General features: G+C 49.9%; 2 protein-coding genes across 9 annotated transcripts; both read left to right on the forward strand.

The window, feature by feature from the left end:
- Positions 1–9,511: 9,511 nt before the first annotated feature.
- On the forward strand, positions 9,512–470,833 carry HIVEP3 (HIVEP zinc finger 3). Of its 8 annotated transcripts, none has more exons than XM_047724531.1 (10): positions 9,512–9,787; positions 106,884–106,995; positions 312,705–312,785; positions 378,838–379,034; positions 409,837–415,445; positions 419,414–419,559; positions 453,329–453,504; positions 459,780–459,866; positions 464,318–465,231; positions 466,230–470,833. In XM_047724531.1, the coding sequence occupies exons 5-10, from the start codon at positions 410,370–410,372 to the stop codon at positions 467,037–467,039; spliced, it is 7,209 nt and encodes a 2,402-aa protein (XP_047580487.1). In that variant the 5' UTR covers positions 9,512–9,787; positions 106,884–106,995; positions 312,705–312,785; positions 378,838–379,034; positions 409,837–410,369; the 3' UTR covers positions 467,040–470,833. The 8 variants fall into 8 exon arrangements, with proteins under 8 accessions (XP_047580487.1, XP_047580480.1, XP_047580482.1 ...); XM_047724524.1 differs by having other exon boundaries at positions 9,513–9,787; positions 466,227–470,833; XM_047724526.1 differs by having other exon boundaries at positions 9,513–9,787; positions 409,840–415,445; positions 466,227–470,833.
- A 20,750-nt stretch (positions 470,834–491,583) lies between these two features.
- On the forward strand, positions 491,584–497,151 carry EDN2 (endothelin 2). The gene is made up of 5 exons (XM_047726668.1): positions 491,584–491,712; positions 492,091–492,247; positions 493,753–493,875; positions 494,800–494,898; positions 496,461–497,151. Exons 1-5 carry the CDS (start codon positions 491,649–491,651, stop codon positions 496,552–496,554), a joined length of 537 nt encoding a protein of 178 aa, XP_047582624.1. The 5' UTR covers positions 491,584–491,648; the 3' UTR covers positions 496,555–497,151.
- Positions 497,152–567,270: the final 70,119 nt, after the last annotated feature.

The following is a 567,270-nucleotide window of genomic DNA, read 5'->3' on the forward strand; positions in this document are numbered from 1 at the left end:
TCTGTGCTTCCCACAGAACAGATGTCGCTAGTAGTTTCTGAGCAAATGAATGTCACAAGGGGACTACTCAGGGGCACTAATAATTTGCCCAAGGCCACATATAGTCAAGTCTTGGCGTTCCAGGTGCTCAACACAAGACATCATCACAGAAGAAATGTTGACTGTATTTTTTCAACATCTTCCCCACTGCCACCCCCCCCTCCCCCCAATTTGGCCTGAAGTTGAAAGCTCTCATGTGTGAAAGAGGACATATGTCAGGACTTTCTGGAGAAATGGGAGGCCATTAAACAGTGGGACCAGCCCTCAGGGGAAGAGTGGGATTCCCTTGCTAGATCCTCCACCGAAGTGTTAAAATGTGATAGGCACTCACCTTTCTAGATTGAAAAAGATTAAAGGCAGCCTTTGTGGAGGCAAAGACTAGACTAGAGGCTATTTAATAGCATGAATCACACTACAGCTCCATCATCCTCACTGGGAAATTCCATTGCTACTGTGTGACTTGAGGGAATAAGGGGGAGATATGAGGGCTCCATTAAATACTGGCTCTGGCACGTACTAATTGTGTGACCTTAGGTAAGTTACCCAACCTCTCTGTTGCTTCTGCTTTGTCATCTGTCAAAGGGGATTATAATAGCACTTACTTCATGGGGTTATTTGTTGGGATTAAATGAACCGATATGTGTAAAACTCTTAGAACAGTGTCTGGAATGCAGTAAGTGTTATCCAAGTGTGAGCTTTCATTAGTATTACTGCAGATGGCATCCCCATGGGGAGATGAGGCTGATATTAACTTTTGTTGTTTGTCTACAAGGCTGTGCATTATTTAATAGATGGAGTAAAAACTGACAATTGAAGTTGTCTTAGTTGTATGACAGTGAATCAGATGGAGCCTCATTGTGAGGGAGAATAGTTCGTTTTCCTAAGCACAGTGTATAAATGATTTCCTTTGCATTTTCCGAATCCCAGAATCTTAAGTAGTGGAAAAGGGCTCACAGTTCGTCTCATCCTGAATAGAGAGGACACTGACTTGCCCAAGGTTGCACAACCAGCGTGGCCTGGTCTTCTAATTGCTAGAAGAGTGCTCTTTCTGCCCATCACCATAGTTACAATAACCCAGTCCATGGAAATGCAGCTTATTTTCACATCTGTAATGTTTAAAGTGAAACACACACACACATGAATCAAGGTGTTTTGCAAGGAGCCATCAGTATTTAGTTGGAATGCACCATGCTCTCTGTTTTGAAGGGAGGGGAGAAGGCTGCAGCAATGTACCAGGGTCCCTAGTTATAAGTAACAGAAATAAGCTCTGGCTAACTTGGACACTCAAGGAATTTATTGGAAGGACATCAGGTAACTTGCGAATTGAAGGGAGGCTGGTCAATCAGGCTTAGAAGATAACCAGAACAAGAGGCCAGGCAGAGGCTACCACAGCCAAGGTTACCCCTCGGGATCAATGTGGTGAAGATGCTACCAGGTGTAGCTGCTCCTGGACCCCAAGGTCAAGGCCCCACACTCCACCCTCTCCTGCTGCCAGTGGACACTCCTCCTTGGGCTCGACTGTCATAAGCAGTCTCTCACTTCCTCTGTCTTCGCCTCACTGTCTGTGATTCGAAGTCCCAGAAGGAGTACTCTGCTAGCTGAGCCAGATGTTGGAGATCTGGTGTGGCTGCCAGGTGGAGGTGGGGAGCCAGAGGGAGAGTCTCTGGCCTTCTCATTGTGGGTACTGGGAAGAATGTTCCCTCTCCATAACCAAGATTTACAAAGGAGGACACCCTCCTGCTTGGAATTCTCCCTAATAAGAAGGTGATAGAAGGCTGAATAATCACAAAGAAATGAACAAAAACAATAGAAAATATATGACATCAAAATTAAAAAAAGATCCAGGAAAGAAAGGTGTATGGCCCAGATGCTTGCCCTTCTCCCTTTCCGGAGCCAGCGTCCTCCACTTAGCCTGTTCTCCACCTGCTCTTCCTCATCCCCATCATTTCCCCATGCTGAACGAGACAGATGCTCCAAGAGGGAGTTCAAGGTCAAATGATTCTCCCACAGCTCCGTTTATTTCAGTCACCGCCAGATTCACGCTGGAAAACTTGAGCATCTTCAGCCTCCCATTAACATAAAATCCAACTGCCTGACTAATTTTTTTTTATTGTGATAAAATTCTCATAACATAAAAGTCACCATTTGAGCCACTTTTTTTTAATTAATTTTTTATTTTTTCAGCATAACAGTATTCATTATTTTTGCACCACACCCAGTGCTCCATGCAATCTGAGCCACTTTTTAACTACACAATGCATTGGGTACATTCACAGTGTGCGCAGCGATGGTCACTGTCTAGTTCCAGGACATTTTCATCACCCCAAAAGGAAGCCTCATACTCATCAAGCAGTCATTCCTCATCCTGCTTCCCCTGAGCCCCTGGAAACCATGAATCTGTGTTCTGTCTCTACAGACTGGCTTATTCTGGAAATGTCATGTAAATGGAACCCTATGCTAGGTAACCACTTTCCTATTCATCCTTCGCTCCTCCTGCTACAGGTTCTCTAAGACTTGTCTCCTCCCTACCTCTGAAACCACATCCCAGGCATTGACGGGGAACCAGCACCGGCCACTCATCCCTTCCCTGACAAGGCCACAGACAGGAGAGGGACATCGATGCATCTGAGGAATCATTACAAAGACGATGAGAATCCCTTGGGGAGACAGACCATAGTTGGGTGGACACAGAACAGATGGCGGCTAGGTAAGAGGTGGGCGGGGTTCGGCCAGGCCAAAGCTGCTTCGTTGAGTCGAATTCTTTCTCTTTCCCTAGGCGGGAAGGCCCGCTCCTTCATCTCTTCAAGGCAGAGAAACAGCAGGGCCACATTAGCGCTGGCTGGGATGGTGACGTATGGCAGGGCGGCGATGCACCCCATGGGGCAGGCAGCCCTACCAGACTCTGAGTGTTCCTTCTTCCCCCACTCTCCGCTCCACCGCTGAGGACTAACCCCTGAGCAAGAGCTGAAAGACAGGGTGGGTTTCGGAGGCACAGCGCTGTCCGGTGGGGAATGTGCAGTCCGTGGGTATCTTTGAGCCCAAGTTATAGGGCTGAGGCTCTCCTCTCTCTCCATTCTCCACCCCGACCCTCCTCGCAGCAACCGAGTCAGAAAGAGCACCACCTATGGTCTACAAGCAGGCTACGGAAGGGGAAGATAGCAGCTGTACTTATTTTATTCTTTTTTTCCTCTAATTCATTCCCCTCTCCCACCCTGCCCCCTTTTCCTACTACTTTGTATGAAGAATCCTGGGGTAGCTAACCTCCCACCAGGGAGGGCACTTGCAATGACATCACCAGGAATACTACAGTGCCTGATGACACTTGTTTCCCCCTGTGTTTGAGACAAGACTTTCGTCACTCAAATGAAGAGAAAACCTAGGGGCCGGATGGCCAGCGGGGTGGACTGATTCTTCTTTGTTAATGCTCCCAGCTCTATTCTCCACCCTTCTCTGCCTTATTCTTTCCCTGGGAGGCTGAGCCCTATGGACTACATCATCCGGACTCCCTTGCCTGGCGGGTTTTCTGTTCAGGTCAGCCGATGATAGGCACTTGCAGATTAGAGAATGGGAGGAAGGCAAGAGTTCAAGGTGCTTTTCCCCTTCTCTCTGCTTTGAAGCCATTCCTTTGGCAGGATCTCTGCCTGACTATAGCTCCTGCTAGACATCCTCTTCTCCACATCCCCCCTCTCCTGTTTCCTATGCTGCTTCTTCATTCTCAGGGGTAGTAATGGTTTCCTGCTGTTGTTGGAATGTGGGTGCCTTTTCCCACCCCACAAATGGTCCTTTCATTGAAGTCTTCGCTTGAGCCATATGGGGCGAGCTCTGTTTCCTGCTGCGACCTGACTGATCTGGTGTCCGTTTCCTCCCCCAGCTCCTGAGCCCTTGAAGAATAGGAACATTGTCTTAGTCATCTCTGTATGCAAAGGTTATCTGGTCATAAAATGTTAAATGAATCAATCAAAGCTGTGCTGGAGATCTGTCTTTTCCCATGAATTTTGCAAAGCCAGAACAAAGAACAAACTTAATCAGCAGCAGGTTCTTAATTTCTATTTCCAGGAAAGCAACCCCTGTTCTGTCCACATCACCTCTTCCTGATGCTCCTGGTGCCCGCCCCGGCATCCCAATGCAGTACTGGGCAGGGACCCAGGCAATGGCTTTCCAAATCAAGATGTTGATTACAATTGTATATCCAGATACGTTATTCTAAATGGGCCACATATCCCTGTGTGAAGCTTTTGCACGTAATTGCTAGTGCAGTGTATCAGTTTTTCCAACCCTTCAGGCTTCTGAAGGTGATTAATCTCTTTTATTAAGTGACTCTCCTCCACTAAATAACCATTCTGGTCTCCTTCCTCTAGGCCTTGTTGCTACAGATAAACGAATCTGTGCTCTGGAGTTGTTGACTAATACATCATCTCTTCCAACTGATTGAAGGTGGTCAGTGCTGGGAATGCAGATATTGGGGGTGGGGGGGATGCTGGTAAGTTAAATGTAGCTTTCAGAGATCATATCTGAGGAGATAGAGAAGGCACAGGGCATGCTCAGGTCAGAGTTCATTCAGGTGGAAGAGTTCAGCACCCGAACAAATCATCTTAGGCGTGGGTACCATCATAAGAATTCAGTCTTCTTCTTCTTCTTTTTTAAAGATTTTATTTATTTATTAGAGAGAGAGAGAGAGAGAGAGAGAGCATGAGAGGGGAAGGGTCAGAGGGAGAGGCAGACTCCCCACTGAGCAGGGAGCCCGATGAGGGACTTGATCTTGGGACTCTAGGATCATGACCTAAGCTGAAGTCGCTTAACCAACTGAGCCACCCAGGCACCCAAGAATCCAGTTTTCTTTTCTTTTTTTTTTTTTAAGATTTTTTTTATTTATTTAACACAGAGAGAGATCACAAGTAGGCAGAGAGGCAGGCAGAGAGAGAGGAGGAAGCAGGCTTCCTGCCGAACAGAAAGCCCGATGCGGGGCTTGATCCCAGGACCCCGAGATCATGACCCGAGCCGAAGGCAGAGGCTTAACCCACTGAGCCACCCAGGCGCCCCAAGAATCCAGTTTTCTAAAGCAGGCCTGCTATATATGCTTCCTCCCCAGACTACCCCTCCCTTCCTATTTTCAGAGTGTAGAAACAAGAGGCTGAAGCATGGGGGGAAGGTAGAGATCTGGGTAACTCCTGGTATAGGCAAAGATTAAGGATTTCTGTTTATATTTCTAGTTTCAGTTATCTATTGTTGGGATATATTGGAGAGTCTTTTTTTCCTTAGTGCTTACTAGTAAATGATAATGCACTTATATTTTTTTTAAAAAAGATTTTATTTATTTGACAGAGAGACAGTGAGAGAGGGAACACAAGTAGGGGGAGTGGGAAAGGGAGTAGCAGGCCTCCCACGGAGCAGGGAGCCCAATGTGGGGCTTGATCCCAGGACCCTGGGATCATGACCTGAGCTGAAGGCAGACACTTAATGACTGAGCCACCCAGGTGCCCCATGCACTTACATTTTTATGAGTCTATTTACTCTTCAGAGAGTTATAAGATGTGAAAGCTGGCAGAATTCTTAAAGATTATTCATATTATCTTTATTTCATTTATGAGAAAATAGAGGCCTAGAAAGATTGTTAAGTGCTGTTACTAGGGGTACATGAGTAGTCCCAATATAACTGGAAAGTATGGAGTAAGAGTTTCAGGTGTGGCTTGATGTGGCTACTCACTGCTCAACAATGTAATTGAGGTTCTTTTTTTTTTTTTTTTTTTTTGTCCTTCCCATTTGGCCTTCCTCAGGATTCACGTACTCTCTGGCAATCTAGTCTCTATCCCTGTGATCACATGTGGCTGTATTAATTCTAGACCTTATATCATTGACAGGAGCTACAGCAGGGACAGCAATCTTCTTTTTGTCAGAAGTCCTAGAAAATGTCTTTTCAAGTCTCATGGTCTTGACTGGGCTTCATGTCTTCCATGGAACTGATTTCCGTAACCAAAGAGATGGGATAGAATGATTGCTTTAAGTCAACTAGGCTTAACTCCTGGAGTTTGGAGTCAGGTGAAGCAGGACTACTTGGGTTAGAGTGCAGATAAACTGCGTTTCCAAAGAAATGTGCTGATGGTGGTACGATAAAGGAGTGGGTACTGGGGAGGCTGACTGCAAGTATCCGAGAGCAGGGACTCACCCAAAGTCAAGCACTTGGTTATGGCCAAAGTGGAACTAGAACCCAGCTCTCCTCAGCATTTACACATGGATGGCTATGTAATCCCACTTGAGGTAGTACATTTTACACAACAGACATCTAAATGAAACCATGGGTTTTCTTGTTATATTCAATTTATTCTTTGGCTATGATTTAGTTAGTCACAATAATGAGTACAATTGTCTGAGTTACTTAATTTTGCATCTCATTAAGCCATGAAGGTTTTTAGGAGAAATTGAGTAGATTTCAGAGATGAGAGCCGTATCATTTAAATAAGTGTCTTTCAGTCTTACTCAGGGTTTAACCATCTTCTGGAACATTTTTTTGGTATTGGAATACAGTTTTTGGACGACCTGTATGAGATGCCTTAGTCCTGAATTTTTGCTTCTCATCCTTCTGGGAAAAAATGTTTGTTAATGTCCCTCAATGAGATCTCTTTCTCTTCTTCAGGGATTATATAAGCAAAGAAGAAGAAGGGAAGAGTTCTGAGCACCCACCATGGGCCAGGCACTGTGTTAAGCTCTAATGATACAGAAAGGAAGACTACAGACCCCAAGGAACTCCAAGTTTAGTGGGAGAGGCAGATAATTAAATGGGTAAGTAAGATACCACAGCAGGAAGTGCACTAATAGGTGGAAGAATAAGGTGCTTTAAGAACACAGGGGAGGACAAGAATGTTGGGAGTAGGGAGAGCCAGGAAAAGTTTTCTGGAGGAGAACTCCTTAAGGGATGGTTGAAGTTAGCTGGGGGAAAACAGGAGAGGGTATTCTACACAGAGGGGACTCATGAACACGGAGGCATGAAATCTTACAGGGTATTGCCATGAATGTCCCAGGAATTCAGAAGGGCAGAAGTACAAGGGCAAGGTAGAGAGTGGGGAGAAAATGTGTGGGAGGGCAGGCAGGTAGGAGGTGGGACACAGACCTTGGAGGCTCTCCAGTGTGTGTATGACGGGATGATTCTAAACAGCTGTAAACGTAGGTAGGTAAAGGCAAGGTCTGTGTCTTAGACATAATTCTGTATTGATTAGATTCTATGGTTGCAGGCAACTCTGGTTAATATCCAAAGAAGGAATACTCTGGAAAGAGATAGGCTCATTCAGAAAACTGAAGGAAAAGCTGCAGCATCCAGACTCTGAATGGAGTTCTGAAGGCAGAGATAGCAGGAATTACCTGGGAGTCTCCTTAGCTGGGAACAATCAGGTCCAACCACTTTCAGTTTTTATGTGGCTCTGCTAGGGATTAAATTTCCAGATGAAGACAGTCATATTGCCTCAGCTTGAGGGCACACCTAGCCTGGGTCAGGTAAGGTCAGCATCTTGATTGACAGTCTCATCAAGCCTGTATTTCACTGGGGGGACAGTGGGTTCCTAAAGCAAGATCAGGTGTTGCTAACATGAGAAAGAGGAATGCCGGCTGTATCAGCTAAAGCAATGGGTGTCCACGTCCACAGCTGCTTGGAAGCTAGATTTGAAGAGAACAAAGATGAAGGGAATCAGAAGGCAAAAGATGATCGGGGTGTGAATTAGGGCTGCGGTAGTACCAAGGAAGAAGGACTGTGGGATCTAAGAACAGTTATGGGATAAAAATTGGTGGTTGACTCTAGAAGAAGGAGGAAGAAGGAAGAATCAAAGATAGTTCCCAGGTCCTAGCAGGCAGCAGTAGATGTCACTACTGGAGAGAAGGTAGAGAGCAGGGGGATGGAAGATGACAAATTGCTTAGGACACACTGAGTATGAGAAACCTGTGGGGGCATCAGGTGGATGTTAGAATCTGAACCAGTAACTGAACTCATAGACATGGACAATAGAACCTGGGAAGGAATTTGGGAGAAGTCACAGAAAACACTAATATTTAAAATAGGCTTGCCAAGGGAAGGTCAAAAGACAGAAAGATTGGAGAGGAAGAGGAGAACCAGGAATGTTCAGGGTCATAGAAAGCTTCAGGATTCAAGCAGAGAGGAGATTTCAGCTCTAGTACCAGCAGAAGCCATATTCTAGGGAGCTAATATATAAATGAAGATGAGGAGGGAAGGGTAAAAACATGTAGGCCTCCACTGCAAATATCTTGGATGAGAAAGGGTAGCAAAATGCAAAGTAGCTGGAAAGGGTACAGCCTCAAGGGAGTTAGCTGATTTTTGTTTTCATTTGTTTGTAGGTTGATTTTTAAAAAAATGAGATAGAATTCACATACCACACAATTTATTCTTTTAAACTGTATTATTCAGTGGTGTTTAGTGTATTCACAAAAGTTGTACAGTCATTACTTCCATCTAGTTTCAGAACATTTTCATCACACCCCAAGAAACCCCATGCCCATTAGCAGTCACTCCCTATTTTCTCTCACTCCCAGCCCCTGGTGGCCATTCATCTATTTTCTGTAGATTTGCCTATTCCAGACATTTCATACAAATGGACTCATACGCTGTGTGGTTATTCATGTCTGGCTTTCTTAGTTTTCAATGTTCATCCATATTACTTCATTCCCTTTTATAGTCTGGTCATGTTCCATTGTATGGATAAACCATAATTCACCCTTTCATCGAATAATGGGCCTTCTAACTGGTCCAAGTTTCGGCCATTATGAATAGGCTGTGAACATCTGTGTACAAGTTTTTGCATAGGTATGTTTTCAATTTCCCTGAGTACATACTTAGGAGTGAAATTGCTGGGTCTCAGTTTATCCATGCTGGGAGAGACTTGATCTTTGTTTACAGGCTGAGGGTACTGGCACCAGTGCAGAAGGAGAGGTGGGAGATACAGAGAGAGGGTGTGGAGAGGTAAGTGCTGGAGGAGAAGGGCCACTTAGTTCAGCATCCCTCATTTTCTCTGTTGGAACAACCCTAACGCCCTAATCTCGCTTCTCAACTACTAGACTCTCTGCACACACATCACTCTTGCTGACCAGGGAGCGAATCCAGCTCGTGGATAAAGCACCCTGGGATCCGTCGCAGATGCATCCGGGTTGGTGGCTCGTTTTCTGTTGCAGATCACAATTTTGGGGTCTCCTCTGATTACACAGAGCCTGGCCCATTCTGGTTTGGTTTTCTCCCATAGATGTGTCCATGGCTGAATAAGGACAATCCACCATCTAGTCTGAGTCTGATTCCTGGTTCCTCAGGCCATAGAGGGCTCCCAGCCATCCGGATTAGGAAGGACGCGCGGTACGCACCGCCGGAGACCTAGAACCGCAGCGCTCAGACTTGTGCGTTGCCGGTCGCCGCCACCGCGCATGCGCCGCTCCCTGCCAAGGAGGAGGCGGGGGAGTGGGCGGGGCGGGCATCTCTTAAGCCAATCGGAAGCGAGCGCCCCCGCCCTCCCGGCTGGTGGACCGAGCTTGACCCCGGCGGTGGGCGGAGGAGGCGGGGCCAGCCGCGCGGCCGCGGAGGGGGCGGGGCCCGGGGCCTGGAGGCGGGGCCTGGGGCTGTCAGTCCCGCGGCCGCCGCCGCCGCCGCAGCCGCCGCGGCGGTTCCTTACATGCCGTGGCTCGGTGGCTGCCAGCGCTGCCGCTCGCCGCCCGCCGTCCCGGCATCCCGAGCCGCCTCCCGCCGTGCCGGCTCGGTGCGCAGGTAAGGCCCGCCGCGCTGCCGAGGTCTCGCGCCCCCTCCTCGGCTTCGGTCCGCCGCGCGGGCGCCCCCTCCGGGCTGTGTCAGCGCCGCGGCTCCCCTGGCCGCCCGGGGGCGGTCCCGGGGGGCGGGACGACAGTCCTCCCCAACCCCCCACAGCCCCGGGCGCCGCGCCTGCTGCGGGGTCCCCGGGCCGCGCCTTCGCGGCCAGGCGTGGGGCGGGAACCAAGCACCCCCTCCCGGGCCGATTACACAATCGCAGGGGCTGGGGGGAGGGGGTCCCCTCCCGAGGCCCGGCTCCACACCTGTGCCCGCGACGCGGTCCCGGGCGGAGGGCAGAGACCCAGCGCGACAGCGGGGGCCCGGAAAGTTTCACTTTGTGGTCGGCGTTTGTTGACATCCCCGAGATGCGGGGAGATGGAGGCTGAGCCGCGAGGATGCGCCTGGCGCGCAGCGTTCCCTTTGCCCCGGGGTGGCTCCAGTCCAGGTTTCCCTTCCAGAAGTCCTGCCGAGAGCCCTGCCCGGGGGCCAGAGGCTGCTGCAGGGCACACGGGTCGGTCCGCCTTGCGTTAGCGAGCCCTGGCCCCAGGATTGCAGCAACTGGGGACAGCTCAGCCCCCCGCTCAGCTCTTCTCCCTTTCCTAATTTAGTATTGACATTTTAGACCAGGTAGGCGAATTTACGTAGCGTTTCCCTGACAGTTTATATTTGTGAGGTGCTTTGCCATCCTTGATTAGTTAATTAACAAGGTGGGAAAGCAAAATAGATCCTGAAACTGCATGGCTAATGTCTTTAGTCTAGCAACTCTTTAAGAGCCACTGAGAGCTTTAGGCTGTTTGCGGTGAGATGCTTTGGGCCAAGGTGCTGTCAGGAGAGCTAGCTAGCTTGTGTCTTCTGGTTGCCTGGGAAGGTTTTGGTAAGAATGGCAAGGCTTTCTCTGCCTCTCCTTGCTTATGCTGTTTATTGAGGGTCGCCACCTGTGGTGAGTTATTTGCTCTTCTCAAGCAAAGGAGGTTTTGGTATTGCTGAGGAGGTATCTAAGGAAAACCAACCAACCAACCTGAGATCCAGATTAAGTTTGAATACTTGTCTGTTATACCAGGTTACCCGCCTGGTGCAGAAAACCTTGGCTCTTCCTGTGCTTTCCCCATCTTCCCGGTAGGACTGTATGCAGCTGGGTTGGTAATACAGCTCCTCCTTTAGTATGCAGACCTCTTGCTACCTATGGTTTGCAGACCTGCCTAGGGACATCCTTTACGAGTGGGCTTAATTAGCACTTTTATCTGCCCATTAAGCAATACAGCCTGAGATCTCTTGTAATCAGGCACTGTTGTAGTGTTGAATCTTTAATAATATCTAATTCATGTTAATAGTGTTCCTATAATAATCTTTCTATTAGTATGCCAGTTCTGCAACACCGGTATGTTTAGTATAGAAGCAGCAATTTACTAGAAATATTATCATGGTAAAAACAATTCTCCAACAGATTTGCAGCCCACTTTACTTAGGTAATGACTGCCAGAGGCTGTTAAGGTTTTTTAGTCTTGGATGCAGTAGGTGTTACTGATCTATGAGGTCATTCCTCCCCGGAATAATGGTTTCAGTCACTGGGTCACTTAGCTATTTTTTCCGGTTATATCTTCTGAGTTTCTCCCACACGCTGATTTCTTTTGGGACAAGTTGTGGAGCTAACAAGATGCAGTTGTGATTTGCCAGCCTCCTTTTTTTTTTTTTTTTTAAAGATTTTATTTATTTATTTGACAGACAGAGATCACAAGTAGGCAGAGAGGCAGGCAGAGAGAGAGAGAGAGAGGAAGAGAAGCAGGCTTCCTGCTGAGCAGAGAGCCCTATGTGGGCCCTGATGAGAGAGCTCCATCCCAGGACCCTGGGATCATGATCTGAGCTGAAGGCAGAGGCTTTAACCCACTGAACCACCCAGGCACCCCACCAGTCCCCATTTTAAGAATTTAAGAATATTTATTGTGTTTGGGGGCTTCTATTAGAGTTGCAACGGTGATTTTATTAACACACGTACTGGTTTGGATGCTTTATAGATACTAAGTTATCTCATTCTCACAATGACCTTGTAAGGGAGGTACTGTCATCACCCTGTTTCAGACCAGGAAATCAAGGCCTAGGTGATTGACTCAGGTTGCACAGTTAGGTTAGCCAGATTCTAACCCAGGGAACCAGAGTTCAGAGTTCAAGTACTTAACCAGCTACTGTGCTGTCCTGCTTCCACAGGTTATTCTTTCAACAGGTAATTATTTCTACCTTCTGTCTGTACAGCATTGCATTCTGTAGCGTGGGTGAAGAGTACAGTGAAATGGGGCGCCTGGGTGGCTCAGTGGGTTAAAGCCTCTGCCTTTGGCTCAGGTCATGATCCCAGGGTCCTGGGATCGAGCCCTGCATCGGGCTCTCTGCTCGGCAGGGAGCCTGCTTCCTCCAATCTCTCTCTCTGCCTACTTGTGATTTCTGTCTGTCAAATAAATAAATAAAAATCTTAAAAAAAAAAAAAAGAGTACAGTGAAATGACAAACACTGGGGTTGGGGCTCTTGTTGTGGTCTTCACTCTGCCGCCTGCTAAGGTGTGATGTTTGGGCAAGACAGACCCTCTCGCTGCCTTGCATTCCCTCCTTGGGGGAACAGCAGCAGCTGAAGCAGTTGAACTAACTCCACTTCACCTGGTAGGGTGCTGGAGAAATGGTAGGTTGAGAGGCTGCCTCTTAAATACCTCGATATTATTTTATGCTGTTGTCACCAGCGTCGTCCCTTTTGTAATTAAAAAAATGAAAGAGGCCCAGGAGAGAAGTCATCCTGTAGCATATGTGAGGGACATTGGTGGGAGGACAGTTTGGCGTGACTCTGCAGGAGGCTTGGGGTCGGATGATGGCTCAGAGTGCAGACCGAGGAGTTCTCAGAATCACAAGAAGTCAGGGTTGAAAGGAAGCTCTGTCATGGAGTTTAACACCCTCCTGCCCTTTCTCCCTCCATCTCTCCGGGGGATAAGCCTTCACATGTGTGCCCCTTCCTACTCACCGCTCTGCCCGCTCCTCGTGGGATGCCTCTTGGGTCAAACGTTGGGTGAGCTTCACAAGTGCACCAAAGAAGCTGGGGCGTTGTCCAGTGATAGGGAGTAGGAAACCGCAGAAGGATTCTGGGCCCTTCTGGCTTGTGCTCTTGAAAGACCATCATTGACATAAAACCTGGATTAGAGGGGGAATATGAAACCAGGAGGACAGTTAGGAGGCCTTGGCCAGAATCTAAGATTGGAGTGAGCCAGACTGAGACAGGCAGTGGCATGGGATAACAGAGGGAGGAATGGACCCCAAAAGACACCCCCCACTCCCCTTTGCTTGCCTGTCCACAAGCTTCAGAGGGGAAGAACAAGTCAGTTTCTCCCTGGGGCGAGGGGGGCATTGGAGAACCCCCGCATGGAGCTGGGGAGTCTGACAGGGTGGGGATGAGAGACAGCTGTGTATGTCTGTTCCCTAAAGCTTGATAATAGACTGTGGCCAATACAAGTCCCCAGCAGACTGAGAACAGATTTTCTTTCTTCTCAAGAAGGGAGTGTCCCACTTAAATACAGCGGGAAACTCCCTGTGCTTACTGAAGACTTGTAATGCTATTTATTTCCCTGTGGGGGTTGCAAGCTCTCACTCGGGGTCCTTTAGCTCCTTGCGGTGCTTCCTGGTCACGTCGGGAATCTGGTGTTGTCTGAAGATGTATCAGACACGTTGGCCATGCTTTTCTGTGCTTTCATCAGGAAGCCTTCTTTTGGGGGATGCTGTTTTCCAGGGACACCTGTTAGATAAGTGCTGGAAAGCCAGCACACCTTGGGGAGTGTTCAGAATCATTACGAGTTTTTCCTTCAATGAATCTTGGAACACTGCATCAAAAACTAATGATGTATTCACGGTGATTAACATAACACAATAAAAAAATAAAATAAATAAAATTTTTTTAAAAAAAGAGCTTTTCCTTCTAATGCAGATTATGGGGCACTTCAAAGAAGGCGGGGGTGAGATGATTGTCACATTGACAGGCAAACAAGATCATCTGGAAGAACCAAGTACGATTTACACAGGAAACCACAAAGACAAGAAAAATAGTTGGGGGTATTATAAGTTTATTTTTCTCTTGTTAATTTATGTGTTTCTGGCTGTGGATGTAGCATGTCTTGAATATTCATACTCACAAATTTATATGCTGAAATATGTTGTCTAATAGTGGATGTGGAAATAAACTGTATAATTTCAATAATTTTTTTTGGCCAGGAGAACATTGGTCTAGGTTTTTCAATATCTTTTAGACCAATGATTCTTAAGTTTTGCCCCCTAGGGAGTGTGTGGCTACATCTGGGACATTTGGGGTTGTCACGAATGGGGTATGTTCCCCTGTCATTTAGTGGGTGGAGACTGGGGAGGCTGCTGGACATCCTACAATGCACAGGACAGTCCCCACAACCAGGAATTGTTCAGCCCCAAATGTCAACAGTGTTGAGATTGACGAAATCCACTTTGGAATAAAAAAAAAAACCAAAAAACAAAAACCAAAGCATTTTTTTTTTCTTATGAGGACCAAGTTGAAGCTAAGGGGAAGAGGAAGAAGAAGGTCATATAAGGGGTTCCTTGACTCCCTGAAAGTGATCATCGTCTCCTCACTTTGGACCCCCAGGAGGGAGAACCAGCTGCACAAGCCGCTGGAGTACGGGCATCCGTCTGCCACCCAGGAGCTATTTCAATAGCCGGATTGCTCAACACGCTCATTTGGAACAGGAAGTAGAGGCTCTTGTAGTGGGATGAGGCTGGAGGGGTGATTTCTGGAGGCAGAAGCTTTGCGGGCCAAGAAGGGAAGCTGGGTCATGCCAGAATAATTTTGAAAAGTTCTAGGGAGTTTTTCAAAGGTGATTTTGTTGAGGACAGCGAGTGTGGGGCTGTAGAAGATGCTGTCTCTTCTCTAGGAGTGCATGACCCCTCTGGGTTATGGATCTGAATGAATCTGAGGACTTCCCAGATGTTGTTGGGTTCAAACACAGGGCGGAGAGGGAAGGACCCTTGGTTTTGTGTTCAGGTTGTATCTGTGTCTTCTCCCCACACCACTTTAAAAGCTTTTTTTTTTTTTTTTTTTTTAATGATACATTTTAAGTAGACACAAATGGAGAAAAGTGTATGACAGACCCTTGTTCACTGGATGCCAAGCTTCAAGGATTGTCAGCTCCTGGCCAATCTTGAATTTTACTCCAGCCCTTGTAGACTCCCTCCCCCCTCTTTCTTCTTCTTCTTTTTTAATCTAGAAAACAGCTTACATAATTCCTGATCACCTGCCTCCTAGAAGAGGCTTGGGAGGGAAGGAGGGAAGTGATTTTTCGGTGCTTGGGTCTCCCTGGAGGAAAACTGGTAATGGACATGGATGATTCGGAGAGCCCCGAGAGCCCGGGAGATAGGACTAAGGTCCAGGCACATCTGGGTTGGGGACGCTGGGCTCTTCTTGCGGGGAGGGGAAAGTGCAGCCGATGGGACAAGTTTCGTTCTTTTGAAGCCTCCTGGTGGACAAGCGCACCTCAAAGTCTCTGCTGGTAGAAATGTGTTCCTGGGTTTTGTGGCTGAGGGTCCTCTTGGGTCCTGGAGGGCGCATCATCTGCCTGTTTCCCTGTAGGAAGACCCCCTTCCTGTTGCATGACTCCTGAGATGTACGCTGTATGGTATGAAGCCAAGTGTTCTGTGTGGTCCTCTGGCCCTGGCTTGAGGGGTTTTCACTGCCTGACGCCTCCCTGGAGAGCACAGGGCAGGCTAGGGGTGGACGAGGGAGGCATTATTTCCAGGGGTTTTATTTTTTTATTTAATTAAGTTAATTAATTTATTTATTTTTAAAGATTTTATTTATTTGACAGAGATCACAAGTAGGCAGAGAGGCAGGCGGGGGTCGGGGGTGGGGAGGGGAAGCAGGCTCCCTGCTGAGCAGAAAGTTTGATGCAGGGCTGGATCCCAGGACCCTGAGATCATGACCTGAGCTGAGGGAAGAGTCTCAACCCACTGAGCCACCCAGGCACCCCTCCAGGGGTTTTAGATCCTTGTTTGCAGCTGTGGCTCCCCTGTATTTGTTGGTGGACGTAGGGCTGTCCTGTTGTTGCCACTGGCAGTCCACGCCAGATGGGAACGCCATCAAGGTTTGCACTTGGCAAATAGGGCTTTCTTTTTAAAGTCGTGTCTCCGGGAGCTACAAGATTAATTTTTTTTTTTTTTTTTTTTTTTTTTTTTTGGTAGGCCATTGGAGAATTAGCGTGCATTGACTTGACTTCGGTGTTATGTTGAAATATGCATACAAAAAATGACTTTAGAAGTTGAGAGAGTTCTTGAATAACCAGATAATTGATGTCTGCGAATTTTAATTAGTGCTGGTTTCTATACATGTAGACGTTCTGGACTCAGTTCACAAGCAGCTCGTTTAGCGTGCAGTTCTGGAGCCCTGAAGGGCTGGATTTCCCATTTTTATTTTACTTACTAAATACGTATTTTAGCCTTTCTTTATTCTGCATCGAGGCTTAGGTGGCATCAGCCGATTCTGAACATCCTGTATCTGCCATCGTGGGTTTTCAGGTGTCACATCTTCCTACGGGGACAGCAGCTCCTAATCGGTGAACCATAGTTATTTACTCTTGGCCTCTACTGGGGGCCAGGTACTTTGCTCACATTTCCTCTATTCCTGCAGACCCTTCTAAGTAGGCCTTAGTATTCTCATTTTGCAGCTAAAGAAACTGAGGCTTAGAGAGGTTGGAATGCTAGGAGGTAACCCCGGGTTTTAACCCAGGTTTGTTTGATTCTAAAGCCTGAATGCTTTCCACCTTGTCTCTCCTGGTGTAAACTCAGCAGGAGTCTGTAGAGGGTTGGTAGAGAGGATGGGGCAGGTGCTGTGAACGGGGGCTGAGAGGCCTGGTTACTTCAGCTAATGAAATCCTCACCCGGACCCCCCTGGGACACATTGCTTTTGAGCGTGATAAATTACTTGTGTCCTATTTTTGAGCTGACTGTGTAAAACAGAACCACGCCCTGGTAGCCCTGAGCCAAATTTGGTCACCAGATGTGTTTTATTTGGTCTGCATGGTGTTTTATTTTTTAAAAATTGGATTCGTTGTCAGCATTTCAACAGTGGGAGATTTCATCCTGAAATTTCCAATTTCTTGGCTTCTCTTGAGCCCTCAGAAGATCTGGCAACACCAGGCCCACGTTCCTCCTTGACAGTAGTTAGTAAGAGCGGCTGCTTCTAGTTTGCCGTCTTGCCACGCTGCCCTCTTCACTCGTTTGTATTACTCGCCGGGACTCGGACGGCGCTTGAGTTAGAGGCACACTTATGGAAGGAAGTTAGGCACATTCTCTCTGCTAGTGCCAGGGATGCATTACGGGAGGCTTGTTCTGTATTTAAATGAACGGTCCCCAGCAGTTTTCCTCATTGCAGAGCATGTAGAGAGGGTGACTCTACTGGGCATATGAACAGATACAGCCACGCCCTCCTTCTGTGCCCCCCAGCAATGGCTAATGGGACTCTGGATGGGTTCTTGGATGAAGGTGGACGAGTTAGATATTTGGGATTCGAACACTGAAATGGTTGAACTGGGGAGCCTCAGGCAGGAAGGACTTCTGGATTCAGGCTGACAGTGGTGACATTAGAAAGGTAGATGAGGGGCACCTGGGTGGCTCAGTGGGTTAAAGCCTCTGCCTTCGGCTCAGGTCATGATCCCAGGGTCCTGGGATCGAGCCCCACATCGGGCTCTCTGCTCAGCGGGGAGCCTGCTTCCTCCTCTCTCTGCCTGCCTCTCTGCCTGCTTGTAATCTCTGTCTGTCAAATAAATAAATAAAATCTTAAAAAAAAAAAAAGAAAGGTAGATGAGTAAACAAAAAACCTGGATGGTAGGGAGATGGCAGGGAGGTGAGAGGGTGCTCTGTGGTGGAGAGGGTGGAGCTGTCCGGTCTCTGCTTTCACTGGACTTCCGGCAGTGGGGTTGCTCTGTAGCCATTGCCTTCACTCTGTGGTATTTATTGCACTGTTCCAGATTCTTGTGATAGATCAGGGAATAAAAACAGACAAAGGTCTTATTCTCGTAGAGCTTATATTTGGGTTGGGGGGGCGAACAAACAACTCTGAACAAAAAAGCGAATAAACTAAAATATGTAAGGTGGTGATAAGGGCAAGGAAGAAATAGAAACTGAGTAAGGAAACAGAGAGGATGCCGGGGGTTATGCTATTATATTAGAGAGGTCGTTCAAGGAAGGCCTCTTGATTTAGTGCTATTTGAGCAGAGATGTGAGTGAAGTGAGGAGTGAGCCATGAGGAAACCTAGGGGTGCTGCATTCCCTGCAGAGGGTTCAGCAAGTGCAAAGGCCCTGAGGTAGGAGTACGCTTGACTTGTTTGAAGAATAGCAAGGAGGGTATTGTGGCTGGAATGCAATGAATAAGGGGAGAGGGGAAGTTGGAGGGAACATAGGGCTTCATATATTAAAGACTGAGTTTATTCTACTGAGATAGGGAGCCATTGGAAGATTTTGAGCACAGGTTGCACGATCTGGCTTCTGTCTTGAAAAATGTAAATGCTGTATGGAGAATAGACAGTAATGCAGCTAAGGTGGCACTGTGATAGTCCAGATAAAATACAGTGGTGGCTTAGATTAGGGTGGACGCAGAGGTGGTGAGAAGTAGACAAATTCTGAATATATTTTGAAGGTAGAATTGACAGGACTTGAGGACGTATTTGGTATTAGATGTGAAAGAAAGAGGAATCAAGACAATTCCAACCTTTGTAAAAACATTGCTGTGTTTGTTGGCATTTCCCCTTCTTTTCCTGAAAAACATTCAAAAGCAACAAGGGAGGTGAAAAAATAATAATGAAAACCTTGCAGACTTTTATTTTTTCACAAAATTAGGAGAGAAATGTAATCCATAAGCTTCAAAATGTGTGTGAAGAGAGAGTCCTGAATAGATGAGATCAGGTGGAAGGCTTGTGGGAAGAAATGAAGAGAAGCAGCATGGAGATGGTGAGAGAGCCCAGGAGCTACAGATCTTAGAAAGTTCTAGAAAATCATGTTCTTTGAGGTGAAAAGTGCAACCCGGTGTGAAAAAGCTCTGTCCCTTGCTTGTAGTAAGTGTTATAGGAACTGGGCGTGCAGCTCCTGGTAGGTAGGTTGGCTCAAAGAAGCAAAAGAAGTGGGGTTACCTGAAAAACCACACTGGCAAGCTGCCATGTTTATGGGAGGTGTCCTGTCTCTGTGGGAGCAGGGAGGAAGGGCCTTTGGATTGCAAAAAAATAGCTCATCTGAAAGAGTATCATGGCTGTCCTCCCCTCTCCTGGCCAGAGGAACCTCATGCAAATACTGTAACTGCCAAGGAAAACTAACTCATCCAATGGCAATGAAGAAGGAAATGGTAGCCTTCTGTTTCTGATAATGATAGGCAATGTTATGTGGACAAAAGTTCCTACTGAAAAATATTAAAATGTTTAGTATATTTTTTAAGTTAAAAAAATTAAATTTCCTTAAAGGCACTAAAGAACTGAGAAGAGAGACAAAGGCACTAGAAGGTGGAAAACTAAGGTCTAGTGGGAACCTAGAGGGATAGGTTGATCACTGGAAGGGTTAAGTTGCTTCTGCCCTGAGAATATTTGTTGATTCTAGTAAAACAGGGCTTTGGTTTTGGCAGCCTTGCAGGACAAGGAGGTTAGAAGTCAAAGTCTGTAGCTTGCCCAAGGTAGAGAGTCTCTTGGGGGCCATTTCCACATAAAGCTGGAACTACTCAGGGTAAAGGTGAACCAGAAGTAAAACCATCTCTCTGTCCCCAACTAGAGACAGCAGAGAAGGTTGTCCAGGTACCGAGAGGAGCAAGATGAAAAGGAAAACATAGGTTGTAATCACTGGCCAGCCTTTTCACAGATTTTGAGGATTGTCTTATATCACCTTGATTTTCTAGAACTGCCGCCCTGAATTTGGTTTGACTATAAGCTTCTTATGGTCACGAGTGCTGTCCCCCTCCTTTTTGTGGGACCCCAGCCTTGTCCCTATTACATGAAACCAGCAATGAAGCCACCATGTTGGAAAGCATAGGAAAGAAACTGCATCCAAGTGACATTGTTAGACAGGCGGGATACTCACCACTCTACTAACGAGGATGGCAATTGACATTGTTAGAGCCATACCTGGTTTTTCTCTCATTGCTTAAGCTTATATGAGTTGGACTGTTTGTTATTTGGAGTTGAAGGAATCAAGACTGACCCAAGAATCGACCGAAAGATCAGGAAAGAAGAGAATTGAATTCAGAAACACACATGTATGGGAATTTCACCTGACTGGATTGGATACTCCTCAGTCATCTTTGCTATGGATTCTCTCTTCCCAGTTTTTAAGTTGGAGATGGAAGGGCTCAGGTCTTGGACCTCTTCTCCATTCTTAGATGATTTTTTTCCTGTTTGATGGTATTAAATATCTATTTGTACATGACTCCTAAGTTTATATCTCCAGTTTTCATCATTCTTCTGACCCATATATTCATTTGCTCACTTTGATTCTACGCTGTAGTATCTAACAAGATCTGAAACTTAACACATCTTATCCCAAACTTAACGATTTTCAACTTCCCTACTCTAAACCTGCTCCTTTCCCTTTATTCTCAGGCTCATAAAAGGGTACTACCATCTATCTACTTGTTCAGACCAAAATCTGAGAAATTATCCTTGAGTCTTCTCTTTCTAATAACTCCCACATTTAGGTCAACAAGTTGTTGACTTTAGGTCAACAAGTCTTGTTGACTCTGCCTTCAAAACATACACTGGATCTGAGCACTTACCCTGGCCTCTACTGTTCCCACCATCATCCAAGCCATAACCATCCTTTGCTTGGATTATTGCAATAGCCTCCCCCAGTCTATTCTATACACATAGTTAGAGGAGGAGTCCCCCCTCTTTTTTTTTTTTTTTTTTTTTGAGAGGGAGAGGGGGAAGATGGGCAGAGGGAGAGGGAGAGAGAGAGAATCTTAAGCAGGCTCCACGCCCAGCACCAGAGCCCAATGTGGGGCTCCATCTCACAACTCTGAGATCATGACCTGAGCTGAAATTAAGAGTTGAGCACTTAACCAACTATGCCACCCAGGCTCCCCTAGAGGATCTTTTAAAACATAAATGATATCATGTTACTTGCATGCTCCAAACTGGTGTTTTTCCATTTAGAATATCCCTGATCATTGCCACACTCTATAGGACAGTGTACAATCTGGCTCCCCACTAGGTTTCTAAATTTATCTTCTGTTTCTTTCTCTCTTACTTACTATGCTACAGTTGCACTGGCCTCTTTGCTCTTTCTAGACTGTCCCAAGTTCTATTACTACCTCAGGGCCTTTGCAGTTCTTCTTTCTGATCTTGTTATGGCTTATTCTGTCACATCATTCCAGTCTACGGTCAGATATAACCTCTTCAAAGTGATCTTCTCTGATTCTTGCATGTAAAATAGCCCTTGCCTTCCCCCTCTTCACACCCTTACCCTGCTGTATTCCTCAGAATACTTGTCACAATTTTGTTTATTGTCTGTATTCTTCATTAAGTTTAAGCTTTGAAAAGAGGAATGTTGGGGCGCCTGGGTGGCTCAGGCTGCCTTCGGCTCAGGTCATGATCCCAGGTCCTGGGTTTGAGCCCCACATCGGGCTTTCTGCTCAGCAGGGAGCCTGCTTCCTCCTCTCTCTCTGCCTGCCTCTCTGCTTACTTGTGATTTCTCTCTGTCAAATAAATAAATAAAAATCTTTAAAAAAAAAAAAAGAAAGAAAAGAGGAATGTTGCCTTATTTAATGCTTATTCCTAGCACTGGAATGATGTCTGGGTCATGGTTTGAGCCAACACATATTTTAGAATGGCTTATTAAATGAAATTAGAATGATAGAGATAGCTTATCACAGTTTCTAAGAGACATATTATTTAACAAGTGGTTCTGAGAAAGTGGTTAGGCATTTAAGTATAAAACAGATTGCTATTATTATTTTTTTTAAGTAGGCTCTATGCCCAACATGGGGTTGGAACTCACGACCTCAAGATCGAAAGTGGCATGCTTTACCAACTGAGTCAGGCAGATACCCCTAAAATAGATTATTAATAAGCGGGTGTTATGAACAATTTTATGTCAACACATTTGACAATTTGGACAAAATAAACAAATTTCTTTAAAGCCTGACATATCAAAACTAACACAAGAAGAAATAAAAAATCTGAATGGATTAAAGAATTAAAGAATTGAATTCATTATTAAAGACCTTCCTACCAAACAGATAAACAAACGAACAAACAAAGAGGCTCTGTAGGCCCATACAGTCTTTCTGATAAAGTCTTCCCAATGTTTAAAATGAAGTAATAAAATCAATCTTACACATTTTCCCAGAGAACAGAAAAAGATGTAACATGTTCTTGCTTATTCTTAAGAAAAACCTTTATACCAAAACCTGATGAGGACATCATAAGAAAAGAAAATTAAAGACTGAACCCTCTCATGGACATTGATACAGAAATCCTAATCAAAATATAGTCAAAGTGAATTCAATAATGTATACAAAGGTTAATATACTGTAACCAATGGAACAGGTTTCAGGAATTCACAGGTAGCTTAACATTTGAAAATAAGTCAAAGTGATCCCCCAAAATAACAGAATAAAGAGAAAATATATACAATCATTTCAATAGATGTGGAAAAAAGATTTGATAAAATTCAACATTGATTCATCATAAAAAAGAGTAAGTCTTAGCAAAAGAAATTCCTTAATCTGATAGTAAGTACCTACAAATAAAGCAAACATCATACTTGATAGTGGAGTTGAAAGCCTTCTCTCTGGGATGGCTGCTCTCACAACTTCTATTTAATATTGCATTAGAACTTCTAGCCATTGCAGCAAGGGCAGAGAAAGTAATAAAACTGTCACTATTAGGAGGCAAATGGTTGAGTATTCAGAAAATCCAAAAGAATCTTTAGATAAGCTCTTGGAATTAATAGGAAAATTTAGCAGGCTGTTGGATACAAGGTAAATATATAAAAATCAATGGTACTTCTGTATACTAGTAACAAAAAATAGAAAATGAAATCTAAAAAGTGATAGCATTTGCAATAGCCTCAAAAACACTAAATTCATTGGAATAAATGTAATAGAGATGTATAAGAGCTCTACACTGAAAACAAGAATATGTATTGAGAGAAATTAAAAAAGACTTTAGTAGATGGAGAAATATACTATGTTCATAGACTGGATGACTCAATGTTGTAAAGATGTTAATTCTCCCAAATTTATCTGTAAATTGTGCAAACCATTCAGAATTTCAACAGGTTTTTAAAAGAGACATTAACTGACTATGAAATTGATATGGAAAGGAAAAGGGCCAAAATTAGCTTAGACAATTTGAAGAATAAGAACAAAGCTGAGAGAACTTCCACTACCAGACATATAGACTTATTATAAAGCTATAGTAATTGAGGTATTTAAGTACCTCAAGTACTATACTTAAGTACCTTAAGTACTATACTAAGTATAGTAATTGTGGTATTTGTGCCAGAATATACAAAGGGCCCAATGGAACAATTTTATTAGGAAATTTAGGAAGAGACCGTTATAAGTTCACCTGATTTACAGCAAAGGTGACTCTGAAATGTAGAAGAGAAAGGATGTCTTTTCAATAAACAGTGCTGGTTCAATTTAATATCCATGTAGAAAAAATGAATCTTGACCTCTTCCTCAAATCATTTCACAAAAATTAACTCCAGCTGCATTGTAGATCTATGAGAGCTAAGGCAATAGAGGTGTTAGGAGGAAACATAAGAGAATATCTGTGTAATCCTGGGATAGCAAACATCTCTTAAAGAAGACACAAAAGCACTAAGTATAGAGAAAAATATTGATAAAGTAGATTAAATTGAAATCAAGAACTTCAGATCATCAAAAGACACCATAAAGGTCAAGCTAGGGGCACCTGGGTGGCTCAGTGGGTTAAGTTTCTGCCTTGGGCTCAGGTCATGATCCCAGGGTCCTGGGATCGAGCCCCACATCGGGCTCTCTGCTCAGCGGGAACCCTGCTTCCCCCTCTCTCTCTCCCTGCCTCTCTGTTTACTTGTGATCTCTCTGTCTGTCAAATAAATAAAATCTTAAAAAACAAAGGTCAAACCATAGAGTAGAAAATATTTTAAAGAACTAAAAACCAGTAAGAGAAAAGCAAGTAGACCAGTAGGAAAATAGACAAAAAAGGACAAAAACAAAAGTAAATAGTATACACACAGGATGTTCGAATGGTCAATAAGTATATTAAGAAGCCCTCAACTTCATTTGTTCTCAGGGAAATGCAAATTAAAGCTACAGTTAGTGTCTCTATATATTCACTAGAATGGACAAAATTAAAAAGTCAGATAATAGCTGGTGTTGGCAAGGATATGAACAATTGGATTCTTCTATATTATTGGTGGGAGTATACAACTACGTTGGAAAACTGATAGTCTATTAAAGCTGAACGCACTTACTCCATACTCCAAATTCCACACCTAGGTAGATACCCAGCAGATGGCTATGTGTGGTTATAAACAGTTATGTGAGAATGTTCATGGGACTCATATTATTAAGAGCCTCAAACCAGAAGTCACCCAAATGTCCAAAGGCAGTAGAATGGATAAATAAATCATAGTATATTCATACAATGGAATGTATACAGGAGTAAGAATAAGTAATCTATAACCAACATACAGAGACATGGGTGAGTTTCTCAAGCACGATGCAGAGAGAAAGAAGCCAGATACCAAGGGCAGACTAATCTTTGGTGATGTAAATCAGGATAGTGGTTGCCTCGGGGAGGTAACCACTGGAAGGGGAAGTTAAGGGGGCTCCTTGGGTGTGGGTCGTGTTCTATTTTCTGCACCAGATGTTATGGCTCGTGATGTGGCAAATGGGGGTGTGGCACATGGGGTGCATGAAATTTACTTTGTGAAAATTCATTAACCTGTGCACTTACGCTTTGTGTACCTCTCTGTATGTAATTCATTCTTCATTAAATTTTTTATTTAAAAAAAACCTGGATCTTCACTTTGGTTCTTAAGCCAAAGTAAGCTACAGCTAGTTTCAATATTTAAATATAAGATGAAAATTCCATAATTAAATATGGGTCCACATTTTGAAAATCTTGGTACCATAAATTGCACTGCATAAAATTAAAAATTTCTTCAAAAAGCACAATTAAAATTGTAATTAAATATGAGGTAAATGTCAAGCTAAGGAAAATATTTGTAAAATAGTAATAATATGGTATGTGTTGCCAGTCATGTCATCAAATATTAAAAGATCGATAATACCAGGTGTTGCTAAGGTTTTTCAGAAGAGTACTGTCATACCCTGTTGTTGGAACTGTTTCTATAGCATTTGTATTTTTTGGTGGGGTTTGTTTTTTTTTTTTTTTTTGTATTTTTTGTATTGTATTTTTTATTTTTATTCTAATTTTTTATTTTTTTTTAAAGATTTTATTTATTTATTTGAGAGAGTGAGAATGAGAGAGAGCATGAAGGAGGGAAAGGGAGAGGAAGAAGCAGGCTGCCTGTCCCAGTGTGGGACTTGATCCCAGGACCCTGAAGTCATGACCTGAGCCGAAGGCAGACACTTAACTGACTGAGCCACCCAGGAGCCCTTTTACAGCATTTTTAGAGGTGTTTGGCAACATGCTTTAAAATTGAAAATGTGCACCCCATTTGACCTAACAATCAATTTCTAGGAATTTTATCTCAGAAAACATTTGTGTAAGTGTGTGAAATTATACATATCAGGATCAAATATTCAATACAGCATTTTTTGGTTATACTTAAAATTGGAAATATTTTAGGTGTCTGTTAATATAGCACTGGGTAAATAAGGTAAACTTTGTATAATAAAATATACTATGTCTGGTAGAAAGAATGATATAATTCTGTATCAACTGAAAAAATCAGATGGCCAGGAGAGACTGATGGCTGATGAAAAGAGTAAGTTCATGAACATTCATTATCTCATTTAAAGAAATATGTGTTTTATTGGAAAATACATACCAAGCTATATCCATGGAGATTATGAGAAATATCCCTTCATAAGTTGTCTGAATTTTTTCTTTACAATAATGAACATATTACTTTTGTAGGTAGAAAAACAGTGACAAAAGTTACAAAAAAGCAAAATGAAGTTTCTTACAGAGAATGATCCCACATAAGTAAAAATATTCATGAGACATGTATTAATATTGGTAGAAAATAGACCGAAGTGTCAATACTGATTATCTTTTGGGGGTAGGATTACTGATGATTTTCATTTTTATATTTCTTTGCATTTTCCAAATTTCCTACAAGTTTGTGTTGCTTTACCAGTTGAAAGATAGTAATCAGGATGATTAAATTCTATCTGTATTTTACCAGCTTCATGACAAGGATGGAATTCCTAACAATGGCATTCTTTCTCCATCCTTCTTGCCTGTCTATCTACCTTTATCTGCTGCTTCTGTTCCACGGGGCATCCTACCTTCCATTTTTCTACAGAACACAGATACGTTCTCCTTGGAAAGAATTCAAATGATGTACAGCATATAGGGAAAAATGTGGAAGTCCCCTTCCCAATTTCACTGCTCTCCCATGATTCTTTTCTGTACATTCGCTCATGTATGTACATCTAGAGATGAAGTCTTTTTTAAAACATTAAATGGGATACTTGCCCTCTATTTCTTAAACACATGCTGCTCATGAACGTGGACTTTCATGCTGTTTCACCCCGATGTGACTTGCCAAAAGCCCCTTTGCCCTTTCCTCCCATCCCTGCGTAACCAGCAATTACAGCATGTAATTATTTGATGTTTTTGCTAAGGACTTTGGAAGGCGGAAGCTCAAAAGGGACAAGGCATGACAAGGAGGCAGACACTGCCATAGCCATGCAGGCAGCCGAAGGACGAGGGGGCAGTGAGTTAACACACCAGTTGTTACTCACTGAGGTTTCTGTCCCTGTGGTTCCTTGTACTTACAGCACATCCTCCTGCCTGGGCAGCTAGGACATTCCATGTTCATTGCCCCGGGGTGGGGTGTGGGGTGTGGCAGGGGGCAAGTGACAGAGCGGAATCCAGAAATCAATGCTTGATTTTTGATTTTCCAAAGCCTGGTCCTCATGGGAGCACCAAAGGACTTAGCGCATAGATAGTAGATTTAGAAGGGTGCCTGATGGACAAGAGAAGGTTTTTCTAGTACTCCTCATCCTCCTCCCACCCATTCCTACTGTGGTAATGGTGCCCTTGGTGAGGGGAGGGGGGAGTTAGAGGGGAAGGAGGAGAGGCCCATGCGTGTGCCCCTCAGGAGACTGGCTGCCTGTCTAGATTGATACCTGAAGGGCGGTGACTACATGAGCCCCCCCCCCCCCAAGTCTGTGGATCCAGGTGTGGGAGGAAGCTTGTGCTCTTGTATTTAGTAAAGCCCAGGACAGTGGTGTGATTCTGATTCCCAATGCCTGGAGTGTCCAAGCAGCAGAGGTGGCTTCTTGTCCTCTAGAGGCAGAGAAGTCCTGCCCAAGCATTCCCCAGAGTCCTTGCACAGCAAAGGGCAGGGAAAGTGCTTTGGAGAGGGGCAGAGGGGCTTGGAGGTTGGCTTAGAGAAGGCTGAGGAGGTCTGTGCCTGGGAGGTCTCTGTGGGACTCTGACCAGTGATCCAAGGCTGAAGGGGAGAGAGGAGGTGTGGGCAGAGGCTGGAGGATGGGGTCATCTTGGAGGACCAGGGGACCCTTTGCCTCTGGCACCGTGGCACTCCCTGAGTAAGGCCCGGGAACTTAGATGTAACTCCATGGAGGTGAGGCTGGGGGAGAGACCTTGAATTTTGTGCAATTACCAGGTGGAGGACTTAAATATAAATTAGATCATTAGAGAACAGTAAAGTTGCATTCCTTGCACACCTGAGTTTGAAAACTGAGAATTGTTATTCTATTATAATCGGAAGAGAAGAGCTTCGCTTTGATTTCTTTGCCTGATTGTGGTGCCGTTGGGCTTTGGTGTGACTGGCCAGGAGCCCAGGGATTTCCTGAAGAATGATCTGTAGGAGCCATCTCACTTTCTCCCCTGCTTGGCTGCTCTGGGGGGGGGGGGGGGGGGGCGGGATGGGTCTTTGGAGAGCAATGCAGGTCTGGCAGCCCCGGCTGTGGGAGTCCCTGCACCTGTATGGGAGCAGAGTGGGGAAGGATGAGTGGGACCTTTGTGGAGGAGCCTATCCAGGTACCCAGCCCATAACATACTCAGAGTTGATACCGAACAATCCAAGAGATATAACTGAAAACCAACAAGGAAATGTGGGTTTTTTTTTCTTCCTAAAGTAATCTCCTTGCCCAACGTGGGGCTTGAACGCATAACCTGGAGATCAAGAGCTGTGTGCTCTACTGACTCATCTAGCCAGGCGCCCCTAGGATTTTCAGCTCATTAAATTTGGGAGAAGATGCTTGTCACTGACTTGCATTAATTCAAGGGTTGGTTAAGTGATTTTCAGGCCTATGTTTATCTATGGTTCATAGAATTTAGAGTTAATTCTGGAAACCACCTGGCAACTTGAGCTTTCCATGGGTGCCCAGAAACTTCACTTCTGTGGACATCACAACACAACACAATGGGCTAATGGCGATGAGAGGACAGAGTGGCGGCACTGAGCTATTTGAGAGGAAGTTTCTTTGGAGCAGTGCTAGGGACTCTAGGAAGCTGGGGATATAGATCCTTTTGGTGGCCCGGGCTTATCTGTGCTTTGCTGTCTCCCCATTATTTCAGACTTTGCTGATCTTTGCGCAAACCCTGTTGCCGTCCTTTCCTCTGACCCCTTTGTCTTCCCGCCTTCCTGCTGGTGCTTTGCATCCTCTGCTCACCTCTTCGCTATTGTTTTTTCTTCTTCTCCCCAAACTGACCCCACTTGCCCCTGGCCTCTTTCTTTCCTTGTGATGGGTACATCGTTGCTTGCCTACAGCTCCATTGTTCACTCTGTGGCAGGCCTTTTTCTTTTCACCTCGCAGACTCTCCACCGGCTGGAAAGGAACATGTATCTGCTCTTCAGGAAATGCTGTCCTTTGGGTGGAAAAGGACTGGTTTCCTGGCAGTGCCAGAGTGAAGATCCTTCTCTGCTGGAAACAGACAAAACCCCTTTATCTGGGGAACTTCCTGTTTCCTCCAGTGAAAGCCGTGCTTCTCAAACATGGGGCGTCATGCCAGGGGCACATGAAATCATAGGACAAACTGGGCACGTCTTCCTGGATGTTACTTGGAACTTTGGGGGAAAATCATTTTGAATTTTTCTTCCTCATTAAAACTACTGCCACATGGTGGAAGAATAAATTCACATGGCATTTAAAGATTAAACAGGAGATATAAAAATTTCATGCTTCCAGTAAGCTGCTTTGGGTTATGTCTTCAGAATTCCTGGGGTGTCTTTCTACTGCCGTGCTGTCAGGAAGTACTTCAGGGGAGAATTTTGAGAAGCACATAAAGCATTCTGTGGCAGAGGCAGTCGCTACAGGGTTGACCCAGTGAATTCAGCACCGTGGGCTGATTTAATGAAGTTGGAAAAAAAAAAACTTTGAAATGTTCATAGAGATTTCTTTCCTCTCCATCCCTTAAAGTTACCCAACACCCCTACTTGTTCTGTTATTAATTCATTGCCTAGGGAGCATTTGGATTGTTATAGCAGAAATGTAAAGATAATGAAACAGGTTTTCTATTGATATTTTATATTCTACCAAGATTATGTAGATATAATATATATATTGAGATTATATACATATAATCAAAAGTCTTAGTGTTCCTAGCAGAGACCAGCAAGCCTTTTGATTTGTGAGAGTTGGATAATGAACATCAAAAGTGAATTTCTTTGAAGGAATCAAGGTGTCTGCATTGAAGTGTGTTTCCCACACACACACAATTTATATGTTGAAACACTAACTCCCATACTTTATATGTTGAAACACTAACTCCCAGTACCTGAGAATGTGACCTCATTTGGAGATAGGGAGTTACAGAGGTAATTGACTTAAAATGAGGTCTTTAGGAAGGGCTCCAGTCTAGCATGACTGGTGTCCTTATAAAAGAGGAGAAGAAATCTGGACACAGAGATATGCATAAAGGGAAGATTGTGTGAAGATACATAGGGAGAAGATGGTCATCTAGAAACCAAGGAGAGAGGCCTGGAATAGACCCTTGAAAGCCCTTGGAAGGAACTAATATCTTGTCAATACTTTGATCTTGAACTTCGGCCTCTGGAACTATAGACTGTAAATTTCTGTTTTTGTTTTTGTTTTAAGCTCTGCAGTTTATGGCAGTCCTAGCAAACTAATACACAAGGGATAAAGTTATGCCATAATTGATCAGAAATATCATGTTTCTTTAAATCTAAGATGTTATGAGTTGTAGGATATACCCCAATTTAAGAGATGTCTATGTGTAAAGAAATGTACATCTTAGAATCAATAAATATGGCAGTGTAGACAAGGAACAAAAGTACCTTGTTCTATAAACTAATTAAACATGGCCTAAAATGGGATGGGGAAGAGCCAGAGGAGATGTGCTACCACTTATATTGCCGTGGGTTCATGGAAAGAGATCCAGTGTCCTATCTTTATGTGATGGGCTGATTCCTGAAGGGGGGAGTGAGGTGAATCTAAGAGAAGGGACATCATTGCCTCACTGTCATTCCTGTTGTTTCCCAAGATGAAACCTTGTAGAGAAGTTCTTTGTGTCAGCATGGTACCAACAAAAGTGCAGAAGGGCAGGGTGACATGTCTAGATTGAGATTAGAGAGTAGCACAGAATAGTGTCTAAAACTCCTGATCTTTAAGATAGTTTTCAAGTAGCAAAGAGAAAAGTAGGGGAAGACATTGAGAGTGAGTTGAGATTAAAAGGATGCAAATGACATTTCTAGATTTGATGCTTGAAGGTCAACATGAGAACCAAGGACATCAGTGAAGGATTTGGTGGGCATGGAGACCAATGATTAAAGATTGGGTGGGAGGAAGGCAGTGCAATAGAAGCCAGGGTAGGTACTAGGTGCCCAAATGCCTGAGCCATGTTTGATAGAATCTTGGCAAGAAGGATGATAGTGGTGTGATATTTTCAATTCACCAAGTTTTAGCTTGAAATGATTGCTGTTACCCAGAAGTGACTGGGTTTACCTGGGAATAACCCAGATTGAATTTCTGACTTTGGAGGGAATGGGGGGTCAGGACAGAAATTAATTATGGTTAAAATTTGACAAAATGTATTTGACTTTATACACTTATTTAGATTTAATTTCTCAAAAACTCGGTACACCAATCTTTACTTCTAAGCCATTGTCCACTACCCTCCCCCCAGATTATATGGATTTCACTTGAAATGAATGAAGAACATTCAATTGTTTGTCTTATCCATTTCCCCTTAGTTTCCTAACCGGCTTGGTTACAGACCACTTGAGCATGTGATGAAAACTATGACTGTTTCTGTAGAAATATGCATGGGTATGCACATACATATTGAATTTGGCATGCAATTTTAGGGAATTCCCAGACACTCCAAAACCCCTCACATTGTAAAAAAAAAAAAAAAAAAAAAAAAAAAAAAGGAAATAAACCATTGATTTGTGTTAATAGAAATGTATTAGGAATCCTCGTTCAAGATAACAGACCTGGGTAAATTCATTTGCCTCCCCTGCCTTCCTAGAAACCATGAAATGACAGTTAAATATGTAGAAAGAAATGAATCCATGACAGCTCTGAAAACAGGAAGGAGTGTTATGGGTAGACAAGAAATTTCACCAAGTTTCTGGAAGATGGAAATTAGATGAGCTTGCATTTTATTATTTCTAAGGTTCAACATATAACAGGAAACCATGGCCTAGAACTTAAATGGGGGGAAACCTAAGGGGGAGACTTTCTTCGGAGAGGCTCTAAGCTTGTGATTGGTACATAGAGAAGGTCAAAGTGAACTCTGAAGTAGCAAGATGTCCTCAGGACATTTTGGCTTAAGTAACTCCTTCCTTTCTTAGATGTGTATAGAGTGGTTTGAATTCTAAGAATTGTTTTTATGAACTTCTGAAAGGTTTGCTAAAGGAAAGCTCAAGGTATGAGGTTGGAGCAAGGGAGCAAGGCAGAATAATATTTGAAGCAGACTTGGGGGGTAAAATGGAAGTCCTGGGAGTTGAGCCAGAGGGTAAAAAGGAAAGCCATCTCAGCTAGGAGGAAAATACTTTTAAGTGCCCACTTTTGCTTGACAGTGGTGAAAGTTCCAAATCCACCTGCCTGCTCCCCACCAGGTAATTCAAAGAGAAGGATCTCTCCACACAAAAGCTATAGCCTGCCTTCATATTCAGAGCAAACAGACCTTCATAAACACAAAGGAAACTTGCAATGAATCCTATCTATAAAGTCCTTCACCAATAAATATAAATAGTCCACTAAGGACAACCTGAATTCTGAGGGAAATCAATACCATAAAAAACAAAGACCAAGGTGAACAAGCAAGAAGTTACCTGAGAGGTTATGGAAATAGTAGAAGGAATTCAAAGACATTTACACATACAAAATAATGACACGTTGCTATGAAAGAGATGTAATTAGAAGAAAAGAATTTTCAGAAACTAAATTATGATGGTTGACATTTAAAAATGTAGTAAAATATCTGAAGATCAGAGAGTACACTGATAAATTACAAATGAGTAAATGGGAAGATGGGTGACAAAAAATTTTCTGGACCTAGTACAAAAAGATAGTAAGTATATAAGATAAGAGATATGTAAAAAGATAATAAATATGGTTTGAGAAGGTCCAATATCTGTATAATAGATATAAAGGAAATCATCAAAGAAATAGTAGAATAAACTTTCTCTGAGCTAAAGAATCACATTCTTGGATTAAAAGGAGCCCACTGAGTGCTAAGCAGAATAAATGAGAAAAGACCCAAAGTAAGACACACTCTGATGGAATTTCAATACTCTGGAAATGAAGACAAATGCTATGAAGCCTCTCAGCAAGAGAAAAAAATCAGATTACCCACAAGACATTGGGGCATAGATTCACATATCACTTCAGTAGTCAACATTAGATGCTAGTAGACAATGGAATAATGCTTTCAATTTTCGAAAGGATAGTAAACTAAGAATTCTACACCCTGCTGTATTAATTAGGGTGCTTTTGACTATAAGGAACAGAAAGCCAACCTCAAATGGCTTAAATAAGAAGGAAGTATATTATCTTACATTATGTGAATCAGAGGAAGGACATCAGAAAGCCTGGTAAATCCATCAGCTTAATAATGATAAATGACAAAAGCTTTCCTGATTCTTCTGCCATTCTGCTGTGTCATCCTCAACTTTTTGGGTTTGTTCTCTGGCTGGTTCTTCTCTAGTGGCAAGATGTCCCCAGTAGTTCCAGGCACCACACCCAGAAACCACAGTCTCCAGAAGAAGACAAGAATGTCTCTTATTCAGATGCTCTGATGTGCTTTTCTTCATGTTTTGCTCACTAAAATTTGATCACGTGCTTATTCCTCAGCCAGTCATTGGAAAGATAATAGGATAACCGTATTGACCTGCACAGGTCAGGAATTAGCCTGCATGGACTCATGAAGAGGAGAATCCCTGTACCAAAGCAGATCCTGTAATGAGAAGCACAATGGTGGGACCAGATGAATGTTGTGACACATAGTAGTGTCTGCTCTACCAGCTACATGAATAATTAAATGTGGGAGTAAAAGAAACATTTTCAGACATGTAGGGACTCAGGAAATTTGCTTTCTACTTAGCCTTTCCAAAAGAGAACAATCCCTGGAGTGTATTTTCTAGCCAAACAGTAAATGATCAAGAAATGATGAACATACTGAACCCCAGAAACCATGGTAATAACTCAGTAAGGCAACAAGAATAAATCCCGGTATAACAACTGGAAGCAGATCTAGAAAGCAACTGGTAACTGGTAATGATGGAAGTCAAGAATGTCTTCAAGAGGAAAGTGGATTCCATTGCATACACTATGTAGTTAAGAACTTTTAAGGGCTCATGCTGACATGTGGTTTTCCCTTTCTTCTTAGAAACTTTGGGCTGCAATGGGAAACATACTTTTCTGCTTTGCATTTTCTACACTTCTGTGCTACCTTTTTTTAGGTGCATGTATTACTTTTACAATAAAAGTTTTAGTACAGTACAGATATTGGCGTATCATGGAGTAGACTGCTTTCCGGTAGGCATCAGCAGTAGAAAAGCTGAGAACCCTGAAATGTCTGGAAGTGCTGTGTTGTGTCCGGTAAGCAATGCCCACTGGCTGCCTCATCACCCCTTGCTCTCCTGGCACCTCCTGGACCTCTGCTGTCAGAGAGTGCATCTTGGTCATTACGATGTGGCTTCCTAAGCCAGACGCTTCTCTGTAAGGAGACTTGCCACTATGTGAGTGTGAAGTTTTAGAGATGGTGGAAGGTCAGCATTACCTAGAAAGTCCTCAAATTGCCCATCAAATATTGTGTTTACCTGCAGTATTGGACACTGTGCTTTCTCTCAATAAACTCAATGAAGCTGGTTTTTCTCCACTCAGTTGCTGTTCTCTGACTAGGCACTCAGTGACACTCTTGGATTGTATTTACAAGCCACACTCTACCACACCACACCTTATACCATACCTCACCACTCACCATACCATATCACATTACACATTATACCACACCACACCACAAATTACACCATACCACACACCATACATCACACAGATCACACCATACCACATCTCACCACTCACAATATCACATACACATCACACCATACTACACCACACCACACACGACCTCTCCACACACACCACACCATACCACACATCACATCACACCTCACCACACATTATACCACAGTACACTCCATGCCATGCCATACCACACAACACCTCTCCATGCACAATACCATATCACATCACACCACACATCACATTTCACTACATATCATACCATATACACCCCACCCCATCCCACACCCTACACCATCCCACACAACACACCTTACCACACTATATACCATACCATGCATCACACCACACTGTATACCACACCACATACCACCTCTCCACATGACATCTCACCACACACCACACCACACTGTGCACGACCTCTCCACACACAATACCACACCATACCACACATCACATAACACTTCACCACACACTATACCACACCACACTACATGACATACCATACTACACCACACACCACACCACATACCACATTACACACCACCTCTCCATGCACAATACCACACCACACCACACATCACATCGTACCCTGCAACATACCATACCTCACCACATACCACACCACACCACACATTACACCATACTACAGTATACATCACACCATGCCTCACACCACACACCACACTGTACACCACACCACATACCACCTCTCCACATATGACACCTTCACCACATACCGTACCACACCACACCACACACTACACCACACCTCACCACACTCTGTACCATACCACGCTACACCAAACCAAAGTATCTTAATCTCCAGAATCCCATTCATTGTGACGAAATACTTATACTTGGAGAGAACTGCACTACTCAGCTGGGAGAAGGAACAGGGATTCAGCCCTACCTCAGGATCCCTTAAGGGCGTGCGCTTTTGGAATGAAATGGAGAATGCCATGGCTCAGGCTCTAAAAATCTGTCCTCTTGGGGGCACCAGGGTGGCTCAGTTGTTAAGCGTCTGCTTTGGGCTCTAAAAATCTGTCTTCTCTCTGTGCTGTGGTAGGGGTGGTGAGGGGCAGGGTACCTGAACTTATGTCCATGTAAGTTGGATACTTAATTGACTCAACTCCACTCTATTTTATAACCGTGCTTCTTACTCAGAAAAACTCAGGTTAGGCAGAAACTACTGTGCACATGATCTTTTCTAGTGATGAGGTTTCACATACCTTGTAGTGACCTTAAAGCTCTCTGTGTAGAACCCTTTTATAGAAAAAAAAAATATTTGGAACTGGAAATTCCCAGGATTATCATAAAACAAACCTAGTTATGAAAGACTGGACATCTTACTCCCAAATTACTTGTGTTGAACCAGCCAGGGAGAGATCATAGGCATTTGGCAGAGTTTTACATTTCCCACTATAAGCTAGAAGCAGAAGTCTTGAATTTGAGTTGACTCTGATGGTTGTGCAATTTAATTACTAGTCTTAACTTTTAAACACTGGAGAAGGCTTTATTTACGAGAAAGTATTGTCAGATGAGTGGTGGATTCATTTGGTGGCTAAGATTTCTAAACCCAACGCTTTCACTACTGGTTCATAGCGTGGTTCTGACAACTTTCTCTTTCCTTAGTGTTGGCTCCAAAACAAGATTATCAGCCATTCAGGTATCTTCAGAAGCATGTGCTGTGGGCCCCAACACTGGGCCTTGAGGTGAGGTGCTTGAACACCAGTTCTCTAACCTTCCATGGGAGAAGGAAGCTTCTTGAGTTCATAAAGATAGGCCCTCACTGGAGTCTTTACAAAGTAAAGGAAGGCTGTGCCCTCCACTCCCAAACATTTGTGCTGATTCCTTTATCCATTCACCACCTATATATGAGTCCTTACTCCGTGCTGGGCACTATTCCAGGCTCTCTGAACAGATAAAACAGATTACTGTCCTCCAACTTCCTTCCTACTGGAGGGAGACACACAGAAAACCCTATGTTCTTTAGAAGGAGAGAACTTTAGGAAAAATAGAGCAGGGTAAAAGGAATCATGGGTGAAGGGTAGGCCCTCTTCAGAAGGTGACATTGGAGCTAAGTCCTAAATGGGATGGCAACGGAAGGGGCAGTGTTCCAGACAGAGGAATGGCCAGGGCACAGGGCCTAAAGTGAGAGCGTCCAGGACAGCAAGGAGACCTGTCTCTGTGTGTGGAGTTTTCCCTTTGTCTCTGATACAGATACTGACTTTGTCTCTGATACGGATACTGACCGTTTGAAGTCAAGGCTCTAGAACCACGTGACAGACATGCCTGCAGAGACATCTAATGTTTGGAATGAATACATTAGGAGCTCTTTTGTTTATGAAATGAGTCACTGTAGCAGTGCATCAAGAAACCCACATTGCTGGTGCCCACCCCCAGAGTTTCTGAGTCACTTGATCTGGGTTTGGGGCTCGAGAATTTTGCCTTTTTAACAAGTTCCCAGGCGATGCTGTTACCGCTTCTTTGGTTCCCTTTTTCGGAGAATCGCGGCTCTGTAGACAATGGGATTTCTCTAATGGGAAGTCAGGGGTACATTTTAGGTATAACTTAGTGGCAACATGTTTAGGACTCTTTTACAGAAATAACTTCTGTTTCTCAGAAGTTTATATAGTCACATGTTGTGAGGCCCCAGTGGCCATTGGTCCAACCCTTAGCCTTTTGGGCAATAATTTTTACCATTTTAGCCCCATTTTTACTAACGAGGAATGGACACCCAAAGCAGCTGTGGCGTGCCCAAGTCACATACTTAGGTTTTCGAAAAGATGCTGGTATGCAAAAGTAAGGAAATCAAAGCTTCCCCTTCTTCCTTGTTTCCAAACCGCTGGTTGTGCAAACGCACTTAAAATTTTGCTTTTTAATTGGAGAGGGTTACATTTTGGTTTTAAAGGAGAATCAGAGCTCCCAAGACTTTGCTATATCTTTGCCACATTTTTAGGCCTGGAATGCATGTGGGGCTCTGCCTGTTTTGAACTAGCATCCTTCTGATTTCTTCCTCATGCCTCTGATGCGTTTTCTTTCCTCTCTTCCTTCCTTCTGGGTTATGCCAGATCCTGCCCCTCACCTGGTGGCCCTCTTCTCTGTGAGGGTGAGGGTGGCTTGCAGGATGTTGTGGGGGCGAGGCAAGGCGGTGTGCAGGGGACCTCCAACACTACATGTCTCATCATTCCACCTGGGGTTAGTACCCAGCCTGGGACATTTGTATTGACTTGATCCCTTTTTTGGTGGCAAGATGTGTGAGATGAAAAAAGCCACACATGTAACAGCAGGCAGCTTAATTTCACTGAAATCTCAAGTTTATGTCTCCCCAAAGGCAGGTCTGAGGTTTTTCTCTTTACTGTACCCTTGAGATGATGAAAGTGACATTTTTTGCCCTAAAAAGACATTTGCCGGGGCGCCTGGGTGGCTCAGTGGGTTAAAGCCTCTGCCTTCGGCTCAGGTCATGATCTCAGGGTCCTGGGATTGAGTCCCGCGTCGGGCTCTCTGCTCAGCAGGGAGCCTGCTTCCCCCTCTCTGCCTGCCTCTCTGTCTACTTGTGATCTCTCTCTGTCAAATAAATAAATAAAATCTTTAAAGAAAAAAAAAAAAGACATTTGCCCATTGAACTGGTCCCTTCACCTCCCTGAACCTTAGTTTCCTTGTCAGCAAAGCAGGAAATGTGATCCTTCTTTAGAAAGGGGCCTTTAGAGGTTCTGGTACTTGAACGCTTGGTTCCCTGCCAGTCTGCGCAGCTACCTGGGAGGTACAAGATTTTAGGATCTGTGCTAGGAAGGAGTGCCTGAAGGACTTGCTTCCTAAAGCAATTTGTCTTTGGTCATCCCCACCCTCCCTATGGCCCCATTGACATTAGAAAGCATGGACAAGGAGCCTTTTGCTGAATTAAGGACAGGGTCCTTGGCAGAGGGGCCCAGAAGTCAACAAGGATTCCTTTTTATTATGGTTTTTTTCTTTTGTGTATTATCTTTGAAAAGCCAGCTTTGACATCTTTTCTAGATAGGTCACAAATATTTTTTAAAAATTAGTTAACCGTGAGAAAATACCCCAGAAATCCCTGGAAGGCAATAATGAATGATACTAGTACAATTTGTAACCTCATATTAGGATTTGAATAAATGTCCTTAATGTCTTTCTTGCTCTCACTGTACAGCCACCATGTATGGGCAAAATGCTAGCACAGTTTACCCTCTAGACCTTGCCCCAGGCAGATGCAAGGGACCACTCAGGGCTCAGTCTGCTGGAAAAGCACACAGCAGGGTGGGTGGGGGAGCCCAGAGCCAGAGTGACATCCAGACATTGTCCTTCTGGGCTGCAGACTAGACACAGGAAGGTGGAACCCTCCAGTCTGACTGGTCTGTGGAGGCCATTCACAGATCTGGAGTCCCCTCCACCATGGTGGGCCCCACCAGATCAGTGGCCAATGCTGGCAGTGCCTGGCTAGGGCCCAGCCTCTGTATCAAAAAGCACCCTGGGTGATTCTGAGGGGTCGAGAACACAGAACACAGGTTCACAGGGAACCCGGCTGTTTCTGAGCCTGGGTCTGAGTCAGTCTCAATCTTTCCTGGCACCTGCGCAGGTTGAGGAATTTCCCAGTGAGTGAGGCTGTCCTGGGTGGGTCAAACTCTGATGTGTGTTGTTTGCCACTCCTTCCTGAATGACACCGCCAGCGGGTGTCTGGGCCAACAGCAGGTCCCTCTGGTTCCCGTGGCTGCTGGGCCATCTGGGTCTGTCTCACTGAGACCTCGGTTCTGAAGGTGTCTGTGGATAGGCACTGCAGTGGGTGGTGGGGGAGGAGAAGGTAATTTGGTCCCGTCTTGGCAAGATGTCCTCTGCGTCAACGGTTAGTGCTCAGACAGTTGCTGATTGTCACATTGTGTGTCTGATGCTTTCCCTTTTTTATAAAATAAAAACCCACTGTTTCTAAAGCGAACTGGCAATCAATCAGAAAAGTGTGAGTTTAAAGCTAGTTTAGAGAGGGAAGACACTTTCTGTAATTTGGCTACTTTTAGCACATAAGAACAAGGGTGCAGGCACCCACTGATCAGAGCAGATGTAGGCCATGTGCGGGAGTGGAGTCCTGGAAACCCCTACTGGGCCCAGGATTATCCCTTCAGTTGATGGGTGTGGGGATGTTCCAGGGGTCCTGGGAGAGGGGCTAGAGCAAGGAGGGCCGTGGTGGGTCAGTCAAGAGACTTAGGCAGGGGCTATTTACCAAACACGTTTTATCAACCCGTACCCCTGTAGGAGTGCATACTGTTTAGACATCAGACCTGCTGGTAAAAGCTGCTAAATATTCAGGTTGGCTTCAGCTGGAGTATGGGAGAAGCCAGGGCTAGGTGGAAAATACCATGAGAGCATAGTTGTGTCTGTCTGGTCATTGCTGTGTATGTCCTTAGGGCCAAGCCCAGGACTGAGCACATAGAAGGTGCTCAATAAATACTTGATCTCTGAACCTAGTCTTTCAACCCTTGTGACTCTCCTAAGAACAGGGAGCCAGAGTTGCCTGAAAATTGAAGAAACAACTTTGAGCAGGGTAACGTGCTGATGCTGTGTTGGGTCCTAGCTAGAAGGGTCATCCCCAGACACAGGCTGCCTGTGGGTGCAGCATCTACAGGAGGGAGAGAAGGTTTCACTACTCCTAGCATGGGAGGAGCCCTTCACTGGGATTAGTGAAACCAGATCACTCACAGCTTCATCAGCCAGTGTGCTCTGGTGTCCCATCCGGTGCTGGGGCTGCACTGACGGGTGCACGCTTCTGAGCTGATAAATTATGGCATCACATCTGCTTTTTTGGTTGTTCTGTTGTCGATTACTTTGTTTCAGTGTGGTGCTCATCAGTGTCACTTTTTTTTTTTTTTTCTGTTTCTTTGTTCTCCATTTTTACTATGATCTATCTTGAGTGGAGGCTCTGAGACTGACTTTAGGGCTAGGAGCGTGGCTCTGGAGCTGGCACACCTGGGTTCAGATCCAACTGTGTGCGATGTGACCCCTCTGTGCTTTGGCTTTCTCATCCATAAAAGAAATAATAATAGGTCCTGCCGCATGGGGTTGTTACGAGTAGTACTGTATGTAACACACTTAGAACAGTGTCTGGCAAACCCTACCTGCTGTGTGAATGCTGGCTCTGTATATGATTTCATTTAAATGACCAGATTTCAAATATGCTAACATAAGATCCAAGAGCTGAACGACGTGGCTTTTATACTGTGGGTGGGGTGGGGTTGGGGAGTGATCGGATTTTCTGGTTCTCTGTTTTGGAATTCCAAGTAGAATTTGGTGAAAATCAAGAGAATATTTTAGGTGCTGACTTAAATGTGTTGTTCGGATACTTCTCATCAGTGCACATTATAGGAGAATTGTTATCTGCTTGCGGTCCTTCCCAGGTGACTGGAGGACTGTGATGATGTATTCCCATTGTTAGGATGGAAGAAATGCCCCCATATGTCTAAAAGGTACACAGATGGTTAAAACTGTTAGGTGCCAAGTGCATTCTTTCATCCCCCTCTTCTTCTTCCAGGAAGCTGTTTTCCTACCTCATGTGGTCCTGGTGGTGCTGTCCATCTAATATGGTGACTTGTACCACCTTGTGTCCTCAAGGGGGCATGTGACCAGTGCTAGGCCAATCCTAGTACTACATCCTTCCAGTCACATTGATTGGTTTGAAGATGAGCATTTGCCCCATCTACACCACAAAATGCCCTCCTGAGGGTTTTCTACTAGATCTCGTGGGGACGACTGCATTCTTCATTTTTGTTGGCAAGCTGTAAGGATGTTGGCCTGGGACTGCCAGAAGATGTCTTCTCATGATATGAAAAGAATCTGTCTACAGTTGGAAAGAATGAAGTTAACATTTGAGAAGAAGTAGATACAAGCAGACTGGAGAAAGAGAAGCAGATAGACATCATTTTAGCACCCAGATCCAGCTTTACCTGAATTGGTCTATAGACACTAAGCTTCTCAGTTATGTGAGTTCGTGAATTCTCATGCTTTGCTAGTTTTTGTTGAGTTTTTATCAACTGCAATTAGAACAGTCCTGACTGGTAGAATCTGGAAATGTTTTATGATACTCAGTTTTCTAGAATGCCCTGACATGGCCTCATAATAAAAAGCTGAGGAAAAAAAAAAAAAAAAGAATGGATCAATTTGACTCTTGATTTAAGAGTGGGTCACCAACATGGTTCTTCATCACTATCCTTGTTGGACTTCCCAACTAACTTTTTGCTTTCCTTTGTGTTCTTTCTCTTTGGAATGTGGCTCCCTTGACTTGGTAGCTTCTTTTTTTAAAAAAATTTTTATTATTTTTATTTATTTTTTTAAGCTTTTATTTATTTTTTAAAAATTTTTATTTATTTAAAAATTTTTTTTTCAGTGTTCCAGAATTCAGACTTGGTAGCTTCTTGATAGCTGATTCATCATTCCAACTTCCACTCAAACGTTTCTCTTCTGAGACCATCTCTGATCCTGCTGGCCAGAGCCTGTCTCTTCCTTCTTTGCATTCCCACAGCACTTCATTTTTTCTCTATTTATCTCAACCTGCACTACATTATAATTAATGGTCTGCATAACCCATCTGTCCTTTGGGGTCATCCTGGCTTGGAGTTTCTAATGGTGCTCGCTTGAACGCCCGCTGATGTAGGTGCAAACCTGGCCTTCTCCTGATTACATCTTGACAGTGGAATTGTTGGGAGCTGCTTATTAAAAATTCACCTGTATTTCCCCCAACACTTGTATGTGTGAATTTTTATTTTTACCTCTTTGTACCAATTTGAGTTGTTTTTTTTTTTAATTTTCAGCATAACAGTATTCCTTGTTTTTGCACCACACCCAGTGCTCCATGCAATCCGTGCCCTCTCTAATACCCACCACCTGGTTCCCCCAACCTCCCACCCTCCACCCCTTCAAAACCCTCAGATTGTTTTTCAGAGCCCATAGTCTCTCATGGTTCACCTCCCCTTCCAATTTCCCTCAACTCCCTTCTCCTCTCTAACTCCCCTTGTCCTCCATGCTATTAGTTATGCTCCACAAATAAGTGAAACCATATGATAATTGACTCTCTCTGCTTGACTTATTTCACTCAGCATAATCTCTTCCAGTCCCGTCCATGTTGCTACAAAAGTTGGGTATTCATCCTTTCTGATGGAGGCATAATACTCCATAGTGTATATGGACCACATCTTCCTTATCCATTTGTCCGTTAAAGGGCATCTTGGTTCTTTCCACAGTTTGGCGACTGTGGCCATTGCTGCTATAAACATTGGGGTACAGATGGGCCTTCTTTTCACTACATCTGTATCTTTGGGGTAAATACCCTGTAGTACCATTGCAGGGTCATAGGGAAGCTCTATTTTTAATTTCTTGAGGAATCTCCACACTGTTCTCCAAAGTGGCTGCACCAACTTGCATTCCCACCAACAGTGTAAGAGGGTTCCCCTTTCTCCACATCCCCTCCAACACATGTTGTTTCCTGTCTTGCTAATTTTGGCCACTCTAACTGGTGTAAGGTAATATCTCAATGTGGTTTTAATTTGAATCTCCCTGATGGCTAGTGATGATGAACATTTTTTCATGTGTCTGATAGCCATTTTTATGTCTTCATTGGAGAAGTGTCTGTTCTATCTTCTGCCCATTTTTTGATATGATTATCTGTTTTGTGTGTGTTGAGTTTGAGGAGTTCTTTATAGATCCTGGATATCAACCTTTTGTCTGTACTGTCATTTGCAAATATCTTCTCCCATTCCGTGGGTTGCCTCTTTGTTTTCTTGACTGTTTTCTTTGCTGTGCAGAAGCTTTTGATTTTGATGAAGTCCCAAAAGTTTATTTTCGCTTTTGTTTCCTTTGCCTTTGGAGACATATCTTGAAAGAAGTTGCTGTGGCTGATATTGAAGAGGTTACTGCCTATGTTCTCCTCTAGGATTCTGATGGATTCCTGTCTCACGTTGAGGTCTTTTATCCATTAAAATGCTTCAAAGTATAGGGATAGAGGGAACATTCCTGAACTTCATAAAATCTATCTATGAAAGACCCACAGCAAATATCATCCTCAATGGGAAAAAGCTTGCAGCCTTCCCGTTGAGATCAGGAACATGACAAGGAAGCCCACTCTCACCACTCCTGTTCAACATAGTATTAGAAGTCCTAGCAACAGCAATCAGACAACAAAGAGAAATAAAAGGTATCCAAATTGGCAATGAAGAAGTCAAACTCTCTCTCTTTGCAGATGACATGATTCTTTATATGGAAAACCCAAAAGACTCACCCCCAAACTACTAGAACTCATACAGCAATTCGGTAACGTGGCAGGATACAAAGTCAATGTACAGAAATCAGTGGCTTTCTTATACACTAACAATGAAAATACAGAAAGGGAAATTAGAGAATCAATTCCATTTACTATAGCACCAAGAACCATAAGATACCTGGGAATAAACCTAACCAAAGAGGTAAATGATCTGTACTCGAGGAACTACAGAACACTCAGGAAAGAAATTGAAGAAGACACAAAAAGACGGAAGACCATTCCGTGCTCTTGGATCGGAAGAATAAACATTGTTAAAATGTCTATACTGCCTAGAGCAGTATACTTTTAATGCCATTCCAATCAAAATTCCACCAGTATTTTTCAAAGAGCTGGAGCAAATAATCCAGAAATTTGTATGGAACCAGAAGAGACCCTGAATCACTAAGGAAATGTTGAAAAACAAAAATACAACTGGGGGCATCACGTTACCTGATTTCAAGCTTTACTACAAAGCTGTAATCACCAAGACAGCATGGTACTGGCATAAAAACAGACACATAGACCAGTGGAACAGAGTAGAGAGCCCAGATATGGACCCTCAACTCTATTGTCAAATAATCTTCAACAAAACAGGAAAAAATATACAGTGGAAAAAAGATAGTCTCTTCAATAAATGGTGCTGGGAAAACTGGACAGCTGTATGTAGAAGAATGAAACTCGACCATTCTCTTACACCATACACAAAGATAAACTCAAAATGAATTTCTTTTGATTTAAGGAGTGAGAATGGGATCCAGTTCAAGGGGTTTAAAGTAAATTGGTATGGAGGACTTTGATTTTTTTATTTAGTTGGTCCATATTTTGTAAATTTTCCACAATGAGCATGTGTTCTTTTTGTGATTAGAAGAGAAAGTATTAAAAACAACAAAATGATTCCCAAGTGTATAGGTGGGCTCAAAATAGGAGTGGCAAGACAACAGGAGGGAAGTGATAAGGCCAACTAGTTTTATTTCCCAGCAGTCTTCTACTATCCAAGACGCAAACCATTTGGTAGTTAATGCTTGACCGTTTCACATGGTTTCAAATGGTAAGTTTGGAACGCTCAGACCTCAACTAAGGTTTCATGATCAGATTTTCTCCAATTTGCTTGGGCATCCACCACTGTCTAATATACATGTTTAACTTTACATTTGACAGGACTAAGCCATACCCAAACTATTTACTCTGAGGATATTTAAATATATGCTGGATGGTATACAAACATTCATTTAAGAGAGAAGGCAGAGGCCTGTCTGAAATGCTCCGTATTCTCAAAGAATATGTAAAATTGAGCAAAAATCATGAAATCATGAGGGTATACTTTTGTTTAAGCCCCCCACCGCTCCTCCCCACATACTAAAGTATTCCAGATATCTGGGATCTAAAGTGGATGGAAACAAATAGTGACAGTTATTTTGACTGGCAAAATTCAATGTCCAGTTGTCTGAATGCACAATAGTAAGACAAAAACTGTTGGATGTAAAGCTTAATTCAGAGCAAATCAAGACGGAATACAAACCTTTTTTCTTTTTTAAGATTTTATATATTTATTTGAGAGAGAGAGACAGTCAGAGAGAGCATGATAGGGGAGAAGGTCAGAGGGAGAAGCAGACTCCCCATGGAGCTGGGAGCCTGATGAGGGACTCGATCCCGGGACTCCAAGATCATGACGTAAGCTGAAGGCAGTCGCCCAACCAACTGAGCCACCCAGGCGCCCCTACAAACTTTTACTGAGTATATTGCGTTCATTTTTACAACAGGTCGGCTTTACTTTTTGATATTCATCTTATATTTTCCCTGTTGCTAATCCTTATTTTTAACAGACAGGCTTTTAATGCTCCAGGGCTGTTTTGTGCATTGATGCGAAGCCAGAGGACCTCGGGATATTTTACAAACACATCCACTGAAATTGCTGACTTCTTCAGTTTTGACAACTTACTAAACTGATCTAACAGGTAGCTCAATTACCCGCCGTATGGAGACCGATTGTTTAGCACAGTTTGATATTAACACGGCAGCTTAACCATAAAAAATACAATTTATGCTAATATGTTCCATTCAGGCCTGTTTCCAACAAAGCCTACAATTTAGCCACTTTGAGGTCTTACAACTGCTGTTTACTAATAATGCTTGATTTCAACAGAAGAAACATTCCTTCAATGCCAACAGCATGGGAAACTCGTATTTTGAAGGAAGTTAATCATCTGGTGATTCTTTCATCCTTATGCTAAAAGTTGGACGTGATTTTCCCATCTCTCCTGCTCTCTTTGCTCGTGTTGCGTTATATGTTGGGTACTTAGCGAGTTCAATCAAGTACACAGTGGTCGCGAGTTAGGCAAGGGACGTGTTCCCGAAATACTCACATGGTTCAAAACCTACGCAATTCACATCTCATTTTCACTGAGGAATAAATGTGAGATAGCATTTGCCTGACTCAGCTGTTGTGCATTCAGGAGGATGTATTAATTGTTTGATACGACTTTATTTATTTATTGTAGAGAGTCGGGGAGGGGTGAGGGAGAGGGAGACTGTTAAGCAGACTCCATGCTAAGTGGGGAGCCCAAGGCGGGGCTTGATCTCATGACCTTGAGATCATGACCTGAGCCAACATCAAGAGTCAGATGCTTAACTGACTGAGCAATCGGGCACCCTATATGATGTTATTTAAAATCGGCATGAAATGGGACTGCGCTGTGTGTCATTTGCCTTCAGTCATGCCCATGGCATCATTAGACTGTCTTTTTTGTGTGTTCGTGCTGCTGAGTCAAGAGTGGGAGTGGAGCCCCTTCTTGAATGCTAGGCATGGCGCAGCCATAGCCACAATGGTAGTAGGACGGTTTTCACAACATGGCCGCAGATTTGTGGGCACTCCTTCCATGGAGAGGTTAGTCTGTGCCCCTTCCTGTGGATTCAGGACTGGCTGTCATGGTTTTGACGAATAGTGTGCATGAGAAATGAGGTATGACTTTCATAGTGTAGTAGGGGGGATAAATCCTCCCCCTGCCCGTCTATGCTCACATCCTCAGCTCCAGAACCTGGGAATATGTGACCTTCCCAGGCAAAATGGACTTTGCTGATGTGATAAAGTCAAAGATCTTATGGTGGAAAGATTTATCCTGTGGGTCCCATGTAACCACAAGGGTCCCCATAGGAGGTGGACAAGAATGTTAGAGGCCAGGAGAGATTTGGAGATGCTGTATGGCTGGCTTTGAGGATGGAAGGAGGGGCTGTAGGCCAAGGAATGTGAGTGGCCTCTAGAAATTGGATGAGGTAAAGGAACAATTTCTCTCCTCGAGTCTCCAGAAGAAATGTGACCCTGCCAACACCTCGGTTTTAACCTAGAGAAACCCATCTGGAGCTTCTGACCTCCAAACTGTGAAATAATGAGTTTGTATGGCTTGAAAGCATTACGTTGGTGGTAACTCGTTACAGCAGCAAGGGGAATCTAATCCACAAGGCTAGAAGGGCCTGGTTCTCCTGGCACATCCCCTGCCCTGTTGCTCCCCCAGGACCTGGCAGTCCGGGCAACCCAGGGCACATGGAGAAGTGTGTGCTCTGGTCAGCAGCTGAGAGGGGCCGCTCATCGGGTCATCGCAGCCTGGGTGTCTGATTTTAAGTGAAGATATCTCCGTGTGGTCCTCATCTCCAGCCATTCGGGCTCCCCCCAGTGGTTTGAGTCTTTCCAGCTGTCTCTGCTGCCCTCTGCCCAAGTTCCTGAGCCGCAGAATCCACGAGTTTAGTAAAACGGCTGTCACTGATACCAGTAAGTTTGGGGTGACTTGTTGGGGGTGAAGGAGGGATCCGGGCATGGGGACCAATGTAAAATATCTCCGTTATCACACGGACGCCTGTGTGGGTTGTCCTGTGCTCAGAGGTGAATGTTACGTGCTGGCTGGCCCCAAGGTTGCGAAGGGGCCAAAGGGAAAAGTGGTGGATCCAAGAAGTCTGAACGGTTGCGTGGTTTGGTGTGGACCTTGTGTCCTGGAGAACCAAATGACTGCAAGCCCCATTTGCTGAGACTTTCAGGGGTGGGACAGTCACACATCGGTTAGGACGAGCCTGGCCACAAGCAGCGCACACTCTGGACAGCAGTGGATGCAAATAGGTTTTACCATTCATGCACAAGAAGCCAAGAGGGAGAGGAAGCCAAGGTGGGGGGTGGGGTTGTTCTGTGGCTTAACAAGATTCTTCTACTCTGTCCTCCTCAGCTTGTTGGTTTGTCCCCAGCCTTGTCTCTGTGTGGCCATAAGCCCCAAAGGACAAGGCTAGAGAAAAACATGCAGCCACTTTAAATGTATAACCACGCAGCCCAGGTGGACCCTTGCACTGCCTGAGGCTTCTGCGCTGTGTACTCGCCATTCACTCATTCACAGGGCAAGTGGTGATGGAGCTCCCATCAGGTGCTCACTTCTCACATTCTCTCTCTCCAGACACTTTCAGAAGAACCCTTCTGCCGTCATTCTTGATGATGACCTTGGTTCCTATTTTTCTGAGAGCACGCAGGCAATCAGAAGAGAAACTTCTCCCCTTAAGAAACGTCTTACAGCACCTGTTCCCACAGTGCCCAGCCACGCCTTCCTGCCTGACTGCAGACTGCTCCTGGCCGGGATTTTGTTCACAGCCAGCCCCTCTGCTCGTGCACCAGATCCTAGCCCTGCTCGCCTGCTCAGGACACCAGGTCCTTTCCTCTTGTGTCTCCCACTGTGCCTCTTCTGCTGGGTTATTCTTCTGGGCCTACAAACATGCCCTACTCTCTCCCACTCTAGCCTCTCTCCATCTTTCTTTAAGCCTACATCCAGCCTTCCTTTTGCTCAGGATGGTACCTTAATGAGAATGAAAATATTTTCTATGCATATATAGTATGTGCATTATATATTTGTGTATATATCTGATAATCTGTATCAACTTCCTTTTGGTATTTGCTTTATGTACCATTTCCATCTTCCTATAGTTTTATAGTTTACATGGGTGTTTTGTGAATGGTATGCGTACAGCTGGACCGTGTTTTCTATTCAGCCTGACAATCAGACTTTTAGCCGGAATATTTACTTCATGGTTCATGGTAACCTCTGAGCTATTTGGGTTTACATCTCCTGTTAGGGCTTACTATTTGTTCTGCTTATGTCTATGTTTTATATTTTTTTCCTTTTTTGCCTTGTTTCAGTTATATCATCCCATCATTTCTCCTTTCCTGGTTCTGAATGTATGTACTTTTTAAATATTCTTTTAGTCGTTACTCTGGAAGTTACAACATGCATAGTTTACTTCTCAAAGTCTAGAATTAATAAATATTTTTACCCTCCTTCTGAATGGCACAGTGACCTCAGAACACTTTTCACTCTGTTTACTTCTCTCCTGATGATAAATTATTGTTGTCCTGCATTTTATTGCTTCTTAAGAAAATAACTCACAAGGCATTTTTGCTGTTTTGTACAAAGAGGGTTAGTTTAGTTCTTTCGACCTCTTGGTTACTTTCTCTGCTTTTTTTTCCTTCTTGCATTTCAGGTCTTTCATCTGGGATTATCTTTCTTCCACCTGAAGAACATTCTTTAGAATTTCTTTTTTTTTTTTTAAGATTTTATTTATTTATTTGACAGAGAGACCACAAATGGGCAGAGGCAGGCAGAGAGAGATGGGGGGAGGCAGGCTCCCCGCTGAGCAGAGAGTCCGATGCGGGGCTCAATCCCGATGCGGGGCTCTGGGATCATGACCTGAGCTGAAAGCAGAGGCTTTAACCCACTGAGCCACCCAGGTGCCCCTTGAATTTCTTTTAATGAGTATCTCCTGACAGCAAATTCTCTGTTTTGGTTTGAAAGCGATTTTATTTTGCTCCCGTTTTAAAAAGATGTTTTCACTGAGGCTATAATTCTAGATTGGCAATTGTTTTCTCTTAATACAGTGAAGATATCATTCCATTGCCTTTGGCCTCTACTGTTGTTATTGGGAAGACAGCTGCCAGTCTCTGAAGGTAATCTGTATCCTACCCCCGCCCGCCCCTTCCCCCTGCCCCAATGCCCTGATGAATCTCCCCCAATGGCTGCTTTTAAGATATTTTCTTTGTCTTAATTTTATGAAGTTTTACTGCACAATGTGTTGGGAGGTGGGTTTCTTTTCTCATGTGATTGGGTTTCATTGGGCTTTTTGAATCTGTGATTAGCATCTGGAAAGCTCTCAGTGATGGGGAGTAAGGGATGTACTTGTCGTGATGATCACCGGGTGATATGCGTAATTGTTGAATCACTATATTGTACACCTGAAACTAAAGTAACACTGTGTTAATTACTGGAATTAGAATAAAAGCTTAAAAAATTATCACACACAGGGATGCCTGGGTGGCTCATTCGGTTAAGCCACTGCCTTCGGCTCAGGTCATGATCTTGGGGTCCTGGGGTCAAGTCCCACATTGGGCTCCTTGCTCAGCGGGGAGCCTGCTTCTCTCTCTGCCTCTGCCTGCCACTCTGCCTCTCTCCCTGCTTGTGCTCTCTCTCTCTCTCTCTCTCTTTGACAAATAAATAAATAAAATCTTTAAAAAAATTATCATTCACAGACACACACACATACACACAAAATATCACTTCCATCCCATTCTCTTTCTTCTTGTTCTGGGACTCTGAATAAATAAATATTTTATCCCCTCTGTATCTTAATTTCTCTTTTATGTATTTTTTTTTTTCTGGTATTGTCTCTTTGCCATATTTTGGGTAATGTCTTTGGACCTTTTCACTAATTCTCTCTTCAACTGTGTCTAATCTGTTGTTAAACTTAGCCATTGATCTTCTGTGCTTTTAAAAAAAAATTCTGGAGATATCTTTTGGTTATTTTTCAGAACCTTGATGTCATTTTCAGATTCTTGTTCCTGGCAAATGTTTATTTTATTTATTTCTTTAAACAAAGCATGATTGTTTTATTATTTGCATTTTGTAATTTTAATGTTGCAAATCTTGTCTTAATCTTCTTCTGCTCCTGTTGTTTCCTAGGACATGTGGGTATTTTTTTCTCATAATTTGTGGGAATTCTTTGAGGCCCAAGATGAACATGCTGTGCTCCAGAGAGGACTTTTTTTTCTTCTGCCAGGAGCATAGGATCTCTATTACCCTGAGTTCTCTGTCCTGTGGCTAGCAGTGGACCTTCCCCCTACTCTCTACCCATTAGCAAAACTGGGTCTTTCTGTTAGAAGTGAATGTGCTTGTTTGCATTAAACAAAGCTTCTCTGCGCTGATTTCTCTTTTTCCTTTTCCTTCTTCTTCCCCTTTGCTTTCTGATGATTTTTCCGCTCCTCTTGAGCCAGGACTCCTCACCATAGTTTATGTTTTCTGGAATGTTAATTCTGCTTCGGGAAGTTTCTCAGGTAGTTTCAAGTGCTGAGTTGGTATTGCTTTTCTCCTCATTTCTCGCTTGGCTCTGCCATATGGACTATGATCACACAGCTTTGATCTCTTTCTTTTCTATACAGGTGATATTCTTTTTAAGTTTCCTAAAGAGAACAGAACTGTTTGAATCTTCCCTGCTTTTTTTCCCTTCTTGTTGTTGAAGAGTCCTTATTTGTTGTCTGTTCGCTTTCTTTCTTTCTTTTTTTCCTTCTTTCTTTCTTTCTTTCTTTTTTTTTTTAACCAAGGACAGTTCTAATCCAGGACTATTATTTGGTAAAAAGAGCATTAAAAAATATTTCTTGATTCCTCTACTTCTTTATCTGGCTACCCTTGAATCCTCCCCTTTGTGCACAAGAGTCTGTATTTTTTTTTTTTTTTCTTTTTGAGAGTGTGCACTTTTGTTAAGTCCTTCTAGAAGGTGGGCCATGGGCTGAGACTTTCAGTAGGATAGCCATCAGTGGGAAAACTTTCTTTTTTTCTTTCTAATTAAAAATGCAGCCAAACAAAAAACAAAACCTTCAGGAGCCACTCAGCTGCTCAGAGGGAGGGGAGTCTGGGGTCCTAGTGAGTCCTTGTGGCTTTGGTGTCCTGTCCCTTCCTGCTTGGGGGCGAGCCAGCCACTTTCAAGTGTAGAACTTGTGGTTCCAGGGGTTGGCTTAGGTGTGACTACCTTTTTCTCCACCCAGCTATACCTTTGTTTGCTGTTGCTGTTTTCTGCTAAGACTGCTACTATTTGGTGGTCATTCTCTTATACTTTTCCTGCCTTCTCATTCACAACTCGGGTGTGTGTGTGTGAGATATTCACCAATAACCTCTCTCTCTCTCTCTCTCTCTGTACTTAAGGAAAAGGATAATAAAGTGTACACTATGCTTTGAACAATTGTGCATGTTCTCTATAATATTGGCTCTTATCAGATTGATGTACATTATTGGTATGTTGATCTTGCTTTTGGTGAGTTATGGTTACTTCGTTATAAGGAATTTTAGTTTGGGTTTAAAATGCATAATAGGTATCAGTGCAAACCTGTGAATGGGTATCTTTTCTTTCTTCAGGGAATCACGTATGCTGGTCTTCTGTTTTGTTGCCATTTTTTGGTCTAGCCAGCATTTTTTGAGCACCTGTTTTGATCCAAGCAGAGCCCTGAGAATACCAAGTGGTTTCTCTCTGTCTTCCAGCTTATCAAGACTTGTATGTATTTTAACTATTTTTTTTTCTGAATTGGCAGTTTTAATGATACACTTCTAATTCTCTCACCTATTCTGTCAGCAAGTAATTAATGACAATGTTAAATAGTACTGGGCAAAAACTGACCCTTGTGGAACTACATTTATTGAATGCCCCAAACTGACATTTACACTGACCTATTAATCAACGTTGCATTTACTGGATACAAAAATGATAGTTTCCGGGGCGCCTGGGTGGCTCAGTGGGTTAAAGCCTCTGCCTTCGGCTCAGGTCATGATCCCAGGGTCCTGGGATCGAGACCCACATCGGGCTCTCTGCTCAGCAGAGAGCCTGCTTCCCTCTCTCTCTCTCTCTCTCTGACTGCCTCTCTGCCTACTTGTGATCTCTGTCAAATAAATAAATTAAAAATCTTTTTAAAAAAATGATAGTTTCCCCGGGATCATGATGGGGAGGTCATGCAAGATAAAACCTGCAGTGTTGAATGAATTGCTCTCCTTAAAGGAGGAGAATCATTTATTTATTTTCAAAACCATGTTGATTTTTACCCTGGCTGTAGCTGTTTATTAAAATAAGCTAGGGGTGGCTTTTGTGTTTTCTAGAGACTTTGAGTGCTACAGTGGGTGAAGGACTTCTTCCCATCAATGCCTTTAGCTGTTTTGTGTGTAAGGTAGAAGGAAAGCAAAGTGTAAGAAGAATCTTGTTATCTTGGAATTCCTTTTTGTATTTCCATTGCTGAAACTTTAGCAGTAGTTGTCATTCAAGTAGATCCTGATCTTTCCAGTCCCTTTGCCATGAATGACAGATAGGGCAGCAGTTTCCATACTATATGTTTGTGGTTAATGAAGAAGAGGCAAACCAGGGAAGCCGACGAAATGCCACCATAAAGAAATCCTCTTTGACAGTAGCATGACCTTCAATGTATGTATGGGGTGCTTCCCCTCATCCTTTCTTGCCCTCAGCTTCTCATTTTTAAGAAGAAAGCATTTTTAAATTTTTGATGACTCATGTCAGAAATTTCTGCTGGTCCCTCCTCCTGTTTTAGGCAGTAGACCCCTTTCAGGGTCCTTCTGGGGCAGCCTCATAAGAGCCCACCCACACCTTGTGAATCCCCCATGCCTGTCTCTTGGGGGACAGTGGCCCCTGAGTGTGCTTTTCCCCACGCGTCCCTCAGACTCGCTCAGCCACGCACCCCTACCCTCGCCCTGGTGCATCCATGCCTCGCCCTGGTGCATCAAGTTCTCTGCCCCTGGCTGGGCCACTGTGGGCCTCCCTCTGCCTTGCATTCTTTGGGGAGTATTTGCTCAGCAGGAGAACTTTTGCTCCAGAGGAACTGTCCCCCAGGGTTGTCTTTCAGGGCATTGATCCAGGAAGAAAATGATGTAGGCATTCGCTCTTCTCCCTGGGGTCCACCTGTGTGTTGGGGTCAGTAAGCCTTCGTTGCACCGAATCAAGCTGCTCAGGCCTGCGCACCCAAGTGATTTCCCTCGCAGCACTCCCATGCTGAAACACAGCTTCACTGAAGTGTAATCAGCGTATCATACAAGTCACCAAGTTTAAATGTGCACCATAAGGACCTCAGAGCTGTGCAGCTATCCCCGCAACCAGCTGTAGAATCTTTCCATCCCCTAGAAGGATCTCTGGTGCCCCCAGCCCCAGGCAACCATGCATCTACTTTCTGTCTCTACAGAGCTGGGTTTTCTTGGCGTTCATGTACATACACCTTCTGCATCTGGCTTCTTTTGTCCAGCATGTTTTCGAAATCCATCCGTATCGTGTAGCGGGTGATCATCGATCAGTGGTTGGTTCCTGTTCATTGCTGAATAGTGTTCCAAGGTGTGGAATATTCACATGTTTATCCATTGTTTTATCCATTCACACGTTGATGGACATTTGGGCTGTGTCTACCTTCGGGCGCTTACGAATAATGCTGCTGTGGACATTCATGTATAAGTCTTTGTGTGGACAAATGTTTTCATTCCTCTTGAGTAGATACTTAGGAGGGAGAATTGCAGGATAAGGTTATTTTTCGCTCTTTAATAAACCACCCAGTTGTTTTCCCCATTGATATTCATTTGTTTTCCTGGACCCTCTCGCCAGGTGGTGGCTCCATGTGACGTTACTGGAGTAACGTGGTGTATGAGGGTTCCTGTTTCTTCATGTACTCACCAATATATCCCCTTGTTTGTTAACGGTGGGCTTAGAGCGGGCGCTTTCCAGAAGCCCCACCCCTCTGCCTGCTCCTCTCCCAGGCATTGTGCCTTCGGTGGCCTAAAGCTCCGTTCATTCAGGAGTTTCTGCTTCCAGATACAAGTCTAAAATGACTATAGAAAAAATCATTTGACAACACTCGGACTCCTGCTTCCCTAACTAATAGTGGATTTTTTAAAGATTTTTTTTTCTTTCCAGTAGATACTTTCTCCCTAAAGAAGGGAAGAATACCCAATTTCTCCCAGAGGTATATAGTGCATTTGGTAGAATACTGTGCCCTGGGGAGGAGGTAACTGTGTTAAATTCTGCATGGGCATCCTGGAGGAATCAGTAAGTGTTACTGTCAAAATGCAGATATTGCTAAGCCGTGGAGAGGTGAGCTGAGCCCTGTTAGGCCAGGTGGGATCTGACTGTTGTGCATTGGAAGGGCCTTAAAAAAAAAAAAAAAAAAAAAAAGGAAAGGAAAACAAAAAGCAAGTGAGGGTGATTGGAAGAGAGAACGAGATAGTGAGAGAACGAGATAGTGAGAGCCTGAGGAAGAAGCATGCTGCTTGGCCTTCAGCGTCCGGATCCTGTGACTGGCGGCTGTGTGTCTCTGGGAAGGGAGGAAGCTGCCTTGAATCTCAGTTTCCTCCTCAGCAACTTGGGGATAACTGTGTCGACCTGGTGGGTGCTGAGTGCCTGGCACAGCTTGGGAGCGGGGTGCGGGGAGGGTGATGGGACAGAGAGGGAGGAGGCCGTGCAAGCTGCTTCTGGGTCAGGGTGGATACTGGATGGTAGCCCGGGGGTTGTCACATTTTCCTTGACCTGAGACTCCCTTGTAGGCTCGGCTGTCTGCGCTCCCAAACCGATGAGCTGGGAGGTCGGGGTGGGGCCTGAGAATGTGCATTTCTAAAAGTTCCCAGTGCCACTTCGATGGAGAGAGCCACAGTGTGGGAAGGAGGAAGCACTGGAGAGCCAGGGCACAGAAAGCAGTGTCCCATGCTTCTCAAATTTTGTGAGGCCAACCCCTCCCATCCCCCATGGTTCTTTGGCTTTTGTTTACTGCTCTATCCTGGGTAACCAGCAGAGTGCATAGAGGAGATGCTCAATAAATATTTGCTGATGGCCTGACCGAAAGCTGAGACTTTACCATCTATATTCGTTTGCTAGGGCTGCCACAGCCCAGGGTCATGGACTGAGTGGCATAAACAACAAATGTATTTTCTTACAGCTCTCGTGGCTGGAGGGCAAAATCGAGGCTCTAGAAAGTTCGGTCTCTCTTGAGGGCTCTCTCCTTGGCTTGCAGACAGCCCCCTTCTACGCTGTGTCCTCACCCAGCCTTCCCTCTGCATGCGTGTCTCCCTGGGATCTGTTCTTCTTCTTCTAGGGGCACTGCTCCTCTGGGATTAGGGCCCCATTCCCTACAAGTTCGTTTAATCTTAGTTCTCTCTTTCCAGGCCCTATCTTCAAATACAATCACATTACAGGTGAGGGCGTCAGCATGTGAGTTTTGGAGGGGATCCCGTTTAGTCTATAACAGCACTGGGGTGAACTCCGGCTGCTGGCCGGGGGGGTTCCTATTTCTCAGTTTGGGGCCCTATAAAGGTTGAGAACCCCGTGAATCTAGTAGACTCCTTTGTGCCTTACTGCAAGGCTGAGTTAAGACATAGACTTGGGTCTTAATGGAAAAAAAGAGGGAATTAAAAAATGGACAGACGCAGTTTTGAGAAGGAGCTGTTTATCTCCTTTAAACTAGAGCCGTTCCTATTGACGGTATGATGAGGTTTTTCCCTTGAGTCTGTGGCGTGAAACCGTGCGTCTGTTCCTCAGTCACATGTTGTTCATAACCCCAAATCTTCCCATGCTTCTAAAATTGACTTTAGAGCCTAAGCATCCACATAGGGTGTACTGCTCCAAACAGGGTCGGGGTTGGGGGAAAGCCATCATTGCTGGAGGAATCAGACAATAGGACCGACACAGCAGGGAGTCTGCGATTTTGCCATGGGTGGTGGGAGGATTTATGGAATTTGTCACTTATGCTTTGAGTCTTACAGCCTGTAGTCGCTCCACAACGTGGTCTCTCCACAATGTAGGTTCTCAACAAATACACAACCCCAGAGACCTGTGTTTCACTTGCAAATGTTATGATTAATGAGCTCCATGTCACTTGTGTTTCCAGAATTGCCTGGTCTCCCTCCTGTGTTCATGCTCAGGCAAGAGCATCAGTGAGCCTGGGAGCTGCAGGAGGGATGGGCTCACCTCCCTGCCTGCACCTGCTTCCTCCCCCTGCTGGCAGGCCAGGACCACCGGAGGCTGAGAGAGGAAGGAAGGAAGGCAGCTGGGCGGTGGGGGAATGTGGGGGTCACATCCCTCTCCTGGGGTGGCTGTGTTCCCTCACTTGGTTGTAACAGCAGGTGGCAACTCACACAAAGGAAGACCCAGCTGTGGCCTCTGTGCTGTGGATTGCAGGACCCATAGAAGGTCACCTTTCTCATCCTGTCCCTGCCGGGTCGCGTCCCGAGCTCCCTGTCTGAGTTTTCGTGTTCTCTCCCTCTCTCTTCTCTTTCCCCACTCAGCCTACTTTAACACACTCCATATGCCCAACTTCTTCTTCTTCCCATTACTCAGCTCACCTCTTCCCTTGCCCCTGTAGTTGTAAATAGGTAGGCTGTGAGCACTGTAAGGGTTTCGAAGCCATAGGCTTTGGAGTTATGCTGAGTACCATGGTCGTGTTGGTTTGCTAGGGCTGCTGTAACAAAGTGCTCCAGAATCGGTGGATTCACTTAGAACGGTGAGACTTTCTTGTCTCTCAGTTCTAGAGGTTGAAGTCCAAAACCGAGGTGTTGGTAGGGTCACACTCCCTCTAAAAGCACTAGGGAAGGATCAATTCCAGGCCTCCTTCCTACTTCTGGCAGTTCCTCGGCCTGTGGCAACAAAGCCCCTGTCTTCACAATGGCATTCCTAAGAAATGCTTGTAAATAAATACTGTACTATGCATTTCAATAACTTGCCTACTTTCAAGAGAGCAAGAGGTGGAAATGACATCTTATTTATATGAGGAAGCAAAGAAAGGGGCTGTAACATGCCCAGATGTGGATTCTTGGCAACAGAATGAGAACAATCCAGAAGTTTAGTGGGCCTTTAGCTGCCTGTTTTGGGGTTAGTGTAGCATCCCTGCGAGGCATGCTAAGAGTTGGGATTTCCGAGTTGGGTATCTGGCATTCAGTGGCTTCTCTGAAACCAATGACTTGCCTTCTCTGGCAAGTCTCTTAGGTCACTACATCTCAGGAAGGTGAACAATAGCACCTTAGAGGAGCTTGGGGGGAGTGAGTGACTTACGCTGTAAATGTGTTTAGGAGATCCTTAGGTGAAAAGTACCCTTTCAGTCACTGCTTGGTCTTCCTTTTCCATTTATCTCCATGAATCATAGCTGCAATCATCTGGGTAGAGGTGAGAGCCTTGTTGACACAGAGGTGAACGTGGTTGACCTAGAAGGCAGATCAAAGAGAAAATCAATCAGGTGGCTGAATTCACTGATCTTGGCATGAAATTCCGAGTGAGGTACCTGGGGTTCACATTCCAGCAGGAGGAACGTTCACCCTTTTGTGAGAGCTTGCCAAGTGTGCCTCGGCAGGTCAACTGTCCTCTGTACCCTTTGCCACTTTGTAAGCCTGCAATAGGGCCCTTAATCTCTGAACACAGCCTTGTGGGCTCATCGGCTTCCAACGGATCAGCTCTTTCAGAAGGATGATTCTCACTGGACATCTGCCATCACAGAGCCTGTGTGTGCTTTCCAGCAAGACGCGTGGCACTGGGCTCCTTGTCGGCACGGTCACTGCTTGGAGAATCTCGGTCTAAAGACACATCCTCTGAAAACAGGCTCTGGCAATCTGCTTTCCTTTCTAGCAATAGCTAGCAGCGGAATTCACTTAACGCTCTGCTTGGATGTGTTCTAACGGACCAGCTGAAGGAACTACGAAAATTCTTTAAATCAATTGTTCTTACTTCCGAAGAAATATAGTCATTTCGATCACTCACCAAGTGTGGGGTGAGAGTCACAGAAGAATTCAAGGAACAAATGACCACACTGATCCGTTCAACCAGTGTCTTCCTGTGGCCCGTAGGTGCCACCATTCTGGAGGTTGACCTAGAAATATCGTAGTGGGCATCCTTGTGTTGGGCAGTGATTTAAGCAAAATTCATTTCTGTTTATCCACTTGTCTCAGGGAGATTTGCAGCAGGAGGCTTATTTTGGAATGTTCTCTGGATCAACAGCTATGGGGGGATGAGGGAGGCAGGATTGGGTTGAGGGGGAATCTGAGCTGTGACGTAGTCATAATGAAGGCTTCAGCTGATCCCAGGGGAGGCCTGAGAACTGTGATGGCCTCTTAGAATAGAGACAAGGGACCAGTCTTTATAGCCTTGTATCCAGAAGTCACTGGGCACAAGGACTGCCCCATGGAAAGTGGTGGAGGCAGTCCCTGCCATCCAGAGCAGTGCCTAGAAGTGGAGTCAGCTGAGAGTCATCAGCAGTGGTGGCAATGTGAGCCTCAGTCCTGAAGGGCAGGTGAGTGCAGAAAATGACAAATGGCCTAGAGAGTCCACTCTCCCTTCAATAAGTAACACTGAGTATCTAGTCCTGAGGCTGTGGTAAATAACATAGGCATGGCCTCTCCTCTTGTAGAGCTTCTGGTCCCGTAGAAGGCCAATGAGTAAAGAGGCAATCACAATACAGAGTTTGCTGTCCTCTGGGATTATATGGGCACCAGGAAGCCTTCCTGGAGGAAATTGCATCTCAGCTGAAATCTGAAGAATAAGGAGTTGGTCATGTTAAGAGGGGCATGAGAAGAGTATTCCAAGGAGAGAACACAACATGCCGGACACCCCAAGGGTCAGAGGGGGAACATAACATCTTGGAAGAATGAACAAGGTTCAGAATGGTCAGAGGATACAGTATGTGTGGAAGTGGGGGGGGCAGGGTAGGGTTATGGCTGGAGGGGTGAGCTGGGGCCAGGTGTGACAGCACCCTAAAACCATCAAGTGGACAACCCGGCTGAGAGGGAGTTCAGACTAGGAAGGGAAAGGAAGGAAAGGGAGGGGAAGAGAAGGAAAGGAGAGAAGAGAGGAGGGGAGGGGAGGGGAGGGGAAAGGAAAGGAGGGGAGGGGAAACCAGTGCTCATGGGTTGGATATATAAGAGCAGGTGGCAGTAATTGAGGAGTCAGGAATAGGAGGAGATCCCGATGACTTCTCTCCTAGTTTGAAATCCCATCATTATGTTTATGTTTGCCTGAGCCTGTGGGAATCTCACACAACAGGCATTATACTTTCTTTTCTCTTGCACTTGGGCTTTCTTCCAATTCCCTACATCCCCTGCTGTTCAGTTCTCTTCTTGCCCAGGGCAGTCCTCTGTCCCCTTCTCAATTTGCTACTCTAGGCCACTCTTGCCTTTTGCCCTTGAAGATACTCATTTTTGGTGTATCCCCACACCTCACATGCCCTCATTCCTACATAATCTAGTTTCCACCCCCTTCCATGGAAATACCTTCAGGTGGCATGGATAACCTTTTTCAGTGACCTTCTCTGTCATTGTCTTCTAGACTGGGCACAGCATTTGGTTGTGGTGTTCCCCTTTTCTCTCGGAGTGTTCTTTTTTCGGGGTTTCCTGAAACTGAGACCTCTTAATTCTCTTCTTAATTTCCCCACTTTTGCCTCCTGTCCTTCCTACTCTGACTTCTCTAGAAGTGGCAGGTCCCATGATTTTGACCCTTGCCCTCTCTTCCTTCTCTCTTTTCTAGAAATTCTGTGCATTCCCATAGCTTCAAATGGCATTCCCATGTGGACATTCCCCCAACCCCCCGCCTCCCCAACTCCAGATTGGCATTTCCAAGGGACGCTGATTTGTCTATCTGGTAGTTTCCTCAGTGCCACAACTTCCAGGTTCCACTATCCTTTGCCCTACATCCATACTGATGCTTCTTCCTGCCTCTTGATTTTTGTGAACAACATTCTTCCTATTCATCCTTGTTGGAAAACTTGAAACTTTCACAATTCCTTCTTTTTCTTCCCCTTGTACACCTCCAACCCTGCTTGAGAGTTTCCAAGTATTATCAGACTCTTCCTTTGCATTCTGGCCTTCTTTTCAATATTGGTTGATAAGTTGTTTAACTTCTAACCCTTAATTTCCTTACCTATGAAATGGGGACAGTAGTTGACTTGATTATCTCATGAGGTTCTTGTATTTATAATATATGATATATGTTAAAATTAGGTAGTGCTTTAGGCCTTCACCATGTAGAGTATTGGCTTCCTAATTGATTTCCCCAACTCCAGTCACACTCTGCATCCAATCCATCCTATGCGCCATTGTATAATCTATGGAGGTGATCTTCCTGTGAAGAATCTCTGATCATGTCACTTCTATGTCCCCAAACTTTCACTGGCATCCTACTACCTAGTATAATACAAATTCCCTTCACTGGTATTTAAGACTCTACGTGGTATGGTGCTGTGTTAGTCTTACTTATACAATGACTCCCCAATGACCTTCACCTCCTCTTACTTCTTATGTGTGCACTGGACCTAGTGACTTGCTTCCAATGAATAGAATAGGGCAAAAATGATGGGATATTCCTTCCATTATTACGTTACAGAATGACTGTAGCTTCTGTCTTGCCAGCAAATTCTCTCTCTCTCTCTCTCTCTCTCTCTCTCTCTCTCGGCCTTCAATGAAGACAGCCACCATGCTACAGAGGCCCACATGGCAAGAAACTGAGTATGGCCTCTGGCCAACAGCCAGCAGGGGACTGAGTCTTTCAGTCCAACAGGGAACTGAATGGTGAGAATGCCAACAACCAACAGGTGTTCTTGGAAGTAGGTCCTGCTTCATTTGAGCCTTGAGATGACTATGGGCCCTGCAGATGTCTTGATCACAGTCTGTGAGCGACCCTGAAGTGAGTAAAGAAGACTCAGCTAAGCCTTGCCTAGTTTCCTGACCCACAGAAACTGTGACATAATAAATGTGTGTTGTTGTAACCTCTCAGTTTGGGGGTAATTTCTTATTCAGCAATTAATAACAAATACCCCAATCTCTTTATCCCTTACTAAGGCCTCATATTTCTTTTGAACTAAATTCCACACTCTTTCCAGACCACACTTGCCTCTATGATTTTCCTGTGGTCTCTGCTTTGCTTAAAAACACTTTCTTCTGTCTCCTTCACCTGCAAAAGTCTTATTTGTCTTTTTGCCTTGAGTGCTTAGACACTTGCCTATAATGATGTTTTAATAAATATTTGTACACTTGAATTATTGAAAGGGATTTCTAAGATAATAATAGTTATTTGGAGGAACTCATTTAGGCAAAAAGTGATTAAAAGGTACTCAAAAAATTGTTTTTAAGATTTTATTTATTTATTTGACAGAGAGAGAGAGAGATCATAAGTAGGCAGAGAGGCAGGCGGGGTAGGGGGGAAGCAGGCTCCCAGCTGAGCAGAGAGCCTGAAACAGGGCTTGATCCCAGAACCCTGAGATCATGACCTGAACTGAAGGCAGAGGCTTAACCCACTGAACCATCCAGGCTCCCCTCAAAAATTTTAAAAAATTTAATTCAGTAAATATTTACTTAGGATCTGCCTGGGTCACATCCTATGGATGTGCTGTCAAACCAGAACGCTTGGTTTGGAACACAGAATGTTCCTTTCACACACATTTTCAACACTTCACCTCGTTGATTCCTATTTATCTTTCCGAGCTTATCTGTTACATGCCATCCCTTGAAGGCAGCTTTCCCTGACTCTCAAAATAGATCAGGTTCACTTGCTATATGCATTAATGCCTGTACTTTCCTTTGAGATGTGCCCCACCATTGCAATTAAATAATGAACTGGATGAGTGGTGGTTTCATGTCTGTCAATCCCACCAGCCAGTGAGCTCCAGGAGGCCAGACACCCTCTCTGTCCTTGCTCCCCCTTGAATCCTTACAACTGGTCCAATGCTTTGTCTCTAATAGGAGGCCAACCAATATCTGGTAAGTCAGTGTAGAGTTATTTTGTCCCCAGTAGTCTCTGGACCCCCCAGAAGATCACATTCTAGGTGGTGCTGGTGTAATGGCAATCCAGTATGACAGCAAAGGCCATGATATGGGTCTTGGTACTGGCTGCGTCGCGAGTATGGCAGAGGAGAGGTGGGGACGACATGGTAAGTGAGCTGGGCTTGGAAGGATACATAGCACCTTGGGAGGTAGAGGAGCGGTGAACTTGAGGAGAAGGGCTTTCTCGTGTGAAAACAAAGGCAAGAAGGATCATGGTGAATTAGAGCAGAACTTCCCAATAGTGTGGGGGTGCTGCGGTATTCCGGGGTGCCTTGAATAGGTGCAGGTTTGCCGATTTGTTGATCTTTGTCTCTTTAGCCTGATGTGCCCTCAAACATGATCATTTCCTATGTACGCCTGGATGAGAAAAAGTCTGGGAGGCACTGGATCAGCTCCACACGGAACAGGACAGGTGTGATAGGATTGAGCAAAGATGAGTCTGGGAGAAGGACTGCGACCAGGTTGTAAAGGGCTGCTGCCCTGCTTAAGGAGTTTGGATGTTGTCCCATGGGAAGTGATAAGCCCTTTGAAGTTGGACTACCTGGCATACATTTTTATTGATTCCAAACTAATGTGGTCCAAATGAGTAACTTTTATAAGTTCTACCTCTGATTTTTCGGAGGCACAATACAGACCACCTGTGCGGTGGCAATTCTCACCGTTGTGTTATGACACACTGGTGTGATCGGTTGTGATTACATTACAAGTAATTTACTACAGTCAGTAAAACACAGATGCTTTCAGATTACTAATTTTTTTAAAGAATAGTTTTAAGTTTACATCAAAATTGAAAGGAAGGTACAGAAATTTCCCATATATCCCTGCCCCCCTTGTTAATATCCCTCACCAAAGTGGTACATTTGTTACCAAGGATGAACCTACATTCACACATTAGAATAGCCTGAATTACAGTAGTTACCTTAGTGTTCGCTCTTGGGGTTGTACATTCTGTGGGTTTGCACAAATGTACAATGACTTGTATCCATCGTTATAATACCAAAGAGTATTTTCACTGCCCTGAAAATCCAGTGGGCTCTGCCTATTCATCTTCCTTCCCTCCACTCCAGGTGACCACTGAACTTCCCACTGTCTCCATAGTTTTGTCTTTTCCAGAATGTTGGAATCATCCAGTATACAGCCTTTATAGATTGGCTTCTTTCTCTTAGTAATATGCATTTAATGTTCTTCCATGTCTTTCTGTAACATTTCTTTTTTATTTCATTTCTTTTTAATATTGCATAGGATTCTGTGGTCTGGATGTCCCAAAGTTTATCCATTTACTTACTGAAGGACATTGCAGTTATTTCTAGGTTTTGGCCGTTATGAATAAAGCTGCTATAAACATCTATATGCAGGTTTTGATATGTAACTCACTAGTTTGGTGGGTTTTTTGTTGTTTTTTTAGAGAGAGAGTGTGAGTGGGCAAGTGGGAAGAGAGGCAGAGGGAGGGGAGAGGGAGAATCTTAAGCAGGTGCAGGTGCCTATGCAGGGCTCCATCTCACAATCCTGAGATCATGACCTGAGCCAAAACCAAGAGTTAGACGCTTAACTGAGTCACACAGGCCCCTCGGAACTCACTGGTTGTAAATAAAGAATAAATTTAATAATTTTTCCTAGATCAAATCTATATCTATACTAGTTTCCTAGAGCTGCTGTAGTAAAGTACCACAGATCAGGTGACCTAGAACAGAAATTTATTGTCTCATGGTTCTGGAGGCTAAGAGCCCCAAATCAAAGTGTCCAGAGGTCTGTGGTCCCTCTAAAGTCTGTAGAAGAGGAAACTTCCTTGCCTTTTCCAGCTTCTGGTAGCTCCTGATGTTACTTGCCTGGTGGCAACATTGTCCTACTCTTCACACAGCCCTCCCTCTGTGCATGTCTGTGTATATATTCAAGTGTTTCCTTTTTAAAAAAAAAAAAAAAAAAAAGAGCAAGTGAGTGGGGAAGGAGGAGCTCTATGCCCAGTGTGGAGCCTGACATAGGGCTCTATTTCAGGACCCTGAGACCATGACCTAAACTGAAATCAAGAGTCAGACATTTACCTGACTGAGTCACCCAGGCACCCCCAAATATCTCCTTTTTATAAAGATGTCAGCCATATTGTATTAAGCTCTACCCTGATGACCTTATCTTAACTTGACTATACTCCCAAAGACTTTATTTCCAAATAAGCCTGCATTATGAGGTACTAGAGGTCAGGACTTCACCATATCTTTCTTTTTTGGGGGTGGGGGGAAGGAGGGGACCACCATTCAGTCCATAACAATAATCCATCATTTTCACTCACATGCACTTTAATATTCTTTCTTGGGTCAGAATACTCTGGTAGAGTTTTGCATTTAACCTATAGTCCTATTATGTCAGAATTCGAATATGTTCACGGCAGTGCTGTGCCTGTGAACTTGAACCTATCAGGTAGAAAGAAAACGTCTGAGAGCCACTGATGTCGTATAACCTTGTCACACTGGCTTTTATTTCTCAAAGAGTTTGTTTTGTTTGTTTGCTTCTCTTTCATCCTTTAGGATCTGGCCCTTTAAGACTAGACCACATGAATGCACTGGTTATCAACTGAGAGTGACTTTGCCACCAGGGAACATTGGCAATGTTTTTGGGGATGTTTTTGGTTGTGACGATGGGGATGGTGGTGGCAGGGTGCTCCTGGCATCTCGATGGCTCCGGCCAGGGATGCTGCTACTTAAGTATCTTGCATTGCTGGGGACAGGTCCCTACAATGAAAAGTTGTCTGGCTCAGCACGTCAGCTGTGTTGTTGTTGAGAAATCGCACAACAGTGGGTTTTGTGTGCTTCGGTGCCTAGGGTGGTAGTAATAAAATGCCTGGTTTGAGTTAGGCCAGACTCAAGTGCATCTTTATCATAGAAGATTTTCAAGGTTGTCTTTCTAAGAGGCTTTGATATTCTTAATACTTTGCCACTCTGGTTAGTGTGATGAAATAAGTTTGAATATGGACTCATCAGTCTCCCTAACACCATTCGAGGACAAGTAAGAATTCCAGGATCCCATTTAGTCCTACTTATGGCTCTGAGAAAGATGTATAACTTTCATATGCTCGGTATCTAGTGAAGCCCAGGGGGTACTTAGTAAATATAGTTTTCATAAAGCAACAAATGTTTTGTGAGATTAATATTAAAATCAAAATATGATTTATTGAGTAATTTGGCATGAAATTTCCTTTCCCCAATCAATTTTAAAAAGGCAGGAGGTAATAATTATTCCTTGTATACTATCAATTATTTTCAAACATGCATTTGGATCACTGGACCCAGGGAAGCCCAGTGTTCTCGGCTAAGACCAACCCTGAATAAGGGCTGGCTTGAGGTTTGGTTGGATCTGGAGAACTGGGCCCTGGCTCCTTCTGTCTTTTTCATGACTTCTTGCTGTGGTCATAGTCTGTGGGTAAATACCTATTGTCTTTATTCTTTTGGATTGAAGTTTATTTTCTATATTCCTGGTTTAAATGAATCTCTTGATGCCTTTTTACTTTTAACCTTAATACACTGCTTGGATGGATTACTACCCATTTCCTTTTTGATGTGATTCTTGATGTCTTATCTCAAGTGACTTATAAACTAACTCTTGGCTTCTGGTGCTTCTCATTCTAGCTGATGGTTGCTGGGAAGATTTTCTATCTATTCATTGTCCTTTTTTTTTTTTTTTTGAGTCATGCAAGGCACGTGACAACATTTCATTCTGTAGAGGCTGATTAATTAAAGCCCATGAGGTCATTTGTCATATGTCTTTAGGGCCTCAGAAAAAGGAACAGTATCACTAATTGGGCTTAAGAAAGAAAGGAGAAGAATATTAAAATTTCAGGATAAAGATGTTATTGGATAATGCAGCTGTTTCATTATTTTTATTGATAATAATCATAAAGCCTCCTTAATTACAAATTATGAAGTATCCTATCCCTGGGAACAGGGAATGCTTTCATCTTTCCTCTTGGGTCAGTTATTGCCATAATGCTACATAACAACGACAACAGAAATCCTACAAAATCTTGGTGGCATGCAGCTATCAGGATTTATTTCTCATTCGTGTATCTTGCTAGTCAATTTGGTGAAGGTTTGCTGATCTGGGCTGGTTGCAGGTTTTCTTACTATACACATCTTTCACTTTTCCTGCATGAGTGGCATGCTTGTACCCAAGACATGCTCTTCTCATGGTGATGGCAAAGGTACAAGATACAAATTCCACCGGGAGAGCTCAGCAACACAGTAGACATCCTGGTTACCACTGGTATGGAAAAAAGTTTCCCTGAAACTTCGTGGCTTAAAACAATAATAGTTATTCTGTTGTCTCTCACAGCGTCTCTAGGTCAGGTGTTCAGGAAGGGCTCAGATGGGCAGGCTTGCCTCAGAGTCTCTTGTGACGTTGCGGTCGGGTGATGACTGGAGTCAGCGTAGCCGGAGGTTGACCGGTGTTTCCAGGGGCTTCTCCGCTCTTCTCTCCCTTCTCCAGTGGTTACTCCGTGTGGGCCGATTTGGGCTTTCGCTCAGCATTGCTGGTTGTAGTGTTGTCAGACTGCATACAAGGTGGTTTAGAACTCTAGTGTAGTCCTTTCAGAGAACCCAGTGGAAGCTACATTGTCTTTTAGGATCAGCTTTGGAAATCACATTAGCGTCACTTCTGCCACTCTTTTGGTTGAAACAATTGCAAAAGCCACTTCCAAGGGGAGGAGACGCAGATCCCAACACTCTATAAGAGGGGTGTTCAGGTCACATCGTGAGAAGTGCCTGAGGGATCGGAGTTGGTGTGGCGGCCATCTTTGAAAAATGCAATCCATGGCCTGGGAGCACAGGAGGATTTTCTGCCCACAGTGGAAGCGGAGGAGAGTGGTATTTGCTAGACAAAACTCAAGCTCTCATCCCTTGATCATGCTGTGTGGGGTTGTCAACACAGTAGATGCATAAAAATGTATTCTGGATAAGTGGATTAAGTTGGGTACTTAGAAACGTGGCCCAGATGGGAGAAGGTGCAAAATATTCATTGATCGAGGCGTTGCTTTTATGGAAAACCCCAATGGAGCAAGAGAAACAGTACAAGCCAGGGAGAAACTAGGTAAAGATGTGGTCTTAGAAGCCTGGCTTTAGCCAGTGTTATGCACTGAATGTTTGTGTCCCCCTTAAAATCCATATGTTGAAATTCTCACCCTTCCTGTGATTCTATTAGGAGGTGGGGCCTTTGGGAGGTAATTAAATCATCAGGGCGGAGCTCTCATGAATGAGAATGGGCTTATAAAAGAGGCCCAGGAGAGATCCCGCAAGGATCCAAGAAGACGCAGCAGTCTGTGACTCTGAAGAGAGCTCTCATCAGACCTCAACCGTGTGGGCACCCTCATCTCAGACATCAGAACCAGGAGAAACACACTTCTGTTGTTTACAGGCTATGCAGTCTAGGAGGTGTTGTAGCAGCCTGAGCGGATGAAGACCACTTAATCCCATAAGGATCTCAAGAGTGTGAGTTGTACCGCCAAGGTTTTCCTGCCTTGAGGTGGTGGTGGTGGGGTGAACTTTTATTCCCCTGCATCAGCGGGTTACAGGTATCCCTGGGGGGAGGGGGGAGAGGCATCCCTAGATAAGGCAGCTCCCATAAGCTAAGAGAAAGCCTCCAGAGAGGAGAGCAGGTGTGAGCCATAGCAGCCAATACCCACAGTAGCAGCAGGAGGGAGGAGGATGGGGACACCTGCCTGGTAGGTAAATGGGGATCTGATTGGGATGCCAGTAGCATCTGCTACAGCCCCCGCCCCCCCCCCCCCCCATGCCACTCACATCCACTGATTTCTCCCTACACTTACTTCATCCTCCCACAACTTCTCTAGGATTCTTCTTGGTCAGAATTTTGGGGTTAATGGGACAAACTACAGTCCCATTGTTGCAACAGGTCCTGAGGCCATAACTGATACTTATCCTCTCCCTTGTCGGCTGCTCTTTCTAGAATCTCCTTCCTTGGCTCGCACCTTTGCTCATCCAGGTGGCTCGTCTGTTGGAGTGAGCCAGACTTGCGTGCGTGAAGGGTCTAGGTCCCCTGGTTCCCATGTCCTTATCAGGCTGTGGTTGCTGCATTTGCCAATTTATGGTTAAAACCAGCCATTGAAATACCAAGACACACCCCAGAGGATCACTTGTCAGATCCATCACATGTCATCCATATTCTTCCCTGCCCCACTATATGGCAGTATCCCTACTTCCTCATGATGATTATAGTCAAACCCACTTACCAGTAAGACAGCTCTACTTTTTTTGCCTGCTATGGGGGTGCAGAGCTTATGATAACTAGGCAAGCAGTAGCTCTAGCTTTAATTTTAGAAAAAAAAATCATGTCCTAGGATGGAAGCATGTCTAGCTCTGCAGAGTCTTAAGTATCAGGTGTAGGAAACACAAATTTCTCCAGTGACACTGGGAGAAGTAGGGAGTGAGGCCATTCCCAGGCCCTCAGCCCACTTTGTTCCCAGACCTATGTATTCTATTTATTGGGAGTGAGCCTCGTATAAAAGCTCTTGATTTTATATCAGGGGCATATGCCACTTCCCAGAGAACAGCAGGGTATTCCGTCTATGTTCACACCTTAGCTGTGCTTTCAAGAGATCCTTCTGTCAAGCCAGCGGCCTCTGAGTGGTGTGCTAAGTCATTGGGCCAGTGGCTTGCAAGATCATGTGCCCGTGGGCTCCTTCTTTGCTGTAAAATGGATTTCTTTGTCCAAAGTGAATTTATGCAGAATTAGAATTTCAGCAGGTGCCGTCAAGCGAAGACTTTGTGAGTCCCCAGGGGCGGAGGCCCACGGGCAAAAAAGATCTTTCCACACCCCAAATATTTGTCACTCCTAATCAGGATGAAATATTGCTCTTTATAGGGCAGAAGGGGGTCAGCTCAACACCAGCTAGGCCACCGCTCTCCTCTATGGCTTTACCATACTGGGGGCTCTGTAGTGGCCTTTGCGGCTGGCAGCTGAACTGGCCAGCGCCATAGAAACTGGAGTAGCCATGGAGTGTGAGAGCCTGTGGGGTTGGGCCCAGGTGTGGCTCTGTCCTGCCCTTTTGGCTGCTCAATTTATGAACCAGCAGCAGTCCGTTCTTGCTCTGGGCCCCCCTCAAAACCAGCATTTGTCTATGCCACCCATTCTACAGATGAGAAACGGTAAGTTCAGAGGGGTTACCATATTTTTCAAGGGCTCAGAGCTGATACATGGTGGTTCTGGAGTTTCTGTGTGCCATTCCTGTGACACCATGGTGCCTCTTCTATGTTTTCAGACCTATTTCTAGGGTATCTATGAATAGAAGAAGAACTCACCTGTGGTCGACTGCATGTGGGTGACTTGGCTTGTCCTTGAAATGCCAGATGTGGATCAGTTTTAGCTTTTCAAAATAGGCTCTGACTCAGGTAACCGTATTGTTCAAGGGCAGGAGCGGGTACCCTGTCCTGTCCTGACTCAGGGAGTGATTCACACTGAGCTGGCAAAAACCTGGGAGGCTTTTGCATTGCATTATAACCTTTTAGGTATTCATCTTATTCCTTAGCTAAGAATAGATCTGGACCATGAACAAACCCTTCCAAAATCCTTCTCCTCCACTGGAGTTCTGAGTTTTCTTTCTGTGTCCAATCTGGACAATAGGGATCATTGTGTTTTGAACTTTTTCTCTCTTCTGCCCAGTTTGTCCTTGGACGATGGAGTTCTCCCAGGTGCCCTTGCATTGAGTGGAACATTAAGGACATGATTAGCTCAGAGAAGTTAATTCACTTGCCTAAACTGTACCTGGGGGAGCCAGGACCTGACCCTAAGTGGCCTGGCTTCAGAGCCCTCAGTCTGTTCGACTGTCTCAGCCTAAGGCTGGGCTGAATTTCTTTATATTTATTGACAACTATTGATGAGTCATACCTACATGTTTAACAGTGTCTTAGGGAATCAAAAGCTGTTTGGGGATTGGAGCAGGATTAATATAATAATTTCAGATTGATTGCACTTTATTTGACAAAATATGTTTCTACTTATTTGCATAAAAATTAATTTGGCAAAAGTTTATGTTTTCTTAGGATGCAGGGCAGTTAACTTTTGTTTATAGTGGCTTACAGATTAATGGGAGGTAGATTTTTAGAAAGTGTGGTCAAAACATCAACAGTTCTTTTTTTATTGAGCAAAGATGAAAAATAAGTCACTGAATCCCTTTTATGCTACTAGAATTAATTTCACATATTAATTTTCCTTTAAAATTTTGCCTGTATGTATTTCTGTTATAAAATATACCATTTTGGGGGTGCCTGGGTGGCTCAGTGGGTTAAAGCCTCTGCCTTCGGCTCAGGTCCTGATCCCAGGGTCCTGGGATGGAGCGCCGCATCGGGCTCTCTGCTCGGCAGGGAGCCTGCTTCCTCCTCTCCCTCTGCCTGCCTCTCTGCCTGCTTGTGATCCCTGTCTGTCAAATAAATAAATAAAATCATATATATATATATATATATATACATGTATATATATATATAATATATATATATATATAATTTATATTATATATAAAATTTTGACTAAAAGAAAATTGTAGGGTCCTTCTCCAGTGCTTGTAAAGCTTTTTAGACCACTTAGGTGGCTCACTCCTCATCGGCCGGGAGTGCAGAGAAAGGAGTTTGGAGAATTTATGTATATGAATAAGACCCAAATCAGAAGCACCTTCCAGTTCCCTCTCCTTCAGGGTTCATAGTGTCGCTTCCATAATTTGTTTCCAGGGCTGTTCAAAACCTGCATACGCTTATATTCAACCAAAATTAAAAATGAATTTCAATTCCATCCATAGCATTTGGGCCCATACCTCTTTCTGTTTCCATTAGCAGAAATACCCTGGAGTTGTTCATGTCCCTCCACGTTGCCAAAGCAATTGCCTCTGTATTCTAGGGGGAGAGATAAGATAGCCTTGGCCCTCTTCAAGCAGGAAACACACTTGTATGGAAACACGACAATGGATATTTGGCATGAATTTGTACTGCTGGTCCATGAGCATGGCTGACCTGGAGTGGCTATGGTTATGGAAACTCCCAGAATGGATTCCCTGGCAGAGTGTCCTTTCTTTGGCTGTTGTTTTACAGAGATCCTGACCGAGGGAATGTTGTATTTCTTGATTAGGATCAGCCTGCATTTCTCCTAAGAACTCACAGCCCCCCGTACTGTTTAATTTCTAATTCTGACCGTACACAAATGGGTAATCGGCCGCAGGTTGGCGTGTAGACTTCTGTGAACCCTAACAGCCCAGCCTCCCTCCCCTGAAGGCAGTGCATGCTTGTCCTCCTTACCATCTCTCACCCGCCAAGCAGAATATTTCTGGGTTTGGGCTAAAGAGTGAAAATCCAATGTGAGGCTGTCTTTGCTTTTCACCTTCTCCTGTTAAAATTTCCTGCAGGAAACTTATCTACACCAGGGAAGTCACTGACATTAAAGCCTGGTGGTGTTAGCACCAAAAGGGTAATGAGTCCCTTGATGAATTCAGCCGTAGCTGCCATTCAGCTTCTGCTGGAAGTGAGTCCTGGCTTCCAGTCTAGGTCATTCAGGGGAGGGAAAGGAGAGGCCCAGGCAGCCTATCACTTCTGACTGCAGAAGGGTTCCAGAATTTTCCTTCCATTTCCAGATCATCTCCAGAAATAATTTAAGTCCCAGAGGCCCCTTTCTAAGCACCTAACTCCTGAGTCATTCCCGTGTGCTCCCAACTCCCGCAATGATGGTATTCCTCTGTCCATTCACAGTTTTAATTACGCGTTTACTCAATGGGCTTCCCTTCTGGTTAACTTTCCTGGTAACTCATTCAACCTCTGAGTCACACGTTCATTATTAAAGAGAGGGGGAAAAAAGGGAGAGAGAACAGAAAAGGAGCTGTGCCCCGGGAGGAACCTGGGGGTGGATCGCTGTGGTTAAGTGTCGTGGGATCTCTGGAAACCTCCGTGAGCTCCTCTCCCGGACTAGGCACCTACCCTGCGGTGCAGACCGCTGCACTTACTGCAGTGAGGTCATTCGCTGGGGTGGGTTTTAATAGAGTCTCTGCTCTTGCAGGAGATGGCTTACAATTCTGGTGAAAACACTTCCCTCCTCCTTAACTGTGCCCTGTGAACTTTGGTGGTCTCCTGACAACAGTGGAGCTGCTAATTAAAAAGGAATTCCAACCGTAAATGTTGTCTGTGAAAGAACATTAAAGGGAACCAATGCATAACCCACAGAGACACCTACTATTTCCTTTTCTTCTTCCACCATTCTTCCAAAACCACCTCCTTCCCTCCCCAGCCCCATGCTCCCCTCTCCCAGTCCCTTGCTCCCCAGGCCACCAAGCTATTTCATTCCTTCCTCACCCCCTCCCCAAGGCAAGTTATTTTATGTCTTTGGGCCTTGTACACCCCTCTCTAAAATGAGGTTCCCGGTAGCATGAGGCCCATATGTTGTAAGGATTAACCGGATAAAATACGTAAATACCACCTATACCATGCCTGGAACACTGCAAATGCTCCTAAAGGTTAGCTTTTGGTATCATTCTCAGTTCAGCATCCCCAGCCCCAGCTTTGACTTTCTGTCTCAGTGGAATGCTACGGAACAAAATCTGGAAGCTGAGAAAGTGATCCCTAAATGATGGTAATAATAGCTATCATATACTGAGCATGACTTGTGTACCAAGTACTATCCTGACTCCTTTTTGGGCATTATCTGCACATTTTCCTTTTTTTCCCCCTTTTGCATATTTAATCCTCACCACAGCCCGGAGCGGGAAGATGCTATTATTTTCCCCATTTCACAGAGGAGGAAAGTCAGAGTTAGGGGGAGGAGCAACTTGCCCTAGGCCACGTAGCTAGGAAGTGCGGCAGCTGGAATTCCAACTCAGGCCTGACTGATTTCCAAGTTCACAGTTTAATCACCTTGCAAAAATCTGGGAGCCAGTGGTGCCGCCAGCCACTAGGAAGGCATGTGTTCTCTGTGTGGGATTTGACTCATGAGGGCCACGACCCCCCACTCAGAGACTTGGGGCCTCTGCTGATGAGTGAACTGCCCTTGGAAAGAGCTGTGGGGGTGGAGCTGGCCCCCACGGCTGGGGTGAAACCGCCAGGCCTGTCCCGAGGTGAAGGCCCCAAAGGCCTCCTTGGTATTCAGAGACAGAGAAAAATGTGTTTTTTTGTGAAGGTTGGCATTTATTTCTTAATAATCAGTTAAAAATGTATGTAGCTTCCCTAATCAGCAAAACAAAGGCTTTCTGTACTTTTTATGTGTGCTAGAAACCACTAATGAGTTCTTGGGGATTTATCACTGACTCTAGAATGGAAGTAGAAGCCAATGTATCTGGAGTCAGTAGAAATAAGTTTTGCCAAGATGCACGGGCTACAAGGGAGACTTTAAATATTCTACACACCCAGCGCTAAACCTGTTCTGGGGAACTACTTGGGGACAACCTGGAACGTCCTGGGTAGGCCCTGGACAGTCCTTGTCTCCTAGGGTCATCTCCAGAGGTTTATCTGAGGGTCCTCTCTCAGGGATCTGTCGGGGACTGTCTCTGGGCAGTGACTCTGTCGCATAACTCATTTATCCCAGGGGCCAGAATGTAATGTTGAGCTTTGCATCAAGTGTAAGGGCCAACATTTTCCTGGACTCCAAAGAGTTAGCAGCAGGAGAGGTCATCGCAGTCTGGGGTACTGTGACTGATGCCTGTTTTCTGGGCACACGAGTGTCAGATACTGTTATCGATAATGGCAATTCATTACTCTTCTCTTCTTCCCTCTCCTCTGCTTCCCCTGCCTTCCTTCTCCTTCTCTTATAGCTATCTCTTTTATTCTTCCTCTCTTTTCCCATCTTCCTTCTCCTTTTTTTGATTTCTCACTATGAAGGTTTGTATAGCAGGAGAACATGTCAAGACTTGGCAGATCATTCATTCATCCCTCAAACATTTATAAAACTGAACATGGGACTCCTGAGTGGTTCAGTTGGTCAAGCGTCTGCTTTCCACTCAGGTCATGATCCTGGGGTCCTGGGATCAAGTCCTACATTGGGCTCCCCGCTCAGTGGAGAGTCTGCTTTGCTCTCTCTCCCTCTATTGCATGCATGCTCTCTCTCTGTCAAATAAATAAATAAAACCTTAAAAAACAAAACAAACCAGTGAGCATGGGATAAGGGGTACAGAAATAAAGAAGAAATCTGTCCTGGGGGATAGGCAAAGTCCAGGGGAAGGATACAGATATCTGACAAGTATAATAAGCAACATTTCCCAGAACTTACTACAGGCCTAGCATTGTGCTAAGTTACCATTTGACAGGGTCATCTTATTTAATCCTCACAGAAATACTACATGGGGCATTCTAGCATTTTTTCCTATTATGAGACAGAGCCAAAGACAGTTTAAATCAGTGGCCCATGTCACACCACTAGGAAGTCACAGATCTGACTTGAACCCAGGCAGTTGACTTCCAGGGTCAGCATGATTGAGAGTTCCTCTGCCTTCCCTGCAATCACAGCACCTGTGACAGGTGTCACAGCAGGTCTAGCAGAAGTGAAGTTTGTACCTGGCTGTGGCAGGTGAGTGAGAGTTTTTAAGGCTGGAGAGGTGAGGGAAGAGCACTGTAGGCATAGGGTGTGGTGTAAGCAGAGACAGGGTGGCACAGAACACCTGGCGTCCACAGCCCATGACCACTGTCCCACAGGCAGTAGACTAATTCGATCCCTTCTCGGAAGAAAGGGCAGCGATCAGACTTGTATACTAAAAAGACAGCCATCATTTAAAAATGACAAGATAGTCATGTTATGAAAAATCCTTTGAGTGTTAAGAATATGAGTGAGAGGGTCTTTTTCCCTTTTATTGTTTTACATATTTTCCAAAATTTCCTTTAATGAGCTTGTCTTGCTTACTTAAATGAAATGTAAAGGGCATGTGTGTAGGAGAAGAGAGTTGTGAGGTGGTGGCAGGGCAGAGTGGGGAGCAAGGTGAGACTGTGTAGAAAGTCTCATCTGTGTAGGAAGCACTTGAGGTGAAAGTCAAAAGCTTTGGTTGTCAGAGGCCATCTCTGACTTGCCTCCACAATCCTCAGCTCCTCTTATAGCAGCTAGCAGGCACGACACACTGCACAAATACACAGTAGGTCAAAGCAAGAATGAATGAATGAATAAATAAAAGAGGACAAATGAAAGCAACATGGATGGAGAAGTGGGCATGGACTACAGGAAGAGTTCTGAGAGGGAACCTCCAGAAATTAATTACACGGTGTTGACATGGGGGTAAGGTCTCTACCTTCTGCAGCAGGAAGTTAAGTAAAACAAATTTAACCACTTGCTATAAAATCTGAATTGGTTATGGCAGATAGATGGGCTAGAGAGAGAGAGTGGGAAGATAGCCTTGAAGGAGAACTGCTGCTCTCTGAAAGGGCCCGTGGATCATAGGCGAAAGCTGTCTTCAGAACCTTCCAGTTTAAGTTCCCTCTGCCTCCATTGTTAGGGAACGTTTAGTTGCCTAAATAATTTATTTCTAACTACATGTTTTGGTTACTTTTTATTTTAGTGTATCACATATACCCCAAAGTGCACAAATCTTGAATATATAGTTTGTAGAATTTTCACAAAATGAACACACTTTTCACAAAATGAACACACTCAGAACTAGAAGAGAAAATTACCAACACACCGGAAGTCTGACTTGTGCCTCTCAGTCATATGCTCCCATTAAATATAACTACTATTCTGGCTTATATCACCATAGGTTAATTTTATTTGGTTTTAATCTTTACATAAGCAGAATCCTGCAGCATGCTCCCTTTTTCTTCCTTTTTTTTCAGTGTTATGATTATGAACTTTATCATCATGGATCACACGGATGAAGTTTGTTTCTTGTTCATTATCTCATATTACTGGATGAATATGCTACTTTGGAATATACCACTGTTGATGGGTATTTGGGCTGCTTGTAATTTGGACTATTATAAATAAGACTTCTATGAATATTTCTGGCTACTATCTTTTGGCTGACATAAATGCTCGTTTTGTAATGTATATGCCCTGGAGTGGAACTATGGAGTCATAAGGTATATGTATGTTTAGTTTTTTTAATTTATGCAAAATGATTTTCCACACCAATTTACATTTATACCAGCAATTTATACAGTACAAATTGTTTCATGTCTTCACCAATATTTAGTATTTTTATTTTTTTAATCATTCTGGAATATTTATAGTATTATCTTATTGTGGCTTTCATTTGCATTCCTGATTATTAGTGACTTTTAGTTTCTTTTCAGATACTTATTGGCCAGTTAGTTGTTCTTCTTTTCTTGTGAAGTGTTGGTTTAAACATTTTGTCAGCAGTTGAGTTCAAAGTCCATGTCTGTTAATTCCAGGTCACCTGTGGATCTTTGTCTACTGTCTGTTTTTTTCTCTTGGTTTTCTACCATTCTGTTTTCTGGAATGTTTGGTATTTTTCATTGAATGCTGAAAATATGTATGAAAAATTGTAGAGCTTCTGGATGATATATCTTTTCAGAGCATTTAATTTTTCTGGATAGAGCAAGGGGAGATCACTTTGATCTGGTGTCATAAGCCCCTCCTCAGTGGTCCATGAATCTCAGTTTTTGTATCTCCAACCCACTGAGCCTGCTGATTACTATTTGGCCCTACATTGTATATTAATAAATGTCCCCAGGGAAAAATGTGGTTGTGTCAGAGGTCTCCCTTCAGGAGACACGTATGCTCTTTGGGATCTTAGCTCCTCAAGTGTTGGCTGTTTGGTTGTTCTCCAATGTCTCCAAGCAGTGTGTGTGTGTGTGTGTGTGTGTGTGTGTGTGTGTGTGTGTTATTTTGGTCAGCTTTCATAGGTGTTTTTAGCAGGAGAATTAGTCTGATACCAGCTACTTCATCATAGCTGGAAGTATAAGCTTATTATTTCCATTTTAAATAATGTTTAGAAGGGCATTTTGACAAATCTCCTCTTTCTTCCAGTGTTTAATTGCCTTTATGGTCAAAGACCTCAGTGTATCTATCCATATCCTCTAAGTGGCACAAGAAAAGCAAAGCCATGTGTTAGAAATTTGGGGTTTCCAGTGAAGTCAGGAGCAGAAACTAGGCAATTATAATTTGTGGCTTATATCTAAGGATGTTGCCTTTTTTCCTCCCCCAGTATTCAAGTATGGTTGGAATGGTGACTGGCTAGCAAAATATCCTTCAATTTCTAGCCAGATTTATTGCATGTTTAAGTGAGACTGTATTTCCTCATTAAGAAAGCATCATTTATACTTATAATAAATCAATACAAATGGACTAATAAGAGTGATTGCTCTACCAACAACTCAAAGAATTTAAGCTGCAGAATTTTATTTTTTAATTGGTAGACTTTATGTATTTATTTATCTTTATCAGTTTTAGGTTTACAACAGATCAGTTGGGAGTACAGAGAATTCCTGTATTCTCCCTTTCCTCTCCTTCCGGCATAGGTTTCCCTATTATTTATATCTTGTATTAATGTTGTACAAGAGGCAGAGTTTTACCTTGGGATTGCCAATTCTTCCCAGGTTTTTTCTCAACCCCAGTAGTAGCTCACAGTGCAGCAATTTTTCCTGTGGGAATGGAGGGGAAGGATAGAGCTTTCCACTCAGGAGCATTTTGGTCAGAGGAGTAAAAGGAGATATTATGGGTCAATGCCAAATCTGATTAGGAACAACCATCAGAATCTTAGAAAAATCTTTTAAATTAATCTGCTCTGTGTAACTCCTGGTTATGCAAACCCCAGGGGACAAAGTAGTCTCAGGGTAGACTCTTCCTGTTGGATACTCTTTTGGGGAGAGTGTGGTACCATATTTTAAGCAAAAAGTCAAATCTCTCTTTCTTAAGTGATCCCTAATGGCCCTACAGAGGATAGCCTTGGTTCAAACTGAGTTCATATTAATAAAAGGTATTAAGAGGTCCAGTATTAAAAGGTAATCCCATGGCTGATTTTTTTTTGCTTTAATTAAAAAACAATATAGTAAAATAGACATAAAATTTTACTATTTTAACCATTTTTAAAAGATTTCTTTGGAGAGAGAGGGAGGGAGGGAGGGAGGTGGGGGAGGACCAGAGGGAGAGAATCTTCAAGCAGACTCCCTGCTGAGTGTACAGCCAGCCCAGTGTGGGGCTTGATCCTATAACCCATGAGATCATGACCTGAGCCGAAACCAAGAGTTGGACACTTAACTGACTGAGCCACCCAGGTGCCCCACTTTAACTATTTTTAAGACTACTATTTCAGTAACTATTTTTAAGACTACTTTTAAGTTCATTCACATTGTTATACAACCATCATTACCATCCCTCTCCAGACCTTTTTCATCTTGGAAAACTGTAACTCTGTACCCATTAAACAATAAATCCCTACTCCTCCCTATCCTTGACCACTGGCAACTACCATTTTGGGAACCTGATTTAAGTAGAATCGTATGGTATTTTTCCTTTTTAGACTGACGTATTTCATCTAATGTCTTCCAGTTTATATCTATGTTTTAGCATGTGTTAGAATTTCCTTCCTCTTTAAGATTGAATAATATTCCATTCTATGTCTATGCCACATTGTTTATCTATTTTTCCTTGGATGGACACTTAGGTTGCTTCCTTTATTGTCTTTGTTTTGTAACTAGAATGTTACTCTTTTTTTTTTTTTTTTTTAAAGATTTATTTATTTATTTGACAGAGAGAGAAATCACAAGTAGGCAGAAGTAGGCAGAGAGGCAGGCAGAGAGGGAGAAGCAGGCTCCCTGCTGGGCAGAGAGCCCGATGCGGGGCTCGATCCCAGGACCCTGGGATCATGACCTGAGCCGAAGGCAGAGGCCTAACCCACTGAGCCACCCAGGCGCCCCTAGAATGTTACTCTTTAGCCAGATATTTTATAGGTGATCAAGAGCTCAGTCTTCGAATTCTTCAGAATAAATGGAACATTTCCAGCCAATAAATTTCAGGTGTCAGAATTGTTACCAGTATAGGTTATGGTAACTAGAGATTGAGCATTGTATGTCTCCAAAATGGATCTAAGGTGGGTCTCATTTTTAAGAGTTGTGTGGTCTAGCTGGTAAAATTAACTGGGAACTTAAAGAATGTTAATAGTTTGTATGTGAATACAGTAGGTATTGGGGGGAGACACTGGAGAGTAAGATGGGAATGTCTAGCTAGGGCAGGCTTAAGAAAGCATTAATGCTAGACTGAGGAGTATGGACTCAGTGGCTAGTAGTGGGAAGTCACTGAAGATTTCATATTGTTTTTGATTCTTTTTGTGTGTGTGTCCTTTCTATTTAGTTTAATTTTCTAATTATTTACAACATTTATGTGCTTTCAAAGTTAAAACCATAAAGGATGGTACCTGCAGGGAGGTCTAGCTCTCATTGCCATCCCATCCCCACTGTTCTTTCCTTTATCTTACAGGTAACAGATTTTTGTTAGGTTTTGATTTGTTTTTACATTTCTTCTTTTTGAAAACATAAGCAAATATGTATATATATTAATCTTTTTCCTTTTTATTAAAAAAGTAGAATACTGTATACACTCTTCCGAATCTGGCATTTTCACTTAAATTCCTTTATATCAGTACATAGAGATTTTTATCATTCCTTTTTATGTCTGCATAATATCCCATTTTTTGAATGTATCATAATTTGTTCAACCAGTCTCCTCTTGATGGGTATTTGGTAGCTGTTTTCAGTCATTTGCTATTATAAATTGTGCTTCAGTGAATAGGTATGTACAGATATCATTTTATATGTTACCAGTGTGTCTTTGCGATAGATTCTTAGGTCAAAAGGTAAAGGCATGGATAATTTGCTATATATTGCAAAAGCCAAAACAGTACAAACATCACTCCAGAGGGGCTATACCATCTTGCATTTTCACTAGCAATGTATGTGAATCTCTGTTTCTTTAGAGTCATGCCAGCAGAGTATGTTGTCAAACTTTTGAATTCTGGTGTCTGGTATCTTGGTTTAGTTCTAATTTGCATTCATGGAAGTTACTAATATTTTAGGGATAAATCAATTAACCTTAATGGCTTATCAAATGTGGAGATCAGTCAGAAAGTAAAAAGAGTCAAAGGATTGAAAGACCAAGGAGAAGCAAATACAGGAGGTAACTTATTTTTGGATTTGTTCATGGGACATCCCTTTAGATGTGTCCATCAGGCCATTGGAGCCACTATAGGGGTCATGATATCTACATAAAGACGGTGATTGAAGCTCTGAGATTGTATGGGGTTGCTAAGGCAAGATATGTAGATGAGAAGAGGGGCAAAAAAAATGTATTTCCAGTACAGCCACAATTGGATAAACCACATCATCTGCCTTCTCCATGCTCCCCTACTTTTTAAATTATTATTGAGGTTTTGATTTTTACTACTAATATTATTACTACTTTTAGACTTAGAGATGATCCATTATCTCACCTACTAAAGGACTTGAGAATGTATAGCCCCTTGTCTCTCAAAGTGTGGCCTAACAATCCCATAGCATGGGCATCACCTGTGAGCTGGGTAGAGACAAAGAAGCTAAGGCTCCACCCCAGATCTTTTTTTTTCTTTTTTTGTTAAGATTTATTTATTTATTTATTTATTTGAGAGAGAGTGAGCATATACAGAGGGAGAGGAAGAAGGAGGAGCAGACTCCCCACTGAGCTGGGAGCCTGTTACAGAGCTCAGTCCGAGGACCCTGAGATCATGACCCGAGCTGAAGGCAGACGCTTAACCCACTGAGTCACCCAGGCACCCCCACCCCAGATCTTTGACCCTGAATCTGAAGATGTACAGGTGATTCATGGTTTCTCCATAGCCCCTTGAGCTGCTGATCTTGTTAGGAAAATACTAAAAACAGAGTTGACTTGTTATGCTTTAAATTTATGATCCAAAATTATAATAGAATACTCCACACTTCTTACAATGTTTCTCTAGTAGGGTTGTTTTCATATTCCCGAAGGGTTTGTTTCATACCTTCTTTCTTCTCTGCAAATCACTCACCCTCCCTGCTTATTCTCAGGTCATGTCCTCCCCTATACTACATGTAGAAAATAAAAGCCAGCTGATGAGAATTCCCTCATACTTTTGTCACCAAATTTATCACCATGCTGGTATCTACATCCTTTTCCTTCTCCTCTATAATGTGATAGAAGTGTCCCTCTTTCATTCAGAGACTACTCTTCTCGTGTGTGCCTGGATTCCATTCCCCTTCTCTAGTATTTGGCTCCTTTGGCCATCTTCCTTTAACACCATCAATGTCTCTGTCTTTCCTGCATCATTCCCCTTAGTAGGCAAATCTGATCTGACATCAATGGTCCCCAATTTTTCCCCCCAATTTTTAAGTTTGAGATAAAATATACATGACATATACATAACATGAAATTTATCATCTTAATTACTTTTAAGTAGACAGCTCAATGGTACTGAAAACATTTGTAATCTTGTACAACCATCACCACTGTCCATCTCCATAAATCTTTTCGTTTGGTAAAACTGAAATTCCATACCCATTACACAATAACTCACATTACCCCCCTCCCTCCAGTCCCTGGCAACCACCATTCTATTTTATATCTCTATGTGTTGACTACTTTAAGTATCTCATGTAAATGGAATCATACAGTATTTGTATTTTGTCACTGTCTTATTTCACTTATCACAAAGTGTTCAAGGTTCATCCGTGTTATGGCAGATGTCAGCATCTTTCCTTCCTTTTTAAGGATGAATGGTATTTTATTATACGTCTACATCACATTTTGCTTATTCATTCATTAGTGGGCACTTGCATTGTTTCTATGTTTTTACTATTGTGAATAATGCTGCAATGAACGTGAATGTACAGATAGTTCTTTGAGACCCTGCTTTCAATTTTTTGGGTATATCCCCAGAAGTATACTTGCTAGATCAGATGATAATTATATTTTTAATTTTTTGAGCAACCACCATACTGTTTTCTACAATTGCTATACAATTTTATATTCCCACTAACAGTGCACAGGAGTTTCAGTTTCTCCACATATTTGCCAAAATTTGCTTTTCTGGTTTTTTTTTTTTTTAATAGTAGCTATCCTCCAGGTGGTATCTCAATGTAGTTTTGATTTGAATTTCCCTTACTATTAGTGATGTGGAACATCTTTTTATGTGCTTATTGGCATTTGTTGATAATCAACTGCCTTTAAAAAAAAAACACCTCTTCCATGAGTGCTTGTCCCACTCTAACCTCTGCCCCATTTCTTTGTTTTCTTCCAAGCAAAACTTATCGAAAGTGTTGTCTTCATGCAATGTCTCTTTCTCTGTCTTCCATCTATTTTTCAATATACTCCAACCTGGCCTCCAACTCCAACACTGCTGAAACTGCTCTTGTCAAGGGTACCAGTGACCTCAATTTTGACAAATTCAATAGATAGTTTCAGCACAATTTGACACCATTGACCATCTTTTCTGTCTTGAAACATTTACTCCCTGTGGGTTTCGGGACACATGCTCTCCAGGGTTTTCTCTTATCACCTGGTCTCTATCTATCTACATTCTCTACCTGACCTCTCAGTTTGGAAGTTCTGGAGTTCCTCAAGGTTCAGTCCTGGTATTTTCCCCTTCTCTTCCCTACCTTCCTCTTCCTCTTCTTCGTCTTCCCTCCCTTTGTACTCTCCCCTTCCTCATCTTTCTCCTTCACTCCCCCTCCCGCCTTTCTCCCTCTTTCTCCTCCTCTCTCCTTTTCCTTTCTCTCCAGCCTTCTTTTTAACCTTCATTTCTCTTTCCCCTCTCTTTCTTTTCACCATCCCCGTATTCCCTTTCTCTCTACTCTGTCTTTATCCCTTCTCTCTTCCCTTTCTTCATGTTCTCCTCCCTTGTGTTCTCTCTTTCTTACTTTTTTCTTCCCCCTCTTCTCACATCCTTTAACTTCTCATTCTCCATTATTTCCATTAAACAAAGAATAAAATTCTTTTAGAGGGACCATTTGTTTTATAGCTCTGCATTCCCTGTTGCTTTACACTTACCTTGTCTTATGCATGATATCATCTGCCTGGGTTCTGTGGGCATTTGAGTTTGTGTTCATTCTCTTAGGTCATATATTGTAGCTGTTTATACAAACATTTCCCCCTGTTTCTTCATTGCATATCCTGTAAGAATTGGTTTTGCATCTACTTTATTCCCAACAGTACCTAGTGAAGTGCCTTGAGAATAATAGAAATATAATCAATTGAATAAAATAAATAAGAAAACAAATAAATAAAAAGTATTTCTTGAAAATCTAAAATTGAAAACATTTTTTTTGTCTTGAATAAGACACATTTCTGGAACAGTCCTGGTCACCTAATGGGCATTCAGGGTTTTTGGTTAACCAGCTATATAGTAGCAACCTCAGGGTTCCTGATATGACAGAGGATTTAATGCTTATCATTTCTACCATTTATAAGTATGCTGAAGGGGTGTCTGGGGGGCTTAATCAGTTACGCATCTGCTTTCCACTGGGATCATGATCCCAGGGTCCTGGGATCAAGCCGCATATTGGGGCTCCCTGTTCAGCTCTCCCCTCTGCCTGCTGCTCCCCTTACTTGTACTCTCTGTCAAACAAATAAATGAAATCTTAAAAAAAATAAAAGTATGCTTAAGTATTTATATTTTTAAAGATTCTGCTCAATTATATTTATTAGAAGTAGAAATAAGAGGCAAAGAATGTCATATATCAGGAAAGTGAATATTTAATGACTTGATTAAAAGCAAAAATTCTGTTATGAATAAAATTGTGTTTTGCATTGAGATGAATATATATTCTCTTTTTACATGTGGCTTAAAAATCAATTTTGTTAATATTGCTAAATAAAAATACTAATTAATACTGTAGGTCAGGCCAGACTAAAGTAAAATGTGATCACTAATGTGATTTAATTATCAAAGTGAAAATCTATCAATAATGAGAATTGAATAATAAGAAACAAAAATAATGATGTGGAGACTGAAGACATGTATTTAGGTGAATGACCTTGGGTAAGTCCTATGCCATGGTTTTCTCAGCTCTAAGACAAGAAGATTAGATTTAATTATCTCTGAGGAATTTTCCAGCTATCATATTTCTGTATTTCTATAATACATCAGTGATTGCCAGTTCTATGGTCCCAGTGTTTGCTTTTCGAGTGCATGCCCGATTCTGTTAAGGAAAAATACGTGGTAAGCCTTAATAGAAACCATCTGTTAGAAAAGGAAGGAGATGGAATTGCAGGGTTCTGTACCTGCTTCCTCTATATGTAATATTCTCTAGTCCTTCTAAGAGAAAGAGAGGAAGTGTGTGTGTGTGTGTGTGTGTGTATGTGTGTGTGTGTGTGTGTCCGTCCTCAAAGAGGGGGGGATTAAAAAAAAGAGCCAAGCACTGAGAGAGAGAGAGAGAGAGAGAGAGAGAGGCCTTCCTACCTTTCTCAAGGCTTGTCAGCACCTGCCCGGTGGACAGCACCACATTTCCTCTAAGCCCAGGTTGCTGGAGTTCAGTAATCGGTTGTCGGGTGGTTTGCATTCTTTAAAAAACAAACAAACCATGAAACCAGAGAGGGCCACACAGAGGGTTTCATGGATAATATTCTAGATCTTAAATTGAATGCTTAGTTTAAGGATGTCATTTTAATTTTGTTCTTTATATCATAACAAACATGAATTCTTTTATATCAACTTTTCTTTGACACAACTGAGTTAAAAATGTGTACCACATTTATTTTTTTTAAAGATTTTATTTATTTGAGAGAGAGAATGAGTGAGAGAGTACAAGCGTCAGGAACAGCAGAGGGAGAGGGACAAGCAGACTCCCCGGCTAAGCAGGCAGCCTGATGTGGGGCTCCATTCCAGGACTCTGGGACATGACCTGAGCTAACGTCAGACACTTAGCCAGCTGAACCACCCACGTGTCCCATACATGTCACATTTAAACAAAACAAAGAGACATTCTCATTTAAAGTGAGGCTTTATGTCCAGAGGAATAATTAAGAGACTATTATATATCAATCCTAAAGAGTTTCAGTCATAAAATTCCCTTCTTTCTCAAGGTATAATATAAAAGGAATAAAGCAAGCAAGGTAGATCTCATATGAGAACAATATAGACAAGAAAATAGCAAATATTCTTCACTTTTGAGGAGTCCAGAAATGCTGGCTGGGGCATGACCAGGGCAGCATTACAACTAGGTTCATGAGAAGTTCCACAAAGCAGAGGTCAAGAGTGTGATCTTCTCTTAGAGCAGAGTCAGGTAAGAATTCTGAGTAGAGCCCAGATCCTCCCATACTTTGTATTAAGGTTATAAGAATGATTCTAAGAATCGTGTTGTCACTAAGAGAAAACAAAACCTCAGGCAGAATTTTTATTGTGTGAAGTTCAGGAATGCTTGGACTGCAGACTTCACCATTTGTGTCTTTGATCATTTATTTTTGTACCTGGGCGAAAGACCAGGGAGCCACTGATGTTCAAGTCCTTTCAGACCTCCTGTTCATTTGTCAGTTCTCAGCCTTAGTTTCTTTACAGTTCTGATAAATAGCATTAATCAACCCCTTTCTTTGGTTTGGTTACATTGGGTTATCTGGGTTCCTCTCCCACACTACACCTTCCCTTGGTCTTCCTCTTTCTCCTGTTCCCTATAACATTCATTCCTGGCTTTCAGCAGATGTTTATTTAGCACTTATTATGTGTTGAATACTATGCCATGTGCTGGGAATGAAAGGTTGAAACACGATACACTAATGCTTTTTATGGTATGGTGGGGAGGAGTAAGATAGACATTAAACAGACATCTAAAGAAATTGATATACTGTTGACCCTTGAAAAACATGGATTTGAACTGTGTAGGTCTACTTACACATGGATTTTTTTTGTGTGTGTACATGTGGATTTTTTGGGATAAATATAGCATAGTATTGTGAATTTAATTTTCTGTTTCTTAGGATTTTCTTTTCTTTAGAAGAACCATGTGGGGTGCCTGGGTGGCTCAGTGGGTTAAGCCTCTGCTTTCCGCTTGGGTCATGATCTCAGGGTTCTGGGATCGAGTCCCACATCGGGCTCTCTGCTCAGCGGGGAGCCTGCTTCCTCCTCTCTCTCTCTGCCTGCCTCTCTGCCTACTTGTGATCTCTGTCTGTCAAATAAATAAATAAAATCTTAAAAAAAAAAAAAGAACCATGTGGTTCTTCTCTCTTCTCTTATTGATTTGTTCTATCACATTGATTGATTTGCGAATGTTGAACCATCCCTGTAACCCAGGGATGAATCCCACCTGGTCATGTATGTAAAACATACATGAAATATGTGCGAATCAACTATTTATGTTATTGGTAAGGCTTCCAGGCAACAGTGGGCTATTATTAGTTAAGTTTCTGGGGAGTCAAAAGTTATACTTGGTTTTTCAGCTGCTCAGAGGGTTGGTGCCCATAGCCTCATGTTGTTTGAGGAGCAATGGTACATTTTGGTTTACACATATAGCAAAGATGAGGTGCTCTGAGAGGCAATAACAGGAAGACCTACTGTAAATTGAGTAGTAAAGGAACTCAGCTTTGAGGATGTGGCATTTAAGTTGTGACCTGATGGAGCAGACAAGTGCAAAGAGAGGACAAAAAAGAATTCCATTGCTGTGCAGAAGCTTTTGATCTTGATGAAGTCCCAAAAGTTCATTTTCACTTTTGTTTCCTTTGCCTTTGGAGACATATCTTGAAAGAAGTTGCTGTGGCTGATATCGAAGAGGTTACTGCTTATGTTCTCCTCTAGGATTCTGATGGATTCCTGTCTCACGTTGAGGTCTTTATCCATTTCAAGTTTATCTTTGTGTACATTGTAAGAGAATGGTCGAGTTTCATTCTTCTACATACAGCTGTCCAATTTTCCCAGCACCATTTATTGAAGAGACTGTCTTTTTTTCCACTGTATATTTTTTACCTGCTTTGTCGAAGATTATTTGACAATAGATTTGAGGGTCCATATCTGGGCTCTCTACTCTGTTCCACTGGTCTATGTGTCTGTTTTTATGCCAGTACCATGCTGTCTTGGTGATCACTGCTTTGTAGTAAAGCTTGAAATCAGGTAACGTGATGCTGCCAGTTTTATTTTTGTTTTTCAACATTTCCTTAGCAATTCGGGGTCTCTTCTGATTCCATACAAATTTTAGGATTATTTGCTCCAGCTCTTTGAAAAATACTGGTGGAATGTTGATTGGAATGGCATTAAAAGTATAGATTGCTCTAGGCAGTATAGACATTTTAACAATGTTTATTCTTCCGATCCAAGAGCACGGAATGGTCTTCTGTCTTTTTGTGTCTTCTTCAATTTCTTTCATGAGTGTTCTGTAGTTCCTCGAGTACAGATCCTTTACCTCTTTGGTTAGGTTTATTCCCAGGTATCTTATGGTTCTTGGTGCTATAGTAAATGGAATTGATTCTCTAATTTCCCTTTCTGTATTTTTGTTGTTAGTGTATAAGAAAGCCACTGATTTCTGTACATTGACTTTGTATCCTGCCACGTTACTGAATTGCTGTATGAGTTCTAGTAGTTTTGGGGTGGAGTCTTTTGGGTTTTCCATATAAAGAATCATGTCAACTGCGAAGAGAGTTTGATTTCTTCATTGCCAATTTGGATTCCTTTTATTTTTCTTTGTTGTCTGATTGCTGTTGCCAGGACTTCTAATACTATGTTGAACAAGAGTGGTGAGAGTGGGCATCCTTGTCATGTTCCTGATCTCAACAGGAAGGCTGTGAGCTTTTTCCCATTGAAGATGATATTTGCTGTGGGTCTTTCATAGATAGATTTTATGAAGTTCAGGAATGTTCCCTCTATCCCTATACTTTGAAGCATTTTAATCAGCAATGGATGCTGGATTTTGTTAAATGCTTTTTCTGCATCAATTGAGAGGACCATGTGGTTCTTCTCTCTTCTCTTATTGATTTGTTCTATCACATTGATTGATTTGCGAATGTTGAACCATCCCTGTAACCCAGGGATGAATCCCACCTGGTCATGGTGGATAATCTTTTTAATGTGCTGTTGGATCCTGTTTGCTAGGATCTTGTTGAGAATCTTAGCATCCATATGCAAACAGTCAAGAAAACAAAGAGGCAACCCATGGAATGGGAGAAGATATTTGCAAATGACAGTACAGACAAAAGGTTGATATCCGGGATCTATAAAGAACTTCTCAAACTCAACACACACAAAACAGATAATCATATCAAAAAATGGGCAGAAGATATGAACAGACACTTCTCCGATGAAGACATGCAAATGGCTATCAGACACATGAAAAAATGTTCATCATCACTAGCCATCAGGGAGATTCAAACTAAAACCACATTGAGATACCACCTTACACCAGTTAGATTGGCCAAAATTAGCAAGATGGGAAACAACTTGTGTTGGAGAGGATGTGGAGAAAGGGGAACCCTCTTACACTGTTGGTGGGAATGCAAGTTGGTGCAGCCACTTTGGAAAACAGTGTGGAGATACCTCAAGAAATTAAAAATAGAGTTTCCCTATGACCCTGCAATTGTACTACTGGGTATTTACCCCAAAGATACAGATGTAGTGAAAAGAAGGGCCATCGGTACCCCAATGTTTATAGCAGCAATGGCCACGGTCGCCAAACTGTGGAAAGAACCAAGATGCCCTTCAATGGACAAATGGATAAGAAAGATGTGGTCCATATACACTATGGAGTATTATGCCTCCATCAGAAAGGATGAATACCCAACTTTTGTAGCAACATGGATAGGACTGGAAGAGATTATGCTGAGTGAAATAAGTCAAGCAGAGAGAGTCAATTATCATATGGTTTCCCTTATTTGTGGAGCATAACAAATAACATGGAGGACATAGGGAAATGGAGAGGAGATGGGAATTGAGGGAAATTGGAAGGGGAGGTGAACCATGAGAGACTATGGACTCTGAAAAACAATCTGAGGGTTTTGAAGGGGTGGGGGGTGGGAGGTTGGGGGAGCCAGGTAGTGGGTATTAAGGAGGGCATGTATTGCATGGAGCACTGGGTATGGTGCAAAAACAATGAATTCTGTTATGCTGAAAAGAAATTAAAAAAAAAAAAAGAATTCCATATGTGGACAAATCACCTATTTCTTTTTTTCTTTATACTACTGTGTTCAGTATATGGCATCAGCTTTTTTTCAGGTCCTCTGGTGTCAAGACTCTTTTTGTCTCAGGCCTTTATGTACACTTAGTTTCTGCTGGGATTTTGTCCTCTCTTCGCACCTGTCTGCTCCCTCAGGTCACAACTTAAATGGCACATCCTCAAAGCTGAGTTCCCTTACTACTCAGTTTACAGTAGGCCTTCCTGTTATTGCCTCTCATAGCAGCTCATCTTCGCTATATTAGTTCATGTATCTGAAAAGTCCATGGGTAGGGCTACTATCAGGTCTGGCTTCATCAAGGGTTCAAATGTTCTAGACCAGTACTGTCTAACAGAGATAGAATATGCGTCCCATAGATCATTACTCTAACAGGAAATCAATACAAAAATCATGAGTGGGATATTTTACATTCCTTTTTCTTACTAAGTTTTGGAATCCAGTGTGTCTTTTACTTTTACATTATGTCTCAATTTGTACTAGTCACATTTCTTTTTTTTTTTTTTAAGACTCTACGTATTTGACAGAGAGAGTGAGAGAGAGAGCACAAGTAGGCAGAGCAGCAGGCAGAGGGAGAGGGAGAAACAAACTCCCTGCTGAGCAGGGAGCCCAGTGTGGGGCTAGATCCTAGAACCCTGGCTGGGATCATGACCTGAGCTAAAGGCAGCCGCTTAACCAACTGACCCACCCAGGTCCCCCTCAATTTGTACTAGTCACATTTCAAATACTCAATAGCTATGTGTGGTTAGTGGCTGCCATCTGGGACAATGCAGATCAAGGCCATAGACCCTCTCAATTTCAATACATGTGAGAATGAACTAATTTGTCTTCTGGAATACTGAGCAAAAGCTTCTTTGCATCTCATTGGTACTAAAAAAAAAAAAGTCATGTGATGATGTTGAACTAACACTGTGACCGGAAAGAATGTGATTGACCCTATGATTTAGGCCCAAATCATATGCTCTACCTAAGGAGTGCAGGAAAGGGGTAGACCCCACCTGACCTCCATGTATGGGATAGGCATTTGTTATTTTGGTCACTTGGTATTCAATTATCTGGCTTTGGGTAGTAGTGTTTGGGAAGTCTGTCCTCCCCACATGGAGGACTGGAAAGCAGACTGTTAATGGAGATTATCTCTAGGAATGAGATTCTGGGGTTTGTAAATGGTACCACTTTTTTTGTTTGTTTTATATATTTCATGTTTTAGTTTCTTGATATTAGCATGTGCTGTTTTATTTTTATTTTTGTTTTTAAAGAAGAGGATAGGTAAACAAGGTTTCCTTATTCTAAAATGGTCAGGACTAGGGTGCCTGGGTAGCTCAGTTGGTTAAGCATCTGCCTTTGGCTCAGGTCATGATCTTGGGATCCTGGTATCAAGCCCTGTATCTGGCACCCTGCTCAACATGGAGTCTGCTCCCTCTGCCTCTCCTTCCCTCCCCACTTGTGCTCTCTGTCTCAAATAAATAAACAAAAATCTTTTAAATAAAAGTGGTTAGGACCAAATGGGAGAATAGTATAATACTAGGGTGACCAAATATTTTGGTTTGGACTAGGAATAGTCCTGGACTTAAAGCATTATGGGTATTGATAACTTTAATTCAGAGTGTAAAACAGTTTCTTGAGATTAATAGGATGATTTGATAGAAATACCATGAAGCCCAATAAATTGCAGAGTATTCACATTTTGTATTTCTATATCCTTAGGAAGCAAGGCATTCCAAGAGTTAATTTTTCTAATAACTGAAGCTTGTCCTTTAAGCATCAAGTGTTTTAACCTTAATCAGTTCTGATGAAAATATTGCTCTGATTTATTACATATTTTCCCAACTTCTTAAGTAGAGTAAATCAAACATAACTGAACTACTTTTTGACACAAGTCACTGCAGAGTTTTCCACTTGGTGATCAGCCACTCTCTGGTGTGTTGTGAATGAATTTCAGATGTGTGGAAATATGATCTACCTCTTATGGAAGCCAGATGGGGCTTGGGGGGATGGAGGCCCCTAGGACAGTTGCCTCTGGCTCTCTTCTCCAGCGTGTCATCTGAATGGATTAATTTTCTGTGTGCATCTTGACTTGGAAAAGATAGTGAAGCACTAGTTACTGCTTTGTGTTAAAATTCAAAGATCCTGGCAGGGCCACCTCTTGTGGTCTTCCATCTTGGGGTGCTAGAGGGTATTTTACATTTACCCTTGAACTGAATCTCTCCAGAGGACTATTGCCCTTTGCTCTTTGTAGCACTCTTCCTCTTTACTTGCTAGTAATTGCTATTGCTTCATCTTGACTCTGCTATCTTATCTTACACAGCTTGATTAGGTAAGGTGGACTATGCTTGAGTGTAGCTTGTCTCTCTCACCTGAAGATTTAGTAGTGTCTATCCACCATGTAGATAAGATAAGCTTAGAAAGGTCATGTTATGTCTCTTTATTAGTGATAGTAGGGGTGTTATAGAGCTCTTTATTATTTATTTTTATTTTTTAAGTAATTCTAATTTGAAAAAATTTTACATCTTTTATTTGTATTTGAGTTTTTTTATTTGTATTTGAATTTGAGCTCCCTATTCTTAAGGGTTAGTGTGGTTTATGGATACATTATATATATTATACCATATATATAATTTCAAGGAGACTACAAATAAATTACTGGATGATAACATCATAGTGTAGTGTTATAAGGAAGAAAAGAATATTTGGTATATATGCACATATGTATACAGAGAAAGAAGGAGAAATTTAGAAAATATGGAGGACAGTTATAGCCTTTTTTCAAGCCAACCTCATAAAGGTCAGTTGTCATGCTCTCTCAACAAATGGTCTCTTGTTACCATTCTGAAACCAAATGTCCTTCTGGTCAGACAACTGGTGTTAGCCAGTAAGGCATTTCTGATGCTTTTGTGTTCTTATGCAAGAGTGGACCTCTTCCAGCATTGTAAACGACAGAGGGAAATAGTGAATGGGCCACATAAAATCTTAATTAACATTATTCTGGGGCAGTCTAGGTCAGAAGTTAAAAGCAAGATCTTAGGAGTCTAACCTGGGATTGAATTCTGGTTCTAGCACATACTAGCTCTGTGTATTGGACAAGTTTCATAATCCCTCTGAATCCCAGTTTTCTCACTGAGTTTTTATGTGATGAAATGAGAAAATATCTGTATTGTCTCTGGCTTGTAGAAAGTGATCACTAAATGGTATTGTTGCATTGTCATTATTGATAATAATAATATATGGAATAGGTAATGGTTAATGACAAGGCTTACCTTTGGGCAAATAATCATAAATAATAAAACATAAGTATGATATTTTTGTCGTTGGCCTAATTTTGAGTAATCAGTCACCTGTCATATTTCTCATGAAATAGCGACATGTATGAAAATTCTGAAATTGACTTAAATGAAATGAAATGAAATGAAATTCTCTAGAGTTAATTTATTCTTAGCTAACCATACTGTTTGCTCTGTAGCATCATATTCTTTGCCAGGCAATTGCAGACTGGTAGGTGCTTTCAGCCAGACAATTGTCCTGGATTACAGCTGACTGATATCCAATTTATATAGGTTCCACCTTCCACTTTGTGAAAATTGGTGTACATCATGCATATTTTACTTAAACTCCTATGGGATGTTCCTGCATATCTTATATTTCTCGAAAAAACAACAGATAGAGGTGTTTCTGGGACATCTGTCATTGCTAAGTCCCCTTAGGGAAGTTTCCAAGAAGGCAATGATTATTCTGACCACCTGCCATACCTTCTCCTGATTGCTATGGCAAAAGATGCTTAAGTACTACATTAAAAGAAGTAGGGTTCTGGTTTCTACTCACAGATGTAGAAAGCTCAAAAGAGAATTACTCCCAAACTTACAGTGAAAAAAGTCTTGACAAACAGAAAATTCACAGCTTTTCTTGAGTGTACTGGAGTACTGAGCTTTCTGGGAAACCAGCAGTGTCAGAATTTAGGAAGAGACAGGATTTGCCGGGAGAAATGAGACATAAACACTTAATTACCTGGGCAGGACGCAGCCACACTCTTGTAAGAATTCATCCAGGGTGATTGATAAATATGTAGAGTCTGGCTGAGTGCACACTAGCAAAAGAGGGTGAAGCTAGGGGCCACGAATAAAGGAGATCCAGGCCCTTTGGCAGGCATTTCTGCATAAACCCACCATGAACTCACAGAAATGGTTGGGAGAGGCTGCAGAAAGTCTCCTTTGTAGTACATTGCTGAAGAAGAGGAACAGAAGTTGCTGTGGGAGGGATAAGAAACTCCACCAGGATTCTTCTTCTTTTTTTTTTTTTTTTTTTTTTTTTTTTTTTTAGGAATAAAAGCCTTAATTTGTGTGGTATGTGTGTAAGGATGAGCACTGTCATCCTTAGGGTACTGGTGAAATCCTACTATATCTGGTTAAAGGGAACAGGAAAAAACTCTTAACTCCTGGGGAAAATGAAGGTACACATACTAGATTCAGAAGTAACCCAGAGGAGGGGTAAGATCACTGAGAAGGCTACATCTCCGAGACTCAATGATATAGTGTTTGTCTAAGACTGAAGTTTAATCAGAACAACAGAGAACACTTCCTTCTTCTCTCCATTCCCAAATCAGGTTAACAACAACAACAAAAAGATAGAAAAATAAAATTAAGAAAGAAAGAAAAGATAGAACAAATAAAAAAGCAGCTAGCAAGATAGTAGATTTTAATTCAGTCATCTCAATAATCACATTAAATGCGAATGGTCTAAATATACCAGTTAAAATATAGAGATTGTCAGATTGGATTAAAAAAAGCAAGACCAAACAATACAAAACACACTTCAAATATAAAGACAGATGGGTTAAAAGTAAAAGGATGAAAAAAGATATGCTATGCAAACACTAACCAAAATAAAGCTGGAGTCTTTATAATATCAGACAAAATCGATTTTAGAGCAAAGAGTGTTCTCAAGGATAAAGAGTGATTAAATAATTATAAAAGGCTCAATTCTCCAAGAAGTAGCAATCCTAAGTAGGTATGTACTTAACAACAAAGTTCTGAAATACATAATGCAAAAGCTGATAGAATTGAAAAATGAAATAGACAACTTCATAATTAGAATTGAAAACATCAATGTTCTTTTCTCTGTAAATGATAGAAGAAGTAGGAGGAATGTTAAAAATATAATGACCAGAACAGTGTTGTCAACCAACTTTATCTAATTGATATTTACAGAATACTCTATACATCCTTCTATAGTGCACAGGGAACATCACCACAAGATACTATATTCTGGGCCATAAAACAAACCTTAACAACTTTAAAAGAATGAAATTATATAAAGTATGTTTATGAGCTATAATGGAAATAAACCAGAAGTCAGTAACAGAAATATACCCAGAAAATTCCAAAATATATGGAAAATATACCACATACATCTAAATAACGTATATATCAAACAGGAAGAATTTGAAAATATTTTTAACTGAATAAAAAGGAAATACACATGTCAAATTTGTGAGGTGCAGCCACAGCAGTGCTTAGGGGGGAAATTATAGGCTAAATGATTTATATTAGGAAAGAAGAAAGGTCTCCAGCCACTAATAGAAGCATCCATCTTAAAAATAGAGAAAGAAGAGCAAATTAAAACTAAAGCAAACAGAAGGACAGTAATAATAAAGATAAGAGCAAATGAATTAGAAATAGAAAAGCAATTCAGAAGTATCAATCAAACCAAAAGTTGGTTCTTTGAAAAGATCAATGAAATTAATAAACCTCCAGCTAGCTAGAATACAAACCACTGAAATGGCCTAGAAACTGCATCCCTGTAGTAATGAGGACACTCAGTGCCAGATATGAGTTTCTAAATCCCAATTATGGGGACTCCTTGGAAAAGTAGACTTTGAGACTTAGGAGGGGAAAAATAAGATGATCCTGGAGCATCTGTGGTGCCATGAAATAAAGAAGTGCTAATCAGCAACAACAACAAAACAACAGGGTTATGTGAAATACAAGAGCTATTATGATGGATGTCTCAATTGGTCCAAGCTGGAACAATTTCAGACCTCTCCCAAAGGATATAATAGGTTATAACCAAAAATAAATAAATAAATAAATATCCATGAGTTCATATTGATAAAAAGAAAAGTAGAATAATATCGTTATTTAATGGGGAGAAAGGACAACTCTTCTTATAGAAGAATTCCAATTAATATATATAGAGGAATTATGGGAGATATAAAATCACCATTGGAACACCACAGCCATAATTGCTGACAGTTGCATGAGGAATCCTAAAATTAGTGGGTGAAAGTCTAAAGAGAAACAGACATTTGCATGGGTTTAAAGTACCCTCCCCCAATATTTGCCAACCACCAAGGGAAAAATAGTAACTTTTTAGTGGAGAAACCTGGATGCCACTTCCTTAACCAAGGGATTGAGGTTAACATTACCAGACACCAGACATACTGAAATTGTGATCCCTTCCCTGATTTGATGTACTGAGAAGGCACATCACTTCAGTGGTATTCTTGCTGGAAACCGTAACTCCAATCTCATCATGAGAAAGCATCAGATAAACTCAAATTGAGGGGCAGTCTACAAAATACCTGACCAGTGCTCTGTAAAAGTGTCAAGGGCAGAAAAGTCAAGAAAAGCCTGAGGAACAGCCACAGATCACAGGAAACCCAAGAGAAAGAACCAAATGCAACGTGCAATCCTGGATTGAAACCTGGAACAGAAAAAGAACATTAGTGGAAAAACCGGCAGAATTAGAGGAAAATGTGTAGTTAATAGCATGGTACCAATATCAGTTTCCTGGCTTTGATCATTGTACTGTGGTTACGTGAGATGTTAATTAACATCAGGGAAAGCTGGGTGAAGGCTATGTGGGAATTCTTTGTACAATCTTTACTATTCTTCTATAAGTCTGAAGGTATTTCAAAATAAAAAGAAAAAAAAATTGGGAGAGCTTTTGATGAAATATCTCCAAGGAAAGAAACAGAAGCTCTTTTGTACTATGAGGGAGTAGCATGGACACCTTTAGCCTGTAAATAAGAGTTGTTTAGAAAAGTGTCTTGCATACTATCTCACCCCCTATGTGATTCACTGCACTCTTGGGACTCCAACCTGAGAATTACCCAACTTATTTGAAGATATTCTGTTTTTTAGAGACATTCTTTAACTCTTTCTAGATCTTACTTTGGTTTTGTATCCTGTCTCAACTAGGTCTTGGAAGTGATGATGACTTTAAAATTCTTTTTTAAAAAACAACCAATTATCTTTATCTTTCTAAGAAAGGATGAATTTTTTTTCCCTCTTCTCTTCTTTTACTGATTGTGATCATTGGGGCCAAGGGGTACAAATTGGCAGTTCCTCTTCTAATTCAAACACTTTCTAGCCAACACAGCTTTTGTCTGGTTGTTTGTTTATTAGATTTGCAGGGAAGCATGATTGCTATAGCTCTCCTTTGCTTACACTACACTGTTTGAGACTCTTATGTTATTTGTATGGCCCCCAAAGGCATGTGAGTTTTGGATCCCAGGTGAATGTAATAAGTTACATGTAATTTGTGGTAGTTGTTCATGATCTTTTCTAGTCAGAGCTCTTTTCCCATCTGACTGCAATTTCTAATCCTGTTCCTATGGATTGTTTAGATTCCTCTTTGCAGTTGTGGCCTCATATCTGCATTTTATGATTTCCCTATGTTTGTTCTTGCAGCATTTTTGGGTGGGCTGTGGGCTGCCAGAAAAGAAACTTCCCCCTTCCTGTACCTCATACAGACATAGACTTTATTTAGCCAAGATAGGCAAACTGCCCAGAAGCCGGGTGGTCACATGGAAAAGGGAGTCAGGTGGCCTGTCTCAGTGTAGGACCCAGAGTACCCATTTGGGGCACATGACTGCCATGTCACTAGCTGCTCCATGTAGAATTTTATGAGGTCTGAGGAGCTTGTTTTTTGCTATATCATATTCCTTTTGTACTAGAAGTTTCCAACATAGGAGGGACTTCTCTAATCACTTTGGCATGATGCTTCCTTAGAAGAGAATTCTTACCAACATCGGGTTCTCCCGGCTCTTGAACTCAAACTCAGTCTGGTAAGGCCATATCATCATCTGGGAGAAAAAGGAGAGTCAGACAGACTCCAGGAATTGGTTAGCTGCACAGTCTCTGCCTCTAACTTTCTGGCATATTAGAAAGCCCCTGTTCCCGTACCTTCCAACTCCATTTCTTGTTCTGACTTTAGCCAATGGTATTTATGTTATACTGTTAATAGACTGACTCTATGGACATAATTTTTAGACTCCTTCATCCGTTAGAATATCTTTATATCACATTTGTTCTGTTGGTATCTGGACCTGGCAAAATTTGATGAGACCACAGTTTTCTCCAGCTGAAGCCAGCAGTAATTTTTCACTGGGATTTTCAGAAGTACCTATGGAAATTTAAAGAGGTACATATACCAAGATCCTCCTGTAGAAACTTGGGAGAACCTATATTTTTCTAAAACTCTGTAGGAATTTTGATATGCAATCTTAAACAGGATCCTCAGGCTGCCAGGGACTTTAACTCACATACTTTCCTAATTTATCTTAATATACCTTTTTTTCTTGTTCATAAGTTGATGACTATTCCATTAGGGCATTGATTCTAAACAGGGTCAGAGATTTTTTTCCTGTTGGAAATACTTCTGCTGGAGAGTCTGTGAACTTCCTGGTGACATTCAGCATCTGCCATAGATCCATGAGGTCCCTGATGGGTCTCCTCACATCTTAAGGTTTAAATGCTCCATTTTGTTGTTGTTGTTGTTGTTGTTGTGTGTGTGTGTGTGTGCGTGCGTGCATGCACACTTGTGTGTAATGTGCATATGTGTGTGGATGTGTGACTTTAGATCTCAAATTATTTACTTTTAGGTAAGCAGAAGCAAGAAGGGGACCACACCTTGGCCTTGACTGGGTGTTTTTTTTGTTTTGTTTTGTTTTGTTTTGTTTTGTTTTTTTAAATTTTTAAAATTTATTTTCAGCGTAACAGTATTCATTGTTTTTGCACCTGACTGGGTGTTTTTTTTCTCTTTTGGAAACTATCCCATGAAGGCCCCCAGACAAGCTGAATGATTTAAAAAGAAGAAGGACTTGAGCCATCCTAGGATATTGTTCAGCTCTAACCAGTGACATCTTCTCTAAGGGATTTGGAAGAAAACCACCATTAACTTCATTTCATTGTCTTCTTAGGCATCACAAAAGGTCATATGACCATACCTCTGGTGGGCAGGTCACCCTTTTCAGCGTGATTTGGTAACTTATTTTCTGCCTTTATCATATCTTCCTTCTTTATCTTTGGAAGAGGAAAAACCGTGAGATGGGAATCAAATGAACCTAGAGTTTAATCCTCATCTGATGATTATTTCATCTGCCTTTGGACAAAGAACAGAAGCCTCACCTTCATTATCTCAAGCTAGGGCAGAAATCTGGCTTTGATGGTTGTAGTAAGGATCCAAAGTTTACAAATGAGGAAATCAAGGCAAGAAAGGATTAAGCAATTAACTCAAGGTCTACAGAGTTTGAACCCAGATGGTCTGACCCCACTCAGAACCTATCTGCTCAGTCCTTCTGCCATGCAGCTCTACAGAGAGCCAATATGAACTTCTTATCTGTCTTGAATCAGTAAGAGTCTTACAATTAAGTCAAGATGACCCAGTGTAGAGGTTTATAAAAATACTGTCTAACGTCCTACATTGGAACAATTCTTGAGTTAGGTGCTTGGGATATTTTCACTTTGGCTGTGAGCCTGGTAAGGAATGCTGGCAGTGCACTCTGCAGGTGACCAAAGAGAGGGTGGGCATGCACATGGACATAGGCAAAGAGGGATTTGGATGGGCTGTGGTTTTCTGGCCCAATAGGAGGTGTTTATAGTTACTGCTTCAAAAAATTAAAATTACTACTTTAAAAATGAATGAATGAATGAATGAATGGATGAAAGAAATATTTACTAAATGCCATAACAATGGGGGAATTCCCAACAGGGTGCCTGGAACATAGTAAGCTCTTCATAATTGCTCATCTCCATCCTCTCCTCCTCCTCCTCTATTTGAATTTAACTTAATCTGTTATTTCCTTCCCCATAAACTGAGGTCACTATCCTTTCCATTACATTATTCTTAATCTTGATCAGGTATTGGTGAATACTGGTTTCCGGGTGCTATGACTAAAGTGCCTTTTGAAGAGTGATGTGAGACTAGAAAGGATGGAACATACTTTGGATGGCAGAATTGGGTCCCAGATGTCAGGGTAAAATGATGGACTGATTCTCACACTATGAAATATAATGGAGCTAAATGTAAGGTCTTGTTATGGGGCCCAGAAAATTAATTGCATGAGTGCAGAATGGGGGAGATGTGTGGCTTAGCAGCCACAAGCGTGAAAGATACTTAGGAGATGAAATCGATATTTGTATTGGTTAGGGCACAGATTCAGTTTCTGTCCTAGACCTAAAATTACAATGGTGTAAGTAAATGAAAAGTGTCTCTCTCTTTCACAAACTGAGAATAGGCAGTACAGGGTGTAACAACAGCACCAGAAACCCAGGATCCTTCTATCTTGTTCCTCTACTACCCTTCATACACAAGGCTGTCAGGTTTCCATTTCCAGTCACTGAGAAAGTCAAGAGGGAAGGGAGGGCATGATCCTTCCCTTTAAGAGCAGGAGTGGGAAATGCTACAATTCTTGTCTGCTTATGCCATTGGCTAGAACTTAACCTCCTGGCCACACCTTCCTACAAGGCAGACTGGGAAATGTAGTCTTTAACTAGTAGCCTTGTTTCTAGCCTTAAAAAAGTACTGGTAGATAAGGAGAGGAGAATGGATACTGACTGAATCAGTAAGAGTCTTAACAATTAAATCAATATAATATTATATATATAATATTTTATATATATGTGATATAATAGCGCAATTTGTTTGCAAAAAAAAAAAAAGGTCTTGGGGCGCCTGGGTGGCTCAGTGGGTTAAGCCGCTGCCTTCGGCTCAGGTCATGATCTCAGGGTCCTGGAATCGAGTCCCACATCGGGCTCTCTGCTCAGCAGGGAGCCTGCTTCCCCCCCTCTCTCTCTCTGCCTGCCTCTCCGTCTACTTGTAATCTCTCTCTGTCAAATAAATTAAAAAAAAAAAAAAAGGTCTTGGGCAATATTAAATTGTGTTGATAAAAGTGTAGTATCTTGTAGAACTGGGGTTAGCAAACTTTTTCTAAAAAGAGCTAAACAGTAAATATTTCAGAATTTGCAATCCATGTATGGTTGCAAATTATTTTCTGCTTTTTTTAAAAAGATTTTATTTATTTGAGAGAGAGAGAGAAAGAAAGCATGAGTAGAGGGAGGGTCAGAGGGAAAAGGAGAAGCAGACTCCCCACTGAGCAGGGAGCCCATCCCCCATTGATCCCAGGACCTTGGGATCATGACCTGAGCTGAAAGCTGACACTTAACTGACTGAGCCAACCAGACACCCTGCTTTTGTTTTTTTACAATCCATTAAACATGCAAAAACCATTCTTAGCTCTTAGATTATTAAAAAAAAAAAAAAAAGCCTGCACCAAAGGAGTTTACCAACTCCTATTCCAGAACAATGATGGTGATAAGTCTGGGACCAAACCCTAAGATGTGTAAGAATGTGTTCAGAGTTAGTGTCAGGTTGGAAAAGGACTCTGGATGAATTTGCAAGAACAATTATTGAAGGCGTTGGTTATTTTTAGTTTGGAGAAGCTAAGATTCCTGATGGCATTGTCTTTGGAGATTTAAACCACAGTTAAATAGTGTGTATCCAAAGGGCAGAACTAGAATCACCGAGAGGACCCACAAGAGACTGACTGCAGCCCAGCAAAAGGAAGGACTTTCTCATTTATGGAGCCCTTATCACTGGGCACTATTCTAAGCTCTTTACATAGAGGTCTTGCTTTGTTCTTAATAATCCCATCAGATAGGTGCCATTCTTACCTCTACTTTCCAGGCGAGGTAAAGCAGCATTAGAAGTTTATCTAACATGGGGTGCCTGGGTGGCTCAGTTGGTTAAGCAGCTGCCTTCGGCTCAGGTCATGATCCCAGAGTCCTGGGATCGAGTCCCAAATTGGGCTCCTTGCTCGGTAGGGAGCTTGCTTCTCCCTCTGCCTCTGCCTGCCACTCTGCCTGTGCTCCCGCTCTCTCTCTCTCTCTCTCTCTCTCTCTCTAACAAATAAGTAAAATCTTTAAAAAAGAAAAAAAGTTTATCTAACATGCCCAGGCATACATACTACTAAGTACTAGAGTTATACTAACCACAACTCTCTACTCCCTACTCCCATGCAAATTAAATGAAATTAGATATGAATGTAGTTTAGCAGCACCAGGCACAGAGCAAGTGTTGTTGCAGGCGATAATCATTATTATACCCCCTAGGAAGTACTCTCTCTCATCATGGTGGCTGTATTGGTTTCTAATGGCTACTGTAGCAGATGACCACAAACTTGGTGGCTTAAAACCAGGTATTTGTTTGCTTAAAGTTCTGGAAGCCAGAAATCTGCAATCAGTTTCACTGGGCTGAAATCAAGGGGTCATCAGGGCTGTGCTCCTTCCAGAGCCTCTAGGGAATGACTCTGGCCCTTGTCTCTTCCAAGGTTATGGTGGCTTTCCAGTTTGTGGCCATATCACTCCAGTCTCAGCCTCTATGGTCACATTGCCTCCTCCTCTATGCCCTCCACCTGCCTCTTAAAAGGATACTTTGATTACATTTAGGGCCCTCCCAGATAATTCAGGATAATCTCCCTATCTCAAGATCCTTCAGATCCTTTTTGCCATATAAGGTAATAGTCAGTGTTTCCAGAGACTAGGAAGTGGACATCTTTGGGGGCTTAACACAGTGGAGTTTAAGCAGAGATGGGGTAACCACATTATCTTCTTAACACTATTAGGGAAAAAAATCACAACTTTATAATATTCTATGATTTACTGATCAAAATCATAACATCTACTTTTTCTTGTGGTTTTTTTTTCATGAAGATAGAATATATTTTATATAAGATATGATTTAGAAGTAATATTTTAAAAAAATAGTCTCAGTCTGACATTATACATTCTTTGCCCTATTGATTGAAAATTCAGTTTTCAACAAACGCTGCACTTGAATCTGTTACTTGATTTATTCATTTCTGTTAATCCATTTTGTAGGTTTCTATATCTATGCTATATACTGTTTTATTTATGATAGTATTAAAGTATATAGTTGATAAATTCAGTCCCCCCCCACCAACCTTCTTTTTCAATTTTCTTGGCTAATGGCTCTTCTACTGTTTTCTTTGTCATTCTGTATTTCAACTTTAAAAACTGGCTTATTATCATTTTAATGTGGTTGTGGGAAGAGAGGAGATAGATGGAGTTCTAATTGTCTGCTTTCCATAATGATCCTCTCATCCAATTTTTTATTCTAGTGATTTTACTTACTCATTCTATTGAGATTTTCATTTTTCTGTTGTTGAAATCATATGAAACTTTAATTCCTGATATCTCTGTCTGTCTAATATTTCAAAACTTCTCACAATTAAACTTTACAACCACATTATCAATTATTTTTATACTTAACCATACCTTTTGTTGGCTTTATTCCGCATTATATTTTCTTATATAACATCTCTTCTCCTTTCTTGAGTTCATTATTCTGGCTTATTTATTTATTTTTTTTTTCAGAATAGATCTTCAAGTAATTTTTAAAAAAATTTGATAAAGGAGTTTGGGGTGATATAATTTCTGTCTTTGAACATGTCTTTCTTTTGTCATCACATATGAGAGAAATTATAGTTTGGCAGCTGCTAGAATTCTTGAGTTACAATAATATTCTCTGAGAATTCTGTAAAAATTGTGCCACTGCCTTTGCAGAGCACTGAAGATGAGAAGTATGATATCCAGTCTGATTTTCTTTTCTTTAAAGCAGCCTGATTTTTCTCCCCTATCAGAAAGCTTGTAGTTATTTCTCTTTGTCCTTAGAGTACCAGCTACATCTAGAATTGTAAATTCTTTCAGTCACACTGCTGCGTAGCACTTAGACTTTCATGATCTAAGGCCTAAAGTCTTTCTTCAACTCAAGGAAATGATCTTCTTTTTCTTCTTTGATTATTGCATTCATGAACTATGTTGTCTCTTTCTGGAACTCCTGTCAGGCTAATTTTGGATATTCTGGATCTCTCTGTTATATCTTGTGTCTCCTCTGATTACTTAAACAATCTTTTCTTCCTCCATCTCCTCCTGCTCCTTCTTCTCATTCCCAAATGAGCTGGGGGCTTGCCCCAATTCAGCCTTCGACTTCTACCCATATTAGGGACAGATTTTCCGCTTTCCAAAGGTGCTGTGGAATGATTGTCATTCCATATGGAGACAACCAGCTTGTTCCTGATGTCCTTTAATTTGCTTCTGAACTGATGCCCATGACCTTTTGTTCACTCTCTGATCCTCTGAGCTTGGGATTTTCCAGGACCCTTTTCTGGAAGCCTATGCACTTTCTTCTTAGGAAGTCTGTGCAGGACATGACTTTTTCAGCACGTCCTCACCCACATCCCATATACTTCACATCTTCTTCATATTTTCCAAAATGTTGACTTTATTGATGGCATCTTTCTCTGGTTCCCAGCACTGCCACTCGGATTTTGGTTGTATAAATTTTTCCTTTGGAGGAGTGGAAGTAAATGTATGTGTCCACCTAACCATCCCAGAGACCCATAGCTCCAAAGTGGAAATAGAGGAGAATGAAGCATCATATGGATTCTGGACCAAATGACCTTTCAGCCTCCTCTGGCTCTGGGAGGCTTTTCTCCCATGTCTAAAGAATAAAGCAGCATAATTAAAGGTTTGAGAATCGGCTTTCACAAAAATGTTCCCAGAGATAGGGTTTAATTTGGTCAGGAGAACAGAATGAGGTGGGACAAACGGCGGGTCACATTAAACGTGCCAAAGAGAGGGCAAGAGGGACGAAGCTTAAATCAGAGCCACTGTTGACTCGGGTTGGTCACTGCAAAGACCACCCAATTCTTAAAAAGTCGTGTGATATCATGAGGGATTGCAACGCCAAGTGAAGAAGCTTCCTTCCTTCTCTGGTAGTTTTCTGGTGGGTCAGGGCTGCTCTGTTTAAGGAAGAGGATGGACTGAGCTGCCTTCTGGGTTCCCTGACAGCCTTGGGATATTAGGATTATGACACCTCGGTTCAGGGGACGTTGGATGGGCAGTAAAGAACGGCACCAGATAAACTTCCAAGGGTGAAAAAATCTTGTTTTCACCCAGCCTGACAATTTTATTTTTTTAACATGTAAGAGACTGTTTTTGTCAGGAACACTTTCTCCAAATCTTTAAAACCCAACGGACATATCTTTAGTTTCTTCCCCAACATGCTGGGAAGAAGAGGAATTTTAGCAGCTCCCTCTCTCCCTGCTGCTGGAGGCAGCTCTGGCTCCCAGCCTGGCTAGAGACTCTGTCCACATCCCCTGGTAGTCCCCTCCCCCAGGGCTGGGTACAGAGAGAAGCTGGGAGAGGGCATGGGGCCAGACCAGGGAAAGGAGCGCAGGGCTCCCTGTGGTAGGTCTGAGCCTTGTCATATTGCCTCCTGGGCTCAGGTCCCTGGCGCGGGAGAGCCAGTTCCAACCTGTGTGGCTGGTGACATTTCCGGCTGCCAGTGTCTAGCCAATCGGGGCCGGGCCCAGCTAGCTGGGCGATGACACATGAAATATGATAATTTTCTGCTAAAGAGCCCTGGAAGAGAGGAGAGAAGAGAGTGTGTGTGTGGCTGGGAGGGCTCAGCACAGGCAGTGCCTGCCACGAGGTGGGAGGGGGACAGCACATTGGTTTTAGTGGTTTGCCAAGGGAAGGAATGGGCGCTGATGTTAGGGGGACATGCTAGAGGGACATGCCCCAGGGAGTGGCTGTAGGAACACCAGGGTTGCTCTTCAGGTAACCTGCTGCTGCTGGGTGGGACCAGAGGAGAAGCAGCCAGTGCCATTCTGGAGCTCAGGAGCTCCTGGGTGAAAAAAAAAAACTATAAAGGGCATTTTCTCTCCTTTCAGACATAAGTGAGGTTAGGAGTTTTGGTTCCTTCTTGGTGCTACCTCTTTAAAAACCAAAACAAAATTGGAATAAATACCATCTGGGTGGCTGAAATACTTAATGAATAATTTTTAAAAAATGGGGGTTGGGGATTATCTCCCCTCTCCCCCACTGCATGTTTCTACCTCTGTGCTCAACCTAGCCCTGGGGGAAAAAAGTGTTGTTAACAAAATCTCAAAGAAAGGCCTAAGTCTGTATCTTAGAGACTCTAAAGGTTCGGGCGGTAGTTTTGATTCCAGATTCTGGCTGGAGAAAAAAAAAAGTCTTGGAATAAGATCTGGTCCTAGATTACATTATACTTTAAAAATTGTGCCAACTCTTGAGGGGGCACAAGTCCCCACTTCCTTCAGCCTCTTTGGCAAGCTCCCTGGTCCTCGGACAGCAGTTAGGGGCTTGTGAGGGGTGACAGGTGTCCCCCCAATTGTCTGACCCCGTCAATGTGTGTTCAGAAGTGAAGGATCGTGGTGTTTACATAACACGCTGATCAGTCACCGAGAAGCCCATCACTGCAATAAATGTGTTTATAGTTTTATACCTTGCATTTGTCTTCTCCCTCTCTCTTTCTCTGTATTTTGTTAAAAAGGCACAGATAAATGAAATCATCATCACTTTGTGCAAGCCTGCCCTGTGGCTGTAGGCATGGGACTAGCCGCCTGTACTTGGAGGAAGAGCTATTCAGAAGTGGTAATTGGTGTACTGTATCTTTAAAAGGTTAAAACCCCTTTCAAAAAAAAAAAAAAAAAAGGTCTGGACTCATAGTGGAAAAGACAAGCGAGGCATGGGTTGGCTCTGGATTCAGCAAACAGCTGCTGATTAGATTCTGTGTCTGCGGGCTGAATTTATTCCGTGTTTTTCAGCAGCAGGAATTCAAGAGGGATGCTACTGTTTGGGTTTCTGATCGTGATTTATATTTATTCAGAGGAATAACAGAGGGTGGATCTGTTCCCGGCGCGAGCATGCTCACAACCGGCCGACTCTCCCATTATCCAACTGCCTAGTTTGGTGCTTCAATGTACATGTACATGCCGTGTGCACATGTGTGTATACAAACACGCGTGCATGCCTGGATGGACGTATGCACGCACGCGTTATTTTTTAAGGACAATTCTTCCAATAAGGTCTTTACCCCTCACTTGAAACAGGTGTTCATGAAAAAAATGCACAAAATCCCGACTGACCGGAATAATTCATGAAGAAGGGGCTGGATCCGTGGGTCAGAGAACACAGGACCAGTTTGCCATCCCAAGGCCGAAGGTAGGGGACTCTGGATTTTTATTCGGCGGATAGATTCCTTGAGCTGGATTTTATTTATTGTGCTTTTGCCTGCGGCCGCCACGGGGAAGTGGAATAGCGGGCTGCGATTCCGTCTTGTCGTTGCCTTTCTTGAGCGAGGTGGCCGGTGGGCGGCGTGCGGTGCCTCGGTGGGCTGAGCGGCTGCTCGGCCTGGTGCCGGGGGAGCGGCGCGAGCCTCAAGTGACCCCAGCGCGTCAATCCAGGCGGCCGCGGCTGTAACCCTATGCGCGCCGCGCGCTCCCCGCTCGCCCGCCGCCGCCCCGCACCCGCGCCCGGGCCACCGGCTAGCTCGGGAGCCTCCGCGGCCCGGCGATCGCCTCGCCGCCGCCGCACCTGTGCTGCCTGCTGCTGCCCTGGCTGCCGCCCCGGGAGGGTGCAGGGCGACCCAAGCGGTCTCTGCTGCCTAAAAGGAGATTGGTGGTAGTGGTGGTGGTGGGGGGGGGGTTGCTGGGTGCCAAGGCGGTGGAAGAGCTTTCCCTTCTCTCCTTAACCACCCCCCGCCTCATGTTCCTAAAGCAGAATCACCAGCTGCCTCCCCTGCAAACAAAACCAAACAGAAACCAAACTCCTGCTCTGTTGGGGATTCTTGCCGTACCGCTAGCAAAGCGGGTACCCCCCTCTCCAAGCTGTGCCCCACATTTTACCATCTTTCGAAATGAGAAACACGGGTGGTGCTGAATGGCCCCGGCTGAGATTGCAGGGGCTGCCTGGGGACTGCTGAACGTGGCAGACAGCCTGAACCCGCATAGGCTGGGACCCAAGTGGTGTAGAGGAGCTGGGAGGCCAGGCGTTGGTTTCGGTGAACGTGGCTGCATCGGTTTACGTTGCAAGTCAGGACAACTTCTGTGGCTCTGCCCTCCCTTGAACTTTGGGGACAGTGGTTTGCAGGCCGGAGGGTCTGCTTCGGGCAGCCCTTGGCATTTTCACAGCAGCAGCCTGGTGCCTCCGCCCCCCAAACCCCCAAGCCACATCGTGTGCTTCGGTTGTGTTAAAACTGCCTTGCTTTCTGGGCTCTGGGTGTGGGTGGTGGCGGAGAATGGGGTGTGCGCTGAACTGAGCTCCACGGAACCTTCTCCAGCCCTTGTCTGTATGATTATGTAACCCCAACTAATGATCAGACAGTGCGCCCGAGCAGCTCCCTATCGTTTCCCGGTCCTCCCCCGGACTGAAGGATTTGGGTCCCACGTTTAAGATGTTTTTATGTAACTATGTGTACGCCGGTGGGGGTGGGGGTGGGGGGGAGCAGGGAGAATGTGGGGAAAGGTGGAACAATTTGAGCAATGTCTGTGAAACATACAGGGGCAAAGACCACGTGTTTATTGGGGACAGGGTGGCATTGGCTTGGGGGTGGTATTGATCTGAAGACCCTTCCACAACCCTTTCAGCTAGTTATTGCTTGTCTGAATTTTCCTTTGGTAACCCCCTTTCCCCCACCCAGAAGGTCCCCCACCCTGCAAGGCCCCTAGCTTCCTCACTGAAGGAACACAATCCTGAATCTAAGGCACCTGGCCCAGGCTTCTTGCTTTAGGTCCCAGCTGTTCTTCATACCTCCGGGAAGGCAAGGGTTTCAGTTTTGCTCTGGGGTTGGGCCACCTTGTGGGGCTTGAGAAAACCTCAGGCCTGCTGAGCTGCTTGGCCTTTGCTTTTTAAAACTGTGATGACTTTGGCAGAGGCCAGAGACCCTTTGTATTCTGGCACTAAAATGTTGCGGGGTTTTTTGGGGAGATAGGAGAACAGCTGTCGCAACTAGATATGGAGATCTGCAGGCAGGAGGGGAAGGTGTGTATGACACTTTGCTCTCTGTTCTCCCCCATTCTGTTTAGTGAAGGCACCCAGAAGACACAGGATTGTCACATGGGGCTCCTTTATCACACCCCTTAGCACCTCAGCCTAGGGCTGTTGGGTAGACTTGTTAATTTGATGGGAAATTCTGGCCTCTTCAGGTTAACTTCGTTTACTTCCCCCCAGTACCCCATGTGTCTGCTGTAAGAGGCAGTTACTAATGTGTACACACAGCAGCAGATCAGGCTGTGTTTAGCTGGCACCGTGCTTGGCTTGTCTCCGCCCATTGTGTTGCTGAGGCTGCCACCCTCCTTCCAGTGGAGAAGGGTGTGCTACCTTTGGGGGCCCCAGCCAAGCGGGCTTTTGAGACGTTGAGTGTGTGAGAGGTCCCGGCAAGAGGAAGAAGATGCATTTAGTCTGAAGTCCTGGCAGATTCCAGGCCCCAGCCTGATGAGAGATAGCCTAGAGAAAGCCATGCAACAGCTGGATAGCTTCGAACTTGTCTCCCACTTCCTGCTCTGTGAGTTCCTGGTGCCTTTCAGGTTCTTTTCTGTCTCCGTACTGTCCACCAGGGAGGTCCTGACATGCTGTCCTTCGTCCCATTTCTGGGGGAATCGGACCATGTTTGCAAATCCGCAGAAGCCTAGAAAAGGTGGGGCAGGGAACACTGGTTTCATGAACTGGGAGGGCTGGTGTTTCTGGTCAGGCTCGGCTGCATGTTACTGTGTTTCATCTGTATCGTGGGTATCCTCATCATAGCCTTACCAAGCCCACTGAAGTATCTTGAGCAGAAAATGATGTGGGTTAAAAAGTAACGCATGGTCTGAGGCTAGTCAGGGTCAGGATAATACTGCAGCAATATGAAATTCACATTTGTACAATTTCACTTACCCAGTTGGGATCCTAGTGGTAAACCCAGAGAGATGTCATAAGGTCCATGAGCTACAGTTCATAGATTTTGACCACTGCCTATCGTTCATACTTTCTTTCCAGAGTCTTCGTTTGTGTAAAGTTCTGAGGGGCTTGGTTTTAATTTGCCAAGTACCCCTAACAAATTGGAAGAGATTGACACAGTATGGTACACGGGTTGTTAGTGTTCTTTTGGATAAATGTCAGTAAGAAGTACTAGTGATGTAAGAAACAAAAAATTAAAAAAAGGAAATAAAATTTAAAAGGCACAGGAATTAAAAGCATAGAAATTTAGGGCTATCTAATCTAAGTATTTAATGTAAACAATACAGTGAAATTTTATGTATTTTGATAGGTCTTCCAAACTCTGAGTTGTAGCCCAGTAACTGATGCTCATCATGACCTTTTAGGCATCAAGAACAGTGTGAATGTGTGTCCAATTTGAGGAGGCATGATATTTTATAGTGTACCCCAAATGCTTTTTTTTCCCAATAATGCTTAAAGGAAAAATGCATTTATGAAGGATAATAGAACCCTTGAGGTTTCTGGATAGCCACGGGCTTTCTGATCAAAATTATAACTATACGGCACTCTGTTGAAATTAATTGAGAACTTTATGACCTTTTGGTGAAATTTAGCAGGGAACTATTATGCTGGTATTAGCAGTGCTTACGTTGTAACATTTGATCTACAAAAAATACTGAGAGGGAAACACAGGAGACCCAACGCGCCTTCTTGTGACTGGAGACACACTTAGAGCCTTCCCACTTGGGGACTTTAGTGCTGGAATTGATTGGAAGAGACCTGATGATAGAAAAGACGGAGCAGGAGAGGTCACCCGTAGTGGCATGTGTCTCTTACGTCAGGGTAGGCACTGTGCACTCCCCACTACCAGTGTGCTGTTGAAAAACTAGACAGAAAAATGAGTTCAGGATGTCACAGGAACTCTATCATGCTACACTGTGGTGTTAATATGCCATTCAGACACTGTGCTCAAAACTGGAAGGATATCTGAGTTACACCAGCAGGGCTAAGCTTTGCCTAACCCAATGCCCATTTCCCGAGTTAACAGTTTTCTCCAAAAACAAATTCAGGAGGAAAAACAAAGGCAGAGGACAGTGAATTGAAGGCTGACACTTTTTAAAGAGTATTTCTGAATCTGATGCATATGTCAAAAATGTGAAGACTCTAGCTTAAAGTAGCAGAAGAGTAGCGGTTCAGTTTCTAGATGCACATAAATTCATCATTATGGGAAATCATTTGTAGACATTTTGAACTTGCCAACCCTCCCCCCAAAACACAAACAAGCAAAAAAACCACAAAACCTGTTGATGACAGGCCATTGAATATGATCAGAAATGCTCACAGCTATCCAGAAGTTCCATCTACATAAGCAAAGGGTTACTGATGTACTAAGGTAGAGAAAAGGGCCTTCTCCAAACTCAGGGGCTTGGAAGACAGAGGAGGTCATGGTAGGAGGTGACTGAACCCCATTCCCCAGAGGGCTGCCCATTTGGGAGCTCCCACTTGGGAATATGTGCCTGGGCTGTGGATCCAGCTTGTTGATGAAAATCATACACACCTGCACAGTGATGTGATTCTTCCCCTCATTACCAAGTGTTACAAAGTACCACGCATGGCGGGCATTCTTGCGAGAAAAAGAACAAGAGTGGGGCTTTCCATCTACAAAGATGTGCAGTGGAGATGAACTGAGAACGCCCCTTAGATTAGGACAGTGATGCCGGGCAGAAGCACAGGGAAGTTAGTCTCAGGAATCTTGGAAACTCTCCGAACACACATGGGTCCTCGAATTGGGGCTCAGGGCCAACTTTTTTGAAAAAACGAGTAACGCTTGCATGACCAATAAGCAAATAATAGCGATGAAGAAAAATAAAAGTAGTGTTATAAGTATAGGACATGCTCTGCTGACCCCCTGTCACCAAGGTGAGTCCGTTCAGCCATTCCTGGGACTCCCAGGCTTGGCGGTGAGAGGCGAAGCTATCTTAAAGATCGGAGGAGCCCTGATAAAGAGGCACTGATTGAATTTTGAAAGGAGAAGAATTCTGAAAACCTCCTCAATCAAGAGTCAATACAGCAGACCCTTGATGTTTTCGATGGCTCTATCTCGACCCTTCGGCAGATCCTGAAGTTTGCAAACAGCAGATATTTGCATAGGTCCTCAACTTCCTTCTGAATCACGTTTCTGGCCGGAGAGGAGAGAGTCCCAGGATTCTTCTCAGGACACCAGATTCCTTGCCTTTTCTTTTCTTTCTTTCTTTCTTTTTTTTTTTTTTTTTAAAGATTTTATTTATTTGTCAGAGAGAGAGAGAACAAGCAGGGGGAGTGTCAGGCAGAGGGAGAAGCAGGCTCCCCACCAAGCAAGGAGCCTGATGTGGGACTCGATCCCAGGACACTGGGATCATGACCTGAGCTGAAGGCAGATGCTTAACCGACTCAGCCACCCAGGTGTCCCTTCCTTGCCTTTTCAACATGTACTCAAGGAAATAAAGTTTCTCTCACTTTCAGAGAGTTTCCGTTTTCCTGGTGGGGAGCTTTGATGGAGCTCCCTCTCTAACTGAGAGAGGGACGCTCTCGCCCTGTAGCTTTGCGAAGCAGCCTTAACACTTTGGCTCCAGGAGAAGGATGATTGCTCTGAGGGGTTGTTCACAAGTCGCTGAAAAATTGGACGCTGAAGCTACAAACTCCAGCCATGGCGGAAGTTGCTAAAAAAAAAAACCCCACACGGGCGACATCCCAAACTCCTTGCGTTCCCTGGCCCTCAGGGTGTACTTAATACACTCTTAGCAACTTCCCCTGACTGTCAGCAAATCTTGAAGCAAAGAATTGGGGCACCACACAGCTGAGGCATGTGGTAAAGGACTTAAAATGAGAGCATCACCCCTGAAATCTAGGCAAGAGAGACAGGACGGAGCTCTTTGCTCCATGTCCTCATTTGAAAGATTTCAGAATTTGAGAAGATTCCAGGAGATTGAAAACAAAACCAAAAGCTAGCATTGTGATTATGATTACATTAAATAGAGGAGTCAGAGCGAATGTTCTCTGGAGGCTGGGCCTCGCTGCACCTTACTAGAGAGTTCCTGCAAGGATCTTTCTGGAGTGATTTGGGTGGAAGCTCTTAGAATTTGAAGTGAGTTTAAGAGCTCCATGAGTTATCACTGAGGAGAACATCTTCGCCAAGCAACTAGGAAAGATGGGGCGGGAACCACAGCCGTTTGTTACAGGAGTGTCTTACTCAATTTTTCTCTATGAACTTCTTTTTAAAAAGCGTTGATAAAATAGCTACTAGATTTAAAAGAACACTTATAAACTATATAAAGGTGGAAAGGGACTTACCAGTCAACTTACAAGAAATGTTACTCTCGTACCACTCCTTGAAGAGTGGTACTCCCATCCATCCTGTCCCATCTCTTTCCTTTTGGGATAACCATTTTCTGGAAATTTCTGTCTCTTTTCCCTATGCTTTTTCTTTATTGTCTTACCCTCTTCTGTTTTGTGTCTCTAAACAGTATCTCCAGTTGTGTATGTCTGAATTTTATATAAATGGAATTATGCTGTTGGTATTCTTATGTTCACAGCCTATACAGACCACCTCTGCTATACTGGTTGGGACACAAGTGAAATATTTCCGTATCTTTTGGTGGTAAATTGCTGATTACCTGACTACCCATTTGCAACCTGCCCCCCACCCCAAGTGGGTGCCATCATGAGACCTCTTCAAGTCCCTTCCCCTTCCTGAAGGAAATCACACCTGGCCCAGCAGGGGGTCTTGGGACCCCAGCTCCCACACTGCTTCTGGGATCCCCTTTGACTGACCGGTGACCAGTGGCTACAAGTATCATTCCTGGATTTGTTCATGTTGTTGAGTGTAGCAGGATTTTTTTTGCTTTGATGAACTGTAATAGTCCACTGAATGAATATATTGTGGTTCACATATCCTATTATGAATAAACGCTGAAGTTACTTCTACTTTTTTTTTTCTATTTTAAATAAAGCTGCTGTGAATATTCTTGTTCAAGCCCCCCCCCCCAGGAGAACATGTATGTGAGTTTACTTGGGGAAGATACAGAGGAGTACAATTACTGGTCATAGACTGTGGGCCTCTTCTGTGCTACTAGACTAGTTCAAAATTAATTTCCATTATCTTATGTGAATTTCACCTCAGTAAAAAAACTAATTTCTGTTGTGGTTGACCAGTTTCTATACCCAGCTGCAGTGTATAATTGTTGCTTTTGCTGTGTATCCTTGCTAGCTAGCACTTTATGTTTTGTTGGACATTGTCAGAAATTTTTAAAAAATTTTTTAAAATTATTATTATTTTTTTTAATTTATTTGACAGAGATCACAAGTAGGCAGAGAGGCAGGCAGAGAGAGAGAGGAGGAAGCAGGGTCCCCGCAGAGCAGGGGCTTGATCCCAGGACCTGGGGATCATGACCTGAGCCGAAGGCAGAGGCTTTAACTCACTGGGCCACCTAGACGCCTGTCAAAAATTTTTGCCTGTCTTGTGCATGTATAATAGTATCATATCTGCTTTTAATTGTATACATTTGATTACTCGAGGATTTCAGCATTTCTTCTTATGCTTGTTGACCTTTTTGGTTGTGTGTGTGTGTGTGTGTGTGTGAAGTGCCTTTACAAGTCTCTTGTCCATTTATTTAAAAATTCAGTAGTTCATCTTTTTCTTATTTATTTGTGGAAGTTATTTATGTATGTTGGAAACTATTAGTGTTGGAAATACCTTCTCCTCATTTGTGGGCTATTTCTGGATTTTTTTTTTAGTATTTTTAAATATTTTTATTTTTAGTATTTATATTTTTAGTATTTACTATTTTAGTATTTTTAGAGTGGCAGAAATTCTGATTTTTAATGTAATAAAATTTTATCTTTCTTTTATCACTGAACTTTTTGTGTCTTTTTAATGACATCGTTCCCAATGGCAAAGTCACAAAATAGTCTCTTGTATTATCTTTTAAAACTTTTAGTTTTACCTCTCATGGTTACTATTTTCCCTTGAGAATGATGTTCTCTATGGATTTGATATTCTTTATCAGGATAAGGAACTACCATTCTTCAGTAGTTTGCAAAGTGTTTTTTTTTTTTTAAATCATAAATAGATCTTTGTAAAATATTTTCCCTGTATGTTTGGGGAGAATTTATTTAATTTTTTTCTTCCTTTAATTTGTTAATATCTGGTCAACTATTTTTCAGTGTAAAATTAATCTTGTTTTCCTAGAATAAACCTGACTTGGTCATGGTGGATTCATTTTGTTATATGTTGCTAGATTTGTTTTGCTATTATTTTGTTGAGAAGCTGTATATCTGTGTTCATTCATGAGTGTATTAGACTGTGATTTTCATTTCTCATATTATCCTTGTCAGGCTTTTTGTATCCAGTTCTGCCAGACTTGTGAAGTGAGCTGTAGAATGTTTTCTCTTTATCTCTCCTCTAAAAGAGTTATGTAGGGCGGGGATGCTTTCTTCCTTGGAGATTTTTAATCTTTGATTCAGTTTCTTCAATAGTTATTGATTTATTTTCAGGTTTTAACTTTTTTTCTGGAGTTTAGTTTAGTTTTGTTTTTTTAAGGAATTTATCCATTTTTCTGAGTTTTCAAAATTTTTACCATAAAGTTATTTATAATATGCTTTTTATCCTTTTAAGCTCTGTAGCGTCAATGGTGATATATCCCCTTTTCATTTATATTACTGTTGGGCCATCTGTATTTTTTGGTTGAATACTTTTTCAGAATTTTGTCTATCTTATTTTTTTTTTTAAAGATTTTATTTATTTATTTGACAGAGAGAAATCACAAGTAGGCAGAGAGGCAGGCAGAGAGAGAGGAGGAAGCAGGCTCCCTGCTGAGCAGAAAGCCCGATGTGGGGCTTGAACCCAGGACCTGGGATCATGACCTGAGCCGAAGGCAGCGGCTTAACCCACTGAGCCACCCAGGCGCCCCTTGTCTATCTTATTAATCTTTTAAATAATCAGTTGTTGACTTTGTGATCCTTTCTATCATTTATTTTGTTTTCTAGTTCATTAATTTCTACACTGAGTTTTATTAATTTCTCCTTCTAACTTCTTTAGGTTGGATCTGTTGTTCTTTCTGAACTTCTTAAGTTGAATGTTTGACTTTTTTCCTGTTATGAACATTATAGGTTATGTATTTCCATTTATTTATTTGAGAGAGAGAGAGAGAGAGAGAAAGCACGAGAGTAGGGTGATGGTCAGAGGGAGAAGCAGACTTCCTGCTGAACAGGGAGCCCGATATGGGCCTTTATCCTGGGACCCTGGGATCATGACCCAAGCTGAAGGCAGACGCCTAACTGACTGAGCCACCTAGGCGCACTGCTTTTTACTGTTTTGATACTGATTTCTAACTTAATTGTTTCATGGATGGTAAATGTTTTTTGTAAATTTTATTCCACCTTTTGTATTTATATTCGTTGAATCTTATTGTGTGAGACTTAGTACGTGGTCAGTTTTCATAATGTTGCATGGATTCTGTCATTGTTAGATATAGTGTTCTGTATAACTCTATTGGATAAAACGTCTTAACTATGTTGTTCAAATCTTTTCTGTCAATATCTGGTTTTCTTCTGCCTGATCAATTAGTCACTGAGAGAAGTGCATTGCAATCTCCCACTATGATTGTGGATTTTTCTTTCTCCTTATGGTTCTGCCAGTTTTTTGTTTTATATATTTTATGCCTTTGTTATATGTACCTACATATTTAGAATTGTTTTATCTTTCTGGTGAATTGGATCTTTAATAATGGAGTAGTGTCTGTTTCTCTAGTGATTCCTTAAGACTTTAAAGTCTATTCTAATTGATCTGAATAAAGTATTATTAATTTTGCTTTGTTTACTATTATCTGAGGAAGTCTGAAGTACATTTTTTAGAATTTTCTTATTTCAGTGTCTGCTGGTGACAAGTTCTCTGTTTTTCTTCACTTGAAAATACGGTAACTTTACCCTTGTTTTTGAGAGCTAGCTTCTTGGGGTAGAATTCTAGGTTGACAGTTATTTTCTCTCCAGTACAATGAAATTATTACTCAAACATCTTCTGTTTTCCACCAAAATCTTTGAAATCTACTGTCAGTCTTATGTTTCCTTTGAGAATAATCTTTCTTTTTTCTCTGACTACCTTTGAATGTTTGTTTTTTTTGTCTTTGGTGTTCTACATCTTCTCAAAGATGCACCTGAGTGCATATTTCTTTTACTTTCTTAAACCTGGTGCTCATTAGACTTCCAGGATCCATGGGAGAGAATCATTTATCAGTTATGGGAAATTCTCAGCCTGTCTCCTCAGGCCACAAAAGATGAACATCAAGGTCACCTTGTTTGGCAGAGATCCTCAAACTGGCTTCAGGGCTTGGCTTCTGCCCTGGGTTTCGGCTTTTACTTACTCTTCATTTGCTGAATACATCTTACAAACTTTGTAGCTCATTAGTCATTCAAAAAGGTATTTCTCTATACTCTCCAGTTTTCTTTGTTGTTTTCAGTAGAGTTGTGTACATACCTGGTCCACAGGGTTTATAAGTCAAAGTCTACAGTTTTCTTTAACACCGAAATAAACCTTAACACTTGCTAAACATGAAAGACCATGCTGAGTCTATTAACAGGATGTATGTATTTATATACATTTATTTCAATGGTTAGTTTATTCTATGATTCATTCATTAGATATGCTGGTTTGTTCTTGTAATGTACCTTGCACATGTTCCTTCCAGGCTAAGACAGATGACTTACCGGTGCTAATGGATGAGGTATGGATGTTTTAAACCTGTCAAGAAGAGTCTTACCGGAATGGAAATGAGTGACACTGAATAGTTAACAGTTTAGCCTTTAAATGGAGGTGTTCATCCACAGCTAGGGGATTAGTTCTTCTTTCTTGGTAACTTGGGAAAACTGATGGATCTTTAGCTGATTTTCGGTTCCACACATGAACTGTCCTGTTTTCACAGGGCATTTCTTCTGGATGCAGCTTCTTTTCCAAGCCTGGAATAAGTTAATTAGGCTTAGGGAGGGTCTCCTTGCTTTCCAAAGGCTAAATGCTCAGAACAGCTACCTTTTCTCTTCTGGATCGTGGGGGATTTGTTGTTGATGTTGTTGTTGATTTTTCCCCATGTTGAGCCAGAGTCCCACCTTCATGCTACCCTTACTTCCTCATTCTTAGTTTGTTATTGAATGATAGGCCTCTCATTCAATAACAAACTAAGAATGAGGAGGTCCCTACCAACTCTTTTTTTGGGGGGGGAGAAAAAAAGTGCAAGCATCCAGTTCTCTAAGAGTGGTTTTCTCAACTTCCAGCAAGCAGGACTTGGAGACAGCTGGCATCCCCAGACCCTCCCACTGCCCATGTGGCTGGGTTGCGCTTGGCTGAACTGAACTTGCATTCTTTTTGGCTGAGGGACTTTATAACTCTCTGTTGCTAGGAGGAGTTTGTCCAAGAGAGCACTGACTGGTTACTCCCATGTGGTTTACCCCTGGGCAGGTGGACCCAGCTGCTCACTTCCTGGTGTATTTCTGAGCGAGGGGCTATTGGATTGTCATTGTCCCCTTCCCTTCCTGCGAGCCTACTAATAGTGGGGCATAGCAGATGGACATTCCCGCTGCCACGGGCCCCCTGCAGGCCCACCGGAGGGAACCATGCCAGTCTCTTCTTCTGTCCCCATTCCTGCTGCCTGCCTTGCCCTGTTAACTTCTGTGTTCACCTCTCATCCAGCTGAGGCCGGGCTGCCCCTGGCATTAGGGAGCCCGGCAGAAACTAGCTGGGTGAAGGCTTTCTTCTCTCCCTCCATCCTTTCCAGGGTTTAAGATGGTAGGGTTTCCTCTTGCCGCTACCCCAGAGCAGTGTAGCATTTGCTTTCCCTGTTCTACCTCCTTTCCTCCCCTGCTGCAGCCCCTCACCCCAACCCTATTGCCAAAGGTTTTAGAGAGAACAATTCAAGGATGAATGATATTTTTCTTGGACAGAGACACTTGACCGCCCTTCCTCCCAAGGCCAAGTAATTCTTGGAAAGGTGTTTCCTCTTTTTCATCTAATATATGCATACTTTCTATCTGGGAGGCAGAAGCCACAGAAGAGCCCAATGAGAGAGCCTCGTGGGCTTGCCAGCCTTCTCTGTGGGTCACTGGCCAGTTTTGCTGAACAGCTGCCCCTCTGAAGTAGGCTGAGAATCAGTCTCCCTGGATGTCTGATCATTTCCACTAATTTGTAATGGCAGTGCTGGAAATGCTTGGGGCTCAGGGGCCTGCCACTAGCTTGGCATGGACAGGGAGAGAGTAGGCTTTCAGGAGAGAGAGAGGAAAGGAGGGAGGGAGAAAGGAAAATAGGAGGGAGGGAAGGTGGGAGGGAAGGAGGGAGGAAGGAAGAAAGGAAGGAAAGAAAGAGAGAGAGAAAGAAAAGAAAAAAAAAAGAAATAAGCAAAAGAAGCAGAACATACATAATTCTCGTTCTGGAACCCACAACATCTCAGGTGGGACTGGATGACATCAAGTCTCTTTTTGAAATTGAGCGTGATATACATATAACAAAAGCCACCCTTTTGCGTATATGATTCAAAGAGTTTTGACGAACATCTCCAGCCACGCAGCCACACCACAGATGATGATCTCCGTCAACCCCTACAAGTTCCCTGGTGCTTATTTTCTGTCCGTCCTTTCTTCCCACCCCCTTCCCTTTGCAACCGCCACTTGGGGCTCTGAAACTAGAGTTCTGCCTTTTCTAGAACTCCGTACAGATGGAATCTCACAACAGGCGCTGTTATGGCTCCTGACTTCTTTCACTCGGGACAATGCTTCTGAGACTCATGCCTGTCGTGCACACCATCAGCTCGTTCTCCCGCGGCCCTGTGATGCTCTGCATGGGGAGGCCACCATTTCTCCACTCACTCGCCTGCTGATAGACATTTGGGCAGTTTTCTGCTTCGAGGCGACTGTAAATAAAACTCCATAACATTCACAGACAGGCTTCTGTGTGTACATACCTTTTCATTTCTCTTGGGTAAATACTTAGTCAAGTTCCTTGTCTCTCCAGCAATTGGAATGCTTGTTCTATCCATCCGTGGGCCTATCAGCCTGTTGCCAGGTGGCCACTTCTATTTCCCTTTTTATGAATGAGCTAGAAATAATAAAGAGATATGGACACCTCCCCCTGTGCTAGCCCCTCATGTATCCCTCAGACATTGTGTTCTGATTATCTACCTATTTGATACCCTCACTAGATTAGAAACAATATGGCACAGGATGGAGAGCACAAGCCTTGGAGCCAGACTGCCAGAGTTCACATTCTCACTCCGTCACATTCTAACTATGGGATTATGGACAAGCTCCTTAACTCAGTTTTTTATCTGCAAAACGGGTATATTAAGAATACCTCCTGGGCCGCCTGGGTCTCTCAGTGGGTTAAGCCCTGACTTCAACTCAGGTCATGATCTCAGGGTTCTGGGATTGAGCCCCACATTGGGCTCTCTGCTCAACAGGGAGCCTGCTTCCCCCCCGCCTGCCTTCCTCTCTGCCTACTTGTGATCTCTCTCTCTGTCAAAAAAAAACAAAAAACAAAAAACAAAAAAAAAAACAAAAAAAACCTCCTGAATGGCATTGTGAAATATAGATAGATAGAGATATGCATGAGCCATAATAAATACTATACTGTTGAATAACTTGACAAATAGGAATATCAGGGTCTGGAACACACATGGTGGGATCTCATCTTAGCAGCTCATGATGGGACCGGAGCAGTTCCATCAGCCGCTCTGTTGCCTGGCATCCCAGCATCTGAGTTCCCACTGGGTGACAAGCACTGCCTTTATATCCGGTGAACAGCACTTTTTTTCCCCTTGTTATCTATCAGCTCTTCTTCTAGCTGGGGCTCTAGCTGCTTCCTTTTAATTCTTGAATTAAAGTTCTGTTTTGGTTCTCTTGAGTGTTTATTATGCTTTGAGAATCATAACTACAAGTTGCAAGGGAATCCCACTTGTTTGCTTTGTCCCCGTTACCGCCCCCTGTTCTGGGTCTGTGCCCATCAACCACCTGGGAAGCAAGGCCTGGAAAGGCCCCTCCCACACTCTGAGAACCTCATACCCTGCTTTGTGTGAATCCTCATGTATCAAAGGCCTGAAGGCTTTATATTGATTAGAGATATGGCAAGGGGGGAATAGGCCCAGATATATTTTCCTACAGTTCTATCAAGGATGTAACTGTTAGGACCTCGATAATAGCCCAGGTTGTAGGTGCCCCTCCTTGACTCTGTCACCTCTACAAACCAGGAACTGAAGCTGTCTTTGAGTGGTGACTCTCTCCTTGTGGTGAGGACTATGAGGCCCATTGAGTACATGATTGGAAATGAGGACTCAGCCTAACAGCCCTGCTTTCCAGGAAATACTTTGTGGTCTGTCCTTTTTCTCTCCAAGAATAAGATGAGTACGGGCCAGGGTGATCAGAAGAACTAGAGAAATCAGAATGTGGGATTGATTTTTGATATTTGCCAAGGTGAGAATAATGCTTCCACCAAAGCACAGTCTTCTGTGGGTCTGTGGGGAGTGTGTCTGGAGTCTGGGAGCTCTGAGCAATGCATTGTGGTAAGCACTTTTTGTGGGGTGCTTGGGGTCAAGCATGGTGTTAATCTCAGTCAGCGCTGTTGAGTTGGAAGATGACGGCCATCTACCCTTAGAGTAGTGATTCCCATCTTGGGGTGTTCTGATTTTATTGGTCTGGGGTGAGTCTGGACTTTTGAACACTCCCCCAGTGGTTTTAATGGGTAGCCAAGGCTAGGAATTGTTTTAGAGATAAGGGCATTGAGCCTTTGGAGGTCAAAGACACTGGCTCAGGGTCATACATCTGTGAGGGGAGGTGCAGGATAGGAGCGCAGGCCTGTGTGACTGCATTGCTTGGGACCGGACACCCCATTCTGTGTTGATCAGAAAGGTGTCAGCACCTGCTCCTGGTGCCAGGCAGGAAATAGTCAGTAGGGACACAAAGATGCTGATGGCTTTCTTAGTGTTTCCCTGCTGACCCAACACTATAGACTCAGCACATGTGTGCTCTGAGGCTGAAAGGCTTCGAGGACAGAAAGTCGCTGGCCCTGGCTCCTGGCCCACTCAGAAGAGGAGTACGCCATCCACCCGCAACTCTTGGTCCGTGCCTAGGTTGGTCACATCTGGGTCCAAGAAAACAAGGGTGGATTTTCTTGATTTTCTTTTCTAGTGTGACCCCATGGCCAGGCATGGGGTCTTGGTCTTTCCTGAGCAGAGCAGGATGGGAGACAAGTCAAGTAAGGAGTGATCTTTCTCATCCTTTGCCTCCAATAATAACTGTGGCAATGTGATTCCCAGGAACTGAGCGCTTCATGCACTTCATGCGCTTCATGCACGAGGCCCTGTTGTAAGGGCCTGACACAAGTGATCTTCTTTTATCCTCACAGGACTCCTGGGCAGTACATGCTACGATTACTCCATTTTCCAGACAGGGAAAGTGAAGCCCAGAGAGTCCAGTGGCTAGAAATGGGCACCGTCCCAAGGTGGTTGGAGCCTGGGGCTCACTCCTCACCCATCAAACCAAACTGCCTCCCAGGCACCCTGTTTGGCCTTGGGTTTTAATTATTTCAGGACTGTCGTCTGGTGATAGATTCACTTCGAGCGCGCAGGCATCTCTCCATCTCACTGTTTCTGGCCCCGAGCTGGATTCGTAGCAAGTCTTCAGTAAATATGAGCAGGTTGATGGATTCTATTTTATTTCCATTGATTTTATTTCTGAGGAGTCTGCCGTATCACAAGGCTGTGATCATCTTAAGTGTGTTCCAGGAACGTGACTGTTCCTGTAAGCTGGAAAGGCTCCTCCCACACTCTGAGAACCTCCTACCCTGCTCTGCATGAATCCTCATGTATCAAAACTGTAAGCTCTTACAGGTTACTCCATTTTCTACTTCTTGACTTGGAAGTATTTCTGAATGCGCAAAGCCCTTTTCCAGAGCTGCACGTCACACTTGGCATTGGCAGCTGCACGAAATTCCCGCCCTCAGAGTTTTCCAAGAGGAGCACTTCTTCTTGGCACTTCAGAGCCTATCTGCCTTTGAAGGATTCTTTTCTGGAACCAAAATGATTCTAAATGGTGACCATCCCTGTACCATCCCGGCCCGGGAATGGAGCTGTTCCTCCAGGGTAATCCATACAAAAGTCTGTCCCGACTGAGTGGCACACATTGTCGGCGCTCTGCCCAGACACCCTTGGCTGGCTTTGACGGGTTCTGCACATCTTGCTGTCCCCTGTGGCTTCTGTGGCTTTTGCCCCTATCCCCTGCTTCAGAGTAGTGTCCTCTTGCCGAGTGAGCCAGAGTATCGGTGGCCGCTATTCACAAACTGGTGCAGGAAGACAAAAGCTCGGCTGGTTTGCCGTGGGGGTGGGGAGATGCCATACTCTGTTGGGGGAAAGGGGTTACAGCTGAGACTCCAGATGTCTCCTGGGGTCAGGCTGAGGCTGGCCCGTCCCCTGAGGTCAGACCTCAGCCTGGCTCCTCCCCTTCTCTGGGGGCTCTCCCTGCTCCCTTACCCACTTCCTGGGGACATTTCTTCGATGAAGGGAGACAAGGGAACCTTACCTCAGCCCTTGCTTTTGGGAGCGCATGCCCTAAGTCCTGGATGGGTTGGATGTCATTGAAACCAGAAAATACCCCCCAGTCTCTCTCTTAAGCTTTCATGTCAGTGTCCCGCACCTGCCCTACTCTCCGCCTTCCCGGGGCCCCATGCACCTCTGTTCCTCTCACCACTGTGACATCCCCATCAATGGCTTCTGCTGGCTGCCCACCCACTTTCCGGCCCCCTCTCCCCCTGCTTATTAACCAAACTCATGTCTACGCTCTGATTCTGTTTCATCTGTTCAGTATCCAACAGGTATTTCTTGAGTCCCTACTCTGTGCCAAGCATTCTGCTAAGTATGGGCTGTACGGTGCGCCAGCTCTGACAGACCTTACCTTTCCAGGGAGGGAAGAAGACAGGAAATAAGTAAACAAAGGAATAAGCAGGGTGATCCTACTTGAGCTGCAGGCTGCGCAGGAGATATGCTAGGTGACAGGACAGAGGACAGGCTTGGGGACAGCCGGTGGGCTCTAAGGGTATCTCGCCTCCTGCTCGCTCTCCAGGCCTCATAGGCTGGTCCCCAACTGCGCCTGCTCCTAGTGAGAACCCCTGTGACCTGCGTATCTGTCATCGACGATGTCATTCCGACTGCTTTTTTCTTGCCCTCTGAGCAGCATTTTATTAAGTTTAATTAAAACTCTAGATCCTCTCTTCTTCCCTTGGGCTCAGAGGCACCACCCTCGGCTGACTTTCTTCTTCTTCTTCTGGCTCTCCTGCCTGGCCACCTTTGTCCTTTCCCCCACCCCCCTGCTTGGCGGGTGAGAGTAGGAGTGCCCCAGAACTCTCTTCCTCCTGTAGCCACTCTCTCCCAGGGAACATTTCACCTCCTCAGTTTCTGTTCCCATGCCTCCTGTCTGGACCACCCTTGGGAACACCTGACTTTCCGTAAAGCCATCTTCTCAGCATCTCCACTGGGGTGACTCAGCACACGTACAGCTTGCCTCAGTATCTGCTCACGCACGCCCCGCCCACCCTGCCCCAGCTCCTGGCCTTTTGCCTTTGAGTCTCTCCTCTTCAGGTATCCCCTGTCTTAGTAAGGGGTACTTCTGTCCCACCAGGTGCTTAAGCCAGGAAATAGTCTTTACCCTCTCTCCTTCCCACCACCTGTCTCACCCAAGCTGTCAATTACCAAGGGTCATCAGTTTCTCTTCCGAAGCCAATGGTTTGGGCGCTCCCACTTGACCATTCTGATTTCCACTCCTCTGGTCCAGGTGCTGCTCCCCTACACCTGCCTTGGCCCTTCCAGGCTGTTCTTTGCATTGGCCCCGATCATGTTGATCATGTCAGAGGCTTCTTGCTGAATGAGCTGAAACTTATTAACACGGCCAGGTCACTTCCCCACCCTCTTCTCTGCCACTCCCTCCCCAGGACTGCACCCCCTCCTCCAGCCTTCCTGAACAGCACAGACTTTCCCAGTTATGAGTTTTGCACCTGCATCTCCTTTGCCCTGGAAAGCACTTCAGCGAGGCCCTCTGTGGACAGGCCCACCTTGTTTGTGAAGCAGCTGTTTTCTTTTTTCCCTGAAGGGTTGTGATTGCCTTGCAGACAGGGATGGGGGTGGGTGGCTTGGTGTGAGAGACCCCTGCTGTGTCTCTATTTCCCCCTCTATTGAGAAATTTGGCAGAGATCTAGGCTGTGGCATGCAGGGGGTGGGGAAGGGGCACAGAGTGGGGAGGAGGGAGTGGGTGATGTCTAACACGGGTGCAGGCAAGGAGGGGCCCATCGTCTGTAGTTAATTTAAAAGCAGTAATAAAACCGATGAAGTCTATCTGCTTTTTATTCTCATCATGCATGAGAAATTTAAAAAATACTGATGATGAGATACTTTTTCCCACAAGAGTGGACTGTTCTCCTCCTCTTCCCTGGGCCTAGGCGTAACTCCTGGAGTCCACGGAGAAGTAGTAGCAGGACTGTGGCTTACAGACCCACATGTGCCAGGCGCTTGCTAGATTTGCTAGGATTCTTTGCATGTGAACTCCTCATAGCAGCCCTGAAGGATGGGCATTATTGTACCCATTTTAAAGATTAGGAAATTTAGAGGAGACTGGAGAAGGCAAGTCAGCCCAGGCACATCTCGAGCTGCTGGTGGGGAAGCCTTGCACATGGACAGCTGGTCCAGAAGCAGATGGCTGCCTCTGTTGGGCCTGGTGCAAAATAGGCTTCCTGATCTGATTTTTTTTTCCTCGTGACCCTCACGAGGCTTGTGTGTCCAAAAAATTTGCTTTAGGAAAGGGCTTTGGAATTCATACCAAACCCACAAATGTTCCTAACAAGGTGTAGCCTCACCAGAATGCCAAGGCCCCGCTGATAGGGGAGAAGACTGGGGCCTGCAAACATTCAGTGCAGGGGCAAGGACAGAGATTTGGAGAAAAATGGGGCTGGATTTGAATCCTAGACCCACCGCTTAAGTGACCTTGGGAAGCTTTTTGTCAGAGCTGTCTCCTCATGGTAAAAATGGGATGATAGTAGAAACAGACTTGAGAATGCCTTCGGGAGCGCTTACTGATTCCAGGGCTGTGATGCTGTCATCACCAGTCCCCTTTGCATTGGCATCAGACTCTACAGTGTATGTGGAGCTCGTGGTAGAGGAAATGATGTGTAATAGGCACGTGACAAACGTTTCCTTCCACATGAAGGTCCTTGTGAGCGGTGTCAACATTGATTCTTTTAGGGGAACAACCCCACTCTTCACTGGGGTCCACGAAACAGACAAGAGGGAGCTAAATACTCCTGACCCACATGGAAACCACATCAGATGGGAAACCAGCTTTCTGGCAGAAGCAGTTTCCTGGTAGAGAGAGGGCCGTTTTCTTGGTGTTTTTTGTTTTTTTTTTTTTGAACAATCAGTAAATGGTTATTTTCCCTGGACATAACGCCTTGTTAAAAAAGGACCGTATTGATATAATTGGAGACATCACAGCAGATGTCTGATTTTTAACGGTTTTCGTAGCAGTCCCTCTTTGAAGGGAACACCCGCGGTGGCGACAGCCGTGTGTTGGCCTCCAGCACCGGGTCGGAGCCTCCGTGGCAAGGACGCCAGCCCCTGGGAAAGCGTGCACCGAGCTCGCTCTTTGCAAAGAGCTGGTGGAGTGGTTGGTGTATTAATTAAGCAGTGGGTTTTTAATGCCTGCGGAATGAATAGATCGGCTCTGTCTTCAAGCCTGGGAACCAGCGCTCTTAGATTTTATGTTATTTCCCCCCAAACAATCGATTCTTACAACACTCCAGTGAGAAAATCAAGCCTCTGTTTGCTCCAGCTGGAAGAAAGCTGCGTTTGTCTCTCTTCCTACCTGTAGAGATGTTGTGGCTGTCAAACTCCCACCTGGCTGTGGCTCTGGGCTCCCCTGCCATCATGAGCTCTTAGAGAGGAAGCCTTTCCATCTCCCGTGTCTCTCCAGCTTGCAGGGGTGTGTGTGTGTGTGTGTGTGTGCATGTATGTGCACACATGTGCGTGTGTGGCCTTACCACCTGCGGGCAGGCTGATCTGAAGACATAGCTCAGCCCTGAGGCTCTGAGGGTACTGCCCCTGAGACTGGAGGGGGATGGAGGGGAGAACAGCAGAAACCCTGCACACAGGACTTCTGAGCCTTTCTTCCAGGGCCGTGGGAAAGCGTGAAGTCGAGACCACTGTCTCAAAGTGCTTTTTTTCACTCTGTGGGCACTTCTTCTGGGGTTAGACTCCAGATGACTCCCTTCCTCTCCCTCACCCCATCCCACCTCAGAGAAACAATGTCTGGGAAAGGGGCACCTGGGTGGCTCAATCATTAAGCGTCTGCCTTTGGCTCAGGTCATGATCCCAGGGTCCCTGGATCGAGTCCCGCATTGGGCTCCCTGCTCAGCAGGAAGCCTGCTTCTCCCTCTTCCACTCCCCCTGCTAGTGCTCCCTCTTTCGCTGTGTGTCTCTCTCTGCCAAATAAATGAATAAAATCTTAAAAATAAAAGAAAAAAAATGTCTGGGAAGGAAAGGCCTTTCCTTCTGTCTTGGTGGCTTTGTGCCCATCAATAGTTATTTACTGGAAGCGAAGTTTTTCTTTCTTGGGTGGATAGAAAGAGCCTGACTTAGTTTTGTATTGATACGGTGAGAACATTGATCCCAAGTTTTAAGCCCATATGTCGAGAAACAAATAAACAGAACAGATGAAACCCATGTTTCCTGCCCCCCAGGAATGACTACATGGCCGCTTTATCACATGGAGGGGCCGGGGCTCTAAGACAAAGACGTTATTGCTGATGGTAAGCACTTTGGCTTCTATCCTTCTCCCTGTACCTCCCTCCCTCTCTCTCTGCCCCATTTGAGCCCCCATGTCCTCCCCCGGCACAGAAGTAGGTCATTCAGGGATCGCCTCACCTGAAGAGTTTGGGCCTCACCCACAAACGTGCTGTCCCGGAGTTTGGGCCCGACAAAGAGTCTCTCCAAGACCAAACTCTAGTGAGGCTCTTCCAAGCTATTTTTCTACGAGGCCTCAAATTTTAAGCCTCTTTGTTCTTTTCTGCTCTGTCCAGTTTTGGCAAGAACCCTGCTAAGTTGGTTTAGCCCGAATCCCCTGTCCTCTGTATCTCTGTAACCCTTGATATCTGGTTGGGTTCCTCACCTTTCACCTTCCCCAGGAGAGGGCTCTTCACCCTGGCCTGCCTCCAGCAAGAGGCCTGCTAGCTCTGGTTAGCCAGAATCTTCCCCTGCCCCTGAGGTTTCCTCCCAGTAATCTCCCATCCACTGACCCACACCTGGCTCCTAGGCCATCAGTCCCCCTCTTCCTTGTCTTCAGAGTTGGGCCCAATCTCTCTCCCCCACTGCACACCCCCAATGTCATGGTCCCTACACCTGTCATGTGTTCTTCCTGAGCAAAGGTATCAAGTTCTCCGATTTTCTGAAGTTTGGCTTGGTAATTACTTACTTGTGGTGCTTCCAGACCTGACCATGATAAAGTCTGTTGTGGGTTTTCCTTTTTGTACTGAGTTGCTGGTGCTGTGTTGGTTTCTGCTTCTGCAAAATGCCCAGCCAGGATGCTTTTACAGTGTGCTTCTGGGAGTGTTTTTCAGACGGCTTAGGAAGGTCTGCTGATCTATTAAATATAGACAACATTTACCATTTATTTCCAAATAGACACACCTCAGACCTTCCAGAGGACCGGGGTGTGGGAGGGCAAGGGTGTGGGGCCTGGAGTGGGGCTACGACAAAGACCAGTGTCAGATCAAGGAGGTCGCTCTCAGTGACCCTGTGGTGGCCATCCTCGCTGAGCCATGACATTGAGGAGCACTGTGTTGGTGTGGATTAATGCGAGCCTCTCCAGGGCTCATATTAGATTTCTGAACATTTTGGTATTGTTGTGTGTTTTGAGAATGGAAGTGTTTGATTGTTTGCCATTTCCTGTGTGTCAGAAGGGAAAGAGAAAAATCAAGCGACTTGATCCTTCTCCTCGATGTTCAAGGTTAATGCAAACAGCAAAGGGTTAATGCCAAACGAAGGACGAGAAGCCACATTTGCTGCACACCTTTATATCAGGAACTAAGGTATTTAATAAACGCACATTTTAACTTATAAGGCAACCCTAAGAATGGAGTAATGTCGGAGGGCTGGTGTGTCTCCAGCTCACCGTGTATGAATCCTGGTTCCTCTGCTTACTAGCTGGGTGATCTTGGGCAATTTACTTAGCTTTTCCGCACCTCAGTCTCCTCATCTATAAAATGGGGATGGGGAAAGTACTAGGGCAGAGCGTGGTTAGGAAGATTAAGTGAGTTCATAGGTGCACAGTGCTTTGAATAGTGCCCGGCACTTAGAAGCTGCTATGTGAGTTTTGCGGCTGTGAGAAGTGAAATCACTTGTATGAGGCCCCTGAGCTAGTAGGTAGTGGGCTGGGATTTGAACCGTGTTCCACAGAGCAAGGTTTTTCAGCCTCGGCGCTCATAACATTTTGGGTCAGATAATTCTTCATTGCGGGGGCTGTCCTGTGCTCTGTAGGGTGTGTGGCAGCGTCTCAGGCCTGTGCCCACTAGGTGCCAGTAACAACAGCCCAGCTCCGGGGTGACAACCCAAATGTCTCCAGATATTACCACATGGCCCCCGGAGGCAGAGCTGCTCCTGGGCCACAGGGGCTACCATTTATTTGGAGGGTGTGACAACAGGTTCATTTCTCAGTTTTAAGGTGAAAAGCCCAGTTTCTAGATATCACCTTTTTTCTTATAGACCAGGGGTTATAGAAAGCTGGGCCCCCAGTGGCTGATGTCCCTGCACATAGCAGCTGAGAAGCCTCTGCTTCTGGGCCCAGGCCAGCGGCCTCTCAGTCGCCGTTGTGAGATGTTTTCCTTTCTTCCTATGGCGAGGCAGGATTTCAGCAGTCCGGAACGGAGCCTGGAAGAGAGGCCCAGCCTGGGGCTGGTTTGAGTTCTGTCCGTGGCCAGCAGTGCTGGTGTCTGTGTGTGTCCCTTGGAAGCACGGCTGGTGGGTTTCACTGGAGACAGAATGTGAAGGGTCCCAGAGCAGAAGCGTCAGCTGATGTGAGGAGGACTAACACCCACGGTGGCTGCGTCATGATGCCACCCCACTAAGCACCTACCCTCATTTGCCTATTTCCTGGTATTGTGTTCACTTTGTGGCCTTTTCCATGCTTTTGGTTGCACAGAGTCTAGCTTGTGGCAGTGATGGGCTTCAGTGTCAGGCCGGACGTGGGATGTGAGCAGATCACCCAGCGGAGCTAAGCTAAGCTCCCTTTGCAAGAAATATGCTCACTGGCCACTCCGTGTCTGACCAGGTTATCAGAAAACTGAGTTAGCAGCACCTGTTGCTCTGGGTGGGGGTTGGGGAGAAGTAGGGGGTAAGGGGGGAGGGGGGCAGGGATAGTTTTGTTTTGTTTTGTTTTGCTTAGGTAAAGCTCTAGTGTTTGGTCCAATGTAAAGAGTTATGTTGGGTCCTATTCAAATGATCGTTTTTGTAGATTAATGGTTTTAAATCAGTACTCATGGGTTGGGTGTCCCAAATATTTGGTCTGGTCCAGATCTCACTCTTCCTTTGTTTTGGCACAACCTCTTTTCCCAACATGCTCTCTTCTTGCCCAGCGGAAAGTTGATATTTGCCCTTGTGTTGTGTCGAGGCTGGGAAGCAGGCAAGTCTCTGGCGCTGACAGGTCGGGAGGTACCATTCATGTCACAGTCCCTCACAGACACTTCTCTTTGGTGAGTTCGACTCTCCCGCTTTCCGTTGGAAAGCCGTGGCTTTTTACAAGCCATAAAATCGGGACTCGAGAAGACAGGTTGATAGTGTATGTTGTGGAACACGGGTCCTCAGTAAACACAGTTAACCCCTGATCTTCTCTGGAGGGTGGCCTCCTAACTGAGCTTCTGCTCTAAAACAGCCCAAATGGATGCTGAGAACAGAGAGAAGAAGGGGATTGCCAAGGACTTCTGGAGAGTGCAGTGAGCGGGAGTCTCCCCGCACAACCCCAACAGGGGTGTGCCTCATTTGTTCAGCTAATGCGTGTGGATCCTAGCCAGGCACAGTGCTGGGGACTCAGCAACAGCGGCCTCCAGGAGCTCCTGGTCCAGGCGACCCAAGTAGAATTGCTAACCAGAGCTGGAGAGGGCAACCCCTCTGTGAACTTGGCCTTTAGCACAGTAATGCACGCCATCATCCCTCCCGTTCCCCCGATGCCACCGCTTTCTGGTTGGGAAGCACAGTGAGGGGAAATGAGTGTGTGTTTTGGCAAAGTTAGATTAAATCTCTGAATCCCTCCATGTGGATACAAACTGTCTTTTGAGAGTAAAAATAAATGTGAAACCCAATGATGGGAGATATGTTTGGGGCTTTGAGTCTACAGTCTGCCTGCTGTCTCCTTGGCTTTCTCTGTGGTCCTGCACCTTTGCTGGAATGATTGTCCCTGTCAGCCCCGGGCTGAAGTTCAGGAAGACCAGTGAGTTTGGACACACAGATCAGACAGCGGACGATTCTCTGGCAAAGGACCGGGTTGTGTCGAAAGCCGAGGTGGTCCTTCCAGCTGAGGACTACAGTGTAATTGGATGGCAATGGTAGTCTGGGGATCCTGGAACCCCTGGGTCAAGGAAGTATACAGGTCAGTCCATGTCTCTGGCTGGCCTGCTCATTCCAGGGCTGCCCCGTGGGGAGAGCAGGACTGTAGGGAAACAGTAGGCCTCCCAGACAGGCTAATGATTCAGACCTCTTCTTTGTAGATTATCTGATAATTATATGGTGAGGAACATGATGGTGCCTGAGCCAAGTATTTATTTCCAGATGAGGGCACTATCTTCTCGGGCCCAGCCCTGTTGATATTTTTTAGGTTATGGAAAGAACCATGTACAGAGACCAGAGTTAACTACCCCACAATTCTCATGAGCCCGAGCTGCCCTAGAGCCTCATAGGGGATTGTCCCCCCTAGTTGCCTGGCCAGCCCATACCTTGGTCAGAGTTGGAGTCAGGATTCTGGAATCAGGCACATGAGGGCCTGAATCCTGGCTGTCGTTTGCCAGTCAGGTGAGGGGTACGGGGTGGGGGGGCGTTCCTTCAATTCTCTGAACCTTAAGCTCCCCGTTTGTGAAATGACCAAGGACTAAATGAGAAATTCTAGTAAAAAGGCCCATAATGGGGCACCTGGTTGGCTTAGTCAGTTAAGCATTTGACTCTTGATTTCGGCTCAGGTCATGATCTCAGGGTCATGAGATTGAGTCCTGTGTGGGGCTCTGCGCTCAGCAGGGAGTCTGTTGGAGATTCTTTCCCTCGGCCCCTTCATCTGCTCTCTCTCTCTCTCTCTCTCTCTCTCTCTCAAAAGAAATAAATCTTAAAAAACAAACAAACAAACAAAAAACCCCCAAAAAACCAACCCACCAAAAAATGGGGGCAGGGCCCAGAATAGCGCCTGTCCTGTGGTTCTTCGAAACGTAAGAAAGTTGTCCCTTTGTCCCGGAGGGAGGCCATTTCTGGCTTTGGGGTCCCTCCTGTGCACCCCAGGCACCTTCTCTACCCTACAACTTGTTTACTTGTCTCTTCTCCCATTAGCTGGAGGGTTCTTGAGGGCAGGGGCTGTGTTTAGCTTTCTTTATGGACCTGGTACCTGGAACAAGGCAGCTAACATGGAACACTTGCCACATGCCCCCCTCATTTCTGAGTACTTCACGCGTATAAATTTATTTAATGCACATGGGGACCCATGGGTAGGTGTACTAGGATTATCCCCATTTTACAGACAAGGAGACTGAAGCAGCCCACAGCTAGTAATGGACAGAGCCAGGATTCAGAGCCAGGAAGGCTGCCCTGGAATCTGGGCTCTTACCCGCTTTACAGGCTGTCTCCTACGAGTTGTTCAAGGGGTGGTGAATGGATAGGGCAATGTTGTTATTTGCATTTAACTCTGGGCAAGTCACTTATCTCTTCTAACTCACTCGTTAGTGAGTGCAGGTCAGGGTTCTTACGAGGGTGATGTGGGGGTGACGAGCATGGTGGGAGCTGCTGGGTCAGCAGGGTCCCCATAGTCACAAGTCCTTTCTTCCTCCTGGGAGTTTCGTGCTGGAGCTGCGGCAAACTGGGTGCTTCGTTGCCCTCCTTTCTCTGGGGCTTCCCCCCTTCCCACTCTCAGGCACCAGGATGTAGGAGAAATGTGGGTCCCTCACTCTGCCAGGCCTTCTTGCTCTAGAATTCACCAAACGGGTGCCCTGGCAGCCCCTGGAAGGAGCTAGAGGCATCCCCTCTGCCCTTGAGTATCAGAACAGGGGAGGCTTGGTGCATGCATCATTCCCGAAGTCAGAGCTAGCAGAGGCGGTGAAGCCGGGTGTCCCTTCAGCCCCAGGAGACGGGGGGTGCTATCCTTAGCATCTCTGCAGGGTTTGGACTTAGCAATGGCACTTTGGGGAATGGGGTGGCAGTGGAGGGAGAGGCAGGATGCAGCCATGGACTCTGTACCTAGTGTCTGGAGACATTCCTGCTGGGCACAGTTGGGACTGAGGCTCCTTGGCAAAGTGTTCTTCAGTATGTGTATGCGTGTGCATGTGTGTGTGTGTGCATGCAAAAAACATGTGTGTGTTTGAGTGTGTGTATATAAAGAGACAATTGTGGCTCTGGAGTTAATACTTCTACTCCTCACTCTTTCTCAGATGTGATTTTTTTAAAAAGATTTATTTATTTTTTGGGGGGAGGCAGAGGGAAGGAGAACCTTCAAGCCGACTCCAGGCTGAGTGCAGAGCCCAACGTGGGGCTCGATCCCAGGACCCTGAGATCATGACCTGAGCTGAAATCAAGAGTTGGACACCTAACCACCTGAGACACCCAGGTGCCCCACGCAGGTGTGATTTGAATCATTTCCTTGGCTCATGTGTCTCACAATGCCCTTTTTCCCTGTAAGGCTCCCCACGCCAGTCAGCCTAGGTTCTCCTTCCTCTCTGGCGTTCCCGCGGCCCTTCTTTGTAACCAGGATGCTCCCCTTTGCTTTTCTTTCTGGACAGGCCTTCATTTCTGCTGCTTTTCTCCTCTCATATGTCTGTCAGACTCACCTGAAAATGCCCTCTGCTTGAGAAGAAGAGCTTAGAGATGTCTTAACAGTGAATATTTTAAACCAATGGAATTGAACAACGGAACTTCTGGAATGAATGATGGAAACGTTCTAGATTTGCGCCGTCCAGTACCGTAACCACCAGCCACACGAGGCTGTTGCATACTTGAATGTTGCTAGTACAAATAAGGAACCGCATTTTTAATTCTCTTTCATTTAAATTAAATACAAATAGCCACGTGGGATGAGCACCTGCCATTTTAGACAGGACAAGTCTAGGGAATGTGGCACCTGGAAGGATCAAATCAGGCTCAGTTATGTTGTGTGGCAATGTGGGAATATCTGTCCTTAATCTGGGCACTTTGTTGTCATAGAGTCAAGGTCCTCAGAATGCCTCCTACCTGCCAACCCAGGTGAGATAGAAGTCAAACGCTTCGGCCGTGGTGATAGAACCTGGGATTGATTTACTGTCCTCTACCCTTCTCTGCTCCAGCCTGGAGTGCCCAGTGTCCAGGTGCACAATGGATTGAATTGCAGAGAATCCCAGACTCAGGGTACCAAGTCCTCCAGGCTGGGGTCTGCTACTTCCAGGCTGGACAATTATTTCGCCTTCAGGGACAGAGGGAGATTTTTGTAGGGCTTGAAGCTTATGCAAATTTTGGGGCACCTCTTTAAGAGAAAAAAATATATATATAAAATCACAAATACAAAATGAGGTCCAATTGTGAAAATTTACTTAGAATGAGAAAAGAAATTCCATCCAACCTACATGTATCACAAACTTTATAAAATCCAAAAAAACACCCAAATGTTTTTATGAATGATTTGTCTACCAAACCCCTGTACTTCTTTCCCTTAACATCTTTTGGCTGAATACTCTTTGATCACCTCTTCATATGATAATGACTTTATAATTTTTGTAAAGGGAGACTGAAAAGATCATTTCGTTTTGCTCTTAGCGTGGTTGACAGAATTTGTTTTTTATTATTGATAGTCCTGATGCATAAAACATGATTTCAGAAACAGTCATCTACTTTTTGCTGTATGGCCACAGGTTTGGGTCCTGCCGTGCAGGAATGTTGTAAAAATCTATTTTGCATAATTCCCATCACAAAGGGGAAAAGTGTTTGTGTGACTACGTTCAATGTTTCATCAGATGTATTTCCGACAGGAGAAAACTTCCCTTTTTGAGTAGGTGAACTAAATGCTCTTCCTACATTCCACGTCTCATGAGTGGAAGAAATGTTCACAGACTAGCTTCTGGCTCTGGGTATTTCTTTTTCTCTTTCTTTCTTTCTTTCTTTTTTTTTAAGATTTTATTTATTTATTTGAGAGTGAAGAAAAAGCAAAGGGGAGAGAGAGAGTGTGTGCACTAGTAGGGGGAGGGGCAGAAAGAGATGGAGAAGCAGGCTCCCTACTGAGCAAGGAGCCTGACACAGGACCAGGGTTTGATCCCAGGAACCCAGGATCATGACCTGAGCTGAAGGCAGATGCTTAACCGACTGAGCCACCCAGGTGCCCCATGGCTCTGGGTATTTTGGTCCTTGTCTTTCCTCCCTTGCCCACATATCTGAGGGTCCAGATGTTACACTTTTGAGTCTCAGTGACAGTGAGTTGGCCCAGTGAGTGATTGGCGTGTTCCTGGAAGCTGTGGGGATAGCTGGGGGTGGTGGTGGGGGCAGCCAGCAGTATGTCTGGTGAGTGTGAGCCACATGCAGAGATGCCATTACACCTAAACTAAATTTATCTGCAAGTCAGCTTCCTCTTAGCTGGCTCCCAAAATGCCTGTAGCCACTCTAAGTCCGTTCGACCCGAGGCAGATGCCACAAGAGGAGGCGTCAGAGTGGAAGGAGATAGCGCTCCTAACCCATTGCAACTGAAATAGCTTGATTTGGGGGCACCTGGCTGGCTCAGTGGGTTAAACCTCTGCCTTTGGCTCAGGTCATGATTCCAGGGTCCTGGGATCGAGCCCCGCATCAGGCTCTCTGCTCAGCGGGGAGCCTGCTTCCCTCTCTCTCTCTGCCTGCCTCTCTGCCTACTTGTGATCTCTCTCTCTGTTAAATAAATAAATAAAATCAAAATTATTAAAAAAAATAGCTTGATTTTCTACTTTTCAAAAAAAAAAGTTATATGATTCTGTAAATACATTGCTAGGGCCTTGAAAGGGACCCATGCAAAAGGCCTTGAAGCGTCCTTCATTCGTTTCATGGTGTGCATCCGTTCATTGCTCTGAACCTCCGGATCTTCATCTTTAAAAATGGAAAGAATAAGGGACCCCTGGGTGGCTCAGTCAGTTAAGCGTCCGATTCTTGGTTTCAGCTCAGGTCATGATCCCAGAGCCCTGGGATCGAGCTCAAGTCGGGGTCCACGCTCAGCACGGAGTTTGGTGGAGATTCTCTCTCCTCCTCCTTTGCCCCTCCCCCTGCTCTCTCTCTCTCTAAGATAAATACATCTTTTTTTTTTTTTTTTTAAGAACAGATGAGTGAATGAACAAATCAGTGTCAGAATTCCTGTTTGCTAGCCATCTGTTCGAATCCAGTGACCCATTTTGAACTTGCAGTGTGTCCCAGACTGCTGAGCAGCCCCAGGGGAGGTCCCCTCCCCAGGCCAGAAAGGGGAGGCGAGAGCCAGGAACTGAAACCCAGCTCACAGGAGTGGGAACACTCCAGGGAGTTTTGAAGGGGGCAGAATTCATAAGCTTTCTTCAGCCAAGGTGCTGCTCATGGCTTTCTCCCAAGCTATGATTCAGGGAAGGCTGTGTCTGAACGATGTGAAGGCCAGAGTGGATTCTTGAGTGGTATGAGACTGGAACACGGTTCTCAGCCGCTTCAAAGCCTCCCCCATGAAAGGGACTGCTCTGTGGCAATTTTGGGGGGGCGGTGGTAATGCCTTTATAGCTGGATGGCTAGGACCAGGACACTCCCCAGCAAAATCCCACAGCCAGACTGAAACACCCTGGATCTGAAAGCTGGTTGTGCTGGGAGCTGGGGTGGTGATGATAGTGAGAGATCCCTGGAATTTGGAGTTTGTGTCCTGAGCCCCGGGCCCCTCCTGGGCTTGCCTGATGTGGCTGCTGCCTTTTGTCAAACATGGCGGGTCGCTTGGGGACAGGCCGGTGAGCAGAGTCTGGGCACAGACTGCAAACCCGGAGGCCCCTGGGCCTGGCGCGGAAACACCATGAGACTCCAGCAGAGGCTAAGTCTGTCTCCACACTGGTTTCCTCATTTACAAGTAAGGACACTGGTCCTCATGGCTTTTACAGTTTCTTCCGTGCCTAACCTTTTAGGATTTAAAAAAATTTGACCAGGTTGGAATTGACCACCTCTAGGGAGTAAACTTCGGAGACTGGGGAGATGGGTCGTATCAGCAGAGACGCCAGATTTCCAAAGGCTGGTGTCCCGATTTCAGTTCCCCACCCTTCCGCATCAGCACCCCTCGCCCGTGGTTGCTCGGCGGTCAGTATGGCTGCGGAGAGCTGGCCGTCGACGGCGCTGCAGGCACGTCCGTGCGTCCTTCCAGATGGCCGGGTGGCATGTGCTCGTGCTCGGCGGAACGAGAGAAGCAGGCCTCTGAACAGGGTGGTATAATGCCATTTTTTAAAACCAAAAACTATGTCTGTGTTCCCAGAAAAATACCAGAAGGAATGAAGCCAAACTGTGAACATTGTTTCTGTCTACTTGGTAAAATCATAGGTCACTTAATTTTTTTCTTAATTCTTTAAAGGACCCTGCCTTCCAACTTGTCTATCTTTAGTATGGACTGTTGCAATTTTCGAGCTGGGGGAGGGATGGCAGGTGTTCACGGGGAGGGGTTTGGGAGCCCCTGTCTCCCTGGGAGGTCCCGCACTAGCTGCCAATAATGATCATGGAGGGGACTTGTTTCAACTGCAGGCTTCTGGGTCCCACTCCAGTGATTCTGACCTTGTGGAGCTGAGGAGGGGCCCAGAATCTGCCAGTGGCACAGACATCTCAGAGACCACCCTCTGGGCAACACCAGTCTGGGGACCCTTAGTTTGGAGCTCAGCTAACAGAAGTGTCAGGTGAGATCTAGCTCGAAGCAGGCAGGAAAGATGAACATCCAGCAGGGCAAGGTGACACTCTGACAAGATGTCTCCAGATGGAGGTGGCTCCGGGACAGAGGTTGGGGACAGGCAGGGGGAAGCCAGCAGGTAGTGAGTGTGGGAAATAACCCGCAAAGCTCTCAGAAGGTCGAGCTGTCCAATGGCAACTTGCTGTCAGATTCTCTGCCCCACCAGGCTGCCGTGGACAGGCACAGGAGGGCTGGCTGGGTCCCGTGGGGCTGGAGTTCTGGGTCTTCTGGCCCCAGTACAAATTTTGGTTCTACTTCTTCCCAGTTGTGTGATTGTAGGTGACTTCCAGCTGCAGTTTTTTTTTTTTTTTTAAGATTTTTATTTATTTATTTGACAGAGGGAGAGAGGTGAGCACAAGCAAGCCTGCTCCGGCAGGCAAAGGGAGAAGAAGCAGGCTCCCCACTGAGCAGGGAGCCCGATGCGGGACTTGATCCCAGGACTCCAGGATCATGACCTGAGCTGAAGGCAGATGCTTAAACCGACTAAGCCACTCAGGCGCCCCTCAGTTGCAGTTTTGTGTCACCAACCTCATACATCTTTCGTGGCAGAATGAAGTGGTCCATAGCAGGAGGTCGTGACCACTCGTTGCCCATTCTTTGTCACTCCTTGGCCACTTGGGAGAAAGGTGGCATGAGAGACCCCTTAGCTGGTTGCGGCGGGGGGACGGCAGTCTGGCTCCCAGTGCCGCGGTCTGATTGCTGCCTCAGTCACTTTCACAACAGCTCCTTCTCTGCAAGGCACAGTTTCCTTGGGGGATATTTACTACCCAGACCTCCCAGGTGCTGGCCCTGCCTGACCCACTGCTTCCGTCCAGCCCCACTGTAGCCAGTCTGTGTCTGTGAGCCCTCAGATCTCCAGTAACCGCTTGGATGGTATCCCTCAGACTCTGTCCATTAGGACTTTGCTTTAACCTTCATGCTTCCTAAGCAGCCAGCTGGCTCTCTTCTCCTAGATGGTCCCTCATTTTAATCTGGAATGTCCAGTAGGCAATTGCAGTCTTGCTCCTCTCTGATATTTTTAAAATATTTGCCTTTTTAACCCGGCTTACAACACAACAAACCAAAGCTGTACCATACTGAGTGGGTTCTATCCCAGCCACCGAACTCCAATGCCAAGCATTTAGCAAGAGACTTGCTAAGTGAAAGTCATATGCTTTCATTCCCTCACTACGCCATTCATTCAACAGGTATTTCTTGAGCACACACCATAGCAACAACAACGCTCCCGTGTCAGGTGCTCATTATGTGTCCAGGCTGGCTAGTTAGTCCTTGACTTCAGGGGCTCCCGGTCCCCTGGGGATACAGACAGCCAGGCTGCTATTTATTGTGCGAGGAGCGACGTGAGAGGGAAGGCATGGGCCCCCTTGGGAGCCAGTAAAGATGGACACCCCGCCCCCCACTCCCGAGACTAGCTGTTGCATAACACAGCCAGTTGCATAATGATCTCTTTCTCATGTGAAATCTGCTTCTCCTTCAGCCATCCTTTCCCATGCCTACCCAGAAGACAGAAGAAAGGCCGAGGCCTCTGTCCAGAGCTGGGGTTTCAAAATCTCCAGCCCACGTAAGGGCCTGGGGTTGGCCAGGCTGCAGAGCGGTGTCTGTATAGGTGTGGGCTGCCATCTTCCTTTCCAAATGAACTAGAAAAACAGAGGAGCCAGCCAAGCAGAGGGACAGTCCTTGGGTTCCTTTTTCCTCTTTAATGCAGCAGGCAGCTGTTTGTCTGAGAGAAACAGGTTTGCCCAGTGGGACGTTTATTTGGTTTCTTTGGCTGATCGTGGGAACACACCTGCCACTTTGCCACTTCCTGCAAGTCAAGCGGTTTCTTAGAAAAGGGACATATTCCTTAAAATATATTGTGTGGTTTGGGGGGAGGGAGATAGGGTTTCTTGGATTTTTATGATTTAATGTGTCTGCAAAAACATGGCCACAAGGTAAAAGTATATTGACTGCCCCTTATGGGAAATTGGACTTTCCTTAGGGTTAGGGCGCTAGTCATATTAGTGTCTGTGCTCAGTTTTATTGCTCTTTAAGTTTCCATTTGCCCTTCTTCCTGTTTTGTAGCACATCGCTTATACATCTCTGTACATACATCGTGGGCGGGCCATCACTGGTATAGTGTGCCTATCGTAAAATGTCTACCTGTCAACCAAAATAATTTAACTGAAGCTCTGCAAGGAAAAGACAGATCATAAATTTTCTTAGCTCTTATTTTTAGATACCCCACTTATTTTTAAATATCCCTAACAAGGATGGGTTCTGAAAGTAGTGTATTAAAAAATAAGATATAAGTTACACAAAATAAATGTAAAAGATATAAATATTTATAATATATTGTAAAATATGTAAATTTTTTAATATATTGTAAAATATGTAAATCGTAACATCAATTATGAAAGGACATGTGTTATGTATCTTATATATAATATATGACATATATCTTATGTATGATATGTATCCAGACACACACAGTGGGTGTGTATATTAATATGATCATCTTCAATTCCTGTATGTATATCTGAAATACTATACGATCAGATCTCATGGTCATGGCAAATAGCTAGGAGATAGTTCTGAATGTATTAAAAAAATCGAATTCGATTTAGATTTAGCTTACTGTACTTACTAGGATGGGAAAGAGGATTGTGAACATTTTGGAAAATTTTCAAGTGAGGATTTGGAAATGACTGTATATGTATTTACTAGAAAAATTCTGAGTAATCAGCACAGCCTGTTTCCAGAACTTTTTGTGAGATTTGCGGGAAGGGACTGTCAAGCACTGGATAAGAATGTGAAATTGTGGAATCAGATTGGCCGGGTTCATATCGGTGACCCCAACCAGGATGCCTCGGCCACGGGTACTTGGCTTCTCTCACCAGATTCCTCTTCACTGAAGTGGGTGTTGAGATGGCCCCCACCTCTCACTGCAGTTGTGGGGATTAGATAAGAGGAGCGTGCTGAGCACTCCGCCCGGGGCCCTGACCCGTAGTAGACGTTGCACGAGCTGCCATTGCCCTCTCCATCAGCTCCGGCGTCGCCACCGTAGGGACCAGCCTCTCCCTGTCAGGGGGGCCCTTTCCTGCAAAGGGGCTTGAGTTTGAGGAACTGAAATCGTGGGGTGTGGTGATTCGGTGTTTCCAGGAAGTTAGGCTAGGATAACAAAGTGAGTTCTTGTGTTTTATGTTAGAACTTCTGGAAATAATGACCCTTTATGCTTTAGTTTGGTTGTGAATAAAACAAGATTAATGCTACTGTGTTAGGACTAGAGAATGTGACATCTGCTCTCACATCCCTCTAAAGCCTGTTGGCGCTGCTACCTGATCCAAGATGGGGAATATTTTGGCTCCTGTTGGCTATCAAGCCTGAGAGCAGCAGCGCCACGAGAGTGGGAAGGCCGCGCAGAGGTCAGACTCCTGTCATGCCTCCCCATTCAGATGACTTCCTCATGTCTGGAGACCTTGAAAGCTGATCTTGAAATCCAGGGCTTGGTCTCTTCCTTGTTTTCTTTTCTTTTTCTTTTTTTTTTTTAGAAATTAAAATAGAATCTCTCAAGGGCAGAAGTCTCCTCTCTCTCTCCTCCTCCTCGTCCCGTAAGCCTTGCTCTTCCTGAAGGTGACAGGTAAATGTGGGCTCAGTCAGTGTGTATACACGCGTGGGCTATCAGCAGGGCCTGCCGGGGGTCCACAGAGTGAGTGCTGTGTGGACGGGGGCATGGAAGAGCCTCTCTGGTCATGCTGAGAGCGTTCCCTTCCTTGGGAGCAGCTCCACTGAATCTGAGCACTGAGGTCCTACCCCAGCCCTACCACTTATTCATGAAATGACCCCAGGCAAGTTTAACCAGGCTCTCTGGGCCTCACTATTCTTATTTGTAAAATGGGCATAATAATCATACCTACCTCATAGAGCTTTGGTGGGGTTTGATGTAAAGCATTTGAAACCCTACCTGACGCAAAATCAGGGCCACGTGACAGTTTACCACTGGAGTTTGCTTTGCCTTTTACTTTGACCGAGTAACTGCTTGCTTGGGCCATGAAGGTCCTGAATTTTTCTGGAAAATGAATAAAAAGTTCAGATGTTCTTAAAATACAAGCTGTAGAAAAAGAAATAGAAGCAGAGGTTTTATGGTGCAGTCCCCCAGGTCTGAAATAGGTAAAGTCGGTCTGATGTACTTTTCCAGATGGTGGAAACCAGAATCAGGACAGGTGGAGGCAGGCTGGGGAGATGAGCAGGGGGCTCTGCGCCGGAGTCCCAGGAATGAGGGGAAGTTCGCCTGAGTTGCCGTGATCCTGAGACTCGGACGTGCTCCGGAGTGCTCCAGAACGTGGCAAAGCCGAATGGGTTTTGTTTTACTTCAGTTAGGAAGCCCATGGTAGGTGCGCCTGAGTGGCTCGGTGGGTTAAGCCTCTGCCTTCAGCTCAGGTCATCATCTCAGGGTCTTGGGATCGAGCCCCGTATTGGGCTCTCTGCTCAGTGGGGAGCCGGCTTCCCCCTCTCTCTCTGCCTGTCTCTCTGCCTACTTGTGATCTCTCTTTCTGTCAAATAAATAGATAAAATCTTTAAGAAAAAAAGAAAAAGAAGCCCATGGTATTTTCAGGAAGAGGGGAGGAGAAGGTAGTGTGAAGCCAGTAGCTCAAGGTGACACACGCAGTGGGAAGTTGGCATCTGTGTGTGAGATGCACGGAGGGGAAGCCAAGACTTGAAGGACTTGAGTATCTTCCTTGAGATCTTCCCCAGTGATCCAAAGGGATGCCCAGGATTCCTGTGGCCAGTCACATATCCTGTTCTCTTAGGAGAGACGGCCCTTCACATAGGGGTAACTGTGCTAGAAGGGAGACCTTCTGCAGATGACTCCAGACACGTGGCACAGGTCGCCAGGGCCAGCTCCATTCCCACACGATCCTGGGAGTGCCTTCTCTCCCATTGGGATGCCCTTTCCTTGAGGACTTGAGGGCAGAGAGAGAGGCTGGGGCTTTTGCATCTCTGGATTTCCAGGACTGGCTCAAGTAATGCTTAGGTGCCTGTGTTATGCATCGATTATAGATCTGGGGCCACCTAGGAAGTAAAATTGGGCAGGTGTTGATAGAGACGTTCCCAAGCTCAGGAGGGCCACGTCCTTGCTTTCTCTCACAAAGTACCCCTTGGTCTTTGGGGCAAGGTGAGTGTGAGGTGTTCCTGCTGGCACTTGGCTTTGTTGATGGAATAGGAAAGGTGTAGGGTAAGGATGAAGGAAGGGAAGGATGGAGGTGGAAGGAAAGGAGGAAGGAAAAGAGGGAAGAAGGGAGGAAGGAAGGGAGGAAGGACAGGAGGGAGGGAGTCTTTTTGTATCCAGCTTAGCCCAGTTTTGCTTTTACCTCTGCTTGGTGAATTTGGATCCTGTGGTGAGTGTGTGTGGTGGGGGGCGGGGGAGAGTGGTGTTGGCCTTTCCTACCCTCTCCCCAACATCAATTTAAATGTTATCACTTGCGAAAGTGGTTGTAAACTAAAATAAAATGACCAAAGATCACACATCCAGAATTATGCTAATGAAGCGATTGTTCAGAGATAATCTCTCCCTTTTTTCCAATGAAACTATTTCTTTCTGAGCCTTAGGGGTTTGGTTCCATTGAAACACAGCAGGACCCTGACATACTTTTGGAGAGATTGAAGATGAACCCCCGCAGAATAGAATGTCCTTAAAATCGGTAGGTGGGGTCATTGTCTTCACGTGTCTTAGAGGAAGTTTTACAAATTGTCTGCTGTATGGGTGAGAGACCCAAGTCCTGCACAGTACTGGCCCACTCATGGTGCATAGTTCATATCTGTGGATTGTTAGATGTGCCATTAATTAAAAACACTCTTAGCTGGATGGTTCCGCAGAAACTTGCTAGGATTCCCTGGTGCATTTTACAAATGAAATTAGGCTTTGTGGGAATTGTAAAATCATATATGTATGTATAGTTCTTTAAATCCCAAATGCAAGAATATTTACAAATCCAATTTTGTTTCCTGTCTTTAATGTATGCCTCTGTCCTTCCTCTATAGCAGGGGCTATTTATTTGTAAATATACTCCAGGACTAGTTTAGGCATCAGATAATTTTCTTGACTCTGTGGTCAGAAAATGCATTGATTTGGTTTCCAAGTTCTAGAGAATGAACAACATCAGAAAGATAAAAGGAATTTCTTTGAACATGTCACCATCTTTTATTCTTAGCCTTATTAACATCTACTTAATACTGTTATTTAATACGCATCCCCTTTCACGTGAAGGGGGGATGGTGTATGAGGGTGTATGATATTGCTGGTGTGGGGAGAATGGGTCTAGCCTCAGAACGGCCACACACGCTTGGGATAGAGTGCAGAATTTGGTGGAATCGGCTTTGCAAATAAAACGCTAGAATTCAGGGCACCTGGGTGGCTTAGTGGGTTAAAGCCTCTGCCTTCGGCTCAGGTCATGATCCCAGGGTTCTGGGATGGAGCCCCACATCTGGATCTCTGCTCGGCAGGGAGCCTGCTTCCTCCTCTCTCTCTGCCTGCCTCTCTGCCTACTTGTGATCTGTCTGTCAAATAAAATCTTTAAAAACAAAATAAAACAAAACAAAAACACTAGAATTCGCTCACAAATACAACTTCTCATCTTCAGACAGCCTTCTGTTGAAGGAAAAGAGGGTTCAGTTAAAATGGCTTGAAGCAGGGTGTGAACTGCTGTGAGGATGAATGGTGTCTTTGTCCAAGGCCCCACAGAAATATCCCAACTTCAAAAGCCCATCCTGCTTCAGGAGCAGCCTGAGGGGTGACCTGCCCTTGGGGTCCCCTGACTGCCCCCAGGAAGGCATTCCCTCCCACAGAGTCCCTGAGGCGTTAACCCCCACCCTCTTCAGGTCAGGGGCTTGGGTGTTTGGCAGGCTTGCGGAACTCCTGAGTGAATTATAGTATTAACCGGGAAAGAAAGAAAAGCTTCAGGAGCTAGTTCTGTGTGTGCACTTGGCTTATTAGGACCAAATCAACCCCTTTGTGCATCAGACCCTCCCATTTTGCAGATGAGGAAAACAAAGGTGGGGTTGGGGTGTTAAGTGCCTTAGGCGGCAGAGCCTTAGATCTGCAGAATTTTGCGGGTTCCACAGCACCTCCCGATAATGACCCCGCTGTCATCAGAGCTGGTTAAGAAGTAGGAAAGAACATATTTTCAAAACATTTTTATTCAAAATGAGTCCATTTTAGCAGGGGTGGTGCCTCATTATGACAAAATGGGACTGGCTGGAGGAAGATGGTTTTCAGAAAGTTGAATTTCAACTTTGAATTTGAACTTGAATTTCAACTACCCCTGACAGGCAGGGGTAGCCGGGTAACACGGAGATGATGTCAGGAGATCCCATTTTATTTATTTATTATTTATTTATTTATTTATTTCTAAAAGATTTTATTTATTTATTTGACAGAGAGAGACACAGTGAGGGAGGGAACACAAGTAGGGGGAGTGGGAGAAGGGGGAAGCAGACTCCCTTCTGAGCAGGGAGCCGGATGTGGGGCTTGATCCTAGGATCCCGGGATCACGACCTGAGCTGAAGACAGATGCCCAATGACTGAGCCACCCAGGTGCCCTGGCAGATCCCTAATTTAAAAATGAATGGGTCCTGAGTGGGAATTTAGGAGACCTGGGTTTGGGTAGGACTAGCAGTAGTAAGAGCCCTGACATTTGCTTAGCGTTAGACACATGGCAGACATTGTTCTAAGAACTTCACAAGGCTTGATCCATTTAGTTCTCCCCAAAATTCCCTGAGGCAGAATCTCTGATTATCCTCATTTTGTAGACAAGGAAATGGAGGCACTGGGGTTGAGTCACTTGCTCAGAGTTTTCTGGCTACCAAGCCGCAGAGGGGACTTGAACTCTGTCTGGCCAGAGCCCACCCCTGCTCTGTTACTCAGTTCCCCTCTTCCCCTCTTCCGGGCTCCACACTTGTGAAATGTTTTTCATCAAAGGATAGCTGTCATACATTCAACATTTCAACAGTATCTTGGAGAGCTCCCGAAGGTGGCCGTTCAAAGATTTTGACAACTACCATTTACTCTTAGCACAATTTCATAAAAGAAAGGAGGATATGAATACCCCCTCCAACAAAGGAAGGAGGACACAATTTCAGGCGGAAGAACAGTCCTTCCTGAGAAAGGAAGTTGTCTACTTGGTCTGAACAAACACCTAGTCACTCATTCGGCAGGTGGGCCTTGAGTCCCTACGGTGGTTAGGTACGGGTTTACAAAGTAGACAGAGTTGCTACTTATGTGGAACCGGCATTCCTTCAGGGGAGACAATGATTTAAAAAAGTAAACAAAAAAATTGTATAATTACAAATTTGTTAAGTGTTCCCAAAGGATATGAGTGCAGCTCAGGGATAGAGAACAAAAATGGGAGGGAGCAGGTGTGCTGCTAAGGCAGGCCTCTCCCAGGGGCTGAGGAGACAGCAGTGTGCAGGGGGGGATCAAAGGGACCAACACGTGTGAGGTCAGTACCGGACTGGGAAGGGGGGGAGGGGGGCACAGGAGGACGGCAGAGGGGACCATGGGGCTGCCATCGCTAGCTCGGGGCCTGAGAGGAGGTTACAAACAGCAGCCCGGGTCTGGAGCCCTCTCAAGAGCCAAGTTAGGAGCTTATGTTTCTTTTAAAGTTTTTATTTAAATTCCATTTAGTTTATATACAGTATAATACTAGTTTCAGGTGTATAATGTAGTGATTCAACACGTGGGAAAACTAGACAGCAACGTGCAAAGCAATGAAGTTGGGCCCCTTTCTTACCCCACACAGATATAAATTCAAAATGGATTAAAGACCTAAATGTGAGACCTGAAACCCTAAAAATCCTAGAAGAGGACACAGGTGGTCACTTCTTGACACTGGCGTTAGCAACTTCTTTCTAGATCTGTCTCCTGCGGCAAGGGGAACAAAAGCAAAAATAAACTATTAGGATTTCATCAAAATTAAAAGCTTCTGCACAGCGAAAGCAACAATCAGCAAAACTAAAAGGCAGCCTAGGGAATGGGAGAAGATACTTGCAGGTGACATGGCTGATAAAGGGTGAGTTTCCAAAATATATAAAGAACTTAAAAAACTCAACACCCTTCAATGCCTTAAAAAAACTCAGCGTCCCGATGAGGAGCCAGGGCCCGGTCAGGATGCTTTTGCCCCTGTCCAGGCCAGAGAGGCTGTGGGTAGGATGTGGGGACACACAGAGACGTGGAGTCGCGGTGGTGGCTCGAGTCAGTGCTTACCCCATCGGGGCAGAACAGGAAAGAGCCATGGCCTGTTAGGACAACTCGGGAGGGACCCTTTACACAGGCGAGGGTGGGGCTGCTGCTGGAGGCCTGAAGGGCTGAGAAGAGGGGGACATTCCGGAAACCCTTGAAGGGAGCAGGAACCTTCAGTGAGGGTCAAGCCAGGCTGGTATATGGGCTCTTTCTCTCCCCTGCAGGCAGCGAGCTGGGGCATGAATTCACTGACCTCTCCACCTCCCTCCTTGCTCTTGTGATCTCGTGCCTGCTGCCCTGTTGGCTGGGAGCCAGCACACAGGGTGCCCATTGTTGGGGTCCTTCTGGGTCAGCCCCTGTGAAGAAAGCAGAGCAGAGAGGGTGGGGGGCAGATGTGGCGGGACACAGGGCACAGTCGGCCGCACCAAGACGATCCCCAGATCTGGGTGTGAGCGGCCCAGTGGAGGTGGAAAGGCGGGGAGAGGAAAAGATGCTGGGAGGGGAGTCAGGAGTTTCCTGTCTCCGCAGACCCACATTTGGGAACCACTGACTGAATCCCTTGGGGCTCGGAGTTTTCATCTGTGAAATCAGCCGTGGGACCAGATGGCCTCTGCAATTCCTTGAAGCTGTTTTCCTGGAGGATACTCTGGAGGGCTGTCTCTGAGTCTTCTAGAACCCTGTCCTCCTCACGGCTGCCAGCATGCTGAGACAGAAAGGACATGGTGGGCAGCGATGGGGGGTCTCAGTTGACCCTCGGAAGGAGCAAGAGTGTGTGTGCATTGCTGCGTGTGTGGTCATGGCCCCGGGAGACAGAGGCCCCAGCTGGCAGGTCCACCCGGGGAAGGAGAGGAACATTCCTCTCTTTACAGATGGGTGTTCTAGCTGGCCAAGCCCCAAACCGGCAGAATCCTCTAAGTGAAAGGGAATCAGTGGGCAATTTTCAGGCTTTTATTCTGCCTTTCAGATGAACATCCCAAGTAAAATCCCAGCAAGTAAATGCGTTCCGTCTTCCCTCTCTTGGCTCTCCTTAAAAAACCCAGTGAGTAAGAATAAAAAATGCAAATGGGTTTCTGTGATCTGCTCATATCTGTGATAAGGGAAATTTAAGGCATATTAACTATATTCTCGATCACTTCTTAAGGAAAGAAAGGACGGTTTCAGTGAAGCCAAGGAAAGTCTGCCATACCCCAAGGCATCACAAGCTCAGACTGGCGACGCTGGGGTCCTATCATGACAGCTGTCTGGGGCAGAGTCGGGGGCAGGAGTAGAGGGGGCAGGGAGAAGGGGAAGGATGTTCCTGACCCCAGAGTGAGACCTATCAGAGGCTTGGGGCCGGAAGGTCTGGGGAGCTTCCCCATGTTCCAAGGATTCCTTGTTTCCCATGGATCTTACTGTTCGATCTCTTGTTGCTCAGTTTCTGACTCCCAAACTTCCGTTAAGGCTTCAAAGTCCTGAGATTCCCTGCTTTTGAGAAATCACCATCCCCCTTCTTCACTTTGTCCTCTCCTCCTCCCTCCTTCCTTTCTGAGGGTGATGGGGAGTTCTGGAAGGATTTAAGAGGAGTTATTACCTTTTAGAAAATGAGATAAGGCCCATGTGAAAAATATGTCTGTGAGAACGCAGAAACTCAAAATTTATAAAATTTCAGTTTGGTGTCTTGGGAAGTTGCCTTGAATAAAAGAATGAACACCCCTGAAATAATGTAGGTATGGGGTTGTCAACATACCAGTTTTTGTTATTCTGTTATTATTTCTGTAACACGACATCTCGTAAGATGTTTCCTGGCCTGGCTGAGGACAGGATATGAAGATACCCATGTTCTGAAGAGAGGTGCTGGGTTCTGGGCAGGGCTGGCTAACACATGGCCCGCTCTTGTTCCTGACAGGCAGAGGGGTGTGCTGGAGTCCCCATGATGAGCTTGGCCTGGAACCTCTTAAGGGGGAAAGACAGAGATGCCCCCTCCGTAGGCCTTATACCAAGCGAGGGGCTCCGTGGCCTGATGCTCCCACAGCACTGGAGCCTGGTAACCGGAGTTCCTCGGCAGCTAGGAACGTGTCCCCTGGATCTGACAACCCCTCCAAGTCCAGACTCTCCTGGAGAAGTCTGCTGGTGATGGGCCTGTTAGAACTGCCCCTGAAGACAGAGGGAGCAGAGGGCCACTGGCGGGGGTGAGGGGACATATGGCCTCTGAGGTGGGACAAAGGAGACTTTTCCTGGGGTGAAGTGGGCACAGGGGAGGTGGCCAGCGGGAGCTGTCCTGACAGGACCCTGGGCCGGGGAGCGCCTGCTGGCTCCTTCAGCAAAGCAACCCCAACAGGTTTCCAGATGCCCTTGCCGCCCTCCCAACTCTGGTTTCCTCTCTTATTTTAAAAATCTCTCTACTAAGCACTTCAAGAGTGAGTCTATTGGTGGTTTCTAGTAGGATGAGTTTGGCATTTTCTTACAAAGTTAAACACATATGCACATGTCCCAGCAGATTTACTCCTCAATATTTACCAAGAGAAATAAACATTTACGTTGGTAGAAGACTGGTATGTGGATATTCCTAACAGTTAATTCGTAACAGTCCCAAACTGGAATTAATACAAACCCAGACACCCTTTGACTGGGGAATGGGTCAACAACTTGCAGTCCACTTGTATTCTGGAGCGCAACTCAGTACTAAAAAGGAACACACTGCTGATACCGGCAGTGGTGGGTGTGAATGTTCTAGGTGTTACGCTGAAGCCAGTTATAAAACAGTATATATTGTATGCTTATAAAAAACCCTAGAGTAGGGGTGCCTGGGTGCTCAGTGGGTTAAAGCCTCTGCCTTCTGCTCAGGTCATGATCCTAGGGTCCTGGGATCGAGCCCCACATCGGGCTCTCTCCTCAGCGGGGAGCCTGCTTCCTCCTCTCTCTCTGCCTGCCTCTCTGCCTACTCGTGTCTGTCAAATAAATAAATAAAATCTTTAAACAAACAAACAAACAAAACCCTGGAGTAGTCAGAACTCCTCCATTGCCCTGTGATGGGGTTGAGGGAGGTGGGAGCAGGGGTTCACCAGGAAGGAGTTTCAGGGAATGTTCTGATGTTATGGAAATTTCTATGTCTTGCTTTGGGGGTAATGGTTACGTGGGTATATACATCGATCTGAAATGTGTGCGTGTTAGTATATATACGTGATACCCCAGGAAAGCTGGTTTTTATGAAAGAACCTAATAAATGTAATATAAAAGTTTTCTTTAAAAAGTTAGTGTTGAGGGAGTTGCTTGTTGACAGTCTGATCTCCTCAATTTGCCAGAGTTTTCCCCTTCCCCATGAGCTTCTCGAAGCAGTTGCTTTGTCTGTGACAGGGGGTTCTACTCGTGGACTCCCTGAAGGCTCTCTGTGAAATTGTTGCTAAGACCATGATTTTATTGATTTCCCTGTCAAATGCAGCCCAGATTCTGGAACAATGTTTCACAGAGATAGTGAGATCATCCCGCCCTCTGGGTATTTCAGCAGATCAGCCTGACCCTGGCCTCCGTGGAAGCGTGTTCATCCTCTGATTCATTATCGGGAGGATTCTGCGTCCACTTTTTCATTGTCCACTTAATGTGAGAAGGTCTCGGAGATAATCGTTACAGTTAATTTTAGTGTCAGCAGGCGGCCCGTTCTCACTTTTGCAATCTGTCCTCCTGGGGCTCGGGACGTAGACTGGACAGTAAGATGTATGGACTTTGGAACATATGCCGTTAGCTCAGCCTTAAATAGTATCTGTTAGAGAGGCATCCAGTGAGCATTTTCCAAGCGTTCAGTGCGTGCTTGTCACCGCGCCGGGCACTGTGGGATGTGTGAAATCCGATCTTAGACTCAGTCCTGGGGAAGCCTCGCAGGGTCCTCTGGTCCAGCTCTTCATTTCAAAAGGGCAAGGTGACTGTCCCCGCTCCATGGGCAGACATCCCTGACCCCGCTCCGCTCCCAGTGTGTATGTCGATGCCCTCCTCCAGTGCGGCTGTATGTAGAGACGGGGCCTTGAAAGATGTAGCGGGCGTCCAGTGAGGTCCCAGAGGGCTGGTGTCCTCATGAGAAAGGGAAGCGACAAGAGGGATGCCTGCTCAGGGGAAGGGCTGCGTGAGGATAGACATGGTGAGAGGTGGCTGTCTGCAAGCCAAGGAGAGAGGTCTTAGGAGAAAGCACACGTGCCTGCACCTTGATTCCAGGCTGCCTGCTTCCAGGACCAAGGAAAGTCAGTGTGTGTTGTTAAAGGCCCCCGGTCTGTGGTATTTGGTTACGGCGGTGCTGGCACGCACGCATGGCACCCAAGGCTGGACGGTTGATGTGGGTGAATCATCTACCCGCCTTTGAGTTATAGGAAACCTTGGAGATTCGGTCTGGGTGGTTTGTGAACTTAGTGAAAGCACATCCAGCTTCTTGGTTTGGGCCTAGCTGGGTTCTCCTTCTTCCAGAAAATAAAATCCATATTTCGTGAGTCCTTAGCAGGTGCAAGGCACTGTGCTGAGTAGCTCATATGTACTAACTCATTTAATTATTAATGCAATCATCTGAATTTAATATCCTTTTTAAAAAGTTTTTATTTAAATTCCACTTGGTTAACATACAGTGTAATATTATTTTCAGGTGTACAAGGTAGCAATTCAACACTTCCATATGACACCCGGTGCTCATTACAAGTGCACTCCTTAATCCCGATCACCTATTTCCCCCATCCCCCCACCTCCCCTAGTTAATATCCTTATCATTCCCAGTTTGCCGATTTGAAAACTGGAGGACAGAGAGGTTAAGTATGTCACCCAGAGTTGCACAGCGAGTCCTGACTCTTGGTGGGATCAGGACCCTGAGCCAGGCAGCCTGTCTTCATCTACCTTGCTCTTAACTAGTACTCTCCACCACCTCTGGTGACCCGGATAACACCCACACGCCTGTCCTCTGATCTATACCATGGATTTCCGCCCCTGCGGAAAGGAACTGTGGGCCTTTTGCTGGATGTCATATTGTTTTCCATTATTAATAAATTTATAAATGAATTAATCTGTCTCCTTTGTTAAATTTAGAAGTCCTGTTGATTGTGACATCAATTATAGCCATGTGGGGTAGACAGCAGAGTACATTTTGGAATTTTGGAATATGAGTGGAGCTTTTTTTTTTTTTTTTTTTTTTAAAGATTTTATTTATTTATTTGACAGACAGAGATCACAAGTAGGCAGAGAGGCAGACAGAGAGAGAGAGAGGAGAAAGCAGGCACCCTGCTGAGCAGAGAGGCTGATGTGGGGCTCGATCCCAGGACCCTGGGATCATGACCTGAGCCAAAGGCAGAGGCTTAACCCACTGAGCCACCCAGGCGCCCTGAGTGGAGCTTTTGAATGCTTTGGCTGACGCATTGTTCAGCAGATACTTACCGAATACCTACTGTGTTCCGGGGACTGTGTCAGGTGCTGGCGATGAAATAATGCATGAATCAGATGTGATCTCTGTGTTTATGGAACTCACGAGGGAGATGGAAAGTAACTCAGAGTATTGTACATGTAAATATTTAGTTAAAAAGTGAAAATAGACAGTAATAAGGAGACTTTGACCCATTGTGGGAGCTCACTAATCATTGTTGAGTGAATGAGTCAAGGAAGGGAGGGGGAGAGAGAGGAAGGAAGGAAGGAAGGAAGGAAGGAAGGAAGGAAGGAAGGAAAGAAGGAGGAAGTCAGTCCCGCCATCATTCTTTGAAGAAGGGACATTTTGGCTGAGGTCCGAGGTGAAAGTAGGGTCACCCAGGTAAGGGTGGCGGGATGGCCAGTGACTGTCAGGACTGCAGCACCTCCTTCTCAGGGTAACAGGGGCCCTGACTTTGCGCCATCAGTGACCTCAGGTCCTTGACTCAGGACTCACATCCTGAGAAAAGCTTTCTCGTCTTGTAGCCACACACATTTGCGTTCTGTTTCTTTTCCAGTCTGCTTAGACATTGTTTGGGCTGTCTCCTCATTGTTTGTCCTCCAAATGTGTCACCTAAAAGGTTTGCTCCTTAATAATTTACATTTTTATGATGTCTGAGTCTATTTTTTTTTTTCTCCAGGAGGAACACATTTTCAACTTCATGGTGAAAGCTAATGGAGAAAGCACTTCGATTGTACAAAAAAGTTACTTTATAGATAGGATTACTGAATACATGGGCTCCATAAAGAAAATTACTTGTGCCTGGAAAGACTGATCCCTTCTGTGGAAGCTTTCTGGTTGACTGTGGCTTTTGTGCTTTGGCATTGGATCTCGGGGGTGGCTGTCTGCCTGGGGGGTGCTGGTGTGGGGGGTCCCAGTGCACCTTGCTTATACTGAGTGTGGTGTCTGTCCATCTGTTGGTGAAAGGGAAGCCGTCCTCTTCCATGTGCATATCCTAGGGACAGTTGAATTCTTTTAGCTTTTTGAACCCTTACTTGTGACTGTCAGATTTCTCAATGTTAAAATGTGACCCCTGCCGTGTGGTGTCAGGTAGTGAAACCAGAAGGCTCTGTTCCACAGTCTTCCACAAACAGGGTGATGGAGAGACAACTCTTGCTTTTATCTTACTGACATAAGCAGCGTGGAGCATGTGGAACGTAAACAGATGGGAGGCTGGGTGCTAGGAAAGATGGACACGGTTGGCTTGAGCCCCAGCCTTGCTGCAGAACAAGCCCTCTGACCTCAGGCAAGTCATCCGACATTCTGAATTTTAGTTTCTTCACTTATAAAAGGGGAGATATTGGTGTTTATTGAGTCATTGTGCTGAGAGCTGTCTGATTTCTAAAAGTTATGTATATCAGCCTTTCATCAATCTTATAAGTATTAGAATGTCCATTTAGCAGACGAGGAAGGCAAGGCGTAGAGCACTTGGTACCGTGCCCAGAATCAGTCTGCTTGTCAAGGTAGCACTAGGATTTGAAACCCAGACCTGCTGCCAGTGACCATGCTTTCCCTTTCCTCCTTTTGCTGCTTCTGGTGGTGTGGTGAGCACCAAAGGGCCATGAGCAGGAATGCTCCAAGCCTTAGAGTGATTGCTTGTTGTTTTTTCCCATAGATAATTGGTTAGTTTGGCTGAAATCTGAGGTTGCTTTAGGATTGAATGTAAACAATTGGAGACTGTTGGCTCCAGGGCTGTATCTGTTTTCATCGTTTGTTAGTCCCTCTGGCCGCCTGAGGGGGCTTAAGAGCAAGATGTTTATTTGCGTAAAGGTATCACAGTGCAGATGGATACCCTGTCCCCACTATGCTGCCATCTCTCACCCGTCAGCAGGGGACCCTGTCCCTGTGCATTCTAGATATCCGTGCATTTGCTGGAACTTACTCTGTGCTGAACATGGAAGAAATCAAACCTCTGTCTGATGCAGCTCATGTTCTAGTGAGAAAAACAAAAACAACCTGTGAAAAATTACATAAACTATTGGTGACTGGGGCTAAGAAGACAAAGAGAGCTGGGTAAGGAAGGAGGGAAGGAGGCCAGTGTGGCTGGAGTTAGCATCAGCAGGGCAGAGAGGTGGGAGGTGAGGCCTGGTATGTGGTCTCTGCCGACCGAGGGGGCTTTTTTAGTGAGCCAGTGGAAGGATCTTGATGCTGGATTTGTTTTACTGTTTAGAGACATTGGCTTTTACTTGGCATGGGCTGGGAAGCCTCTGGGGCCTTTGAGCACGGGAGAGGGAGACGGGAGGCAGGGAGCCTTGAGGAGAGGCTGTGACAGTCGTCCACAGAGAAGCGTGGCCTGGGGGACAGCAGTGGAGGGGTGGGTCCTGGGTCCTGGCTGTGCTTCGAGATGGAACTGATGGGGTTTGCCATGCCCTTGTTCTGCCTGCCCTGTACCGCAAGGTAACGTAATAAGAAGAACCCAAGTCAGGCCATTCAGCAATTGGTACCCCTGTGGCAGGGAGATGGTTGTGTTTGGCTCATGAGTGTGGTCTGATGAGACCTCACGGTGCAGGGTGGGGCCATCTGGACCTTGGGCATCCCAGGTTGAGTGCAAGGAAGACAGAAAGCCTCCCCATGTGCTCAACATGCTGAATGAAGTGAAATGCATGGTGTAGACAGACCATCCTGGGGCCTGAGCAGGGGCCTGACTTGGGCCAAGTGCAGCTGGAACATGTCAGGGGCAGTCCATGGGCCAGTTGGAATCAGGGCAGGGAAGGAAGGTGGCAAGGGGCTGCTTGGTGGGGGCCACTAAGAAATGTTGCAGTTTCTTTCTTTATGCCAGGGGTCTGAAACTGTGACCTGCGTGGGAGCCGGATCCGCCTGCCATCTGCTTTTATCGAGGCTCTCAAGTTAAGAATGGTTCTTATGTTTCCAAATATGTTTGTTAAAAAAAAAAAAGTCAAAGAAAAATAGAATATACAACTGAGGCATATGTGACCCTCCAAAGCCTAAACTATTTCTTACCTGGCCCTTAATAGAGAGAAAGCTCGCCGTAGGCAGAGAATGGCTTAGAGAAACTGGGACTAAGACAAGGTTGCCCCATCCACCCCACTTTGCACCACCCCCTGGAAGATGGTGCTCGGGTGGACCCCTGGTCCCGGAACGCAGACCAGCAGTCCCTGTAGTCCCCACCAAGTACTCCTTTCTAGGAGGGAAGGTCCTCCACAGCCAGTTAAAGTCTGCATGATTAGAAGAGCCTTCCCTGGCTCCCCATCGTGGTGGCGGTGAGGATCCTGGGGGATGACAGAGTCTTAGATTTTATGAACTTTAAAGATGACAGTTTTGCCTGATGTGTCGGACATACTCCGAGGGTTGCCCTTTCTGTTACGGGTACCTTGGCATCGAGCATCGCTGAGACAGTGTCTGAGTTTAAGGCAGGATGTGTATGGTGAGTTGGGACATTGAGAGTCTTGTCTGGCTCTTCGGGTGACCTGTGAACGGCTGTGCTCTTACACTGCCGATCGTACGGGGTGGTGTGCATTGGGGGAACCGACCAGCCTCATTCTTCTGAGCGCCTGATGGGCCAGCTGTGCTCCTTGGAAAAACACCCAGTATGCCAGAGATCAGCCAAGGTCAGGGAGAAACTGATCCAAGACAAGACTGATTTGGAGAAGGGCAGGTAGCCAGGGAGGAGGGAGAAAAGAAAGAGGTAGCAGGTAGGGGTCACCTTGTCAAACATAGTTGACCTTCTGCTCCTGGCAGGCCAAGCCAGTTCTGGGTCCAGACCCAGTAAATCCCACAGGGAGCAGCCAAGTTCACTGTGGATCCTTGGCAAGTAGCCTGCCATGGACAGCAAGCGGTGCTACCGACAGAGGCCAGGAGGCAGGCAGGCAGTGGCCAGCCTGGGGTTGCCTCTGAGCTGTGGGTCGGCCTGACCTCTCTGGCTTCTAGCTCTGGCTAAGGGAGAGAGGGCCTAGGTGCCTAGTTGTGCCGATGTGGTGGCATGGCTGGTTTCTACCACGTCCCTATCCCTGGGGCTAAGTGAAGACCCCTGCTCTGGGAGCAGTGGCCTGGGCAGGGGGGTTGGGGCCCGGCCCACACCCTGTAGACATGTCCTTCCCCAGGCTCTCAGCCCACAGGCCCCATCTGCCCCCCCATACTTCGAGAACTGCCTGTGTCAAGGGGGACTGAAGGGTCCTAGAATGTTGGCCTGGATCAGTCTCCAGCAGTGAACTTCGCCTCGGCTGGGGAGTTAGCCATCTCTATTCCTGGGCAGCGGGGCTGGGACTCCAGTAAGGGAGGGAAGGCACACAGGGGCTCAGATTTTGGCATTCTTTTCTGTCCTAAAACCCTTGTCAGTTGACTTGTCAACTCCTTTGGGCCTGTTTGTGTTCTCAAAGCTCTGTGTTATGTTTTTCCATTTTTAGCTTGTTTTTCATTTCTTCTTTTGTTTTTTTGTTTTGTTTTTTTTTTTTCCTCCAATCCTGAACTACCTGTAAGAGACAAATGGTGTTAACCTGGGTGCTAGTCATGGTTGACGCTGATGCCCCTGCTCATCCTCCTTCTTTCTCCCACAGCTGTAAATTTCAGTTTTTGTCACTTTTTCTTACAGCAAATATAAGGGTCCTACAAACTAATTAAACCCAATTTTACTTGTAACACATAATTTATAAACTGAATTCAAATCAGAGTTCCCTGGTCACGTCTTACTTTGCTTGAAGGCAATTCCCATCTCTCCAGAGTATAATGCAGACAATTTCCCCAGGTCATTTCTTTTTTTTTTTTAATGAGTTTTTTTTTTAAGATTTTATTTATTTATTTGACAGACAGAGATCACAAGTAGGCAGAGAGGCAGGCAGAGAGAGAGAGAGGGGGAGGCAGGCTCCCTGCTGAGCAGAGAGCTCGATGCGGGGCTCGATCCCAGGACCCTGAGATCATGACCTGAGCCGAAGGTAGAGGCTTAACCCACTGAGGCGCCACCCAGGCGCCCCTCCCCAGCTCATTTCTAACAGGAGACACAGCCCACAGAGCTGCCCTTCTTTAATGACAGTTGGAAGAGATGATAAGGCGGACACCAGAGCTCGTCCCTGCCATTAGGGATGTGGCAACTCTTGGAGCATCCTCTGAGGGCATGGGCTGGATGGCGAGTTGTGCCTCTGGGAGCCTCAGGATTTGGGGTCCCAGCCCTAGCTCCTCCTCCCACCACCACCACCTAAGGGCTTATAGGCAGATGGCATGTAGCCAGAGGGCTGCACACGAGGCCGGCTTGCTGGTGGTGCCCCTCGGTAGAGGCAGGTCTCCTGCCTGTGCCTGTCACTCCTACCCATCCTCCTGCCCCCGCCCCTAATCTCTGTTTAGCCCCAGATGCTGTTTGGGCTCTGACTAAAACCTGGCATCAAGGAGGATATAAGCAAGGGCTTTAAATTTCCTGGATACCAAGGAGAAAGTGGATTTAGAAAAAAATAGATCCAAGTATCAAAATTGAAAAGATGCCTGAGTTAACCCCTAGTGGGGTCAAGTCCAATGATGGGGAAGTTTGTACACCTTATGACAAGTCCCTTCATGCTTTGCACTTGAACCGTCCCCAGCCTCTGAAACTGGCAGGAAACACTCATTCATCGCTGGGAGACTTCTCTGGAAACCCAGATTAAGTAGCTCTGTGAAGGGAATCTGCTTATCAAAATACTGATGAATAGGCTGGGTCAAGGGTGAGAGTCCGGGGCAGCCAGGGCTGAAGCATAAACCCCTTGGATTAGAGCGAGTCGCTCCATCTTTCTGCCTGGGTTAGCTGCTAAAGCAATTTGCAATCTGGATCTGATGCTCTTTTGATGGTCTTCCTTATCCAGAGTTTTTCCCTGGGCATGCCACCCCTCTGCTGTGTCACTGGGTAGCTGCCGTCAAGATGTCTTCTGTGAATTCCTTTTTATCGTAGGAGCTGTAGTCACTCTATTCTTTTTTTTTTTTTTTTTTGACAGACAGAGATCACAAGTAGGCAGAGAGGCAGGCAGAGAGAGAGGAAGGGAAGCAGGCTCCAGGCTGAGCAGAGAGCCCCATGCGGGTCTCGATCCCAGGACCTGGGATCATGACCTGAGCGGAAGGCAGAGGCTTCAACCCACAGAGCCACCCAGGTGCCCCCGCAGTTGCTCTATTTTGCATATCCAGAGGTCCTCCCCATGTCCCAGAGCCCCTCCTCTGGGAGGAGAGGCAGGTGAGCCAGACCATTCACCAGATACGCTTCCGCTTCCGTGCCTGTTTAGGGTAGTGCCTGTCCAAAAGTCACCCACCAGAGACCTGCTTGGGCAACAAACAGGTACGCTTCCATGTGAAAGGACCAGCTTAAAGATAGCCATGGGCCACTTCATTGTTCTTTAGGGGGCTGGGAGGAGGCTTAAGGAATGGTGAGAATTTCCGCTGCTTTTCTGGATCTTTACTTTCCTATCTGTAAGAGATGGATTGGGGGTGATGCCTGGCTGGCTTTCATAGCCTCGGAATCTTTGCGGCCATCCAGCTCTCTCTGCACATGGCGTGCCCTCTGTGTGAACCCTTTCTCCCTGTACCCTCCCTTCCGTGAAGGGTCCTGCTCCTGCTACCTGAGCAGGGTGCCAAAGATGCAAAGGGAGTTTGGAAAGAAGGGAAGAAGTCTGCATGCCCCGATCTTGAGGCCACTGGAAGATCTCCAGCAGAAGAGCTTAGAGGCCCTACAGGGCCAGAAGTACACAAAGCGAACAGCTGATGGCCACTTTGATGTAGAGAAAGGCATCTTCACTTCTCTCCCCAGTTTTTTTTTTTTTTCCCGGATGGATGATTTGGGGGGAATTTTTTGCAGACAGCTAATCCTATTCAGAAATTCTTTGCTTTGATCATGGCCCTTCTTCACCTGCATGTACGGCCCATTTCCAGCCCCAGCCAGCTCTTACGATTGTAAATTTTAGTTTCAACTTGGCAGGCAGGGAACCCTGGACCACAGAATGTCCGGTGACGCGTCCAAGATCCCACAGTCAATGGCTTGGGAGAGCCAGAATTTGGGTCTAATTTATATACAGGGAAATGCCCAGATCAGTTTTGACGAATTCATGCACCTGTAGAGCCCACATCCCCATCCAGTGAACCAGAATTAAGTCATTCTTTTGGCCACAAATGCAAGATTATGGAAAGTGCAGAACCTGATGGGATTTCAGGTCCCATGAAGAAGACTTTTGTGTCCCCTGCTGTCCCCATTCCCTGAACTGGCACACAGCATTGACTGCTTGCCTTTCCTCTCTTGTCCCATTCCCAGGGCCTATGCCGTTCTTTGAGATGGACTTCAGATTTCTACCTGATGTAGACGGGGTTGTCTAGGAAACCAGAAATAACTGCTGCTTAATCCTGACCTTCTGGGCTTTTCCACCACACCCTCCTGTCCTCACATCCCTGGAAGCATCCCTGCAGGGCCCAGTTTGCTCTCAGCTCCCCAGCAGAAGCAGATCTGACCCTCCAGCTTAACTTATAAGGAGGCGGTGGCTGGTAGCTGCAGATGCTGGGTGACACGGGGACGGATGATTTTGTGTCTGGGAATGTGTGTGTCAAGTGGAGGAGGAACGCCTCTGAAATGAAGCTTCTGTTTGACTCATCTTTGTCTTCCAGGAACTGGAGGAGGTGTGCATTTCACACTGCTCACGTCCATTCCACCTTAAGCATTTGCCTTTTTTTTTTTTGCACTCATTGTTTCCTTCCCTCCCACTGTCATTCAGAGTAACTTGCAGCTGCCGCGGCACGCACTTGGGGTTACCTCTCTGAAAGGGAACTGCTTATCGGCCATCTGTATCTATGCAGTGAGAACACTTGTGTCTACGTCAGCAAAGCTGGGGAGATCATGAGACCCCTTGTCTCTAAGGATCTCTATCTGATTCCCTTGCCTGACTCTGAAAATCCAAGACTCCTGACCTGCCTACAATGCTTCTTTCACAACTAGCTGCCTGTCTTTGTTGACATCTGTGGTCCTCTGTCCCCGTGCATCTGTGGCTCACCTCCCGGACTCCCAGCGTTTCTAAAGAGGTAGGAGGCAGGCTTGGAGGGAAGAGGAAATGTGGAGAGTCGCGCAGTAATGTGATGGAGAAAATGCGTGCCAGGCTGTTGGCAGGGGTTGGGGGGGTGGTGGAGGAGGAGGTGGAGGAGCTGATAGGAGGGGACGAGGGACGAGGGAGGGGAAGGGGAAAGAAATGACTCAATACTTATGGGCTGAGCTGTGAGCATGTGCTTCAGCAGGGGAATCGCGGAGTCGAACCGTGCTTGCAGAAGCGAGGATGACAAATCTGGGCTTCTCAGTGTCCCTCTTCCTGTTCTCTGTGGCTGATCTCATTCTGGGGTCTGATAAACTGGGAGGGGAGAATCAAGAGCGGAAGAGGCGGTAGGGGCGTGGGGAACCCGTACTAACTGGCTGTTCGGACAGACAGCTGTCTCCGTGTTGCTGGCTAGAACTTCAGCTGCATTTTCATTCCCTTTAGCGGAATTACAAAGCATCGGCTGCAGCCTCCTTTTCTAGTGGCCGCCTGCCTTCGGGATGTTTGGGCCTTTTCAATTTCTCTCAGAACTGCCCTTCCTGTACCAGTCTGAGTTGCCTCCTCAGCTCCAACCTGTTTCTTTACCGTTGACGATGTCACCCCGACCTCATGGCCACCAAGCTGTGGATTGCCAGACTCATCCTTAAGCCCTCTTACCGAATCCTTCCCCAAGCCCCTTAGATGTTTGCTTCCCGGTATCTTCCAGATGTCTTTCTTCCCCTCCCGTGGCCAACACCATGGTCCAGCCCTGGCCACCGGCAGCCTGGGCCATTGTCAAAGCTGCCTGACATTTCTCATCACCCCTAGCTTGCACGGTGTCCCCACAGAAAGCCCAAGTCTTTAAGATTCTCCTTTAATTATGCTAATCTGCTGTTCGCAGGTCTCCAACAGCTCCCTACCGCTTACTGGATAAAGCCCAGACTTCTCTGTGTGGGATTCAGACCTCTCTGAAATCCGGCCTCCCTCCTCCCTGTCACATTCTCTTCTCTCTGCCTCCCTTACACAGACCCACTCTGAGGCCAAGAGTGCGGGCCACGTGGGCCGCCCGCAGGGCCTCCCAGGCTGTCCTCACAGTCTCCCCTCTCCCCTAGATGCCCTGTCCCTTCTCATCCACCTGCCCAAACTTCCCCCACCCTCCAGTGTGGAACACAACCCCTTCTCCTATCAGGCCAGCTGGCCTTCCCCTGACCGTGCTGGCTGCCCTCTGGGGCCTCTAGTAGCCCTCCCTGCAGGGGCCTCTTTTTGACTCCAGATGTACCCTGCTGCCAGCTGCCCCTGGGACCCTCAGTTCCTCAGCCGAACCACAAGCCCTCAGCAGAGAGTCCCAAGGTTTGGCATTTATCTGCCCCAGCTCTTGGCCCAGTGCAGCACGCTCACGGACCTGCATAAATTCTTTCGGAGGGATTGACTTGGTACGCTCAGCTGGCACATGACCTCCAGACGGGGGATGGAGTAAGAGTTTTATTGGGGGTCATTAGCCAACCTGCCTGTGACTAGGGGCGGCGTGCGGAGCTCAGCTCTCCCCTCACTCACCACCCATCTGAGGGGCGTGCTAAGGGGCTGGCAATATGGACGTCCTTCTCTCTTAGTGTGGAGTTTCACTCATGTTGCCAAGAACCAGAGTCCTGGCTTTGCCTCAGTCTGATTCCACCTCCTTGCTGGAAGCTGCTCTCCTTTTCGCTGGATTCTGGCTGCCGGTTTTACTGTGCTGCTGCTTCAGGTCTGTGTGCTGCAGGTGTGTCCGCGGGAAGACCTGCCGGGTTCTCACCCTGCCTGTGAATTCTTCCTCAGAGTAGTCACTGAAGAGATAGGAGCATTCGGTTTCCAACTGCCGTGATGCCTGTGGGGCCAAACCCAGCCAGAAATTTCAACTGTGACAGCCAAGATGGGGGAGATTTTAGGGGGGGGAAATACCCCTTAGTGAAAATGTAGAAGGTCCTCTGAAAACGCTGTAAGATTCCAGCTCAAGGATTCCAATACATTCAGACCCACTTCTAGTCCAAGAACAGCTCAGTGAGAGTGGACAACTAGCAAATCTGAGTCTGGGTGTGCACTTAATACAAATACAGTGGCATTTTCCAGGTCTGCACAGGCTTTTGGCTCTGGAGAAAACTGCAGTGTAAACACTTGCGGGGGAGTGGAGTGAGGAGGGTGTTCTAAGACCTCCGATGGTACCTAAGCCGAATGCGAAGCAAGGAAGAGAGTTCTACAGATACGGCTGAGGTCAACAGGTTGTTGGCCATGCCTTGGAAGCCTTCATGCTACATTGACCTTGAGTGTGAAGGTGACCGTAACAGGATTTGCTCTGTGTGCAGCCCCCCGCCCGAGGTTTTTCATCTTGTCAAGGGAGAAACTTAAGGAATTCTCTGCTCTCATGTACTAGAATGATCTACTAGAGGCCTAGGCATGTCCGTTTGACTTCTCTTTCTGCTGGAACTCAGGAGCCTTCATGCAGAGGCTCAAGGGGAATATTGAGATAATCAATTTCATCTTGGGAAAACACGGAGGCCACTGATATTGCTGGGTCCCCAGAGTCCAGCTGTTGATTTTCAGGCCTTCTTTTCTTTTCTTTTTTTTTTTTTTTTTAAAGATTTTATTTATTTATTTGACAGAGAGAGATCACAAGTAGACGGAGAGGAAGGCAGAGAGAGAGAGAGAGAGAGAGGGAAGCAGGCTTCTTGCTGAGCAGAGAGCCTGATGTGGGACTCGATCCCAGGACCCTGAGATCATGACCCGAGCTGAAGGCAGCGGCTTAACCCACTGAGCCACCCAGGCGCCCCTGTTTTCTTTTCTTTTTTAAGATTTATTTGTTTATTTGTTGGAGAGAGAGAGTACAAGCAGGGGGAGCGGCAGGCAAAGGGAGAAGTAGGCTCCCCACTGAGCAGGGAGCCCGATGCAGGACTCGATCCCAGGACCCTGGGATCATGACCTGAGCCAAGGGCAGATGCTTGACTGATCCACCGAGGCGTCCCTAAATAATCCCGGTGTTAGAAAGGACTTCAGATCTCACGTAGTTCAACTTTCCACAAGGTAAAGAGATGCCCAGTTCCGTAACATGTGACTGTCTAGCCCTGTTTGGCCCCCCACAGCAGTGGGGGTTTCACTTCAAGCTGCCTATTCTGCTGCCTCTAATTATTAAAATGGACTTCCTTTTTAAAACATGAACGGGCAGTTCACAAGAGAGGCAATACAAATGAAAAACGGTTCGATATCCCTGGTAATTAAAGAAAGGCAAATTAAAACAATGAGAAGTTCTTTCCCCTAACAGATTGGCGACGATTTTCTCCAAGGTTTGTACTCAGCGGAGATGAAGATTTGAGGAAATGGGCCAACACTTGTAATGTGCTAAAAACCCTTAAAATCCATATATCCTGCAATTTGGCAATGCTGTTTCTAGTGCTTTCTCTTAAGGAAATGATCCCGTTTGTGTGGCGGGGGTTAAGTGTAAGGATACTCCTAGCAGTGATGCTTCTAATAAAACCTGAGAAGTAGCCAAGTCTAAAACTGGAGCTTGGTTATGTCGGGAGCACCACATCCTCAGCATTTCTTAGACATTTTGTGTTCATTGGCTCACTTAACCGTCACAATACTACTCTGAAGTAGGCCTGGTATTTTGGCAGTTTTGGAGATCAAATAACTGAGTCCTGAAGAAGACAGGTAACTTTAGCAAGATGGTCTAGATGGCTAATGGTGGAGGTGGGATGTTCACCTGCCCGGTGGATCTCTCCAGAGCCCACACATTTTAACGTATACGCTCCATTGCCTCTCGTAACAGACGTGTGCAGTCGAAAATATGTATTAAGGGGAATGTGGAAAGCTATCCAATTTCTGTTTAAAATATCAAAGACTTCCTGAATGTACATGACATGACTTCTATAACTGGAAAACGTTTACTTTAAAAAAAAAAATCCATATTTTTTATATTCAACCGAACTCTGATTTTCTATAGTTTTTACCGATTTTAAAACTCATTCATTTACCAAATTTTCATTGAGCTCTTCCAATAAGCCAGGCATGGTGACAGCTATTCTAGATCAGCGGGGTTGAAAACTGGCCAGGCTTAGCTGGTATAGAACTTCTGTGTCCAGTGAGGGGGAGTCCAGTGAGAAACAAGTTAACAGATGTCAAGGGCTGCCGTTTATTGACACCAACTGTGTGCATGTGGCATCCATCCTCAAGGTCACCCAGTCAGTAGGCAGTGGGGCTAGGATTCATCTCTGGCAGGGGCTCCCCAGCCTAAGCTTCTTACTTCTCCAGCTTCTCCTACTAACTCATTATAGTCCAGCCACATAGGTCTTTCTTGCCTCAGGACCTTTGCATTTGACATCCTATCTGCCCAGAACACTCACTCTCCCCTTAGATCTTTGCATGGTGGCCTCCTAATCATGCAGCTCACAGAGGCCTTCACTAAGTCCCAGTCTAGAGTGACCTGTCCCGTCACGTCCACGGTCATTTTTCATCACTTCTATCACATCATCTTGTTTGATTTCCTTTGTGGCCATGATCACTATCTGACTTTATCCGACCTTGTTTCACCTGCTGGATTGTAAGCTCCGTGGAAAATGTATTCCTTGTGCTTTCGTCTATTCGATTTTCCCCAGTACCTAACACAGTCCTCAGGACATGATGGATGCTGCTGCAGATGGGGGGAAATGAGTCAATGAAGGTCTGATGAGCACATTGCCTAGAACAGTGGTATCCAAAGTGAAACATGCATGTGGGAGGCCGTGGAAGGTGAGACGAAGCATGGGGGGTGGGGGGGGGGAAAGTAAGACAGACAGATGGACATGTAGATACACAGGTGGGCACACATGCCTATTTCATCCTTTCTATTTTCATGAATAACAGAGTAAAAATACACTTTATAGAGAAATATACCCATATGCAGGTATACTCAAATGTTTGCTGCTAGGGCACATTACCAAAAAACCTTGGGGAATCACTGGCCTAGAAGGAGAGACATCTGAGAAAACAGGCCATTCCAGTGTGGTGTCACAAATGCTCTTGACAGAGTGAGCCCAGAAGGCCATCAAAGCGTGTAGTTGGTCACCTAACCTGCTTTGGGGGTTGACTAATTGTGAAAACTTACATTCGTTTCTTATTGTGTTGTTAATATTAGTAATTATTGTTTTTAAAACCATCCAAAAATACACAAGCTTTATTTTTAGACCATTAAAGCAACATTAAGTGACCATAGCCCTTATGGTAATTTTCCTAATAAACGGTGAAAAAGAGGACACGTTAGATTTCACAGTTGACTAGTTAGAGAGGTTAATTTCTGAAGAGTTCAAATATGGCTGTTAATGACCTGTGGTTAAATATCCAACTTGTCCTTGCTTTCTGAGCTGCAAAATTAATCTGAGAAATAGAAAAATAAACATGTCTTTAACCTTGGTCTTCCAGCTAGGGAGGCTCTGGGGCGTAGCGGTGGAAGAACTTGGGCTTGGGAGTCTGGTGAACTTAGACTTGAAGTTCACTCTTGCTTCTTTCTTTCTGCTGGAATTTGAGGAAGCCCTTTTCCTTGAATCTGTCCTCTACAAAATGGACAAAGGAACACCTGCCTCGGGGCCATCATGTTGGAAAGATGAAACAAAACAGGGAGCATGAAAGGCCCAGCTCTCAGCGCCTGGTGGGTCTTGCTGAACATCGGTCCCTCCCGAGGTCCTCTGTTTAGAGAGAAAACCCCATGTGGTTAGAAAGCACGTAAGCATCCATCCTTCAGAATACCATCAAGAACATGCTGCTTCTTTTTTTGTACTTGATTACACGGAGTCATGCTCCAACAGATCCTTCTTTAAGTCGTTTCCATTGATTTCCCGTAGACCACAGCCATCCTTTCTGGGGCTGTATTGACGCTTGACATTTTGCTGGCGATACTCTCAGGCTCAAACCCTCCTTTCCTTTCTGGGCTCAGGCTTGAAGGACACTGCAGCTGGATTTCTGGAGTCCGAGTAACTCCTGGCTTGGGAGCACCGAGGCTCGCAGTTGGGTAAAAGCAGAGTAAACAGAGAGAAGCCGGGACCTTGGCCTGGGAACCTCTTGCATCCCAGGAGTGAGGCCTCTCGCAGAGTCGGGGAGGAGGGGCGGGTGGCCTGTCTGGGGGAGTGGGGGAGGAATTGGACGGGGAAGGCGGAACGCAGCAGACTCCTTGGCATGCACTGCAGAAGGATTCCCTGAAGGGCTGCACAGAAAAGAAATGTGCTGTGTGCTTGGCAGGCTAGAAACCGCAGAGAACCTGGCAATGCTTTTTGAGGATTTGGGAGCAGAAAAGCAGACTCCCTAGGTGGTTATTTATAGAGCCGGCAGCAGAAATGATCGGTTAGGAAAAATAAATTATAATTCAGTTGAACCTGAAATAACTTTTCTTTTGCAACCCCAGGCATTCCACACGGGTTGCTCGCACACCACTCCCGCCTTGTAGTGTTCCTGGAGTCCGAGGGTCCATGCCAGGCTTGCCCGTGCCCTCCCCGAAGCTTCAGAGCACTCCACAAGGCAGCAGGGAGAGAGAGAGAGAGTGTTAGTTAGTTTCTGGCTAGAAACAAAGAATTCAGGCTGGAAGACTCCTTTCTTCCCCCCCTGCACCCCCTCATGGCAAAAGCATCCCTTCTTTCCTCCCTCAGCACGTCTGTAACATGCAGCAGAAGGTGGGCCTTGCTGGGACTGTGGACTCGGAGGCACGCGGAGCCTCCACTCTGGCATGCCATGGTCACGTGAGTGTATGCACACCGGCTTGCGTTCGGCGTCTGTGTTTTGGCTGCAGCCGGAGCTTCTTAGTGTGGTGCCTTCCAAGGAGCTGGTTGGCGACTCTGAGTTCACAAGGCCCCCGGTGTTTCATCCCCCCTCAGGCGGCAAGCAAGACCACCATGCTGTTCACGCTGACAGCTTGGCAACGGGGTCACTGTGAGCTGCCCGACCTGCCACTTGGCATCTTGACGCGTGGGCATCCATCCTGGTTCCCCTCTCCCGCCCATCTGTTCCTCCTTCTCTCTCCATTCATTCGTTCTTTTGGTTGCTTTTCAACCAGCAAGCATTTACCGAGTATCGACAAGGCAGAAATAAACCCAGAGACTGCGATCGGGTGGTACTTGGGCCAGTCTGGCCTGCAGATGCATTTTATTTGGCTCACGGCGTAGTGTCTTAAATTTGAATTTGCTGCTGACACATAAAGATGGGGCGATTTCACAGGAGAGGGCTGATACCGGGCTTCTCCCCCAGAATCTGAAGTCCTGGCAGAGTCGGCTCACGTCTCCATGTGGTAGTATTTTCCATAAGGGCAGCTCCCTCTTTTAGGTCAGACCAGTCCCTCTGATTCAGGTCCTGAGACTCCCAAGTGTCTGGTCGCCACCAAGACAGCTACCATCGAGGGCCCAGACATTAGCTGTTTCAGTCACTACATGACCTGCGTGGCCCCATGTGCCATTTGAGTCTGTGACCCCTGGTGCAGATCCTAATCTGAAGATTTTATGGTCCAGTGGAAGAGACAGACAGGTGACTTTTGTTCCTGAAGAGTGTCACAAGAGCATGGCGAGGAAGAGATTGATACTGACGAAAGGAGTCAGGTCTTTCTTCACGGAGATGGTGAGTTTGGAAGCAGATGTTGGAAAGGCAGCGAGAACATGCCAAGATGAAGCTGTGAAGGGCAGCCCGGGTGAAGAGCTCAGTCTGTAGAGACGCTCAGAGCAGGGAACAAGCAGGGAAATCCAGTGTGACGGGGTGAGCGACCCTGAGCAGAGGTGGGAGAGAGGCTGTTCTCTCTTTGGTGGGATGCTGAGTGGTCGGCTCTGCCCCGCCCCAAACCAGAGACCCTGGGGCCCTTGACATCCAGGTTCAGCTAGCGGAGTTCCTCCTCCAGTGCCAGACAGCAGGGTGGTCCCGTGAGCAAGTCCCAGACCCAGCTAGTACCTTGACTAGCAGAGTCCTGCTGTCCTCCCCACCCTAGCCCAGAGCCCAGGGAACACAGGAGGACAGAGGAGAGGGAGAAGATAAAGCAGGTCAGTCTTCATCCTCGGAGGGCAATGGGTGACTCTGAGCACCAGCCCAGTGAGTGGACAGGCTGAATAAGTCTCCACGGTCTCCTCCCTCCCTAGCATCTTCCTCTCTGCATCCCTTGAAAGCCAGCAATCCTCAACACGTGAATTCTCCTGGTCCTCTCCCTGGCACGCTCACACTTTCATTACCATTTATAGGCTGGTATCTCCCCAGCTGGCATCGTCAGCCAACCCAGAGCTGAGGGGGGCAGGGGGAGACCTGTAGCATCTTATCAAATCCCCTTGGAGAGGCCTAGGTCCCTCAAACACCTTTCATCCTTTTCATACCAAAACCCCCTTTCCTGCCCTTCCTCCACATTGAAATCCTTCCATTCATTAATCTCCTTGGTAGGTGATGATGTGTCCCTGAAGCTTTTCAGATTCAAGCAACTACCAGCACCCATCACCTCATACCGTTGCCAGAAATGAAGGAACTTGCCCGTGATCCAGATGCCCCGATCAGGGCAGCATTTATGAGCCGGAAGAGAAATTAGCTACTGAAGATGAACTAATGCAGCCCCTCACCTTGGTCCCCATGTGCCCCAGCCTGGGTGCTACTTTTTCTGGCAGTGAACAGAGCCATTTGTGGTGGCTGTGATAAATTCTGTGTCCCCAGATGGAGCGGATACTGCTCAAGGGCAGGGACTGTCTTGCCGGGCTTGTCTTCCCCCAAATGTGGGGTGCTGCTGTGTAAATTCTGTGCCCAGTGTGTGTGTGGTTAGTAGCCAGTCACCCGGCTGAATCGAAATCTCGGTAGAAGGGATGAGAAGTGACTCTTTGCAGACCTGTCATAAGGGTATCACTTAACGAAGAGTGGAGACAGGGTGCAGTGGAGCCCAGAGTGACTGGGTCAGAGGAGGGGACATCTGTAATGTCAAGGCAGCTTTGGGTCAAGAGCCTCTTTGCCTGGAGCGTTCAAAATTTGAATGGGAACCTGGTGAATGCAGGGTTGGTCACGAGACCTGCTGGGGAAAGGAAGGAGTGTAGCCCCACACCCATCTCCTGTGGGGATGTTCGGAAGCCAGAGCCTGGTGATAAGACAGAACTGTGGCTTCTCTGAAGTCCCCATCTCTGGGACTCTGATATCCAGAGAATTTTGGCCAAAGGTGGAGGGACTTGGGCTCGTTTTCTACCACTTGCCCTGGTTGAATTCCACTGACGGTTTTCCCCGTGCTCTTCTGTGGCTTCCCACAGTGGTCTTCTCCTGGTCTTCCTTCTGCCCACGCCATCTGTGGCTGTCGCTCTGGCTGTGACACTGGGGGTGGCTCTGAGTGGCCAGTGTCAGCCCCCTGGAGCTGCTGTCACTGGCCTGGGGGCTTCCACACAGCAGCCTGGGAGCTGGATAGAGTGGGTAGGACTAAAGGGCAGCAGAGTAGGACTGGGAGGAGATGCACTTCTAGAAAATTTCACCAATCTGGAAACAACATGGTCTTATTATCATTAATCCAATAACAAGTTATAGTCTTTTACTCTTTAGAGTTTTCATAGTGCTAACTTCCTTGATCCCCACAAGTAACCTAAGCCTTGAGTATTTCGCCATACCCATTTTACGGATGAGGAAACCGAGGCAGAGATTTAAATGACTTGTCTAGGGTTTGAAACCGAATCTCTTGACTCTAAAACATCTCATCATTCCACTGTAGGATTTGTTTCCCGCATCCTATAACCAGGTGGACATGACCCACCAGCACCCTCTCTGTGTGAAAGGGCACAGAGCGGGGGAGACATTCAGCACCATCTCCAACCCCTGGAACTTCCTGTCTGCTCTCTTCTGTCATTGAGATTGCCAACCTAAGGGCTCATTTTCTCTTTCCATATTGCACTGAAGCACAAGGAATCCAACTCCTACTGTTGAAAGGGTGAGAAATTGGAAGGAAAGTCTCGAATTCCAACTTTGGAAGCTATGTTGGAAGAAGATACTCCATTTCATTCCTCGGTGCATTCATTTATTTATCCACCAGATGTGTGTAGAGAGCCTGCTATGTGCCAAGTACTGATCTAGATGCTGGAGTTACAGTGGTGAACAAGACAGACTAAGCCCTGTCCTCTTAGAGCTCACGTTCGGATGCCAGGTAGTTATAAGCAAGTAAATGATGAACAAAATGTTTCTGGTGGTACTAGGGGCTGTACAGAAAATGCAGAAGGGTGATGGGATGGGAAGTAACTGGCAGACGCAGGGAGAGATCTCTTTGGGTTGGTGCTCACAAGAGACTCTTGAGGGAAGCATAAACAATAAGGTGTGGATGACAGAAGGAGCCTGACATGAGAAAACTGGGGGCAACAGCTTTCCAGGAAGAGGGACCAGGAAGGGCAAAGGGGCAAAGATTTTAAGAAAATAATATTCATGATGGCATTTGATGACATGCACTGTCCTCACTGTGGTTCAGCAACCCTGTGCTTGGTGGGAGGACTTATCCTGGAACCCTACACATGTGTAATGGGATTTCTGGGAGAAAACCAGTTCTGAGTTCTAGGCAGTGGATTCACAGTTGAACTTGGAGAATCAGGAACTACTTCCATCACGGGCTTCCCAAGAACTGACGATGGCCTCAAGTGAGTGCTTTGGCATGATGAATGGACAGGAAGAAAAAGCCTACATTCACGGATTGCAGAAACCCTTGAGCCTTAAGACTGTTGTAATGGCAAACGTCAGGAGGTTTTCTGAGGTTCCATGGGCATGATTTTGAATACCGCTGTGGATTTCTAGTCTGGGTTCTGCTCTTAGTTATCTGTGTTTCATTTTTTTCTTGGAACAACTCACCTAACCTCCCTCAACTTGTACTGTTGCATTAAGTGAACGAGTTAGAGCAAATGGATTCTAAGGAACTTCTTATTCTTTTGCTGTTCAGGCCTTCAAATGCCTGCATTCATCAATAGTGAGTTTCTTTGTGTTGTAGTCTTTCCTGTGCCTCTGCTTTGAGTGAGGTTTGAGTGCTAAGTGAAAGTGAGGCATTTGGCATGGTAGCGGCTCCTTAACGTGGTAGGCGCTACTAAGAACTTCTCTTGGCGTAGGCCAGTGTTCCCGAAGTATAGTCTCCAGACTCACACCAACAGCAGCCCCTAGAACTTGCTAGAAATGCAAATTCTCAGCCTCTCCCCTAGAAACCTAGGAAATGTCACCAAAAAAATCCACATTTCGGCAAGGCCTCCAGGTGACTCTTGGCACACTGAAGTTTGAAACCACTTGGGTCGAGGATGTGTTTTAAGATCTGGGGACTGCCAGTGATGGCTTCTTGTATTTCAGTCATGCTTGTGGTAAGAAATGGTTATATTTGTAAGATGTTTATCCTACTTGGCTCGGTGAGCAGTCCTGTGGCCGTGGAGCAGAAGGAAATCTCCTGGGCCATGCTGGGACCGGGTCCCAGCTCATCATGTCCCTGTTCACTACCCTAGGGGAGCAGCTTGGAGGAGAGCATTAGCAAGGGGGAGTGCTCATCCTAGAGGAAGCCTCAAGGGAGGGCACCCCGGGTGTGCTTCTGTGGAGGCTGGTTTATGTAGAGAAGGTTCTTAGTTATGGTTAGCATTCACATTATTTTTTTAAAGTATGGAACTGTCCTGGCTTTATACATGTTTGGCAGAAAGATCTGCTTGCACCTGTGTTGTGAAGATTGATGGTGTCGGAAGGTCTTGGGTCCCAAGTAAAATGTAATCTGGTGACCGTGCTGTACAGCGAATTCAGCCTTCTGACCCTGTTTGGTCTCTTGCCTAAATGTCCCCTTATAAATCTGGAATGAGGTGACCAGATGGTCCAAATCACCCAGGACTGTCCCGTGTTTCCCCTTCCTGTCCCTCTCAGTCTGGTGTCTCGGATTTGGCCCTGCGTTGCCCACTCCTGCTGGATCTTGTCCAGTCGAGGGACAAAAACGTCTTGGTACCTTCCTGAAGAATGGGAAGAAAGGAGATTCTGGAAGCACAGACTGAACCACCGTGACAGAGGCCGAGGAAGCAGACGCCGGAAGGGAGTGCTCCCACACCCACAGGAGCCCCGAGGACAGCTGGCGCCGAAGGCGTGCGGGCCAAAGAAGGGGAGAAGTAAGTCCATTTCTCTGGTAGGGCTTAGAGGAGGGTTAGTACTAAGTAGGGGTTGGGAGGCGGGGCTGGGATGGCCCCTCCTGAGCCAGAAGTCAAAGGCTGGGAGGCAGATGGGCCACTCAGGAGGTGACAAGGGCACGGGCGAGGAACATGAGTGCTTCAGCCCAAGCTGGCCTGGCCTCTCTGCTCATGCCTTCTGCCCCCTTTCCAAATTCTTTCATCTCTGTGCATCCCTGGCCCTTCCTGTCCTTCTCTTGGCCCTGCCTCCCTTGTTAGCTCCTTGCACTGCTTCCCACTCCAAGCTCCTGCTGTGTCCTGCCCACTGTCTGCTCCAGTCCACTCGCCTCGTTTCTGTCCATTGCTGACATGATGATGACAGGAGAATGATAGAGTCCAATCGTGATAAGTGCTCTCCCTGTTCACAGATGCCAGCAATGACCTCGAGCCACCCACCGCCATCCCTGAGCCGTCTGCCCAGGACCACGGAACAGAGGACGCACAGCGGATCTCACTCACTTGGTAACTGCAAAAGCAGGAACAAAGGCCACAGAGGCTGAAGAAGTGGCAGGGGTCCGGAAGCTTTCAGGATAACCCTGAGAAAATCGCCTACTGAATTACAACCAGTTTTGCCAACAGATGTTGTGAGAAGAGACTCCCACTGGCTCCCATCCCACCTGGATGCCATTCCTCGTGGACTTTGAAGATCTCACCTCTGCCTTTCTGAGCAGGTCGTTCCCGTTTCGGCTCTGGTAGCTCTGCTTAACCTTCTCGATGAGAAAATGTTAACTTTTTTCATCTCTGAGTCCTGGATTAAACTGTCTTACCTGAAACTGGGTCATTTTAGGCTAGAAGCACTTCGAAACATTGTTGTTTCTCAGGAGTTGGCAAGTTCATGGCCCACTTGTTTCCTGTGTGAACGGGGGTCCACTTCTGACAGCTGCTACCTGGCCTGATCAGTGTGTCTCCCGGTAGGGTCCTCGGTGCTTTCCTTCCCCTCCCCGCCCCCATCGCCCTGCCCCAGGTGAGACTCACGCAATGGTGGGGATCCTGGTTTATGTAGAGCAGCTTCTTGGTGAGGACCCTCCTGGTGAGGACTGTAGTAGATGCACTGTGGCTGGGTGTGAGAGAAAGTCTGGTCTGGTGGAACCAGGGTCTTTATAAGATGGGGGGGGGTGGCGATGGAAACGTGGCTACATCCCAGGTAGCTTTCTCAGAAGCCCGCCCTCACGCCAGCCATTCCCCTGGTTCCACCATCAACCCCCTTCCTCTCACCTGCTCCAGGATAGTGTTCTTTTCTTGATTCAGTGAAAAGTAACATTGGTTGTTTTTTTCCTTATTGAAAAGTGGCACATGCTTATTATAACAGCATCAGACATACAGACAAAAAAAAAGAAAGAAAGGAAGGAAGAAAGAAAGAAAGAAAAGAAAAAGAAAAAAGAAAAAAACCAGCCCCAAATCCTACTTACCACAAAGACAACCATTGATTTTCTGTTAAAGAGTCTTTCATATATATGTGATGCTATACACACCAACCTGCTCGCACACATATAAATATATGTACGCACATATGTAATAATCCTAAGTATAAATGTAACCACAGTGTCACAGTGCCACATATATTCTTTGATAACACACCTTGTCATTTAATGCCTTTTAATGAGCATTAGCTTTCTATATCAGCTTTTTTAAATGATTAAGTAATGCCTTTAATTACAGAAGAGACAACCGAGACCAGAAATATAAAGCAATTTTCAAAAAATGAGGGCACTAAGTGATTTAGTATAAGGGAACAAAACCAAGTGACTACAACTCAAAGAATACACATCCTCCCCTCCTTTTTTTTTTTTTTTTTGCCATGATTTTCATGGGTCTATAGCAATTGTAATGTAAAAGTACTCAATTATGGAGCTAGACCATCCTTTATTTACCTAGTTTCCTGTGCCTTGATGTTTAGGTTGTTTCCAATTTTTCTGTGTTTTAGACAGCATTGGTAATAATGAACATGGTTCTAGTTAATCTTCATATGATTATTTCCTTAAGGTAAATCTCCAGAAGGAGATCAAAGGACAATTAGTGAAGGTTGCAAAGACCTTGGAGTTTGGAGCCTGCACTAATTGCTTGGCACCCAAGTGCATTAGAGCCTGGGCCACTGGGAAAGGTGCATGTGCCCTTTCTTTGATGACTTTATATATCCACACTTGGGGAGCTCTGGCCTCCTTTCCCTTGCCCAGAACAGAGCATACCCATGAATGACAGCTAAGTAAAGCAGATGGCGAATGAGGGAGTGGTGTCTCTCTGGGTTTAGTATTGGGGTCTTTCTCGTAGTTCTTCATTGGATGCTGTGAAATAGTCATTCATTCATTACCCATTTATGGAGCAGTCCCTGTTGCAAGGCAGTGAGCTGGAGGCTGAGAAAGCAGGGGGGAATTAAACAGGGGCTTGAGCATCCTTGGGAAGATCCACAGCCTAGAGAAGGCCAATGACTGATAACACACACACGCCATAGCACAGCAAGAGGGAAGATGTAAGTTTGCTTGTACACTGCACAGGAGACAATTTGGAACAATCCAAAAGTCTCAAAGGAAAAACAGGAAACCACGCATAATCCACTGGCCCATTGATGACACCTGTCATTTTTGAGTGTGCCCTTTAGGCTGGGACATGTGCTTGTGGTCACCCTCACTGGATAGCACCTCCTTGAAGGCATTGTCTCTGTGCCTCCACAGACCCTGGCACCAGCTTATCCAATGTATTCTGAAATCTGTTAAGTCTGAAATCCAAATGGGAGGAAACAAAATGAAAGGTAAAGGGATTCATGACTTAAACAAAGTCTCCATGTTTTATGTATGTAGGAAAACTTGCATTAATTCATGTCCTTCTGCTTAGTGGAAACGTTTTCAAATATTTCATTATGAAAGTAACGATCTCATTTAAGAAAATATGGGAACTAGAGAAAAGGAAAACTGTCTTCCTTTTTTCAGCATCCTACCCCAGGGCTGGTAGCATTTTTGGTCTTCGCCCAGAGAAATTTGTATTAAGATGGTGTTGAGGACAAGAACAGAGGCATATGGGAGTTTTATGCATTTTTTTTCCCAATTTTTATTTTTAATTAAACATGTTTAATCATTGATTATATTCACTTTGTTCAAAATGTAAATAGTACAAAAACATAGAGACCGAAAGTCTTTATGGTTCAGCCATCTAGATTCCTGGAGACACCCAGTGCCATCAGTTTCTTGTGACTCCTCCTAGAGTTTTTCATGCATATAAAACAATGTATGTATATAAAATATGAGTTTTTAATGGAGGGCTTGGCAATATTAGTACTGAATGTTCTAGGTTTAGCCTAGACTATCCTTGATGTTAGTGGCAGGCCTGGGACACAGGTGGAGAAGAAGAGAGAAAAGGGCAAAAGTGTGTGTGTGTGTGTGTGTGTGTGTGTGTGTGTGTGTGAGAGAGAGAGAGAGAGAGAGTGTGTGAGAGAGAGAGAGCACGCATATGTGAATGAGAGTAGGTGGTTGTTGCTAAGGGAGATAGTGCAGGGAGGATGAGAAGCAAAGGGAAAGAGCAACCGTCCAGTCATTCATTTATCCAACCAGTATTTATTGAGCAGCTGTTATGTGCCAGGATACTATTCTAGACCCTGGAGAATCAGGAGGGAACCAAGTATTCCTTGTCCCTGTAGATATTGTTTGAAAATGGAAGGTAGTAGGTCATAAACATAACTAAGTAAATTATAGTCTGTTAGAATGTGGTAAGTATATGGAAAAAAATAAGTAGGATGTAGGAGATAGGGAGTTTCAGGAAATAATTTTGAAGTGAGTGGTCAGGGTAGGCTTCTTTGAGGAGGGGGCATATGAGTGAAGGCTTGAAGGAGGTAAGAGAGTGAACCCTGTGGATATTTGCAGAAGGAGCATCCACAGCAGAGTAGGCAGTGCAAAGGCCCTCTGGCAGAAGTGTGAGGCTTGGAGGTGGTCAGCAGTCACCCTTCTGCCCCTCACCCCTGCCAAGTCTATTCTTGGTGGCCTCTTCACTAAGGCTGGCTCTCCTCAGGTCCTGAAGAAGCTAGGGTCAGCCTGGTGTGTTCTATCTACAGAGCTGAGATACACTAACATTAGTTTTTCCTTCCTCTGAATTTTGATCCAAATGTTTTATTTTACTCTTTCTAAGGATAATTCTGTGGTCTGGATATTAATTTAGTCCAACTAAGGAAAAGTTGGGGGTGGGGAGAAATAGTATTGTTGTAATAGGAAAAGTGAGATTGAGGTGCTCAGGGGTCCTCCTCCTGAAACTGATCCTGCCCCTTGTTTTCTAGCCTTTTGTATTGGGCACATTATCCATCCTCTCTGGTCCTCGGTTTCCTCGTTTGAAGTTGAAGGGGGTGTACTTAGATGGCTTTCGGGCTGTTCTCAGACTGTGTCAGCTACTGAGATAAGAAGTGGTGTTGGATGATGTCTAGCAGTTCTGCAAAGGGCCGCAGGGAAGATGCTGCCCGCAGAGGACTCTGTGCGCATACTCATACGTGCCGCCACCCGATTTCCCTCTTGGGTTAGACGAGCTCAGCTTCACCCTTAAAATAGAATATTCCATCTGAATCAGTCCCCAATCCCTGATGGTAACAGAGGAGTCACGGCCACACTGCTAATTGCATTCTTCTCCCTGTCTCCTTTAAGCCTGGAAAGGGTTGATTTCCTCCATGCCCCAGAGCCGCACTGATACTCTGCTGGCGTGGACAGGGCCGTGGTGGGATCTGGGGCTCCTCCTTTTGTTTTCTTTTGGCTTTAGAGCTTCCCTCCTCTCTTTGCTATCATTAGTTCATGTGGCTGGAGGCTTTCAGCTGCCCTGGTGAGTTAGGCAGCGGGGAGGAGAGGGAGTGTGCCATTGGCATCGCTGTTGCTCCATGTGGAGCAAGATCGCTGTGAATTTAAAAATCAGGATGCACGTAAGAGGCTGTGGGGGCAGAGCTGGAGCCTTTAGCGAGTTCCTGTAGGAGGACAATCCTAAACACAATAAAAGACTTTTCTCTTTCACTCTTAAAGTGTGAGGCACCTTGGTTGTAGTTACTTGCTCGCCCATTTCTTCGTTGCCCCTGGTTTTTCTTCCGCTGCTCGTCTTCTGCGTCCTTGGCTCCTGTCCAACAGGGCAACTGAAGAGCTGCTTCTTCCCTTCCTGGAGTTCTCTTGTTTTGTTCTTCTGATGGGGGCATCATGTTCCCTCAGCGCGGTGGGGTGGAGTGGGGTGGGACATGCGTGTTTGCACACCTGCAGCTGAAAACAGATTCTGAGAGGCTTAATTTACTGAAATCAGTAAATTAATTGGGTTTCCCAATCCCTTTTAAAATACGTACTGTATATAAAAATCCCTCTACTACTTTTTACATTTCATGTGGTGCCCTTTGTCTCCATCAACTGTTGTGGAGAGAAATTTTATTTGGAATATTCATAACAAGTCTATCGCTAATTATCACTTTAACAATGTGTTATGGAGTGTATCCATGCAGTCATCTGGAAAGGCACATATGCCACGAAATTTGGGATTTGCTGTGTACTGTGTGTGCCTACTCTTAGTGTTTTACCAGATCTTTGCTCTGGGAGGAAGTGGAGGTACTCTGTAAGAGAGAATGGAGGACTGACCTTGTAGCTGAACGCAGGCATCCCTCAGTCCTGTCCTCGTAGCAACAATTTCCAGACTCAACCGCTTTTGAGTGTAAGAAAACCCTTCATGTGAAACAAAATCGGTCCGCACAGCGAAGCCCCATTCTGGAAAGCTACAGAGATGGGATCTGAGGTCACCCCCGGCCTGCGCCAGGTGGAGACATTCCAGACAGATCTAATCACAGGCGAAGAAGAGGACGCTGGCCTTAGTGCCTTCCTGATGCAGGCAAGAAGGGTGCGACTCAAGTTACCCTAGGATTGGCAGACCTGAGAAGCAAATGCAAAGGATCTTCAGCGTCTCCTGTCTCCCAAGGGGACAAGAAAGAATGCCCATTTCTCCCCCCACCCCAAATCTTTTCTCCTGGGAAGGAGAATGAACTCATGCTGAGTTCCCTTTTTTCTGGATGTTCAGTGGATCTGAGCCTGGGGAGTGTGGGATTACATCATCACAGGGGCCCTAGGAACTCTTCCACCTGGGGCTTCTGGATGGAAGTGGGCAGAGCCCTAGAGGCCACCAGCCAATGAGGGCAAGAGGAATGGAGCAGGGATGGAGCCGAGCTCCTGGCCCAACAGCTCAGTACTGGTGCAGTAATAAACCACATGGCCTGTAAAGGGGGCTAGCAACGGCTCAGCTGGGAAGGACCTGCCAACCCTGGCTCCATGGAACCTTGTGGATCTCTGTGGGTCCTGCTATTAATGCTGGTGGGGGATTCAGGCTCAGTCTTTTCTGGGTATCCTTGGAGTGTTCTGAGGGAGGTACTTTGGGCCGCTGCAGAATTGACTGTATTATAATGAGTTTTTTATAAAGAGTTCTTATTGCATCTAGAGCCTGGTTGACTAGATGTTCCTCTAGAAATGATAACAGTAATTATTATTTATTGAGTACTTACTATATGCTAGGTGCCTCATTCATCAACAGGTTACATTGACAAGGAGCATTAATGGGGAGTTTACGATGCATCAAAGTCTCAAGCACTTTAGAGACTCACGTCACAGGTGGAGGAGGAAGCTCCCACTGGAGTCCTCATTTACATGGGAAGAAACTGAGGCCCAGAGTGTTAGCTAAGCTGTTGTAAGTGGCCCTGCTGGGAAGCCAAATGAGGGAAGGCAACAGTTTTAGGCCTGTCTTTCCACAGTGGTGTTCCTCTTTCCCACTGTAAAGCAGCAGGAGCAACAGTACCCCAAGGAACAAGTGGGGTGAATGTCAAAAAGATAGGGTGTTTCCTGGCTCTGTGCGGTCGGAGGATGATGCTGGCTCTGGACCGGGCTCATCCGTGCTGTGCAGCAATTGGCTCTGGGGCTTTGCCCCTGTTTAGGGTCCATTGTGAAAAGGCGGTGCCGGCTGCTTCCTTAAGGACTTGATTTAATAAACCTTGGCTTTCTGACTGGTTTGGCTTCTTTGTTTTTGTCTGAGCTTGTGACTGGATCCTGGAGTTGAGTGGGAATGTATGGAGAGGGATCATTCTGGGTGTACGTAAAAAGTGAGCCGCCACGAACAGATTCTGATGCCGTCCTCATCCACGGGCAGGTGGCCGTGGGCAGGGGCACTGTGTGGAGCAGGATGGGCGGAAGAGGTGGTAGGGTTTGTAGGCGGAGATGCCGGCTGGCTTTGTTGTGGTCCAGCCCAGTCCCGTATAACCATGAACTGCACCAACGCCACGCTAATAGGTGGGTGATTCAGCTCCTTCCTGCATTTTATTACCGGACAGAGACTGTAACAGCCCTTTGATTTAGCTAGTTAATAAAGTAAGCTATCAGGCCACGGTTTAACTACTGACTGGATCGCCTGGGGCTTGTTGCTTTCTGGGAAGCTTCTGATAGTGTTTTAGAATTGAAAAGGGAAAGTGTGATTTGCAAGCTGTGGGTACACCTTCCACTCCTTCCTGGGCAGTCCCCCTGCCCCCGCTCCCAGGCCCAGCCTGCAAGCACCCCTTCCCTGCCAGGCGTCCTCACGGCTACCTTGTCTGCTGACTGGCTGGCTGGCATGGCCGGGGATCTGATTGGCTCTTGGGTATCACGCCTAGAGGTTACTATCTGAGATGTGTCAGAGGACATTGTATGAAAATGGGCGGGGGGAGATTTCCAGGTAGGGCCCTTTATTTGTCTCTGAGGATGGCTGGAACAAATTGCCACGAACTGGGTGGCTTAATATGACAAACTTATTCTGCCCCAGTTTTGGAGGCCAAAAGCCCAAGGTTTCAGGGTGTCAGTCGGGCCATGCTACCACCAAAGGCACTAGGGAAGAACCCAGCCTTGCCTCTTCCTAGCTTCTGGTGGTTGCTGGTAATGCCTAGTACTCCCTGGCACATAGGTGTGTCACTCCAGTCTCTGGCTCTGTCATTATATGGCATTCTCCTTATGTGAGTATTTATGTCTTCTTATCTTTCAAGAATACCAGTCATGTTGGATTTGGGGCCCAGCCTAATCCGGGATGACCCCGTCTTAACTAATTACATGTGCAATGACCTGTTTCCAAATAAGGTCATCGTCTGAGGTCTGGATGGACACAAACTTGGCGAGGGTCATGATTCACCCTGGTCCAGGCCCTTTAGGAACAAGTGAAGAAGGTATGGGGAGCACGGTGAACTGATTGTCAGAAGGAGGCATGGAGAGGGCTGGGCTCAGGTGTTCCAGACAGTTCTAGCTGGCACGGTCCAGTGAACTTCCTGTGATGCTGGAAATGTCCTATAGCTATGCTGCTTAAAGCGTGGCTATGATGGCCACTTGAAATGCAGCTAGTCCAACCGTGGAACTAGATTTGAAGTTGGATCGCATTTAAATTAATTTAAATAGTCACGCATGACAGGTGGCTGCCATATTGGCCAATGAAGTTCTAGACCCTCCAGAGACTGAATTAGGTGAAGGAAGGTGTGAGTGTTTTCAAAGTTTGGGCCCTTTCATTTGCATCCAGGTGGTTACCAGTGTTCACAGAGCTGAGCAAGGTCGACGGTGGCTCATTTCCCTCATTTGACCAGGAGAAGGATGTCACATGAAGCCCTCTGCTGTGACTGCATGTCACAGAGTAAGCCAAGCTGCAACTCACTTGGGGTCCTCACACCCCAAGGTGGTGCCCATTAGTTAGGGCTGAGCCGGCACCCTCACTCAGAGTATTGGCACAAACAGAACATCCTCACTGCCTGCGGTCGGGGGCGGGGGTGCTGGTGCCCACACTCTGGGACTGTGAATCTTTGGTGTCATCCCCTAGAATGCTCCTAGGGGCAAGTTAGGAAGTGGGTGCCAGGCAGATGCCCACAGGTGGCCCTACCTTCATCTCCAGGGTCGGAGAAGGCTTCCTGGAGGAGGCATTGATGAAACTGAGATCTGTTTCTGTTGCAGAGAGCCCCGTGAGTCAGGAGGACTTGCAGAGTCAGAGGAATCTCAGCAGTTATCAGCACAGTGGTCTCAAAAGTTCTTAAACCACCAGAGCCTCATCAAGGGAAAAACCATTTGGACTCTAACAGGGGGCTGCTTTGGATTGGCGAGGGAGGCGGAGAAGGCCAGAGACCTTGTAGGGCTCTACCTTGTCTTCCCTGTGGACCCTGAAGCCCAGAGGGAGGAAACCACAGGTCAAGGCTGTCTCCCTACTGACAGACCAAGAAGTAGAGGTCCAGAAAAGTAGAGAAATTTGACGAGGGCACACAGGAAGTTGTGTGATGAATGTTATTGAATGACAGATTTCTGATGGTACAGTTCTGAGCCCTCCCAAAATCCTTGACCCCTTTTCTGACAGACAATAACTTAGTTCAATTATCAGCTCTTACGAGCAAATGGTGGGAGATCTGTTCCAGGATCAGATGCCCTTTCTGACTTTAATCCCATTAGGAAATGGTGTTTTCTTTCATTGCTATTTTTATTTTGCAGACTGGCTGAGATTTATAGGTGGCCCTAAGTTATGCATGGTTACCCCTCCTCGCTGCCGTGAATCAAATACCCCCAACATGCCAGGTCACAGGCAAAGTCACCTCCCCATGTCACTTAATCTCCTCGACTTGGCTGAGTATTACTGACCCATTGTATAGATGAGAAAACTGAGGCTCAGAGAAGTGGAGACAGGATTCCAAGCCTGTGCTCTTTGCATTGGAAGATGCTGCCCCCTTAGGAAGTAGGGGATCAATGTTAACACCCTGCATGAATTAGAAGGTCCTAAAAACATCAGAGTGTCTCCTCCTCCTCTTCTTCTTCTTCTTCTTTTTCTTCTCCTCCTTCTTCTTCGTCTTCTTCTTCTTCTTCTTCTTTTTAAGATTTTGACAGAAATCACAAGTAGGCAAAGAGGCTGGCACAGAGAGAGGGGGAGGCAGGCTCCCTGCTGAGCAGAGAGCCCGATGCAGGGCTTGATCCCAGGACTCTGAGATCATGACCTGAGCCAAAGGCAGAGGCTTTAACCCACTGAGCCACCCAGGCGCCCCCAAGAGTGTCACTTCTGGGCAAAGGTCAGATGATACAATCTTCCGCAGGGAAGGGGAGGCCAGAACTGAGGCTGAGCACAAGCAGATGGGAAGGAACCAAGCACCCAACAACCATGCTGTGGTGTCTGAAAGTGTGGAAAGAAAGCAAGGAGCAAGCCGACAGAATTTGGAAAGGGAGAAGAGCTTATGGTGGTTAGTGTTAGGGATGGCAGGGGTGGCCAATCAAGGACAGCGTGAGGGATCCTTAAGCTGATGGAAGTGTTCTGTATCCTTCCTGTATCGATGCCAATATCTGGGTTTGACACTGTGGCGTTATAATATGGTTTCATGGCATGTTATCACTGGGAAAGACAGTGAAAGGCATATGGAATCTCTCTATATAATTTCTTATAACTCCATGTCAATCTATAATGATCTCAACACGTTTAATTAAAAAAATACATATAGGGGCACCTGGGTTAAGCCTCTGCCTTTGGCTCACGTTATGATCCCAGGGTCCTGAGATCGAGCCGCATCAGGCTCTCTGCTCAGCAGGAAGCCTGCTTCCCCCTCTCCCTCTGCCTACCTCTCTGCCTACTTGTGATCTCTCTTTCTCTGTCAAATAAATAAATAAAAATCTTCAAAAAAAAAAAATATATATATATATATATGAACCACGGGGAGAAAAAGAAGAAAGGAGGAGTCATTTGAGTCAACGGGGCAGAATTTGATTCCTTTCACACCCTGAAAGCCGTGCTCATTCTTCTGCAGCCCAGGTGTACCACATGTCTGCTTCAGGGGCATCTCGGCAGAGGCAACAAGGCCACGCCCCCCCTGGGAGCCACTGTGGTGTAAGGCAGTAGGAGAGAGAGGGACAGAGGCCAGTCAGAATCCCCAGAGGGACAGATGCTGGTCAGGCAGGCCATAATCTCTGAATACTAGCTGGGTACCAGGCATTCTCCCAGGACTGGGGACTCAGGGGTCAGAAAACCAGCATGCCAAGCTGTAATTCTTGTGTTGTAGAAGGCGGGCCAGACAATACACATGGAACAAGAAAGGGAAGACAGCATGTCAGAGGCTGATAGGAGCTATGGAGAAGACAGAAGCACAAAGTGTGACAGAGGGACCGAGGCGGGGCTGCTTTTGCTGGAGTGGTCAGGGAGGGCTTCTCTGAAGAGGTGACATTTGAGGAAGTCCTGAATGACGAGAAGGAGACAGCTGTCTAGGAGGAGCAGATACAAAGTCCCGGAGACAGAATATGCTTCTTGTGTTTGAGGCGACATGAAAGCCATTGTGCGTGAGGGGTGGGGTGGATGGGAGGAGGGGAGACAGGAGAGACAGACAAGGGCCAGATCCTATAGACTCTTGGAGGCTTTGCTAAGGAGCTGGTATTGAGAAGCCCCTGGAAGATTCTAAGTAGGGGAGGGACATAATCTTCTGTGTGGGGGATGGATTTTAGAGGAGCAAGGGTAGAAAAGTAGAGGGACATGCTGTGCTATTGCAGCAGTCCAGGCAACGTGATGGCATGGCTAGGGTTTGGCAGTGGAAATGGAAATGTTGCACTTGGGGAGACTCTGGAGGTAGAGCCAGTGCTAGTTAGAACATAGGTTGGTGGGAAGAAGAAAAGCCAGGATGACCCTTATGTGTGTCAGTCACATCTTACCACACCTAAGTCCAAGGGACAGGTCATATTGTTTTGGGCCCTTGTGCATTTCCTTCAGGGCCAGCGCTAGCAATACATGAGGACTGGCTGTGACCCAGTGTCTGGGGCGGTGTGGGAATCTCTCCTGCCAGGTTCGCTGATCTGGGTTCTGACGCTCCTTCTGGCTTTGGGAAACAGAGGACATGCTCACATTGTCCTGTTGGTATCAGCATATCAGGATGGGGTGGAAGTTCCAGAAACCATCCTGGCAGCCGCCCTGTGTGCCCCAAGGAGAACCGCCGTGTGTCTCTCACCTTCTGGGGCCATTGGCTGCCCCCAAGGCCAGGACATCTCTGGACACCGGTGACTTGTCCATGGGCCTGACCCAGCTCTCTTTGTTGACCTGGAGCCACACTGGCCTCGAGTTTCACTCTGTGGATCTCCCACGTCCAGCTTCCAGCAAGGACACTTGGCTCAGACTGGCTGGGCATGTCACAGGGCATGTCTGCAGGGCCAAGGGCACAGGCCAGGCCCAGGCTTAGGCAGTGGGAGTCCTTGACATCTGTCCCGAAGGTCATTGTCTGGCTTGTGCATATATTCTTGACCTTGTCAGGGCTAGAAGATTGTGGAAGCTGAGGAACCGAGGGCTGGCGGTGGCCCCCATGGACATGGCAGGTACCAGGGTTTGTGGACTGACTGGTTTCAGGGTCTGTCCTGTATTCGAAAGTCATGTCCTCCAGAAAGACAAGTGTCAGATGGACAGGAAGCTGTCTCCTCAGAGCAGGGAGGTGGGGGGTGCGGGTGTCAGCGAAGGGGTGCTTGACTCCACAGAGAATGGATCAGGGAGAAATTGGCTCTGGGTGGAATGAGAAGTTCTGATAGTATCTAAAAATCTGATGGGGGTGGCTGCATAGCCACCACCCAGCCTGTTCCTAGTGGCTTCGTGCTTCTCCAGTCTGTCTGTGAGGAGGGTAAGAGGGTGTGTGACACAGGGTCCAGCCATAGGCCCAGAAGAAGCAGCTGGTTTCAGGAGGCCCTTCGAGCATCTTGGCCGTTCTTGTTCTGTGATGGTTCTGGGGCTTCCTGGCTATGCTCTGATAGACAGGAAAGTGGACCCTGGGAAGGGGGCTCCTTCCTGGGGCCACAGCACTGCTCCCTTCTCCTGCTGGGGCTTCTGCATCCGGGGCCTGTGGTCCAGCTGGTCCATAAGCCAGAGGCTCCCAGGCTGGGTGGGCTGGGCAGTGTCCTCTCGGAAGCAACTTCCTCTGAGGGTCCATTAGGCTTGGATTTCCCTGCATGGCCGGCTTGTGTTCAGTCAGTGTCTGGATGAGCTGGGCGCCCCCAGCAGAAGGGCTCACAAAGGGGAAGCCCCCTTTCCCTGTGGCCTCCCTGAGGTGCTGTGTCCGCCCGGATATCAGGCGAGGCTCTGGGGCACCACTGTGCTTTCTCCTGGGCCGTGGGGTCCTGGAGCTCTGGCCGTTCCTGGTGATTACCAACACGGGGGGGCAGAGTGAGGTGCGCGGACTTCGGAGTCAGGTGGCCCCGAGTTCCCACCTCACCTCTGCCATTCGCACCTTAGTGCCCCTCTGGGCTGTGTCTCCAGGTGTCAGCTACAGATAGCGCCATGCTCTCCATTCAGTCTCTGTCCTTCCTCTTCTTTTCTCGAACCCACTGGGCCTCAGAGTTGGGCTGTGGACAAAAGTCCTCCCATGTCAGCCTCCCCATGAGGGACAGCCTCGTGTGGGAAGCAGGCCGCTGGAGCTGTAGAGCAGGGTCAAGAACAAAACATCGGGGTCCGCAGGGCCCTCTGGAGACCCCGATGGACCCCACCTGGGGAACCGTCGTTCTGTTTTAGTTTCTTTCTTCCCCTTCTTTTTGGAGAAAATCGACTAACTTTATTTATTTATTTATTTATTTATTTATTTATTTATAAAAGATTTTCTTTATTTGACGGAGCAATAGAGCACAAGTAGGCAGAGCAGCAGGCAGAGGGAGAGGAAGAAGCAGGCTCTCCGCTGAGCAGGGAGCCCAATGTGGGGTTTGATCGACTTTGGGATCATGACCCGAGCTGAAGGCAGCTGCTTAACTGACTGAGCCACCCAGGCGCCCCACACTTTATTTATTTTTTGTGTATTAATTATTTTTCATTTCAATTCCAGTGTTGTTAAATACAGTGTTCTGTTAGTTTTAGGTATTCTAAGCATCGGCTCCTCCTAACACAGTCTAGACGTGGGTTTTGGGGGCCAGGAAAGTAGGACACCCTTGACTTGGCTCTCATCGCAGAATACTGGAAAAGTTTATTTGAACTGGGTTATTGTTCCTGCGCTTTCTCCTGCCCCTGAGATGACAAGTGTCAGCTTGCACTCGTAGGATCCGTCCTTAGACCGGAGCCCACAGTTCAGGGCCCCCCTTTATTCAAAGGAGGGGTCGGACTCCCAGTATCCATGTGACAGGTGCAGAATCAAAGTCTGGGCCCAGGCCTCTCATCTGGAGAAAGACCAAGAATAAAGGGTACAAGCCAGACAGATCATGGTTTGAATCCAGGCCCCAGACTTTATGGCTTGGGCGGTTTGGGGTGTGGTAGGTAATGCCTCAGTTTCCTTACCTGTAAAATGGGAAGCAGCGATTGTTTTGAAGATGAAAGTAAATAGTATTTGAAATGCATGGCACTTGGAGTGAACACTTAACTAATTCCCTACTATGGGCTAGATAATGCACAAGTGACCCCTTGGAGAACCTGACCCCTATCCTCAAAGGCCACAGAGCAGTGGACAAGCAAATTCCTGCCCCCTCCCTATGAGTTTTCTGGTTTATGAGAGGCTTCCACACATAGCCTGTGATTTCATCACAATAACCATCCTAGGCGGTAGGTATGAAGGGCGGGGTCATCTCCACATTATGGACAAAGACACTAAGTCCTGGAGGAGTAAGAAGGAACTTGGCTGTGGTTTAGTCATCAGAGTTTGCCAGGGTTGGACCAGAAGCTGGTCTCTGACTTTTAGGAGGAGGTCCTTCTTCCATACCTTTGCCTCCCAAAGCCTGATCCACAGACCAGCAACATCAGCGCACTTGGACCCATTAGAAATGCAGATCTCAGGCCTGACCCTGGATCTTCTGAATCAGAACCTGCATTTTAAGAAGACTGTTCAGGTGTGCACACAAGCAATTTCGAGAAACTTGGCTGTAAACCAGTCATATCACTTCTAGTTGAGGGTCAAACGATGACTTGCTGGCAAGCGGGGATTCCTATCTTTAAACAAAAGAATGTAACTCGGTCGGGTGGCAGCATAGTGTGGGTAGCTACATGGCACAGCTTTGGACTTGGACTTTCAAATTCTGCCTCTACCACTTCTCAGGTCTTTGTCTCCATGGTGCATTATGTGATCTCTCCAGGCTCCATCTCTACCACCCCAAGGTGCATCATAAGAGTACTTACCTCAAGATGACTTTTGTTTGCACTGGAAGTGGTAGCTGGTAATAGGCAACATTCCTTGAGGGCTTGCTTGGGTTGGGCACTGCGGTCAATGCTTCATAGGAGCAGAGTCCCACTGGCCACTTGGGCAGCCTCAACCAGTGTTTGCTTTCATCATGACCTCCTAGGACTGGAGAGTGGGACTTACCACATTTCACAGTATTTATGGAAAGAGGAGAATGGTTATCTCATAGTGCCCTAAGGCTTTGATGATCTCCCATGTGAAACGTATCCCTAGATACAAAGTTTTTCTAGAACTCACATCGTCATGAACTTGGCCTCTGAATGCTCAGACTCATCAGATATTGCAGAATGCTCTGAGAAGCTCCTTTCCAGCTCAAAAATTCTGTGATATCCATGAGCTTGATAGGGTAATTCTGAGCTGCCTAACCATTTAAAATGATAGCATCCCAGAGATGTCAGAACCCTATTGGTCACCACATTCGGCCACCTCATTCTGCAAATGTGAAAAGTGAGACTGAGAAAGGTCCAGGGGCTTGTCTGAGGTCACACAGATGGTTAATAGCAGAAAGAGAGCAAGAGGAGAGGTCCCCACCCTTAGTCCCATGCTTTTGCCTCAAGAATATTTCTTAAGGGCTTGTGCCATACAGGGTGATGCTTAGAAGATGGGCATATAGGAAGTGAGCAATATAGCATGTATCTATTCCCTAGAGCTTACATCCTGGTGGGAGAGGGCAGAAAGAGCAAGAAAGCAAAGAATGGGACAATTTCAGATGTTAATATCTGCAGAGAAGGAGGTCCAATGGCATAACATGCTAGCAATCAATTTAGACAGGGAGGTGCTAGGACTGTCAGAGAAGTCCTCTCTGAGAGGCATTTGAGATGAGCTATGAATAAAGTGAGGAGTGAGTTGTGCAGGAGTGGGGATAAGAAACTTCCAGGAAGAGCCAACCTCTTCCCACTTGGTGGTTCTTAATCCTGATATGAACGGTCATAGGTCAGGTTCCTCTAGTTGACCCCTGGAGTGGAGGCCTGTGTGCAGGGGGATTACTGGGAGTGAGGGGATTGGGTTGGGCAGAGGGAAAGTTGGACTGTGGTGCATTTGCAACAAGGCTCAATTCTATAGGGTTTTGGAGCTGAGATGGTTCTTCAGAGTTGTCCCACATGGAGCCAAAGGGGCTAGGCCTTTGTCCCCATGCAACTGATCAATCATTGGTACAGGCTGCTTTTAGGGAGCATGTGTGGCTCCTTTTGGTGATGCAGTTTGGGTAATGCAGTGCCCTTTGTTGAAAACAGTGCTAGGGAGGATTCAACTGTGAGCCAGCAACCTTCCCAGCAGCTGGGACAATGACGGCCTCATTCTGGGCAGCACGTTAGCATCGACCACAGCCTGTCACTAGGACACCAAAGAATTTTTGCTGTTAGAACTGTACCACTGAAAGAAATAGGACAACTTTATCTTGATTTAGTTTTGCATTGTCTGAGTATTTGTTTATTTCTCACATTCATTGTTGATGTTTTACCGCCTTCCAACTATTGGGCCAATGGGGCAGTAATGAGCTGGGTACATTTCCCATCCTGGACTTTACAGGCCTCTGGGTGGAGAGGGAAAAGTCAACAAGGGAGACAGTTAAATATCACCATGTAGCTCTTTCCATCAGTGGATTAAAAAAATATATTTCTTCTGTAATAGACACTGCAGTCACTTAAACATTCATATCCGTCAATGAGAGCTTTACATGATGTATCACATCTGAATAAATTCATCCTTATTTAATGGGCAGAGGTCATGGGGATCTCATAAACCCATTTGGTTAGCTTCTTTTGGGAAGAGGAAGGAGGGAAGAGAGAGATAAATTGCCCTGTACAACTGAATAATAATAAATAGAGCAAATATTTGCTGAGTCCCTTACACTGTGTCTGGTGTTGTTCCGAGCCCTACGTAATGAATTGGCTCTCTTGGTCCTTCCAACTTCTCTGTAAGACACATTATTGTCATTTCATTTTACAAATGAGGAAATTGCAAGAAATTTAAGAATAATTTTTTAAAAGATTTTATTTATTTATTTGACAGACTGAGATCACAAGTAGGCAGAGAGGCAGGCAGAGAGAGAGGAGGAAGCAGGCCCCCCGCTGAGCAGAGAGCCTAATGTGGGGCTTGATCCCAGGACCCTGAGAACATGACCTGAGCTGAAGGCAGAGGCTGAACCCACCGAGCCACCCCAGGTGCCCTGAAATTTAAGAATTCTTGAGTCATTTTTACAAAATGGTATATAAAGGTAGCATTTAAAAAAGAAGCTAATTAATAAATCCAAAAATATGTGGGACCCCAAATTTCATTCTGGCCTTTGTTGAATGTATATGAATATATTTCATAGTTTCTATCAATCCAGATGTGTTAGATTGCATTGTCCCTTTGTAGTTTTATGACATGTCGGGATCATATTTTTCCCCTTAATGCTCACCTATGAGGATCATTTTGGAAAGCAATAGGGAAAAATGGCTTCCTGTGCTCAAAGGTTTCTATTTGGATTGGCCTGTGGCCACTGATCTGGACTTCAGTCCAGGCCATTTTCAGGACCTGGGACAAGCAGCAGGGTCAGATTACAAACAGAGAAGAAAGTCTTTGGATGAATGTCCATGAAAACATTTGAGAATGAGAAAACACTGTCAATGAGATATTTTTATATCTCATTGATGATGATGATATCATTATCATTTGGATTTCTATAATTATGTATCAGGTCTGACCCCAGTTTCTTTAGATAAAAGCCAAGACTGGTATTTCCAATAAGCATGATCTGTTTGAGTGGATGGTGTTCCCGTTTAATAAAGCTTCATCTCTATTCATGGTGTAATGCGGAGAGCACAAAAATGGACGGGACGTGGTCAGGCAGGTCAAATGAACAACCCATGCAAGATTGGGAAAGGGTGGCCCCTGGGGAGCCTGGGGTTCCAGGGAGGGCATGGGCCATGCCAGCTCCAGGTGAGCCCTGCCCATGGGAGTGTTGTACAGTGTTAGCGAGAAATACACGTCTTTCATGTAAAATCTTCTGATTCTTAGCCAACTAATTCAGAATTCTACCCCACTGTGTGTTGTGTATGCCAGCGAAAACATGTCCGCAGACCAGATTGAGGGGCTGCACTGGATGTGGGATCTGACACAATGGGAGAGATTCTGGGTGGGTAATTAGGAGGCCGGCCAGGCCACAGGATGCTTGATAAATCTCACTGAAGGAACTTGAGTTGGTGCTTTGAGCTCTAAGATTTTGGGCAAGCCATATGTTATTTATTTTTTTTTTAAGATTTGATCTATTTATTTGTCAGAGAGAGTGAGAGAGAGAGCACAAGCAGGGAGTGTGGCAGGCAGAGAGAGAAGAAGGTTCCCCGCTGAGCAGGGAGCCCGATGAGGGACTGGATTCCAGAATCCTGGATTCATGACCTAAGCCGAAGGCAGACACTTAACCAGCTGAGCCACTCGGACATCCCAAGCCATGTGTTCTTGATCAGCTTCATGTTCTCCAACTATACAAGGAAGTTTTGCAAATTTACAAAATTCACCATGTTCACGTAGGCACCTACCACTGCCAGAGTAGGGAACCTACTCCATGCATGTTTGGTCCCGGTGATTCCACCAATATTTAGCAGGGGTTCTCCACGTTGGTGGTACATTCAGATCCCCTGGGAAGCAGAAATATCCCCACCAGGCTGCATATCAGATTTCTCACACCAGAGACTCTGAGAGTGAGATCTGAGCCTGAATTTTGTTTTCAGTCTTCCCAGCTGGTTCCAGTGCTGGCCAAGGTGGAGAGCCATGGCCTTAATGTATCTCTCAGAAATGTCTTCAGAGAGACATTTTGTCCATTCCTGGAGTTTCCCAGGGAAGGTCATTCTTCATCATTTAAGGAGGGGGTCACACTTTGGAAATAGTTGAAAAACAAAAGTCCATCAGATCAAATCAGCAATGAATTTTGGACTGTTTCAAAAAGTGAGTTAGCATCTCTTCTAAATAAGGAAATTAAATCCATGGTGTGGTTTTAGGAGTAGGGTTGGACAAAGGCAACTCCTTCTGAAGACTGTCATGAGCATGGGTGACAGTGCATTAGGCAGGGGCATCAGGGAGTCTCGAGGTCCTGCGGAGAGGCTGACAATGACCATCCAGTGTCATGACCTTCAGTAGACGCTCTGAGCTCCAAAACATGCCAGCTGCCTTTACCAGAGTCATAATAAATAATAACAAATAAAATATATTTTTAAAATATAAAATATTTATATAAATTTATATAAATAAATAAATTTAATAAAAATAAAATTTAAAATAAAAATTATAAAAATAAAACTAATTATATAATATATATATTATATATAATATACATAAATAAATTATATATATAAATTTAAAAATAAAAAAGTAAATTTATATAAATAAATTTATATAAATAAATAAATAAAAAAATCATTATTTCCTATAATGCACAGCTGGCTGTGAGGTGTGGATATAGACAAATTCTGTGATGTGGAAAGAACTTTATCACTAGTCCTTGCTCAATGGCGGTATCAGTAGAAATGTGAAAAGGGTTTCTGTTCACTGGTTAGCTTTCTATAAAAGACTAACCCTAAAGGCCTTCCTTGGCAACCCTGTTGTGACCCCTCTCTTGAGAGCTTTTTCTAGATCTTCACTTAATAAGATTCTGTCATTTTACTCACACACATAGAGAGAGAACTTTATGAAAAAAGGATCTGTGATCTCAAGGAGTACATTGTGTGGACAGCATGAGTTTTGGGTAGGTCTTGCTCCCTCTGCATTCACCCACCCCCTTCACCAGCTTTATAGCCCTGGACTTTTGTCTCTCCAGGCCTGAGCAGTCTGGCCAGGTGCTTGGAATGTGCCAGACCCATCTGTTGGTAAGGGCTGCCCATCTTCCCCTTCTCCTCCAGTTAGCACAACTGCCATGAGGGCACAAACAGCCCAATAGTGCTTCCGAGACACAGGGATGGGCCAGGTGATAGTGGTTGAGGAAATTGTGAGTCTGGAAAATGCTACTCATGAGGGTCACTTCTTATTTTATTTTATTTTGTTTTAATTTAGTAAGAACATGACCTGAGATTGGCCCTTTAAAAAAAAAATTACTTATTTGAGAGAGAGAGAGCATGAGCAGGAGGAGCAGAGGGAGAGAGAATGTCAAGCAAACTCCACACTTTGCACAGAGCTGTATGGAGCTCTGTCTCACAACCCTGAGATCACAACCTGAGCCGAAACCAGGAGTTGGATGCTGAACCAAGGCATCCCGAGATCTATCCTTTTAATAAAATTTTCGTTGTACAACATGTATCATTAACTATAGGCAGGATGTATAGTACATCTCTGGGCTTATTTGTCTTCCTGAACGGAAGATTTATGCCCATTGAACAGCAGATCCCCATTTCCCCTCCTCCCGCTCAGCACCTGGAAACCACCATTCTTTGATGGTGAATCTCCGACTCTGTGACTTTGACTATTTTTGACTACTTTGACTAGTACTTTCATGTGGTGGGATCCTGCAGTAATCGCCCTTCCGTGACTGTTTATTTCCCTTAGCAGAACCTTCTCAAGTGTTCATCCATGTTGTTCACGTTTGGCAAGATTTCCCTTTTTTACAGTCAAATAATCGTCCATTGTCTGTATATTCCAGATTGTTTTTACCCGTTCATCTACTGATAGACACTTAATTGGTTTCCACCTCTTGGCTATTGGGAATGATACTGTAGTAAGCACAGAGTGCTAATGTCTCTTCAAAGTCCTTTTTTTCAATTCTTTTGGGCAAATATCCAGATGTGGAATTACTGGATCAGACAGTAGTTGTATTTTTAATTTTGGAGGGACTTGCCTGCACGAAGGTTGTACCAATTTACAACCCTACCAACGGTGTGCAAGGTTCCAATTTCACGTGGGTCACTTTTAAGTGTTCTACCGATGTCCTCCTCAGTCTTCTGATGACAGTCTCTGTGTGGGGAGACCCAGGGCCCCTGGCTAGAAGTTTCTGTCCTTTGTGAATGCAGCTGCTTGGGTCAGGCAGTTCATTCATGCCGCCGTGTTTATGGAAAAATTACCAGATGCCCGTCCTTGTCCCATGACTTCTTGTGTTGTGGGAGCTTACGTTCTTGGGAGGGAAGATAGACAATAAAGAAACAAGTTAATGTATGATTTTTCAGACGGTGGTGAGTCCTGTGGAGATGAAGGTGAGGAGGGAGAATGGTCGGTTTCCTCAACCACCTTTGGAGGGGTGGTTTCATATCCATTTTATGTGATGGAACTGAGGATCTTGGGGGAGTTTAGTACCTTTCCAAGGTTCTGCAACTCTTGAGTGTTGGAGTCCAGGCTCAAACTCAGGGCTACCTGACTCCATGTGCAGGACTTGGCGGCCAGGATGGGGACTGGAGTGTAAAGGTGACAAGGTTGTCTCGTGTCCTCAGGTTGCGTTCAGCCTGGCATGGGAAAGGACAAGTGGAGTGGCCTCCAGCTAACTCAGGACTGTTTTCTCGGGGAGCTGGGCATCATCCCAGGAGCCCCTGTATGGCCTGGGGCTCCCAGAGGGGTTCCCCATGACCTTCGGGGAGTTTCCTGGTTGAGCAAGTGCAGGAAGGGCTTTTAAAGCCGAGGAAAGAGCCCTTGCAAAGGCAGGGAGACCAGAGTCATGACTTGTTGGGAAACTAGAAGTGAAATCACAGATGCTTCTCAGGGGTGTTCTTTGGTGCCAGTGTTTGAAGAAGACAAAGAGTTGTCCTAGGGGTCCTGGGCCTGTGCCTCCCTTGCCCACCTTCTCCCTCCTTTCCTCTCCTCTTTCACTCCTGTCCCTCCCCCTCCAGCACCTCAGTCTCCTAGCTGTCCCCCTCCACTCTCTCCCAATAAGCCTTTAGAAAAGGCAGGCCCTGCTGAAATGGCCCAGCGAATTAGCATCAATAGGGTATAAGTGTAGCCTTGAAAAGAGCCATCCTCCTGTTGGGCACTGTGACTCAGGTCTACAGGGATAATGTAATTACTAGAGTGTTTTGTGTATTTATTAATGATCCAGTTCTGGGGCCTCCAATCGCTCGGGTCTCTTCTTGAAACAGAGCCCGGAGTTAACCCAAAGATAGAAAGAGCTGCTCTGGTTGGAATGAGCGAGGGGCCGGGGGAGCAGGCCTGTCTGGCTCGTGGCTCACTGTCCCCAGCCCACCTGTCACTGGTAGTGCCTTGGGTATCTTACCTGCAGCCTCTGTGGTACCCCAAAATGACGTAAAAATCAGATTATCTAGAAGGAGGCATAAGAGGGGTGGTAGTTGGCAGGTGACGGTGACTGGGCAAAGCTGGCAAGTAGCAGTAGGGAGTGGGGGGGGGTCACAAAGTCAGCCAGTAGGGCGAGGGGTGGAAACTGATGCAGGAACAAAACATGAGGTGTTTTGAGGTATTAGGGGTTGCCAATGGGGACATTGAGCAGCACACTCCTGGTGGCCAGTGGAAGAAGCCAACGTAGTATGGGATTGTGGCGCGACCAGAAGGTACCTCTCCCTCTGTCCGGGTTCAGGTCCCTTGACTATTCTGGAAGAATGCCCTGATCTTTATGTCACTGGTGCCTGGAGCTTGGGGGGAGTCTGGTCACTGCGTCCTCTGGGCAGCTGTTTCTCCGGGGCAGGGAATTGCTTTGGGGAGAGGAAAGAGCGGGGACCTTCGAGGCAGACAGATGTGGATTCCGGGAGACCTGGGGAAGAAACCACACCTCTCCGAGCTTCACTTTCTCCAGCTGTGGTACAGAGGTCCCAGGTTCTCCACCGAAGAAGAAACAGGGTGACGTGGCCTGCTGGTGCCAAGGGCATGCAGGCCCAGGGTCACCAGTAGTCAAGACTACCACCTGAACAGATTTCAAAGTCATTGCCGCTTCTTCCCATTAAAGTAATATGTGTTTGTTGTAGAATATTTGCAAAAGACACATACGTATCTAGAGGAAAAGGAAATCACCCATTATCCCACCACCTGGTGACTTTAATGCTTTCATGTATCTAATGTAACATATATTAAATTAATATCCTGGTAATGTTTTGATGTATTTCCTTCATCTTTTTTCTATGTGTTCATATACATATTCTTAGAAATGACTTTTACTCTATATGTAATTTTGTATTATTATTATTTTTTTTACTTTTCTCCTAGCCTCTCACAAACATATTCCTATTGAATAATTGGCAATTATTTTGAAAACCGGCTTATCAGTGCCTTCATGATATTCTATCATTTGGATCCACCATAATTTACATATTCCATCCCTGTCCCCAGTGATCATTTAAGATGTTCCTAGTTTTTGCTAGTCTTAATTACAGTGAGTAATATCGATTAGCAGTGTTGCAGTGAATATCCCTTTCCATATTCTTTGGGATCATCCCTGATTATTTGGTTGAATTAAATTCCTGGGAATATGTTACTGGATTCAAGGGAATATGAGGGTCTTTATTGCTAAACGGTAAGGCTGTGTCAGTTTACACCTCTGCGCTGGGTTTGGAAGGAAGGCTGCTGTCTGAGGTTACAGTTCCTCTCCTGTAAAACGTAGATAGTAGTTTGAACTTGACAGTTTTCTTAGTGCTGAATGGGGTTGTGTACGGGAAGAGTAAAGCCCCTGACCTCGGTGCCCTTCTTCCTTTATTTTCTCTCTTGTTCAGCCTAATTGTTTTAGGAGATAAACCACATTGTCACTGCCTTGGGCACCTCACACCCATACACTTGTATTGGAAACCCTGAATTACTGCCACTACCAGTCCCAGCCCACGCACCCTGTTTAGAATCTCCCAGCTCCTAGAATGCCTCCATCCTTCACGCAGCCTCTCCCAGCGGCAGGACAGTGCTCAGCCCCTGCCTCTGGGACAGTGACCTGGGGAAGCCACGTGGAAAAGAGGAATAAACCTTTTTACAAAATGTGGATTAATGAGTGATAAAATATGCAGAGAGCTCACAGATTCTGGAAAAGAAAGGGGCGGCCCCTCTTGTGAGAGAGAAGACTTCAAGTAAGTCCCATACTGGCATAAGAAGTTAATGTTGGCACAGCCCAGCAGGGTAGCCACGTCTGACTGTACAAGTCACGCACTGCACAATTTTGGGTGCCTCGTTCACAGGATGGCTCATCACTCAGGGCTGCAGGAAGGTGGAGCTGCTTATGGGGCCAAGGGTCTCTGGAGGTTAAGGTCAAAAGTAATGAGGAGTCAATGAGTTACTGCATATAAAGAACATTTAGAGCAGGGCTTAGAATCGGTGATCACTGATAAATGTTAACTCTCGTTCTTATTCATGTGAGTTAATGTTCCTAGTGTTCGTGGGAAGGACTAGCTTGTCACAAACAACATAGGCCAGACACCAAAAATATCTTTCTACTTGCTTAGGCCTGACATGAAGATAAAGCTACGTTGTATAAATGTGCTCGGAACACTGAAAAGCCCTGTGCAGATTAAATCTGTTACTTGAGTCCACAAACCAGCTTCTTTGCTTCTGTTGCCTCCTTTGAAATAGCAAGTAACCAGACTTTTCTCTGCCAAGAGAGAGCTACTGGCAGGAGTTTGCTGGTGTCCTAGCGCCCTCGTGGAATGACCAGGGCCTAGAAACAGAGCTGTGTGTACTCCCAGGATACCAGAAGGACAGACAAAAGCCGCTCTCTCCCCACCCACCTACACACTGGGTGTTAATTGCATTTCTTTGTTGCCCTCCCCAAAGGCTGGGAAGGAATGTGCTGCTGAGGCAGAATTCCTCTTCTGTCCGTAACCCCCCCCCCCCCCCCCCCCCCCCCCACCGACCGAGGTCACTGCTCTGGGGTGGCTGGTGACTAAGGAGAGTGTAGAATGAGGTCGAGGGCAGAGCCAGGAGCAACGAGCCACAGCTGGGAGGAGTCCAGGATGCTGAGTCCTCTCTGGAACTGCAAGTCAGAAGGGAAAGTACCAGAGGCCTCCCAGCATGAAACGCAGAGTGTGCACCTTACAGCCAGGCTGACTGAGTTCCAATCTGTCACTCATTCTGTGACCTTGGTCGAATTACTCAGACCAAGACCAGTTAGGGTTTCAACAGATGAATTTAGGAGACACAATTCAGTCCTTAGGGTTGGGGAGAGTGGGACTGTATAAAATCATCACAAGGAAGTAAAAATAGCAAAGAATAGGACATGAATGCTTAAGCTAGGGACAGGTCTCAGCCACATCCTACAAACATTAACATGTTTCTTCCAGATTCAGAGCAACGTAAACCAAGGAAGATGTTTGGGGTGATAGAGAGCTCCCTTTTCTGGTTGAAGATGCATTATGTGAGGAAAAGAGAGTGTAGTACATTTTGAGAAGCCACACTGATACCCCCCTACTCCCAGTCTGGAGACTTCAGGGGTATGGTTGGACTGGGAAAAATGCAGAACAGCCTTCTTGGAGCTCCTCTCCTCTCTCCCCTGGTAAGTACTATTTTCCAAAGATGGAGGCCAGACGAACTCCTAACCACTCAGCCATTCTTTCTTTGTCCCCAGAAAAGGATGGGGCATAGTCTCTCCGAAATTAACGTAGAATATGAGCAGAACAAAAAAGGACGGTGGTAGTTCTTCTAGAAGGCTGTCAACAATTCCTCCCATCCCTCTATACACCCATTGGTCTGCCCACCCAGGAGCGGGTCCCTTGAATCTGACTGGTCTTATGACTTGTGACTTGCTTTGCTCAAAAAGAGGTGGTGAAAGTGACACCCATCAACTCTAGCCCTAGACCTTTGGAGACCGGGCAGCTTCCACGTTTATTTCCTCAGAACCCAACTGCAATGTAAAGAAATCCAGGCAATCTTTCCAGAGGGAGAAGCCATGGAGGACAAAAGACTGCATGAAGAGAGAGAAAGGCCACATGGAGGAGAGCCTAGGTGCCCAACCAACACACTGAGTGAGGCCATCTCGGGCCCTTCATCCCCAATCAAGCTGCCCAGTCACTGAGCCCTGCACAGATCCCTGACCAACAGAACTGGGAGCAGTAATTCTGGGTATTTGAAGGTACTGCATTTTGGAGTCACTTGTTAGGTAGCAATAGGTAGAGGAAGGTGGACTTTCCCATCAAACCCAAGGAAATGCCCTGGTCTGGAACTGAGAAAAAATTAGAGTGAGTGCCCAGAGACACTGGGGCCTGAAACTGCCCAAAGTCCAGCCTCACCCTCCTCTCCATCTTGTTCAGGCAACGAAAGGACTGAGCAAATCATGGACACTCATCTCTCCAGTTCTAAGGAGAGTAATCAAACTGTGCCCAGGAAATTGGGAAGTGGAGCCTAAGGAAAATCTATCCATATCATTTGGGGACTATCAGGGCCCCAAAGAGAACTGAGATGAACCAAAGATAAGGAACAAGGGGAAAAAATGAGACCTAGGCAAAAATTCTGCTTCCTCTTCTTTGCCTTCTCCAAAAAGAAGAAATGGAACATGGCAGGGGGAAAAAAAAAAAGATGAAGGAAGAGCTCATTTTGGAGGAACATTTACTCCAAGATACAGAAAGTGATGGTCTAACCCAATTGTTTTTGTAGTATGAAGGAAATCACGAGAAAATGGACTTTATGAAACAAGAGGAAAAATAAGAGACAGTAAACAGTGACATGAATAAGGAACTGGCACAATTAAGGCAGGAAATTGATGATAATAGTACATTGCAGAACTCGGAGTGCTTTGGAAATAGCAGGGAGTAGAACCATCACGGCAAAAAATTAGTGACATGGCATGGCGGAATTACATAAAATACAGAGGAAAGGGCAAAGGGCAAAATGTGTGAACAAGAGTAATAGTTATAGAGAAGAGACAAAACACGAAGCACTGTAGTTTATGATTTCCATGTAGACAATGGAACAAATGAAAGACAAAAATTACTAAAACACATTATAGGAAAATGTATCTGAAATGAAAGAATCATCACTTTGCAGAAAGGGCTCACCAACAGGGAATGAGAAGTTCAAATGCATTCAACAGACTTCTACTGAGCCCTAATTTCATTTTCAGGCCCCATGCTGGGGGATTAGGGATACCAAGAAGAACAATTTGGAAATAGAGCCTGTCTTCATGAAGTTCACGATTCCTGGAGAAAGCTAATAGTAAGCACATAATTATTATAACCACTGACTGTTACTATGGGGGATGAAAATTGTGCTCTGGGAACCCGTTATAGGGAGGGATCTGGGGGCCACTAGCCACATCTCCATGGCAGGGGACATTTCATCTCCATACATTCATAACAACCCCCTTGTCCCTTTGCAGTTAATCTCTGTTCTTGCCCGCAGCCCCAGGCAACCACTAATCTACTTTCAGCCTCCATAAACTTATCTTTTCTGGATATTTTACTTAAATGTGTCCACACAATTTGTGGTTTCATGTCTGAATTCTTCTACTTAGCACAATGTTTTTGGGTCATCTTCATTCTTTTTTTTTTTTTTAAGATTTTATTTATTTATTTGAGAGACAGAGATTACAAGTGGGTGGAGAGGCAGGCAGAGAGAGGAGGAAGCAGGCTCCCCGTGGAGCAGAGAGCCCCATGTGGGGCTTGATCCCAGGACCCTGGGATCATGACCCGAGCTGAAGGCAGAAGCTTTAAACCACTGAGCCACCCAGGCACCCGGGTCATCTTCATTCTTGGAGAATATTTTCACTCAATATGGAGTTCTGAGTTTATTTATGTATTTGTTTCTTTCAGCACTTTAAGGATGTTGTTCCCCTGTCCTCTGGCTGCCATTACATTTTTTCTAATGAGCAGTTACTTGAAATTTGATGCTCTGTATGTGATGTGTCATTGTCCTTGGGCTATTTTCAAGATTTTCTCTCTATCTTTGGTTTCCTGCAGTTGTTCTGTGAAGGATCTAGGCATAGTTTTCCACATATCTTATCTGCCTGAAGCTCACTGAGATTCCTGAATCTATAATTTATGTTTTTGTTTGTTTGTTTGTTTACAAAATTTAGGAAAATTTCAGCCATAATTTCTTCAAATACTTTTTTCTACCCCCATTTTCTCTCTCCTCTCCTTCTTGGACTCCAACTGTGTATGCTAAATCTTTTTGTATTGTCCTTCAATTCTTGAGTCTCTGTTCATTCTTAAAAATCTTTTTTACCAGGGCACCTGGGGTGGCTCAGTCGGTTGAGAATCTGGCTCTTTTCAGTTGAATGTTTCAGCTAAGGTCATGATCTCAAGGTCCTAGAATCGAGCCCCTTGTTGGACTCCCTGCTCAGTGCATTGTCTGCTTAAGATTTCCTCTTTCTCCCTTTGCACGCCCCCCCACCTTTTGTCCCTTTTTTTCTCTCTGATCTTGAGACTGGATAATTTCTGTTGCTCTGCCTTGAGTTCACTGTCTCTTACTTCTGTCATCTCCATTATGCTTTCAAACTTGTCTAGTGAATTTTTATTAACAACATTGTATTTTATAATTTTAGAATTTCCTTTTGGTTTTTCTTTTATAATTCATGTTTCTCTGGTGATGTTTCCTATCTTTACATTCACTGTAAGTGAATCATTAAGTGTAGTTATGATAGCCACTTTAAAATTCTTGTCTGCTAAGTTTAGTATCTGGGTTATCTTGATGTTGATCTCTGTTGATTATCTTTTTTCTTGAAAATAGATCATGTTTACCTTTCTTCATGTATCAAGCAATTTTGGACAACTATGTGAACAATCCTGGACATTGCTAATGTTTTGTGGTGGAGACTCTGGATTCTTATATATTCTTCCAAAGAGCCTGTTGATTTTGTTTGTTTGTCTGTTCACTTACTTTGGCAGGCAATTAACTTGGTTGGATCCAAGCTGAAAACTCACTCTCTTGGGTAACAATCTAAAAGTCGATCTCTTTGTTTGTCCTTACCAATGCTTCTCAGAGTCAAATATGCACATGCATGGCTAGTGGATCCAAAGATTTGGGCAGAAATTTTAATTTGGGAGAACATTTCTGGATCTCTCTTTCCTGGGATTCCCCACTCACTTCCTATTATTGCCAGTGTAGGAGTTTAAGCCACCTCCAAGGCCATATGGACTGCCATTAGTCTAAAACCTGCAAAAGTATGAAACTTACCCCATGCCAGTATTGACTTCCCTCCGGACCCTCCTTGTTTTTTGGGTTTTCACTCTCCAATACCTTTGGGTGATTGCTTGTTGTTGTTTTGAATATATAATTGCTATTTGAAGGAGGATCGGTCCAATAGGGTCTTACTCAGCTATACCAGAAGCTCAGTGAGTGTTTTTACATCTGGATATAGCTGATTTTAAAAATCAGTAGATGGGTTAGACATCTGGTAGGACACAAAAGAACAATGTATTGGGAAACTAGAAGGTGGAACCCAGGAAATGACGACATTAGGTAAGAGGGAGAGGTGAAAGTATAAGAAAATAGGAAAGAGAGAAGAAAGTTCTACGTAAGTCTAAGAAGAACTCCAAAAGGAGAGATGAGTGAGAATGGAGAAGAAGCAATAAACAAATGAATGATATCGAGAGCTTTTAGTAATTGAAGACACAAGTCTGTAGCTAAAGGAATCACAAGGATCTCCAAACAGGATAAATGAAACTAACACTATGCTTTGCAATTGTGGGGGAACTGCAGAATACCAGTGACATAAAGAGATTGCAAAATAACTGGAGAAGAACACATCATCTACAAAAAAGAAATGATTTGATTTAGATACCACAACAACAATGGGAACCCCATGACACCACTGCCATGGAATTACACTTCAATTTCTTTCTTTCTTTTTTTTTTTTTTAAGATTTTATTTATTTATTTGACAGACAGAGATCACAAGTAGGTAGAGAGGCAGGCAGAGAGAGAGGGGGAGGCAGGCTCCCCGCCGAGCAGAGAGCCCGATGTGGGGCTCGATCCCAGGACCCTGGGATCATGACCTGAGCTGAAGGCAGAGGCTTTAACCCACTGAGCCACCCAGGTGCCACTACAGTTCAATTTCTGAGAGAAAAGAACTAGTGTAGAGTATTATACCTTGCTAATCTATCATTCGAGAATAGGCTGAAATAAGACCCGCTACAGAATAAACTTTGGGGAGATAGAAGTTGAACCTGGGTGGGAGGAAGAGAGAATAATGTTGGGCACAGAAATGGTAAACGTGAATATGTAGAAATGAGCATTCACTTTTTAAAACAACAATAACCACAAATTTGAGGGTGTAAAAGCCAGCTAGAACTAAAATATTGAACAATAATAATTTTAAGGTGAAAAGCTTTTTGAGGACATTTAAACATTCTAAAGTTCTGTGAGATTCAGCAGAAGAATAGAGCTAACTTGAGACTTCGTGTGCCTTTAAAAATTTTAAGTGTAAACCACAAAGGGAAGCATTAGGATGTACAACTAAAACAGGATGTTAAATGGAAGCTTTGACAGGGGCACAAGAGGTAATTAATTATATGCTGCTTTCAAAATGAGGTGGAAGATCAAAATGCAGAATTTCCAAAGGAAATATTTGACCATGACTCTGTTCTCTTCCATAGTTCTGGGACCCGTCAACAATATGCAGTATCTTAAAAGGGATCCCGGTGAGGATTTTTTTTTTTTTTAAAGATTTTATTTATTTATTTATTTGACAGAGAGAAATCACAAGTAGGCAGAGAGGCAGACAGAGAGAGAGGAGGAAGCAGGCTCCCTGCTGAGCAGAAAGCCCAATGCGGGGCTCGAACCCAGGACCTGGGATCATGACCTGAGCTGAAGGCAGCGGCTTAACCCACTGAGCCACCCAGGCGCCCCGGCGGTGAGGATTTTGAAGAAAGGATTTTGTGGGGAGGACTTTGGAAGAGTCATTGAAGTCTGGTTTCCTCGGGATGGAGACACGAGGGTGCCTAATCTCTCAATTCACTCTAAGCATGAACGGTGCTGGGGCGTGTGGGGGAAACTCTTCAGCTGAACTGCTTGGAGAGACTGATTTTGTCTCCAGCATCTGCCCTGATGTTTGACCTAGGACCAAGATGCTAAAGTGGCCTTTAGCAGGGAAGAGAGAGGACAGGATTGCATTTGGGAAGTGCCAACCTTCCCCCTGCAGCAGGGCAAAGAATGCATGACTGGTTTCCATGGACATGATGTGGCTCATGCAGGCAGAGTCACATGGGAGCCTTAATATTTTAGACTTGCCTAGGGAGACAGGGTGATTCTCTGTTATATGGACCTCTGGAGGACTGGCACTGAAGAGTGGGGCAGCTAGAGGGATAGGATGCTGTCTTCACCTTAGGGGACTTGCAGCCAGAGGAGTCCGCTAGGGAACTCTCTGAGGCTAGAATTAACTGTAACATCTGCTTAGCCTGGAGAATGCAAAGCTGGTAGGATTAGCCGGTAGCCTAGTAAGAACTTTACTGCCCTTGCTTCTTCTCCCCTCTGTACTCCAACCTCTCAGAAGAGCCTGGAGCCCTGCCAAGTAAACTAGGGACAAAAGGGTGGAAAGGAAAAAGTAGCTCACCATACCTCCCTTCCCTCATCCCAATTTCCACCTGCTACAGGCTCTAGCTATGGAGGGGAGACACCACCTGCAGCCAGCCTCTTTAGGAACAGAAGATGTCTTACCTTGAAATGAAGAGTCCAATGTTCATTCATGCAATAAAGATGTATTGAGTACATGTTTTGTGCTAAGCAATTTGCCACACTGGGGACTTAGCAGTGAACAAAATACCTAAGACTATCTTCCTTTGTGGAACTAACATTTTAATGGATTAATCTCTAGAACTAGATGTTTTTAAATTGATATCTTATGGTGTGTCTTAAGTGACCACAGGGCTGTCTGTTACTCAAAAAAGAGTAGAAAATTGAGGGGATACATAAATATAAAATAAATACTTAAAACACTTGAATTTTAATAGATGGATATTTGCCAGGCAAATACTAACAAAAGAAAGTTGACATAACTATATTATCATCGGAGAACAGCCTGTTAACAAGGAACATTAAGGATTTTAAAAAGGATTCATGAAGCTGTAACACGTCGGAACTAGTTTTTACCTAATAACATAACTCCAAAATACATAAAGCAAAAACTGGCAAAATGACAAGGAGAAATGGACAGACCTATTATCATAAAGGGAGAAACATAACCCTTTCAACAACTGGTAAACAAAAAAGTATTAAAGATACAGAATATTTTAAAAGCACATTTAACAAGCTTAACTGTGAATCTGAAGCATAAATTGGCATATTATGAGCCATGGGCTATTTCTAGCCTGCAGCCTCTTCCTGTAAATAAAGTTTTATTGGAACACAGACATATTAATTCATTTAGTAGCATCTATTGCTGCTTTTGTGCTACAAAGACAGCATTAAATAGCTGTGAGAGACAGTATCTGTGAAGGTGCAAAAATTTATCATCTGGCCTTAATACACCCTTTGTTGGCCATTGAGCTAAAGCATTAATGCAAATCCCTGCCTCTAACAATCACATGAACATTTGTAAAAATTGATAATGCAGGAAATCTCAAGTAATAAAAGTAACTAATATCATATCTATCTCTAACCACAGAAAGAAAAACAATGTCTTGTATGTTTCTGACCACAAAGCAACTAAATCAGAAATCAGTAATTGAAAGATAACCTACCAATCCAGCCATAAGACAGATATAAGAAAAAAAATCTTCATAATTACTGACTCAAAGAAGAAATCTTAATGACTAGAACAACTCTGAGAAGAAAATGTAGAGCTGCAAATACTTATACTGGAAAAGAAGAATGCAGGTCAGAAGTAAGAATAAGAGGGGCGCCTGGGTGGCTCAGTGGGTTAAGACACTGCCTTCGGCTCGGGTCATGATCTCAGGGTCCTGGGATCGAGCCCCGCATCGGGCTCTCTGCTCAGCGGGGAGCCTGCTTCCTCCTCTCTCTCTACCTGCCTCTCTGCCTGCTTGTGATCTCTCTCTGTCAAATAAATAAATAAAATCTTTAAAAAAAAAAAAAAAGTAAGAATAAGAACCAAAATGTAAACTCAAAGAAAGTAGAAGAAAGACTGACTTACTTAATGAAATAGGAAATAAACAACCAATAGAAAAGACCAACTAATCTGGAAAACAGAAGATACAGAGAATCATTTGGCAAGACAAATCAAGGAAAAAAAAAAAGACAAAGGGAACAAGTAAACATTATTGACAATGGAACTGCTTTGTGGTTAAATGGCAAAGGGCTGCATAGAGCCGGGTGACGGGCACAATGTATTCTTTTTATTAGTCTATGTACATTTCTGTATGTTTGAAAGATTGCGTCACGCACATACACATGCACATGCAATAAAATGTGCAAACAAACAAAAACAGAAGAGTGTGGGCTCTGGATTCAAACTGCCTGAGCTTTAAAACCAGTTTAATAATTGATTAGTGAGTGCCTCGGGACAAGTGTCTTAGATTGTCTCTGTGATTCTGGTCCCTGTCGGTAAAATGGAAATAATAAGAACATCCGGCTGGTTGGCTCCACACTCCCTCCTTCACCAGACACTGGGATTTCAGGCCAAGGTTTCATTGACACTGATATTTAAAACTTTTTCTCCGGGGGCGCCTGGGTGGCTCAGTGGGTTAAGGCTCTGCCTTTGGCTCAGGTCATGATCTCAGGGTCCTGGGATCGAGCCCCACATTGGGCTCTCTGCTCAGCCGAGAGCCTGCTTCCTCCTCTCTCTCTGCCTACTTGTGATCTCTGTCTGTCAAGAAAACAAAACAAAACAAAAACAAAACAAAAACAAAAAAACTTTCTCCAGACTTAAGCTTGCCCCAGAACCATGTAACACATCTCCATCACCTTTAGACAGGAATATTTAAACTACCCTGGAGACCTTGGGAAACACGTTGGGTGTTCTAAATGCCACCGTGGGATAGTTAGGGAAAGATAGGGGGTGGGGGGTTGGAAATGTACAAGAAAAAGAACCAATTTATTTCTTAGCTCCCCATAGTGCACCACCTAGTGCCCTAGATGTGAACACCTATTTCCTCCTACGAAAGGTAATAAGCATGTTATCTACCACAGACTGTTTTCATTCAGTGTTACTTCAAGATATCTCCATGCTGTGGGTATATCTTGTTCGTGACATATGGTATTCAGTGGTGTACCAAATCTAGCCATAACTTGCTCTCAGTCTTTCCTCTAGTCTCAGGCACTAACATTGGCTTCAATCCCTTGTCACAAGAAACGAGACTTAAGAATTTATTCATAAATGATGCCTTACAGGACCCTGTGAACATCTCTCTGGGATTTATAGCTGGGAATAAACTTTCTGGGTCACAAGGAAGATAAACATTTGTTTAAGTCCTGCCAGGTTGTTTTCCTGCATGGCTGCACCTGTTTGCACTCCTTCCAATAAGGCATGAAGTTTCCCTTTTCCCTATATACTTACCAACGCAAGTATTATCAATATTTACAACAGAAGAGTTTAATAGTCTCTCACTGCATTTCTTTTGACATTTTTCTTATTAATAAGCTTGGAGGTCTCTTAAAACACTGTTATCCATTTGGATTTCTGTCTCCGTGCATTTCCCCTTGGGTCTTGTATGCTTGGCCATTTTTCTGTTGTATTTCCTGTCCTTTTTCTAGTTGGTTCTCAGGAGTTCCTGTATATTCTAGGAATTTACCTTGTGTAGAACTTAGACCTCATAGGTATCGTTTCCTGGGCTCCGCGTGTGTAACTTTGCCATGGAACCCTTCCTTGGACCGTAAAGCTAGCCTACAGCCTTTCAGCTGAAGAGGGCAGAGTCAGGTTTGGAACCCAGGTCAGTCTCCCTCCAGAGCCCATGCTTTCTGGAGCCATCTACCCTGCACTGCTTTCTCCAAAGAGAAAGAGGGCAGTTCTACACTTGGCTACCAAAGCAGCATTTGGATATTTAGAAAGGAAGGTGTTAGTGCATCCCAGAAAGCCATAGCTACCCTGTTCATGTTTAAAAGATGAGGTTGCATGGTTTTAAAAAGGTCCTTCAGCAGTTTCTGGGAGTTCATTTCCTTTGCCTACCTTGGCATAACCATCACCTTCCTGGTTGTAATTATCAAGTACTAAGCATATGTCTAAATGTAGCCTCAGACCACAGGTCCTCTCAGTGATCTGGGATCGCACTGACAAGCCAAGCTGAATGTGCAAAGCTTCCCCTGACTCCCCGTGTCCCCTGCTAAGCCTCACATCCCAGCAGGCCGTGTCCTCCTTTCCCCAGCGTCCCACATGTGGAACCTTGGGTAATTCACCTCTGACTCGCTTCCGCCCTGTTTTCTCCAAATCCTGCCCATCCTTGCCTCCCCGTGGAGCCGAGCTTCTTTATTCCTCTGATCCAGCCTCCTCTCCCCAGCATCACTTCCTCCGTGGTCCCTTTCATGTCTCCATAGCCCCTGTCCTGACCTCCTAATACATGGGTATTCCTTGTGGCTCTAAGGCAGTCTGCGACCTGGACGTGGGTCTCAGCTTTGCCATTCGTCAGCACTGGCAAGAAATCCTTCCCCAACTCCCCGCGGATTCATCGACAAGCATTCAACAAATGTCTGCTCTGTGTTTAGGGCTGTGATGAGCACCAGCCGTTTGAAAGCAGATGACATAATCCTTGGCCTCGGTTTGCTCACAGTTTGGAGGGGGTGGACATATAAGCCATCGGATACATATGGTGTGATGAGTGTGATGATTAATTTGGCCTGAAAGGAGCTAGAGATGATCAGGGCAGACCTGTTGGAGGAGCTGGCATGTGAGCCAAAGCCTGGGGATGAACCTTCTAGGTGGGCAGGGCTGGAGGAGGGCAAAAGCACCTCAAAGTGAGGCAAACTGGCATTGTGAGGAATTCAATTCGGGCACAGGGGGGTCTTGGTTGGTGGTGCGTCTGCCTTCTGCTCAGGTCATGATCCCCAGGTCCTGGGATCGAGTCCCGCATCTGACTCGTCGCTCAGCAGGGAATCTGCTTCTCTGGCTTCTTCTGCCTCTCCCCTCTGCTCATGTTGTCTCTCTCTCTCTCTCTCTCTCTCTCATAAATAAAGAAATGAAGTCGTTAAAAAAGGAATTCAGCTTTCTATCTCATCTTTCTCATGGGGCCGTGAGAACGCCACGTGAAAGGCCATGGAGAATTGCCAACAGGTGCCACATAGATGGGTGCTTGTAGTGGATTAAAAGTTGCCTTCTGGATTTGTTCTGAAATGAGAGAAATGCTGGACTTCCTGTCTCACTAGGTTTGAGCTGTCTACTCCTGGGACTGCTTTCCGTGTAACCATTCCATTTGCACATGAGGAAAGAGGTGCATCAGACTATGCTTTTTGTTAAATGTTGGGATTCATCTTTCCTCCTTGTTATCTTTACCTGAGCTTTATGTGGGAGCTCCTGGGAGGCTGGGGTAGAGAAAGACTCAGGATTGTGGAATCAGGCTGACCTCAGATCAAACGCTGGCTCTGCCGCTTTCTACTCAACAAATTCTGGCTCTGCCTCCAAGACCACCTTGGTTAGTCTGGTGTGCTTCATGGCTCTTGGGTACCCCCCTCCAGGAACCGACAGATGCTGAGTTATATCAACAGCGTGTGGGTTTTAGTGCCTTAATTCTGGAGGCAGTTTGAGTCCTAAGTCCTGGGGGGCACATTCTCCATGTAACTCGAATAAAATCCAAATCTCTCTTCTCGGCTTGGGAGGTCTTGTGTGAATCAGCCTATCTCAGCTTCCGCTGTTTTCATGGAGCTCTCAAAGTCTCGTTAACACTGGCCAAGATCATTGCCACCTCAGGGCCTTTGCATCTGCTGTTTTTCCTGTCTCATTCTCACTTGGCTGGCTTTTTTCTCACTGATCAGGTGTCAATTCACATGTTGTCTCTTAGTGCTCCCAAAAGGTAGTCACCTGTTCTATTTTCTTTATAACGCTTATCATCTGAAATTATCTTATTTATTTACTTGCTTGCCATCTGTCTCCTCTGCTAAAATGTAAGTTCTGTCTTAGCAGGGGCCTGATCTGTTGTGATCACTGTTGTATCTCCAGACCCCACAACAGTGCTATGTATACAATATACACTCAATAAATGTGTTAGGCGGTGAGCAATTGAATAAATGGATTTACTGAAAGAAGAAGCAATTGTCCATTTAAAGGAGGGAAACTAACTTTTTGGGTTCCTATAAATCCCTGTGGAATTGAAACATAAATATTTGTGGGACTAAAATATATTAATGCATAATAAAGCTTTTGGTTGAGAGCACCATGGAGAGTGATCACAAGTGACTAATAATTACAAGATTAGCATGCTGTGGGAGGCACCGGGGATTGAGCCTAGCGTATTTTAGGCCAACTCTGGCTTCTGAAATAGAGTTTGAAAAAGTCCCTACCCAGGTTATATAAGCTCCATGGCTTTCATACAGGGTGGAGGGGAGGCACAGGCCTTGGAGGAGCAAGGTCTGCATTCAAGTTCTGGTTCTGCATCTTCCTGGCTGTAAGACTTTGGGCACCTCCCTTGACTTTTTTGGGCCTATGTTTCTTCATCTGTGAAATAGAAGAGTACCAACTGTCCTCATAGCGAGGAGGACTAACTGAGGTGTGGGCTGTGGTACACATGAAGCAAACACTGGCTTGACCCAGGAAGGGGGGGAATGGGAATGCCCATCTTGTGACCCTGCTGCTCTCTAGGCAGCTCCAACCCTGGCAGTGCGAGCTCAGAGGTCATGCCAGATAAATGCCGAGTGCTGGCCGAGGGACGCACTCTTCTCCAACCTCTGCGGTCAGAAGCCAGCTTTCCACAAGCCTCACAGACATGACGTACTGGGGCTTGAATTTCATCCATCTTCTTGGCTCTTACTATCCAGTGTCTTCTGGTGATTTCCTTCAGACAGCAGAGCTAAGAGCGCCCAAGGTCAAGAATGTCAAGCTTCTTTTTTAGAGGATGGGCTGTGCAGGGGTCAGCCGGGGGCTGCCGTGAAGAGCTGCAGGAAGGCATCCCTTAAGTGGGGAGGCCCGGGCCACCGTGCTGAATGGTTGGGGAAGAACGGATGGCCTCTGTTACAAAGTGTGCTGAGTCTGTGAGACACAGACTGTCAACGGCCTTTCCATATGTGCTTTTTGTGGGAAGGACTGTCTAGGAAGGGCCCAGCACTCAGGCCCCCACTGCTCTGACCTGGAATTAAAGGAAAGGTGTTATGTGCCTGACGTGGGGTTCCTCAGCTCTCCTATTTTAATAATCCCTGTGTGTTAGAATTACTTATTGACAAATTCAACATCATACACAGCGTCAGAGGACATGTCATGACTTCTGGTAGCCCTTCCTATTTGGTGGCTCTGTGACTCCACAACTTCTCCTTTTAGGCTAAAATATATATTCCCTATGGCCAGTGACAGAGAAATTTCCACAGCCATTTCTACTCACTGTGGTCCCGGGGAGTGAAAGAACTAGGAAGAGACAACCCGGAAGACAACATGTGGTCTCACAGTCTCTCAGTCTCCCTTATGTCACTGGGTCTTACCCAGTGTGTTTGGGAGGAAAAACAGCTGGTGATAATTGCTTGGCAGATGTGTGTGTGTCACTGTTTGTGGGCTGTCAGGCCCGTGCTGCCTCTGGGTCACAAGAAAGACATGACGTGTTTGACAGTAGTGGTGCCGTCTGCTGGCGGAAGTCGCAAGACAAACGGAAAAAGGGCTAGATGGGGGTCTGGATGACGGGTGAGTTCCCCTTCTATTACAGCCATGGGATCTGAGAGTGCAGCATCCTCATGTCTGCAACAAAGGCATCGCACCAGGACCTGGAGACCGACTCTTGCTTGCTCTACACGCCTCTGAGGCCCAATGAGCACAGGCTCATGGGGCATGGCTAGGTTTACCGAGGTCCAAAAGACTGCTGTGCTCTGAGCAAGGTGTCATCCTAAGAGGCAGTGTCTGTAGAGCAGAGAACCTGTGCTGCTCTGTCCCATCTGTCCTCGAGAGGAGACGCTTCTCATTGTACAGAGGGAGAAACTGAGTTGTGGGGTTCTCAGCCTGGGAGTCTGCCTTCTCTGGGTCTTGGAGCCTCAGGTCCTCCCAGCAGTCTTCGTGTTTGTTTAGTGTCCCTTCCCTGGACAAACTTGTTGCTGTCCCTTGTAAAATGGTGTGTGCTTTGGGGAGCCCAATACAGATGGGACCCAGCTTATTCCCGGAGAGGGGGTGCTTGAAAGCTGCTGAGCAGTCTCCAGAATTCAGACATTTCCCCAGCTGGCCTTATCCTCTATTTATTCCAAATCCATGGCATCCTGTTAGACATCTGTGCATTTCAAGCCGAGATAGGGTTGTACCCGTGTATCTTGTGTCTGTGCCTGTGAAGGGAGCCACGGACTGACTCTGGCTCCCCCTTGAGGACGGCTCGTTGCGATCAGGCAGGTGGCTGGGTGCCACTGCCTCTCTCTCCAAGCAGCAGATAGTTTAATGACCAGGATTGTTTCATTTATTGAAATATCATCTTGGGGGTTCTTAATACCCTTGTAAAAAAAGATTTGACCGAGTACTATCTGTCTTTTTAAGCAGATGCCTCTGGGCTCCTTCCTCATAACTTGGGCACTTGGGGGCTTCTCTGGGCCTCTGCTGGCTCATCCTTTAAAATAAGTCCATTTTTCTGTCTCTAACAATATCACTCTTAGGGAGTCAGGACCTGTCTTTTCAACAACAAGTGGAATAGCTGCTATTTTTGTGATATTGCCCTTCTTTGTAGAATCTTTTGTGACCCTAAATGAAAGAACTCACCCTTTTCCTAGTTTTATGCCTCACCTTCCTGTTTCTTACATTCTCCTGATGTTGTGCTGTTCCTCGCCCCCTGAAGACACCTTGAATTCAGTGGGAAGCAGTGACATCTAACAGTTAAGGGCAGTGTCTCTGGAGGGTCCCAGCTTGGGTGTGTGGTCTGGGGTTATTGCTGATGACCCCAGACAGGTGACCTTGAGTGAGTCACATAACTGCTTCATGTCTGCTCCATTGTCTGTAAAAAGGGGAGAATGCCAGCCCCTGTGTTACAAATGCACATAAAGTGCTTAGAATAGTGCAAACGGGTGTCTGAAAGAACCATTCGTTGTCACTGTTGCATTTTGACAGGGTGGCAGATGCAACCCGGAGTCACCACCAGACTCTTTTCCACTAGGAAATGCAGTAAACAAGTGAGCAAACGAACAGGAGATATGGATCCTGACGTTTCAGGACATCAGAACAGTGATGTCTGTTCTATGGCCAACATAGGCCACCAGTCCCTGCCTCCCACCCCAGGATCAGGAGGAAACCCCAGCTTGCTGGCCAGCAGAATGGGCCACAGAGAGCAGGTCAGGCCAAGGGTTTAAGAGATAGGATTACATCCAGGAGGTTATTCATTATGCAGTAAACACTAACTAAGGACCATGAGGGCCAGATGCTGCAGCAGGTATGAAAAGGATCCAGTCTTTAGAAGACACAGCTAAGTGGGAGAGATAGGTCAATAAATAGTCATAGTTCCCTATAGAAACTGAAGGGGAGCATCCTAGGGGTCTGGAGCTGCTGGGGAGGGGTTGGGAAGTACCCAAGGTCAAGATAGAGCACAGGCGAGATCCAAGCAAGTGAGAGCCTGGTGAAATCAAGTTTCAGGGCCATTGTAGGCAGGCCCATAGCCCAGGTGCCACCTGGGTCTCCTGGCTTCTCAAAAGCATCCACATTATAAATGGGGGGGGGATAAATAATTAGAAAGCGACTTCTCTAAGGGATAACAATATAGATATAGATGCATTTCTATGAGATACAAATAGTACAACAATGAAGATACATTCATTCTGACTTGATTCCTTTTTTCAGGAATGTAATCATGTATATAAACTCTGAATAATCACAGTTCACCACCACATTGTTTTTAGGGGCCCAGCCTGGAATGAGGGTCAGTACCTTGGAGAGCTCCAAGGGGGTTCCAAGTAGCTGAGGCAGGCAACTTTGCTCATGGTGGGACAGAAGCCTGCTGCTGGACCAGCAAGGGGCCAGCCCCCATCTCTGCAGGCCTCCTTGCTAGGGCTGGTGCAGCTTTGAGCTGGAGGCCCCAGAGAGGGGGTGATGGCACATGGGGAGCCAGAGCGGTGGATGGAGATGGGGAATCTGCCCTCTGCCTGGACGCAGTCTTCCCAGTGCTCAGGAAATATCACTGTGCTGTTCCTGGATCAGTGAGGCCCCACAACTAGGGAGTTGTAGAGTTTTGCTGTCTTTAAGGTAATTGGTACCATTTCTTTTCTAGCAGAGGTGACTTAGTGACTTGAGACAAGAAACTGAAAGTGTTGTTGCTGCGCGAAGGCAGAACCTAAGAACTGGACAAGCTCGATGGTAGTCGTGCTGTTTGGGCCCCATGAATGTGTGGACTTCTCCAGTTACCCAACCTGTCCTGTGCTTGTGGGATGCCAGGGGACTGTCTAGGAGACATAGGGTGAGACCAGGCTTTGAAATGGTTGTGGTAGGCTTTTGGCCCTGAAAAGCAGAGCCTGATTAAGTTTGGTATAAAACCTGACCAACTGCAGTTTGGGGAAATGCACCCACATGCATCTGGTGTGTGCATGGACAGTGTTCTTTCCCATCCCATGGGCATATGGTTTGGCTATTTCTCTTCTGGAACAGGGCATTTAAAAAAAATAATAATTGATAGGTTTGGGAAAGTCCCCAGCCAGGTGTGGACTCTGGTGTGATTTGATTTGCATGTAGGAAATATTGATTTGCATGTAGGAAATATACTGTATGTCAAAGACTGAGAGAGGAAATAATTTCCAACTTCTGGGCCAGTTCAATCCATTGAAGGGATCAGCTGTGTTGAGAAGGAGCGTGAGGCTGTGCTGGGTTCCAGAGGAGAGAAGGTCCTGGTGGATTAGTTATGCCTGCCATGAGCATCATATGGCCAGTGGTGGCATGTGGTGTTCCTTTGGCACTAGCCATTGCTGTTCCTGCTGTCCTCAAGCTGTTCCATGTCTCACTTGTCAATATACAAAACTGCTTCAGTCATCAGTGGTGAAGGATTATTACTCTTGTGGTGATCATCCCAGAGACCGTCAGAGACTCACGCCTCTACTAGGTCTTCAGGGATAGGCCAGGAAAAAGGAATATTTGGGACTTTTCAGCACTCTTTGCACAGTACCTAAAGCCCTGTTCTAAATCTCAAAGTAGGTTTCTTAGCTTGAGACCACCTAGTGAGACAGCAAGAACCCAGGGTTCAGAGGCAGACGGAGGGGGCAATAAATCCTGAATACTCTAGGTACACTGTGTGACCCTGGGAAGATTACTTAACTACTCTGGTTCTCAGTTTCTTCTTTTATAAAATGGAAATAACAATACCTACTTCTCACATTTATTATTATAAGGATCAAATTGTATAACACGTTGAAAGCGCCCATATTGCTGCCTGGCACATAGGTAGGTGTTTCATAAACGGGGGCCCTTATAACAACTTCTAAGGACTGAGGATGGTGGTGCTTGCTTTGGATTGGCTATTTGAACAAACCTATTTTAAATAGTGGATGTCACTTGTACCTCAGGCAATAGTCCACCCCACGTCTACTCCCAAATCCGAAAAATAAATAAAGGAAGTGACCTTTACTAAGTGATTTGGAATTTCAGTGGAAGGTTCTGTAATTGCTGGTTAACAGGCCCGGGAAACCAGCTCTTGGGCAGTAACTGGAGGCGTGCAGGTGAGGACATTTAATTATAGCCTGGCCGCCTGGAATAGAAACCTCACCACCATGACAACACCTTTCTGCACTGGCCTGATTAAGTCAACAAATTGTTGGTTCCCAGCCCAAACTGGGTAGCGCCGCGGACTTTTCCCCTTCAGGTCTTCATGCACCAGTCAGGTTCTTTTCCTTGGTGAGGCGTGGCAGGGACACCCAGGGGGAGGACAAGGCACAGGCCTGCTTAGAGGTGTGTGGCAGTCTGGTTGGGGGAGACCAGCCAAGATGGGAGTGTTTAGGGGGAGGAAGGCAGTTCGGCAGAGACAGCAGAGAGGAGTGGTGAGTGGAGCCTGTCCACCAGGTGTGGATCCAGCCCCTGACCTTACACTGGTGTGGGCCTTGGACAAGTTACTTAGCCTCTTTGGGCCAGTTTCCTTATGTATAAAATGGGGATAATCAAAGTACTGACCTCCTAGGGTTGCTGTGAGGATTCAACAGGTTAAGGTTTATTGAAAGTTTAGGACGTTCTGTAGGTGTTCGATGTTATTTTGGGGGTTATGACTCTAATTTTCTGGAAACACAATGACTTCTAAGGTCTAAGTTATCAGGAAAGTGGGAACCATTGGGTGCCTCCCCGACAATTTTAGTCTTGGCTGGAGCCTCCTGACTCTTGACCTCTGTGCCCCCCACTACTAGACACCTCTGGGCCTTTCCTCCTGTTCTTTGCCCTCTTGACTTCCTCACCTAGTCCCACACACTCACCATTAGAGATACAGGCCAAATGTCATGACTGTCATGGAATCCTTCCTGGTCCTCAGCTCCCGGAGGTTAACCTCTCTCTTGACCTCCCAGACCATCTTTGTCCTGGCAATACCGGCTCTTTTCACACTGCGCCCCATTGATTTGGTTTCTTGTGTGTGTCCATCAAATGCCGTGATGGAAACAGGCGGATCCGGATGTGCGTTCTGGCTCCCAGCTCTCTAGAGGGGAAACACAGGGGTAATCACTTCCCCTTACTTCTTGATCTCACAAAGGGTCACAACCATCTGGCAGGGTTGTGTAGACACTGTATATCTGGAGCCTTCATTGGGTCACCAAGCAGGTCACCCTGTTCCCTTCCTCCCTGTCCTCCATCTCCCTGACCAGGCATGAGACCTGGCACTCCAGAGATGCCACCCATGCTAGGTTCTGAGTGCCCTTCCTCTCCTGTCCTTTGGGGTCTTTGGATCGACCACAAGGGCTAATGCATGGTGGGAGTAGACGTCTGGTTTGCATCTCCCTTCCTCCCATCTCCCCTCCTCATTCCAGTCTCCGTGCTCCAGCACAGTGCTGACTAGTCTTGGGGAGGGGCCGTTAGCATAAAGGTGCGGAGTGGGAGTGAACTGGGCTCGAAGCCGCATGGGAGAAGGTTCTGGGGCTGGGCCCAGGGTCCGCTGCTTGGCTCAGCCTTGCTCTACCACAGGAGAAACTAAAGGCGCTCTACTTTTCATTTGGAAACATATCAATGGCACTCTCCCTCCCACATCAGAGCACAGGAAAGGGGCAGGGGTAGAGAGTGGGAGGGGAGCTGGGGGTGGGATATGTCTAGAGGAAGAGAGGAAATTAGCCCCCCCTGCCCCGGCAGTCCCCGCTGCTGGCTCAGAGACTGAATGACCTGGGGATGAGTCACTCCACCCTCCGGAGGGCTGTAGGGTGTGTGTGGGCATGTGGGGGTGGTGTGCACGTCACATCTGGGTCCTACTGGGTTGACCTTTCTTTGGAAAAGCGGGAAGACATTGAGCTGGGAGTCCCCCAGCCACTGAAGTCCTCCCGAGATGCCCTCTCCATGCCCGGGGGTCTCAGTGAGTCTCTTCCCCTGCCAAGCTACCTCCCCCACTCAAGTGTTCCAGAACAAGGGCCCAAAGGTGGCCCTTCCAGCTCAGCACTTGGTCATACGCTGCTGTGGCAGAAGCCACTCTCGCTGGCCCCTGGCTCTGGGCAGGTGCGGGATGGACACTTCACCTTCTTACCGCGACCCTCATGGGCATGCGCTGCTCTTACCCCATTTCACATACAAGGAATGAGGTTCACGGAGGTGGGCTTATTTGCCCAAGGTCTGAAAGAATGTGAGTGGCAGAGGAGGGACTCCCTCCCAGGTGTGTGTGTGGTGGGGGGCTCTAAAGCAGTCAGTCACTGTGACATTCTCCCCGGGGAGAGACAGGGGATATAAGGAGCAGAGCAAAAGACAATGGCAGGATCTTTGGATCATCTGTCCCCTCTTTGGTGTCCCCTTGGTCACCTTGGCTGGGTTTCCTGAGGTTATGGAACCCAAGGCTATCAACATGGAGAGGGGAGACGTGAGGGGGCCGCTCGGAGGGATGGCAGCTGGTCTAGCCTGAGATGAGCCCTGGTGGGACAGTAAAGGTGTTGGCCCAGAGAGCAGAGGCCCTAGAACCTTCAGGAATAGAGGCAGAGGGCAGGCTCCAGAGGCCTTATCAGGCAGGAAGGACAGAGAAGACTGGTGTCTTAGGAATACCTCACATATGCCAAGCCTTATGTTAGGAACTAGAGGACCCAGGTGAGAGTAAGTCTGAACTCTGCCTGGAGGAAGCCCAGGGCCGTGGGGGAGGCAGGTGAACAGATCCGCATTGGCTGTATAATGCAGTCTTGCTCCTGGAGGTAGATGTGCGTGCGATGCCCTGGTGGACCCCGGGGTGGCTATGGATTCAAGAGGACATGGGGCTGGTTGGGAGAAGGATGCCCATTTGTGCTGTATGTTGAGTGGGGAGCAGTTGTGCACCAGGCAGCCGGAGGGAGGCGGTGTGGAGAAACACGCCAGGGAGGGAGGTCAGCTCCAGGCGCCAAAGCCGGGAGCTGGAGGACAGAAGACAGATGGGCGGGACCTCTGGAAGGAGCAGCTGGAGGGGTAGGTAGGGTCCAGGAGAGAAACTCTATGGGGTTCACTCTGGCTCCTGGAGCACTGGGAGGAGTATTCAGAGAAGTGACTCTTGCAGCCAGCATGGAAGATGGACAAGGTAGGGAAGAGGTGAGGCCGATAGGGAGGCTGGGAGCTTGAGTCAGCAGGGAGAGGGATGGAGAATCCTGTTAACGGCTGTACCTGAAGCCCAGCTACCACATCAGTTCTGGGGATCTAGAATGGAGCAGGTGGCCCCAGCCACCCCGGATTCTCCATCCCTGGGTGGTGACCAGAGGAAAGGTGAAGCAACATGGCCCAGGGTCCTGCAGACGGAGACAGGGACCATGAGACACAGGCGAGACTGAACTCCTCGAGTGACAGATTTGTGCCGAACACTCGGCGGGGTGCTGTGCCTTCCAGGCACGTGTCTTGTGCTCAAACTTTAAGGTGGGAAAATGGGAGCTCAGAGACCATAAGCAAGGGACCTGGGTCACGTGGCTGGGGCACGGCTGAGCTGGTATTCCACCATGGGTCTCCCCACAGCCGGGGGCAGGGGTATAGTGTGGCAGAGTCTTTGGGCTCCCACAGGCTCGCTGTTTTCACCAGCTCTGGGATAGCTGCTGCCTCTGCTGTCCTTGATTCACTCAACACACACTAATCTCCACCACACATACCAGACCCTGGGAGAACTCTGGGGTGAATTAGGCATAGCAGCTGGGGTGCAGGGAACTCACAGCCCTCCAGGGGAAGAGCACACACAAGCAGAACACAGCCAGGGAGAAGCAAACCAGATGATCTCTATTGGAACCCTGGAGATGCTCTGTGGGAAAGATGGCTCCGAAACCCTTTTCCTTAGCTTCTACTTACATCTTACGCCCCGTTTCCTTATCTTCCAGCTCTTACTCTCATTTTAAAGTGAAGGAACACAAGGTCTGGAAAGGGGATCCTGGCTCTTGCTTGCATACCCTCTTGCTTGGAATGTAGTGATTTAAGGGGCGTTCTCCCTGGACCAGCTTGTCCTCATTACAATCCTATAGTCATCCCCCAGTTACACAAAGGGTAAACTGAGGCTTAGCAGGAGGGCCCCAGACTTGCCCGAGATCATTTGGGCCCAAGCAGCCCTCTGTCCTTCTGCCTCCCTCGTTGAATGGAAGTACACTGGTGTATGTCTAGAGGGTACTTTAATTTAAAGGCATCAGACCAATTAGGTTCCCAATTGGAACATTAAATATTTAAAATCCTTTCATGTAGTTTAATTGTCTGGACACTATAGGGCTTGGGAACGAATGGCCTCATGGTTCATGTGCACTTGCTCACCAGGAAATTGGAAAGTTGGGCTCACTTTGTTCTGGAAATTTCTCACAGAATGAGCTCTCATCTTCTGTCGCATTTTATGCTGTAACCACTTCCTGGGATTTAAAAATGTGTGTGTATTGGGGGGAGGAGGTAAGAATGGGAATGCTCTCAAACAGTCAAGTGATTAAATTCTCCAAGGGGAGGGTAAGCATAAGAGAACCACAGTTAAATGCATGTAAACTTTTTTAGACCGAAGTAGAGAATGGATTTTTACAAATCAAACCATATTTGAAGTGCTTCAAGTGGTGTGGATGAGTTTGACGTCCATGGTAAATTATTTAATAATCTAAGGAATCTAATTTTTCTTTCCTTTTTCTCCTTTCTCCCTGTGTCTGTTTCTTTCACATAAAGGCTCTTTTTCCTATGTTGGGTCGTCTTAGGGAAATGAGCCGGAGACTAGGGTAGGACCCCAGGGTTTGGCTACTTAATGGTACGTGACCTTGTATCAGCATCTACTGTTGCTGATCCTCCGTTTCTTCAGCTGTAAAATGGGTAGAGTCGTCCTTATCTGGCAGGCTTGTCTGTCTTGAGGGTCAAACAAACTGATGTGTGTGGAGCGTTGGATACAAATCTTGGCTTAGGTTTTGCCTGAAAGCCTTCTCTTCTGATGCGGGAGAGAGCCATGGAAACACAGGAAGTCCAGCTTACTGTGGGTAAGTGCTAATCCAGGAGGTATGCACCAGGGCTGTGGGAACACCAGTGAGGGGAACCCCACCTTCACGGAGGCATAGGGCGAGATGAGAGGTGGGATGTTGAACGTGGGTTTTACAGAGTAAGTGACAATCCTTTGCTCTACTATTCAGGCATGCCCTACTTTATTCCAAATCAAGATTTGAAACAGTTTACAAAGTCTGCATGGAGGTAAAATAAAGTAAATGAAGAAATACGGCATAAGGAGAGTAAGGGGAAGAAACTGAAATAAAGCCATAGGACAGGTTAGGGCGTAAAACTGATGGAGGTGATTAACGTGTTTGCCATGAAGCTTCTTAGCAATGAAAACAGAAAGGGAAAACATGATCAGGTTGGCTGTTCTTACTCATCGTGCCCATAGGATAAAAACAAATCTGGTGCCGAAGATAGGCACAACTTTCCCCGGTGCTAAGAACTGAGACACATTCTCTCCATGACCCCTCAAACAAGGGGGCTCTGTGTGACGTAGTCCCTAGTGACCTCACTGAAATAACCCTGTCATTCCAGTGTGAATGCCTCTGAGAGGGAGTGTGTCAGGAAGGGAACAGTGTTCTTGGCAGAGGGAACAGCATGAGGCCAGCTCCCAGTCTTTATCAGGGGTTCAGTGCAGGAAATGTCTGCAGCGAGGTTCTTGGATGAGGATGACCCTGGGGAGTTTCTGGGTGTCTGTGGAAGCAGTCGGGGAAGGGGGCAGGGATGGTGCTGCCTGAGGTGGGGATCATAAGAAGGGCAACACTGGGGTGTGTGGGAGACCTGTTTAGAGTTGAGGCGAGACAGAGGTCAGGGCTTCTGGGGCCCTTGTGGTTGGAGCATTTGCAGCTGGGTTGGAGACTGAGAAGGCAGGTCGGCGGGAGTGCCAGAAGCTTCACTGGCCCTGGCCCCCAGAGGCCGATCACCCTAGGTAAACACATGGCAAGACGTTTTCTCGGATGAAATTGAGAAAAAAACAAAACAAACCCCCCATCCCCACCCCCACTCCGCAGGCTGTCAGGAAGCAATGTGAAGAAACCCGAGCTGCCCCACTGGCAGAGCCTCGTATTTGGGTTTTTGTCTGTTCTATTTTTGAGGCTGGTAAACTGGTTTCCCTGTTTGCTGCAAAATGGGTGGTTGTCGCTGTCTGTGCCTGGCCCGAAGGGAGTGGCTCCCCAGCGGAGGCCTGTCATTCTGCTTCGGGCCAGTTCTCTTGTGTGCGGGGGCCAAAGAGGAACCCAGCAGTGCCGGGCAAGGCACGGGCCATCCTGCCAGCCGCCTCCCAGGGTGCCCTGCGCGTTTCGAGGTCACCCACACTCGGTTCTGCCGCGGCAGGAAGTCCGGCTCGCTGTCACCGAGAGGGGACACTTCATACCCAAGGGTCAAATTAGAGGCTCGGGGAAGAAGGCGGGGCTTGGAAGGAAAGAGCCACCTGTCATTGCAAGGGTGAGAAGGGAGAAGAGCTGAGGGTAATTGGTACTTGCTACATGGTGGCCTTTCCACAGGTCTCCCCTCATTTGTTACATGGTGCTCCCATTTCACAGAGGGGGAGCCTGAGGCTCAGAAAAGTTCAGTGGACTAGAGTCACTGACCCTGGACCTTGGTGCTGAGATGATGCCTCCCAGAGCAAGTTAACAAGGTCACCATCACTCTCCTCTCCCCGCCATCTGGCACCTCCCCCCACCCCCACCCCCCACCACTAGCTCTCTGTGGAAGCTTCTAGAGGCAAAACAGCTGGCAGAAACACAGCTAGTTAGTAGCTGAACCAGAAAGGTAGTTCGTGGTTTCTAGTCTCCTGGTTTCCCTGCCTTGAGTGCTTTCTAAACGGGCAGGAACTGGCGTCCGTGAGGGACAGAGGTGGAGCCCCTGGCCGGACAAAGCCAGCCCAGCCTGACGTGGGGGTCTGCACTGACGAACACTGCCGCTCTCAGCTGCCCGGTGATGACCTCCGGCTCACAGCATTCTGCCTCTCTCAACCCCTTCCCCGCACCCCTTCTCGTACCATTCTAGGCCTTGCAACTCCCCACACCCACCATCGCCGATGTCTTTCAGGGTCAAGACAGTGAGGCGTGCAGGGCTGATTTATTGGGGTGTTATTCCCTTCTAACCTGCTCCAGGACACCTGGGGGCGTTATTGTAAGGAGGACGGAAATCCATTTTTCACACGTGTATTTTCTCAATCAATAGATAGGAAAGTTGTTACTAATGTCTTACAAAAGTCCTTAAATTCCCAAGGCCAGAACCATGACCTGGGGGCACCCTTGGGTCTTAGTAGTAGATCTTCTCAAATGATTAATTTTTCAGATTAACCCAACCCAGGGCTGGGTACAGGGTGGAGAGAGGGATACGAAAACCCATGAGCCTAGATGGCATGACTTGAGGGACCTCGAGAGGGGAGAAAGGGTGGCATGTTGGAGGGAGGGGAAGGATCACCTGAGTGGGAGGGAAGAGGGGGTGGGATTTTGCTCTCTGAGGGTCCTGAACTCTGCTACCTCCTTCCCATTTCTTCTCCCCACCTCTTCCTGCTAAGGCCTCCCTCCCTTAGGTTGGATGGCCCTCTGCCAAGACCTCCTCCTCCCTCCAATCTCAACTAAGCCTTTGCTTATACTGCTTCTCTTCTGACCTGCCTTCATCTTACCACTTGTGACTTTATTTTACTCGACTTGGCCCTTATAGCTCCTTGTGTGTGAAGATAGCAATCCTTCCAGTCTTCTTCAGGGGCCAGGGCTTGTAGGAAGTTTAGGTAGGTGGCTGATTCCTTCCTTTGTCTCCAGATGGGTCCTGGCTGGAAGATGGCAGGAGGGACAGGGAAGGCTTGTCCCTGCTCAGGCCCACCCATTCTCACCCCTGGGCCCGTCAGCTCTCTGGATACGAGGCTTCTTGTCCCGTGGGTTCCTGGTTCCTCGATAACTTTTGCAGATTTTTTGAAGGGAGCTCCTGCCCTGCTTTTGCATTTTCTCCCCCATCACTGGCCCTGTTTGAGCTCCCTCTTGTTTTTGCTACCTATTGCTACATAATAAACTAACCCAAAAGTTAGTAGCTTAAATCAATGATTTTTTTCTTTTTAAAAAAATTTTTTAACAATTTATTTATTTATTTGAGAGGGAAAACAGGAGTAGGGTAGCAGAGGGGCACAGGAAGAGGGAGAAGCAGACTCCCTGCTCTAGCCCAATGTGGGATTCGATCCCAGGACCCTGGGATCATAACCTGAGCCAAAGGCAGACACTGAACAGACTGAGCCACCGAGGCACTGCTATTTCTCATAATTCTGTCTGGGCAGTTCTCTGCTGGGTGTGGCTGGGCTCAATCCCATAGCGATTTCAGCTCTGCCGGCCCTGAGCCAAGGGGTCTAGCAGAGCCTCAGGGCCTCAGGTCTTGGTTGGTTCTCCTCTACGTGGCCTTTCCAGCCTCCAGCAGGGCAGGACCCAGCTTCTTCGCAACATAGTGTTCTCTGGGTTCTAAGGGTTTTCGTGAAAGTGAAGCTGCCAGGTCTCTTAAAGCCTGGGCCACAATGGGCCCAGCCTCACTTTTGCCACATTCTTCGGGCTAAAGCACAAATCAAAGCCAGCCAGGTTCAAGGGGAGGGGAGATAGACCCCACCGCTTGATAAAAGGAATGATAAAGTCATACTGCCAAGGCCTTAGGACTATTTAGAAGTGACCCACTACACCCTTCTTTATTGGCTTTGAAAGATAAAATACTCCTTTTGGAGGCCTTGGTGAAGCGGTTTCTAAGGATGTATTCTGAACATGGTTCACATGGTGAACATGGACATAGGAATTGATGCTCCGGTCCTTACCAGGTCCAGAGCTCTGGAAGAGGTCGTTTGCAGAGCGGGGATGGTGATGGCAGCTTCCAAGGCATGGGGACACCCACCTTCTGGATTCACATGAACCACATCTTACGGGCACACAGTCCCTCAATGTTACAAAGGTCTTTCTTAGCAACCAAGTCACGATGTGTGTGCAGTGTCTTGGACACCACTCAGATCTTGCTGAATTTTTTTCTTGGAGTTTCCTGAGCATTCACCCCGCTGTGAAAACAGAGCTGAATTTCTTCTTCATTTTGAGCCCGTGTTTCTTGAATTAAAAATGTTTTAAAATTCCTCTTCTTGGGTGTAGAAATTAGGATTTTTTTTATCATAAACTGTAGCAATTAATCCTTGCTCTTTTTTTTTTTTTTTTTTAAAGAAAGTATTAAAGGGGAAATAAGACAGTTTTGTTTAGGGGCCTGCAGGAAGTTCAAATGTGAGTGGCAGGAGAAGAAAGGAAGGAAGCAGAAAGTGAGCCTAGAAAGGGAGCCGTATACCAGACAAAGGAAGGCCTTGAGGGCATTCGAGGAATTGGGATTGTAACTTATAGATCTGCGTTTTCCAAATTGGGTTCCTGGAACCCTGTGCTGTGGGAGATATTAATAGAAGTCTCTTGAATAAAGGATCCCATGACCCACAAGTTTGGGAAATATATACATACATATATTCCCCATTATATATAATAGATATACACATATAATTATTCACATACATACTTATATGTAAGATATATACATACACATACATATATATACGTATAGATGTATAATTACTATGTATTTCTCTCTTGGAAGATTATCAGGATATTGAAGGCTCTGAGAAGTCCCGCAGTAGAGGAAACAAGGGAGTAGACCAGTTAGGAAGTTGAAGTGATGCTCTAGGTGAGAGATGCCCAGTGCTCTCTGTCCATGGGCTAGAAAGGGAGGACTTTTCTCCATACCAACCCCAGAGCAGACCTAACCCAGCCACCCCTACAGGATATTACAAGAGTAAAGCACTTTAATACTTTTGAAAAGGGCATACTCAGAAGAGGGGCTTGGTTGTAAACCCACTAGAAAGGAATGCAGTTCATGTAGAAAGTAAGCTCTCTGACAAAATACTAATTTTTAAAAAATAAACTCAGGATTTCTAGAGCCCTTAGTTCCTGTTGGCTTTTGCTGAAACTAATCAGTTTTCCCAGACTGAGAGTTTTACTGCCATGGTTGAACATCTCTGCGTTCTTGGTTCTAGAAGTGCAAAGTATTTCCCCCTCCTCCTTACTGGCTCTCTTTAATTCTTTAAAGTGAAATGAGGTATTTAAATAAAAACTTCTCTTTCTTTCTGCCTCCGAGAAGAAGGGAAGGGGGAAGTCTCCCAGAGGAATCATCTTGGGTAGAAACACAGAATTGAAGCTAGGACTGCCGAGATGGAGACTTGGGGCTAGAGAGTGGGTGCGTGGCTTCAGTGGCCAAGCTGTGAAGCCAGTCATCTGTGGGCTTCCAGTGCCAGTCACAAAAGTTCCAGGGAGTGACTGTAGCCGGGCCCCGATTAGAAATGAGCAGAGGAGCCTGGAGCCTCAGCTGGGGCCTCCTGCTGACAGGGAGCCCCTTCCCCAGATGTGGGCTTTGGTAGTGGGTGCTCCGTGTTCCTCAAGAATGTTCCAGCAAAGACACTTTCATTATGGGAGGAGCCTGTGGAGGGAGGACTCTGGGTGACAAAAGAAAGGGCTCATTTGATGATGACTTTTTTTTTTTTTACCATGGCCATCCTGGTTCACAGTGGGGGAGAAAGGGAGTAGAAGACCTTTTTTCTCATCAGTTCCATAACATAGCTTCTGGAAGGATCAGAGAGAGAGAGAGAGAGAGACAAGAAGGAGGATGGAAGCCAACACCTGTTAAGTACCCACTTTATGCCAGGAACTTGCAGCTTGCATGGGTTTTGATCCACATTGGGCCTTAGTGCAAGCCTAGGAAGTCCTTATTAATTTTAGGGAAAAGTGTCTATAGTATATACTGTTGTTGTTTCAAAAACCCATTGTTTTATTTTGTTAATTATAAAATAACATGTTGATTTTAGAAAATTTAGAATACATAGAAAAGTATTTAGGGGAAAATTTTAAAGACCTGGTAAGGGCCCAAGCTAGTAGGTTGTGGTATGTCTATTTGAGCTGGAAGGGGGGCCCCGGCATGGGCTGCCCCCTCACCTTCAGCCAGCACTCGTTCCCTCGCCCAGCACTGAGGGAGGCCTCTGCACATCATAGAACATGGCAGCTGATCTGATTTTCCAGGAAAAGAATCTGTCAGAGGCAAGGTTGGTGGCCGGACCAGGATGGATTTCCGGTGTATGTGTAGACAAGTGCGGAAGTAGCTATAGCTGTGTGTTTATGTGTGGGTTGGGATACACACATGTGCATTTCCTAGCTGTATCCACTAGCAATGACACTCCAGTAGAAATGAGCACACCCAGGGCCAGATCTTCATTTCCAAACACCATTTTCCTGTAAAAGAAACCAGAACTCCTTGGAGAAACGGCTGGTTCTGGGGTTGGGCAATATACAAAACATACCAAATAAGCCTGACACATCTTGTAGTTCCAGAAAGCAAGCAAGTGCGTTAAGAACAGAAACAAAACAAAAACAAAAGATAAAGCGTTGCCTAAAGGACTCCAGACCGCAGGGCCGACTCATTGGCTAAAGCTTGGAACCATGAAGCAAAAAAATAAATAATGATTGCTTTGAATTATAATCCAGAGAATCCATGAGGACATTTATGATGAGTAAATAATTGAATGAGTGAATGAATGAATATGGAAGAAGGCTTACATCTCCTTCCTTTATAGGATACCATCTCATACGTGCTCCTCCCAGCAGATGGAACTTAATTCCCCTTCCCTTGAGGGGAAGGCTGGACTCAATGACTCATTTCAAAAGAAGAGAGGATGGCAGGGAGAATAGAAACGTCATAGTTGATCAACTTGGCAGAAATCACCTGAACGAAGTGATCCAGGTTAACACCACCAGTTCTGACTCCTGGTGCTCGCAGGTTATCCCAAAAATAGTGCAAGGAGAGGAGCACTTTACCCCTGTGATGTTCTTGCCAAAAACCTATCACCCAAGACTAATCATGAGAAAACAGCCAATAAACCCAAATGGAGAGACATCTTACAATGGATGGGACCTGTACTCTCCAAAGATATCATGGGCATGAGAAACAAGGGGTGAATGGAAACTGTCCCACATGAGACATTAGTAGGGAGACGTGACAACCATGCAACGTAGGATCCTGGATTGGATCCTAGAACAGAAAAGGACTTTAGTGGAAAAACCAGTGAAATCCAAACGAAGCCTAGAGGTTAGTGAAGAGTATCGTATTCGTGTTGATTGTTTTCATTTTGACAAACACACCGTGGTTAGGGGAGATGTTAACCTGAGAGGAAGCTGGGCGAGGGGTCTATGGGAACTCTCTGGGCTCTCTTTGCAATATTCCTGTGAATGTAAAATTATTCCCAAGTAAGATTTTGTAAAGAGGCAATGCACCAAAGAAATACAAATGCCCAATGAACACGGAAAAAGTTCAGCTTGCCTAATTAAAAAAAAAAAAGTGGGGGGGCCAAGTTACAACAATGAGTTACCATTTTTACCCAACAGCTTGGCAAGCTTTGGGTTATAAATCCTAACACTCATAGTGTTGTGCAGGGTGTGGGGTCTGAAACACTCTATAAACAAGCACTTATAACAGTAAAAATTGCTACAAATATCCTGGAGGCAGTGTGGTGGTTTATAGATCATGATTGTACATTTTTACCTGTTAGGCTCCCCTCTCAGGAAGGTATACAAATAAAATAATCACTGATATGGATAGGAGTGCCTAGCAATATGCCTTTCACACCATGGTTTGAAATAGCTGAACAATCCAAACATAAAATAATGTGGGAATTGGTCCCCTGAGTTCTGGTGCATACCCACAGCGACCTGCCAAGGTAGCAAATAAAAGTGGTATCCTAGAACGCTGTTTAACAAACAGAAAGATAGTTACGATGTCCTAAGTGAGAAAAGAAGGCATACACAGAATGATAGAAATTTAGGGGGAAAGTATGTTATATGTATGCACAAATATTAAAGGATAAATACCAATTTCTGAGTGTTGGGACTGCCAGTGGTTTCTATTTTCTCCTTTCCGATTTTCCGTGTTTTCAGTTTCCTGCACTCTTGTTTTTTGGTCGCGGGGCCTATAGGGTGAGCCCCCTCTGGGGGGCGTCACAGTGCCTGTTAACATAGGAAAGGTTCAGAGTCCTGCAGGTTAAGAATCTTTCTACTTGTCAACTCAATCTTCTGTGGATTTATTGGATCACATTAATTTTCCCATGTCTTTAATTCCAGAATTGTGCCTAGCAGCTAGTTGGTGTTCACTATGAATGACTGACTACATGGTTATCGCTGGTGGGAGATGCACAGTCCCGGTGCTCCCCCGACAGCTCTATGTGCTCCCACCTGTTACTAGTGGCCTCTCCAGGGGGCAGCTTCTCTGTCTCTCTGTGCCTGACCCACAGAGACCAGACATGGGACACCGAAACCAAGCAGTGGGCAAAGAAGTTAAAAGTCAGGGGAGTGGTCAGATTAAGAAAAGGACCTTTAGAACAGTCAGAGCACCAGGCTCAAGCCATTAGTGAGGTTACTGTGCAAATAGGGAGCCTCCCAGGTAAGGCAGAGGGATCTAGAAAACTGGCCAAGGTGTCAGGAGAGATTAGCATTGCTGGGAAGGCCTGGAGGGTAACAGGTCCCAAGTTCCCAGAACCCGGGCTCCCCTTGGTGGTGCGTGATTCTGGGTATGCCTGCTGGCTTCGTGGCACACAGGGCAGCAGCCTCCGGGCCGCCCACTCCTCTGTGGGCCAGTACTAATGCTTAGGAAGTTCTTCCTTATGTGGAACCAAAATTCTCCTCCCTCTAATTCCCGTTGATCATCAGCCTTCCAGGGAGGTGGTCCAACCATCCTGCCATATACAGTGGCCCTCCACATCTGGAAGAATAGAATGCAGTTTCCCTGGACCTTCTCCTCTCCTGCTTGTTCATCTCCCTGTCCTTCAAGGATACACTTCTGTCTCTGCTGGGTACTGGGGGTGACAATAAACGCATCCAAACACAGCTACTCTCAGCTGCTTCGCGTTTCCTGCTATGGCTCCGTGAGTTCCCCCACCCTTCTCTGCTTTCTGTCTAGCTGTCTTCAGCACATGCACTGAGCTTGAGTTGAACTGTCTGGTGTAGATTTGAATTGCATGGCAGTTGTCCCTTTCTCTACATCAGAGTTACGGTAGGGAAGACTCAACTGGGATGATTTCTGCAGGCCTGCCCACCTCCCCCTGGTCCGTGGTCTCCTGGTGACAGCTGTTTCTGGGCTCTCGGCCCTTGGTGGCCATCAGGAGGACAAGTCTCGGGACCTCGGTGGCTGCGTGTGTTCCTTGTCACTTCGTGAGCTTCCTGCCCTGGGACAGGAGCACCTGCTACTTGAACTGGGAAGGGAACTGGGGAGGGGCAGGTGGCCACAGGCAGGGCCATGGTGGGTGGAAGTCAGAGCCCCAGAGGAGGTTTCCGAGAGCACTAGGGAAGCTGGAAGGAAGGTTAAATTGCAAATTCATTCATGCTCTCAGCAGACATTCCCTGGGGTCTTAGGGGATAGTGTGCCTAAGAGCAGGCCCTGTGGCTCTGTGAGAGCCCCCATCCTCTCCCAAGGACATGGGAAAGGAAGCTGTCTCGGGGGAGGTTCCCTGAACAACTCCTTTTATGCCTGGATGCCAGAGACAGAGGTGAATGGCATGGCCCTTCCTCAAGCAACATAGGACCTGGGAGGTACAGGTGGACAAGAGAATGACAACATGATTGAAGTGTCATAGTAGGCAGTTGGAAGCATACAGGACAGAAGAGTGGTCGCTGCCTCCTGGTGAGGGCATGAGGAGTGTATCTGGGAGGGCTTCATAGAGGAGGATCTGGAAAGCCGAGAGGAATTCCCAGGCAGTCTGAGGAGTTGAGGAGGGGGAAAAGACTGTGATGCCTGAGAAAAGCATGATGCTTGAGGAAATTAAAAATAAATAAGTAGGTTTGGAAGTAGGGTTTGGGAGTGGGGAAGGGACGTGTGTGTAGAGAAATGAGCAGGAGACAAATCAGGAAATGGCTTGTATGTCTGCTGTATTGGACAGGATTAGATTTTCTGCATGTAACAGCAAACTAAAATAACAGTGGCTTAAAAATAAATAAAATAAAATAAAATAACAGTGCCTTAGACAAATAAGGATTTATTTTCTTTCCTCATAGACAACCAAAGTTAGCCAGCCTAGACTTGGTATCTGGTGATTCCCACCATATAAGCAATATCCCAAACTCCTCTCTTTCAGTACCTCCATCCACAGAGCATGGCTTCCATCCTCGAAGTCACCTCATGTTCCAAGGTGGCTGCTAGGGTGCCAGCCATCACATCCATTTTACATAAAGGAACAAGAGAAAAGCAGAAGGGCATGCGGCCATCTGTGCTCCTTTCAAACGCCTTCCTGGCAGTTCCACACAGTGATTTGCACCTGCATCTTATTGGTCAAGGACCACGGGCTACTGGAAGAATAGTGAGTGGATCTGATGGCTCGAGTGTAGACTGTGTGTGTGTGTGTGCGCGCTTGTGTGTGTGTACATGTGTGCACGTATATGTGTGATGAGGACTGGATTAAGATGAGCTCTGAGAGGGAGAATAGGGCTAGACTCTGAGGGACTGTGAACACAAGGAGTTTGGACTTGATTCTACAGGGAAGAGTGGGTCACGCAGACTTTCAGGGAGTAAGTTAATCAGGTATGGGTTTTTGGAAGCCGAGTCTGAATGCTGATGTTGGAGAGAGAACGTGGGATGGGAGCACTGGTGTTGGAATGGGTGCATCTTGTTCGTGGGGTCCTATGGGAGCACCAGACACTCTAGAAGGGGTGTCGGGATCAGGAAAATGAAGCTGGCTTGTTGGGAAGGGGCCACATGGTTGGGGTCTGGAGATCACTGTGTAAGAAATAGGGAATCACAAAGGTTTTGTAGAAGGGTTTCCTAAGTATGGCTTCCTCCATGGCCCGTGGGTGCCTGTCTTTGGCAAGGGTACTTGGTCTTGTTTGTTGGAGAAGGAAGAAAAAGGAAATTCGCTTTTACCGAGGACTTCCATGTACTGCATTTAGTGCCTCTTATCTCCTTTCACAGATCTGAAAACAGAAGCACAGAGAGGTTAAGCAACAAATCTATAGTCACACAGCTAGGACGTGGCAGAACCAGAGAAGCCAGTTCCACCAGTCACATCTGACGCAGAAGTCTGAAAAACAACACCTGACCCTATAGCATAAACTGGTGGGTTTTTTTTTTTTAAAGATTTTATTTATTTATTCGACAGAGATCACAAGTAGGCAGAGAGGCAGGCAGAGAGAGAGAGGAGGAAACAGGCTCCCCACCAAGGAGAGAACCCGATGCGGGGCTCGATCCCAGGACCCTGGGATCATGACCTGAGCCGAAGGCAGAGGCTTTAACCCTCTGAGCCACCCAGGCGCCCCCAAACTGGTGGTTTTTATTCCAAGAGATTATTGTGTTTTACATTACGTGGGATTAGACCCAGGTATCATGTGTCAAACTGACAAGCCAAGTATTCCTAAGAGCTTTAAAAAGTACTTATTCAAATGAGCCTCTTGTGAGGCTTCAGGACTGGAGGAGAGAACGTGAGCGGGAGGTTGGAGGAGAAGCTGGTGGCCCAGGTCCCAGCCCTTCACTTCCTGTTTAGGGTTTCCTCCTCAGTGAGCCGGAGGGTTCAGGCTGATCGTGTTTCCAAATAGTCTCTGGGCTCCACCTTCACAGGGCCGGCCCCACAAGCCTATTTACATTCTTCTTTAAATATATTCACATGGATTTTTTTTTTTTTAAACTCAGCTTCGACAGAAACAATAAGGTCTCAAGCTTTCATTCCACATTCCCAGTAACTCGGTGAGGTAGGTATGTTATTGTCCCCATTTTGCAGATGAGGAAACCGAAGCACAGAGAGGTTCGGTCACAGGCCCCACATCACACAGCTAGATCCTCTGGAAGTAATCTTCCCATCCGCCAGCTTTGAGAAGCACAGGGCGAGTCCCTGTTCCGTCGGTGGTGCCGCAGTTCCACGACTGGTTTCCCGGCTGCATGTGTAACACCCTGGGCCATGAAAGTGGGCTGGCCGGCCACCACCTCAGGGCCAGGGAAGTCAGGGGTGCCCTGGGGAAGGGCGCCTGCAAGGACCAGCTGGAGCAGGCAAGGCCTGGGGCTGACCCACTGTTCCCACTCTGGGGATGGGGAGCAAGGACTTGGGGGTTGGGAGGAGATGCGGGGTTCTGCTTCCGTGGGAAAAAGGCTGGGCTCGGCTGGGCTCAGCGGCGTCAGCCGCTGGCTGGCGTGCCCTCCTTTCTGCAGGCGAGTTTAGAGACAGTTGTGGGGAGCTTTCCTTACTCCATTAGGTGTTCATTTCTAGCGGGATGATTGACACTATTCCTGGCTTTCTGCTAATTTCACTCCTGTAGACGGGATACGATATCGAGAAACACTTGTGCCTGGGGCGCTAAGGACCTGGACCGCATCCCAGGACACCGGTGCTAGCAGGATGCCGGCTGACTCACCTGTGCTTCCCTGTAACAGATATACTTGGCAGGGCCTGAAGCACATCAGGACAGCAGGATCCACTGTGCTGTGTTCCCACCTGGGAAGGGGAACAGCCCTGACCCATCCTTCTGCTCAGGCCTCTCTCTCCTCCTCTCCCGTAGGGCCCAGGCTCCCGACCTTCTGTTAGGGTCTACTGGCTAGGCCGCCTCGGCTCGGGGCCACTTTGCCCCTCTGGGTCCCTGTCCAGGTCTGGGCTCATCTGGTTGCAGCCCAAACTGTCTCCTAGTGATTTTGAGGAGTCCTCCAAGAGGTCCCCCATAGACCTGCACCCCCATACACCAGCCATGGTCACCTTCCTCCCTTCCTGCTGTGGCTCTGCTTACGACGCACCTCTGCTGTCCTACAAGCTGCTTGGAGAAGCTTTATTCCTGCCTCCCCCACTCAGGTGGTGGCCACACCTGTCCAGGGGACTGGATCCGGATGGTCCCAGGCCTCCAGGACTCACACACAGCGCGGTCTGGACTCAGAACAGAGATAGGTGGCCCTTTGTCGCTGGAGCCCCAGATCAGCTTTGCCTGGGCCCAAAAGTCACAGGGAGCCCTTTTTGAGTAGTCCCCTCAGCTTCTGTGTCTGATCTCTCTCTTCGCAGGGGCTCAGAACCAGTCAGTGCTCCTAAGAACATCTACCCCCCACTCTCTTTCCTAATTTGTCTCACGATCTCTGCCCTTACTCCTCGCCAAAAATTCTTCTCTCCCAGCTTGAAAATCACCTTGCATGGCACAGGAGCCACGTACAAAGCACTGTGCTGTGTGTGTGTGGAGGGGGTAGTACATGCCGGGAGGGGGAGATGGCCCAGGTCTGCACAGTCCAACATGGAGGTCACTTGAGATGTAACCGGTGCCGCTGAGAAACTGGATTTGTAATTTTCATTTATTTATTTATTTTTAAAATATTTTATTTACTTATTTGACAGACGGAGATCACAAGTAGGCAAAGAGGCAGGCAGAGAGAGAGGAAGGGAAGCAGGCTCCCTGCTGAGCAGAAAACCCTACTTGGGACTCGATCCCAGGACCCCTAGATCATGACCTGAGCCAAAGGCAGAGGCTTAACCCACTAAGCCACCCAGGTGCCCCTGTAATTTTCATTTAAATGTGAATTTAAAAACGAAAGCACTGTAGAACCTTGTCCCCTTTCCCCATAAACTTCCCACTTTATTGCTTAGGAAATACTGCAGTTCCCTTTCACCTCTGCGCCCCGAAGAAACCCCTGTAGCATCAGAGCGCATGTGGCAGTCGCCAGCACCGTGTCCATTTTTTAACATTTGCGACTCAGTGAAATGGTATTTTGGATATATTGAGTTAAATGAGATACTTTACGAAAATTAACTTCACTGTGTTTTCCTTTTTTTTTTTTTTTTTTTGTAACAGGGTGACTAGAACATTACAAATAACACTCATATGCAGCTTTATGGGACCATGTTGGTCTAGGGCAGAAGTCAGAGACCTTTTCCTGTAAGAGGCCAGATAGTAGATATTTTAAGGCTGTGGGGCTCAGACGAGTCTCTGTCCCAGCTACTCAGCCCTGAAATGCTGAAGCAGCCACGAATGGTGCAGAAATGGAGTGGATCTGTGGCCCAGTAAAACTTTACTTATAAAAGCAGGTGGCATGTGAGATTTGACCTGTGAGCTCTCAGGCGCAGAGTCCTGGTCTAGAGGGGCAGCAGGCAACCGGAAGTGTGATGCAGGGACAGATGAGGGTGAAACGAGTAGCCCCAAGGCTAGGGCAGGCCCTGAGCAGATGAGGGAGTGAGAAAGTTTCTCCAGAAAGGTAGCTGGGAGAGAGGAAATTCCTATTTCCTTGATCGCTTCGGTTGTGCCAGGCATTTTCCGCATATTGACTTGTACTGACTCCTTGAACCCTCTCAGAAGCTTGTAGAAAAAAGACAAGTGCCGTTATTCACTCTGGTTTCTAGATGAGGAGCCAGGATTCACACCCAGGCAGGGTGCCCCAGAGCTGCACGCTCTGCTGCTTCTCCCTGCTGGCTGCTTTTCTCACAGTCTCTCCCCCGCTCGAATGAGGTAGGTGTTAGTAACCTAATTTCCCAGAGGGACACCTGGGGCTTAGCAGGGACAGGAGCTTGCCTGAGCCCACATCCTCTGCCCAAGGCTGCCCTTCAGCCCAGGTCACCTGCCTCCCAGGCAAGCTCTCTTTTCTACCAGTGGACTTACTTGGTCAAAGGATGTGAAATTCTGGGTGTGGACCCTTGGTCCCCCCCCCCCCATTCCAGTCGGTTTTAGGGCCTTTTGGGCTGATCAGATGGACAGGTAGATAGGAGAACTGAAGGCAGAGAGAGAAGCTGAACTGGTCTAATCAGAAGATTCTGGAAGGCTGGCAGGAAGGGAAAGCTGCCAGAGGGAGATGGGTGGAGGAAATCGTAGTCCAGGTGGAGAAGGGTGTGAAGAAGGAGGGCAGGGAGGTTTGAGGAAAAGGAAAGGAGAGATGGGAACAGCTGCTAGGAGTGACACTTGTAGGAGAGAGAGTCATGGCCTGGGTGACAAAGGAAGCTTACCTGATGTGTGTCAGATAACTCCCTTTGCTACCTTCTTGGGAGACCTCAGTCAAGAATTCATAGCATTTTTCAAAACTCGGGGGAAACTCAATTTTCTTTTGGCTGTGTCACAGCGCTGGGACAGGAATTAACGCCCAGTTTTGTTTGGGCTACAGGATTTCGATAAAGATTATTAAATTACCTGCTAGAAAAAGAAATTGTAAAAAACTTTCACTCTAACCAGGACCCTGTTTTGTGGCTCCCTCAATAAAATAGCTAACAGTTTCAAATGAGTGTTTTCTCTGTAAACTGGGATGTGATGCTGGGAAGATTAGACTTGAACTTATGAGGCTTGATCCCAAGCCAAGATCTTGTTCATTTGCTTGAGCAAGTCATGGAAACACTCGGGTCTCCGTCCCATTGCTTGTGTAACCAGCTGCCCCTCCCCTGCCCTATCCCTGCTCAGTTTGGGGTGTGTTGCTGCCCTATCTACGGAACATCCTGGAGTGCAAAGTGGAAGCCTCCCTCCAGCCCCCAGAGACGTAAGGACTCGTAAGTCAGGAGCAAAGGCTTTCCCTGTTCCGAGTCCAGGGGCTTCTCCCGAGCTTTGCCTCTGATAGAAATATGATGCAAACCACAAATGTGAATCACATGTATCTTCTACATTTTCCGGGAGTCACATTTAAAAAAAGGTAAGAAGAGACAGTTGAGATGAATAGTAATGATACGTCTTCTTTAATACAACATATCCAAAATGTCATATTTTCAACATGTAATCATATTAAAAAATTAATAGCGGATATGACCTTTTTTTTTTCCCATGCTATGTCTTCGAAATCCAGGGTGAATTTTACCCTTACAGCACGTGTCAAGGGGCTCAAGGTGGACTAGCCACATTTCAATGGCCTCAGGTGGCTGGTGCCTTCCATCTCTGGGGGCACAGCCCAGGAGCCCCCCTGCCGCATAGCCTCCCTAGGGGTGGGAGAGCAGGGAAGGCGGGGCCGGGGCTTCCCCAGGGAAAGACGCTCTCCGCAAGCACAGCGGCCTCTAGAGGCGGCAGTTTGCCTGCAGTAACTCAGCAGGATTTGGTCACGTGTCTCTGCCCCTCTGCGGACCGAGAATCCCCCTCCTCCTTATGCATGGTCCCTGCAGAGCCAGGCAGCTTTCCTTTGAAGCCTTGGAAGCCCAAAGGATCAGGTTCTATATCCTTCCCCAGATCCTGGGCAACTTGCCCAGCCCCACACTTCTTCTGGGAAGGACTTCCTTTCATGATTCTGGCCATGGTCCCTTGCCTGGACTTAGCATTGTGAGGATAGTGACTTTTCATCAATTCTCGGTGGCCTTATCTTTTCCCTTTCTGAGGGACTCTGCCCTCTGTGGACTCTGGGGTGATTTTCTGGCCCCTTTATTCTGAAAACCATGCATGTCATCTCCCCCAAGGCAGCCTACTACTCCTATCAAAAAGGGGGTGAACCCGGTGGATGACCTTGAAGCCCTTCTGCATCTCTCACTATCCTCATGCTGTTATTCTCATGACTCAGCGCTTTCAGGAGGTGGGTGGGGGATGATTTTTTTTTTTTTTTTCATTGAGGAAGAGAGTACCCCAGTGACAGGAGAGTGTCACTGTCCCGTCACAAATGGCTCTTCGAGCCCCTCTGGCCTGTATCACCCAGCTTCCCTCCTTCCCACTCTTCTATTGTTAAGAGGCACATGGAGATATTATTTATTGTAGCATTCTGACAAATAAAAACCATTCCAGTGATTTACAACCCTGCAACCTCCTCTCTTTGAGTCAGTGTGTGATTCATCTCTTTAATGTGATACTTCCGAAGTGTGGCTCACTCAGGGAATGGGCATGGAATGTGAGTCCTTTCTGCCAGCCTGTTCTCCTGCCCCCCCCCACCCTGCCCAGTGCCACCCTCTCCCTCCCCCCGCTGCTCATCGCTCTTCCTGACCCCAACACCCACTCCTGACAGAAGCCTGGCCCACGGCAGCCTCCTCGGCCAGAGGGCTTCACCTTTATCCCCGTGATTCTGTCCACGGCCTGATTCTTTACCTGGTTGCCAGGAAAACAGGGCAGGATGCCTGAGGGCAAATACCAGTTCAGAGCCAGCTGTAGCCCCAAAGATTCAGCATGGAGTGGAAGGTCTAGGTGTGAAAATTGTGGCGCAGGAAGAGTCCGCCATACAGGTTCCAGCGGACCAGAGCCGGTATTTTGCTCTATCCTGAGATGCTAGAGCAGAAAGGCAGGAAACAGCAGGAAGCGACAACAGACCTGAGACGTGAGGGATGACAAGTGACAGAAGGACGCGCAGCAAAAGGAGCAGAACGTGCAATACTCAGAGGCAAGAAGCCTTGGTTCTCTCCAAACCTGTCAAGGGTGGGGCTTGGCTTCAGGCGAGAAGGCGTGTTGGGGGACAGTGGAGACGAGGAGGGGGTGGAAGGAGGGGGCCGGCATTAGGGCCACACACCTTTCTCTGTCTCACTGACCCTGAGAAACCACAGAAGGGTTTTAAAGAGCCCTTGCAAGGCAGAAGAACTCACCCCGGGGCTGTGTGGGGGATGGTCTCAGGGTAAGAAGGACACCAGCAAGCTGGAGGCAAGACAGCAGAAATCGTCACCATGGTCCTAGTGGACACAGAGTTGAACGGAGGCAATTGTGTGGAAAAGAAGCAGCAGCTTCCAGAGCTCTTTAGGAGGGTAGAGTAGATGGAATGAGGAACCATTTGGATTTGGCTGGTTTCTTTCATGTTAATGACCATTTATTGAGCTGGGTAAGGAGATCATGAAGAAATGGCATCTATATAAAAAAAAAAAAGGAGGGGCTCTTGATTTCACTCTTGATTTCGGCTCAGGTTGTGATTTTGGGGTCCTGGGATTGAGCCCTGGGCTCTGTGTTCTGTGGGGAGTCAGCTCAAGGGTCCCTCTCCCTCTGCCCTTCCCCCACCACCACTCATGTGTGTGTGTGTGTGTGTGTGTGTGTGTGTGTGTGTGTATACACTCTCTAAAATAAACAAGTAAGTCTTTTAAAAAGGGCATTTATAGTTTCGCGTGGTGAGCAGGAGGAAGGACTTAGAAGCGACCCCGAGGTTTCTAACTTGGACAGCATCACACAGTAACTTCCCTGACAATAATTTTCCCCTGCCCAATGGTGGAGACTCATCAGTTATCAGGGCCCTTACATGGTCAGCTCCAAGCTCTGATTTTAACAGAAAAGGGAAGAGAAGCTCAGAGAGGTGCCTGATCTCCCCAAAGGCACACAGCCGGCCCCTGTCCTCCCTTAGATTGGCTGTAAAGCCAAAGGAAATTTCTCTACCCACTACATAACCCTGCATTTTAGGAGATTTTTATTCTCAGTCACCACTGGGAGATCCAGAGACAATAGCAAAATTACGAACCATGGGGAAGCAGGAGCTTTTATTTTTATTTTTATTTTTTTTTAAAGATTTTATTTATTTATTTGACAGAGAGAGAGATCACAAGTAGGCAGAGAGGCAGGCAGAGAGAGAGGAAGGGAAGCAGGCTTCCTGCTGAGCAGCGAGCCGGATGCGGGACTCGATCCCAGGACCCTGGGATCATGACCTGAGCCGAAGGCAGTGGCTTAACCCACTGAGCCACCCAGGCGCCCCAAGCAGGAACTTTTAATTAAAATTCTCAGTTTTTGTTCTTCTCGCTCTTCATTCAGGTGTTGGTGGAACCACGCCAGCTGGCAGACTTTCCTTTCTCGGACACTTGTCTTGGGTGTCTCTGGGGAGAGCGTGGCTGCTCCTGCCTCATGAATCTGCCCTTTGCAGCCTTCCTTGCCTGGCTCACTGCAGAGCTCCTTCCCGCTCCTGAGAGAGCCCTCCAGGCATGTTTCTGGAACTGACCTGGTTGCCGATCTGGGCTGCTCACACTCCCAGGCCCCAGACACAATCAGGTCAAGCTCCCTGGGGTCAGGAGGAACCTCCAGTCCCTTCCTGTGCCTGCTTGGCCTTTCTGCTCTGGTTTTCACCTGGCTCAGGTCCGGCTTTGTCGTGATTCCGCTGTAGGTACCCCGACTCTCCTTCCTGGCATTTTCAGTGGCCGGCCCTTCCCTCTTGGTGCCAGCACCTGGTGCCCTCTTTGGCACATGCCCCCACTTAGCAGCTGGTGACCTGGCCAGGCCCCATCCACCCCAGCGCCTCTTCTGGTCCTGGGACGACCCCAGCTCTCTCTGTGGTGCGGTGGGCCTCTCCGCACAGGGCCAGCTGCCTGCCGCCCACTGGCCCCTCGTCCAACACTCCAGGTCTTTTTTCTCTCCAGTGTGCTCCTTGCGGTCCTGGTCCCCCACCTCAAACCCCCTCCCTGGCTCCATGGAAGGGCTGCTCCCACCCATCAGGGCAGCTGCTGATCCCGCGTCCATTCTGGGCCCCATTAGGTCATTTCACCGACTCTTTCCCCCACCCCGTGAGAGAGAGACACCATCTCCATATTCAAGTGAGGAGAATGAGGTTTAGAAAGGTTAAGTCATTTGTGCGAGAGCATGTGGCTGAGGCTCAATTCCAAATCTGTCTGACCCCGAAGCCTGTGCCCCTTTTCTTCCTCCCCACGGGGCATGCCCCCCTCCCCCGCCCCGCCACTGACCGCCTTTGCCCGGTGAGAAGGAGAAGAGAAAGGACTTCTGTCGCCTTCGTATTTCCTCACTAATATTTGCTGAGCTCTGCTCCCAAGGTGTCATGTCATGCCTCTGCTCTTACCACAGCCCCTGAATTTCCATTTTCCAGTTGAAGAAACTGAGTCACAAAGGGCAGTCTGCCCAGGGTCCCCAAGTAGAGAATGGCAGGCTGAGATTGAAATCCAGGCCATCAGACCCCGCTATGCAGCCACCCCCTTCTGTCAGTGCTAGGAGAGCATGGGGACGTGCATAACACACAGATGTCCCTGGGCAGCCTGAGCCCTTCAGGCAGGTGGCCATCATCTGGGGCTGGAGCGTCCGAAGCAGGGAGCAGAGGCCCAGGCAGCACAAATGCCTGATAGGGATGTCCTCCTCACTATCCCTCATACACGGTCCAGCATCCTCCTGCCGCATGGCTATATGCCTGGGCTGTTCCCTCTCCCTGTGATGCTTTTCCCCCAGATGTACAACTGGCTTGCTTTCTCTCCCCCTTCCCACGTCTGCTCAGGTGTCTCCTTCTCTGAGAGCTCTTCCTTACCACCCTATTTGTCATGTCCCATGTTCGCCTTGCCCTGTTTTACTTCTCTTCTGACCACTTCCCACCAGCTGACATGTGTAGTAATATGTCTCCTCTGCTAGAATATAAGCTCTATAAGATCAGGGACTTGGCCTGTTTTACTCTCCGGGGTGAAACGGTGCCAGGACAGTGCCTGCCTCATAGTCCTGCCCGATCAACCTTGCTTGTACAAGTGAATGAATGAATGAATGAATGATGCAAGAGCCCATTCCCTAGAACCGAGATCCAGTGTCAGAACAGGCCCAGCCATCACACCCACCAATGTGATTGGATGCCTGCCTGGGGCAAGGCCAGGCCTCTAGCTGGGAACCACATGGTCCCAATGCATTTTCAGAGGTTCCTTGTCATTTCACCGACCCTCATCAGGGACCCCCATAGCCACAGGACTGTGATGGGCCAGCTCAGGGTGGGCTGATGGGGTGGGGTGGCAGATGTCTGGGACTCTGTGTCTGGGGCCTGTTGGTCCCCTGCCCCACACTGAGTACCTGGACCACTGGGACAGAGAAGCGAGTCCCCCTGCCCTGCAGGGCTGAGAAGGGCCACTCCAGGGGCCTGGGATGAGGGGAGGGACAGGACAGAGCAGACCCAGGCCACACTTGAACCCCAGGGAATGACAAGAACCTCCCTTGGCGTGTCTCCTCCACTTGCCCTAGTTAGTGACTAGGGGAAAAGTCAACTTTGTTTCAGTGCAGGACTAACAGCATCATCTGCTGTCTTTTTTTTTTTTTTTTAAAGATTTTATTTATTTATTTGACAGAGAGAGATCACAAGTAGATGGAGAGGCAGGCAGAGAGAGAGAGAGAGGGAAGCAGGATCTCTGCCGAGCAGAGAACCCGATGCGGGACTCGATCCCAGGCCCCTGAGATCACGACCTGAGCCGAAGGCAGTGGCTTAACCCACTGAGCCACCCAGGCGCCCATCATCTGCTGTCTTTGCACCTTTGCGGAATGTGCTAGAATGTAAGCTCCGGGCAGACGGGGATTTTGTCAGCTGTGCACAGTGACTGACACATGTGGCAGCTCTGGAGCCACTCATGGGATGATGGGCTTGTTGAAGGTGTGTGCCCACTGCTGTCATGGGGCTACATTATATCCTTCCCGGTGATCCCATGCCCGTCATCCCCCGGGGTCTTCACAGAGGGCAGGGGGCAGCCCCGCGGGGGTCTGTTGTGAGGATGACACCAGCCTTGTGTGCCTGACCCAGAGCAGCCCACAGCAGATATTAGATCCCCCAATGTCTTGCTCCTGGTCCTCTTTGGCACATGACGACACTGAGCCATGGTGAGGTCTAGCAAATGACCTACCTTGCCCTTTAGCCTGGAGCCATTTCCTCCGCACACCTAGTAAGCGCCTGCATTTGAACTGTAATCTGTCGCTTGAACACATTCAATCAGATTGCGGAAGGCAGCGACCGTCCCCAGTGGGGTGTTAGGCCACATCATGGTTAAATATCGGGGACCGTGGATTTGGCTTCCCTGGCTGATGGGTTAGGAGATCTGCAGGAGGGCCTGTGGCTCTGTGGGCCCTCCCCACTGGGCCTGGAGCCCTCGGCACACAGCCGCGATTCTGAAAGCTGACAGATGCCCAGTGTTCCCACAGACAGGCCAGGGAGATGGGGCCGCGCGGCCAGAACAGCTGGGTGGAGGCTGGTGGCAGGAGGTAGCATGAGGCCCTGCTTTGTTGCTGGATGGTCATGGGGTCAGTCAGAAACACAGAGAAGCCCCTTTCCTTTCCCTTTGGGCCACAGCCCAGGATTCAGAGCTTCCTGCTTGCTGGCCAAGGAGAGCCGCTGGGAGAGCCCTGGATAGGGCTTGGCACTGATGCTGGCAGGCCACCAGCATCCAGGGCTGCCAGCCCGCACTGGGGCCTCTCCGTTCCCGCAGCCCTCCTGCCCACTCCAGGAGTGCCCTGGGTTAACTGAACCCGAACCAGGAGCCCGAGTCCCTGGCTAGACCCCATGCTGCTGCTCAATGGCTGTGTGGCCTTGATCGTGTCACCTTCCTCCTGCCCTCTGTGTCCCTTCACAAAACTGCCACGGAGCTCAGAGGAAGAACTTAGTTCTCTGTCTGCCACCTAGTGTATTTGCCACATACGGTGAAGACGGTGTCAGAAAGGAGGGGGGTGGGAAACAGCAGGTATCCCCTACCTTCTTTCCTGGAAGCAGATGGTAGCCACAACCTCATGCCCCAATCCTGAAGACTGTCAGCAAACAATGAGGTGTGGGTAATGGGAAGGGCATACCTGAAAGCCAGCACTCCCCAAAGGACATCACGGACTCATCTGTGAGCTCGTCTTCACCGGCTTAAGGAGAGGTCTCCCTTTCATCAGCAGACAGGTAGACTGAGCCACAAACAGTCCCAGGTTCCCCAGAGCCAGCAGTGGAAGGAGGCTCCCTCAGGTGCCAAGTCCACCCGACTCTGTCCCCCGGAGCACGCTCACACTCCCACACCTGCATGCCACTGATCTAAACACTGGCTCAGGGGCAGACATGGCCCAGTGGCCTCTGGTACAAAAGTCATGCTCAGGAGATGTCTTTGTTGCTGAGCTCACCACCTCCTTCAAGAAAAGCCTCTCTCAGTTTTCTCCATGGATATGTAGCAGGTGTTTAAGTTCTGGGCCCCCGGCCTCAATGACAAGAACAGGTTTCTTGCCTTTGTAAAACTCTGGAGTCCATTAGATTTTCTTTTGTGGACTATATGGGCAGGGCCCGATCAGGCAGCCTCTTTCCTTGTGTCCACAATCTGACTGAGGGCTTTGTTTAAATGCCAAGGAGCTCATTCTTTGGTCATTATTGTTATTTCAGTGGCAGGAAGCCCAAACATTTGTAGATTTCCCCTTGCGCTAGATCTTCTGTGATCTATTCATCACTGACAGTGAAGGCATAGAAATTGGGTACAGGGGCATATGACTGTGTCCACATTTAACTTCTGGGACAGTTCCAGGAACTCTCCGTAGCTGAGCAAGCAGAACCGTGGGGCATCAGATGATCCACAGAGCAACCTGCTGATCCTTCTGGTGGTTTGATGTCAGGAGCAATATGGCTTATTTTGCCACACCGTGAATCCATAAAAATCATGAAATCTCCATGTTGGAAGCTCAAGTATTTAAAACCACTCCTGCCACCCTCCTAGAGCCTTGAGGTGATCTGAAAGAATACCATACTTGTTTGGGTAAGTTGAGGCTTTCATTTTCGATTATGAAGACAACAACTAGCAGAAAGAACAGTGTAGGGTCTGAAGCTTCTCTTAAAGAAATCTATTTTGATTCAACTTTATATGCTCCACAGAAATTTCCTATCCCATAATGACAACTAAAAGGGAGGCCTTTGATGTTTGTCTTATATCAAGAACATGAAGGATGGATGGATGTGTGAATAGGTGGATGGATGGATGGATGGATTGATGGATGTTAGTTGGATGGATGGTGGATAGGTGGATGGTTGGTTGGATGGGTGGATGGATGGATGGATGGATGGTTGGTTGAATGGGTGGATGGATTAATGGATGGATGGTTGGTTGGATAGGTGGATGGATGGATGGATGGATGGATGGTTGGTTGGATAGGTGGATGGATAGATGGATGGATAGATGGAGGGTTGGTTGGATGAGTAGATGGATGGATGGATAGATGAGTGGTTGGCTAGGTAGATGGTTGGAAGGGTGGATGGATAGAAAGAGGGAAATGGAATGAGTGAACGAATGAGTTTGTTTCAAATATTTCATACTTCAACCCCCAAACAGATTTTTTAATTTAGATATTTTATTACCAAAAATAGTAGTTGTGAAACTTAAGTGAAAATCCACGCATGGTCTGAGTTGAATATGATGCTTCTAATAGTCCGTGCTCTAAATGTGTTATTTAATCATCTTCTGAGTCAGTTCCTTGTATTGGGCAAGATGTGATTTTTTTTGTTTCTGAATAATCTATCTAGAAACCCTGGGAGTTCCATAATACATACCATTCATTGTTTGTGGATTACAAGCCCTTTTGAAAAGGTTGTGTAAAATTATTTTTGGAAAATCCAAATATCTACTAAGCACATGCTCATTAGCTAACTGGGTTCTGTCTCAAAAAAGATTCTTATTTAGAAGGAGCAGACTTTTAAAATCTAACACTCAATTCATTTTCATTCTTAAAATTTTCAAAGCATCCTTTGCTCCCAGTCTATCAGTCCACTTATGCTGCAGGGACAAACAACCCAATGTATTAATGACTTATGAGAATAAACATTTATTTCATGCTCACTTTACATGAGGATGGTGGCATCTCTGGGCTGTGAAGGCTTCCATGTATCTTCTATTCTGGAACCCAAGCTGAAGGAGCAGTGCAACCTGAGACACGCTGTTTTCTTCCTGAGGGGGCTATGCTCAAGAGAGGCCAAGGTGAGCTTGACAATCAACTAAAGAGCTTCTGCTCAGACCTGGCAAACATGATCCCCAAGCATCTCATTGAGAAAGCATGTCACAGGACCAAGCCTAAAGCCAGTGGGGCAGAAACCTATGATCCCACGACACTCAGGCAGGTGACATGCCAGGGAGTAGGGATGTCGAACCCAACTGCAAAGAGGGAATAAATAGCGAGAGATATTAATTCAATCCACCACACGTTTAATACATTCTTGGTGTTTTGGTTAAATCTCAGGCCTACTGAATCTTCGTGAATAGCACTGAATTTGTTTCTAACTAGCAGTCGTCTTTCATAAAGACTCATCCCTGCTCTGCAGTACTCTCGAATTTGATCTGTTTCAAAGCTCTTCGTGGTACATAGTATAACATTTTCTATGAGTGATGAAAGGTATGTAAAGCAAAAAGAACATGACTGTAAGTCCGAGGACTTAGGCTCAGGCTTGGCCCAGATCTTAACTAGCCATGCGGTCTACTCGGGGCCTCAGTGTTCTCATCTGTGTGCGTCAGAGGTAATGGGCACATGAGTATTTAGGAAAGAGGAGGCACCAAAGACATATATGTTGGTTAGAGACTGCATGGCAAGTGATGAACAACTGACCAAGGCTGATCGAGGCTGTGGCACCAGAGCTGCATCCTGGAGGCCCGGGTCCCTCTTTAGATGCTGGCTTGCTGCAGGTGTCTGGACAGGATGAGGCCGAGTGGCATTTGAGGATGCTTTGAGCCGTGGCTGGGTACCGACTGGTACGGGGCTGGGAGTCAGCAGTTTACTGACCCATGCAGCATTTCAGTGTTCTCAGCTACGCATTGGCCCTGTGTGTTGTTGGTTTTTTGTTTTTTGTCTTTTTTTTTTTTTTTTTTATTCCTGCAGATGAAAAAAGGCAGAGTTGCCAAGCAGGAAGATTATTTAGCTAAAAATCCCAAGACATGAGTTCTAGGCTCAGTGCTACTGGTCACTTGGCCAGTCACTTCATCCTTCTGTGCCCCAGTTTTCTCCCCGTGGGATGCAGGAAGCCACCTCAGCCTTACAGAGCTGGCATTGGGAGAAAACGGGGTGATGGGAGGAAAGCCCCCTGCCCCACGTCTGGCTTGCCAGTAGCTATTTCCTGAATCTGCGTCTGAACCTGATTGTATCTTGGCCTGAATTCGGGTCCTCTATTCTATCACATTCTAATTCCATGAACATGTTTCCTAGAAACTTCGTAAGATGGGTTGCTCTCCGGGACAAGTACGTGATGCGTATGAGGTGGTCTGAGCGGTGCCGGTATGTGGTGAGGACACAATGACAATTTCCCTGGATCCTTTGTTGCCACTCATCTCTGCACTGCTTTGCTGAGACCAGCCCACTGTTGCCTCTGCCCTCCTTCTCTGTCACTTCCGACGGCCATCATCTTCTTGGCTCTTCTTTATTTCCTTCATTTTCTGTTCTTCATTTGCTTCCTTCCTTTCGACCTCTCCTGCACTTCAGGGGATTGGCTTGGAGAGCCAGGATGCGTTTGACTGCAAGTAGCAGAGACCCCCCCCTCCCCCACTGAGGGGCCTAAGCCACTTGCCCAGTTGCAAGGACCGCCACCCAGAAGGAGTCGGGGAGCAGTTCCATCCCCCCACCCCTCCCCTTGGCAGGATTGCCCTTGTAATTAAAGTGAGAGGATGCCCTTTAGCCACTGGGGCTAAATGTTTTCTTGCTCATGCCGAAGCATGGATAGACACTGGCAGAGAGAGAAAGCACACGCCTGAGTCGGTTTCAGTAGCTTCCCCCAAGAGCGCAGTCTGGAGGCGCGGGCCCTGAGGACTGTGAGGTCACACTCCACCTGCCTGAGATGGCATCACTCATTTGGCGGGGGGGGGCATCAGGAAGGGTCCCCTAGTGACCGGCAGGAGTCTCTGAAGAACCCACACCGGCCCAAGACAGGAAGAGTCAGCTTGTAGAGCTGCCAAGCCCTGTGAAAGACACCATCCAATCCCAAGAGCATCAGACAGATGCCACCTTTCCTGCCCCTTCCCTCGTCCAGTCACCCCCACCAGAACCATGAAGGAGCCAGGGGCAGCCCCAAAAGACAGGTGGGCACACAGCCAGTGGGGAGACAAGATGACAGCCACCCTGCTCTCCCAGGGCCTGGGCCAGCCCGAGTTGCCAAGGAGGGAAGCTCTAATTTGGTTAAAGCTTCACTCCCCGCCCCCCTATTATTATTATTATTCCAGGTTGGCCTTATTCATGACTTAAGTGGAACTATTTTATGAGAAGCGGCCGGAGCATTTTATTTATTTATTTGCGTACTCTTACCTTCACAGAAGAGCCGCGCAGGGCTGCTCTCTCTCTGGAACCGCAGGTCTCAACCTCCTTTCTCCTTACCGCCCCACCCCCACCTCAGGAGCCTTTTTCAATGCTCATTTCTATAACTGATCCCCCGTGAAATTTTAATACCACAGATATGCTTTATATGTACTTATGTCCTGTGGCTGTGAACCATTGTCATAACTAAGATTTTTTTTTCCACCCGACTACCAACATTTGCCCCTTGGGGGTAAGGTAACACCTCGTCGACTGTGCGTGCTCTAGAGAGTTCTGGAACACCCCGGGCCCAGCTTCCCCTGATGTTAGCATCTCGCGTGGCTGTGGCATGTTTGTCAAACCGGAGAAGTGAACATCGGCATGAAACCATGAGCTAAACTACAGACCATGTGTTCTGACATCTCCAGTTTTCCCACCAGTGTCCTTTTCCCGTGCCAGGGTCCCACCCAGGGTCCCCCATGGCATTTACTTGTCATGCCTTCTTGGGTGCCTTCTTTCCGTGACAGTTTCTCAGGCTTTTCTCGTCCTTCATGACCCTGATGCTTTTGAAACATGCCAGTCTGGTCTGTTGTAGAACGTTTCTCATTTTGGGTTTGTCCAAAGCCTCTCATGACTAGACTGAGAATCTGAATTTTAGTGGAAAATACCATAGAGGTGCTGTCCCCTTCTGATTGTGTCATCTCAGGGGTGCACCGCCTTGACATAACTTACTGCTTTGATCCCTCGGTCAGGTGGTGTCTACCAGCTGTCCCCACGGTGCAGTTTTGCTGTTCCCCTTTCCATACTCTTGTGAATTAGAAGCCAGTCACATCCGGCCCACGCATGAGGTAGGGGACACTAAACCCCACCTCCGGGAGAGAGAAATAACAAGGAATTTGTGGACCCCTGTTAAAGTCACCACAGTAGGGGCACCTGGGTGGCTCAGTCAGTTGAGCGTCTGCCTTCCACTCAGGTCAGGATCCCAGGGCCTTGGGATTGAGTCCCGCATCGGGCTACCTGTTCAGCGGAGAGCCTGCTTCTCTCTCTCCCTCTGCCCCTGCTCCTGTGCTCTTTCTCTCTCTTGCTCACTCTCTCTCTCAAATAAATAATAAATAAAATCTTAAAAAAAAACTCATCACAGTAATTACAAAGAATTTGAGGAGAGATACTTTGAGGCTATGCAAATATCCTGTTTCTCCTTTAAGTTTTACCCCCCAAATTCAGCATGCATCTGTGGATATTGCTTATAGCCATTGTTACTGTGGTGTCTAATAGTAATTTTATATTTTCAGTTGCCTAGGTACTATTTGGAATTCTTCTCTAAGAAAGAGTTATCCCCTCTCTCCATTTATTTCTTTATTCAGTAAGTTATTATAGACTTGTGGATATTTATTTTATTCTTTGCATTATAATATAATACTACTGTTATTTGTTTTGTTCCCCAAATTGTTCCACTTTTGGTCATGGGAAGCTTTTTCTGGTTGGCTCCTGTGTCCTTCTGACATGCCTTCATTTTGTTCTTCCTCCCTCCCTCGCTCTCTCCCTCCGTCCCTCCCTTCTTTTTAAAACACTTTCTTACTTTCTGACACTACAAGATGCTCCAAGCTCACCTTGTAATTCTCTGTGCCCGAGTGTTAGAATCAGCCATTTCTCCAAGGTTCTTAGAAACTTTTAATTACCCAAGAGTGACCAGGAAAGTCATGGGACGTGCACTAGACTTCTTCCAAAGGGCAGAGGAGAACCAACTCTTCAGCACGGGCTTAATGGGCCAGGGGCAGGCAAAAATGAAGTTGCTTTTTAATTGTCTGTGATGTGGCCCCTTGTTCAATTTGATAGTAGCCTCAAGTCACCGCCCCCTCAGAGGGTTGGCCAGATGGGCTGAGGCATGTGAAATGCTTTAGAAAGTGGACATGCTTTCGTGCAAGGGCTGATCCCTGTGGCCCACTTTGGATACTCTGTTGTTTCAGGGCCTGAGGTCTCTGAAAGTTAAAGAGTGGAAGAAATCGTTCTTGCTGCAAAAAAGAACCATTTAGTAGGTTATTTTCAGCCTCCTGGGGCTGTGATGGTGAGGGAGACTGGTTAGAAAGAACTTGCATTGCGACACCTTGGCCAAGTGCTTCTGCAGCAGAATGGACATGAGGTCAAAGGGACTTCCTACCATCACAAGGCTGTTCTTTCCTGTAACGGCTGCAATGGGGAGTCTGTGGGGAGACCAGCTGGATGCCTGAACACAACGCTGGCCCAGGGCCCTGAGGAAAAGCCCTGAGCTCAGAGATCAGATTTCACTGGAACCTTTCTAGTTGGCCTCAGAAAAGCCAACAGGGCAGGTTTCAGACTTCTAGTCAACTATTGAAATTACATTTGGAATAGCCTAGGTCAAAACCCCTCAGCTTCTCCTCTGCAACTCCCGGAAGCAGCAGCTCTCAGTGTAGATGAGACAAAGGCAATTCATTCTTCTGGACCGGTGGGTTTCCTCCTGGCTCATAAAAGGAGTTCCTCTCATCCCCAAGAAGGCAGTTTTTGCTTTGCCAGAAGGAAGCTGATTAGCATGGGTCTGTACATCCAAGGAGCTGGCTGCCTTGCCTGTTAAGATCAATTCCAGCACCAGTGTTTTCTAATTCTGCAAATTTGCAGACTGGTAGAAGTGCCCGACTGGTTTCCATGGGAAGTTTACATGAGAGTTTACAAGTTCGCCTGAGGGAACGGAGAGCAACATGGCTCAGAGCCAGGCCTGGGAGGCAAGTTTTTTAGTCTTTTGACCTCAGTTTCTCCATCTGTAAAGTGACAGTGAATGATGTTTGCTATTTTCTTCTCCAAATACCTTCATGAGATGAAAGGATAAACAGAGCTAAGAAAAATAAGGTAATCATGAATCCTGAGCAAACTCATCCTGAAGCTTCCTGTTCATCTCCTGACTAATGTAATCTAATGGAAGGAGATGCCACCAAGGATGGAAAAGTTGAGGCCAGATGACAAAAAGTGCTGCCAGCTCCAAGAGTCCATACTCCTGGTTATTTTTTGGGTTCCTAAAACACACCAGACTAAGCCCAGTGAGAGATGAGGGCGGGAGCAAACTGTCACCAGTCCAGGAGGAGTATCTCAGCCAGCATGGGTCTGGGCAGGCTTAGAGGGACACTTGGGAAGAAAGAAGGAGCAGGCATTGTCTAGGAAAGGGCGCTTCCCCAAAGGAGATGCCAGTGCCTGAAGTCCTTATGGCCAAACAGGGGGAGAAAAGCAAAGGGATGGGAAGGTGGAGGGGGATTGGCATTACTGAGTACCCACTGGATGCCACGCTTTGTACCAGGCACTTACAAGCCCCATGATGGTCGTTCATTTAGTCCGTCACCAGTAAATGCTTTCTGAATGTTTGTTATGCATAAAGAACTGTCCAAGGTTCTGAGAATATAGCAGGGAACAAAACAGAAAAATCCCTGCCCTCGTGGAGCTTACATTCTAGGGGTATAGACTGACGGTACATGGGAGACAATGAAATCAATGTATAGCTTGTCATACATGGTAAGTGCCATGGGGAAGGTGGAAAAAGGGGACTGGGAAGGTGTGGGATCATGATTGTACATAGGGTGTCCAGCAAGAGCCTTGCTTAGTTAGGTCTAGAGCTAAAAGTCTAATTTCAGTTTGCTTCTTGCCTTAATTTTACCAACATATTATTTGTGACATAGATTATAAAATGAATGAACTGTAAAGGTTAACTTGTAAACAAAGAATATGGTGGCAAACCATATTGGTCTTAAGGGTACAAGGCTCAGAGATCTTCCCAAAGATACCCAGCTACTGAATGTAGATGCCAAGTGCTGACTGACATCTGTCTGACTGGAAAGCTTATGCCATTTTCACTGGGCTAAGTTTCTGAATATGTCATGGTTAAGCAACAGGAGATGAGTCTGGGGCTGGATGGTGGGGACCTCCCTCCCTGGGGAGACCTTACAAAGAAGAACTCAAAGAGCGAGAAAGGAACAGGGTTGTAGACTGAGGGAAGAGGGTTTATAAATAGTTGGGGGGATGAGAAAGACAGAAAAAGGAACAAGGCTGATGGGACCAGGGAGGGGGAAAATCAATTAAAATAAGTCAGACTGCTCAGTTAGGCTTTTCCAGTGCTCAGAAGGCTGGATCCCTTCTCCCCACAAATTTCTGGGAGCGTCCCAAATCCAGAAATTCATGGATGGACATGCAAGTAGCCTGAGAGACAAGAGTGGGAGCTTTGCCACAATCTGAGGTTGGCTTGCTTGGCAGAGGGCAACACAGTTAGTGCCCTGGTTTTCCTGAAAATGTGAGGCCACAGGCACCCAGCACCCGTGCCAATTTGGTCACTGTTCCATGCCACCCACACTGTGATGATAGCCTAAGAGCTGATTTTTACCATGACCTTGAGTCATGAAGAAAGGTTGGCTTTGCCCTCGGGACACAGTCTGTTGACTGAGCCAGGGACAAGTGTAAAATGTCACCTCTGTGAAGCCTTTTTTGGACTCCTGTCGGAGCTATCAGCTGGCATTGTCAGAATCTTGTCTGTGGGGCCATCTCTCTATTAGATGTGGGACCCCTGAGGACAGAGGCAGAATTTCTGCTCCCTCCCTAGGTCTCCAGGGTCTGGCGTGATGTTTTTCCCATTGAAGGGATGCAAAAATATTTGTAGGATGAAGATGGAGACCTATTTTCATCAAAAAGGTTCTGACCAAAAGCTTTAGCCCTTGGAAAATTCATCTTTTTTTTTTTTTTTAAATACAAACTACCAACCCAGCAACCTAGACCCTCTAACCTTCAGATTGTTGTTCTAGACAACAGTATTCCCTTTCCCGGACCCCACTTGCTGCCGTCCTTCAGGTGGATGGGCATTGAAGGGTGATCCTGCCTTGCCTCTCCTGTCCTCAGCTTACCCCTGCCTTTCCAGAAGTTATATCGTTCTCTGGTGTTCCCCACACCTGCCTCTTCCTTTCCTTTTTCCCTCCTTCTGTTCAAAGTTCGGGGCCTCTGGGCTGGGTGTGATCATCACCTTCCATCTTCCAACTGGCCATGTTGTCCCCCCAACCAGTCCCATACTTCCCTCTGACGTTCAGATTCCTAACCCAGTTGGGCTGCATCTCCTTCCCACTCAGAGCTGTCTAGCCCTTGTTTTCCCTTTCTCCTGTGCATTCCCTGAACACCCTTTGCATATTCAGAGCTCCTTCTGAAATTCTGCATATTCATCTGCTCCCGACTTGCCCTTCCTAGCCCATCCCTTCCTGCTTTTCCTGCAGGCACGTAAGCCTGACACTGAGGACCCCAGGCCTGGTGCCTGCCATGTGCTTCCCATTCCCAGCCCCAGCGCTTTTGCTCCTGTAGGGTCTTCCGTTGGTGGGGCAAGCCCTTCCCTCCCATGGCCACAGGCCACATCCTGTCCTTCAGCACTCAGCCAGCCCTAAGCCACCCCTTCTGGGAAGACGTCTCTGATTCTCCTCCCACCTTCGGTTGGTAATAGTCACATGCTTTCTGGACTTGCCTCACTGAACCTTCACCCTTATCCTGGCATTTGTCACCAAACAGATTTGTAGTTATCACTGAATGTGTCTTACCTCCCCTAGAATGGTCTCCAAACTTTATTGATTTCATACTCCTCCAGAAAAGTGTTTTTTGAGACCACACACCAGCATTTACGTTTGCTATTTATTTATAAAATGAACTACTGCGCTAATACATTTTATCCCTACTGAAAAATGTAAAAACTAGGAATTACAGAAGGATGTGATGAAAACAATGGGAATGGCAGGCCTGGCGTTTTCTTTCTGTGCCCACAAGAATGGTTTTGTACGCCACACTTGGAAACCACGGGTCTAATGAGTGACGGATGCTCAGGCTGGAGGGGCCACAGAGCTGGGGCTGCTCGTGGGGGGTGGGGCATCCAGATGGAAATGGAAGCAGGTGGCAGGGTCAAGCAGGTGTGGGAGAGGAGGAGCGCTCCCTGGGAGGGGCCCAGCAAGGTGGACTGAGTGTGGCGGTTAGAGGAAAGATTCCCAGGACCCCCAAGCAGAAGGGGAGCAGCAGCTGGGCAGGACGGCTGCCCCAGTGTTCCAGGCCATGTCCTTGGGAACAGAGGCATTGGGATGGGTCAGGCTGTCAGCAGTGTGTCCTCTGAGCATGCGTCTCAGCAGACAGTGGCAACTCAGAGCAGAGATGAGAAAGCAGTGTGAAAGAGAAGGCCCCTGACTCCCAGGAGACTGACAGACAGGAAACTAAAGCCCAAGGGAAGGTGCCCGTGGTGACTGTGGCACTGTTGATGTGTGAGCTGTCCTTGAACTTGACCTCCAGTTAGCGCGTTGGAGTTCATGTTCTCTGGCATACTGTCACCACTGGTGAGTGTAGCCCCCGCTACCCAGACTAGGCTGCTCTGCAAGACTGAGCTGGCTGGGCTCTGGGAAGGAGAGGGAGCTTCCACTACACACACACACACACACACACACACACACACACACACACACGTGCATGCACACGTGCACATACACACACCAGGCAGGACCTCTCTCTGTTAGGATGCCTTCACCAGCAATGTTTTCTCCAAGTGTCCCCATCACCTGCCCTACCAGAATAGCCAACTCAGTGCCTCCATGTCTGGCCACACAAACTTTCTCCCAGAGAATCTTTGATTTTCAACACAGAGCCCTTGAGATGAGTGGGGGACAGATGGGTCAGGGTTGAAGGCCAGGGCAGGAGGGCCTGTGTCTGCTCTTCACCACCTTTTGGGACACAAGAGAGCGGAGGAAGGTTGGAGGGACCAGCTGGCTAGGCCTTGTTGAAGCTCTGCTCTGCTCTCTCCTGGATCCTGGCATGACCTCTGACTGTACTTCTTGCTAGATGGCTGGGCTGGGGAGAAGCATTGTGGGAGGATTCCAGCACTTTCTTGCTCCAGTGATGGGAGAGAACCCCAAAGGCCCAGGTCCCTATGCCACAACCAGCTCCAGGCCTAATGCCCCAGGGGAAAAGAAATTCCTTCTCTCATTGACTCAGCCAATGAGCATTTATTGAGTACCTACTGTATAAATAGGCCCTGAAGAAGATGCACACAAGAAAGAACAAGCTAGAGTGTACCCTCAAGTCGAAGGTAATAAATTTTGTACAAGAGGGCATGGAGCACAGAGGGAGGACTAACCCAGAGGTCAGTCATGTATCGACCTGCCCACATGAGAGAGAAGGGTCCCATCAGAGAAGCCTAGAGAGAGAAGCAGAGAAAGTGAGGCGGAGTGACATGAATAGGGTGGAAACTGAGAAAGTAAGCATATGCCCCTTGCCACCAGGACTGCTAATAGGTGGCGACATTTCAGAGCAGTAGCTGAGTTGGGATGGCTTTGCAGCTATTGTTTTATATGAATTGACTAATGCAATATGGTACTCCCAGGTGTCAGGCCCTCTTATTCACCCCATTGCATAGATGATAAGATTGAGGCTACAAGGGGCTTTGCAACTGCCCAGGGATTGTGATCACTAAGTGATGGGGCCGGGCAGAACCCTTGCCCCCACTGCTCTGCTGTTCTTATCCTTAATCTCGGTTGACGTCCAGCTCAAGAGTCAGGACATCCCATGAGATCCTTACAGGGAAACCAAGGCACAAAGCCGTAAATGGCCAGCACATGGCTTCACAGCTTGTAGGGGTCATGGTCACACCTGTAACCTAGTCTCTTGACCCCCAGATCATCTCCCAAGATGCCAGCGCACAGGCTGGGATGCTGGGTGCCTTGTAAGAGTAAGAGAGGGTAGCAAACAGTTTGGAGGTTCCTGAGTAAGTTAAACTTACTATGTGACCTGGCAGGTTGCTTCCTGGGTATGTACCCCAAAGATTGGAAAACAGGTGTTCAAGACAAAACTTGTGCATCGATGTTCATAGCAGAGCTATTTACAGTAGCCAAAAGGTGGGAAAACCCCAAATATCCATCAACAGATGAGCAGATAAACAAAATATGGTATATTCATCCAATGGAAGAGTAGTCAGCCCTAAAAGGGATGAGATTCTTCACAAGCTACCACACAGATGAACCTTGAAGACACGCTAAGCGGAAGAAGCCAGACACGAGATCCCATGATTCCCATTACACAGAATACCCAGGATGGGCAAATCCTTAGAGACAGAAGGCAGACTGGTGGTTGCCAGGGGCAGGGGGAAGAGGGAAGGTAGAGAGTTACTGTTAACAATTACAGCATTTCCATTTGGGGCGATGAAGAAGTTCTGGAACCACATCATAGGGATGGTTGCATGACTCTGTGCGTGTACTTAATTAATAGCACTGAGTTTTCCCCTTAAAATGGTTAAAACTTTTATGTCATGTGTATTGTACCACAGCAGACACAGAGGGAGTGAGGGGTCCTTGGGGAAGTGACTTCTTTTGGGGAAAGCAGAGGGTCACAGTACTCTAATGGGAAGCACTGGGGGACCGTACCCCTGGTTCTTTTAAAGGGGAGGTGTCTAAGACTCCAGGAATGTCCCTAAAATGCCGTGAACTCTTCGGAGAAGAGGCTTCCTACAAAGCAATAATCATCAGGTCTATGTCACTTCGGCAAAAGCAGCAAAGCCACAACTAGTCTTTCCATCTAGAATGATACTGTTTTGGATTTCTGCCTCCAGCCGGGAGTCTCCCCACTCTTCCGTACGTCACAGCTCCTCAGGAAGTTTTATAAAATGACACATTCCTGGGCCTCGTTGCCAGAGACTCGGGTTCAGCTGAGGTTGCAAAGTTTCCTGGAAGTTGTGATGTGGTCTCTCTTCAGATGAGTCTTCGGGGACCATGGCCTGGCCCACTGCGGTATTGAAGGCCATGCATGAGACTCTGGTGCATAGACACATTTGCAGATTTCCATCCTGCACCTGCCCTCAGCTTGTGCCTAGAGCAGATCTGCCCCATAGCTGACACTTTACCACCCGTTCCCATGGACCCTACACCCAGCACTGCTCCTGCTCTAAATGTCAGCCCGTCAACTCTCTGGATCTTGGGGGTTCCTCACTGTTGTCCAAATCTCTTACAAGACTTCTCACTTCCAACATGTTGTCTTTCAAACCAAAGTCCTAGAAACCGAGTCCTTGCGGATGGGCTGGGGGGCCTCACAAAACCTGTCCATTCTGGGGTAGATAGCCTTGGTCAAGTGTGGCCCAACCATATCCACCCCAGATTTGTCCAGTTCAGACTGGAGGGCGCCACAGAACATTCTACACTTTGTGATCGTTGCCTTTTAAAAAATATATTCTATGGGGCACCTGGGTGGCTCAATGGGTTAAAACCTCTGCCTTTGGCTCAGGCCATGATCTCAGGGTCCTGGGATCGAGCCTCGCATCGGGCTCCCTGCTTGGCAGGGACCCTGCTTCCCCCCCACCCTCTCTGCCTGCCTCTCTGCCTACTTGTGATCTCTGTCTGTCAAATAAGTAAATAAAATCTTTAAAATATATATATATATAGTTCATGAATAATATCACGCTTATCATCACTAAAGAGTAGAAAATACTAATTAGCTGGAGGGAATGTAACTAATTAACCCAAATCCCTCTCCTCTGAGGTAACTGTTACTAACAACATGTTGTAGCACTTTCTAGACTTTTTCCTGTGCAAATATGTGTGTCTTATGTGTTTATTTGACAAGTATTTATTGAATGCCTACTCTGTCCAGAATGGACAGGTTTTGTGAGCTTTCCTGGGAGCTAGGAATCCTGGAATTAATGGTGCAGACAAAAGCCCCTGCCCTTATGGGATTGCAACTGATGTATTTGCATAAACTTTGAAAAAAAAAACTAACCCTCAAAAACTGTGTACTTTTTTCAAGCATTCTTTTCCCTTTAATAGTATATTGTGAATGTCTCTCCATATCAATGAATGTAGATCTACATCATCATTTTAAAAGCTGTGTACTTTTCCACTGGGTATGTTTATAGTAATCTGTTTAGCCGACTCTGGCATAAAGTGGTTTAGTATAATTTTTCACTATTATAAACAAGGTTGACATGATCAGCTTTATCCACTGGTCTTTGATGCCTTTTTGGTATTGGCTTAGGATAAATCCATAGGAGTGGAGTTTGAGGTCAAAAGGCATATGCTTCCTTTACTGTTTTGGGGATAGTTCCTGTTTCTTTTTTTCAAGAACACTTTTTTTTTGAAATGTAAATATGGATTCACAGGAAGTTGCAAAGATGGGACCCAGAGGTCCCACATACCTTGCACCCAGTTTTCCCCCATGGTTGCATCTTGTATGACTATAGTACAACAGCGAAACCAGGAATTGACATTATTGTAATGTGTGTCTATGGCTCTGCATCATTTTATCACACATTCATCACTCATGGAATTGCCGCCCAAATCAAGATACAGAACTATTCCACCACCCCAAAGTTCTCCCCTGTGCTAACTCTTCCTAGTCATAGCCACCCCTCTCCCTCCAATCATTTCCAGCTGCTGGCAACCACTAATCTGTTCTCCATCTCTACAATTCAGTCATTTTCAGAATGTTATGTAAACTGAATCATACATTATCTGACCTTTGTGAGTCTTTTTTTTTTTTTAAACTCAGCATAATTGTCCTTGAGATTTATCTGGATGGTTGCATATATCAATAGTCTATTCCTTTTTTTTTTTTTTAATTGCTTAATAGTATTTTATGTAACCACAGTTTAACTATTCACCTTTCGAAGTGCAGGGTTGGCTTTTTATCAGTTGGGCTGCTGTGAATACTTGTGTACAGGTTGTGTGGGTAAAAGTTTGTATCTATTGTTAGATCGTATGCTAAGTGTACATTCAGTTTTTTAAGAGAATGCCAAACTCTCTTTCAGAGTGGATGACCCATTTCACATTCCCACCAGCAATGTATGAAAGACCAGTTTCTCTACATCCTTGCCAGGATTTGGTTTTGTCACTACTTTAACTTTAGCTGTTTTAATGCCTGTGTTATGATTTTTTTGTGTGTGGTTTTCCTTTGCATTTGGCTAATGCCTAATGATATTGCATATTTGTTCATGTGCTCATTTGTCTTCTGCATATCCTCTTTGGGGAAGTGTTTGTTCATGTCTTTTGCCCATTTTCTAGTTGGATTATTATTTTCTCCATTGGGTTTTGAGAGTTCTTTGTATGTTCTTTCTACTAGTTGTTTGTCAGATAATGTAGTTTGCAAATATTTCCTCCCAGTCTGCAGCTAGTCTTTTCATCCCCTTCCTAGGGTCTTTTGCAGATCAAAAGGTTTTTGTTGTGATGAGGTCCACTTTACTGATTTTTTTTTTCTTTTCTGGGTGACACTTTTGATGTCATGTGTGGAACTTTTCACTGAGCTCTGGGTCTGGAGTATTTTCTTCTGTTATGTCTAAATTTTGTAGTTTTACATTCTATGTTTCAATCTCTGACCCATTTTGAGTTAAATCCTGTATGAAGAACTGTATATGGTTTGGGTTGAGCCTTGCTGGTTTTGCCTGTGGCTAATCAAGTTGTTCCAGCACGGCTTGTTGAAAACACTGCCTTTCCTTCTTCTTTGTCAAATCTGTTGTTGTGCAGTCACTTCTGGGTTGGCTGTTCAGTCTACTGTATGGGTACATCGTTCAGCCAATACTCCGAGCCTTGATTACTCTAATTATATGATCAGCCTCCAAATCAGGTAGCGTGACTCCTCTCACTTTATTTTCCTTTTTCAAAATCATCTTAGCCATTCTAGTTCCTTTGGCATGAACTTTTGAGAGACCTTTGATGTTATGGTACCCATGTATTCCCCAAAGGAGGCACTAATGTCAGCTTCCGCTAGCAGGGAAGGGGGGGGTGCTGTTTCCACACACCCACACCAGCCCTGGCTCTTATCATTCTTGTTCTATCTTTGCCTATCTGATAACTAAAGAATTATATCACATCCTGATTGTAAATTGCATTTCTTTGGCTGCCTTTAAAAATCTAGGCAGGCAGCCAGGGCTCTCAGATGTTAGGTATAAAAGTTTGGTAGCCTCATGGCATGAAGCTTCGCATCTCCGGTTTCAGAAATGCCCAACAGAGACAGCAGACAGGCTTGTGTGCATCCAGTGATGACTCCTCTTCGTCGCTTGTTCTCGTTCTTGGCTCCTGGAGGTGAAATCATCTGTTCAGCCCGCCACACGTCATCTCCAGGCAACAGACATCCCTCCACAGAAAAGCCCAGATGGACCTTCAAAACACATTCAGAAGTTGACCACGTGTCACCATTGTCACTAGCACTTATTTGCGTGATGCTGTCTCCTGTGTGGATTATCTCGATAGCCTTCTAACAGTGTCCCAGCTTCTCTGCTGGTCCCCTGGGATCTGTTCTCAAGCCAGAAGCCACAGTGTTGTCTGATGCACAAGTCAGAGTCTCGTTTACACTCCATATCCTCCCTTCTCACCCAGAGTCAAAGCCACAGTTCTGAGTGGCTTGCATGGTCCCCATGCCCACATCCCCATCGTGTCTGCTGTCTCTGCCTTAGCCCTGTGGCATCCCTGCCCTTCCTTAAACACACCCAGAAAGCACCATGACCTTGGTCTCTTTTGCTGTTTTCATCTGTTTGAAAGACAGTTCCCTCTGCCTGCTGTGGGTCCCCAGACATCCACCCAGCTAGTTCCTTCACCTCTACCTGTTCCAAATTGGAACACCCACCCCAGCATTGCCTTCATGGCCCTGTTTCCTCATGGTACCCATAGGCAGACACACTGTGTGTGTTGTACTTGCTTTTTTGTTAATTGTTAACTTCCCTCCTAGAAGAAATTAACAAAGAACAAAGTTCATTTGGTAACTTCCCTCTTAGAAGAACAAAGATTTTGTTCCTTTACTTACCTACTGCTCTATCACTAGGATTAATACACTGCCTGGCATATAAGGAGTACTCAGTAAATATCTGATGAGTGAATGAGTGAATGAATGAACGAATGAATGGCCATCTCACAATCAACTCCTTATTTTAAACATTTAGGTTGTTTCCAGTTTTCATAACAAACAATACTAACGTGAATATTCTTAAAGTGAAATGCTCAAGCACAGGTATGATTGTCTCCTTAGGATTAATTTTACAATTGAGTGGCTGGGTCAGGGGGATGTACATCTTTCAAAGTTTCTGGCAGTTAGCCCTCCAGAAAGGCAGTATCAATTTCCATGCTTACCAGAAACATGTGCGTGTGTCTTTTCCCCACACACTCACCAACACCAGGTGTTGCCATTTTTAGAAAGTCTTTGCCAAATTGTTACTTGCCACTATCTTCTCAATGTGAGTTTTATGGAAGGAGATTGATGTAACTGGATCAAAACCAACCCTTCTAGAGCAGTCCAGACATGGCCTTCCTATGCGTGTTTCTTGTCACCATCCTTGATCAGAGCCCAGGGCAGAGGCCAGATACGTAAGCACCAGTGAGGAGGCTAGATGTCCAGACACAGAGCTTTCCAGAAGTCTAATACAGCCCCCCAATAAAGGGGGCATTTAGGTTGTCTAGTGGAGAGAATGGAGGATGTATGTTTTATATCACTTCCCGGAACTGGTACTTTTCCCAGCCAAGCTCTGAATAGGACCTAGAGAGCCAACAGTTCAAGCTTTTGCTATCTTCTAAACCCCCTTGTGCCCCCAAAACCGATGGCTCTCAAACTCAGAGGGTCTCCAGATCACCCGCAGGGCCTATTAACACATACACACCTATGCGCCAGTAGGTCTGGGATGGTGGGGACCCCAGGTGTGCATTTTTAACAAGTTCTCAGATGATGCCGAGGAGGGAACCACACTTTGAGAACTGCTGGCCTAGACAATGGGTGTTTATTTTGTCTTCTTCCCATTGGTTCTTTTCCCCAACCCCTTCAGGCTGGGTTAGGCCCCAGCCTCCGTGTCCCACGTGGGCTCCATGATGGCACTGGCCACATTGTGACACTGCAATCTTTTCCTGTGGCTTTTACCCCAATTTGGAGGTGGATTCCAGTAGGGGGACCGCATTTCATCTCAGTCCCTTTAGGGTGTATTGGACTGCTTGGCATAGAGGACTTCCATGAAAGTTCCCCAGAAGGAAGAGGAGAGGTGAATGGCCTCCCTGGGGCCCTGTGTCAGACTCATGTGTACTGACTAGCACATAAGCAAAAGGCAGAGGTCACCCCACGGCTTGAAAGTTGGAGGCTTATCCCAGGACTAACTGTCACTTCCTCTGACCATCAGAGTCTGAGGTCATTAAGAAGACATTCAGTAATGAGACAGGCCAGGAGGTTTGTTTTATAGTGAAGGAATTGAGACCCCAAGAAGAGGAGTGACTAACTTGAGATCACTCCCCTGACTGATGATGAGGGTGAGACTTGAACCCCTGGGCCCCTGACAACCTCCTGTACGGGAGACAGAGGGACAAGACGGGTATCACGTGGACTCAGGACAGGGACCTGGCAAGTGGCCTGGGTGCTCCACTCTCTCAGGCTTCCAGCACCTCCCTTTGCCCATAGCCTGTGTATGAAGTCGTGGAGCCATGCTGCTATGTGGGTTGAACTAGGTCCCCCATGGGAATGGGCCTAGCACCGTGCCTGGCACGTGAGGGGCATCTGACATCCCCTGCCTTTTGTGACTCCTGCTGGGCTTCCGAGCAGTCCCCTGACCCCCTATTCAGTGCTGTTGTTCCAAAAGGCAGTGTGGTCTCTGGCCACCCTTTGGCTAGATGAGTCTTACACTCCCAGAGGGAGGAAGGGGGAGAAGCTGAAGAATCTTTCTAGTTCTTCCAGGAAGGACACACACCTGAAGGTGCAGATGGTACTTCACGTGATGTCAGCCCCTGATCACATTTTGTGAACTTCCCTTCCCTCCTCACCACATCCTCCTGGGGTTTTCAGAGTCAGAGCTCAAGTGGAAGGTGCAGGCTGAAGTTAAATATAGAAAGGCACCTACTCATGGTGAAATGCGTGGGCTGAGCCTTGGGTGAGGGGGCGTAAGCACCTGCTAAATTTAGCGACCTTACTTCCTCTCCTGGCCCCTTACAGGACCATTATGCAAACAACAATGCTTGTCAGTTTCCCTCCAAGGAAGACTTGGGAGGGGGAGAGGAGAACTTGGATGTGAAGCCCCCCACTTCATCACAATCCCTCACCCCTGGAAGGTCCCATCGGTTGTCACTTTTTACCCCTGCAGCTGTTCTGAGAGCTGGCATGGAGGGTGTTGCTGAACTCACTTTACAAATGAAGGCGCTGAGCCCCAGAGAGGCTGAGGGACTTGCCCAGCATCATCTGGGGCTAGAGCCCAGACATAAGCTCAGGGTTTCACACTGACTCCTGTATCAGTTCCTGAGAACCTAGCACAACAGTGCTCAGGGCTTGGTAGCCCTGTGGCCAATAAATAGCGGTCAGACTACCCAGAGTCCTGAGCAGATTGTGAACTGAAGATAAAAAGCCTGCACCCAAAAGACTGTGACCCACGAGGAACCCAAGGCTTGAAGCTCAAAGGGTGGCTGCAGCCTAGTAGCCCTGGCCTCATCTGGGAACCCAGGAATGAGGAGACCCAGCATCGTCTGAGACCCGCTGAATCAGATTCCGTATTTTAATAAGGTTCCCTGGTGACTCCTGTGCAAATTTAAGCTTGCAAAGCACTGGACTAATATGGAGAGCAGTGCTCACTTAGTCAATTCATGGAATTTTGGACTCCAGACATTTGTTCTTTTACTCCCTCATTTATTCAACTGGCATTTATGGATTGACTTCCGCAATTGAGGACTCATGCTCAAATCTGAGACAGAAAATGGCTCTCACATTGATAAGCACTTGTGTGTCTAGCAAGATGGCTTAGATTTCTTGGTTTGTTATTAACTGAGATACAAGTGACCTATAGCATTATATTAGTTACAGGTGTACAACATCATGATTCAATATTGGTGTGTATTGTGAAACGATTGCACAGTAAGTCTAGTTAGCTTTCATCACCGCATATGGCTACCACTTTTTTTCTTGTGATGAGATCTGTTGAGATCTATGAGATCTTAAGATCTATCCTCTTAGCAACTTTCTTTTTTTTCCTCTTTTTAAAAGATTTTATTTATTTATCCAACATGCAGAGATCACAAGTAGGCAGAGAGGCAGGCGGGGGTGGGGTGGGGGAAGCAGGCTCCCTGCTGAGCAGAGAGCCCAATGTGGGGCTCGATCCCAGGACCCTGGGATCATGACCCAAGCTGAAGGCGGAGGCTTTAACCCACTGAGCCACCCAGGCACCCCCCCCCCCCCCCCCGCAACACCGTATTATTAACTATTGTCACTATGCTGTACATTACATACCTAGGACTTATTTGTGTTATAACTAGTACCTTTTGACCACCTTCACCCAGTTTGTCCAACCCCTGCCTTTGGTAACCACCAGTCTGTTCTCTGTTATCTATGAGTTCAGTGTTTGTGTTTTATTTTGTGTAGATTCCACATATAAGTGAGATTGTATGGTATTTGTCTTTCTCTCTCTGACTTATTTCACTTTCCACAATGCCCTCAAGGTCCAACCGTATCATTGAATAGCAACATTTCCTCCTTTTTAAATGGCTAAATAATATTTCACCATATAAACATAGCCCACGTCTTTATCCATTCATCCACTGAGGGACGGTGGCTCCCATGTCTTGGTTATTGTAAATAAGACTGCACCAAGCATCAGGGTGCATAGATCTTTTTGAGTTAGTGTTTTCACTTTTTGCAGATAAATACCCAAGAGTAGAATTGCTAGATCATAGGGTAGCTCCATTTTTAATTTTTTGAGGGACCGCCATACTATTTTCCATAGTGGTTGCACCAGCTTACATTCTCACCAACAGTGCAGAAGGGTTCCCTTTTTTCTATATCCTCACCAGCACTTGTTATTTCTTGTGTTAGTTTGTCTAATGATTGCAGTGGTCCCATAGGGTAGGTATATGTAGTTTATAGATGGGGGAGCAGGAGGCTTTAGGCAACGTACTTAAGGTTGTGGTACCTTAGGTGTGGCAGAGCCAGTATCCCCCCAGACACTGGCTCTCAACCAGAAGGCTCAGCCACCTCCAAGGATTAAAGACAAACCAGAGCACCTTGGTGAGGGCCAGAGCCCAGACTCTACACTAGAAAGGACTTGAGCAATCAGCTGTGCCAGGGCTTTGCTTTAATTTTGGTGTTAAGCTGCAGAGACATTGACTCAAAGAAGACCTCTTGTAGGTTCTACGAGAGCCAGAGCTGCTCTGGTTGGATGGAAATGTCACCCTTGCCCCATCTCCGGTCACCATACTTCCCTGTGCCCTCTGGAGCCCCAGGGACTGTGCCCCAGGCACAGGCTGAAAGCCACTCACAACTTCTTCACTTTGTAGCTAGGGAACAGGAGCCAGAGAGATGAGATGCCTTGTCCAAGATCACGTAGCTAATGAACACAAAGTGGGTTAGGGCTGCGTAGGCCGAAGGTGAGCTCTGTTCCCTGCTCGGGGCCATTCCATCCCTGAGAGCATGTGACTAACTTCTATCTATCAATTTTTTTTTCAAGATTTAAAAAAAAAATGTATTTATCTGAGAGAGAGAGAAATCACGAGCAGGGCGGAGGGATAGAGGTAGAAGCAGGCTTCCCACTGAGCAGGCAGCCCGAACATGGGATCATGACCTGAGCTGAAGGCAGACGCCTAACTGACTGAGCCACCCAGGCGCCCCTCTACTGACTTCTGTAATGACATTCCATGAGGAAATCACTGCATCATTGCATTGCATTGACGGCTACAGGCATTCTCTCCAAAATCATTCTTATTTGTCTCTGTCTCTGTGTCTCTGTCTCTCTCTCTCTCACACACACAGACAGACACACATGCTGTGTCACATGGTTGCATAGAGTTTAAAAAGGCACCAGAGCACAGAAGAAACCTGAAACCTTTGGATCAGGATCCTTCTCTGAGTTTTCATCTTTGCTGCAACATGCCAGGTGGAAGAGGGAAGTGCTCAGATAGGGGTTGGGTCCATGGCTATCCGCGGATAACAGAGGTGGCCCAGCATGCCTGGGAGGGCTGAATGGGAAGTCACACATTTCAACAAACCTCATTTTATACCCACATTTTCCAGTGGGTGACATTCACTGTCTAGAACTTGATGGGAGGTAGGGAGGAGTCCATGTTGTGGCTGAAAAGAGAGACTCCTCCTTCTGCCTGTGGCCTCAGTAGGGAAGAGAAGGGCACATCACCTTGTAGACAGCATCAGCCCTTGTGGATTGCTCCTGTCTTGGGTTCTCTGTGAAGGGAAGAACCGCCATGCTCTGAGCTGGGCTGGGGGCTGGGTGGCAGGCTCTCGGATGCCCCTGTGTGCATCAGGCTCCAGAGGGTCCTTGGCTGGCAGGATCCCCACTTTATAGATATGGAAATGCAAGTCTCAGAGAAGCTAAACCAGCAGCCCAAAGGACCCAGCAGGTAGGGGAGGAGATCACGTGGCATTTGGATTAGGAGCCCCAGCTCCATAGGAAGCTATTGGACCCCAACGATGTAGCAGGCCAGCCATGGGACCAGCTGCATGACCATCTCTCTGCTTCATGTCTCTGTCATAATGGTGGCAATTATGACAGCATCCATGCCACAGATCTAGTATGAAGATTAACATAACTGAAGCACTTGGGATAGGACCTGGCAGGTAACAAATGCTCAGTAAATGTTAACTATCTTTATCACGGTTGCCGTGGGGCAGCTGCTCCTGCTGGTGTTAAAGTCTATATTCAAACATTACCTTCCTTATCGTTTTTTTTTTGCCGGGGGGGGGGGGGCGGGGGGGTGGTTTCCCATTCAACAGCTGCAGGAAGTGAGGCAGAGAGAGGGGGAATGGTCATGATTAGGGACAAAGCAGAGATGCATTGGTTTTGGCGTGTTGTTTTTCCATAAAGCCAGGACTTCTGGTCTCCTGCCTGGCCCCTGGTTTCTTCATTTGCTCTCCCTGAAACTGAGAACCACTTGGCGTCCCCAGGGGAATGTAAGGCTGGGGTCTTAGCTTCCAGCCAGCTTTTGCAAAGATTCTGACTTCTAACTTGATTGCCACCTTGCATTTGAGACCACTCTCTCCCTTCCTTCTGCATTTAGCCAACCCCATGCCACGGGACAAAAAGATAAATAATACATGCCTAGAGGCCATGCTCCTGCCCTGGCCCCAACCTCAACAATGGAACATCCTTCCATCATTGCCTTAGTCTCTGTGTTGATAACATGCCTGGTCTTCCGGGTCCTCCGCCTCCTCTGTGTCCTCCTCACCAGGGGCCTTCTTTCATCTGATTACTTCCTTAGGATGAGCAAATGCTTCTGGGTGGAATCACTGGAACAGAGGAAATGGTACCTTGTTAAGACTTTTGGTCCATGTTCTTAGTTGGCCCTTAGAAAGATACCATCTTAGGGGCACCTAGGTGGCTCAGTTGGTGAAGTAGTTGGCCCTTGATTTCAGCTCAGGTCATGATCTCAGGGTCCTGGGATCGAGCCCCACATCAGGCTCCACATTTGGTGGGGAGTCTGCTTGGAGGATCCTCTCTCTCTGCCCCTGTCCGCACTCACATTCTTGATCTCTGAAATAAATAAATAAATCTTAAGAAAAAAAGGTACCATCTTAAAGATGTTCACTCCAGCATTGTTTCCTGTTTCCCCAACTGGTCTATTAGTAAGGATAGTTTATACAAAATGTGGTCAGTTTACACCATGCAGTGCAATGGGGCTATGAAACGTGGTGACACATGTGGACATTTGATGACTTGAAAAGGCACTGATAATATATGGATAAATGAAAAATGTTGCACATCTAATAGACATGTAATATAAAACCAAATTGCATATGTGCATAGAAAAGGGTCTTTTAGGGAGGACAACATGTGTGAGCAATGGAAATTTTCTTTCTTTTTATGCTTTCTGAAATATTCACAATAGGCACTATCTTTATAATCAGAAAAAACATCCATGCCTTCCTCATTCCTCTGCCAGAAATGTGGGTGGGTTGCCACTAGCCTTGGAACTGGGCAGTTGTCAGACCGCATCCTGGGCACCCGGAGGCAACCTGGTGCACGGTGAAGGCTGGCAGTAACCTCCAGGTCCAGGGGTGGGAGTGTTCTGCCTCGGTGCCTCTCAGCTCTGATTGGCCCAGCACATGCTTCGGATCAGAAGTCTTGCTGGCCTGGTCCCCCTGTGCCTTCTTTGGCTCTGGTTCTCATGAGCAGGGCTGGCCGCTCAGGAGTGGGAGAAGAGCTTCCTCATCCTTCTTCTCCTCCTATCTCCTCTTTCTAACCTGCAGTCTGCAAACCAGTCTAGCTACTTCTGTATTCCCTTCCCTTCTCTTCCTCAAGCATTGGGCCTTTAAAGCAGACAGACTTGAGCTCCCAGCCTGTTGCTGCTGCTAACAGGCTGCAGTCCTCAGTTTCTTCATCTGTAAAATGGGGGTCATAGTGCCCATTTTGTAGAGTCGAGGCATAATTTAGTGTTTAGTGTGCTCCTTGACCCCTGGCTCCCCTGGCCCGTGTATGCTGGCCCTGACTGACTTTTTCATTCCCTGGTCTGAAGGTCTGTGTATAAATGCCCTGCATCCATCAGCTGTTAGTGGGGCCTGGCCCCTGGATGGACACATCCAGCCCTCTCTGTACTCTGTACTCTGTACCATGAGTGCCAGGCTTTGAGATGCAGTGCTGGCTCTGAGGGTCAGGCTGGAATGTTACAACAAGGGGGTGGATGGCTGGGCAGGGCACAGACAGCGTCTGCTGTGGATCTGGCTGAGTTGCCTTAGCTAAGTGCCATCACCCCCATGGGAGGTGGCTCCCCACCACAGACCATTCGTGAGTCACACCATCCTAGGGACAGATGCCCTGAGTCAGGAACCCCTGCAGACCAGGTGGGACCTAACCATGTACACGGACATAACACTAAGTCCTTCTGACTCTTTTTATTGGGAGGAGGGGGACAGGGAGGTCGGGATGGGAAGGGGAAGGAGTCCCATTGCCCTCACCTCCCACAGCCCAGCAGAGAACAGAATGAAGACTTAAAAGCCACTGTCCCGGGGCCATTTCTTCAGCAAATATGTCACCATGCGAGGTCCCTGGTTTCTAATCTGAATACAGGGTTGATGGAAAGTTGGCGTGAGAAGTAAATGGATAATGGATGTGAGGTGATTAGCAGAGGCCTAGGCATTTGGTACTCATTATTACTGTTGTTTTTATGGGAGATAATTTTTGTCTAAATGCAATTAGTGGTTTATAATCTATGGCTCTTTTTACTGCACTCACCACAGAGAGAAACCATGGAGCCAGCAGTCGCTGCAGCGAGTTATTTCTTTAGAATGGGAGCAGAATGGGTGGTGTAGTCACCTCAAATATGCTACTGAGGGCCAGAAAGGGCCTTACAATCATCTAGGTGGGGGGCATTCCCCAGTTCTCGGTGACTTCTCTGACCACTTCATCACCGTTCATTCTTCTATGCATCCAACATAAGTGATGAGAATTATTATGTGCAACGTACTGTGATGGAGATATTAGTGATGGAGAATTATTATGTCCCACTCACTTTGCTAGGCACCCAAGACCCTGGAAGCTACTGGCACTTGTTAAAGCCCTGGCTAGGAGGCCTGTGACAGTTGCCACATCTTCCTTCATGGGGAGTTTGTTGCATTCCTTCCAGTGAAGAGGGGAGAGTCTCTGGCCAGAACATTCTTCCCATATCCCTGGGCCTGCACACCCAGTCCAGTTCAGGCTTTTGGCTACCTGCACTGTCCTGCCCTTCACTGGGGTCTCCCGAGACCTGACCAGCACGGTGGGACCAAGGGCCACAGCGGCCCCTCCCTGTGTTTGAGGAAAGACACCTAGCGTGTCCACAACTAGCTATGGTTGGAACCCCAGGCCAGGGGTTTCTTCTGCTCTCTGCCTCTCGAATGTGTGTCCATGTCCGTGCAGAGTACCAGAAGCCTTGGGGCCCCACAGCATAGGTCTGACTCGTCTTCCAACTGAAGAAGTGAAAATAGGTGTATTTTATCCTGTGGATAGATGCATGTATAGACGGCAGAATAGAATTTTATGTGGGCATAGATTTTCAAGATAAAACAGGAGACTAAGGCATTTGGGCTTGTGGGGACTGCTTTGGGTGATGTCCCTGGACCTCCCTGAGGGAAACCTTTCAAAGTCCTCCCCCCTTTTGGTTGCTTTAGTGGAAAGGTTCGAGAACTTCACCACGGTGATATCCAGAAGATGACCTCCCCCTGTGCTTCACTTCCTCGGTTGAGGGAAGTATGGAGATAGGCTGAATTGTCTTGTGGCAGACTTAAGTCAGACTCATGGGAGAGTTTTTTAACCCATGACATTATAAGAGGATCAGAGGAAACCTCTGTCTCTGGGTCATTTGGGCTGGAAGTCCATGGAGAGGAGAAACTAATGAAAAGAGAGCATCTTCTTCTTTTGGTAGTGCTGGGGCCTCAGCTTTGGTCAAGTACTCACCACCTTCCAGAGCCATGATTCATGAGATTCTGGCTGATGTTGAAGCTCTTCTGAGACCCACATTGCTGGCTCCTTTGCTTCCCTCATGGCACCTGATCAGAGAGACCCATCCCACCTGCACCCCGCCTTTCACCTGATCAGAGAGACCCATCGCGCCTGCACCCCGCCTTTCACCCCATCATCCTCCAAAGGTTGGCTTGCTTTCGCACTTGGCTGCACCTGATGGGTTAGCTCTGTATGTGTTAGATGTAAACTCCACTTCTCTTCACTCTTTGAAGGAACACACTTTATGAAACCAGGCTTAACCAGAATCTTACTGACCAATACCGTCTATTAAACAGAATTTGCAGGCAAACAAACAAACAGAAAATCAAACAAACAGGAAAACCCAACTAAATTCAAGAACATAAGCTCCTTTGGGGTATTTAACCCTCAAAACATAGCTTCTAGAGAGTGTCAAGAACTCAGCTACATTTGACATGGTCTCCTAAAGATTCTGCATCCTGCCTTCTGGCCAGCATACCAAGATCATGGTCTTACTTGGTACATGGCTATCTCCCCAAAGACTGGAGCCCCCAGTATCAGGGACTGGGTCTGATTCATTCTTCCCCTTCATGCAGTAGGCACTTAGCAAATGTTCAGTGATCTAATTTCAAAAGTCCAGAAGGATTCTATGTGTTACCAAGGAGGAGAGGAGACCAAGGGTAGGAAAATGTTTGACAAGAGTCGGAATGAAGTTTTCTGGCTAATCCATTCTTGCTTGGAACATTCGGGAAGTCCCTCCTTTCACCTCTTTCCCTTTAATTCCCCAAACTCTCGGCTTGATCAGCTATGTCCCCATTCACATGAAGGTTCCTGATTGCATACAAGCAAAGAAGAGTGGGGGAATGCCACTCTTCAGGTATCTGCCAACCCCTGCTGAGGGCCAGAGCCCCCTGTTTCCAGGAACAGAGAGAGCCTCACATTCTGGAAGGGGAGAAGAGGAAAACCTTTATGAGTAGATAGTATTTACCAGTTAAGGACAGCTATGAGCCCCCAGAGGTGATCTCCAGCAGAGTCAGGAAGGATGGAACTGGACATGCAGAGAGGGGTAGCTGTTCCCATAGCCTCTTCCCTTATTCTGTGTATGGAGCTGCTCAGAAAACACTGGTTATAATACAAATTGATGTGTTTCACCAAACGCCTACTCACCAGTCATGGATTCAACACATACCATTGATTCATTCAGCCAGTGCCTGCCATATGTTGGGCCCTGTCCTAGGTGCTGGATATTTGGCAGCACTGAGCAAGACAGGCAAAGTCCTTCCCTGCTCTTATGGAGCTCACATGGCCAGGGACAGTAAACAACTCACAGCTCATATATGGGAGACATCACCATGTGCCAGGCCCTGATGAGGCCCTTCGCATGCAGAGTTCTTGTGTAGGGATACATTCTGAGAGTCAGGATGTATAGCATGTTGCAAGACTTAGTATCTCTGGTTTCTGTACCCTACTATCAGTGGGACCCATCCTTGTGGCCTTTCTCAGTCACTGGCACACCCCCAAGTATCTGCTAACAGTTAAAAATGCCCCATCAGGATGTGGTACTGTCTAACCCATTAGAAACCTGCCATGATGTCATTTAATCTTCACAACAACTCATGAAATTGGTTCTACTACAAATCCCCATTTTACAATAGTGAAGTTGAGCCACAGAGATGTTCAGCAACTTCTTCAAGGTCACACAGTTGGAGTGATGGATTTGAACCCCAGGAGCTTGGCTTCAGGGACTCTGATGAGCCTGGCTCTTCACTCTTCTACCCTGTAGTCTCTCAAGCAAATACAGTAACTAGGAACTCTAGGCAGCTAGAGATTCTGTGCTGAAAATAAATCAAGATGATATGATAGAGAGAGGAAATGTTTCCTCTGTGTAAAACATCCTACTGACCCAACAAAGAGAACAGAGAGCATAACAAGAGTCAACTGCAGGGCCCCCACCCCCACCCCAGTGCTTTGCACACAAGCAGTGTGGACACACCATTAAAACGGGGAGGGCACTATGTGTGTACACACATAAGTGATACAGCCTTTAGTGAAACCCTTTGCCATGATGTCATGAAAACCACTCTTTCATGGAGGGCAGACCTCTTTCTCTCTGCATATCCAACCAGTGGAAAAGTAGCTGTTGGTTGCCTGTGGTGTAGGTCCAAGCTGACAGCAGTGGGTATGTGGAACTTTGACATTGACGTTTAAAGACTTCTTGTTTGGTCTATAGTAGGTATTCAAACGGATGGATGGATGGATGGATGGATGGATGGATGGATGGATGGTTGGATGGATGGATAGATGGATGGATGGATGGATGGTTGGATGGATGGATAGGTGGACGGATGGATGGAGGGAAGGATGGATGGATGGATGAATGGATGGCTAGGTGGGTGGATGGATGGATGGATGGATGGTTGGATGGCTGGCTGGCTGACTGGACAGATGAAATTTGGTGCCCCATATGGAACTTCTGGTTGCAGAGGCCAGATACATTCAGGGACCAAATTAAGAAGGTGTAGAATTAAGGGCTAAATTACCAGTCAAGATCAATTCTTTTTTTTTTTTTTTTTATCTTTACTCAAATCAAGTCAAGAATAAAGATGGGATTTTCTTTCATTTTTTTTTTTTTTGGGCTCACTACCCTAAACAAATGTCCTCATGGTAGTTGAGCACCTATGATGTGTCCGGCATATCAACAGACATTATGGCTTTTAGTTTTCATTTGACAAGTCAGGAAGGCAGAACAATGGAGTCAGTTGCTGAGCTGGAAATCAAAACCAGGGCTGTCATTTCTACAACCCTGTCTCCTCCCCCAGCACACACAGGAAAGTAGTTCTGAGGGGCTATAGTCTCAGTGTGACTCACTTATGTTATGGGTTCTCTCGAGGTGCGATGAAAGGCTTGACAAGAGACCCCAGGTCAAGGAGATAGGAGCGAGGATTACAGAGGAAGGAGCCCGGGTTTGTTTCTGCTGGAGAGCCAAGGGAGGGTGGCTTGGTCAGCAGCGGGGCCAGTTAGTCACTGAGGCAAGGGTGGATAGGAACGTGAGGGTGGGGGTTGAGGGTGTGGAATGAGCAACCTCCCACTGTGGAAAGATAGCCCAGGACCCAGAATGTGCTGGAGAATGCAGGGGTGGGGAAACAGGTGGGTTCTCCTTCTGCCTCTAGTTGTTCCATTCTCCTCCACGTCTGTCTACCTCATCTTAGCTGTGGGGAGGAGGGGGAGGATTCTCAGGGGGACAAGGAAGAGGGAAAGAGAAGAGATGGCTCGCTCACTTTCATTACAGGCTTTTTTTTTTTTAAATAGGCTGCTCCCTACTGCAGCTCCTCCCTGTCCTAGCTGTGTGATCTGGGGCAGGTCACTTTGCCTCTCCAAGCCTCTGTTTTTATCTCACAGGGTTATCTTAGAAATTAGACAAGAAACTGTATGTGATATTCTTGGCCAAGGCTGGCACGGGGTAGGTGTCCAGGAATTGGCTCCTGTCTTCCCTTCCCTCCCCTCCCTGGTTGAGTGAGTCTGATGAGAGCAGAGCAAAGAGCCAGCCTCCAGCCAGGCAGGTGCAGGGGAACTGAGCCTTCGCCAGCTTCTCCCACTCCCTTCTGCTTTCCTGTGGACCTGGCTGCCTCAGCAAGGGTACTTCTTTGTGTTATACCATAGTCGTGACAAGTGGTCTCTGAAAGTGGACCCACCAGAAGCCTCAGAGATGCAGAGACCAGGACCTCATGAGTCCACAAAGTTTACCTGGTCACACAACTGGGAACAAATGGACTAGCCAGGGCTGATGCCCAGGACTGTGGACCCTCGTGCAGTGCTCAGGTCCCGGTTCCTTCTGCCCGTCTGCCTGCTCGGCATCTGTGTGGCGTTGGGCACAGAGTGTGGGCTTCCCAAGTGTTGGGTGTAGGAATCAATGAAGGAGGAAATGCAAGTGCTTCTGGCCTAGACCTGTGTGACGAGGGCGTGTTTATTAATCTTTGTAGAATCAATAAACGAATAAAAAGAACGCTTCCCTCAGAACCAGGCTCTCTGTACATGTTTGTTTTCCCCCTTCTTCTCCACTACAGTGTGCACCCAAACATGCTGTCATGGGCTCATCCTGCCAGGACTGGAGAGAGAAGTAGGCAGTGTCATTCCAGAACTTTGCTGAGCTCCCCAAGTTCTGCCCCACCGAGTACACCCCACAGCTCCCTGGCCGCCCACCCCTATAACTCTTGCAGTCACTGCTTTCTAGATGGCCTTGGAGGCAGAGGCTGAGGGCCATGGGGCTGTACCATCCGGGGGCCCCTGTCTTCATCCTGTCTACTTGCTGGCTGTGTGAGTCGATGGACAGAGCCCAGGGGAAGTGGAGGACCTAGTTTTGAGTCATGGACCTGCCACTTCTTAGCTGTATGACCTTAGGTGAGTTATGTTAACTCCCTGGTCCCCTTTTGTCATCTCTAGAATGAGGATGGGCTTACCCCGTGGTTTGGGAGGGGAAGGATTGTCGACAACTGGAGGCTGGGGTGGTTGCGAGAATACTCTGGAAGCATTTGAGCTGCGGTCGTGTGGGAATGCTTTGTTGCTGCCCCCGTGTCATTGCCCGTGCTCCCTTGTCTGAAGCAACCTGAGGAGGTGGACTTGAGAACCTGGACTTGACCTTGGCCTTAAGCATGTCCCGTGGTCTCTGAGAACCTCCTCAGTTTTTCTCATCTGGAGAGTGGGCATGATCAGCCTGTCTGCCTCTCCAGGGTCATCTGTGAGTATATGAGGTAATATTGCAAGTCTGTGGTTGAGAAGTGCTTTGTAACTCGGGAGGATTTGGGTACAGTTGTGGGGGGAGGTATAAAGAAGCTCAGACTTCCTTCCAAGAGAAGGCAGATGGGGGTGGGGGGAACCCCAACTCTCTTGTGAGCTGGGTGACTACTGAGGGCACATTACTCACCCTCCTGGGCCTCGGTGTTCTCATCTGAAGAGTTCCTGTGCCCAGTGCTCCGTGGGCAGTCACTAGGATCACGCTGTCACACGCTTGCTTCCAAATGGCCCATGGGGACCGGGCCTCCTTCTCTGGGCCACTACCACCCTAGGACAACAGAGCTCTCTGACCTCACTTGGCTCCTGCCAAAGTGCTCCCCCGGCTCCAAGGGCTTCTCTGAAACTGCCTGGCTTCCTGGAGCTCCCAGTTGCCGCTGGCTGCTCTGTGCATGTGATCTCCAGCTCCAGATGTCGCAATCCCTCTCCAGGCTGCCCGGAAAGCCCCGGCTGGCTGCGGCTGGGCAGGGGCAGGGGCAGGGAGGGCTCCTCGGGTTTGCCCCATGGGGCCGCTATTTGGGTTCTGTTTGCAGACATCCCCGTTCCCTCTATAAGGAGCAGTGGGCGGCTGAGGGAATTTGGGCTTCCGGTGGCGAGGAGATGATTCCAAGCACAATATCGCCATACGGACAGTGTATTTGGGGAACCGTGTGAAATGTTGTGGTTGAATGGCACCGAGGTCTGCTGCAAACAGAGAAATGATGTTGGAATCCACCCTCTTGGGAGTGTGAGTGCTGATGTGGGAGTTTTCTGCTCACGGGTCTCTTGACACTGTGCTTCGCCGGGCCGGGGGGGCGTGGGCGCGGGGCAGGGCAATGTGACCCATGAACGCTTCCAGCACTGGCTCACATTCTGCCAAGATGGTTGGCCCATTTTATTGGTCAGGAAACCGAGGCACAGGGAAGTGAGTGGACCATCCCCAGCGGGGCAGTGTGTGGGTAGCAGACCTTCACCGGAACCCAGGATCCTCTGACCACAAAGCCGCTGGTCTCAGCCTGGGCTTTTTGGTGCTTCTCATCGAGGTCCTCACCTGAGTGCCAGGAGCTGCCCAGCTGCGTGACCTTGAGCCGGTCACCTGATGTCGCAGGCTCCAGTTTCTGCCTCTGTTTTGTGTGAAGACTAGACTAGCTCAGTGTTTCTCAAGCCTTTCCATGGAGAGGGCTACGTGAATTTTGGGGGAGTTTTGTGTTTCTCCTTAAACATTCTCATGATTTTATCAGTGTTTATTTTAAAATTGTGTTAATTTTTTTTTCTTCCCTAAGTCTCCCAGTAGACTTGATGCTCTGAGATGTGCCATGTACCCCCGGTACAATGCCAAGGTCCCCACCTGGGCTGAGAACCTGGGGCATGAGTGATTCCTGAGGGCTGTGATTTCCATGTCCCTGATGCTTGGCTGAGGTCTGTGAGGCCGCACAGTGCATTTCTGGGTCTCTGGGGACACCGTAACAGTGTTGCAAGGCCCTTCTCCTGTCCCACCCTGCCTGCAGTGCGTACCCTTCCTGGTCCCTCCTTCCTGGGCCAAAGGCCTAGGGCAGGCCTGCTCCAAATTTGTCCTCCTTCCATTGGCAGCAGGTGACCCAGGCCAGGACCAGAGCAGGACAGAAGAGGACCCTCTCTCCATGCTAAATTTGAGTCTCTGTATTATCAGCTGTGGCCATGGGTAAATCACACGCCTGAGATTCCCGGTCCTTTGCAGACATGGGTGCAGGCCTGGATCCTTCATCATAGGATTACGGTGACGTGGAAAAAAGCATGGGTGGGAGAGATCCCAGCAAGGGGCCTGACATGACGGACATGCCAGGACAGGTGAAAGATCCCTGCTATATCTTAGAACCATAGAACTTCAAAAATCTGTAAGCCACTTCCCCTTAAAAAGCTCCTTTTCCTAAAAGATCTCCCTCTCCGGTACTGTTTGCAGCCTGAGAGTCTCCTGGTCACTGAGGCTTTGGGTTAAGGCATGGCCAGCCCTTTATTAAAATGCATTTGTTCCACAGAAAGGCTGGGCTGAGCTCCACACCCCACCTTCTGTTTAATTGGCCATGTGACCTTGGCAAGTCATTTATCTCCTCGGAGCCTCTCTTTCTTCGTCTGTAAACCAGAGATGCCAAAGCAAGTGAGCTGCTGTAAACAAGATATTTTTAAGGTACTGGGAGGCTAGTGAGACAACAGATGACTCAGTGGTCCTGCTGTAGCCTGGGACACGAAGTCCAACATGGGCTATGTCACAGGCTATCTGGGGACACCGAGGAGAGTCGAGGACCCTTCATGGCAGGGACTGGGGGCTCATCTGAGGTATGAAAGATACTAGGATTACCCAAGAAAAATGGGAATACAGGGCGCCTTGCAGGCAGTGGAAGTGGCTGGAGTGTAGGCCAAGGAGCCCTCCTAGGCCTCTGACGCTCCGTACAGATGGTATCTTTGTTCTCCAGAGAACCCCACCCATAGTTGCTGCTCACCGCACTTTGCAGGTGAGGAAAGCGGGCAGAACCCATTAAGCAGCTTGTGTGAGGCTACCTGGCTTGGAAGTGGCTCAGCCAGGCTTCAAACCCAGGCCAGTCAGCCCAGAGTCTGTGCCCCTAAGTGGCCTCCCTCCTTCCCGACTGGTGAGTGGGAACCAGGGGCCGTGTTTCTCACTGGATAAAGGAAAAGATAGAGAAGGCCTCCCTTCGTGGCCCGAGCCTGGAGGAGTCAGCCCTGGGAACAGAGGGCCTCAGCCTCCACAGCCGCCTCTCTGCAGAGCGTAGTGTTGAAAGAGTCAGAATTCCTCTGCTCCTTCAGCACTTCCTTCCTGGCCTCACCTTTCTGACAGACCCATATGACACCCCAATCCTGCGTCTTACCCTCTGGGCACCCAGCACAGGGTCTCAGAGTCAAGGAATGTTTGCTGGGAGGAAGCTAAAAATCCATGCCCCTGTTCCTAATACAGCCTCTGCCCATAGGAAACACTCACAGCGTGTCTGGGGCCTGGAAGAGGGGGATGCGGTTCAGCTTGCGTCTTTTAGAGTTAAGAGAGCCGGGGTCCAGAGAAACGGGGTCCCTGGGTAGCCCTGTTTCTCTGGCGGAGAAGGAGTTGGGTGGGCCGTGGGCCCACCTCCCTCCTCCTGAAGCCAGGGAGCCTTGCCATCCCCAGGACCCCACCCTCGCTTGGCCCATCCACCCCTTCCAGGGGGTTCCGAGCCTTGGCTGTTTGCCAACAGAGCTTGGCCCATCATCTCATCTGCAGGAGATGTACCCTTTGAGGTTGTACAGGAGGGAGGGCCTCTGGGGACACCACAGTGGCAGGGGGTGGGGACCCAGCGGGGGATGGAGAGCAGACTCTTGTCCGTTTCCACGAAACGGCTGCTGTGGAGACCTGAAGCCAAGGCACCGCTTGCTTCTAAGCCTGGTGGCATCAGAGCTTTGGAACGCCCAGATTGCCCCCTAAGTGGGAGCCACAAGGGCTGTTGTGAAAACTGGGACCTCCCAGACACACTGGGCGGGCGCTGGCTGCCGCTGCTGCCTCATTGAACAGGAAAGGTGGCTCTTCAGAGGCAGCTGTCTCCCCCGCACAGCCGACAAATCATTGTTTTAATGAGTTGTCACTTGGACAATGGGGCTAAGTCTTGGCCCTGATTCAGGGCTGTTGCCTTCTACCCACCTCCCCCCTCCCTTCTATGTTTTTTTTTCCCCCCTCTCCCGCTTGCTTGCTTCTCTCTCTAGCCTCCACTTACTGGAAATGAAATCTCTCAGCTCTTGAATGGCAGGGAGGGAGGGAGGCGCCCAGACAAAGAGAAGGCTTTGTCTGGCGGTGAATTTGGATGGCAGGTGGGTGGCAGGGAGCACACAGACTTCCTCCATCCGCCTGTCATGGAGCTCTCCTAGTGTTGGAGGAGGAGTGATGGGTTCAGTCCTCTGGTCATGTCTGGGTCCTAAATTACGGGTTAGAAAGAGAGCCCCAGCCCACTAGCCCCTGGCAGAGGAGTTGGGTGAGCCGTGGGCCCACCTCCCTCCTCCTGAAGCCAGAAGGTCAGAGTGGTGGCAGCTTGCTCTTTGGGGGAAGGGGCGTGAGTCGGGCTGGGAGGTCCTGCTTTCCAGTGGCCCATGAGCCAGAGGAGGCCGGCCCATGGAACCTGGGCTCAGCATCTCATGAGGCCATCAGCTCCCTCCTCTCCGTCGCTCAGCTTCCTCAGTGAGGGGACTCCCACCCCCTCCTCCCCACGTGGCCAGATGGATTCAACACATTTGAGATCCGAATTCTCAGCCCCGTCCCCATCGGCTCTGTCTTCTTCCTCACCGTCATCATCATCGGCATCCTGGCCACCATCACAGCATTTACACATCACACACTAAGTGCCTGAAAATAGGAGAGCATCTCCCATGCGGTAGCTGTTCGATAGAAATGATGGGAGGCTAACTCAGTTTCTGCTTTGTCAATAACTTCTGGGGCAAGATGGCGTCACCCTCTGGGCCTCAGGTTTCCTATCTGTCACATGGAGATAACAGTAGCACTTTCTGCAAAGGGCTCGCAGAGGTTTAAGAGTGTCGGGCACCTAGGCCGCTTGGAAGAGGTCCTGGTGCTGGCCAGTGATTTCCGAGGGCTGTTGGAGCGGGGTGGTGGGGCTGTACCCTGGGAAAGGATGCAAAAGGGATGCTTTTGGTGTCAGAGACATCATCCTCATAATAACTTGCCCCTAATGCCCTATAAACACCCTCTTAACACTTCAAAAACCAGTTGCATCATTTCATCATTGTTACTGGCCACAGCCCTCGAGTGGCTTTTCCCCTCCATCTCAGCCAGTGACATCAGCAGGCACCTGGTCAGTGGATATTATCCTCTCTTCTTCTCCCCACTCTCCATCCCTCTCCCAGTCCAGGGGGACCAGACACCATGGCTTCTGTTCCTCAGTGTCTCTCGTTAGGCTCCCTGCTGCTCATCCCACCCCCTGCCCACCACCCTCTGGCCCGCTCTCTTCTCCTGCCTCCTCCTGGCCCCTTGCTTTCTGCCTCCTCCTTCTCAGGCTGCCCTCCCCGTGCTCGCCCATGGAGGCTTTCTGAGTCCCAGACACGGCGCATAACCCCCTCCTGAGCACCCTTCAGTGGCAAGAGGTGGTCAGTGGTCAAAGTGGTCAGGGTCCACTGGCTGTGTCCCACACCAGCCCTGGCCCCGAGCGCAGGAGGAGATGGCTGGCAGCATCTGCCAACAGCTCGCTCTGTACATTCATGGAACGAATGTTTATCCTTTGCCTTCTCTGAGCCAAAGGCTGTGCCCTGCACGTGCCAGCCAGCTCATTAATCCCACCTATGAGGGAGGTGTCATCGCTCCATTTTGCAACAAGAAACTAAAGCCCAGAGAGGTTCACTGGGTGGCCAAGGCCATGCGGCTGACAAGCCTCAGTTCTGATACCACAGTCTCTATGGCTGAAGGCGCTGTCCACATCCCCCGCGGGCCACACATGGGCCTGGAGGGCACAGCCTTACTCCTTGTCTGCAAAGGAAATGAGCGAGGGGTGGCGTGGTAGCTGTGGCAGGGCTGGGACACGAAGAAGGGAACTCAGAGCAGGTGGCAGGAGCAAAACTCTATCTCGGCCAGCTGCGAGGCCCGGAGGCACGAAGGCCAGGGATGGAGTGTGAACTGGGGGTGGTGTGGGGTTAGTCCGGCAGCTGTGGAGAGCCATGTGCCCTACTACAGTGAGGGAGAGGGGCTGGAGTCCAGATGCAAGGGGGCACCCGGAGGAGATCAGGGGCAGGGTGCGCCTGGGGAACTGGGGAGAGACCTATGGAGGGCACTACCTGGTGGCTGGTGTGGCATGTTGAGAGGACAATAGAGGGACAAGGCAAGGAGTTCGGGAGGCCTGCCTCCATCCTCTGCCACCCCTGTCGTCTGTGAAGCACCCCTGCCCCACCCCCCCACGGTTGGTGGCACTCCGCTGCTCCTTGCACGGACAGTGCAGGCTCGCCCCTCATGCAGCCTTCCTGGCCCCTCTCCGCAGGCACACCTAGGGCGCCCTGAGTCACTGTCCCGGGGCACCCGGCCTCTCTGGGCACCGGCCTGTCCCCAGAGCAGGGGCTGAGGCCGAGTCATCCTGCGTCTCCAGGTCCTGGCCTGATCCCTGTTTTCCTAGAGATGAGGAGCAGAGGGGAGCTCAGGCTTCTGGTGCTCACGGCACACCAAGTCTCCTCGACCTCTGGGAGCCTCTGCCCTCTCCGGGCCTCAGTTTCCTTGTGGGTACAGGGAAGGCTGGATGGCCACGGAGGGCCCTGTCCACAAACACCGAGGCCTGTGCTGTGACTGCGACAGAGGAAGGCCGGAGGCAGAATCCCCGCTCTGACTGTCAAGCTCTTTGCTTTTTATAGTAATTACCACTTAGTCCTCAGGTGTCAGGCCATTGTCAACACTGGGGTTTCAGAATCCAAGGACATCCCAGCCCTTGGCTCTCCTTCAGCTTGTGTTCTCATCCTCGCCCCCCACCCCCATCACTTCGTCTCAGCACTGCTCCGTGTGGCGCATTGCCCAGGGAGGCCAGGAAAATACTCGTAGTCCCTGGGGGTGATGGCAGAAAAGACTTGGAGTACCCAGGACCAACATGAAGATTCATTGCCCCGTTTCCTCCCTGTGATTCCCCAGAATGCTCCCAGCTGCTTTGTGTTTGCAGGATGGGAGCTTTGCTCTGCCAGTTCATTTCCAAGCCGTGCAGTCCTCAGCTGCTGGTGTGGCCTTTCCGTACCTACCCCGCCCGAGGCAGCTTTGCCCTGCTCTTCTGTGCCCCTGGGCCCAGGCCTCACTTCTGCTCCTCCCATGCCTGCCGTTCCAGTGGGGGCTGTTGGCCGGGACCCCAGTTCCTCCTGGTGTGGGTATCTGCTCAGGCTGCCCAAGTGTCCTTGGGGTGTGGCAGTTGGGCCCCCTGGGAGAGAGGGGTCCAAAAGAGAGGAAGGGAGAAACCTGTGTCTTTCTCTGCCTAAGCCTCGGAAGGCACGCCACCATTGCACGACATCGAATCGGGTACACGGGACAGCAGGAGGAGCAGCCAGGGTGTGGACACCTGCAGACAAGAACCCTGGAGAAGCGTGTGGCATCTGGCTGCCATCAGCAGCGACCATGCAGTGGGCTGATCTTTGTCCTGATAGCTGAGGGCAGAGCTGTAATGTTCACTCACAGGGGCTCTGGGAGCCTCGGGGGGCTCAGGGCTTCTGGTGGGGGTTTGGTCCCTGTGGTAGATTGGAAAGCTGGCCAGGTGGGTGGCTGGGAGCTGCTCAAGGACAAAGTGGCCTTCGGCAGGGAGACTCAGGACCCTTGTCCCCCACATCGGCTCCTTCCTCCGGCTTCCTCACCCAGCACTCAGCGGTGCTTCCTGTCTGCTTTGTACAACTGCGTCTGTTTTCCCCAGTCACACCTGTCTAAAGATGGATTGTGGGTCATTCTGAGAGGTAGTGAGTGCCCCGGTCCCCAATGTGTGTGGGCACCCTGGACAGAACTGCCACGGAGGCGAGATTCTGAGAGACCTCCCCTCTGCCCCGAGTTCTAAGACTCCCCACTTTCTTTGTAACTTGTCTGCAGGGGCCGGGCCCTTGCTTCTTGTCACAGACCCACCAGCCCCCTGCAGGAGGCCTCTGCTGAACCCAAAGGATCCCCTGAATGGGGCTCTGGTCTAAGGAAGCTGTCCTCTTGCCACCCCCTCCCCCCCACCGCCCACAACCTCCCACCTGTGGGGTCTAAGTGCCTGGAATCCTGGCTTCCCGCCCATGCTGCCCACAGCCCACTTGGGAGCCTTCCCCAGATCATCAGGACCATTAGAGGGCTCCTAATGCCACCTGACCTCAGGCCTGTGATGGGCCCTGCGCCGGCTGCCCATGCATTATTAACACACAGAGAGCAGGAGAGAAGCACTGGGATGTGTCCCGCCCTGGCGTCCCCCATGCATTTGTTTGCAGCATTGGGAGTATCCCTCTGTGGCTCAGTGATGCCCCCCTCCCAGATCTGCGCGGGGAGTTAGTGCTGACAAGGGAGGGGGGTGGGGGCTGGCTCTCCGGGTCCTGGGCACCCACAATAGAGGGCAGCTGGCAGCCCTGACACCAGGGACACTGGGCTGGGCAGGCCTGGCACATTCGGCCTGGGGAGGGGAGGGGAGGGGAGAGGGTTGAAGGGTCGGCTCATTTATGTGTCACCTCTGCTGAGAAGGGGGCCAAGGCTTGAGGAGGGAAGCAGCCTGTTCAAGGTCACAGCGAGGTGGGGCACAGGCCCGGGGCCCCTGTACTTCCCACCCTGCTCCCCACTGAGTCTCCCTAAGGCCTCTTCTGAAGCTTTAGACAGGCTCCCCGCCCCCAAGTGGACAGAGGGGAATTCTGGGCAGAAGAGGGCCTTCCTAATCTCCTAAGGGGCCCCGTGAGAAAGTAAGATGAAAACCCCCGATGCTGTAGTTGCATTGCCTAATGTTAAAAATGCTCAGCTCTGATGGGCTGTAGGACCTTGGTCCAGTCACTTTTCCTCTCTTGGCCTTAGTGTCCTCATCTGGAAAACAGGCGCACGAATCTCTGCCTGTCTGCTTCCCTGCCTCCCTCCCCAGGCTGGCGAGGCTCAAGAAAGGTAGTGGATGAGAGAGGGAGACCGAAAGTTCATGGAACAGAAAATTACATGTGAAATGCAAGAACACATCTTCTCTTTCTTCATCTCTAGAATGTTGTACCTTTCGATGCAGAATCAAATATTGGGCTGGCTGATGTCGATTAAACTGAAATCATAAGAGGAATGGGACAGTAGCTGTGATGCTCCAATGACCATATCATTCGGGAGACCCTGGTGTCAAGCCCAGCTCTGCTACTTATGAGCTAATGGCCTCGGTTAGGACCCTTCTCCCCTCTCTTCTTCTCACTTTCTCCTTCTGTAATATGGGTAAGGAGTTTGGAGGGAAGTGATTAGAACTCCTTGGAGAATATTCCAGCTCCAAAGTCATTGGTGGCTCATTCAGACTAAAGAGTAAATGACTGATTTCAAGTCCTTTTCTAACAGCAAGTTTGGGCAGAGGATTGAGAGTTCTGGGAAGCACTTGCTAACTGGAGATAGAAGAGGGCCAATGAGGGTATTAAGGATGAGCTTTGCCAGCTGCCTTTTTTTCCCAAAGGGCCATCACTCACTTGGTTTCTTCCCCATTTTACAGATGAGTAAGCTGATGTACAGAGAACAGAGTGAGTTGTCTCAAGTCACAGAGCCAGAGTATGGGATAAAATGGGCCCAGGTCTGTCCAGTCCCCTGTCATGGAGGAAGTAGCAAGGAAAGGAAATGGGGCTTCCAGTGATCGATCACCTCATGGATTTTCTGCCAAGTGCATCCCTTCTGGGATCTCATTTCATCCCACAACCTCCTGAGAGGTGGCTGTAGGTTAGGGTCTCCATTTTACAAAGGGAAGCACTGAGGCTTGGGCAAGTGAGCAGGAGCCCCGAGGGTGATGGGACGAGTGGCCTGGTTTCTGCTTGCTCCCAGACGGCCGAGTGGGGGCCATGTGGCTGAGGCCACCTGGGTAACCCCGGTCAGCATGGAGGGCTGGGACGGACTGGGTCTGCAGCCACATGGAGACAGGTGAGGTACGGGAATGGCCGCTGCCTTCTATGCAAACGAGGCTCAGCTCCGAGCAAACCCATGGTTGTGAAACCCCCTCCTTGCCTTCCCTGTGCCCCCAGCCTATGCTTGGGGACACTCTTCCTCACTGCAGCTGCCCTCACCTCAGCTGTGGGTCCCAGGCTAGACCAGTTCACTAGAGCCATGCCCTTGCCCTAGGGGAGTTTCCCCAGGTCCATCTGGAGGCAGCCCCTGCCCAAGCAAAGGTCAGCTGAAAGCACCAGCCCTGCAGTCAGAGGCTGACAGAAGCATCCCCAGTGTCAGGCCTGCTGTCACTTCAGGGCTCATCTGACCACTGTCGGTGGCACCTTGGGTCAAAGGGCTCCTCACCCTATAAGGACAAGTCTGACCTCCTCCATCCCCAGTGCCTGAACACTTCCCCCCTCGGCCCTGCCTCTGTGCCTTTGCACCTGCTGTTTCCTTTGGACTACCCTTCACTCCTGGTCCTCTCCACCTGTTTGGACACCTTGGCAGAGCCAGTCCCACATCCCTGCCCTGCACCGAGTGCCCCAGCTCCTGGTACTACCTGCCAGTCCTGTGCTGCTCAGACCCCTGCAGAATGTCTGGCTCCCTCGGCTGGCTACTGTCTGGGCTGAGGCTGGTGGGTGTGTGCCTGCCCCTGGATTTGGGTGTTTTATGCACACACTCTCACTGAAGCCTCACAACCTAGAGGGCAGGCATGATTCTCATTGTTGCTTTATAGATGAAGAAGGGTGCTCAGAGAGTTCAAGTCACTTGACCAAGGTAACACAGCCAGCCAAGGGGGAGAGGTGGATAAGGAGCTGGGAATCTGTCTGCAAAGCCTGTAATTAAACCTAAGACTGCCCCTTCTTCAGCCTTTTATTCCCAGGGCCAACAGAGCACAGTGATTGAGGACCAGTAAGTGTCAGATTAATGTTTGGGTAATGAAACTGGATGCTCCCCCCGGGGTGTGTGCCCCCAGGAGTGTCCAGCGTGTGTCCTGCAGCTCTGGGCCCTACCCTGCTTTACTTCCTGCATGCTCCCCCAGGCACAGGCGAGGGCCTCCCAGGAAGTCCCCCCAGCAGTATTATGGGCTTGGGATGGTTTTAACCATCTTATAGAGAGGCCACTGGAAACTGAGGCCCAGGGAGTTCTCATCAGTGTCCCTGTGGAGCCAGCCTCCAGCCCAGGGCTCTGGGCTCCGTGTCATGTTCCTTCCCTGGGCTGGCAGGAGGAAGCCTTCCTTACCAAAGCCACCAGGCTGCTTCTGGCCCGAGGTGACAAGTGGCACAGATGGTCAGCTGGTCCCCCACCCCCAGTCTCTGAGAAGAGAGGAAATACCAGACTGTGGGGGATTCCTCCGGCGGCGCCTCGCCCCTGGGCCACTTCCTCTGGACACTCTCGTTTTCTTTGTCACTAGTTTTAGTTTCTGCTTTTCTTCCCTCGTTCCTTTTTTTCAAGGTCACTTTCATTTCCGCCTCTCAGTGTCTCCCCCACACCACCCCCACCCATCTTTTCCATGCCCCCATTTCCCTCCTACAACCTTGGGATCCCCAGCGACCTGGTCTGCCTAGAGCTCAGGCTCCCAGCTGGGGTGGGGGTCAGGGATGGAGAGAGGCCATCCCCGACCCCCACTGCCTGTCCCTCCCTCCACAGAGGGAGAGGGAAGGTGCTTCTCACATCCCCCTGAGGAGGCCAGGCAGAGGTTACCCGTCCCCAGGCTCTCAGCATAACGTCTCTGGGCCTCAGGCTCCTCATCTGTGAAATGAGAGTAAGAATACCGACCTCAGAGGATGTGAGGGGAAAATGAGATGACACATGTAAGGCTCAAATAACTAGTATTTAGGAAAATTCAATAAATACCAGTTCAGTGTCTCCAGGAAATGCCTCTGAGTACAGTCTCCTCCATCTGTGGTCATCCCCCTCCCACCCCACCCCAGTCCGTCTTCACTGGGACCCATGTCTGGCCAGAGGCACCCGAGCCTGCTCGGGAGAGGTCTGAGAGAGGAAGAGAGCGTGACCGCTTGCGCCCTCTAAGTTGGTATGGCTCTCCAGCCAGAGCGGGAATCCCCACCACCAGGCCCAGCACCCTGGCCTCCCGCCCTGCAGACAGCCAGCGGCGAGAAGCTCGGGACTTCCCAGGGCAGCCCCTCCGCTGTCTGACCATTCTGCTTGCTGGCAGCTTCTTCCTTCTGGCTGGTAAGACCTGCCTGCCTGCCACCCTCCTCCTTTGGCCATCTGAGGAGAGACCACGCTCTTCTTCCCCCTTGTTCCAGATGTTGCCACCGGCCCCCAGGTCCCAACAGACTTGCTCACCTCCCTCACCCCTGCCTGAGGTGCATGCAGTACACCACAGTGGTTCAGACCTCAGACTCTAGAGCCCAGTTCCCCTACTTCACCTCCAAATGTCCCATTGTGCCCTCTGTACCCCTAAGAGGATAACCGTGGGACTTCCACAGGCAGGTGCATAATGGGCCAGTGATGAACGCTATTCCTGTTCAGGACCAAAGAGCCACAAGTCTTTTTAATTAAAATTTTAAATCTGAATGAATAATGATTAAAATAAATCGTTATTATGGATTTGAAATTTTATTTAAAAATAAATTAAAATGTTAATTAAAACAATTTTTATAAGCGACATATAACCTTGTATGAGTTTCAGGTGTACAACGTCATGATTCAGTGTTTATATATATAGGGAAATGATCACAGCGGTAAGTCTAGTTAACATCTGTCACCGCCCATAGTTCAAAAAGATTTTTGTGTGCGTGATGAGAACTTTTAAGATCTCATCTCTCAGTGGCTTTCAAATATACAATACGGTGTCATTAACTATAGTCACCGGGCTGTACATTTATAACCCCAGGACGGACTTATTTATTTATGTGTTTATCTTAGGACTTCTTTATTTTTTACACTGGAAGTTTGTACCTTTTGACTCCTTTCACCCATTCTGCCCACTGCCCACCCCACCCCCATTCTTAGCAGGCACTCAAAGGATGTCATTTCTAGCCCCCTTCCAAGCCCCATAGTCCGCTGGCCTCCTCTTAGCAGTCTCCCTCCTCTAACTTAAAGGAGGAGCCTGGACCCCTGGGGGCAGCCCCAGGTCAAGAAAGAGCCTGGTTTTGGAATAATGGCTGTGCTCCCATCCCGGCTCCTCCCCTCCCCCCTGGGGCCTGATTTCCCCAGACAACATCTCGGGGCCTATAAAAATGTTGGAGACATGAAAAAAAAAAGTTTGGGTTCCAAAATATGATAACGGCTGATCAGAATGAATGTTTATTTAATATATTCAAACATGATTAATTGTTTGCTTTCGTACTTATAAAAACGGCCGTCTCTTTGGAGGGCTGTGGTGCCGTGTCTTGCCAAGGTTTCTGATTAGAGACGATGATTTTGCTGAGAAGGCAGAGCTGATCGTTAATCTTATGAGTTACTCACTGCAAATAATTTCAAAAGCAAAATTATTTTAAAAATTCAGCGTTTTTTTTAGCCAAAGAAAACATTCAGAACAACATGTGTTTTATATAATATGGGCAAGGCCTCCACAAGCAACAGCACCTGCGTCTTAAAATGGCCCTGGAACAGGTTTGCTGTGTCTCTCAGTCCCTCACTCCTCACGGGCAACATGGGGACAATAGGTCTGTTTCTGGGGGTTGCTGATCTCTGCTAGTGTCTTTTGAGGACCATTGGGAGAAGGGACAGAGGACTGGTGACCCTGGCTTCTTATGCAGTTTCCATACAGATGCTGGCTTATTAGCTTTATTTATGGGTCCTATGGTTCTTTGGTCCAGGCCGCTACCCATCCTGTTTGAAAGGAAGCAGTACCATTAGCAACAGATAATAGTTTGGTCTCTGGGGGCTTCTGGAAGATTCTCAGTGACCCCTATTGCTGCTAGGTCAGGCAGCCCCACAAGAACCCTGCAAGGGCAGCATCCCTCCCCAGCTGTAGCAGAATTCATCGGGAAGACATGTCTCTCTGCTCCCTTGCCTCTCAATAGATTTTCCTTGTAAGGAACCATCATCCCTTTGTTCTGTAACTGGAAGAGGTTGGTGGCAGAGGTGGGGAGATGCCGACTGGATAGGTGGGGCCAGTTTTGAGGCCCAGCTGCATTTCTGCCCCTCTTGAAGCGTTCTTAGTCCAGGGATGTTATTCATAGCCTGGAGATGCCCTTATATGGGCCCATCCTGCCTAGGGCTGGCTGTTTCCTACAAAAGGTGGAAAACACGGAGTCCTGGGTTTTGTTTCAGTCTTTGTCATCCACTTGCTGTGGGACTTTGGACAAGTCATTTGATGGCTCTGAACCTCAGTTTCTTCCTCTGTAAATTGGGGCAACAAGTAGCCAGCCCACCCTTTCCCTGGGTTGATGTGGGATTGTTGGTGGGAAAGGCTTGAAGACTGTCATTTTGAAGCTACAGGCGGGAGATGACCATCCTCTCCTTTGTCCGGCCTGAGGGTCCCCCTGGAGTCTTCACTAGCTTCTGCTGGCCTCAGCCTGACTCCTGCCTCAGCCCTGCCCAGGCCTGGGGGCCACACTGTCCCAGCTGAGATGGGGCTGGTGGCCTCAGACAAGACACAGCGGGTGACCTCAGTGCAGACCAATGACTAACCAATCCAGCACCACCCCCTTGTCCCTGCAGCAGCTGTGTCTTTAGAAGTAGAATAAAACAAAATCAAATAATCACCAGGGATTTTATATATATACATAAAGATATACATATATACGTATACATATATATATATACATATACATATACATATATATATACATATATGTGTATATATATATGTATATGTATATATATATATATCTCACAGATCCGATAAAAATAGTCATTTCTGCTTTTCCCTTGTCACCCATTGGTCATACCCATAATCAAAGACAGACAGGGATTTGTTAAACCGGAGAAGGACTTTGAAGTGATCCCTTGTCACCCAGCCTTAGTGCCAGTGTCAATTTGCTGATTGAAACCAGAGATGTTGAGTGACTTGCCTGGGATTGTGCAGGGTGTGTGTGCGAGCTGGGGCTGGAGTTCAGACCTCCAGTTCTTTACGGGGCACCAGACGCACCTTAGCAGCACAACTCGCTGCCTAGACTCCGCCCCCCTCGCAATTACCAGCTCCCAGACCCTGCTGTCAGCTCAGAGCTGGATGCCTCCCGTCTCCATTGTCTGTCTCAAAGGATCGGGGAGCGCAGGTGTGGCCAGACTTTTTCAAGAAGCTCCTGGGTATGTGATCTGAGCCAAGTCTTTTTGCTGGTCCTCAGTTTTCCCATCTGCGGAATGGAGTTCTTTCAGAAGCATTTCTATTCACTTTCTGTGGCAGCAGTACTGCCTCGCGAAGAAAAGTCCATCCAACCCTGGCTCAGTGGTAGGCGTTACATGTGACGGTGGTCTCCTCTCGAGGGTACCTGGCTTCACCGGCTGCTCTCAGAGGAGCTTCATGGGCGGCACTATGGCGGGAATGAGGACACAGGAGACTTATCTTAAAGCTGCATTTGCAGAGTAAGCACACGTTTTACCTAAGTTTTTTTTTTTTTTTACTATTAATTTCTGCATACTCACTTTCTTTTATTTTTTTTTAAATTTTATTTTTTATAAACATATATTTTTATCCCCAGGGGTACAGGTCTGCGAATCGCCAGGTTTACACACTTCACAGCACTCACCATAGCACATACCCTCCCCAATATCCATAACCCCACCCCCCCTCTCCCAACCCCCCTCCCCCCATCAACCCTCAGTTTGTTTTGTGAGATTAGGAGTCACTTATGGTTTGTCTCCCTCCCAATCCCATCTTGTCACATTTATTCTTCTCCTACCCCCTTAACCCCCCATGTTGCATCTCCTCTCCCTCATATCAGGGAGATCATATGATAGTTGTCTTTCTCCGATTGACTTATTTCGCTAAGCATGATACCCTCTAGTTCCATCCACGTCGTCGCAAATTTACCTAAGTTTTATGCTTGGTTTAGAGACTGACTGTCTGTCCACCCAGATGCATACATTGGAACTTAACAAATATGATGGTGTTGGGAGGTAGGGCCTTTGGGAGACAATGAGGTGGTGAGGGTGAAGTCCTCAGGAATGAGATCAGCACCCCTGGAAAAGATCCAGAGAGGTCCCTGTCCCTCCCACCACGTGAGGACACAGCGGACAGAGAGGACAGAGAAGATGGCTGTCTCTGAATGAGGAAGCAGGTCCTCACCAGACACTGAAACCGTGGATGCCTTGACCTTGGACTTCCCAGCCTCCAGAACTGTGAGAAATAACTTTTGGTGGTTTATAAGCCCCCTTGTCTATGGATTTCTGTTAGAACCATCTGGACGGTTTGCTTCTTTGGAAGGTGACATGAATGGCGGTAGAAGGGAACACACCTGGATGCCATCCCCACCAATTTGTGGAAGTTGGCATGTCGAGGCTGCTGTGATCCCCCGAGAACCAAAGGCTGCGTTCTCTGGATACATAGGCAGATGCTGATGTTCAAAGGCCGTGGGGAAAGCTGTTTGCTCTCTGTTTCTAGAGCCAAGCCCCTCGTAGCTCTGGGAGGGGTCGGGTCCTCTGTGGTCATTCACTCTCGTGCGTTTGCGACTTAATCAGATTGCTGTCCAACCTCGACCAGGAGAAAGCTTGAGGAGCACTTCCCCCTCTTGTCCGAAAGTTGTGCTGTTTTGGTTTCCACGGCTGAACTAAATTGATACCTCTCTCTCACCAATTTGTAGTAAAGAACAAAATTATTACTTAGGATTGATCTCATTTTCACGCTTTACTCCCATTGGCTTTTCTTCAGCTCCTGGTACCTGGCACGGGTTGACTGCTGCTGAGGGCTCGCAGACAATAAAGTGAGATGTGCGAGTAGCAAACAAATATTCACAGGAATTATCAGAATCAGCCAATTCTGCTGATGCCTCACGGCATCTTTTTTGGGGGTGGATATACCTGGGTGTGGGTTATGATTTTTATGGTGTGGGCACACTGTCTGCTGGTAGGATTGCTCCCAGTTCACGGGATGGAGCTGGAAGTATAGTGTTTGATGGAGTCGCATCCCTCCCCCAAGTTCCTTGGCTTCCAGCTGTGCCAGTGGGATGAGGATGGAGATGGTGGTGGAGAGAAGAGGGGCCTGGGAAGGGCTGGGATCCCCCAGACTCGAGATTCATCTCCGACAGGTCCCCCACCCTACCCAAGGCAACGGAGTCCTGTTGACTCGAGATCTGTCAGGTGTGTCCTCTTCCTCTGCTAACCACTGCTTACCACTCTCTTACCTGGATCCTGTAGCTGCGTCTAACTGCCACCCCCCCCCCCCCCCCGCACACCTCCAGGCTCCTCCACATAGCGTACCAGGGGGTCTTTTAAAAACCCAAATCAGGTCACATCAGCCTTTGCATAAAATCCTTTATTAGCTGCCTGTGGTCTCCAATGTTAAATGCCAAATTCCTTTAGAGTCACTTGCAGGGACTGCTCTTTCTCCTCTCCCTTTGCTCTTCTGTGCTAGAACCTTCTGGACTGTGGTGCAGTCCTGTGCCTCTGGGTGTTTGCAAACGTGCTTCCCTCTTCCTAGAAAGCTCTGGGGTTAACCTCCCTCCCCATAAGTGCAAACATATGCATGCATGTGTACACACACACACACACACACACACACACACACTGAGACTAATTCCTACTCAATACACGGATTGCACTTTAGATGCCACTTCTGGGAAGCCTTCCTTGACTGCCCCCTCCACCCCCAAGGCCATCTGTCCAATGTGCTTCTGCACCTGTGGACTCACCCCCCACCAGGACTTGTCACTCTGCTGTTGTCTTTTTGCTGGTCTGTCTCCCCTACCGCACTGTGAGTACTGCGGAATAGTGGCCGTCCTGTCGTATCCCAGCAGCTACATACAATGCGTTTGCAATAATAACTGTTGAAAGTGAAAGGAAGGGGGAAGGAGGAAGGAGAGAAGGGAGGAGGGGAAAAGAGCAGGCAAAACTTATTTTGCCAGTCTCCCGGTTCCGTGAGGGCTCGCCCCATCATCTAAGGGAAATCCATGTCAATTCCACAAATATTCCCCAAGTGCCAGCTACCTCCCAGGCCAGTCAGAAGCGGGTGGTGCGACAAGGACTGTGCCCTGGAGGGAGGTGAGACAAGTCTGGAGCTGGGCAAAGTGGACTGTGTCCCCACTACAAAGGAGATGCTCACGGAGATCCCTGGGAGCTTGCAGCAGGGAGGACGAGACCCAGCTGCACCAGAGCGGGGCGGGGGAGGGGGATGGGGATGGTAGGGGTTGCTGGGGCTGTGTTCACTGCTGGCTTCAGGGGTGATGGCGTTTCTTCATTGATGAAAGTGCAGTTCAAGTATCTCTCGCTTTGGAAAACTTCCACACCCCCTCCTCCTGGTGGAGTCAATCACACCCCCACCCCATACTGCCCAGTGCGTCACCTGTTAGGAATATACTTGTGTGCACCACGACACAGCGCAAGTGTGAGGCTAGAACACAGACTTGCAGCCGCTACCTGGGTTCCAGTCCCGGCTCTGCGCCTGGGAGCAGTGTGATCGCAATCCTGGGCGAGTTATGCAGCCTCTCTGTGCCAAGGTTTACTCTTCTGTCTAGTGGAGATGATTGTGGAACGTCCTTCATAGTATCGTTGCCAGCATTAAATGAATTGATAGAGGTAAAACCTCAGATCTGTGTCTGGCACAGGAAATGAGTTATATAAATATTTGCTATTAGCACTATTAATGAACCTGTGCACCTATCTATATTTCTTCTTCTAGCTTATGAACTTTTTAAAATTAGAATAATATTAAGCATGAAATCTACTTTTTTAAAAAGATTTTATTTATTTATTTGCAAGAAAGAGACAGAGCACAAGAGCTGGGGAGAGGCAGGGAGACGGAGAAGCAAGCTCCCCACTGAACAGGGAGCCCAACAACACGGGGCTCGATCCCAGAACCCTGAGATCACGACCTGAGCCAAAGGCAGATGCTTAACCGGTGGAGCCCCCGCCAAGTGCCGCTGAGATCTACTCTTTTAACAAAGTTGTAAGCGGACCATATAGGATCTGTTAACTACAGGTGTGATGGGCAGCAGAGCTCTAGAACTTTACCATCTCATGTAACTGAAACTTTATACCCTAAAAACGGCACCTCCCCAATTCTCCTTTCCCCCAGCCCCTGGCAACCAGATCCTACTCTCTTGTTTCTGTGACCTTGACTATTTTCCTACCTTATATAAGTGGAATCAAACAAGATTTGCCCTTCTGTGACCAGCTTCTTTCCCTTGGCAAATTGTCTTCCGGGTTCATCCACCTTGCTGCATATTAACAGGATTTCTTCTTTTTAAGGCTGAATAATATCCCCTTGTGGGTATCCGGCACATTTTCTCTCTCCATGCGTCCATCAATGGACACCTAGGTTGTAGGCCTATCTTGGCGATTGTAAATAATGCTGCGGGAATATGGGAAGGCAACTAGCTCTCTTTCTTTCCTTTCTTCCTTCCTTCCTTCCTTCCTTCCTTCCTTCCTTCCTTCCTTCCTTCCTTCCTTCCTTCCTTCCTTTCTTTCTTTCTTTCTTTCTTTCTTTCTTTCTTTCTTTCTTCCTCTCTTTCTTTCTTTGAGAAATACCCAGAAGTGAAGTTGTTGGATCATGTGCTAATTCTATCTTTAATTTTCCGATGAACAGCCATACTCTTTTCCGCGGTGGCTGCGCTATTTTCCATTCCCACCAACAGTGATCCAGGATTCTGTGTTCTCTGCTTAGGAGCTTCTTGATAATCAGAGCCTGGCTCCGGTTCTGCCCATTCGACCTGTAGCTCTCTCAAGCCCTTACGTAGGAATGGTACATACTAGGCTTTGAAGAGGTTGAATTGTGGTGTGGGGTCCTTAGTCCTCAAGGTGGGCGAGCCAGGATCCGATAAGCATGTCTCTCTGGATGGACCCAAAGCGATTCCAAGCGTGTCTGAATGGAATCAACCTGTGAATGAACTGCTCCATTTGTGGGGTGTGCCAGTGGAGAAAACAGCAGTATTTTTCTCCCTTAGTCTCTTCAAGAGTTGCACCTGGGGCCTGGGAGCAGCCCCGGGGGTCTGCTTGGAGGTGGTGTTGTGGGCACCTCTGGGTCAGTGTACTGATCATGGGATTCCCTGGCTGCTCTGAGGAAGTTTCAATATTTGCGACCCAGATGGAGGCCTGGGTGGATGTTGGAGGGTGGGCAGGGGAGGCATAGGAAAGGCCAAGGTGGCTTGGGAGGGGCGCTTGGCTAAAACCAAAGCTGGGATCTGCTATCTCAGAAAGGCTGGGCCTCTAGAATGGCAGATGTGGCCAGGCCTCAGCAACTCTCTAGTATGAGCCCTTGTGAGACCATCTTGGCTTCCATTCTTGGCCTGTGCAAACTTAAGGGCAAGAGACAGCCTACCCTGATGGAAGGGACTTGGGGTCTGGGAGCTCCATGCTCCTGGTTTCAAACCACAGCTCTGCTGCTTAACCAGGTGCAGGACTTGGGCCAGATGCCGCGCCCCTTTGAGGGTCAGTTCCCTGGTGTGGACATGAGCCGTCATCCCACCCGGGGTGCCACATGGTGGAAGAGAGGCTGAGGAAGGGCTCTGGTTGTCCCAGGATACCCAAGTCTTTCGGATGTGCCTGGGACTTCTTGATGGGCACGGGGACATTGGCCCCAGGTCTGTTGAGTGGGGGCGGGGAGCAGCCAATGACCACCTGTCGGTCAGGAAAATCTGTTCTGGGGCTGTCTCCCTCCCACGTCATGGACACACACATTTAGGAGATGGAACAATTCAGGTGCAGGAAGGAAAGACAGCCTGCCCAGTCTGCCTCGGCTTTTTTTAGAAGGGTTTTTTAGAAGGGTGAGTTATTCACGTGAATGAAAGAATTACTGTTTGCTCACTTCTTACTTCCCACTTAGAAAAAGCCAAAATCCTCACCAAATCTCACTGTTGTTCTGTACCCCCAAAGTTCCAACCTCTGTGCTTCTATACTTTGTTATTTTTCTGCCTTTAATGCTGGCCCCATACTGAGCAATGGAGTCCGTTTGGCCAGATCCTCTCCATCCTTGGAAGCTTGAATGGGAAGCCTCCTCCCCCACCCCTCCTCTTCCAGGATGTCCTCTGGGGTGCCTTTTGCACAGCTACCATGGCTGCTGCTGCACGCTCTGAGCCCTCCATTCTGGCTCTTGGGCCCAGTCTCTTGTCTCAGTGGTGTGTTTCTCATCAACCCCACCTGGCCATGGGCTCTTGCCCTCCTGACCTCTGGTCAGGCCCTACGCCCTTCAAGTTTCCTTTTAGCCTAGCCTAGGGGGAGGGTTAAAACATGTACTTCCACTCCAAGCTAGAATCTTCTGGAAACTTCTCTGCTTCTCTTTGGCTCCCACTGCTTGGGGCTGGTTAAAGTCTGATGGCCTTAACTGCAGCACATGCCTCTGTGTGTGTGTGTGAGAGAGAGAGACAGAGACAGAGACGCAGGAAGGAATGGAAAGAAGGGGAGGGATGAAGAGAGAGGACTCAGGCCAGGCCACACACATGATGTTTCTGTTTCAGGGTAGGAGTGAAACAACCCTTACCCTCCATCAGCTAACATGCTGGGGCAGACCCTCTGCGGGATGCTAAGCTAGCTAGCTGGGACAGGTCAGCTGTTCAGCACACAGCAGAGTCCGATCTCTGTCACCTTCAAGAAGAGACACCAGTGTCCTTGAAGTTTCACAAATGATTACAACAACAACAGCAAGCATGTGGGGCATTGACCGCGCTAAGCCCTTTACATCCGTTACCGTCATTTTCACAAGGACTGTCTGAGACAGATGCCATATTCGTCCCATCTTTCAGATGGGGAAGCTGAGGTTCACAAGGACTCTGTGCCTTAGCCAGCATGAGGGACAGACATACAGCCAGTCTGTCTGGCTCCCAAGCCCATGCTCCTCTCTGTTACCCAACACAGCCCACTGGGCCGGGAACCTGGACTCGGGGACATAAGGTCCCAGCTTCCCCCCAGCTGCCACGTATGGAACATTCCGGACTCCAGGCCTCAGTCCCTCCCTCTTGAAAATGGACCAAGTGCTGCCAAAGGGCCCTTCTAATTGTCCTGTGCCAAAAGCCTGTGGTTGAAGTCATGCAGAATTCTCTGAGGCTACGATGCAGTCATGTTCATTCTGAGATTCCCAGATTCTGGGGGATTCTGCGGCCTGCGTTGGAACGTAGGCTCCATGATGGCAAGTGCTTCTGTCCATGTGTGTCGTGTTCTGTGTCAGGGCCCTACACAGCCAGCACTCGGCGTGTGGTCGGTACTCAGTGAATACCTGTTGACCGAATGACTGTCTTACCCCCAGAGCCCTCTCCCCCACCCCCAGTCAGCCGCTGTACTCTAGCCGGAGCCCATGCCCTGAAATGTGGCCAGTTGCCCATTCAGGGGCAGACGAACCCTGGACAGACAGGCAGCACACTGTCCTCTCACCCTGCTTGGCCTCTAGTCAACACGATGACTCTCAGCAAGACACCTGCTGTCTCTGCACCTCTTTTTTCCCCAAGAGCCCTAGATAAGGGAGCAGAGAAACACACCAAACTCATCCCTGCTTCAAGTCCTTTGCATGTACCATTCCTTCTGCCTGAAATACTCTTCCCCCAAAATACTCTTTCCGCTGCCCCCTTGCTTCGTTCAGGCCTCTGCTGAAATGTGAGCCCCTTAACATCTCACCTCCTTCAGGAAGCCTTCCCTGACTACCTTCACTCAAAGCTCTGGTCCCTTTCCCTCCTCCGAGTTGTTGATTTCTCTCCTAGTCTTCATTACCACCGAGGATATTTATCTGTTGACGGTTGACTGTCTCCCTAATAGAATTTAAGCCCCAAGAAGGCAGGGATTTTGTTTGATTCAGTGCCTAGAACAGTGCCTGACACATAAGAGATGCCAGTATATATTTGTTGAAGGGGGAGAAAAGGCAAGGACCAGGCTTCCTGGGGCTGGCCTGGCCCAGAAACTTCTACCCAGGTTCTGGTCTCCCAGATGCTGAGCCACTTGGAACTGCTCTCTGCCTCCGTGCTGACCCCGCCTGAACTCCCTGAGGCCCAGACACTGTCCCAGACACACTCGGGACACGTCCCTCATGGGGAAGGAAGTGCATCCTGCCCTTGCAAGGGGAGACAGGAAGACTGAGGTGTGGTGGGGGGCTAGTGTCTTCTGTTGAAATAAGAGTCGTTGTTGAGTAAACATACCCACTCTCCATGATGTGCTTCTGGAGGTCTCGTGTCTCTTGCTAACACTCAGACAACTGGAGGAAGAGGGTCCCGTGTCTGAGAGGCAGGGAGAGGAGCTAGGCCATTGGATGTCTGATCCAGCTTGGCTTCCTAAAACTGCTTTGTTCACATCTCCCACTCCCTTGACCCCCTCCTGGCTCCCCACAGGTCTTCACTGCCCCCCAAGAGCTGCAGCCCTTCAACCTGGAGCTTGTGGCTCTCTGTGACCAAGCCCTGCCTCTCTTCCAGGAGGCCCTCCCTGACCATACCCATGAGATGTCTCTCTCACTGGGCCCCTCAGCTCTCAGGGACTTGCCCACTCCAGGAGGGTGGGAAATGGATAGGTAGCAACTCTATACATGGTGGGTACCTCCTGCCTATGGGAGGCCCTGACAAAGAATGGGAGAGCGCTAGGGTTGGGCAGTACGATCTGTCCATCCTGGCTCGATCCCATGAGGTCATGGACGTGGATATACCTTATAACCTATAAAAGCTTGTTCTGCGTTAGTCCGGGTTCCTTTATCAGGTCTGGACTCTTACACCAGCATCCCCATGGGCCTCCCTCAGCTCGGCTAGCTTCCCCACAGAGGTCTTTCTGAAACACAGATCTGGTCATTTCTCTTCCCCAGCAAGCCTTTCTTGCAGGTTCTGGCCCAGGGAGCCTGTCTGCTGCCCTCAGACCCTCCTTGTGCTCTCCCTCCTCCCGGCCGTTGCTCTAATCATTCCTTCTGCCTGGAACGTCCCCAGCCATGTGTGATTCTTCACTTATTTGTTCAGAAATGTCATCCTCTTAGAATTTCACCTCCTTAGAGAAGCCTTCCCAGACTACCTCCACCCAAACACCTCCTCTGGTCACTGTCCCTCCTCCCACCCAAGTTCCCCAGGTGCTTCTGTGGCCTTCAGGGTTGGCTCAACACAGAGAAACACTAAGGCAAAGATTTCTTCTGATGGATGGTGCTACCTATGGAGGACATTCTGTGGGCCAAGCCTGGCGCCCTATACCCGTCAGTTCATCAAAGCCAAGCCACACGCCTTAAAAAAATTCATTGTCTTTTCTACTTGTGATCAGACCAAGGCCCAGAGAGGCTAAGGGCCTCACTCGAGGTCACACAGCAACATGTGGCCAAGCTGGGCTAGGGTCCCCTGTTGGGCTGATTTCACAGCTTTCCTCCACATGGCTTGACTGTGACAAATGTAAAGATAACAATCTCTTCCCGAAACTCGACCGCTGGTGAACTGCCCTGGGGTTTCTTTTCGTTCATTTTGCCATCCAGTTCTGTGTCTCCCAGGAGCACCTCCATCCCAGCCCCGACAAGCAGCTGGCTGGTGTGCAAGGGGCCGCGGTCCCCGTCTGCCTTCTTGTTGTCCCTCATCAGGCCTGCTGTCCGGGACCCCGGCTCCGGACCAAGGTCAGACCTGGTGCTTCACTCTAGGGCCCCTCAGAGAGCCGGGGCCGCCCTGTGCCTGTGTCTGCCCCAAGCCACCTCTCAGCCCTGACATCCAGGCTGGAGATCGATGAATCTGCCTCCTGTTCTTCTCTCCCCACCATCTGTGTTCCTTGGTGGTCCCCGGGGAGTCTGCCAGGCTGGCTGCGAGCTCCCAGGTCGGGGAGAAGAAGTTATTTTGGGGCCATCTGTTTGAGAGGTGCCTCTGGCTGGGGTTCCACAGCGGGGTCGGGGGAAGCGGCCCAGGCAGTGGGGGGGGGGCTCTCCAGAGCGGATAGCAATCAGGGAAAGGGAGCCACCTTTATCTTTAGGCTCGGGGCCAGGATGTGCCAGCCCTCCCCCTACTTGGGCAAACCGGTGAGATCCCAGGCCTGGCTACATCTTGGATATGTCCCTGGGGCAGATGGTGCCAGAGGGAGTGGGGAAGACAGTCTGAACCTCACCCCCCCCACACTTCTTTTAAAACACATACACACACCCTTAAAATTGGGTTGCCAATGACAACCTGGGATAGCATCTTTTTATATTATTCTTAGCCCCTCTGTTGCCTTAGCAACGGAACAATGCTTTTAAATATAGCAGTTAATTTTTTCAGCTCCAGCAACAAAGTTCTGGTGCTGTCCAGAGGGCCAATGGCTGGTTTCTCTCCTGGGGCACAGCCCTGCAAACTCATCTGGCCACGTGTCAGCCCCAGCGTGGAAGCTGGGCTGGGCGTCCTGACGCTGGCAGGGACCCTCTCTGTTCCCCGACCTGGCTACCCTCCAGAGTCAAGTTGTAGCAGAAAGAACCTGGGTTCTGGGATCCATGGACCTGGGTCTCTTCCCTTACCCCTCCACCTTTGCTGAAAGCCTTGCTTTTCCTCTCTGAGACGCCGTTTCTGAACCGGGTGATGGGGTGGCAGCTAAGTGTGTGTGTGTGTGTGTGTGTGTGTGTGTGTGTGTGTGTGTGTGTGAGCCTTCACAGACTGCAGTGGGGCTTGAAGGAGCTGAAGCATACAGAAGGGGCACATGGGGGATCATTGCACAAATGCATCTGTGCCTCTGCCCCTCCCCCCTCCTTCCTGACCTCTCTCCCTTCTTCCTTACCTCCCTCTCTCTTTGGCATTTTTCTCAACCCCTCCTCCCCACTGCCTTGAATTATTGATGTTAAATTCCCAGCCAGTAACATCAGAGGGTTAAAATCCATAACCAGCCTTCCTCTGGCCTCCCCTCAGATCGCCCTCCCTCCCTGGGCTGGTGAGCTCATCAGAGTCATTAATCATACATCAGGGTTTGAGAACCCAGACCCCTGTGGTCCCACCACTGAGCAGCCCCGGGGAAGGAGGCTGCCCAGGCAGGATGTCTTCTGGAAGGGCTAGGCCAGAGCAGAGCAGACCCCTTGAGTGGGAGCTTATCTGGGAAGGGCTGCCGACAGCCTGGGAGGGGCTCCATTGGGAGTGCTCCCTGGCGCTCCTCTCAGCTCCCGCACCCTCCTCCTGCCCTCCTGCTCCTCTCCCTAGACCCTCCCCTGGCAGTCTTACCACCCACTCTCTGCATTCCTGAGCTCAGCATGGTGGGTCTTCAAGCACAGACAGAAAGTTTCTAACTGCTCAGAAGCAGTCCAAAACTGGTATGGCTTTTCAGCAGGTAGTGAGTTCCCAGTCACTGGCGAGTTCCACGAGAGGAGAACACCGAAGGGCAGGACACTGTGCAAATGATTTTAAACCAGGTGACAGATTGACTATTCTGGTCTCAACCTATGATTCTTTCACAGAAACAATCATATTAAAATCACCATATAATTTTGCAGAACCTTAGGCACTGGTTATTATCCTCATTTACCAAAAAAAAAAAAAAAAAAAAAAAAAAAAAAAAAAAAGGTTACCTCGTCCAGGGTCATTAGTCTCTTAAAGAAGCCCACAGTTCTGCCTGCCCCCTTTTTCTTCAGGCTCTGCTTTCCCAGCCAGCCGCAGTAAGGGGGCCATTAATGGAGCGGTGGCCAGGCAGGTGGCTGCTGGGAGGTACAAGGGGCCCAGGCGGCTCCCTGGGGGCAGGCCATTTGTTGAGGGCCCAGTGGCAGACACAGCAAGAGGACACGAGTGTCCTCAGAGCCATGGGAGCCCAGAGGAGGGAGCGAGGCTCTGGGCTGCCTGCTAGGCATGGCCAGAGGAAGGCACAAGGAGAGAGGGTGCCCACTGTGGGCCACAGACATGTGTGGCCATCCCACACGTCACTTTGTCTAATCTTCCTCGCCCGGCTCTGTGAGAGCAGTGCCAGCCCCAGCCCTGACAGGTGCTCCGCTGAACATGTCCGTGTCACACAGCTCAGAGGTGTCAGGACCACATGTGTCTGACAGGAGAGCACCACTGAATTCCACAGGAGGTGGCAGAGGGGAGGCACCCGCCTGCTGTGCCTGCCTGGCCCAGGGCTCTGGCTGGCAGTATCCTTCGCCCAAGGCTGGTGTAGACCACTGGTGAATTGCAGGGCCTGGCTTGGGCCCCCACCCAGCAGAGAGGCCTGGTGCCTTCCCCCTGGGGAAGAGGCGGGGAAGGTGGTGGCAGTGGGGGGAAGGGTGGCGGGGCAGAGGGGCTGTCACGCTGGGCAAGCAATCACCTTTAGCCTGTGAGACAGGAGACCTGGGGCAGTTCCTGACTCTGTTGCTGATGCTCTGTGACCCCCAAAGCAGGTCACCTTTGGGGCCTTGGTTCCCCTCTTTACTCAAGGCTAGAATATTCGTCATCCTGCCGACCGCATGTGCTGATGTTCATTTGCCATCGTTAGCATCAACCCGACCATCTACATAAAGAATCACTCAAAGGCATGTACCCACTCTCCCCTTCTGCTGCTGTATTTGTCGTCACAACATTAGATGCCCTACTGTTCTGTCCCGTAGCCCTTCTTTTATCTGCGACCACCCCTCTCCTCCATGACACTGGAAACGCTGCGAAGGCTGGAACTGGAATTTACTGGGGGCTGTGTCTACGGCACCTGAACAATGCCCAGCACATACAAGCACAGAGTGCATGAATGAACGAATGCGTGGACTCAAGACCCATGTGACTAGTGTGGCGGGCCTTTGTGCTCCCGCAGCCTGTCCCTGCCTCCTGGCAGTTGTCTCCAGGCACCGTGATTGCATGTGTGCCCTCTGTGTCCCCACACACTGTGAGATCCCTGAGGCCGAGCATGGAAGAAGGTGCTTGAAGAGCATTTGTCACAGCCACGAATCAAAGTGCTTGCCATCCTGAGCCTCATTTTCCCCCCTTATACACTGTGAGTGTGGTCACCCTTGAGGCTTTTTAAGCACCCTCCCTGTGTGCCGTTCTGGGATCTGTCACCTGTTGGCTGGCCTTTCTGCACCTGTCCCTTAGTGGGTTTGCTGCCCCAGTGCTTGTCCTGACTCTCCAGGGTTGGTCACTGCCCAGAGCCTGCCTTCCCCTGGATGAGCAATTAAACCCTCAGAATAGTCCATTGTTTAGAATCAGGTGCCTGGACCCTGTATTTATCTCCAGCATGCTGAGTGTGCTTGAGTCCCTGCCAGCCACATGGTGGGCATCGTTGGGACGGCTCAGGCTTCTCGGCCCCGAGAGGCCATCTCTCTGGATATGGTGCAGGAGGCAACCAGCCACCACAGGAGTGGGAGCCAAATGAGGGAAAGTGGAAGGGAACCAGTTTTCACTGAGCCCCACCCCAGGACATGGGTGTTATCCTCGTGAGGGCCACACAAGGTTAGTGTCATTAGCCCTATGTCACAGCCTGGGGGTTGGAGACCGAAGAGGCCCCCTTTCACCTGGAATTGCCTCAAGTTTGTAGAATGTATAAGGGACAGAGCTGGGATCTGAACACAGGACTGCCAAACTTTCTCAGCTTCCCCTGGATGGTGGGTGTGATGGCTGGCTGCCATCAGCCCCTGAAGCTGTATGTCGCCCAGTGACTCCCACTGAGCGAGTGGGAGAGGGAGCCAGCCTCGTGGATGCTGTTACAGGCTCTACGTTTGCAAATAACCAAGTTTGATTTCCGGCTTCTTCTTGTCCTCCCTCCCCACCCCCACCTGTTCTTCCAGGGCCATTCAATCTCACATCCTCCTTGAAGGATATGGGAGAAGCTCGGAGAGCTCCAGAGTAGGGGCGGGGGAGAGTTGAATGGACCATGCCCCCAGAGCCGAGTGCGCCCACCAAACCAGCCCAGAGGGTGGCTGTGGGAGGAATCCAGTCCAGGCCAGACAATCAGCTGACGCAGGATTTTAAGGGGATGTTCTGGCACTGCCACTTATTAGCCTGGTGACCTATGGCGAGCTGGCCTTGAGCTTCCTTATCTGTAAAATGGGAGCAATGATAGTCACTGCGCGCCGTAGCCCTCTTTCGGGATTTGATCAAGGAATTCATGCAAAATTCTCACCCAGCAGGAAGCACTTGCCTCATTGGCCACCGTCATATCCCCACCCTGTGGCCCAGTCACAGCGCTAGGGGGCTGGGGCATGGGGTGTGGAGTTACAGCTGGGCACAGAACCAGGACTGAGCAATAAGGCAGATCCCGGGCCTTGGGAATGGGATAGTGACACAGTTTCCAGAAACAAGCACAATATTAGAGTAGGCCAGTCTGAGCCAGGGGTTCTGTAGATGATTATGATGATTATAAGGGGAAGAAGGGTTGGTTTGACAACACGTGGTAGGACTGAGCTTGCAGGGGACCCAGCTGTTGGAACAGGAGACACAAGGGAGGGAGAGCCAGACCCTCACTGGGGGCTTAAGATTAGCACCATTTCATGTGACTCAGAAACATTCATTTACAATTTTTCATGTTCATCCTGTTGAAGCTGAACCCGGGAATGTCAGAGCCAGTGTGATCTTAGAGATGGGGATGACTGTCCCGGGCCAGAGCTGGGTAAGAGCATGCCCCTGCTCTTCTCCATGCCTCTGTTTCCCTTTTGATCCCATGAGAGTGGTAACTTAGATGACCTTTTAGGATCTTTCCAGCTCCGAAAGTGACCCTTAGGGATTATTTCTGGGGCTTGTTCAGTGTCAGGAAAAGGGATATGGGCACGCTGAACAGGCAGTTTGGAGGTGTGAATGTAGCAGGAGGAAACTGATCCCCTTGGCTGATGCACAAGGATGGGATGGAGGGAGGGGGCTTTGGTCTAGCTGCTGTCCTGTTAGTCTCAAACGGGACTGTCTCTCTGAGACACTGGGGTCACTTGCACACCATGGGACTGAAATCTGCTGGAAATCTTGCTGGGGCTCTTCCAACTCCTGATGGACATTGCTTCCTGACCTAAGCCTGCTAGCCCCTGACTGCCTCGCTCAGCTCTGGACACCGTCCCTCCAATACACCTGCCCACCATCTGAGCCACTGTGGTCAGAAGCTCATCTGGGCCTGGGCCTGGGCCCTGGAATTGGCCTGGTTGCCTTGAATTGTACATCTGGCATTCCCATGGCTGGTGCCCATCATGGGTGTGGTGGGGGAGGCGCTGCCTGCCAAGGGGCATCTTCCCTTAAGCCCGCTGTGTTGGTGACTCTGCAGAACTGAGTTTGCCTCTTTCTGGCCGTTTCCCTGCCTTCGACTCCGAATCTCTACAAGGGTCAGAGCTGTGCGTGAACTCCAGACCCTGAGACCCTGGCTGGCTATTACCATTTCACCCAGACATCACTTTGGGCTAAATCCTGTTTCCCAGGACCCTCAAGCTGCTGGCTGGGTTCTTGCCTTAAATTCCTCCGCCATTCTTCGAGCTGTAGAGATTGCCACTGCAAGGAGCTGCCTTTGTCCCACCTGTGAAGGGCCCTGCTTGGTCCCATGGGGTGGGTGTCCCGCCCTCTGGATGCTCCCGTCTCCGGGTTTCTTCCTGCCACTGGTCCTTGATGCTGAGGTCCCAGCATGCTATTGGGGCACACGTTCCCAGGTCTGCGACTCTGGCTGGGTATTAGGATGCTTTGGGCAGGTAACAGAAAAATAACAAGTGGGCTAAACAACAAGGATTTATTAACTCAGGAAGCTTGCAGATAGAGGCAGTTCCAAGCTGAATAACCTGGCAGTCCAGTAAGGTCAAGGGTATGCGTACTTTCCCACTTCCGCCCGTCTGCATCCTCACCACTGAATCTGCATCATCTCACCCAGGGTCATAGGACAATTCCAGGGCCCATTTGCAGACATGGGGGTGGATGTGCAGAAGAGGAACATCTTCCCCCAAATCTCTCTCTCTCTCTCTTTTTAAAGCAAGAAACCACTTTCCCAGAAACGCTGAGAAAGACTTGCCTTAGCTGTAAAATGGGAGTCATAGGTCCCACTAGCGAGAATTCAGTCACTCGTCCGTGCCGGAACCAGTCACTTGAAAGTGGAATCCAGGGGCACCTGGGTGGCTCAGTCATTAAGCGTCTGCCTTCGACTCAGGTCATGATCCCAGGGTCCTGGGATTGAGCCCCGCATCGGGCTCCCTGCTCAGCGGGAAGCCTGCTTCTCCCTCTCTTACTCCCCCTGCTTGTGTTCCCTCTCTCAATGCGTCGCTCTCTGTCAAATAAATAAATAAAATCGTGTAAAAAAAAAAAAGTAGAATCCGACCACTGCATTGGACTAATCATGGCTCCCCCCCTCCCCAGGCTTGGGGAACAGCCAGCCCCAATAAAAGCAGGCCTCCAGCAACAGAGAAGAAACGAGGGTAATAGCTATTGGGTAGCTCCCACTATTTAACTTGAACTTTTCCTGTTTGCATTTGGTGCCATTTTGACTTCTTCCCCTTTGTACCCATTAGGGTTCTTTGGTGTAAGCAACGCAAGCTGACTTTTAAAACAACATAAGCAAAAGGATTGAAGTCAGAAGGATGAGAAACTCCAAGAATTGATGGGAAGCCTGGGGGACCAGGCTCAGAAAGGAGCCAGGGCTCCTCTGGGGAGCAAAAAGACCATAAACTAGTTGGTGGCAATCTTGCCACGGCCACAGAGAATAGAAGATTCCAGGACCTGAAAGAGAGCATTCAAGTACCTAGCTTAGACTCATGCCCTCCCCTGGGCTGCAAAGGAGCTTTGGTTTACTGTCTCCCAAGAGCAGGACCCCGGATGAAATCAGGGTGCTTTTACAGAAGCAGGGAGAAGGGATGCAGAGTGGCCAATACCCAGCAAGTGTCCACCACAGGACTCACGATGCTTGGCCCAAAGACACGACAGAGATGGTGTGGCACATGTCCCTCATGTGGATAGGGACAGCTGCTTGGAGGAGGAGACCCTTGACCACAGGTCCTCACAGAGGTGGTCTCCCTGTGGTATTACCCTGACAGGTAGACCATCCTGTCAAATCCTTCTAGAGGCTTCCTGAGCCACTCACTTGGGCCATGGCCCCTCCTGGCTTCTCCCAGCTCTTCTAGAAATTCTATCAATGCGTCTTCTATTCACCAATGACAGGAAACTGTCACGACAGGAAACTCGTGACAGCCCCAGAACATTCCTGAGGCTTTCTTTAAGACTGCACGAATAGAAGATCAAGTCGTAGTCTTACCATCCCCTTGGCATGGTGGGTTTCAGGCTTGCCAGGTCTATCGCTGCAAATAGCAAAACCGTGACCGAGCTCCTGCTGTGGGATAGATCAGGCACTAAGCACTTGGCATGCACTATCTCGTTTAACCCACAGATGGCTGTCATTTTCCTTTTCCACAGATGGAGGAAACTGAGGCTTGGAAAGAATCAACGACTTTCCCTTGGGCACAGCCAATCAGTAACATAGCAGGATTCGAATCTGATCCAGAACCCTTGTTTCAGTCACTTCCCTGTACTGCTCCACACCCTATGGCTAGCGGGCCTCTTTTCTTCCTGCTTGGACTAGGAATGGATTGGGACCTTAGTTTATACATTTGTCCCCGCCAGAGACCCTCTTCACCTTGGGCTTCAGCCTACCACCTGTCAGAGGCTTTGGACTATGCTGGAGCTGCTATTGGAGAGGTCAAACCTTTCCTTACCTCACCCAGGGCCGTGGAAGATCACGGAAGCGCAATCATGATTTCCACTTTTTAATCTTCACGATGAAACCTTGTTTTTGCCCTCATAGTTTTCTCTAGAGGACATGGCTCTGTCTTCTGTAGGAGCACAGCATCCTTTCTGCAGCTCTTGTCAGTGCCCTCAACCTGGCAAAAGACCAGGGACTGTCCCCGGGGGGGTGCGTCCGAAGGAACAGTTTGCCAGCTGGGCTCCAAAAAGCCCCAGAGGGTCAGCAGAACCCCATTCAGGGACAGCACCACTCAGCAACTCCCAGAGCACCCCATCTTTCTCTGTTTCTCATCCTGGTCCTCAATGTAAGTTTTATTCTTTAAAACTCTCTGCCAAGAATGCATGGGTCCGTTGGAGGCACGGATGCTTTTCTTCCAGAAGAAGTTTTCACTTCCATGAGGTTTTCCTTGGATGAAAACTCCTATCACTATGGCCCCCAGGACAGTTGCCTCTATAGAACCATAGCTTAGTCTTCTCTCTTGGGCATCATTTGGGGGCCAAGAACCAGGAATAGCCATGGAGGCAGGAAATAGTTAAGCATATTTATAAAAACAACAACAACAACAACAGAGAAAGTTGTCCCTGGTTTTACTTGATTCTCTTGAATCCTGGTCACCAAGCCCTCTCAGATATCTAGTCCAGGAGAGCCTGACCTTCCTTGTTCCCTGGCACCTTCCTACGACTGACAATGGCATCCCCCTTATTTTACTCTTTGCTTGGCTACTAGGATGCCCAGAGCTAAGATGGACAACAGGGCAGCTCTCTTTTTAAAACATGTGTATTTTTTCATTATACAATATTTGCATATTTCTTAAGAATCAGAAAATAAAAACAAGTACAAGAATGCAAAAAAATGTACTCATGTTTCTACTTAAAAGACCGTTAATATTTTCGTCTATTTCTTTTCATTTTTTTTATGCTTTCTGTTCTGTTTATGTGCAGCTTCCTGTGATTTTATTTGCAAGGTTTTTTTCTTTTTACATAAATGGAATCATCCAGTCTATGAAGCTGTGTAGCTTGCTTTTCTCCGCCTGTCATCACGTTCTTAAAGGATGCGTAATATTCCACCAAGGAGGTCAGAGGTCAGCAAACTTATCTGTAAAGGGCCAGAGAGTGAATATTTTAGGGCTTTGAGCCATACTATTTTTGTCCCCACTGTTGCATTCTGCTGCTATAGCACAAAGGCAGCCATAGATGTCGTGTACATGAGTGGGTGTGGTTGTGTTCCAATAAAACTTTATTTATAAAACAGTCTGTCAGTGGATTTGCCTGTGAGCTATAGTGTGCAACCCCCCCCCCCATGATATAGATGTACTCTTGTTTTCATAGACCTGTTAGCCATTTTCACATGTTAGCACTTAGATTTGCTTCCAGTATCATAAATGAGGCTACAGGGAGTTCGCATAGAATTTTTTTCCTTAGACTATATTCCTGGAGACGGGGATGTCTCTGCCCCCAAAGTATGGATGCCTGTGAGGCAGAGCTCTTGGCGAAAGCTATGAAATTGCTTTCCAGAACACTCTGCCAACTTCCACTACCAGCAGTGATGTGAAAGCACCCATTTTCCTAAAGCCCATGTGCACCGGGCATTGTCCCTCGAGACACTACCTTCCATCCTGCCCTGTCCCTTCACAAGTGGACTCTGCTTTCATCTGATGTTTGAGCCTTAGTCGACGCTTTGATTCTTGAATCTTCCTCATGTTCTGTTTTTGGAAGTGGGCAGGATATAAGCAACCAGAGGGGCACCCAGGGAGCCCCAGAGTTCTGAAGGTCCAGGGTGGGGGGAGCTGGCTGCTGGGGCTGACAGCTGCCCTTCTGTCCCAGGTGAGGGACTTCCAGAGCCTGTGAGCCAGGTGGGAGTTGGGAGAGAGAGGAGCAACACGGTGGAAAGGGAAGAGAGTGGCTTTGCGGATCCGACGAATCGGGCTCCCATCAGGCTCCATGTCTGTGAGTGTGGGCAGGTTCTGTGCCTCTGATTGGCTCATGTTGTCCTCTGTAAAGGGGGCCAAACAGCCAAGTGCCCAGGAGGCTCCTGCGGACTCCACCTGATCTTTAATAGCAGAACCTCGCACAGGGCCTGGCACGGAGGAAGGACTGCATGTGTCTTGGTTAAGTGGAATTGACTTGAATGATAGGGTTTGTAGCCAAACAGCCCCAACTTTGTTCCTTGTTAGTTGCTCGGTCCTGGGCAATGCGCCTCCCTCCCGGGGCCTCTGCCTGCTTGGCTGCAGGATGGGTTTCATGAATGAGGATATTGACGTCGTGTGCACCGATGAGGAAACTGAGCCGTGGGGTGGCTCGTCTGCTCAGGGTCGCACAGCGGCCACGCGGAGAGGCCAGGGCACCCTCCCACAGGCTGCCAGGAGGATGAACGAGATGAGGAACGGAAAGTCTCTGACTCAGTGAATGTTTGTTCCTTTCCAGAAGCAGGACATACTGCCAGCCTCAGGTCTTGGCTGTGGAAACCGAGCACCGGGGTGTGCAGCCCCCGTGGGAACGGGGACTGCCTTGGAGGCCGCTGTACGCCGGCTGCGAGTTGCTGGCACTGGTGCTTAGGAGGGACTCTCCGTCGGGGGAGGGGGTTCTCTGGAGACCACCCTCCCCAGGGGGCTGCTTCCCAAGCAGCTGTCTCGCCTCCATGGGGCCCATCTGCGCTGGGGCCAAGTAGAGAATGCGCCTTTTCGCAGCAGCTTTTTGGCCTCGAGAGTGGAGCCCAGGCTGCTCTGACAAGCCCTGTCCCTGGCAGAAGCCTCCAAAGCCCGCATGAGGGAGAGTGTTCTGGAAGCAACACCTGGCATGGGTCGGTCCAGAAGATGAGCTCCGTCACAGTCAGCTGCGGTTGACCTTGTCAGGTTCATTATCGCTGTCACGAGGGACTGGAGCCAGGTAAAGGAGGCTTTACCTCCTCAGATGACATTTCATCCACCCAGCATCCCTTGAGGATAGGTATGAGTATGCCCATTTTACAGATAAGGAAACTGGGACAGGTACAGGGAGATAGGCTCGTAACTGGTGAGTGACAGAGTGACAAGTGGGGACTTGAATTATCTGACTCGAGAGCCCATGTTCTTAATCACCACTCATACTGCCTTTCACTGGGCATAAAACCTCTTGGAGAAGTAGAAGGGCCTTTGAGTCCTAGAATAACTGATCTCTTTCCTCCTGGATTTGGCTGTGACCCAGGAACTGGGGGACCCTAGATTCCTTGGGACCAGAGCTCCGGCTCCTCTTTGGACATGCTTATCCACACTTGACCTCTTTCTAGGGAGTATTTCGTCCTTTCAGTGATCCAATAAATGGGGTTTTTTGGATCTTCCGTGTGCCAGGCCTTGCTCTAGGTACAGGATGCATTGTACATATTAATTAGAACTAACCCTTACTATGTACAAGTACACTCTACAAACTGTACCTAGATTAGCTCAATTAATACTCACAACAACCCCATAGATAGCTCTTATCCTTTCTTCGTAGATGAAGAAATTGAAGCACAGAGAGGTTAAGTAATTTATCCAAGATCCCACAGCTAATGAGTGTCAGAGCCAAGATTTGAACCAAGGCAGTCTGGGATCAGCATCAAAACATGTAACTGCCCCCATACTGTTGTGATTCTCATACTTCCTGCCTTGAAAAAAAATCAGAGGCGTTCTTTTCTAACTGGAGTGTTCAAGTAGCACTAAAATAATTTCATTCAGTTTTGTTTGTTCAGAAGTGAACTGGGCAGTGAGAAAAAATGATCCTGGATGTGTGAAGTGTTTGACATCCAAGGGCAAGTGGAGAGAAGTCAAGGTCATGAAAGGGGTCTTGTCCCACTTCCCACCATGGCCTTGACTGCTATGTGTCCTTTGGCAAGTCTTATCACCTCTCTGAGCTTCCATTTCTTTATTGTTAGTATCTATTCTACCTGCCCCCAAGCACTTTTGTGAAGACTAGATGACATGGCAGATGGAAACAAGATTTCACAACACACACAAAAAAAAATGGAAAGAAAAAAGCACTGGGCAAGAATTTGTTATTGGACCAGAGTGAAAATTTGGTCAGTTTGATGAATGAATGAATGAACGAATGGATGGATGGATGAATGAATGAATGAATGTTTCTAGCAGGCCTACAGATTGGCTTGGGTAACCAATGGCTCTCTTCAGGAGATATTTTGAAAATTTTCAGGATCCTATCAGGCCTCTGTCCTTGGCTATGTCCCAGGTTCCTGTCCCTTGAGTTCTTTTGCACCTGATTTTTTGGTGAGCCTCTGAGACTGTTTTAGCAAACATTTTTTAATAGCTTTTGGGAGATAAGCCCTGTACTAGAGTCTCTGGGGAGACCAAAATGAATCTGGAAGGGTCTCTGTCTTCAGGCACTCACAGGCTAGGAAGAGAAATGATAATACGATTAACTGCCACTACTAATAACTGCCACAAACAATGATGAACAGCAATTATCAAGCATTTATCACTTGCTAGATACTGTGTTGAGTATTTATATATGTTATTTCATTTAATCATTACAACAGTTCCATGAATTTACTAAAACTACTGTCCCATTTTATAGGTAAAGAAACTGAGTCAGTAACTTACTCAAGTTCATACAAATCTAAAGTTATAGAGCTGGACATGAACCTGAGAAAGATGTGAATAGTAGTAATTCTATTATAAGATAGAAACTACTGTGTATCCTATTAAAGGGGAAAGGACAAGTCTCTTAGGGCTCCGAAAGAGAAGGAAGAAGCGTGACGGTGTTGGTGGTGATGGTGATAATGGCGATGGTGCTGCTGCTTTGGATGGTAACAATGACATTTATGATGATGATGAAGGTGACGGTGATGGTGCCGGTGCTGTTGATGGTAATGGTGATGATAGTTTTGATGATGGTGGTGATGTTGGTGATAGTGCTGTTAATGGTAATGGTGATTATATTTATGCTCATGGTGGTGATGTTGATGGTGATGATGGGGATGATGCTGTTAATGGTAATGGTAATATTTATGATGATGATGGTGGTGTTGTTTGTGATGGTGCTGTTGATGATAATGATGGTATTTATGATAATGGTGGCAGTGGTGGTGATGGTGATGGTGCCCCTGCTGCTGTTGATGATAGTGGTGGTGATATTTATGATGATGGTGGTGGTGGTGGAGATGGGAATCATGGGGACGAGAATGATGGTGATGATGATGATAGTCCTCTGGTACCAAGTTGTTGAACTTCTGCTTTGTGCCAGGCCTTGACCTGATTACTTTCTACTATTTCATTTCATCCTCATAACAACTTCCCAACATCAGGACCATCATCTCTGTTTTTCTCATGAGGACCCTGAGCTGGAGAAAGGCTCAGTGGGCTGCCCAAGGGCAGACATCCACTCTGAACTGTCCTGGAGCTTGGGCACGCCTCACTGCAGAGCCACCATGCTCCCCTGTGTACCAGGGTCCCTAACCCATGGGCCATGGGCCCAGTCATCTCAGAGATGCTCCGTTACTATCTATTGAATGAATATCGACTGAATGGATTCCTAAGGGATCAACACCTTTAGCCCAGAAGGCATAAATATCATGTCTCAAATGAGTATGTGTAACCACTATTTAAATATATGTGGTAGTGCTGTGATTACTAAAATATGATTTAATTGTAAAGCATGATGTTCAATGTCGCTTTTGTGTTATTCTTCATTTGCCCAGTGAAAAGATGCTAAGTGCATAGTTGGGAGGAGTTTTGAAAAATGTGTGCATAGAAAAAAGAGTCTTGGTGCTGAAAATGGTGGGAAGCATCATGTCATCCTGCATGGCACACGGAAAATGCTTTGCGGGGCATCTGGCACAGAGATCACTCAGAGGATGGAGGGAAGCCACCGGGGTGGGGATTGGGAGCCTGTGGCATTTGTCCTGCGTGTGTAAGACCTGAGCTGTCACTTTCATTGACTCTCTCTCTCTCTCTCTCTCTCTGTAAGAGCTGAAACCAGCATCTATTAGCTTTCTCAAATGGCTCTCAAATGCTCACATGAATGAATGAATAATAAAAGCAAGAATGAGTGAGTTACGACGAACGGTGCTCAGGGAGCCCATGAGGGGTTGTTTTCCCCGAGGAGTGCTTAAAAGGGAGAGTTTCTCAGCCTGAGAGCAGAACCAGGATGCAGGGCTGGTGGCTGGACTTACGGCTCTGCGACTGGCGTTACGAGGCTGGGGTTGTATCCCTGGGGGGCTTGTGATCTTGCCCCAGGGATGACCATGCTGGAGGAGTGGGGGTGACTGGAGCTTGGCTATGAGGCCATTCTCAGCAGGGCTGTGCTCACCGGTTTTGGATGCATTTTTCCAACTCAAGTGTAAGCTGACAGATGGTGCTGGAATAATATTCTCACTTTCTCTACTTCCCACAGGCCTCCCTCCAACACCGTCCTCCAAGCTCTTAGAAATCTCTGACACATCCCAACCATGAGACCACGGCTGGCTTTTGGCAGGTAAGCTCCCTCTATCTCTCCCCATGCACCCCAGGACACAGAGCAATTTCGGGGCAGCCCAAAGGCCACTGGGCTGTGCTTGCAGCCAGGAATTAGGTGGGAATGACTTCAGCTTTCGCAGGAGAATGGAGCCCCCTCTCTGAGGAGACTTAAGGAAAAAGCTACCAAATGTCCAGAGTCCTGCAGCTGGCATTTCTGCAAATGGCGGCATATGGCGGTGGAAACGTATCCTGGGATGAAAGCCAGGGAACTGGTTCTGACCCCTGGTCTGCCTTTACTGCTCAGATAGCAAGAACCTCCCTTTCTAGGTCTCTGTTTCCCTGTCTGAAAATGAGAGAATGAGACACGGTGAACTGGGCAGCCCATGAGTGGGCCGTTCCAGGCTCCAGCCAAGGCCATGGAATGGCGGAGAAGGGCAAAGATCTATGGCAGCTCCCTGCCCCTTCCCTGTCCATTTGCTCTCTAGACCTCACAGCCACAGAGAGCCTGGGCCAGGCTGTGTGGGTACTGTGCATGTGCATGGATGTGTTTGGGGGCAGGACCTGTGTCCCTTCTAGCAAACTCTGCTTGAACTCAAACTCAGACCCGGATGGTCACTAGCCCCCTGCCTGCCCTCTCATGGCTGGGTAGAACACCATGGTCACTAGAAGGTGCAGGGCCCAGATGGGCAGGGCAGAGGCTGTCCACGTGCTGAGAGCATGGGCAGGCCAGCAGCAGGATGTGGGTGTGAAGATCAAGCTGGGCGAGGGGCAACACAAGGTGGGAGGCACTCATCAGAATGGAGTGAGTACAGGGACCAAGCTCATGGGCAGAGCTGCAGGGCAGGCTGGGACAGCTGCCTGGGAAATGGGGCCGGTGGGGTACTGAGAGCCAGAGATGAGTAAGTCCTGTCGCCAGCCTCAGAAGGTGTCCCATCCAAAGGAGGAGAGGCTGTGCAAAGCGCTACAGTATGGGAAACTGGGAAAGCAGGAGGGTTCCGTTCTGGTTGAGTTTGGTGGTAGGGGTGGTTTACAGAACACCAGGTGACCTGACTTGACTTGAACCGGGCTTTGAAGGATGAACAGAAATTCACCAGGTTTAAAAAAAAAAAAAAAAAATCGAAGAAGAGCATTCTAGGCTGAGGAGACAGCAAGTGCAAAGGAGCAGTGGCTGAGGTGTGGGCATGGGGCAGGAGGGGATAGAAGTGAGACCAGGAGAAGTGGGCAGGCTCTCAGACGCTATGTCGAGGGGCTCAGGCTGGGCCCTGTGTGATCAAGGAAGGGCAGTAGTCAGCTCTGTGGGGCCAGGAGAGACCTCTGGGCTCCAGGAAGAGGCTGCAAGCTAAGAAGTGCTCCGTCAGAACTCACTAAAACTGAACAATAGGGCCCAGAGCAGGACACCCCTTGTGGAAGCGTCTGTGGTCCCTCTGGGGCCCTTCAGGTCTCCCCATGCAGAGCATCCACAGGCACTCTGGGCCACGTGTCATATGGGGGAGGCCTCTCCAGGAGAGGACTGTGGGACTTGCCATCAGAACTCCCTTGTCCCCCCGGCTCTCCCTGTCCCCCCATCCCTGAAGACCAGGCCACCCCCCACGACAAGCACCCCTTTAAGGACCCAGTGCTGTCAGTAAGGCCCTTTCCAGCCCTCTCCTGTCCACGAATAACAAGGTGGCCCTTGTCCTAGAATCGTTTTCTATGTAGTGGGTAATGCTGCACAATTTCGTCCTTTTACAGTTTCCTCTCTTGGCAGAGCTCAAAAATGTTCTCACATCCATCATCTCATGGGAGAGTAGGAAGAGTAGGCTCTGGGGCCCAGCGGTGCTGGATTCCAGCCCTGCCTTGTCACCCCCTTGGGGAGCGGGGTGACCAGTCTGAGCCTGAGGGTCTCTGTCTTTAAAAACACCTACCTCCTCAGGTGGTTCCAGAACCTACTGCCCGAGCAGGGGGAAGTCTGGCTTCCTGTCCACAGGACAGGTGGCAGTTACAGCCCATGCTTCTCCACCAGCTCCCATCCCTGTGATGGAGCAGGTCTACAGACAGGCAGGGGAACAGAGATAGGCCTGGGAGTTTTGGCCTCAAAAGGTGGCCTGAGCAGTGAGCACCTCAGCCTTAACAGGCAGGCAGGCCAGTGGCCTTGATGCTCCTTTAAAAAGTTCACACAGCAGGGGCGCCTGGGTGGCTCAGTGGGTTAAGCCGCTGCCTTCGGCTCAGGTCATGATCCCAGGTCCTGGGTTCGAGCCCCACATCGGGCTTACTGCTCTGCAGGGAGCCTGCTTCCTCCTCTCTCTCCGCCTGCCTCTCTGCTTACTTGTGATTTCTCTCTGTCAAATAAATAAATAAAATCTTTAAAAAAAAAAAAAATAAAAAAATAAAAATAAAAATAAAAAAAAAAAAAGTTCACACAGCAGAACTTTCCTGATGCCTCTTCCATTCCAGGCACTAGTGGACACCAGGAATCCAAACAGGGATTCTGGAGAAGGGACATGTAAACAAGTAAATTGTAATGCACTGTAAGAAAGGAAAAGCTTGTGGAGGAGGGGTGTGTGAGCCTGCCGTGGAGGGACCAGGAGGAGTCTGTCGGCTCAGGAGGAAATGGGAAGGAGGGAGGGCTTCCAGGCCGAGGGTCCAGCGTGTGCCATGCAGAGCCCTTAGGAGACATCTTAGTGTGGTGGGGCATCCATGTTGGTGTTTATGATGACCGGCCCTGTAGAGCTCCCCATCGTGAGGAAGCATTCGGGGAAGCTGAGCACCCTGCCCACTGGTCAGCTCGGGAGGGTCGCCTTCAGGACCAGTCTTCACAGTTTAAGAAGAAGAGCATCAATGAGCTCCATGTGAAGGCCAGACAGGCAACCTCTAGTGCCGGGCAGCAAGGAGCTTCAAGGCTCTCCTTGGTTGGTGTTGAGGGCGTACGTGATCCACAGCTCTGGAATGGTCCTGGGGACACTGCTGTGTCTATGCTGGGAGCAGGGATAGAGATGAGGGACACTGGGTCCCTGCCCCAAGTGAAGAGAGAGGGAGGTAGATAGGCTGCCCCATACCCAAACGGCATAGCTACTGACACTCCCATGGGGGACATTCAAAGAGCTGTGCGACTAGAGGAGGGGGAGCCGAGGGCAGGAGCCAGCGACATCCTCAGGAGGGAATCTGCCAGATGGTAGTCATAAAAATTGTTCTTATAACTAATGATTGCTTAGCACTTACTACCTGCCAGGCACTGTTCTAAGAGCTTTGGATGGATTTGCACTTGACTTGCACAAGTCCGCAAGACCATCCTCTTGTGCAAATGAGGATAACTGATGCACAGAGAGGCTGAGTCATTGTCCCAAGCATGCACAGCTGGGAAGTAGCCTCGCCAGGCCCAACCCAGGCGGTCTGGCCTCAGAGTCCATGCTTGAATGGCTACTCTAGCACATAGTAGGTATGCCATAAAAACTTGTTTGCCAGTGAGAACACACAGATGCATGAATGAAATGGCCCTGGAAGAGGTGGGGCTGAAAATGAGGATGGGGACAGGCTGTGCAGACAAAGGCTGCAGCTTGAGCAAAGGGCTGGGCTCCAGCTGGGGTTGCCTCCAGGAACTGCCAGGTCCGGAGCACAGGACCAGATAGAAGAGAGTTTAAGCGGCAGCCTCCCTGCCAACCCTCTTTGCCCCGAAGACCTGGCACCTTCCTCTGCAGCCCTCCCCATCCACCCCATCCAATGTGGGGAAAGGGCAGGCACAATGCTATTCATGTCCCTGCACGCTCTCTGTCACCCGTTGCCGCCAAGCCTCCGGGGACTGATCTGGCAACAAGACCCCAAGCCCCCCATCTCCCTCCAGAGTCAAGGAAGGCATGCACCTCCCAAGAGGGGCCCAGGAAAGACAGTTCAAAATTTGTTCTTGTAAGAATTTGCTTTCTGACTGAGACTTCAAGGAGCAGGTGATTTTCAAAGACTTTCTTCGAGCTCTGTGGGCTATGAATGGAAAACTGGGCTTGAGACCTGGCTCTGTGGCTTCCTAGCTGGGCACCTTTGTGTGATGAATTTGCTTCTCTGTACCCCAGTTTCCAGCTCCATAAAGCAGGAAGGACAGCAGCTGCAAGATTAAAGGGGGTAAGGTGTGGGGGAGACTCCTATGTAGGACTGGACTCAGGGAACTGGGGTTTCTCGGCTTCCTGCTTTGCTTCTGGGGCCTCGGTGTCTTCCATAAAATGAAGGTTGGAAGACATCAGTCTGGACACCAGCTAGCTTTGACATCCTGGGATTCAAAATTGCCAACATTAACCGGCTAGATACATAAACATATTTACACACACAAACACACTATATGCCTTCAGGGTATGTGATGTCATTATTTTTATACATTTAAAATGTGTATTAAGTGATCTTTAGCCTAAATATACAACTTACAGTGGTCTTTTCTTGTGTTTTCTTCTGGTTACAGAAGCAATACATCATTTATTGAGAACATTTTGGAAGGCCCATGAAGAGAAAAAAAAAGCTCTCTCCCACTATTTCACACTGGAGGCTGACATACAGCCCCTTAGGGATCTAGCGAATTCCTCCCCACCCCACCCCCAATTTTTTCTTTGCACAGATTCCTTAAAAATCTCTTTGGGATTCTACTCCACATTCTCTTTTTTAGCCTGAGCTGAGCTGCTGGAGCAGGCTGCCACCCCAGGGCTGAGAGGAGAGGCGAGGAAGGGGACAGCTGCCACAGCTGTCCCTGCCGGCCCCGGCCACCCCCCCGCCCCGACTTGGCCCCGGGTGGTTGGCTGGAGGCATCTGACCCTTGGATGTTCTGTGTCTCTGGCGGTGGCACATTCTGCACTAATTTTAGCTTAGCCTCTTAGGCCTGCTGGCCTTGGGGCCCTCACATAATGGATGTCTTATGTAGACGGCTGCCAACAGTGCAAGAAGAAGTGTCCCACCTTAAAACATTCCCCGTCACCGGCCAGTCCTCTGCTCAGGGAGAACAAGCCGGCTCCCTGTTCCTTCTCCCACCAGGAAGGGGCCGTTGTTGACGTTCATGGCCCGGCAGGCTGGACCTGGCGGGCAGGTGGCCCACCAAACACATGGGGGATTGCTTCTGTGGACAGGGCCATGTTTTTACAGGACGGGCTTTGATTTGAGCTGGAACAGCTGAGAGACTTCCCGAGAAATTGCTGGGTGGTGTGTTTGCAGCAGGGCCGAAGGGTGTCTGAAACGTCCCCAGGTGTGTACATAGAGCCTTCTGGAGCCTCGTCTTGATGCTTTACCTTTGTCCAATACGTACAGATGTACAGTGTCCTCTGACATTCCATTTTATCCCAATGATGTGTGTCTTAGGTGACAGTACTCCCCTGTGACAAGCAAGGGACCTGAGGTAGAGACCAGAAAGTAATTTGCTCAAGGTCACCCCTCAAGTCTGTGGCAGAGACCTGAGCATGAGCGTGGGTCCCTCCCGTTCCAAGCCCGGGACTCTTCCCTTCTATCGGCACCGCCTAAGAGAACCATTCCGCTCTGTGTGTGTGTGTGTGCCTATATTTGGTCTTGTTTTTCCCAAATGAGGTCCTTTCCTTTTCACCTTAAAAGTCATACCTGTTTATTAAAAGTCCATATACCTTCCTGGTCTGTCTCTACAGCATGGATCCTATCATGGAAGACTCTTGCTTCAAAATGTAAGAAGTCCCCCTTTGGCCACAGCAAGAAGCCCACGTGCCTTGGCCTGCCCTTCAGCCTCCCCCACGTGCTCCCTTCTGGACCCCTCAAGTCTGGGCTCTTGCAGCACTTAGATCCCTCGCGTGTGGCACCTAGATCGAGTTGGGAAATTTCCCTTATGATCTGCTTCCTGACCAGAACGGAGCTCCCCAAGTGGGAGACCCATGAGCTGCTCATCTGAATGTCCCTGGAGTCTGCTGTGAGCCCAAGTGTCAAGCCCAGTAAATGTCTTGGCCCCCAACCCACAGTCTTTCATGAGAAACCGGATCTTTAGTCCAGGCTTAGAAATGAGCTGAGGCCTGCCCAGAAGCTGCCAGCCCAGTAAGGAAGTGGCTGCTTGGCTGGGCTCCCGGGAGGGGCCTGCAGGGCCAAGCGGAGAACCCCCGACCCTGTGCAGGCCGGGTAGACGAAAACGGAAGGGCGTCCCCAGATGCGTGCTCGAGCCCAACCCCTGCCCCCATGGCAAACCTTCCCCCTCCCCCACTCCTCCACTCCCCCATCCCCTGGCGACAATACAGCCTGTGTCGTAGGTTCCCCAGCATGGACAGTGGCTCTTTGACCCAGTCTGATGCTCTTCAGGAACAATCCATGGGCATCACACACTGCTCTGGGGGAAGAGAAGTACTCTAGGGACTGTGCTGATTTCGTCAGGGCAGGACCCTTGTTCTCCGACTCCAGATGGGACTCCTCTCTGGGCCATGGCCCCTCAGCCTCCCAGATTTGGGTGTTCTAGATGTTATGGGAGAGGCAGGGCCTTGAGAGTCCCACGGCCTCGGCTCCAGCCAGTCCTGCACTCAGGGGCTGTGGGCCCCTTCTTGCAGGACATCAATGTCTTCTTTGCAAAGTGGGACTTGTGCTAGCAGCCTTTCAGGGCTGTTGTAATTTACGGGAAAGTGCTTTTCAGAAAGTGAAGCAGAGCAGCAGATGCAGCATGAAGGCCTGCGTTCCTCCTTCTGGAGGGCTGTCAAGAGCTCGAGAGCCTCCCTGAAAAGTGCCCAGGCTGCTCGGTGAGGGTGGTGGCCTCAGGGAGAGGTGCTGAGAGAGGTGGCAGGTGGCACATCGGGCTAGCTGTGACCATTTCTTTGATTCTGACGTTGTCTTGGGGGTTTAGCCAAAGACAAGATGGAGGAAGAAAAAAACTATTCTTGTTTTCTGATGGAAGTCCGTGGAAAAGCGAGTGTCTGTGATAGAATCGTTTCATTTGCCTTTTAGCTTTCTAGAAAGATGTCTGTCACTGATTTGTCCATTCATTTATTCATTCATCCTACAAATCTCTCCATGGTCTTGACCACCTGCCAGATGTGGCAGGAGTTGCTCTAGTAGGCGGCACGGGGACCCTGCCTTTAGACGGCCCCGCATGCAACAGTCATTGTAATCTGGGGTGAAAAGTGACACAGGAAAGGCGCAGCGTTGGGTGAGGGAGTGGTTGTTTCCTACAGGGCTGGTTGGAAATGTTTCCATGAAGATAATGGCACCAAAACAGCCAGTTAGAAAGCATAGAGGTAGAATACCCCAGTCTCCAAAGAAATAGAAGCATAAAATACCAAGAATAAACTTAAGGAGGTATTGTGAATTGGTCTATCATTTAAATAAAATCCCATCAATTTTCTTTCATAAAATTATTAGAAGGTACCTCTGCAAAAATAAACATGGGTGAATAGCTTAGAAAAAAGTCCATGTTGGTAAAGGAATAAGGTTCAATGGACAGAACAGAGCACCCAGAAGTAGCCGTAAGTGAGTGCAGCACTCAGAATCAGAGACAAAAAGCCAGAAGATTCCTAACATGCTCTCAAGACAACTGGCTAGCTATTTGCAGACGGAAAACAAAACAAAACAAAACTGAGTCCATACCTCAGTCCTGGTGCCAAAATAAATTTCTGGGTGATTAAAAAAAAAAAAGAAACAAAAACAAGAAGCCATTAAAAGCTATTAGAAGAAAAACAATGAGGGAATGTTTTATCGTATTGAGATGGAGAACGTGTCCTTCAGTGTAAAACAAATCCAGAAGTCATGGAAGAAAGTAAGTAAAGACCCCGTGGACCAAAACCGCAATAATCAAGGTCAAAGCATGATGACAAATGAAGGAAAGTGTCTCAACATTTGTATGACGGGTAGAAGGTTACTAGCACCAGTAGAGAAAGAGCTCACAAATGAAGTGAAGACAGATCATCAATAGAGAAACAGCCAGGCAGCTTGTGAACAAGCAGTATGCACGAGACAAAAAGGGCGGTTATCATAAGCCTAAGAAAAGTGTGGTTTCCAGGGAGTCAAAGGAGGCACATTAAAGAATCAAGATGTACTTCTGGGGGCCTGTTTCAAAAAATGAGAGTACTTTGGAGAGATGGGGGAATGGGACCCCAAGGATACTTGAGCACTCTTCATGGGTTGGGAATTGATACTCATTTTCTAGGGTGGGTGGTGGATTTAATTTGTAAATGTACATACCTTCCACTCGGTGGTCCACTTCTGAACAGGAGTGCTAAGGAAACAAACAAACAAACAAACAAAGATGCCTGGAATGGTGTATGGAAGAGGACAGCCAGAGTACGTTGGTTAAGAGTGAGGTATCAGAGGTTCAAGAGACCTGGCTTTCAGCTGTGTGACCCAGGAGAAGTTACTTAACCCCTCTGAGCCTCAGAGCCCTCATCTGGAAAGTGGGCATATTAAGAACATCACCATCATAGGCTTGTTGTGCACCTCATCGAAAATAATACTTAGAAAACTCTTCATTGAGGGCTGTGTCCCTAGTGAGTACTGAATAAATGTTCACTATAATTGCCAACGAGGATGTTCATCACAGTATTGTTTATAATAGTGAATGATAGGAAACCACCAAACTGGCCATCAGTGGGAACTGACGGTTAATAATTGAAGAAATGCTCAAAGAGAGGTGGCCATCTGGGGACCTGTATTTAGGGACATGGAACGGTCCCTTTGACATGTTCACGCATGATGTTCATTTTAAAAAATGGTATCAAAAGCGTATGGAAAGGATGTTCCCAAAGACGTCAAAGTATACATCTGTGTGTCTAGAAAAGGGTCATTCACGGTAGTTAATGTTCTACAAAGTTCCCACAAACACTGAATGAGTGAATTGCCCCCACCGGGAATACTGCATTTGGTTCCTGAGAGCCTCTGGTCGCAACATGCTTGTCAATTGATCAGTGCCTAATGTTACTTTACGTGTGTTTCTGTCCAAAACACCTTATGTAATAGAGAGCGTTGATTCATTAACACTGAACTCACGGCCAAGAGTAAAGTCACCCCTACCTGAAGGGAGCTTACCTAACACGTGTACTTTCTCTGTAAGGCACGTCACAGTGAAACCACCAATGAAAAGCATAAAAGTGCAAAAAAATTTTAAAAAGCACTAAAAGGATGCTTGTTGACATATGAGGGCTGAAATGAGAAAACAGCATTGTTTCTTGGCCTCAGCTGGAAAGATGCATGTAGGGCAGCTCACATTTTTCACCGCTCTGCTCATGTCTGCAAATGACTGTAAAATACCATGAGTATTGATTTGGGGGGTGACAAAGAAATTTTAGCAAGTAGGTAAATTTGCAAATACAGGCTCTCTGAATAATGAGGTTCGACTGTACCTAGAAGTGTCGCTGTTATCTGAGGGTCAGCGTTTTCCTCCTTCTTCCTTGTCTTGAATAAGCATGAGTATCAATCAAAGCAGTAAGTTTCCTTTTTCTTTTTTTTTTATTTTGGGAACAAAAACTTGTCATCAGCGGTATTCCATTGTCAAGATAAAAGCCAAACTTGTTAGGATAATGAAAACATCTATGACTTTTATCTATTGCTTATGATGGGGCACACACACGTCTAAGCCTTTTACATATATTAGCTTGTGTACTTTTCACCCAAAGGGGTAGGGGCTATTAATAGCTTCACTTAACAGGTGTGAAAATGGAGGCAAAGAGAGGTCAGGTAACTGGTCTAAGATCCTGGTTAAGAAGAGGCAGAATTTAGATTGGAACCCAGGCCATCTGGCTCCAGAAGCCCTGTTTTCAACTGGAATTCTGACTGCCTAGAATTCAGATGCCCAGGAGCATCTGACAAGGACTTCCAGTCCAGATTACAGGCAGTGAGAGGGGCACACCAGGCATTGTGGGTTCATGCCGCAGGAGGCCTTCCCAGCCTAGCCTGAGGGCTTAGAGAAGGTGACATTAGCAAGCACGCCACAGTCTGGCTCCCCTTCCTTTCTCAGCTCCTTCCAGGCACTCCCACCCTGCCACTAGAGCATTCCACTAACAGCCACACCCAGCTGTCCCCATCCTTGAGCCTGTCGAGCCTTCTTACACTAGTGGACCTTCTGCCCGTCCCCCAGGGCTCAGCTCAAAAGCCATCTTCTTTCTCTGGCCATCAGCAAGAAGTGAGGGCTCCTTCTCCTGCTTGCCCATTCAATTTTTGAACTATATCTCTATGACCTCTACTCACCCATCCACCGACCAGCCTCTAATGAACTTGTCTCGGAGATCCTTGGATTCCCAGCACCCAGTATGTTCCTCGCTCATTTGATCTATCAGTACAAGTGTGTTGGATGGACAAGTCAACAAATAGATGGAAATACCTAAGATCCTGAGACCCCCAAAGATCTAGGCAAGCTGGCTTGTAACGTGGTTGTCGTTGAAGGCCGTCAAAGCTCTGGAGGGTTCTGGAAGGCTGAACTGTCTGGCCAGGAGCCTCTGTGACCACAGAATAAGGAGGCAGAGCTGCCAGGACTGCAAGGCCCACATTAGCCACGGTGTTGTTTCTGTGGCTTCTGAAAAACCCCCACCCCAGTGGGAAAGACTAAGAAAGGTCCCATTCAGCTTCTCTTGGCATTTCCAAGGGAAAGGATGGGGTTCGGATTGGCTGGGCCAGGGACATCTTTTCTAAAATAGCTTCATGCATATTCAACTTCTCCCTGAAATAGTCAAGTGGCTATTTTAAGCAGGTTCTACTCAGATGCCCACACATAATGGCATCTACCTTGAGCATGTAAACCAGCAAGGAGCAAAGAAAAGGGTACGGGAGGACAGTGTTAGGAGGCTTTTGATGGATTCCTACCCCTCCTCCCCCAGCTCTGAATGTGTTTTCTTCTCAGGGACTCTCTTGCATGAAATTGGAAGAGTCATGGTTACTATGACAACTCCCTAGAGGAGTTTTCCCATCCAGTGACCTCACCCGCCCAGATCCCAGAAGGCACAATTGCGCGGGGGGCAGCGGTAACTTGGGGCGTGCAATAGGAGAGGTCCGACACAGAAGCCAGTTCATGGACTCCGTAGAGAGCTCCTCGCTGCCCATTTCCTCCTGTTTTACGCACAATTCTAACAGACTGGGGTGGACTGGAAGTGGAGGCAAGGGAGGACAGGGAGAGGTGGGACCCGACCGCGGGGGAATGAGGTTATAACACCTAATCCAGGCGTAGGGGTGAAGAGAGAACAACCCCACAAAGACAATATTTATTAGCAAATATGTGCCAGGACATCAGTGTACCCTGTGCTGTTTGCTGGGGAAAGAAAGATAAACAAGACACGGGCATGAAATGGACATGTAAATGAATGATGGTAAGTGTCTTTATCTGAGCTTTAACTTTGTTTCCTACTGTCCCCCCCTCCACCAAGATTCAAAAGAGAAGCTGGAAATATAATGTCGTAAGTGCCACGGTTGAGGTTGAGGATGCGGGCATTCGCGAGGGATGGAAGCAGGTCTAAGAGGCAGGGAGGTGAGGCGTGGGCAGAGCCTGTGAGCTTCGTGGTGAGATAAGGAGGTGGTGGCCTCTGTCCCTGGTGGCAGGCTCAACACATGTAGAAGAACAGAGCTGGGAAAGAGCAGGTCGGCTCGAGGAGGGAGGGGGCAGCCCAGGAGGTGCCAGGGAGGAGGTGATAGGTGGGAAGAGGAGGGAGAGGCCAAACAGCCACATCCCTGGGGCTATGGAGGCTCCCTCCATCAGAAAAGCTCTCTGGGGCCACATCCCATGCGGTCAGAGACCCCCTCCCCCCAGTCACCTCAGTAGGTCTCCCTGTGTCACAACATTGAACGATGATTAGAAGAAAAGGAGATTGTGTAAAAAGCTTCCTAGTAAGAGGTGTGACTCTGAGATGAGCGAGACATTCACTCCAGTATCACATGTGATGCCTCAGGACAAGGATATGACCAGGGAGGCTGGAAGCCTGGGTCCCAGCGGGAAGGCTGTGATGGGGAAGGTCCAACACGGGAGCAGCCTGCTCAGCTGTGTGTCAAGTGGAAGAGACAACTTGCTTTTATAAGTCTGGATTGATAGCCACACCATTGACCCATAGTCACCCAGGAAAGGTTCTGTTTTATTTTGTTCAGGGCACCCCAAGACAGCAAAGTGTGCGCACAGGACACCTGGCGAACGTTACTTCTCCCTGAAGGCTTCAGGAGCCAATCAGCAGGCAGCCTGGTGCCCAGAGGTGGCTGTGTCTGTCTGTCCTGTCCATCCCCTGTCGTTCCTTCATCCTCTTGCGGCTTTTTTATTCTCCATTCATTCCTTCGTTTGTTCGCTCCTTCATTCCATCAGTTGGAACTACAGACTGGGCTGTCATTGGCACAGAGACCGGTTTCTTTGCTGAATTTTCAGGGATCTGTGCTACCCCTGAAATTCTAAGAAAACAAGCACATAGCCTGGGTTCATCTTCTGAAGAGAGAGTACATAGCTTCCAGCAGATTCTCAAAGGAGCAGGGGACCCAAAGAAGGTTAAGAACCACTGAGAGAGATAGGAATTGTTTTATTTTAAAACAAACGGTTTCACCTTTTGGTAGACGAGCAGGGTGAAGGAGCGCTGAGGGAAATCCCTAATTCCATGCCGAGCTGTTTTAGATGACGAAGTTTCACTGGGGACTCTCCCAGGGTCCCCAACTTTGCTGCACACCTAGCGTATGGGCACACTGCAGCTGAGCTGGGTGCAGAGGCCCTCTGAGCATCGAGGGAGGGTGGGAACCTCTCCCTAAGAGTCCTCTTCATTTCTCTCTCTTCCCAACCACAGTCTCTCTGCAAGGCCCCTTTCCAGCCTGCGCTTGGCAGAAAGTGAGGAGGCCCTTCTGGTTTGGATAGATTTAGAAAGCTGGAAGAAATCTGAGAAATGAAAAAACATATGAGCTGGAGATGCCGAGGTCTGGGTATGGAATAAGACTTTGAAGGGAAGGCAAAGCTAAGGCTTATTGATCAGTTATAAAGGTCAGGTTGTGTCAGACCTCGTCTGGAAAGCCTCCAGTGGCTCTCTACCTTGGAGTAAAAGCCAGAGATCTTATAAATGCCTTCACAGTCCCAGTGATGTGACCACCAGTGACTTCTTACATATTCTATATCTTTTGGCCTCCATACTGTCCCTTAGACTCTGGCCTCAGGGCCTTTGCACATGCTGTTTCCTCTACTAGGAAAAATATACATGTGGCTGACTCTCTCACTTCCCTTAGGTCTTTACTTAAATGTCCCCTTCTTCTCCGTGAAGCCCTGTCTAGCCCCTAATTAAAATGGCAAAACCTCCTATTGCCACTACCCCATCTCCTGCAATCTCTTGATTACCATCTAACATGACATTGTGTATTGCTATTCCCAGTGCCTGAGACCATGCTTGGCCCATAGTTGATGCTAAATTAACATTTGTGGAATCAATGGATCAACTCCCTCTTTTCATGCTCTGAGCTAGCTGTTTGAACATACTATAATCTGCCTATCCTGTAATAATTCTGCAAGGCGAGTTTTATTCTCCTTCTCAGATGAGAACCAGAGACTCAGCAGCTAGAACCACTTTCTGGGTTCTGGGGTCTCAGACACTCCTGCTGTCTTTTTGTTTCCATACCCCTGTCCTACAAGACTTTGATACTGCCTTCACCAAGGCTCCTTGAGTTAGACAACAGGCTGGGTTTGCATGTGATCCGGCCACGTCCGGGTCAGATGGTGTTTGATATATGCTGGAGGCGCGAGCCATCTACTCTCATCAGAAGCAAAGTAGCGCAAAGAAGACAACCTTAGGGGGCTTTTGATGGATTCCTACTCCTCATTGCCACCCCATAATGTATTTTAAGTAGCAGCTCATTTTTTTCTGGAAGCGATTCCTGCAATGAGGACTTTGCTCTTTGAAAATAAAGGCCAGAACTCAAAAGGAAGCCCAGAAGGCCTCAGTGAGCCACAGTGGACATAAGCCAGTTTGTTTGCTGGTAGTCGAATCCATCGGGTGGTCCCTGCCCGTATCCTTCATTGTTACGCACAATTCTAACGCACGCCCAGCCTGTGGGAATAGGGGTGGTGGGAAGGTGGTGAGACAGGACACAGGCTACAAGGATGGGGGAGAGAAACCATGCCACAACCCCCTTCCCGCCACCGACAGGTGCTCCAGGTACTGAGAACCACGAAGATGAGTACACACAGAGAGTAGCTTTAGGAAGCTTACAGTCCAGCAAACGAAACAGATGGGAAACAATTAAATTTAAACGTATTCATTTATCCAAACCCTCACTCTTGTCCAACAAGGATTCAAGAGAGATCTGGGCAATATAGTTAGTACTAGCCTACAGTTGAGGGGAGGGGGATGCAGCCTCCCAAAGGGGGAAGAATCTCTTCTTCCTGGGCTGTCAGGGGTCTCCAAGGGGGTGGTGCTAGAGCTGGGAGTGGGGGAGGCAGCTGGCCCACTTGGTGACCCAGCAGGAGGCCCTGTGGCTGGAGTCGGGGGCATGAAACCATCCTATGTAATAGATGCCGTGAGCCGGTCCTATTTCTTGAGGAACTTCTAGTCCAGTGACGCAGAGACTCGTACCTACAGTCCCTCCTTTCTCACTCTCAGAAGTCTGTTCTCAGCATATGGAAAGCCCCAGGCTAACGGGGCCTGTGACATTTCCTGTGGTGGCTGAGGCAGACGCTGCTCTAGGCTTGGTCCTCCTGGACCCCAAGTTCAGGCTGCGCGGATCATGGTCCCTTGTTGTTCCGGTCACAGGAGTAATACTTGGCTGGTCCTGGCATTCAAACAGCATGGTACTGTTTGCAGAGCTCCACTGCACCCCTCACCCCCTTTGCACCCCACCCCCCACCCCAAGAAGGCTGGCAAGGGCCAATTTTCCAGTGTGTGCATGGGACCAGAGGGGCATGGAGATGCCAAATCTCACTCCCAGAAGTGGCAGAGAGAGTTCTGGAACCCAGGTGGAAGGGACAGAGGCCCTGCCCACATCCATGCATGCAGCTGGTAGGGCAAACATGGGCAGAGGACCACCCACCAGCCAGAGAAAGATGATGTAGCTGGTGGGCGGAGGCTGGGACTCTGCCATCAGATTGGACCAGGTTCGAATCCTGCCTCTACCAGCTGCAAGCTGTGTGCCCTCATCTCCCTGAGCTTAGGGCGTCTCGCCAGTTAAATAAGAATAGTTGTATCTCCTTTGCAGGTTTGTCGTAAGAACCAAATGAGGTGCTGTGTGCATATCTACGTGGCGAAGTAAGCCCTGGCTAGCACCACGTACGGCTCAGTTTGTGGTGGGCTTTTTGCGAATTATTTCATCCTGTTCTCCATGCCACGTAGAGTGGGTCCCATCACCTCCTTTTACAGACTTACAGAGAAACTGAGTTCACCAAAGCTCCCCTGGCAGCCAATGCGGCCAATGCGGAAAGCCGAATACTGGCTCTAGGGCCCCAGCCATTAAACATGACGCTGCGTCTCGTTTCTCTTGTGAACCTTTGGCCCACATGGGCTTGGCCACTCACCAAGCTTGTGGGGGTGACCCCCTGACCTAGCAGGAGGGAAGCACCAGAGGACTGTGTGGCAGGGAGTCCCTGGAGACACTAGACAGGCCGAGGGAGCTTGACCTTGGAGGAAACGGTCAGCAACGGTCAGCAGCTGGGGCCTTGGGAAGGAAGGGCTGAAAGGTCACAGGCATGAGGCCGAGCCTCATGGCCAAGGTGGTTGGTGGCTTTGGACGAGCAAAGTGGTGACCTGGAATCCAGCGGGCTGGGCTTCCCTTTCCCACTTCCTTCCTGTGCCGACTGTCTCGCTGAGTCACCTCCAGGAAGTGGGGTGGGGAGGTGGGGAGTGAGGAGCCCTGGGTCCTCCCTCACCTCACCCTCGCCTCACCGCGTGACCCTCCATCAACCACTTCCCCTTGCTGGGGCTCAGTTTCCACATCTGTCACACCAGAGGCCTGACTAGATCTCTGAGTCAGGCTGAAGGCCTTTTTGGAGGGATGCACCTCTTGGAAGATAGTCGAAGACAAAGGACCACTCAGCTGGTCACCAGTTTAGGATTTACCTTGCATTCCCACAATTTGATGGGCTTCTCCACGAGTCCCGAGTGTCACCCTCAGGGGATGGGTCCGGAGGGTAGCACGGAATGGTGATGGTCACAGAGAGCCTCCCTCCAGGCCCTATGACTCTTCCAGCGTGGCCCTCCCCTCTGCCATCCTCCTGTGATTCCTGTTTCTGACTTGGTACCAACTCCTAGGCCCTGGCAAAGGGTCTGAGCAGATGCTCCACAATTCTCCGTGCACGTACAGTCTTGTGGGAAAACCCACAGCCAATGTGGGCCTCTCTCAGCTCCCCACGGGGCCCACTTGGAGCCCTGGGCCACCCATTAGCCCTTTCGTTCACCAGACCCAGGAGAAGCTGCTTTGGCCATCCAAAGTTCCAGAGCTGTTTACAAGACGTCTCCCTTGGGACAGCGTGTTCTGACATCAACACGATCTCCCTTCTGCAAGTGTCAGTTCCTAACATATCATAGCCCAGCTGTATAATGTAAGGACATCTGTGGCTAGGAGGACATCCAGGGAGCTGAGAAGAGCTTGTTCCCAGGCCCAGGGGTTGCCTGGGTAAATGAGAGAGATGGATGGCACCTGTCTGTGCTTTGTGCCACTCCGGGGATAGTGGGAGTCCAAAGGAAGGGGCAGGATAGGACACATGGACTCCAAATATGAGGTTCTTTGCCCACGAGCTGGAGTCCCATTAGATCAGCATGGTTTTCAGGCTGGTCCAGATATGGCCTTGACCTCCCCCCACGGCCCCCTCCCCACCCACCCCCCACCCCGTCATGCCAGCCTCAAAGCTCAAGTCCCTCTTGTCCTTCGGGTTTCAGCCTTACTGCCTGGCTTGTGCAGTTCCCCATCCTGCTGGATCATTTCATGTCTCTGTGTCTTTAATGGGACCACCCCTTCTTCTTCTCTCCCCTCCCATCTCCAACTTAGTCCTTACCAGCTCTCCTCGGAGAACCCATTCGATGTCCCTTCCCCCAAGATGCCTCCCTTGTCCTCTCCTGTCTCACCAGGTGTCCCGTCTCTTACACATTTCTGTTATTTCATGGCACCCCACTTTATAGTTCTTTGGGTACATTGCACGGCTCCCTGAGCGCCAGGACTGTGTCTTGGTGGCATCTGTCTCAGGCTGGGCACAAGGCTCGGAAGATGGTGGATTTGTTTCCGAGGAGAATACCCCCAGAGCCTGTTACCAAGGTTGAGAGGCCGTGGGGGAGTGGAGAGAGGCCTGGGCGAGCTTGGCTGGGTCCCTGGCTCTGCCACAGACAGGTCATGCCTTCTTCGGTGCCGCCTGTCTCCAGCTGGGCTTCGGTTTCCCCTCTGAACAATGGACTCATGTCTCAGGTCTTTCAAAACCAGACGTTTTGTGGTGTTTGTGGGAAATCTGTACGTGAGGCTGCTTGTGCAGAACTCCCCAGGTCACCGACCCCAGGCTTTTGTTAGGATTCATCAGCCCCCCCCAGTGTCCACTCAGGACCAGGCCGATTTGGGTCCCGATGGCGCAGGGAGCAATCAGACTCAGCCCCTTCGCTAGAGAGGCCCTAGGCCAGTTAGGAAGACAGACATATTCACAGCAGGATGCTGAACATGCAGTACGAAGGGAGCCTGGAGGAGGTGTCAGAAGGGACCACCTGAGGGACGCAGGGGCAGCATAATTCAGTGAGCACAAAGCGTGTAAGCCACGGGATGTGGCTGACGGCAGGAACAGAAGATGTGGCCTCGGCTGCCCCACTGTGCTGGGGTGTGTAAACACGTGTGCCTGGACATGTACATACGGGGGAGGGAGAGAGACCACAGAGGGGCTGCGAGGTAAGAGGGCCTGGCGGACAGACCTCTATCCCCAAGGCCCTTGGGAGAGAGCTCTCCAGTTAAAGTCCTGGCTGGTGGGGGCTGGGCTTCCTTGATTATGTAATAGCCAGGAAATGTCATCTGGGAGAGCCTTAGAGGGAGGACAGATGTGTCTGAGCCATGCTCCATTCCCAGAGGTGAACTGGGAGCAGGTTTGTAAGTGAACCAATTTGCAAATAGTCAGAAAGAACACCCAAGCCAGAGAAACACCCTTGCATTCCCACAACCTGATGGGCTTCTCCAAGAGTCCCGAGTGTCACCCTCAGGGGACAGGACCAGGAGGAGCCCACCACGGTGATGGGATTGGCACGCCGTGGGACCCAAGGTCTCCTGGCTCTTCCCTCCCTTGGGTCCCCCCAGCCATTAGGGTGGGCTCTGGGGAGGGGTGGACAGGGACGGGCCAGCTTCAGCATGGCGCTGGCAAAAAGGATGTGTGCAGGGCGAGCTCTGTCCGGAAAGAGGGTGGCACAGGGTGCTTTGTCTCCCATGGCTCCTAAACCAAGGCCAGGGTCAGATGGGCGGGGACCCTGGGCACTCTGGGGAGACTGGGTATCACATTTTAGTCCCACTGTGAGATGCCCCGGGGCCCCCAAGAAACAGCCCCTGAAGCCCATTGATCACACATCTGCTCTCAGCTACTGGGGGATGAGAAGGGCTTCTGAGTACGACGGACACTGGGCCTCATTTTCCTCATCTGAGAAACGGGGGTAATTAGTGGTTCCACACCTCAGACCTTGTTGTGAGGATGACGTACACCTGAAATGTGTAGCCTGGAGCTGGGCACATAGTAAATGCTTGCTAATTGGTAGCTATGATGACTTCTATAAAAGGTAAACTTCCACGAGGATTTGTCCTTTTTGGTATAAACTCCATGTGCTGTTTTAAAAGGTTTGGGGTGCCCTGCCAGGGATAAGTAGCCAACCTGAGGACGGCGTGGGGCACACAAAGCCGTTTCTGGGCAGATTTGTGGCTTCAGCACCAACCGAAGGGGTGAATACCGAAGGGGTGACACCCCTTGCCCTGGGTTGGGACAGAGACAGGCCGGGAGTTAGCCCAAGGAGAAGCAAGTAGAATATGACCTTGGCTCTATCCGTGGAGCCAGGCCAAGCCAGCCTCTGTGACTAGGTTGAGAATCTGGAAATCTCATGCCTGGATGTCGCTGAGTGCCACCAGCCCTTCCCACTGTTCTCCAAGGGCGAGGGACACCCCGCTGGGGTCAGAGTTCGGTAGAAGGGAATTTGAGTAGGAAGCCAAGGCCAGAGTGACCCCTTTGTCACTGTGGACATGTTCCATGCTGAGGGGACCTGGGGGGTCTCAGCAGCTTGGCCTGAAAGGAGTGGCTCAGCCTTCCGCCTGTCCCCCAAGCTGACCCACAGAGAAATGACTGTGTCCTGGCTGTGGCCGTCTGAACCTCTGCATGTGACAGCCTGAGTCTCTTAGAAGGGGTCTCGGTGGTCCCGGCCCAACTTCCTTTATGGCACACTCCAGGCATGGTTACCACGGGTATGAGGCATAGGGCCCAGCCCATGGGGAGAGGGGCTGGCACAGGCCAGACTCTCAGAGGAGTGAGATGGGCCTGGAGTTCTGATGGGGACAACAAGAGCAGTCTCAGGTCACACCCCCAAAGAGATGCCCTGCCCTCCGAGGGCACTACAGTAAGACCGGGGTGGGTGAGCCTAGGTAAGCCCAGGGCACCCACAGTACCTTGGTTTATGGTAAGAAAATCGATTCCAGCCCTAGATGGGTTTCCCACATTCTCCCAGGCCTGGGCAGGCTGAGCTCAGTGATGAGCAGGGCTGAACCTTCAGGTGTTGAGCTGAGTGGAGCTGAGTGGAGCTGGGGGCGGGGGTGGCTCCCCTGCTTTGCCTAGTATCAGTGAAGCCCCAGCTGCCCATCACTGCCTGTGGGCTGCTCAGCTCTCTTCCCTTCCAGGGGTGCAGACTGTCCTCCCAGCCCCTTCCCAATTGCATGCAGCTGGTCTCTAGACCACTAGGGTGCGGGGAGGGCGGGGGCATGGGGCGGGGCAGGGAAACAGGCTGCTTCCACTGCGGGTATAGGGCCAAAGAGCCCCTGGGCACCCAGCTTGGGAAACAGGCTCTGAACTTCCTGTGTTTGGCAGCCACCGTGGTGCTGTGGAATGAGTGTGGGACTGGGGTCCTGACAGATGAGTCCATATCAGGCTCTGCCTCACCCTGCTCTGTGATGCTGGGCATGGACCTTAGCCTCTGGAGCTTCTGCTCTTGGATCCACAAAATGGGGTGGGTCCCAGAAGGCTCTCATCATGGTAACGCTAGGACCCATCAGAATGGGAAGCATGTCAAGGGAGTGGGGGAGTGGCTTTGGGGAGGTGATAACAGAAGAAAGAACAATATTCACACAACCTCCAGGCTGCCTTCATGACCAGGGTCTTTAACATTCCAAATGCCCAGTCGTTATGTGAGCGCCCCTAACCGGGATCCTGGCAGTCCATCCCTGGCCGAGCACCTTTTCCCTGGGCCCTGGATCCCACGCTGCAAACACCGAACCCCATGCCTGGAAATACCCCTCCCCCTCATTGTTGTCATTTCTCTGTCTTGATCACTAGACCCCATTCTCATGAATCCATCTCTCCCAGGAAATCTGGCCAGAGTGGTAGGGAGTGGGGAGCAGGGAGCAGACTCTGGGATGAGCCGCCTCAGAAGCCCCATTTTCCCACCTTTACCTGCCTCGTCTCTGAGATTAGTGTTGGGCTCTTGGCTGGAGGGCTGTCACAATCCGAGCAAGCCCAAAGCCTGGGTATCCAGAGCCCAGCAGCCCTCAGAACCTGGCCTCAAGGGGGGTGGGGCTGTAGTCACAGCCACCGTATCCAAGAGATATGCCGTGCTCAGGCCCCCGGGGCTAGGTTTCTCTCTAGAGGGTGCTCAGATGGGTGGGGGATGGGTGGGAGACAGTGGCCTGGCTCTGATGGCACAGGGCCTGTTGTGCGGTTGTGGCTCCAAGGAAGAGATGAGTAGGTGGAGAGAGGAGCAGGAGCAGGGGCCACCCTGGGAAGAGGAAATGGACAAGGCCACATCTCTAGGCCCACAGGAATGCCAAGCTCCTGGCCTAGAGCAGCTCAGCTAATTACAGTTTCCCCTGGTTGGTGGGAATGAGGTTCCTAAGAGAGTGCCAGGCTTGGCCGGGCCTGGCAAGGGAGGGTGAGGTTGAGCTGGGGAGTGAGGGCTCTGGTGGCCAGCTGCCTGATGCGGCATCACAATGAGGCCCCCGTGAAGGGCCCCCGGGCCCCGGCCTCTCCGGAGCAGAGCATCCGGGTCCCAGCGGCCCCGGAGTGCGGCAGACGCGAATGCCTGCCAGGAACAGGCTGTGGGGATCGCAGGGAGTAAACAGCAGAGGAGAATCGCCTTGCAAACCACACTCGATGGAAATCTCCCCCACAGCCACATCGCAAAATGCAACCAAAATATTTATTCTGAGTAGCAGTTTTCAGAATTGCTCTTTGGAAGGCAACTCAGTCTGTCTGACTTCCCATGCTGCCCAGCGCAGAGGGGGCACACCCTGCCCTCACTCCACTAGAGCCAAGAACCCATCAGATGGGGACTGGAGTCAAGTTCAGCCTAGGCGGCGTCCTGGCCCATCCTTTCAACATGGTCCAGGGGAGAGTGGAATTGTCATAGGCCCATCTGGAGGCCATCAACAGGCTCCTTGCCTCGGTGACCTGTCACCGCTCGGCTGGAGCTGCCATCCCTGTGGATACACCTGGGTGCCGAACACGTGGGGAAGCAAACCCATCAGTCAACGTCGTGTCACCGCAGAACTGGCAGCCAGCAGCCAATGTCGCGTGTCACCCAGATACTGAACCCTAGCTGGGAGGCTCACACACATTCCTCTCCTTTTGGACCTGTGGCCAACTCGCATTCTTAGAAATGAGACCTTTGAGTTTATCTTTCGAGAAAGGACTTCTAGGTTTGACAGGGTCAGTGCATGTTTATCAGGGGTTTCCTAGCCAGGAACAGCACTCTAGGCTCTTTGGCTTGTTTTGTCTCCTGATTCCTCATGGCAGCCTTTAAGGTAGACATCCCCTCCCCATTTCATGGAGGAGGAAAAGTAAGCTCAGAGGAGCTAGGAAACCAGCTCAGTGTCACACAGCGAGTGTGTGGCAGAGCCTAGATCAGAGCTCAGGTCTTTAACACCCTTCTCTAGTGTTCCTTATCTTTCATCACTCACTGTTTTTCCTCATCATTGGCTATTCTTGGCGTGAGGATTACACAGAATGGCCCTGTGAGGCATGTTTGGGTAAAGAAGGGATTCCTATGCATGCTTATTTTGGTTACTACTGTCCTTCCAAGAGATTGTTTATTTAGTACTATGGGATGACTTTCGACCTGGTTGGAGTAGGCAGCATTCTTTCAAATGTGAGGGACAGAAACTGAATTCTGTCTGGCATGAGAAAAGAGAGAGTAAAGGAGGGGAGGAGAGAGGTTGAACTTTGTCTTAGGGCCTCATTTTACTGGGATGGATGAGTGGGTGGACTTCAGGCATGGCTAAATCCAGGAAGTGATATGATGTCATCAAGTCATCAGACTCTTTTTTTCCCTCCATGTTTTATTTTTAATGCTTTTTTGTGTTGACCGGGGTCTCATCTGCTGCCTTTGAGCTTCTTTGGCCCTACAACATGACATAGTAGCTGTAGGGACTGGAGAAGGACTTTGGGCCCCTGATGGCTCCTGGTCTTCACCATCCCAGCTAGTAACATCAGATAGAAAAGCAATGTTTCCTCCCAGCTGTTAAAGTGAAGAGAATCCCAAGGAGGTGCTGTGATGAACCCATGGACTATGGTGTTTGGCCAAACAGGTGGCCATAGGCAGGATGATGGGGTCTGATGATGGAAAACCAGGACAGAATCATGATTGGAGTTGGGGAAGATGGTTCCCCCAGGAACACTTAACAGAAGAAAGGGAAGAGAGAATACTGGACAAAGAGAAAGCAATACTGCCCATTATTCTAGGACTGGAAGAAAGAGCTGAGTTGATAATAAATCAAAATGTAAGTCATTCTATACTGGCACAGCCTTTCAGTCTTACAGATTCAGAAACTGAGGCTCAGAAGCATGATGTGACCTTGTCATGCTCTCACAGTGAATTCTTGAGACACCCAAGGCTGGAGTCTGAGTCCCCTATTCTTCTATCCCACCCTGCTGGGGGAGAAAGTTGAGGTTATCGTGACCCTCCTAGCCACCTTCTGTCTTACTCCAAGTCTTTCAAGGAGTGCTGGGAAAAGCCTGGGGCCCAGCAGCTACAGTGGCAGGATCTGGGGAATCAATGGTGAGGAAAACATACGGGTCGCCCTACTCGTGGAGTTTATATTTCAGTGAGGAAGCTAGTTGTCAGACCAAAAAAAGCACACAAATAGAAAGAAGTTACAAGTATTGATACAGGTTTAGTCAGGGGCTGGGGAGAGCTTTCTTGAGGAGGTAATGCACAAAGTGAAATTGAACGTTTGGAGAAGCGTTAACTAGGTAGGAAAGGCTTGTATAGGAAAAGCATTCCCAGCAAACATACAGCACATGCAAAGGCACTGAGGCATAGAAGAATAAAAGAATATCCCTGCGCCTCAGGTGGAATGATGGAGAGATGAGGCAGGTGGAACCACTGAAGTAGGCCATGGGGACCACTCAAAGAAATTTGGTCTTTGTCTCAAGAGCAGAAGAAAGTCATTGAGAAGATTTTAGTGGGATAACCTAAGGGCTGTGGGCACCTGGATCAAAGTCTAGAGTAGAGATCATTTGGGGTGCTCATGAGGGACCAGGGATGCCCATGGGAGGATGGGTTCTGTCAATGAGAAGCCAACAGAATTCTCAAAGGGGTCTTATAGGCTACTCATGCCCAGAACTGCAAGAATTCTATGAACTTGACAACTGGGAGCAAAGGCTGGGACCAGTGGTGGGATGGGGAAGCTGGGGTTCCTGTTCTGTTCCAGTAGTATGGGTTAAAGGTGAACTGTTTTTTTTTTTTTTTTAAAGATTTTGTTTATTTATTTGACAGAAAGAGAGATCACAAGTAGACAGAGAGGTAGGGAGGCAGGCAGAGAGAGAGGGGGAAGCAGGCTCTCTGCTGAGCAGAGAGCCCAATGTGGGGCTTGATCCCAGGACCCTGAGATCATGACCTGAACCGAAGGCAGAGGCTTAACCCACTGAGCCACCCAGGCGCTCCAAGATGAACTGCTTTATTTACCAGCCCCTTAGGGCTTTTCATCTGTGGACGTCCACTGGGAATCTCCAGGAGGTCTAATTATCAGTGCTTTCCCAACATATTTGACCCTGAGAAAGGCCATGGGCAAAGGCTCTCCTCAGGGGTGCTTGCAAAGTAACTGGATCTGATCCCAGCAGAAAGCCTCTCTCCCAGTGCCTGTGGCCAGGTCGGTGTAGGGTGAGACTATGCAGAAGTTAAGAGGCTGTTACAAGAAACCCAATCAAGATGGGATCTATTGCAGACTTTTTGGAGCAGTTGTGAGTACAGGACAGGGAGGAAGCTCCTGCCCTCTCTGTCCCCGGTCTGATACCTTTTTTCCTTTTCTCTCTGGTTCCTGCCCTGAGCATTCCATGTCCTCGGGATCCCCTAGCCTCAAACTCAGCATCCTGAGAGCCTTCACAGGCTATAAGCGCACATCCCATCAGACAGGAGAGCATCACCAGGATAGGTCCCATCAGTGTGGAGGCCTTCCCTTGTGTCCAGGATACAATGTCCTGGGGAGGAATGGAGCGAAGCAAAGGGGAACAAATGCCTCTTTTCTCCGCCCATTGAGTTGTCTGATGATGATTTAACAAACATCAGGCTCTGGACTGGACACAAGGGACAGACTCGGTGCCAGCCCTCTTGACGCTGGGCTGGGCTTCTGTCTGGGTGGCCTTCAGTCCTTCTGATGGACCACTTTTGGGGAGGGTCAGAGGGACCCTGTGTCCGAGGGACCTGGTTCAGAACACAGCCGTGTGTCCCTGAGAATGTCGCATGGGCTCCTCTCCTCCCCACTAGGATCTGACCAGTCAGGTCCTGAGAGTAAAACTTTTCCTGAACCCAGCTTTTCTTTTTTTTGATGCCCAGTTAAACTGGGCATAGGCTCAGGGTTCTGGTTGTGCTCCGAGCAATGAGAGATAGTGTGAGCAGCCCTGGGTGAGTGTGTGACAGAGCCCAGGCTATGGTCTAGGGCCTGGCTATCCAGAGCCCCCAGCCTTCCCAAGCCTCAGTTTTCCCGCCTGTGAAGTGGGGGTGATAACTCTTTCCTCCCACGGTTGATGGAAGGTTTGAGAGAGGTACAGAAACAATTAGGAACAGGAAGCAATTATACCTGGAATGTCTGCCTCCCCTGAAAAGTGTCTCAGTGTCTTAGAGTACGTTCAGGCCTCTGGGGAAGCTGGCATTCCCACCGTCTCCTTCCACCTGCAACCACCCATGTGGCCTCTGGGAGACCCTGGCCATGCCTGCCCCAGCTGTTTGGCTCCAGTGGTCGTGTGGTGAGACCATCAGGCCTGCTGTTCTGGGAAGTCTCTTTCTCAGGCTGGGTCCTTGGGGAGGGAGCTGAGCCCTTTTGGTGTGGGGAGAAGACAAGGGCTGGGGAGGGGAGGGTTGGGGAGGGCCAGCCTGGGAGATGTTGGGTGAATACTGTGTCGTGTTTTTCAAATATGTCCATGTCCACAAAGCTAGAAATGCGGTCTGGCCTTACATATTTTATATGTGTATGTGTTCCCAGTACATTTCCTTCTAATTTTTAAAACCATACGTAACGTCAGGGACATTTAATCCATATGGTTCTGATTCCTTAACACTTAAATCATCCAAATGTTGTTTTGTAGGATCTATTTGCAAATCTCTTTACATAAGCTTTTAACTCCTTCTTTCTCGAGGGCATCGATGTAGGGAACCTGGGTAAGGGCTCCCTCCCCCTCCAGGTCTCCCCTCCCCATCCAAAGTGGCCAGAGGTCTTGACCGCCTCTGCTCTGGACAGCAGCTGCTCAGGCCCCTCCCTCAGCACTGGGGGGAGCCTCGTGAGAGAGAAAGAAAGACAGACTGGGGTCCATCCCCGACTCCACCACTTCCTGGCTGTGCGACCAGCCTCCAGGGAACCTCAGCAATCTCTTGATTCCTCACCTGTAGAAAGGGACAGATGATGAACATCTCAGAGGGGTGTTGGAAGAATTAAGCAAGGGGATGTAGAAAGCCAGCAGACCAGAGGACTTGCCTTCCGCAAACAGAACCTCCCTGGTCAGCACCCGGCAGTGCCGAGGTAGGGGGAATCCACGCTGGGCTTCGGGGTCCTTCCTGAGGAATCATGAGATGGTAGCACCAGGTGGAGAAGCCGAGCCCTGAGAGGTAAAAAGGGCTCCTGCCCGTGGGAATGGGAACTGAGGCAAGGATGGAACAGTGACCTTCGTGGCCAAGAGAATGGTGTCAGGAGACGCATGGCCCAGCGCTCAGGTTGGGGTCTTGGAGGGGGTGGCATGCCCCGTACAGCCTGTGTTTGCTACCTGCCCCACAGGACCAGACGGGACATGGAGGGGTGGGGACAAGGAAAGTAGCTCTCCCAGATTTGAGGGACCTGGCTTTGGCACCTGGAAGCCATCCATACTTATCCATCGAAACACGTGCTCCAAAGACGCTCACAGGTTTTCCCACCTGCCAGCCTAAGCCCAACTTTTTTTTTTTTTTCAGTGTAACAGTATTCATTGTTTTTGCACTGCACCCAGTGCTCCATGCAATCCGTGCCCTCTCTAATTCCCACCACCTGGTTCCCCCAACCTCCCACCCCCCGCCCCTTCAAAACCCTCAGATTGTTTTTCAGAGTCCATAGTCTCTCATGGTTCACCTCCCCTTCCAATTTCCCTCAACTCCCTTCTCCTCTCCATCTCCCCTTGTCCTCCATGCTATTTGTTAACTCTTTAGCCCAGAGTTAGGGCCCAACAACCCTGATGCACACAGGGAAGGCCCCCTTTCTCCTCTCTCCCTCCCTCCCTCCCTTCAGGCCATTCCCAAACATTCAGTGCTCTATCAGGCTTTGTTTCTTCATGTTTCCCGGGCCTCAGTGGCCATTCCCACTAAACACCCACCCAATCTTCAAAGTCCAGCTCAACCTGCACCTGCCCTGAGAAGACGTTCCGGGAAGACTTGCAACAGCGGACCCTTCCTGGGTGCTTTGCTAGACCCTGTCTTCCCGGGCTGTACTTCTCTGGGATGCCCCCTCAGGACCTGTGCTGAGAGCTGGGGGTGTGGGGATGGCTGAGAGGCATCCGCAGCCAAGAGGCCCTCACGTTCTGGTGGAGGAAACCCACATGCGATCCAACAGCTTTGTGGGAAGGCAGAATGGAAACCCGGCACCCCCAGGAACCCATGGCTGTTGGAGGTGAGACAGGAGACCAGTAAAAGGACATGGATGTCCTGGGATAGCCCAGCTCCTGGGGGTCTCCCTGTGGCAGGGATCCACGGCCAGCTCTATTCTAGATAGCACCAGGGTCTGTACCCCTAGAACAGGATTTGTTTCGCTGGCAAATGCAGACGGAGTGAATCCCAGACAGCGCGGAGTCTCTGGGACAGAAGAGCAGATGCCCAGGCTAAAATTAGGCAGCTGACTGCAGCTTCCTCCAGGCTGCGGGAACTGATCTGCTTCTTAGACCTGCCGCTGTGTAGCGGAGGCAGAGTGGGGCCCCTGCCTCCTGCACAGGCCTAGGTGTGGTGTGACGGCCAGCCAGGGCAGGGCCCCAGCACTGCATGGCCTTTCCTGCCCTTTCTCCCTTTCACATCTACAAATCCCCTGCGAGGCCCCACCCCTACCCAGCCCTCAAGAGCTGGGTCCATCCGACTTTGGCATCGAAGGCTTCCCCTGGAAGGTTAGGAAACCTGTCTGATATTGTCCCCACCATGGAGAGTCTAGGCGGGTCTGGAGCCCAACTCCAAACTCAGGCAGCAAGACGGTGGACCCCCAAGAATGATACAGATGGGAGTGAGGGGGTGAATGGCAGGAGCTGAAGAGGAGACTAATCCAGGAGCATCTCTTCCTGCCTCTTCTCTGTCTGCTGTCCCCTCCTCTACCCAGGGGTCCCCTGAATCTCTCATTGCTGGTTCAAGCTCGGTCCTGCCCTCTGAGAAGAGGGTATGCATTGGAGGCCTGCTGGGGGAGGGGGGGCAGGCCCATGGCCGTCACCTTCATTTATTTCTCTGAGCTATACTACTCCCAATGGCCTACAAGGCCCCAAGTAATATGCCTGACATCTCCTCACCACAGGGCCTTTGCTCTGGCTCTTGTCTTTGCCTACGAAGGTCTTCCCCCAATATCTGCGTGGCTCAATTCTTTACCTGTTTCTAGCCCTTGCTCAAATGCCTCCTCCTCAACAAAGTTCACTCTAACTACCCCATTTAAATTTGTGACCCGCCTCCTATCCCTGTTCTCTGGTCCCCTTACTCTGCCCTTCCTGTACTTTCTGAAGCATATACTGCAGGCTAGCGTGTTATAGAATTCTCTTATTTGTTCTGTGTTGTGTTGTGTTTATTGTGTGTCTCTTCCTTCTAGAATGTAAGGTCCATGGGAACGGGGATTTCTGTCCACTTTGTTCACTAATGTATTTACTCTAAGTCCCCAGAATAGGACGTGGTCTGTAGTAGGTGCTCACTGAACATTTGTTAGAGAATGTGAGTACTGGGGCAAGGGCGAGGCCCCTGCACTCAGGGCAACATCCTTCCTCAACCCTTCCAGAGGTGGGTCCCTGCTGCCAGGACTGGCTCTAGGTCCTCTTTGGGCCTTCATTTGCTCATCTGGCACTGAGACCGATGGTCCCTATCCTGCCTGTCTCAGAGCCTTGGAAATGACAGAGTGAGGGTGAGATTGTGCCTCATACTCTAAAGGGCTACCCAGTTGGGTATGTGGTATTTATTTGTTCAGTCAGCATTACTGAGCACCTCTGGGGTGCTGGGGGTCCACAGAGGGGTGACAGCCAGTGTCCATCTGCAGTGGGGCTTTCAAGGTGAGTGTGGCCAACTCTAGAAGCCAGGAGATGGGAAATGCCTACTCATTCTGGAGAGCTGTTGCGCAAATGGGAACCCCGAGCAAGGAATGTGGGCCCCTCCTGAGGTGCAGGGAATTTGTGTGTTAGCTGTCTGTAGGAGGCAGGGTTCTCTGGAGAGATAGAACCAATGGGAAAAATGACAGAGAACCAGTAGGGCCCAATAGTACAAGTGCCAGACTGGAAACCATCAGGCTTGTGACTCAAAAATAGTTGGTGTTCCAGTCCGAGACCAAAGGCTGGGAAAAACCCAAGGTCCCAGCATAGTCACTCGGGCTCTTACTTTGCCTTTTTGTTCTGTTCAGGTCTTCAGTGGATTGGATGAGCACCCCCCCTCCGCCCCTGCCGCTTGACTCAGTCTACAGATCTGAACGTTAATCTCATCCAGAAATACCCTCATAGACACACCCAGAAAAAATTGTGCCAAATAGCTGAGCCTCCTGTGCCCCAGTCATTGTGACAAATAAAATTAACCATCACACCCTCCTCCCCACCCCCAAACGGCTGTCGATCCTTCCCCTCCAAGCTCAGACCCCACTACCAAACCCATGTGCCCCCAAACCTTTCCCTCTCCAGGTCTCTGGTTCTTTCAGCTTGCCATTCTTGGGGACATCGCCTCATCTCCCCAGCTCCCCTTCCCCAGCCCTCTCTCTCAGTGGAGTCTACCAGGTCCCCAGGACCTAGCTGGGATGCTCAGGGTTTGAGAGGAGGGCGTTGCAGGAAATCAGCAGGAAGCCTGGGGGAGATGACCCTCAGAGGGCGGGTTTCCAGGATGGAGAGAGCATGACTGTGTTAAGTGCCTGGAGCTCCTAGGGGATCAGTGGGGACTTCATCTGCAATCCCAGCAGAGTGACAGGTGCTGCCGTACTGCCCAGCAGTGGGAAGCATGGGAGAAGGCCTGCCAGGCTCTCTGGATGTTGAGCAAACAGTAGGTGCCAGGCACAGAGCCTCCGTGCTCTCCTACCCTCGAGGGGGCATCGGTCACAGATACCTGACTATGATGTACTAAATGTTCTGGTGACTTATGCCACGCAAGTCACAGAAACTTTGAGAAGGGGCCTTTCAGTTCTACCGAGGGGGTGGGTTGGTTGGGAAAAATTAAGAAGAACAAGACAGTTGAAGGAGTCCGAACAGGACGAGGTCACGAACTAGGCAAGGAGAATTAATAGGGGAGCTGAAGGGAAGGGTGTGGGAGAGAGGAGACAGAAGGGCATAGGAGAACGTAGAAGGCACAGCATGAGCAAAGGCACGGAACATGAAAATTCATACTGTGTTCAGGAAACCTGGGAGTGATCCACTCAGGCCAGTCCCGCCCTGCAGGAGGGCTTCAAGGTTGAAGGGGGGAGGTTGGAGATCTCACCACCAGCCCTGAGAGGTGAGAAAGGCTGCAAGGGGAGTGAGCCTGAACAGTGCTGGAACAAGACCTGTTCCAGATGTCTTTGCTGTTGTTAGATGGAGGCTTTAAAAGGTCTTCCACCCCATCCCACATTCACGTCTCCTTCTGGCATGTTCTGGGTTGTTTGTGGTGCTGTTCACTGTTGTTGTAATTATTTTCCAAAGGTGCGGATCATCTCTGGAACCAGGCTATGAGATGCACAGTCTCCCATCGTTTTGGGACCTCTTCCGGACTAACCCCTCCCCCATCCCTGGCCCCAGGCCAGCCACAAGGGCAGCAGCAATCACTGTTGGGTACAAGTCATGAAAGGCGAGGGGACTTTCAGGCCATCCCAGAATTCCCCTCTCCCCCTTGCTGCTCCTGAAACTCCTTCTCTTGTCTTTTACTGTTACTGTTTGCCTTGTTTTCGTGTTTATGGGGCATGATGAAATTGTCTCCCCTCACTTTACGAGCTATTGTCAAAGACTAAGACTTATTCATCAGAGTATCCCCCAAAGAGCCTGAGTAGGTGGGGGGCTTCCTTTACTGAGCATCTACTATATGCCAGCTTTTGCTCTTGAGGCTTAAAATGCATTTCCTCCTCTAATTTCATCAGTTCTCATTTAATCTCTGCAGACCTTCCCTGAGATATGTTTTTCTCCCATTTCATAGCTGTGAAAACTGAGGCTTGGCGAAGTTCAGTGGTTGTTAGTGTCAGAGTCGGGACCTGCACCCAGACTGCCTTAACCCAAGCCTTAGAAGTCGATGTGCTCCTGCTGCACCTCCCATTGGCAAGTGCAAAGCCAAATGCAGGGTACATATTGTCACCGAGGACCTTGCAGGTCAGTCCCTTGGCTTGGGGAAAACCTGTTCTCAGCAGCCAGGAGAGTGTGTGGCTTGACTAATCTTCTGATTTCTTGGAATGAAAGGTCCCGCCCTCCCCACCTGGGCCCCACGGGAGTCCCCCCAAAATGCTCATGAAAAGCAAGAATGAGGCAGACACAGGACTCAAGCTAGGCCAGTCAGAAGTGTGGGAAAAGAGGATGCTTTTGTCATTTGGGGAAAACTAGCCAGGTCGTTCATTGGATAGGATAGCCAGAGGGGCCAAAGTCTGTCCTTAGCATGCTGTGGACACCTGTGACATTCCTGGCACCGAGTAAGACGTGGTTGTGCACAGAGCTGTGGACTGTAAAAGGGGCGACAGCTAGAGAAATAAGATGACAGCATTTCATGGGGCACATGCCATGCAGTCCATGGCAAGTGCTAGAGGGTCACTGAGAAGGAAGCAGCCGATGCCACCCAGGGGAACAGGGAGGCCTTCGTAAGGGAAGTGGCCTCTGAGCCGACCTGGAAGGCTGAATGGGAGCTGGCCAAGTGGATTCAAGTGAGGGGACCAGTACAGGGAACTCCATGTGCAGGATGCACTTGGCAGGTTCAGAAGCAATGAGTGATTCTATATGGTGGGAGCAAAGGGCGGATAGGGACGGCACAGAGGAGGGAGGCTTGGACAGGTAAAGTGAGGTATGCTTATAAATGGCATTAGAACACAGGGTAGTTTAGCTGGGCAGGGACTCACCTGACTTTGTTCTAGAGAGTTCCACCTGTGTAAAGAATGGATTGTTGGGAGAGGTGGCCAGGGCACCAGGGAGAAGGCTGCCCTAACTGGGAAATGGTGGTGACCTGGCCCGGACAGTAGGCGTGGAGAAGGGACTCTGGCTTCAGTCTTGGGAAGGTAGGGAAGGTAAATAGTATGGAAGGAACAGGATTCTAGGTCACAAGGTGGGAACAATGTAACTATTGCTGTTGTTTACTGAGCACCTACTAGGGGCTGAATACTCTATCAAGGGCTCTTCTGCAGTAGCTTTACAGCCGCCCTTTGAGATGAAGTCAAGATCAGTGACATCACTTACTAGGCCTGAGGTCACACAGGAAACGCAGGATCAAGATCTGAACCCAGGTCTGTGTGGCTTGGAGACCCCTCTGTTACCCACAGCATCAGGTCGGGGTGAAGTGAGTGCCCCACTGAGTCAGGAAGCTGGAAACACAGCCCCCTTGGGCTGGGGAGAGAGAGATGGAGCTGAGTATTCTGGGACCCCAGGAGGCCATCTTCATGACCTGTAAGAGACCCTAGGTGTCTGTGCACAGAGGTGGCTCCCTCTGTGAGAAGTGAGGACTGAAGTTTTAGGTGTAGAGCTGATCTGCGGAGAGATCACCCACCACACATGCGCACGCACACACACTGTGCATGCACAAATAGTAAAATGACACAAAGCATCTGTCCGAGTCGGGAAAATCACAGCCACGGCGGCCAAGGTGGTGGCGGTGGGGATGGCTGGTAAATAAGTACAAGGTCTAAGCATAAATAACCTGGAGGGCCCCCAGGGTAGGTTGCTCAGCCCCACCTGGAAAGCATTCCCCAGAACACTGTGGCAGGCCCCTGCTCCTTAGGAATGACAGTGCGTTCTCAAACTGTGTCTGTAATTTGGTTGTTAGGAGCTGGAAACAAAATTTCACAGAGAGACAGCCTCCTAGATGACAGAGCAGATGCCAGCCCTGCCCTCTGCTATAATCTCTTCTAGCCTGTGAAGTCTCTACAGTGTGATGCAGAACCAAGCCCTGTGTGTGTGTGTGTGTGTGTGTGTGTGTGTGTGTGTGTGTGTGTCTAGCATTTCCATGGAAACAAGCCATCAGTGATCTAACCTGGGACACCTGGGCTACGTCCTCCCTGAATTGTAGCCCCAGCCGTAGAATGAGGCTTATCTCCCACCTCCTGTGCTCCCCCCACCCCTGTCTTGCCCTCCCGCCCACCCCAAACCCCGGCTTGGTAAATAGCCGTGTAGCATTGAGCAAGTGGCACAGGGATGACCTGCCAGTCTCCATCCTCAGATGGAACGTCCAGAATACAGATTGGTGAGTTGTATGTTCCCATAACAGGGAACGGGCCTGATTCATGTGTGAGGAATGAAGGCATGTGGGAAGGCCCCCAGGGCCAAGCTCTGGGAATTTCTTAAGACCTGGCCCAGTTATTTGCTGGGGATGGGCTGATAGGAAGGAATTGGCACCTGGCACCCCCTGTCTTCTAACCTGAGATCCAGCCAGCTGTGGGCTGGGAAGGGGGCCCCAGGCCCCAGGGCAGGTGTGGTGGCTCACAGAGAGGAGCCAAGCTCCGTTGCTAGCCTTAAAGCAGGGCTGCCTGCCCCCAACCTGTGTCCTGAGCCCTGCAGCTGGAGTCCTGAAGCCTTTCCAGACTCTGGTGAGAATTTGCACCAGAACTGGGGTGACAGTTGGGTCTCCAGGTGGGCAAAGGTAGCTTTGGTTGTGGGAGAAGCTGGATGACGACTTTCAGGCTGGCATTGCCTGGCCTGGAGGGTGGCCACAGAGGCACGTGGCCCAAGGGGCTCGTGGGGGTAAAGAGCAAGGCCTTTGGTGGTTTGGGGGAGTCCAGTGGGACTGTGAAAGTCCTTCTCACAGCCCACTTTCCTCCCTCCCTTCTCATCCAGCTAAGGCCAGCTCAGGACGGTGGGGGGTGGGAGTGGGGGACTGGGATGGGGACATCCCAGGCTGCCTGGATGGGGCTGCATGGGATGACTCTGGAGTGGGAAGACAAATCCCAAGCCACAGAGAGTTGGAACGAAGGAGCAGTTCCAGGAAAGCGCTCCAGCAGAGGGGCCAGCCCAGCGATGGCAACACTGGCCCAGCTTCCCCAGCGGCCAGCTGATCCAGTCTAGCTAAGAGCCCCCTCTTTTCCCCCAACCCCCAGTCTGGACCCCTGGAGCCTCAGCCACCACTCTTTGTCAGATCATTCTGCCCCTCCTTGTATTTTTGTCTCTCAGTTTGCCCCCAAGATCATTCATTCACTTAACAAACATTTGTAACCTTGTCAGTCGCGATGCGAGAGAAGAACTACAATGGAAGTTCCTCATAGCTCCCAAGCTGGAGAGAGGGGAGATGACTCCCAGCTTACTGCAGTGGGGGGTGGGAGGGGAGCAGCACATCTCTAGAGGCAGGAAGCCTTGAGCTCCCTGTGGCAGCCTAGGAAGGTGACTGAGTCCACCAGGAGGGACCAGTGGGGCAGGGCCACTCCTCAGAGTTGGGGGAGGAACTCATCCTGACGCAGGAGCAAGGCTGTCATCTGAGCCTTTGCATAAATGACAAAAATTCCCTCCTCAGGGCATAGGAATTATGACAAGACATCCGCTTTCTCCCACCTGGAGTTGTTTCCACCAGAAATGGTAAGCAGGGCAGTGGGGTCAGGGCAGGAGTGGAGTGAGGGACAGGGACCGGACCCTGGGGGCACCCTATTCCTGTTGCCCTAATCAAGGGAAGGACCTGTGTCCAGGGCAGGCTTGATTCAGGGTGTGAAGGACCGCAGGAGGAGTGGAGACCGTATTTCAGACAGAGGAAGAGTCAGTGCACAGACCCCAAGGAGTGAAAACTGGCACAGGGTTGAGGAACAGGGGGCACTGGGCAAAAGTCACAGAGGGCTGGGCTGCAGGGCCTTACATGCAGGCATGATCCAATTATAGCTGAGATCGGGCTCTGGGCACTGATGGAAGATGGGGACCCTGGGGTGGTGACGAACAGCAGAACAGCTGGGAGGCCTGGCGACTGGCCAGCAGGTGTGTAATTGTGTCTGTGAGTGTGCAGGCCCTGTGTCCAGCTGCCATCCCACCTCCCTTCACTCCCTGCAGCCTGGGAGCTATGGCTTCCTCCCTACCCCCGAAGTCCCCCACCCCTGCTGGCACCTAGGAGTGTGGGGCCCCTTTGGAAGTTGGGGCTCTCTCCATTCAAGTTGGTGATCTGGAAGGGGATTGCTTGCTCTGAGTGGACTTGGAGGGGGAGGAACTGGAACCTCTGCTAGAAGCTGTTGTATGGGGAAGACACAGAAATCCCCAGGGCCACTATGTCCCCTGGCCCCGGGTGGTGTCGGGTCAGAGGGAACCCACGCCCTTTGATAGACCAGGCCTTGAATTTGAGGGCATGGCTTTGGAGCCAGAGGAAACCTGGGGCCTTCTTGGAAGCCGTCCCTGGTCAGAATAATGGTCAGTCACCTCGTGGGTCCTTGAGCCACAAGGATGGCTCTCTCAGTTGGCACCCTGGGCACTGAGGTGGCCCCGCTGTAGTCCTGACTTTGGCCCTGGTTCCTGTAACCTTCTAAGGCTGTTCCGGGCCAGGAGAAGCTAGGCTAGAGTCAGCCAAAACCCAGGTCAGCGCTGGTGGCTCAGAGTCGAAACCGGGCAAATCACCTGACTTGCCGAGCCTCAGGGTTCGAGAATCCGTAAAATCCGATGCTGGTGAAGTCTCCAGGCGCCCTGCCATTCTGCTCCCTTGGGAAGCAGGCCGGGGGCAGGGGGGCGGGGGTGGGTGTGCTGAGTGGGGGCTGGCCCAAGCTTGCTGCGGACTGGCCAAAGCCTGGATCAGTGTGATTCAGGTCCCGAGTCCGGCAGCTTCTGGTAAAGTCAGGCCATTGGGAAGCCCCGGGGTGTCCCCCCACCCCCACCCCAGGCTAGAGCCAGAGAGGCCCCCCGCCAGGCCCGCCCCGCCCAGCCCAGCGCTCTGTACGGTGCCTTCCCGCCTTGGGAGGCGCGGGCTTCCCGGAGCAGGGCTGGCACCCGGGGAGCGAGGCGGGGAGCGCGCACCTTGGGGACGACGATGGACACCCGCGGAGCCCCGTGCGGCCTAGGCGGGGCGCCAAGCGGCAGGGCCCCGGCGGCGGCGACCGGGGCTTCCCTGACTGCCCTCCCCGGAGGGCCCAGGAGGAAATGACAGCGCGGGAGCCGGGGCGGGCGCGGAGGGAGGGGCGGCGCCCGGAGTGACACGGCCTGTCACCGAGGCGGCCGCCACGCAGACCCTCCCGCGGCCGCCGCGAGCCGGGGATTCCCCAGGCGCAGACCCTCCGCGGCCGCTGCCGGCCCAGCGGGACCCGGGCCTCGCGGCGGGGGGCGGAGGGATCCCAGAGCAGCGGGCAGCGGGGCAGGGCGCGCAGAGGCCGAGCGGGCCAGAGAGGCGCCCGAAGCGGGCGCCGGGGTCTCCCGGGCTGGGCGACAGGAAACTCTGGGGAGTGAATGGAAAGAAGTGGGTGGTCCGGCCCCTGCGACTTCCCCTGACATCACTGCCCAAATAAGGAGCTTCCAAGCGGCCGCGGGGCGGCCCAGAGCCGCGCCCGCCGCCGGCGCCCGCCCGCCAGCCCGCCCCGCGCCCACCCCGCGCCGCGTGGGCCGCCAGCGAGCGCCCGGGGCACCGCCGGGCGGAGCCGAGCCGGGCGGAGCCGAGCGAGCGGGCGCTGCCGAGCCGCGCGGAGGCCGGGCGCGCAGCCCAGCGCAGCCCAGTGCAGCCCGGCGCAGCCCAGCCCGGAGCAGCGGAGCCGCGGCCGCCCGGCAGGTAAGAAGCGAGCGCTCCGCGCGCCGCGCCCCACCGCGGCCTGGCAGCCCCGGGCCCCGCACGGCCGCGGAGCGGCGAGCAGCCCCGGGCCGGCGGGCAGCGGACGGACTGGCGGGCGCCGCGCGGGTGGGAGCGGACTGGGCTCAGGCGCGTGTGCAGGAGCGCGCCGGTGCCAACTCCGGGGACCTCTGGGACTCCTCCGTAGCCTGGGGTTGCCTGGTGCACGCGCTCGCTGCCTGTGTTTCCCAGACGCTACTTCTGTCACCGCCCTGGGGTGACACAGGCGTTCCCGCGTTCACACTTCTCTCGCACACTCGCGCCTGGCACAGCCCCGCTCGCCGCTGGCAGGCGCAGCCCCCGGGGGCCTGGGCAGACCCTCACCCCGGCACGCCTCTCTGGCCTGGTGCTCCCTACCCGGTGGGACCCAGCACACCGGTGGGGACTGCTGAAGCGCTTGGGCAGCCCTGGCCGCCCTTCCCCCTGGAGGCGGTGGCAGTTTCAGACTGTCACCGCCAACCAGCCTGGTGCTCCTCCGGCTTACTGGGAGTGAGTGAAACAACAGAGCTCTGGCTCTTTCCGTCCTCCTTGCAGAATGGCACCTGGCGCAGGGGGTACAGCCTCGGAGGGGGTGGGGGGAGGCTGTCCCTGGCATAATCCGGAGGGTGTGGTGCCTGGCAGGGAGCTACTCCCCGTCTCGCCGCCTGGGTGTTTCCAGAGTAGTTTCTACTCCATGGGCATTTCTTGGAGCACCCTCCCCTGCCCTCTCCTCAACCAATGCAGGGGGCCAGGAGTGGGGACCGCTGCTGAGCAGGTGCAGGTGGTGTCAGCCACCGCATCTTGCAGGGGCCTCTGCTCGGTGGCTGCAATTGCTTATCTATAGACTAGATCATGTATTCGTTGATGGTTTGGTCAAGGACCCAATGCAAACTGATAAAGTCAAGTTAGGAGCCTGTCACTCAGTGGCTCTGGGCAGAGTCTTCAATTTCGTTCAGCCGCATTTTATCATCTGCAAAATGGGGCTTAGGGTCCGCAGATGAATGTTGTCAGGAAGAATTGAGATCATTCAAGTGAAAACGTTGTGTAAGTAGAAAGCCCTGTGCACGTGCCACTTACTGTGGTTTCGATGGTTCTGGGCTGGTATTTGCCATGGCTCTGCTCTGTGATTTAGGGAGATGGAGTGCCGTTTCTGTTCAGTCAGCTGCAAGAAAGGGGACACTAATAAGTGTCCTGTGTGCCTGCTAGCAGAGGCCCCAAAGCGTGTTCTGGGAAACATTAGTTCCGAAAGCCGTGCCATGAGTAAAGGTTTCCCTGTTCTAGTAAGTCTGGCTTAAAGATAAGCTCTTTATCATCCTCCTGGCCAGTTTCAATCCATATTGGCAAATTAAAGGTTCTGAGAAGTACTGCAATAAAAGAACCTGTTTAACGTTGTCAAGCCCAGAATTTTCCCGGGGGACCCTATAGCCCTTTTCAAGTTCCACGTGCTTGCTCTCCTAGGAAACAGTGCTTCTGAGGCTACCAGTAGTGATGGTGTGGTGGTGTGGATTTGCAACCAAACTCTGGGAGCGAAGTTCTTGTTACCTTCTTGAATGAAGAGTAGGCAGAAGCTCAGAGTTGTTCACTGGCTGCTCTGAGGTCACACAACTAAACAGCAGCCCAAGATAGCGGTAAAACAGGGACCAGAACCCAGACTCCTCACCCAGTGCTCTCTCCCCATTCAGTTATATCCAGAGGTTCGTCATTCTGTTCTCAAACCAGTTTTGTTGCCTTGTGTGGACACTCTGCAGAATATATTTAACAAGCCCGAAGATTGAAATGATTTATTGGTGAATGAATCAAATGATGATTGGGTAGCTACTGTGTGTCATTTGTTTTGGGGACTTTACCATGATAAGTGTTAGGACCTCTGATGAAGAGTAGGGGAAGTGGTGTCCACACACACACATACACACACGCACACACACACACACTGACTCCTACACACTCACACATCAATTTCTAAGCACAAATCCCTCTCTCCCTGAGCACACACATGCTTGCACACTCGATCCTGTGTACTCATTCACACTTAGATCCCACACCTACACACACCCTCCTACCTCTCAGCCACCTGCTTCTACACACACACACTCCTAGACACAGGGTCACTCATGTGTATCCATCCTGTTGTGCTCCAGGCTTCAGCCAGGAGGCACCCATAGCAATGGGCATGTCCCCTTGTCCCCACCTCCCCAGAGCTGGTGGGGGTGCCTGGAAACATCTTGCCCAGTTGAGGACTGAGCCCTTAGGAAGCCCTTGCAGGGTCTATCTGATGTTTGCATTTCCCCAGAGTTGTGCCATTTATCTGCCATACTGATCCCCCCACCTTTTTGGGGGGGTCAGCTATCATGTGGTCACACATGATGTGACTGACAGCTCTGGCTTCTGTGTTGTTTGTTTTAATCAACCGTCACAGCTTTGTTAGGGTAAGGACTCTGTGTCATTTGTTTGATTGGAATCCCCAGCTCCTAGCAGTACGCCTGGCACTGAGGAAGGGTTCAGTAAGCATTTATTGAATGAGTGAGTGAGTGAGTGAGTGAATGGGCAAGGGACGGCGGGCTGCTAGGGGGACTGCGACCCAAGCCAACATCCGGGGGACTCACTGAACATGTTTGCTAAGTGTCTGCTGCATCCTAGGCATCTTTCTAGGGATGACAGCACCGAAAATCATTTAATCCTCTGTTCGTGGAGCCTGCGTTTCAGTGGGGAGAGAGAATGACTAGTAATGGACTAGATAAGGCTAAATAGTGATACAACAGAAGGATGACTGTTAGGAAGGTATAGGCAAAGCTGAAGATGGGGCCCAGGGAGTCTTCTCGTGAGGCATTGGCATTTATCCCAAAATCTGAATGCTGAAACAGTGACAGCCACGCTGACTTTTGGGGAAGGAGTACTCTGAGCAGAACAGCAGGTACAAAGGCCCTGTGACATCAAGGAGCTGGGCTCAGGGCCCGTGGAGAGGCCACACTGGCCACTCCCTGCTGCGTCCCCTTGGAGGGGCCAGTGGCTGGTGCCTGATCTCTGTGGTTCAGTCGATAAAGCCCAACTTGGTGTGACCTGGGCTTTGGGGGCGGGGCAGCCCCTGCAGTCTCAGAGGGCTGACCCTCCCCTTTTGTCCACCCCCACCCCTATGAATGAGCCAAAGCCTGGACTCCTAAGGCCCCTTCCAGTGCCACCGTGATAAAATCTGATGCTATCTGCAGGAGGTTCACAACATTTCAGGTGGTCCATCTGGAGGGATCGTGAATTAGTTGCGCTGCTTCCATTATTAATAACCATGATGTCATACATCTGTGCAGTTCCTGATCGGCTGCAGAGCACTCTCTCCTATTATCCTGCTCACTCTGTGGGCTCATCTGCCAAGGGGGGAGGGCCCACGAAGGGGGGGATGTTGAAGGGGGAGAGAGCTCAGTCCCTTCCACGTGGCCACTGCAGGTTCATGCAAGCCGCTGATGCAGCCCTTGGATCCCTGTGTCCTCGGCTGCAAAGCGTGATACAGGAGGAACCTGCCTCCTGAGATGCTTAGGGGTGTGAAGAGAGAGCCAGCACGTCCAGGGCCTGACACACTGCCATAGGCAGTTGGTACCTGTTGGCTCCCACTTTGTAGATGAGGAACACTGAGTTAAGAGAGACGGTGGCTTTTGTGGGCCACTTCTCCATCTTCCCTCTTCCCCGTCCCGGGGCTGATGCATGCATAGCAAGCTTTGAGGAACTATTTTGTTGAATGCATTTGCTTAAGGTTGCATGGCTAGTAAAAGGTAGACCTAGGACCCCAACTCAGGACTCTGGGCTCCGAAGTCCTTTTCATAAACACCACACTGTTTGGGAATTGTCGTCATGGTGAATAAAGACACACCTTTACCCCCATTTGTGGCAGTCAGAATTAGTTTTGCTCTCTTGAGAATCCTAGGGTCGTTAGGCCTCAGCTTCTGAGATATCCTTTGTAAACTGTGAAATTCTTTGGATTTCATAAGAAACATTTTAGAACCCTCTGGACGAAGGTATGGATGTGAGAAAATCCCTCCTAACGGCTGAGAACCTGGCTCTTGCCCAAGGGCATCCTTTGCTGTCACCTGAGGGTTTTTAACTGAAGAGTTCCAAGTCCCATCACAAAAGATTCAAAGCCTGTCAGGATGGCATGGGTGCATGTGGAGAAGCACCCTGGTGCTAGAAGGTCAACCTGGGGATGAGAAGCCCAGCCGGCTGACTGCCCAGGAAGGCTGGCAGGCTGTGCCTCTAGTCTCCGTGCATCCTTAGCTATGGCTCTCACCCCCGTGTCCCAGGCCCACACCAGCTTCATGGTGGGAGCACGAGGCCCACAGGCCCAAGTCTGCATCTCCTCCTTTACGGCATGTTCCTAGGCCAAGTCCCTTTACCTCTTCCAAGCCCCAGCTTCCTTGTCTGTAATAAGAAAACACGAACACTGACCTACGAGGTGGCCGCATGGGGTGTAGGAAACCATGTGTGTCAGGCATCTTATGAGATGTGTGTGCCTGGCATGTAGTAGGTGAACAACCAACAGTTGTTTCGGTTGTTGGTATAAAACATGCATGATAATAAAAGCAATGACAGCATTTGTGAATTGGGTCCTAAAGGGTTCAATAAAAATGGACCACTTGGCTCCAAACAGCAGACACTTGACAAGAAGGTGCACTCCAGATCATTAGCCTCAGTCATTGGGCTGAAGAGTGAGCCCTGCCATCTTCCCACTCCTCTTCATCGCGTAGCTCCAGCTCTGGTGGAGAGCTGAGGGCTGAGTGGGAACCAGGGCCTGTGTCGCTTTCCAGGCTTCCGACATATCCACTGGCTGGGAGAGGGGGTCTGAGGTTTGGAGGTCCGTGTGGATGTACAGGCTCAGGCTCCCCTGCATCAGCCTGCTCTCTCCTCCCCAAGGGCAGCTGGGGGGAAAGCCGTGGCTTATGGGAGATACAGGAGCTATGCTTCTCACCTCCTCTGTCATTCATTCGTTGTTTCACCAGCCATGGATTGCATCCTTCCGTGGGCTCAGCTCAAGGCTAAGCACTAGGAGAGAGGCTGCCTCCTTGAGAAGCTCGGTGTCTGGCCGATCCAGCCACTCGCTAGCCACGTGGCCCCAGACAAGTGGTATTTCCTTTCCAGATATCAGTTTCCTCATCTCTAGAATGGGATTATTCTGGCTCCTTTTCCAGAGGAACGTTCTGTTGTTTTTAGGACCTGTCTTTAGAGTGCTCGGTGCTAGGGTCTCCACGAGCATGGTCGGGCAGAGCACAAGGGCTTCGGAACCAGAAGGAACTCCACGCTGCTGCTGGCTCGGCCACATACTGGCTGTGTGATTTGCTGCATTTTAAAACTTCTCTGTTTCCTTTTCCTCGGTGTGTAATGTGGTTATGACGCCTTTGTTGCAGGGTACTATGAGTGTTAGGTGAGCTGGTAAGAAGGTATCTGGCTCTCGCCAAATGTGATCCCCATTTCCTTTCTCTTTGGCTCTGGACTCTACTGTCCCATGTGTGGGTACTTTTGGAGAGTCCCCCCCACCAGTGCTGCCCACACTCATCAGGTCCCCAGGAATGGGCATGGGTAGGGAGACAGCCAGATTGGAACTCAAGGAAACAAGCACATGCCCCCTGGGGAGAGAGGGCATGGGAGAGTAGGTCCGGCCCAAGAGGAGTCATGACCAGGGTGCAGAGCCGGGAGTCCTGGGTTCTGTCCGGGACCTGCTGCTAGGTCGCTGTGTGTCATTTGCCAGTTCCCTCTCCTCTCTGGACCTCAGTGTCCTCCCCAAGGCCAGTCTGCAGGATCCCCTGGCTTTCTTCCTGCTCTGAGAGGCCTACAGGCCTTTGATGTACAAGAGCTGAGTGACCACATAATGAAGCAGGTCAGCTGGGCGAGGGGTTTCACCCACTTCTTCCAGCCTGGGTTCTGCTGGAATTGATCGTGCCGAGAGGCCAGCAGACAGACTCTGGACGCGGAGGAGACTGTGGTTTCTAACTGACAGAGCTGCTCGTGGGAGAGGAGGCAGGTGAAGGGACATTAATGGCATGCAACTAAATTAAAAGAAAGGCATTACTCCTTTTTTTTTTCTTTTTCTTTAAGAAGGCCCAGAAGCCTCAAAGCCATCTGCTTCCCAAGGAGCTTTTCTCTTATTTGAATTAAACAGTATGTTTGGATGGGAAGGGTTGGTTTTCAGGTTATCGGGATGGATGCAAGAGATGGCAGAGCGAAAGTGAGCATCCAGTGAGTTCTTCATGTACCAAAGATCTGTTGAACACATACCAAGCATCAGGCACTGTTCTAGGCTCAGAGGTGCAGCAGTGCCCAAAACAGCAGTGGTGCTGTCCTGGAGCTTATAAAGCAGCAGAGGGAGGCATACAGTGAACAAAGGAGCACAGAAATGTATAATACGCCAAATAGGCTGAGTGCTGTGGGAGAAAATCAAGTAGGGGAAGAAGCTAGAGAAAGCCAGGGGGAGGGACTCGGGGCGCTCCTATCTGTAGAATGGTCAGGGAAGTAAGTTATCCTCGATAAGGTGACACTTGAGCAAAGCCATGCAGGAAATGTAGAACAAATGAATTTAAGAATGACTTTCTTGGGACACCTCGGTGGCTCAGTTGGTTGGACGACTGCCTTCGGCTCAGGTCATGATCCCGGAGTCCCGGGATCGAGTCCTGCATCAGGCTCCCAGCTCCATGGGGAATCTGCTTCTCCCTCTGACCTTCTCCTCGCTCATGCTCTCTCTCACTGTCTCTCTCTCAAATAAATAAATAAAATCTTTAAAAAAAATGACTTTCTTTCTCCACAGTGTACATGGGTGTCTATAGGTAGATCCTATGTGAGGCTAAAATGGTCAGCTCAGCCAGGCAGCCCAGACTCTGAGCTATCCTGTTTTAGATACAGGATACCGCACCTAATTCCTGATTGCTGTTATAGCTAACAGCGAGCTGGATAGGGCTCTAAGTGAATTGGGCTTTAGGCCTTCAAAATGACTGTCTGCATAGACCGTCTCATCCTAACAAGGTAGAAGCAATCACTTCCATCTTACAGATGTGGCCTCTGAAAACTCCGTATGAGGGGTGACAAGCCCAGAACTGCATTCCAGGGGATGGGTGGAGTGGACACCCAAAGCCAAACTCGACTGCCCATCAGACGCCTTGGGTCTCCTCACAGGGCAGCTTGGCACCCAGCACACCACCTCGCATGCAGGAGGTGGTGTTCTTTCTTGAAAACAAAATCAACCCAGAGACTAAGAAGCTCTGATGGCTAAATGCGAGGTGGGATCCTGGAACAGGAAATGGACATTAGTGGAAAAACTGGTGATATCTGGATGAAGCTTCGAGTTTAAGTTAATAGTGACATGCCACCATCAGTTTCTGAGCTTTGAATGATGGACCTGGGTTATGTAAGATGTTAACATTTAAGAAAATGGGATGAAGGGTTTATGGGAACTGTCCCTGCAACTTTTCGGTCCATATGAGATTATTCCATAGCGAATAGTTGATTTAAAAAATAAATGACTAAGTCCACATATGCTCCGACTAGCTCGCCTCCTCAAGGTTATGGAGGAAAAGTCATAAAAGGTCATGAAGTCACTGAGTCCCTACTGTTATTAATACCCCACGCTGCTACCTAGAGTTGCGTGGGTGAAAAGAAGCAAAAGGATAAATTGAAGAGGGTATCATGTTGGAGGAGGAAGGTTCTCCCCTGGAGACTGCCCCTAAATGAGTTTCTAGTATATTGTATGACCTATATTTTAGGCTAGAGCAAGTATGCCCTTTCCATGTGATGAAAGTTCACCGACGTGTTTTCACTTGATGCTGCAGCAGACAGATGGAAAGCTAGTTTTATCTGTAGAGCTGTATGACGTGACTGTAGGAATCGTAGTGAGTAAAGGCTAGGAAGGAGGGGTGCCAGGTAGTGAGAACTGAGTCCAGGAGCTGGAAAGGCCTATTAATACGAATCTGGTTTTCTTTTAGGGTAGAAAACATTTACAGCCAGGGAAGGCTGTCTCTTAGATTGAAGGAAAAGAGCCTGGGGTCAAGGTATTCTCAGATTTGGTCCCTTCTCACTGGGATTCCCCATTCACACAACAAGTGAGCTGGTTTAGGTGAGTCTCTGGGGGCCCTCCAGCTGCCAACCTCTAAGCCCAGAGCAGGTGATTGGCCCAGGCTCACCGCACAACTGTAGAGCGAGATAACTTCGCCTGCCTTGGTCTACTAGGGGTTTCTAGGAGGCTCATGTCACTCCACACATTGCCTTGGCCTGTGGGCATTTGGTGTTGCCCTAAAATACAGGAGGAGTCAAAGATGACCAGATAGACAGGAAACCATCATCATGAGTCTATTAGAAAGCATTTAATTTTTATAGGAGTAGGATGGACCTCCAAGATGGGCTGTTTATTTCACTAGGCTCTAATCTTGTGAAATAAAGAAATCTAGCACTTTCCAAGGTGTGGAGAACACAGGTGCAGAGGGATGGGAAGATGTGTTACAGGGAGGAAATAAAAGTGCTACAGCCACGTACCTTAAGGGCTGTATCCTGCAGGACACCCGGGTCTTTAATAGGAAAGATGTGCAATGGAAATCTCCAAAAAAGCACTGTGTGGGGAAATGTGTGTGCGCGCATGTGTAGAGGTAGGTATTATGTGCAGTTTTCCAAGCTTGATTGATCAGAGAACTCCTATGCATCTCCAATAGATGTACATGTAAGACATAGGATATACACATGGAGTATATGCATCAGGAAAGTGTGTATGTATCAAAGGAGTGACTGGACTAGAATTCCATATGAAAATATGTGGGGAAACACTAAAGTTATCTGAGGTCAAAGCTGAAAAAAACAACACGAATGCTAAACTGCGCCTCTAAAACTTGGTTCTGCATATTAGTTTCAGCATGTCAGTTTCACACATTTTTCCGATTTTGTTAATTTCTTTTTTCTCAGAAGCAAAGTGGCAAATGGCATGCAAATGATCCTTCGTCCTCCCCTCTGTGCTGCATTCATGGGAGACAGAAGTAATGTCATTGAGATGAGGGTAACCAAGCCCGTGTGACAGCTCAGTGTCGGGTCTCTAACCCAGAAACCCACTTGTGACATTGGTGTTTGGGGAGCTAAAAAAGAACCACATTTAAAAAATGCCACTAAAGGCCAAAAATCTGATCTTTGTCAAGTATGGCTTTTTGCGTGTTCGATCTGTACTTCCATATACGCAGGTGTGTTTCTCACACCGAAAGGACAGCATGTTACTGGTCCACATGCCCGTCGGTGGGCGTGCCCAGGGACGGTGAGAACACCCTTTGATTCGATGATGATTTTGAGCAAGGCTGATTCTCACAGCACTCTTGGGTCCCAGCCTTAACCCATTCCCATGTTGCCCCCCCAAGCTTGACAATGCTTGTCAATCCTTTACAGCTGGGCCCCTGCCTCAGCCTCCTTGTTCCCTGACTTCTAGCGCCACACGTAAATCCTGCCCCCAGCCAAACCCTGCTTCTCCCACTCCAGACTCCTCCTCGAGCATGGCCGCGTCCCGTCGAACGTGCAGGGTCCAGGTCTGTTTTGTGATCGCCTCTGTCAGATTGAACTTCAGTTTCCTAACCTGGTATTACGAGCACAACACGCTCTGAAAACCTCCCCAGATAAAGTAAAGGAGAAATAACAGAAAGAGGGAAAATTTCAGGGGGGAGGGGTTCTTTCTCTATGACTTAGCTGGAGGGAGGGAGGAAGCTTTGCAAAATCTCACTCCAGGATGACTTGGTTGGTTCAGCTCTTCCTTCAGACACTGGCTTGTCTCCCATCTGAAACGTGTGACCTTAGACATCACATGGAGTCTTCAAGACTCTCTGTCTTCGGCTATAAACATGGGCTGATGCTACCACCTCCTTCTTAGGGTTTTGATTCCAAGCTGTGAGCTTGTGGGGTGCCTAGAACTGTTCTCAACCCACAGAAAGCTACCTGTTCATTGTCATCACTACTTACAATGACATCAACTGAAAAAATGGGCATGTTTTTAAGTGTGCAAAAGATGTAAACAGGTAGTTCACAGTGATGGTCCAAAAACCTAGGACTAATGCTCTAGCTACCAAAACCCGAAAGATTATGAGTTAGAATGCTTACAGATGGCAATAATGTGAAAACAAATGAGATTCCGTGCTGGCTAGGGTCAAAGAGAACTTGTGAGTCTTAACTGCTGTCAGTGAAAATGATACTTGCCCACGCCTGCTTCCATCTAGCAATTCCCCAGCCCCGGGGAAATACACATGCACAAAGAGGTGTTCATTCAAGGGTGTGCCTTTCAGCATTGCTTGCAGCAGGAAGAAGCTGCAAATGACCTCAGCGTCCAACAGTGGCCATACTTACAAAGGTGATGGTGCCTTTGTTCCATGGACTACTTTGTGGCCATTTAAAAAGAAGTGAATCGAGAAGCCCCAACCCAGGGAGACATTTCCAGCATATTCTTAACTGGAGAAAGGTTTCTGTGTGCTATGTTTAATACAATCCCATTTTTATACAGGGAAAGTTAAACAATTCTGTACGTGTCTGCACATTGAAATCTGTTTCGGTGCTCATGGAAACAGAGTGGGAACATACCAGGGAACTGTGAGTGGTGGTTTCACGTTGGGAGTAGAATGTTGGGGGGTGGGGGGAGGGAACACTTGTCCACATTGTACATGAAATACTTAGGTGTTTTTTAAAAAAAAAAATTGTTAAACAAAGAAAATAAAAAAAGGAAGCCTGAAAAAAAATCCAAAGAGCTAATGTCTGAGAGGTGATCCTTGACAAACGTGTCACGCAGTACCTGAGCTTAGTAAGTGTCCTTCTCCCTTCCCGCCTAGACTCTGTGCCCCACCCTATCCCCCCCCACCACCCTGTGCATCCCTGTGTTTTCACTAGACCACGAGCTCATAAACATATAGGGATTCCAACCCTGTCCATACACCGAGTGCCTGCCCTCAAGGAGACCCCAGTTTGGGGAGACCCCCATCTTATTTTCTAGCAACTCTCTGGGGCCTCTCTTCTTGGTCTCCCCATCTCCTGTCCCCCAGAAGGTGCTTCTCCTCGCCTTGCAGTGTGGGGCTGTCTTGGTCACCAGCACATTCTGAGGGGTGAATCCTATCATTTGGGTCAGGTCCGCTCACTGATTGGTTCTCTTCTGTTTCTGTTCAGGGCTGGGCTTTCCCACTTCCAGGGCATGTGGGCTTTCCTGGGTCCCTTCCCCCACTGGCTTCCACCTGGCCCTAATGAATTCCATCATGTCTGCTTAAAATCACTTTACTTCCAATTTGCTAATTTAATTCTAGTCTTACAGAATTTTGGCAACCCTGCCAAATTGGGTGCCAGATGCAGATTTAATGAGCATATTTTCAGTTCTTTCTTTCCTGTCTGCATGAAGATGCTGAAGAGAACAGGGTTTGGAACTGGTCCCCAGGGGTCTCCCTGGGATATCCGTCCCTGGGTTGGACCCCACGCCACTGGGCACTGACCCTCCCACCAGGTGTCTCCCCGTCAGACAGGAAGAGCTCATTTTCCTCTCCCCGGGGAAGGGAGCTCTTGCATCATCCTCCTCGTCCTAGAAGCCCCAACCCAATTCCCATCATTTGGACTTCACAGGAAATGTATTTGGAGAAAATTGCTTATTTCCTCCGGCCCATGTCTTCCAGCAGCCATGTGCAGCTCAACAGATGTTCAAGGATTTGTCTATTCTGTTGAACAAACACACATTGAGCGCTTTCTAGAATGATTTCTCAGGGTGGTCTGTTGCCTACCTGCAACAGAATCACGGCGTGGCACGAGGGGCTCGGGAACATGCAAGATCCCTGGGCCCTGCCCCTCGCCCACGGAATCAGACAGGGTAAGGGCAGAGGCTGGGATTCTGTCACCCAGAAGCCACTCGTGCCTCCAGCATTTCCCTGCATTACTTCATTTCAGATTCATACCGTCCCTGACAGAGACATTTTTATCTCCAAGAGTAAGTCTCAAAGGAGTCCAGTGGGTGGCTCAAGGCACGTGGTAGTGAGTAGCAAAGCTGGGAAGCTGCTAGAGGCTTTGGATTCTAAGTGTAGGGCTCTTTTCCCTCTCCCCATCACAGTGGCTCAGGACCCATGGTCACGATGCACCGCTCAGGACCGACTCGCAGCCTGCCTGTGCCTGCTCTCGTCTCGTCCCCCGCACAGGCCCTACTTTCCAGGCGAGGAAATGGGGACTCGGCTATTCCCCCTGCCAAGCCGCCAGGCATGCAGTGGCTGTAAAAGCATGAGCCAGGACCCACACTACATCTGATTCTAAATTCTGTGCCAAGCCGTGCAGAGGGCTGAATGGAGAATAAGCGAATGTTCCTTCAAGGAGCAGGAGAAATGAGCAAAGCTCCCTGGCTTCGGCGGCAAAGGCCGCACCTTTGAGCGAGTCACATCTGTTCCTGAGTGTTGGGCTTGTCCTCGCTGCAAGGATGGGGTTGGTGATGTCCAAACTTTTAAAATAGTGACACCTCTCCCCCTCTCCTCACTTCTTTTTAGCCCAAATAACATCTTACATGGAACCACAGTATATACAAAGAGACAAAACTGAAGACATTTGCACAGCTCTGGGCTTTCTAGGAGGCAATCTTGGAAGCATCCCATTTAGCATTTAACGTGGGTCACCTATGGGCCTCTGCCCCCAGCCTCCACTGCCCCCCAAAAAATGACATATAGTGGCTATAGTCTCAGCTTTGGAGTCTGGCACACGGGACATAACGGTCCAGTCTGGGCTCTACCACTGTCTTGCTGTGCAACCTTGAGGAAGTTGTTTGCTTTCTCTGGGTCTCAGCTTCTCTGTAAAATGGGGAGGATCGTAGCTGAGTCCAGGTGAGGAGTAAATGAACTTAAGGGCATGCGAAACACTCAGCACAGGGCCTAGCATGTAGAAGTTGTGTTAACTCTTGTTTGCCTTTGAGAGAGAAAACATGAGAAATTTAAGTCGTGGCCATATTTCCCAGGGTCTTAAGGATACCCTGTCGTCGGAGTAGCGTGGACAGTAAGGCCCAGATATTTGCTGGTCTCTATACTTCAGCACATCCTTTAGCCCCTACAGGGGATGAGATCTTATTCTTTGAGGAAACCTCCCAGGGAGCTGAGGGGAGCTCTGAGAGGAGGCAGGGTTTGGGCCCAGCTTCCCACAGGGGACGCCCAGGGCACACATGCAGAAGGCTGGGGGGGCTCGCCCCCAGTCGAGGCAGGGCAGGGGACCCCTTGGGCTCATATTTCCCTGTTTGGGGCCCCCTTCTGGGCAGGGCCGAGCACATCCTGGAAGCCCGAGGAGAGGCAAGGGCAGAGCAGCACTTGTGACAGGACCGAGGGCATGTCCCGGGGATCCCAGTGTTTGGTGGCAAGAGGTCAGAGAAGGAAAGGCTGGGGTGCTGGAGGGCGCTGCAGCTCAGGGGTGGTGAGGTCAGGAAAAAGCGGGGACAGCTTTCCACAGGGCTGAGGAGGCAAGGGTACCAGCCCAGCCCTGCAGTCAGATCACTGGGGTGGGGGGTGGGGGGGAGTCCACACCTGCCCTCCCCCACCCCCAGGGGTCACCTATCCCTGGAAGGTCCCCTCGTGCCTGCAGGGCCTGTTGACAGGGGCGCGTGAGGGTGTGAGAGCCAGTGGAGCACCAAGGAAGAGACGGTCTCCACCTCAGCGAGGTTATTTCTGGCTCAGCTCCTGCTCCGGCAGTCTCTGTGGAAACTGCACGTGCCTGGTTCAGTGCGGAGACATGACAAGTTTTCTCAGGGCAATGTGCGCCGAGCAGGCACCCGGGGAGCTGCCTTGGAGGCTGCCGGTAGGACGTGAGTGTGTGTCTGCTGCCCCGCTCGCCCCCAGACCACCAGCCTCGCCTCCTCTCCCCCTCCCTGCCTCCCTCTGCCTGCGCCGCCTGTCTCCTGATGCTGTATTTGGGGGAGATGTGTTCCGTGCAGCGTGATAGGCTGAATAACGGCCTCCAAAACGTGTCCAAGTCCTGATTCCCAGAACCTGTCACTAAGTGACTTTACATGACAAAGCGGAATTAAGGCAGCAGATAGAATTGTGGCCGCTGGGGCGCCTGGGTGGCTCAGTGGGTTAAGCCGCTGCCTTCGGCTCAGGTCATGATCCCAGGTCCTGGGTTCGAACCCCACATCGGGCTTTCTGCTCAGCAGGGAGCCTGCTTCCTCCTCTCTCTCTCTGCCTGCCTCTCTGCTTACTTGTGATTTCTCTCTGTCAAATAAATAAATAAAATCTTTAAAGAAAAAAAAAAGAATTGTGGCCACTAAGCAGCTGACTTTACAATAGGGAGATTATCCTGGATGATCCACTTGAGCCCGCTACTATCTCAAGGCCCTTTAAATATGGGAGAGAAAGCAGGAGAAGCCATGTCAGACGTGAGGAAGGCTCCGCCGGCCTTTGCTGGCCTTGAAGATGGAAGGGGCCATGAACCAAGGAATTCAGGCAGCTTCCAGAAGCTGGAAAAGGCAACAAAAAAGGGATTCTCCCCAGATCCTCCAGAAGGAATGGGGCCCTGTGAGCCGCTTGATTGTAGCCCAGGGGAACTCATGGATTTCTGACCTCCAGAACGCTGAGGTAATAAGTGTGTGTTGCTTGAAGCCACTGAGTTTGATGGTAATTTGTTACCAAGACAGCAGGTAGTGAGCCAGGGAGGCTGGTCTGCCATGGCGGGAGTTCCTCAGAGGGGACAGTCGCAGATGGGTTCTTCTGTTTTCCCAGGGTCTGATCACAGGTGCCTGCTGGCCAGCCTGCAGTCCAGGTGGGAAAATGGCTTCCCCTCAGGGAACGTCCCGCTCTGTAGACCCCAGTGCAGGGTCTCCTGCGGGCACACTGCAGATGCTGTCTCCTCAGCCTGAACACCACCCCAGGCCCCCCCATCAGCCCTCGGATTCCTCAAGGTCCCTTGTCCCGTCTCCTTTAAGTAACTTCTCATGACACCTGGTGCCACCCCTGGGGGACCTGTCGCTCTGGTGACTTGTGTTGTCTCCGTTTTAACCACCGGTATGCTGCTGCCCCTCCCCCAGAACCTAGAAGGCTGAGTGGATTCTGCTGGTGGGAACCAGTTGTGCCCAGGCTCCTAGGAGCCACATGGGCTGTGCAGCTGTGGGGTGATGGCCTGGGGGCCTGTTCCACCTCTCCCATACCCTGGCTAGAGGGCCCCAGCCCTCCATGAGCTGCTCCCCTCCCTCAGCCTCACTTTATGTAAAATGAAAAGTGAGAAAGACCAATCTCACCCAATTATGAAAAAAACCCCCAAAAAACCACAACAGATATCACCCGGGGGTTGGAAATCCTTGGCTCATAAAGACATAGAAGTTGCCACCAAATGTGTTCAAGGGTCTAGACTTGCCCGCAGGACATCCAGGGTCAGTCCTGGCTGCTCACTCTGACCTCGGGCAGATCACTTCTCTCCTTCCTGGTGCCCAGGCTGGAGGTGAGCAAGCTGATGTGAGAGGCCTTGAGCATCCTGTGGTCATGGGATGGCTCACTGTCAGTGTCACTTTCCTCTCCCCAACATGTGGCCCAAGAGTGACAGCAACTCTCCCAACTGGGGCTTATGCCACCCCCTGCCTCGATCCCTTCTCCCCTTTCTTTCCTGGGCCCCTCCCATATACCTGGACCTGGGCAAAACCTAGAGAAAACACGGAACATGGTTGCGGTCAGTGAGGTGCCCAGGACCCCGAGTCCAAGGCGGTATACCCCTCAGTGTCACACGAATGTGATACGGAAGGTCTAACCCCACACTCCATTTTCTAGATGAGGGAAGAGGACTAGAGTGTGGAAATGCTTTGCTCAAGGGCCCAGGGGGAGCTCATTGCAGAGCTGGAACCAGAACACCCTGTCTGTCACCTTCAGCTCTGGCAAGTCCCCTCTTCCTCCAATTCAATGCATGAATGAGAGTCTGAGTGAGTTTATTACTCCAACGCGTATTTCTTGAGTGCCTTGTCTGTGTTAATACTCTGCTAGGGGCTGGGCTACAGCTTGGGAACAAGACAAACGGCCTGGTTCTTCCCTGAGAACTTATACTCTTGAAGGAGAGAGTGAGTAATTGTGCATTAGCTCCTTAATTACAGTGGTGATGACTGTGATGCCAGGAATGGTCAGAAGTCATGGGCTGTGTACGGTTGTCCATGTTGTGCGCTGAGTAAGTCCATGCAGAGTGAGCCTCTGTTTAAGAGTTTATAGTAGAATTTGGAAGACAGGACCTGTATATCCTCAAAGGTATAGCACAAGACCATGGGTTACAAGCAGGGTAGCTAGGCCAGAGGAAGGTTCCAGAATCACAGCCCTAGCTCCTTCTCTCTCTCACATTCAGTCAGGGTTCACTGGGAGTCCTAAAGGAGGACCCCCCCCCAACCAGAAGGGCATGGGAGACCAGCAGGAGGAACAGGGCATTGCCCTGTCTTGGGGGTGCAGAGTTTCTATTGTCCTGGATTAGATGCCTGTGATGGCAGAAGGCTCTGGAATCGAGGCTTCTCTGCCTGGACAAAGTCCGGCTCACAGCATTGCCTATTGTCTGGAATGTTGGACCTGGAAGGGGCCTGGCTTCTAGGAACTAGGCGTCTCCCTCCCGCCAGCTCACTGTGGGGCTTTGTGCCCTCACCTCTCTGGGTGTTTCTGTTTGCGTGAAGAAAGCTCACAGAACAGCACAGAGACAGGCGTGTGCTGTTGTTCTGTCAAAGCGCCCTGTCTGTCGGGTGAGGCCCCAGGCGGGTGTGGGGTGATGACCTGGGGGCTGGTTCCACCTCTCCTACACCCTGGCTAGAGGGCCCCAGCCCTCCATGAGCTGCTCCCCTCCTTCACCCTCCCTTTATGTAAAATGAAAAGTGAGAAAGAACAATCTCACCCAATTATGAAAATTGGAGGAAAAATTGGGGTTTGAAATCCTTGGCTCATAAGGACATCGTAGTTGCCACCAAATGAGAGCACTCCTTCAAGGATCAGTAGGACACCTCGCTTCTTTGCATAGTTGGAGACCCATCTGTGCTTTCCGGAGGAGCAGAGAAAGAGGCCTGGTTCTCTCTGTTTTTCTTTAATGGGGAAGAATTATTCCGGCTGGTAAAGAGTATCAGCTCCTCAGCAGGGATTTAGAACAGAAGGGCTTCTTTAGAGATGGGCTTGTCTGGTCTTTGGTTGGGCAGACGGGGCCATAGAGTCCCTGAGGGACACAAGGGCCAGCAGCAGGCTCTTCTGGGGCCTGAGGCCATGGTGCAGAGAGAGACGGCAGGTTCCCTGGGAGAGCCATTTGGTTTAGGCGGACTGTGGACCTGCCAATTTGGCAAAAATCAGCTGTTGCTTGTCCTGGAAAGTGAGCTTCCAGAAATAGTGACGTCAGAGGTGCTTACTGCACACGCCAAGCACTGAGCCGAGCTCTGGGGGACAGGCTAGTCCATGTTGTCCCTGCCCTTGAGATACTGGCTGTTGGGGAAGACAGATTGGCGGGAAGGATAAGGAGCACACGGTGGCATGGTTGGTGTCACAACGAAGGTCTGGATGGAAGGTCAGGAGCAGGAGAGAGGGGAGTCTTAGCCAGCTCTCTGGACAGTGGCGGGTCTGGGGCAGAAGGAAGTTTTGCCAAAGCTGAACTTTCCAAAGTTGGGTGGGAGTTAGCCTGATAGATAAGGGGAGGGAGGCCTCTCCTGAGGATGAGGACAGCGTCCACAAGGGTTTGAAGCATGGAAAGAAGACGATGTGCTCAGGTATTATCAGGTAGTTGAAAGACAAGAAGGTAAGGGAGAGTGTCAGGAGAAGGGGGTGGTGGCTGGACGGTCATGGTGGCCCTGTGGGAAAGAGGCTCTTTCCAGTGGAATCCAGATTTCTGACAGCAGTCGGTGGGCATCAGAAGTGGTCATGGAGCACTGGGCCATGAGCCTCTTCTGTGATGCGGAGATGCCACTCTGTCCTGTGTAGAGAGTGGACCCAGTGACCGGGGTCGGTGGGGAGCTAGAAGGCTGCACATACTTGAGCCAATTCCTTAAGAACCTGGCAGCATACAGGACGTGGAGGGAGAGGGAGAGGTCAGTGATGGCTCCTGGACTTCTTAGGATGCCTGGGTGATTTTCAGGACCCATGTGCTGAGATTCAGAATCTGACCCTGGGCTTTGGGCTGCTCACCCAGGCCTCAGCAGTAGAGACCGCGTTGTGGGGGGTGAGGGGGCTGTGAGCTCCTTGCAGTCCCCAGTCCCTGGCTGGCACCCCCATCTGCTGGTTCCCTCAGAAGGAACCAGGAAGAGTGTGTGGATGCTGTCGGGATGTTGACTCATCCACCCCACCTACAGATATTTTCCCCTGTTACCCAGGGGTAGTAAATTGAGAGAACTCAGTGTTTATTCACTCATTTATTGTCACCAATTATGTTCAAGGCTTTGTGAGTGATACAGAGATGAATCAGACGCATCCCAGTCCTGTCCTCAAAGCTCGTGTGGTTTTTCTGTGATGCCGACAAGAATTTGTATATGTTTTATTAGACACCCAGGGGAGAGGAGGTAAATGCCACAATAAAGAGACCAAATGCTGTAAATAAGAGATCATCTCTGGCCAGGGAGAGTAGGTCATGGAGGGCTTCATGGAGGAGGCGGCATGTGAGCGGGGCTCACTCGGACAGGTGTGGTTGGATTAGGCCACAGTGGAATGGAGAAAAGAGTTCCAGATGGAGATTTGCTTGGAAGGGAACATGAACCCTCTGGGCAGGCATTTGGCCAGGAGCAGGGTTTTGTATGGGGACGTTGAAGTCAGGGGGCCTCCTGGCGTATTTGTGAAGGCAATCCCACGTGTAGACCGTATTCTCCAGGAGGAACCGCTGAAGGCTTGGGGACAGGAAAGGGCAAGGAGAGAGCTGGGTATCAAGGTAGTGTAGCTGGCCTTACAGAGAGGGCGAGCTCAGGAGGACAGTTCAGACCCTGCTACGTATTGGCCCAGATGAGGGGATAGGCACTGGATCTTAGTGAGATTGACAGAAAAAAGAACTTCATCCTCATTTACTGACATTTACTGAGGCTTTAGGCCGGGCACCATTCTAAGCATTTTATGTGCATTAACTGATTGAGTCTCTCTAGCATCAAGTCCGGTAGGTGCCAATTTTACTCCCAATTTACAGACTAGCTCATGGAGGCCCAGAAATGTTAGGTAAATAACCTGACCCTGGTCACACAGCTGGGAAGCGGAGGAGGAAGGATTCAAACCCAGGAAGTGGTGCCCTTAAATCCCACTGTGGAAATGTCTTCCTAACGGGTCAGAGCAGATGACAGACAGCCCTGCAGGGGGTGGAGGCCGTTCCTCCCACCCACCGGTCTCCCCGGAATAGCAGCTGACCCAGGCCCTCCACATCCCCAATAAACTGAGAAGGGCCCCACAGGCCTGATCCGGTTCACCGGCTCTAACAGCCTCTCTCTAGCTGGTGACAGTGTAAATAACGGATGGAGTGGAAACTCTCTATGGAAAAAGGTACCCACTCAAACAGCCACAGAGTCCAAAAAAAGGAAGAAGAGCAGAGCAGACCCAGAGGGCTCTGTAGCAAACAATTTCCTTTGGCACAGCGCCTTCTGCCTGACTGAGCCCTTGAACTAGGGGGTGGGGGAGGGGCAGCACTGGGCAGGTGTGGGGGCAGGTTGGGACCAGAAGCTTGTCTGGGTCCCTGGCAGGTCCTGGGTCACCAGGCTTCCCCCATTTGCTAGGGAGGCAGTCACGGTGGGGATATAAGTCAATTGTCCCTCCAGACACACACATCCGGCTTGCTTCTTCCTAGTGACCCTTCATTACTAACCTCCCTTTCGAAGGTGGACCAGCAGTTGAGGTCTCCCGGAATCTCGATCTGCTCTTCTTCTTTGTCCTCTTGTTATGGGATCTGGAATCTTCTTCTTTTAGAAGACAAAATCCTTGTGAGTATCAGTAAAGTGAGATGATCAGAAGTAACCAAAAGAGGAACAGCAAGAAGGTCATGCTTTGGAAAGTTGACTCTGTATGAAATTCTTATATGGCCCATTTTAGAGATCGGGAAACTAAGACCAAAGTACTAAGTGGCATCCAAGGTTACACGGTGGCAGAGACTAGAGGTGCCCAGTTTTGTCTGTGACCTTAGCCTGGGGCTGACCTGCTCCGCAAGGCTGCCCACCCATATCTCTCTGGTTTCTGGACCTCCGCTCCCGTGGCTGTCACGTGGTGGTGGGGGGAGCCTCTCCATAGCATCAGTGCCACAGAAAGACAATACAGGGACAGTTTGAGCATATGGTAGGCTCTCCGCAAATGTTGGTTTCCTTCCCTACCCCTCCCTTCTTTCTCTGCAAACTGGGGAAGGTGTTATGAGGCTTTTGGTGGAGGAAGAGGCTCAAGCTTAGGGTTCCTTGGGAGAAAGGGTCTAAGCCCTGACTTTCTGGCCCATCTTCCCTATTAGATTCATGACACCCGAGGCAGGGGCCAGGTGTCTTCACCTTGGCTCCCTGCGGTCTAGCCCAGGGACAGGGACCTTGTGGAAGGTCACTCAGCTGGATGTGGCAGGACCCCACGTGTGGGCCAGTCCAGTGAGCTTTCTACTGTACCAGTGAGAGGACACTTCCGGTGCGAGAGGGCCCCCACGAGGCGTGGCCCGGTATGCCAGGAAACACTCCTCTACCTCGCTCTGGGCCCAGGCTGCTCAGAACCTCAGCCTCCCGTGCTGCCCTGGGGCTTCATCTGTACCTCCTCTTCCTGCCACTGTTAGTCTCTGGGACTCCTGGGCTGGGTGCCCTCTGTGTGCCTCAGTGTCTCCCTTCCCTGCGGTGCCTGAAAACAGTATTTCTTCTGCCTAGTGCCAATTGAGTTTATGGGCCCAGATATTCTCCTGATCACGAAACAGAATCCATTATCCTGCACTTGGCATTCCTCTTTTTCTGTCGTCAGTACAAATGGAAATGTATCGCCATCCTCTATTTTAAAAAACCCTCCTTTTTTTGGAAAACATTCTGGATATTCTCAAAGCACATCTTGTCCCTATCAAAGGCTCTGAGCTCCATCGCTTTTCTCCCTGCTCACTTTCCATGTCTGGGACACCTCACTGCTCCACGGGAGGGAGAAGCCTCTGGTCTGGAGAATGTAGCCATGAGCCAGGAAGGTTCCAGAAGCGACCTCTGAACTTGCCAGTGTATTGGCAGCCTTCTCAGGAAGAAGGGCAGGCATTTGAAGCAAAGGTGAGCACCCCAGGAAAGTGAGAGCCCCAAACTTAGCCACAGGGAAGAGGGCAGGAAACTTCGCAGGGCCAGTCCTTGAAACAGGACCTATAGGCAGAGAGATGGACAGAAGAAGGGCAGTGTGTGTGTTTTCCCCGCTGTAACTGGAGAAGGGCACAGGCATTTGTCAAGTGTCTCGAGCACGCTGTCTTGTCACATCTCACACAGCATCGTCTCATCTGATCTACACCACAAACCCAGGCAAAGGGGATGTCTATCACTTTTTACTCATGAAGAAAGTGAGGCTCAGAGAAGTTAAGTAATTCAGCTGAGGTCACACAGATATTAATGGGTAAAACCAGGGTCTGAACCCAAGTCCTGATGGTGTCTGGGCCAACGCTCTGTACTATCCATGCCGTGTGACCTTGGGTCAATGAGGCATGCTGGCAGTTCTCCCCGTGTCCACTCCCAATTGCTCAGGGGCCCAGCATGACCCACCAAGATTATTCTGTGTGATTCTGTCTTAGATGTGCATGTTTTCTTATCGACCCATCGACCATGATAGCAGAAATGAAAATACAAATGGAAAGACTCGTCCTCAATTCCCTGCCCCAAGCAGATCAAACTCAGTTGGACCACATGCCAGCCCCATCTACAGATGTCCCGTTCATAGTGGAGGGACAGGCTGTATGTCAGGAGGGTAGCCAGGGCTTTCCTGGGACCAGGGTGTGAGGTCCAGGGCTGGAGCCCCAGGCCCCCTGGCTGCCTCACCAGCCCTGGGACGAGGCTGGCCCCTGCAGGTATCCAGGGGGTTTTCTGTAACTCCTTCCCCACTAAACTTCCCCTGCGGGGATGCCAACCCCAGTGCCCACACCGGATGTGGGGTGCCTTCCACCTGCCAGCAGAGGCCGTGCCGCGCTGCTTCGGTTCCACAGGGAGGATGGGGAGTGGAGAGGACAGCCCTTCACCCCCGCCCCTCCCTGAGGTTTTGGGTGGGGCCTGTAGAGAAGTTGCTGAAGAGTCCTTCCTGCCCTGGGTGGGCACCACCTTGCAGATGGGCCCCTCTTGCCCTAATAGGGCTTCCCTGTTCAGCTGTGCTCTGAAAAGAAGACATTTTGATATCATTTTAAAATTATAATCCTTAATTTATAAAAGTGATAAATGTGCTGATTGTAAAAAAGAGAAAAAAGAAAAAAAAAAAAGAACAGTCTAGAAATGTATAAAGAAGAACATGCACGCTCTAAACCCCGTCCCTTCACAGTCCCACCTGTCAGAGGAGCTAACAGCTTGGAGTTGATCCTCTATGTCCACAGACCCACAGCTACGTGGACAGGTGTGGGTCTGTGAGGCTGCCTTTCTGGTTTCTCACACCATTCCATTGACAGCAAGTGTGCGTAGTAGCTAAGAGTGGGGGTTCCTGGGTCAGACACCCTGAAGTTCACCACCTGTCAGGTCTCTAAGCCTTGACTAAGCCTTGTGTGTAAAATAGGGTCCCAGTCCTACCTTCCATCCTGCAGGCTGTGAGGGGAGAGAGGGAGATCGCCAGGGAGAAGTGCTGAACCCCATGGTCAACGCATACATGAAGTCACAAAGAATCTCTATCATTGGGAGGAGTGCATAATTATTTTTAATTAAGAAAAGTTATTGTCCTATTACTACTATTCCATTGGGTGGATTTGTCACCACTTACTTATCAAACTGCTTCCCTGCTGATGGATGTTAGGATTGTGTCCATGTTCAGTGTTAGAACTGTTACTGCACTGATCACACGTGTGCATGCGTCTGTGTCTATGTATGTGTAAAATGATGTGTATTTGTGTGTGCACTTGGGAAGCTGCTGGGTTGACATAAATTTTGACCTCTTCTCTGCAGCACTGATGGTGGCAGTCGATTTCCTCTTTGCCAGTCAAATGGGGGAGAGTTGATATTGACTTTAACTTATATCCCTTTAATTATTAGTGAGGCCAAGCATTTTGCATATCTTTATTAGACATTTTCATTTCTTTTTTTTTCCAGAGAGGGAGGGGTAGGGGCAGAAGGAGAGGGAGAGAGAGAATCTTAAGCAGGCTTCATGCCCAGTGCTTTAGTATTTTTTTTATTAGCTTCTACTATTGTTTTATGGGTACTTATCATAGATCATGGATATTGACCCTTTTTTTATATGTTGCAAATAATTTATATGTGGCCTGCCATTTGTCTTGTAACTGTTGCTGAGGTCTTTTTTTTTTTTTTATACGTAGTGCTTAATATTCTTGTGCAGTTGCACTCAACTTATCTCTTCCTTTAAGAATACTGAGGGTTGGAGCACCTGGGTGGCTCAGGGGTTTAAGGCTCTGCCTTTACCTTAGGTCATGATCTGAGGGTCCTGGGATCAAGCCCCACATCAGGCTCTCTGCTCAGCAGGGAGCCTGCTTCCCCTTCTCCCTCTGCCTGCCTCCTGACTACTTGTGATCTCTATCTCTCTGCCAAATAAATAAATAAAATCTTTAAAAAAAAAAGAATACTGAGGCTCAGTTCAGGCTTGAAAGTTATTTTTTAACACTAAGTTACATCAATATTGTAATAGTTCCGGTATTTGGTAGATTTGCTTCTGAGGTTTGTTCGTTTCTTTAATGCAAATTAATTTATGTATGTATGGTGCACAGACCCTTTTTAAAATAGATTTCTCCAGCTTCCCTCACTCTGTATCCCATTTTGTTCCAAACCATTTATTTTACCTGTTGTAGGTTAATGGCTCATCCTGTCTTGCTAGAATCACAAATCCAGAAAGGCAAGAATGTTGTTTTCTCTTTTATTCACTGCTGAAGCTCCAGCACCCAGAACAGTGCCTGAAACACAGTAGGCACTTAATAAATGCTCGTTGAAGGGATAGACAGCTGGTTGTCACAGCTCTTTTATTTAAAGAATCCATTCTTCCTCCATTATCATTCCATCTTCGACAGTCTCTTCTGTCTCTTCTAACATCATTGCTGGATCAGGTTTTCTCCCTCTTCTTCACTTTTACAGTTTATAATCTAGAAAATGATATGTTTTCAAATTCATTGACATCAAGTGATGTATTAATTTCTCTCAATTTTTAAAATTGTACACATACATGTTTACATCACCCTTCTTTTTTTTTTTTAAAGATTTTATTTATTTATTTGACAGACAGAGATCACAAGTAGGCAGAGAGGCGGGCAGAGAGAGAGGAAGGGAAGCAGGCTCCAGGCTGAGCAGAGAGCCCAATGCAGGGCTCTATCCCAGGACCCTGGGATCATGACCTGAGCCAAAGGCAGAGGCTTTAACCCACTGAGCCACCCAGGCGACCCTACATGGCCCTTCTTAACAGTTGTTTACGATTTGGCTCTTGGCTGCCACTCAGATTAACCAGAGGTTTGTCCCCGTTGCTGGTCTCAGCAAACCCGCCTGCAGTCTTTTGAGGTGGTCGTCCTGTTTTTTCATTCTCTTTCTGATAGACTATTTCATTTATTCTCCCCTTTCCTCAGCCTCTTGGGTTAGATGCTTAATTGGTTTGGTTAACGTCTTTCTTCTTTTATCATGAAAGCATTTAAGGTCTGAATCTCCCTCCAAATGCAATATGGCTACATTCCCCAGATTTTTTGAAAGCAGGGTTCTCAATGTCACACACTGATAAATATCTTACCATCATAGCTTTGTGCCTCTTTGACACTACTTGTTTAGAAAAGCATTTATAAATGGTTGTGTGTGCCGTTTACTTGTTCATTTTTTGCTGCTTGTTAATTTCTAGTTCTGTTGCATTGGGAATGGAGACTGTGGTATACATGTTGGAATTTGAGATTTTCTTATAGTCTGCTACAAGGACATTCCAGAAAGAGATGTTTTCTCTGCTTCCTGCATCTAGATGAAGTTAAGCATAAGAACTGTGTCTTCAAATCCTCCTTACTTTTCTTTGGTAGTTACTTGTACCACCAGACTTAGAGTACTGCATTCAAGAGCTATGCTGTTCTGTGTGTCCCCTCCTTGTGGTCCTAAAACTATGTTACCTCATATATTTTACAGTTCTGTGATTCAGGGTGAAGGTAAGGTTCATGATTTTTGTGTCTTTTTGGAAAAACAGACCCATTAGCAATCTAAAATGCCCCCCATTTTATTCTATTTAACATTTTGGCATTTTATCGGCTGTTAATATTAACTTTTCTACATTGTTTTCATTACTATTTTGCTTGTTATGTCTCCTTGCCATTTCTTGAGTTCAACCTTTGTCCATTTGTTTTAAGTGTATCACTTCCAAACCACATATGGCTGGATTTTTTTTTTTCAACTCAATCTAATTTCTTATCTTAAAATAGAGTAATTTAATTTAGTCACATTCTTATATTTATTGATATGTTTGGGCTTATTTTATGTCTTTTGGTTAAAATACTTTTTCCTTTCCTATCTAGCTGTCCCTTTCCCAATGTTTAATTGAATTAATTAATTGAATTTTTTGGTTTCCCCCCTCCCCGTCACACATAGTGGTTAAAAGGTCTGTATCTTATTATGTTTTCTAGAAATGGTTATCCTTAAATTAAGAAAACCCTTGCTTCTGGATTAATGTCAAGAATTAAATGGTATCTAATTCCCAAAGAGATGAGACCATTATTATTAACATTGGCTTAGATCTGACTGTACATTTTTCTCATTTATTGTTCATCACTGTTTCCTGTGTATCCTGTCTTGCCCTCCCCTGAATCACTTATTCTGATACAGTTTTTGTTTTATTGTAGTAATTCCTTGAGTAACTGTTTTAAGAGAAGATAAGTGCATGGCATACTATTTTTAGTACTTCTTTCTTTGGCTTTAAGAAGGGGCGGAGTAACGGATCTTTTAACCCTTTTTCCTCAGAGCTCTGGAGTCTTTGTTGCCTTCTGGCAGTTAATGAAGGGGATGTCAAGTCCCATGTCAATTTGATTCTCAAAATTTCGGGACAGAGCTGCTCGTCTGGGTAAGGGGTAAAACATCACCTCCTTGGAGCTTTGGCATCTCCAGAGAAGGCAGGCAAGGTCGGGATTTGCTGAGGATTGAAAGCCTCCTTTAAAATAGATATGTCAATTTGGGGCTTCCTCAGGATCATGCTAGGAATACAATCCAACAGACTAGGACTGAGGGAAACAGTGAGGGGGAATTTTGAGGCAAGGCAAGGGACTCAAAGAATCTTAGGTTACAAACTGTTGACTGACGAGCTGATGGATCCTTCTGGAAGTTTCTGTCATGAGCAATCAAGCCATCTATCAGGGTTAGAGTCTCCTGGAAGAAGAGTGCTGCTAATGAAGACAGTAAGGCGTGGGGTAGGTCGTGTCTGTCCTCTCCTTCCTACTTTGGTCTCTTTGGAAATCCAGAAGATTCACTCATTATCCTTGGATTTCGGTAATTCCAGCCAGCCAGCCTGCCCCAGCTCCCACTGCCGCTGAGCAGGATTCTCTGGGGAATTTGGCGGGTGGGCCTTTGCTTGCCCCTGGTGGGTGAAGCTGGCTTAGCTTTGATTTGATTTTCTGTCATTTCTCCTTATCTGCTTTTTCTCAGACTTGCTGGCCAGCTGGTGCCACCCTAGAGCTGTTCTTTCTTGAACACTTCTCTTTTTATTTCACTGGTGTTGAGGGGAGAAGAGGTAAACACATGGGCTCTGTTTGCCTGGAGAGGCTCAAGTGTGTGTAATGTTTCCTGGTGACCGGGAGGCAGGTGTGTCCGCCTGGCTCTTACCTGCTGCTGCTGCTGGAGGCCAGGAGTGGTACTCCAGTGGTGCTGACCCCACTGGTTGGGGGCCGGGCAGGGGGAGAGCAGTGGCTTGCTTCCTGTACCCTATCTGGTCCTCCCCTCCAGCCACACCTCTGGTCCCAACCACATTACCTCACTGATTGCAAGGAAGCAGTGACCTCACTCCACTGCAAGATCAAGTCCAGACTATTCCATGCATCAAGTTCTCCCCACCCACCAGCCCTTGCTTCCTGAGCTCTCACTGCCCCTCATCGCCAACCATAAGGACACCATGCAACTTGTTGAACATTCGGCCAGTTTGGGGTCTCCTGTCTGCGTACCCTTCTTACTGTTTGAAATGCTCTCTCTTTCTCATGCATTCGGACACTGTCAGAATTGACCACTCTTTTCTTTATGGCTTCAAGATGCAGTTAAGATTTGCACAGGTAACCCTTTGTGTTCCTTCATTCCTGGCCCCTCCCCCCACATTGTCATTCCCTTGAAGGCAGGGGCTGAATCTTAACTCTTTCATGCTCAGCACTTACCATTGAACTTAACCCCAAATAGGTGCTGCATGTGTATCTGTTCAGTGAATGAGTCACCCAGGCAGATTCTAAAGAGAATTGCTCTACACCGACTGTGTGTGAGACCCTGTCCTGGTCTCTAGGGGTGGGGAGGGGGTTGCACTGACATGCGGAGGTGTGTGCAGTCACAAGGCCTGCAGGACTCTCAGAGTCCCTGTGCACATCAGGCCCTGCTGTTTATCTTGAGGCGCCACAAATACACTCTGGGTATTCTGGGGAGGCAGGACTTACATCCAGTTTTTGAGGGGCTGGCGGAGCCTTTTGAGGAAAGATAGGCAGGATTTGGCCAGGTAGGCATGGTTGTGAGGGGGAGGTCAGTAGCATTTGAGTCAAGGCCCAAAGGTGGGGAATCGTGGACTGGGTTCAGAAGATAGCATATTCTAAGAAACCAGTGTTTCCACACTGGGAGGGATGGCGCACAATGTTTGTATTAATAAGGGAGATCAGAGAGGGCGGGGTGAGATCAGAGGCTGATGAACACCAAGGAGTGGTGAAAAGCTGGGATGCTGGAAGACAGAATTGGGAGATGATAGACGGAGGTCCCTGTGTAGCAGGTGTGATGCTGCCCTGGGATGGGGGGCAGGGCTGAATGGATTCTAGAGCAGCAGGTGCGGTGACAAGGGGACAGCCTGGTGGCTTTGGCTACCTGCATGCCCTGGAGGAACCCACAGTGGGATATAGTTGCGAGAACACTAATTCTTCCAAGGCTGTGCCAGTAAAATGCACGGTGTCCCAGAGAAGAAAGGGGGCAGTGCCCCAGGCCCGTGTACAGGTTACTCTAGACCTAGATCACTGGGCATGTTGTGGGACAAGCAACGCCAGATCTTGAGAGACCCGGGAGGTACCTGCCCTTCTTAACAAGCTGATTAGTAAGAACTGGTGCTCCCTCATTCATTCCCTAACCGGTAATCATGTTTGTTTGTTTGTTTTTTAAGATTTTATTTACTTATTTGACAGAGAGAGACACAGAGAGAGAGGGAACACAGGCAGGGAGAGTGGGAGAGGGAGAAGCAGGCTTCCCTCAGAGCAGGGAGCCCCATGCAGGGCTTGATCCCAGGACTCCTGGATCATGACCTGAGCCGAAGGCAGATGCTTGATGGCTGAGCCACCGAGGCACCTCACCAGTAATCATGGTTGAGGCCCTGCCCGGAGCCAGACCTCCTTTGGCCTTGAATGCTCTGCTCTGTTTAGTGATTTGGGGAGTCCAGTGTGCTCTTGGGTCTACCTGTTGGATTTAATTTTCTACCAGTCCTGAATATTAATCACTTATGCCAGTGATAGTTGTTTTCCCTTGCTGTGTAACAAAGTGTCTCAAACTGAGTGGCACTTGTTTCTTAGCTCACAATTCTCTAGATGGGAAGCCTGGTGCAGAGAGGCTGGATTCTTTGCTCAGGGATGAAATCAAGGTGCCTGTGGGCTCAGCTCTCATCCTGAGGCTCTGGGGAAGGTTCTGCTTTTCCAGCCTCATTCACTTGTTGTGGGAGTCCAGGTACAATCCACTGGTTGTAGGACTAGGGTCCTATTTTCTTGCTGGTTGTCAGTGGGGTGCTGCTCTCACCCCTAAAGGTGGACCCCAGTCCCTTCCACATGACCCCTCTGTCTTCAAGGCAGCAAACTTGCAAGTCAAATCCTCCTGATTCTAATCTCCATGACTTTCTCTTCGGCCACTAACCAGAGAAAATTCTGCTTTTAAAGAGCTTTCTTGGTTAGGTCAAGCCCATGGAACAATCTATTTTGAGATCAACCTTGTCCTGTAACATAACCTGATCACGAGAGTGAAGGGCACCATATTCACCGTCCTGGGGATTACGCAGCCTGTGTGCACTGGGAGACCCTGGAGGCCATCTTGGAATTCTGCCTTCTTTTCTGTGGAGAAATAGGGACTCTGAGAAGTTAGGTGGTATGTGCGAGCTACAAGGGGGTGCCAGGGCTGCGTCTCACACTTGTCTCACCAGGGGACAGGGGGATCTAGCCCAAGACAAGCAGCATGGGAAGCATTGTGGGGGCCTGGGCCTCCTGGAACCAGCCAGAAATTGTTCAGTATCTGAAGAAGTTGACCAAGCAAACTCTTTGACCATACTTTTCGACCATCCTCTGCAGGATTTGAGGCACAACCTGGCAGCCTCTAACTATTTCATGGCGGAGCCTCAAGAGATACTGGCCAGGCCAACTCTCCCTTCCAGAAGGCAGAGCAGAGCGTGAAAGGAAGGCCACGCAGTGGAAGTGGACATGAACGCTGGTTTCCAAAGAGAACAGTGTTTTAGTTTTGGTCATCGAAAGTGGTGCCTTCAGCACAGGTAAGAAACGGGCTGTCATTGAGTTTGCTTGCTGGAGACACCATTTTGGTCTTTCTTGCATGAGCTTGATAATGTTCTTCCTCTTTCGAGTGTATTCCTCTTTCCAATTATTATTATGAGTTATTATTATTATTATTATTATTATTTATTACTGTTGCCTTCCTTGAGTCTCTGTGGAAATCGGAAGTCCTCAGGACTTCCTTGGTGAGGAGCAGAGACCTTGAGGGCCAGCACTCTTTCCCTGCTCTCACCTCGTCTCCCCAGTTGTATTCCTAGTTCCTCAGTTTCCCTTCTGTCCCTGGCAACACCTCTTTTCAAGGAACCACAGCCTCCCCACATGTGAGCCCCCACACCAGAGCTCCACTGTCTTCTCTGCTCCCCTCTCCACCTACCCCTATGATGGCTCTGGCCTGAGGAGCCCCCGGCCACTCCCTCCCTCCTCAGAGGAGCACAGTGGGTGTTGAACCTGAGCCGCATCTCTTCAGGCCCCTCCCTGTGGTGAGGAATTGAAACAATGTCAGGTTCTCAGCCCTGGCTACATGTTAGAATGTTCCAGAAAGTTTTTTAAAATTCCAGTAGTGGGGCCCCACCTTCAGAGATGCTGACTGAATTCGCCTGGGGAGGGGCCCTTGTGACTATGTGGTTAGCTCTTCAGCTCTGTGTTGTGGTCCCAAGTTAGGTTCGGGTGGTGGTTCAGGTTAGGTGTGTAGGGTTCAAGGTCTTTGGGCTGGGACTATGTCTTTGGATGTTTTGTCTGACTTTGGGGTATATTGGAATCACTTAAGTAGGTTGCAGGGGGTTCCTGGCTTTAAAAAAAAAAAAAAAGGTAGATTCCCTGGCCTACCCGTGTTCTCTGAATCAGACTTTTGGGATTGGGGCTACAAAATCTGTATGTGGATTCAGATACAGCCAATGTTTAGGGGCTCTGGGGCCTCCTTCTTGGAACTCTGGTGATACTCACCCTGTACTTGGGTCTTTGGGCTGAGCTAGGAGTCCCGGGGGGCTTAGCAGGCTGGGTGCAGTGAGCACTGCATCATCTCCTTCCTCCAAGTGCTCTCTCGCTTGCAGAAAGAAGGACAGGGCCTCAGGCAGCCCTCAAAGATAGCATCACTGTAACTCAACCAACCTGTGGGCCCAGGGCTCTGCCCACAGCTCAGATGCACCACGTGGGTCCCCTAGACCCAGGCTGCGACCAGGGCTTTTCAGTGGAGATGGAGAATCACCCCCTTGGTCTCTGAGGAAGAAGGATGGAACATCTGTACCTCCCTCTGAGAGGAGAGGTTTGATGTGGTACCTGATAGTGGAGGCTCTGGATCTTCCTGAGTTCAAATCCCAACTCTGGCACTGACTGGTTTTGTGAGGATTTACTATTTAGAAGGCAAGTTGCTTGGTCATCTGACCTCAACTTTCCTGCTCGTAAAATGAGAAAGTGATGGCTGTTACCCACCACGTTGTGGTGCAGATAGATGGCAGGCCATAGAATGCAGCTGGACACATAGCGAGGGCTCCCCAGATGGGAGGCAGCCCTTCTGACTCAGGCAGGCAGGTTGGCCACCTCTCTGCCCTCGTGGCAGCTGCTCTGTGACAGATCCGCCAAGCTCTACCATCTGGTCCTCAAGAGTCAGAGCAAAGAACAGCCACCAGCACTGCATATGAGGTCCGGCACTTTATAGATGAGCCCGAGTACTGCTCAGACCCAAGTGAGTCTTGGTTCTGTCACCCTTTTCGTAGAGATAAGGAAACCGAGCACAGAGAGGTTCAGTAGTTTAAAGATATTCACACCTAGAGAAGGATCAGAGCCTCAGGCTGCAGAAGACCCAGCACTGTCTTCTCCACCAAGACGCTTCCTGAAAAGAAGCAGTAACAGCTTCAAGAATGACCCTTCCCCAGAAATAGCTACATTTTAATAGGAACAGTAGCGCCATAAGGAATGGGTCCCCTTCCTTGGGACATCTCATGCCTCAGGTTAGCAGTTGTTTCTTCCTGCATATATCACAGCCTTTGTGGGTCTCCTCCACCAGGGGTCTCAGGGCACTGGGTTTATTTAGGTAGGTGTGCAGGAAACACTTGAACCTGGCTGGAGGCCAAAACCTCTAAGGGATGAAAAAAAGAGATATGGGAAGACCATCTAGGGTAGTACAGGGAAAGGGTAGGGTGCAGGGGGGATCCTCCCCAAACCTGGTATTTGCCCTCCCCTACTTCACTGCTAAATTCTCTTTTTGTCCATGTGGGCTGTGCCAGCTGTGTAGAAGAATGGCTAGAAGATGGGACTGGTCTAGAGAGAAATAAGCTATCAGTTCCAGCAAGAAATCTGGGCCCCGCCCCTTCCTGTGCTCTCCCTGCAGAATAAAAGCCTCTGGGATTAATGGGGTGCTGACTTGGGGCTTCCAGAGTGTCCAGGTCCTCATGGCCCCATGGCTGGCCCAGCCTCCCCCAGCCACCACGGAGGGGGTTGGAACAGCTGCTGTCTGAGGCAGGTGGAGGGCTCAGGCCTAGGCCGGTAGGAGCCTCCGGGGGCATTGCAGACTCCCCTGTGCAGGGGAGGCCCATTCACACATGTGAGCTTGGGAATGGCTATGCTTGAGATTATCCGAGGGCAGGGAGATGTGGAGGGAGCTGGCCAGGGGCTCTCTCCAGACTACACCTGATTTCTGAATCAGTCAACATGAACCTGATCTGAAAACAGGCAATAAAGCATTTTCTCAGCAGCTAAGCTCTCTGCTAATAGTTTGCCAACTCCTGTGGTCTTAGAAGCCATTGTTCAAAGTCAAATCCTCCATGGAATGCCAATAATAAAACAGATGCAGGTAGTTGTTTATTAATATACATGTATCATTTAAATTCAAAATTTTGGTATCTATTTATAATGAAAACGGTCAGTAAACGTACTGACAGCTCAGGGTCTAGAACAGGAATTGGCAAACTCCTGCCCGTGGGCTTAATCCTAGCTGTTGCCTGAGTTTTGTAAATAAAATTTTATTGGGACACAGTCATACCATTTATTTCCACATTATTTATGGCTGCTCTTGTGCTCTAATGGCTGAACTAAGTAATTGTGACAGATTCCCTCTCCCACAAAGTCAAAGATATTTACTCTTTGGTCCTCTATAGAATTTTTCTGGCCTCTGTTCTAGATAGTCATTTAATCCCTTACCAACTAAAACATCTAACATTGCTTTTTTACTTTTGTTTTGTTTGGATTGGTTGCACAGCATTAAGAAAATTCTCGATCCTATCTATATGGTGATATGAAGGGTTCCAGACTTCTAACAGCTTAGCTTAAGCTCGAGATGATTGTCAGTTCCATGCCATGTGGACATTGGGGAAGGAGCAAGAGGGAATTCTGGTTTGCATCACTGACAATATCAAGCAAACTGCTTGAATCCCTCCTTATTACAACACTCAGACAGGAAGCCCACAATCAGTGATGACGTTTCTGTGATCATTCACATACCGTAATCTCATATCATGGAAAGTTTTAGAGTATACTTGTTTGTGTGGTTTTATGTAAGCGTGTTTAGTCCCGAATTTAAGAAGCAGCAACATAAAGATGCCCAGGAAAGAGCGCCAGTCTTTAGTTGAAGACATGTTTTAATACCGAAGTTCAAGACCTACCCAGACTTTTGTCTGAGTTCTGCACAAACCACGTTCAGCCGGCCACCCCTGTTTGTACTTGGTGTGTTACTGCGATGGGCTATAGAACACGTCTGACTGTGCAGGTCCATTTTCCATGACAGTTTTAGGTAGGAGGAGTCATGCTGTAGTTCTGGAATAAAATTCTTGAGTGACATTTGAAGAACTTCTGAAACAGCTCATGGAGCACAATTTGAAAGGCATCCCTTCAGCAAATACTGGTGGTTCTCATTTCTGTGCTCTCCAGAGCCAAGGGTGCTGGGGCTGAGAGGAGAGGAGGAAGCCGTGGAAGGTGGGGGTGGGGTCATGCTGTGGATGGCGGGAGAGGGTCACGGGGCAGGTGAGGGGCACAGCTCAGTGCTGGAAGAAGTTCCTGGGTAACAGTGAAGACTCGTGGGCTCCTGCTGAAACGGGGGTGTCTCCTAACGATTGTTGATGACCTAAGCACAAGCCCAAGGCTGCCCTCATGACTTCCAGCCTTTGGCTCAGGAGAAGAGGTCTGGAGGAAGGTGGGGAGAGTAGATTATGTGCAGAGAAAGCCGAGGCGTAGGGCTAGGGGATATGGAGGGAGGACACAAATGGCTTCTAAGGAGCAGGCAGAGACCCCTACAGCCACCTGACAGATCCAGGTGTGGGCCGGGGGAGAGGGAGTGGGACGGCAGAGCGGGCAGCAGGCTCAGCATGCCAAGCAGGTTTGTGTGGGAGGAGGGTCTTGTGCATGACCTGGATGGGGACCAGTGTCCCAGGGAGGTGGCGGCTCCAGTTGGGCCGTAGCTTTGGGCATTCGAGGCAAAGCCCGCAGAGTTAGGAATATAAGCCAGGAGTCCCTGCTCCCAGGCCGCCTGCCTTCCCTGGTGGGTGCCGGGAAGGGAGGGGCCGGCCTAGTGTCTTTGGGATACTGTGGGCTGGAGAAGGCCTTTCAGGGATAAAAAACCACCAGTTCTTTCTGAGGTTTTGCTGCTCACCCCATCGAAAAAGAACATTTTTAGATTTTAAAAGGATGACCTCATTTTTTTTCTTATTTACATAGCCCTGTTTGTTTATATAGTCCTTTAAAAATAGCGAACGTGTGCTAAGCTTAGGGCTCTCTCCCACCGCCAGTGGCAGAGCCACCGTGTGGGGAAAAACACCTTTTTATCTGAGAGAGGGGCAGCTTTGTTTCCGAGGACAGATGGGAGCAAAACGGGACAGGTAGGAAGTTTCGTGGTTTTTCATGTCGCTTTTCCAAAATAGCCACACTCCTGCCTCCCACTTCCTGCCTGACTCGACTCAGGGAAGATTTTCTCCCATAGACGGCTTGTGTTCTGTGAATTCTCAGGGAAACTCGAAGGGATCTGTCAACCAGCAAAACATGCTTGACCCTGAAGACCTTGAGCTTGGCACTGACAGCCCCCTTGAGCTTGGCACTAGGTTTGCTTTCTGGCTCTGCTGCCTACCAGCTGTGTGACCTTGGGCAAGTTGTTCCACTTCTCTGTGCCTTATCCATGTGCCTTATCTATGTGAGAGGAGAACAGCACTACTGGCAGCTGCTATGCAGAGCGGACGAGGGAATATGTATAAAGGGCTTAGCCCAGTGCAGATACATGCGACTCTTAATAAATCTCTTGATAAACAACAGTAGTGGTGTCATAGCTGCCCCCCACCTGGAGAGTTACACTAACCTCTCAACCGCCTTCCCTTCCTGCCAGCTTGTCTACTCTAGCCCATCCTTACATTGTCCCAGAGGGATAGGAAGATAAAAATCTGACCATGCAGGGGCACCTGGGTGGCTCAGTGGGTTAAGCCGCTGCCTTTGGCTCAGGTCATGATCTCAGGGTCCTGGGATCGAGCCCCGCATCGGGCTCTCTGCTCGGCAGGGAGCCTGCTTCCTCCTCTCTCTCTCTACCTGCTTCTCTGCCTGCTTGTGATCTCTCTCTGTCAAATAAATAAATAAAAATCTTTAAAAAAAAAAAAAATCTGACCATGCAGTCCCCTGCTTAAAATCCAGCGGTCCCTTCCCACACGCGTGGCAGGGAGCAGCAACACTTTTTTTTCAAAATGGCCAGATAGTAACTATTTTAAGCTGTGTGAACCGCGCGATCTCTCTTGCACCTGCTTCTCTCTACTGTGCTGCGTGCAAGCAGCCATGGACAGTGTGTAGAGGAATGGGCGTGGCTGTGAAACTTGATGTTCAGGAACTAGCAGCAGGCTGGATCCGCCTACCCCTGACCTACAGGATGAGCCAGGCTCCGCTCCTCTCCTCGGGGCTCTGGGGCTCCCAACCCATTCCCGTCCTCCATCTCTCTTCCTCCTCCTCCCCCACGGCAGTGCAGAAGGGACTCCTCACACTTTAATCCTTTACCCCGAGTTCCTTCCTTCTGGATTCTCCTTCTCTTCCCCCCTCGTCACTTCCCCTGTGACATTAGGAACCTTTGCTCAGGGGACCCTGTGGAACCCTGTGGGACCCTCTCTGTATTTCTACTCCGGGCAAGTATGCAAGTACCCTCTATCTTTGCTTTACAGGGGGCACCCCTCATGCAGGAATTGCACCCCTCCTCCTTTGTGTGCCCCTGGGGTGTGTTTACGTGTTCAGAGATGCTCGGTAAGCATTGCTATTGAACTCAAAGATCTGTAAGATGGACAGCTGCCCTCAGGGAGCCTACAATCTGGACAGAAAGCTCAGATGGGAGCTGGTGAGAAGCCCACCAGCAACCCAGGAGGGAAATGGCAGGGAATGTGCCCGCTGGGGTACCCACAATAAGGTGTTTCTGACCTTTATGGAGGAAGGAGAAGTCATTTAAGTTGGGCCTCGCAGGGTGAGAAAGGAACTTTCAGAGAGAGAGTTCAGGAAGGCTTTCCATGCTGGGGAAGTGGCAAGAGAAGAGTTTTGGGTTCAGGCTGGTGAGCGGATGACTTGGTCTGGTGACCACGGAGGGCCCTCCTGCGAGACTGGGACCGGTGCCTGGAAAGCAGGGTGGGGTCTGCTCAGGGACTGGGGGGATGGAGAGGGAATTTGAACTTTATCTCATGAGCCAGAATTTCTCCAAGTGTGGTTCACAAACCATCCCCCTACAATGGTATCACCAGGGGTGTTTCTCTAAAATGCAGATTCTTTGGTCCAATCTCAGGAAGCTGGGAGGTTGAAGGGGGTCAAAGCCACGGTCTGTAGGAGGAAGAAAGCTGCGGTATGCTTGAAGACCATGATCAGAAGCATTCTTTAGATGGACATTCACTGTGGGTGTCCCTGCCAGGCCGGGGAGAGGAGAAGCAGGGAAGAATCATCTTTCCCAAGAGTAGAGAAGGACACTAAGGTTCAGCCATGGCAAGCGACTTTCCCAAGATCACTTTGTGACTTACTTGCAGACATGGGACTGGCCAACTCGGACTAAGCTTCCTCTCATGATTTCAGGGCCTGGGGTGGTCCTAGAGGGTCCACAGTGGGAGGAAGGACAGGTATGGTGAATGTCCCCAGACCCCAGCACAGCCTTCAGGGCGCTTGGTTAGTGAGTGTTGAACCAGTGAGGGAATGAGTGGGCCAGATGGATGAATCGGCGGTGGGGGGCAAGAGAGTGGGGTTGTGGGGTGCTTCTGAGCCTGCAAACCTGGAAGTGGAGGAGGGTGGCTCTCCCAGAGGGAGAGGTCAGCAGGTTGTCCAAGCCGAGCCGTTGCCACTGGAGACGCAGGCTTGGGGCACTCCAAGGCAGGCCAGGTGATGTGTGTAGCTGGGGAAGCTGCTAATCAGCCAGGGTGAGAAATGCAAGAGAGACACAAGGGATTACGGACCAGAGCCAGAGGGAGGCACACGCACCTCTTCCAGTGAGAGAGCCCGACAGGTGTGTGGAGAGCGGAGTCAGGATGGACAGGGGGCCCCCTGAGCAGAGAGGTATCCCCAGCCAGTCCCCTGGGCACGTGGTCTGAATAAAACCAACTAACCTCGAAGAAATGGTGCCGTGGGTAAATAAAAATGTCAATCAAAATAAAACCGAAATCACGAGTTTCTGTTTGCCAGAGATTTGTGCTTCCGACCAGCATAGCTGCAGGTGTGGGAGAGCAAGTGGGAACTGGAACTGCCTGTCCCACCTGTCAGGACAAGCCATTCTGTCTCTGCTGGGGTTCTGGCTGGCAGGCTTCCTTGGGATCGTTCTGTGGCTCCAAGCCTTCCTCTCTCCTCTCCTGGGTCTGTCTTAGCTCCTCCCCCTTCCCTTCAGTCTTTCTCTTTATCCACTCCGAGGCTCTTCCCCGCCCCGCCCCTCCCGGGGAATAGAACTGTGCAGAGGGGCTCAGCAGAGGCCCCCAAACCCAGTGGGGACTAGGAGTCTCCCACTGGAGGGCTTTTAAAGTGACAGGTTTTTGGGCTTGGAGATTCAAGGTACCTGAGAGTGGGGTGGGGCAGCCATGCCTCGGGGGCATCTCTCTGTGGGTGCATCTGGGAATCAGCTGGACAGGGCTGAGGAGGCACTGATGCCCGGGTCTGGCGTCTCCCCATCAGGTCTTAAACATAGAGCTTCTCAGCTGGCCTCCCTGGAGCCTTCAGAGCCTCTCCTTCCAGTGATCCTGCCTGTGCCACCAAGCTCGTCTCCTCCCCCAACTCTGAACTTACATGGGCTCTGGTGCGGTGACATGAGGACCGCCATCACTGTCACCCATCTTCAGAGATGGAGCCTCCTTAAAATCAGCCAAGCCTAAACAGAAGTTGCCACATACCATTCTAGGCACCAAGATGCAGATTCCTACCTCTTGGAGTTCCATAGTAGTCGGGGAAATAGACGGCCATTTTGCCCCTTATCACATACTGTATATTTCATATTATCTGTAAAATAAATAGATGTTATCTTATACTTACGTAAAGTACCTAATGTGTGGCGAGGCTAGCCAGGAAAGAAAAGGAACCAGGTGGTCAGAGTTGGCCTCGAGGGTGGCATTGGAGCAAAGACCTCAGGGATAAGGGAGTGAGTGCTGTGCTCTTTGGGGAAGAGTGTTGAGGCCATGGTGAGATCATGTTGGGGGGTACCCCCAGGGGACCGATGGGGCTGGAGGGGTGGGGGAGGAGGCCTAGGAGGAGAGGAGGCTGGAACTGGGATGGAAGGGGTTGGGGCAGGTAATTGAGAAGCCCTTGGAGGTCTGTTGAATGTTCTAAAAGGCCCACCCTGGCTGTGTGTGGAAGCCGTGCTGCAGGAGGCCAGGCAGGACCAGAGGCAGACCAACTGGGAGGCTGATGTCATCACCAGGAGGTGACGGTTTCGCCGACCAGGCTGGCGGCTGTGGAGGAAATGGGAAGTGGTCGGATTCTGGAAAGTGTCTGGGATGTGAGGTGTGAGAGAGTCCAGGGGACAAGAGCCCTGCTGATGGTCACACGGACTCAGGCTAGTTAACCACCACCCACCCCCCCAGTCTCAGTTTGCTCGTCTGGAAAATGGAGCAGTTGTAGAGATAACATCCAAGATATCTTTAGTTTGGGAAACTCCCTCCTTGAGCTCCAGGACTGAGGGCTGGGGTGCTTGGGGGAGGTTTTTGAACTTGGGGTAGCACTTGTGTTTAACCAGGAGGGGTGCTTGACCAGCACCACAGATAGAGGCGGGGGAGGGGCAAGAAAAGTACACCAGGTCTGAGAATGGCAGGAGCACTGACTCCTGGGAAGCAGGCCTGAGAGGCCCATGCATGATGCCTCGGCCCTGGTAGGCAGTCACCGTGGCTGTGGCCCAGGGCCTTGGTAGAAAGGTGCTGGATGGACTCACTACACCCTTTGGAATAAACCAGCCATTTCAGCGCCTGAGCATTTTTTTTTTTTTTTTTTTTTGCCAAGACGGAGGCCCTGAATTTTGAGCGTTTTTAGATGGACACGCTCCAGCAAGAAGGAGCAAGCCTTGGCTCCTGTCTAGGGAGAGTTAACCTTCTGGCCCAGCATTGCATAACCACAGAGTCTGCTGAGTGCAAGGGGACTCTTCTGTGTGGCAGCCAGAGTGGCAAGCCTGGTGGCTCTGGGCTCTGGCACTGTCCCGAAGCGGAACAAACAGCCCTCCCTTCCTAGATAATGGCCCTCATTGAGCATTGTGTCCATGGCCAGCGCCCAGCACTGGGCTGCTCAGCCTGGGTAAGTTTCCTCTCTTGGCTCCTTAGCAAAATATTTACACTGTGCCTTTCTAGTAAAACGGTTCCTAGGGACCAGCAGGCAAAGGGAGCTAGAGCCAAGTACCCCCTGGTGACCTGGCTCCCGGCTTCCGCACCCCACGCATGAACCTGGGCTGGTCATTGCCCTCCATAGCTCATTTGTAAAATAAGGCATTGAGCTTGAAGACGCTTGAAGGTCTGTCCAGCTCCAAAGTCATTGGCGTTTTCCGTAATTGAAGAATGAGTTCCATTTTCTTATGTGGGGGTAGAATTTGGTTGGTGGGTCTTTTTCTCAGGAAGGCCTGTGAGTGGTTTGGGGGGAGCTGAAGAGGAGGACTGAGAACACTACCTGCTTGGATCCCTCCTACTGTGCCAATGACATCAGAAAAGATTCTGTCCCTCTCCCTGTGTCTTTCACTGGGGAGGAGCTCACCCCAGAGGGATCAGCCCCAGGGGACATATAACCCCATTATCAGAGGAACATTTGAGGAAACTAGAGAAGAGAAGATTGTCCTCAACCATCCAAGGGATTATCCTGGAGACGGTGGGGTCTATCCTGGAGGTGGTGTGTCTTCAGGACAGAATCAAAACCAGTGAGTGAAAATCACATGGCTTATTTCTTAGGAAGATGCTGCAAACAATAGGCCCCCTAGATGTTCCCATGCAAAACACACATACCCTTTGACCCATGGTCCTGTTTCTGGGAACCTGGCCTACAGAACAATAGCACCGGTCTATAAAGATATGTGTACGGAGGATGTTTATTACAAAATTCCAGTGGCAAAGAAAAATTAGAAAAACACAGGGTCTAGAGACAGATTGCCAGGGTTCAAATCTGGATCCCACTGCTTACAAACTGGCATGAGACCTCTCTGACCATGTCTCCTCTTCGGTAAAATAGGGATTATAATGGTGCTTGCCCTGTAGTCTTGATGCATGTGAGGTGCTTATAACTGTGCCTGGTATATACTAACTGCTCAAAAATGTTGGCCTTTGACCTAGAAAGATGGTCCATGAGAAAAGCTAGGGGCAGGGAAATGTGCACCATGACCAGGTTTGAGATGTACCCTTTGCCTTGGTTGACCTCAGTCATGCTCAGATTCACCCCCAAGTGCCCCAGGCTTTGGAAGTGGAGGGAGAGATGACAAACCAAGGAGATCCCCAGCTGGGGTGTCATTTCTTTCTCTTCAGTTCAAGTCGTACTTGTTAAAGTGATATTAGCACGATGAGCACAGGGTGTTTTACACAAACAATGAATCCTGGAACACAACATCAAAAACTAATGAAGTACTTTATGGTAACTAACATAATTTTAAAAAAGATATATTCCTATATTTAACAAATATATTTAAATAAAAAAAATTTTCAACCACATAGTGACAACAAAATAGGCAATAATACAACCAACAGCAGAAAATCTAGCAGCCCACTTGAAAAAGACAACAGCAAATATAGATGGAAGCCACTGCACTGTCCCAGGGCCCTCCCTCCCTCCAAGAAGCAGTAATCACCCTGAGCCTGGCAGTAACAGCTCCCTCGTTTTTTTCTGAGCACCTGCTATGTGCCAGGCAGAGGGCCTCATGTGGGAGTTACCCTACTGAAAAAAAGAAACATGGTTCCTGCTCTCATGGGGCTTGCTGTGAAGTTGGCTGACACCCCATCTGTCCAACAGCCAGCCTCCTTTGGTGAGTTCCAGTCTTCAGTTATATAAATGTTCACCCATCCACGTGGAGCAGTGGCGACAGTGAGACTGGGAGGCTCCTGACATGGACATTGTCACTGGCTTTATGATTTGGGACAAGTCCCTTCTGTTCCCTGAGCCCCAGTATCTTTGTCTATCACATGTAGGCTGTAGGCTTTAACTTGGATGCCATTCAAGGCCCTTCCCTTGGTGGAGTGTGATGAGAGACCCTAACCCAGGGCTGGTGTGTAGACTGTCTCCACACTCTGTCAGGCGGAGGGTGGGAGGGGGAGCTTTGCTGTCCATAAAGTGTGCCCCAGTGCATCGAGAGTTAGGGGTGGGGGCTTATTTCTCAAGTGCAGGACACAAACTACTAGTAGGACATGAGGTGATTTTAGGGGAACATGGGTAAAATTCCCTACGTTAATAGTCATTTCTTTAATTCAGTAAAATCCTAGAGTTATACCTCTGATCCCTATTGCTCAGTGGAGCCTATATTTTAACAAATTAAATTCGTCAGTGTAAATGAAAATATCACATAAATAATCAAACAGATAGTATGTGTTTCGGGCAAAACTTGAAATGCTGGTCACCAAATGGCATGGTGTTTCCCAAACAAAAGCTAATGATGGAAAGGGTGGGGCCCCCTGGCATCTTAGATGCCAGCGGGCCCAGCCTAGTCCTGGCCCATGGGAGCCCAAGCCGTAGTAGAGGAATAACTCCATGGAGGGCTCCCTGTTGAAAACAGCATGAGACAAATTCCCTTCCGATCTTAACGCCAAGAAGAGCTATGCTTTTTCAGAGCACCTGGTGTGTTTATCATCAGGACATGGAGAATATGCAGCTGTGTGGTCCTTTCCTCTTACTGCCAGGAAGCTATACCCCAAACCTGGGGCCCAGACACAGCCAATGTGTGGGACCTTCTCTACTTATCCATGTTCTTCTATCCCACTGGTCTAGACCTTGTGTCTTCCCTTTCCCCTGGGTTGATTTGTGATTTTTAATTTGTGCTCCTGTTTTGTATTTTTAAACCTCATCAGATGCTCTGCGGAATAAAGCAGGTTAAAACTGTAAACAAACACACAGAAAGGAATTAACTATTAGCTAATTAATCAATTCATGGACGAACTACCTAAGACCAAAGCATTCTTGGCTCCACTCTACCTGCTGGGATTTCCTGCCAGGAGTTGTCCTCCTGGCTAAAAGGATGCCTGGGTTACAGTGTGTGATAATACAGTTAGGAGGACTGCTGTTCATTCTGCACCCCAAAATTGGAACCAGCAAGTGCTGAGGACCCACACCTTCTGTTGAGCTTGGAGGCCATCTTAGAAATGGGTCTCTCCCTTCAAACTTGGAACAGCAGACCCAGGACTGGTAGCTTGACACAGTTCTTTCCCCACTGGAGAATGAGGTTTGCAGGAAGCTGTTCCCTTGGGCCCTCCAGGGGTCCTACCTCAACCCCTGCAAGGAACATTCTGAGTATGGTCCCCATACCCGACTGGTTCCTAACCACTTGTTCTTTGCCTGCCCCAGACTTCCCCTGCTGTGACTACCATCTGATTCCCACACCTCCTGGTCCCATCCATCTATTGCCAGGCCCCATGCTGTCCTGATGGCTCATGCCCGCCGGCTTCTACCTGCATGTCCCCCAGGTATTATGGCCTTAGAACCCCCTAGGGCCCAGGATGCTATGAGAAACACCATGAAATACTGATATTTTTTAAGCAAATGACTAAAAACTTTATGCTAAGTGAAAGAAGTCAGACACAAAAGACCAAAGATTGTATGATTCCATTTATATAAAATGTCCAGAAAAGGCAAATTCCTAGAGACAGAAAGATAAATTAATGGTTGCCAGAGACTGTGTAGTGGTGGGGAGGAGGTGGGGGGAGGGAATGTGAAGTGACTGACTGCTAGTGGGTACAGGGTTTCTTTTTGGAGTGATGAAAATGTTCTGGAATTAGATAGTGATGACGGTTGCACAATCTTCTGAATACACTAAAAACCACTTTATTGTACATTTAAAAGGGTGACATTTATGGTGTGTGAATTCTATTAGACACCGTCTAATAGAGCAGGTTGCAGAAGCTATGTTTACGAGAGCGACACTCAACTTTTAGAAAATCCAATTCATTAACAGATTGATGAAAATACCCCCTCTTCCCCAAAAAGGAATTAAGATAACTTGTGTAAACTACTCCTTAACCAAGGTTTCCCACAATTATAACTTCACTCATTTGTTCATTCACTCATTTGTTCATTCACAAACACCCACGAGTGCCCGTGGGGCGGGCACGGCGAACATACAGGTGATGAAAACAGAGCCTGTGCTTCCAAAATCTGTAGCTTAAGACATGACATGTGAAACCATTAGCTTGGTGAGGGGACACAGTATAAAACTGGCTCAAGCCCAGCCCCACGCAGGTGGTAAGCAATCAAGAATGGGCCACGGTTGTTGCCACAGGAGAGAGGGGTTGTGTATGCCCTGAGTGGGGAGAGCAGAGGTGTGATCCTGTTTGGGAAAGAGATATCACTCATCTGGGCCAAACTTATTGGGAAACCCATTTGAAGAGGATTGCCCTATGTCAGAGGGGCTGGGAGTTCTTGGAAGGGAGCACTCTGTCCCTGCAGGTGAGTGAGCAGGGCTGGGGCTCAGGGAACATGAGTCAGCACCCAGCACTCCTGGCTGCCTTCCACCACTCCCTTCCCAGGCCACCCTGGCTTCTCCTTCTAGATACCCCAGAACCTCCGGGCTGCATGAACCCTGCCAGATGGGTGCTGGCCAGCAACTGGTAGAGGCTGCCTCATTTCTGCAGGATAAACAAGAAACGCTATTGGGTCTTCGGAGGTTCTGGGACAAGGAAAAGACACCAGGGTCCCACGGTCTCTGCCCATCTTCTCAGGTGCAAAGGTGAAGGGCAGGGGCAGGGGCTGGCATCATCAGGTTCTGGATGGAGGTACCTAGGTGGGTGATTCTAGGCCCTGGTGAATTCATTTTTCACAGCCCTAAACTCCACCTGGTTCTGGAGCTCAGTAATGTCAGCCCTGCCGCCCTCCTTGTAATTATCCAGAACTGATTCTCAGTTTGTCCTCTTGTCACAAGATGTGATTCCTCTTTCTCACAGTGCCAGTCCCTTTGTCAGTCTATAGCTTATCTTTTCTTGTGGCTCTTTTCCTTTTTCCTGAATTAAAGGCAATTGGTCCTAGTTCGTTCTGTAAGGAGGAACCTGTGTGTTATAACCCTTTCTATTTAACACTGGTCTGTTCACTCCCTTATCTGTTCACGATGCCCTGGGCAACCAGAGACCTGTGCTTGGAGCTCTGGGAAGCACAGAGCAGTGGTTCTCAAAGGTCCACCTCCTGCTCTGTGCCCCCAGGTCATGCCTTCTGCCAGGGTAGAATTTTCAAAAATCACCTTTTCTGGTTTTGGTTTGGATGAGGAAAAGGATGTGTGAATTGAAATCAGCTTTTTTTTTTTTTTTAATTCAGCCTCAGAAAAATTAGACTTGGCAACATCTTCTTGCTTGATGAAGACTAGAGAGATTTGGGGAACAGGCAACAAGTCAGAAAACGCAGAGAGCTTCTCCCTTGGAGGTCACAAACAGCGCATACCCCAAGTGTTTCTGGTGCTTAGGTGTCATCAAAAAAGGAAGACCCAAGTGAGAATTCCTGACAAGAAACTTTGGTCAGGATTCAGGATATACTGGATTAAACCAGGCTCCTGGGCTGGGACTGGTTATAGGCTGACCCTTGGGGTCCTCTCCTAGATTGATCAACCCTTTGTTGACCTATATTTCTGATGGGCTCTACGAGCCTGGTTTTCAGGAGCTAGTTACCTTGTCCTCTGGTCCATCTTACAAGGTCCCTTTCAAGAGTTTGACCTGATTCCCTCTACCCAGTGGGATTCCCCTAGGCCACCTGCTTTAATCCTCTCTCGTTCTCAGTCGTTCATCTACCTGTGGACAAGCATTAGTTATTAAACACCACTTATTAGTGTGTCTGCCACTTTGCTGGGTGCTCAGGCTTTAATGGTGAATGAGAGAGGCTCTTTGGTCTAAAAGAAGCCTGTGTCTTTGGAGGAGAAAAGTCTGGAAACAAACTACAATACAGTGTGAGATGCACAGAGTATTTGACTGAATGTTAGAGGGACACCCAAAGCTTGATGTCTGGGGTGGTGTGCAGTCAGGGCTCTCCAGAGAAGCAGAACCAGCAGGATGTCAGTACCTATATTTAGAGAGACAGAGAGAGATTTATTTTAAGGAATTGGCTCACCCAATTATGGAAGCTTGGGAAATCCAAAATCTGCAGGGTGGGCTAGCAGGCTGCAGACCCAGGGGAGTCACAGTTCGAGTCCAAAGGCTGTCCATCTGCTGGCAGAATTCCTTCCTGCTCAGGCAATTTCAGTCTTCATGCTAATCAGGTCTTCCACTTACTGGATAAGTTTTGCCTATATTCTGGAGAGTGTCTGCTTTACTCAAAGTCTACTGTTTTTAGTGTTATTAATCTCATCATAAAACACCTAGGCGGAAACATCTAGTATAATGTCTAGGTAGCATGGCCCAGCCAAGCTGGTTCCCAATATTGACAAGCACAAGTGGTTCTGAAGGACACTGAGGAGTTTGCTGTGTCTAGGAGGGATGGGGCATTTGGGGCATTCTGAGAGGTCTACAGCTCCCCGTGGTGAGAACCACAGACTGGAAGGAGAAGGGGAGAGACAAGTCCAGAGACGCTAGCAGGAGCCCCTGAAGCAGCCTTCAGAACCAGGCCATGGAACCCATACTATGTGGAAGCCTAAGGGGTCTTAGGGAGGGAAGCTGTTATGGACTAGAGACAGCCTCTGGGTAGCCTCCAGGAATGGGATGGAGCCCATCTCTCCCAGCATGTAGTGCAGACAGCTACATGACTCTTGGGCCTGTGAGTGTCAAGAGGGTTGGGTGACCAGCTACCTCCAAAGGCTCTTTCCAGAAGCCAAAAGAGGACAGAAGCAGCATGTCATGTGACATATACATGGCATGTGACCATGCAGACCTCTTGGACAGTCCAGTCACTGACTATTGCCTGAACCACAGGCTGCCCAGGCAAGCAGGATGAGCTATTCCTGCCCTTCATGGAACTGGGTGGGCTTGCTGCCTCAGTGTTGGGACCGTCAAGGGCACTCTCCATGGAGGTGGACTCCATAGGGTTCTAAGCTAATGGCCCTCAGCTGGAAGGACTCGTCTTCCTTCTGATGCATCAGGATCCTGGAAAGGGCATCGGCCTCTCTGCCAGTGAACCACAATGCATGATTTCCTAACCACTAGCACACAAGTGTCCATCTCCATATCCTAGAATTGTCAGAAGATAAAACTTTTTTGAAAAGGTGACATTGTAATATTAGAAAACAAGACAGAATGCCATCCATGGACCAAAATGTTGATAGGTCTTAGGAAGATAGGAAACCCATAAGATTGCATAGGCAGAGAAATCAGAGCAGAAGACACTATAGACAGGACCCCAGAGGCCTCAGAGATTTTTTACTCCAGAAAACCCAAGCATTGTTCAAGCCAAAAGCCAACAAAACAAAGAATAGGAATGGCTGCCTTGGTTGCAGTGTTCCTTAAAGAAGAGTAGGTACAACCCAACCCCTCTCACATTCTACATATGGAGACAGGTGGCCAGTGCCAGGCCAAGCCTAAGAAATATTCCCTAAGGAAAGTGATGGGCTCAGGGTCTGAGAACCAGCTGAGAGAATCCAGACTCCCTGCCAACCCAGTGTGAGGGGCAGGAATCATGCAGGGCACTTGGGCAGCCTGCCTCCAGTGATGTCTACCACCATGCCCACTGCAGAGGAAAGCCCTTCTTTCAGTGACTGCTGGAGCTCCCTGGCTGGCTTCCTCCTCACAGTCCTTACAGGGAGATTTGCCATCATAACCCTCCACCCTCTTACATAGAACCCTTTCCCCCAATAGGATGGGTTCATGATTTCACCTTCACATTTAAGGACAAACCTGTCAGAAAAGGAGACCAGAAACTTCACAGGAAGCCCTATCCAGTTAATTATTTCATCAATATCCTCTCCCTCTTCTTCTGTAGTGATGGATATTTGATCAGGGCACATGGCCATCCAGCTAGAGACTATGTTGCCAAGGCTCTCTAGCAGTGAGGTGCGGCCCTATGGCTAGTGTGACCTGAAATAACATGTATGATTTCCAGTCTTGCCATCCCTTTTCCCTTTCCTGCTGACCAGAGTGTGGACACAATGCTGGAAGATGAAAGCCAAATGTTGTGGATGGCAGAAGAGTAAGATGGAAGATACCCACACTGTTAAGTCACCATACCAGCCCATGGCCACTTACACTCAGACTTACATAGAACAGAAGCAAATCCCTGTCTTGTCTAAGCCCCTCTTACAGTTGTGTCCTTATCATAGGAGCTGGAACCTGTATCTTAGTACATATACTAATTCACAATGTAGTCTTACATTCACAACTAGGATCACCGAACATTAGAAGAAAACCAATAGCAGAAAGAGAAGGCCTAAAATGGGGGAAAAAGAAAAAAGAAGAGCTCACTCCAAAGGAAATGGATAGTTCAATTATAAGAGAACTCTAAAGGCAATAATCATTAGTATCCTTGGCAATAATTGAGATTATTTCATTTACTAGAAAGGAATCAGTTGCTATAAAGATGGAGTAATCAGAGAAAAGGAAATAATTACTGAAAACTTAAAATATAACTCCTGAAAAAAATTCAGTGGGTGAAATGAATGATGTAATTGGTATGGATGAAGACCAAGTTGGTGATCTAGAAGTTAGAACTGATATCCAAGAAGGTAGAGCAAAACATTGAGGAGAAAAATTTCAGATCCATAGAAGCCAGATCTGGGAGGTTCAGAATCCACCAAGTAGAAGATCTAGAAGCAGAGACCACAGAGAATGGCAGAGGGAGGGGTAGAATAGTCAAAGAAGTAACAAGAGAAATTTCCTTAGTTGAAGAAACAGAGATGTTAAAATTCAAACAGCATACTGAATTCAGGATAGGAATTAATGAAAAAAAAAAAAACATTTAGACCCATCTTGCTGAAATGTCAGAATATCAATGGTGAAAAACAAAAAGCTTCCAGAAAGAATAAAATCTTACATCAGCATTTCTCATCAGTAAAACAAAATGCCTAAGGACAGTGGAGCAGTGCTCTCAAAACTGTGGAGGATGTTGATTTTGAATTAAAATTCTATCCTTTCAAACTTTGAAATCAGTGGTCTCGGGGGCCTGGGATCGAGTCCCGCGTTGGGCTTTCACCTCTGCGGGGAGCCTGCTTCCTCCTCTCTCTCTCTCTCTGCTTGCCTCTCTGCCCGCTTGTGATCTCTCTCTGTTAAATAAATAAAATCTTTTAAAAGAAATAAATAAAGATTTTTTTATGTGTAAGAGCTCAGAGAGTTTATTACTCAATCATCTACATTCTGGGAAAAAACCCAGAAACAATAATGAAAATCTCCCAGAATTATTTCTCTCAATCAGAAATGGAATCCCAAAAGGTGATGACATGGGATTCAAGAAGTGAAGGAAGCCATAAATTCTTTAGAGGAAGATGTGTTGGTTCTTTACTTGTGGTAGACTTCTCTTGTGATGAGGTTTCACTTATGTGGAATTACATTTTTTTTTTTTCTCAAGTCCTTTCATACTAAGTGGTCCCCCAGGGAGTGAGATCTTTACAATCATATTGTTGATTAACTTCAGTTTTTTAAAACTGGCCTAAGTCTATAGACTAGACTTAATTATAATATGGAAGAAATTTAAGTGTTTCACAACTTGGAAATGTAAGAGCATATAACTACCAAAAATTCGAAGGTGGTTGGAGAAAAGGAGGTGGAAAGAAGAGTATGTACACACATTTCTTCATTGTTCATAACAGGAAGTGGATAAATACTGTCTAAAGCTGATGGACAAAGAAACAGCAATTTAAGTCTATTATTTGAAGATATTAAAGGCAACTGCTGGGACAACCAATATGTAAATATAAAAAATGGTGAGGTGGTTGGAGGAGGTTGGGGAGAGGGTACATATAGAAAGTTATTCAGGTTTCATAGCAGAGACTCTGTCCCATAACTGAGTGAGGATGGTTTTGAATTCTGAGGCCTGGGAGACATCATACTTTGGGGAAATTAATAACTTTAAAAGAAATGGACTCCACGACCACACCAGCACTGCATCTCATCAGTACTTGCTGCCATGCAAACACACCTGTTCTGCGACTCAGGTGTGTAATGACTGTGGAAAGGTTCATTCATTCATTCAACAAACATTGGTGGGGAACTCGTTGATACAAACATATCAGAAGTCTGATCTGATTCATGTTCTTGGCTGCTTCTCCCACCACTGTGCACTGCACACCTGGTCCTCTAATGCTGGGCTGCCCACCACCTCACACATGCTGGGTTTACCTAGCATCATCCTGCCTTTGCTCACACTAGTCTCCTTTTGTGCTTGTTGAAATCCCTTTGTCCTTCAGAGCCCAGTGTACTTTCTCTATAGCCTACCCTCATGATCCCTCTCTTTCCCACCAACCTGTGCTCAGAACCTGTTACTGTCACGGCATCTACCACACCTTATCACCTGGTTTTGTTTGTGTCTCTTAGAAGGCTTTGTATCTTTCAACTGCAAAGTCCATGTCTTTTTTTTTTTTTTTAAGTTGAGGCATGACACACAAATAGTTATGTGCATATATCATTAAGTATACAACACAAAGATTTTTTGTATATATGCATCTCTGTAATATATTTGTAAGCAGATCAATATAGAGAGCATTTCTATCACCCCAGAAATCTCCTGCATTTCCCTTCCTAGTTAATATCCACCTGCCCCACCAGAGCTAACCACTATTCTAGTTTCTAATGCCATAAAATTAGACTTGCCTATTCTTAAACTTCAGTTAAGTGGGATTATACAGTATATCATCTATTATGTCTGAATGCCTTGCTTATTATTACATCTGTGAGATCCATTCATATTTTTCCTATAGCAGTACTTTGTTCTTATTTATTACTATGTAGTAATTCTTGCATGAATATACTGTAATTTATCTGTTCTATTCATTGTTGGCATTTAGGTTTCTTTCTGTTTTTGCTATTAATTGGTAAAGCTACTGTGAACATTCTTGTGTTTTATGGCAGACGGATGTATGCACTTATGTGAAATATCTTCTTAGGATTGGAATTTTGGGGTCATTGGGTGGGTGTGTGTTTGGCTTGGAAGATTTTGCCAGTCAGTTGTCCGGATGGTTGTGTCTATTTACCTTCCCACCAGCAATGTACAAGAAGGGAGGGTTCCAGTTGCTCCACATCCTTGCCAACATTTGGCATCATTTCGTTTGTTTCATGGTAGTCATTCTGGTGAGTGACTGGTAGATTTAATTTATATTTCCCTAATGGGTAATGGTGCTGACACCTTTTCATATGCTTATTGACCATTTAGACAACCTGCTTTTTAAAATACCTGTTCAAATCTTCTGCCTTTTTTAAAAATTGTGGTAAAATAAGAATAACATAAAATGTACCATCGTAACTGTTCTGAAGATCACAATTTTCACGTTGTTGTGCAATGTGAATAAATCTCCAGAATTCTTTTCATCTTGTAAAACTGAAACTCTATACTCATTAAGTAACGGTCTTCCAACCCTCCCAGCCCATCAGCCCCTGTCAACCACCATTCTCTCAGTCAAGTCTGAACTTGACTATTGTAGGTATCTCATAGAAGTGGAATCATACAGTATTTGGGTTATTTTTTTGTGACTGGCTTATTTCACTTAGTACAATATCCTCAGGTTCATCTATGTTGTAGAATGTATCAGAATTTCCTTCCATTTTAAGGAAGACAGGATAATAATCCATTGCATGTATATACCACATTTTGTTCATCCATTCATCTGTAGATGAACACTTGGGTTCTTCCAGCTTTTGACTCTTGTGAATAATGCTGCTATGAACGTAAGTGGACAGACATCTCTCTGAGACTCTGATTTCAAGTTTTTGGAGTTTATACCCAGAAGTAGAATTTCTAGATCATATTGTAATTCAATTTTTAATTTTTTTGAGGAAGCACCATACTGTTTTAGAGAAGCTATACCATTTTGCATTCCCATCAGTGGTGCACAGTGGTTCCAGTTTTTCCACATCTTCACTGACACTCGTTCTTTTTTTTTTTTTTAAATAATGGCCATCCCAATGTGTGTGAGGTGATATTTCGTGGTTTGATTTGCCTTTCCCTAATGATTAGTGATATTAAGCATCTTTTCATGTGCTTGTTGGCCATTGATGTGTCTTCTTTGGAGATATATCTGTTCAAGTCCTTTGCTTTTTTTTAAAATCTGGTTGTTTTGTTTTTGTTTCTGAGTTGTAGGAGTTCTTCAGATATTCTGGATATTAACCCTTTCTCACATATATGATTTGCAAATATTTTCTCCCATTCTGTAGGTTGTCTTTTTACTCTGCTGATTATGTTCTGTGGTGCACAAAAGTTTTCAATTTTGATTAAGTCCAGTTTATCTATTTTTACTTTGATTGCCTATACTTTTCATGGCATATGCAAGAAATCATTGCTAAATCCAATATCGTGAAGCTTTCCCTCTATGTTTCCTTCTAAGAGTTTCATAGTTTTAACTCTTATGTTTAGGACTTTGATCCATTTTGAGTTAATTTTGGCCATTTTTAATTGGATTGTCTGCCTTTTTACATTCATTTTTAGGACTTTTCTATATTCTGGGTGAGTACTTTTTGAATATGTATTGCAAATATCTTCTCCCAGTCTGTGGCTTGTATTTTTATTCTATTATTGGTATCTTCTGATGAACAGAAGTTGTGTGTTTGGCTTTAAAGACTTTGCCAATCTTTAGAAAGTTTTCTTCAGAAGTTTTTCATTTTAACGAAGCCAAATTTATCAGTCCTCTCCTTTATGGTGATATGATTATGCATTTTGTAAACTGTAAGAAATCTTTGCTGGCCCCAAGTTCATGAAAATATGTTCTTGTGTTTTCTTCTATAAGCTTTATTATTTAATCTTTTGTATCCAAGCTAATCATCCTTTCACCTTAATTTATGTATGTGGTAGGGGTAGAGCCCAAGGTTCATTTTTTTCCCCCTCATGGATATTCAGTTGCTTCAGCACCATTTATTGAAAAGACTATCATTTCCCTCACCAAATACAATAGCACCTTAGTTACAAATCAGGTAATTGTATATGAGAGGGTCTGTTTCATTACTCTGTTGTTTCAGTTAATGGTTTTGTTGTGTTGTGTTGTATTGTGTTGTGTTGTGTTTTATCTCTCCTGTGTTGATACCACACTGCCTTGATTACTGTAGCTTTATAGTAAGGTCTATGATTTATGTCTGTTTTCATATTACTGACCTGGCATTGAGAAGGACCCTGCTTGCAGACTGAGTGAACAAATGAACAAATGAGTTGTCAAGTAATCATTATAAGTGCTGTATCATTACTTGTACACTTACATTCATCCTGCCATGTGGGCAAGAATGGTAGAGACCACAGGTCTCTATTTTTGTCATTGTCTAACTTTGGAATACACTATATATGTCACCTAGTATTCCTGGTCATTTTTCTTTATGTGGTTTATTCTATAATGTGTGTGTGTGTGTGTGTGTGATAGTGTATTCTATATATTGCTCTTCACAGTGGACCAAAGAACCTTAACTCCCAGAAGGTTTGTAAATAGATGTGCCTTTTATACCACTGTCATTTGTGTAGAAACAAAAGGCCATTGAAGGGACAGCTAGAGACCTGCTGGAAAAATGAGAGAACAGGCCATGGCAACAAATGTGAAGTGTGAAATCTTGGGCAGTTATGATGAGAGACTGGAAGAATGAAAATGGCTGACAAGTCTGCCCAACCTGGCCCAACTCTCACTTTAGGCTTTGTTCTTCCCTAAACCCTTTGACCTACAAGTCCTTCCTGGACCATTTAGATAAGCAGGTTGAGTTAAATTCAGAAGCTCACCAGTTCCCATGGGCATCCAGAAGCCTCTTTTAATCTTTACCAAACAAGTCAGATATGCATAAATGATGAGATAGGTAGGTGGATAGATAACTAAAGATATAACAACAGAGAACTTAGTAGATTAATTAGCTACAAGCATCTGGGTTTCACTGGGCCCTTGCTGAGACCAGACTATAGTCCCTGACCATGGCTCATTTTCAATTTCAACGGGAGCAAGACTTAAACATTGCACTTTTCTAGGTGGAAGGGGGAAACAAAACTCTTAACAAGGCCAGCCCACCTGCTAGGAAGAGGGTTTAGTTACCCCAATATTAGGACTGTGACTCCAGTCTGAGTTCTATCTGCCAGGATTCTACTGCCTTTTTTTCTTCTTTTTTTTTTTTTTAAGATTATTTTTTTACTTATTTGAGACAGAGAAAGAGAGCACAAGTGAGGAGAAGGACCTGAGGGAGAAGGAGAAACAGACTCCCTGTTGAGCAGGGAGCCCAATGTGGGGCTCTATCTCAGGATCCCGGAATCATGACCTGAGCCAAAAGCAGATGCTTAACTGACCGAGCCCCCCAGGCACCCCAGGATTCTACTGCCTTTAGGGTCTCTACCGCAGAGGTCACTTGATGGCCCAGGTTCCATTTCTGGCTGTGTTATTACCAGCTTCGTCATTCTGTGCCCCAGCTTCCTCCTCTGTAACATGAGGATTATAATAGAACCAGCTTGATAGAGCTGTTGTATAGAATACTAGGAACAACCCCAACATATGTTAAGAGCTCAATTGTCCCTTTAGACATGGAACATAGGTCAGGACTTTCCTTCCCTGAGTTGCCACAACTACATGTACTCAGGACTAAGTCTGGGCTTCCACGGGTCTGACAGAATGAAGTTCTGTCCGCATTATTTCTTGGTCTTGACTGTGAAGAATGTTCCTGCTTTCCTCAGGGATGTTGCTAGAGACCTTGTCTGCCCTGTAATGTCAATTCCACCTCGGTCCCTGGGCTCTTTAACAGGAGGACAAACACCAGCCTGGTGTAACTCACCCAGGGTTGCCTAGGTTCCTCTTTGTTATGAAGAGACCTTACTTTTTGACCAGTGTGCAGAAATTTCAAGTCCTGTCTGGGTCTTGGGGTTAGGGAGGAGGAGAAGGAAAACTAGAAATGCAGAGACCACAGTCATCCAAGGGAAATGATTTGGGAACCTTTCAGACAGTGAATAATCGACGACTCACTGTGGTTAGGGAAGCATTTATCAAGAAACTCAGCCCTGAGTTTAGCGGAGTCATGAAGAGTGATTTTACACATGGGGAGGAGAATTTGATGCAAATGGGGGTGGCTATAATTAATCAAGAAGACTTCCTGGAGGATCTGGGGTACTGAAAAGGAAGAGGAGATCTATCTGAGCCTTCGTGATCAAGGTCAACGTTCTTGAGGGTTTTGCTAGGTGGCAGCCTGCTCTTGGGGTTCAGTCTTACCTCTGCCCTTTCTTGTGTCATCTGAAGCAATTGGCGTCACTTCACTGAGTCTTGGTCCTCTCCTCTGCCGAAAGAGGACCTGGGTGGGGATCGATATGTTAATCTTTAGTATAGTTTGGGGACATGGTGGATGCTCCTTTAAGTATTTTGAAAATATGTTCAATATTTTCCTCAATACTAGATCCAGTGCCAGGCACTGGAAATATGAAGATAAATAAAGCCCAGCCCCTGTCCAGTCCGGGGAGACACAGGTTTGCTGGAAAGATGCTAATGAACTGGTTAAGCCACAGGCCCAACATCTTAGGCTTCTTAAGGAAGCACCCTTATTGGACCTGTTGGATTAGTGGAAAACTTCATCCCAAATAGGTAATCCATCAGAGCCTGGGAGTGCCTATTTTCCATGAGTGAGTCTAGGCCAGAGCCTGTGTGGGTCTGGTTGCCCTGAAAACTTTATCCAGCCAGCATTCTGCCTCTGGCCACCACTCCATGGGACAGACTGTGCCTTCCACCTGCTTTCCAATGGCCAATGCTAACCCCAGCTCAATTAGATGTGTGGCACAACTGGGCCTTCACAATTTGGGGCATTTGTTTTGTTTTGTTATTCTAGGGTCTAGGAGGGAATGTGTGGAAGCTCCTGTCTGTGCCCTGAACTCACCTCAGCACAGTGTAGGATCCCTGCCCAGACTCTGGGCTCAGGAGCCCCAAAGACTTTGCTAGGGTAGAGGCCACAAACTCAACATTCCCAGTAGCCACATTCCAGCCTCCTGTGCTCTGCATGTGTTGTACCTCCCACCTAGACTAGAATCCCTTCCTTCCAAATCTAACTATCAGCATTTTCCCCATCTCTCAAGGCCCAGCTCAAACACAGCTTCTGCCTGCATTCCCTAACTCCTCTGTGGGATTAGTGTTCAGATTCCTTTCTCTGCTTGTTCCCTTGGCAACAGCAGTGTGTAAACACAGAGAGGTCAAGAGCATGCCAGTTAGGGGGTATGCACAGGGAAAGTGCAGGGTGGAGAGAGGAGGCTGGGAAGGCTAGGTGGGGCCTGTTATGGGAGCTGAAATGCCATTGGCTGCATCTCCCTGCAGTGGGGAACTATTGGACATTCTTGGCAGAGGGAGAAGCTGGGTGAGGTTGACGATTGAAGAGATTATTCTTTCCACAGTGACTGGTGGGGTGAGGTGGAGAAGGTTGGGAACCTAGAGGCAAGGTGATTCGTTACAGGAGGCACTTAGAGGAGTTTCATCAGTTTTTCCCAAATACCAGGCTGTAGAACAGAAATGTATATGTTAGATTTACGTGGAGAAATTTGTAAAAATGTGGATTCTGGGGTCCTTTCCCAAGAGATTCTTTTTTGGTGGATCTGAAATGGGGTTAGAATCTGTGCTTTCAGAAAATGTCCCAGGGCATTTTGGGAGCATGGGGTGGAGTCTTCAATAATGATGTCAGGAACACTGGATATCCGTATGGGGAAAAATTAAGCTTTATCCCTACTTCATTCCTTACACAAAAACAAATGTCAAATGGAGCCAAAGACTCAATGGAAAGAAAGAAGTAGGAGAGGGAAGGATGGAGGGAGAGAAGAATGGAGGAACAAAGAGGTTGAGGAGCAGAGGGAGGGAGGAAAAAAATTAATTCATAGAGGAACTAAAAGAAATTGGGTGACATTCTAGAAAATAATCTTGGACATGAAATCTAAAAGTCCAAAAAGGAAAGATCGATGATACATTTGACCACGTAAAAACAAAATTTTCTTGTTCAGAAAAATTAAAGACTCCTGGGTATATTAAGGAGGGCACGTATTACATGGAGCCCTGGGTGTTATATGTAAGCAATGAATCTTGGAACACTGCATCAAAAACTAATGAGGTGGTGTACGGTGACTAACATAATAAAAAATAATAATTAAAAAAAAGACTACGAATAAATAAAAATACTTGCAGTTCATATAAAAAGGATTAATATGCCCAACATCAAAAGAGTTTTTGTAAAACAATAAGAAAAACATAAATTATTAGGAACACAAAAAAAGGATATGAAAAATAACTCGCTGGATGAAATAATGGGTTAATAAGTTTGTGCAGAGTTCTAAGCCTCACTGGAGATTAAGAAACACTGATTCAAGACAAACAAAATATCACTGTGGTAGGCAGAATAATGATCCCCCAAGAAGTCACGCATCTTAATTCCTGGAACCTGTGAATATGTTGCCTTTCATGGCAAAATGAATTTTGCATATGTGATTAAGAATCTGCAGGTAGGAGATGATCCTGGATTATCCAGCTGGGTCCAGTGTCATTACAAGAGTCCTTACAAGTGGAAAGCAGGGCAGGGCAGTCAGGGTTCATGATTCAACGTGAGAAGGATATGGCTGGCCGTTACTGGCTGGTTTTGAAGATGGAAGGGACCACGTGCCAAGGAAGCAGGCAGCCTCCAGAAGTGAGAAAAGACAAGAAAATAGATTGTCCCCTTGAGTCTCCAGAAAGAAGAAGGTTGGGAACCTAGCCCTACCTTGATTTTAGCTCTCATGAGACCCATTTCGGGCTTCTGACCTCTAGAACTGTCCCATGAGAAGTTGTGTTGTTTGAAGCCACTGTCTGTGACAGTTTGTGGCAGTAGCAGGAGGAAACTAATACAGCCATTTTATCTCCTCTATTAGTAAATATTAAGAGATTGGTTATATTCTAGATAGGAAGGTGTTCGGAGAAACAGTCCTCAAATGCAACTGGCGGGTGCGTGAACTTGTGCTTTTTGGAGAGCGATTCGTCAGGGCCCATCAAAAGCTTCAAGGTACATTCCCTTTAGCCAAGTAGTTCCCCTTCTAGGAACTGATCCTGTGGTTATGCTCACATGAGTATGTTTTGTGGGTCTCCAGCCCCAGCAACCTCCCCTCTTCCCTGTTGGGCTGTCCTGACAGCTAGACCTACAAAGCTTCCAGAAGTAGAAGCCAGGTGGTCTGATATGTTAACCAACCGGCTCTTGAAGCTCAGGTTCTCCTTGCAGTTCTAAGCTGGTTTCTAAGCCAGAGCTCTCTGAGGGCTGTGGTCTGGGTGCCAGACAACATGGGCCCCAGGACCCTTCTGCCACCATCAGCAGACAATGTCCATCCTCCCTCTGTCCATCCCTGTTGGCCCGGCTCCCAGGCTCTGTCAGGGGAACCCTCTACCTCTGACCTCATGTCACTGGTGACTTTTACAGGTGCCCTTACCAATTCTCTGGAGAAGCAGCTTTTTCCTCTATTATATCAAGTTTATATTAACATTTTACACATACCCTCAGAAGCACAGACAGTAGGAAAAAAAAACTATTTTCTTGGTGTCACTTGGTCACGGTGATTAGAAATCATCCTTCTAAAGGAGCTAAAAAGTAAGAAAACGTTAATGCCGGTCTGAATTGCAATCCACTCTAAGGCTGAGAGGCCTTTGAGTTCTCATAGGTTTTCCCTGTGCCTGCACCCCCAGTTCTGACTGCCTCTTGTATTAAGAACCTCAGACCCATCATGTGGTATAGACAGCACAGCAGAGAGCCCTGTCCCAGGAGTCTGAGGACGAGTGTGGTCCTGGGCTGGTCATGGCTCACCATGGCTCAGGAGCCTTCCCTGCAGAACAAAGAAGCAGACCTTCTGGCTCACAGGCCTCGCTAACTCCACAGTATGGATGTGTCCTGGTTGCTCCTCCTTCAGGGGGTTGAGCCAGGAGGGCCCCGCTTGCAGGTGGAGGCCGGGGGCTGACCCTTGGCATATGGTGCTGGCCCAGCGAGTCATGTGATGACCCAACAGTTACCTGACTGTCTTCACCTCACCCACCCCACCCCTCCTACCTGGCCCCTAGAGAGCCCATGGCTGGGTGAAAGGACAGCCACAGGACTCAACAATGTAGGGTCCTCCTTGGCCAATAGAGCCCCACTCAGATCAGTCATACTCCAGGGTCCCATCCATCCATCAGAAGAAGCAGAGCTTACTACTAGCTAGTATTCTGAGGGTGCTTTGAGATCCTTGCTTCAAAGGGTCAGTAGAAATAGTAAGTATAGAAAAACGTTTACTATCCATACACAGTACCCGAGGGCCCACCAGGCATTCCAGACCACCCCAGAGAATAGTTCTGTCCCTGCACTGCCTCTGCTTTGTCCTACCTTAGCTTAGATAAGCTAGGCCTGGGGTAATGCCATCATCATGACCTCCTCAACCTAAGCTGTGCCCCCCATTTCTCCTGTCCAGTAGCTGCAACAAGTGTAGAATATAGGTTGAAAGGCCTCTTTAGCTTTAAGCTTCTAGACACCTTCAGAAGCTCTCCAGGGATACAGCCCTGGGATACAGCCCATGCCCCTTGGGGCCAAGCCAGTGCTTTCATAACACATGGAGCCATAGACGGATGCCCACTAACTCCTCTAGAAGTCATAGAGGACATTTATTCACTGAGGCAGGGGACAGGCCCTGGCCAGGTATCAGGAGGCACAGGGGGTTCTGATCCCACCACCATCGCTGTGCAAGTTTTAGGGAAAATCCCTCTAGCCTCAGCCTCCTCATCTGTCGAGTGAGGGGGTTAGACTAGACACCCAATCTCTACGATTCCATTAGGAGGTCCTGGTGTAATTTCAGTCCCCAGAGCAGAGATGAAAATTTGTACCAGACACCCAGAGACAGCACTTGGGCCTGCCTGGGGTCACAAGGTAACTACGGATTGTAAGGAGACCATTCATTCCAGCTTGCCTGGGACAGCGCTGATTTTGTCCTGTTGTTCCTCCATAATTACTAGTCATGCCTCTTTCACTCTCAAAAGTGCTCCACTTTGGATGACGCCATTTTATGTGACCATCCTACTGAGAGTAATATGAAAAATGAGATTCCTCAGCCTTCCGTACACTCAGCCTGCTTCATGAGGATGCCTTCTGTGCCCCAGTTAGAGGAGGCCTTTGAATTGCTCAAAGAAGAGCCTTTGCTGAGTTATGACCTTCTGTTGACAAAAGTCAGTCACTGCCTTTGCTGGAGGGCTCTCATTTGAAGATGTAGGGTGACCTCGTGCACCCATCACTGCCCCTGTCTAAAGTAGCACAGGAAAAAGTTCTTTGCAAGCAAAATTTAGCTTCATGCAAAGAACTCAGCTATGTCTCCCTTTCTGGCTGCCAGAGCCTGGTGATGGACCCCATCCCCCCTCTCCCCTTTGGCTGGCAGGAAAAGCTAGAGGAACCTGCCAGAATGACCCTCCCAGCTGTTGTTTGGCAAACTAGCCATGGCTGTGTTAGACTGTGGGTTTGCATGGGCTGAGGCAATGGGTTTTAGCTTTTCCATGAAACACAGGCTTGGGTTAGCAAGGGCAATAAGATCAGGAATGATGACCCTTGTAGATACCTTCAGAGCCCAGGACCAGAGAAGGAATAATACTAACCTGAGAATAATCCATTCTCAGATTATTGGGATTATATGGGAGAGCTCATCCCTGAATCACACCCCAGCACCTCCTCCACCAGCTGTAGGATCAGCCCACACTTGCCCAGTGGCATCCATATCCGTTATCATGTTGAACTCCATTGCAGCCCCGAGATGCAACTGAGGCAGGATTTGATGTTATCCCATTATATAGATTGGGCATTGGAGGCTTTGGGAGCTGAACCTGCCTCAGAGCAGAGCCTAGGCCTCCCATCCCTAACTTCCCTGCCATTCCCAGAACCTGCCCTCCCCCATCTCCCACTCCTACCGCCCCACATAGCCACAGTCCTCAGAACAGCCAATGGCATTCAGGTCACCCAATGCCTCTGTGAATGCAGGTGAGGGAGGTTTGGGCTGTGCTCAGGTGCACGGAGGCAGGGCTGTGACTTCTGGTCGAGTCTCTCCGGTTAAACTTCTAGGGATATCACCGTGTCTCACAGAGTCCATGCTGCACAGGTTGTGGACACATTGCAGTAACTCTCCTTTCTCTTGTGTGTATGTGTATTTCTGTGTGTGTGCTTTCATCACTAGAAGAGCGTGACTTCCCCTCTGTGGCTGCGGATCTCCAACACGGGACTCCAGGGGAGAAGGGGCTGGACCGAGCTGCCTGAGGCAGCCAGCGTGACTTCTCCAGCACCAGGACAAGGGATGAGTGGGACATGCCTGCAGATGGCTCTAGCCTCCAACCACTTGCATAGCACAGAGGGGACTTGTGGGTGGCCACTTGCCACTGCCAACTGAAACAGTATGATGGCAACATTGACATCCTTCATGACGTTTCCACAACAGACATTCAAGCGGAAAGTGCTGACGAATTTTCTGTCTTCAAAGTAGAGGGCCATGCCTCACCCATGTGAATAGTTTGGGCCCCAATGACCTGCTCTGAGTCCACTCACAGCCAGTGACACTTGCAAAAAAATTCCCAAAGCCCATCTTGGGTTTGGCTTCCGCAGCTCTTGACCAATGTGGCCAAAGCCAGACGCCTCCTTGGGACACTTGGATTATTCATAAATGCAGCCTACCCCAGCCCTCCCTGAATAGCATCTGAAGTCTCTGGGGAGGTCATGGATCCTGAACAAAGTGTCAAGGGCACCAAGAAGGCTGAGGGAAGTCCCCGGAAGCGGCTGACCAAAGGAGAGGCCGTGCAGGCCAGTGTTTCGTCCAGCGCCCCGTACCCAGGCAGCAGCACGGCTGTCCCCCAAGAGGGCCCCCTCCAGGAGCTCCTAGCCCCACAGCCCTTCTCGGGCCCCGCGTCCGTTCTTAGGGAAGGCTCTCAGGAGAAAACAGGCCAGCAGCAGAAGCCCCCCAAGAGGTCCGCCATTGAAACCTCCATCCCCATCTCACAGCTTCCGCAGCACCCTCTGACACCAGCATTCATGTCGCCTGGCAAACCGGAGCATCTCCTAGAGGGGTCCACGTGGCAGCTGGTCGACCCCATGAGACCTGGACCCTCAAGCTCTTTCATGACCCCTGGGCTTCATCCGTCAGGCCAGCTCCTCCCTTCCCACGCTTCCATCATCCCTCCTGAGGACCTGCCTGGCCTCCCCAAAGTCTTTGTGCCCCGTCCCTCCCAGGTGTCCTTGAAGCCCCCAGAAGAGGCACACAAGAAGGAGAGGAAACCCCAGAAGCCAGGCAAGTACATATGTCAGTACTGCAGCCGGCCCTGCGCCAAGCCCAGTGTGCTCCAGAAACATATCCGCTCGCACACCGGCGAGAGACCCTACCCCTGCGGCCCCTGCGGCTTCTCGTTCAAGACCAAGAGTAACCTGTACAAGCACAGGAAGTCCCATGCCCACCGCATCAAAGCTGGCCTGGCCTCAGGAGTGGGCGGCGAGATGTACCCCCCGGGGCTGGAGATGGAGAGGGTCCCCGGGGAGGAGTTCGAGGAGCCCACGGAGGGAGAAAGCACAGATTCGGAGGAGGAAACAGGCAGCGCATCCGCCCACCCTGCAGAGCTCTCCCCCAGGCCTAAGCACCCCCTTCTGTCCAGCGGTCTGTATAGCTCCGGGAGCCAGGGCTCCAGCCACGAGCGCTGTTCCCTGTCCCAGTCCAGCTCGGCCCCGTCGCTCGAGGACGCCGCTCCGTTCACGGAGCCCTCGTCAGAACACCCCCTGAGCCAGAAACCCGAAGACACCCACACCATAAAGCAGAAGCTGGCCCTCCGTTTGAGTGAGAGGAAGAAGGTGATGGATGAGCAGGCGTTTCTGAGCCCAGGCAGCAAAGGGAGTACAGAATCTGGGTATTTCTCCCGCTCTGAGAGCGCCGAGCAGCAGGTCAGCCCCCCAAACACCAACGCCAGGTCTTACGCAGAGATCATCTTAGGCAAGTGCGGGCGGATCGGGCAGCGGACCGCCATGCTGACGGCCACCTCCACCCAGCCCCTCCTGCCCCTGGCCACTGAAGACAAGCCCAGTCTGGTGCCGTTGTCTGTGCCCCGGACGCAGGTCATCGAGCACATCACCAAGCTCATCACCATCAACGAGGCCGTGGTGGACACCAGCGAGATCGACAGCGTGAAGCCAAGGAGGAGCTCGCTGTCCAGGCGCAGCAGCATGGAGTCACCCAAATCCAGCCTCTACCGGGAGCCCCTGTCATCCCACGGCGAGAAAGCCACCAAGACCGAACAATCACTGCTGAGCCTCCAGCACCCGCCCAGCACCACCCCCCCTGTGCCTCTGCTGAGAAGCCATTCAATGCCTTCTACCACCTGCACCCTCAGCACCCCCCATCACACCTTCCGAGGTAGCTACTCCTTCGACGACCACGTCGCCAACCCGGAAGCCCTGAGCCGCAGCAGTCACGTGTTTACCTCCCACCCCCGGATGCTCAAGCGCCAGCCGGCCATCGAACTACCTTTGGGAGGGGAGTACAGTTCGGAGGAGGCAGGGCCCAGTAGCAAAGACACGGCCTCCAAGCCCGCAGACGAGCCAGAAGCCAGGGAAAGCGAACTCACCAAAAAGACAAAGAAGGGTTTGAAAACGAAAGGAGTGATCTATGAATGTAACATATGTGGTGCTCGGTACAAGAAGAGGGACAACTACGAAGCCCATCGAAAGTACTACTGCTCAGAGCTTCAGATCTCGAAGCCCGTCTCTGCAGGTGGTGCTCACGCGTCCCCAGAGGCGGAAAAGAGCCAGGCCGAGCATGAGCCCTGGTCCCAGATGATGCATTACAAACTGGGGACCACCTTGGAACTCACCCCACTGAGGAAGAGGAGGAAAGAGAAGAGCCTTGGGGATGAGGAAGAGCCACCTGCCTTTGAGTCGACAAAAAGTCAGTTCAGCAGCTCCGGCCCGTCGGATGCGTCTCGGAACCTTCCCCTGGAGTCCACCAAGTCACCAGCAGAGCCGAGTAAGTCAGTGCCCTCCCTGGAGGGACCCACAGGCTTCCAGCCAAGGACTCCCAAGCCAGGGTCTGGTCTAGAGTCAGGGAAGGAGAGGAGAACAACATCCAAAGAGATCTCTGTCATCCAGCACACCAGCTCCTTCGAGAAGTCCGACTCTCTGGAGCAGCCCAGCGGCTTGGAAGGGGAAGACAAGCCCCCGGTCCCGTTCTCCTCCCCTCCCCCCGCCCCGCATGGACGCTCAGCCCACTCCCTGCAGCCCAGGCTGGTCCGCCAGCCCAACATTCAGGTCCCCGAGATCCTGGTAACTGAGGAGCCCGACCGGCCAGACACGGAGCCTGAGCCGCCCCCTAAGGAACCCGAGAAGACAGAGGAATTCCAGTGGCCCCAGCGCAGCCAGACACTTGCCCAGCTCCCAGCTGAGAAGCTGCCACCCAAGAAGAAGAGGCTGCGCCTGGCAGAGATGGCCCAGTCGTCGGGGGAGTCCAGCTTTGAGTCATCCGCACCCCTGTCTCGCAGTCCCAGCCAGGAGAGCAGTGTCTCCCTGAGCGGGTCCAGCCACTCCGCCTCCTTCGAGAGGGATGACCACGGAAAAGCCGAGGCCCCTGGGCTCTCATCCGAACCACGCCCCAAACCCTTGGGCACCCACATGCTGACTGTCCCCAGCCACCACCCGCACGCCCGAGAGATGCGGAGGTCAGCCTCAGAGCAGAGCCCCAACATCTCCCATTCTGCCCATATGACTGAGACACGCAGCAAATCATTCGACTATGGCAGCTTGTCCTTGACAGGCCCCTCTGTGCTGGCCCCAGCAGCCCCTGTGGCCCCCGTGGTCCCGCCAGCCCCACCAGAGAGAAGGAAATGCTTTTTGGTGAGACAGGCCTCTCTGAGCAGGCCTCCAGACACCGAGCTAGAGGCCACCCCCAAGGGGAGACAGGAGAGCGAGGAACCAAAGCCCTCATGCAGTAAACCTTCCACCAAAATCTCATTGCTCCAGAGTTCCTCAGTGGCCACCTCGCACAGCGGGCACCCGGGAGGCAAGAGCCAGGTGCAGGACAGACCCCCACTAGGGTCCACTCCACCCTACACAGAAGCCCTGCAGGTGTTTCACCACCCCATTGCCCAGCTGCCCCTGCATGAGAAGCCGTACCTGCCCCCGCCCGTCTCCCTTTTCTCCTTCCAGCACCTCTTACAGCATGAGCCGGGACAGTCTTCAGAGTTCTTCTCCACCCAGGCCATGTCCAGCCTCCTCTCCGCACCATACTCTATGCCCCCTCTTCCTCCCTCCTTATTTCAAGCCCCGCCACTTCCTCTCCAGCCTACCGTGCTGCACCCTGGCCAGCTCCCCCTCCCCCAGCTCCTGCCTCACCCAGCCAGCATCCCCTTCCGGCAGCCCCCTTCGTTTCTCCCCGTGCCCTACCCAGCCTCATCAGCACTGTCTTCTGGATTCTTCCTGCCTCTGCAATCCCAGTTCTCACTTCCACTCCCTGGGGATGTGGAAAGCCATCTGCCCCAGATCAAAACCAGCCCTGCCCCACTGGCAACAGGAAGCACGGGCCTTTCCCCCAGCACAGAGTACGGCAGTGATGTCCAGCTGCCCCCCAGGGATCCCCCAGCCAGCTGCTCAGCACCCACCTCAGCCCCTCTGCCTACCCTGCCGGCCTGTCCCGATGCCACGGTGTCCCTGGTTGTGCCGGTCCGCATTCAGACCAACATGCCGTCCTATGGGAGTGTCATGTACACCACCCTCTCCCAGCTCCTGGTCACCCAGTCCCAAGGCAGCTCAGCAACTGCAACTCTTCCCAAGTGTGAGGAGCCCCCATGCAAAGGGACGACAGTGTGTGGGACAGACGTGTACGAGGTCAGGCCTGGCTCGGCTGGGGGAAGTGAAGAGCAGAGCAGAGGCTTCCCTACTCCATACTTGAGAGTGCCTGTGACATTACCAGAAAGAAAAGGCACTTCCCTGTCATCAGAGACTGTTGTGAGCTTGGAGGGGAGTTCTTCCACAGTCGGGGGGAGCAAACGCGTCCTTTCACCGGCTGGCAGCCTGGAACTTACCATGGAAACCCAGCAGCAAAAAAGGGTGAAGGAAGAGGAGGTTTCCAAGGCGGATGAAACACTCGAGCTGGTAAAACCATGCAGCGTGGTGCTCACCAGCACAGAGGACAGCAAAAGGCCAGAGAAATCCCACCTGGGCAGCCAGGGCCAGGGCAGGAGGGAGCTAGAAACAGCATCCAGCCTATCCTCAGATCCTTCTGACCCAAAGGAAATGACTCCCCTTCCGCACTCCTCATTGCCCCATGCAACAGCCCCAGGCTCAGAGGCATTGAAGGAATACACCCAGCCATCCAGTAAGCCTCACCGAAGAGGGCTGCCCCCACTGAGTGTGAAGAAAGAAGATTCCAAGGAACAACCTGACCTCCCTCCACTGGCACCTTCCAGCTCGCTGCCTCTGTCAGAAACGTCCCCCAGGCCAGCCAAGTCGCAAGAAGGTACGGACTCAAAGAAGGTACTGCAGTCCCCCAGCCTCCACACGACCACTAATGTCAGTTGGTGCTATTTAAACTACATTAAGCCAAATCACATCCAGCATGCAGATAGGAGGTCCTCTGTTTACGCTGGTTGGTGCATAAGTTTGTACAACCCCAACCTTCCGGGGGTTTCCACTAAAGCTGCTTTGTCCCTCCTGAGGTCTAAGCAGAAGGTGAGCAAAGAAACATACACCATGGCCACAGCTCCGCATCCTGAGACAGGAAGGCTTGTGCCATCCAGCTCCCGCAAGCCGCGCATGACAGAGGTAAGTCAGCTTTAGATGTCCTGCTGAGCTTTTAAAGGCACGTTCCCCTCAAGTTCTATTTGCGTAACTAGAGCCGGGTGAGTGGGTGGGTTTGCCCCCTGTCAGCTGTGACTGGGCATCTTATAAGGAAACATATTTATTGGGTTTCTTTGTCAGTGTGTCTCTCCCATCACCAGACTAGATACATTCCAATGAAATGAGCTTTAAAGTCGTCCTGTTTTCCCACTAGCCACTATTGTCAAATCAAAGACAGTCAGAGCCAGGGTGGAGAATGTTCTCCAAGAGACCAAGTTGGAAAACTTGGCTGGTGGGAAAGCCTACTACATTTTCAAAACTTTATGCCACTCCACGTGTTCCTCTGTGGTCCTGTTAGCCTTCTCCTGATTTTCTTATTCTCCACACCTGCTATTTCCATTCTCTGGTAGCACTCAGAATCTTCCCACTCCCCAAGTTTCTAGAATGTGACACCAGCAGCTCCTGAAATACCACTGCTTTCTCTCCCGTGAGCAGGATAGCCAACAGAGCTTGGCTGCAGTGTTCCTCATTGCCACTAGGGGGCAAGATCACTCACAGCCTGACCCATCTATGCTGTGTGGCAGCACCCAGCCCTGACCAAGGTCGCAGGTTCTCCTCCAGTGCCTCTGACCCGAGCCTGCTTCAGGAGCCATACAGTGAACGGACCCCTGCCAGTCCAGGGAGTTTGACATTTGATAATTCCCTCTTTGCCTCAGATACACGACACCCGCATACCCCGGTAGGGCCAGCCTGAGCACCCAGGCCATGTGAAACTACGCCAACTTGCTGTGTGTATGGAATAAGAGTTGGTCTTTTTGATTGAGTCACCTTGGTGTGCCAGGCGCTGTGCCAAACCCAGTCAGTGCTGTCTCTACCTGGGAGGCAGCCAGACCACCTCCCAGCTCAGCTATGGATGAGGGACCCAAGGGTCAGAGGGCGAGAGAGGTCAAGGTTACATGGCAGGTCTTTGGCACACTCAGAATTTGAACTTAGACCTCTCTGACTCCAGAGAAACAATTTTTTTTTCTTTCTATTAATGGAGGAAACAAAACCATAAAAGTGACTGCAGATTTTAAAATGTTCATCAAAATGTCTTCAGATCAGACACTTTGATCAAATCAGGCCTAAATCCACTAAACTAAATTTGTATCACAGACACACGAACAAAACTGTGTTCGGGAGCTCCTCCTGTATTCATCTCCTCCTCTTTGATCACCCAGTGAATTTTGTGCACCAAATTCGTCCTTAGCTCAGCTGGATAGTCTTCACAGGATTGTTTCCCAGATCTAGTCTCTGAATATCCTTGTCAGTTTACAGACATCCCTAGATGAGATCTCCATGTTTGCCATAAACATTGTGACTGATTTCTCTCCAGCATGTCTTCCTGGCCACGCCATCCCTCCAAGATGCTGTTGTAATTGTATTCATACTTACAACTTCTCATGCCCCTGCTGTGGGCCACGTCATGTAGAACTTTGCTTTCATCCTCACAACCACCTTGAAAGTTAGGGTACTGTATCGCCATTTTATAGATGAAATGGCCAGTTCAGAGAAGTTAGGTAACCTGAAGAGGGCTACACAGTAAATGTCAGCACCGCGATTCAAAACCAGACCTCATTCCAAAGCCCTTTCCAACGATCTGGACTTCCTCTGTTTGAATGACTATATAATAAAAGTCCGTGTAAGAGAAAGGAAGAGTTAACTTAATTGAGTTTGGCCATCTTTGGTTTAAAAGGCAGCTTTCATCAAATGAGCTGAAACCTGCAAACTTTTTCTTGAAATAAAACGCTAGATTCACTGGCGTGTTTCCTACCAGAAGTGCACCCGTATGGTGTATTCATATAGCTGCATGGCCCACCGCTTCATGCCTTCCTACAATTACACACCTCTCTCTCTCTCTGGCCTCTGTTTGCATAGCTCCAGTGATGGGGAGCTCATCACCTCTTGGTACAACCCAACCAGTCTTTGGACAGTACTTTAAGAGAGTTCTTTCCTGAGCTGTTGTTTGTCTTATAGTTTCCACTCTCTGTTAGTAGCCCTTTGGGCTATTTAGCATTGTAAAGATCTTCTAAACTATCCTCATGTAGGTCTAGGCCACACTATCAAATTTCAGTTGGGTTAGGTATTTTTTCCCCCATATCTAAGCCCTGGAGAAACCCCAGCTTAGACAAAAGTCACTGCAGCCATGTCCCATTTCCCAGTTTCTCCTGCTTTTTTTTTTCCCCTTTGGGGGTCACTTTGACAACCACATATTGCAAACAGATTGAAAACAAGGACTCAGTGCCACATTTCCTGCAACCTCACATACTAGCTGTGTGACCTTGGGCCAGTTACCTCTTCTGTCTGTGCCTTGGTTTCCTCATCTATAAACTAGAGATGCAAAAAATACTCAGCTCTAGGGCTGTGGAGGTAAGTGAGTTAAAATATACAAAGTGTGTTCAGAACAGTGCTTGGCATACCAGCACTCAACAATCATTTTTACGATGTAAAGACAATCATATTATTGTCTTTAAAAGCCAATGCAGACTCCTGGTCCCCCTCTCAGTTCCAACAGTGTTTCCTGATAGAATGGCACATTGCCACCAAACCAGTCTCCTCCAGCTCTGCCCAGACATCACAGCTGGTTGCGAGAGAGAAGTCCTCTGTCAGCCTGTGGAAATCCCCCTTGGTCATTCCACGGATGGCGTAGATGGCAGGCCAAGATAGGAGTGAAAAGAGCGTGTTCTGGAACTCCATGGGCACAGCACAGTAATCTGCTACCTTCTGCCAGAGCAGCAGTCCGTAGCCTTCCTCAGTTTCCACTCTCATCTCCAGTGCTGACGAGATGGTTTGGGGGGGGTCACTGAGTCATAGACATTGGCCCTGGGATAGATCTTCAAGATGATCTAAATCCCCTCAGAGGTGAACTAAGCCCAGAAAGAGGAGGGCTTAGAGCCACCCAAGCGTGGCTCAGTGTGCAATGGAGTCTGTGTGGGGTTAACACCCAGGTCCCCTGACTCCCAACCAGCTCCCTTTCTGCTCAGCCCAAGCACCCCATATAAGGGCAAACAGCACGGCTGGCCTGGGAGCCTGTGGTTTAGACTGTCCTGGCATCAAGAGACATGGGTGCTTCTCCCACGGGCTGTAACCATGACCTTAACTGACAGTGGCGTGAAGTAGGAAGAGAGTCTCACTCTGGGCACGGCTGGCCCCAGCCCCCAGCCCAGCACCGCTGCTCCCTATGCAGGAGTGTGCCCACCGCTGCTGCCCTCAGAGGATCTAGAGGACCTGTTTCCCTCCTGAGCCAGCTCCCACCACTGAGGCCCATAGCTCTGTGAAGAGAATGGGTTCCCTTAGACTACCGGCCAGAGCCTGCACACACCCTCCAGGTGCATGCCCATCAGTGTGCACGCAGAGTCTTGGTCAGGGCCCTCAGAAGACCTACACTCTGCTCCCCGCCATGCCCTTAACTTGCAGGGTGACCTTCATTTTCTGATTTGTAAAGGAGAATTGGAGCAATTAATCTCGGCATGGAGGCTTCATTTATTTGCTCCTCCTCCCTCTCACTCTTCTCTGAGGCAGGCCTTGTTTCGGGTGCAGGTGTGACCAAGGACACCAAGATAAGGGCCTGTCCCCAGAAGGTTCTAGACTAGTGTGAAAAGAAAAAGCAAACACGGCTCTCGTGGGAAGGCCTGGTCTTTCCAGGACAAAGTCCTGATGAGAGTCCCAGTTTGGACACCCAACTAATCAGGTGGCCTTGGGAGAAGGGACTTCAGCTCTCTGGGGAGCCAGCTCCTTCTTTCTGCCAACTGGAGCTTCCAGCATGTCTTCGCAGGGTGGAGGGAAGAGCGAGTGCGGCGCACGCAGGGAAGTGTAGGCGCGCAGGGCCCCCGAAGGCCCCGTTCCACAACTCCCGCTCCACACAGTGCTTGTGTCATTGACTTTGTGATTTTGTCATTCCTGTGGTGGGCCAGGTTCACCTCCCTTCGCTGGTTTCCCCGGAAGGCCAGAAAGATCTAGCTAGAGTGCAAAAGGAAGAAGAGAAGCGAGGGAAGCCGGAGGAGGACGCTCCCGCCTCCAAACGAGGGGAGCCAGCGAGGATCAAAATCTTCGAAGGAGGGTAAGAAACGTGTCTGGTTGGCAGTGTTTGGTTCTGCTTCCTGCGGAGGCAGAGGCGGTACCGTCCATGGTGAGAGGCGGTGAGTGTCTCCCTGGGCCGCGCGGCGCGCATGGGCGCTTTCCAGCAGCCACCACCTTCGCGGGACTCGCTGGCCGTCTCTGTTCCCCAGCGCCAGGTTCTCTGGCGGGGGATGGGAGCCGGCTGTATGCCGAGGACTGGAGCAGTCTGGGTCTTCCTCCAGCCCCTTCTTTCCTCAGATGTCCACTGCGTTTCTAGTCGCTGCACTGGGGCTGACAGCGCGCCGCTTAGATCCTGTGTCCCGACTGTCATCTACCTCGCGCATGGTCCCCCAGATCACTCTGTCCTGTGCAAACAGCCACCTCGGCATGTCCACTGTCCCGCAGGGGACTTGGGCTCTGCCCACACGCTGTTCGCCAGGCTGATCACAAAGGCACTGCTCACTCCAACTGTCTACACCGGTCTCCATTCTGACTGGTCGGGGCCCGGGACTCATTGGTTGGTAAATATTTGGAATATCGTCGCTGGTTTTTTTACCCTTGGTGCTTATCTTTGAAAACCCAACGATCTAAGCATCTCACAACTCACACTGTGGGGCCCTCTGGGATTCGGAAGGGTGCCTCGTTGTGGACTTGCTTTGTGGAAGTTTTGTGCAAGCTGTGTTCTGTGTGACCACGTGTTTGCTCCCGGGGATGTGGTGTCTGTCTCAGGGTCCTGTGTCTGTGTCCCCAGTGTGATCAATGCAGCCCTCGTCCCACCCAGTCCCAAGGGACGATAGCACTACCTGCCAAGGCGGAGAGTCGTCATGAGCGTGAGCACCTGCAAACGGGGGGTGTCACTGGGGACCTGCCAATCTCCAGCACCTGCGGTGCCTAACTCACCAAATCAAAGTGGGAGGTGCCGGATTCCTCTGTTGGTTGGGGAGAGCAGAGATGGCCAAGCTCCCCAAGGCCACCGGAGGGCATCTTCTGGTGGCAATGAGGAAACAGGGGCTGTCGGGAGAGGGGGTGTTTGGAAACAAAATTGGAGGAGGTGGGTTGTCGTAACTGGGGGTCAATGGAGGGGGTCAAGGATGGCAAAAAAAAAAAAAAAATGCAGTGGTAGAGGTTTCTCTCTAGGGAGAGAAACATCCTGTCCAAAGTTCCAGTAGCGGCTTCATGAGAAATAGTAGCCCAAAGGTGTGTTTTTTTTTTTGTTTGTTTGTTTGTCTTGGTCTTATTAAAGCACTGGGACAGGACCTGTGGGCAGAAAGAGCGGCTGCCCCGGGTTTGTGAGGTGTGGCTGATTACATACTTGGAAGTTGGGGGAGATAAAGAAGGAGGTTTCAAAAGGATTTTTATATATTTTTTAATTTAATTTAATTTTTTCAGTGTTCCAAGATTCATTGTTTATGTACCACACCCAGTGCTCCATGCAATACACACCTTCCTTAATAACCAACACCAGGCTCACCCAACCCCCCACTCCCCCTCCCCTCCAAAACCCTCAGTTTGTTTCTCAGAGTCCACAGTCTCTCATGGTTCGTCTCAAATCTCAAAGGTTTTTCAAAATACTAAGCCTCTTTCCAACTGAGGGCAGAACGGCTTTGTCCCTGCTATTTGAATAGAGCGCCCTCTTGTGTCTCTGTGTCTCATATCACTGGGTACCAAAGAGGCCCCCTAAGACTTCGTTCATCCTAGGACTGATGCGTCTGGTCACAATCACTTGCCTTCTCGCCTCTGGCTTCAAGAACCGCCTGTGAGACGCTGAGGGGCTGCTGAGGGATAGCTGGTGTGCACCAAGAGGTTTGCTCTTCCCTGAGAAGCAGCAGCCTCCAGACTGGAGATGGGGGTCCCCAAGGTGGCTCCCTGCTGCCCTCGTTTCCCTGGGAAGCCCGAGCTCAGGAAAGACAGCTGGCAGGAACCTCTCCCCCTTCCAGTCACTTCACCTGGAGTCTCCGCCTTCAGCTGAAACATGAGAGGTTACCCCTGAGTCTTCTTCTCTTCCTACAGCCTGGGCCTTGGGACCCCCCTCCCCCAACTGTCCCATCCAGGTTGCGACTTAGTCCCACTTGCTCTGTTCCAGGATCTCCCTCCTTTCCAGGCTCACCCTCCCTACCTCTCCCGCTTAGCTCTCTCCTGCTCAGACTAGCAGTGAGTCTCCAGCTCTGTTTCCTCATCCGTAAGAGGGGAAAGGACGTGCTTTATGTTTTGAGCAGGAGGTCCTATGTTCCCCCACGTAAGGGTTGTGGATCAGGATGCTGACAAATGGGCATCAGAGCATGTTGTCACTGCTGGAGCTACCTCATGTGTCCCCCTCCCTCCGGGATGACCTGGCTCGGTTCTGCGGACTGTGAGACATGGCTTCCTCATGCTCAGCTTGCCATGTCCAGCTGGGGCAGTTTGGGGTCACATGGTGTCACCCGTCAGATTCTTTTCTCCTGCCACCCAGCTGTCCCATCGAGGCCCCCGCTGTGCCTCCCACCCCCAGCTTCTGGCGATCCCTCTCCATTCATGGTTCTCTGAGGGCTGCTCTCTGCCCCCCAGGAATGTTTGGAAATTTGAGGGGCATGTTCTAGATTGCTGTGTAACAGGGGACACCTCCAGCATTTCATGGTTGGGCCAAGGATGTGACAATCCATTCAACCAGCCACGAAACCCCTTGTCCCCTTCAAACTGCTGAGGGTGTCCCCCCACCCAGAAACTGACTGTATCCTTCAAGCACCCCCATCTGAAGCCACCACAGTTTTGTCTTTGACTGGTTTCTCCCTTTTTTCTTTCTTTTTCTACTTCGTTCCTTTCCTTTTTTTTTTTTTTTTTAACACAGCAAGCGTTGCTATCCTTCAAGGACCTGTTTGATAAGGGTCTGTGGTGGGCTTCTGTCCTTAGGGGTCACTCAGAGACCTAGGGTGATGGAGACTGAGAAAGGAAGGTGAGAAATAGTCAGCTGTGCACTGGCCCTTAGAGCTTGCACCCAGAAGCTTCTATTCCCGTGAATGGCAAGTGCAAGCCCCCTGCAGCCTCACCTGCTTCGGGGAGAATGAGGGAGAGCACTCCTGTGCACGTGGGGGACCCCAGAGATATTCAGTCAACAGTGCTAATGACTTCAGTGGGTCTCACATCTGTCTGCACCTTGTTTTTCCTCAACAGCGTTGTTGAAATGTATCCTTATTGATTGACGTAGATTGAATTCGTAGCCAAAAGTCGAGAAGCCAGACACAAAGAGGAGATGTCGCGAGTCCTATGCTCATGAGTCTTTTTATCACTAGTCAAACTACCCGCTGGTCTCCTTACCCTTCGACTTGACCTCCAACCCAGCAATCGATCAATTCATCAGTCCATCCAGGAGGACCCATTTATTCAGTGCCTTCTGGGTGCCTGTGCCCGAAGATACCAAGAGCCAAGGGGGTAAACCATGGTTCTGTGCTCCAGGTGCTGGGAGACTGGTTCGGGTGGCAACAAGGGCTGGGTGCTGATGTGTGGACTGCTAATGTCGAGATGCTCCCAGCAGGCGGGGACCTCTGGGGCTGGACAGCCAGAAGGGGCTTCCTGGACAGGGTGGAGCTAGGCCTGGGAAGGTGGAGGAGACGGGGATGGGTAGAGAGGGAAGGTAGCTGGGTGAGCAGTCTGGATGTAATGGTGACTCGTGTACCTGGTCAGTCAGACTGATTTCTTTTGACCTTGAGTGTTCTCCCTTGTCAGCATCATCTCTCTCTCCTTCTAACCTTGTCACTGTGTGAGCAACACTAAATCTGGGTCTCCAGATAGAGCCTCACTCCTGAACTGTATACCCTTGCTTCTGATGCCTCCTGGGCCCCTCAACTTCAGCATGTGCTAACCAAACCACCAAGAGAATCTTCTGCATCCAGATCTCAGATGATGTACCCACACCTCGACACTCAAAACCTTAGTATCATCTTGGGCACCTTTTTCCCTGACCACCCCCCACTTCTTATCCCCAAATTCTGGTGTCCACATGAAGTGGTTCATAACTCAGCTGTGGTCTCTGGCCCCCCTCTCTCCAGACTCCCCTGTTGGTGCCATTGAGTGTCTGATCAGAGTTCTGCCTATGTCACACTTGGGCCCCAGGGCCTTCTATGGCTGCCTTATCTACAGAATGGACCCCCCAGTCTGACCTGCCCCTGTTGTAGATCCCCCTCTGGGCCTGCTGAGTTCTGCCCACTACCAAGTCCTATCCAGCCTCCAGAGTACTCAACCCTCTCTTTTAGCTAAGCTCTCAGGTCCCACCATGGAGAAAACTCCATGGTTCTTTGTGTTACTTCTAGAATAACCATGGCACTGAGATTCATTCCAGGACCCCTCTTGACTTGGGTCCTAGGGCCTTGCTTTGTACACACTATGCATCGGTTCCTATTTGTTGCCTTGATTTCCTGGCACACAGCCCTCTCCCTTCGCTCTGCATCACTTCCACACCCGAACAAAGCTTGCATTTTCCAGACGGCCTCTGGGAGTGCCCATCAGGAATGTGTTGGCTCTCTCACCCAGCACCTATGCATTTGCCTGGGTTGTTTTAGAAGGCCTCCTTTGTTAGGGAATGTTGTTTTCACTCATACAAAGTTATATTGTTCATTGAGGGTAATGCTTATATTGTCTTAACTCAAGTTCACTCGTTGCAAGGAAAACTGGGAGCTTAGCCCCAAGGACTGGTGTGAAAGAAGGAGAAACTGGGATCAATAACACTACCCGGCTGCTGGAGGTGGTCATCCAAGCTTTGAGGGATGGGGAGCTTGGTGCTTCGGTCCGAAGGGAACTATGAATCAAACATAAGAGCCAGAAAGGCCAGGCCCAGCAAGGGTGGGGATGTTCAGAAAGGTGACCACGGCCAGGGAGTAAGGGGTTGAGGAGAGACTGGTGTTTAGAGGAGCAGCCCGGCCTCAACTTGGAACTGGAATCTAGGGCAGGGAACGGAAGCCCTGCTGTGGGTGGGCCAGGGAGGGTGGGTAAGGTGACTCAGGGACACGGGATTGCCCCGGGGCTGCCCCTGAGCCCTTCAGGCCGTTAGCAGGACTTCATCCCAGACCCTGCTGACCGCATCACCCAGCAGCCCAGCGGAAAGAAGAGCACCGGGGTCCCCTGTCAGAGGGTACTGGGCCCCATCTCTTCCCACCGTCCCTGATATTCCCCAATATGTCACTGCAGCCTTTGCCTCTCTCCTGGCCCATTCAGTTCAGTGTGTCCAAATGTGAAGTTTCCCACCTTAAAACACACCTTTGATTGAATGGCCTGTATCACCAGATTTTTCTGATGCCCAGAAGGAGTTAACTATACTTGCTCCCCTCCGTGTCTTTCCTCCCGTTCTTTCTCAGCCCATTCCGGGTGCGCCTTTGGGCTCATCGCCCCTCAGACCTACTCTCATGAAGGTCAACAGCACCCTCTTACCCTGTAGAATTCTGTGGTTCGTTCTCACTTCTGTTCTTCCCCGACCTGCCGGCAACATTTGGCACCACTGATCCCTCCTTCTTCTCCCTTCCTTGAAACCCTTCGTCCATTGGTTTCCATGGTGCCATCTTTCTTGATGCTCTTCCTTTGCCAATGGCACTTTCTCCTCATCTTTGGTGATTTCCCATCATCTTCTGATTTCTAAGTATTAGGGTTCCTCGGGCTCAGTCTCCGGTATCCTCCTTTCCACTGTCTAAAATCCCAAGGTGACTCGCTATGCTGTCTGCAGGCTGATGACTCCCAGACGCGTACGTCCAGTCGGACTTCTCCCCAGGGTTTTGTGTCGGGTCTCCAGCCATCTGTGTAACAGCCACTGGGGTGTTCGGTGGACACATCCTCAGAGCAGCACACACAAATGCTAAGAACCACGGTGACTCATCAGGTTCTTGGGACAGTCGGTAAAGAATTTATTTTAAAAGTTAACTTAATTCAATATTGCTCCATTGGAGGGAGATAGATTTTTAAGAGACGTGATGTTCTAGCTCATGCCTTTTCATTTCTTCTAGCTGAATTTATTTTATCCAAGCCTAAGAGCTCATGCGGTATTATGGTGCACCTATATTTCCATATTTTTAAAGTGTATGTGTGTGTGTGTTTATACAATAGTCGCTTGAAGAGAATAGTTTTCTTTTTTTTTTTTTAATTTAAAGGTTATCCTCTTTCTCAGTAATTTTTCAGAAACTCATTTCTTCTTGGACTTTGAGGCTTACTAGTATATCATTATTTTTCATCCCAAATTTCCAAATTTCTGCTTTGCCTAGCCCCTCCTCCCTGGGAACTCCTGATGAAGGACAATGTTGGATTTTGTCTTTAGTAATATTTGTTTTCTCTGTAATACGTTTCGAGGAGCCATTGATAAAGTTTTGAATCACGTGGTGTTAAGTTGGAGTTCTGGGGATAGATGTAAGCAATAAACTCATCAGGTCTACCGCTCTGAAAATCCACACCAGAACAACAAAAAAAAAAGCCCCTGCTCAGGAGCTGGTAACGTACAGGGTGTGCCGTGTCACACGGGCAGAGAAACTGGGTGCCTCACCGCGCACTCGCTCAATGTCCTTTTGAATGTCTTGTAAGTGGCCAGAGGGGAAAGGAGTATCTTTTGCAAGAGAAAAACAAAGCGCTTATTCACACTCTGCATGGGCAAATTTATTTTTCCAGGTGTTCAGGCCCCAGACTGTTCTGTCTCATGTCCATCAGCAGATCTTGTCAGCTCAACCCTTGAAACCATACCCAGAAACTGCCTATTTGTTTCTCACCTCCTGGGGCAAACCGTTGCCATCTCTTACAGTGTCCTCCTATAATCACCTGCATCCCCCCCACCTTTCCCAACATAGTGTATTCTCAACCTGGCCACCACGGGGATCGTGTTTCACATCAATAGACCTTGTCACTGCTGTCCTGCACCCTCCACAACCCTCAAGAGACCTTTGTGTGCAGACTTCAGCTCCTCCCTAGCCACTGGCTGCCCCTCTACCTGTGCCCCCTGTGCTCTGGCCAGTGGCCTCTGTTCTTTGTCAGATAAGCTTCTGCCTCAGGGCCTTTGCACTTGCTATGCCCTATGCTTGAAGCACTTTCTCCAGGAGTCCCATGTGTCTCTCACTTCTTTTAGTTATCCTTCAGTAAAGCATTCTCAGACTACCTACTTTCCTGTGCCCTTTTCTGACATTTCTTATTCCCCTTCCCTGTTTTATTTTTTTTTCCCATGTATCTACTAGTTTGCTTCTATTTCCTCCACCAGAATGTAAGCTCTGCATGAAGGCAGGAATTGTCTTTTGGTCATTGTGGTATCCCTGATGCTGAGCAAAGTGTCTGGCACATAGGCAGTGCTAAAGAGTGTTTATTAAATGACCATCCCTCCAGCATGGTCAGGAGACTGTAGGTGAGGGGCAGGTCTCTGGACTCAGCAGCTCTTAGAACCTGTGAGTAGGATCGAGGCTCTGGGTCTCACAAAGGAACAAGGACAAGAGCCAGGACTGAACCAGGCTGGGCACTTGGAGTCAGGCTTGATCTGGGGAGGGTAAAGTCAGATGTCAGTCTCAGTGATGGGGCTGGCATCTGGGATTGTCAGCCAAGGTCATTTGCATGCTGACCTGTCCTGCAAGTGTTCGTGGTCAAAATGAAACATGTGAGGCTGAAAAGCTGCCAGCTCCCAGACTGAACCAACCCCTTATCCTAGGGGCCAGAGAGAAGTGGTCCCAGGCGCCCTGCTCTGGATGTAGAGCCTGAAAGAGACCAGGCTGCCAGGGCCCTGTCTTCTTCCTGAGAGGACCCCAGTACCCTGATCTCTCCTTAAATCTCAGACCTCTCCCTGGAAGTGTGGATATCCAGCTCTGAGTATGGTCCCAGTGGGCTAGGGAGTGAATTGTTAAGCCCCATCACACGTGCCCACACTGAATTTTGTTCTCTTTCTCCTCCTCCCCAAATCCTGTTGCTCCAACTCTCCTAAGGAAGATGACCTGGACTTCAGGAGGGGATGGGGTGGGGCATGGAAGGGCAGGATGCAGTGGAGTCCACATGCAGTATCCGGTGGCTGAGACAGGAATGTAACTATCGGACTCCCGGTGAATCGAGTATGGAGGGTGAGAAAGGGAAGCTTGGAATCAAGAATGACTGCCCCACTTCAGGCTCAGGTGACAGTGGGTGGGTGGTGGTATCATTTACTGAGCTGCACAGGGAGGGGAGAAGAGAGCGAGAAGGAGGTTTGGGGAAGGGGAAATCCCAACTTGGTGTACATGTTGATTTTGAGATGCTGGGTCATGACAGGTCACAGGTGAGCCTGGCATTCAGAGGTGAGGTCCGAGCTGGAAACACACACTGGGATATGTGTTTGTCAATGCTACTTAGGGGATGGGTCTGGAAAGGGTCACCTGGGGAGACAGAATGAGAGAAAAGAAAAGGATATCAGGACCCAGCCTGGGATCCACCAGCAGTTAGAGGCTGGTAGAGACAAAGCTGCAAAGAGTTTGAGAAGGAAAAGCCAGAGGAGTAGGAAGACACCCAAAAGAGTGAGAAGTCCTAGAAGCCAAGGGCAGAGGGTGTTCAGGGAGAGAATGGTCATCTGTGCTGAGTGCTGCCCAGAGGCCCAGGAAGGTGGGGACAGGCAGTGTCCATGAGATGTGGCCATGAGGGGGTCACTGGTGGCCTGGATGGGAGCTGTTTGGGTCAAGGCAAAATCCCAATGGCATGCGCTGAGATGAGGAGTGGAGGCCTCAGGGGAAGGTAAACCTCCATCCAAGAGGCTGGCTGCAGAGGAAAGCAGAGAAATGAAGGGAGTGGGGACGGGAGAAATGAAAAGTGGAGCACGTGGGTGTTTAAACTGAGGAATCCTGGGGCTGCTAGGAATGACTTCTACCAAGGCACAGAATGCAGGAGCAGGACTTTGGAGAAGATTTGAGGGATGGGGGCCAAAGCAGAGTTAAGAAGAGAGCACTTCCGGTCGCCTGGGTGGCTCAGTGGGTTAAGCTGCTGCCTTCGGCTCAGGTCATGATCTCGGAGTCCTGGGATCGAGTCCCGCATCGGGCTCTCTGCTCAGCAGGGAGCCTGCTTCCTCCTGTCTCTCTGCCTGCCTCTCTGCCTGCTTGTGATCTCTCTCTGTCAAATAAATAAAATCTTAAAAAAAAAAAAAAAAAAGAAGAGAGCACTTCCTCTGGAGCAGCAGGAGGAAAGATGCTGGCTGCCAGGCGAGCAGGTTGATGGTTTGAACTGGGAAGCCGGGAGGGTTCTCTCAGACCCAAACCGGGTTCTGGGTCTTGGCCAATGATAGATTTGCAAATGGCTATTTTGAAAACTAGGGCAGGACATTTCTGTTCCCAGGAAACCACTTAAGATTCTTGGGAAGGTTATCCCTTTGGGAAGGTTATCCTCTCAAATGAGAATACAGGCATACCTCATTTTACCGGGTTTTGCTCTACTGGGCTTTGCAGATCAGTGCCTTTTGATCAAAGAGAGGTTCGATACTTTAGCGGAGGAAGTAGCCACCGATGTGGTGGGAAGAGCAGGGGAACCAGACTTCCAGGTGGAGCCTGGATCGTTGCCATCTCATGATCAAACTGAACGGATGAGGAAGTTACTGTGTTGGGCGAACGGAGAGAGTGGCTTCTTGAGATCGAAATCTTCTGCTAGTGAAGATGCTGTGCAGATTGCAGAAATGACAACAACGGATTTAGAAAACTCCATACGCTGCAGGGATAAAGAGGGGATCGATTCCAGTTTGGAAAGAAGCTCTCCGGTGGGCAAAATGCTATCCAGCAGCGTCACACGTGCTGCAGGGAGATCATTCATGAAAGGCAGAATCAACTGATGCAGCCAACTTCATTCTTGTCTTGTTTTAAGAAGTCGCCTCAGCCACCCACCCACCACCCTGACAAGTCAGCACTGGGGCCAGACACTCGACCAGCGAGGAGATCATGACTCACTGAAAGCTCAGATGAGGGTTAGCATTTCTTTAGCAATAAAATATTTTTAAGTTAAGGCATGTGCACCATTTAGACATAATGCTGTTATACACTTATTAGCCTACACATAGCATCAGATGAACGCAACTCTTGTATTCACTGGGAAACCAAAAAAAAAAAAAAAGAAAGAAATCTATCGTCTTGCTTTATTTCAAGGTCTGGAAGTGAACCTGTGGTATGTCCGAGGTGGGCCTGGATCAGATGTCAGTCTAGTGAGGTTGGCTCTCAGTACTGGCCTGACATCCTTCTCCTGAGGACTCAAAGGACTTCCCAGGAAACACTCAACTCCAGGCATGGGAGAGAGCGGATTATGTCACTACGAAACCCAAGTCCTGGACAGTAAAAAAAAAAAAAAAAAAAAAAAAAAAAACAGCGTGAAAGCAAAATGGAAATGAGAAAAGACATATTGATCATGGGGCAGACTGAGTGTCTGCGTGGGCTGGGACCAGAGTCCCTGGAGCCCTGAGCACGGTCGGAGAAGACCTAAATGCATCCTATTAAAATTTAAAGGAGAATCCATTTCTCAAGCAGACGCTGCCCCCTGGGTTCCAGTAGGGGATCTAAGGAGGCATGGGTCTCAGCCTGGGCGTGGGGGGGAAAGTGCAGGAAGTCGGGTGCTCACCCCAACCCACTGTGGCCCCTGAGCGCTGAGGACTCCATCTGCCTGGGTCTGGACGGTGTGTGTCTGAGTCCTGGACTCTCGCATCCCGGGGAATCCGGCGCAGTGCCTAGGAGGAGGCCGGCTTCTTCCTGTCTCTCCTGCGGGAGCAATGGCCTCTCAGGGATACAGTGACCTGCGCACAATCTTTCATTTTTTCTGGTTTTAATTTTATCGAAGTTGCACAGGCATAGAGTTTAAAGAACGAATTATTTCCATAAATTGCGTTATGGAAAAGAGCAGTACCCTTCCTCTTTGTTCACCCTTCTATCTCTAACAAATGGGCCCAAGTTGCTACCACAGTAGCATTTCGGCATTAACTAGAGAGCCGAGAGCCTCTCCACATGCCCCCAATGCCCCCGGTTTCCCCAGCCTCTCACAAGACTACCACACACATAATTCACAGCCAAGTCACGTAATGACCCGTGGCTCCTTTTTCCTTCCTGCACAACTTTTCTATTTTCTCTTAGGATAAAAGTGGGTGCATGTGTTCACTTATTTTCCCATATATTTATTGCTAATTCAGCCCTCAAATTCTCACCTCACTGAAACCCCTTCCAGACATTTGGCTGCACGGGCTACTGTGAAAACTCCACAGTACCCACGTGGGCCCCTCCCGTGTCACCCAGTGGCTCCCTCTGCCCGGTACCAGCTGCCACCCTGGGGTCTCCCTTCACCCCTCATGCCCAGAGAGTCTCTTCCTCCTGTATCAGGTCTCCTCTCTCCACAAACTTACCTTTTCCTTTTCCTCTTCTGCTTCCTCATTTTCACAGAGGCCATCCTTCAGCAGGTTCTTCTAGAGAAAAGGGTCTCTGATGAGTGGGGGTTTTTTGGCACTTGATGTGATTCAAGGTGTTGGAAAGTCTTTATTCTGTTTCTCAGTTGCTCGAAGGGTAGAATTTCAGGTTGGAAATAACGTTCCTTCCGAGTTCTAAAGGCGTTGCTGCCCTGTCCTCGAGGCTCCGGTTGCTGGCAAGAGTTCCATATCCGTTCTGGTTCCTGTGCCTTCCCTTTTCTGTGACTGTCTCTGGATCTTCCCTTCAGGCTCAGAGATGGGAAGCATCGCAGGTGTGGCTCCCAGCGTGGGGCCATCCCTCTGAGGCGGTGACTCTTCAGTCTGACAACTCAAGGACTTGGGCTTAACAAAATGGTCCTGTGCTGTTACCTTGATGACTCCTCCCTTCTCTCTGGGTGGGCTGGGAGTCAGGGCTGGGACCTCCTGGCTTGTTTCTCTGATTTTCATACTTCTCTGTCAGATTTCCCATCTTTTCGTATTTTCGCACTACTTTCTGGGTACTTCTCTCCATTTTGTCTTCCAGCCATTTTGTTCTTTTCTGTCGTTGCATCTTTTTTTTTTTTTTTAAGATTTTATTTATTTATTTGACAGAGAGAGATCACAAGCAGGCAGAGAGGCAGGCAGAGAGAGAGGAGGAAGCAGGCTCCCTGCTGAGCAGAGAGCCCGATGCGGGGCTCGATCCCAGGACCCTGAGATCATGACCCGAGCCGAAGGCAGCGGCTTAACCCACTGAGCCACCCAGGCGCCCCTCGTTGCATCTTTAATTATCAAAAGTTCCTTTTATTCCCTGGAGGTCTCTTTTTAATAGTATCCTTTTAGATCCCCATACCTTCTCTTATCTCTCAGAGGCTGTTAATGTTCGTCGTTTTGGGTTTTGGTTTTCTTTTCTACCTGGTTTCTGTCCCCTTCAGGTTCCCTTTGGTCCTCGTGTTTGTCCCTTTTCTCAGGTGTCCGGTGACCTCTGGCGTCTTTGCTTGTGTAAGAAGGAGGCTCACAGGTGGGTGGCAGCTCTGGGTCTGAGGGGGGCTCATCGACGGCGCACATCCTGGTCACTGCCCATCCAGGCCTTGTTGCTGCAGTGACAGCGCCTTTAGGGCTTTCTGCTTGGACAGAACCCCCATGAAGATTCCAATTTCCTGAATGAAGGTGTAGAGTTTCTATTTTGTGGGCCACAAAATGGAAAAAGGTGGGAGGTAGAGGGGAGAGATGCCCTTCATCCTCTCATTTATTCATGGTGCCCTTGCCTGCCCTTAGCTCGCCTAATGCCCTCCTCAAAGGCCTCCCATTTCATCCTTTGTAGAGAAACTTCCAGACTTTCTCTGGGGTGGAGGAGAAGTGGTCTCCTGGCTGCTGAAGTTGAGAAAGGGATAGGGGTGTAAAAGCAGTCATCCTGAGGGGCACTTGGCTGGCTCACATGGTGGAATTTGCGACTCTTGATCTCAGGATGTTAAGCTCCAGCCCCACATTGAGTGTAGAGATTACCTTAAAATTTTTAAAAATAAGTGTGCTTGGGTGGCTCAGTCAGTTAAGAATCTGGCTTCGGCTCAGATCATGTTCTTGGGCTCCCTGCTCAGTGGAGGGTCTTCTCCCTCTCCCTCTGCCTCTCACCCCTGCTTGTGCATTCGTGCTCGCTCTCTCTCTCTCTCTCAAATAAATAAAATCGTTTTAAAAATTAAAAATAAATAAAAATAAAAGCAGTTACCCTGGGGTGCCTGGCTCTTGATCTCAGGTTTATGAGTGTGAGTCCTATGTTTGGGGTAGAGTTTACTTAAGAATCAATCAGTCAGTCATCAGCTTCTGTCACCCTTCATCCTTTTCCCCGCTCTAAAAAATAAAATAAGTAAATAAGTAAATAAAATCAGCCTCCTTCTCTTGGTTCCCCCCACTCTCGTCTCTAGAGTCCTTGAGAGAGTCTGTGGTGTAAGGTGGGATGGTTCCCATATTTCCCTACTGTCGATGCAGGATTCCATTTTCTTGAGTCTGCAAAAAGTCTTTTCCACCCCTTCATTTCTTCCCAGCTTCTGTGAGCCTATTGCCAGTGTCCTGCCTTTCTCTTCTCTGTAAGTTTATGACGCTGAAGGAAAAGAATAAAAGAGAAAGGGGGAAAAAGAGAGAGGGGGTAGAGCAAGGATGGAGAGAGGTAGGGAGGCAGAAAAACAGAGAAAAGAAAGACTGCTTTCCCCGTCATCTTTAATTACAGACTACTAGTAGGGTTGTTTTTAAATTTGTTTTAGCCATGAAAGTCATTCTTCTGAAGAACCCCAGGGAAAGCCACCCTGCCAGGCACCCCCATAGGCCCTGGGAGCCCCATGGCGCCTCCCTAAACTTCTAGGTGTCAGAGGAGCACAAGGCAAAGTGCCAGTTCCAGAAAGTCTAGAAAGTCTTTGGGCTCTGGACTGAGATGGAATCAGATTCCCGCCCCACCTCCAGCAATTACTGGCCAGTACCTAAAAATAGGGTCAGAAGTATCTACTTCCCAGGCTGGTTGTGAGAAATGAATGGCAAGATAGTGCGGGCCCCGTACCGCTGGCCTGGCATACAGGAAGTGCCCATAAAGGCTCCACTTCCTTCCTTGCTTCCTTCCTTCTTCATTGTTCTTTCCTTCTTCCCATCTTCCTCTCTTTCTTCCCGCCTTCCCTTCCCTGGCGCGACTCTATTCTTCTCCCGGCTGAGGTATTCTAAGGTGTTCTTTCTGCCTGGTCAGGGAAGCCGTTGAGGGCTCTAAGTCAGGGTGTCTCTGTGGGCCCGGCTGCATGAGGACCCCACATAACAGCGGGGAGAGTTGGAGGTCAAGCTCCAGGTCTGTGACTGGTAGATCCTGGGACAGTGAAAACGACACCTGGGCTGTGGGGCAGAGGGAGTGTATGACACTGGCGTGGAGCAGGCTGGATTTTATTAGCTGCAAATCACAGGAAACGCTGGCCTTTTCCACCTCGGGTGTTGCTGGAAACAAGGCCCCTACAGGGAAGGAGGTAACATGGTGGGAGCCCAGCCATGGCAAGTTTGAGTAAGTGTGTCCCCTCTCTGGGTCTCAGCTCCCTCCTTGGTAATTGGAGGATGTAGGAGAGGACCTGAGTCTTGGAGTCGGGGCTGGGGTCCGAGTGCTGACAGCTGCCTCTGGCTCTGAGATCCTGGACGGTGCCTGTGCTCTCCATGAACCCCGGTTCGTATCCATAGAACGAGTGCTTGCCGCTCAGCCTGGGTGAAGGATCTCTGGCGATCATGATGTGACACACAGGAACTTTCCAGCTCTTGTCAGAGGATGAGCTCATTCGGCTCCGTACTGGATCCTGGGAAGAGCTGTTGCTCAGATACAGTCTTCAGGGAAAAGCCTGGGCAGGGGAGCTCCGTAGCCTAATGTGAGCTCTTGTCCCTCCCTCAGGAGAAGCTGACCTTTTCTAGCTGTCAGAGAATCGAAGCCACACAGGGTGCCCCTTCTTGGGCAGGAGCCTCTGGCCGAATGCCCCAGCCTGAGATGAGACATCTGTTGGGGAGAATTTCTTTCGGAGCCCAGAGCCAGGTGCTGGGGATCGCTTGCCTGAGCACATGTAGGTAAAGGGACAAGGATGGAATTGGGAAGCTCAGTCTCTAGGGTTCTCTGGCACCACAGCTTAGAAAAATGAGAAGGGAGCTGCTCTTTCTTCATGGTGAGGGGGTCTCTTGAAGGCATGGTCCCAGTTACGTGTCTCCCCCTCCTTGCCGTCCCCAGGGTAGAGGTCCAGCCCCAGGACACACCAATCCTCCCACCATACCTTGCTGCCATGCGTCTGCCCGCCTCACTCTCTGGGGCTCCTGGGGTGTCTTTCTCCACTCTGGAGGTGGAGAGCCCTCTCAGGGCTGTCATGGGCATCCGATAGAATCAGACACATGAAACCCTCCACCCCAGCCCATTGCCAAGCAGAGGGAGTGGGGAGCATCCTTCACTCCCTGCATGCTGTGCTGAGCACCCGTCTCATTCTGGCAGTAGACCACAGTGACAAGAGCATGACTTTGGCACCAGCCAGACCTGGGTTCAAATCCTGGCTCTGTCACTGATTAGAAAGTCTTCCCCTCTCCCGTGGCTCAGCCCTCTCAGCTGGAAAGTGAGAATCCTAATGGTCCCGATTTATCAATGTTGTTGAGAATAAAAGGAAACAATGCTTGTAAGTACCTGGCACCGTGCCTGGCACGCAGAAAGTTGACCTCTTATTCTGTCATGAATTATCAATATTTACTTATATGATTGCCTCTTCAAGTAAAGGGTCAATTCCTGGTGTCTCCTGCCTTTTACAAGCACTTTGCGGTAAAGAGGACAGAAGCCAAATGGCCCGCTTGGGAATCCTGGATCGATCAAGGTGCCCTTCTGATGTGAAGCAAGCTAGCTCACACCTCTGTGCCTCAGTTTCCCCGTCTGTAAGGTGGAAATGGTAACAGTAATTCCATCTCAAAGGATTTACGTGGATTAACTAAGACACTCCATGTGAAGAATGTCCAGTGCTCAGTGCATAATAAGTACTCAATGAAAGTCTATTATTACTAGTATTACAAAAAGGTCCCCAGAAATCATTTCACCCAAATTCCTCACTTTGCCAATGAGGAAGCTATGGCCCAGGGCGTGTTAATAACAGAAACGCTCTTGCTGACCTCCATTCAAAACATCCCAATGGGAGGAAAGGAGGAAGGATGGTGTGGTACGTGTGTAGGAGTGAAGGAGGGACACGTGTCATCTTGGTGACAGTAGAGAGATAGCTCCAGTGTGCTACCAAGTTGGAAAACCTCTCAATGCCTTCAGCTTCCGTGAAGAGAGATGATTGACCCCAGAGGGTGCCTTTGGTTCTAGAGATAACACAGGGTGGCCGGTTGGGAGGGCCATGACCCCCACAGGCGGAGGAGGGCACTTCCCTCCAGGGGCTGGGCCATGGCTGGAGAGGCAGAGCCTGACCTGGCAGGGGTGGCCTGGCATGGCCTTGGATGGAGGAAATATGAATGAAAGAATTCAGGGAGGATGGGATATGGCAACTTGCCCTCCACCGATTTAGGGAGAAAGGGGTTTTGTTGTTTTTGTTTTTGTTTTTGTTTTTTCATTTTACTTTTAACTTTTTTGTATGTTTGTCATAGTTTCAAAATAAAAATGTAAAATGAAAAAAGAGAGCCAGTTTGGCTCAGAAGAAAGGAGACTGAGGAAGCCGGGAATCAAGGAAAGAGTTGAAAGGGGACACAGGCTTTCAGGGGCTGTCTGGCAGATTCCCGGACAAGCCAAGGGCATCAGACCAAAGCACAAGAGGGACCTGAACTCCAGGCAGAAGTTTGGGCCCATGCTATGGACAGGTGTCTTCTGTCACCATGGGTGACCTACAGACCAAAGAGGGACAGCCCAGCTGGCAGGAGGATGGAGGGCGGTGTGTCCTGGGGCACAGCAGCCAGCGGAAGACAGATCGGGCCAGAGCGAGGCAGCTGGGGGTGGGTATGCCAGGCAGGCAGGCTCCCAGGAACATGGTGGCAACAGACGGGGCAGGACACAGGAGCCAAAACGAGCCTGAGGCAGCCAGCGAGAAGCCAGGCTGTGATTGAGGCCTTATGACCCGTTGGCAAGTACGACTGGCAGACTGGGGCCAGGCAGGGCTTCCGGGGATAGGAGCCAGGAACAGGGAGGGCATCTCCCCAGGGACGGTGGGAAGGAGTGGAGGCAGCTGGCAGGGTCCAGAGGACTGGGGCAGGGAGGTGGGGGGAGGTTTGTCCACAGGCTGTGCTGTTCAGAATGCCAAGGGGTCAGGTTGGAAAGTACGTTTGTGTGGTGGGGGCCAGGTTGGACGCAGGCTGATTCACGGGGAAGGAGAGCCATCCCCCCTGCAAAGAGGAGGAGGCCGGTTCCTGTAGGCTTTCAGAACGTCAGCAGATCCAGCAGCTGGGGCACCTCCGATCCGTCTCTCCGAAGTTTCTGGGACTGCTTAGCTTGTGAGCTCAGGAGCAGATTCTGGAACCATGATTTTCCTGAAGGTTGTAACCCACCGGCAGTGGCACTCTGTGGACTCTGGGTTTCCACCATCGCAGTGAGTGGGGAGCCCTTGCAATGAGGAAGGCAGCTGGAGCCTCGCCTCCCTCCTCTATGATTAGCTGTGAGGAGGGAGGAGCCCCTTGGGGCAAGCAGGAGATCCTGGCTGGAATGGGTCTGGAACCAGGGAACCCAGTGTCCCCTAGGAAGCCAGCTGCAGGAGGGGCGGTGACCCAGAAGTTCCCCCCCCACCACCCCAGGGGATGGAAGGAGATAGCCTAGGTGGGACTCAGGCCCAGCTTCAGCCCCTGCCCAGGCTCCAGCAGATGTCTTGGGGTCTGGCTACAGCAGGAAGAACAGAGCAGTTCCCCACGGGTGTCCCCACATTGCTCTAGGCTCCCTCCCTCCCCCTTTTTAGGGGACTTCATTGGCCCCCCTACTTTCTAAAGGGCTTCTGAAGGTCAGCCCTCACCTGGGGCTGGGAGAGGCTGTTGTGACTGCAGGAAGGCTCTCTCTGGGGTCCAGCAGGACAAGGCATGAAGGCTGCTCAAGTCCTCATCAAAGGGGGTGCCCTTGCTCTCAGATAGGACAGCACACTGAAAGCAGCCAGGCTCCCCCATGCTCCCTGGCACCCCTGGCCCTGGCAGGGGGTGGAGCCTTTCTCTCTAGAACAGGGATGAGATGGGGGTCAAGTGCTGGTCTCTGCAGGAAGGCCCAAGGAGGCAGTTGGAGTCCCCACAGGCTCTGTAGACAGGCCCGGCTGTCCACCGTGGGGACCCAGGCTGCTCTCCACACCCCAGCTACTGGCTAGACCTAGAGGACACCGTCGCTGTCCTCCTGAAGAATCATGGTGTGGGTGCACCACGCTTGGAACACTGCTTCTATCCTTCCAGGAATTCCTCCCAGGCCATGTCCCCTCCCTGGACTCCTGGGCACTTGGCTCCTGCCAGCATTGGCCTGCCTCATAGCTAGTTCTTCATGTTCACAGCTCTCTGGGTGAGAGCCTCCCTCGGGCTGTGATGCAAACCATCATGGGGATTTTCGGCCATATCGGGACAAATGCTCCTTATTTCATCCACCACGTTTTATTTTAATGTGTGTTAGAGAGACGACCCGCCGTTCCATGACTGTGAGTCCTTAGGGTAAAGCTGTGGCCGGATGGGCCATGCAGGCAGTACTCTGGAGGTCTGTCTCTCTGCTCAGAGGCTGGAGAGCCCTAGCTGTGGGGCCTTGGGACCAGCCCCCAGGAGCAACAAGGTGGGCATTTCCCACACTCACCGTCAAGGTCACTTCCACCACATCAGGGCATGGCAGTAAATCGGAGGGAGGCAGCAAGGGACTGGAGGGTGGGCCCTCTGCTCTGGGTCCTCTTTGCCAGGGAAAATCACTGCGTCTGGAGGGGCCCCGTGATTTGGGGCAAGCTGTGAGCCCATCTGTGCCTCGCGATCTGGAGGGTGACAGGCTGTGTCCTGGGCTGAGGTGATCTGGAGGGTGACAGGCTCTGTCCTGGGCTGAGGTGAAGATTAAATAGGCAGACAATGAGATTAAATAAGGAAACACCCCCGCCCCTCCCCCAAGCTTGGAAGTGGCCTGTTGCCTGGTGGAACAGAGCCTGCTGGGAGGAAGGGGGCAGAGCAGGACAAAGGCAGGATTGGGGCGTCTGGGAGCTCCGCCTGGAGCTGGCCCAGCTGGGTTTGAGTCCCTGCTCTGTCCCCTGCTGGTGTGTAACCTCTCTGTGCCTCCCTTTGTCCCCGGCAAAGTGGGGAGAGTCCTAGTGGCGCACTGAATGTCCGCTTGCGGGCCCCTGTCACCGCCCCCGGGCACCTCCAGGATGGCTCAGCACAGGCGGCCAGTGAACAGGAGGACTGGTATGCGCTCTGGAAGTGCCTCTGAGGGCCAGCCGCAGTTGACAAAGGCATGGGGAGAGGCGGGGGAGGGAGAACTGTTCCAGATGAAGTGACCTGAACAGGGGGCCCGTGAGGCGGGAGGGAGGCCAGAAGGAGGCCACAGTGAGGGGGGCTGGTGACCAGAGAGGACAGGATGGGTGGGGAGGGGCCTGGGATCCTGTCACAGGTGTCAGCCGTGGGTGGGGAAGATCCTCTGTCCCTTTTCATTCATCGCATTTTTGCAGGGGAGAGTGGGGATGAGCAAATGGGAATTACTGTAAGTTGTAAACACATCACCCGTTTGGAGTATTTTTAAATCCCCAAAGCTTGGTATTTCTGTGCCTCTAACACAGAGTTGGCCCTAAAGCCTGGCTCAGAGTCTTTGCTGGTGCCCCAGTTCCCTCCCAAGCGCCACGTCCTCAGTCCCTTTTCCAGGGCCCAGCCGCTGTGCTGCCCATGCTTCTCTGCCTCTATGCCTTTGCTCATGCTATTCCCTCTGCTTGGAGGGCCCTCTCCCTGTCTTCATCTCCAAATCCTCACAGCTGAGCTGTCCTCCCAGCCCAAGTCAAATACCCCCATTCCAGTCCCCTCCCTGACCTTCCCCCACCCTGCCTTCCCTGCCAGACCTCATCTCTCCTTCCAAACCCCAGGATGTGTTCTCTTACTTTAGCTTGACATTTTTACTTTTGGTTTGCTTTGGACAGACAGATGTTGCCCCTGGTGGATAGCCTTGAAGCCCACAGGCAGGGACAATCCGTTCCATAAAACCCATGTGTGGTTTAAACATGTTAAGTTGAAAAATGTAGGCAGTGAGCACAATAAGAATGATCTTTGGGGGGACCCAGTGCCACTTAGGAGCTGTGTGGCTGAGAGCATGTCCCTGTGCTTCTCTGAGCTCAGTCTCTCCATCTCTGCGATAGGGACAGTTACCTGGACTTTCACAGGCCGTTGGGAAACCCGGAGGCTGCTTCAGCCTCTGCCAGCACTCCCAGCAAGTACCCCGTGGGCCTGCAGGAGATGTTAGTGGGTCTGTTCTCTCTCAGCCATTTCAAGCTGACTCTGCATCCCCTCTGGGCTTAGTTCAGGCCACAGGATCACTCGGAAAGGCCCTGTGGGCTGTAAATAGCAGTCGTAAGTGACACTTGGTCCAGGCTGGGCCAGGGCTGCTGGACAGGTGCCCAGGGCTTTCTGAAGACACTGTGTATTGACTCAGTTCTCTACTGGGCACTGGGCCTAGTGTGGGGAATTGTGTGGGGAGCGTCGGGTCGCCTGTAATGAGGACACGCCCGGTCACATCAGCCCTGCCGTGCGTCCCGGCTCTTCTGTTGATGTCTGTGTGGGCGACCTTGGGGAAGCCGCAGGCCCTCATACACCTGGGGTCAACTTACTTAAAACCTTTCTGAGGGGTCTGTTCTCAGAGTGTAGCTAGACCCTCTTGAGGGCTCCTCTTCTGCCTCTGGAACTCTTCTCAGTCAGCTCTTGGCCTGCTGAGAATGTTCCTTGCTCTTCTGCACCCGGGACTGAGCATTCTCCGGCCCCGCGGGGAGCCTCGTTCTCCCACGGCCGGGTGGCACTTCGGCTTCACGCACCTTCTCCCCGGCAGCCCTCCCTGTGCACACTCTCGGGGGGACCCCAGGTGGCTGACTTCAGCTCCAGGGAATACCTGCTGAGGTGTGGCACAAGGTCCCCTGGGCTGAGCCCTGTCCCAACCGCAGTCACCTGCCCGGGGCCCACCCTTCACTATCACCACTTGTAGTAACGACAGCCCACGTTTGCTGAGGGCCTGCCATGCCGCAGTACAGAATGGAGCACTGAGCTCTCCAAAACTGTCATTCCTGACCCTCATCACCACCTGCTAAGTCACAGTTACCTATGTAGACACATACACACACATGTCCGATCTGCAGACGAGAGGCTCAGAGGAGAAAAAGGACTTCTAACTCAGCTCAGGTCCTGAGAAGCAGAGCTGGGATTCAAAGCCAGCCCTACTGGCTCCAAATCTGTGTTCTTTCCTCCATAGCCCTACACACTAGGGTGCCTGACTCTCGGCCACCTGCGTGGCAAACTCCTGGGGAGACCCTGTGGCTGCCCCCGCATGTGCCCAGGGCCAGGCCCTGAGTGGACCCCCCCGCCAAATGCTTGTGCATGGAGATGCTGCTGATGGTGGTGCTTCCCCTGGGGCCCATGGTGAGAGCTGGACATCTCTCCCCTTTCTCTCTCTCCTTCCATGCTCTGGAGAACAGTCACCCCATCAGTGGCATCTTCTCCAGCCCTGAGAGCTAGAAGGGTGTGGGGGCCAGAGAGGAGCTTTGGGGATTGGGTGCCCTTCCTTTGCTGCCCACTGGCTCTGTGACCTTGGGCAAGTTATCTTACCTCTCTGATCCTCCACTGCCTTATCTGAAAAGAGCCATGACGTTACGCACCTCGCTGATTTCCAGTAAGGGATAGACGAGCCCCGTAATGAGGAAGGTGGCTCCATTGTGCTAAAGGATCACAGTTGTTCAGTCATTACTATTGTTGCTGCTGTTGTCCCTCCAGAGCAAGAAACAGCTCAGTAGTTGTGTTGAGTCCAGTGGCCATAGGTAAAGCCGTCCTCAGCAGCCCCATCAGACTGGAGACTTTCCACTTCACCTTGACCGTAAAGGTGATCTAAGGCTCCCATCGGCAAAGGTGCTGCTTCCTACCCCACCGGAAGATAAGGAAGAGTCTTCTGAAGCTGTGATCTTTTGAGGGCGAGACTGGGGGTCCCACACACGGGGTACCTGGCTCCCGGGGAGGAAGGCTGTGAGGCATCTAAGGGCAAGGGAGCGAGGCAACTGCCTTGTCTGAGGGACGGTGCGCAGCCAGTGAGGAACTTTTCCAGGGAGTTAAGAAACTTCTCCATTTGCACTGGAGGATTTCAAAAGAACCAGGTCCCGAGGAGCCTCCACCTCGTTTAATGTGCCCTGGGTCTGCTCTCTCCCGTCCAGCCCCTGGCCACAGTCAGCTTCACCATGCTGGGGACACACAAAGTGTTCTCTGCCCACTGCCCCGCGCACCTTGTCACCTCTGACACCGTTTCGTAGAAATGGCATTTCCGGAGGCCGGCTGAGCTGGGACAGCAGTGCTCAGTGGGATCTTCACGACGAGCTCGGATCACCAGGGTTCCCACCCTGCCTACCTCTCTGCAGAGTGTCTGTTCCATCTGTCATGCTAAGAACCGTCCAGCTAAGAACTGTCCAGAGCGTTGAACTTTTTAACTGAAGGCCAGATGTCATGTGGTCATCAGGCAGAAGGTCAGACTGTCTGTGACCGGGCCACGCCTGCTTGCAGCTGCGCTGTGACCCCTCCTCCCCACACTCTCCTGGCCAGGGCACTAACTGGGCCACCGTGACGGCCTTGGGGTGAAGGCGATGGGTTGGAGAAAGACTCTGTGTCCAGTCAAAGCCAGCAAGGTCCCTCCAGCCGGCAAAGTCCTGGTTTGTGGCTTTGAAATGCAAATAACCAAATCCCTTTACTCTTAAACTTGGAATTCCCTTGAAAACTCTTGCCCACTTTGTGCCTGTATTATCCTGATCGGGTTTCAAACACGTTGGTTGACTTCACTGAGGCTTCTTCCTCCCACTGAGGCTTCTTCTTCTTCCTCTGCATTTTCTTTCTCTGCACCTTGATCCTTCCGTCCTCCCAATTTCCATTTCGCAAGTAGTCTCACGTGGGTGGACGGCTGGAGTCTAAAGACTGGTTGAGCTCGCTGTGGCATGGATCATGTTCATAGGGGAAACTGAAGCTGCTTCGGCCGTGTGATCACCATCAAGGTTTGGATGCTGGAATGCTTCACGTCCCAAGTCAGCAGCTCCTTCTTGTTCCTCACCACCATCACCTTGGCTGTGGTCGTGACCAGCTTCCCAGGGCACAGGCATCCCCATCAGCATGTCTGGGATTGCTTTGCAAACCTGGCCACGGCAAGGGAGGAGGAGATAGTGGAACCTCCATCGTTACTGCCTGCTATTCCATCAGCCAGTCCACACATGGCCACAGATGGACGGTTCTCCTGGCATCACAGCACTGAACCATTGGCCTCCTTTCTGATCGGAAGGGAAGGGGACATCTCCAAGCTTCTCAGTCAATGGACAACTGGGCCATTTGGTTTTCCTTACATTGTTGAAGAATAAATTTAACTGTCATGAGGGCTATCATGGCCAAGTGCTAGAGGGAGAGGGCAAGTACTGACATAGCCCTCTGTATGGGCTGGGTGCTGTTCCATGTGACTTGGATTAACGAAGTTAACCTCGCAAGGACCCTGTGAGTGTGTATTATTATTTTTCAGTGATTTTTAAAAGGAAATGTCTCATACATATAAAAAGCAATCCAAGTCCTAAGTATATAGTCCACGAGCTGTTTCGCAGTGAATATGCCGTCACTATGCTCTATTAGTCCCAGCTCAAGAAATAGGACATCATCGTCATTTTACAGATGAAGAAACTGAGGCACAGAGAAGTTATGTAACCTGCCTAAGGTCATGCAGCTAATGAGGGGCAGAGCCTGGCTTCAGCCTTGGCAGTTCTGGCTCCTAGGCCTGATTCTCTTTACTGAGTCTCTTTACTGTTCTCTGCCCCTGGGAAAGCTGTTACTAGGGGGAGAGGACCAGTCTGAGAACTTGCATTGAGGGAGGGATTGGAATATACATCGGAGCCTTTTCTCACCTTATTTGCATCTCAGTGCATATATATGTCTGCTCTGGAAACACTGATGCTTCACAGATCACGAGCAAGGTGGCACAGTAGTCTTAGCCATTAGCTTACAAGCATTAATCAGGCACTTAGTGTATGAACGCAGTTCAGCAGCCGCTGCTAGAAGACGGCCTTGGTCAGCGACCCTTCTAGCCGCGGCCCCAACGTGTGCTTCCAGAACACAGTCCTCACTGAACAGCCTTCCCCAGCCCCCGCCGCCTGCGAGACACGGCCCAGCCTTTGTGCTGGCATCTGAGACTTTTCAAGCCAGCCTTAACACGACCCTCCCGTCTCCGTTCCTGCCACGGGTCCTACAGAATTGTGCCGTGGCTTCCACAGTAGAATTCCTGGAAAAAGTGCCTATCACAGAGCTAGCACTCAACAGACAACAGCCCTCTCCCGTGATAAAAGCTGACCGCTCGAACCCTGGCTGACTTTCTTGTGGCTGCTTTTTCATCAAGAGTAAGGCAGGCATTCAGTCTCCAGGATCTGGTCCTGTCCCCATTCTGGGCCGGCTTCCTGTCTGGGGAACAAGGAAGGGAGGCAGGAAGAACTGAGACCAGAGTCCTGCTTCAGCTGGGCTGGTCCAGCCCCACCCAAGGGCCCTGGGGGGTAGCAGCCCTTATGTCTTAGGAAGGACAACCCAGAGGGGCCTGGGGCAGTCTGCGGAGCCCTCCAGCATCCATCCTGAGTGGCGTATCCTGGGGCTATGGAAATGACAGGCCTGCAGGAGAGCAGTCTTGGGTGAACTGGCCCCCTTCGGAGATTGTCATGTAGAAGAGGGGCACTAGCCGGAGCTCCGGCTGCAGGTGGGAGCACAGGCTGACCTCTTTAGCTTTAGTAGGAGAAGAGCTGCCCAGAAACCGTGAGACCCCCAGGTGCCCAGGCATATGCAGCCCTGGGAGAAGGCGGAATGGGATCCTCCTGACCATGACCATATCAGAGGCTGCACAAGGCCCCTCCGCCACCCTGAAGTCGGAGGTTTTAAGGTCCCTCAAGCATGGATGTTCTTTAACAGTAATTTTCAATGTTTTTAAACCCACAGAGCTTTTTGCTACCAGGTTCAGTTTGCCTAGATGCCTCCTCTGAAAAACAGCTCAGTGTGGAGGGAGAGAGGCCTCCGGGAGTCCTGAGCACGGTATGAAAGTCATTGTTCTAGAACCCTGCAGGCCAGGGCCTGCCGAAAGCTGGAGCAGCTCCGTCTCTGCGCACATCTAGGGAGTGAGTGTCTCTTTGGCAGTTTCACTTCTCCGAACATGAGAGGCCCAGCTTCTGGCTTCCTGCCACTCTCTCCCTAATCTCCCTGTCTGCTCGGAAACAGGACCTTTGGCTGCATTCTTTTGACCCCAGCTGGCATGGGCCCAGGCGCAGTGCCTGCTTGGTGGCTCTGGGTGTCTGCCCTTGGTCGTTCACTCCACAACATCTCCACAAATCGTACCAATGTCTTTAGAATCAAAGACGCCTCCTGGTCTTAGCTCTGGGCCTGGTCAGCTGCTCTCTCCTGGAAAGCTGATGCTGTCTGCTGATGTGCCCCCAAGAATGGAAACTCATTACGGTCAAACCAAGGAAATGGCCCAGAGGCACAAATGCAAGCCTATGAAATGGACAAGGACTTGCTCCCGTGGTGGAAGTCCTTCTGCAAGATGGAAACGAAGGCTCTTTGACCCGCTTCTCTCCTGCTTCTGTTATGCCAGCTGACCTCCAACCTGCATCCTCTATCCTCCCGCCTCTGCCCTGGCTCGGACTCCCCGCAGAGGAAAAGCATCTCTTCCGAGAAAACCACCTAAGACACACCCTGATCATCCAAAGCACCTTGTACATGATCAGAGTTACTGTTCCTCTTTGTTTCGTGATCTTGAAGTATCTGTTCATCGCACTGGAGACCAAGGTCCAAGTTTTATTTAGCTTTGTATTCCTGGCCCTGGTCCAGCCTCAGGCTCAGACCGGGCCTTGGTCAGTACTGTTGAGTAAATACACAGAACACTGGCTTAAAATAGACAGCCCGCAGGTCGGCTCTGAGCCTGCACTCCAGTTAAAGACCAGCTGTAGAATTCCTGGCCCAGGAGGCCTGTCCCTGGACCGTGCCTTAAGGGCCACCCCAGCCCCAGATGTTGTGACGGAATGTCATCTCTGCAGAACCCCGCAGAAGGAGAATCCGGGATTCACCGAGAACCTGGTAGGCACGTCCCCCCATGGCCCAGAGCTTGGCCTCTCTGGTTTACTTCTCGCAGAGGGATGCGTTCCCTACCTCTTGGCAGCTGAGTATTTGCAACAGATATGCATCTCAGTGGGCTGGACCACCTGCCCCTTGTTCCTCTTCCCATATCCCTTCCTTTTGGGTTGTACCAGGAGAGCAGCATGTGTCTGTGGACACGCCCACGGGCCGGCTGTGGCGGGACCTTCGGGGACACAGTGACCTCTGGGAACCAACTCTAACCTCACTTCGGGGGACACAGGCTCCCTGCAAAAGTGGGACTCAGAGGGGCGACATACACACCTCGCATCGCCTCTTCCTCTTGCTTGGCATGATTATATGTGAATTTGGAGGAATGGTGAGGGTTTAATGATAAAATATTAATGATCTATGGAAAAGTCAGTAACATAGCTGCAGAACAGCCTCAGAGAGCTTGGATTAGGAAGGTAACTTGAAGCCACAGAGTTCACACCCTCATTTAGAAGAAAAATGCAGCTTGGTGGAGAGAAAAGTCATGGACTTGAAGGTCAGACGCGCCATGCCCCCCCCAGCTTTGTGACCTTGGAGAGGTCACATGACCTTAGAGCCAGAAGGTTAGCTCTGGGCTGGATCTGCCTCTTCTTCTATTGTATGTGCCTTGAATTGTCTTTTGAAACAGGTGATTTCAAGTGTAAGTCAGCATTGCCTAGCAGTTAAGCACCTGAACTTTGTAACGTGTGACCTGGGATCATATTCTCGTTCTGTTAACTTACTGGCTGTGTGGCCTTGGGCAGGTTACTTAACCTCTCTGTGACTCCAGTTTCTCCTGTGTAAATGAGGATGACTAGAGCCCCTGTCTTAAGGGGTTTAAATGAAGTAATGCATATGAAGCATCTAGAATAGTGTTGGGTACCCAGGAAAAGCTATATACAAGTAGACCCATATTATTAAAAATCTGTATTTGTGGTTTTCTTGAAAACCTGGAAGATCTGACAGCGTCCTGCAACCCTTGGCTGGAAAGGTGTAACCCCTGTCCCTTTAGTATATGTGCTGCCGAAGCGAGCACCCCCTGTCCCTTTAGAGAGGGACTGTGTCCTGCCTTCCAGCCCGCCTCAGCCCTCCCCCCCATGCCTCCTCTGCACACCCAGTCATGTTGCCAGCCCCCCAACTAGTGCCCTGAGCCTCCCTTTGGTCAGGAATAAATATATTCATGTTTATTGGAATAAATATGAAATACTTAATGGATAACTATGTCCATCTTATAGCGCCATCATAGGAGTAAGCAGGCTTCACGGTGCTGGACGCGGCGTGGGTATGCAGTAACCTTGAACTTCCACCTGCTCCAGGCTCCCTCTGGCCTCTGGGTGAATAGTGCTAGTGACAGGGAGCTCACTCCCACATGGAGCAGCTTCCTTGCTGAGTCTTCATCATCAGCAGAGCCAAGCATGGCTCCCCTGTCACTGTGACTGAGATGACATTTATTTTCCACCCCCTCCGTCTCCGGGGTCTGGAGCGGAGGGTGCACAATGTACACTGAGCTCGGGGGAGCTTGACGCAAGCTGCGGGCTTCAGAAGTGCCGCTGAAAAGTCTAGAGCCACAAGCGTTCCCAGTCAGATGGCTCAGCATCCCTGGTAGCAGGACTGGAAGAGAAGGCAGGTGGTGCTGTGCCCTCTGTCCTCTGGGGTCACACCTGGGGTCCAGGCTCTGCCTCACCACTCTGTAGTTGCCTTGTAGCTGTGGCAACACACTTGACCTGTCTGGTTCTGTTTCCTTCTCTATCAGAGGACTATAATAAGACCCCCTGGATCGGGGGTTGCTTGAGATTCTCGCTCTTTCCTTTGAGTCCGTTGAGTCTGACTGCTGCAGTGTAAGAACAAAACCAGACCTGGCAGAATCTGGCAGCTCCACGCCCCTCCTGGCAGTCTTGCTCTTTGCTTGACCTAAGGCAGCAGAACCAAAAAGCTACATCCAGGAGGCAGGGGTCTGGGACCCCCCCACCCCCGGTGCTACGGCCACGGCCCAACCAGCCCTGCTCTACACAGCTCCTTTGTTGCGTGGCCAGCCTGACTCTGGGCCTCTGGTCTTGATGTCCCTCTAACCAAAGCATTCTGGAATCCACAGACATAGCTATCCGTCTAGGACGAAACTTAACATTTCTGACACTGGCTAACACCTCTGGCTTATCAGGGGAGCAGAAGACAGGCAGGTGGTAGGGCTCAGAGAAATGACTCCCTATCCCAGGAGCCATGAGTCTGCTGCAACCATGCTTGTTAGCGGCGACTGTCTGTGGCCTCCGAATTGGTGGGGGGCGGGCAGAGGAGGTGTCACTTCCCCCCCTGAGTCAAGGGCAGCCTTGGGGCAATGGGGAGGAGCCAGCAGACCTGGGAGGCAGAACTGTTCCCCTCAGGGCCCCACCATAGTTTTCTGGTTTCCTGCCCTGGCTTTCTGAAGGCATTTTTCTGTAGCTGTCAACACCTGCAGGTCCCACCCAGAGCCGGCGGCCCTTTCAGGAAGGGCTGGGTAGAGAATGATGCTGTTCTTCTTTGTCTGCCATGTCGAGGGCCCCTGGGAATCCTGGAGAAGGAAAGTGCTAAGGAAACATCAACATCATCGAAAAGTATTTGTGTAGCACGTCTGTGCGGGGCTGGGGAGCCGAGGGTGGGGGAGGTTGCTGACTGGCTGGCTCCGCCACGTCACGAAACTCCAGGGCCCTTGGTTCCCTTTTCTGTAAAATGAGGACAATGGTAAAAGGCCGATGCAAGGACGGGTTGAGGTCAGGTGTGTGACAGGGCTTGGCGTATCTTAGGACAATGAAGATGGACTGTGTCCAAGGAATGGGACTGATTGACTCAAGGTCACCCGACAAGTTTGAACAGCAGCCGGAACTCGGACCCAGGTCTCCTGCTCACCTGTGAGCAGAATAGTTCCTACCAGGGACTGGAGAGAGTTCGGCCTGTCCATCATGGCTAGGAGGGACTGGCTAGGTGCCATGCCTGTGGAGAGGCCACTGCATTGTGTTGAGCCCGTGTTCTAGCCTCACAGAGAGGGGATGTCACGGCTGGCAGTCTGATTAGAGCAGACCCAGAAAGAAGGCCTTGGTCTGGCTTTCTTATGGGCAGCCGAGGAGTGCTGAGCCCTTGAGGGGGTCGGGGCACTGTGCTGCGTCCTGGGGATGTACCAACAGCTGGGATAATGGGGGCTACACATGTTGAGAAGGACGTCCCAGTGCACACAGCTTGACCGTGCCGGGAAGGAGGAGCCGGGGGGACCCCCAGGCTCAGAGGTTTAAGAGAGGGCTCCAGAGGAAGGGACCTTTTGGCAAAGCCCTGAAGGAGACGAGGAGCTGGACAGGTGTAGGGGGGTGGTGCTGGGGAGGGCAGAAGGCTGGAGGAAAGGGCCTTTGTGGCCCCCAGTGATGTTTGGCATGGTTGGTGGGAAGGTGCAGGGGTCAGGGCTCTGAAGAGGTAGCTGGCCTGGTGGCGTGCCCATGCAGGGACAGGGCCTTATCCTGACGGAGGTGGAGGAACATCTCCCCAGGCTGGGAGGAGCATGACAGAGCATGTCAGGGCCACTGCTCTCCCACTGCTCTCGTGTGGGAGAGAGGAAGGACTGGCTGCCGGTTTCACTAGCCATACACATGTGTGTTCTGCTTGTGGAGACGGGTGCCCAGGAGGAGAGGGTGCTGCAGAGGGGATGTGGAAACGTGCTTCTGGGCGTGCAGGGCGGGAGGGGCCTGACCACCACCAGGTGAGAGACTGAGGGGACATCTGGATGCACAGCAGGGAGTCAGACCTGGAGAGCACAGGGAATCCATCGGAGTCCAGGTGGAAAGTCAGGCGTGCGCAGAGGGCGTAACCTGGGAAGGGTGAGGGGAGAAGTGTGCGGGCTGGAGCCTGGGGAGTGGCAGCAAGGGAAAGGGGTAAGGAAGGAGCCTGCAGAGAAGCATCACCAAGCCAGGCAGGAGCCTCTAGAAAGCGGGCAAAAGGGCAGACAGGAAAAGGCAGCTGTCCTTTGGATTTAGCAACGTGTGACCTTGGCAAGGACAGCTGGCCAGGGAAGCAGAATCATGGCGGCTCAGGAGTGGGCATGGGGAGGAGGCAGGGAGAGCAGACCTGGGCTGCCCTTCCCTGGCTTGGGCTGAGAAAGGGAGCAGAGGGAGCAGTAACTGGAGTGGGCTGGGGTCCAGCAAGGCTTTGAGGTTGGTTGGTTGGTTTGTTGGTTGACTGGTGAGTGTGTGGTCCGTGATGGCAGAATGTGCCAGAAGGCAGAGGCTGTGGAGCTGCTGGGGAAGAATAGGCTGGTCCTGAGCTGGTGGGGAGGATCCAGGCCACACTGGATGGCGGCCCCATGCCTGTCCTTGGGCTGGGCCCTTTGGGAACCACAGAGTGTTGAGCTGTACAAATCCTGGTCTTAGCCTTCAGGGAATAGAGAAGTCAGAGGCTTCTGGGTCATTCAGCCAGGACCACACTCTTCAAGTGCTGGGTCCCTTCCTCCTCCTCCTAGGACCCTTCCTCCTAGGGAACCATCCTTCTCCAGGACATTGGAGTAGGTGGCTGCTGTCGTTTCAGTCCTGTTCTCTTGGCTTCCAAACCTCCTGAGCTCCCAGGAAGTTGCTGCTTGGGGGGTAGGTGTATTGGGACTGTATTTCTGGCCCCCAACATTGGGGAGCCTCCTAGACCCTCAAACTACCCTCTTCTCTTTTTCAATCCTCTCCTGCACTGTCATCTTCCTCCCTACAAATCTGCACGTCCCGTCGTGAGTCCCAGTCATGCATTGGGCATCTCTTCTCATTTTCCTCATGGGCATCTCACTCTCAGCAAAGGTCTGGGGTCCTGCATCGCTCCCCTCCATACCCACGGGTGGTATCACTTGAGCCAACCACATTGAATACTTTGATCTTGGTTTCTGCCTCATTGTGACCCTTCCCCCATCCGATGGCCCCCCGTCCTAAAACACACGCTTCTTGTGGGGACTCGAAGTCTCTTCCCCCTCCAGACCATTCCTCTTGGTGCCAGGGAAGCATCTTTTCTCTGAGCCTTTATCTTTGATCAAGTCTAAACTTCTTAGTGTGGTGTTCAGGGCTGATGGGGATGGTGATCCTGTCTGTCCTGCCCATCCCACCTCATCTGCTCTCCCCACCAAGTCCATCAGGCCTTTTAATCCCTCTTGCCTTTGTTTCTGGTCCCTGCCTGGAGTTCCCCCTTCCTGCCTCCATCTCTCACCATCCTCTCTGGCCTCTCCAAGCCCCCTTATGCTCCCCAGCAGGTTATACACACCTTCCATGGCCAAGGCACCCAAGTCAAGGCACAACCCTCGAGAGTTCAAACAGAGTTTTTTCTATGTGCATGTGCGTGCACACATGTGCCTTTCTGCACACATGCAAGCGTGAGCCAGGGAAGACCACTTATGGTCTAAGCTTGCTGTGGGGGAAGAACTGGGGGGTCTGAGAGCAGCCACAGGTCACAGACTCTAGTACTGACACTGATTGGCTCGAGCATAGGGCAGGGGCCAGATACAGGAGAGTCAGAGTGGCGGTGGGCCTAGCTTACAATGCCCAGCACAGCAGTTGGGGGGAGGGCCAGGGAGCACCGAGGGACGCCTCTGTCATTGGATGTTGGAGGGGAGGGGGTATCATGGACCCGCCGGGCAGGGCAGAGTGGAGGTTAGGATCCAGTCGGCACAGCCTCCAGTGCCAAGAAGAAACCAAGCCATTCTCACTTCTTTCTTCTCAGGCTGGGAAAAGGGCGCCCGCTCCGTCTTAGACTGGTTTCTGGGGGGCCATAGAGGGACACAGGAGTTAAAATCAGGCTGTGGTTTGGGTCCCTGGTGGCCCTGAGGCATCCTGCTGCGTGAGGATGAACTGTTGTCCCTCGGAGACGGGTCTCCCGGGCTTGCCCATAGGGGGTTCTTCATAAGAGTGATAAGAATCATCTCTTCCCGCCACCCCCACAGCCCTCCCTTCCTCCCCTTGAACACAAGATGTCACTTCGCTCTGGACCAGGTGAAAGTTGGCCCCTCCCCGGAGAACAGGGTCCCACCTCCAGCCAGTCAGGGCCTCTAAGGAGGGAAGGTGGTTTCAGACAACAGGAGAGGCACTGGTTGGCCAAAGGGAGCTGACAAATACCAGGGCCCTCAGGGACTCGTGGAGAGCAGTGCATGTGTGAGAGTGTATGTGTGAGTGTGGGGAGGTGGTAGGTGTGCGTGTGCGTGTGCGTGTGCGTGTGCGTGTGTGTGTATGTGTGTGTGATCACTCCGCCGCTGCCTGCTGACGTCCTCCCATAGAGTCCCCTCTTTCAGTCATCCTGTGACATCCTCTCAACCAGAAGCTGATGGTCCCTGCAGAGCAGGACTGAGTCCCAGCTGCTGTTCCCACTGCCTCACATTCTCCCGGCTACCTCCCTGCCCCCTGTGCCTGCCCCGAGTTTGAGAGCCAAGACCACTGGGCCGGGACCTATGTGTAGCCTGAGTGTGGGGCACAGGCAGGCCCCTTGCTGGGTGCTGGGGGGCATGTTCAGTGGGCCGAGGCCGCACCTCCCCTAAGGTGTCCATGCCGTCAGACCCCCCTCCCACCGGCCTCATGCATCAGAAGGCTCTTGTCCTGGAATCCCACCAGGAACCACCCTCCTGGTCCCAGCAGAGCCTTTCCTGCCTCCGTGGGGAGATGGGCGCGGCTGTAGCATCAGGGACAACGAGGCGTTCTGATAAGGATCGTAGCATGTGAGCCTCGTGGGTTTCCTTCTCGGTGGAAATAAAACCATTCTGGTTCAGGTCCAAAGAGCCCTGGTGGCTCTGAGGCCTGGCAGGTGGCCTGGCTGCCCCAGGAGCTGCCCTAGGAAAGCTTTGGGCCCTGACGCGGTGACCCCGGAGGGTCCCTGGGAGCAAGGTGATTGGAATCTGGGTCCTGAGAGCTTTACAGCTCATCGGGAGATATGGTCGGGGAGAGCGCGCAGGACTCTTGGTTTCTGACTCTCCAAACAGGGACGCGACAGCGGTCCCGCATACCTCCTGTCATCCCACTGTCCAGGCGGCTTCTGAACGGGCTGTTTTAGCACTTGTTGCCGCTCCCAGGAGATGGGCAGGCTTTGGAGCAGGCAGGTTCAGATCCTAGGTCCATACCTTTCTGGCTGCGGGACTTTGAGCCTTAGGCTCTTAAGAGCTCGTGCTCACGGTTGTGATGTAATTTGTGTAAAGTGTGGGCCCAGAGGGAGCCCTCAGCAAATGGTAGCCGCTGGAGCCGCTGGAGCCGCTGGAGCCGCTGGAGCGTGGTTGTCACCTTCCCTCACTTGCGTTGTGATTCTGCTGGCCCGGAGGGGCCGTCCTTTGCAGGCAGAGCCTGAGGCCAAGGCTGGCTCTGGGACAGAGGCGCTCCGTGAACCTGTGGCTTCCCTTCCTGGCAGGAAACACAGGGCCTGCTGCCTCTGGAGGGAAGAGAGAGGGCAGCCGTATGCGGCCGAGGGCACGGCAGGTGCAAGGGGTCCACGGCGGATCCCCAGGGCGACTCCCTGCCCCTGCCCCCACGAGGTTCTCTCTGGTCCACGTCCTTCTCGCCCAGTATCCGTGAAGGGCTGGAGGTATACCTAGGAAGTGTGTGCGTCTTCTGAGGTGGGAACCAGCCTCTTCTCCTCCTTTTTTTTTCTCCTTTACCATGACGCCTGTTGCTCATAGGTACAAATCAAACGAAGAGTATGTATATGTGCGAGGCCGCGGCCGAGGGAAATATGTTTGTGAGGAGTGTGGAATTCGCTGCAAGAAGCCCAGCATGCTGAAGAAACACATCCGCACCCACACTGACGTCCGGCCCTATGTGTGCAAGCACTGTCACTTTGCTTTTAAAACCAAAGGTAAGAGACAGTCAGCTGGAGCACTGCCCCGGCCCACTGTAGGGAGCTCCCCTCTGGGAGCCCTAGCTCAGAGCTCAGAGGCCCGGACCCGCTCTGCCTGGGGCCTGGGCCCCTCCCTCTCCCCCCACTGCCCGTGCTCCCCAGCGGCCAGCTGTGCAGCCCGCTCCAGAAGGGGCCGTGGCACCCCCCCCACCCGCCGACCCCCCCCCCCCCAGCTGCCCCAGCCTGTCCTCTTGGACCCCACACAGCCCCTCCGCCTGCCTGCTTCCCCGGCCGCCAGGTGGCACTCTTGCACACAGTTCCTGGTTTTGATTTTCTCTCACCCCTGTCCTGCTGCATGTCTCCTTCGCCCTCGATCCACCGAGCCGGGGAGCTCCAGCATCCACACTTGCCACCACCACTCTTGCGTTCGGAACTCCATTCCACTCCGAGCCACGTAGAACACTCGCATGGTCACTTCTCATGGCAGAGCTCGCCCCTGCCTCCACCCACCTCACCCCTCAGACCATGTTCGCGCCCACCCACCCGGCCACTCTGCAGCTCTCAGCCCAGGCCCGCTCACCTCCCCCCTGCCCTGGCTGGTGGCCCCGATCTGGGGCCCCGGCCACGCCCCAAGGCAGGCTCAGCACAGGCTCTGGCTGTCACCTGAGAAAGGAAGAAGTGTCCCACTACAGCTGCCCGGACCCTCAGGTGAACAAGCGGGGCCGAGTCCCTGGGACTTGGACCAGGCTCCTACCTGCGCGGTTCCCGCAGGCCAGGCAGGGAAGACGCGGTGGCTTACGCATCGCTTCCTGGTAGCTGAGCGGAGGGACAGAGGTGAAGCCGAGGAAGGGCTGGGGCTCTTGACCCCCGTGATGGCTTCAGCCTCTGGTGCTTTGCAGATTCTTGGGTAAGGATTTGGGCATGAGGGCCCTGTCCCCTCCTTTGAGCAATTGGGGGGGGGGCCTCCATGTTGGCCCCCACTGGAGCCGTGTGGTGTTTCCACAGACAGAACCTGAGAGCAGATTCAGCTGTGTCCTGGTTGATCTTTCTTCTGTTGGTCAAGCTGCTCCCAGCCAGAGAGGCCAGACCAAGCCCTGCAGAGTTCACCAGCCTTTCTCCCTTCCTCTTCCTCTTGCTGGCCCCCTTGGCTCTCTCTGGACTGGATCTGGGGGCAGCTTACCACATCTCCTGGCTCCCAGACCCTCTCTGTCCGAGCTCCATCTCTGCTCGCCTAACCCCGTTCACCGACCCCTGCCCTCCTCTGTCCTCTGGCCGTCCTTCTCAGGGGGCCTCAAACTTTCCCACCTACATTTTGGGTGGCATGGAGGCGCCCTCTCTCCCACTTTCTTTCTCCAATCTTCTCCCTTGGCATCTCATAAACAATGTTTCAGAGGGTCTCCAGAGAGGACAGGTAGGCCTGGTACCTGGCCTCCCCACATCATGGGTGCGTCTAGCCCCAGAGTCCTGCTATGTCCAAGGCAGCACAACCCAGCGTGCCTTGGCCCTGGATGTAGGCTCTGTCCCCGCTGTGTCCCCTACAGCCCCACTCCCTCTGGCCTTAGGCGGCCAGTGGAACTTTATGGAGGAAGAGAGATAGAAATAGTTGACTGATAATTTAGTAGCAGAATAAAAAGCCACTTGTCCAAAACACCCTTGAAGGTGAAGAAAGCCGGTCCACGCAAACCAAGTGACTGTTAACACTAGAGCTGTAATGTGAACCCAGGACCCCCACCTCAGGGCATCACCCCCATCATCTTCCTCTCAGTGGGCAGATCCTCCTTCTCTGGAAGGAGTGGCAAACTCGGGCGGCCTATCAGGTGGCCTCCAGAGTGGGTCACTGCGGCTGCCCCTGTTTCCAGGCTGTTCAGGGACCAGCCCGTTCTGCTCTCAGCTTGAGGACCCCGGTCCTAAGAGTACATCCCAGCGCAGGGTTACCCAGAGCTCACCTGGGCCCACCACTCAGAGGACCATCTTGGGGAGCCTTCCCCCTGCCATGTGAGACTAGAAAAACCCATCTAGGTTCCCACCCAGAGCACTCTCTCCAAAGACAGTCCCTTTCAGCTTCCCCTGCCTTTTTGGAGAGAAAAGGTCTGGTCCCTGGCACGAACATCTCTTTTCCAGAGCTCTTTCCACTGGTGGCCATGCCAAGCCTGTCCGCAGTCCCTTCCTGGGTCCCTCTGGACTGGCATGGAGCCCCGGAGGGGCCGGAGGACATAACCTGAGCAGAGGGGCAGCAGATACTCCGCACGCCCCAGGCCGTGGAGTCCTGGGTGTGCAGGCTCGCCCACGCTGCCTGCAGGCCAGGCCCAGGAGGGTCGGTTCCCAGCTAGTGATCAGGGAGCATTCTGAGCTCTCTTCAAATGCTCATAGAGGCTTCTGGAAGACCACACCTTCAGAGCCAAAGCAGGAAGCGGATCTGAAATGGAGGCATCTCTAACTGTGACTGCAGAGAGGGGCCGGTCGGGGTGGGTGGCGGGCAGCTGCAACAGAGGAAGCTTGCTCTTGGCTGTCTCTGCGCACAGGGACTGAGGGAAGCAGCGGGACGCTGACGCTCCTGTTCTTCCAGGGCCTTGTGTCTTCCCGGAGGGGTGGGCCTTCAGCCATCACTCGGGAACCTCCGGCACCTCCTCTAAGGCTCTCGGCTTCCTTCAGGCTGCCGTACCCTCCCTCCCTTCTTACCCTTGGGCTCCGGCTGGGCCCGGTGGTCCTCGGGACGCCCCCCACCACCACCCGGCTGTGCCCAGGCCCGGGAGCCCTTCCTGTCTGTCTCTGTCTGCCTGTCTGTGTCTCTGTCTCCGTGTCAGACATTGCGGCGGCAGCTTGGACTCCTGGGTGGGAGCGGAGGCGTCTCAGGGGGTCGTGTGGGAAAGGCTGCCACGATGTCCCTGTGGAGGTGTGGGCATCCCCTTTCCTCTTCTCAGATGGTTCCCAGACGCTGGTGGGGTGGCTGTGCCACGTACAGGCCCTTGCGCCGGTCGCCGCAGGGGACAGCGATGACAGCTGTGGGCAGGGGTCAGTCTGTCAGGCCCGCGGGGGCCAAAGGAGGGCGAGGGGTCAAAGCTGAATGAGGCAGAGCTGTTGGCCGGTGCCCTCGGCAAGGGTCCCACCTCTCTTCCAAACACGCATCATTTTCCATCCGCTTGCCTTTCCTCCTTCATTCCAGGACCGGGGCTCTTTGGGTGGGGGCTGGGACGACCGTGAGAAGCTGTGGACTCGGCCTGGCAACCTGAGGCTCTGCCCCTCGACAGAGAAGGGGTGTCTGAGCTGAGAAAAGATGCCTGCCGCCATGGGGTACACCTCCCTGCATTCACAGAAGAGTCCCAGGGAGGGGAGGGCAGGGAGGGCACCAGGTGACACTCAGGGCTGCTCAGACAGCCTCGTCTCCTGTCATCCACACCAAACGGCCTGTCCCGGCAGAGTCCCCTCAGACTCCCCGACTCCTCCCTGCAACCTCCAGGGGCCACCAGCACCTTCTCCTGGGAGCCCCTGAGCCCAGACCAGAGGGTGAAGCCATTTGCCTCCTGTCCCCCATGACCAGCATGGCCTGTGGCAGAATCCCTGGCACCCAGTCTGGAGGGGTGGTCACGCGGGCAGGGATGGGTTCCTGGCTCAGGAGGGAAGGGGGTCCCACAAGGTGAGTGTCCGCTCCTCCCAGCACCCCCGAGAGGTAGGTGTGACTTCAGAGTTGCTGGGGGAGCTCAGAAGGTTAAGAAGCCTGCCTGAGAGCACACAGCTAGCCAGCGACGGGGCCCAAACTCAGACCCAAGGCTGGCAACCCAGGTCAGCCTGGGTCGATTCTGCCAGCATGTGGTGAGCAAGACCCCTGAAGCCCCGGAACCTGCTTCTAGACGGGGTTAGCTGTACTAACCCACCTGCTGGGGGGTCACAGTGCTGGTCCATAGGAGCCCTCCCGTGGCGTCCCAGCAGCTGAGACGGTCAGCGATCATGTCCAATAGTGTCATGGCCCCAAGTTAGAGCAGAAACAAGAAGCCACCCTCCCCCACCCGGGGCCGGGTGGCACTTGGGTTACAAGGTCTGGGAGGTTCCTTCCAACCCTTCACTTCAGTGGTGAGGAGAGCAATTGCCCCCGTGTGGTGGCTGTGCACCCGTTGTGTGCTCGGTACCTACCTTGGTTGAAAAGAGACCTAAACCTTCCCGATGGAACATGCATGATGAATAGTGTCCTAGCCAGGATGGCAGTATGTGCAGTCCTCTGTGGTCTGGGGACAGTGGGCCAGTCCCAGAACCTCAGGAGACCACGGATATCTTGGGCCCCTGGAAGACCCCAGCTGCCTTCACTAGCCCTCGACATCCTACTCAGGGCTTACTTGGTCATGACAGGGAGGGCAGAGGCCCCCAGTGTTAGATAGGGACCTCTGGGGACCCTCTGGCTCCAATATGCCTCTTGAAGTTATGACTCTGCTTTCCCTTTGGCCAGGAGTAAAAGATCCAGGTTTCTATCTGGTTATAGGAGGAGACTCTGAGTGGGGAAGGGTACAGTCACAGACTAGGAGTAAGGGAAGAAAGAGGAAAGAAATCCCCTTCCATCCCCACTGCCCTTGACCTGCGTATCCTAGGGAATCCCGGGTTGAGGTTCCCATTGCCTTCTCAGCAAAACCCTATAGATTCCTTAAAATTCTCAGAATGATTAAGAAGCACCCTTTGGCTCACCCACAGACTCTCTTCTATTTCGCCTACCCACCCATCCATCCATCTGTCCTCCTGTCTATCCATTTCTACCATCTCCTAGTTTCTCTTCCTAACATATAGCTTTCCATTTATTCTCTCATTCTGTCTGTTCCTCCCGTTCTCACATCTGTCATCCCACCAATCCATCCTTCCATCCACCTGCCCAGTCTTTTTTCCTCCTGTCTGCCCCTCCTGCACATAACCCCTCACCCTTGCAGGCCAACAAGCCACTCTCCCATTCATGCCTGCCTCACTCTCCTCTCCAGTTCTCCAGCCTCCCACCTGTTTATTAGCCCATTTTCCCAACTACCCTTCCATTTATTTTTTTTTTATCTAACCATCTATTCCCCATCTGTCTCTCCATCTGCTCATCTAATCATCCAGTGTCCTGTCCGTCTGTCCGCATTCTTCCCCTTCTTCCTTCACCCCATTTTTCATCTTACCCACTAACCCGTCTGTCTGTCCATCCATCCACCCACCGGTCGCTCTGCATCTGTTCAAGTGTCCATTCTGTTCTCTTCCAATCATCTATTCAAACTTGCCAATTAATAAGCTCAGTGAGACAGAGCACCTGACTCGGGACACTGACGATTGTTATATGAATGATCATGGGCGAATGTAGCAATCTGCCAGCTACGGTGAGACCATCACCATTTAGAGGTGGCTGCTGAGCTCAGAGGAGCATCCTGAGGATTCTGGCCTGCATCCTTCTGGGGCAGACTGGGGTGCTCTGCCTCTCCTTCCCTGGTGCTCCTGCCCACAGAGGTTTGTGATCTGTGATGTGCTGTGCACACCTGGGGGAGAACAGAGGTATCACTACCTTTTCCCCGATCCCACAGAACTGCTGCCCCTGCCCACGGCTGCGGGGCTGGATGGATGGCTTAGGGCAGAGGCAGGGATGGAGTGGGCAGAAGCTTTGCCCAGCCCTCCCTGCCTTTGTCTGCATGGCGCAGTGACCTGGGAGAAAGAGAGGCCCGGGCCATGACTTCTCTAAGGAAGGCTTTGTTGCTCAAGGTCCCTGTCCTGCAGACTTCCCTATACCTTCTGCTCTTTCTCCATTTCTAACAGTAACTTTGTCCTGGTTCTTCTCCCAAACCCTGTGGGGTGCCCCACTCATGGCCTCAGTCAGAAGGGCATCCTTAGTACCCACCCAGCACATCGGTTCACAGGGCCCCTCCGGGTATCCCAGCATCTGAGAAGGCCAGAAATCCTGCTCCATGAGGGTCACTAGCTCCTGGGGCCCCGAGTTAAACCCAAAGCAGGAAAACCTATTCCACATGAGTTGTCTTTTTAATTTCTGTTTGTTTGTTAACCAGCATCTCACTTCCTCATTACACCCTCTGCCGTCTCCCAGCCCGCTCCTCTCCCTCCCTCCCCCAGCTCCTGAGCACAGTCCTAAACTATGGCTGTGGGACACATCCCAGCCTGAGCACCCAGGCGCAGGGATGTCCTGGCTCCCCTGCTCAGCGCCTGCAGACGGCAGGGCCCTGACGGGTCTTCGAAGCCACAGCCTGCCCACCGGGCACTGCATCAGCGAGCTCCTGGCCTTCGCTGTCCCCCTGCCCTGCGGCCAAGAGCCTGAGTCCATTCTCATTTCTTTCCAGGGAATCTGACTAAGCACATGAAGTCGAAGGCCCACAGCAAAAAGTGCCAAGAGACAGGGGTGCTTGAGGAGCTGGAAGCCGAAGAAGGTACCGGACTGCCGACTCCCTCCTCCCTCTCTGCCCTCCTCACGTCTCCCCTCCTTCCTCTGCCTGCTCCTCCCCCTCTCCCCCTTGCCCTCCCCTTCCTTCTGTCCTCTCCCTGCTGTCTCCTCTCCCACTTTTGGGCCCTCCCCAACAGCCAGGGTTCCCATCTACCAGGAGATAAAGGTCAAATTCAGAGGGACCGCCCCCTCCTCTCCATACACTTCGAGTCCACGTGCTGTGTCACACTGAGTGTGCATTGTGGTCTAGCAAGGAGGCGGCGTGCCTGACGCCTCGCAGGTGCTCAGCCAACGTGTGGTGCATACACTAGCACATGAGTGATTGCAGTCAACATTGACTGAGCACCTACTATGTGTCCGGCGGGTTGTAAACCTGGGGATTATCTCATAAATCCTCACGGTGATGCAGGGGGTGGGGGTACCTACGCTCCACATCCGCCCCCCACCTCCACACTCCGGGCCTGAGCCTGACACCTGGGTCTTTTAGAACTTGGGAGGCTATCGAGAGAGCCAAAGCCAGACCTGACAGCCCCTTGTCACCTCCCCATCAAATCCCACAGCCCCAGACCCGCACCCTGGCCAAAGTATTCCATCAGCAAGAGGCACATTAGAACCTACTTCTGAAAAAAAACCAACAGAGGAGGGTGTGGGGGTCAAAGGCCCTGGGCAGCCACGGCATCCAGGGAGGAGGCCAGAAGGACTTCAGCAGGTGGACAGCAGTGTCTCCCCCTCCCCACCCCGGCAAAGGGAGTCAGGGAGGCTAGGGGCATTCCCCTGTATGCAACAACCCTTTGACCAGATTCCCTAAAATCAGTATCAGGATTTAGAGTGTGACAAAGAGGATGTGTGTGTGTGTGTGTGTGTGTGTGTGTGTGTGCGCGCATGTGTGCGCATGCACGCGTGTCTTTGTTTTTCTGATTTCAAGATCCATTTACAGTCTTTCAGAAGAGGTAAAGCACATTTCCTTTTAGGCATACTACATCACCTTTACTGCACTAAACACGGTGAACTTGGGGCTGTTTCCACCAAAATGAGAATGGGGGGGCGCCACCGTGCTTATCTAGAATGTACATTAGGCCATTTACACCTGTTGTCTCATTGAGTCCTCATAGTGAGTGGTAGGAACTTGTGTGACCCCGTTTTCATTTGAGGAAATTAAAGCTCAGATAGGTAGAGGCAGCTGCTCAAGGTCACACAAAAATGCTGACTGTACACCAGCCTGCTGGGCTGGACCTGGGGGAGCCAGAGCCTGAGCGCAGAGCCTGCCCAGGGAGGTTGCCACTGGCACGCACCGAGGGTCCACTGAGGGGCCCAGAGCTGGTCCCTGACCCTCTCCCAATCTCAGTTTCCCAATGAGGCAAAAAAGGATAACCATACCCACCTCATTTGAGGATAAAATCAGCACATTTATTCTAGAAGTAACTACTGAACACCGGCTCTATCCCAGGCCCTATTCAAGCTGCTGGAGATCCCACAGTGAATAAAACTATATGTTTTATTCTGAAAGCTTACATTCTCGAAGGGAGCAGGGCAGCAAACAAATGCGGAATAGGACAGGGTCAATGAGTAGGAAGCAAAGATGCGTGTGAGGAGCTGGGAGATGTGGGAAGGGTTCGCTCTGGCAGGTGTGAGCAGAGAACGTGAAGGGAGTGGTCAGGAAGTCGGCGGGGCAGGGGTGGGGGTCTGGGGAAGGGACCCCCAAAGGGAACAGAAGGTACAGAGCTCCTGAAGACCCAAGTGGGGGCTGGGGGATGAACTCAGAGAACAGGGCCATGAAGGTCAAGGGATGGGCTGGGCTGTGCGGTAGAGTAATGTCCCCCAACTCTCAGTGACTCTGTGTGCAGAGGACGGTCAAGACAGGGAGTGGCTGGAGGCAGCTGTCAGGCCGAGCACACATTGGCTTGGACTAGGTGGAGGTGGGGAGAAGTGGTAGGGTTCTGGAAACATTCCACAGGTGGAGCCGACAGGTTTTGCTACCATGAGGGGGGATGGTGGTGGCATGAGAGAAAAGGAGCCAAGAATGAATCCGAGGTTCATGGCTTAAGAAACTGGAAGGACGGAGTCTCCCCTTCCCGTGATGATGAGGAAGGTTCTGGGAGGAGCCTGTCTGCTAGATGCCAAGTGGCGCTTGGGAACACAGCCTAGGAACCACTGCTTCCCTGTGGCCAAGGTTCCCCCCCACAAAGCCCCGCCCCCGACAGGAGGAGGTTGGGCACCAGTGCCACCGTGTGGCCAGACTCCCTTGGCACCCTCGCAGGCTTCATTCTGCATCTCCTCCTAGGTCCCTGGCCTGAAGTGGGCTGGGCTTTGTGGATGGAGGCTTGCTGGTAATGCCAGCAGTGGACTGGCAGCTCCGTGAGGGGCACTGGGGATGGGCCCCCGAGGCAAGGGCATCTTACACAATCCTGCAGGAGCCCAGATGCAGGGGGTCTGGAGAACCCCATTCTAGACAGGGGACCCTTGGCTTCCATCATTCCTACCGTAGGTACCTAGGGCAGGCCACTCTGGGCCTCTACTTCCTCATTCGTAAAGATATCCCTGCTGGATATCAGGGGACACTGGTCTTGACTCTCTCTCACAAGTAGAACTACCCTTCTGACCATCAACTGTGAGATGCTTGCAAGGCTGACCATCTGCTTGGCATTTGGGGGTACTTGAGGTATTTGCTAAGTTGTATTGGGTACTTACTATGTGTCAGACCCTCATGATCCTCCTACCAGCTTCATCAGGTCACTTTTACTGCTCTTACCCCATTTTACAGATGAGGAAACTGAACACGGAGAAAGTCAATTGCACACCACACAGCTAGGAATGGTAAAGCTGGGATCCAAACTCAGACCATTTCCTGCTTCTTGGTGCATAAATATCATTTTATACTGGCAGAGTAAAATGCAAGGGTTGTAAACCTTAGTCCTGACTCAGCCAGTGCTCCCTGGCTGATCTTGGGGAGGAAGCTCTTGCCCCCTCTGGGCCTGGATTTCCCCATATGTAAATGAGGGGTGAGGTGAGGTGAACTGCTGGGTCTGAAATCAGGTCTGAGGCAGGGCCTGGGGCACTGCCACTCTGTGTTTTGCATACCCCCCGCCACCACATCCCTCCTGCCTTCCCCTTTGCTCCTGGTGGTCAGGGGACCCTGCCCTTGGTCCCTTGACCTGCCCTTCATCTACCAACCCCAGTTCCCATGGTTTTTGACCCACCAGCATCCACTTCAGGCTTCTTACCACTGCATGCTGAGCTATTCAGAAGCAGGAACACCAGGCTTTCCAGCCCCAGGGCTGCTGGGGTGTGGTGGAGTTTGGAAGCCCGGCCATGGTCAAGTCAGCTTGTGTGTCCAGCTCTCTTGGTTGGTGGTGGCATGGGTGCTGATGATGAGGGCGGAGAGGGGCCGGCATGACCTAAACCCTCAGGAGCCTGACAAGTGGGCCAGATGTCAGCAGAGCTCTCCCCAGAGTCCTGACTGGTGCCCATCTCAGGGATGCCCACACTGGACTGGTGTCATGTTAGAAGTGACCTGGCTGGTTGGGGCTGCCCCACCAGCAGCCAGACCTGAAAGTATTCCAGAAGTCCGTTCCCTCCTCACTGGGAGCAGCCGGAGTTCTCCAAGGGCAACACATCCTCTGGACAAGAGCAGCTGGGAGGGGACCCTGCTGTGCGGTCTGAGGCCAGCTTAGCCACCCCTCCCCCTCCCAGAGGCCAGGACCTGCCACCTGCCCCATGCTACTGGGCCAGCCAGCAGCAGCCTGGCCCAGCCAGCAGCAGCCTGGCCAGGGTGGCAGGTGTCTGTTTAGATTGACCATGGCCGGTGCTGCTGGACCAGCCAACCTGGCTGCTGGGTCCCAGAATACTAGATTTCTTCATGAATGTATTGAGTGGCCATAATTATTTGAGCCATTTCTCTGTGCCCCATGTGGTTATTCCTCCTGGCCAAGCCTGTGAAGGAGGTGAGAGTATCACATTCGTTTGACAAAAGGGGAGATGACAGTACAGCAAGGTGACTGCATGGGCTCAGAGGGGATCCCGTCCTGAAATCCTAGTGAAGAGACAAACCAACAGAAAGGTTTGTCTCTTTTGCTACAGTTTAGTCCCAGCCCTGGGACTTATCTTACTTGAGCAAGCTACTTAATCTTACCTTGGTTCCCTCATCGGTAACATGAAGATAAGACCAGTGGGACCTCTCGGAGCATTTGAGAATTAGATGAATTAACACACGTGAAGGTCTTAGAAGGAACCTGGCCCAGGGTGGTTACAAGGTTTAACTATTGTTCGCTGGGATTCTTTACATAGTGTTCCCATAGGTGTTGTGGCCCCCATTCTCTCCACAAGCTTGGACCATGGCCACAGCTATCAGGCCCGGTTTGCAAACAAGGACAGGGGCATAGAGGGCGGCGGCACGTGGGGCCGGCTGTGACCCCGGGGCCTCCTGTGTCCACCCCTCAGGAACCAGTGATGACCCGTTCCAGGACTCAGAAGGGCGAGAGGGCTCAGAGGCCGTGGTGGAGCACCAGTTTTCAGACCTGGAGGACTCGGACTCGGACTCAGACCTGGATGAAGACGAGGATGAGGATGAAGAGGAGAGCCAGGACGAGCCATCGGGACCGGCCTCAGAGGCACCCCCACCTGGCCCGCTGGCCCCGCTGCCGGCAGACTCCTCCCCCGGTCCGGGCCCTGAGCCCCCCGATGCCACCTCGGGCAGCCAGGCCATGCGGGGCAGCTCGGGGTTGGAAGCGGAGCTCTTGGCAGCCGGCAGTGGATCCACGTCCTGCCTCAGCACCCCGTGCCTCCCCCGGCTGGGACCGGCCCCTCCAGGCCCAGTGGAGAAGGACACAGGCTCAGCCCTGAGCTCCAAGGCTGTGTCCCCAAGAAGGCCGTGGTCCCCAAGCAAAGACGCAGGCAGCCGCCCACCACTGACCCACAAACACTCACTAACCAAAAGCGACTCGTCTCCCCAGCGACACTCACCGGCCCGAGAGCCACAGGCCTCCACCCCAAGCCCGCCTGGCCCCCCGACGGGCCCTCTCCCTTGTGGGTCTCCAAGACTCGAGCAATCTCCTCTCACCCCCCACCCCCTGGGAAGGGAACTGCTCTCTCGAGCGCATCTGCCCCCTGAACGCAAGGGGGCCCCGGACCCGGGCCCCCCCAGACACTCACCCACCAGGAGACGGTCCCCGGGCCAGGCCGAGTCACCGCCACGGTCGGCACTGCCAGGGAAGTGGGCCTTGGCTGGGCCGGGCAGCCCCTCAGGAGGCGAAAGCGGCCCAGGTTCGGGGCTGGCCCCGCGGGCTCTCTACCCACCCGTGCCTCTACCTCACAAGCTTCTTGGCAGAAGCCCCGAGACCTACACCTCCACGTGGGTGAGTTCCTGCCCCCGACTGGCTGGGCTGCTCATCCCTGATGGGTAGGGGGGATGGGGGGGGCACAGTGCACTCCTCCTTGAGGCATCAGACCTGCACCTACACAGCCCGGCCAGCTGGGTGATTGCTAACAGAGCAGAAGTTTGTGGGGTGCCTCCTATGACATGCACCCCACGGGGGCCCCCAGAGCCAGCCAGTGTAGCCTTGGAAGCAGCAGAGTGTGGACATTGGGGCTGGTCTTGAATGCAGGCAGAAAGGCTTGGGCCATTCCCCTCCCAGCCCCCCAACCCCACCTCCCCAACAGCCCTGTCACCAGCAGCCTCAGGGACACCACAACCAATGCCATCCTTGCCAAACCATCACTGTCCATCAGCACCCTCCCTGTCCCCGCCCCCAGCGCCATCTCCACCATTACTAAGCTAATAAGCGCCAGCCAGGGTCATCTCCGTCCTCATTCCCACGTCGGCAGCCCAGCACCCTCCCGTCACCGCCAACTCTATCCCCGTCAGCTTACCTTTACCTCCCAGTGCCTCTTCTGTTGCCTTATTGTCATAACCCCATGCCACCGTCCCCTACCAGCAACATTGCTCAGAGGCTTAGGCTCCTGGAGGAGCACAGGCTGGGAATCTTCCCTCTTGGTGTCACATTATCATTGCTGATGGTGGGAGAGTGTAAAGAGCCTGGAGTGGGAGCTCATTTCCAAGGGTAGAGTTGGGTCAAGACCATGCCAGGAACAGGAGAGGCAGCAGGATCGAGCCAGAGGGTCAGCTGTGCTGGCCTGAGGCATGAAGACTGTGGGGACTCGTGTGCTCACGATCACTGCAGGGCTGGGGACAGGGCAGCACCATGGGCCAGGGGTCGGAGCTCAGCTCCTGCCCTAGCTTAGCCAAGACTTGTCTGTCATCTCGGGCGGGCCCCCCGCCCCTCATCTTTAGGCGGCGGGGGTCTCCATGTGCCAGCACCTAGCCTTACCCTGTCTTCTCTTCTGACCCCAGCAGAAGACCGCATCCCGGAGTCCCTCCTGCTCACCAGGCCCTGCTCATCCTCCCTCTTCCCGACCCTTCTCAGCCTCCCATGACTTCCATGGCCACACCCCAGCCAGGACAGAGGAGAACATCTTCAGCCATCTCCCTCTGCACTCCCAGCACTTGACCCGTGCCCCGTGCCCCCTGATTCCCATCGGCGGGATCCAGATGGTGCAGGCCCGGCCGGGGGCCCACCCCACCCTGCTGCCAGGGCCCACCGCCACCTGGGTCAGTGGCTTCTCAGGAGGTGGCAGTGACCTGACAGGGGCCCGGGAGGCCCAGGAGCGAGGCCGCTGGAGTCCCACCGAGAGCTCGTCAGCCTCCGTGTCCCCTGTGGCTAAGGTATCCAAATTCACACTCTCATCGGAGCTGGAGGGCAGGGACTACCCCAAGGAGAGGGAGAGGACGAGTGGGGGCCTGGGCAGACCTCCTGACTGGGAGCCCCGAGTGGCTGAGGTGCCTGCAGAGTCCGTGCCCACCCACAGCCCCCACACCCCGCCCGAGGCCTCGCCCCGGCTACCCCAAGGCCGCAGGCCAGAGTCCTGGAGCCCCCGCTTGGAGTCACCACGCACGTTGGCCAACCCCGTGGCCTCCGCCGCCTCGCCCCTGGACCGCAGCAGTTCCATGGGCTGCCTGGCAGAGGCCTCCACCTGCTTCCCAGCCCGGAGGAGGAACCTCTCTGGGGAACCCAGGACCAGTCAGGGCTCCCCCGAGCCCTCAGGAAGTGGGGGGCCTGAGGCACTTCCACACCAGCCCAAGGACAGGGGCCCCCCAAGCACTTAGCCTCTCTCCGACTGCTTCAGCATCTGGCTTCCGGTGTTCAGCAACAGACATTTCCAGCCAACTTCCTCGAATCATCTTGCTCTCACGGGCTCCTTCTCCCATCTGTCCGTCTGTCCAAACAGCTTCTGCTCAGCACCCAACTGTTCTATCTTCCCACGTATGCAGTTTCCTGTGCCTTTTTCTGTACCTTTTGTTGCTTGAAAAGAAACAAACAAAACACACGCACACATAAAAAAAAAGAAAAAAAGAAAAACCACGAGGAGTTTGAGGCTGTGAATATTCTGTGCTTTTTTTGAGCAAGGGTGTAGGTGTGGCCTCAACCTGGGCCACTGTGGTCTGCAGCCACCCCCCAGGGCTGGCAAGAGGTGGCCACATGCTGAGGGAGAGGGGGATGCGCTGAAGGAGAAAGGAAAAAAAGAACAAAAAACCTTTAAAAATATATAATTAAATGTAAAAGCAAGCACTCCTATGTACAGATGTTCATGGTTCCTATTTATTCCCACTTCATTCCACCCCAGCTAGCGGCCACCCTCACTGCCAGCAGAAGGTCAGTGGCCCAAGGCAGGGGGACCCCACTCAGCCTCTCAGAAAACTCCAGTTTTCTTTTTCCCGAGGAAAATAAAACGTTACCTTTCTTAGGATTTCAACACAGATGAGAGGAGCAGACAGAAGGTAGGAGCTTGCTGGTTCCCCCAGGGCTCCCTGATACCCAGGTGTCCTGAATTGTGGACCCATCCTGGCATCCTGACAAATTCCCCCAGCCCCCCACCCTCAAACCCTCCCCTCTATCCCCACCCCTAGCCCCTAAGCTGCGAAAGGAGCCCTGACTGTTCATGTCCTGGTTCCTGAGGACCCAAATGGGGCCTTGCTTTGGGGCCCCAGCTACAGACTGCCTCCCTTGTTCTAGAAACTACCCACAAGGCCAAAGTGACAGGGCCCAAACCCTAGGGGTCAAGATCCAAGGTGTATTGCCTTGCATTACCGAGGCCAGGGCTTGGGTTTCGTTGCATGTTTGGTCCCTAGGGCTCAAAAGGCCCTATTTCTTCCATGGCTGAGCTTTTCTAGTGCTCAGAACTGGAAGTGTAAGTGTATAGGGACCCGTTTCTGGACCTCTTTTCAAAAGCAGGACTGGGTTCCTCCCCTCATTCCCACCCCACACACTGTCAAGTCTCTGCTACCCCCCAGGAAGCACCCAAAACCATGACTGCTGGGAACTGCCCAGGCCTGTTTGTTGGCTTAAATCTCTTTGAAAAATTAGACACACACACACACACACACACACACACACACACACACACACACTCACACACAGAGGATGGTATTTGGTACCTCTCCCAGCCTCCTCAGATTCTCTTGACCTAGAAGAATTGTCCTAAAGCAACTGAATTCTTCTCCAAAGCAATCAGTACTAGGCAGCGTCTCCTCCCTCAGCCTTGTCTCCTCCCTCAAGAAACTGCCCTGTATTTGCTGGGGGGCAAAAACATGCTTTGTAAGAGAAATAATATGACCAGAAATGAAAATCCCAAGTTGAAATAGAGAACTCATGTTTACCCTGCCCTGGGAGAGGCGGGTTCTCTCCCAACCTTCCAGAATTTCTTTTCTTTCATTTCTACAGAGGGGGAGAAACCACAGGGACGATGGCCCTGGCCCACCCGGGCTAGGTGCTGAAGCCGCCTTACAGAGCAGCCAAGTCCCTGGCCGACTGGCTGTCCACAGGCTGTGCGAACCCTGTGCCTGGGGCCTCCTGAGCGACTAAAGTTGTACAGACAGGATACGGGTTTGAGCGTCTAATTCCCTTCTCTGCCAGTTCAGGGCCTTTTCCTGCCTGGCCTCCGTTGAGTAGATAGGCCAGCCCCAAGTTCTGTTAAGACACAAACCGGACAATGGGGAAGGGCCTCCTTGGGGGTCTGCTGGGCTCCGGGGCACGGAGGGTGAGGTCAGCTGGCCGTGCTCAGCTGCCTGCCCCAGAGTCCGGGGCGCCTGCCACCCTGGGAGAAGACCAGCAAGCCCAGCCTTGACTCTACTGGCCCTGTTTTGGCCTCACAGGACATGGGAAGGTGCCTGGCCCTGGTTACAGCCCAGGCTTCCCTCACTTTCCCTCACCCTCACCTCTCAGCCCTACCAGTGGACACTTCTAGCCTTGGGGCCCAGGAGCTATATAAAGGGCATCACTTCAGCCCAGGTTCGAAACCTTTCTGGGCAAGATCTTCCAGCCCAGTCCTACAAAGTAGCAGACGGGGATTTTTGCTAGCCAAGCCGAGCCCCTGACCTTGGGGGGTAGTCAGGCCTCTCCCCCCAGGCACACACCCCTGCTCTCCTGGGCGTCATTCCCCTGTTCTGGGATAGCCCGCCAACTAAGATTTCCTCCCTGAGAGACCCAGTCATGGTCAATGTGGCCAAGTCCTCGCAGCCACTCAGGCCCACAGGCATAAGCAGAGGGGACAGGGACCGGGAGTCACCAGAGATCCGTTTCTCAATGACAGGGACATAATGCACAAACAGAATCTGGCTGAAGGGCTGTTGCCCTACACCGATCCTCAGAGGGACGAAATCAGTGCCACCAGCCTGGGACGGATGTCGCTGGGCAAGGGCTAACCCCTCCTGCCATCCTCTGCCCCTGCTCCTCCAAGCACAGAGGCCCCAGCACACACACACACGCCTCCATAGTTCGGAAAAGGACGCTCACTCCATGCCCTCCCCGAGGGTACCCTGTCCCACTCCCAACCCCTCCCACATTTGCAGTTTTCGTGTCATGCTCCTGTCCCTGTTAAGCAGGGGCAGCACCAAGAGTAGTGCTGATTGGCTGCCACAGACACCTGTTGGTGCTCTGTGGAAACGTGTCGGCTGGTCCTTGGCTCTTGGCCGTGTGGCTGGAACCAAGCTGCCAAGGTCTCCCAGCCAGCCCTCACCCTCTGTTAGGAATTCCAAGACACTCAGCCCCCAGGCCTACCCTCCAGGATGCCCCCCCACCCTCAGCAAACTCAGGGCCATTCTGGGTACTAACCCTGTTCTTCTCCGAGGCACCACGCCCAGTCCCCCCCCCATCCCCAGCTCCCCTGCCCATGGCTTGCATTCTGGCCCAGCCGCAGAGCCCCTCCAGGACACGGACAGCAGCAAACTGGCTACTCTCCCTTTTCCATCACCTCCAGCTTCCAGGCCCAGAAGTCCCTCTGCCTCCCTCTAGGGGGAAAAAGTCTGAAAGAATTACCTTCCAGATCCCTGGTGCCCCGTTCCATTCTCCACCCTGCCCTTCTGAATAGGAACCAGCAATATATCTGAGCTGAACTGCTCTCCAGTCCTTTCTCCAGGAAAAAATCCTCCTTAAAGCAAAAGCCCTGCCTCGGAGACAGATCTGCAGCCCTGAGCAGGGGGAGAAAGTTCCCGAAGGCCAGTCCCGCAAATTCTGCTTCTGTGGTGTGGCTCCGGTCTGCTTTCCATTAGAAAACTGCTTCGGCACTTATGATCACTTTACTAAACCTAGCGTTTAAAAAGAAGAAGAAGAAGAAGAAGAAGAGGAAAAGAAATTGAAAAAGGAAACGTGTAGGCAAATGTAAGATACATGTGCTCTGTAAGATAAATATTTGCCTTTTTTTTTCTAAAAGGTGTATGTATTCTGTATGTGAAATTGTCTGTAGAGAGTTTCTATGTTCTTAAATGGCAATACATTCCAAAAATTGTCCTGTAGATATGTACAGCAGCAACATGGGGATGGGGGTAGTTTTGCCTGTAATTTTATTTAAACTCCAGTTTCTACACCTGCAACTTGCAATGTTGGTATGGTATCAGTGCAAAAGAGAAAAAAAAAAAAAAAAACTCAAAAAAAAAAAAAAAAAACCCATGCAGGTCTAAAGCACAGAGTCTGATGTACAAAAGGAAAAAAAATGCTCAGTATTGATGTGTGTGACCTTTGTTGTAAATTACATCTGTACTGTGAATGAGAGGTTTTTACAAGTATAATAATTGCCTTTATTACAGCTCCGGCTGAGTGTTCAGCCTGAGGATATTTTTTAAAAAAAAAACACACACAGCACGTTGGAATAAATTTGAAAATCCCAACATAGCCCTGCTCGCCTGGCTCCTGGTTTCTCTTGAGGGTTGAAGAAGGTCAGAGTTGGAGGGACACTTGCTGTCTTGAGCGCTGCTTTACAGGACAGCAATCAGGCCCAGAGGAGGAGGTGAGCAGGCCCCAGACACACAGCCTGGGCCTTGTGGGGCCCCTGGCTTCCAGGCCTGGCAAGCACTGGATACATCACCATTGTGATCTGGGGGTCTGTGTTTCCTGGGGTTGCCGTGGCTAAAAACAACAGGAATCTAGTCCCTCAGAGTTTTGGGGACCGGAAGTCTGAAGTCTGGGTGTTGGCAGGGTGGGCTCCTTCTGGGGGCTCTGAGGGAGGGTCCAATCCACACCTCTCCTGGCTTCTGTGGCCTTGCGCTGAGACTTGGTGGGCCCTGGTTTGTAGCCCTGCCTTCCTCCTGCCTTCTCCGTAGGTTCCCTCCCCCTCCTCTTCTCTTCTAAAGACACTGGTCATGGGATTTGGGGCCTACCCTAAACCAAGATGATCTCATCTCCAGATCCCTAACTGAATATATCTACAAAAACCGTTTTTCCACATTAAGGTCACACTCGCAGGTTCTGGGGACCGGAGCATGGGTTCCACTTCGGAAGGCCATCATCCAACTCCCTGCAGAGTAAGACGGGGAGTCAGACCGTGACCCAGCCCCTTTCTGCCTGTGTGACCTTGCACAAATCACACAACCTCTCTGGGCCTCCGCTGCCCAGCTATAACGTGGAGGGTGGTGGTGGGTAGTCAATGAGATGGTCTATACAGGGAGGTTAATGCAGCCTTGAACAGAGAAAGCCTCCAAAAATCTTCTCTGAGCAGCTCTGACATGGGGGCCTGGGGATGCCAGGGAGAAAAGGCCGGCATAGACGCCCCACCTTTTGAATTCTGTAATGATTTGCTGAGTACCAGTGAGGGGCCGAAGGCTGGATACAACAGTGAGCAAAACAGTCCCACCCTCGAAGAGCTTACATTCTAACACGTCATTGCATGTATATTACCTCCTGATGACGACATTAATGACCCAATCACCATAATTGCTGTGGCAGGAGAGAACAAAAGCTGTAGTCCAGACTGTGTCTGAATCATCCTAAAGCCCTTTCTTGGGAAACACCTAAGGGGCAGAGAAGGAAGGGGAAGCCGTGAGAAGGAGCAGCTGGGAAGTTCAGCCCTGAGAACCTAAGAAGTTCTGTTTCAGCTATGAGGGGATCGCCGCTGACTTCGGGAAAGTCGGGCCTAGCACGGTGCCTGGTGCATAGCAGGCCTTTCCCAGGTACTGCTGGGTGTCAAATAAAGGGTGGGAAGTGGGGACAACAGATCCAGACGCCGTAAAAGAAAGACTTGCTGTGCTGCTGGCAGGGGGATTTGGATGAGAACAGAAGTGACTTGTGAGCTGTCTTCGCTCCTTATTTCAGAGGCAAGCCAGGTGTGGCAGAGGTTGGCTGGCCTCCGGTGAGGCTGCTGGGGTGCAGGGAGAGAGGAGGCCACCACCGAGGGACAGGCTGGGGGAACGAGTGGCCACGGCATGGAGATCATCTCTGGTGACTGCAGGGCCTGGGCCGGGGGGAGGGGGTACTGGGGCTTTGAGCGAAGGAGTAAGTAGCAGTCGGGAGAAAGGCTGCCTCCCGCCGAGCCAAGCACCCCCAAAACTCCGGGGCTGACTCGGCAGAAGCCTATTTCCCCCCTTGACCACACTTTCAATGTGGGTCAGCAGGACAGCCCCATAGATCCCAGACACTTAAAGACCCAGACTGATGGAGGCTGCATCTCCGTGCTCCCGTAACCTCAGAAGCAGATGAAAAGAGCGCTGTGCTCCCTTGGCCTGACAGATAAATGCTTCCAGCTGGAAAAAAACCTCCCTCCGCTCACATTTCAGGGGCCAACGCAAATCACATAGCCAGGCCTCAGGGAAGAGACCCAGAGTCCCTCCAAGCAGCCCTCACGATAATCACGCAATGCTAGGACTTCCCGAAATCAGAAGTGCCCGGGAGAAGGGCAGAGGTCCGCGGTGGCAGGGGGCAGGGCAGGCCTGATGACATCAGCCTCAGAGGTGCTGGATTTTTCCAGGCAATGAAAGAAACAAAGGTCTGGAAGGGGCCCAGAGAGGGAAGATGGCCTCTGGCATTAGAATCGTGGGGTGCGCAAGGGTGACGAGACACCAAGGGAGTGGCTTCCTCGCCACCCCTGGGTCTCAGTCCAGGCCAGTGGGAAAAGTCCCCAACAGCCCCACAGAAAAAAGAGATTTCGTAGATGCCACTCCCCATGCCTAGCATTTTACAAACCTGATTTGCAGTCTTTACGACAACCCAGGAAGGTGAGAGCTATGGCCCCCATCTTTAGAGGAGAAAGGACCGCCACCAGTCGCACGTGCGTAGCTAGTCGGGGGCAGCATGAAGACGGACCTGATGCCAGGGTAGCTCCTCATGGAAGCCCGCGTTCCTTCCTTCTCTCTGACTGGAACTCTGGCCCGAGGGGAAGCCCTGGGTCTCAGGCAGCTCCCCAACTCTGCCCCGGGAAGCAATGGGACAAGGCAGGCCCAGACTGGGGCTTCTCCCCAGCAGCTGCCTGCTTTCTCTGCAATGCCATCTGGTAGTCACATGGCTCCCTCATGATGAGTCCACAGGCCCAAGGATCAACTGGCAGGTGCCAAGGTTTGGCTTCCCAGACTCAAGAGTGTGAAGACTACGCGTGAACTCTGCGGGACTCACCACCTGCCCTCAGCCACCTGCCTCAGGGCCCAAGTCCTCCCACTCATTTACACCACTGACAGGCCTCCCACGGCTGCTCCCTAGAGGTCATGAGCACTTTCCCTTTTTATGTAAGGCAGGATGGGGTACATGCCCCCATTTTTCACAGGAAGGGTCAAGTTCCCAGTCACACCCTAGGCAATGGCAGGGCCAATGACCCAGAGCCTCAAGAGGGTTTAGGCTGCTGTCCGTGACCATGGGGGCCTGAGTCAGGCATTGCCTGGTTCCTCATCCAGGCCTGGGGTGACCCTGCCCTCACCCCAAGGCCTGGACGCTCTCTGGGCTCGGGACCTGGAGATACCTGGGGCCAGGCTGCTGAAGGCAGGCCAGCCTGAGATGGGTGTGAGTGGAGGAAAATGGGAAGAAGAAAGGGACGGGGGAGGACAGTGCCCCTGAGAAAGAGCGGCCTGGGGCTACTGCAGGGACCCACCACCAGGGCAGGGGTTTGTAGCCCCCTGCTGTTTAGAGAGGAGGAAGACTGGGGCTCAGACAGATGCTGCTGCCTCCCAAGGTCATCGTGCTAAGTGGCAGAGCTGGGATTTCAAACCAGGCCCTGATATTTGGGACGTGGTTGGCTTCCTATGGAAAGAGAATCTGCCTCTTTGCTACTGAGCAGCCTCGGAATCTGGGTTGGGCTTGGGGGACCCCAGCATACCTTTTCCCTGGTCCCACCAAAGCCTCAGCCACTTTAGGGAGACCGAGCTGCCAAGTGCCCCCTTTTATAGATGAGAAAATGGATGTCCAGAGCTGAGAAGGGCTTGGCCCAAGGCCAGGGCTAGGATTCCTGAGCCCTCAGCACACTCCCCCTAAACACCTGCCCACCCCTCCTCTACCCACCCCAAGCCCAAGTTCACCTGCCTGGCTATCCTGCCCAGCTCTGCCTTTTTAGGAAAGGAAAAGAGCAGCCCCAGTGGCAGGCAGGCTAGTGGGCAGGCGGCCATGCTAATCCACCAGCTCCCGGCAGCTCTGGTTACCGTGGTTTGAGGCCCCGGCGGCCCCGGCTGGGAGTGCCGGCGCAGCCAATGGGTGCTGCCGGCTGAGCTACCCTGCCAGAGCCATACAAGGCCTTGCTGCAGCCCAGTCTCAAGCCAGCACAGGGCAGCCCTAGCGCAGGCACCCGCCCCGCCTGGGAGCCTGCCGGCCCAGCACGTCCTCGGACTCTGCTTAATCCAGCCCGGGAGTGGGCAGGGCCGTGGTGCACGTGCACCAGGCCCAGGGCTCCCCAGGGTCAGGAGGGTGGCACCACGAGGGCAGAGGCCAGAACTGGGGCAGGGGCCTAGCTAGCCGTAGGGATCCCAGCCAGATAGAGCCGTGGCCGGTCCAGGCTGAGCCATGTCTCGACAAGATGCCCTTCTGTTCCCATCATCCCTTTGGCCTCACTGGCCACCTGTCCTGCCCTCTCTGGGAAGGGTCTCAGCAGAGTTAGTATCTGGTTCTTTCTGGGGTCTTCCCAGGGTCCAATCCCTAACTCAGCTAATCCATCCTGAGTGTAAGCTATATGCGCCTTTCAGAATTAGGGGTGTCTGTGAGTGTGTGTATGTTGTGACAGTCATAGACATATATGTCTCCTAATGGAATTTGTGGGGTTCCTGCTCACTGCTGAGGGCCTGGGCCTGGGAGGGTGGGAGCGAGCAGGGACAGGCAGCCTCTTCCCAGCAAGCTCATCCCACCTGTCAGCTCACAGTGCCTTCAAACTAATGCTCACAAGATCCCTGGGAGATAGGAAGGTTTGGCCCCATTTGACAAGTAAGGAAACTGAGTCACAGATTATTTGCTCAAGGTCAAGATGCCAGGATTCAAACCCAGAGCAGTCTGACTCTGGACCTCCGTGCATGCAGACTTCCTCCTCTGGTAATTTCAGATCTTGAAGTGACGGGGGCGGCCACTTGGACCTACGTGCATATGCAGGAAGGAAAATGGCTGCCCGAGATGAGAGGACCTTTGCTCCTGTGTGGGGTGGGCTTTCCCAGACCCCTGACTGCCATTGCCCAGGCCACGGCCATGGCTGCCCGCATGTTCAGAGGCCCACATGGAGCTTCCCTGACTATCAGATTCATCATGGAAGCCACCGGGTTTGAGTATCATTATGGGTTCTACGTGGACATAGCTGAGCTTGGAGCCAAGATTGCGGTACTCTCCAGAGCCACCTGGAGGTGAAGGAAACGTGCCGGCATGGGGAGGGGGGGCCCAGGCTGCCACTGGGCCCTGCTGGCTCACCCAAGAAAGGAGATAAATATAGACCCAGGATTACTCAGACACAGCCTGGGAAAACCGGCTCCACGCCTTGACTTCAGCCCTGGACCAGTCTCACCTTTACCTGCCTGCCCACTCTGTGCCCGCTGCCAGGCCCGCCCCGCCTCCTCCCAGGACTCCCCACCTGGGAACTCTGGGACAGCCCTTCCTACCTGCTCTCTGGGGGCGGGACAGAAAACAAGGCCCAAGAGGGAGGAGGGCGCTTGCCTCAAGTCCTCCAGCAGGTCAGGTGCGGACAAAGCCAGGGCTGCACCGGGCCTTAGAGGTCACCTTCTCAGGCCCAGGCCCTCCATCCATCCAGACTCAGTTTCCCCATCTGGGAGACAGGGGCCTGGCACACCTAGCCCTCCATTGCCTTGGGCCTGCTGCAGGTACCATGGAACTGGAGACCTCCCAGCAGAAAGGGGATGAGGCTGGGAACTCGTGCACGAGGAGACGCTGGCCTGAGTGGGATGTGTACAGCTCCCCTCTGGCACTCGGACTCTGGAACCAGATCGCATGAGCTCAAATCCCGGGGGTCCCTTTGTCAGCTGTGGGACTTCAGGCAGGTTACTGGATATATTTGTGCCTCAGTTTCCTCGTCTCTAAAATGAGAATAACAATGGTAGTTCTTATTACATGTTATGATATAATATAAATATTACATGTAATATATATTGCGTACATACAATAACAAGAGCCCATAAGGGCGCCAGCCTCCAAGAGTGCCAGGGAGGTTTAGATGAGTTACTACATGCTAAGCATTGACACCTGGGCTTGGCATGGAGCAATGGCTTGTGCATGTTTATTGCGATCACCTAGCCCAGCAGATGGGGGCTGTGAGGCCGGGACCTGGGAGGGCGGCTCTGAGGCTCTTGCCCACCAAGGGAACAGCCTGGCCCTGGGCCGCGCCATGTTCAGGTCCCTGCTGTGCTGTGGCCTCTGCAGCAGCCCCCCTGCACCTCTCGTGCCCATGAATGTCCACACGGATGTATGTGCCCACCCCCATGAGTACCTGCACACACACACACGTCCACGAACAAATGGGCACCCAGGGCACAGCCGTGCACACAAATGTACACCCATGTATGGGCACAGAGAGGCGGGTGCCTGCAGGTGTGTCCCCATACACCCTCACTAGCACGCACGCTCTCAGACTCAGGGGTGTCCCAGCCGGGCCTGGCCCTGAGGTGACCGTCTTCACAGCAGAGGAATGCAGACAGCTGGTGATACTCTGCCAGCGGACGTGAGGGAGAGGCCCCGGGGAAACCACACAGGCAGGCATCCAGGCAGGCATGCCAGGCTGAGGCGGGGCCCTTGGGTGCCAGAAATTGTGCTGGGAGGGGGGGGCATGTACAGATACTTTCATACTCTCATCTCTCCCATCACCTAGTGTCCTCAGAGCCTCTGGGACTTCAAGGCCAAAGGGTCTCACAGACCATCGTCCTCCCCTGGAGGTAGCAAGCAGGTTCTGACTGCCCAGCCCTGCTGTGTGGCAGGGCCCTGTCTCTCTCTGGGCTGCAGTGGCTGGTCTGAGCTGTGAGGGGCCACACCAGCTGGTCTTCCTCATGGGGGAACCAAGAGAACCTAGAACCACAGAGATCTACAGGAGGAGGACTGCAGTCATTGACTCAACTCAAGTGACGGACACGATGTGGAAGTCTCTAGAACTCCTTGGGTAGGGCTCATGCTGACCCAACAGCCACTGTGTGCTAAGGCACTTGCATTTACCAGCTTCCTGGATGCTCACAAAACAGGCCCTACTCTCATTTACAGACATGGAGTCTGAGTCTGTGACCTTCCCAGGTCCCAGAGCTGGCTGACTCCCGAGCCCAGCCTCCACCCAGGGTGCGTGTGTGCGGTCTCTGCCACTGGGCACACTGCATACAGCAGGTGAAGGGGTCTGCAGGTGAGGCCTACACACGGCAGGTAGCATGAAAAGCATGGTCCCAGAGGCAAGGATCCCTGGGCCCAGGTAGCACCTTGCCACATCTACCCTCTGCAGATCACAGCTGTGGTACCCACGGGTGGGACCACATGGGGGTGGGGGCGCGAGGGGCAGGGGAAGGCTGAGAGCCACCTGGGGGCATCGGGCTCTTCTACCAGCACCCAGCACAGGGGACCAGCTGAGGCTGCATGGGGGCCATGTTGGTGTACCAAGAGAGAGAACGCCCTGAGATGGGAACAAGGTCTCTGTATCATCAGCCCCAGGGTAGGGGAGGCCATCCCCTATCTCCCCCATAAAGAACATATGGCTTCAGAGGAACAGGAGCCGATGAGTTCCAGAATAGACTGAGCCGGGGGAGGGGCTGGTGAGGACCCCAGTGAGGACCTGCTTGATGGCAGAGTCCCTGAGACCAGACCTGATGCCCATAGGCCCCTGTGAAAGGTCCCCAAGTCAACTGGGTCCCCCATGTTCCAGCCCCATGGGACAAGGGGCATTATGCAGTGGTGTCTAGGCCCCTGTGGAGGAAGGGAGGGGGAAGGAGGGAGTGAATAACCAAAATCCCATCCAGAGAACCCAAGCTGGATAGGTACCCCTGCGTGCCCCTGGCAGGCTCCCCCCACAGGCTGGGCTGCCTTACTCCTGGGGAAGCTAAAAGGGGAAGATGACAGTGGAGTCAAGGGAGGACCCAGCAGACTAGTGATATGCCAAAGCTATCCAGGGTAGGAAGGATTGTAGCTCCAGCGCCATGGCTCCTTGAGGAGAGCCTGAAGTGGAGCCTCGGGACTGGTCAGGTCAGCAGCGCTCAGCAGCCTGGGGTCCCCAGCCTGCCTATCCAGCCCTTTTCAAAAAGGAGGGGGGGCAGTCTCACTGCCCCAGGCTCCCACCTGCTCTGCCAGCACCAGGAGTGGTGGAGACAGGTGACTCCGCTTCTCTGGGACCCAGTCTCCCCGAGCAGCAGCAGTGCCCACCACTCAGGGTTGTTCTGACCCTTGGCTGCCGTCCCATTCCGAAAGAGCCTGGCACAGCCTCCTACACAAACGCTCTCACCGGGGCCATCTGCAGTTTCCAGACTTCTCAAGGCCCCTGGACTCCTTTCCAAAGCACTCCTAGGCTAGAGACGCTACCCAGCACAGGACTCTGGAGCAGAGCAAGACAGCCAGTGCCACCCCACTTCTCAGCTTCCCAGACCCAGGCCCAGAGAGGGGGAGTGATGCGGGGAAACAAACTGGCAGGGCCTGCAGGACTCATGGCCAGCTTCCTCTCCCACCGCAGCCTCGAAGAGGAGGAGAGACCACGGGCTCCCGGCAGTGTCTTCGGGGCAGCCCTGGGGTCTTGCTGTGGCTTCTCGAGCTCTCGGTGCCACCCTCTGGCCCTTCCAGGGCACAGGCCTTCCTCCTTCTGGGCAACCCTTCCCTCCCAGTTCCCCCAGTTGCTGTTTCCCTGTGCCCCACGCAGGGACGACGCAGAGCCAGAGTCCCAGAGGCGGGAGGAAGGAGCGGCCTCCCCGGGGTGTTCTAGAGTCCCACAGGGGGAGCCGCGGTTGGCTTGTGTGTGTGTGTGGGGGGGGGGGGGTGACACGTGGAGGCGCTGCACCGCGGTGATGTCAGACCCCGCCGCGCCCCGGTCCCAGCACGTTCGGCCGCCGAGCGGGGAACAAAGCGTCCTGCGCATTCCTGCGCGCTGACTCACCGCCCGCACGTAGCGCGCCGCCGCCGCCGCCGCTTTGCCCAAAATTGGTCGCGAGCGAGGGCGGGCCAAGCGCGGCGCGGCGGCTGGGAGCGCGGGGCGGGGAGAGAGCGGTGCGCAGGCCGCCACCCCTCACCCCGCCCGCCCCGCCGAGGATTTCCCAAAACAGGCAACGGAGGGAGCGGCGGCGGGGACGCCCGCGGGTCCCCGCGATGGCCCGGGAGGGTCAGGCAGGGGCCCACCGCGGGGTGGGAGGATGAGCAAGGCTCCGGCGGAGGGCCAGGAGCACCTGTCTTGGAGCCTCTGTGTCCGCATCTGCCAAATGGGGATGCGCAGCGCACGGTCGTAAGCACTTGGTATGAGCCGCCTCAACTAGTTCTTACACCAACCCCATGAGAAACGTGTATTATTATCACCGTTTTACAAAGAGGGAAGCGGAGGCCAGGGCACTGATTAGCTTGAGGTCCCGTACGAGTGCGTGGCAGAGCTAGGGTTCGAACCCAGGTTGTAAGCTTCCGGAATCTGCATGTACCCCCCAGAGGCTGAAGTATGCAGCGAAGCATCTGGCGCAGCGCGAGGGGTGTCGTCCCTGGCCGCTGCCCCTCTTGGTGTTGCGGCCAGGCCCCTCACTTCAATAAACCTCCATTCCCTCGCCTATTAAGTAGGTGCCTGAGGAAGGGCGCCCTCCAGGGGCGGTCTGGGGAATGACAAGTGAGGATCCAAGTGGGGTTGGTGGGAGGAAGACAAGGTGGGTTTGATTCTACCGGTGTTCCTCCCCCGGGGCCAGGCGGTGGGCTGGGCAAACAGCAGAGTACAGAGAGGAGCCAGGCTAAGCCTGGGGACACCTGCCAGGCACGGACACACTGGGGTGGCCTCCAAAGGGCAGCCAGGAGGCTAGAGAGCACTGAGCTGCCTGTGCCCCTTGGGAGAATATTTGAGAGGGTGGGAGGGTCCTCGCCCTGGTTCTTCTTCCAGCCTGGCCGCTTTACCCATTGCAGCCTGATTTCAGAGAAGGTGGAGCTCTGTGTAACCCTGGGGTGTCTGGGCCAGAGGCCTGCCCTGAGTTGACAGGAGCAAGATGGCCAGCAGGTGGCCTTGCTCTCCCTAGGCTGTGGTGTCACCCACCTGGGGTTCATCTGAAAGTCAGGGAAGGCCCTGGAAGGAAATCCCAAGGAACCCCAGCCAGCACAGCTGAGACTCGACTTTGAGCTCAGGGGAAGGTCCACTCCCAGCCGGACACACAAGGCCTCTGGGCTGGCCTCCAAGCTCCTCTCCCATCACTGAGTCTCTCCCACTGTTCACTGCGGCTCTTAGGACAAGCCACGCCTTTTCAGGCCCACCAGCCGGCACCCATGCTGCTTCCTCTACTACCCGGAATGCTTTCTCCGCCTTCAGAGCCTTGCTCGAATGTCTCTTCTGCCGGGAAGCCTTCCTGACCCTGCAGATAGAGGCAGGCACTCACTCCTTGGTGTTCCTGGGGCTCCGTGTCTCTCCCTCCCTTTCGACCAGCCCAGAGCGTGGCACAGAGCACAGTGGTCCTTGGGCCCAGAGCCTTGGTCCTCCACGCTCCTAGGACCCTGTCCCAGGCTGGTACTGTGTCTCTTTCCCTGGATCTCAGGTGGGCCAGCTACCCAAAGACCGAGCCCACATCTGATGCAGAACTGGCTCAGCACGCTCGCTGCGTGACAGTAGAAGGCACAGCCCTGAGGCCTGGGGACCCCTGTCCTCTGGCCCTGGCTGTGGGACCTTGGGCCGCTGAGGTAGGCCCTGCCCTGCCTGCTTCCTAGGCCTGTTTGCAAGATCGTTTGAAGGAAAGCAGAGAGAATCCTTGGCATGTGGGCACAGCACCCCCCCCCACAGCTGTCATTATCACCGGGTCATTATGACGGACCTGCCTTGTGCCGGAGGCTTGGGTGCTGAGGCTGGGCGACAGACGGCTGATGAACTCAGCAGCAGCCCCAGCCCCTGGCTGACTCAGGCTGAGAAGGCCCCGGGAGAAGCGCTGCTTTCTGGTCAGCCTGAGCCAACCCAGCCCTGGCCCTCTACTCCCCACCCCAGGATTTGCCCAAATCCGAGGCCATTCTGGTCCTCTTATCTGGGGAGATAAAGGTCCCCTCCCCCTGGAGGACATAGCTATTCATCTGGCTTCCGTGTGACCTTGGCACCCCTCACCCTCTCCGGGCCAGCCGGGGGGAGTCCTGGCAGGGGGCAGGCAACGGCTTCACAAAGCTTATGGGCATGCCTTCCAGGCAGGCAGGGTTGAGGGGAGAGGGGCTCCCTCACGGCTTCTGGGCCCCTGAGGAAGAGGTCCTGCTCTCTTGCTCCTCAGTGCCTGGCCCAAGGTGGTGGTAGGAGTTTCTAACAACCCCATGACATCATCCTTCTGAGAGCCTGGGGTGGTTATTTTTACATGCCACTTAGGGAAACTGAGGTGTAAAGATCGGAAAGCCTTTACCCCAAGCCACACAGCCAACAGCTGGGCCGGTGGTGTTGTGGGTCTGTCAGTCTAGTCAGAGCCCATATGCTATAGCCCTCCATTTTCTGTGGGCTCCTGGCTGGTGCTGGCTGCCTCCTTCCCTCTCCACCCGCCAGGACACCAGCTGTGTGCCAGGGCTTGGACAAGAATCCACTTATGAGCCCTCACATGAATCCCTAGGACAGAAGAGGTCATCAGAGCTCAGAGAGCTGGAATTGCTTGGCCCAGGTCGCACAGCAGAAGAGGCAGAGATTTGGCCCCCTTTATCCCTGCTCTGGGCCCTATACCAGCTGCTTCCCCAGTCGGTCAGGGCTTCGGGGCTCTGCCAATACCAGGCCTCGGGGAGCCTGCAGGGGGACCCTGCAGTCTCACAGACAACCCCGTGGCTATGGCTGGCCAAAGAGGGCGTGTGCCCATCCTGCCAGGGTGGGCCCACCAGGCCTGCCTGGGCCCGAGGCTCCTTGCCAGGCTCACATGAAAGCGTGAGGTCATTGGCCATCCCAGCTCCCTGTCCCATCTCGCTGCTGTGACTCAGCCCTGCCATACCCAGACCTCCTCCTTCAGGGGACCCCAGCAATGGCATAGCCTGGCCTGGGCTGCCCCCACTCCCTGCCTGCCCGCTCGGGGCCTCCCACCCTGAGTCACCGCTCACCTCACCACCCAGCACGTGGCTCACAGCAGAAACAGCCTACTCCTCTCACCCAAGCTCCCAGAGTTCCCACTGCTAAAGGCCCACCAGCCAGGCTGAGGGATGGGGGTCTTTTCCTACTGTCCTTAGACTCAGGCCCTAAGGCTGACCCCCAGGACCCGCTTCTGGAGATTCTCTGGCCCTGACAGCAGAATCTGGAATTGAGGTAAAGAGCTCAGATCAAGGCCTCAGACTGACCTGGATTCAAATCTCAGCTCTTCCACCGTCAGAATGGGTGATCTTGGACAAGACACCTCAGTTTCCCCATCTGGAAAGTGGTTGAACACTGCCTGGGGTACATTCTTCAAGTGCCAGCTGCTTAATAAGCCCAGGAGGGCTTCAGTGGCTGGTGGGGAGACAGTACATGGTCCTTGATGCCACTCCAGGGAAAGACTCCCTGGACACTGAAGCTTCCAGACTGCCCTTTGCAGACTGGGCACCATACTTCCTTAGGTAGTTCCAGAAGGCTCTGTGAAGAGGCCACAGGTGATCCCACACTCTGCAGCTTCTAGGGTAACCATAGAACACCTCATTTCCTGGAGGATGCTTAGACCAAAGGAGGGGTTTGCCTGCAGCCACCCAGCTGAAAGTTGAACCCGAGCCTGCCACTCCATGCCCCTCTTCCCAGCCACCTCCCAGGACCCAGGATGCCCTCCCCTGCCAGTGCCAGAGACAGCATTCTGGGGAGGACTGCAGAGCTCATCTGCCCACGGGAAGCTCTCAGGAACCCTGCTCGGAACCCAGTTTCCCAAACTCCTTTGGCAATGGAGTACCACCTGCTTCCAGTGTTTTCCTTGGAACATACTACAGTAGACCCTGGGCTGGGCTGCGTCAGCCCATGAGGCTTTTGTCTTTATCAGGTCCCATGATGCTCAGAAGGCCACTCCCCAAGCTGTGGACCCCCCCAGTGGGGACCCAGCAAGCCTGGGCCAAGGCCAGTGGAGGAAGAGTGGACCCAAGAGAGAACATTCCCGACTTCCCCATTTCCAATTCAACAAGTCTTTATGGAGCATCTGGTTGGGACAAGGGGACAGAGGCTGGAGAGTTCACATAGAAGGAGAAGGGCAGAGAGGAAAGAGAAACGTCACGGACACTGGGGTCCGACAGACCTGAACTTGAACCTCTGACCATTGCAGGTCAAACTCTCCAAGCTCTCAGAGTCTGAAGCCTCGTCTGAAAATGGAGGCACTGACATAGCTCAAAGGGTTATGTTGTCAGAATTAAAGTGAGAACGAGAACATGACTCTGCTCTGTAATTAGGTGTTCAGCAATGGCTACCACGGACAGAGCCCTTTCTCACTTAACCCTTCCCACAGCCACAGTACTGTGATGACGCCTATTTGTAGATGATGAGACTGAGGAGGCTGGGGCTTGAAGAAAGAGGGAAGCGCACAGGTCATGAGAGGTGGGCCTCTGCTACAAACCTGGCTCGGCCTGACACGGGAGGCAGAGCCCGTAGCCACAGCCTGCCCTCGGAGACCCCGAGTAAGGCCTAGCTAGAGACTTAGAGCCTTGCAAGGCTATAAATGAGAACCACATGGGTGTTCAGAGGATGGTTTGATCTCATATCTTAGATGGAATCGGGAAGACTTTCTGGAGGAGGTAACATTTTGGTGGGCTTTAAGGATGGCCAGAATAAATCAGGTAAGACTGGAAGGAGGCTAGGAGGCCCAGGCTTGCGCTGAGGCAAAGAGGCAAGAAAATCTGTGATGTCTCCAGGGAATGACAAGCCCGGCGGTGTGGTGGGCTAAAGTTTTACACACCCAGGTCACCATTGGTGGGATGAAGAAGGAAGGATAGCTCAGCGTTGGACCCCTAGCAGGTCGGACACCAGGGTGGGCATCGGGGCATGGCAAGTCGCTTCACCCTGATGCCGGGCTGGGTCCTGGCTACAGGCTTCCTGCTGAAGCCTGGTTTTCATGAGGAGGCTGCGTTTCCCAAATCTGCACATGCTTCTTGTCTGCTGTGGCATTATATGGCATGCCAAAGCCAATGGGAGTGGATGGAGCAAGCCGGGGGTGGGGGCAGGTGCTCTGGGGGCTTCTATGTGACCCAGAGTAGTAGAGGGGCCTTGTGGGGGATCTGGCCTGTGGCATGACAATTTCTAGTAGATCTAGCCAGGCAAGAGGCCAAATCTGCCATTGGCTCTACAAGAAACCCTCCCGGTAGCTGTGAGGTGGGATTTTTCTTCTCAGATCCCTTTGACAGTTGTGGCCTTTGACTCTCAGGAAGGTTAACCTGCGGTGTGGCCTGGGTCACATGGCCAGTGAGCACGAAAACCAGCCTCAGACTGTCCAGCCCCTGCCCCACACTACCTATATCCTGGCCTGGGGCTGAACACTCAGCCATAGGGGATTGGGGGTGGACTTGGGGGGCAGGACAGGGGTTCAAGCCTGAGTCACAGGGCTTTGAAGCTGACAGTTGGATCTGCCAAGCCACAGAGGCTCCAGGGGTGGGCTGGCCCCTGACTCACCCCCACACCCCAAACCAGCCCCAGGCAGAGGCTTCACTCCTGACCGCCCTTTTGCCTGCGCCTCTCCTGGGTCATTCACGGCTCAGGATTCCCAGGTGCTGGGCAGGAAGGCCAAGGCCTTTAGGCAAGGAAGTACCCCAGGCACACCTCTGCTCAGGAATTTCAGCCGGGAATCACAGTGGGAACCTGAGCTTTGCCTGCCTGCTGGGCACCAAGCAAACCTTGATGATCTAGGCAGCGAGCACTTATTTTTAGCTGACATTTAATTCTAGAAACCAAGTACTATACTTTTGGTGGCCCGACCTCCTGGTGGCTCACCCCTTCCCAGAGGGGAAATACATCCTCCTGGCGGGGCACTGGGTGTGCCTTGGAAAACCTGGCTTCTAGGCAACAGAGTGGGTGTGACTCTGAAAACCCGCCAGCCACAAGTCCTGGCCAGTGGTGGCGGTGGGATGGGGGAGAAGGCTGGGGCTCCAGCCCCTCCAAATGCAGGGGCCTGGGTCTCAGAGAGAAAAGAGTCCAGGCATTCTGGGTTTCCAGATCCAGGCCTGGCAGGATGACCTCTGGCAGGTTGTTCCTCTCCCTGGACCTCGACTTCCTCATCTAGATATAGTCCAAGGACCCTTCCATCTTTGGATACTTGTCTGATTTTTTTTTTCTTAAATATTATCTCAAGTCTTCATCATTAGAACATTTTAAAGATGGTACCAGGCAGGAAAAGGGTCTAGATCTCTCTCATCAGAAAAATGTTTATGCAAAAACAGGCTTTGTCTGGTAGGACGAAGCTATCTGTTCTATCTCGCTGCAGTGCTAGGCGTACAGCAGCAGTGCCCAGGCCTGTGGTAAGCCCCAGGTAGGGATTTCAGAGCAGACTGTGCCTCAGTGAGCTCATTGGCTCAGTGAAGAGACACACCACTCCCCAGGAAATAACCAGATATTTCCAGGACAAGTGTAATGTGCTATTCAAAGCTTTTGAAGTTTGACCTTTCTAATTTCTCTAACCACATCTGTTACAAAAGAGGTGGATGAATGTTGTGTAGATGTATGGCTAAAAGGATAAATGAAAGGTTAGTGGATGGATGGATGGATGGATGGATGGATGGAGGCATGGATGGATGGATGGATGGATGAAAAGAACATTGGATACACATGATATAGGGTCATTGAGGGAAAGTTCCAACCTTGCTTCTTAATCATTGTGTGACCCTAAATAAGTCACTTCTTATCTGTAAAATGAGAATCTTATCTGGAAAGACCTCATCTGCAAAGTGTGAATTATGAGCCGAGCCTGCCTCCCAGGTCTATTGTGGGTATCCTGTGTGATAAGAATGGACTGTCCGTATCTACCTAACAGCTGTGACAAGGCCTCAGAGAATGACCTTGTAGGCATGGGCTCTGTGGTGTGTTTTTACTATGGGGTGAGGGCCTCCATGGACACGGGTGGGAGGCTGCTTCCGCTTTGGGGGTCCCCACTCTCCCAGTCAGCCTAGGGTTCTCTGCCTTACAAGGGAGAACTAGCCCTGGAGGAAAGTTGCTGCAGGCGAGGCCCCTGTGGGCTACAGAGCCAGGAAAGCACATTGAGGGCGCACTGAGTTCAGGGTTAGGGCTTTGACCTTAAGCTGATCCACTTCCTAACCTTGGCTCTGCCACCTGCTAGCTGTCTGACATTGGGCAAGTCGTGAGCCTCTGTTTCCTCATTTATAAAGTAGGGTGTAATGACGGTACCTACCTCTTAGGTGTATGATGTCCACTGATGGAGATAAGGTGTGTGAATTAGGTAGCAGAATGCTTGGAGTATGGAAAACACTCCGTAGGTATGTGTTCACCCCACAGCCCTGAAAGGCCGTATGGGGAATTGGGCCCTTAGCACTTTGGAGGGAACTCGAAAATTCAGAGCGCAGAGATTTTCATCCTGGATGCCGAGTCCCTGAGCTGGTTTCCTTATTTTGGAAAGTCCAGCAGGAGCCACATGGCCTCTTGACGAGGGTGCGTTGACTGAACAATATCTACTTTTGGCTGAAATGCCAGCAGTTCCGTGGGCCTCGCTGACCCTGACCTGGTCACCCCTAGATTAATAACAAAGAGGGCCCATGAATTATTCCTTTACAAGTACAGTTTATATGGGAGATATAAATCTCTCCAAATGGGCAGAGGCAGGGGGAGGGGGAGAACTGGCAAGGGTTGTCCTCCAGGGAAGCTGTGGACACCAGGGGAGCTGGTCCCATGGGGCCGAGACGGCCTTTGCGGAGACGCAGCATGGGGACGGTGGTGTGGGTGGTGGCAGGCCCTGCTGGCTCAGGGTGAGCTCTGGCTGATGGCAGGAGGCCCAGACCACCCACCAGAAAGAGGCCCTGAGGCTGAGTGGCCCCAGGCCTGAATGGGGGCAGCCCTGACCTGCAGCCTTGGGGACAAATGATGATGGGAATGTCTGAACCTCCTCAGTCCCTAAATGCCCAAGCCAGGCAGGCTCCAGGGCCAAACCCTCCCCAAGCCCTCGTCCCCTGCAGACTCCAGACATCACCCCCTGGCCAGCCCCATCTTCCCAGCTACTCGCTCTGCTAAGCCGCCTACATGGTATGTGCTTACAACCGAGACACTGTGTCCCTTCCGCTGGGGCTGCAAACAGAACTTCCTGAAACCTAGTGGGACCAGGGTGGCGGCAACAGGGAAGCCACTGGTTTTCCAGAAGGGAGAGTACAGAGGGTCCCAAGTGGCGAGCAAGAGCTTGCGGGGCTGTCTGGTGAGCTCTGAACTTGGGTCAGGTTAGTTCTGAGTGCCATAGGCTTTCAGAGCTGAGAGCACCCCTCTCGGTCAATGGGAAAAAAGAAACACTTCAGGGAAGCCAGGGAAGGGGCAGGACTTGTCCAAGGCCACACAGAATGAATCGCAGAGCTGGGACAATGCTTGCTGGTTCTACAACCAAACCAGGCACCTGCTCTAGTCCCCATCACCAGACATTTCAATCCTCCTTCCTGGGTGTCCTCAATCCCACCAAGTGGCTTCAGCTGCTGGACAGCCCAAGAGAATTACTCTCAGTGCAGAGGGGAGGGTGAGAGCTTTGGGGGTCAAGGGAAGATGACCTAGCCCTGTCCCAGGTGTCCCAGGTGTCCCAGATGTCCCTAGCCCAGATGACCTAGCCCTGTTTCCTCCAGGGCTTGTTCTCCCTTGTCCCCTCTCCTTGTTCTGCTCTGGCCTTCCTGCCAGTGGGTCCTTCCTGGCAGCCCTTCCCAAACAGACCCTGGGGCTGTCCTTGGACCCCTGACAGCTTCGCGGCTGTGCTGGAAAGATAGGGTTGGATCAGTAGCCAAGAGAACATTTCTGGGCCCCATCACTGTCTTGAGCAAGTTGCCTCTCCTCTTGGGCCTCCGTTATCCCATCCAGCAAGTGGGAGTGGAGACTGGAGAGAATTTCTAGAGGGCAGTTTCGGGCACCGTGTGTCACCCAGAAATATGCCTCGACTTCTCTCTTCTGCCTACCTGCCCTCCTCACAAATCTCTCCTTGGATTGGGCCGGGGCCAAGCCTAAGCCGGGCAAATTATTTTGTGTGCAGAATGATGCCTTCCAGATCCCGCCAGGGGACCCTTGGCTGAATCCCCATCCCTTGACCCGCAGCCTTTAGCAGCCCAGGCAGGAAACGGGGATGAGGCAGAGCAGCAGGCAGACGGCCGGGGCCGTCGGTGGGAGCCCGAGTATGGGGCTGGGGTGCCATGCAGCCAGGCCAGCCAGGATGGGCATGGGGTGACTGTCAGGGCCAGGCTGGAGAGCTATGGGGGTGGGGCTGACTATTTTTAACTCAGCTTAATTTGCCCTACCTGGAAACCAGCTCTTGCTGGTGGGGTAGCCCTGTTCCGGGAAGGCTTTCACCCCCTCGGACCTGGGATCGCTCAGGTTCCGGGGGCCAGGCCTCTCCATTTCATGGGAGCCCTCTTTGCCATGCTCGGGGAAGGAGGGGAACTGGAGCCGGGCGCAGCTCCCCTCACCGACCCTGCCAGGCCCGGGCAGCGGCCCCTGCCCTGTCGTCATCCTTTTTTTCACACCACAGAGGGATCCTGTCTCCTGGTCTGTTTAATTCTCCTATTATGTTTCCCAGACTCGGAGCCTCTGGTTCCCTATTGTCCTGAGCAGTGCTGTGCATTTGTGTAAAGATTAGACGCGGTAGAACCCTCGCTCTCCTTCCAAATGGTCTTTCTCTTTTACTTTCTCAAATCCGAGTTCTTTCTCTCACCCTAGGCTCTGCTTCCTTGTCCACCCTCTCTCCCTGCCTGTCTTTATCTGCCTCCCTGTTTGTTTTCCTCCCCACCTGGACCCCCTCCTGCTCCCTGCTGACCTGCTCTTTCTTCATTCTTCTCTTCATGGTTCAGTGGTTTGAATTCTCTATCCGCCTCCTCCCCCACTCTGACCCTGCTTAATTCCGTATTTATATTCTCCAGGAGACTAATAGAAATGACTAGGAGTATTGCTCACCTCATTCCAGAAATAACTCTTCTAAATTCTTAGAGAGACGCCTTGGGGGGCGGGGGGAGGGCAGTGAGCACTGCATGGGGAGTCTCTGGTTTTTGCTGAAGGGACTGAAATCCCAGTCCCGGTGCCAGTTCTGCAGATCCACCAGCTGCGTGACCTTGGCCAAGCCAGGCCCCTCTCTGGGTCTCCTGGGCCCTAGTGGAGATGATCCCCAGATCCTAAGAGCTGCCCCCCAGGGCAAGGGCAGAGAGGAGCTGAAAAATGCTCCGAGCGCACAGTAGGTACTCAGAAAGGTTGGTTCCTGCTTCCCCTGCAGCCTGACCGAGACTGGGGGAAGGAAGATCACGCTGGCGATTCTCTCTCTCTGTACCCCTCTGTGGCTTGCACAAGGTACGTTCTAGTCACGCCCTAGGAGGAAGCAAGCTCGCCAGTTTCTCTGTGGTCACCCGTGGTCCCCTTCCTAAGCGTCTGATGGCAGAATTGCTGCTAAACACGGGAACTGCGGATTGAGCAGCCTGGGTTCCCAGGGACCTGTTTTCCACAGTTTGAAGCCAGGCGTGTTTTTCTGCCTTCCTTCCTCCCTCAGACAGCACTCTCTCAAGGCTCCTACTGTGTGCATGGCCGGCTCCGGGCCTTGCCTTCTCCAGAGCTCTGGACCTCGAGATTGCTGGGGAGATAAGCCTGGAGTCATGAGTCAGGCAGGCAGGAGAGCAAGGCTCTGGGAGTTCCGAGAAATGAGAGGGCTTTTCCTGTTATACTTGGAGACAGGGTCCCTGAAAGACGTCGCAGCACCTGGACTCTGAGCCAGGCCTGGACAGGAGCAGAGGGCGAGTGCTGGTCCCACAAGCTGCTTAGCTCAGCACCGGGGCATCCACACTCTGTCGCCAGCCAGGCCCAGGTTCTAGGCTAGTGGAGAGGCAGGAGCGGAATGCTAGCCCCTGGGGTGCGCCCCCCCCACACCCCTGCCTTGCCTTTTTGGAAGAGAGTAGCCACAGAGGTGAGCCAACTGCCCTGTTGTGTCCAAGGCGGGAGGTCTTTCACTGGGTGCTTTGTGTGTATGCCCATAGGGGCAATAGGGTTTGAAGGGACCAGAACGCCTGCCCCCAGGTCCTGGGAGGAGGGATGGGGAAGGAAGGGAGGGGGCACTTCCTGGGTGAGGTAGGCATGAGGCAGCTCCCAGCAGGGCAGAGGTCAGGGGTGAGCTTCGTCCTTCATCGAGGGAAGCCAGCCCAGAGAGGGCTCTGATTTGCCCAAGGCCACACAGCCTTGAACACCCCCTTTCCCCTCCCACACAACAGAAGGGGCGTCCTCAGCCTGGGTAGCAGTGGGCAGGCAGGATGGCAGGGTCTCCCCCAAGGAGAAGCAGGGTTTTGTTCATGGATCTCCCCCTTCCCACTCCTGACTCAGCAAGAGCCCTGGAGCAGCCACACAGAGAACGAAGAAGGGGGTCAGGCACATTGGGGGTGACTTGAGGCAGCCCAGCAGAACTGGGAGGGGTCCCTAGGGACTGCAGGAGAGCTGCTGTACTCCAGGAGGTGCTCCAGGCACAGAAGGAGGAGAGCGGGGCCTTCCCTCCTGCCTCCACCCTCCCCGCCCTCCTCCCCCACCCCACACCAGGGAGGCCAGCCAAGGCGTGCACCCCGGGGTGGAGGCGGTGTCATCGCTCTCCTGTACATACAATGGGGCAGGGCTGGATGGGCAGGGGCGGGGCCATGCCTGGTGTTATAAGAAGCCACCAGGGCACTGAGGCAATGAGCTATCAGCTCGGCTTGGCAGCAAGACGCTGGCGACAGGCACACTCCGTCCTCTCATCCAGCCTGTGCGCTCCACCACTGCTATGGTTGCCGTGCCCACTGCCTGGTGCTCCGTCGCTCTGGCCCTGCTCCTGGCTCTGCAGGAAGGTGAGCCGCCCCAGCCTCACCTGCTACAGCAGCCGCCCCACCCCCTCCAGGGCTGCTTGCAGGTGTCTCCCTCCCCAGTTCCCTGTACTCGCCAGTCACCTGGGGGCCCTCAGGGGTGGGAGTTCTGCAGCCGCGGCAGCTCCAGGGAGCTTGGCAAGGACAGAGCTGCTGCAAGGCACCGGACAGCACTGGCCCTTCTCACCCAGCATTGCTGGGCTTCCCCCAGGCTGGCCTGGAGCTCCTGAGCAATAAGAAAGCCAACTTCCTCGATTATGCAAGAGGAGGAGCCCGGCAGGTCCCCTATCCCAGCTGTGCCAGGCGCCCTGACCCACCTCTCTGCCTCTCTCTCTCTCTCTCTCTCTCTCCTTGGACACCCAGGCAAGGGCCAGGTGGCCGCTGCTCCAGATCACCCCTCGCCCTCGCCCCGGGCCCGCGGCTCCCACCTGCGGCCTCGACGTTGCTCCTGCAGCTCCTGGCTGGACAAGGAATGTGTCTACTTCTGCCACCTGGACATCATCTGGGTGAACACCCCCGGGTGAGTACGGGGATCCAGGCGGGGCTGCCGGCAGCAGGGCAGGGAATGGGGAATGTCCCGCAGAGTCCAGCTCTCCCCGGGCCTCCAGACTGGGTCACTGTGCTATTAGGGAGAATTACTGGTTACTTCTCCAACTTCCATGTGGGGGTTACCCCGTCCCGCAGGGCTACCTAGGGAGAGTTCTTGCAATAGCCTGGGATTGGCCCCGTTTTCCAGATCAGGGCACTGAGGCTCAGAGAGGTCAGGGGCCTGCCCCAGGATCGCACAGGAAGGAGTAAGCAGTAGGTGGAGGCTCCCTCCTAGGCCACAGCTGCCGAAGCTCACGCCCACTCTGCCATGCGGCCTCGGCATGATCTTCCAAGAATAAGACGCTGAATGACAGCACCCATGCCTTGACGGTGCCAGGCTCTGTGCCAGGCACAGCTCCTCTGTTATCAGCCCGCGAACCCCTCGTCCTCCCCACGACGCAGGCGCTGCTGCCGTCTGCGGTGACAAGACGAGAAGCCTGGGCTGTGTTACCTGGCAGCGCTGGGGTGGGAGCCCAGGGCTGTCTGCTCTGTCTGCACCCGCACAGCCTCCGGGCCACTGCATACTTCGAGCTGAAGTTTCTCTGGGTGTTTGTGTTTTTTTTTTTTTTTCCTTCCCCAAATTGCAAAAGGCAAGAGAAGCTCCGCACGTAAGCGTGTGGAGATAATCCGCATCCAAACACTCGCTCAGGGCGGGAACGCTGCCAGTCCCTGCGTGCTGGGTCTACCTGGGAGTCATTACAACTTCAACCACATTGTCTAAAATTAGCTCTGGCACCCGAAGGTGCTGGTCCAACCGGCCACAGGGCCCCTGCCCTGCCCACAGCCTGCCTTGGCTAGACTTTGAATCTGAAATCAATCCCACCTGATCTCTCACACACACACACACACACACACACACACACACGCACACACGCACACACGCACACACACACACACACGCACACTGTTTCTAAGTCAGCACGCTCTAAGCCACGTTTATTGCCCTCCGGGCAAGGGATGACCAGGTGAGGGCAGCTTAGCTGAGAGCCTGTATGTTTACTTCTGTGAGATGGCATTTCCTCCCCTCCTCCATGGGGACCAGCCTGGCCCTCTCCATCAGCTCAAGTTCCTGTCTGGGAGGGGCTGGGAGGACTCCCCCACTTCCCGACCTAGGGAGGGAGCACTGTTCCGGCGCCTCCTCTCTGTGCTGGGAGGCTTACTGAGTGGGGCCAGGGGTGTGGGAGCAAGCAGAGGCCCAGAAAGGGGAGGGACCTTTTCCCGGACCACCTGGCAGCCAGGGAGGGGCCTGTGCTGGGCCTTCTTGAGGTCAGGGGCTGGTAACGTTTTTACTTCCATCCCGGGGGCATGGGTGGCCATCTCTGTGTGCGCTGCGGACACTCTCTGCTTGCCAGTGGTTGGAGTTTATCTAATCCTCTCTCCTCCTCCCCTCTGCTCTCTCCACCCTACACCACTACCTTGCTGGCTGCCTGCCTACAGACAGACAGCTCCTTACGGCCTGGGAAACCCGCCAAGACGCCGGCGCCGCTCCCTGCCAAAGCGCTGTGAGTGCTCCAGCGGCGGGGACCCTGCCTGTGCCACCTTCTGCCATCGAAGGCCCTGGTAAGCTGGCACCTCACCTGCAGGGGCCGGGGGAGCAGGGCATCTGGAAGACCGGCAGAGAAGCAGAGTGGCTACTGGTTGGGGAGCAGGGTCCTGGGAGCCCATAGGCTGCCCCCCTTTCTGTGGGGAGCCAGTCACCCCAAGTCCCTCCCACTGCCCAGCACTGGGGGCTTCTGAGAGCACCCCACCCTCACTCCTGGGCAGAAGGGACACTCCCCAAGTGACAACAGAAGCTGCTCGGGCACAGAGGGGATAGGACTTGTCCTGTCAAAGGAAAGCGGGGCCTGCAGACTCTGTCTGTCTGCCCAGGGGCGCTGGGCTTTGGCTTCTGAGCTGCAGCATGGAGCGCTCTGGAGCTTTCTTGGTGGAGAAGTAGCAACTAGACTTGGGAGACCGTAGCACTACCCCAGGGTTGTCACAGAGCTGCTGGGGGTTGGAGGGCGGTGAGTGGGGCGCTCTGCCAAGTCTCTTAACTCTCTGGGCCTCAGTTTCCTCATGTGTAAAAGGAGTGGGAGACTGTGTTCCTTTGCTTGTGCACCTGGAGGATTTGGGGAAAGCAGAGACTGGCTTCCCAGTCCCAAACCTGCCCTTCCTATGATGATTTATGAGAAACTCCTCCTCTGAGACTCAGGCTGTGGCCCCACCCCTGCCTCAGTTTCCCCTCGCAAAGAACTGTGCTCAGCTGCAGGTGGTTGGATTCTGGGAAGGCCAGGCCCCCAGCTGCCTCTTTCTGAGGCTAAGAACACATTCCCGGCAGCTCAGTTTTCCTCGGCCCCCACCCCGCCTGGGAAAGGAAGGATGCCAGGTGCACAGGGGTGGAAACGGATCTGTTTGGGGTGAGAGTGGGGGGGCACTGGGCCCACAGCCAGGTGTTCTCAGGGCCCTGGACAGCCCCTCACTTGGGTCCTAATGCTGTTCATTCAGGGCCGAAGCTGTGGTAGTCCCAGACAGCAGGTCCCCTGCCGACGTGTTCCAGGCCGGCCAGAGATGGACGTCCGCAGGAGAGCTCCTCCAGCAGCTGAGGTAAGGGATGCCTGCACGGGCAGAGCACCTCCTGTATGCCTTGCACGTTACCTTCATTCTCCAAGAAGGCGGGACTGGGTCCTTACTGGGCAGCCAAGGGAACTAAGGCTCAGAGAAGTGAAGGCACTTGCCCAACATCCCAGCGGTCCATGACAGGCATCTGGCCGGCTCCAGAGCCAGAGGTCTTAGCTGCTCTGCTCTCTGTCCCCACCAGGCCTGGAGGTTGACTTTCTTAGGGGGGCGGAAGGACTGTGATGGTGGAAGGAAGGAGTCGGGTGTTCATTCAGGTGGTGAGTGTCTCCTGTGCGCTGGGTCCAGAATGCTCGGCGATCTAGCCTGTCCCCTCCTCCCTGTCCCAAACCGGATCCCCTTCCTGGCAGCCCTGGCATGGCTCAGCTCGAGGCCTGGCCCACGGGATGTGCGCACAAAGGTCTGTCTGACCACATTGACTTGAGAATAGAGCCCCCACATCTGGCCGTGCAGCCGAGGGGCTGAGGGGGCAGTTCTGAGCCAGGACTGGCCTATTTGAACCTCTGCTGTGCCACAAACAAGCCTTTGTGACCTTGGGCTTATTGCTTCACTTCTCTGTGCTTCAGGTCCCCATTCTGAGCCTGGGACATCAGGGCAAGCCATCCCTAGGGGTCGTTGTGAGGGCGGATCCGTTGACGTAGGTGGAAGGCACCCAGTGGGAACTCTGGAGACGTTAACCATTCAGACCTTTGTCCTTGAGGGTCCTCCGAGCTGGCCAGCATTGGGGCCCAGCATCGCCCCCTGGGGGTTCCCATCTTTGTGGGGAGGCTGAAACCTAGGAGACAGCATGGGATGGGGAAGGGAAAGGGAAGACCCAGTGTAGGGAACTGTCCAAGGACGAGCAGAATCAAGAATCAGACTTTGCAAACGCATGGCCTCTGGTAGTGGACGAAGAGCTTGCTTTGCCAACCCATTCTCATCCTCACACCGGCTAGGCCTGGGTTTATTTTACAGGCTAAGAAAGGGACTCGGGGAGGTTGCCACGCTTGCCTCAGTTCCCATAGCTGGGAACTGCAGCCAGACTCCCCGCTCCAGGCTAGAACCCTTGGAGTCAGGACAAGACCCCTTGGATGATGCTGGAGCCCCTGCCAGGGGCTCATCCCAGTTCAAAGGGCAGCTAAGACCCATTTTTGTCTGGGTTGAACCACCTTGAGCGGGACCTTGAAGAATGGGAATTTTAGTCCGTGGAATTTGGGTGAGGGGAGGTAAAGAGCCTAGAAGGAATGGCAGGAGCGCTGATATGGAAGCGGGAAGGCAAGTCACAGGAGGCACGCTGTTCTTGGCCCTCCGGTCATTCGGATGGCCTTTGACATTCAACATCAGCTTCATCAAAGTCCCCATGGGCAGAGGAGATTCTAGTACCTGGCCTGTCCCTGATGTGCAGATTTTGTTTTCAGGATGAGCTGTGGCTGCCCCCGACCCCAGGGCAGCTGTGATGAAGGGGGTCAGGTCCTGTCGCTGCTGCCTGTCCTGGGGAACACTTGGGCAGCCCATACCTCCCAAGATGCTAAATGGACCCTTCTCGATTCCAGGGAAATTTCTGCCACCAAGATCTGCTTTGCCAGACGACACCAGGAGGCAGAGAGGGAGCCGAGGCCCATGTATCCCAGGCGGAGGAAAACATAGCACTGATTGCCAGATCTCCAAGGAACGCTGGGAAGGAGCCTGTGTGGGGCTTCGAGGAGAGGAGCAGCCCAGGGCCAGGGACACAACCTGCTGAGGTGGCACGAGCTCTGGTCTCCTTGCACGGGTGAAGGAGCTTCTCCCAAGGCAGCTCATGTCCTCACCCTGCCCAGGAAAGCCTTCAGCCCCCAGGCTGCAGGGCGTCCTCTCCCCACTGGTCCCAGCCCCACCGCCCCGCTAGAAGGAACTACATAAGGAGCGTGCTAACCCAGAGGCCACGTCCTGAGAGGTTTCCTGTCTACTGGCTACAAACTGGGATCGGCGAGCAGTGGTGGACCCTCAGACGGAAGCCAGCGCTGGAGGCTGGACAGGGCTGGTGTCCTAGGCAGGCCCCATCCGTCCCCTCCAGTTGTCCCTCCCCAGAGTCCTCCCACCCTCATGTCCCCAGGATGCTCCTGGTGAGAGTGACCTGCTCGGCTTCACCTGTCTGTATATAACTTATTTCCTCTAAGTACGTGGAGGATTCTGTTATTTATTTTAATGTATTTTTTTAGACTCTATTATTTACCTGCGAACTTGTGTTTTTAATAAACGAAGAAGTGTTACTCTGATATTTTGTCTTGGCTGAAGCAGAGGTGGGAGGCCCCTCTCAGGAAGGGGCTGCTCAGAAGTTAAGGGGACACAGGAAGGAGAGAGAAAGGGTCTGGGGCAGTAGCCAGAGCCCAGGGTTCTATTCCCCCGGGCCCTTGCTGGTCACCTGTAGCTGCTAACCCAGCGTCTCCAGGCCCTCGCCTATCATGTGCCTGAGCAGCCATTTGTAGCTTTGAAATCCAGGATTCTGGGACCTGTGTTCCCATCGGGCCAGTCACCAACGGCCAGGCCTTTCCCAGGAGCATGTTTGGAAGGAATCAAGACCCCCTTCTGCTCTAGCAGCCCTCACCAGGAGCTGTCATGAGGCCCAGAGTCTATCTGTGCAGCAAAGGCTGCAGCCAGATGGATCTCAAGACTGTGTGCAGCCTGAGGGGCCAGTGATAGATGCTATGATGATGCTACGGCCTGGCCCTCGCTCGCCCCTTGCCTCGGCCCTCGCCACTGAACAAGAAGTGAGCTTCAACCGCAGAAACCCAGGGCTCCAGGCCTGGGTCGTCCTGCCGAGGCCGGAGAAGCAGCCCACCCGAGTTCCAGGGTTGACCAGCCGTCAGAATCACCCCCGCTGACAGCTGCCTGGACCCACGGCCTCCATGTCCGCCAAATCCTCCTGTGACAAGCTGTTCCCTTTTCTCCCGTCTGGCCTGGGCTGGGAGTGGCAGGTGGCCCGAATGGCTATTGCGAGATAATTATTTACACACTGTTCTGATTCTGCCTTGTCCATGAAGCCTGACCCCCTCCTGGAAGGATGACATGCCACACATATTGAAATCCGACTGTGTACTTGCACTTGACTGATATTAACTGCATCTCGGTAACCTATGACAGAGGAATTTTTATTACTCTGTTTTAATGATGAGGAAATTGATGTACAGAGAAGGCAATTTACTTGCCCAAGGTCACACCCTGAGTGGGGACGTCAGGATGAACCCAGAGTCTAGGGTACATATGGATGGATGGATTTTTTAAATATTTTTGGTTGAATTCATGGATCACCACTGCAGCATGACCTGGGATAAATCTCTTTCTGGACCTCATTTTTTTTTTTTTTTAATCTACAAAATGGGAAAACAATATTCTCTAGCTTGTAGGACAGGTATGAACATGAAACAGACTCCTGGGTTCAGCCCTCGGCCTGATAAGAGGCAGAGGCTGCTTGCTGGGCCGTCAGAAGTGATTCTGTAATGAGCAGAACAGCTCTTTCGCTGATGGACCTGAGGTGGGTGGCTCGGGGAAAGAGAAGTGGTCAGAATAAGACTCCTGGACAAAGGGGCTGTTCCCACAGCCTCCGAAGATGAGTAAGACTCAAATAGGAAGAGATTAGAGAGGGAATTCCAGACAGAGGGAACAGGGAGGGTGAAGGTATGGTAGCAGGACGGACAGAGGTGGTTCCCATGGAGAACCCGTGTGGCTGGAGCATGGTGAGGGAAAAGCAGCAGGAGATGATGCCAGAGAGACCTCGAGGCCAAAGCAAGGAAGCTGGACCCTGTCTTGTGGGCCACAAAAGGGCTATGAGCCACAGGGGAACCTGATCAGAGCTGGACTTTGGAAATATACCACCAGAGGGCTGCACAGGGCAAGAGTGGACAGGGAAGCAAGTTCACCACCCGGCCCTCAGCAGTCCACAATGCATCCTGGGTGGTGAGGGTTGGAGTAAGGGGGCCCGGAGTCAGGGCACGCCTCTCAAATCTCAGCAGAGTCTCATACCAGGGGAATCTCACACCGTGGCAGCCCAGCATCCCATACCAAATGGCCCTGCCCCTGGAAAATGCCAAATGAATAGCCAGGGGCCAGGCTGGGCAGCTGAGTAGGACAACCCCAGGAAAGCAGGTGTGAGGGAGGCCTGGGAGAGGGAGGCTGAGATCGGTTGAGGGTGTGTCAGAAGCCCAGGGAAGGAAGCATCCACTGCCCTTGGCACAGGTCCCGGTAGCCCTGGCCAGAGTTCAGAGATCAGAGACCCAAATGATTAAGTCACAGAGATGATTAAAGGGAAGGGAGGAGACCCAGGAGGCAGGTATAGGAAGGTGACGGTGCAGTCTCTCGGATCCTTATTCCCGGGGGGATGGGGGCCTCCAGCTCGGGCCCTGCACTTTAGGGGGTCCTACTCTGGCCTTCTTCAGTCACCTCTGTCTCCACAGGACAAAAGGGGTCATGTGTGCCTCAAGTCTGTGCCTGCTATGAGACCACACTGCAGCTAGCGAGGGGCCCCAGAAACAGGGCGGAGGGCAGGATGGTGTGCAGAAGGAACAGGGGGAAATGTGGGGGGAGCAGCTGCCAAGTCAAAGCAAACCCGGGGAAGCAAGACATCAGCCCTTCGGGAAGCTTGTCCAGAGTTCAGAGGACAAAATCTCCCCTTTTCCTGCCTTTTTCTGCCTTTGCCATAAATACTTAGCTGGTTTTGTCAAGGCTTTGTGAGTCAAATTGATGTTCCTTCGGGCTGGAACACCAGGCAGGGATAGGCCAGAAGGGGGCACAGAATGACCCGGATTGACTCGGGTTCGTCCACGGATGGAAGCCGAGGCAGAGGCGAGCATGGTCCTGAGTCCAGGACTCGGCCACCCGACGCAGCGCCAGGCCACAGGCGAGGCCTTTCAGTCCTGGGGGGGCCCTCCCCACACAGTTCAGAGAAGCCATCGCTCATGAATGGTCACTCTCCAGAGACTCTTGTGAGCAGGACAGACACAGCTCCTGGCCTCACGGGGCAAGAGCAGAGCCCCTCAAAACAGAATAAAAAACCAAACACCCAAACCGAAAACCACTGTTAACTATTAAGATAAAAATAATAGCTAGCGTTTATTGAGCACACTCACGAAGTGCTTTATGCACACGAATTTCTTGGTTCTTTGCGGCAACTTACACTGCAGTTTCTGTCATTTTAGTTTGTGGCTGAGCCAGGATTTAAACCTCAAGCTCCAACCGTCTATGCCTTACCACCTCTCCGAGAGGACATCCACCTGGTGATGGGGGTCCCTGGGGTGGGAGAACCCAGGGAGGCTTCCCGAAGGAGGTGACATTGAGGCGGAGCACAAGGGAGCCAATTAAGTGAAGGAAGAGAGCAGACAGGAGTGTCCCAGGCAGGTGGAGTAGCAGAGGCCAAGCCTGGTTGTGGAAGAGAGCCATTCTCTGCCCCTTTCAGGGAACGAAAGAAGAAGGGGGTCCTGGGGAAGTCTGGAGAGGGGAAGGCAGGAGTGGGCTGCGCCCTCCTGAGCCCCAGATCGGGCCAGAGCCCCCAGCATGGGAGAAAGGGCTCCAAGCAGGGAGAGCTACAGCAGCCGTCACTCCCCATCACAGCTTCAGACAATGTCTCCCAGGAGAATACTGCCTCGCTTGAAACGCCCTCCTCTTGTGCTTCATGCCTTTGGATCAAAGCACACTTGCTCCGCTCAAGGGTCTTACGGGTTGGCAGGGAGGAGAGACGAGGCAAAATGATGGGACAGGAGGAGGGATATGTCACGGACTGCCCTTCCAGCTGGTTTGGTAGTGGGGAGGGTTTGGAGAATGGGCAGGGTTTGCACACTCTGGAACGAGGAAAGGGCATCGCTGCTAGAGGAAGGGAGTGAGGCGTGTCTGGCCAGAGCTTGGAAGGATCTGGAGCAAGGCAGCCGGCCTGATCAGCGGGGGCCAGGCTGGGAATGGCATCCAATGCCAGGAATTTGAGCTTGAGTGATGGGGACCAGTGATGGTGGCTAAGCAGGGTAGAGTCGGAGCAGGAGCCAGCCTTGGGCGGCTGGCTTGTCACCGTCGCCTCCCCAGCCACTGCTTCCAGCTCATCAGGGCCCTTCCAGTCCCTCTCAGGGGAGAGCAGAGTGTGGGCCTCGCCTAGGCCTGCCAGGGACCTGAGCCAAGAGCCCTCAGCAGCTCGGAAGGGGGCCGTGTGCAGGCCCGCCCCAGGAGCCCTAGAAGAGGAATGTGGCCTAATTAATTCTCCAAAGCTCAGAGGGCCTCGCCTTGTGGGAGCAGCTGCCAGGACAGGCCTGCCAGGCCGCCACCAGCCCCACCTGTCTATCACTCAGTGCTGGAGAGAGTGAGGGGGACAGCAGGCAGGGAGCCGGGAGACGGGGGTCCAGGGGGCCAGCCTCTGACCTCCAGGCACACACGTGTCCTCCGACCCCTTCACAGCTAAAAATACGACTGTAGTAGTAGCCAATAGGCCTCAAGGGCTCACAGGGCGACAGCCCCTGTACGAAGCAGGTGGTAGGCGCCCTCATCTAAGCCCCACGAGGACTGGTGAGGTGGGGGCTGTCTTCCCCATCTTGCTGATGAGCTTCCCGAGGCTCCGAGGGGTACACTCTCCTGCCCCGGATCATGCGTTCAGAAAGCACAAGCAGGGCTCCTGTGATTTGAACTCGGGCAGTCTGTGTCTCAAGAGCGAGTTGTCATAACCACTGTGTGCTGGGCCGGCTCAGCAGGGGAAATCGAGGCCCCAGGGATCTAGGATTCCATTCCCAAGGACAGCTGACTAAAAAGGGGCCCCGGGCTAGGAAAAGGGATGAGGACCCACAGAAGGAAAGGCCACGCTCTAGGCTGCTGCTTCAGTTGCCTCCTCCCACCTTTCCCTTGGGCTTCTCCCTCCCCCGCCTATGAGTAAGCCCTGGGGGGGATGCCAGGGACCCCGGGGTCACTACTCCAGGCAGGTGGGACAGAACGAAGGGATCTTGTCTCCCTAGAGTCTCTAGCCATTGGGTGCCATGTTCCAGAAGCCCTGTGACAGCACCAGCGGCTAGACCTTGTGCCCCGAGACTCCTCCCAGGGACCCTATTCCCCACACAGTGGGGACACAGAGGCCAAGGGTGGCTCAGGGGGTTGGGGAGGGGCTGGACCAGGACCTTATGGCTAGAGAGCTCAGAGCCAGGACGGGCACCCCTACTGGCCTGAAGCAGACCTGAAGGAGGGCCGTGTGGCCCCACCACGTCCCACCTCCGGGCTCTGCGTCCCCATCTGCCATGCAGGGGTGAGAGGGCAGGTCCATAGTCTTGTCCCGGGTTCCTCAGTAACAGCCCACGCTAACAGCGCTCCGTGTGTCAGGCACCATCCCAAGTGCTTCACTTAATTTTAAAATTTTACTCATAACTATATAATATATCATCCTAAGGCTGTCCCATAAAGTGCGGGTCCCCTCATAGGTGTGTATTTAAGCTTGGTCAATTTCCCACCAGCGAAGTGATATTGTGTGCTACATTTGTACATCAATTTTATATTCATTCCTGTCTTTTTTGCTACATATTTTTTTATTGAGACATAATTTACACACCATAAAATTCACTCTCTTGAAGAGTACACTTCAGTGGGCTTTAGTATACTCACAAAGTTATACAGCCCATCACCACCACCTAGTTCTAGAACATTTTTATCTCCCCCAAAAGGAATAGCCTTTGGCAGTCATTGCCCCACATCCCGGTCCTCCCCAGCTTCTGGAAATTACCGATCTACTTTCTGTCCCCATGGGTTTTCCTCCTCTGGACATTTCTTATAAATGAAATTGAGCACTTCATGTGGCCTTTCGTGTCCCCTTGCACTTGGCATCAGGTCATCTCGCCACCTGGCTTGAGAAGGGCGAAGGACTTGGTGATGCTCTGATATCCCACCCCTCCCAGCTGGTACAGAGGACCCTTCAGCATCTCCCAGTGCTGGTATCTGGGATCGCATTTGGCTGCAAGCCTGTCCCCCTGTGGCCAATGTTATTCCCCAGCCCCTCAGTTGGTCCCCCAAGGAGCTTGGGGGTTGGAGCAGAGGCTGGCCGGTCTTCTCCCTCACCTGACCCCCACCGTCCCCTAATAAATGTGTCTTGGAGACCCATTCTGGGGGCAGCATCATTATGGGAAAGCACGACTTCCAAGCGCCTGAACCTGCAAGTTTGGGGAAAATGGGGAGCATGGGGCATTCTCTCAGACTGGGTATCCAAACTGGTCTCTTTGAAAAGACTGGATCCTGCTCTTGCCTCTACTCAGACCTTGCTTTGTAGACCCAGGCAGGCCGCTGACCCTTCTGGGCACCAGGCTCCCAGAAGCCAGGCTCGCAGTTTCTAGGAGACCCCTCCCAGGGAGTAGTGCAGAATCCTCTCCCTCCAGAGGCTCTACACTGGCCTAGGGTGGAAGGAGAGCTCCTCCTCGGAGGTGGCAGCCTGAGAACAAGGGAAGGTCAAGGAGGGCAGAGGAGGGGAGCGTGAGGGTTCCCTCCCCGGGACTCTGAAGCAGCATGTACTGTGGAGTCCTGCCTGGCTGATGGGAGCCTGGGCTGGAGCACACGTGCACCATGGTCGAAAACACACTGTCGCTGTGCATAGCTGGCACTATTTCTGCCTTTCTGCAGGATTCGGGTATTTGTGCACAATTCACACGTGTGCACCTTCCTGTGCCTGCCAACACAGACAAGTACAGGTGACTATGAGTGCCCCTGCGTGTATAAGGCTGCCTGAGGGTGGCTCGTAGATGTGTGTGCACTTGTGCCTACACACATGTGCACGTATGAGGATCTGTGTGCGCCTGCAGGTATGCGTGCGAGTGCCGGAGGATAGGTCATGGGTGTACAAGGGCCAGAGTGACGTGGGCACCCGCACAGGCGTGTGTGCTTATGTCTCAGTGTGTAAGAACAGCTACACGAGGGGTCCGTAAGTGTAGGTGTTGTGGGTGTGTTAGTGCGCACACGGGGGCAGTGCATCTAGAGCGTCTCAGTACATGTGTGGGCATAACTCAGTCTGAGAACCTTGACCTCTCCCCGGGGGACCTACCCCCACCACCCCGCCCCGTTGCCAGGACCTGCCTCCCCACAGGAGGCCATCGTCACTGTATAAACTCCGAATGTCTTGTCTTATTTACAAGCAGATTAGTTTATTTATTTTTTTAAAGATTTTGTTTATTTACTTGTCAGAGAGAGAGAGAGAGTGCACAGGCAGACATAGGGGCAGAGGGAAGAAGCAGGCTCCCCGTTGAGCAAGGAGCCGGATGTGGGACTCGATCCCAGGATGCTGGGATCATGACCTGATCCGAAGGCAGCCGCTAACCAACTGAACCACCCAGGCGTCCCAGCAGATTAGTTTAGTAACCAGTAAGTCGTGATAAGCTTTATTGATTTGAAGAACAGACATGGCTATATCAGAGATGTGAACTTCATGGGGAATTTGGGCGAAAAGCATGGTGGAACATTTCTCTCCCTCAGAGCCCCAGGGCGCTGTGAGTGGTCTGGACGAGCCAGAGCAGAGGCCCCTGCCTCGTTGTTTTCCGAGGCTGCCCTCCCCTAAGCTCCTCAGCCCCCACCAGGAAGCTGATGGCTCCCGGTGGGTGAACAGGCCTCCAGCTGGCCAGCCCCTGCTCTGACAGCAATTGGGCGAGACACGCCCCCTCTCGACCCCCTTGTCCACACCTGTAACTCAAGGCTGACTCAGAATGCACGCTCCTCTATCTCCCTGCCTTTCTTTGCTCCTCTCCTGCCCCTAGAACACTTTCTATGCCTCCACCCCTGGTCTCCCGCCCCGCCCCATTCCTCCCTCTGCCTGCACTACCTCCATGCCTTGGGGCTGACCCACAAACTTCTACCTACTTCATACCCTCCCCCACCTGCGACACCACATGGCTACATATTTGCATCTTCCCTGCTGGACTGTGATCTCCCAGGCCAAGGACAGGCTCAGGGCATTCCTGGGTCCCTAGAGCTTACTCCAAGCCTGCATGGTTTAGCTATCAGTCACTATTTGACTTTAAAAATAGAAGATAAAGAGGGAAGGGGAGGGAGAGGACGGACCCTAGAAGCAGCTATGTTTAGTACACACAGCAATTCGTTGGGTACCCACAAATGGTGAGTCAGCCTGATCTTTGCCCTGGAGCCGGGAAGAAAAAGCCCCATTTATCAATCTCCACCCGGGTGCCGGCACTCCCGGCCACTTACAAATCTTATCAAGTTGGCTCCCCACCACACACCTGGGAGGTAAGCAGTATTTTCATTCCCATTTTGCAGATGCAACAACTAACCCTCAGAGATGAGTCAGTAGCAGAGCTGGGCCTCGGGCCCTCCTGACCCTGGGACCTTCAGGCTCTCTCCACCCAGATCCCTTCTCTCTTCTGCAGCTTCCCTCCCCACCTGCCCACGGTTGGTCCCATGGCACTTAGCAAGTGTCTGTGGGTCCCCCGGAAGGTGGCCAAAGGTGCCCTCGGCTCATGCCCTCAGACTCAGCATGAAGAACAGGGCTGGTGGAGAGATGCCCCAGCGTGGTGCTGGGGTGGGAAACTCTGAAACTGGTTCTTTACCTCCTCCTGGAAGTCCCAGCCCTCACCTACTGCTCAGTAACTTGCCCTTACTGGCTTCCCTCCCTGTTCTCTCACTTCCCACAACCTTTAAGTCTTCCGCAAACCACCTTGCAAATCAGCTCTATGCCCTCAAATCCCAGGTCAGGCCTGCTCCTGGGGACCCCAGCCCAGAACAGAGGGGTGGCACCTGTGGGTCTGTGAGTGGCTGGGTGGCCAGGAGAGCCTTGCTCCAAAGGGGCCCCTGTCTCAGAGGCCAGGAGGCTCGTGCGGGTCTGTAGCAGCTCCCGAGAGGCCCCGGGCCATCCAAGGAGCCCCAGCAGGAGGGAGGCCAGCCCAGCTGCAGCCCAGGGCAGTGTGCAGTGTTGGATTGGGGCGTGGGGCTACGTGTGCACTGGGGACAGAGGGTGTGGGTGTGAGCTCAGTTGACGGGAGGCAAAAGGCTTATCTCAGGACCTGAGACTGCACCCAGGCCTCCCACCCTTCTGCAGAAGCACACCTCAGACAGCCCCAGCAGCAAGCCCCCAGGCCCTCAGCTGGCCCTTTCCTGGTGTGCCCTCTCTGGCCGGGGTCGGTCCTTCCTCCCTTCATGCCCCGGGTGTGAGTCCCAGCAACCCGGTGTCCTTCCCCGCGGGGCCTCAGCTTTCCAGTCATCAGGGGGGAATGAGGAAGTGAATGTGGGGATCTTAGAATCACTTCGGGGGGCCGTGCTGCCCAATTCGGCCAGACAGTCATTTGTCGCAAGACATCAGATGTGGCGTATACCCCGCCCCTCATCCCTACAGGCTTTCAGGAGAGGGTATTGCTTTACCAGAGGAATGAAGCTCTAATGGTGGAAACTCAAGCATTGGAAGAGACACGGCCTGTCTTTGGGGGGTGTCCTTCCTTACACCCCTCAAATCACACCATGTCAGCCCCCAGGCAGAAAGCCACGTCAGGTTGGAAAAGCACACTTGGGGTCAAGTCCTGTGTGACTCAGAGAAGCCCCTTAACCTCTCTGAGCTTCAGCTTCCTTGGCTGTAAAATGGGCTGACCATGCCCCAGTGGCCCCCAGGTAAGCATCGTCACTCTCCTTTAATCTTCAGCTGCTGAGGGAGCAAATCTGGACAGATGTTGATGGAAGAGGAAATAGAGGCCCAGAGAAGAGCAGGCAGGTGCTAAGCAGACCAACACCCGCTCGGTGGGCACAGAGAAGTCTGGGTGTTGACTGCCCCCCTTGCCCAGCAGCTCCTAGGCCTGGGCTCTGCCCTTCCATCCCAGTGTCTCCTGCCTGACCTGGCCCTGACCTGACACTTACCTGCGACCCAGCTCCTGCACAGGGCTGGCCGGCGGAGCAGCTAGGGCGGTGCCTGAACTATCTGCCCTCCCCTGGGATACTTTGGCCTTGGGAATGCCAGGAGCTGGGTCAGTAGGTCCATCCAAGGGATCACAACCTGATCTTACTCCCTCAAGAAGCTCTTAGAGCCTCACGGCACCTGGGGTAGGCACAGAGGGGAAACTGAGGCCCTCTGACTTCAGCCAGGAGAGGGAATCAGAGGCTTCTTTGGTTAGCCTAAGTGGGAAGAACTGAAATCACTAATCGGCACACACCCTTTAAAAATGCTCCCCAAATTGTTCACGCCCTTGTCTGTATATGATTTGTACACTTTCCCATGCGAATGGTACGTTCCAGGGCTTTGTGTAAGTTAAATACTCTGGTAGGTGCTCTTCTGTGTTTTGGCCTCTTCTGGACCACACGTTTTTGATGTTCATCAGTGTTGTTACGGGCAACAAAACAGCTCCTTTTCCGTGCTCTGTAGTATTCCATTGCGTGACTAGATCACCCTCTGTTTTTCTGTTCTGCTGTGGATGGAAGGTGGACTGTTTCCAGTTTGGAAGCCAACACAAATAGCGTGGCTTTGAACATTTTTACATCTCACTTTCGGTGAACATCTGTGTGTATTTCTGCTGGGGAAGCAGAATTCTCAGAGTACCCCAGGGTGGGATTTCTGGGTCATGGGAGAGACCCGTCCTGAGCTTAATTGGACTCTGGCAAGCAGTGTTCCGAAATGGTTTACCATGTCACACTGCCATCCATGGCATGGGATGGCGTCACATTCTTGATAGCACTGGTAGGGCCAAATTTTCTCCTTTTAGCTGTTCCGACAAGCATGGAACGGTATCACGCTGCAAGCTGATTTTGCATTTCCCTGATGCCTGGTGAAGTTGAACACGTGTCTTACTTTGCATTCCCTAGGAGCAGAGCCTGGGACAGGGATGCCCCAAGATGTTTAGTTGGCAAACGTATTACTCTCCTAGTGTTCCCCCAACAGGACCCCACACACCATGTGGCCCAAGGAGCAGATGTTTATTTTCTCCCGATTCTGGAAGCTAGAAGCCCAAGGTCAAGGTGCAGTCAAGTTCGTTTCTGGCAGGGTAGTCTCTTCCTATCTGACAGCAGCCTCGTGCCAGGTCCTCACGTGGCCGCGTCCCTGTGCGTGCGTGGAAAGAGATCTCTGGTGTCTCTTCCTCTTCCCAGAAGGATACTAATTCTGTCGCACTAGGGCTTCACACGTATGGCCTCATTTAACCTTCGTTACCTCCCCAAAGGCCCCGTCTCCCCATGCAGTCACAGTGGGGGTTAGGGGGCACCATTCAGTCCATACCAGGGGGTGACCCTAGAAAACTCGTGTGGGGGGTGTGGAAGCCAGAGAGACAAGGAGGAGGGCTACTGAAGTGTGGGTTAACAAGCAAGCTGCCTCCTGGGCCCTCCGGACTTTACTCCCGCAGGGAGACTCTGGGAAACTATGTAAACCACACCTTGGAGTTATCCCGCTCTGGGAGCCAGGGAGCTGGGCCAGTAGGTCATTGGCTGCGGGCTGCAGCAGGTACAGGAGGATGCCGGTCCCTTGTGGAGCACAACCTCCCCACGCTGCATGGAGTCCCCACGCTCAGGGCAGGGGGCACCAGCTGCTGGAAGGAGCACACGCCATAACACATCTCCGCACACTGGGAACGGCTGTAGATCGAATTTCCTTCTGTGTGTAGTGGCTCCTCAAGTGTGATGGGATTTTGAAGGAAGCAGGCTGATTGACAGGCAGGAGAGGGCATTCCAGCAAGGGGAATGGCATAGACAGGGGCCTAGAGGAGGGAACAGTATTGGCCAGTGTGGGCTGTGAGGGAATGAGAGGGGGCAGGTGAGACTGACGTGGGGTTCAGCAAAGGCCCTACCATGCAGGTTAGATGGAAAGGAGCCTCGGAGGCTCTGGGAAGGGCAGGTTCCCCGTCTCTCTGCCTATCTGCCCGGAAACCCAATCTGGGTGATATTCCTAAGACCATCCTCACATGCTGCCTTCCAGCATGCCCCAGCCCTCTGACTCTCCCTGATCCAGCCCCAAGCACAGCTAGCACCCCCAAATCACAAGCATGCCCCCTGTAGCCGGGAGACACCATCCCCAGCAGAGAGGCTGCAAGCCAGGCCTGGGCCCTGGCCTGAGAGCAAGGACAAAGGAACTAGGCTTTTCCCGGAGTGGCAGGAACCCAGGCCACTGAGTGAGAATTAGGGGAGTCGAGGGCCAAGAAAGGATCTTGAGCTAAGGGATAGAAGGCATCCTGAAATGCTGAGAGGGGCCACTCTGGATTTAATCTCATGCCTCCTGAACTCAGCCTGAGCCTGGAGATTCCCACTGGAGTCTTCTCACAGGTCAGAACAGTGTTTATTTGCCCTGTCTGGGAGACTGCACCAGAGTCAGGGGAAGGCTGGGCCCAGGGGTGCAGGCTGGGATGGCACCCCCTACCTTGTCACCTTTTTAGTCTGAAGGGGGCTAGACGGTAGGAGCCTCAGACAGGCCTGAGCAGGGTCCAACTTCTCTGCATGGCTATCAGTTTGGAATCCAGGCATACCCAATTCTGTATTCAGATAATGAGCATCTTCTCTGCAGATGGAGGTATAATCCTGGTGAAGGCCAGGCATTGGTAGCACCTGCTTGTCAGGCCAGACTTTCTTTGGCAGACCACGTCTCCCACCTTGATCCTGCTCTGGGGGGGCTCTCTCCCCACACGCCCAGGCAGGGCAACCCATGAACCAGGCCCGGCCAACCAGAGTGTCCACACCTGGCCCCCCGCCAGGCACAACAGGGATCAATGCATGACCCAAGCCAGGCCAAGAGGAGTCTTCCCCGAGACTTTTGCCGGAACTTTCCAGAAACTCTTCGGAGACTGTGGGCTCTAAAGAGGAGGCTGTAGCAGTCGGTGGTCATTGTGCCTCCCAAAGAGAAAATCTGCCTGGAAAAAAACCAAGGCAGGCAAGCCTAGCTGAGAGATGGAGAGATAGTCTTAATGGCATCAATTAAACACCTGGATACAGCATGTCTGAAGTTCCTCAGACTTGTCATTTGCATGAGACAACATATTTCCTGCTCTGCTTCCATTGCATCAGGGTTTCTGTCACTTGGAGTCTAAAGGGTTCTGATTAAAACACCAGGTGAGAAAACAGCCAAGCCCTGTCTGCACCTTTATATCCCAGGGATACACAGAGATATGCAGGGAGTCTTTTTTTTTTTTTTAAAGGGCCATCACAATTAGAACGTTGCAATGAGGCAAAGATCCGTGTCCCGCTGCCCTTCTTTGAGAAGTGACGATTGACTAACTAGGGAGAGCAAACGCGGCCAGCAGCAGGTTATTTTCAAGAGTTCCAAATGTTACTCACACTAGAAGGGACGTGCCGTGGCAAGCTGCCTTCCACCTGACTTCCCAGAGTGCTCTGGAAGGTGGCAGTGGCTGTAGTGCCCTTTTCCGACCAACAGTCCCGGGGCTGTGTCCTTACTCCTTTGCCAGCTGAAATGCGAGGGTCCAGGCTATATAGATTTAGAAGAAAGGGGAGAAAATGTTGCATTTGTGCAACCCCAAAAAGAACGGGCTTTGTTGCATATGGCTCAGCTGTTCCCTTGTTAATTCCAGTAAATTCAACAAACTACCTGAGTGGCCACCCACAGGGGGTCTGGTTAAATAAATGATAGTATGAAGATTGAAAAAGAAGTAAGGTAGGTCTAAAATATCCTGTCATAGAAATATGACTATCACGTATGAAGTGTTAAAAGCAATTTGCACAATTGTACTTCAATAAAGTGGTATTTTTTTTAAAAATTTGCAGAGTAAGATATGTGACATATGCACATTTAAAAAACTGGCCATCCCATCATTTGCAGGAGGTGTATAATGTATACACTTAGATGTGGAGACAAAGGGAAAAATAAACTTTTTTGCAAGTAAAGGTAACCCATTCTCTTTGGGGGATTCCGTCGATGCAAACTTCAGTTCCCTATCAGAGCTAACTCCCCATCACAGGGGGTCTCCCTCCCAAGGTGCAGTCTAAGGGCTGGAAGCTTTGGTGTACTCATGGCATCAGGAAAGGGCCTCTCTTGGGCTCATGTCACCCTCTTTTGGGGTGTCTCGTTCTGATGGCTCTAAGCGTCGGTTTCTGTCCTATTACCCGTGTAGCCATTGGAACCCAGCATCTATTCGGACTTGAACAAGGACCAGGGGAGGCTCCAGAGAAGCTAGGCTGACCAATATCCACAACAGTGAACGCCCTGGGGTCTGGCTAGGACTGGAGGGTCATTGCATCCCTGTCCAGGGTCCTGACTGGCAAATGACCGCCAGAGCTCTCAGGGGCTTTCTGTGTCCTCCCTTTATTGGGGCGCTGGAAAATCAGGGCATCCTTTCCACACCACCCAGGAGATGAGCAGGACGGGGGGTGCTATCTGTCATCTTCTCTCTGTCTGAGCATCTTGTAGGGAGCTAAATGCTGGTCTCCGGAAAGACATGTCCACATCATAACCCCCAAAACTTGGGAGTGCAATCTGACAAGACAAAAAAAAAAAAAAAAAAAAAAAATGTCTTTGCAGATGTAACTAGGGATCTCATGATGAACTTGCCCTGGACTAGACAGTTGGCCCTAAATCCAATAGCACATGACTTTATAAGGAAAAACTAGAGGGCAATTTGACATGGAAGAGAAGTCTCAGAAACAGAGGGGGGAAAGCTATGGAAGGCAGAGGCAGGGACTGTGGTGACCCAGCCACAGGAATGCCAACAGCCACAGAAGCTGGAAGAGGGAAGGAACAGACTGTCCTCCAGGGCACTGCAGCTACCATGATTTCAGACATCTGGCTTCCAGAAATCTCAAAGGATAACTTTCTGTTGTTTTAAAACCACCAAGTTCATTGTCATTTGTCAAGGCAGCCCAAGAAACTAAGAGACGCCTTCTGCTGCCCTTCCTGTTCCATGGTGGGCATGGACCAAACATCCTTCAGGACAGCCTCCAGCTGAGTCCTGGAGTTCTAGAAGTGGGCAGAAGCCCTCACCTGGGACTTCTATCATTTCCACAACCCCTCGCCAGGCTGGGGCTCAGAGGGACACTGGGTCCCTGGGGCAGCTCTTTGTCTCACTCTTGCCTCCGCTAGATCTGTTTTTCTAACTCTCTGGTGGCTCTTCTGAGAAGCGGAAACACTGCCCACCTCCTTTCCAGCTGGGCAGGAGTTTCTCTACATCTCTCTACCTGTGCCTTAGAGCAAAACTCCATGCCAGTCCTCCAGGACTGACTCTTGATGTCTGCAGAAAAGACGTCAGAACAGAGAAATCTGCTTCCTGCCTCATAGTAGATGGTGTTGCTTCTCCGCCCATCTTCTATTTCCCTGCTCCTCTTCTTGAAAACACCTGCTTCCATTCCGGAATCCACCTGGCCTTCACGTTACCCTCATGCTTCAAGAGAAGATAGCCCCAGCTTCAGCTCCAACTTCAGACAGTTCTGAGAAGTGTCAAGGAGTCCCATCTTGCCAGGGTGATGGTCCAGCAACCCAGGCCTAAGGTACCACTGCAAGGTATACCACCAGCCATCGGTGCCAGTATGTGACTCCAGCCAAGATGCAAGGGGAGACTCCTAGGAGCTTCTGAGAAAGGTATTTCCTTGCTCTTAAGAAGGATCTAGCAGAAGAGGCATGCTCTCCCTTTCTCTATGTATCGTGCTGATGAATTTGTAGTGTGGCCCTTTGGCTTTTTGAGGGAAGTCAGCCCATGGATGAAGCCATGAGATAGAGGAGAGCCCAGCCAAGAGACTGCAGAGAGAATGGCCAGAGTTGCTGGATTAAGCCAGACCTGAAACATACCCTATCTGGAGTCTGGCTACCTGAGCCAGTACATCTCATTGTTGAAGCCACTTGTGTTGGACTTATTGTTAGCTGCAGCCCAAAGCATCCTAATCAACATGTCACTCACCAAAGCCAGTTTTTAATACTGTTGAGATCCTACTTGGGGAGTCAAAAGCTAACTAAGTCTTGTTCTTTGTTCCTTTTTATATTACTATTCTATTTTAATCCTCTCTGAAGCAAATGGATGCCTATGGCTGAATAGTAGAGTGTCACATAAGGAAGTATGAGAAAAAAATACACATTATGCATTTCAAAAAAAATTACCCACATTACACTGACATTCGCACAAAACTCAGGGGGAGGAACCCCTAAACTGTTAACAGAGGTCTCTTCTGGGGAAGGGAATTTCCGGGAAGCGGACCTCACTTTCTAGGTTGGTGTTACTGTAATGTTTTGCATTTTCGAGTAGGTATAAATTCCATTTGTAATTTAAAATCCTGGTGATTTAAAGTAATCCGAGGCATCCAGAGCCCCCTTCCATGCCTGTTGTAGTCCGGCTGTCAATTATGCAGGAAGCATGTCTGGACCAAGCAAAGCCTCAAGAAGTCTGGTCTCAATGACCAGCTGGGCTGGGATGCTGAAGAGAAGCCAGTCCCTGTCCTTGACAAGTGGCTCGAGTTCCCAGCAGGGACCTGTGGGGACACCCTCACCAGATGCAGCCTCACTCACCAGGGCTGCTTGCTCAAAGTCCTCCCCAAGGACCCCGCAGTCCAGGTTCTGGAAAGCACATATTGTTTTTCCATTGTCTGTCTCCCCACACTGGAGGGTAAGCTCTCTGAGGGCAGGTTGTCTGCGGGTCTGGGATCCCCAGCCCCCGGGGCGCTGCTGGGCACACAGTGGGCACTGACTGTGTGTGGGTTCGGCGTACTGGATTGAAGGACAGAGGCAGAGCCCGGTTCTTGTCCTTCCCCCTCCCTCACCAGACACCTGGCCATACAGTTCCCAAGTTCTACAGAAAGTGACTCTTCCCTGCTCTGTCACCTTGCCTTCCCTCTTCCCAAACTGTAAGCCCCACCCTGCCAGCCCTTCCTTGGCATTTTTTAAAAAGATTTTATTTATGGGGCGCCGGGTGGCTCAGTTGTTAAATGTCTGCCTTCAGCTCAGGTCATGATCCCAGAGTCCTAGGATCGAGCCCCACATCAGGCTCCCTGCTCCACGGGAAGCCTGCTTCTCCCTCTCCCACTCCCCCTGCTTGTATTTCTTCTCTTGCTGTGTGTCTCTCTCTGTCAAATACATAAATAAAATCTTAAAAAAAATATTTTATTTATTTATCTGAGAGAAAGAGAGAGAAAAAGAGAGAGCGGAGCAGGGGGGAAGTGGGGCAGAGGGAGAAGCAGACTCCCTGCTGAGCGGGGAGCCCTTCTTGGGGCTCCATCCCTGGACCCTGAGATCATGACCTGAGCTGAAGGCAGACACTCAACCGACAGGGCCACACAGGTGCCCCCCCCCACTGGCATTTCTTAATCTCCAAGGCCAGCTCCAAGGTCACCTTCTCTGTGAGGGGCTTGGCCCCTTCTGCTGTAACACAGACATTCCTTGCTCCCAGCCTCTCAGTCACTTGTTTGCTCACATGTTTGTGTTCCCCCAACCACTGTCCCTCAACCCCACTACCGCTCCTCAATGGATGAACGTCTGCGTTGGGCATGGTCCGGTTTCTCCCTGCGTGTCTGGGGCTCCTGCAGAGAGCAGGACCGGGGATGACAGAGCTCAGGAAAATTTGGTTCTTTTTTTTTTTTTTAAAGGTTTTATTTTATTTATTTGACAGACAGAGATCACAAGCAGGCAGAGAGGCAGGCAGAGTGAGAGGAGGAAGCAGGCTCCCCGCGGAGCAGAGAACCCCCGATCATGACCCGGGCCAAAGGCAGAGGCTTTAACCCACTGAGCCACCCAGGCAGGAGTGGGTGAAGAAATGAATGGACAAGCTCCCGTTAGTGATCGGGTATGTGAGAGAGCAGGCGGATGCATGAATGAAGGAGAGAAGGCATTACTGAGTGAATGAATGAGTCAGTGACTGAGGGGAGGGAGGAGGAAAGGGTGAGTAGCCTGTGAAGGAGAGTGAGCCCAGGTTTCCAGGCTTCTCCAGCAGCCCTGGCATCAGAGAATCCCCACCACCCCGGGCCTGTGTTCTGTGCCAACCAGACCTCATGATGTTTCCTCCCAGAGCCAGCTCACGTCAGTGCTGCTTAGCACCCGCTCCCTGATGCTGGCCAGACCCTGGCTGGGCTGTGAATCAGACAGGGCCCTGCCCTGGGGCTCCTGGGACTGGGGGCAGACAGACAGCCTCATAAATAAACCCAATGCCATGCTGGGAAGACATGTGTTCCGGCAGAGTGGTGAGCTCAGGGCTGGCTCTGGAACCTGGAGCAGGGCAGAGCCCAACAGAGGGATCTGGGAGAGCCTCAGGGGAAAGGGCCTCAGAGCTGCACCTGAAAGGACAGGGAGGGTACTGAAAGGGCATTAGGGGCAGGAGGGGACAGAGCCAGCAAAGGCATAGGGGATGGAAGATGCCGGGGGTGGGGGAAGAGGAGGAGTAGGGGTTAGGGGTGGCATGGGGTGGAGTGGGGTGGGACTTCTGTGAGTGCTGGGGACCCCAGTCAGGGATGTGGACGTAGCAGGATGTCAGGCAGGGTTATATCCAGAAGGAGGATGATGGGGGTTCCAGGGAAACACTACATGGAACATACCAAGGAGTTTCCAGGGTCTGCTACAGGTTTTGCATAGTTTAGCTTATGGTTTCTCTCCATGAAGCAGTAGCCACCGTCCTCCCAGCCCTAAGACTCCCTATCAGCAGCATGAGGCATATAGGGATGAATCCCAGACTAGGGAGATTTTGGAGGGGATTAACATTTACAAGTAGGTGTTTATAAGTCAAGTTGTTTTGCAATGGTCCCAATGATGGGAGAGGTTCTGGGGTTTCTGAAGCAAATCAGAGAACTTCAGAGTTTGACAGGGAACCTTGACACTGGGTAGTGAAGGCCAGGGAAGTCGTCGGACATTCAACAATGCACAGGATGGCCTTCCATAACAAAGAATGTTCCAGTCCCAAACGTCAAAGAATGTCGAGGCTAAGTGAGCCCGCTTTGATAGCTGAGAGGGCTGAAGACACCGGATCAAAAGAGGGTCACCAGTAATTACAGGAGTTCTTCACGTGTGCAAGGAGCTGGCCTGGGGACCCACCGTCCTGCAACCCATGCCCTCCTATAACCTATTCTGCTTTGAGGACGCAGAAACTGAGTACCAAGGAGATATGTGACTTCCCCAAGGGCACACAGCTGGTGGGTGCTGGAGGCAGGGCTCCTACCCAGCCAGCCTGACCCCAGAGGCCATGCTCCTGGTCATGATATCTCATGACCTTCCACATCCCCAGGACCCCACCCTCCAGGACAAATGAGCCATCCACTCTGCTCTGTGTTCCCGCCCCACACCAGGGTCCCCTGCTCTTCTGCTGCAGAAAGGGAGCTTGGCAGCCAGGACCTCGGCTTGTCAGGGAAGCAGTGGGTGGCAGGAGGCAGATCCCAAGGACAGAGGGCCTTTGTCTGCCTGCAGATGGGCAGGCAGGCCTGGGCTGTGCAGCCCAGCCCAGGGGCCAGTCGGGTGCAAACTCATTAGCTGGCTGCGGAGACTGCCAAGGAGCCGGGAACAATTACAGGGTCGAGCTCCAGCCGGGAGCAGGGAGCCACAATGGGAGAGCCACTGAGCTGTCCTGCCCTTCCCCGTGGCCCGGCTTCCTGGGAGGCAGCTGCAAAGTTTGCCTTGAGGATGGCTACAGTAGCTCCAAAGTCTGCTGACGCTAACGCTTTGGAACCCACCATGTGTGGGGCTGGGCGCATTTCGTGCCTCATCACCTTTTATCTCCAAATGCCCTTGGGGAATGATTAACTGGGTCCCATTCATGTATGTGTCCTCCCATTCATTTGACAAATATTTATTGAGTGCCTACTGTGTGTCAGCACCCTGTGGATACAGCAAGGAACCAAACAGGAAAAAATCTTCGCTCTCATGGAGTGGGGAGACAAACAACAGAAAAGGGACAAACAAAGTCACTGTCCACTGTGGTCAGCACCGTCGCAGAAATGAAGGGCAGGTGGGAGGCAGGCTGGGGCAGGCCCCTTGGGACAAAGTGGTCAGGGAAGGCTTCTCCAAGAAGGTGACAGAGGAGGACCTGAGGCTCCTAGAGGAGAGGTGACTGGTCCGAGGTCACACAGTCAGTGGGTGGAGGAGTCCGGACTTGGCCCAGGCCCACCTGCCTCCGCACCTGACCCCCAGCCTCCCAACCCCTGGAAGCCCCTGCCTGCCTGGCCATCGCCACCAGCAGTGGTCAGTGAGTGTCACGGACGCAGCGTTTCCCATCCCTCCCGCCACCGGCCTCCCAAAGGAGGTGGGCTCCCCAAGGTCCAGAGAGGCAGTGACCGAAAGAGAACTTAGAGTCTTTCAATCCCCAAACCTGGGGATCGGCCTTGGATCCATTGGGGAATGGATCCCCATTGGATCTCCAATGGATCCATTGGCCTTGGAGAAGGGCTTTGGGGCCATTTCAGGCTCTGATGATCTCTGTGTTCTGTCTGCCACCCCATGTGCTTCCTGGCTAAGCCCTTAGCCTGGGCTGAGCACTTAGTAGGCCTGTAAGAAACAGAGTAATGGACACATTGTGGCTTTGGACAAAGTTCATCTCCCTCCGGGGCTTGCATTTTAAAAAATATGAAATTGGTCCAGACCAGCCCTGAAATGCCCATGTTCGTTCTATTCCATCATCATTCCAGAAGGAGCGTGGTGCCCCACGTTGAGACAGAGGAGGAGGAGGCTCAGCCTCGTCACGGGGTCCCCTGGCAGAGAGGGCCGTGCGACTCAAGGTGGTTGGGGGGAGTGCAGGGCAGAGCAGCATGGAGGTGGAGCTCAGCAGGCGTCATTCAGGGCACGGAGAGACATCCGGGACTCCTATCGATGGCCTCTCTCCCTTCCTCCCGTGTCCACTGCCTGCTACCTGTGTAAGGTCTCAGGCCGCCACTGCTTCTGCCCCTTCTCCAGTCCAGCCCTGGCTTGGGATCTACGAGTCTCCTAGAGGAGGGGCTGAGACAGACCCCGACTACACAGACTGTGTGACCCTGGCCAGGCAGCCATTCCCCTTCCTTGGCTTTGGAAGAAGGGTGATCAGAGCAAGTCAGTGATGTCGTAAAAGATAGAGTTTCTGAGTGCTTCCTTCAGGTCAGGGAGCAATCCCTTGAGACAGGTAGTATTATAGATTTACAGAGAAGAGATCTGAGGTGGAGGGAGGGGAGTCACTTGCCCAAGGCTGCAAGCCTGCAAATGGCCCCGTGGGGAGTCCCACGCAGGTCCATTTCATAACGAAAAGCTGCTCAACTGCATGAGGCTATGCACTTTAACCCAAGTCAGTCCCCAGCCTCTGACTAGTCGGAAGGAATCCAAGAGACAATATGGCGGATAATCGGAAGCCAGCGGAGCGCCCAAGCACAGAGCCCTGGTCGCTTTCGAAACCAGGCAGCTCCCAGGTACATTGCTGCTAACTGAACAGCAGCTCCTTGCCTGTATGCACTACCATAATCCCCCCCAACCCTGTGACAAGGGGGCTGCTCTCCCCATCCCTAAACAAGGCCTTGAAGTTCAGAGAGGTTGAAGGACTCGCTGAGGGCACATAGCCAGTGACAGGTGTCGGAGCTGGACAGCACACCTGGCCCCATCCCGGCCACCCCAGGGTAGGAAAGTGTAGCTCTGTCCTACAAGCAGGGCAGCTAAGACTCGGGGAAAGGAAGTCACCCTTTCCAGGCCCCAGCGCTGAGGAACAGGGAATGGCGTCTGGGAGCACTGTCCCCCACACTGTCACCAACTGGCCCCGGGGAACCACAGGACAATCCTCCAGCCTCGGCCTCCTGGCTTCCTCCTCTGCAGAATGGGGACAAGAGTGTCGGCTGCATCTGACGGTGGTAGGGCGGGTTTAGTGAGTGTCTGGCCCAAAGTGGTGCACCCCAGAAGCAGTGACAACCAAAATGACAATAGCAATAATCGTAATCGTAATCATAATCATAATCATTACCATAATCGTGGTACTGAGCACATAGTGTCACTCTGGGAAGGAAGTTTGCCCAGAAGTTAGAAGGGCTGGCTTCCACTCTCATTTCTGACACGCCCCTTATCTCTCTGGGCACCAGGTAGGTCACAAAGAAAATGGGGGAAGGGCGTTGGAGCCATTTCAGGCTCTGATGGTCTCTGGGGCTTACTCCAGAGAGCTGTTCTGGGGCCCTCCACACTCTCGGGGACTGGTCTGTCCCCCCTGTCTTTCCCTCCCTGTCCACCCTCAGAGGAGAACCTGAACCTCAGAGAAGAGGCCACAGAGGAAGGCAAAGGAAGAAAAGATTGTGGGAGGCGGAGCTATTTGCATAACAAGAGCAAGAAGGGTCAGGAGTCAGACAGAGCCAACCCCAGGTGGGGTGAAGGAGACGTTGTAGGTGATGGCAGCTGAGATGGGGCCTGCTGCCAACGCAGTGCCCCTCACCAACCCTGGTGGCCTTTTGGATGCTGCCTGTTTGGGTCTGGGGACTGGACCCACTGGCCCTGAGGACATCACCGTAGTGGTCCCAGTGCGGGCTGGCCACACCAAGGGGTCAGGGGATGTCTGCCCCATGACAGAGCTGCTCCGGCCTTGCCAAAGGCTCTCTGGAGTGGCAAGGAAGGTGAAGAGCCCCTAGATGACCCTCTCCTGCCCTGCCCGTCCCAGGGGGTGCGGGGCTAGCTCTGGGTCACACTGGGAATGAGGACAGGCGGAGCCAGAATTGGAACCCAGCTGTCCTGTGTCTCAGGCCTTTTTCCAGCTCGATGCTTCAAACTCCCTCAGCCCTGGGCAGTGGCAGGAGAGGCTCTCGCCGTGGTTCCTGCTTTCCAACCAGTGACGAGACCTCAGTCAGGGCCCGCAGCTCAGCGGCTGGTCCCACAAGGTCAGAGGAGCCAGTTACATAATAGACGTCTTCAAGTGTTTGGAAAGAAAAGCAATATAAATGGGGGGTGAGGGGAGGGCCTCAGTGATGCTTTGACTTCCGAGTGGGTGAGGGTGGTGGCAGGGGACACAGTGGTGTGGCCTGTGTGGGGGGAGGGGAGGTGCCCAGAGGCTGAGCCCAGGACAAGTCTCCACGGGGTCTCCGCAGCCGGGGGTCTTTGTGGACCTGTGCCCTGAAGGGTTGGTGGCAGGGAGACAGGCAGGGTCCTTAAAGTTGAAGCTCAACGACAAATGGAGGGGAGGCCAGGTGACCCATCAAGGCACCCCAGGGCAGTGGGATGAGAGACCCAGTGAGGCCAAGCCAGCTGCGGGTTAGGGCTTTCGCAAATTCCCAGGCAAAGACAGATGAGTTTGTAAACAGACAACAAAATCCTACAGAGACAAACACCCTCAGACATGTTCTAACTGACCTCGCTGATGGGCTCAGAGCTAGAACCACGTGCTCGGGTTCCCCTGCCCTCTCCGGCGGGTAGGCAGCCTCTCCTCCAGTCCAGTCCAGTGCCTCGCTGGGGCCAGCCCTTCTGCTCTTTTCCCATTCAAATTCCACAAATCCCCTCGGGGATTATCCCTCCTCCCATGCTGGACTCCAGCTTCATCCCCAACTATCTAGTGTGGATCCTGCCATCGGTTTTACGGAGACTCCCTCCCAAACCTTCCATGGCTCCCCAAGACTACAGGGTCCAGCTCAGACCCTTGACTTGGCCTTCAGCATCTCCATGATCTGGTCTCTGGCCTCAGTCCCCACTGCTCCCCCCTCTTCCCCTCGACGACCCTCAGTCTTGGGATACTATCTCCATGTGGCCTGCTCATCCCAAGTCCAGATTTGGCCTATTAGGCCTAGTTGGGTCCTTGCACATGTGCAGCCCTGTGGTCAGAGTGGGCACGCTTTCCTCTGAAGGATGAGCGGCCTGTGTGCCTGCCCCTGGCAGAGGAGTCACGGCAGAGGGGAATCCCAAGCCCACCACTTCCGGGCAGTGTGACCTTGGGCAAGGGAGCTTCGGTTTTCTCATCTATAACATGGGAATGATGGTCCCTCCGCAGGATCCAAAGTTATTGGCAGCACAGATCCCAGACATGACATGAAATAACACTTTAGCTATGATTCCCATGATCGGTGCTGTTACTACTTCACGCAGTACACATGGTAAGCCCCAAGCCACCAGCAGGTAGCAAGATTATCATATCCCCTCCCATGAAAATATCAGAAGCACCCCCAGCCCAATTTACATATGGGAAACTGAGGCCCAGGGCCCCAAAGCCAGTAAACGGCAGAGCTGGACGAGCAGCCAGATCTCCTGTTTTCCCAGCTGGAACCCTTCCGCTCCAAGCTACTGCTGCTAAGAGTCAAGTTCAAATACTCAACTTTAAATATGATCTCAAAGTACCCAGAGAGAAAGTCTCAGCCACATATAAGAATCTTTATTACTTGTTCTCACTTTTAACTTTCCCCAGTTGAATGCTCCTGTGTGCCTTTGGAGAACGCCTTTCCCCCGCTCCCAGGCAAATCTCACTTCTCCAGCTGCTTTTTCTCCTCCTTGTTTCCTTCCTCTCTCCATCCCTGGGGAGGCCTTTCTCTGACCTTCCCTGGCAGAGCCATAGGGCAATTGCTGGCTTGCCTTTTTGCGACTCAGCGAAAAAAGCTAATTCCATTTCTCCCAGGGCCCTTCTGGATTTTGTTGTTGCAGTTCTTAGCCTCGGGGGGTCTACTCTGTGAAAGAAACCAGAACCTTCCTCTCCCTGGCCCTTAAAACTCCCAGCTCCTCCCATCCTAGAAACCAACCACCAAGCAGACAAAGCCAACCGTCTTCTGCAAGCCTCTCCTTCAGCCCCAATCTTCATGGTGACCTGTTACCTCCAGGTCTTCTCTCCTCGGCTCCACTCCTGCTCCCCACCCCCATGGGGCTGCTTCCGCCCCCTCTACTCTCCCCACAGACGGCTTCTGCTCAACTCACTGGTGACTCTGTTCCCAAAACCCAATAGGCTCTGGGCGGTACTCTGCCCACCTGGCCATCCCGCATCAGTCCCCCAGCTGACCACTCTCTGCTGGGAGCTGTCTGTCCCCTCCTCTCCCCCAACTGCTCTGCCAACAGCTTCTCAATTCCCTTCGCTGGCTTTTCTTCACCCAAGCACTGCTGCTCTGTCTTGAGCCCTCTCCTCTTCCCGACCTCTCTCTCTTGGCGTGGGTTGAATTGCCGGCTCTGGCCAATGAGTCCTAGAGCTACGTCCCAGCCGAGACCTATGCCCTGAGCTCTGGGCCTGGACACTCATATGCCTCCACAGGGTGTCTCCAGGGCAACTCCAACCTCTCATTCCTAGAACCATCTCATGATTCCTTCTCTCAAACCTGCTTCCCCTCCCAAGACCCCATGTCCTCGAACAGCCCCATCACCCACCCAGGACTCCCCACCTGTGCCCCCTGGGGGGTCGTAACGGATCTCCCTAGGCCACACTTACCCCACACTCCACTCTCCTTAGAGCAGCCAGAGGGATCTTTCTAGAACATACATCTGTCTATGTCATTTGGCTGCTTAGTGCTCATTGCCATCTTCCAATTGTTCTCCAGTGAAACCCCCAATGTGTGGCTCCTAGTGCCATCTGCCCCTAGCTCTCTGAGCACCAGCCTCCCCCACCCTTTAGCTTTCCTTTAGTTCACCATGCTTCTCCCTGCCTCTGAGGCTTTGTTCTTGCATTTTCTCAGCCCAGAATGCTTCTCCCTCTCCCCTTGACCCATCCCCAAGAGATCAGGCCAAGGGCTGCTTCTCACAATTCCCACCAGCCCACGTTCCCCCTGGGGGCCGCCAGGCTGTTTGGACTCACCCATGGGTGCCTGTGGTTGCTTGATTCATGTCTGTCTAGGCTCCTGCCCTGAAAATTCTGCAAAGGCCAGGGGCCATGTCTGTCTTGCTCATCCTACAGCCACACTGTGCCTGGCTCATAGCCTCCCAGAGCCCCACCTTCATGGGCCAGCCCCTGTCCACGCAGCCAGCGCTGACGGCCCCAGGGACAAACTTGAGTTGGAATTCAAGGATTCGCCTTTCCAACGCTCTCTGTGCTTAACGCTCCACACCTACCTTCCCCATCCATGCTGGGGAGTCTCCTCCCTCCTCTCCTTGCTCCTGCTCTGTTTCCCCCGTGACCCACAATGGCCAGCTCAAGCCCGCCATGCCGGGTGACACTTGTTCCCTGACCACGGAATTGGCAGGCATCCCTCACTCCCTCCAGGATGAAACCACAAGGCACCTGGGGCTCTTCACAGTGCAGCCCTTCCCACGCTGTCTGCTCTCCACCATGCACACACCCGACAGCCTGCGGTCCGGCACAAGAGGACTTGCCCTTTAAAGCCATGCTTCCTGGACTCATGTCCTGCCTCCTCTTATAAGCTTCAGGACCTTGGACAAGTTGCAAACATTTGCTAAGCCTTAGTTCCCTCACACGAGAAATGGGACCAGTTACAGGCCCTCACTCATCAAACTTTGGAGGGACTTAACAAGGAAATCCGCAAAAATCCTTTAGCCCAAGTATTTAGCTTGGCACCTGCTGGGTGCTACCATGAGGTGTCTGGGTTTCTTGCCTCTCTTGTGGCCGTGACTGGTCAACGAGCTTATCCGCCACACTGGTCCTGTGCTAAGAAAGGAGGCTGGGTCCCTTTCATCTCTGTATCCCTCTTGCTTAGCCCAGTGCCTGGTCCCAAGAAGACTCAATAAATGCTTATTAATGAGTAGCTAGACCACACACTTGGCACAAATCATCTTATTATTACTTCACTTTGGTGTGTATAAATCTTATCTCTCCTAACACAATTTGAGCTCCAGGGTATGGGGGAGGGGGGACAGGGGGAAGAAAAGCTGAGGTGTCTTCATGTCAGAGCATTCAGACCTGGGAGGGAATCTCTGCGCTCCTGACATCCTTCTACCCCCCACGGTGCCCAGCCCGGAGAAGAGAGTCGAGGAGGCATTGTTGACAGATGGGCCCACCATCTTCCCCCAAGAAGAAGGCATGCTTCCCCCTTCATATCACCCTAATTACTCCCTGGTCCCTCCCCTCCATACACACACATCTGCTTTCTTAGGCAAGAGCCTGCTTGACTTACATGGAGTTCTTTTGGCTGGCGGTTCTGAGCCAGCTCGGCCAGTTTCTTCAGAAACTACAGCAGGAACAGAAAAAAAGTTTTCTTAAAGCCACAGAGCACAAAAGCAAGATAAAGGATGGTCCGATTCTCATCAGCAAAAGCCCAGCAATAAACTAGCACTGGCTGGACAATCTCAGCACTGTCCAAAAGGCAGACCCGGAGGCCGTAGTAGACGGCTTAAGTAGGTTGACCTCCACACTTGGAGAGTCTCCGGTTTGATTCCAGACTTTTCCCCTAACCTACGAGTGACCTTGGGCAATTCACTTATTCTTTCTAAGTTCAGTTTCTTTGTCCATAAAGTGAGGATAATATTAGTACTAGCTCAGGAGAATTTAATTAGATGAGTGCTCAGAAGCTTGGCTGTTGTTTGTACTGTACATTGGATATCATCTGATGTCAGATCTGGGAGGAAGCTCCAAGGTCATTTGGGAGCAGAGGGCGCTGCGGCCCACAGAGGCGGCCTGACTTGGCTAGGACAGACAGGAAATGTTTGTTTTCTCTCTACACCTGCTCACGATGTCTTTCAGAGACCCGAGAGAGTTTGCTCCCCGACCCCCCGGATTCAGAGAGGGTTACCCACCCTTGACTTACAGAGCTCAGATTTGGGGATCTGGAAGCAGGACGTGCTGGGGTGTCCATGCCAACATCACACTTGCTATCGGGAGCCCACGTGTTCATGAGTGGGCCGTCTCTAGCTGGGGGTTGCACTGCCCACCGTTGATGCCACGACTGCAAGGCCCATCATAGCCCTCACTTACCATCCATCTGAGAGGCAGGGGCTCCTGCTTGGTGCGCTGTGGATGCAGCCCGGACCTTGGAGGGATAAGGACCTTAACGCCAGGTAGGCAAGGCACTGCCTGCTCCCCTTTCCTCAGCTGGGCTCGGCAATCTGGCCTCTCCTTAGCTCGGCCCAGGGACTCTGCGTGCCCACCTGCCTGCCAGATGGAATGCCTGCTTCTAGCCAGCCCAGATGCACCTTCCCTGCTGCCCTTCCCCTCCCTGATGCTGCAGAAGACCTGGCCGGTCCATCTGGAAAGGTCCAGGTGAGCACTGGGCAAGGGGCAGGGGGCAGGGCCTCTTAACCATGGCCCAGGAAGGCATTAAAGGCTGCTCTCTTCTCATGCTGTGGAGAGGGCTGCTCTGAGTCCAGAAGACAGGTCCCAAGCAGCCTGTAAGGGAGAAGCCTCAGCTGTGGGTTTTTTTGTTTGTTTGTTTGTTTGTTTTTAAGATTTTATTTATTTATTTGACACAGAGAGAGAGAGATCACAAGTAGGCAGAGAGGCAGGCAGAGAGAGAAGGGGAAGCAGCTCCCTCCCGAGCAGAGAGCCCAATGCGGGGCTCAATCCCAGGACCCTGGCAGAGGCTTTAACCCACTGAGCCACCCAGGCACCCCCACCTCAGCTGTGTTTTAAGTGCTGATGGGAAAACCAGACTGGACTTGGAATCTAACAGCAACACCTGTCCTTCCTGAAGCAGCCACTCTTCTTGGCCCAAGCCATACACCATTCCCCTCCATCCCTCTGCACTGGCTGGTTCGTGAGGATGAAACGGGAGGCTGCCTCTGTGCCAGGGAACCTGGGAAGGGAAAGTTTCAGTTAGGGTTGGTGGTGAGAGAGTCTGCCGGCTAGCTCTCTGTAGAAGGTACAAACACAGGTGCCCCTTGGAACAGGTAAGTGTCACTGGCCAGAGCAGAGGAAGCTCTCCTGGGGTCCGTATCCTGGAGAAGGGTGTGGCAGGGTTTACAGAGGCCCTGACAAAGGGATCACCCACTCCAGATCCCCTTGCAGAGCTGGTCTCAAGAGAGACCAAGAATCCTCCCCGTTCAGTGCTATGTCTTGAAGACTGGGCTGACCCATGGCCCAGGAAAGACACCAAGCACGGGTCCCACTCTCCAAGAGTAAGGGGAGGGTCTGAAATGACGACCTGGTCACTGCAGGGCAAGGATATTGGTAGGAGGACTGGTTCTGGTTTCCCAGGAGGCTGAGGTTGGAAGCCCTGTTTGTCCTAGGAGGGCGGTTTGCTTTGGGGCCAATGGCAGAGTCTCAGAAAGCTATAACCGTGGCTCCAGTCGTGGCGATCACACAATCACAGGCTCCACCGGAAGGAGGACCAGGGTCCGTGAGGCTGGCAGAACTTGTCTTCAACAGCGCCCCCAGGTGGTAGAAACTGGACAGTGACACCGACGGCCTGATGAGAACTGAGTCTTTCTCTTTCTGACCTTGGAGGCCGGAGTCCCCTGTTTGGACAGAGAAAACTCATGGGTGCCTTTGGATGAGAGCAAGTAATGGCTTCAGTCAGGTGATACTGGATTCCCGCTAAGTTGTACAGGCAGGAATTTGAGCAATTAGCCAGAAAATTAAGAGACTTGTGACTGATCTTTCCAAACTGGGGAGGCAGGTGATTCTGGTCACAGCATGGAATTTAGTATCTTGTAGGTTCCTTCTAGCAGCCTTTTGAGGAGGCATAAGGAGGCACACAAATATATGAGGAGGACACGGAGGCTCCAAGACATCCAAAGCATGTACACGTTCATGCAGCTGGTAAGCATCAGACCCAGGACTAGAATTTTCTCTTTTCAGTGCTGCAGAGAGGAAAGCAGTGTCCTGAGGCCACATGAGGGTCAGCTCATCTCAGAGCAGCTCTTTTTCATTCTTCAGACCACAGCTGAAATGCCCCCTTTCCCAAAGAGGTCTCTGAGCCACAGGACCTACGGTAGGGAGTCCCTACTCATCATTTTCTATACACTGGGACACTGTTTCTTTCTTAGAATATTATCATGGGGCCCCTGGGTGGCTCAGCTGGTTAAGTATCTGTCTTATGCTCAGGTCATGATCCCAGGATCTTGGGATCCAGCCCCATGTCGGGCGCTCTGCTTGGCAGGGAGTCTGCTTCGCCCTCTCCCTCTGCCCCCCACTCCCCTTCATACTCACTCTCTCAAACAAATAAATAAAATCTTAAAAAAAAGGGGGGGGATATTATCATAATGATCACCACATTGTTTTTATTTGTATTTTTAAAATTCCCTGTGGGCTGTCTCTGTCAGGAGAACACATGCCCCGTGAAGAACAGGCTCTGTGCTGTGCTCACCACAGAGGCCCGGTGCTCACCACAGAGTTCTGGCGCTCACACTGTGCTGAGCACATGTTGGGGAACTTGAAAGCTTGTCCCCTTTGGAGGAAGTGAAAAGCCCATTCACAGGGAAATGGGACAATTCAGGGAAGACACAGACCCTGTCTCAGGATTCCAGAGGGCTGTCCCAGAGCAACAGGGACAGGTGGGTTAGGAGTCACTTAAAAACAGGACTCTCCATGGTCAGGGGAACTGGGTGCCTTGGGAGGTGGTGAGCTCCCAGTCCGCCAGAAGTACAAGCGGGCCCTGACCATCCCTCCCTAGCCCTCCCTTGGCAGACGCAGAGAGGACTCCAGCCATGGGTAGAAGAGGTCTGTGAGCCCTGAGTCACTGCTGCTCAGGGAATTAAAGCAGGTAAGGGGGCTCCAAGGAGGAGGTGAGGTTTGCAGGGTTTCCTGGGGGATTATCAGGAGCAATGATCTCTCCGCAGAGACATAGGTTTGTCTGCTGAGACTTGCTCCCAGCGGCTTCTGGGCTTCCTGGCCAGATAATTGCAAACAAAATAGACCGGGGCCTGGGCAGCAGCCTACAACCCCTTTCCACATAGGGGCCCAGGACGGGGCACGCAGGAGTAGGCCCCCAGGGCCCTGAGTCATAGGGAGAATCACCACACTCAGAACAGCTCCGATTCGGGCCTTCGAACTTTCCTGGGTGATGGTGGACGAGGCCCTGCCTCTCTCTAGCGGCAGGCTTCCCATCCACAGACTGACACCCACTGGGCCCCCGCATTGTACCTGGCCGGCCCCGGGGAGAAGGAGCCCCAGACACTGCCTTCTGCCTACGCCATACCCCGGGCACTGACCGATACACTAGCTCAAATGGGCAGGGAGGGAGATCAGCGGGTCTTTCTGTGAAGAAGATGAGGCGATCTTTCTCTGCCTGGGCTGGGGCAACTCTGACCACCTGGAGGGGACAGGAAGGTGGCGAAAAGGGGCCTTAGCCTGAGGAGCTGCAGGACTGGCTGGGGACGTCTGGGACTCTGATGCCTGCCTGAGTTTCCTGGAGGAAATGTATGAGCACGTGTGTTCATGCTATGCTCTAGTGTCTCTGCATGTGCAAATACGTGTGGGTCACATGTCTGTGTGCACATGCGACTCTCTCCAGTCACCGGCCTGCGTGTTTTTCCCACTCTGTCTAATGACATCTCATATAAGCCTGTGCACGTGTATATCCTTGTGCGTGTTTGGTGCTTCTAGGTCCACATGGGAATGCAAGGGATGCCCGAGGTACGCTCATCTATTCATGTCACAGCTATTGATAGAGGGTCTACTTTGTGCCCTGTGCTGTCCTCTGGGCTGTGAATACAGAGATGAGTAAGAAATTCAAGGTCTCTTTCTTCATGGGATTCACACCGTGTAGGAGACAGATAGCAAATGAGCGCCTAAATAAATGGAAAAAATAACGTCAGACAACGATCACTGCCATGAAGTTGAAAAAAATAAAGCCCGATCATTACAAAGACAGTGACTTGGGAAGAATTGCTTTATATAAAGAGGTCAGGGAAGGCTGCTTAGGAGTGCAGATTGTTAGGCCTCAACCCAGACCTACTCGCGCAGAATCTGCGTTTTCACGAGACTCTCCAGATGACGGCAGGTGCATTAGAGATTAAGAACGCCTAAATGGAAATACATTAGCGCACATAGGACAAGAAAGGGAAAAGGAAATAGAGGCAGATGCTATAGATGTCCTTCTGCTACTCCGCATCAGATCATTTCCTCCTTCCTTGGGCAGCACCCAGGAAGGTTGCCCCAACAGTCATTCCTACAGAGCTAAGACCTTGGAAGACCATCTGGAGCGATGGTGGACTTCAGTTAACTCTTAGCCCAAGACAGTTGCAGTCCTTATTACTCCCTGCTGATTTCCTTGTGATAGTCAGAATCAATGACCCCAATCAAATCTGCTTGTTTGCCCAGGAATGTAAGGAGTTTCCCATGGCCAACTGGCATTCTCAGCTTCCACTTGAATGCACACATTCTTATATCCTCTAGTGGAAGCAGTCCCCTTTTTGGGTTTTATCACTTTCACACCTCAGGTTTGGGGGAGAACGTCATCAGGAGGAATTATGAGTGGGGTCACCTCCGCTCTGTTCCTTGGTCCCCTGGCCATGCATTTTAGCTTTGAGAGAAATAGTTAAGAGTGTCCATGGCATCCTATAACATGACCCCCTGACATCATAGTCTTTTTAACTCCATTTGGCTCTGGAACTAAATTTTTCATTAGGTCATTCCGTATGCTTCCGGGCAATGGAGTATTGAGGGATCCAATTACCTTCGGTCCACTGGCTTACTCCCCTCTTTAAAATGAAACCCTCGGGGCACCTGGGTCGCTTAGTGGGTTAAGCCTCCACCTTCGGCTCCGGTCATGATCCCAGGCTCATGGGATCGAGTCCCACATTGGGCTCTCCACTCAGTCGGGAGCCTGCTTCCCCCTCTCCCTCTGCCTGCCTTTCTGCCTCCTTGTGATCTCACTCTCTCTGTCAAATAAATAAGTAAAATCATTTTTTAAAAAATAAAATAAAATGAAGTCCTTGGTCTACAGCAATGTTGTAGGGAGTACTGTAAGCAGAGGAGGTATTCAGAGGGTCTGCAGGTGGTGTGCTGGGAGAATTATAGCAGGTAGGGAAAGCAAATCTGAAATCCAGAATAAATGGTTATCCCAGTGAGGAAAAATTGCTGTTCCCTCCCATAAAGGAAGAAATTCACTGTTGTCTCTCTACCACCACCAGATGACATCCATGGCTGTTTTGTCAGTGAACCTACTGAGTGAGCACTGGGGTGACCAGGAAAGGGATTAACTAGAACTACAAGGAGGTCATCTGGTCTACTTGTTTATTAAGGTCCTCCCTTCCAGGGTCTTCGGAAATTTCTGGTAAATGTTCTCAGAGGGGGTAAGTATGTTTATGGTGTTGGACCCATTCTGAGAGTCCGATCACCGACCTCTTCCCCAAGCTCCCCTTCCACTGAGCCTTCAACCTTCTCTCCTCCAAGTGCCAGTCCATTTGGCAGAATCACTATCACTTACCATGAATTGTTGTATAATTCAGGCCCTTCTGTTCTTCCAGTCCGAGAGATGGATCCGAGTGCTGCCTAAGAGGATCTCCCTATTCTGTCCTGGTGGGATACCTCTAACTGGGCATTAATAGCCCAGCATCCCACTTCTATGCAGCTGGTGCCAACAGACCTGCAGAGCCATTCATTAGCAGGCTTAGAATGTTTTCTCCTCAGTAAGCTGCTCTAGGGAATTCCTCTGCAAATAGAAGTTCAGGCTAAGACGGACAGAGCACACTGTACGGTGGACCCCCTGGTGAACGTGATGTACCTGTGTTTTCAGGAGCTGCTTGGGTCCAGACCTGTTTATACCATTTCCCCTTGATGAAGGAGCATTGCTAGGTGCACTCAATTTAATGGCTAGGTGGACCAGATGACATGGCAGGTTTTTTGGACTAACGATTACGTCTGAGTTTATGATCAGAAGTTTGCCCTCGGTGCCAAGGGCCAAGCCAAGAGCTGTTTCTCGAAAGATGGAGAGTTATTTGCCAGAGAAGGCAGGGTTTTCCTCCCAAAGTGAAGGGTCTTGACGAACGGTGATTCTCCCATCCGGTCCGACCAAGGACTGCATACAGCATCGCAATCAGACACTTAAAGCATCGCTGAATTGAATGTATCAGAAGGACACAGCTTGAAGTCTTAACCATCTCTGACCCCGTTTAAAGCCAGAAGCTTTTTTGATCACTCAGGAAACGGCTTGAGGGAGTATATAAAAATGCAGTACGCATTGCCTCTAAAATTCAAAGTAGCCCACCAAGGGATGTGCTCTTTCTTAATGATCAGGGATGCAAAGTTTAACAACCTCGTCTTCATTTTGAAGTGGATATTCTGAATTTCCCAGATCACTAGTTCTCTAGAAGCTTAGCTGGGTTCCCTTTATTTTGTCAGGCTATTCTGCCTCCTTCCCACCTCCCCCAAACACAGTTGTACCCCAAGAAGATATGCACCATTTTATGATCTCTCGGTCTTCTCTGCACGGTATAACCAGTGTACTAGACTTATGTGCTGCCCTGCGGAATGATGAAATGATCCAGGCCCCCATGAACTAATGTGTTGATTGGACATGAAGTCAGAGAGTTGACATTGCACTACGGCAAGATGGGAGGTGTACTACTGTCCCTGTCCTGAGAATCAAAGCACTTCTCCTGTTCCCATAGTAAAGACGGAGGAGGGGAAATCTCTGAGTATCAAATCACATTCATTTGTCTCAGTCACAAGACCACATTTGGAACACGGTGGATCTGTAGTCAGTGTCACCACCTGATTCATTATAATAATCCATTTTCATTTTTGAAGACTCATCCATATTATGCACTCTCTAAACTGAAAAGTTGAATGGAATCACTGCTCCCGCACCTTTCAATGATGTAGCTTTAGTCTCTGTGATTCTACCAAAGAAGTATTATTGCTCTGACTTACTATTTTGGTGTGGTTTGGGAACGTACAGTAACTTTCACTTGGCCTGTCCATGCTTCGTGGTCAGGGAGCCAGCGTAGGAAATCCGCCTCTGTTCTAACAGTACACTGAGAACACAGGTAAGGAGCCACAGAGAGAGCTGCTGTCTGCCAGGGAGCAGTCTCAAATCAACATTCCATTTATCATCGGATCCCTGTAAACCCCCACTCTAATCAGCAAATCTCAGGGGGAATCTGGGTCTTTAGGAATTAACATTAGTTTGGGGCTAGTGTCCAATAATTCCCAAAAGATCTAGGATCTCTGCCAGTACTCTGCTACCCTGAAATATGGCCACAGATCACTTTGGGGAAGGACAAGAGAAGCTGAAAGGAATTAAATTATTATTAAATTTATTACTATTGCTTTCTCAAGGGGGCCCACTCTGTTCAAAAGACAGTTATGCATATTGACTGGGTTAGGTTCTGAAAATTTTTTTATTATAATGGCTCAAGTCATTTTGCATTCATGAGATATACAGCTTTTTTAAATTATATGAATCATTATGGACTATAGTGGGCTCCCCAGCACTTTCAGCCTTATATGTGTGATCAGTAACCATGCTAAAAAAAAGAGATGGGCGTGGGTGGCTCAGTGGGTTAAGCCTTTGCCTTCAGCTCAGGTCATGATCTCAGGGTCCTGGGATCGAGCCCCACATCAGGCTCTCTGCTCGGCAGGGAGCCTGCTTCCCCCTCTTTCTTTGCCTGCCTTTCTGCCTGCTTGTGATCTCTCTGTCAAATAAATAAGTGAGATCTTAAAAAAAAAAAAATCCTGTTGTTCAGACCATTCTAATTACCATGAGGCTCTACTTCTTATAATGGTCACCACACCCACCCAACCTTTGACCTTTGAGTGCTACCCCATGGCCTCTGTCACACCAGGATCCTCCCATTTCCATCTAAATCAAGGGCCCCGCTTTACTACGGCAACTTCTACCAGCATTCCTGGCCCACAGAGCAGCCTCTGAAGGGTTTTTCAAAGAGGTTGGCACTTCCCTCATTGGTGATCCTTTCCCAAGGTCTTGGTGAAGGAGTCTCTTCCGTGCTCTCTTAGGGGTCAGAGTCTGAGAAGGGAGGACACTTCTTTCTTCTGAGTTTTTACATCAAGGATATCCTTCCAGGGGCGCCTGGGTGGCTCAGTGGGTTAAGCCTCTGCCTTCGGCTCGGGTCATGGTCTCAGGGTCCTGGGATCGAGCCCCGCATCGGGCTCTCTGCTCAGCAGAGAGCCTGCTTCCCTTCCTCTCTCTCTCTGCCTGCCTCTCTGCCTACTTGTGATCTCTGTCTGTCAAATAACTAAATAAAATATTTAAAAAAAAAAAAAAAAAAAGGATATCCTTCCGGCTTCTCAACCCAGAACATGGATCCAGAGCTCAGACAGTTTCATCAACATCGAGAGATTCCTCCAGATTTAAAATGATACTCCTTCTGAGAATTCATCCCCACGTGTATTCCCCAGAATTCTGCCAAGATAAATTAGCAAAGTCATGTAATTCTGTCAGTGAATAAACTTTCTCCTACATGGGTTGACTTTATAATTGGTCCCCAGGAACATGCTGGAATCTGATCTAGTCATAAGCCTGGAGGGACAAGGAGAAATGCTGGCTTCCCTTCCCGAGCTAATGCTCTTAAGGAGGGAGTCTTTAGCAAGGGCTGGACAGCCCCGTCTGCTGGGGGAGCAGGACAGTTGGGCCAACATGGCCGACTCCACAGGGCTTGGGCGTCTGCCTCATTGAGTCTGTCATCTGCATTCTGCTTCTCGGTTCTCACCCTGTCTGGATTCACTCCTTAAATTGTGTGTAAGAACCCTGCAAAGACTGAGAATTCAACAAATCTGATAATTCAGTGATCCACCAGCACAGATCAGCCGTCTGGTTTGGGGTTGTTTCAGGGCTGCCTCAGTGAGAGATGAAATTCTTTCTCTCCAGTCAGAAAGAGTTCCTGAGTTTCAGTCCAAGCCTTGCACGAAGGCTCTAGGGATTTCTGTTCATTATTTTCTTTCTTTAAGCTATCCAGCGCCATTAGAAGCAGACATTCCAACCCACAGTCCTTGAATCCCTCCTGCCCTTCATGCTGCTCTATGGCAGGCCTCTAACATCTTGGCTTTCAGTGGGTACTTCATTTTCAATAACCCAAGGGACCCTTTAATTAGCTGTTCCAGCACTGGGCACCAGGAGCTTCCAGGCCCAGCCCCTCACCGCTAGCTGTTAGTTCCTTGCCTTCAGCCCTAACTAGCGCAGTAACCAATCCCAGACTCCCCAGATTCCCTCGGGGTTGCTGCCCACACCCCAATTAGGGCACCAATAGTTGTACTCATCAGGGTTCTGGTTTGCAAACAACAGAACTAAACTCTGGTTGACTCCTCCTAAAAATAAATGTCTCAGGCAGGCATCCAGGAGCTCAGAGACCGTGTGCAGAAGCCTAGGGACGAGGCAGGAACTGGGGAGACACAGAGGAGCCCCTGCCGCAGGAATGGCAGGCTCCAGAGCTGCTCCAGGGCCATGGCCACCGGCCTCCCTGCTCCACCACAGCATTCCTCATGGACCCTGTGCCTTCGGTCCCTCTGTCATGGAGTCCCATCTGTGTGCGTGCATCTGTGCACGCAGGTGGGAAGCAAGGGAAGTCTGGTGAGTTGCCTTTCTACAGGTTTTGCTCTAAATTAGAAGTTGACCGGGCATCTGGGTGGCTCAGATGGGTAAACATCTGCCTCCAGCTCAGGTCATGATCCTGGAATCCTTGGATTGAGCCCCATATTGGGCTCCTGGCTCAGTGGGGAGCCTGCTTTCACCCCCTCCCTCTGCCTCTCCCCCTGCTCATTCTCTACCTCTCTGTATCTCTCTCTCTCTCTCTCAAATGAATAAATAAAATCTTTTTAAAAAATTAGAAGTTGACCTTCCCCACACTGGAGTCTCAGCTCTACCGCGTGCCATCATCTAGCTGTGTGACCTTGAGCAAGTCACTCACTGACATTCTCTGAATGGGTCTCAGTCTCATCATCTGGAAAAGGAGCCCAATGTCCATTCTTCCGGCCTCCCTGAGGCATTGTGCTCCCATGGCACCCTTCCGTTCACGGAAAGGACTTCGCTCAGTGTGCCAGGAGACACTGATTTGTGAATTACACCAATAACGTCCACTCCACCGGCAGAGACCACTGGCTCTGTGATTCAGGACTTTAATCCACCTGCTCAGCGCTGTTTCTGCAAGACCCAGAAAAACGTCCGAGATATCCTATGGGTCCAACAAATATCTGTTGGAAGGAAGAACAAATAAGCTGGGGGGTTAGGAAGGGCCTTGTAAACTATCAAGGGCCATTCACATCCAAGTGCTGGTGCTTTGGAGCCAGAGAAACCTCAGTTCCATCCCACTGCCTTAGTGGTCCAGTGTCTGGCTAAGGACCTCGGTGTGGGCCTCGGTTTCTGGGTGGGCCTTGGTGAAAGGGGTGCCACTGTCTCCGGCCGGGCTGGGGCGAGGCTTCAGGGAGAAAGTGGGTGAGAGGCCCACAGCACTGAGCCTGGTATGGCGGGCAGCCCGGAGACCAGGCTCTGGCCCCAGCTCCATCCCTCCTCTCTGGGCAGGGAGGGCATGGCCGGTGATCATGAGGTACCTCCCAGGACAGACACTGAGGTCTCTCAAACGCCTCTGCTAAGTGTCCTACAAAAGTGAGCCTCTTGTGTACACATGTGCACAATGACAACGATGGCAGAGCCTGCCATCAGACCCTCAGCCTCCTGCCTGATGGCCACAAAGGAAAGTCTGGCCTGTGTGGGAGCTGGGCGGACAGGGGCGCCAACAGGCTTTGGGCCCAGGGTCCCCTTTCCCCTCTCTGGGCCTCAGTCTCCCCTCCTGTAAAGGTAAGACTGAGACACAGAAAGCATTGTGGGTATAGTGAACATCCAGTAAATATTAATGATGTCTGTTACTATTATTGTCATGTATATGTTCAGATGCACTGAACTACTTTTTAGTGCAATAAAAACGGCATTCTCTTCTCTTTCTGTCTGTTTCTGCTCTTTCTCTTTCTCTCCCCCAACACTTGGGTGTTCAATGCCCTCTTATCTTTCTGGATCCAACTCAGGGAAAGACACCCAGTGTCACCTATGAGCGCCCCCCCCCACCCTGTTACCTGCATATCAGTCTCAGCATTGGCCAATGGTGCTATAACCACCTAGGAGCATAGGGAAGAGGTATGCTTTCCTTCTTCCTGGAGAGAAGCTGGGGTTGAGTGGAGAAATAAGACTGATAGTCGGGAAAGCATACCTCCACTGACAGGGAGCTCATTCTCTGCTAGGCCAGCCGCTACTGTTATCAACTTCCTGGTATCCCCTCAGTTCCCCTTGCCTCTGATCCCCACATCCTTCTCCCTCTTTCCCCTGTCTCAGGGGGCTGTGACGCTGCAGACTTAGCAGTCAGGGGTCATCCTAGAGGAAAGAGCTTTCTAATGGCGACTCTGTAATGATGGAACAGCCTAGCAGGGTAGGTAAGAAACTCCTTGGCGGGGGAATTACTCACAGACTTGGCAAGTGGTTTGTCGTCATAAGGCACCTGTACCATGGGAGGCCCCAGGCAAGCCTTCTCTCCTATACACTTGAGCTGGGCACTGAAGCCATCTTCTTAGGGAAAAGCTGAGGGAAGGGCATTCGAGGCAGAAGGAATGGGCTTATCCAAAGACACAGAGACAGGAGACACCCTACAGATTTGAAAAAAGACAAATTGCCTTGACTTTTAAGGCCAGGACATGGGGCCCCAATAATATTTATTGAGCACAGACTCTGTCCCTGACACTGGGCTGGAAGATACCATAGACAAGACACAAACACAGTCTCTGCTCTCATAGAATTTGTAATCTGTGGGGGAGACAAATAAGAAACAACTAACTAAATGAGGGCCATCATTTCCAATACTGACATATGCTGTCACAGTGGGGAATGCCTGGGCTGGAGTGGTCAGGGAAAGGCTCTCTGAGGAAACGGTGTATGAGCTGAAATCCGAAAGAAGCAAACACACCAGTCATTCAAAGAGCCAGGTGAATAGGCTTTCAGGTAGTGGAAACAGCAAGTGCAAAGGCCCTGAGGCAGGAATGAACTTGGAATGATGCAAAAACCAAAAGGAGGCCGATGGGGTTGAAGTGTAGGAAGGAAGGGGTAGAGCACCCCATACTTGGCTGGTCTTACCTGCCTCCATGTCTCACCATCGTTTGGAAGCTGGGCCTCCTGGGCAGGCTGAGTGTTCAAGGTGAGACCCTCAGTCCCTACTCCCCAGATTCCACCACTTCAGGAATCTTGATTCTTTCTGGCAGCAAGTTCCAGCTCATCTCAGTCTTAGCTCTGCAAACAGCCTGCTGCCTTCTGCACGTGCACCCCGGCCTCTCAGCCCATCCCCCCAGCCAAGATCCCAGCACTCACCTAAGCCTCAACTCCAGAGCCAGGATTCTAGCCCTGGCCTGCAGGGGCTCCAGTCACCAAACCTGACAGCCCTGCAGACCTGAAACAACTGAGGAGCCAGCTCCAGGGGACAGTGTGTGGGGCCACGGGTGGCTGGGGGGAGGCATGGGCAGGAGATGGCAGAGCCAGACACAAGATCCCAGACTAGATAGGGCTGCTGGGAACGGGGAGGGGGTCTGGGCACGACGTTCCTGAGCAGTGATGCCATCGCTCCAGCACTACAGGGCGGCAGGCGGAGCCTCGGACTCCCCCAGAGGACTCGTCCTCACTGCTATCTGATGCGAGAGCTGTCGGTTACAGGAAGGCAGGACTGTTCACAGGACAGCTCCGGGGGAACAGGAAATTAACCCACCGTGCCAGAGGCAGGAGGCACTGGGTGGGGTGGGTAATTAGGGGCCCTGCAATCAAGGCGCCTTCCAGCTGGGCCAGTGTTCTCAGGGAAGGGACCAAAGATCCTATTCAGTAGGGGCCCCAGACGACTTCGGGAGGCGGAATCAGTCCCTGCTCCCCGACCCTTTTTTCTTTTTCTTTTCGCTCTTATTGTCCCTGGGCCCCATCCCCCACTCTCTGTCCAGCCACACCTGGGATTCACAGACTCTGCTCATTCCCATCCTTGCCAACGCTGTTCTTCCCACCCGGAATGCCTTTCCTACTCCACTTCGCCTCACCCAGTCCTGCTCTTCCTGGGCCAGCCCTGTGGGAAGGTACTGCTCTGACCTCTGGGAACACAGCCTCTTTGTGTTTTGGTAAAGAAACAGAGAGGGCAACGACTTGCTCAGTGTTACACAGCAGAAGCGGGACTAGAATTGAGCTTCCTAATTCTCAGACTAAGTTTCTTTCCATCACACTGTGAACTTATTAACAATCAGCCTGAGCATTCCGATGTGCAAAACCCAGGATGCAGACCAAAGGTCACAGAGGGTTCAAGGGTCCACTATTGTATCTTCCAGCTTCTACTTTATTCTGGATTCTGTACTAGGGACCAGAGACACCGTGGCAAGTAGACTGAGACACAGTCCTGCCCTCAGGGAGCTTACGAGACAGTCTACTGGGGCAGAGGATCCTCCACAGGATCACCAGGAGGTAGACTCAATGATAAGCCAAGAAAATGGCCCAAAGAAGAGACCCCAGGCTGGTGAGAGCTTGAAGCAGAGGCATTTACCCCCACCTGGGCCTACGGCGGGCATCTCTGGAGATGCTGTGCCTGGGCTGTGATCTGGATGGCGGGAGGGCAGCAACACAGTGACAATGGGGTGGGAAAAGCATTCCAAAAGGGGGAATGGCATGGACAAAGGTCGGCAGAGGGAGTCCGGGATGGCTGGAGCTCAGAGGGAGTGAAAAGAGGCCTGAGATCCAGCAGAGAGGTCCAGGGAGGCCCAGACAATGCACAGCCTCCTGCTAAGACATTTGATCTTTATGCTAAAAGCACCCAGAAGCCACTGCAGGATTTTCAGCAAGGAAACTGTGTGCGTTGGCAAATGACACATGCTGCAGTGTGGAGAAGGCGTTGGAAGGGAGCCAGCGAATAGGGGACCTGCTGGGAGGCTCCCACACCCGTCCATGTGGTGGTGCCATGGACCAGCACAGTGTCACAGGCAGTCAAAGAAGGAGTGTTGAGAAAGGGGTGCGAGGATGGACTCTCCATCTTTCCTGGGGCAGAGCCGGGGGCTGGGGTTGGGAGACTGGGGAAGAAGGTTGAGGGAGAGGAAGGAACCAAGAAAGCCCCTGTCCAGCATTCTGGTTTGCACAGGGGTGGGGCGGGAAGCCACTGAGATGGGGGTTCAGAGCGGGGAGGGGAATAGGCTGAGTTTGAGATGCTTATGAGAGACTGTGGCTCAGAGGAGCTGGAGACCCAGAAGTGAGGCGGGTTCTCTGCAGCTCCCTTGAATGGCAGGGGTCCCTGCTCTCACTTTCCAGAAGAGGAAACTGAGGCCCAGACTAGAAAACAGTCTGAAACCATAATCAGGGCATAATCAGGGTTGGAAGCAGATCTGCCCTCCCTGAGTTTTTCCCACTTCAGACGGTTCACATGTGATGGGCGAACCCCCCAGACCTACCCCCCAGCATCACCCTGGGGAGTGATGGCAAGGAGATGAGGGCAAGGAAGACAGCCTCATCAAGGATGAGCAGGGGTCCCCGCACCTGCAGTCTCCGCCACTGACCCAGCCCTCCCATGCACTGCACAGACGGGTACTGACACCAGCTTTGTGTGAGCCTTCCACCACACAGGGCCTCCGACATCCAAGAACAGGTCCTACTGCTCCCCGGTTTACAGTGGAGGAAAAGAGGCCCAGAGAGAAGACAGTCACAAGGTGGCCAGCTGCCGAAAGGACCCAGGAATGTCTGACTCCAGCTCATGCTTTCCAAGACCTGGGGGGTTCACTGAGTGGCTGGTGGAGGCAGCCAAGGAGAAGCCCTGAGCTCAGAGGCCACCTGATCCCCCTCTACCCCACCCATCTCCCCCTCAGTGGGCCCTGGCCTGGGACCCTGTGCCCAGGCAGTGGAAGGAAGGAGGCTCACAGAAACCTCCTACCCATCAGAGCTCAGCTCTTTGGCCCCTTTGTCCCTTTGTTCAGGAGAGACCTGGACCAAGCAGGCATGGCAGCCACGTCAGGTAAAAGGGAGCAGGGAATGCTGTGGTCCCAGTCTGGAGAAGCCACGCTCAGGAGGCCAGAGCTGTCTCGTGTGTCCTGGGATTTGCGGAGTGCAGCGGGAAGGTCCGGCTGTGCAGAAGCCAAGGCAAGACAGGGAGGCAGCAGAGCTTGGAGCATGAAACTGAGGTGTTGGGATTGGGTGCCAGAGGCAGAGACGAAGCGGAAGAGGTCGGTCTTGGCCAGCAGGGGGCGCTAGCGCAGAAGAAATCAAGCCCTAGAGGGAGTCCACCGGCCCAGAGATGGCTTCTGGAGGCTACGCAGGATAGAACAGGACCCTGGAACAGTGGGGGTGGGGGCAAGGTTTTTTCGTTTTGATCTTCAGATGATCAAAATGAGGATGCTCACAGCACTTCGCCCACGGGGCTGCTGGGATGCGTACAGGAGAGAAGGCAGGCGGGGGTGCACCTGGCATGTAGTAAATGCTCAGCTAATGGACAAAGTCCTTCATAAGGAAAAAAGAACGCATTCAGACATGAGAACCCCTTAGCAGGTGTCCACATGCCCTGCAGCCACAGACCCAGGGTCCTCTACCTTTGCACATAGCTTGGGGTAGCCACGCAGCGGGGGCCAGCGCTGAGCCTTCTGAGCCGGAGTGGGGCTTCCGGCTCAGTAAGGGAAAGGCGGTAGGGGCAAGGAGCCAGAAAAAGCAGCAGGGACGGGACTGGGACCTTGGCCCCTCGCCAGCTTTGCTTCACTTGCTCAACAAATTTATCAAGCATTTATCAAGCACCTGCTGCATGTCAGGCTCTGCGTCAGGCACACACTTGTCCTGCCCTCTATCCCCGGGCAGGCGCCCCTTCCGGCTGATGCCAGCGGAGTGGGGCCAGGGGCTGTCTGTCCGGAAGTAACACGGGTTGAGCTCCTCCTGTGTCAGTTTTAGCATGCGACCTCACCAGGCCCCGTTATCGCCCCAGGTAAGGTAAACTATGACTCAGCAAGTGGGGAGGCTCTTAAAGGCTCGAGGTCAGGGCCTGGGCCAGGGGCCCAGCCAGGCCAGCCCCCACACTCTTTCCCTTGCAAAGGCCTCTGATCTCAGAGACTTTGGAGTTGATCACTTGGGTTCACATCTGACATTTGCTATTCAGTACCTCGGGATCCTGGGTCTCTCCTACCCTCATTTATACAATGGACCCCCTAGGCCGGTTAGGAAGCTACGAGGAACGCTTTTAACAATTTATTATATGATTTCCCTTTCTTTTTCAGAAGGAAAGCTCCTCTGCTCCCAACCAGCTGCAGCAAAGGAAAGACTCAGGTTAAGTGACTTGCCCAGTATCAGACAGTAAAAATCTGACTCTGTGCTCCTTTTTAGGGCACATACTACCTCAGGACAGATGGATTGTTCCTACTCTACAATGGGCCCACATGAGACCAAAGGAGTCTGGAAGAACAATTCATGGAGAGCTCCCGGTAGTGGGGGGCCCTTCCAGGAGTCCTGATCCCCTCCATGGGAAGCCTAATATCTTGGGTAATAATCCTAGCTCTGTTGCAGACTGGATGGCCTTGGACGAGTCTCTTACACCAAGCCTCAGTCTCCCTCTCCTTAAAATGGAGGTAGGAGTTAACCAAGCATAGGAACAGGGAGTCCTGTGCCTTTCGTTGCTTCTTGTCTCCACCTGTTCTATGCCAGAGAACAAGGAACCCAAGGATTGGTCCTCACAAATGGGGCGAGGAGCTGCTGTGCTGTGGGCTGCTCCCACTTCTTGGAAGCGTGGTCCCATTGGGGTTTGGGGCTGCAGGAGCCCAGCTGAGATGCCCTCCTGATGCACTGGGTTTTCCTGCAGGAACCTGGAGCAAACACTTTGCCTGATGAGTCTACATCCAGGGGTCCCAGAGACCCAGGGGCAGGGTCGGGGCAGGCAGAGGCCATGGGCTGGCGGCTGTCCTGGCTTGCTGTGCGCTCCTGCCTGGGTCTCTGGCACTTCTGGCTTCCCTTGGCCGTAGGGGATGGTGGAGACCCAGCCTAACTGGGAAGGGGTCCCTGGACCAGGGATGCCCAAATTATAGTTTCCAGGGTCAGGCCATCACATCAGCTGCATTGTCTGCACACGAGCACAGACAGCCCCCAGCTAGGATGGTGCGCCCATGGCCCGCCGCCGCCAGCCTGCAAGGAAGATCCCACAGGGAAAACGTGGTGCCCTGAAAAAGATTCTGCATGTTGGAGACAATGAGGAAGAGTCATGTGTGGAGAGGACCGCCAAGACGCTTCGCAGCCACACCCGAGGTAAGGATGCAAGGGCGGTGGGAAAGGGTTCCTGGCAAGACTGGCACCTGCCCTTCAACCCAGGCTCCCAGGGCTCCTCAGGGAAGAGCCGCCTTGGGGCAGAGACATCACAGCATGGCAGGCCTGGCAGGGGGGACACCTGGGCTGTCCCTGGATCCGGGCGGCTGGCTCCCCATGGCATCCAGAAGCGGTTTCAGTTGTATGAAATGAAGTTCTCTCTGTATGAATGTATTCCCCCTAAAATTAGTACTGGTTCAATATGTTTGGAAAAGACAACAACGAGAAGGCACAAAGAAGCAAAACCACGGCGCCCTGTCTCACTACAAGCACATTTAGCACTATGGTGACTTCCTTGTGTCCGGGGCTTGCCGTTGCCCGTGGCCCAGGTAAGACCTTCTGAGCATGTCCCTTTGGCTCCGAGGCCCTCCTCTGCCCAGAGATGGCTCCTTGGTTCTCAGTCTTCAGGTTGTTTCTCAACAAGTTGTGCCGAATCTATTTTCCCAGAGTCTGAAATAAGCTCCCCAGGGCGGGTATTTGGGAGCATGAGGCTGGCCAGAGAGCAGGAAAGTGTGGAAGGTTTGCATCCAGGGATCTTTGCTGAAGACTGATTCTGTGTGCCTATGAGCTAGAGTCTGTGTGACTCCTGGGGACAGAGATGGACCCTCAAGAGGCAGCCCCAGAGACGGTTTCTGCCTTATCACTAAGCCAGATTTCTAGACAGGTAGAGGCATCTGAAGATGAAATGGATCCTTTGTAAGGGAGTGAGGTTCCCATGGATGGAGGCATGCAAGTGCGGAGAGCAGATTGCTTTGGGTTGCATTGGTCTGTGGGCATTCATTCAGTCGGTCTCTCTGTGGAAGTGGGCAGTCATCGATGCCTCAGTGACCAGCCCTTCTGCTGGGTGCTGGGGTGGCTGAGTCGGCCATGGGCACTGACTGCTCTTGTGAAGGTCACATCCCATGGGGAAGACAAGATGTGTGAACAGAGTGGAGAGGGTTCTGGATCACCCGGCAGGACAGAGAAACTACGAGGTTAGCAGAGGAGGGAAGGAGGGAGTAAGGGGACATTTGTAGCTTGAGGGGAAGGAGGGTGGAAGGAGGGCTTCATGGTGTAAGCAACATAGTGGCTAGAGGAGGGATCTGGACATTAGCATAAACAAAGGACCATATCCAAGCAGAAAGAAGGGCATGAACCAAGAACTTCAGCCAATGCTGGAAAGTTCTAAATTTGCACTGTCTAGTACAGTAGCCAGCAGACTCCTAAGGTTACTGGACACTTGAAATGTGGCCAGTGTGACTGAGAAATGGAATTTTTTATTTTAATTCATTTTAATTCTGTTTAAATCACCATACATGGCTAATGGCTGCCATGTCAGGCAACACAGCTCTAGAGACAGGAACACAGGGTCCGTGTTCAGGCTTGGGAGTGTGGCGAGCAGAGCGGGGGAAAGAGTGAGGGAAAGCTGACCCACTGACCTCAGACCTCACCCTGAAGGCAGTAGGAGCCACTGAGTAGTCTGCTTGGGCTCAAAACCCTCCTGGGGCAAGGAGAAGGGATGTTTGGAGGGACGGAAGCTAGAAGCCAAGAGGTGTGTGTGTGGTACATGGAGGAGAAAGCGAGGTGGACAGAGCCTGCAGGAGAGGGGTGTGAACAGGGGACATGGCCCCAGGAGGGAGCCACAGCTGGATGTCAGGACACTACGTGGGCCCCAGTCACTGGAGAGGAAGGTGTGGGGGGTGATGGCAGGGGAGTCCAGTGGAAGGGAAGTCATGGGTCTATGTGATTAAATGACTCTGGGTGGGTCACTGAACCTCAGTCTCAGTTGACCCGTCTCTCGAACGGGGCATTAACCCATGGCAAAGGAGAGGCTGTCTCTGGAGGTTTTGGAGAATTGTTTCCTGGGGTGTTTGGAGGAAGTATACACGTATGTAGGTGTGTGGAGGGAGTGGTACATAGGAGGCAGCTGGGACAAAGGCAGGTGGAGGCTGGCGTCTGTCCACCCACCATCCCAGGAACTGCATCCTGTATACAGGAGGAGCTTCCTAAATGCCACTCAGAGCACGGCCAGGAACACTGGCCAGAGTCAGAAGTCCTGGGTCTGAGTCCCAGGTCTGCTCCCAAGACAAATGGAAGAGAAAGGGTGTGTGTTGAGCACCTACTGTGTGCCTGTTCCTATGAGTGAGTGGCATCCTTTCGTCTCCTTGGGCTTGAGCTTCTCACTATGGATTGCACCCACATTCAGTAAGCACCTCCTGTATGCTTTTCCTGCAATCTCGTTTTTTACTTTCCCCAGGCAGGTATGACCATGGCTCGCATTTGACAAATGAGAAAACGCTCGGAGAGAGTGGTCACTTGCCGAAGGTCACACAGCTGATAAATTTGCTTGTTCCCGAGGGCCCTTCCCCGGGCCACCTCAGCGTGTCTGGAGTCACGAGGCACATTCCAGGTGTCCCACTCATTCTGTCCTGTGTGACCCATGAGGGTAAGAGGCAGTGCTGGCTGTGGGTGGACTCAGGGGTCCCTGGGGAGGGAAGAGCAGGTGGGGGCCCAGCTGCCTGCCTGTGTGCTGGTGCCCCGCCTAGGGCAAAGGCAGAGACTCTGATGCAAGAGGTCCCAGGGGAGAACAGCATGGGGAGCCCCTCCTGCCCACTCCCCTCACCCCGGGAATCTCTGCACCACCGAGCCCTCTCCCAGTGGAGGGTGTCGGGGGGGGAGTGTACAGGGCTGACTGGGCTGTGGGTACCCTGCACGGGTGTGTGAGTGGCCGCAGACACGTGCATGCGGATCTGTGCGCTGTACCCATGTGAGCGTTCGCCTGTGTGATTACAAAGCCATCTGTGGTGGGCGTGTTTAGGGGCATGGGGGGGCTATGTGACAGGTGCAGGCAGTTGCGTGTGAGGAGCAGGGTGTGAAGGTAGGGGTTGGCTCAGGAGGAAGGTGCTGCCAGGGGGAGCTGTCCTGCGAGCCTGTGTGTTCCTGAGCCCCAAGGCGCCCACCACCCGGCATTCCCCTTGGTCCCGGCTGGCAGCTCCTGTCAGGAATTAGAGACCGGTGCGGGGGTGGGGGGCACTGTTCTGCTGTCACTATAGCTACCTGTCAGGGTCCCCTCCCAGGGAGCACACAGCATTGGCCTGTTCCTGCCCCACCCCCCCAATCTCACCAGAGTTCAGGCAAGGCCTTGGGAACTCCCCCGCCACTCCACCCTGCACAACCAGGGGCCACAGAGAGAGCCCGGGGAAGGTCCCAGCAGGTAGGCATGCCAGAAGGGGTGGGACACCAGGAACCAGTCTGCTAAGCAGTGCTCTTCATGGGCAGCTCCCCCAGACCAGCAGCCATGACACTGAAACCCCACAGCAACCTTCCAAGGTGGGAATCGTCACCACCCGCTCTGCAGAAGAGCCACCTGAGGCCCAGAGAAGGGACCAAAGGCATTCTTCCCCGCCTGCGTGGGCCATGGATCCACGTGTGGGACCCAGGCCATGGCACACAGAGGCCCAGCCACAAGGTCAGCCACAGGCCCGTGTGCAGGGGTGGTGCCCCATCCCTTCCCGCTTGCCATGCGGGTCTGGTGACTCAGGCTTCACCCCGTCACCGGGAACATGCTGGCCAGGCGCACATCCTTGTCTGAGTGGAGCTCGCCCCAGCCAGCAAGGGCTCGGCTCTTCTGTTGCTGTTCCAGAGTCACAGGAGCACAGGGAGACGAGCCCAGCGGCCCCCAGAGTGGAGAGCTGGGGCCGCCTGGGGCAGGCCTGGGGCACCCGCTGGAAAGTCTCAGCTTTGACCCCTAAATAGGGCCACCACGAGCCCCCTCCTGACCAGGAGGGCTGTGGGCCAGGCTCCAGGGTGTGAGCCAGGATGACAGGCCCCCACCTGACACGGGCAGGTGCCCAGGCCCAGGCAGCCCGCAGCCTGATGCCTGCAGCTCGGCACCGAGAGAGTGGCCCCAGATCACCGATGTTTCCAGAGCGGCCGGGCGCCAGGGTGGGGGCTGGGGCTGGCACCCATCACGGCCCACAGCCAATTCCTCGGTAATCCACCCTCTACAGCCTCTCCAAAATAACTTAATTAGCCTGGAAGAGCTGCTGGCAGCCTGCCAGGGAGGGGCCCCAGAGGAGGGGCCCACAGAGCCTCCAGAGGAGCGGCCCCCCACACAGCAGGGAGGGGCCCTTATAAGACAAGAGAACCCCTCCACAAGCACTCTGAGGCATGCGCCCTCTCCTCATCCTAAAGACCTGCCCTTCCATGGCTCTGCAGGTCCCAAATCTCTAAGCCCATGAGGACAGATGAGGAAACTGAAGCTCGTGGAGGGTAGCCCAGCATCAGGTGGGATGGGCTGTGCAGTACTCATCAGGGACGGACACTTAGAAAGTGGACTGTTGCCAGCTGGGCTGGGAGGGCGCTCAGCCTTCTGAAAAGCCGGCAAGGCTCTCACAGGGGGGAGAGATAGAGGACCCAGCCGGAGGGACCCAGGTCAGCCTCAGGAGGGACATTAGGCTGCTGGAAACGACCTGAGCTGAATGCTGGAAGGAGCTCTAGAGGGAGGTGGGCAACCGTCCACCCCAGGAGGTTTGGACCACCGTGCCCAGGGCCAGACACCCTTGCCCCTCAGGGACTTGGCCAGAGCCATCTTTGGTAGGATGGTGTCTAGTATCCCACTCTCCCCACAGTCCACAGGGACCCCGGGAGCCCAGGCCTGGAGGTGGTCAGGGCTGGGGTGCCCAGGGTGCAGCTGAGGCTGACAGAGCCTTTCTGACTGTTCTCCATCAGTGCCGGGTTGGGTGCCAGCCCTCAGCTCCGAGAGGGCCCCAGGGTACCCAGCGAGCAGGGGTTCTGCCCCAAGGGTGGGTCCGAGGCTGAGCTCACCCTACCCTGTGTCTGCTCCTCTCTCCCACCAGAGAATACCCCCATCACGGCCTACTTCCCTAACCAGACTCTTGCTGCCTCTCCCGCTCACCAGCCACATCCGGTCTTCCTGTCCGAACCCCTCCCTCACGCTCAGAATCCATCTACCCCTCCTGCCTCCCATCCCACCAAATCCAGGCCCCTTCTGGATTGCTGCCAACTTCTTGTCACCTGCTTCCCCACTCTGCACATCCTCGCCACTATCACCACACACACACACACACACACACACACACACACACACACACACAAGTACCCATCAGCTACCAAGGGGCTCTTACCAGAACTCCAGTCTAACCAAGTCCCCCCACTTCCGCTGCTCCCATAGCCTGGCCTTTGAGGCCACCAGGCCCTGCCCACTCCCCTCACTGAGGCCTGAGGAGCAGAGCAATTTAAAACATGAGTTCTAGACCCTCAACGCGGGTCTGAATCCTGGGCTGGCCATTTGGTGGTTGTGTGATCTTGGACATTGTAAGCCATCGCTTTGAGCTCTTTCCTCACTCGGGAAACGAGGTTGCTTACTGCCTTCTTCATGAAGACTGATGAAGAATGGGGTGGGCCATAGCACAGAGCCCGGCTACCAGCGGCCACACCACCTGGCCCCGAGTGGCCTGGCCAACTCCCCCCGGCCTCTTGACACTCCCCTTGGAGGCCTCAAGCCTTCCTGTCCCTGCAAATGGTCCTTTCCTGGGGCTCCAACAACCCCAATAGCACCCTGCACCCCTCTACCTCTGTCTGTTCTCTACCTGCGAGCATCTCTGCCTGTGAGCCGGGATAGGGGCTGGGACAGATTCCAGTTGTCTGATGAATAAATGAATGGATGGATGGATGGATGAATGGAAGAAAGAAATACGAATCCCTACAGATGGACACGGTCCCATGGAGAAGTGCACACACATACACAGGGCACCCTCCTTGCCATCCATGGCCCAGCTAAGGGTCAAAGGGAGCCCCTGGGTTGGGCCATCTTTACCTAGAGGTTCCATCCACACCCGCTGAGCACAGCCCAGCTTAGCCCGAGTCTAAGAAGGTCCGACCCTGTGTTCTGAGGTTCCCAGAGAGGTTGCTTCCCTCCAGGATCACAGGGAGGCTGGGTGTCAGACCCTGGGGCCTGCGGTGGAGTGGGTGGGGCAGCCCAGGCCCCGCCCCCAGGCTGAGCAGGGCGGGGTCCAAGTGGGGGGGCGGAGTTACAGGCTGCCAGCTGGCGAGCGCCTGAGCCCGGGCAGTGCCGCCAAACGCCCACTTGCACCAGCCGTTACTTTCCAGGGCCTGCCCACGAGCTAGCGGGCATGCTGCGCCCAGGCTGCCCGGGAGTGTCCTGCCAGGAAGAGGCAGCCTCTGGGAGGGTGGCCTCGGGGAACGGGGAAGGGAGGGGCAGGGCCCGTCCTCCGCCCCCTGTCTCCCCCACCCCACCCAAGGTGAGGACTCCAGGCTGGAGGCCAGGGCCATCCTCAACTCACAGTGTGGCCTGGGACAAGTTGCAGCGCTTTCAGGGCCTGGGGTGCCCCTTCTGCACGATGGAGCGGGGCGCGGCGGAGCGGGGGAGCTCCCCAGGGCTCCCTCCCGGCTGACCACCCGGCACTGGGGATTCTGGTTCCCCGGAGAGGGGCGGTACGTGGAGGGATGTGGCCACAAGAGGGCGCCCTAGCTTCACCCCCCCTACAAGGACCCAAGGCTCCGAGGCCTCCAGGCAGGGCTCTGCCCTGGGAGGGGACCTCCCAGTTGGAGCTGCCTGGTTGGGGTGGGGGTCAGATACCTGTGTCCACCCCAGGGGAGGCCCTTATCCACGCTTTTCATCTGATGGCAACACTACCTGGCTCAGTAAGTGTTTGCTGAATGAGTGCATGAATAAAGTAATTGAACAAGGTATTAGGATTATTGTTAAGTATTTTACAGATGAGAAGAGTTAATTAACTCAGAGTGGTTCAGTGATTTGCCTGGGTCACACAGCACAGAGCAGGTTATCTCCCCTAGGTCAGGCTGCTTGGCAGAGTTTGGGAGAAAATGCTAGAATCAACCCCTGAGGGGTTACCAGACTCAAGCCCTCAGAACAGGGACAAACTCTGGTGCTGGTGCCTTCTGGGGCCCCTCTACCATGGAGCCCCGGCTCTTCTCCGGGCAGCGTCAAGCCCTGATAATAACCCAGAAGAACGCCGTGTGCCCTCTACACACCTCTGAAGCATGACTGCCCTGACTTACAGATGAAGGAAGAAGGCGTGAAAGAGGTTCAGAACTCACCAAACCCCCTCCCCCCACCCTTCATTCTGATGCTTTGGCCCGGAATCCAGCTCCCCTCTCAGTGCTGTGTCTCTGGGCAGCTTCTGGCCGCCTTCCTCCCCTGTTCTCCCAACACCATTTCTTGCTTATGTGGTGGAGGCACAGGTATTCGCAGCAGGCCGGGCCCCGGAGATGCCAGGAACCTCACCATGGGGACAAGACAGGCAAGGGTACACTGTCATTGCAGGAGGCGGCCTTGCTCAGGAGGGCTCCCTAACCAAGCAGAGTGTCAACAGTGTTCTGAAGCGGGGTAACTCCCGAGCTGAGTCTTGAAGGCAAAGGCAGAGGAGAAGGAAGGAGGAGTGGGCCAGCCAGGCAGGGGAGCCCCTTGTACAAAGGCGCTGAAGCAGAGCTGGGTGATAGGAGAGGCTCAGGGGATCCAGCCAAGGTGATCCTGGTGTGTGTGTAGTGGGCTGGGCTAGAGGGGGCAGCCAGACCCAGGGGCTCCAGGATCCATGTTGGGAGGCTAGGCCTGGAGCCCAGCTAGATGCCTGCACCTCGTGCCTCAGGACACCCTGCGGACATGAGTGCCCCCACCCGTGAAAGCCTTTGCCCCTGATGGGGACAGTGAGAGGCCAGCCCCAGTGCCCCGCCCTCCATGCTCTTGGTCTCCCTAGGGCACTTCATGGGTACCTAGAGGCAGGACTCAAGCCAAGACAGCCACTGCCCTCCACCAGCAGCCCCCTGGGTGGAGTATGGAGGGGACCTGGGGGCCTTGGAGGAGGCAGGAATGGGTAGGTGATCCCAAGACCTTCAGACCCAAATTCTTCTTTATGGAGGCTCACAGCAGCCCCCCGCCACCGTCTCTACCTACCCCTAGGCAGTGTCCTGCTCCTACCTAGCTGTTCCCAGTTCCCCTGATGACCCAGCCAGGCTCCCAGTCTGCCTCTCGGTTCTGGGGTCCCTCATTACCAACAACCCTTCCATCCTCTACACTCTGTCTGCCATCCCCCCCCCAACCCCAGGATGTGGTCCTCACCACCACCCCCCATATTTCCTCCCACCCAGTGTTGGCCTCTCTGTCCCCAACCCCACTCACGTAATCCATTTGACCCCGACACAAGCCCATTAGGTCAGTGCTATTATTATCCTCCTTGTTCTGCTGATGGGGGACTGAAGCACAGAGAGGTTAACTGAGTTGCTCCGAGTGCAACAGCCGAGCTCTGCCTCTTCAATGTCCCACAAGAAGCTCACACTTGTCAAGACCAGAACAGACTCATGGGCTCTGCCTGGATCTTCTCTTTCCTAGCCAAGCCACCCTTCGCATCTGACAGTTGGTAGCAGCTGGACCTCGGGCAACTCTACCTAATACACATGCAGCGCTTAGCTTAGCATGGAGCTCCGTGCTCAGTAAGTGGCCAAGAGGCTAGCCACTGTCATCACTGCAGCCCTCTCTGAATCTCAGCGGCCTCAGCTGTGAGATGGGGGTGCTGGAGGATGTCCAGGGCCTGACCACATCGGGGAGCTCGGGGACCCGGCCACTAAGCACGTTGGCTGTTTTGCCCTTGGTCAGAACGGCATGGATTTCTAACCAGCAGGTTTGGCATAAATGCACAATTTTTCAAAAGCCAAAATAAAACTCCAAGAAGCTGTAAAAGCCCAGGAGTTTGAAAGATTCCCTGCAGGGTCAATTAGGGTGAATTAGAACCTACAGATGCGAATCTCCCCAGCCACATAATAGGCAACCTAGGTGCGAGTGCTTTGCAATGCTAAGGGAGGCAGCGGCAGGGGTGGGGGGAGCCAGCCTTGCCACCCTCCGGCCCCTTGGGGGAGTGAAAGCCACGTGGGGTAAGGAGGGCCAGGACCTCTGCCCCCTTCTCCAGGCTGTGTGGCTCTGGGATTCGGGGTGCGCCTGGCCCTCCCACTCTGAGCTGCTGTTTCCTCCCTTGTGTGTGGGGACTATGCATGACACAGGAGACTAAGCTCAGGGCCTTGGCAGGTGGGGGGGGTGCACTTGAAATGATATGTGCGGCCATTTTCATCCCTTGGGCACAAATCTCAGGATTTGCAATAGCGGTTGCAGGAAACATTCACTAACCGAGGGTTAAATTCACCAATATTTGCTGTGTAACTCTCTCCACAATGTGGGATCCTACTCAGCCTCAACCCAAGAGTCCTTCTTGCTTTGGACAGGTGAGTGTCCGGGAGGCTAGATCCCAGGCTCTTTCCGTTTTACCCAGTCTGTCCCTACTCACCACCATGCACCCCTAGGGATAGTTGCCACTTTCCCCATTCTACAGATGAGGAAACTGAGGCCTACTCCCAAACCCAGGATGTTAACTTTTGTACAGCACAGGACCAGGTGCCAGCCCCGCCCACACCCCTGACTGGTGAGGTCACACCCCTGCCCATGGCCCTGCTCCATGCGCCAGGGCCCAGCCTGGCAAAGAACCCAGATCTCGGAGCCCAAAGCCCAGCTCTGCACTGACAGCTGCACAACCAGGAACAAGCCTCTTCCTGAACCTCCTCATCCTACCTGAGGACGTGGGATGTTGAAGGTAAAGTGCTCTGGCAGTTCCACAAAACAATAGAACGCTTGCGCAGTGCCCACCACAGAGGAAGAGCTCAGCCAACCTTTGATGGTCTAGAGAGCATCACGATCCTTTTCCTGAGAGAGGAACTTTCCAACTTTTCAGGTAAGTAAACTGAGACTCAGAGAGGTTTATCACCTTGTCCAAGCTCATGGAGCTCAGGAGCTGTGGGGGCAGGAGGAAGGCGTGAGGGGGGCGGGAGCTGGGGCTCAGACCAGGTCTGCTTATCTCTAAAGGGATCCAGATGGGGGTGAAGAGCTGGGGAAGCTATGAGGAAGGTAGAAAAGGGGAGAAGGGGAGACGGAGAACCCCAGGGCAGACAATTGCCTGGGGCAGAAGATCAGAGCCAGCAGAAGTGAATGAGGTTGGGTCCAGGCTAGTGGTGGGTGCCCTCACTGCCCACTCTGTTCTCCCATGACTGGTGACCTTTATGACTCAGCCTGTGCCATGGACATCCTCTTGAGGCCCTGGGGGCAGAGGTTCCAGGATGGCACGTCCACGTGACAGCTCAACGGTGCCTCCCATCGCTAGGGCTGGAGACAGGGTTCGGCCCCCTCCCCTGGTGGCCTGGAATGCCCCCCAGGGACTCTGTTCTGGGCCGCAGGGGCAGGAGGCGGGCATAAGCCCTGAGTGGCTGACAGCCCGAGATGGCCTCCAACCAATCTTGGAGAGCTGGGGCACCTGCAGGCTGGGCAGCCGGACAAAGTCAGGGTCACCTGGGAGCCTATCGACATATAAGTATAGTGTAGGTGCTGGGCACCTGTGGATTTCCCCAGTGTCCTAGATCTGTGCCCTCAGTGGGTTTCCTGCCCCCTCTGACTTCTGGGGAGGAGGCAGGGGGAGAGGAAGTTTCCAGGGGTCCCTGAGCCTCCCCAAATCCTTGAAGTTTTACCCCCCCACACCCACCGCCCAGAACGGGGTTCCAGCATTCACTCCCCCCCACTGCATTCTCCACCCAGGCCCCTCCAGCCTTCCCTCCCACCCAGGGCAGAATTCGATTTTTTCTTTTCTCCTTTTGAAGTCTGCAAAAAGCTCACTTTCTAAGTGAACAGCCTGACGCGCGGCTCCTTGCGCACTCTGTGACTAGTTAGCTCCAGGATTTCACTCCCCACAGAGGGCTCCCAGGCAAGCTCCCACTGCCCCCCAGGACCTCCACCACCACAGAGATGTCAGGGGCCCCTTCTGAGGCAGTCTTCTGTGCTCAGTAGGCTGGACGGCGAGGGCCGCTGGCAACACCTAGCACAGCACAGGGACTCAGGAAAGCCCATGAAAGGGAGCCAACATGGCAGGAGGCGGCACGCCCCGCCCCCCAACCAGCGGCTGCCATGATAAAGCCAGGCTCCTTGGCCTGCAGGACACCTGCCTGTCCCCACTGCGCCTGGGTCCACGCTCAGACACCTCCTGCCAGGCTCCCACCCTGTCCCTGGACACGGGCCCAGCTGGTGCGTCCGGGGAATTCTGGACTCGCCCACGCGCGGGATTCCAGGAGCTGCCGCTTTCTCTGCAGGGCCTCCAGTCTCTCCCACGGTGGCCTCACGTGTCTCCAGAAGCCGCACTGTCTTCTCTCCCTGTCCCAGCACTGCCTCGGTGCACGTGGTGGCTGAGCACTGAACAGAGCATAGAAGGGCGGCTCTCGGGGTGCCTGGGTGGCTCAGTGGATTAAGCCGCTGCCTTCAGCTCAGGTCATGATCTCAGTGTCCTGGGATCGAGCCCCGCATTGGGCTCTCTGCTCAGCAGGGAGCCTGCTTCCCCTTCTCTCTCTGTCTGACTCTCTGCCTACTTGTGATCTCTCTCTCTGTCAAATAAATAAAATCTTAAAAAAAAAAAAAAAAAAAAGGGCGGCTCTCCCGCAAACACATACACACCTGTGTGACCTGGGGACCATCACGCTCTCTCTCTGGGCCTCAGTCTTCCCATCTATAAAATGGTGTCGTCAGATTAGGTGGATTCTATGGGCCCCTCTGGCTCTGATGTCCACAGTAGGTATAAATAGATATCTGTTAGTCAACTAAGTGGCCCCAAAGAATGAGTCATCACTGATGGTGGAATTGGAGGCACCTGCTGCAGATCATTTAGAGGCAGAATTCCAAGTGTGGTGGTCAAGCCTGTCATCAGACTGCCTGGGTTTGAAACGCTCCTCTCAGCTTTCTCATCTGTAAGATGGAAAGAATATTAGGGTACGGAGAGGATAAAGTGAGAAAGTGCATAGAAGCAGTTGGAAGAGGGCCAAGTCCACCCCAAGTGCTCAGCAGAGTTTAGCCCTTTGGTAGCCCTAGTGCCCTCTGTCTCTCCGGAGGAAGGACCTGGAGTCCTTGCCAGGGACCTGCGGGCAGGCTGGGTGGCGGCAGTGTGTACCTGCTGCCACCAGAGGGCACCAGGACGCAGCCAAAGCTGCCCAGGTGCACCCAGGCCCCAGTGAGACGGCTCAGGCCTCTGGCGGCAGGAGAGGCAGTGCCAGCCGGAGGCCTGCCAGTTGGAGTGCAAGTCCTCTCTCCACAAGATGCTGCACACCACCTCGGCCTGATATTCTGTCCATTTCTACCCAGTCTGGGACCAACCACAACCCAGAGAGCATCTAGACCTCCCCACCAGGACGCTTAGACCCATTTAACAGAGGGGAAAGTGGAGGCCAGAGAGAGTGGGAGAGGCCAGATCCCAGTCATTAGGTGAAGTCTGGCCTCCCTGCTTACATGGACCTCCCTGTAGAGCCCACTAAACATCCTACCCCTGTGCCCACCTCTGACACTCCCGGGCCAGAGAGATGACAGAGGAGAAAGCACATCTGATGGAGGGGAGACCTCAAGGAGAGGAGCTGGCATAGAGAGTCAGAGAAACAAGAAACATGAGGGGCAACGAGGGACAGAGATGTGGGAGAGGCATTTGGAAGAGACGGAGACATGGGATAAGGCAAAGAGAAATTGCAGGGGATAGAAAGAGACAGAGAATCCTGAGAACTGTGAGAGAGGGGGAGGGAGTGAGAAGGAGAGAGGGAGGGAGAAGCAGAGAGAGAGAGAGGAAGAGAAAGAAGGAGGGAAGTGGTGGAGGGAGAGAAAGAAAGATGAAGAGATAAAGAAAGAAAGAGAGAGGGAAAGAGAAAGGGAGGGAGAGAGAAAGAGGGAGAGAGAGAAGGAGGGAGGGAGAAGGGGGGAGAGAGAGAGAGAAAGATGAAGAGAGAGAGACAAGGAGACAAAGGGTGAGAGAGAGGGGGAGAGAGAGAGGAAGAGAAAGAGGGAGATAGTCACAGAGGAGAAGGGGGGAAGGAAGGGAGAGAGAGAGAGACATGGAAGGAAAAGGAGGGTGAGAGCTAGAGAGAGGGAGAGAATGTGGAGAGAGAGGGGGAGGGAGAAGGAGAAAAGGAGGTGGGGCACAGGGCACAGAGGCCTAAGGACAGAGATGGAGGGAGAAGGGAGGCGGCTTCCACAAGGCAGCGAGATGCAGGAACTATGTGGACATCTGGAGGGAGACAGAGAGATGGAGGACAAACACACAAAGAAAGAGCCCGTCCTCCCCCAAGGCCAGCCCACAGCAGCTTTGCCCTCCTGGGGGCTCAGCCAGAGTTTTGCCCAGCCACCCTGCCCCACCCCCCACCGCGGCAGAGCTCGCCGGACAGACAGCCCCTCCTGGAGGTGGGGGTTGAGCCTGGCTCCCTGGGGTGCTTGAAGCAGACAGGCAGGGGCCCTGGGGCCACGTTGCTAGGAGATGGGCCCAGGGCCCCAGCCGGTCTCGGAGCCTCTCCCAGACAGCACTTGGCCCTCACCTGGGGACTCACCTGCGGCTGGGGGTCCCCCCAGCTCCCACCGGCCCCCTCACCCTGGCAGGTTTCTGCGCCGCATCCTGTGGAGTGAGAGGCAGTGAAGACAGGGGACTCACACTCTGGAGCCCCTGCTGTAGGCCAGGAATTCACAGTGGGGACCATGGAAACCACGTGAGGGTCTTCCAGTGTCATTAAAACCAGAAACCCCCTACACCCACCCCAGGGAGGCCGAGGGCAGAGGGTCCGGCTCCTCCCTGACGCCTTCACCCCAGCTCCGGGCCTGGCTTGGGCAGCACGGGTGAGGAAACCTTGAAGGCCACGTGGGAGTGCTAGCCTGAGGCCCTGCTGCAGCTTGGGTCTCCCAGCTTCAATTCATCTGTCCCCCCAGGCTGGATGCTCACCACCCCCAACACACACACACAAATCTTGGCTGTGGGGCTGGCCGGGCCAGCAGGCTGTGGGGGGAGCAGCTCCAGGGAGTTCCAGAGCCTGCCACCAGGCCATCCTTTCCCAGCCTGCCTGGAAGCCACCTCCTGGGGGAGGAGCTAAGAATCAACCCCACCCCCAGCTAAGGCCTGGCATCACCTGGATACTCTGGGTCCAAGAACCAGTGGCCGTGCTCAGGACAGCCAGCCCAAGGGTTCTTACCCCAGGCTGCTTATGCCTGGGTCAGCTCCTCATGGCCTTGGGCCTCAGCAGGGGTGGCCAGAAACCGTGTGTGGGTGGGCGGCTAACCCTCTCCCACCGCGGCCCCGTGAACCCTCACAGCCCCTTGACCTTTCACTTGAAAATGTGATGAGGTGAAAGAGGCCAGCATCCCACCAGGCACCCAGCGGCCACCCCTCCACTGATGCCAGCCCCTTTCCATCCCCCTCTATCTGGCCTGTGGACACCGGGGACAGAGTCAGGCTGGTCGAAAACATCTGGATAATGGTGCATGGGGCCCCTGGCCAGAAGTGCCCTGCCTGGGGAAGAGAAAGGTCCAGGGAGCGAAAAGGAAAACCAGAAGGGACATCAGGCAGGATGGGAGAGAGGCGCTCCTGGGAGGTGAATCTGGCCAGTTCCCTGGGGAGATGCTGTTCCTAACGCATCCTCCCTGGGAGGGGGGCAGGGGCAGGCAGTGACCCTCCACCTTCCACGACTTGGTCTCCCTCTCCCCTTATAGATGGACACACACTAAAATGAGTTCGAATCTTAGCCCAGGCTCTGCGACCCTGCCAGTGACCGCACTGTCTGTGTGACCAAGGCGGGACGGGAGCAGCACCAGCGGATCTCAGACTGTGTGTGAGTGACGGACTGTGGGCGATTTCGGGAGAGCGTAACCAGGCAGGAGGCAGGGGAACATGAGTATTCCTGTGTATGCACGTATGTGTGGGCACACCCGTGTGTGTGAGTGTGTGCACTCTGGCGTGTGCATGCACGTGTGTGTGCTGTGCACTTATATGTGTGTGTACATTGGCGTGCGTATGCACATGCACATGCTTGTGTGTCTACTGCATGTGCTTTGTGGGCATGTGAGTGTGCGTGGGTGTGCATGGGTACACATGTGTGTACTGCTAACACTGTGTGTGTGTGTGTGTGTGTGTGTGTGCCCTAAGGTAGGGGGTGCAGCAGGTAGGCCTTCCTGGCTCTTCTGAGACCCTCCCCCCACCCCGATTCCTTGCCTCCTCCCTCCGTTCCCTGTCTTCAGCCTCTGGCACCGTCTGCTCCCTTCCTGCGCAGACAGCCCGGGGCCGGGAGCCGTGTGCACGCCGCTGATCACTCTGTGCGGCTCACGAGGACCCTCTAATCCTCTTAGCTCCCACTTAACCCCAGCACCCCCTGGCAGAAGCACCCCCTGCCCGTACTCAGCTGGCCCAAGGGCACCGCAGCAGAGGCCTGAGGGGCTCTCCAGCCTGCCATTACCAGGCTCCTTCCTAACAGTGAACCCCGAATCCTCCCTGGGGGTCGAGAGGGACGCTTGTCCATCAACTGATCCTTGATCCTTTTGACTGATTATCCCTGATCCTTTTGACCCTGACCATCTCCTGTGAGGTGGGGATTTTCCTTGCAGTTTGACAGTAAAGGGCACTGAGGCCTTAGAGATCGTGAGGGGCCTTCTGGAAGCCCCACGGCAGGTGATGGCAGAGCTCACTCCGCTCACAGTGCTCCCCGACCAAGGCGACAGGGAAGCACTTCGGGGCTCTGACCTCTGGGGAGCCTTCTCCCTACCAGAGCTCTGCTCAGCTCTTGGGGCCCCAAATCCTCACAGCTGGCTATCCTCCTTGCTCTGGCCTCTGTGTCCCAGCCCAGCTTCCCGGCAGCTGCCTCCTGGCCTCTCTCTTTCACACGCCCTGTCCATCCTTCAGGGCCACAGTTCCTGCTCAAGACCACCCTGGTGACAGTCCAGCCTTCAGGTGGGGGCCCTGTTTTTGCCTCTCCAGAGCCACACTGGCTCGTTGGTCACACAGCAGTCAGACCCCTGTTAGTCTGGTCTCGTGGCCGGGATCACAGGGAGAGCCTGGACGGCCAGCCCCGCTTGCCCTGCCCTCTCTGTCCCCATCAGCGCCCTCTCCCTGCTCTTCACTGGTGGCACTTGGGTCAGCCCAGAATTCTCCTCATGCCCACAGTTTCCCCTCCTTGCAGACTTTGCACTCTCTGGTCCCAATGCCTGGAATGCCCTCTCCCTAAACTCTTTGCCTGCCTAAACCCCTTGTTCTAGACCTAAATGTCACTGCCTCGGAGAATCTTCCCTGACTACCTCATTTAAACGAAGTCTCCCTGCTAATCCCCTCCAAGGCACGTTTCACGCTCTGTATGAATAACTCCCTTTATGTCTTTATTTGCCTCATACCTGTCTCCCCCACCTTCACTCACAATGTCAAGGGAACCCCTATGTCCATGTATGTCCAGCATGGGTCATAGAGATGCCAGGCTCAGGGTAGGGTTTTGGTAAATGCTTGTTGACTGAATAAACAAACAAACAAACAAAACGAAAGGTAGAGGGATGAACAAACACAATGTGCCTCCTGTTCTCCAGCACAAATGGAGTTGGGTGGAAGGAAGGTGGAGAGAGCCTGTCCAGGTCCGGCAGGAGTAACTCTGCTTTATGGCTCCCACTCTGGGGGAGGATGGGGAGGGAGGTTTCCCCCTGTCCCCAACTCTCAGCGCCTGTCCTTCAGCCTCCCCTCCCCTCCCTCTTCTGGTGCTGGCTGCCTGGCACCTGCCTCTTGAGGGCCTTTCCGCCTCCCTGCAGGGCTCTCTGGGACACTGGAGACTTCAGGGGACACTGGGCCTCTGTAGACTTGGCTTCCAGCCCAGGTCTTCGCCCAAACTTGCTGTGTGGTCCTGGGCAAGTCCCTGCCTATGTTGGCCCGGACTTCCTCACCCACAGAACAAGGAAGTGGGAAAGGACGACTTCTCCCTCTCTGCTAGCCAGCTTCCAAGGAGCTCCCCAGCTGTCATCTCCTGCCACTCACAACACTTTGCAGTTTTTTTTTTTTTTTTAAAGCCAATTCTACCTCAAACGCAGGACTTGAACTCACAACCGTAAGATCGAGAATCATCTGCTCTACTGACTGAGCCAGCCTGGGGCCTCCTTTGCAGTTATTGAAGAGGGCTGATGTGTGTCAACAGTGGGAGGTCATGAAGGTGACAGACTGGCTCCTGAAGCCAGGTCACAGGCTGGTCACAGGGAGACAGCGAGGCTTCTACCCATTCTTGAATCCCTGTCTCTGGGGGAAGTCCGTGGCCATGTCGTGCAGACACAGAGACAGCCTGAGGGAGAGGCATTGAGGCTTCCTGCCAACAGCCAGCACCAGCTGGCCAGCTGTGTGAGCAAGTCACCAAGGAAGCAGACCCTTCAGCGGCGGGCGGGCCTGCACCCGACCCCAGCCCTGGCCCCATTCTTGGCTGCCCAAGAAAGCCTGGGTGGGCCGGAACCACCCAGTGACGCCTCCAGGCCCAGATTCCTGAGCCACTGAAGCTCCGTGAGACACTAAATGTTTATCACAGTAAGGCCCAAGCATTAGGGTAATTCATTACACAGAAATATGTAGTGAGGGGCGCCTGGCTGGCTCAGTCAGTTAAGTGTCTCCCTTCAGCTCAGGTCATGAACCCAGGGTCCCGGGGTCAAGCCCCATGTTGGGCTCCCTGCCCCATGGAGCAGGGAGTCTGCTTCTCCCTCTGCCTCTCTCTGTCATGAATAAATAAATAAAATCTTTAAAAAAAAAAAAAAAAGTAGCAAACACCCTCCCCCCATCTCCCGCCTCCCCCCTCAAAGCCCACAGGCTACCCTGATGGTTGATCTCACTGGCCTTTCAGAAGAGCCCTGGGCTGATGTCCCCAATGTCAAGCTCAACCAGATTTGGTGGGGAGCTCATCATATTCCCCTGTGTCTCCATTTCCACCCTTAGCCATGGGCATTCTGCTTCCTCCAGACCCAAAGACGAACAGGAGGGTGTGCCTTCACCCCTTCCTTCTCCCCACCAGCCAGTCACTGACAAAACCTGGTCCATTTTCTCTCCTGCGCATCCCTGGAACTCTCCCCTTCTTGGCCATGCCCACACACCCTGTCCCAGCCCAGGCCCTGCTCTCTCTCCCCTGTCTGGCAGCACCCCCACCCCCAGCTGCCTTCCCTGCCTCCATCCTTGGGGCTCCTGCCTCCCATCCACCCCCCACACGGCGACTGGAAGGAGACACTTTCTAAAACAGATCTGACCACATTGCTTACCTGCTCTGTAACCTCCTCTGGCTCCCCTGTTGCCTAGAGGATAAGGTCCAAACTGTAGGCTGCCATTTCAGGCTTTTATCCCTGCCCACCCCCAACCTGGTTATCTGTCCAGGTTCATCTCTGATGTTTCCTGGTCTCAAGTCTGATGCTCCAGAGATACCAAACCACCTGCAACTCTTGGAACACAAGGGCTTCATGCCTCCAGATCATTCCTCTCTGGCCCTCTTCTCTCTGCCTGAATTGCCCGCCCTCCTTCTTTGCCCAGAAAACCCCTCTACCAATCTGTCAAGACTTTGCCATTGTGATCCTCCAGAAGAACGGGTCTCTCTCTCGACCGCAGTGCTTCTCGGTGGATTGCAGTGATCATGTGACATGCCTTGCCCCACAGGAAGACACACCCAAAACCAGAAGAGATCTTACAACTCTGTATTCCCAGCACCTTGCTCAGTGCCCAGCCCACAGCCCATAAAAGTTCTTAAAACGAAAGACCTTTAGGTTGACCTTTAAGACCCACTTTGGAGGGAAATATCAGACTTCCCTGCCTTTTCAAAATGGCACATGGGGCACGACCAAACCTTGCCTGATTGATTGTATGACTTGTGTCAACGCAGACGCAGAGTATTCCAGGAAGAGCTTTGGAGATCACCAGCAGATGAGGACCTGCAGGTCTGGAGAGACCATGCAACTTGCCCACATGAATTCATGTCTGGGATGCGGGCTGGCGACCTTCTTGCTTTACTGGATGACTTACAGCCTTGCCTCCCCCCTGCGTGTTTTCCTAATCTTCCTCTTCCTACATGCTACTGGGACAGTGTACTCATCCCCTACTTTCCCCTTTGAATTTGCTGCTCCAGATCCCCTGGAGGCAGGGAAATCGGGTAGCCAAGCTCGGTGGAGCCACGTGGAAAGGAAGAGCCACCATCCGTGACTCAGCCCCAGGAGCCCCACTTGCCCCAGGGAGCTGTAGTGCAAGGGCTTTGCGACGCCCTCCTGTCTCTGCTGTGCTCTGGAACTGACAGTTACTGAGAAAAGAGGCTGGAGGGGTTGGGGAGGCTCTAGCTGAGTGACTTGTCATTGTAACGGAGAGATTCGGTGGGTGATACCACCCATGGCCGGGTAACTCCACAGTGTGGGAAAAAGAAGCAGATCTTGGAACCCTGGGCTCCAGCTAAAGGAAATTCCCCGTGCCACAGAGGTAAAGGGCCTGGGACGGCTAAAAGGGAAGAATACCCTCGTGGGGGTCGGGGGTAGGAGTAGCTCTGGCTGCTTTATCCTAGGAGCAGATGGACAGGGGGCAGGATGGGGAGCAGGGCACAAGAGACGTGGGTTTTAGTCCCAGCTCCACTAGTAATGGTTTGCATGTCAAGAGGCAACTCAACTAACCTCTCTGGGTGTCATTTCCAGAATCTGTAAAATGGGCATACTGCCTACATCGTGGTGCTGAAGTAAGATAAATGTGTGTGTGTGTGTGTGTGTGTGTGTGTGTGTGTGTGTGTGTGTGTGTTTGTAAGAGCTTAATGAATTCGAAAGTGCTGAACAAAGGAATATGATGTTCCTTCATTTATCAGATATTAGTGATCACCTACTATGTGCCAGGCAATGTTCTAGGAGCTGGGAATAAGGCCAGTGAACATGTTGTTCCCATGATACTGATACTCTGGAGACCCAGAAATGAGTAATAATATATCAAGTGAGATATCAGCCAGAATAGGTAGTCATGCTGCCACCGGTGGCTTAAAGCCACTAAGAATTATTTCTCTCCCACACTACATGTTCTTGGAGATGCCCGAAGGGGACTCTGCTCTGTGTCATCCTCATGGAGGACCCAGGCTGAAAGAGGCTCCTTCTCCAACTTCCGCAACTGGGAGAATGAGAAAGAGAGCAGTAAGTACAAAGCCCCCAGCCCCAGCCCCGGGAATGACACATGACACTTCTGTTCCATTTCACTTCCCACCAGCTTGTCACATGGCTGCATTCGTCTTCTTTGAGGGGCAGAGAAGTACAGTCATACCTCGTACCCGGAAGATGAAAGTGGGGAGTTCTTGGTGGAAAGCACTAGTGCCCACCATGGATGGCTTCCTGGATAAGTACCAGGAAGAGAAAGACAACGTTGCAAGGAGATGGAGTGGGTAGGAGAAAAAGGGAGAGACCCCCTGAGGAGGTGCCTTCAGAGCAGGTGGCAGTGAAGCCTGGGAGCAATCCTGTAGGAAGAGCACATGCTCAGGAGGGAGGAGCAAATGCCCTGAGGCATCAAGGAGACCAGTGGACTGGCGCTCCTATCGAGGAGCAGAGCAGGGGGAAAAGGGGACCATATGGACACTGTTGCCATGGCAGGGCTTGGCCTTTCTCGAGGGAGACAGGACATTATCACAGAGCAGCTATGGGCAAGTGAACAAGCACACAGTCCCTAGAGCCAGAATGTCTGAGGCCAAGGTCCAACTCTATCCCCCTACTGGCATATGACCTTGGGCAAATCACTTGACCTCTCAGAGCCTCAGCTAGCTAATGGTAGTAAGAGCGCCTACCTCCCAGGGTTACTGTGATGGCCAGGTGCCTAGAACTGCACCCCGCATTCCATAAACACTCTGGAACCATCGGCCATCAAGCCATCATGCTCCCCTCCACTCTTACCCCTCTCCCCAGTCATCACCAGCCCCCTCCTTAAGACATCACTTCTGGATCCGAAGAAACCTGAGTCCCTCCCCTCCTCTGGGCTTCTGCATCCGCCAAGTGGGACCAATCCTCCCCACCGATCTAGACTGCGGGGTGCCTGAACTCACAGGTGAGCACAGCCTCTCCCTGAGCCTGCCCCCTGCAGGTGGGTGCTGCCGCTTGGCTGCCAGGTGGATTCCTGGCTGCCGGTGCTCCCCTTTCCCCCTTCCCCCAGGGCTGGGGAGACTGTTGGTTCCTCCCCTACAGTCGCCTCCCACCCCAGCTCTGGCAGCCAAGCTCTCTCCCTGGCAGGAGCTGGCACCTCACCCAGGAGGGGAGAGCAGCTGCGGAGATGGTGGGAGAATTCCTCCCGCTGCTGGATTTGTAAAACAATTGATTAAAGACAATGCAATTAATTATTCCTTGATGAAATAGTGGAAATTACCCAAGAAAATGAAGATTTCAGCAGCAGAACATTAAATCCCTCTAATTATGTCATTTCTTAAAAGTGGGGGAGGGGGATGAAAAGGATGGAAGTGGTGGGACAGAGGGAGGGAAAGAAGTGTGAACATAGATGGGGTGACCCTGGGACTCCACCCAGAGTGAGCAGGGGAGCATGGTGGGGGGCGGGACCACCGCCCTGGCCTTCACCATACTGTTCAAACGGAAAGTTGGAGGTAACGGAGCTCTCTATGGGGGACAGGAAGCTGCCTGGCAGGCCAGACACTGGATGCCTGCCTTGGGCACCTTAGCTCATTGTCCTCACACTGAGTGCTTATGCCTTATTCCCTTTCCATATTTGAGAGGATGAGGCTCAGAGAAGTCCTGGGACTTGCCAATGCGCAACTCGTAATTAACTGAGACGAGACTTGAACTCCAGTCAGACTCCAGAACCTGGTCTTTTTCAGCCTCACCTGCTGAGGTGCACCTAGTGCACCTTGCACTAGGCAAGAGGCACAGCTGATGCCCTTGGCAGAAGCTGCTCCTGACCCCTAGCTCCCTGAGGGTCCCAGGGGCCCACAGAATCTCAGGGCTAGGTGGGGGGTGGGGTGCACAGAACATGCCTGACTGATGCTGATATTTCTGCCCATCTGAACTGGGCATGTGGTCCTCTGGGAAGGACTCTTTCTAGCCTTCCATCTTCTCTGATCCCTCTGGTTTTCTTGTCAGGGAGGGGTGGCAGGCAGGACCCGTCATGGCCCTGGCCCAGCCATCAGTCCCTGGGAGCCCTGGGTGCTGCACTGTGCCAGGACTAGGGAGCTGACGGCCTAGGGTCTAACCTGCCTTTGTCAGGGCTGGCTGTATGGCCTTTGGCAAGTTTCCTTGCTTTCTCAGGCCTCAGTTTCCCTATCTGTAACGAGGGACATACGACCAGTGGATATATTGGGCCATTTGAGGATAGAGACCCAGCCCTGCCCCAGGTACAATGGTGCACCCAGCTCTAAGAAGCCGAAATGGGCCCGAGGGTGGGCAGGGAAAGGGGAGGAATGAATGGGTTCCTGCTCTGGGGGTGGGCAGACAGAAACAAGGAGCCCTCGAGAGATAGTAGATGGGACGAGACAACCATGGGGATCCCTCCCAGGGTCTGTGGGGTCCCGACAGGCAGTGGAGGGCGGGGTGGAAGGGAGGAACAAGGGGGCTCTGGAAGACAGTCCGACCACCCCCGCCGCAGAACACCAGTCAAGGATCTAGTTTACTGAAATGGCCGGGCTGGTCAGGCCCAAAGCAGAAGTCTGATTCTCTCTCAGCGCTGCTGACATCCTTTTTCAGAGCTTGCTCTTGTATTTCCGTGTTCCTGGACCCTATCTGGAGAATATCCCATAATTTTTCTGGATACTTTCAGGCACTGTCCGTCTTATTTTTAGGAGTTAAAATTGCCAATCTAATCTAGCATCAAAACTTCCATTTCTCATTCAATCTTAGGATTCTTCCTTTCACTCCCTAGCCCAGGCCCACTCCAGGCTAAGAAGCCTAAGCCACAGGGAAGAGAGGCCTTGTCCTCCAGAAAGAGTGGGGTTTACCGGTCCTTTCTTCAGAGATCTCTTGTGGGTCTTTGGAGTCCCCTCACTGGCACCCTTCAACCAGGATTTCCCTGACACGACCAATGAATGGTATCTCATGACTGTCCCTGGGGCTTCATCCGACTCAGACTCCAGTGGGCCTTGCATGGCCACTCAGACCCACAGAAGAAACTGGGCTCACCGGACCCTCTCTGCCACCACCAGAGATGGCTCCGAGTCACTCTAGACTCTTCCCAAGCCCAGGTCATGCCTGGGCCGCTGTGCCTGCCCAATTCCTAGGGGACACGTGTCAGTTTTTGCAAGTGTTATTTCTGAAGCATCACCCCTTCACCCAACTAAGGCGGCTGTAGGGGGACACACCTCACCCCTCCAAAGGCATCTTCATTGCCTGTCTCCCCCTGCCTCACCCGCATCATTCTCCCTTTCTTGATGCAGCATGGAGGTGGGGACCAAGGGTTCCAGAAGTAGCTTGAGGTCACCAAACTTGGAAGCCTGAAGAAATGTACATTTCAGGGATGCCTGGGTGGCTCAGTGGGTTAAGCGTCTGCCTTCAGCTCAGGTCATGATCCCAGGATCCTGGGATCAAGCCCTGCATCGGGCTCCCTGCTCAGTGCAGAGCCTTCTTCTCCCTCTCCCTTTGCCATTCACTCCACTTGTGCTCTCTGGTTCTATCTCTCTGTCAGATAAATAAAAATTTTTTAAAAAGAAAGAAATGTACATTTTGATTTAGAACATGGGGGTTCTTGCCTCTCAGAAGCATTCCAATGAGCATGTCCCATTTGGACAACCCGTTATGAAAGCCAGTCCCTGCTGCCCCGGCTAGGTTTGAGTTCTTTGGCCAATTCCCCATCCCTGTCACCGAGCCCAGGCCCAGCCCCAATCCTCCCTTGGGTCCACTGTAGAATGGTGCTTTTACTCCAGCCATCCAGCAGTGCCTTGGACAAAGGGACTGTGGCCCCGAAGGGGACCAGACCCAGAGTCAGGCCCCACACCTGCGAGACTCACAGGCTAGTGCTCCCTCCACCAGCTCAGTGCCAGCCATCATGTCTCTGACTGATGGAGAGCTGGGGCAGGCGGGAATCCCCCCACTCCCACCCTGAGGCTACAGCGGGGGTTCCTGCAAGAGCAAGGTTGGGAGCCAGATGGACCTGCTTTGAAGCGGGGGGCTCCTACTTTCCAGCCGGCCAATTTGTGGTAAGTTCCCTCACATTTCTGAACCTCAGTTTCCCCCTCTGCTAAATGGGTATAATACTACACCTATAGGGTCCCCGGGAATAGTGGTTGAGATGAGATCCCAGCCAGGTGTTGGCACAAAGCCAGTCGGTTCCCTCAGGATCTCTCCTTTGAAACCAGGACACCAGGGATCTACTCCAAGGCCTGAAACCAGGTTTCTGGCTGAACTGGGTCTTGAACTTCGCATCTGTGCCAAGCAGAGAAAGGAAGCCTGTGGTGTGGAGGGGCAGACGGCAGTGGCTTGAAGGGCTCAAGAGGGCACCCTGGAAGAGAGTCTTTAGAACCTGTGTGTGGTGGAGGTACAGCCCAGATGGGAAGGGCTGTTCTTCCCGCCCATCTGCTCCCAGACCCCTCCTACCAGGGATGGCACTCTAGCCCCTCCCCCATCTCCCAGCACAGATGGCAGGAAGGAAATGCCAAGGCACAGAGGCAGGGAGGGGCCCCCCAGCCCCCCGGAGGCTCCAGCCCCTGCCAAGCTTCCCCCAGGAGGAGGAAGCAAAGCCCCTCCCTTGTCCATGGCACTGCCCCTCTAAGAGCCACAGCCCACTGATGCCCTCGAGCCTTGCATCCTGTTGTCATGGTAACCAGGACTAGCTGACGTGCCGACAGGCAGACCAGGAGCTGCTGCCACATGAATCACTTGAACTTGATGTGACAGACACAGGCGGGTAGCCGGCACAAGGGCAGAGAGAGGTTGTGCCCCCATGGGCAGGGGGAGCTCAGGCTAAGTCCCTCTGGCCACAGCAGGTTTATGGGCCCCAGAAGCCCATGAAACCCTAGAGGTGCCTATTGAAGGTGAGTCCCCTTGGACCAGCCATGAGCCTCCCTGCCCCAGGCCCCCATCCCCTCATTTATCAGATTGAGAGACTGGACTGGGTTGTAAAGATCAAATAAAATAATCAGCACGGGCTTGCTTTGTAAATTCAATCATGACACAAACACTGGCTATTTAGGAAAGCTCAAAGCCTCCACCCTCACACAGACTTGGACTTCAGTCCCCTTTCCACCACTTGCTGCCTCTGCGCCAGCCCTGACTTTCTGTTCTGTAGAATGGGCTAATACTGTCTCCCTCCCTGGATTCAACTTTTCACTCAGTCATGTAATAAATACTTATCAAACCCATGTATGTACCAAGCACTATGGTAGGTCCTAGGGACACAAGAGTGGAAGAGGCTGACACGTTTCCTGCCCTCTCTGAGCTTACATCCTGGTGTGCAGACCCCGGACAAGTACACAGAGGAACTGGAGGTCTCAGGTTGCGAGGGTCTCATGAAGAACACCAACGAGGGATGGGGGCGGAGAGTAACGAGGCGAGGGCTTATTTTACAAAGGTGATTGGGATGGACTGAGATGACATCTCAGCTGAGAAAGAGCTGGGCTCTTAAGTGACCAGGAGAGCTCCGGGCCCAGGGAGCCAGAGAACCAGCATCCCGAGGCAAGTCTCCAGGATTGTGGCTGCACTGGGGCAAACAGGTATGTGCGAGCTGGTGA

This window comes from Lutra lutra, chromosome 4 (genome assembly GCF_902655055.1).
Source record: "Lutra lutra chromosome 4, mLutLut1.2, whole genome shotgun sequence".
Taxonomy (NCBI): Eukaryota; Metazoa; Chordata; class Mammalia; order Carnivora; family Mustelidae; genus Lutra; species Lutra lutra.

Excerpts from the sequence above, each read along its gene's own strand:
- HIVEP3 (XM_047724524.1), top strand. The coding sequence starts at position 410,370 with ATGGATCCTGAACAAAGTGTCAAGGGCACCAAGAAGGCTGAGGGAAGT. Across the intron at positions 415,446-419,413 it reads GCAAGCCGCGCATGACAGAG|GTTCACCTCCCTTCGCTGGT; the intron begins GTAAGTCAGCTT and ends GTGGTGGGCCAG. Across the intron at positions 453,505-459,779 it reads CTTTGCTTTTAAAACCAAAG|GGAATCTGACTAAGCACATG; the intron begins GTAAGAGACAGT and ends ATTTCTTTCCAG.
- EDN2 (XM_047726668.1), top strand. The coding sequence starts at position 491,649 with ATGGTTGCCGTGCCCACTGCCTGGTGCTCCGTCGCTCTGGCCCTGCTC. Across the intron at positions 492,248-493,752 it reads ATCTGGGTGAACACCCCCGG|ACAGACAGCTCCTTACGGCC; the intron begins GTGAGTACGGGG and ends GCCTGCCTACAG. Across the intron at positions 493,876-494,799 it reads TTCTGCCATCGAAGGCCCTG|GGCCGAAGCTGTGGTAGTCC; the intron begins GTAAGCTGGCAC and ends CTGTTCATTCAG.